Source organism: Apostichopus japonicus, chromosome 17 (assembly GCF_037975245.1).
Source record: "Apostichopus japonicus isolate 1M-3 chromosome 17, ASM3797524v1, whole genome shotgun sequence".
Classification (NCBI taxonomy): domain Eukaryota; kingdom Metazoa; phylum Echinodermata; class Holothuroidea; order Aspidochirotida; family Stichopodidae; genus Apostichopus; species Apostichopus japonicus.
In genome coordinates, this window is record NC_092577.1 from 2,802,501 (window position 1) to 3,305,000 (window position 502,500).

The 502,500-nt window shown below is 38.5% G+C and overlaps 19 protein-coding genes, 1 long non-coding RNA gene and 1 other non-coding gene across 45 annotated transcripts in view; 12 read left to right on the plus strand and 9 right to left on the minus strand.

The window, feature by feature from the left end:
• The window catches only part of LOC139954859 (uncharacterized), a 23,929-nt gene extending 10,256 nt beyond the window's left edge, over positions 1–13,673 (minus strand). The window contains exon 1 of the mRNA XM_071954827.1: positions 13,341–13,673. Coding sequence (XP_071810928.1) covers positions 13,341–13,560 — 220 coding nt within the window. The 5' untranslated portion in view covers positions 13,561–13,673. The remainder of the gene's footprint in view (positions 1–13,340) is intronic.
• Positions 13,674–16,413: 2,740 nt separating this feature from the next.
• On the plus strand, positions 16,414–47,504 carry LOC139984679 (chromosome transmission fidelity protein 18 homolog). Of its 3 annotated transcripts, none has more exons than XM_071998685.1 (23): positions 16,414–16,944; positions 17,779–17,871; positions 18,707–18,826; positions 20,815–21,167; positions 21,579–21,668; positions 23,573–23,625; positions 24,571–24,688; positions 25,820–25,981; positions 26,362–26,492; positions 27,452–27,575; positions 28,242–28,357; positions 29,024–29,117; positions 29,492–29,590; positions 30,727–30,854; positions 31,417–31,627; positions 33,773–33,943; positions 35,103–35,252; positions 38,440–38,570; positions 39,699–39,783; positions 41,492–41,568; positions 44,469–44,553; positions 44,907–44,961; positions 47,141–47,504. In XM_071998685.1, exons 1-23 carry the CDS (start codon positions 16,878–16,880, stop codon positions 47,278–47,280), a joined length of 2,853 nt encoding a protein of 950 aa, XP_071854786.1. In that variant the 5' UTR covers positions 16,414–16,877; the 3' UTR covers positions 47,281–47,504. The 3 variants fall into 3 exon arrangements, with proteins under 3 accessions (XP_071854786.1, XP_071854788.1, XP_071854787.1); XM_071998687.1 differs by having other exon boundaries at positions 24,574–24,688; XM_071998686.1 differs by having other exon boundaries at positions 16,415–16,944; positions 18,710–18,826.
• Positions 47,505–48,595: 1,091 nt separating this feature from the next.
• Positions 48,596–62,911, minus strand: LOC139984680 (monocarboxylate transporter 14-like). Its single transcript, XM_071998689.1, has 4 exons — positions 62,531–62,911; positions 56,127–56,270; positions 53,778–54,632; positions 48,596–51,302 (listed from the first exon to the last, which is right to left on the minus strand). Exons 1-4 carry the CDS (start codon positions 62,739–62,741, stop codon positions 51,172–51,174), a joined length of 1,341 nt encoding a protein of 446 aa, XP_071854790.1. The 5' UTR covers positions 62,742–62,911; the 3' UTR covers positions 48,596–51,171.
• A 5,831-nt stretch (positions 62,912–68,742) lies between these two features.
• LOC139984681 (uncharacterized) lies at positions 68,743–72,040 on the plus strand. Its single transcript, XR_011799145.1, has 2 exons — positions 68,743–68,799; positions 71,088–72,040. It is a non-coding gene; the product is annotated as an uncharacterized lncRNA (long non-coding RNA).
• A 4,443-nt stretch (positions 72,041–76,483) lies between these two features.
• Positions 76,484–86,304, minus strand: LOC139984524 (monocarboxylate transporter 14-like). Its single transcript, XM_071998436.1, has 4 exons — positions 85,928–86,304; positions 80,396–80,539; positions 77,996–78,850; positions 76,484–76,614 (listed from the first exon to the last, which is right to left on the minus strand). The coding sequence occupies exons 1-4, from the start codon at positions 86,115–86,117 to the stop codon at positions 76,484–76,486; spliced, it is 1,320 nt and encodes a 439-aa protein (XP_071854537.1). The 5' UTR covers positions 86,118–86,304.
• Positions 86,305–87,208: 904 nt separating this feature from the next.
• Positions 87,209–102,075, minus strand: LOC139954808 (tubulin-specific chaperone cofactor E-like protein). The gene is made up of 9 exons (XM_071954762.1): positions 101,797–102,075; positions 99,451–99,642; positions 98,812–98,953; positions 98,214–98,304; positions 96,382–96,961; positions 95,297–95,355; positions 94,100–94,236; positions 92,977–93,145; positions 87,209–91,914 (listed from the first exon to the last, which is right to left on the minus strand). The coding sequence occupies exons 1-9, from the start codon at positions 101,935–101,937 to the stop codon at positions 91,776–91,778; spliced, it is 1,650 nt and encodes a 549-aa protein (XP_071810863.1). The 5' UTR covers positions 101,938–102,075; the 3' UTR covers positions 87,209–91,775.
• Positions 102,076–102,953: 878 nt separating this feature from the next.
• LOC139954811 (clathrin light chain B-like) lies at positions 102,954–110,015 on the plus strand. The gene is made up of 5 exons (XM_071954767.1): positions 102,954–103,178; positions 104,758–104,813; positions 105,188–105,320; positions 106,644–106,755; positions 107,569–110,015. Exons 1-5 carry the CDS (start codon positions 102,995–102,997, stop codon positions 107,741–107,743), a joined length of 660 nt encoding a protein of 219 aa, XP_071810868.1. The 5' UTR covers positions 102,954–102,994; the 3' UTR covers positions 107,744–110,015.
• Positions 110,016–111,975: 1,960 nt separating this feature from the next.
• On the minus strand, positions 111,976–122,168 carry LOC139954810 (uncharacterized). Its single transcript, XM_071954766.1, has 5 exons — positions 122,149–122,168; positions 120,492–120,598; positions 119,174–119,827; positions 117,317–117,480; positions 111,976–116,214 (listed from the first exon to the last, which is right to left on the minus strand). The coding sequence occupies exons 2-5, from the start codon at positions 120,550–120,552 to the stop codon at positions 116,110–116,112; spliced, it is 984 nt and encodes a 327-aa protein (XP_071810867.1). The 5' UTR covers positions 120,553–120,598; positions 122,149–122,168; the 3' UTR covers positions 111,976–116,109.
• On the plus strand, positions 118,391–118,540 carry LOC139957883 (U12 minor spliceosomal RNA). The gene has a single exon (XR_011789549.1). It is a non-coding gene; the product is annotated as a U12 minor spliceosomal RNA (small nuclear RNA).
• Positions 122,169–124,791: 2,623 nt separating the features above from the next.
• LOC139954805 (protein argonaute-2-like) lies at positions 124,792–167,622 on the plus strand. Of its 5 annotated transcripts, none has more exons than XM_071954756.1 (21): positions 124,792–124,951; positions 142,335–142,770; positions 143,241–143,370; positions 144,266–144,447; positions 145,269–145,405; positions 146,029–146,163; positions 148,301–148,388; positions 148,521–148,604; positions 148,782–148,845; positions 149,783–149,854; positions 150,900–150,947; positions 153,537–153,659; positions 154,060–154,202; positions 154,642–154,826; positions 156,037–156,287; positions 156,964–157,158; positions 158,207–158,341; positions 158,935–159,036; positions 159,908–160,134; positions 162,179–162,202; positions 166,444–167,622. In XM_071954756.1, exons 1-21 carry the CDS (start codon positions 124,909–124,911, stop codon positions 166,553–166,555), a joined length of 2,916 nt encoding a protein of 971 aa, XP_071810857.1. In that variant the 5' UTR covers positions 124,792–124,908; the 3' UTR covers positions 166,556–167,622. The 5 variants fall into 5 exon arrangements, with proteins under 5 accessions (XP_071810857.1, XP_071810858.1, XP_071810856.1 ...); XM_071954757.1 differs by lacking the exon at positions 124,792–124,951 and adding an exon at positions 124,997–125,238; XM_071954753.1 differs by lacking the exon at positions 124,792–124,951 and adding an exon at positions 138,108–138,245.
• On the minus strand, positions 167,404–192,988 carry LOC139954806 (X-ray repair cross-complementing protein 5-like). Of its 4 annotated transcripts, none has more exons than XM_071954759.1 (22): positions 192,829–192,988; positions 191,685–191,798; positions 190,985–191,165; positions 189,743–189,920; positions 189,408–189,581; positions 189,002–189,116; positions 188,626–188,698; positions 187,832–187,872; positions 187,093–187,117; positions 185,984–186,096; positions 185,529–185,729; positions 184,718–184,808; positions 183,816–183,876; positions 183,273–183,363; positions 182,169–182,362; positions 181,460–181,553; positions 181,110–181,182; positions 180,527–180,639; positions 179,010–179,106; positions 177,569–177,636; positions 176,900–176,968; positions 167,404–176,013 (listed from the first exon to the last, which is right to left on the minus strand). In XM_071954759.1, exons 1-22 carry the CDS (start codon positions 192,844–192,846, stop codon positions 175,996–175,998), a joined length of 2,202 nt encoding a protein of 733 aa, XP_071810860.1. In that variant the 5' UTR covers positions 192,847–192,988; the 3' UTR covers positions 167,404–175,995. The 4 variants fall into 4 exon arrangements, with proteins under 4 accessions (XP_071810860.1, XP_071810862.1, XP_071810861.1 ...); XM_071954761.1 differs by lacking the exon at positions 187,093–187,117 and adding an exon at positions 187,450–187,474; XM_071954760.1 differs by lacking the exon at positions 187,093–187,117 and having other exon boundaries at positions 187,807–187,872.
• Positions 192,989–193,090: 102 nt separating this feature from the next.
• Positions 193,091–201,652, plus strand: LOC139954812 (protein N-lysine methyltransferase METTL21D-like). Its single transcript, XM_071954768.1, has 5 exons — positions 193,091–193,332; positions 194,197–194,307; positions 194,706–194,784; positions 195,552–195,671; positions 195,882–201,652. The coding sequence occupies exons 1-5, from the start codon at positions 193,091–193,093 to the stop codon at positions 195,987–195,989; spliced, it is 660 nt and encodes a 219-aa protein (XP_071810869.1). The 3' UTR covers positions 195,990–201,652.
• Positions 198,599–297,923, minus strand: LOC139954803 (diacylglycerol kinase theta-like). 5 transcript variants are annotated; one of them, XM_071954748.1, is made up of 27 exons: positions 297,634–297,923; positions 279,245–279,470; positions 257,969–258,048; positions 241,641–241,743; positions 237,336–237,424; positions 235,141–235,272; positions 231,659–231,797; positions 227,411–227,578; positions 224,553–224,600; positions 219,700–219,765; positions 218,611–218,711; positions 218,099–218,171; positions 216,960–217,107; positions 215,842–215,932; positions 215,113–215,226; positions 213,972–214,125; positions 213,682–213,729; positions 212,888–213,003; positions 212,558–212,709; positions 211,735–211,883; positions 210,594–210,674; positions 210,429–210,453; positions 209,561–209,770; positions 208,831–208,986; positions 207,489–207,657; positions 206,977–207,075; positions 198,599–205,915 (listed from the first exon to the last, which is right to left on the minus strand). In XM_071954748.1, exons 2-27 carry the CDS (start codon positions 279,438–279,440, stop codon positions 205,778–205,780), a joined length of 3,045 nt encoding a protein of 1,014 aa, XP_071810849.1. In that variant the 5' UTR covers positions 279,441–279,470; positions 297,634–297,923; the 3' UTR covers positions 198,599–205,777. The 5 variants fall into 5 exon arrangements, with proteins under 5 accessions (XP_071810849.1, XP_071810851.1, XP_071810850.1 ...); XM_071954750.1 differs by lacking the exon at positions 224,553–224,600; XM_071954749.1 differs by lacking the exon at positions 210,429–210,453 and having other exon boundaries at positions 210,569–210,674.
• A 6,237-nt stretch (positions 297,924–304,160) lies between these two features.
• On the plus strand, positions 304,161–309,768 carry LOC139954809 (tripartite motif-containing protein 2-like). 2 transcript variants are annotated; one of them, XM_071954765.1, is made up of 2 exons: positions 304,161–304,455; positions 307,641–309,768. In XM_071954765.1, the coding sequence occupies exon 2, from the start codon at positions 307,663–307,665 to the stop codon at positions 308,692–308,694; it is 1,032 nt and encodes a 343-aa protein (XP_071810866.1). In that variant the 5' UTR covers positions 304,161–304,455; positions 307,641–307,662; the 3' UTR covers positions 308,695–309,768. The 2 variants fall into 2 exon arrangements, with proteins under 2 accessions (XP_071810866.1, XP_071810865.1); XM_071954764.1 differs by having other exon boundaries at positions 304,162–304,451.
• A 5,747-nt stretch (positions 309,769–315,515) lies between these two features.
• On the plus strand, positions 315,516–378,766 carry LOC139954801 (uncharacterized). 3 transcript variants are annotated; one of them, XM_071954738.1, is made up of 41 exons: positions 317,066–317,333; positions 319,438–319,668; positions 323,807–324,049; positions 324,584–324,826; positions 325,630–325,872; positions 327,188–327,430; positions 327,926–328,168; positions 329,110–329,352; positions 331,691–331,930; positions 335,608–335,850; positions 336,125–336,370; positions 338,418–338,660; positions 341,187–341,435; positions 341,886–342,128; positions 343,275–343,511; positions 345,626–345,874; positions 346,885–347,121; positions 348,585–348,827; positions 349,725–349,985; positions 353,423–353,647; positions 354,056–354,298; positions 355,040–355,288; positions 356,188–356,433; positions 358,656–358,895; positions 360,096–360,338; positions 362,064–362,312; positions 363,145–363,387; positions 364,547–364,798; positions 365,781–365,878; positions 366,165–366,402; positions 366,841–366,954; positions 368,213–368,329; positions 370,080–370,207; positions 370,686–370,902; positions 371,372–371,447; positions 372,463–372,760; positions 373,702–373,737; positions 374,303–374,437; positions 376,604–376,675; positions 376,981–377,042; positions 377,073–378,766. In XM_071954738.1, the coding sequence occupies exons 1-40, from the start codon at positions 317,258–317,260 to the stop codon at positions 377,011–377,013; spliced, it is 8,208 nt and encodes a 2,735-aa protein (XP_071810839.1). In that variant the 5' UTR covers positions 317,066–317,257; the 3' UTR covers positions 377,014–377,042; positions 377,073–378,766. The 3 variants fall into 3 exon arrangements, with proteins under 3 accessions (XP_071810840.1, XP_071810839.1, XP_071810838.1); XM_071954739.1 differs by lacking the exon at positions 317,066–317,333 and adding an exon at positions 315,516–315,704 and having other exon boundaries at positions 376,981–378,766; XM_071954737.1 differs by having other exon boundaries at positions 376,981–378,766.
• LOC139954802 (dyslexia-associated protein KIAA0319-like protein) lies at positions 377,983–449,336 on the minus strand. 8 transcript variants are annotated; one of them, XM_071954743.1, is made up of 25 exons: positions 449,180–449,336; positions 424,468–424,878; positions 423,755–424,045; positions 421,120–421,473; positions 411,382–411,465; positions 406,951–407,106; positions 404,765–404,926; positions 402,457–402,647; positions 401,472–401,652; positions 400,597–400,729; positions 400,087–400,151; positions 399,560–399,714; positions 398,614–398,737; positions 397,656–397,791; positions 396,636–396,790; positions 395,630–395,781; positions 394,980–395,118; positions 393,750–393,820; positions 393,081–393,160; positions 391,312–391,436; positions 390,538–390,660; positions 389,439–389,529; positions 388,757–388,851; positions 386,736–386,777; positions 377,983–384,466 (listed from the first exon to the last, which is right to left on the minus strand). In XM_071954743.1, the coding sequence occupies exons 2-25, from the start codon at positions 424,676–424,678 to the stop codon at positions 384,303–384,305; spliced, it is 3,480 nt and encodes a 1,159-aa protein (XP_071810844.1). In that variant the 5' UTR covers positions 424,679–424,878; positions 449,180–449,336; the 3' UTR covers positions 377,983–384,302. The 8 variants fall into 8 exon arrangements, with proteins under 8 accessions (XP_071810844.1, XP_071810841.1, XP_071810846.1 ...); XM_071954740.1 differs by having other exon boundaries at positions 404,678–404,926; XM_071954745.1 differs by having other exon boundaries at positions 404,678–404,926; positions 421,420–421,473; positions 449,180–449,335.
• Positions 449,337–452,591: 3,255 nt separating this feature from the next.
• On the plus strand, positions 452,592–453,419 carry LOC139984525 (uncharacterized). The gene has a single exon (XM_071998437.1). The coding sequence runs from the start codon at positions 452,592–452,594 to the stop codon at positions 453,417–453,419; it is 828 nt and encodes a 275-aa protein (XP_071854538.1).
• A 3,900-nt stretch (positions 453,420–457,319) lies between these two features.
• On the plus strand, positions 457,320–466,364 carry LOC139984352 (nucleoporin NUP42-like). The gene is made up of 7 exons (XM_071998225.1): positions 457,320–457,517; positions 458,240–458,501; positions 459,471–459,565; positions 460,739–460,815; positions 461,708–461,794; positions 463,749–463,846; positions 464,318–466,364. Exons 1-7 carry the CDS (start codon positions 457,436–457,438, stop codon positions 464,880–464,882), a joined length of 1,266 nt encoding a protein of 421 aa, XP_071854326.1. The 5' UTR covers positions 457,320–457,435; the 3' UTR covers positions 464,883–466,364.
• A 2,293-nt stretch (positions 466,365–468,657) lies between these two features.
• Positions 468,658–473,037, minus strand: LOC139984353 (epidermal retinol dehydrogenase 2-like). Its single transcript, XM_071998226.1, has 4 exons — positions 472,337–473,037; positions 471,511–471,755; positions 470,592–470,708; positions 468,658–468,946 (listed from the first exon to the last, which is right to left on the minus strand). Exons 1-4 carry the CDS (start codon positions 472,901–472,903, stop codon positions 468,835–468,837), a joined length of 1,041 nt encoding a protein of 346 aa, XP_071854327.1. The 5' UTR covers positions 472,904–473,037; the 3' UTR covers positions 468,658–468,834.
• A 6,018-nt stretch (positions 473,038–479,055) lies between these two features.
• Positions 479,056–490,122, plus strand: LOC139984377 (uncharacterized). Of its 2 annotated transcripts, none has more exons than XM_071998272.1 (7): positions 479,056–479,656; positions 484,982–485,167; positions 485,666–485,803; positions 486,998–487,165; positions 487,500–487,877; positions 488,672–488,788; positions 489,080–490,122. In XM_071998272.1, the coding sequence occupies exons 2-7, from the start codon at positions 485,011–485,013 to the stop codon at positions 489,496–489,498; spliced, it is 1,377 nt and encodes a 458-aa protein (XP_071854373.1). In that variant the 5' UTR covers positions 479,056–479,656; positions 484,982–485,010; the 3' UTR covers positions 489,499–490,122. The 2 variants fall into 2 exon arrangements, with proteins under 2 accessions (XP_071854373.1, XP_071854372.1); XM_071998271.1 differs by having other exon boundaries at positions 479,058–479,656; positions 485,011–485,167.
• A 1,295-nt stretch (positions 490,123–491,417) lies between these two features.
• Positions 491,418–502,500, plus strand: part of LOC139984066 (uncharacterized) — a 33,181-nt gene continuing 22,098 nt past the window's right edge. Inside the window, exon 1 of the mRNA XM_071997743.1 lies at positions 491,418–491,895. Coding sequence (XP_071853844.1) covers positions 491,821–491,895 — 75 coding nt within the window. The 5' untranslated portion in view covers positions 491,418–491,820. The remainder of the gene's footprint in view (positions 491,896–502,500) is intronic.

The window sequence follows — 502,500 nt, forward strand, 5'->3', positions numbered from 1 at the left end:
AAAGAAGGGGCATTTGACTACTATTGAGTTGGTTGACTTGGGACACACCGACCACCATGGGCGGCGATCCTGGGGGGGGGGGGGAAGGGGGGATATATCCCCCCATGAAAATGGGTGGAGGGGATGTAATACACCATATCCCCCCCACCAAATGCCAGGGATAAGAATATTTTCATGCCTACATTTATGCATCATCGTTAATGTACGGCTCTTTTTTAGCTTCATTTCTCGCCTACCATAAACGCAGTGCGATCTTTTCAAATAAAGCGTCTTTATAAAGCAAGAATAGTTGACTGTAGGCTTCATTGGCCCTATAACAACAAAATGTATTATTGCGCCCACGGTATTGATATAGTACATATATGCACCCTCATAGTATTCATATAGGCCCTATAGTAGGCCTACACACGCACATGTTCCCTCGAACAGCTGAGAATCTCAGGTTACCAGCAGGGGCGTATCCAGGGGGGCGCAACAGGCGCGCGCCCCCCCCTATTGGCCGTCACCAAAAAAAAAAAAGTTTAGCAAAAAAAAAATTAAAAAAAAAAAAAAATTGATGACGACCTTTATGTGAGATGTCGGTGATCGCTCAACCCCCCCCCCCTCCCGTGTGCTTTATTTTTTGTTTGTCAAAAAAAGGTTCTGGCGAAGTTCGGCGGCATAATAGTTTTAGAAACATAGATGGTAATTGTGTTTGTATTATCACTATAAACACTAAATGACATGCCAGCCATACTAAATTGTGCATTTTGTGTCCATATTTACTGGAAATGTTGCTTATTATTAAGGTCGAAAAATGGATCACATATGGCCATGGGCTGCGATCCTGGGTGGAGGGGGGATATATCCCCCCATGAAAATGGGTGGAGGGGATGTAATGCACCATATCCCCCCTCCCCCACCAAATGCCAGGGATAAGAATATTTTCATGCCTACATTTATGCATCTTCGTTAATGTACGGCTCTTTTTTAGCTTCATTTCTCGCCTACCATAAACGCAGTGCGATCTTTTCAAATAAAGCGTCTTTATAAAGCAAAAATAGTTGACTGTAGGCTTCATTGGCCCTATAACAACAAAATGTATTATTGCGCCCACGGTATTGATATAGTACATATATGCACCCTCATAGTATTCATATAGGCCCTATAGTAGGCCTACACACGTACATGTTCCCTCGAACAGCTGAGAATCTCATGTAACCAGGGTAATGCTTAATACACGTTTCACCTGGATGCCCTAGCAATCGGTACCTAGGAATGTAACTATGTGTAATTGTGTATTGCATGTGTATAGGCCTATAATAGCCTGCATGAGGCCATTTTCTTCATCGAATAATATAACAGAGCTCTCGAACATTCTAACGTTGCGCCTGAAACAAGATTGACAGGGGCAATTTTCCCAAAATAACACCCGAAATTTAAAAAAAAAGTATTTTGGATCCTGATTATGAGATATTTCGGACATGACATCCCTATTTTAAAGTTGGGTATATGCCGCTTGGAAACCTCGGGAAGTGCCGTTTCCGGCCATCTAGAGGGTTTGTTAATCCCAAAATTTTCTTGTACGCTTCGCGCCAACTCATGGTGGCGCTACGCTTAGATAGTCAACAAGGTCATACCCCCCCCCCCACTCGGAAGTACGGATCGCCGCCCATGCATATGACACCATTTTGCATTTCAGCCCTTCTTTGAAAGCAAAAATTGTACACCCCTCCCCTTAGACCCATCCCCCAGGATGGCGATCATTCATGCCTGGCGCCCCCCCCCCCTATTGGAAAATCCTGGATACGCCCCTGACCAGGGTAATGCTTAATACACGTTTCACCTGGATGCCCTAGCAATCGGTACCTAGGAATGTAACTATGTGTAATTGTGTATTGCATGTGTATAGGCCTATAATAGCCTGCATGAGGCCATTTTCTTCATCGAATAATATAAAAGAGCTCTCGAACATTCTAACGTTGCGCCTGAAACAAGATTGACAGGGGTAATTTTCCCAAAATAACACCTGAAATTTAAAAAAAAAAGTATTTTGGATCCTGATTATGAGATATTTCGGACATGACATCCCTATTTTAAAGTTGGGTATATGCCGCTTGGAAACCTCGGGAAGTGCCGTTTCCGGCCATCTAGAGGGTTTGTTAATGCCAAAATGTTCTTGTACGCTTCGCGCCAACTCATGGTGGCGCTACGCTTAGATAGTCAACAAGGTCATATCCCCCCCACTCGGAAGTACGGATCGCCGCCCATGCATATGACACCATTTTGCATTTCAGCCCTTCTTTGAAAGCAAAAATTGTACACCCCTCCCCTTAGACCCATCCCCCAGGACGGCGATCATTCATGCCTGGCGCCCCCCCCCCCTATTGGAAAATCCTGGATACGCCCCTGACCAGGGTAATGCTTAATACACGTTTCACCTGGATGCCCTAGCAATCGGTACCTAGGAATGTAACTATGTGTAATTGTGTATTGCATGTGTATAGGCCTATAATAGCCTGCATGAGGCCATTTTCTTCATCGAATAATATAAAAGAGCTCTCGAACATTCTAACGTTGCGCCTGAAACAAGATTGACAGGGGTAATTTTCCCAAAATAACACCTGAAATTTAAAAAAAAAAGTATTTTGGATCCTGATTATGAGATATTTCGGACATGACATCCCTATTTTAAAGTTGGGTATATGCCGCTTGGAAACCTCGGGAAGTGCCGTTTCCGGCCATCTAGAGGGTTTGTTAATGCCAAAATTTTCTTGTACGCTTCGCGCCAACTCATGGTGGCGCTACGCTTAGATAGTCAACAAGGTCATATCCCCCCCCCCCCCACTCGGAAGTACGGATCGCCGCCCATGCCGACCACCAAAGCTATAAGTATAATATAATAAACATAGATTAAGTTACATGTAGTATTTTCTACTATATATATACGTTACGGTTAAATTCAAATGAACGCCAAACAAACATCAGATGGTGGGTTTACTATATACTTCCGATGATGGGCAATTAAAAAATTGATTTGATCACATCACTTTTTTCTATTTGTGCCTCATTAATAATGACCCTTGAATAAATAAAATCTAACAAACAGAAAGATCTACACAATCTGTTAATTTTTTGGGATGGGGGAGGGGGGGGGGGAGTTATTGAGTGTTCCATAATTTATTTGAAATTAAAAACCAATGTGGGATTTAGTATAATCAAATAACATACCTTCTCAAGGTCGTAAAATTCATTAAGAGCTTATATATTTAACCAGAATGCGAAACGCATTTAGGGTTTCGATGGGTAATTCATTGCACTAGACTTCTGCTTTTTGTAAACCAAACATAAAGCTGTTACAATACAAATGTCCCAAACCAATATGTTGATGTATATTACACTATTGCGTGATAAACACAGGTCAGTCTACTGTACGTGCATGGCAATACACACCTCCCCCCCCCCCCCCCAAAAAAAAATAGGGGTCATGTATTCAATGTTATGAACCCACACACCAAGTATGAGAAGTAGCCACGATTTCCATCGTTGAACAAAGTAAACCATGTCGCAGAATCATAAACAAGCAGCTATAGGCATACTGTAATGTCTCAAGCAATTAAAAATAAAAAAAATCTGAAAAGAAACCTATGAAGGTAGCTTGGCTACTGCTACATTATGCTCCTATAGTACTAGGCATATTCTAAATACAGTAGCTAGGTGTGCGCGAGTCCTAAGCCTATACAGTACCTCACTGCTACGTTGAACAGCTATACTCGATAAGCGCGACTTCGTACATTTGCCCAATTATTTATCTTGTCCTTTAGCTGCAGATTGGCGCACGATAAAATATCGCTATTTATTCCATTACACTGCCTTTATCTAAGCGATCTTTTTACGCAATGAAAATCTGAGATTGTAAGAGCATCTATCAAAAACAGCAAACTTGTCTCAAAACTCCTTAAACTGTTGTATACTTTGCGAATTATGACTGATATCCATTGGGAAAATGCCTTAATAATGTAGAAATAATTTAGGAGATGTTTTGGTATTCTGACTGGTATTCTTCACGTTGCTGTGTTAACGAACCCAATTTTACCCTACCGTTGCTAGCCTAGACTACATAAATTGCCCATAGTCCTAGCCAGGTTTGTTCGAGTTGTCCCATAATCATAACCGCGACGAAATCGAACGTTACTTTTAAGGCATAGCTATGCTGAAACTGGTGGAAGAGACTTCATAACTTGAGATCAATAGCCGATCCAGACACAGCTCGTGAACTCACTGCCAAAACTAAGACCGTTTTACACAATTAATTCGCATTGAGATTGGTCATAGTCAAAATCTAACTAGACGAAATGTTAAGTTTAATAAACGGCGCCTGGTCATTTCCCAACGAAACTACATCCAGCGTGAAATGCGACGGAAAACGTCCAATAGCACCGCTGTATGTATAGAGAGTTAACCTTTTGCACGCAATGTATGTAGCAAAAATAAACACCGGAGCGACACTATGAAGCCTATGCAGATTTCCGTGGGTCTTGGTTGGATTCTACGGATGCCCATAAGCTTATTTCCAATTGCAAACAGCTTCCTATTCGTATGAGGGGTAACGCACATGTAATCTGATAGGCTGGTCGGTGGGAGATACGGTAGCTTATAGAACAAGGTTTCCACAATTTGGCGTCTGGTGACTCCAAATGACTTTTGGCCTCCATAAAAAAATATATGCTCCTTGCACTGAACGTGTCACAAGTACATACGGTACTTTATATGAAATTCATCCAAGCTTCCTTTCTTGAGATAGCGTGTTGACAATGTTTTCAAATGTTGACCCCTAGTGACCCCCAATGAACTTTGACATCCACAAAAAAAAACAATAGGCTTCTTTTTCTTAATGTGGTACTTCACACGAAATACCAGTTTGATCTAAGCTTTCCTTCTTGAGATATCGTGTTTACAAGGCTTTCACGATTTGACCCCTGGTGACCCCAAATGACCTTTGAACTTATCTATAAACGATAGGTTTCTTCTACTTAATGTGGTACACCTACTCACCAAATATGAGATTGCTCCAAGCTTCCCTTCTTGAGATATTGTATAGCGTGAAATGCTATATTTATATTTTTTATTTTATTTTTTGTGGTTTTTTACCCTGTCTTTTATCAGGTTTTACTTTTACTGCTGTTGTTATTACTTTTAGGTTTTCTTAAGTTTGGTATTTTTATATTCCAGGTTTTGGTTCTTTTGTGCAGTCCTCTTAAGCATGTTTTACTTCTACTTTTACTGCTGTTGTTATTACTTTTAGGTTTTCTTATGTTTGGTAATTTTATATTCCAAGATTTGGTTCTTTTGTACAGTGCTCTTGAGCATGTTTCACTTCTACTTTTATTGCTGTTGTTATTACTTTAAGGTCTTCTTAAGTTTGGTAATTTTATATTCATGGTATTGGTTCTTTTGTACAGTGCTCTTGAGCATGTTTTATTTCATGATAACAGCACTTTAATATATGGTATTTATTATATATTTATTATATACAAGCGAGGTGTCACCCCCCCCCCCCCCCACCCGCACACAAACACACGCCCATACACTCATCCGCTAGCCTGACTGCATAAGTTACGATTATCATCGAAACAAAAAATGACTGTATTTTGTATTATGCATTCATCGTCCCTACCTTTTGTTATATTTTAACCTTAAACCGAATCAAGGTCGGCCGTGCCCTTTTGGTATTTAATCACTGTAGGCCTATTGTCTGTAAAGTTCCGTCTCTGAATTTAGGTTCAATGAAATATTTTGAAATAAGCAACTTTACCCATGGAGGTAAAAACAGTCTGTTTTTACCTCCATGCTTTACCGGATCACTTGTCCAAAGTATGTGGTATTTAAAAAACACTATTAAAGGTTATCATCATTTTAATTCATAGTGTGTTTCGGTTAAGTACAAAAACACTCAAATCAATAGTGTATGTAATAAAGGAGCCATTCAACTTTTGAGTTAACAGGGGCTTGTATATTACGGGCGGCCATTTGGGCAAAAATACAACGATGAAACAAATAAACAAGAAAGAAAATTGAAAAAGAAGAAATATTCAAAATGAAACAAACACATGTAACACCAATGTAAAACTTGTGAAATGCTACACTTACAAAAGAGAAATAAAGATAAAACACAATTATGTAGCGAAACATATCAAACACATGCAACCGAAGGTTAATGGAGTGTTAGCTCAGTGGTTAACACCCGGTGCCTTTCAATCGGTCCCCGGTTCGAGTCACTCCCAAATTAATGTATGTCGTCCAGTTACAGAGTTGTTGACAATTAACAATTCATAATCATGGACGTTTAATATGAACGTAAGATACTGACTTCGGTCAGCTTGCGGCTTTGATAAGCCAATGAGGCTTCTTCGCGAGTTCCTGCTTGCAGGAGGATCTAATATATATATATACATATACATACATAAACAAGGAGCACTGGGAAGTCAAAATTTGATCCACTTGTCAGAACAAAAAGATGAATCGCCACCATCAAAAGAAGATGGTTTGTAAGCAAAAGAACATTCACACGAAATCAAAACGAACGTTCACGTAAAAACGAACGAACTCATATGAAATAAAATGACAGATGCAGCTGGTTTGACGGTTTTTCTTGACCGTGGTATATTACGAAATGTAGTTACGACATCTTGTATGTACGACACATCTGTCCAACCACGCTGCATCGTGCTTCACAAGGTAAGTGAACTGTGTGGGCTAATCGTCCTGTTGTCCATAGTGTCCACAAGGGAATTTTTAACCGGGGCAGAGGCAGACGATGCTGTTCCTTTTGATTATGTCCCAATGTTCATTTTGATTCTGTCCCAAAGTTCGTTTTGATTTATGGGGAAAACTTTCAATCGTGGGGGCGAACATTCAGTTAGTCCAGGCAGTCATGTCGTTTATCTATATTATTATTATTGTTCCTTTTCATCTTTGTTCTTGTCTGTTTGTCTCTTGTTTCATCGTTGTATTTTTTTTGCCCAAATGGCTGCCCGTAGTATATGGTATGAGACTCTAAAGATATGATGAAGTATTGTTAGAAACATTTAGATGCTCAAACGAAGCGGGAGCTTCGATCCGTTTCCATGTTTCGAGGGGCAAACTTATCGATAGAAATCGTCCGTGAATACAAATGCACTTGGTCAGACGTAAACGCAAATTGGCTTTAAGATATAGCCTACCTCCTTTCTTAACGACTACCACCAACCGCTATCACACCCCCCCCCCCCCAAAAAAAAATATGATAGATTAAAACTTTCTCTTGATTAATTCAAACAGCTTTTGAGTTAGTTTTATTTGTTCGATATGTTTATCCATAAACTTAGCATGTAATATAACAAACTGTTTCGTAAGATATGAAAAGCCAATACTGGGTCGATGTCCCACATTCCAATCATATTTGGACGACATCGTATTCTAAGTTTGTTTTCATTCCCTACTGTAGAAGCTGAGAACTAAGAGTTGTTATAGTCAGTATAACCCAGTGGCGTAGGAAGGTACTTTTGAGTGGGGGGGGGGCTGAAGACTGATGGCCAGCCTGGGGGAGGGGTCTAAGGGGAGGGGGTGTCCCCCTCCCCTTTGGAATTTTTTGCATTTCCAGGTGGCCTCAGATTCAATTTGGTGCAATATAGCACACTTCAACACCCACTCCATTTTGTAAACTTAATTTTGTATTTTCACCTGGCCTTAGATGCAATTTGGTGCTCCAAATGAGATTTTTTTTTTCTCATTTGGAAATGAAAAGGGGTTTTCTAACTTGCGAACCGGGGGGGCGGAATGATACTTCCGCCCCTCCACATTTTTCACTGGGGGGGGGGGCTGGCGCCCCCCAGCCCCCCCGGTTCCTACGCCCTTGGTATAACCTAACGTTATAGGCTGCAGTAGCCTAAACTATATGTTAGTATAGGCTATATCAAGCTATGATCATGCATGCATGTGGCTCTCAAGGGCGGCGGAAGCACTTTGAATCTGGGGGGGGGGCACCGACGTCGAAGGGCACTTTGCAGAAATTTGATTGGACTGATGCAGCCTGATATTTAGTACCCTTTATAACTCTTATTGTATTATCTTATTTGCGTATACACATCACTCCATCAACGCCCCCCCCCCCACCCCCAAGGAAAAAATGCATACTAGCACTGCAATATCCAATGTGCAAATTGGGAAACAAGGAACAAGTTTTCTTTCGAGACAAAATGAGATGAAATCATTATAAAGTCCCTGCACACGCGATCGATACATGCATGAAAGCAAATGAAATATGTCAAAATACGAAAGGATGGGGTAGGTTATGGGATATTAAAACTATCAATGGCTTCTGCTTATTAAAGAGTTACAATATAATATAGCAATGCATTTTTGGAAATGCATTAGAATTTTTTTTTTGAAATTGAATATGCATAATGGCACTCACCAGAATGTTAGAAGCAGTTGCGGAGCTAGGGGTATTGATCAGGGGGTCGAGAATGGTCAGTAGGGGCGCTTTCGACACTATCTAAGCGGAGCGCCACCACAGGTTGGCGCGAAGCGTACAGAAATTTTATGAGTCAAGATACTCCCTAGATCGCCGGAAATGACCCTTTCCGGGCCTTGCTAATTTGCAGATAAACGAAGAATAAATAGGTGTCATCGCCATTTTGTCAGAAAATTACACCAACAAAACGTGACAAATGTCAATAGGTAGATGAGAGCGCAATTAAAAAGTCAATAATCGCGAATAAGTGAAAAGTGGTAAAAAGCTGAAAAGGGCACAAGCCGTCCATTTGAGTCCGTCAGGGGGACATCCGCCCCCCTGACTGTATGGACGCTCCGCCACTGGTTACAAACCTTGTGGTAGTAAACATTTAAAACTTCCCGAAATATTTCATTCGACGTGGGTTTCGCTTTGTAAACTCTTTAGCGATGTCCCGTGTAACTAATCCGTCCGTTCTTGCTTTATGGATATGAAGCATTAGCATATTATTATACCGTTTTCACCAATCGTGCTCCGCAAGTATGTCTTTATCCTGCGTTGTACAGAGAAGGATCTCTCTCCGGAGGCTGCGCTCATTGGTGCCAGTAGGTGTATGTGTATTAGGCAGAGAATATTCGGAATAGCCAGGCGAATGTCATTGTGGTCAGACAGGAGAGATACTAACAATTTTTTCCATTCGATATAGCTTTGAGTTTGACCCACAGAAATTCATTAATAGTTCTAAATTAGGATTAGATCTCTTACTGAAATATCGCTGACCTAATAAGGTGATCAAGAGTACAATTTTTATGTAGAAAAAGGGCACATTTTTCACCTGAGGAAAAGTGGACAAGTGATGTTAAAAATTGTTCAAGCATAAGTTCTGTTTCCAGACTCCATTACCATCAGATACATCACAAAATATATCCAAATTTGACAAATTCATGTCGCTTTACAGAGTGCTATGGGGATGTTGTTTTTACCTAAGGCTGCAGAATATTTCAGGTATGTTTGTTAAGCTACCGATGACAGCCAATGTATATCCTATTTAAATCTATAGCCTATCTTATTCGACTTTACGAAGTTATGAAATTGAGAGAAAGGTGAAAGATGCGATAGTTCATTCGTCCGTTCGTGCATTTGTTCATTCGTTCGTTTATTTTTTCCTTCTTTCATTCGTTCGTTCGTTCGTTCGTTCATTCGTTCATTCGTTCGTTTGATCGTTCGTTTATCGTTCGTTTATCGTTCATTCGTTCGTTCACTCGTTCATTCGTTCATTTGTCCATTCGTCGTTCGTTCATTTGTTCATTCGTTCATTCGTTCGTTCGTTCATTTCTTCCGTCCGTCCATCCGTCCATCAAGTCGTTCGTTCGTTCGTTTGTTCATTCAGTCGTTCGTTCGTTTGTTCATTCGTTCGTTTGTTCATTCTTGCATTCTTGTATTCGTCCGTTCGTTCATTTGTTCATTCGTTCGTTTGTTCGTTCGTTCGTTCATTCGTTCATTCGTTCATTTGTGCATTCGTCCATTCGTCCGTTCGTTCATTCATTCATTCGTTCATTCTTTCCTTCTTTCATTCGTTCGTTCGTTCGTCCATTCGTCCGTTCGTTCATTCATTCATTCGTTCATTCTTTCCTTCTTTCATTCGTTCGTTCGTTCGTTCGTTCGTTCGTTCGTTCGTTCGTTCGTTCGTTCGTTCGTTCGTTCGTTCGTTCGTCCATTCATTTATACATCCATTATTACACATTCACTGAGTTCTTAAAGTAAGGTTTGAATCTAATTTTAGGTGCTAAAAAGCTATAAGATATACCTAAAGAATGTAATGACCAAACTAACCACTGTATTTCAAACCGCGTGCCGCCCTCTGCAAAGTTAACTTTCCGTTGCTTGAAAGTGAAGTTTTTTTCTTATTGCTACAAAAGGCAGACAGTAATGAAAAGTGATACCTTGTTATCTTTTATCTGGACCTGAGATCAGGGAGTTCCATAATAACTCCCTGCTGAGATGTCCATCGCTGTTATGTTCACTGTGTTATGGGTATTGACCGTAGCTGCATGTAGTGACTGTACACTAGTGTCTATATACCGGTGGTAGCAAGCTGTGTTACACTTCAGTCGAAACTAGGTCGGATTACCGGCATGAGACGTTTCTTTGTGCGCGAGTCTTCACACCCTTTAATGTGAAGGGGGAGGGGCGGGTGTAACTTAAAGTGAATGGGGTGGGGTGAAGTGGTGCGGATTAAAGGGAAGAGGTAGGGAGAACGGTCCACCAGAAAATACCATTTCTGTTACATATTTCTTCCCAAGGACAATTTTGTGAGTCAATACTATCGCCCGTTACTTTACCCATATACACTAAGTAATCAATTCAATAAATTATCACTTTCACTTCCTACCAAAAGGATTAAAACAGTGGAGCCATTAACATGACCTACATGATAGCATTGCTGTTAATCCGCGTTGACATTGGCATGCCGTTCTTGAAATTATGGAAGGGAAAACAGTGAGAAGGTAACAGGTTATGATAGTAGTGGTACTATTAGACATCACAGATTTACAAACGGACAGTTCCCGTTTATGCAGACAGGATTGAGCGCTTTGAAACGTTGTTTTAAGCGCTATATAAATGTAATTCATTATGATCATTATTATTATAATTATTATTATTACTTTTATTATTATTATAATAATAATAATAATAATAATGATAATAATAATAATAATAATAATAATAATTATAATAATAATAATAATAATAATAATAATAATAATAATAATAATAATAATAATAATAATAATAATAATAATAATTATAATAATAATAATAATAATAATAATTATAATAATTATAATAATTATAATAATTATTATAATTGTTATTATTATTATTTTTTTTTTTTTTTTTTTTTTTTTCGAACGTTCGTTCATGAGTGGTAATCATGGAGATTCGAGACCATTCAGACCCATAATGATATATTTTTCGCACATGTAATTTTGTTTCGACACCCAAAATCCCTGTGGGAGGGCGACTGGGGGCGACAAGCTTTCATGGGGGCTGTCGCCCCCCAACGCCCCCCTGGCTACGCCACTGGTGGATGTGCATGAGTGCCAAACCGCTGAGTCTCTCTTCATTCATTGTAGAACGCATGTAGTTTTTTATTCTGTGCATTGCGCTGAACGACCTTTCAGCAGTTGCCGAAGCTATTGGCATGGTTAATCATGGTTAGTCTTAACTAAATGTTAAAAACTGACAAGATCGGATCCTAGTAATTTTCGGCGGGTAGAATGTTGAATGAAACGGCACGCGATAGAAATGACAGAAGAATAGGTCACCTAATTTAGTCATATTCTTGCTACGTTCATTTCAATAGTTTTTCCTGTCTAGACTCTTAAACTTGTCCAGCAAGCTTATGGATTTGAACTATGGGGGCTTTTAAAAAAGATAACTTGGCCAAAAAAATGTAGGTCCGGGCTTACAGTGCTACATACTGGCTACGCCCCTGCTGATTATGAATTTGAATTTAGAGAAAAACTAATTGATTAATGCATTTCGTTCATTCCTTTTGCAATCATAAATATAGTATTTCATATGAAGTATCAGAAAGTTGTAGGGATGTCCCCTCCCTTTGGTTATAACCAAAAAAGATATCCTGCTTTGAAAAAAAAGAACTGCTTCTTAAGAAACATATTTTCAACATCTAAAATAAAAGAGGCAGTTATAGGACATTTCCAAAATAAGTGCTCAATATTCTCAGTTTCAATTTTACAAAAAGGTACAAAGATCTGAATCACTTTTACCCATCAATGAAAGAAGCCTATTCGTGGCAACAATTCTATGAATAAATTTAAACAGGAAAAATTGGATTTTAGCTTCAGATCTTATGATTATTAATATTAATGTTATTATTATTATTATTATTATTATTATGATTATGATTATGATTGTTACTACTACTACTACTATTATTATTATTATGATTATTATTATTATTATTATGATTATTATTATTATTATTATTATTTTTTTCTTTTTCATCTCATTTATTCTATAAATACATGCATGTGTACATATGAATATTGAATGCAATTTTTTTAACGTATCTAATAATAACATAACTATCGCTTATACATAGTAATTTAAACGTTTAACTGAGTTCATGAATAAAATGACAATTTCTGAACGCAGTACAAAGGCTATCATAAGTTATTTTGCTCCGAATATGAGATCTATCCAAACTTTTTTCTACTTGAAGGATGAACTTAAATTTATCGATAAATTCATTTAATATTGGCACTTCATTATTCATCTTTTGACTAAAGATATAGTACTTCAAATGAAGGATGAGAAAATTATACGGATGACTCAGAATTAGCTTGTAGCCAAAGAAAATGTCACTCTTGGTGAAAATAAATTGCATACCTAGAATACGTCGCTCAATATCTAATATAAAGTTTGAAGTAATTTGACAATCCCAAAAAAGGTGCTCTATCGTTTCATCATGTCTCCCACAGAACGTACAGCTTGCATTTTCCTTGATATTCATGCGATAGAGTAAATGATTAGTTCCCAGTATACGGTGGAGAAAACGGTATTGAAAATAACAAATCTTGCTTTCTCTACAAGAAATGAGAGGAATACGGAAAATAGTCTGCCACTGCAAATCAATAAACTCAAAATTATTTCCCCATTTGTTAAAATAATAATAATAATAATAATAATAATAATAATAATAATAATAATAATAATAATAATAATAATAATAATAATAATAACAATAATAATGATGATGATAATATTATTATTATTATTATTATCATCATCATCATTATTATTAGGATTATTGGCGATCATGGACATAAAGGATACTCACCTTGTACAGTAGCACCTGGGGTAACAGTTGCTGGTAAGATCGTGATATCGAAGGGAGGAGTCGATGTTTGAGGCGTCACTCCTTGATGATCGGGTATAAGGTCTATACATGCTTGAATGCCAGCCCCAGAAGGGAAAGACTCTACTTCGGTAAGCGATATCGAGGCAAACATGAAACCGACAAGCTTCACAGAGTGAAAGGAAAATTTCAACCCGGCCATTTTGAAAATCTAACAGCGCTTTCCAAATGTACCTTTTATGCCGACCGATTCGCGACAGGATCTAACCTGTTGTTAGCGCCAATCCGCATTATAGCCAGTTGTTCCACGTCGAAAGTTTGCGATTCAGTATACATTGGTATAGTCCCAAGAACAAAGAGACCAAATTTGGTCTATACCAATATCGGTTACGGATGAGTGGAGATGAAATCTTTAACCTATGACGTTTTTTAAGTTTAATATATGAAAGACTACCTATATATGATACTTCAAGATATTGGCATATACGTAACATCTGCCCCCCCCCCCCCCCATCCTGTGGCTCTCCTTTAGGTAAATGCCAACTCACTATCTGGTTGGAATTGTTGTGGTTAATGAGAAGACAATGACATCGATAAGCCAATACATACTCTCGTATAGTCATATTGCTTTGAGTGTGTGGGATCGAGTAACAACTGGTTATTGTGTTCGGCTGTTGCATGTTTCCATTTTTATTATTCATATCATTTTTATATTTTGTAATTCCTGTATATTATCTTTATCACTTGCTTACTAAATCACTAATTATATGATATGATGTGATTATATGATATGGAAGTTGGTGTATTCATTTTGTGTGAGTATAGTTGTGTGTTAAGTTTCCAAAAGGGGGGGGGGAAGGGGGGGGGGTGGAGTGCGAGGATGTAATTATACGTCCTTACTGAACTACTGTAGTAAGATGGGATGATATGACTACAATATGAAAACGGATGATTTATTTTCTATTTTCTGTTTGGTTATCGAGATGAAGTTTTGATTGATAAAATGAAAGCGATCCATATATGTTAAGTGTTTGTTTTCGTATTACATATGTTTATTTAGTAGCCTGACTGGCATGGTTTAAGTATATATATACTTATCGGTTCATAACCTCCACATAAACTGACTCAATTTAATTGGACAATACTTATAATAGTTTATATGAATAAACATGAGGTGACTTCATCATCATTATTCAGTCTTGTGGGATTCGGCTCCTTGTCGAGCTCCCAGACATACCGATGTAGTCACTGTGTGTGTGTATTTATTTAAAAAGAAGAGGTGGGAGGGGCTTACGAAGGTGGGAAGGGCTTAAGAAGACGTGGGAGGTGGACGGACGTACGGATGGCTGGGTGGGTGGGTGGGTGAGTAGGTGGAAGGATGGATGGATGAATGGATGGATGGACAACCATTTTACAGCCATGATCATTTCATCTCATGGTAAACTAATGCTAAAGGCTATGTAATATACGGTGAATTCCATTCAACAGAAAATGTACACGTTACTTTTCATAGCTTATATTTTGCTAGGATTCACTGATATCGCTCAGGCCCCAGTAGAACATGGAAATTAGGTTTTTTTCTAGGGGTGGGGTGGGGGAGGGATTGTTGGAACGAACTTCAAAGACCTCCTGTCTACCTCGGTCCTACTCCTCTTCCTCCTCCTCGAATTCCGTCTCCTCTGATCCGTTTTACGAAGACATTTTCGACTACTTGAATTTCCTCTTATGCGAATTTGCTCCTGTTTTTTTCGATTGCGGTTGAGTTTATTGGGATTATTTCTGTTGTAGCGCTAGCCTTTCCTCTACATTGATGTGAGTATAATTTAACCAAAAATGACTAAATATACACAAGAATTAAACAAAATCGAAGAGATATGGGCTTTCGGTAATTCCTTACTCCTTGGCAACGCAGAGCGGTGTTTTGCCAGTCTGCTAGACAGTAAACTAATACGGGCGAAATTCAGATGGAACACTTTTAGGCGCGCTTTTATGACTAACAGAAGAAGCTATGCCTACACGGCTATAATGATGAAAAGAATCATTAAGAAACACTCCCAACCCATGTTAACATGCTTAATCAATTAACTTTAATGATGATGAACCAGTAATCAAAATTTTATTTATTCTTTTGTAATAGCAAATCATTTTTAATAATATGTTATTGTTATGAAATTAACAATTACGGAATGTAATACACAAACCTTGTTTTTTTTTCAATTATGGGCTTTCGTATCAATCTTCCAATCGATAAGAAATATTGTAATGGCTTAGATGTAATTGTCACCAACATGTCTATTCCTACTGGCCAAGCTAAGGCTTGAAGAAGAAGTTTATTTCATCAAGGCACCTTTGTTTTGTTTTTTCTTTGCTTCCTGGCTGTTTTAAATTCGGAATGGTATGGAGTAGTAGGCTTAAATAAGGTTACTTTGGTATACGGTAATTTATACATTTATTTAGAATAAATATCCTGAAAGAACTGACTGGTTTTAATATGTAGAGTAAACGTTATGGAGTGTATTTCATATTTATTTTACCAAAGGCGACATTTATATTGTCCAGACTGAAGATATCGCCAGAAGCTTACTGTGTCGTGAGTTAAGTGGGTAAGTCAATGGGAGAGATTAAAGGGTGTGAAGACTCGCGCTAAAAGAAATGTCTAATGCTGGTTATTCTGACTTAGGTGTAACAGAAGTGTTAGATACCACCGCATCGATCCCAGAAAATACACACACAGTTTGCTACCGTCGGTAATGCGACAGTAGTGTACAGTCAGTACATACAGCTGCGGTCAATACCCAAAGCACAGTGTATAAACGATACAGCGATGGACATCTCAGGTTCAGCTAAAGTTAATAAGGTATCACGTTTCATTATTGTCTGCATTTTGTAGCGACAAAAACAAAACGTCACTTACAAGCAACAGAAAGTTAACTTTTTCAGATGACCGCACGCGGTTTGGGGCGAGTCTTCAATGCATTTAATTGTTGTAGACGACATCGCCACATCTATGATTTAGTCGATTGTGTTCTGTAGTAGCGCAGTGAGTCTCTGACGTCATTAAACAAAGTCTCGCGCAACTGGCGAAGCGCGGGAAATTGGTATTAGATTTGATTGAATAAAAAGTAATTGCGAAATGCCTAACGTTAGTCCGGTTATGCAGGGTGAAAAAGAAAGTTAATTATCTGGTGGTGGAATGGTCCTTGCTTTAAGTTCAAGTTATATGAGGAGTTTTTATAGTGGAACTTGAAAACCAATCCAATCAATACGCCTCACGTAGCCTAATCCATGTCTTATTCAGTGTAGCGACGTAGAGGCCTACAGTATCCTGCAAGAACTATATTAGTACTAAGTACTAGGCCTACTACTAGTACTACTAGACTTGGCTAGGCCATGCTCTCTGTTGTGCAAGTTGGGATCTTCGAATATAATTTTGCCTTCATATAATAGCACGACACTACTGTACGTGCAGAATCAGAGCGAAACACTCCCGTTCAAAAAGTTCACTCAGTATTCTTCGCCATGGATACAGACGACCCGTTTGATGACATGTATGCTGATGAGTTGGAGGTCTTGCGAGATTTGGAAGGTAGGCTAGCCTAAGTTCATTTTCGAAACAGATGCTTGATGATTAGCCTTGGCTAGGGCTAGTCTAACTTAAGTTATAAATTATTATCTAGTACTATTGTTTCACACATTGGAAGCAATGCCTTTTGGACAGGTCAGTCAGTCTATCAAGTTCCATGACAACTTACCCTTACCCTTCAAGTTCAAGTAAAGTGAGGGTTGCCTAGGCCTACTACTAGTAGAAGTTACATTTAAGGTAAATGAACTTGTGTACTACTACTAGTATTAATATTATCAATATTAGGCTATATACTGTTTGTTAGTTGGGCTAGCCAAGGCCTCATCAGGTTATACTTGCTATAAATAATGTCTAACAACTAACTTAGATAACATAAGAACAAAATTGTGCCTGGACAACTAGTAAGTAATATGGGCCAAAGGCCAATATGTAATGTTTGTGATTGGTATCCTGATCGTTTGGCCCATAAAGCAGATAGCTTGGACAAAATCATGTGTTCTGACTGCACCGATACGTACTTGTATGCCAAGGCGGTTATTCATAAATTATGACAAATCTGCTATTTAATTTTTGAAAGTCTGGTTGCTAGAATTGGAAAGGGTTGGTTAGTCTAGGATTATGGTTTATCTTGTACCTGACAAAATTTGAAAGTTTCAGACAGCTGTTGTATGTGTAAACTATGGCAATAAGCAAAATATGTCCAGTAATCTCTCTATTAAAACACATCATTTCTTATGTATGTAAAAGAAATAAAGCTTGAGAAACAACCAGTAAGGATGAAATGTTTCTTCAGTTTTTGCTATCCGCAAGATGTTGTCTTTTCTTTTTTGTCATCAGACAATGTCAGTGACATTTCCAAGCCAGAGATCAGAAAGGAAAGTTCCCGAGATGTTCACCCTCCTGATCCGTCTCAGAAGAAGTCCAGCAAGGGTGAGACAACCAATCCCCCCCCCCACCACCTCCACCCCTCTCCCATCATTAGACAAACTTGAAAATGAACAATCTTTATAATGACAAAATGACATTTCTGCTATTCAGTTATTCATTATAAAATTCAGTGACTCTCAAAAGATAGTTACACACCAAAAAAAAAACCAACATTAAGTTACACTAAAATGAAATATACCTCCAGTTTCTTGGCTTTTTCTGCCCGTCTAGAATTTTATCCAATCTTACCTTCGAATGAAAATTCACATAGAATGCCTTTGTAAACTTTCATAGTTAATCTCTACAGGAACATTTCTGTCATGAAAAAAGTATTGTAAATTTTAAAACCAAACATCATTTTTAAGTTTAAGAGTTGCCTTCCATACAAACAAGCCAATTCAGTCATGTACAGGGAATTCCTTCATTTAATGTGCTGCAATATTCATGCAGTCCGATCAATAAGACCCTTTAATATAATTTTCAGTCACTGTTTATTCATTTTACGTGGTAACCTTTAAAGAATCTTTACTTTTACTATTTATACAGAGGTAAATATCTCAACTGTTTTATGACATTCTGTTTTTTCGTCTTTGATATTTGACATTTCTTTGAACTCCTTAAATTATGAATATATAATTTGCTATTTATACTGGTTTTCATAAATGTGTCTCATGTATTAATAGTAGTAACTTTGTAATATTGTGAGTAAAACATTTTGCTGTAATCGTGGTATGTAAAGAGTATATAAATAAACAAGTTAAGAGGCTGCAGCAGGCAAACCAATGCTGGAGAAGTGTTTCTTCAGACTTTCCTCTCGATTTTCTCTCTTTGTTCATTCTAGAAGCTCAGCCGGTTTTGAATGGCTCATCAAGAAAGAGGGGGATCGAGGAAATGTTTGGACCTCTCTCATCAGACAGTGAGGACGAACTTGTGATAGATCTTCAGCCAGCTGTTCACAGTTACGGTCAATTTTATTTTCACTTTTTGTTTCCTCTAGAGCCGAACTAGCTGTTTCTTCTTCTCATGTTAAAAGTTGTTTACAGATACTGGTCAAAATTTTTTGTTTTTTAATAACGAATGTTAATGAGGTTACAGGGTCAAATGTCAAACTCTTCAAAATGCAATTTAACTAGACCAGCGCAATGGCTGTTTGTTGACAACTAGTATAGGCTTTGTCTGCGAATTCACGCAATAACCGTGATTTCTTTTTTTACCTCGTGAACAAAAACTGTTATCCTAACACACTGTAGCATACGCAAACTGGAGCCTATACCGCATTCCCTGATAGTAAAGCTTTGGGACAGTCTGAGTGGCTGACATTTCAAGTCTAGCGGGATATTCATCAACCTCTGAAGATTCTGTTAGGGTTGAATTGTTCATCATGTCCTAGATTTCAGCCAGGTTTGATCTAGTTTTGCATCTGGTCTGATATAACAATTGACGAAAAAGCAGAAGAAAAATACCAAAAGGAAATAGCAAAGCAAAAATGAATATGCTATAAAGATATAAGAATCTTTATCGACCATAAAAGGAATTGGCATTTACTCCATCTCAGTAAAACAGACAAAACAATCATAAATACATCGAAAATACATAAATAGCTGATTCCTAAAACGAAAAATTAAGACTACTACGCCCATGTTCTCACACATTAAACTGGCCTATTTCCTACAGAATTCATTGGCAAGATTGAAGATAGCCCTTGGCAAGAAAGAACGCCTGTATCGCCTGTAGGGATGCTAGGTTTCATTGCTTCTAACACTGTTATCCACTCGACCACGGCTCTAATATATATTTGGCTCAGTCAGAATTTTCTCGGCGTCTAGCTCAGAATATCCCAAACCCAATACAGAATGCAGATTTAACTCTGCTCTAAAGCAATATTTTAAATATAACAGGATGAGTGCGTGCGACTCGTGGTAGCATAGAGGGTAAAGCTAGGATGGGAGAAAAGGTTGCCTAACGAAATTAATGGTTAAAAAGTACCAGTGATTTACTGTCGATTTATTATTAACTTCTAAAAGTCATTGTTGAATTCAAACGTAAGGAACGGTGAAATTCCGCCACAAGAAAATTACAATGAGCGATAATCCAGCAAGGACCAGTCTTTTGACTGGGAGTTGACTGCAGTAGGAGGGGGGGGGGGGTGGGTCTGTGATGTCATCATGTTGAACATCTTTGTTTTTCAAATGCTTGACTTTCCCAGTGTCATCTTCTTACTGATACATTCATGTCATATCACAGAATGTTTGCTTTATGGAGCTCTGTTAACAATCCCTGTTATTTTAGTAATTTCATCAAAATTCAATTTTGTCTTGTAAATTCTATTTCCCTAGAGCTGTCAAATAGTCAGCTAAATATTATATTATATGTATGTATTTTAGATCCTCCTGCAAGCAGGAACTCGCGAAGAAGCCTCATTGGCTTATCAAAGCCGCAAGCTGACCGAAGTCAGTCTCTTACATTCATATTTAACGTCCATGATTATGAATTGTCAATTGTCAACAACTCTGTAACTGGACGACATACATTAATCTTGGAGTGACTCAAACCAGGGACCTTATGATTGGAAGGCACCTGCGTTAACCACTGAGCTAACACTCCACAATTGTGATGTCTCACTGTATATTAAACGAAAAACGAATTACTCTGTCAGCTGAATTTTCTGTGATGACCAAATTCATTCACTCTGCCGTTGCCAGATACAATCACAAAAATATCACCAAAATTTTGAAAAGTTAATATCTACAGTACGTCAAAGAACATGCTATAAAGATGTGGTTTTGACCACAAAAAAAGTCTAGCTTTTTTTTGGGGCTATTAGGCAATTAACTTCAATCAGCAATAATTAATATCCTTTTTCAAAAGGAGCTTTATAGAGTAAGTAAATAACATTTCCTGCTGAAGACATTGTGTGTGTATGTGTGCCCTTTTTTTCATATCCAGAATCTCCTGTCTGTAAGAAGATGAGACACGACAAAGATGGTAAGCTTCCCGAGGCCGGAGACGAGCAGGACTTTGAGATAACACCTCCCCCATCCCCGGAGAAGGAACTGGAAACCCTGGCGAGGATAAAGATGCAGAAAGAGTTGACAGAAATTAGAAGAGTTCAAAAGGACACATGGTCTCAGTCAACAAGTTACAAGGAAACCACAGACAAAACACCGTCCCCTGCAAAGAGAGAGTCGTGCGTCTTGAATCGCGAACCGGAAGGATTGTCGATCACAGTGACGGGAAGCAACGGCAAAAGAGTCTTCTTGAGGAAACAGGAAGAGGTTTTGGAGAAGACTGTTTCTAAGGTTTGTCCAAAAGGCGACCTTTTACAATTTCATAGTCTGCCATGGACTTGGTCCTTTAAAGAAATTCCAGGTGTGCTAAGAATCACACTCCCACAGAAACTTTAGGGGTGTTGTAAAGTGTGAAAATAAAGTCTTGTGTGGTACACAACACTGTAATTCTACCACACCGTGACCATATGGTATTGTATTAACCTAACAATGTCATATTGTATTGTATTGTACCTAACAATGTCATATCATATTGTATTATACCTAACAATGTCATATCATGGAGTTAGAAGAGACTCTTCTAACTCCATGGTCATATCGTATTGTATTATACCTAACAATGTCATATCATATTGTATTATACCTAACAATGTCATTTTGGTACCAGTCATGATCTGATCTTTGCAAATATTTCTCTTACAGAATGGCACAATGACCTTTGACCCTAGTGCTGGAAAAGTGACACTCCTCCGGATGTCTATCCATCAACTTCGTCAACAAATAGAGGAAGAGGTATTTATCTCCAAGAAAAAACATAATTAGTAGAAATGTAATAATAAATAATTTGGTCATTACTACATTTTTATATTTTTAAGAACCAAGCTGAGCCAGAACAAACCTGGAACTTGTGCATCCAGTTCATGATACTTGAAGTTGGTATAATGCTTTGCCAATTGCCAGACGAAATGAGTCAGCTTGTCCCATGACTGCAAGCCGGGATGTATACTTCTGTGACCCTCCTCTCCCCCACCCCTCCCCTCATTGGCAGATAGAATATAACAAATTATTCCAGAGCACTCTAAATAAGTACATAACATGTATTTGTGTTTTACAACCTAAAAAGTCTAAAATACTTCTGCATTGTTCAAAAGTTGCAAAACATTGCACCATTTAATCATCTGAGCACCCTTCCTCCATTTAGCAAAAGGGAAGGGGTCACCCATCCATTTAGACACCTCCCATGGACAACATAGCCTCTTATCCCCCTTCCACAACCAGTACAAACAAAAATTGTCGGATCAAGCCTGCCCTTGACTAAAAAATCTCTTTTGAGTTATGATAAAGATGGTCTGCCTGGAAGATGACACAACAGAAGCTTCTGTCAGAGTTTTATGAAAGATTTATAAAAAAAAAGAAACTTCAAAAGATCCAAAACACCGCTGCAAGTATTGTGAAAAGGAAGGGAACAAAATGCCGAACCTCTCCACTTCTGAAGGAACTTCATTGGCTCCCTATCAGCTACAGAATTCATTATAAACTACTTCTCACCTTTGTGCTCGTCATCTGGAACGGCCTGTGTACCTGTCACAACTTCTCTTGCCATATATTCCAACTTGCAAGCTTCGTTCTTCCAACAAACTGTATTTAACTGACATTCCTAAACCACGCTTGAAGAACTATGGTTACACGAATATACACGAATATCTCTGGAAGTCTGGAACAAGTTACCAATTCACATTCAAACATGCCATAAACTTTCTACATTCAAAAGTCTACTTAAGACCCATTTTTTCACTTGTTCTTTTGTAAATTAATTTACTTTCTTTCTAAAACGCCTTGAGCAGTGACTTTTGTCTACTGATTTGGCGCTATATAAGTCTCATTTATTATGATTATTATTATTAAAAATTGGGAGGGGGGGCTGGTGGTGGTTCCTCAAGTTGACCTCTCTGGGTTTTTATAAATTACCACAAAATGGAAACCTATCTGAGAAATTATAAGCTAACTTTGAAAGGAGCTACAATTGTTTTTGGCTGGAACGGGATTCGAACCAGTGAATCCCAGATTTTACAATTGCTGTTCTCTTATCACTGAGCTGTTCAGCCATTTTAAGTGTTCGTGATTCAGAAGCACTACCGTATCTTGAAATAAACAACAGGGCAAAAAGAACGGAAAGTTATGAAAACAAATTGCAAAACTTTTGTTTTCTTCATAGAATATCAAATTTCAAATTGCTGAGTTTCACCAGAAGAAAAAAACTATGATAGGCTGTGGAAGTTTTTGCACTCCCCCTTTCCCTCTACCCCAGCATGTCTGTTTGGGAATGGGACAAAGTTTTAGGCACCATTGGCTCTCCATGGTTGTTAGCAAGGCCTTCCATATAAGTCGTCGACCTAACTGGGGGATGGTACTTGCTAGAAGTAGACATTCCAGAGAAAAGTCAACTTGCTCTACAGAATTTATAATTCAGCAGTCTTTGCAATTTTGGGATGTCTTGCAGGCAGGAGGAATGTGAAAGGTTACGTTGAATTGCAATTAGATATCTAACGATACCAAGTAATGGTCACAAAATTGAACTGTTTAACTGCTACGGTGTCCTCAAGGCATTGATAAAATTTTATTAACTTAATGAGTGTTATATTACTTAATGTTTCATTTTATTTATTTCCCTTTCTTATTTTGTATCTTTATTTCAGAGACATAGAAAGTTGATCTTAGAATCAAGAGAACTCACAGAGTCACTCACAAGGTAAAATAGAGTTTTTTGAGACCTATCCAAGACACTGGTTGTTGATATTTGTTGTTCTAAGCTTGAATTCCGGGTACTTATCTTGGCGTGTTTATTAAAAAACAAACATTTGTCCACATTATGGTCTTGATTTCATGTGAAAAGAGAGCTCTTAAACTTTGAAAGGTTTTCAAATGGCAAACAAAATCATTTATGCTGTTATTACTTGCTGGCAAAAGGTCTCTATGATGTGTGTGTGTGAGTGAGTGTGGAGCCTAGGCTTGTGTACAAGATATTAACTAAAAAATACATTGTGAATGAACTATTTAGTATGCAGTTGCACGCTATTGATTTTAAGGACCTTGTGTGCAGTTTTTATGTCGTTAAATGGTTCCATGTGAAATAAGGGAAGGAATCACAAAAACTGGTTCAAGGCATTCTGATCATAGAATACAGAATTTTCTTTCTTGCCCTGAGAGGTCTGTGTCAACTGCTTTTAATAGTTGTGAAATCTCAAGATGGTCAGATCTGTTGATTTACATGCAGGGTTTAATATTGAGATTATGTTTATTAAAATGATTTGTTCTGGTGAGAATGCCAAAATGTAGCTGTATGTTTATGTTTTATTCACTTATAAAACGCACGATATCTACAAAGACAAAGTGCATTCAGAAGCGCTGTACAAAACAAAAAAATAATAATATTAAGTACCTACAGTCCGAAAAGTTCACACAGTCAGGAAATGTCTAGATAAATGCTTTCTTAAAGAGATGAGTTTTTATATCATGCTTGAATCGTCCAAAACTATGAATATTTCAAAGAACATCAGGTAAGCTATTCCAACTAATCAGGGCTGCAACTTGAAATGATCTATCTTTAAATGTTTTACGTTTAGTTACTGGAATATCAATAGCTATAAACTAATATCCATACTGACTTCTTCTTTTTTCTTCTTCAACTTTTCAGTAGAAAAGCAGCCGTGGCTGAAGAAGCAGACGGAATGAGTCCAGGAGAACAGAACGAAAGCAACTTGTGGGTGGATCGTTACGCTCCTCGGCTTTTCACGGATCTCCTCAGTGACGATGTAAGTTATACCTCGGCTGGAAGCCTGAAAACTTAGAGCAAGAGTCACATATTCATCTGTTTGATCTCTGAGGCATAGGTTTAATCAAACGTAGGATGGCTGAGAGAGCTGTAGGATGCTGCGGCCCGGATGCAGCGGCCAGGATGCAGTTTTTGCACCACTTGTACTGCAGGAACGGCCAAGATCTCTATTGCTTGATGTAGCTTCCTCCGAGCTGCATCATTGGGGGAGGGGCGGTTTGGGGGGATGGTTTTGACGCAGTGCCTCACGACCATGATTGAGGGTAGCATACGCCCATTAAAAGCCCCATTGACTACACACTAAATCACAAATGTAATGCCTTCTCTAAGTCTAGATAGAAGTTTTCACTTGCTAAATGCTACCCATCACTGGATTGCTGACAAGTTGGCCTTTCATGGCACCATCAATTTTCCGTACCATGACCGGGGAAATTTTTTGCTACGAGAGCCAGAACTTTTCGTCACTTGTAACTCGGCCGTAAACAATCTTTGTCCGCTGCTCCTAGGAAGGGCTAAACTGGTCTAAAATTGCCTCAATTTTACCCAATTTTTTAACCATATGTGCTTCCATTCATGTTCTTTAACATCCAAGCCACAAAAAAGCTCATCCTAATTGATAACATAGCAAGAGAGTTGTTCTCCTGCTCCTAATTTGCACTTTTCCTGAAGGAGAACACTTGCCGCGGATTGACATAGACGCTAATAGAAGTATGCCACCTGAGTGCTTTTATGAAAATTTAACTAAACACGCAAAACCATACACAAAAGATTCACTTTGAGATGTTAAGAGCGTCCATTTAGGGAGTTCTCAATACGTAAGATTTTAATGGACTACAGTTTTGCCCCAAATATGCTAGCAATTTCACATAATGTTAACCCATTTTCATATTTCAGCCAGCATTTTACTACCACTCTGAAAGTAGTACTTTTAAAAATGTCTAGCAAGTTTTGGCATCGCTAACATTTGAAGCATGTGATTACGACCCCACTACCGATGAACTTCAACAAACGAATTAAAAAATTTCTGACATATTTACAAAAATTTTGGCTTGATAAGTGTGACAGCATCACTAATTGTTGTTGATTTTTTTCCACCCCCCCTCTCATTCAGGGCATAAACAGGAACATTCTCTTTTGGTTGAAAATGTGGGATAAAGTGGTCTTTGGGAAAGAGAAGAAGGCCAAAAGTAGCAAATCACAGGAGATCAAGAAACAAGCAAACAAGAATTTCAACCCAAACTTCAAGAAATTCCCAACGAGTGATTTGAGTGAGGTGAGTAGTAAACAACAAACAAAAAGAAAAATGATATTAAAGGTCAATTTTTCATCGTTCTTAACGACCACGACGAGCGGATTCATTATGAGTATCACTGACCACGGCAGTGTATGCCCTATTATCTTGGACTATGTCATGTTCAAACTAAAAATTCTGCCAAAAAGTCTCATTTTAAGCAATTTAAAAGTGTGAAAACATTTCCTTCCCGTCACCTATTTACCAGGCAAACATTGATTATGAGGGAATTGAACTCCCCCCTATTTATAAATAAGTTTAGGCTGATTAGAATCTCGATATATATTTTCAGATGAGTTATTTTGGATATTTGTTTGTATTTCTATGATGTGGTGAAAGTGTTGTTGTTTTGATACTTTCAGGAACTTGATGAGCATAAAAGACCCATACACCCTGTGGCCCTTCTTTGTGGACCGCCTGGTCTTGGGAAGACCACCCTAGCACATGTTATAGCTCATCACGCCGGTTACCATCCGGTGGAAATAAACGCAAGGTGCAGTACGCATGACTCAGCTTTTCTTAGCGTTAACTTACAGCATGCCTACCTTTTTTTCTCCTGTTGATGAAATTGACGGTATCGGTCCGTTGAGCATTCATTTTTAATACCTTTATTGTTTTTGTTAAAGTTCTATTTGCTCTCGTGTTTGATAAACATTGATCCTATGAGGCACTTTGTCACAAAGTAAAGCTGCAACAGCTGCAAAATGTGGCTGCAGCCAGGCTGCATCAATATCAAACAATAGGTATCTATTGTGTGAAACTACAATGCCTATTGTATGAAAATGTAAACTGCACAGAAGATTGCATCCTATGCAGACTCTGATGCAGCCTATGCAAATGCCTATGCAGCCTAGCTGCATGATGCTGCAGCCAACTCAGAATCCTACTCTTGACTGAGGTCATTTGTGCTTATATAATTGTTATATAGTATTTCTTTGCTACTTTTTGTATATATGTTCTGGTATGTCATCTCTTGTTAATTAATCTCTGTGTTAAACAGTTAATTACTGCACTTCGTATTGTTTTAGAACAGTTATAATGTTAAAAGTCTACATCGATGACATTAATACAGGTCTATTCTGGTATTTATATTACTTATTTTATTTCGTTTCATAAAACTTTCCACCACTCACACCCTGTAGCAACTGGGAAAACAACCCTTTAGTGCACACCCCTCTTCCTCAGCACCCCCCCCCCCTTACCAGCTGTGGAAAAACTGCTGTTTCAGAAGAAAAAAAAATTCATGCCATTACCTTCCCCCTGTCATCCAGCTTTGCACCTCATAAGAATAAGTGTGTCACAGGCCAAGAAATCACTGACTTGGTTATTTCATCATTGACAATATTTAACTTTATCTTACCAATTAAACACTCTAGACTTAATAGACTAATTTGTTGTGTCACTTTTCAAGTAGACATGTAACGATCTGACTTTCTCGCCTTGCTCTTGCAGCGATGACCGTAGTTTGGATGTGTTCCGCAACCGACTAGAATCTGCCACTCAGATGAAGTCAGTACTCACGAAGGAACAGAAACCAAACTGCCTGATAGTTGATGAGATCGACGGAGCTCCAGTTGTGAGTCTGCATTTTTTATTTATTTATTTATTTATTTATTCATTTTTTTTTTTTTAAATATTTCTTGTATATTCTCTGCTGCCCACCGAGCACAAAGTTCTAGTTTTAACCCCAAATTAATGGTATTCATTTCTTTTCCTTGTTGGTCATTTTATGCCCATGGGGGGAGGGGGAGGGGGGGGTGGTAATCTTTAATCCTAGCAGTAGGTCATGTTGGTCTGTGGGACATGACTGTTCATCTCATCTGACACTTTATGAAGCACATTTTTTGTTGTCAGAACTGAGCAACAACTACAACAAAAGAGGATATCAACTGAACCATAATTGTCTTTGGTCAGTGTCAAAGAGATAATTGGATAAAAACTTGTTAAAATATTTAAGTCGTCCACATTTTTCGGGCTGTAGTCATACTGTATCTGTACATCAGTGGTATCGATGACTTCTGATTGTTACATAATTTGTGATACATTCTTACAATATAAAACCTTGAAAACAAAACAAATCCATGCAAAGCATACCTTAAAAATCATAAATTTACCAGATACCTATTTTTCAAATAGTTTTTGAATTTTCTTTTTTCCATTATCTGTCAGATAATTGCCTATAAACGATTTGTGTGTATTTCTCTCATTCATTAATTCTCTCTTCCTTTATGATTCTCCTCAGCCAACGATAAATTACCTCGTGACTTTAGCAAGAAGGGGAGAAGCCAAAGGATCGGGACAGAAGAAGAAGAAACTGCAGTTGCTTCAACGTCCAGTTATTTGCATCTGTAATGACCTGTAAGTTTTAAATGTTGTTTGTATGATGTCAGCCTACAAAAATGTGCAAAAATCAATCTGGCAACATTTTCAGTGAAATATATAGTATTGTGCAAGAATTTTCAGAGGGACATAACTTCTGGACATCAATAGGTAAAAAAGCTAAAACTTTTCTGCAATTTCGTCTTCCAATAATGGAAAAATCTGGTGGACTTTTCGGCAAAATCGGGATCGGTCACCTGGGCAACACTTGGTGATTTGGCATGTAATATATGCTATTTTTTTAAAAAAAAAATTATATGCTGTAGTTATCTTGTCATTTCACACAATTCTTGTGACACTAAAATAACTTGTTATATTCAGCTCTTGTTATTTCACTGTGTTAACTTGTTTTATTGTGTAAAAATAAGTTGACCTGACGTTTCGATCCTAGTAGGATCTTCTTCAAAGGCTAACTGACAAGTAACAGTCACAGAGGGGACAAAAGCACGCACAGAATACAGACAGGTTAATGAGCATGGTGAACACAAAGAGATAGATGTGAGGGGATTAGTAGACAAGGGATGGAGAAAAGAAAGAAAGTTTGTTGTTTTATTGAGTGATTCTTGATGTCACCATTCTTGTTGATACTTTGTCGTCACAAATGATATAACGGTAATTGAATGGGTGTGTCTTTGATCTCTCCAGATATGTTCCTGCTCTGCGACCATTGCGTCAGATTGCCTATGTATCTCATTTTCCACCTACCCTTTCTGCCCGGTTGGCTTCAAGAATGCAACAGGTTTGACTTCATCTGCTCGTTTCCATCTGTTAAAGAAGTCTAACAAGTATCCAACCATGATAATATGCCTATGTGATAGAGATAATTGTGCTAAACAGCCTTTCAGAACAGCTAGGAAACATCTCGATATAAATTCACAGGCTGGAGACTTAAGCAAGTCAAAACACGACATTGAGCCACTTGTTATTGATCTAGTATACAGGCATATCTTTATTTGCTGCCTTCTGGATTTTGGAGATGGATATGCAGTTCATAAATAGCCAATGCTCCATTCATACTTTTGATGGTTTCATTATGACCTGATATGGACCAAGCTTTCCTTAGCAACGCTTCCTGCACTAACCGTCGATTTCTGTTTTTTTTTCCATTCAAAGATTTCCCGTGAAAATAATCTGAAGACAGACATGACTTCGCTCATTGCTCTAGCTTCTAAAGCTGAGAACGATATCAGATCCTGTTTGAATACCTTGCAGGTTTGTCTGAACAATATTGCTTGTAGAATTATGGAGTTAATGTAAGTCAAGCATGTGTTGAGTGTCCTGCAGACTGGTTTGACTCACATCAGCTTGTAACATTCAGTCTTTCATTCATTAATGTATGTATCCTCCTGCAAGCAGGAATTCGCGCAGAAGCCATCATTGGCTTATCAAAGCCGCAAGCTGACCAAAGTCAGTCTCTTAGATTCATATTTAACGTCCATGATTATGAATTGTCAATTGTCAACAACTCTGTAACTGGACAACATAATTTAATCTTGGAGTGACTCGAATCGGGACCTCATGATTGGAAGGCACCGGCGTTAACTACTGAGCTAACACTCAATCAATATTCTTTTATGCAGCTGTGACTCTCGCAGGGATTATGTGAACAAAGATCGATATAGCTTGTGTTAAACTCATTAAAAGAAAAGCTCTATTCTCATATATACGTCGATCTAAAAACAGGCATCTGGCAACATGTATTATTACCCACAATTCTTATTATTATTACCATAAGAAAAATGTGTAGATTGGCAACATGGGACTGGGAAAATTGTCACCATTGCTGATAATGCATTTTTACTTAGTATGCATATTCAAAAGTCACTCAAAGCGATAATGTTGTTGTTTTCTTCATTTCTTTTGTTTTTTTCACGTTTTTTGTTTCTGGTTTCGATGATAAATCGTAACCTATGCATTTATGATGGCGTATGTGTGTGTGTGTGTGGGTGTTTGTGCGTTTGTGACGCCCAGCTTGTAGACACCATATCTCAAGATGGGAAGCATGGGCAGACCTCATATTTAGTGTGTAGAAGTACCACATTGTGTAAAAGAAGCCTACTGTTTTTGGTGGAGGGTAAAGGTCATTTGGGTTCACCAGGGTCAAATTGTGACAACCTTGTAATCACATTACTGGAAGCTTGGCTCTAATGTAGTGTGAAGAAGTACCATATTGAGTTAAAGAAGCCTATTGTATTTGGTGGTGGTCATTTGGGGTCATCAGAGGTCAAATTTTGAAACCCTTGTAAACATGTACACCCTCACTATACATTACATCAGATTCAAGAAGAAAACTGCTCATGTTACATCATCAAAACCATAATGAATTTTGCATTCTGGTTTTTCTTCAGTTTCTTCATCGTCAAGGCAGATCGGTGAATCTTTCAATGATACACTCGGTCAGTGTTGGACAGAAGGATCAGAACAAAGGACTTTTTGCTACGTGGCAGGAGATATTTCAACTTCCTAGACCAAAGAGGTAAACAAATAATTCCTTTTAGGAAGAGAGGAAGGGCTGCCTGTAAATTTGTTCTTACCTTGATGATTGGTTTCCCTAACTTTATCCCCCCACGAATCCCCTGTGGATGTCAGAGTTGTCCACGAACCCCCAACATTTCGAGACACGATCTGAGTCATTATTATACTATAATACACATAACAGTGCTTCGTAAAAGATCAAGTTTAAGTATTGTAATGAAAACAAAAAAGAGATGAACAAATATTTATTTGGAAACTTCAAGATCAGATCACGAATTGTATTACACATCGAACACCCATCACACACGATGAGACGGATGCTCCTGTTTTTTTTATCACATGCACGGTACTAATATGGCAACATGCGTATGGAACGCGAAAAGAGTACATTACTAAATTATATAAACTATAAGATTTTAGTTCAACACAAAGTACTTTAGTTTTGACTTTCAGAAACGCACCCCTGGGGGTTCATGCACCCCAGTTAGGGAACCCCTGGTGTGGATGATGCAATTGTATTTTTAATTTGTTACAAAGAGATTTTTCTGTGTTTACCTTTGAAGAAAACAGTATACAAACCCACATGACTTGGAGACTGGGAAAGCAACGCCGACTCTGGAAGAGAAACAGGCAAATATAAATCCAGCCTCTCAAACATCCCGGTTCCATAGGATACTGTCACTGGCAATGACCTGCGGTGAATATTCGAAGTTGACCCAAGGAATCTACGAAAATTACCTCGACGTCAAATTTAAGGACCCTCATTTAGATTCGGTAAGCACGACCATGTTCACATTAAATGTAAATTCATGGTTTGTCTTGTGCATAATCAAGTTAGTTTTGTTAATCTTTTTTAGTTAATCATATGCAACCCTTTCTGTATCAGGAGTTATTACATATCGGGCAGTTCTCCATTGTCTGAGGGTCGTTCCAAACAGCAGCTGGAAATTCTCTGTACTCACTAATATGTCCTCGAGGAAATCCAGAGAGGCTCACCAACCCTTCGTCCGTTGTAATATTAACGCACCAATTACCTAACGATAGATAATGGGGAATAATATTGGTTGCAAATGTAACATCTACTGATTTTTGTATTATTTAGTTCTTAATTTCTTGCAGGGTTCCTTTTATTATTTTTTTAAGGGGGGGGAGGAGGATTTGATGTCAGCATGTTTTGCTTCTTAGAGTCACCAGTAAGTGAATTCTAAGTTGAACAATAGCATAAAATTCTATGGCCCTACATCTCATGCCCTTTATGGTTTCGATGATAATCGTAACCTTTGCAATCATGCGCGGGTGTGTGTGTGCGTGTGTGTGTGTGTGTGTGCGTTTGTGACGCCCAGCTTGTAAACACGATATCTCAAGAAGGGAAGCTTGGACAGTTCTCATATTTGGTACATAGGAGTACCTTATTGAGTACAAGAAGTCTATTGTTTTTGGTGTAGGTCAGAGGTCATTTAAGGTCACCAGGGGTCAAATAGTGAAAAGCTTGTAAACATGATATCTCAACGAACAAAGCTTGGACTGATCTCATATTTTGTTTGTAGAAGTACCACATTTAGTACATAAAGCCTATTGTTTTTGGTGTAGGTCAAAGGTCACTTGGGGTCACCAGGGGTCAAGTAGTGAAAAGCTTGTAAACATGATGTCTCAAGAAGCAAAGCTTGGATTGATTTCATTTTTGGTATGTAGGTTGACCACATTAAGTACAAAAAGCCTATCGTTTTTGGTGGATGTCGAAGGTCATTTAGGGTCACCAGTGGTCAACTTGTAAAAACCTTTTCATAATATACGGTATCTCCCATCGTTCAGCCTAGAAGTAGATGACATGGGCGATTCGCCTGATAAGAATAGGAGAGCCTATTGACAATTGAAAATGACCTTACGGGCATCCGTAGACTTGAATCTGAACTCGCGACAATATCCCCATTGACTTAAGTGTGTCGCTAGAAGTCCTGAATTGCTCTGTACATAGCTACATAGATGTGTGTGTGTTACAGTGTCTTCCAAGGCTTGCTTGCAAACCATAGATATATAAAAGTGCTAGAGCTACTGCAACACTTGTCACTCATCCGTATGGATATTTTGCTAAAGAGTTGATGTGATTTCGATGGAATAGTGCACTTGAATGGCGAAGCATGCCTTCTCTAGAAAATATTTGTAGATCATTGGTAGTTCTGGTTGGATGTAAGTTGCACAGGTACCACGAATTTCAAAACATTTCTTGGCCAAATGCCAAGGAGAAACTAGGTCAAACACCTGTGAACTTGAGATTTGCTTTCACTTCATGGAGTTGGCTGTAATGTTGGCCTAGTTTTTCTCAATAACTTGTGAAACTACCATTGACAGGGTCCACAAGGTTGATATTTTGGGACTAGTTGTGAATGGGGTAAGGGATTGTTTCAAAACATAACAGTCATGTGATTCAATGTCAACAAAGGTCAATCAGGGGTCAAAAACTAGTATTTTGCAATAACTTGAGAACCAAATGTCCATAAAGGTTGGGAGTTACGCTATTGTAATACAATAGTAGACCTGCATTTGGGTGACCTTTGACCTCAGGTTGACCTCCAGTGACCTGTATTAGCTTCTTTCAAGTTGATTCTTTGAAGTTTCGTGGGCATATTCCAATCTAAATTGTCCATAAGTGGACTCCTCTGCAACCTTAATGTGCGAAGTTATTAGAGATTTGGTTTGGTTTGTAATACTTGGTGTGCGGAATCATAACATTGAGTACAAGAACCCTACTGTTTTTGATGGAGGTGTGTATAACCACGTACAGACTGACCTGTGTTAGCATGCCATAGTGTTATTGTAACAGCTAGTTCTGGTTATACTAACAAGCAGAAGTCTAGTGCATTGAAGTCATCGAAACCTCAATGCATTTTGCATTCTGGTTTTTTCTTTCTTTTCTTTCAGATTTCTCTTGCCTCTGAGTGGCTAATATTCACAGATTTATTGAACACCAGGATATTGAAAAGCCAGAATTATATTTTCAACCGATATCTACCGTTCACGCCGGTGGTGTTTCACATGCTCTTTGCATCAGTCTCCCGTCCTCAGATAAAATACCCCAGCGCGGACTTTGAGGTGAGTAAAAGAAAAAGAAAAAATGGGAAACCATGCCCTACAGGTTATTCTGGATGGAACTAGGGATATTCAGGTTGCAGATGATGCAAGAGTAAATTTTTACAAAAAGAGGAAAATATTCCACACTGCTTAATAGTTGAACACCCCCATCTGCCTGTTAGGTAAAGGTTTGGAGTGTGTTCATTCGCACAGTACGAACGCTTTGAAGCTGGAGAGAGAGATATTAGGAGTGGTACTAGCATTACAATTGTCCTATAAACTGGCCGATCAGATGAGAAAGCCGACAATATCTTCAGTTACATATCATTTCTCTCACTGAGAAACCATTTATAAACCAATATATAAACCATATATAAACCATATATAGTTGTATACTTGCAGATGTTGTACTACTACTACTGCAATAGACAATTTCACAACTCCTATTTTGAGGTTTGACTATTGTAAAATTCTTTCTTTCTGGTATGTGAGTTGGTTTATTTATTTGTGATTTTCACATTATAGTCTCAATCTTTCCAGCTTACTGCCCTAAAAGCTCAGTTTTCATATTATTATTCAATATTTTTATGAGTTATCTGTCGTTAAATATTTTGAGACGAATAAAATTTGCCAAATTTATTAACAAGTCTTTAGAATCTACAAACTTCAATCAACAATTTGCAAGCGCCGCCCAACAGATCATGGGCCAATCAAATCTCTCTGTTTTGTTTACGACCGTTAGGCATAAGACTACTTTCACTTTTATGGCTAGCCTGTGTTAGGTTTCTTCTCTTGAATAGTATCTTTATTTTGGTCTTACCGATATAGCTTGCAAAATTGTGTAATTTCCTTCCATTGCAATGAATGAACAGATGTTTCCAGATGTTTCCTATGTGAAATAAAAAAAAGTGGATGGTATTAGTATATATAGGTTACATTTGTGTAATGTACATGCTGATATGGGCGGTCGCAGAGATTGTACAGTAAATTGTTCGAGCAATAAGGGCAACAGAATATAAATTTATATCTTTCGATTTTGACAGCTTTTCTCAATTTAACACACCTGGTCAGAGTGCATTTAGAATAAGAAACATCTGTTTCGGGAGTTTGTTTTCCGAAATTCATCAGCAAACAGGTATTTGAGACTTTAAATCTGAAATTTGTCGATTTGTTTTCACAGAGCCGTCAAAAGCAACAGAAGATCATCAACCATATAAACAGTATGCTGAGTCAGGCTAACCCAAGATCTAAGGCGACCCTTGACCTTAGATTAGCTGTCAAGGATGTCATACCCCTGCTGCAGATCATCATATCACCACAGTTTAGACCGGCAAGTATATCATAAATATATATATATATGTAGCTTATTTCTAGCTTATGTATATGTAGCTTATATGTAGCTTATATATATGTAGCTTATATATAGCTTCTATATATGTAGCTTAACTTATATGTAGCTTATATATAACTTATATATATGTAGCTTATATATAACTTATATATATGTAGCTTATAGCTAAGCTATAGCTAAGCTATGGCTAAGCTATAGCTAAGCTTATAGCTAAGCTATGTAGCTTATATATATGTAGCTTATACATAGCTTATATATATGTAGCTTATATATAGCTTATATATGTAGCTTATGTAGCTTTATAGGTAAGCTATAGCTAAGCTTATAGCTTATATGTATCTTATATATATGTAGCTTATATGTAGCTTATAGCTAAGCTTATAGCTTATATGTATCTTATATATATGTAGCTTATGTAGCATATATATGTAGCTTATTTGTAGCTTATATATGTTTAGCTTATATATATGTAGCTTATAGCTAAGCTTATAGCTAAGCTACATATACAGTAGCTAAGCTATGTAGCTTATGTAGCTAATGTTGCTATATATGTAGCTTATATATATGTAGCTTATTTAAAGGAGACAAAACACCCACCGTCATCGTTTAGCTAACATATGAGGGATGTTTCTTTGTGATGAACAATTTCCCTGAACAGCTAAGGCAGTGAAGACTCGCGCACAAAGAAACATCTGATGCCGGTAATCTGACCTAGTTTCGAATGAGGTGTAACAGAAGTGTTAGACACCACCATCGATCCCAGAAAATACACACAGCTTGCTACCATCGGTAATTAGACACTTGTGTACAGTCAATACACACAGCTACGTTCAATACCCAAAACACAGTGTACGTAGCCAGCGATGGACATCTCAGGACTGTTGAAGATTGATTGTATCTACTTTTGCCTTTAAGTTGTGAATGCCTGGTCTGTTACTCAACTTGATCTGTAGACGGGCAATAGCTTCCTTGCGCTGGTCAGCATCAATAACATCAAAACTGAGCTGTGAAAACAAATGTGCATCTTGATGAGATTCTGGTGATTCCTCAAGATTATGAACTTGTCTCCTATCATTGTCACCGAGGTAACTGGACTGTTTTGTCTGGTTCCTGTCTTTCATTTGTTTGAACTTTGTGGTTAAACAGACCCTTGCATAATGTCCTAGTTTCTTACATGAGTGGCACACTACATTCGAAGCCGGACAATGTTGTTTCCCAAACTGGTGTTGGCCTCCACAATTTTTGCATGCTCCCTTTGTATTTTCCCTCATTGCAGCAATTCCAACTGTGGCTGTATCATGACACAGAGCATTCAGTGCCTGCATGTGAGCTTGGGATGCCTCGTACGTTCTTCCAAGCTGCAGAGCTTCATTAAGTGTGTAATCTTTTTTTGTTGTTAGAAGTTCCTTTTGATAATCTTGAACAGGTGTGCTGGCTATAATTTGTTCTAGTAAGCGTTCTTCCAGCTCTTTGTTGGTGAACTCACATTTTGCAGCAATTTGATGGCATCTATTAACAAAATCATCCAGTTTTTCATCTGGGCGCTGCATGGTCTTTGATAGTTTGAGGCGACATACTCTGAAGTTTTCTTGTGGTTCTAATTGCTCCTCAAATTTGTTCAAAATTGTGTCGACGTCACCCTGTTCTGTGCTGCTAAGCTTCCAACAATTGTATCGCCGCAGGCCTTCTTCACCTACAGATAACAAAATAGTTGGCACTTGATCCTCTTTGGGTATATGTTTCACTTTGAAATACAAAAGAGTCCTTTGACGGAACATTCGGAATGCTTCTGCAAGGTTTGGCGCGTGCCAGTCCATAATGGGGATCATTTTGTCAGTCATGTTTAAAATCTTCTTTGAAAAAAAGTACAGATCCAAAACAAACTCCAAAGTCCTGATAGATTGGTAAAACAGATATGCTCTTCTGCTCACACTCGTTGACAGAAGTGCACACTGGTTTCACTTGCTTAGAATTTTAAAATTGATGCACAAAAATATTTAGACACTCCATTAAATGTAAGGGTGGACTGGTACTGGAAATCCTATTGGCTTTGAAGATTTTCTTTAACCGTTGCCACCATGTTGAAGATTGAGGTTGTGTCACAATCTTCAATTGAGGTTTGTACTGTAGAACAGAGCTGTGGTTATAACACTTACTTGATGTAGTCTCTGGTAGTCAATGATACTGTTGTTGCACAACCCGTGTTGTACCAGGAACTTGCACACAGAGTTCCAGGGCTTCTTATTCAGCTTGGTCACTGGAGCACGCAGTCACTTAAGATTGAGTGAGAGTGCTATGCTGCTAGAGTTAGGGTTAGTGAAAGTCATGTCAATGTCAATGTCACTACAAGGACTAGATAAAAGATAACAAGGTATCACGTTTCATTACTGTCTGCATTTCGTAGCGACAAGAAGAAAACTGCACTTGCAAGCAATGAATAGTTAACTTTCTCAGAGGGAGGCATGCAGTTTGGGGCGAGTCTTCAATGCCTTTAAGGAGATATGCTATATTAAACAAACAATGTCTGGGAGTTGTCATATTTGTATAAATATTTGTCATACTTGTATGAAACTCATGTCATGTCATAGGAATGTCACTAGAATATGAAACCTGTTCTTTTCTCTCCGTTTCTCTCATTCATTAGATCTAGGATATTGTTATCATATTTTTTCTGTTTGTTTACATCTGTCGCGTTCGTCCCGGTACGGTAAGGCCAATTTTGATGGTCGCGTGGCAGGGACGACACGAATAACGCAAATTACCAGTCCAACAGAGAGATATAATGACTCGTTCTATTTAGTTTGCAGGATTGATTAGATTAGATATGTTGAAACCTATATAATCAGTGATATTAATATGTTTGACGTGCCTTTCACACACGGAGACCTTACATGGTAAAGGTTAACAGAAAGACTGAATTGGCTTACAAAACTGCCATACACGAGGTAAAAGACATGATACTTTCATCCAATCATAACTTAATGTTTCTGTCACAAGACAGCAGCAACCAATCACACTCTATATATGTTCAATTCCTGGAAATCATTTAAGGGAAAAGTTAACAGAGTGTTTACATACATCTGCATAAATTAAATATACATGAGGGTTCACGACACTATGAGTGTTTGACATAACAACATCAAATGTTTCTTCCTCTTCTGTGTAGGTCAGTACCCAGCTCTACAGCATGCATGAAAAGAGACAGCTCTCGGAGTTGGTCAACATCATGATCGCGTACAACATTACCTATCATCAGGAACGTAACAAGGAAGGCCAGTACAATTACGTCTTGGATCCGTGAGTCATATTTACGCATAAACGATTTTGTAAATTAATTAACCAATGGGAGAGTTGATTTCTTTGTAATAGATCATGGAAAATAGTGTTTTGGGGTATTTCACAAAGATCTTGGGTCTCCCAGCTGTTGTTGTTACGAAATAATTTGTGTAGCTTTTTACTGGGATAGTATGTGAATACATAATTCGCCTTGAACGAGATGCATGTTATGAGTTTGAAGTTAGCAATCTGATGACCTTCCAGAGTAAATTAGTTGCACCAGTGGCATGTTGTAACGTAACTCACCTTGAACAAGATGTAATGTTACAAGTTTGAAGTTAGCAATCTGATGAAATGACCTTCCAGAGTAAATTAGTTGCACCAGTGGCATGTTGTTATGTAACTCACCTTGAACAAGATGTAATGTTACGAGTTTGAAGTTAGCAATCTGATGAAATGACCTTCCATAGTAAACTAGTTGCACCAGTGGCATGTTGTAACGTAACTCACATTGAACAAGATGGAATGTTACGAGTTTGAAGTTAGCAATCTGATGAAATGACCTTCCATAGTATAATTAGTTTCATCAGTGGCATGTTGCTATGTAACTCACCTTGAACAAGAAGTAATGTTACCAGTTTGAAGTTAGCAATCTGATGAAATGAACTTCCAGAGTAAACTAGTTCCATCAGTGGCATGTTGTTAGGTAACTCACCTTGAACAAAATGTAATGTTACAAATTTGAAGTTAGCAATCTGATGAAATGACCTCCAGATTATTAATTAGTTTCACCAGCGGCATTTAGTAACGTATCTCACCTTGAACAAGATGTAATGTTACGAGTTAGAAGTTAGCAATCTCATGAAATGAACTTCCAGAGTAAATTAGATGCACCAGTGGCATGTTGTTACTTAACCTACCCAGAACAAGATGTAATGTTACGAGTTTGAAGTTAGCAATCTGATGAAATGACCTTCCAGAGGAAATTAGATGCACCAGTGACATGTTGTTACGTAACTCACCTTGAACAGATATGTTGTTAAGAGTTTTTTTGTTATGATCTTGAAGTGCTTGTATATTTCTTTCAAGGATAAAATGCTTAACCCTGTATTTAAATTAACTAATTAAATTAAATGATCCATTTCACAGTAACCTGGACGATGTAACCCGCTTCAGCGATTCACCGATCACGCGACAACTGACATATGGAACTAAACAGCTAATTGCAAGAGAGGTTAGATTTCTTTGTATTTAGTTGCCATAACAGAATCAGATTCTCCATCAGTCAGCACTGCACAGATGTATACGTTAAGGTTTCCATAGCAACAGCAAATTTTTATATCATTTACAGATTTTTGTACATAAATGAGTGAGAAAAGAACTAGACCTCATATGAAGTTACAAGTGCCTTTGGTACAGGTTTGGCATCAAAGGGTCAACATAGCCCCTAAGTTCTACCACTGTGGTGGTCTGTTACTTACCCCTCCTACTGAGATTACATACAGACATAGCATTTTTTGTTCAGGTCTGTAATAGCATTCATTTGTCAATACCAGGCTTCAAACTTGAGGGTGTTGGTTCAACTTTGTCAGCAGAAGCACTAGTATGTAACTTTGGCTTTGTCGTCGGTGATAAAATTATATGTTAGAGCAATGTCAATGAAAGCTGTGGTTACTAATGGTTGTTGTTAGAATAACAATACCATTATTATTGACCTTCATAGAGCTCTTAATCAACTAAAACGTTCCACTGTAGAAAGAAGTACATGAGAGCAAAATGGTGGCCGGCAGTATGTTAACTATAGAAGAATCACTAAGTATGGAAAGCCGGGAACGCCACAAGTATCATACAAAGTAACTATGGAGTGCCAAATAATACAATATCATGGTATTTGGCAAAGAGTTAAGGCTACTGTGTTTAACAACTCTATCGGTGGAAGTAATAGCTGGATACTCTAGATTTGTGACACTATCGCATCATACTTTTCTTTCGTTAGAATCAAAAGCTGTTAATGTTTCAGTATCATCTCTACTATTAGTGGCGTAGGAAGCTATCGAAAAGTAAATGGGGGGGGCCGGGGAGGGGGCTGAAAACCACTGGTCTTCACAAGAAGAACTTTAATTTTGTAGATGCTATACGATCAGATGGGACATTGACAATTGAGATTATTTAATGTTGGAAATCTACTTTTCTGTAAACTGTATAATTCAATGTTTCATCAAACTTATGACTTTTTCCTCCAAAAAAATTTCTGAGGACAACATTGTAAAGTAGGCGTATTAAAAATATATGAAATGTCAAATTGTTCACATGATTTCAAATAGAATTGTCAATGTTTTGATGACATTTCGAGCAAAATCAACATATTATCAGTCAGGCCATCAAACTAAAATTTCTGTCATTTAGTTGCATGTCACTTTCTTTTGCTACAACAAAAGGATCCATGATTAAGCACTGTTGTAGAGTGTATCTCTAGTTAAAAATATGAGGTGGCAGAAACCCTCCTGCCCTGTCTCGCCCCCCCCCCCCTCTCTCTTCAATATTGGGAGGAAGTAACCCTCTATACACCCTGTGCCTTCACATATGACTCTTTGTAACAGGGTCATCAGTAGAAGCAATAGCTGATAATGGTTAATAGTGTTAAACTCAATCTACCATAATGGTATAACTACCACCAGTAGAAGCGATATAAACACAGGTCATCAACCATTGTTAGCTGACCAATCAGCTTCTTTATACCGCATTAGACTTCTGACTTTGATATAAGTCTAAAAATTGTATGAGTGAGATAAGTCACTTGACGGGCATTTCCACTGCAACTCGTCGAGTTTTGATACTTTTTGAATTGAATTAATGAGCAGTGGAATTATTACTATTTAATAAATACATGTCATCACTGGCTTTAAATCAAAGAAAAGTGCTATTATAATTTATTTACTTAGATAGAGACAGAGAAATTGCAACGAAAAGAGAGGTCTTTCTCAGCCGATTCCAAGCCGTTAGCAACGGACAACAAAAGGTAGGAAATGCAAGTGGTCATGATATTGATGTGAATTTATTTATCTCTTGTGAACCATTACATGTTGAGGAATATTTGAGGAAAGCTTGAGAGAAAGGAAAATGACTTGAAGTTCTTATTAACTTAACAAATTGATTAGTATGCAATGTTGCCATGGTAACTGGTTGTACAGTGGTGTAGCTACAATTAATATTATCGATTTGTCTGAAAAAATGAAAGTTGAGTATCAAAATATTCCAAAACCTAACGAAGAATCCTAGAATCTCTTCTTAGCTGATTTGCCTTGGTAGCTAGTTGTTTTCTTTTCTTCATTTTGTATTATTAGCTCAACTAGTTGAGCTGTTGTCATGGCAATGTGTCTGTCTGTCCATCTGTCTGTCAACAGTTGTTGAAAGGCCACTGTTTGATCCTTTCTTGTCAAACTTGGTGAGGTAATGGCGCATAGCAACAGGTTGATACTCATGCTAGCAAAGAGGAGGTCAAAGGTCATTTGGGGTCAAAGAGAGGTCAAACAGTGAAATCACGCAAAAGCCTCCTCCTCCAAGGGTTAATGTTTGACATTTATCAAACTTAGTCACAGTGTACTGTTAGTGAGTGGTCATGAAATGTAGGTCTTACTTTTGACGTCATTGGTCAGCTGAGGTCACATGAGGTCAAAATGTGAAATTCATATCAAAGCCTACTCCTCTGACAGTTTTTGTGTTATTGTGACTTTAATTTGGCAATGGGGATTATCAGTTAATGGGCCACAAAAGTGATTCATTTTTAGCTCATACCAGCATGCTGGTGTGAGCTATTGTTACAGTGCGGCGTCTATCACTCTATCATTCTATCACTCTATCCGTCAACAATTGGTAAAACCGCTCCCACTCGCACAGTGTTTGATGGAATTTCATGAAACTTGGACACAAGGACCATTGGGTATAGGGCCATCAGAGATGGTCCGAAATTTGGGGTCAAAGGTCACCTGTAGGCTGTAATGGGCCATTTTGTGGAAATACGCAAAATGCTTCTTCTCCTACAGATTCCATGGTACAATGTTGAGGATTTGTCACGATAGTACTATGGAAGTTTTACCTTCAGGGTGTTCATGAATTTGAGATCAAAGATCAATTAGGGGTCTTTTGTGGCCCGGGCCGCCGCCCTATATTTTCAAATTGCTCCTGTTCGTACAGTGTATGGCCAGTTATAATGAAACTTGGTCACAACGTTCCTCAGGATGAGAGTTACGAGGGGTGTTCGGAAAAGTGAGGTCAAATGTCATTTAGAGGGTTATCGGGGGTCATTCTTTGTAATATTTTCAAATATCTCAATCTCCTCAAGATTTTGATGGATCATATTCAAAGTTGAACTGATGATTGTTGGATTGTGTATGAATAAGGTGATGCCTAATAATTTTTGGTCAAAAGTTAGATAATTACAATTAATCCTCATTGTTTAAAAAAATCTGAGCCTTCACCTTTTGCCAAAGCTCCTTTAATTTGTCTCCCAGTCTCTGCAGTGTTTGTTTACATTTGTGGTTAAGCTCTGCAGAGGCTGTTAGTGGAATTAAAGCAGGACTGGGAGTTGTTATTAACTGTTGAACTGTAAACATGAGAGCGCTATAGCCAATCAGCACTTGCCGATTCTTAGAAGTCTTTGAGCCTGAGGTACAGTATGTAGGCAGCCAGCCAAAATTTTGGCAAGGAGTGCTTCAGGTCTGCTCAGGTAGAGGGGAGAAAGTTTAATAGGGTAGGTCAGTGGTATTGTTCGAGAGAGTGGGTAAAATAGGATTTAAAGGGGGAAAATAGGAATTATAGCCAGTGGTGTGGCCAGGATTCTGCTAACGGAGGGGGGGGGAGGGTGGGTTATCCCTCATGGGCCCAAAATTGGTGGAATCTGAAGAAAAAAATTGGTGGGCCATAAAGTTTTGTGGGCCCTACATTTTTAAGCTCGAAAAGGTATGAGCTTCTGCACCATTGGTGCTCTAGTTTAATATGGTCAAAGGTCATCTCAGGTCATCTGAATGATATCAAATACTGCCCCAGAGACATTTACAAAGATGTGATCAAAATCTAGCAGATAGCATCTAGCTGATCCACTTCCTCAAATCTGGTTTGAAATCTGAGTTGAAAAACTTTGATAAGTTTCTAAGCTTGGCCTAGTCACTAACCTTTACATACTTTGTTCAACGTCTCCTTGACGTCAGGTAGGTTTGTAGTTGAGCTACTGTGTCATTTGGAGCTATAGTTTTAAACATCTTCTTTGTTTTACTTACATCTCTACTAGTTCTCTTGTACCGAATAGACTAAGACAGAAAGCAAATTCCACTTCCAGTTTTCATGAACTCATAATTGTTATTATTTGTAAGACTTTGTCAACCTAACTCTGCTGATCACATGTACAAGATCTTCGCTCTTATTCTTTCTTTCCCGTCCAAATACGTTAACGAACGTAGCCCAGCAGTTCAGACACAGGCGTCAAATTTTTGTGAAACACTTTTGTCAAAACTTTCAAAAAACAAAATTGTGCTCTTTTAGCTATGTTGTAATGTGCAGACATCACAAAACAGGAGAACGGTCAAGGTCATGGGGTCAATTAAGTCTCAAGGTGTGTCGCAATGATCTCCACCTAAACGGTACGGCTCGCGTAACTGGGTTTAGTGTATGATGATTCGCCTGTAGAGTGATGACGTCGTGGCTGTCATGTTTACAAAATTTTGGGATTTTTTGAGATCTGCAACTCCATGGATTGCGTTTTGTGTTGTTTTTTGTGTTTTTTTTGGGGGGGGGGTTTGTTTGTTTTCTTTGTGTTGTGTTTTTTTTTTGCGTTTTTTGTTTTGTGTCAATAATCCTTTGGAAGCCTAAAACGTGCTGTATTACATGTTTATGTCTTAACATCTGATTATTTCTTTGGCATAGCTCCAGGCGCACCGGCGATAACGGGAGTGTTCCAAGGCACAAACAGAAATTGGCTCCCAAGTTCCTAGACACATCTGAAAATAAGGTAAATTAGATATCAAACCCATTGTGGCAGACGTTTTCTGCTTTTTTTATTTCCTAACACATTTCAGGATTTATTTTGGTCTCAATCAACATTTTGTCACAAGTGAAACGATGCTGGTCATATTGGTTCAAGTATCCATGAAATCATCTTGAATAGTTTGTAGTTAGTTAATACTAGTAGTGTCTGCCGCCACCAACAAAATGGCGTCTTCACTTTTAGGAGTCATTGCTGTCGACAGTTTGAATGTGTTTTAGTTGTAAAAGAATAGTCCAGAGGAAAATCTACTGCTAAGTGATGAAGGAAGAAACATAATCTTTTTGAAATATTGAAATAGCCTTTCGTTTCTCTTGCAGCCCGTGAAAAACTTCTTCAGTCGGTTTAAGAAGATCCCTCAGAAACCAAAACCAGGTAATACATCGTGTATCCAAAGAAGCACAACCCTACTCAGATTAAATGTTTGATTTGAGATGGTATTTGGTGGGAAGCACATCTGCTAATGGAAATTCCAGTGGCTGAATGTTTATTGCTTGATAAAAATGCTGGTAATTTGCCGCATTTTAATAATAATAATAAATGAGACTTATATAGCGCCAAATCAGTAGACAAAAGTCACTGCTCAAGGCGCTTTACAAAGAAAACAGATTAATGTTAGTTCAAACCCCATTCTGATTGTCAAATGTTATTGTATTTTGTATCTGGCAACAGCAAAGTGAAGATGACGACACGTCAATTTAGCCATAACATTATTTTTTTGGTGGGGGGGGGGGTTTCTTTATAATATTTAACTCACTTATTCACAGAGGAAAATAGTATTTCCCACAAGAGAGTTGCATTTTGTTGACGGCATTCTAAACACGGAGAATATTGGCAGCCAAGATGACATTTCTAATGTCTCAGGTTTCAAAGATAAATCAACAAGAAGTTTTACGGTACAAAAAGTGTGAAAGTACTAACAGCTCTTGAAGAACATGAGCTATTTTGAAATCTCAGACCTCCTACGGTGTTTTACTTCAGGGTAAAACTCGAGGGTTTAGCCAATTTAAATAGGTTGCATTCAGTCTACCCTATCTTGAGTCAGAAATAAAAAAATGAGAATGGATTTTCAACTGACAGTGTGGAACATTTTTCTGTTCCGTTAGACCAGAGGTTCCCTAACTGGGTTGCATGAATCCCCAGGGGGTGTATGAGTCCATCCCAGAGGTGTATGAGAAGTTTCTGAAAGTCAAAACTAGAGTACTTTTTGTTGAGCTAACATCTGATATGTCATATAATTTTAGTAACGTACAAAAGTCGTACCTATCGACAAACTCTTTTTGCGTTCCATACGCATATGTTGCCATAGTAGTACCGTACCATGCATGTGATACTTGATCTTTTACGAAGAACTGTTATGCATATTATAGTATAATAATAACTCCGATCGTGTCTCGAAAAGGTGGGGGTTTGTGGACAACTCTGACATCCACAGAGGGTTCATGGGGGGATAAAGTTAGGGAAACCCTGGTTTAGACGGTGTGGAATTGTCTGCCACTGGAACACACCTTTAAGTACCAAACAAAAATTTCATATCAATACCATCATCAAACATGCTTTTTTAAGCGGGTGGTTAATATTAGACAGTTTCGTATTCAATAAGTAACGGAAATTGAAACTGCCTTATGACTGTGTAAATAATTAGTGTAAATATGTTTTGATCAATTTAATTTATGACAGGATGGGCTACTGGTTGCTACTTTATACAGTTATTTCTTGTTTATTTACTAAGCAAAGACCCATCTAGCTGGTAACAGCTACACCAAATCACTAACATATATGGACTGCCATTTGTAGCAATCAGAGTGTCAAAAGAAAGCCCAAAATTAAAAATGATATCACAGAATAAATTTAAAAGAAACGCTATGGTCACAGTCCCCTCCTTGATGGCAGTTGGGTTGCTAGGATATTATTACATTTGGAAGTTTAATGCAGTTATTTATTCGGATAAGCAGTGGCGTAGGAAGGTACTTTTGAGTGGGGGGGCTGAAGACTGATGGCCGGCCTGGGGGAGGGGTCTAAGGGGAGGGGTGTCCCCTTTGGAATTTTTTGCATTTCCAGGTAGCCTCAGATGCAATTTGGTGCAATATAGCACACTTCAACACCCACTCCATTTTGTAAACTTAATTTTGTATTTTCACCAGGCCCTATATGCAATTTGGTGCTCCAAATACGATTTTTTTTCTCATTTGGATATGAAAAAGGGGTTTTCTGACTTGCGAAGCGGGGGGGGGGGGGCGGAATGATACTTCCGTCCCTCCACATTTTTCACTGGGGGGCTGGCGCCCCCCAGCCCCCCTGGTTCCTACGCCCTTGCGGATAAGTACACTGTGTCATAATTTGTGATATCACACACAGGCAACAAAAACAAACTATATCTGTTTTTCCCATAATTGTTACATGGTCACACTGTCACAGTGTGACCAGTTATTGGGTCGGAGTCAGTGACGATCCATCTCTGTCCCTAACGGTAGAATCAGTGTCACGGTGTGACCCAACGTTTGGTTCAGACAGCAACAAGCATTTCTCAGCCTTCTTTTGCTTTTCTTTACAGACTCGTCAGGGACGGACTGCAGGGCCAAGGAGAAGGAGCCAGAAGAAGAGAAACTCGTCACGGGAAAGCTCTGGTTTCAGTTCAATCAAGGATTTACCAACGCCGTCAGGAAAACCGTGAAAATCCAAGACCTGTTGTGAAAGTTATTAGACGGACGTCGAGTGACCAAGACGGATGTAGACAGCAGATACTGCACGGGTGAAACTTGAAAACAGCGTTTAAGGGTTTGCTTCAAACCCTCCTCCAATCAACTCCCAATGGAAATGTCAGTTTTCTCCTCCTGTTTTTTTTCTCTGTTTATATAATATATTTAAGCTCGGAATAACATCTGATATGTTTCCTTTCATTTCACCGCAGGTACAGTATCTTGCTCTGTGAGAAAAATGATGAAAAATCAAAAAGTTGGGCAGGGGGGGAGGGGATTTATGATTACTCAACACAAATAAGGATATACTATGGTAATATACTGAAAAGGTTTGACTTACCTTTACCCCAAAATTTTCTCCGTCGGCCTACAGAGTCTGTTTTTCTTTTGAGTCTGTATTTAATACTAATATTAAATATGTATTTAATACATAATTGTTCCTCCTCTTAGCTTTGTCTCTTGAAATTATCTTAAAGATCTTACTTATTGCTGGCAATGTTTCTATCTCTTGTTTCTTCTTTTTTTGATATTTAGTCCAAGAGAATAGAGAGAGCACAAAGATGTCAAAAGAAATGATTTAATACCAATATATGGTGAAAAGTGGTATAAAGGCATATGCACAGGGGGGCACCAGCCCCCTCCCTCCCCTCCCTAGGTCGAAATCTGGAGGTTAGAAATAATGTGATACGGTCAATATGCAAAAGATTGTTCCATTTCTCTGCATTCGCGAGGCTAACTGGGGCATTTGTGTACTATTGTTGGGGGTCAGGTTGAAAAAAATTCTCTGGGAGCCTCCTCCCCCCCCCCCCCACCAAGTAAGAAATGCAAAGAAATAGATTGATATGTGTATTATTTTTTACTGCTATAAGAGAGCTCTTCGTTCTTCTAAGAACAATTTCCATAACTGCTGATTGTGTTCGGAAAACAACCCTTTGCAATTTCTCTACAAAAGGGGGGAAAATAGAAAGAAATTGTACTTCATCAGATCAAGAAGTTGAGGCATAAATGCTTCTTTCTTAAATGCACAGTAACCTGAAAAATAAGTTAAGATATATACTTTTTTTTCTGGTAACACTGATGAAACTTGTTAATATTATCCACACAACAAAAATTCCATGAAATGAAATTTTATTGACTGTATAAATCAAGTTTACAAAAAAAAAACTGTTATAAACATTTTCTGTTCTTTTCTTTTCTATTCTTTAGTTAATCAAATTCAAAAACAAATTGTGCAGCTTTTCCCTTTAAACCACAGCCATGCACACAGACCCCCCCCCCCACATCCGACCACTTCAATCCCTCCCCTCCCCCACACCCGACCACTTCAATCCCTCCCCATCCCCCCACACCCGACCACTTCAATCCCTCCCCCCACACCCGACCACTTCAATCCCTCCCCTCCCCTTGTTGCCAAACACCATAAAGTGTTGTGTTTCATGTTATTCATGAAAGCCACTAAATTAATTATATCTAATTTTACATAATTTTCCGACCCAGACTGTGTGTGCTAATTTAATTATCAATACCAGATAACATCTAGTTATTTTTTTTTTCTTTTTCTTTTTTTGTCCTAAATGAAAATCTGGTTAAGAGTTCATATATACTTAGTCTGTTTATACCATCATTTATGTCCCATCTTCTGGCAGTATGTGGAAATTAATCATAATAAAAAATATATATATTGCTACATAAATACAATAATTTTATCATTATTATTACTATTTTAGTTACCATGAGTGTGCTTGTGTTTTACTTGGAATAAGCAACAAATTATGAGCGAAATAACAAATAATAGGCCTAATGATAATATACAAACCCCAGTAGTATTTGATATAAAATTTGCGGGTACTTTACGATATTTTCGAACTATATTGGAATTAATGACATTACTGGAATTGAGAGCGTGGAGACACAGTCCACATGGGCAAATTTTATCACCAAGACTTTATTACACGGATCGTGAAATCGAGGGAACATTTTATTTCCAGGGCTACGTAATAGACCCTGGATCCCGTCTGAGCTGTATCCCACATACTGACATTTCCCCCTCCCCCCCCCCCACCTTTCAGGTATGTGTTACGAACTAGGGAAATGTCTGTTTTGAGTTCAAGCTGCACAGGAATACCGCATTGTCACAACATGTACGGCAACGCTTGCTTAATTTTGTATTAATTTACATATTCTCGGGGAATTTCACAAATTTTTCACGATAGCATCCCTTTTGCTTGAATGTCGTGAAAGTTTGACGATAAAACAGGGGGGGAAACATTCGATTCAACAAGGTAGACTTGCGAAAGTAGCGTTTTCTAGATGTTCGAATAGTAGCCAGGGTCCATCCAGACCAAGCAATCTATGAGACGGAAAATAAAATCTGAACAAGGTTATCATCCACATCATGAGCAAGTACTGTCAAATTTACCATTAAATGCCCGTTATATTGGCGTTCTGTCTGCTTTAGGAAGGTATATCTCTCCGAACTGACAAATGGTTAAGTCATATGTTAGTAACACCAGGGAGCACGTCACATGACCTTCCATGTATGGTACGGTTTCCTACTGTAGAGTGAGAGTTCCAGACTATTTTTAGTTCGATACTCTTACTTGCATAAGGTAGCATCATCCAAATAATTTCACCTCATTGACTTACGCACTAAATTGTTATTGTAGAATCCATCACTAGCAGTGGCGGAGCGTCCATACAGTCAGGGGGAAATCCCCCTCCCCTGACGGACTCCCATGGACTGCTGGCGCCCTTTTCGGCTCTTTGCCAATTTTTAATTATTCTAGAATTTTGACTTTTTTATTTGCGCTCTCATCTACTTATTGACATTTTTCACATTTTGTTAGTGTAATTTGGCGATGACACCTATTTATTCTTCGTTTATCTGCAAATTGGCCCGGCCCGAAAAGGGTCATTTCCGGCGATCTAGGGAGTATCTTTACTCACAAATTTTCTGTACGCTACGCGCCAACCAGTGGTGGCGCTCCGCTTAGATAGTGTCCAGAGCCGTATATAGAGACACGGCTCTGATAGTGTTGAAAGCGCCCCTACAGACAAGGGCGGCGGAAGCACTTTTAATCTGGGGGGCACCGACATCAAAGGACACTTTGCAGAAATTCAATTGGACTGATGCAGCCTTATATTTAGTACTCTTTATAACTCTTATTGTATTATCTTATTTGCGTATACACATCACTCCATCAACGCCCACCCCCTCCCCGCTCAAGGAAAATATGCATACTAGCACTGCAATATCCAATGTGCAAATTGGGAAAAAATTGGGAAATTGGGAAGGAACAAGTTTTCTTTTGAGACAAAATGAGGTGAAATCATGCTAGTTGCTAATGTAGGAGAATCTTCCGAATTAGAGTTTATTTCTTGTCAATATCTTAACAAATTATTTCCATTCGCAATAGTTTTGAGTTTGACCCACAGAAATTCATTAAAAGTCAGGGGCGTAGCCAGGATTTGCAAAGCCTGTTTGCACGACTATCTGAGCGGAGCGCCACCATTGATTGGCGCGGAGCGTACAAGAAAATTTTTGGTTTTACAAACCCCTCAGATGGCTGGAAACGGCCCTCCCCGAGTGTTCATTCTGGTTCACCCTGGCCTCTTGCTAACTTGAGACATCTCAATTTTTATGTAGAAAAAGGGCACATTTTTAACCTGAGGTAAAATGGGGGGCACGTGCCCCCTGTGCCCCCCCCCCGTTCCGCCGCCCTTGCCTACAGACCATTCTCGTCCCTCCTGACCAATACCCCTAGCTCCGCCACTGATCACTAGCTAGTTATATCAATCATTGTTGATACGTTGGCCATTCATTGCACCTTCTCTCTTTCTACTTGCTTAACTTAAATCTCGTCTCGGCACGGTTTCATATGTTTCATTAGCCTGTACATTCAGCAATCTCTGAATCTCGTAGTTGCAATATTAATGCCAATACTCCCATGCACAGATGTGAGAGAACCATGATAGAAAATAACCACGTGTAAGAAGATGTATAATCCAAGATGGCGCCTGAAAGAACAACATGAAAAATACATGCATTATCAATGCAAGTTTATAACAACTGGATTACTTCAAGTTGGTAGGTCTACATTTACTACAACAGTAGCCTATACCAATTGCTAAAATAGACACAAGGTGAGGATTTTAGTGTTGCAAAATTAAAGAGTTTCAATGAAGAACTAACCCTACAGCTTCTGTTTATGATTGGTTAGTTTGACGGTACGGCCACCGTCCTTCTTCGGTTGGTTTCATCTTATTTTATTTATTTCAAAATAAAATAAAATTGTAAGCAAACTGCTTATCCACTAGAGAGCCTGTGTAGTAGAATGTGAAAAAGTAAGTTGGTCTGACGTTTCGATCCTAGCAGGATCTTCTTTAAAGACTAAAAAAAAATTAGCCTTTGAAGAATTTTTGCCTTTTTTTAAGCCTTTGAAGAAGCTCCTGCTAGGATCGAAACGTCAGGCCAACTTACTTTTACACATTTTATTTATTTAAATAAGTTACGTTCATATGACACCACGCTGCCATTTGCTTGCTTCATGGAATTCTGCAGTGCTCAACAATTAGGCTTATTTTGACAATTTAAACTGCAAACAATACGACTTTTGGAAACGCTTTTTATGATGTTAACGTAGAGCAACCTCTGAGTCAATTCTTTTACTTGAAAATGTGATTTCTATTAGTAATATAAAAAAAAAATCACTGATGAACCTTTTTTTTCTGTCGATCACATATACGTCATTTGCTGTTAAACTCTCATTACGTGATGTTGCTGGAGTGAAAACATTGTGTATTGTGGACAGGCGCGGCGGAACGGAAAAATTATTGGGGGGGCTAATGTGTGGAGACTATCTAAGCGGAGCGCCACCATCGGTTGGCGCGGAGCGTACAAGAAAATTTTGGGTTTTTTCAAACCCGCAGATGTCCGGAAACGGCACTTCCCGAGTGTTTTATGCTGCGAATACCTAGCCCTAAAATATGGGTCTTAAGCCTGCAATTTCTCAGATTGCACGTAAAAGTCTGTAAAAACATTGTAATTTGTATATTCGATGGTGTTTTAAGAGAGTACAGTAGCTATTACTCGTAGTGTACTCACAAAGACGTTTTTGAGTGTAGTAAGGGCAGTGGCGGAGCTAGGGGTATTGGTCGGGGGGGGGGGGGGAAGAATGGTCTGTAGGGGCGCTTTCGACACTATCTAAGCGGAGCGCCACCACAGGTTGGCGCGGAGCGTACAGAAAAATTTTGAGTAAAGATACTCCCTAGATTGCAGGAAATTACCCTTTCCGGGCCTTGCTAATTTGCAGATAAACGGAGAATAAATAGGTGTCGTCGCCATTTTGTCGGAAAATTACACCAACAGAATATGACAAATGTCAATAGGTATATGAGAGCGCAATAAAATAGTCAATAATAGCGAATAAGTAAAAAGTATAGTAAAAAGCTGAAAAGGGCGCCAGCAGTCCATTTGAGTCTGTCAGGGGGGGGGGGCATCCGCTCCCTGACTGTATATATGGACGCTCCGCTACTAAGTAAGGGGATGTTGGAGAACTGGCTGAAATGAGGCAAGTCATTGGCCTAAGACGAAGTTGTGTTACGCTTACTGGTACTCACACTCACTGCTTCCACTTTTCACGGGGCGTGAAGACGCGGTTAGGGTGACAATGTGGTCTATAGCCAGGGGACGGGCCGAGGGTCCCCCAGCAATTACTAAAATTATTACACCTATATAGTATACGTGTGCATCGGACAGATCGACAAGTATGCATTGAAAAATGGGCAGATGCACGTTTCGGCGCCTTGGTAAATATTGGGGGGGCTTATCATGCATTTTCCCCCTCAACTTTTTCATTGGGGGGGCTGAGCCCCCCCAAGCCCCCCCCCCCGGTTCCGCCGCCACTGATTGTGGAGTGAATTGCACGTGTGTGTATACGAAATTGTTCGACCAAGTATTCACAAAGATTGTGACTTACATTCATTCTGTATGCAAAATTTGGGTCTATGGTTTTTAGTAGTTCAAAACTTAGAGCATTACCCATGTAATTGTTGATTCATTGATATACGAGCCCCCCCCTCCCACCCCCCCCCCAAAAAAACGATTTATAAATTTACCAAGTGTAACCAGTCCGGGAGAAACCCTCCAAGGCCTTCTCCCGTACTGATATCGTTAAGGGGTCTATCCGTCGAGCATTTGCTCATTTCTTTATGCGTTCTGAAGTGTAGGCTATCTTTATAAGTAGCAAATCTCACTGATTGCAGTATTTAGGCAAACTTGTGGCGGATTTTATTGTTAATTATGTATGCCCAAGTACTACATGTTTTTAATGGCTGCAATGTGACCTAAGGTCAGGGAAAACCCCGGATATCCGACCGACAGAATATTTAATACTGGATAAAGTTCGTTACAAGAAAGAACGACAGTAAAACATAGATAACAGCTACCACGATGGTCTGCGCATGCCTATAGCAGCCAACACAATAACTAACCGGAAATGGATCCACCAAGTTGCATCGCTATTCCACCATAGAGATAACTAATTGCTGATCCGTTTCTCACATGATGTTTGCAAAGGTAGTCCGGTATCATTCCATTCAATGTAGAATCTGCGTATCCGAGCGTGAAACCACAGAGAAAGGATGACAGTATCAGAAAAGGGTAACTAGATGTCACTACGTACACGAGTAGACCAATGGAGATTAAGCAGGATGGCAAAAGCCCTCCAGAAATGATGTTCACTTTGTCAAAATGAAATAGAAGGATTGAAAGCAATTTACCGCAGAACCCACCCAACCCACCAGCAGTTGAGAGATAAACCGCTTCATTAGATGTGTACCCGAGAGATACGCCGAAAGGAACCAAAAATAATGCCCAAGCTGAAAAGGTGTAGTAAAAAATCGAATGTATGACTAAGAAAATTCCGAAATTCGGATGGTTTGTAACTGAGGAATGGCTAAACATGGATATCAAAATATTGCCACCCATGTCATCTTCTTTTGCACCATTGTGAATTAAACGATGATCCCATTGGCCGCACAATCTCCGCTTCAACCATGCGAACACTTTACCGCTCCCAAAATCATGGTTGATCTCAGGCTCTTCAGCACCGATAACAGGTTTCAGTAACACTCCACAGACAATAAAGTTCCACGATATGGCTCCTAGAAGTAAATATGAACCATGCAGGCCGTAGTATGAACGAAAAACCTCTATTAACGGTGGCATCACGGAGATTCCTATGTATGTACTCAACTCCCTAGCGGCAAGCGCCACTGGAAATCTGTCTTTGAAATGTTCCATGAACGCCATAAACAGCGCGAAATGTATCAGACCACCTCCTATCGCTGAAAATATAAGAAAGTATAAGAAAACATAAGAAAGGACACATGTAATAACGGATCACAGTTAGCCCCCCCCCCCCAAAAAAAAATGCCGGATACATTTTAATCATGTCTAGAAAGAACTTATTAGTTAAATATGATTAAAAAATCTGTGTTTTCTGTAGTCTATATGTGCGGATTCAAATTTCACAACATACATAGTACTCTTATAGGTCGACCTTTCTGATCCGTGTTCGATACTTCTTTTGACGTACAATCTTAAAGGGTATTCTTGTGGCGGACAATGTGACACTTATGTGGATACACTGCTAGTTGAAACCCCCATCACAATATCAGGTCCCCAATTAAAGGTATACGGTTGTTGGCAAGTCTTTTATGTTGGCTGGCTAAAATCCTCGATTTTTCTCCAGAGTGGATCGCAGTATATGCGGTCCGTCATGGTCATAACACGTTATTGATATCAGTCCTTGATATAGTCAAGATCAGTCTTTTATATAATTGATATCAGTCATACACGCAATTGATATCAGTTATTTTATATAATTGATATCAGTCATACACACAAATTGATATCAGTTATTTTATATAGTTAATATCAGTCATATATATCAGTTGATATCAGTCCTTTACATTATTGATATCAGTCATATTCGTAGTTGATATCAGTCATACAAGCTTATTTATATCAGAGTTTTACATAATTCATACCTGTCAGTTATATACCCAATTGATATCAGTCCTTAACATAATTGATATCAATCCTTTATATAATTGATGTCAGTCATATACGCAATTGATATCAGTCCTTAACATAATTCATATCAGTCATATACGCAATTGATATCAATCCTTTACATACCGGTAATTGATATCTATCTTTTATATAATTGATATCAGACGTATTCACAATTGATATCAGTCCTTTACATAATTGATGTCAGTCATATAGGCAATTGATATCAGTCCTTTACATAATTGATATCAGTCATAGGCAATTATTATCAGTGTTGTAAAATTGATATCAACTCTTGACATAATTGATATCAGACATACACGCCATTGATATCAGTCCTTTAATAATTGATATCAGTCTGTTTCACAGATCCACCGTAAAAAGCTATGGCTGGGGGAGTATCAGTAATGGAACATATTTTGATTATCGTGCGCAGGCGCAATCTTGAGTGACCAGTCTTCATGGTGACCAGTATTGCCCCTTTTAACACGTTAGAAAGTCAAATGTAGCAACCACTCTGGTTTATTCTCGTAACGCGCTGTTCACTCACTCGCTTAAGAGTATTTGTCCCTCTCTTAGACATTAAATTCTCTAAGTGAATCATCCTCACTGCCTGCAGGAACTCCAAGAAGCATTTCAAAACATTTTAGCAATTTTTGGCATGTCTAAGCTTGGGGACAACACAAATATCAGGAACTTATAAACTTAAAAAGATTTAAAAAAATAAAAGGTAAGTTCAAGTGTCCTTTTCAACTATGTCTTACCAGTTATCCCCAGAAAGGTGAAAAGATGCCAGAGACTGGTCCCCATAAATCCTTGACAGGTAAACCCAAGGCCATAAAGAATACCCCCTGTCACACCAAGGGAACGGTTGCTAATTCCCGGGAAGGCAGATCCTGCGATTCCGGCTATTAACAATAACCAGAAAAAGAATTGTAGAGAGTTAAAATAGTTCACTTTGAAAATAGTGAATTATAAGATTTGTAATATGACCCGTTTGTTATCCACTGAGTGTGTTTGTGTTTAGTATATCTTCTACTATATGTTTTTTTCTTCTTCCGTTTCTAGTCTGGTTATTTTACGCTCATTATAATTTTATGGGGGTTGCTTAGGAATGTCCATGATGCGATTCACAAATGTTAGATGTAAAACTATATACTGTGCTATATATATATATATATATATATATATTGTGTTACTGTATACTGTACTGTGTACTGTGCTATATATATATTGTGTTACTGTATACTGTACTGTATACTGTGCTACAGTGTCTATACTACGGTTACTGTATACTGCACTACACTATACTGTGTTACTGTTTACTGCACTGTATACTGTACTGTACTATACTATACTATACTGTGTTACTGTAAACTGTACTATACTATACTTTGTTAATGTCTACTGTACTGTATACTCTGCTGCACTATACCGTGTTACTGTATACTGTATTACACTATACTGTGTTACTGCAGTGTAATGTACTGTATACTGTGCTACCCTATACTACGTTATTGTATACTTTACTAAACTATACTGTGTTACTGTTTACTGCACTGTATATACTGTACTATACTATATTGTGTTAATGTCTACTGTTCTATATACTGTGTTAATGTCTACTGTATTATACTATACTGTGTTAATTTCTACTGTACTGTATACTGTGCTGCACTATACCGTGTGTTATTGTATACTGTACTAAACTATACTATGTTACTGTTTACTGTTTACTGTACTGTATACGGTACTATACTATATTGTGTTAATGTCTACTGTACTATACTATATTGTGTTAATGTCTACTGTACTATACTATAGTGTGTTAATGTCTACTGTACTATACTATACTGTGTTAATGTCTACTGTATTGTATACTGTGCTGCACTATACCGTGTGTTACTGTATACTGTACTAAACTATACTGTGTTACTGTTTACTGCACTGTATACTATACTATACTATATTGTGTTAATGTCTACTGTACTACACTATACTGTGTTACTGTATACTGTACTGTATACTGTGCTACCCTATACTGCGTTATTGTATACTGTACTAAACTATACTGTGTTACTGTTTACTGTACTGTTTACTGTAGGGATAACCTAACATCATGAGGCAGTACCAATCACACTACATGGCAGTGAAAGAACAACGTTAGAAAAAAAAATCAAAAGTTCAAATTATTGCACTGAAATCAATATACATGCAGCAATACACAAAACCTATCAAAGACACTTTACACCACAAATGATGGTGTCATCCAAGGTATATATATATAGCCGTAATAGGCAAACATCTACAGTGTCTTATTTATCTATGTATTGGAATAAAACACAGGTAAAAATCTATTGTATTTTTTGGGTATACCAGTGGAGAGGTGGACTCATCATTAATTTTTTCCAATATACTTAATTATAATAAGCTGAGTATGAATGAAGCAGATTGCTGTGATGGGCCTCTGACGTCTGTCGAGTGTGTTGACGCTCTGAATGCACTGTCCATTGGTAACTCCCCACTAGCGATGGACTATCAGTCGATTTTTACAAGAAATTTTGGCCAGTTATCGTTGATATTGTGTGGTAAATGCTTTAAATTACCCTAATACTAATTTTGACTTGTCTGCCGAGCAGGGTCGTTCAATCATTACATTAATTCCAAAGCATGGCAAGGATAAGGACTTTATTAAAAACTATCGTCTAATCTCACTCCTCAACACTGACTACAAGATCTGCGCCAAAGTATTATCAACAAGAATTAAACTTATTCTCTCCAAAGTCATTAGCAATAGTCAGACGGGTTTCCTTAAAAACCGCTTTATTGGGTCCGCTTCGTTCTTGATCTGCTTCAGTATTGTAACACGAGTAACAAAACAGGTTTATTGTTCCTCGTGGACTTCGAAAAAGCATTTGACAGTGTGGAATGGGAGTTTATTTTCACCTCCCTTAGATTCTTTGGTTTTGGGGAAAGTTTTATTAACTGGGTTCAAACTCTGTATTCTAACAATTCCGCCAGAATCATTAACAATTATGCATACTCATGCCCTGATTTTAAAATATCCCGTGGAGTACGCCAAGGTTGTCCCTTAAGCCCTTATATTTCTAATTTTTGCTGAGGTTCTCACATTGTGTGTAAATAATAATAATGCTTTCAATGGTATATCTCTATTTGACAACAACATTAACATTTTACAATATGCGGACGATACGACCATCTTTTTAGACGGTAGTTATAGTTCTTTAAAAGAAACTATTAGTACTTTTAGTACTTTTGAGAAGTCATCGGGTCTAAAAGTCAATATGGAAAAATCTTCCCTTTTCCCACTAGGTAGACAGACACAGAGGGAGCCATGGTTCCGTAACATTTTTGGGTTGAACTGGTCTAACCGTCCTGTTGCTTTATTAGGCGTCTCTTTTACCAATAACAGATCAGACCCTTTTAGTTTGAATTTTCCACCTGAGCTCTCGAGGCTATTTTATCCATAGTCTTGAGTGTACCTGGGTGAACAGATATAACGACAGTAGCGATAACTACTGGAAACTGTTTTCGATTTTCATTTGAAAAAGTCACGGCAAATCCCTTTTGTTTAACTGTAATTATAAAATAAACGACATTCATATTACTAATGCATTTATTTATGATGTCTGCCATGCATGGTCATTGCAATCTTTCATTACGCCTAATTCCAACTATGGAGAACAGATAATTTAGAACAATTCGTTTATAAAAAATAACAATAAGATGGTATTTTACAACTCAAGGTATTAGGCAGGTGAAACATCTGTTTGACAATGACAATCGTCCATTGTCAATACTGCGTTTCAAAGAGAAGCAGTGGCGTAGGAAGGTACTTTTGAGTGGGGGGGGGGGGGGGCTGAAGTCTGATGGCCGGCTTGGGGAGGGGGCTAAGGGAGGGGGTGTCCCCCTCCCCTTTGGAATTTTCTTGCATTTCCAGGTGGCCTCAGATGCAATTTGGTGCAATATAGCACACTTCAACACCCATTCCATTTTGTAAATAATTTTGCATTTTCACCTGGCCTTAGATGCAATTTGGTGCTCCAAATGAGATTTTTTTCTCATTTGGAAATGAAAAAGGGGTTTTCTGACTTGCGAAGCGGGGGGGGGGGCGGAATGATACTTCCGCCCCTCCATATTTTTCACTGGGGGGGGGGGCTGGCGTCCCCCAGCCCCCCGGTTCCTACGCCCTTGAAGAGAAGTATAGATTAGAATATTGCCCATTTAATGTTTACTATGAAATTTTTTCCTCTATCCCTAGAGCATGGAAGGATGGACTGATGAAGGTTTACAAGGATATTGTTGATAGCTCTAGTGATTATCCCCAGTTTATTCCCGCTGTCTCTACATACATTTATAATAACCTAGCTTATTACTCGTGTTAGTACTCCTCCTGCGGCTGTAGCCAAATGGAATCTTTATTTTAATATCACAGCCATGCACCCAATGAGATTCCAAGATGCAGTATTTCCAATTTCGCTTCCTCCATCGCATTATTGGAACAAACCACTACCGTCATAAAATAGGGCAAATCGGTAACCCACGATGTCACTTTTGTGGCCGCTATGATGAGACCCTGTTACATCTGTTTTGGGACTGCCCTATTATATCGAACTTTATTTTAGATGTGGAGCAAGTTATTTTTGGCAGACAATTTATACTTTCGAAGAATGACATTTGCTTTGGGTTTTATTATTCTGTGAAATCACCCATATCATTTTTTAATTTTTCATCTCAAGTACTTCATCTTCAGTAAAAAAAAAAAATTACAAACACGGAAATGAGATTTAGGGATTTTTTATATAAGTTAAAATTTGCTATTTAACTTGAGAAAGAACTCAAGCAAAGAGGAAAAGCTTTTATTTCTTAAGAGCAGTTAAAAGACTCATTTAGTAATTGCACTATACTGTTCAGTTAATTACGATTCATCATTGTTTTTGTATGTACTTATCATTACTTGTAAAAGTTTTTTGACCTGATTGTATCCTAATATATTCGAATTGGCACAAGAATGTTACCAATAAAGAAACCAAGTGTGGTAAAAAATAAAAAATAAAAATGAGAAAAAGTACTGTATACTATATATGCTCTACTGCACTATACAGAAAGTAGTGAGCCTCCTTGCATATTTATACTTATGTATGTAATGCACAGTGCATGTACAGCAATTGTGTGAAACTATACAGTAGCACTGATTCTCTAGATCTTCGTAGAATAATACGTGTACCCTGCAGAAACAAAACACAGCATGCAATTCCCGATCGTAGAGTGTGCCTCTGTAATTGGCAGCTGGCTTCCAGTCTCGCTACGCTGGTTACTTTTATTTTACACTTGACACTATAGTGTGTTGACTTCCGATCATTGAACTAAACTGTTTTTTGGCAAACATGCATGGCGAGCAGATCAAGCATTCTACGTTTACACTTCTATAGAGAAATTTGATCTATACTTTTGCTAATAAATCAGAATGATTCATTTGCGTAAAATAAACATCTTTACTTTGAAGGATCAGACTGAGACATCGGGTGGGGATTCGGTGGGGTAAACAGTGGGATGGGGGCCAAGTATATTCAATTAGTATTTAAAAATCGCAAAAAGGATCTGATTCGTAAGTATGAGGTAAATGAGTTCGTCAAACCTACCATTGGCGTTCCAAGCTTTTATTTGCCGAACATGAATTATTTCAATGCATGTGATCGGATAAGTACTATATAATCTAGAACGCAGTACTATACTACAGTGAAAGGTTTTCATAGATCAATGTTGCCATGTGACTATATGGAACTGCGATTTCCATTGCGAAAGCAGTTACCATAGTTGCGGCGAGTTACTGCACAATATAGCGTGCATCGAGATTGTGAATGCTCGGTATTCTAGTTAAAGATCCTGTTGTTGGATTACGTACGTTCCTGGCTAATCAAGAGTACCCACAATTCAGTGCAATTTGAGAAAGGAAGCATCATTGAAAGTAGCCTATGGAGATATGGTAATTTCTGTAAATTCCCATATTTTACGGTTTCGGCAAAAGGTTCAACATGCTAGGATTGTTTTCTTCTTTTCACAAAATAAGAACAACTGTTGAGGTAGCGGTTAAATACCCGTGAGTTGTAATTCATTTCAACTAGTATATTGATTTCCACAAAGTTTGAGCTAATCTGGTGTATCAAGTATTTCTTTATGTTGAAACAGAAAAAAAATTGACGATAAGACTAGTATCTTTAAATATATGTTTTGATGTAAATATGATTTGCTATGTAAAGCTCAATCAGGTTTCAGAACCAAACATTCCTGCGAAACAGCATTGCTAAAATTAACTGATGGATGGAAGTCATCGATAATATTATTGCATTATTTTTTTTAGTGCGCGATTAAAAGTGCTATCAACGTATCGTATCTCGTATGCCCACATTAAACTCTTGCAAATTCACGTATTTACATGTCAAAGAAAACACAGCGGCAATATCTTTCAAAACACTTGCTTGCATTATACCGACAAGGATGATATAGTTCTCGGTTCCAGTGGTGAATAAATCGGTGCATGTCTTTATTTGTTAAGAAGAATAATGAGGTTGCGTCCCTCGTAAGAGGATGTCACTATATCCAATTTAGAATAAAGCTTATTAGGTTATTTCATGCATTGTGGTTTCTGTGTAATTTCAATACTACTACTACTACTGATGATGATGATGATGATGATGATGATGATGATGATGATGATGATGATGATGATGATGATGATGATGATGATGATGATGATGATGATGATGATGATGATGATGATGATGATGGTGATGGTGGTGATGGTGATGATGATGGTGATGGTGATGATGATGATGATGATGATGATGATGATGATGATGATGATGATGATGATGATGATGATGATGATGATGATGATGATGATGATGATGATGATGATGATGATGATGATGATGATGATGATGATGATGATGATGATGATGATGATGATGATGATGATGATGATGATAATAACAATCATCATCATCATCATAATCATAATAACAACAATAATCATAATATTAAAACTAATACTTATTATTATTAATAATAAAAAACTGCCTGCTTAGCAAGACGACAATTCTGTACACCAACCAGTTTCGAGTTAGGGGAATCGAATTTCACTTACCAATAGTGAATGCCACCGCTGCTTGTAATACGTAAGCGCTCCCAATTAGAAAGTTTGATGATTGGAATTCGTCAACTGTATCGGTATATAGGACACCATTTGCTTTGAATGAACCCGTGAAGAGGAATACCATCGTAACGCCAGAGAGAAAAACACCGATTGAACGTTGATTGATAACCCCGCTAGTCATTTTTTTTTTTACTCTAGTCATTAATTTTGGGAACGCTATTCATTTACTTTTTAACTAATTTTTTTGGGTGACAACAGCTAACTCTAGATCAATATACACTGTTACTGAACTGTAATCATAGCCCTGGCTCCGTGTACTAGTCCCTTCGTGGATTCTATCATGTGCGATAGTTATATTCAGTATCAACTATAACGGCGCTGTTTCTCTTGTGTTTCCCTTCTTGAATCAGAGCCGTATGTTATACGACGTACACAAAGGCAGTATATACGACGGTAGCCTATAATGATCGTGAGAAGTAAAGTGCAAACATTTAGAACTCGTAAATGTTAACTCATTACCTGTTCTATTGGCTGCATTGTTTCACAGATGAATGTAAATTTCAGACGGTGACGATAGTTTTGTCGATGATTCTCTGAGATATTCAATATCGATATGATGTAAGCAGTGGCGGAGCTAGGGGTATTGGTCAGAGGGGGCGAGAATTGTCTGATGGGGCGCTTTTGACACTATCTAAGCGGAGCGCCACCACAGGTTGGCGCGGAGCGTGCAGAATTTTTTTGAGTAAAGATACTCCCTAGATCGCCGGAAATGACCCTTTCCGGGCCTTGCTAGTTTGCAGATAAACGAAGAATAAATAGCCGTTAGAGCATTTTGTCAGAAAATTACAGCAAGAAAATGTGACAAATGTCAATATTTAGATGAGGAGCGCAATAAAAAAAGTCAATAATCGCGAATAAGTAAAATGTCGTAAAAGGGCGCCAGCAGTACATTTGAGTCCGTCAGGGGGGACATTCGCCCCTGACTATATGGACGCTCCGCCACTGGAAGTTAGGAGTGCAAGTGACCTAACCTTGAATATGTCCACAAATGAAATAACCTATACCAGTATTTAAATATCGGCTAACCCCTCCCCCCCCCCCAAGAAAAAAAAATTTAAACGTGTATTTTGTGTAGTAGCCCTAAACACAAGGATTTGCTAATTAATTTAAATTACATTTATGTGACGTTGACACAGAGAAAGGGGGGGGGTTGCCACCAGTACCAGTAGTTCTTTCCCTGCTTAATACCGAAATCCCCAAATTGACGATCGGAAGTGGGAGCCACCCCACCCCTTTCCTTCTCTCTCTTTGTACTCGCCACTCACTTTAAACGTCCGATGGAATTATGGTTGATAAAACAAAAGATGATAAAAGATAGGTTCAGTTTACATGATATATTTTTTCCCGTACATGATTCCATTTCATACACTTCTCTGTTCCCAAAACGTAAAACAAAATACCAGAAATAAATAAATAATAAAAAAAAATAATAACTTAACAAAATTGATTCTTTATGAAAAGAGTAAATTGAAACAGAAACCGAACCAAAACCATAAGTGGAAAAAAAATTGTTATTTAAGAAATCAGCATTAACAAGACAAACTAATCAGGTAATAAACAATAACAGAGGAAAAAAAAGGGGGCTAGATTTTTGCAAGATTATCCTGACCTGCAATCATGGTAAAGCGACAAAGCCACCCTTTTTTGGTGTCTTCTTATTACGGTGGCTTAATAGGGACATAGAAAAAAACAAGTGTCCCCAAATCTCAAAATTTGACTTTTTATCTCAAAATGTTGTATTTTTTTTTTTACCTTATAAGTCAAAATTTTGACTTTTCATCTCAAAATTTTGACTTTTGATCTGAATTTTTTTCTTTTCTATGTCTCTATTAAGCCACCGTATCTTATTGCTTCTATGGTTGTGTACGATAATTTTGCGTCTTCCTGTACTGATTAGACACACTCAGGGGCGTCAATCCGATTTGAAACGTGGGGGGGACGTAATCGATTCGAGTATTCCGACCGTAAGTACTATCTAAGCGGAGCGCCACCATCGGTTGGCGCGCAGCGTACAAGAAAATTTTTCTTCTGGCAGACCCCTCAGATTGCAGGAAACGGCACTTCCCGTGCATTATGGCAGTAAGCAACACCCCTAAAATTGATAAAAATTTCTGGCAATTTTTTTTATTTTGGGAAATATTCTCGAAGGAAGTGATTGCCATTTATTCCTCAGTTTACCAATTCCTCGTCTCCCAGAAGCGCCAAAAATTTAAGATATTGAAACATTTTTGTGTTGGCTGATCCATGAGCACCGCCCATACCCGTGAGAAGTGGTGACTGGGTGAAGAAAAAGCTATGCCGTTTGAAAACATGGGCAGAAAATGCGAAAGTAGCGAAACCTAAGGTAAAACGCGCGATAACGAAGTGATTATTTTCCAGGTTAATTGAGACTGTATCAAACGCGAGCTTAGGACAAACATATTCAAAGGTAATGGCATTACTAATCCCGATATTTCGTCTTTGAAGTGTGTGGAAAATCCGCAACGACCATAACAGAGCAATTGAATATTTAGTCTACTTTTCGATTTCGAAAACACTTTTTTTTAAATTATGACAAAATTTTATGACACCTTTGGCAAAATTTGGGGGGGTCTGTGCCCCCCGGGCCCCAATGGGCACGACGACGCAGGGGTGTGCAACCTTTTGAATGAATGGCCCAGATTTAGGAGTGAAAGATTGACAGGGCCGCACCTAACCAACGACCTGCTGTTGATTTCAAACCTTTGATTCCGAGGACGTTCAAGCAATAGGTGTGTGTACTTAATCTGTATTCACTAAACCATAATGTCAATACAGTCCAGTTGATAATTAATGGTGATAATAGACCACCCTGACAGCATCATTAGTGCAGATAAATTCTAAGCAGCTAGCTCGTTTTTGGTGATGATGCAAAATAGATTGATTTTTTTCTTTTTCTTGAGACATCTCACGGGCCGCAAAAAATCACTGGCGGGCCGCATTTGGCCAGCAGGTTGCCCACCCCTGGTCTATAGGAACGATGTCCGAAAATTTCCCCGGACATATAGGCGAAGGAAGCTATATCCGCCGCGACGGCATGTGAGTTTCTCAACTTTCCGTCCTGGGAGTCATACCACAAAATGGTGCATTTCCTCATACGCCATTATTAATAATTTAAAATTGTTCGTTGGAGTCCTCAAGCAAGTTACCTCGGTTGCTAGGTGGATCTGCATCTGGTTATCGGGTGAATTCTGGTCGGAGCGTACTATGTAACCACCATGTACCCAGGGTAGCTAAGGCCTGATGATTGGGGGGGGGGGGGGGTTGTAGTGGCTGAAAATCGGTTTTGAAGCCAGAAAATTCCGACTGCTGCTTTGTACGCCCCACTCTCGCGCTACTCGTCAACGATATGGTCAGTGTCAGTCAGAAAACCCAATCTTTCGCGACAGCACTTCTGTTACGAACTTGTTGCGATACATTTGTACCCACTGGCACTCATTTCACAAACTTATTGCCCCCCCCCCCCACCCCAACCAAATATTTTTTGAAATTCGGGCAATATGCTGATAGCTTTTGGGCACCTACTGAAAGAAAGATAATTTGCAATGTGTTTTTCATTGATTGAACTGATATTATTATTACCCAACAATTCTCAAAAATGATTGTATGCTATTTGCATGCGATGTAAAAACCGATGCATGACTGTATGATATGCACATTATCATGTGGAATGCGCGCGTAGCGCGCGAAAAATTGTGGTTATATTTTTTGGGTAAGTCGTTACAACCCCCCCCCCCCCCTCCCACAAATCAAATTGGGCTCCTACGCCTATGACGGTAGCTCTATTAGGCATTTTTTTGTAGTATTCAAAATCATACGAAGTTTGTACGTTGGAGTATAAGAATCGCGAGATACAATTTCCCAAAGTGGCAAGGAAAACGTGGTAAATATGACAGGTTAAAGGTCAATTTTGACCGAAATTTTTAAAAATTCCAACTGTCGCACTCCAATTTTCCAACTAGCGTCAGTTTTACCAAGTTTGGGGGTGAGACACCCCCACACCCCCTCTAACGACGTCCCTGTGCGGTGAATATGGAACACGATCACATGGTTCAGCCTCTGTAGAGTCATGGTGCTCCGTAGCCTTGTCTTCAAACGCCTCAGAGCACTAAAAGATCTCTCGGTTTCCGTCGAACTGGCGGAGGAGACGAGGAGCAACCGCAAGAGAGCTTCGACTTCACCAAACATAGCCCGTACCGCTGGATTCATCGACTTGAATATTTGTCTATACCCTTCAACCGACGACGAATGGAACTGGCCTCGAGAGAAAGGCGGACCAAGCTTAAGATTTTTGGAGAGCTCAGGGTACCAACTCACGAGATCTGGGTGGAATTCTCCATTCAGCAACTTTGAGTGATATTCGAGGATATGAAGCCTAAGATGTGTAAGCCGTAACCAAATAGAGCCACGACACTACTCTTTTTCCAAATGTGTGGGGGGGACATTTGATATTGTTTCCCCCATCCATCGAAATGTGGGGGGGCGTGTCCCCCCGTCCCCCCCCCCCTGGATTGACGCCCATGGACACACTGAAGATGTCGTTTAAATGTTTAAATGTCAAGATTTTAACCAATTTGTTGAGTGCAAGTTTTAAGCCATGCATACAGTCCCTAACGATAACACATTAAAAAAAATAGTAGCGAAACATCTAAAAGAAGTAAACATCAATTTTGTCTGTTGAAAAAAACTTTCATGAAATATTGTAACTATTTATAGGAATAATACACCAAAATGTCACGCGTGTGCGTAGTTACATAGATCTCTCTTGCTTTGTACTTAACACTACAGTTTAACCGCCAGACCTTTAGGCCTTCGAATCATACTCTCAGGGCATAATCAAACATCATTGAAACTGTCGTAGTTGGAGAATCAAACCAAACCAAACTACAAAGCAACATCAGAGAGACGTACATTTGATACCAATAATATCTAAAAGAAAACTTTGTTGCTCTTCGCATCGTGGGATGCATAAATCATAAAATAAATCGAAACATTGGCTTACGTGTACTAGTCATTAACAAACCTTAATGATATGAAATCTCTAAAATCTGTTTCGCCAATTGAAGATTTCTATAACCATTGTTACATTTTCTTACGGCAGTGAAAAGGAAATATGTGAATCTTTATACCAGAAATTCTTCCTATAGGAAAAACCCATAGTATATGACATAAGTTGTAAATACCAACAAAACATCCATAAAATGAAAGTTTTTTTCGAGTACTAAAAAGGCAACAATTGTGCAATATTTTGGAAAACTTTTTGAAAAAGTGAAAGAATAATATATGTTTTAGTTATTGCCAAGTTTTTACACCAAACTACTACCATGGGATTAAATATTGCACCAAAAATAAATAAAAAATTATAAATTAATGAAGCCTACTACAGTCACCGTACTATTTATGAAATAAATAGCAAACATACAGACAGACAGGGTGAATAAATGTAACATTTTCAAAGTAAGAAAATAATGTGTTTAGGAGAAAGAAACTGCACACTATTCACAGCATATTGCACATAAATTGTCGGCTTAAACTTTCGTTATTCTATGAGAGATGTGATAGAGTTGCTCAAATAGAGGGTCGTTTTCATGGGGAGGAGGGTAACAGACTAGGGTGCACAAACATTTTACAGAAGGTAAAAACTCCCCAGGTTTCATCCTCTTCCCCTGTGCCACATACAAAAGCCAAAAAATGAAAATACTAAACACCGTATTTGGTTTTCTTCCCAAATTCCCAATTTTTTTGAGCCACAGAAAGTTGTTTCAGGTCGTGAACCCGCAGTGTTGGATCCATTGGTCCAACAGATGTACAGAAATTTGAATTAAAGGGGACCTTTGACCTCATCCTCCTCTGTACAACCTATGATATTTAAAATGTGTCTTGACAACTATCTCCTTTCCAATCTAAAATTGAGCTATTGCAAGTTGTGAAAGATAATATTTCTCACTTGTTTGTGTCTGCCAAACCCAACAAAATGGCTTCTTCACTTTTAGGAGTCATTGATGTCAATAGTTTGACTGTGCTTTAGTTTTAAAAGAATCATCCAGAGGAAAATCTACTGCTAAGTGATGAAGGAAGAAACATAATCTTTTTGAAATATTGAAATATCTTTTCTTTTCTCTTGCAGCCCGTGAAAAACTTCTTCAGTCGATTTAAGAAGATCCCTCAGAAACCAAAACCAGGTAATACGTCGTGTATCCAAAGAAGCACAAACCTACTGAGAGTAAACCTTTGATTTTAAGCAGCTTTTTGTGCCCTTTACTATGGTTTTTCTCAACCTCACTGATTCTACGATGCCATAACGACATACCTAACTAGCTTATCTATTCAAATCTTACTTCAAATGGTGGCATAAAAGTCGAAAAATTTACAACTTTCAACTTTGTTTTTCTCTACGAACGTCATTGATCAATACGTAATACAACACCATGCTTGATTTGTATAGATTGTCCATGGCAGTTGTACCAGGGAGCTGTTAGAGTCCAGGGAGCTGGTTGTACCAAGTTACCAACTCGACGTTTTGAATCTATATTTAGCAACGGTTCATAACTAAACCTGCATCTCTGATTGGTTGAATTCAAACTATTGGGTTGGGGGAACTATATGCGATTAATATTAAATGTGTAATTTGTCGGAGGACACTTTTCTCATTATCTGCAAATGTCCTTAATTACTCGCCAATTTAACGCTTTTGGCAGGGAAAAAACTTGGCTAATATTTAAGTTTGCTGTTTTGTGATTGATATATGTAAAAACTTGATGGACTTGTCAAAAAAGTGGAAAACGGTGACAAAACGCAAAATGCTGCTATAAGATTGAATTTGGTGGGAAGCACACCAGCTAATGGAATTTCTTGTGGCTGAATGTTTATTGCTTGATAAAAATGCTGGTAATGTGCTGCATTTTTAGGTCAAACCCCCATCCTCATTGTCAAATGTCATGGTGTTTTGCACCTGGCAACACCAAAGCGAAGATGTCAACACGTCAATTTAGCCGAAAAAACTCTTTCTTTTTTTTGGGGGGGGGGGGGGGGTTCTTTATGATATTTAACTCACTTATTCACACAGGAAAATAGTATTTCCCCAAGAGAGTTGCATTTTGTTGACGGCATTCTAAACACGGAGAATATTGGTAGCCAAGATAACATTTCAAGTTTATCAGGTTTCAAGGATAAATCAACGAGAAGTTTACGGTACAAAAAGTATGAAAGTACTAACAGCGTTTAAAGAACATTAGCTGTTTTGAAATCTCAGACCACCTACAGTGTTCTACTTCAAGGTAAAACTCGAGGGTTTAGCCAATTTAAATAGGTTGCATTCAGTCTACCCTATCTTGAGTCAGAAATAAAAATATGAGAATGGATTTTCAACTGACAGTGTGGAACATTTTTCTGTTCCGTTAGACCAGAGGTTCCCTAAGTGGGTTGCATGAACCCCCAGGGGGGTACATGAGTCCATCCCAGAGGTGTATGGGAAGTTTCTGAAAGTCAAAACTAGAGTACTTTTTGTTGAGCTAACATCTGATATGTCATATAATTTAGTAATGTACAAAAGTTGTACCTATCGACAAACTCTTTTTGCGTTCCATACGCATATATTGCCATTGTAGTACCGTACCGTACCTTGCATGTGATACTTGATTGTTTACGAAGTACTGTTATGCGTATTATAGTATAATAATGACTCAGATCGTGTCTCGAAAAGTTGGGGGTTCGTGGACAACTCTGACATCCACAGGAGGTTGTGGGGGGATAAAGTTAGGGAAACCCTGGTTTAGATGATGTGGAATTATCTGCTACTGGAACACACCTTTTAAGTACCAAACAAAAATTTTATATCATTACCATCATACATGCTTTACTGCAAGGGTGGAAAATATTAGACAGTTTCGTATTCGATTAGTAACAGAAAGTGAAATGCCTTATAACTGTGTCATTAATTAGTGTAAATGTGTTTTAATTAATTTAATTTATGACAGGATGGGCTACTGGTTGCTACTTTATACAGTTATTTCTTGTTTATTTACTAAGCAAAGACTCATCCAGCTGGTAACAGCTACACCAAAACACTAACTGCCATTTGTAGGAATCAGAGTGTCAAAAGAAATCCCAAAAATGAAAAATGATATCACAGAATAAATCAAAAGAAACGCTATGGTCAGACGTCCCTCCTTGATGGCAGTTGGGTTGCTCGGATGTTATAACATGTGGAAGTTTGACACAGTTTTTTTTATTCGAATAAGTACATTGTGTCATAATATGTGATATCACACACAGGCAACAAAAACAAACTCTCTCTGTTTTGCCCATAATTGTGACATGAATGGTGTCACAGTGTGACCAGTATAACTGGGTCAGAGTCAGTGACGATCCATCTCTGTCCTTAACTGTAGAATCAGTGTCACGGTGTGACCGAGTGTTTGGTTCAGACAGCAACAAGCATTTCTCAGCCTTCTTTTGCTTTTCTTTACAGACTCGTCAGGGACGGACTGCAGGGCCAAGGAGAAGGAACCAGAAGAAGAGAAACTCGTCACGGGAAAGCTCTGGTTTCAGTTCAATCAAGGATTTACCAACGCCGTCAGGAAAACCGTGAAAATCCAAGACCTGTTGTGAAAGTTATTAGACGGAAGTCAAGTGAACAAGTAGGACGAGGAAAGTAGACACTGCATGGCCGAAACTTGAAAGCAGCATTTAAGGGTTTGCTTCAACCCTCCTCCACTCAACTTCTGATGGAAACATCAGGTTTCTCTTCCTGTTGTTTTTTCTCTGTTTATATAATATATTTAAGCTCGGAATAACATCTGATATGTTTCCTTTGATTTCACCGCAGGTACAGTATCTTGCTCTGTGAGAAAAATGATGAAAAATCAAAAAGTTGGGCAGGGGGGGAGGGGATTTATGATTACTCAACACAAATAAGGATATACTATGGTAATATACTGAAAAGGTTTGACTTACCTTTACCCCAAAATTTTCTCCGTCGGCCTACAGAGTCTGTTTTTCTTTTGAGTCTGTATTTAATACTAATATTAAATATGTATTTAATACATAATTGTTCCTCCTCTTAGCTTTGTCTCTTGAAAATCTTAAAGATCTTACTTATTGCTGGCAATGTTTCTATCTCTTGTTTCTTCTTTTTTTGATATTTAGTCCAAGAGAATAGAGAGAGCACAAAGATATCAAAAGAAATGATTTAATACCAATATATGGTGAAAAGTGGTATAAAGGCATATGCACAGGGGGGCACCAGCCCCCTCCCTCCCCTCCCTGGGTCGAAATCTGGAGGTTAGAAATAATGTGATACGGTCAATATGCAAAAGATTGTTCCATTTCTCTGCATTCGCGAGGCTAACTGGGGCATTTGTGTACTATTGTTGGGGGTCAGGTTGAAAAAAAATTCTCTGGGAGCCTCCTCCCCCCCCCCCACCAAGTAAGAAATGCAAAGAAATAGATTGATATGTGTATTATTTTTTACTGCTATAAGAGAGCTCTTCGTTCTTCTAAGAACAATTTCCATAACTGCTGATTGTGTTCGGAAAACAACCCTTTGCAATTTCTCTACAAAAGGGGGGAAAATAGAAAGAAATTGTACTTCATCAGATCAAGAAGTTGAGGCATAAATGCTTCTTTCTTAAATGCACAGTAACCTGAAAAATAAGTTAAGATATATACTTTTTTTTCTGGTAACACTGATGAAACTTGTTAATATTATCCACACAACAAAAATTCCATGAAATGAAATTTTATTGACTGTATAAATCAAGTTTACAAAAAAAAAACTGTTATAAACGTTTTCTGTTCTTTTCTTTTCTATTCTTTAGTTAATCAAATTCAAAAACAAATTGTGCAGCTTTTCCCTTTAAACCACAGCCATGCACACAGACCCCCCCCCCCCACACCCGACCACTTCAATCCCTCCCCATCCCCCCACACCCGACCACTTCAATCCCTCCCCCCCCACACCCGACCACTTCAATCCCTCCCCCTCCCCTTGTTGCCAAACACCATAAAGTGTTGTGTTTCATGTTATTCATGAAAGCCACTAAATTAATTATATCTAATTTTACATAATTTTCCGACCCAGACTGTGTTCTAATTTAATTATCAATACCAGATAACATCTAGTTATTTTTTTTTTCTTTTTCTTTTTTTGTCCTAAATGAAAATCTGGTTAAGAGTTCATATATACTTAGTCTGTTTATACCATCATTTATGTCCCATCTTCTGGCAGTATGTGGAAATTAATCATAATAAAAAATATATATATTGCTACATAAATACAATAATTTTATCATTATTATTACTATTTTAGTTACCATGAGTGTGCTTGTGTTTTACTTGGAATAAGCAACAAATTATGAGCGAAATAACAAATAATAGGCCTAATGATAATATACAAACCCCAGTAATATTTGATATAAAATTTGCGGGTACTTTACGATATTTTCGAACTATATTGGAATTAATGACATTACTGGTATTGAGAGCGTGGAGACAGTCCACATGGGCAAATTTTATCACCGAGACTCATTTTATTTCCAGGGGTACTTAATAGACCCTGGATCCCGCCTGAGCTGTATCCCACATACTGACATTCCCCCCTCCCCCCCCCCCACCTTTCAGGTATGTGTTACGAACTAGGGAAATGTCTGTTTTTAGTTCAAGCTGCACAGGAATACCGCATTGTCGCAACATATTCGGTAAAGCTTGCTGAATTTTGAATTAATTTACATATTCTCTCGGAATTTCACGAATTTTGTCACGATAGCATCCCTTTTGCTTGAATGTCGTGAAAGTTTGACGATAAAACAGGGGGGGGGGGGAAACATTCGATACAACAAGGTGGACTTTCGAAAGAAGCGTTATCTAGAAGTTGGAATAGTAGCCAGGGTCCATCCAGACCAAGCAATCTATGAGACGGAAAATAAAATCTGAACAAGGTTATCATCCACATCATAAGCAAATACTGTCACATGACCTTCCATGTTTGGTACGTTTTCCTACTGTAGAGTGAGAGTTCCAGACTATTTTTAGTTCGACACTCCTACTTGCATAAGGTAGCATCATCCAAATAATTTCACCCAGTGGCGTAGCTACGGGGGGCCGGGGGGGGGGGCCGAGGCCCCACCATGAAATCGGCTGGCCCCCCCCCCACTGGGAATGGGGTAAAAAATATGATAAAAAAAAACACTCATCAGTGCGATTCAGTAATATTTTTTGTTCAATCATTTGGGAAATAGAGTTACACAATTTTCTCGTCTGCATCTGGCAGAATAAGAATAATACAATATCTGTAGTAATCATGAGAATGGTCACACAGCATGGCATGGCAATGGTCGATGCGACGATTGCGACCATACACCACGAACCTTGTTGTGCTGCGTGATATCGATATCTGCTGAAAATATGTTCAGTGCTTCCACCTAGCGCAACAATCTATCAAAAGATTGGCTCCGTTTGTACTGAGCCGAGGTATCAGGTATTCATGGGCGGCGATCATGGGGGGGGGGGGGACGGGGGGACATGTCCCCCCTTCCAATATTTTAGGTGGGGGGATATAGTATCTAATATCCCCCCCCAATATTTGGTGGCATAGCTTTTTTTAAGCATATGTTTTGTATTTTTTTATGATATCGCTAGTAATTTCAAAATAGAAAATGCTTAGATGCAACTTACAAGGCCTGGGAAGTGCCATTTCCAGCGATCTGGGAGTCATTTTCGGCCAAAATTTTCTTTTGCGCTTCGCGCCCACTTATGGTGGCGCTACGCTTAGAAAGTCTGGGTACAAGCTTTGCCCCTCCCTTGGCAAATTCCTCGCAAAGCGCCTGTCTAACCGTGTCACAATTTGTTACTATATATGACCGAAAGTAGTTTTTACTTTTTTTTCGAAACGAATAGCTAGACGGACCGCATCCGTAATGAAATTTGGTTTGCATCTTGTGTATGAGTGTAAGTACGTACAATCATATATATGATCCACATCGATATGGGTTCACTGGGTTTCCATTTGGCCTGTTCCTACAAGATTTCTAACCGCAGGTGCGTAGCCAAGGGAGGGGGGTGAAGGGGTGGACACCGCCCTCCCCCTCGAGCATATTTTTTTTGGTATTTTCTATGATATCGAAGTTTTATAGTAGCCGTTATAAGAGGTTTTAATATTTGTACACCAATAATTTAACTGTCTGAATTTTCGAAAATTCCTTGACCAGCATTCTTCATCATACTTCCCTCTACTCGTACAATTTTGACCGGTCTGTTAGTGGTTGAGGGGGGTTTTTCTATATTGGTTGTCCATAGATGAAATTTTGTGCAACATTATGGGTATGTTTTGAAGTGAATTTATTATTCAAATTCTGAACAAATAATGGGCTTAAAACCTGGAAAAGTGGGGCTGACGGGTATTGTGGGGCGTTACGTAGAATTACCTACAAAAGCAATGATCCACAGGTGCCATCTCCTGCGATCTGGGGGGTGCTGAAATCTCAAATTTTCTCTGTACGCTCCGCGCCAACCAAGGTGGCGCTCCGCTTAGATAGTAACCTCCGCCCCCCCCCCACAAGAAAGAACAGCCCCCCATTCAAAAAATCCTAGCTACGCCACTGTTTTCACCTCATTGACTTACGCACTAAATTGTTATTGTAGAATCCATCACTAGCAGTGGCGGAGCGTCCATACAGTCAGGGGGAAATCCCCCTCCCCTGACGGACTCACATGGACTGCTGGCGCCCTTTTCGGCTCTTTGCCAATTTTTAATTATTCTAGAATTTTGACTTTTTTATTGCGCTCTCATCTACTTATTGACATTTGTCACATTTTGTTAGTGTAATTTGGCGATGACACCTATTTATTCTTCGTTTATCTGCAAATTGGCCAGGCCCGAAAAGGGTCATTTCCGGCGATCTAGGGAGTATCTTTACTCACAAATTTTCTGTACGCTACGCGCCAACCAGTGGTGGCGCTCCGCTTAGATAGTGTCCAGAGCCGTATATAGAGACACGGCTCTGATAGTGTCGAAAGCGCCCCTATACAGACAAGGGCGGCGGAAGCACTTTTAATCTGGGGGGCACCGACATCAAAGGGCACTTTGCAGAAATTCGATTGGACTGATGATGCAGCCTTATATTTAGTACCCTTTATAACTCTTATTGTATTATCTTATTTGCGTATACACATCACTCCATCAACGCCCACCCCCTCCCCGCTCAAGGAAAATATGCATACTAGCACTACAATATCCAATGTGCAAATTGGGAAAAAAATGGGAAATTGGGAAGGAACAAGTTTTCTTTTGAGACAAAATGAGGTGAAATCATGCTAGTTGCTAATGTAGGAGAATCTTCCGAATTAGAGTTTATTTCTTGTCAATATCTTAACAAATTATTTCCATTCGAAATAGTTTTGAGTTTGACCCACAGAAATTCATTAAAAGTCAGGGGCGTAGCCAGGATTTGCAAAGTTGTATGCACGACTATCTGAGCGGAGCGCCACCATCGGTTGGCGCGGAGCGTACAAGAAAATTTTTGGTTTTACAAACCCCTCAGATGGCTGGAAACGGCCCTCCCCGAGTGTTCATTCTGGTTCACCCTGGCCTCTTGCTAACTTGAGACATCTCAATTTTTATGTAGAAAAAGGGCACATTTTTAACCTGAGGAAAAGTGGGGGGCACGTGCCCCCTGTGCCCCCCGTTCCCCCGTTCCGCCGCCCTTGCCTACAGACCATTCTCAGCCCTCCTGACCAATACCCCTAGCTCCGCCACTGATCACTAGCTAGTAATATCAATCATTGTTGATACGTTGGCCATTCATTGCACCTTCTCTCTTTCTACTTGCTTAACTTAAATCTCGTCTCGGCACGGTTTCATATGTTTCATTAGCCTATACATTCAGCAATTTCTGAATCTCGCAGTTGCAATATTAATGCCAATACTCCCATGCACAGATGTGAGAGAACCATGATAGAAAATAACCACGTGTAAGAAGATGTATAATCCAAGATGGCGCCTGAAAGAACAACCATGGAAAATATACATTAGCAATGCAAGTTTATAACAACTGGATTACTTCAAGTTGGTAGGTCTACATTTACTACAACAGTAGCCTATACCAATTGCTAAAATAGACACAAGGTGAGGATTTTAGTGTTGCAAAATTTAAGAATTTCAATGAAGAACTAAACCTACAGCTTCTGTTTTTGATTGGTTAGTTTGACGGTACGGCCTTATACCGTCCTTCTTCGGTTGGTTTCATCTTATTTTATTTATTTCAAAATAAAATAAAACTGTAAGCAAACTGATTATCCACTAGAGAGCCTGTGTAGTAGAATGTGAAAAAGTAAGTTGGTCTGACGTTTCGATCCTAGCAGGATCTTCTTCAAAGACTGAAAAAAAATTAGCCTTTGAAGAATTTTTGCCTTTTTTTAAGCCTTTGAAGAAGCTCCTGCTAGGATCGAAACGTCAGGCCAACTTATTTTTACACATTTTATTTATTTAAATAAGTTACGTTCATATGACGCCACTCAGCCATTTGCTTGCTTCATGGAATTCTGTATGCTCAACAATTAGGCATATTTTTGACAATTTAAACTGCAAACAATACGACTTTTGGAAACGCTTTTTATGATGTTAACGTAGAGCAACCTCTGAGTCAATTCTTTTACTTGAAAATGTGATTTCTATTAGTAATATAAAAAAAAAATCACTGATGAACCCTTTTTTTTGTCGATCACATATACGTCATTTGCTGTTAAACTCTCATTACGTGATGTTGCTGGAGTGAAAACATTGTGTATTGTGGAGTGAATTGCACGTGTGTGTATTCGAAATTGTTCGACTAAGTAGATTGTGGCGTAGCCTACATTCATTCTGTATGCAAAATTTGGGTATATGGTTTTAAGTAGTTCAAAACTTTGATCATCAATCACGTAATTGTTGATTTTTTAACTATATTCGAGCCCCTCCCCCCCCCCCCCCGATATTTTTTTTTTATAAATTTACTAAGTGTAACCAGTCCGGAAGAATTCCTCCATCGAGGCTTTCTCCCGTACTGATATCGTTAAGGGCCGGTCTATCCGTCGAGCATTTGCTCATTTCTTTATGCGTTCTGAAGTGTAGGCTATCTTTATAAGTAGCAAATCTCACTGATTGCGGTATTTAAACCAAAACTTGTGGCGGGGTTTATCGTTAATTATGTGTGCCCAAGTACTACATCTTTTTAATGGCTGCAATTTGACCTAAGGTCACTGAAAACCCCGGATATCCGACCGACAGAATATTTAATACTGGATAACGTTCGTTACAAGAAAGAACGACAGTAAAACATAGACAACAGCTACCACGATACCACGATGGTCTGCGCATGCCTAGCAGCCAACACAATAACTAACCGGAAATGGATCCACCAAGTTGCATCGCTATTCCACCATAGAGATAACTAATTGCTGATCCGTTTCTCACATGATGTCTGCAAAGGTAGTCCGGTATCATTCCATTCAATGTAGAATCTGCGTATCCGAGCGTGAAACCACAGAGAAAGGATGACAGTATCAGAAGAGGGTAACTAGATGTCACTATGTACACGAGTAGACCAATGGAGATTAAGCAGGATGGCAAAAGCCCTCCAGAAATGATGTTCACTTTGTCAAAATGAAATAGTAGGATTGAGAGCAATTTACCGCAGAACCCACCCAACCCACCAGCCGTTGATAGGTAAACCGCTTCATTAGATGTGTAACCGAGAGATACGCCGAAAGGAACCAAAAATAATGCCCAAGCTGAAAAGGTGTAGTAAAAAATCGAATGTATAGTTAAGAAAATACCGAAATTTGGGTGGTTTATAACTGAGGAATGACTAAACATGGATATCAAAATATTGTCACCCATGTCATCTTCTTTTGCACCATTGTGAATTAAACGATGATCCCGTTTTCCGCAAAATCTCCGCTTCAACCGTGCGAACATTTTACCGCTCCCAAAATTATGGTTCATCCGCTGCTCTTCAGCACCGATAACAGGTTTCAGTAACACTCCACAGACAATAAAGTTCCACGATATGGCTCCTAGAAGTAAATACGAACCATGCAGGCCGTAGTATGAACGAAAAACCTCTATTAACGGTGGCATCACGGAGATTCCTATGTATGTACTCAACTCCCTAGCGGCAAGCGCCACTGGAAATTTGTCTTTGAAATGTTCCATGAACGCCATAAACAGCGCGAAATGTATCAGACCACCACCTATCGCTGAAAATATAAGAAAGTACAAGAAAAGATAAGAAAGGACACATGTAAGAATGGATCACAGTTAGCCCCCCCTCCCCCCCCCCAAAAAAAATGCCGGATACCTTTTAATTATGTCTAGAAAGAACTTATTAGTTAAATATGATTAAAAAATCTGTGTTTTCTGTAGTCTATATGTGCGGATTCAAATTTCACAACATACATAGTACTCTTATAGGTCGACCTTTCTGATCCGTGTTCGATACTTCTCTTGACCTACAATCTTAAAGGGTATTATTGTGGCGGACAATGTGACACTTACGTGGATACACTGCTAGTTGAAAACCCCATCACAATATCGTGTCCCCAATTGAAGGTATACGGTTGTTGGCAAGTCTTTTATGTTGGCTATCTAAAACTCTCGATTCTTCTCCAGAATGGATCGCAGTATAGGTGGTCCGTCATGGTCATAACACGTTATTGATATCAGTCCTTGATATAGTCAAGATCATTCTTTTATATAATTGATATCAGTCATATACGCAAATTGATATCAGTTATTTTATATAATTGATATCAGTCATACACACAAATTGATATCAGTTATTTTATATAATTAATATCAGTCATATATATCAGTTGATATCAGTCCTTTACATTATTGATATCAGTCATATTCGTAGTTGATATCAGTCATACACGCTTATTTATATCAGAGTTTTACATAATTCATACCTGTCAGTTATATACCCAATTGATATCAGTCCTTAACATAATTGATATCAATCCTTTACATAATTGATGTCAGTCATATAAGCAATTGATATCAGTCCTTAACATAATTCATATCAGTCATATACGCAATTGATATCAATCCTTTACATACCGGTAATTGATATGTATCTTTTATATAATTGATATCAGACGTATTCACAATTGATATCAGTCCTTTACATAATTGATATCAGCCATATAGGCAATTGATACCAGTCCTAAACATAATTGATATCAGTCATATACGCAATTGATATCAGTCCTTTACATAATTGATATCAGTCATAGGCAATTATTATCAGTGTTGTAAAATTGATATCAACTCTTGACATAATTGATATCAGACATACACGCCATTGATATCAGTCCTTTAATAATTGATATCAGTCTGTTTCACAGATCCACCGTAAAAGGCTATGGCTGGGGGAGTATCAGTTTATGGAACATATTTTGATTATCGTGCGCAGGCGCAATCTTGAGTGACCAGTCTTCATGGTGACCAGTATTGCCCCTTTTAGCACGTTAGAAAGTCAAATGTAGCAACCACTCTGGTTTATTCTCGTAACGCGCTATTCACTCACTCGCTTAAGAGTATTTGTCCCTCTCTTAGACATTAAATTCTCTAAGTGAATCATCCTCAATGCCTGCAGGAACTCCAAGAAGCATTTCAAAACATTTTAGCAATTTTTGGCATGTCTAAGCTTGGGCACAACACAAATATCAGGAACTTATAAAATTAAAAAGATAAAAAAAAAAAAAACGTTAATTCAAGTGTCCTTTTCAACTGTATCTTACCAGTTATCCCCAGAAAGGTGAAAAGATGCCAGAGACTTGTCCCCATAAAGCCTTGACAGGTAAACCCAAGGCCATAAAGAATACCCCCTGTCACACCAAGGGAACGGTTGCTAATTCCCGGGAAGGCAGATCCTGCGATTCCGGCTATTAACAATAACCAGAAAAAGAATTGTAGTGAGTTAAAATAGTTCACTTTGAAAATAGTGAATTATAAGATTTGTAATATGACCCGTTTGTTATCCACTACGGTGTGTTTGTGTTTAGTATTTATTCTAATATATGGTTTTTCTTCTTCCGTTTCTTGTCTGATTATTTTTCGCTCATTATAATTTAATGGGGGTTGCTAAGGAATGCCCTTGATGCGATTCACAAATGTTAGAATGTAAAACTATATACTGTGCTATATATATATATATTGTGTTACTGTATACTGTACTGTGTACTGTGCTACACTATACTGTGTTACTGTATACTGTACTGTATACTGTGCTACACTATACTGTGTTACTGTATACTGTACTGTGTACTGTGCTACACTATACTGTGTTACTGTTTACTGCACTGTATACTGTACTATACTATATTTTGTTAATGTCTACTGTACTATATTACACTGTGTTAATGTCTACTGTATATACTATACTGTGTTAATTTCTACTGTGCTGTATACTGTTCTGCACTATACCGTGTGTTATTGTATACTGTACTGTATACTGTGCTACACTATACTGTGTTACTGTATACTGTACTGTATACTGTGCTACACTATACTGTGTTACTGTATACTGTACTGTATACTGTGCTACACTATACTGTGTTACTGTATACTGTACTGTATACTGTGCTACACTATACTGTGTTACTGTATACTGTACTGTGTACTGTGCTACACTATACTGTGTTACTGTTTACTGCACGTATACTGTACTATACTATATTTTGTTAATGTCTACTGTACTATATTATACTGTGTTAATGTCTACTGTATATACTATACTGTGTTAATTTCTACTGTACTGTATACTGTGCTGCACTATACTGCGTTATTGTATACTGTACTAAACTATACTGTGTTACTGTTTACTGTACTGTATACGGTACTATACTATATTGTGTTAATGTCTACTGTACTATACTAAAGTGTGTTAATGTCTACTGTACTATACTATACTGTGTTAATGTCTACTGTATTGTATACTGTGCTGCACTATATACCATGTGTTACTGTATACTGTACGTACTACACTATACTGTGTTACTGTATACTGTACTGTATACTGTGCTACCCTATACTGCGTTATTGTATACTGTACTAAACTATACTGTGTTACTGTTTACTGCACTGTATACTATACTATACTATATTGTGTTAATGTCTACTGTACTACACTATACTATGTTACTGTATACTGTACTGTATACTGTGCTACCCTATACTGCGTTATTGTATACTGTACTAAACTATACTGTGTTACTGTTTACTGTACTGTTTACCGTAGGGATAACCTAATATCATGAGGCAGTACCAATCACACTACATGGCAGTGAAAGAACAACGTTAGAAACAAAAATCAAAAGTTCAAAGTATTGCACTGAAATCAATATACGCTAATGCAGCAATACACAAAACCTATCAAAGACACTTTACACCACTAATGATATGGTGTCATCCAAGGTATATATATATAGTCGTAATAGGCAAACATCTACAGTGCCTTATTTATCTATGTATTGGAATAAAACACAGATAAAAATCTATTGTATTTTTTTGGTATACCAGTGGAGAGGTGGACCCATCATTAATTTTTTCCAATATTCTTAATTATAATAAGCTGAGTATGAATGAAGCAGATTGCTGTGATGGGCCTCTGACGTCTGCCGAGTGTGTTGACGCTCTGAATACACTGTCCATTGGTAACTCCCCACTAGCGATGGACTATCAGTCGATTTTTACAAGAAATTTTGGCCAGTTATCGTTGATATTGTGTGGTAAATGCTTTAAATTACCCTAATACTAATTTTTACTTGTCTGCCGAGCAGGGTCGTTCAATCATTACATTAATTCCAAAGCATGGCAAGGATAAGGACTTTATTAAAAACTATCGTCTAATCTCACTCCTCAACACTGACTACAAGATCTGCGCCAAAGTATTATCAACAAGAATTAAACTTATTCTCTCCAAAGTCATTAGCAATAGTCAGACGGGTTTCCTTAAAAACCGCTTTATTGGGTCCGCTTCGTTCTTGATCTGCTTCAGTATTGTAACACGAGTAACAAAACAGGTTTATTGTTCCTCGTGGACTTCGAAAAAGCATTTGACAGTGTGGAATGGGAGTTTATTTTCACCTCCCTTAGATTCTTTGGTTTTGGGGAAAGTTTTATTAACTGGGTTCAAACTCTGTATTCTAACAATTCCGCCAGAATCATTAACAATTATGCATACTCATGCCCTGATTTTAAAATATCCCGTGGAGTACGCCAAGGTTGTCCCTTAAGCCCTTATATTTCTAATTTTTGCTGAGGTTCTCACATTGTGTGTAAATAATAATAATGCTTTCAATGGTATATCTCTATTTGACAACAACATTAACATTTTACAATATGCGGACGATGCGACCATCTTTTTAGACGGTAGTTATAGTTCTTTAAAAGAAACTATTAGTACTTTTAGTACTTTTGAGAAGTCATCGGGTCTAAAAGTCAATATGGAAAAATCTTCCCTTTTCCCACTAGGTAGACAGACACAGAGGGAGCCATGGTTCCGTAACATTTTTGGGTTGAACTGGTCTAACCGTCCTGTTGCTTTATTAGGCGTCTCTTTTACCAATAACAGATCAGACCCTTTTAGTTTGAATTTTCCACCTGAGCTCTCGAGGCTATTTTATCCATAGTCTTGAGTGTACCTGGGTGAACAGATATAACGACAGTAGCGATAACTACTGGAAACTGTTTTCGATTTTCATTTGAAAAAGTCACGGCAAATCCCTTTTGTTTAACTGTAATTATAAAATAAACGACATTCATATTACTAATGCATTTATTTATGATGTCTGCCATGCATGGTCATTGCAATCTTTCATTACGCCTAATTCCAACTATGGAGAACAGATAATTTAGAACAATTCGTTTATAAAAAATAACAATAAGATGGTATTTTACAACTCAAGGTATTAGGCAGGTGAAACATCTGTTTGACAATGACAATCGTCCATTGTCAATACTGCGTTTCAAAGAGAAGCAGTGGCGTAGGAAGGTACTTTTGAGTGGGGGGGGGGGCTGAAGTCTGATGGCCGGCTTGGGGAGGGGGCTAAGGGAGGGGGTGTCCCCCTCCCCTTTGGAATTTTCTTGCATTTCCAGGTGGCCTCAGATGCAATTTGGTGCAATATAGCACACTTCAACACCCATTCCATTTTGTAAATAATTTTGCATTTTCACCTGGCCTTAGATGCAATTTGGTGCTCCAAATGAGATTTTTTTCTCATTTGGAAATGAAAAAGAGGTTTTCTGACTTGCGAAGCGGGGGGGGGGGGGCGGAATGATACTTCCGCCCCTCCATATTTTTCACTGGGGGGGCTGGCGTCCCCCAGCCCCCCGGTTCCTACGCCCTTGAAGAGAAGTATAGATTAGAATATTGCCCATTTAATGTTTACTATGAAATTTTTTCCTCTATCCCTAGAGCATGGAAGGATGGACTGATGAAGGTTTACAAGGATATTGTTGATAGCTCTAGTGATTATCCCCAGTTTATTCCCGCTGTCTCTACATACATTTATAATAACCTAGCTTATTACTCGTGTTAGTACTCCTCCTGCGGCTGTAGCCAAATGGAATCTTTATTTTAATATCACAGCCATGCACCCAATGAGATTCCAAGATGCAGTATTTCCAATTTCGCTTCCTCCATCGCATTATTGGAACAAACCACTACCGTCATAAAATAGGGCAAATCGGTAACCCACGATGTCACTTTTGTGGCCGCTATGATGAGACCCTGTTACATCTGTTTTGGGACTGCCCTATTATATCGAACTTTATTTTAGATGTGGAGCAAGTTATTTTTGGCAGACAATTTATACTTTCGAAGAATGACATTTGCTTTGGGTTTTATTATTCTGTGAAATCACCCATATCATTTTTTAATTTTTCATCTCAAGTACTTCATCTTCAGTAAAAAAAAAAAATTACAAACACGGAAATGAGATTTAGGGATTTTTTATATAAGTTAAAATTTGCTATTTAACTTGAGAAAGAACTCAAGCAAAGAGGAAAAGCTTTTATTTCTTAAGAGCAGTTAAAAGACTCATTTAGTAATTGCACTATACTGTTCAGTTAATTACGATTCATCATTGTTTTTGTATGTACTTATCATTACTTGTAAAAGGTTTTTGACCTGATTGTATCCTAATATATTCGAATTGGCACAAGAATGTTACCAATAAAGAAACCAAGTGTGGTAAAAAATAAAAAATAAAATGAGAAAAAGTACTGTATACTATATATGCTCTACTGCACTATACAGCAAGTAGTGAGCCTCCTTGCATATTTATACTTATGTATGTAATGCACAGTGCATGTACAGCAATTGTGTGAAACTATACAGTAGCACTGATTCTCTAGATCTTCGTAGAATAATATACGTGTACCCTGCAGAAACAAAACACAGCATGCAATTCCCGATCGTAGAGTGTGCCTCTGTAATTGGCAGCTGGCTTCCAGTCTCGCTACGCTGGTTACTTTTATTTTACACTTGACACTATAGTGTGTTGACTTCCGATCATTGAACTAAACTGTTTTTTGGCAAACATGCATGGCGAGCAGATCAAGCATTCTACGTTTACACTTCTATAGAGAAATTTGATCTATACTTTTGCTAATAAATCAGAATGATTCATTTGCGTAAAATAAACATCTTTACTTTGAAGGATCAGGCTGAGAGATTATAAAACTGCCTCATCGGGTGGGGATTCGGAGGGGTAAACAGTGGGATGGGGGCAAGTATTTTCAATTAGTATTTAAAAATCGATGATGATGATGATGATGATGATGATGATGATGATGATGATGATGATGATGATGATGATGATGATGATGATGATGATGATGATGATGATGATGATGATGATGATGATGATGATGATGATGATGATGATGATGATGATGATGTTGATGATGATGATGATGATGATGATGATGATGATGATGATGATGATGATGATGATGATGATGATGATGATGATGATGATGATGATGATGATGATGATGATGATGATGATGATGATGATGATGATGATGATGATGATGATGATGATGATGATGATGATGATGATGATGATGATGATGATAATGATAATGATAATGATGATGATGATGATAATAACAATCATCATCATCATCATAATCATAATAACAACAATAATCATAATATTAAAACTAATACTTATTATAATTAATAATAAAAAACTGCCTGCTTAGCAAGACGACAACTCTGTACACCAACCAGTTTCGAGTTAGGGGAATCGAATTTCACTTACCGATAGTGAATGCCGACGCTGCTTGTAATACGTAAGCGCTCCCAATTAGAAAGTTTGATGATTGGAATTCGTCCATGGTATCGGTATATAGAACACCATTTGCTTTGAATGAACCCGTGAAGAGAAATACCATCGTAACGCCAGATAGAAACACACCGATTGAACGTTGATTTATAATCCCGCTAGTCATTTTTTGTTACTCTAGTCATTAATTTTGGGAACGCTAATTATTTACTTTAAAACTATTTTTTGGGGTGACAACAGCTAACTCTAGATCAATATACACTGTTACTGAGCTGTAATCATAGCCCTGGCTCCCTGTACTAGTCCCTTTGTGGATTCTATCATGTGCGATAGTTATATTCAGTATCAACTATAACGGCGCTGTTTCTCTTGTGTTTCCCTTCTTGAATCAGAGCCGTATGTTATACGACGTACACAAAGGCAGTATATACGATGGTAGCCTATAATGATCGTGAGAAGTAAAGTGCAAACATTTAGAACTCGTAAATGTTAACTCATTACCTGTTGTATTGGCTGTATTGTTTCACAGATGAATGTAAATTTCAGACGGTGACGATAGTTTTGTCGATGATTCTGAGATATTTAATATAGTTATGATGGAAGGAGTGAATCTGTCCACTCTGTACGTTACTAACATCAAAAATGAAATAACCAGAGGTCTTAAACTCCAAAAGTCACATAGTAGGATTAAAATTCGGCATAACTTTTTTTCTAATAGGGTTGTGAATGAGTGGAATGGTTTGCCTGAGAAAATTGTACTTGCAAGTAGTGTCAATGGGTTTAAGAATGCTTTGGACAAGCACTTTAAGCATTGTAATCGGGTCTGAGTGTTTGTGTCTTCAGTTTTTTTTTCTCTCTATAGGGTCCTTGATGGGGACTTAAAGTGTCCCCTCCTGATCCTTTTTTTTCTACTAAACTAAACCTATACCAGTATTTGAATATCGGCTAAACCCCCCCCCCCCAACCCCCAGACCAAAATAATTTTAAACGTCAGATGGCCGTATTTTGTGTAGTAGCCCTAAACACAAGGATTTGCTAATTAATTTAAATTACATTTATGTGACGTTGACACAGAGAAAGGGGGGGGGGGGTTGCCACCAGTAGTTCTTTTCCTGCTTAATACCGGAATCCCCAAATTGACGATCGGAAGTGGGAGCCCCCCCCCCCCCTCCTCTCCTTCTCTCTCTCTCTTTGTACTCGCCACTCACTCTAAACGTCCGATAGAATTATGGTTGATTAAAGATGATAAAACATGGGTTCAGTTTACATGATTTATTTTTTCCTGTTCATGATTCCATATCATACACTTCCTCTGTTCCCAAAACGTAAAACAAAATACCAGAAAGAAATAAATAATAATAAAAAATAATAACTTAACAAAATTGATTCTTTATGAAAAGAGTAAATTGAAACAGAAACAGAACCAAAACCATAAGTGGAAAAAAATTGTTATTTAAGAAATCAGCATTAACAAGACAAACTAATCAGGTAACAAACAATAACAGAGGAAGAAAAAAGGGCTAGATTTTTGCAAGATTATCCTGACCTGCAATCATGGTAAAGCGACAAAGCCACCCTTTTTTAGTGTCTTCTTATTACGGTGGCTTAACAGGGACATAGAAAAAAACAAGTGTCCCCAAATCTCAAAATTTGACTTTTTATCTCAAAATGTTGTATTTGTTTTTTTCCCTTATAAGTCAAAATTTTGACTTTTCATCTCAAAATTTTGACTTTTCATCTGAATTTTTTTCTTTTCTATGTCTCTATTAAGCCACCGTATCTTATTGCTTCTATGGTTGTGTACGATAATTTTGCGTCTTCCTGTACTGATTAGACACACTGAATATGTCGTTTAAATGTTTAAATGTCAAGATTTTAACCAATTTGTTGAGTGCAAGTTTTAAGCCATGCATACAGTCCCTAACGATAACACATTAAAAAAAATAGTAGCGAAACATCTAAAAGAAGTAAACATCAAGTTTGTCTGTTGAGAAAAACTTTCATGAAATATTGTAACTATTTATAGGAATAATACACCAAAATGTCACGCGTGTGCGTAGTTACATAGATCTCTCTTGCTTTGTACTTAACACTACAGTTTAACCTCCAGACCTTTAGGCCTTCGAATCTTACTCCCAGGGCATAATCAAACATCATTGAAACTGTCGTAGTTGGAGAATCAAACCAAACCAAACTACGAAGCAACATCAGAGAGACGTACATTTGATACCAATAATCTCTAAAAGAAAAAGGGTTGTTGCTCTTCGCATCATGGGATGCATAAATCATAAAATAAACCAAAACATCGGCTTACGTATACTAGTCGTTTTACAAACCTTAATGATATTTACTCTATAGAATCTGTTTCGCCAATTGAATATTTCCATTGGAACCATTGTTATATTTTCTTACACCAGAGAAAAGGAAATATGTGAATCTTTATACCAGAAATTCTTCCTATAGGAAAAACCCATAGTATATGACATTAGTTGTAAATACCAACAAATTCATAAAATTAAAGTGTTTTTTGTCGAGTGCTAAAAAGACAACAATTGTGCAATATTTTGGAAAAATATTTTATTAAGTGAAAGAAGAATATATGTTTTAGTTATTGCCAAGTTTTTACACCAAACTACTACCATGGGATTAAATATTGCACCAAAAATAAATAAAAAATTATAAATTAATGAAGCCTACTATAGTCACCGTACTAGTATTTAAGAAACAAATAAACATACAGAGTGTATAAATGTAACATTTTCGAAGTAAGAAAATAATGTCTTTAAGAGAAAAGAAAATGCACACTATTCACGGCATATTGCACCTAACTTTGTACATGTCCGCTTAAACTTTCGTTATTTTATGAGTGATGTAATAGAGTTGTTCAAAAGAGAGGGGCTTTTCAGGCGGGGAGGGTAACCGACTAGAGTGCACAAACATTTTACAGGTTTTAATTACCCAGGTTTCATCCTCTTCCCCTGCCACATCCACAAGCCAAAACTGAAAATACTAAACACCGTGTTTGGTTTATTTCCCAAATTCCCCCAAATTCCCAATTTTTTTGAGCCACAGAAAGTTGTTTCAGGTTGTGAACCCGCAGTGTTGGATCCATTGGTCCAACAGATGTACAGAAATTTTAATTAAAGCGACCTTTGACTTCATCCTCTCCCTCTGTACAATTTGTGATCTTAAAATGCATCTTCACAACAATCTCCTTTCTGATCTTAAACTGAGCTATTGGAAGTTATGAAAGATAACATTTCTCACTTTTCTTGCCAATTTCTTACTTCTTACTCTTACTTTGAAATGTACCTTAAAGTCACAAAAAAAAAACTGTGAAAAGGAACAATCTTTAAATTTGCATAATTGATTGAGCACCACACTTCCCCCTACACCAGAACAACCACAGCCCTCAACCATATTTCAACATGCCAATCATATGTAGTTCTAAAACTCTACAGTGCCTATTGAGAGCATTACCATCCGTTTTTGTCAAATAGTACAAAAGAACAGGGTGTGAGGGTGGGCCAACCATGTAGTATTCTTCAGGCCCAAGCTTCTTGTACTATGCCCTGGAACCTCAACCTATGACTAAACAAAAAATAACAACTGTTACTCGAAACAACTATTTAGGGTTTTCGAAATTACTAACATTATTTTTTTCCTCCAGAGATGAAACTGCTAACCAATTCTACCTTCAGCGAACATCAAAATAAATCAAATGCTGAGTTATAAAACTAAATCTATGCCACTGAAAAGAAATATGAAAAAATACACCATTTTTCAAAGAAAAATAAAACAATAGTGAATAAAAGAAAAAGAAGTTTAAATATATGCGTAAAAAAAATATATGACAGAAGATTGACTGACCAATATGGAAATGTCAAGCTGCCATCAAAAGTTTACATTTTCACAAAACGATGTCAGGAGTTTTAAGGGATTCCATCGTATTGTCAACTTATTTTTCAACAAACTGCAGCAAACTGTTCATTTGATTTAATAGTCCAAATATGAGGAACTTTAAACATTTTACAATATTAAATGTGCTATGCATTTTTCAACAGCTTTGTACAAATTGTCCTTTTACTCGGTCATTACTTGGTCAATTGATGACACTTTTATTCTGATCAATTTTAAGATTTTGTTGCAAAATGGTGAATTACACATATCCTACATGAAAAATTCAATTTTTTTTATTTACAAATTGCCAAAATGAAAACATTCCATAAAGATGGTAAACAGCATTTTTTCTCCAGAAAATTGTTGAAAGTACTCACTTGAAATTAAAATGAACTTATTTATAGTTTTGCCCAAAAATGTTGAAATATAATTGGCAATCATTTATCTCATTTTGCGAATTAATGACACATCGATCAGCTACCGAAAGAAATTCATCAAAATTTGTCCCAAATTGTTAACATACTTCACTGTCACTTTGCTGAAAATTGCGACTTTCTTTACCGACAGATTTGAACATTTTGACGGCATGCACTTTGATGTTACCATTGATAAAAGAAAACATTGAAAAGAACTGAAAGCTTTGCTGATATTGCAACACAGTCCATAAAGTACAAATCATTGTATTGTTACTACGAGATATTCCAAAAACCCGCCAAAACAGCTTATCAACCTACTGGGATTTATTTGAAGACCAAGTCCTCAGGGCCACCATATATAATGATTAACCCACTGCCTTTGTAATGGAACTACCATCCATGAGGACGAGAGGTATCAGTTAATGACGGATTCCCACAACCATTATCTCACCACACATTACTCCTCCCATAGACCTACCAATTTACTCACTTATTTGAGCTTCTGAGAGATCACCACTACCATTGTCCACACATTACCCTTCTCATACACTCTACATTTTACCCATTTATTTGGGTTTCTGAGGGATCACCACTACCATTATCCACCCATTACCCTTCTCATCGACCCACCATTTTACCCACTAATTTGGCAGAAGGATTCACACAGCCACTGCTTGTATCACACACCCACTTATCTCCCACTTGCTTTAGCAGTATGGACCATGCATTCTTCTGGACTTCCAGGACTTCACTTCTCCCTTTTCAGACCCAAATTTCTATGAATTCCTGGGCAAGAAAATTGCAAAATAATCTGAAGGATGATGACTCCATGCTGACTGGCTCTGTATCTGATTTTAAATGAGACAAAAGCATCTGGCAATAAATTTATCAGAATAGAAGCATGAAATCCTTATTTTATCCCTTTAGAACAATGTTCAAGTACCAAATGCCTTCTAGAACGAGGGGTTCTCAATAGTGGGGATCGGCCCACAAAAGATTGCAATTCTTCCCACAAAATAAAGATAAAAACTTGCACTGATATGGTATGCCCTCGCTTATGACTTAAGCAACCTACTGACCTATCTTGCACATTGGTCAATCTATGAGATTACAGTGAAATTGTAACCGTCTGACCATTTGGTTGTACTGTACCAATGTCCTTTTCTGGCCTTCGTGAAAACTTAATTCAGAAAACCTCTTCTCGAAATAATGCCTGATATAATTGAGATTGAGGGTCTGGGTTCTCAGACAAAATTGTTTCAAGCTGGCGATAAGATGCAAAATGCTGGGTTAACCAGTACCTCAATGTTATATACAGCAGGTAATTAACAGCTCCAAGCAAGAAGAAATTGCGACGTCCAATCATAAGGTTCTATTCTGATCCAATCATCTCTTCATTATTCTTCCCTACTTCTGTACAAACCACATTCATGGTTCTTGTACCTCATCGCTGACAAAGACGGACTTCACACAATCCCTCCCCCCCCCCCCCCACAGCCCTTCATCTCTTAAATGGCCACATCAATGTGTATTTCATCTCCGTCCGTCATGTCGTATCGACTCATCGGGAGAGATTCCAGGAACAGCTCTTCCAGGTTCCCAGCTCTGCCTTCATCATTACCTACCATGTGGTACATTTTGATCTTTCTGTAAATATAGGAAAGCGAAGAATGATGTCGCTAGGCCACATTTTTCAAACCATCACACCCCTAGACGGTGCCCGTCTTTTCAAACATCGTGGAAAACACGACAGAATAAATAAGCAAACCAGACAATGTGGAATAGAATTATTTTAAGGAAGAATCTTTCCTTACAAATAATGTGAAAGGTAATGCTGTATTTTTCCATTATTAAGACTTTTATGCTAAATATCGATGAAAAGTTTTTGACTGTTGACGAGTAAATAAATAAGCTGATAAAATTACTGCGAAGTGTTGAGTATCATATCACTAGGGCACCTTCCACCACCCCCCCCCCCCATCTTGGGTGCATCTGTATTCAATAATATCAGCAGCTTTACCTGTTCTTAATTAACTGTAGGCCCTAATGTTAGGCTAATTCAAACAACAACAAGCACAGGCAGTAGTAATAGTAGTAACTTGACTTAGCCTATACCTTAGTGATTCAGTTTGTAGGTGACATGTGTGTGTGTAGTAAAATCTGTCGTTATTGTCTGTTTGAGAACGCCAACTCCATTGAAAGAGTTTCCTTCCCTACTCTTTGGGTACTTTCAAGCGTATTCTGACATTTTAGGAACATTTTTGCATCAGGGTTAGACTCAATTCCAGCCGTTTTTTGTAGTGTTTAACAGAGATCTATTTGACAGGACCATAGGATATGAATCCTGGTGTATTAAAACGACTGGTTAACAGGATACTGTCATACTGTACGCTGTGCTTTCCTGACTTGTGACTTAACTTTTTTTTTCTTGTTTGGTGTGGGGGGTGGGGTGGGGTGGGGTGGGGTGGGGAGGAGGATTGTTTGAAACAAAGCTTTCCAAATTACTTAATAGAAAGTCATCTTCATGGTAAATGGGTGGTGAAATCTAAAAAAAATTAATAGGTAACAGTAAACATTTGGATTTCTGACAAACATCAGAAACGGCATTTCTGCATCTCGAAAACAAAAAAAATCTTTAGCGATATTTGGCGAGGACTTTTCTTGGTCATTAGCAGCACCTCGCAGCATGTGACTTCATAGAGTGCTTACCTGGTAGGAACCGTCAACAATTCCGCACAGAAGAGTTTCAATTTGCCCACCGATTGAGTGAGGTGGATGGTACACTGGTGAATAGAGCGTCCTCCGTAAACAAACGATAGAGCAGCATACTCTTGAAAACCTCTGCCAAGATCGACTTCATCAAACGGCCTAAGTTCACCTGAGTAATGGGGAACAAATGGGGAACAAATGGGAACAAATGGGGAACAAATGGGAACAAATTGTAGACAAATGGGGTGCCTTTCAATCATAAGGTCCCCCGTTCGAGTCACTCCAAGGTTAATGTATGTCGTCCAGTTACAGAGTTGTTGACAATTGACAATTCATAATCATGGACGTTAAATATGAATCTAAGAGACTGACTTCCGTCAGCTTGCAGCTTTGATAAGCCAATGATGGCTTCTTCGCGAGTTCCTGGAGGATCTAAAATACATACATACATACATACATATATACACACATACATACAAATAAACCTCAATCCACCACCAAAATGAAGTAATGGCATATTTCATGGCATATTATGATGATATCTATACGGCTACACACTTGAAAAATATGATAACATCATAACAGTAGTAAGACCGCTTAGACAGAGCCTAGGTTTGATTGTTTACGAAAAAATAATGGAAATTTTTCTGCATATCTGTAAGTCAAAACCTGCTTTCTCATAGCATTTTGTAAGTGGAATATAATACTTTTTTTGTTGCCTAATCTGTCGAACTACTGTGATCCAACTTCCTGAAATAATAGAGGGAAAAGCTAGACTAAATACGTTCCATTAAGTCAACCACATCTAGAGTTAGGGGCAAGATTACTGCATTGAATTTGTTTCTCTTTAATTTTTCTTTCTAATATAAATATTAGTGTCTGCCACTGGAATATCCCATTAAGAAGAGATGCAAACCAAAATACAAGCAAAACCTTACAGGAGAGAAATGAATATTATGTTGGAAATAGTTCCTCCAAAACCTGACAATTTTTATCTTTTATCCAAAAAATCGATTCAAGTTTCATTTTCCAAATGCAATTTCGAGTTGCCTTTCAAGTAACTCAACAGGAGCTAATACTTGTGTGGAACGGCTATTGCAACCCTAAGGGACCCTTGACATACCGTATTTCTGATATAGTTCTGCATATCTCTGAGGTTTTGTCTTTGCTTGAACGAAGTGTCGCATGTAGAACCTCTCAGCTTTATCTCGTTCGGCGGCAGTTATCTCACTACCGTTGAGTACCTCGATGTTTGGCAAGCTGAAATGAAACGAATGTCAACAGAAGTAAGATGTTTAACTCACATTCCAATGGCTAGAGTACATTGATCCCAACAGACAGGGACTCATTCGAAGCTCCTTTAAACAGCTTTTAGGGGTCTCCTTTTTAACCTTCAAGAATCTGGCCAAGACCAATAACAAATATGGAACCTATCATCAGGAACACAATCTAAGCTCCATTAAACAGCTTTCAGGGGTCTCCTTTTAACCTTCAAGTATCAGGCCAATAGCAATAACAAACATGGAACCTATCATCAGGAACACAATCTAAGCTCCATTAAACAGCTTTCAGGGGTCTCCTTTTAACCTTCAAGTATCAGGCCAAGAGCAATAACAAACATGGAACCTAATCATCAGGAACACAATCTAAGCTCCATTAAACAGCTTTCAGGGTCTCCCTTTAACCTTTGAGTATCAGGCCATAACAAATATGGAACCTATCATCAGGAACACAATCTCAGCTCCTTTAAACAGCTTTCATGGGTCTCCTATTTACCTTCAAGAATCAGGCCAAGAGCAATAACAAACATGGAACGTACAATAGTAACACAATCTGAGCTCCTTTTAACAACTTTCAGGCTCCCCTATGATCCTTCAAGAATCAGGCCTAGAGCATTAAACTATGGAACCTATCATCAGTAACACAATCTCAGCTCCATTAAACAGCTTTCAGGGGTCTCCTATTTACCTTCAAGAATCAGGCCAAGAGCAATAACAAATATTGAACCTAACATCAGGAACACAGTCTAAGCTCCATTAAACAGATTTCAGGGGTCTCCTATTTACCTTCAAGAATCAGGCCAAGAGCAATAACAAACATGGAACGTACAATAGTAACACAATCTAAGCTACTTTAAACAGCTTTCAGGGGTCTCCTTTTAACCTTCAAGAATCAGGCCTAGAACAACAAACAAAGGCATAAGAAGCTTGACGATAACCTTCTAGTAGGTCAAAAACATAACCAGGTCTTGTGAAGGAACTTTGGCGATGTGTAACTGTTAACAAGGCCTTCAAGCAATCAAACACAGAATCCTTCTCACCTCGCAATGAACAGCTTCCTGCGATCCTCTATGGAGTGTTCCTGACAGATTGTGGTTTCCTGTTTAAGGAAAAAGATACATGGTTGATGCAAAGATATATCGTGGAGTGAAGCTCGGTCAGTACCTGTTACGAACTATTGAACGTACCTGTGAGAGCACCGGACAGAACTGACCATAAAATGGTTTTGAAAGTCAACCGAGGGTGTTCTGTTGATTATATGAATTAGTTAAAAGTATGTTTTTTGGTTCAGTAATTAGAATTTCCAAAAAAAATGGATTGACATTTATATTTAGTTCAGCACTGAGAAGATGATATCATCATCAAGTTAGCCTTAAAGGAGCATTCAAAAGAATATATTTTAAATACGAATATCTTGAAACCAGTATAGCTATTGAAAATATACCAGCCCTCAATTTGTTGAAAAAATACCAGCCCTCAATTTGTTATCTTTTTTTCTTGGCCTTTAAACATATCAAGTCTAAAAGTCAGAATCATCCTATAATCTTCCTCTAAAATCAGCAGAGGAAAAACCACCCACAAAACCAAAAAAAAACACAGCTGTGCTAAACAGCCCACTTCTCTATCAAAGCACACCAATACACACACTCAAAAACCATTCATATGTAACAGTAATGATTAACTTTATCATATCTAGTCAAATAATCTTAATGTGGAGTGCTAGCTCAGTGGTTAACGCCGGTGCCTTTCAATCATAAGGTCCCGAGTTCGAGTCACTCCAAGATTAACGTATGTCATCCAGTTACAGAGTTGTTGACAATTGACAATTCATTATCATGGACATTAAATATGAATGTAAGAGACTGACTTCGGTCAGCTTGCGGCTTTGATAAGCCAATGATGGCTTCTTTGAGAGTTCGTGATTGCAAGAGGATCTAAAATACACTACATACATGAACATATACACAGCCCACTTCTCTATCAATATACACACTCAAAAGCCCTTCAAATATAACAGTAATGGTTTCCTTTATCATATCTAGTCAAATAATCTTAAACTGTGAACTACTTGAAGTACAACGAAAGCTTTAGATTGAAAATATCAGCCAATAAATTCCAGAAATACCTGTATTCGAAGGGATTTCAAACGGGGAAACTTTGTGAGGGCCTCCAAATCCGACCAATCGGAGAGTCTGGTGTTGCTCATGCAGAGCATTCTGAGCGCTGGAAAGCCCGGATCATCGTCACCCTCCTGTACCTCCTTGAGATCGATCATCATGTCCGTTTGTGACTTTTCGTCTTTCTGTCTGTTTGAATATTCATGAGGTGTCTTAGGTTTCTGGATAGCGTGGTCCAGGTAGCATTTCAGCATTCTCTCGGAGCCCAGCGCCACCACCGATAACATCTCCTCCATCAGATGGTTGATCACGTCCACTTCCTGTCCGCTCTTCCCGACGTCCGCTTCGTTCGCGAAGAGTTTCCGGTGAGCGGGGGATCTCTGCTCGCCTCCGCTTCTCGTTCTGGTCCTCTTAGGGTGGGGTGAGCCCTCTAGTTTCTTACTCCTGGGACTGTACGTGAGTCTTCGGGGAGAGACGACCTTACGCGGAGATGGAGGAATGTAGGTCGTCACATTCTCCAGCGGGTTCTTGGACAAAATTAATGTCTCGAGAGATGGTAACTGGTTTAGCTTTCCGACTTCTTCCCATCTGTTGCAAGATAAGAATGCATTCAGTTGTGTGCACATATTGAGGAGAGGGAGGGCCACGTTCAAAATTCAAAGTATTCATTGGCACAACCTTGCGTTTAATTGTGCATATGTGGACACAACTGCACTACAGAGTTCATGAGTAAAATATGGTAGAATGTAGAGTTACATGTAACTTACATGTACACTGCATCTGAAGTTAAGTGAGCACAGAAGTGCTGAACATGCACATTTGACATGTTGTGAAGGTATACTAATACCAGACCTCCGAAAAAATGACCAATATGTACAGATGTAGGAGAGGTGTGTAGGTTTGGTGAATAGAACACCAGTTTTGTGGATGATACCAATTTCTCATTTTACCTCCTCTTTGAGGGTATTTAGTTACAATGCAATCTGAATCTGGCGTAAACAAGTGGTCCTCTGTCAGATGACCTCAAAAACTGATTTTGGTCGTCTGAAGAGAAAGTTGGTAGTCTGGGACAACCCATTAAAACATTTGCCTTGTATAGGGACAACATAAAACATTTTTCTATTGCATTTTAAATTTCACAAAAAAAGAAGAAGAAAAAAAAATTAAATCACAAGTTGGTAGTAGACGTAAACCAGGAAAGTAACAAATATCTCAACTTTAAGATAATCAGAATTGGGAAAAGGACCAGTGGGCAGGGGTTTAGGCAGCCAGCCGTTTTTTGCTCGGCCAAATTTGGAAACTGATGGCCTATTTTTCCGTGCACGGCTTGCAAAATATATATGAAGCCGTGCAAAGTTTTCAGGACTGAGTATGCCAATATACAGAGTTATACAAATGATACAATGATGTCAATATTGTTTTGGTTTTTCTCTTTTTTTGTTTCCGACTTATCCTGACTTTACCAATCAAATCTCGTATTGACTAACCAAACAGCTTGCATTTTACCCTCCGATACCTAAAAAATACCAAGTTTCAATGGGGGCGTCGCCCCTTTAAACCCCACAAAGGCCCCTAAGGCAGGCCCCTTGATGCCCGTCTGTTTGGTACAAAGACAAATAAGCGAAGATCAAAACGGGTCAGAGCCAAGATTAAAGGGGCACCGAATTGATCTATGCATGGGAAAGGGAAGAGTGAAAGAGGGAGAGTGAAAGTGGGAAGTGAAAGTGGGAAGTGAAGTGGGAAGTGAAAGTGGGAAGAGAGGGAAAGTGAAAGAGTGAAATGAATATGTGCAGACAGATAAGAGAGGAGGTATTGTGAATGTGAAACACCTCAAATATACCTTTTGAAATAGTTTTGGTTTAAACGGAGGCATTTCAAGTTTGCTAAACTCTTATTGATGTCCTTTGTCGATGCAGTAATCCTCCAGTACTCTGAAAATCAAAATATACGACAACGTTGGATCAGGTAATTGGCAGGTAATCAGGGAATACTTTACAGCAGCAGTTCTTAATAGACTGCCGCACAGGCCACATATGCTCTGGAATAGATTTTAAAATCCAGCCAGTGGATAAAAAACTGGCCTTTAGTTTTAGGACAGAAACACAATATTGGCCAGTGAAGTTGAAATATACTCATATCATGGGTACAAAGAACAACATCTTAGGTGTTATGTAACATCTTACTTAAATACATGCAATGCCACATAATGCAGTGATTCGATTTTGTGGCATATACTCAAAAATTATGTACCTAACCAACTGAAGATGATAGAATTTTGTTTCAAAGTCCAAACAGTTTCAAATAAAATTCACAAATAATTTTACAAGGTACTGTTTGTTGTTTTTATCCTCCCTGAGTTAAATCTAGGTAGGAGGTAGTGACATAAAAGTTTGAAACTTTTGAATAATAACTGGTACTCATGAATATGCAACACATACCATTTTGACAGAGATGTAGTTCTTTTAAGTTGGGCAAGACATGGCCAACAGCAATAGCGTCTCTCCAGGTGGCTCCTGTGTAATTCAGAACTAGATTTTCCAGACAACTTTTCGGGCGTCCTTCAGGCCATGAGATGACATTCTAAAGAAGATATTTAAGCATTTGTGATTCATGAGTGAATGTAGTGACACCACTAATATATGCACATAGCATTTTCTACCCCTTTTTTCTGCTCCTTTACTCCCTCCACCCTCCTCCCCCACATTTGCTCCGCCCCCTTATACCAACCTCAGTGCTATAGATCACAAACATGTCAGCAATTATAAATTTAAAAAAAAATTGGTCTACCCTATGGCATTCTGTACTATACACAGTGTTAATGGAACATTCCGCGGGTATTAATCATACAATGTGTTCACAATGTATACTTTATACGCAGACTGGTCTATACAATTTCGATACAAATTTCAAAATGGAATTGGACATAAATGCTTAAATCCCTAAACAATGAAAAACCAAAATATGTAGTAGTAGAATCCCATTGGTTAAATGCATTAACTCTACATTTTACCTCCACAGAATAACAAAGGTGGTAGAAAAAAGGAACTTTCCTATAACAATTAGTGACATAGACTTACATTAAAAGGTCTAAATCTATTCCCAGTCAAGTTAAAAAACTTTAACTTTGGCAAGCTTGAAATAATTTTCATGACATCACTCCAGTTACTAAGAAGATTCTGAGACAAATCCAAGTCCACCACGTTGGGGCAGAGGGACGAGATGCTATCGTGGGCGACATCTACACTGTCAATATTCGTGCTGCTCAAAACCTGGAAAACAAAAGGATAGTTATTAAACAAAATCAGTGGCGGATTCAGAATTGTTCGGAACAGGAATTACCACCGGTGACACGTATCGGTAGCTATCAACAGTAGTACCAAAATAGCAATGCATGAGAAAACATTGCTAATAGGATAGTATGTGCTCATTCTAGCCTACAAAGCATGCTACTTTCTTGCGAGTAAACTTTCCTTTGCATCAAAGTTTTAGTGCCAAAAGAAATTTCAGAGGTGGATCTAGTTTTGGTTTCTACTAAACTTACTTCCAGTGACCAGGTTATACTTCATATAACTTGCCAGACGGTCTCTGCTATAAACTGAATGAAACCCTCTATGCTGGCTGACTGCCTGTTATTAACATGATTTTGAGTTGGCAGCAGTGGACCATATATGTTGTGTTGTTCTCTTCCTGACCATGGTCAGTGAAAAGTTTATATGCAGTAGCCTTGTTGTCAAGTTTCTTATATGCTTTCAAATGTGTAGGTTTGCTGCATTCTGTGTTTGCAGTGTTATATTGTGCTTTTCCATATCCCAACCTGGCCTGGACATATTGCATTACAGCTTCAGCTTCTTCCAGGCCATAACTTTAGCTTAATTTGGCTCAGGCTGACACAGGTTTCTATTGACAGCATTTATCATGTCCCATGTATTCTGTCCTACATATCAATTCCTTCACCCCCAAAAACGACACTAAAAAGTACTGCAATATAAGCTCTTTGAAGGATAAAGTGTGACTCATCGCCCCCAAACGTGAGCGCTGTGGATCAACGCGGTCAGGAAGATTGGACTGATCTATTCTGTTGCGGGGTTTTTTGCGGTTTTTTTATATTGCTGTGACGCAACTATTGCATTCTCAATGTATATGGGTATTTGGGTGAGTAAAACTACCAATTAATGTTCTTTTAAAGTAATTTTGAGTTCTAAATGGTACAGCAACAAAATCCACTACAATTACACACAAACGATTAAACCGTGCGTAGTTACAGTCCCCTATACTAGGGGCTACCACGCGGGCGTCTACAATAGCGTCTCTCAAAGTTGGGCAAGAAGGTCGATATTTTCTAACGAAGACGTTCATTTGTTACATCTAGGTCCGATTGAAAACTTTAACCAATCACAATAATTTTTATATGTACACAGAATCTGTCACTCATTTGTTATGCATATTCAATTTAGACAAAGAGGAGGGCCAGTGTTATAGAGACACAATTGAACTTTCAAAAATGGGAGTTTCAAAAGCCACACGACGCTACATGTTGCCATGTGTGTTTTACGTGTGACTTTTGGTTTTCAAAAGTTACGTATTTCTACATTTTTAACCCCCAAAGTCCGATTGTGCCATGCTAAATAGAAACTAGAAAACAACAGAGATATGAAGAGATTTATTCCACATTTCTAAAGATGTTTTAGACAAAATGTAATGAAATGAGGAAAGAACTGTTATCGGTGAAGAAAAACATGGCCTAACAGTAAGTCAACGAGGGGTGTGGGTAGTAACTGTTGTGACTTTCCGCCGCTGCATAAGGAAGAGCCCTAGGGAATTGATATGCTGTATGTATTCTCATCATACTTATCTAAAGCAGGTCTCTCACCAATTAATTGCTACCTCTTTTATTGAACAATTATTGGCATTACAACATCACACCTGTCCCTGACCTTATCATTAATTGGTATATATATATTCAGAATTTTCCTGACCCAACAATTGTAGTGATACTGTATACATGGACTTATATAATATTCTCCCAGTATAGCTATGTGCTTATTTATAGTTATTCAGACTTTGTAGACCTTCACAGACCTACCAGCTATATATTTTGTTTTATACAGCCTACTGTTCTGCAGTCCCAAACTTTTCCTTTTTTCATAGACATGTATTTTATAGGCAATGCCTTGAGCAACTGTTCGATAAACTTCAATTTATTTACTGATTACTGAGGCACAGATTGTGGAGTGTGATCCTAAACATCTCATCACAAGTCACGATATCAAAGACTAAACTTACATAAGCCGTTACGAATGCAGAAAATTCTCTGTAGGCCTAAGGGGTGGGCTACACCCTATGCAGGAGGCCCTTTGGCCTACCTAACGTTACGCTTACGGTATAACGTCGATCAGTATTACATATCTTGTGTTTAGACCTACCACATTTGTGAGGTATTCGAGCTCAGCTGAGCAGCTTATGCGTCGTGGCCGACTGAATATAATCATATGAACGAAATTTTCTTCATTTTCGTCATCGACGCAGTATTTCTCCCTGAGAGCCTCGGAAAAGCTTTTCGACATTCTTCTCCACAATATACCGCGATTTGATCGCTTTCAGGCCAACTTCTAAGAAGAAATATCGAAGAAATCGTTATTTCGCAGTTCGATACGCTACTCAGCTGGGCAATGGACAATTTCAAAACTTTTGTCTGTTTGTAAATGCTGTTTACATTGAAATACTATGACGTAGTCTGCGAACATTCATAAGAGGTCAAAAGAGCATATGGATATTCATATTTTGTGGTTTTTACTTGCAAGTGTTGAAATCCTACCAAAGGAAATAGTATGAGTCAAGACAATATAAATTGAACAAGGACTTATTAACTTGATATTTAATAAAAAGTATCCCTGAACGGTGGTTCAGTAATCACTGGGACTAGAGGACCTGAATCCTGTCTCGGACGAATGTAAAGCTGCCTTATTATTCTCTTTTATTAACAAGAACAATAGGTGTCAATGTTTCAAATTAGTGGAATGTTGGTTCGAGTGGACTCGGATCTACTCGGCTTCGACTCGGGCTGTAGTGGACTCTGACTCGGACCAAGATCGACTCGAACTCGGCTCTGACTCTGATTTGTTCAAATCGACTCATAGAAATTGATTAGTCATAGAAATGGCAACTTCTATGACCCGACTACAACTCACCACTGAAATCAGCAGCGGTTATTAATGGTCAGAAACTTGAGGTTTCAATATAGGGAGCCTGAGGGTGAGGAAAAAATTCCGAACGTGCAATTTAATATTTCCATTTTTGTGTTACAGCCCCTAAATCGATGCAAAATATTTCAATATGGCACGAAAAAAAATCAATTTCTGGCCCAAGCCTGTATTAAAATCAGTTCTTTTGGCAAATCTTCTTGAACACTAAGCAGGCGCGTAGCCAGGAATTTGACAAGGGAGGGGCTTGGCTACGCGCCTGACACTAAGTCACTAACATGTGAAACTTGTAGGATTTTGCCCTACCCTTGTGATTAGTATTGCTGTTAACCAATTTTATACGCTACTATGACGTCATACGATCGATTTCAGGGGTCGTACATTTTCAGCTCATTATACGCCCATAATCCAGTTGTCCAACATGGCCGATTTCGGTGAATTCGAGAACACAAACGCTGAAAATGCTGCCCCAGCCGCAGAAGAAGTCGACCCAGCCGCTGAATTTCTTGCAAGGGAACAAGATCAATTAGCTGGGATCGAGGACGACAATTTAGGGGGTGATTCAACACCAGCAGACACTGAAAACGATTTCCTCGGAGGCGAAGGTATATATTTATGTGTAGAGGTGTATATAGTAATTCCGCGACAACTCAACCTGGAGGCAAAATGCGCCCTTTCATCGTTTAAAGTGTCAGAATTGGTCGAACCTATTCGCGTGGATAGCAAAAAACACGAACAGAGACAATTTCTAGTCGCCTGAAAAAGAAAACATAATGTCGCCTACATTAACTAGGACTCGGCTGTATGCTTAGTCTGTAGCTGGATAGGTAACACAAACTGCACTATCATTACCATTACCAATATAAAATTTCTAACCAACCATAGCAAATACTTTGAATGCCACTTATTCCAAAGTTTCAGCGAAATCACATTTTGGTTCCCTATCCAGCTACAGTAGTCCTAATATTGTAGGCTGCTGTATTTATACATCAGCCAATGTGTTACCCGCAAACAAATGGTGTCACAACTAACAGTATTGTTAGTTTGCTGCCAACCATTTTCAGTGATACTATTAAAGGAATTTTAAGTGAAAAATGGGATCCCGTCGTTCCGTTCATATAGTTTTGTCTTTGTATTGCCCATAACCTTGCCCTGTGATGAATTCTAGTTTCTGTGATAGAGTGCTTGAAATGTTGGCCTGTCCTGCCAGAAAATTTGAATCATAACACAGACTTACGTTAAGAGGTGACGTGAGTTCGGCACATTGGTCAGACTTGATCAGACCTTTCTTAGCTTGGCCTTGTTACGCTCAAAGGAATGTGTACAGACTTTGTGTATGACTGTGAATACAAAAGATCTCACTCTAAGCTTGGCCTTTGATACAATACACATGAATGTGTATAGCTGTGATTCCATAATCTCTCAAATAACAAATATCTGAAGTTCTGAACAACATATTATGAAGAAGGACTAGTTAGGTAATTCTGGAATGTTTCTATCTCTACAAATTTTTGCTAACTTGTAATTGCACTGGGAAATTTTCATCTTAATGGCTATTTTACTTGTAGAAATATGAACTTTCCTCGCTTCAGTGTAACTTGCTAATGATAGCTCCCTGCAGCCCCCAAAACAATATGCCGAGATGATGTCACCGTCACTCCACTGTTCAAAATATGTTAGATTAAATTGGATATATATGAGATGATGCTTGGTTCATACACAATCGAAAGCACTCTTTGATACGAAATATTTCACATTCATTTTTATATATATGAAAGTTTGGGTTTCAGGTGGGCAAATATCTATATCTATTTATTGTACAGTATAGTATGCCACAGTAGTAGGATATTTTGTTGATATTATCTGGTTGGCCATTATGTCCTTATCAGATCTTGGTCGAGCGGTATGAGGAGTCAAATCGTTTCGAGGATATCAAGTGAATGCACAGTGTCTGACCACGACATTGATATTCCTCTCCCAAATATTTGCAACCTGCAAGTCCCAAGTACAAAAAAATGGAGGGTTTTAGATTATTTGACTGTGATTTACTCCTTGTGCACATGTTGCAGCATGTATATATATATACATGAAAAATATCTTTTAACGTAAGTTTAAATATGTAAAGTAGAGGTGTTACTAGGAGATCACCAACTTTGTAATTTTGCATCTTTTCCCCATTTATAGATAAACCCACAGGCGATCTTGTAGATGAATTCGGTGGTGCAGGAGATCCAATCCAGGTAAGTAAGAGTACAGTCATTATCGAGAACTTTCGTTCACAAAATTGTTCAGAGAATTAAGATGTGTATAACATGTACATGTATGCTTTACTCCTCACCACTAGGAGATGTCAGGGGGTTTGGATGGATCCCCTCACCCCGGTTCTGAAAAATGGGGGACTTTGTGGGTCTAGTGAGAGTTGAAACTAAATCATCTGATTCAAGTTTAAGTATAGAATGAAGGGAGGCTGAAATTCCAAATGTCCAGCAATTTAAGTACCCTTACCCACCTCACCCCTATAAAACACAAATAAAAAACAAGACAAGAGGGAACCTTTTGTCTCGCATGTAAACTAGGTTTTGATAACATCCAATTGTGTTCTTTTCATCACCAGGGCGATGACTTTCCTCAGACTAATGGACCTAGCGATTCTTACTCTGCCATCTCGAGCATAGATCGATCAGAGAATGAACCAGAAAAAATTAAAATATGGAGAGAGGAACAAGTCAAAATGTTGGATAAGAAAGGTCAGCCTGCTTTTCTGAACTTTTAATGTTGCTCTTGTTAGTTTGGAGTTTGATAGTATCTCTAGTTTGCTCTTATTTTTTTATTGTTATGTTTTAAGTTTTTATTGTCTGATCTATTTAATTTATTGTTTTTTTCTGTTATTAAAGTTTAGAAGTTTCTTTTATTTATAAAGCACTTTGAGATTACTTTTAGAAAAAGTACTATATAAATGTAATTGAATAATTAATTTAAAGAGATCTCCCAAATTTGCATAAATTTGACAAAGTTTGTTGCATCAGTGGTTCCATTGCAAATGATAATGACAGCTGTTTTAGATTTATCATTAGTTGGTTGTTTATGAAAAGAAATTTTGTGAGATCAAAAGTTAAGTTTTGTTCAGAGAGACAAACGACCACCTAGTCCATTTAAAGGGAGTTATGTGACAATAAGAGGTTTAAAGGAGTCTGACCCATATCTCACAAAGTTTTCAAATATTTGACTGAAAGTTGGTTGGTCTATCAGTTGGTGGAATAGCTGTTTTTATCATTTTTTTATTTTTTATTTGTTGCTCAATTGCTTTGTGGTTTGTCAACATTGGAGAAGAGATTTCAAGGGTGTCAGGAAAAAGGGTAAACGATGGATTGAAATTGTTCTGAAAGAGCAGTTGAATCATGAAAGCATTGCCGATGGTTTCAGTTTGGAAAAAAAAGGGTTTTAGACAGAAATGTTAAAAGATGAAAAAACTGTTTCCTACAAAGCCTACTAATGCACTGAATATTTGTTAATATTGTATTTTTTGTTGTCATGAAAATGCATTTGCTTCTTTTGCTTATATACTTATATGCTTATATAAGTTCATTTTTACTATAATATGTGTGTAGAATGTGATGAATATTCATATTATACCATACTTACACATTTGCCCAAGAACACAACTTTTGAAGGTTATTATGCAAAATATAGCAGTTGTCCTTTCATCACTTACTGAATTCTTAAAATGTGCTTAACCATCTTCAACTTTGTCAGATTCTCAGATCATATGTTAGTTTTAATATAGTCGTTGATATGCAGGCATGAATAACGAGGATGATATGGAACTTGTTGCATTTCCTCCAAGGGGGGTGGGGGGCAGGGATGAAGCCCTGTTTGGTAGTTTGTATACATGATAAACTAATGTGGCACATTACCTGTAAATGTTTATCTCACAATGTGATTCTTGAATGCTTGCACACAAGCCAACAATATCCCTTATTATAGTATGATTTTAGTAGTTAGCTGCTTCCTCCACACAAGCTCATGGACAGTGATTGAGAACAACATTGGCTGTTTCTTTTTCTTGTTAGATGAAGAATCACAGAACCTCCAAGAAGCGTGGAGAAAACAAGCGCAGAAGGAACTCGACGACTGGTATAACCGAGAGGCAGACCAACTGACGAAGAGTAAAGCATCAAATAGGTGAGATGACATGATGAAATTTATCACAGAATGAATTATAACCAGGAGAGCTTCAAAACTGAATATTCAGGTCTGAGGTCCCCTCCCCCCCCCCCCCCTCCCCCATCCACTCAAATTAAAGGTCCCAATTGATTTTCTGAAATAGTTTGTTTTTGTCAAGTCTCAGCCTTAAGGAGCCAACTTAGTAAGTTATCGAACCCCTTTCATCAATGAGCTACAAATGTATTAAGGAGTGACTTCCCGTTACTCAGAGCGGTTATCTTTTAACCTGAACCTTACGGTACTGTTGTTATATTTTAGGGGTATGTAACAAATTTGAATGCAAACAGGAAACCTTAAAATTAAATGTTAGATGAACCTAAATGAAGGTCATTTGGGGTCAGCAGAGGTCGAAGTCTGATCATCTTGCAAACATATTTAACTCCAACTGAAATTTCGTCAGACTTCAGACTAGGGTGTGTATACTTTACTGTACCTCGGTAAGTACAAGAGTCCTATTGTTTTCCTGTAGAGGTTCAAGGTTCATCTGAGGTCCAAGAGAACTGTATATGAAATTCTCGTAAACAGATCCATATGAGTGCAAGAAACCTTGCTGGTCACATGAAATTGACAGTGTTACATTAAAGATTCTCATTTGAAGTGTTGCAAAATAAATCACTTAGCCGTTTGGTGTTCTGGTTACCTTCAGTGTTATTGAACACAAATATACTGCAGAAACTGAGATAATGATGTTGCCAAATTTGATAAATTTTGGGACAAAAATGATGTCAGTGACCAACTCTCTTCTCTCCCTCTCTCTTGCCCCCGTCACAGAGCTGCCGAAGAGGCATTTATAAAGGAACGAGATGAGGAGACGCCGGGACAGGAATGGGAACGGATCGCAAGGCTCTGCGATTTCAACCCAAAGAATAATAAAAATACAAAAGACGTGACTCGTCTCCGTTCCATACTCCTCCACTTAAAGCAGTCCGGTCTGCAGCGCGCCTAGTTTTCTTTTTCTTTCCTTTTTTCACGTTTAGTCGATCGATTTCGAACCTCAATCCATTCCCCCTCCTCCTTAACTTCACTCAGTGGATTGGTCTGGCCTGGTTCTCATACCAGGTCGTCGTAGAGAGAATTGGTATGAACTGGTGAAAGAGTTGCCCTTCATGACAGTCGGAATGGTGAATTTTGTCTGGGTGTATGTGTACATGGTAATTGGGACTGATTTTGTAATTTAACTTGGAAGTTGGAACAGACCAAAAAATAAAAGGGGAGAATCAATAGATATGTCAATGAATAAGACATCCCGATACCGACGGGTTGGGTTAAAAGGACTAACAGAAGTGTATCAGCGAAACATGAAAAATAACATACTGCAGTATTGCATTAATGACGTCGCTATTTACGGAACGGGGGATTTGGAGTTTGAAAATCCCATACAAATGTGAAAGGTTGGCGGACCTGTTTAACAAGATTCAATTAACTGGAGTGCCATCATCTTATTTCAAGATTTTCAAATCTTGTGAAAGTTTCTTACGGATACAATGAACCGTTAAGTTTATCTTAATTTGTTTACTCATTTTGCTGAATTGAAGTAATGTCATGAAAGCGGCTAATATTAAGCCCTGCTCAAAAAAAGTCAAAATATAAGAAATCTCTTACTTGCTTTAGCACTCCATGATGGTGTTTCAATTGGTTTAAATTTACAAAAGATGAGGGAATGTGTAGCAACCTTTGTATAGTTGTAAATAGCCTACCACACAATGCATGTCATCATCATAGTGGTTAGGTTACTTGGCTTTGATTGTTTTGACATTCAGGCGGCCAGCCAGACATCCTGCATTAGGCCAGACAGTCCGGCAATCCAATGCTGGACACATGTATGTCCTTCATTTCTTAATAAAACAAACAAGACTAAAAAGCAAACAATGGACGTTCCATATTTCCTTATTCACAGAATACACTCAAACTTGTATTCCGAGCTTTCGTCTTGTAGCGTGAATATTCATGTTTCCAAGGCTGTGTCTTTCTGTTGAAAGCATCGCAACTTCCAAGGTTTTTGTTTTGTAGAAATATTTGCCAATAGCTCAATGATGCAAGTTAAATGTTTTTTTTCATTCTTGAAACTGCAAAGTACGGTTTTGTACGAGGATAAACCACAATTGTTTGGAATTCAAAGTTTGGATCATGTGATGACTGGGCTGTGTCATTCTTGCTTTTATCAGTCAAATACTGCCATTGTTCCATGATCAATTAATCAATCAAGATGTTCTTCTAAGAAACCGTTGCGTGTAGAAAATATTTCAACTGCAAGCTGGATTACATTTTTAATTTAGAAGAATATTGTCTACACTTTTTCGCTGTTCTCTTTATTGAATGTCCATGTTCGTTGTTTTGAACTCGGAAAAATCTTTAATGTCTGTTTCATGTTTAATGGTAGTAAAATTATTTATGAATTTATGGATTTGTTTTTGTGTTCTGAAGAAGTCAAAACTTGTAAAATCTTGTATTTTTTAAACATCTCGTCTTCAGCTAGTGTCAACGATACAAGCATATTATTTTGATGGTTAATGTTCAACATAAATAATCTTTACTGTTTAATTTGTTCATTCCTCTGTTATTTCTTTTTGGCAGCTAGAATTGAAAGATTGAAAGGGGGGGGGGGGGGGGCTGCGGGGTATTGAAGGCATTCTTTGTTTAATTTTGATCTGTGAAAAAGATTAAAAGGGTTCTGGAAAAGTGGGCTTTAAATAATTACAAAACCCTTTTTTTTGTTCAATCAACATTCTTCGTTACCTCTTCTTTGTATAATTTTTTTTTCTAAACGCAGCGTAGATATTCGTACAAAGCGAGAGGAATCAGTTGAAACAGGAAAAAAATCATGTTATGCCATATGGCTATATTCAAAGGATATCACAAGCAAACATGTTTTTTGGTGCATACATTCTGATTATGATGTTGAGGGCAAAAAGACAATTTCAAATGTTTTTGAAAATTTTCACTGACAGTTAAAAGATGGCTTGTACTCACAGAGCTGGCAAGTTTAAGTTGAAAATTTAACAAACAAACATTTGGAAGGACACATCAAAACATGGTATGTATCAATAAGCATATTTGTGTGTACATACATGATATATTGTGATAGGTCCAAGTTGTTTTGTTACAAAGTCCCGTTCACCATGTGGCGCGCTTTTCCAACAAAATTTGCATATGAACAGTGTAATGAAATGTTTCACTGCAAAATATACATCTTGTCGAAGAACGGAAAGGAACCAGGACTTGTTAATATCTAGTTTGTGTCTTTTCTCCTAACATCTGTTAAAATCATCAACATGGTTTTTCATGATGTTCTACTTTTTCAGTTGAACCATGTTGATTATGGAGTTAGACCATCTTTTATTAAAGAGCAGTGTGTGAGAAAAATTTCCATACTAATGGGTTACTTGGCCCTTGTCAAAGCTTGTACAAAAAACTTCCCATATATTTTTCCACCTGACCACACTCCAGCACCCTAAACCTCTTCCACCCCCACTCCAGCACCCTAAACCTCTTCCACCCCCACTCCAGCACCCTAAACCTCTTCCACCCCCCACTCCAGCCCCTAAACCTCTTCCATCCCCACTCCAGCAACCTAAACCTATTCCACCCCCACTCCAGCACCCTAAACCTCTTCCACCCCCACTCCAGCACCCTAAATCTCTTCCACCCCCACTCCAGCAACCTAAACCTATTCCACCCCCACTCCAGCACCCTAAACCTCTTCCACCCCCACTCCAGCACCATAAACCTCTTCCACCCCAACTCCAGCACCCTAAACCGCTTCCACTCCAGCACCCCTTCCCTCCACCCTCGAGCTCTTTCTCTGCATCCACTAGTCCAATACCCATGAAAAGTGATCAATTTTTCCGTAAGCCTCAAACTGGTCTCCAAAATTCTGAAGGAACAGTTGTGCTTGCAATACCACCGTCATATATTTGATTGGAAAGACTCAATCATTCATAGTTGATATACTATTGTTTCTACTAATGTCAATATTTGATCGGCTTACATCATCGGTTATTTTATCCTATCACTGCATCAGCTCATTTTATCAGCTAGTAACTGCCATCTGTATGAAAATGCCACTCCATGTCAATGCACTCATAGCTAATCAGTAAACACGGCTTGAAGACCAGGTTGAAGTTACCTGTTTGTTTCTCATCAAGCGATTTCTGTTTAAATGTACTTTATAGTTGTTACTTTTGTCATTACGTTACATATGTAACCGATACTATTAATACAACTTAGAAACAAAATAGTAAATATCTGTGATTTGCTTCTTTGTTGTGGTTGTTTTTTTAAGTTGATCTTGTAAAGGTATCTTCCTTCAATCCCGACCCTTTTTTTTACCAGCACTTGATTTATTAATCATTTGTCATTATTTAAAATTGCATTCATCCCTTTTTTTTCCAAATAAGTTTGTCGAGCTTATTGTTATAGAAAATATGTGAGCAAGATTTTCCAAGAAGGCACAGGTGCTGATCGACCGGTTCGACCACCCCTCCCGTCGAAAAAAAACAAAAAACTTGTGTGTCATGAGGCCCCCTTTGCACTCTTCCATTTTCCGTATGTATGTTATGGAACAGAATTCAGTGTTCTTTATCTCATTATCCAAGAGTACTTTCATATCCAGCCCCAAAGTGACCCCTAGACTAGACCCACCCCCTTTCGTCAGGCCTGCAAGCAAGTTACATAACATTTAAGTTAAAATTTTACCGGGCAGTTTGACAGGGGACAACAACAACCCTCAATTCCCTTTCCAGGACATGTTTTGAGCCACTACTATGACAAATTATCTGCACCATGACTAAAGTCATGCATATGCTGGCCCCTTGGGAAATTTACTCTATATTACACGGAAATAACCCAAAATGATGTGGTGACGTCATTGCTTAAATGAACTTACCACTGCTTCATACCAACTAGACCGAACTTTGTTTTTAAGTCCTACACATTTAGTTAAGTAAATCGAACATTATGGTGAACAAATTATTTCACCACAGCTCCTGTGCACTTTAACAATACACCCCCAAGAAAAGATGTAGCCCACTTCCTCATCTATTCTGGATGGCCCAGGTCATCCTACCTACTCAATGACCCTATCTCCCGCCCTCCCTCACACCCTCTCCCACCACATTCCCATATCTCAGCAACAATTACAACGAAAAAGACCTTAAAAAAGACAAAGAACACACAACATGTATTTACTGCAGCATGTTAACATCCACATTTGCAATAATTTAGAAATATGGCTATAAAATATAACTTTTTTAAGTTTTTCTTAAATTTATTTATCTTTTTTTGTTGTTGAGCAAGTGCAATTTGGTGAAAGTTAATGATAAATGAGAAAGTCTGTAATGATGTAGAGATACCTTGCAAATGTTTCTTAAGTAGATCTTTATCAGCAAATGGATGAGTGAGAAAAAATTTGAATACAGAAATAAGACTTTTAAAGAGTACAAAAATAAATGGAATATATTTCAGGAACCATCAAAATTGGAATACAACATTTATGTCTGAAAAATGTATAGTCTTTTGAGTTGATTATTTCTCAAATCCTCCAACGAAAAATTCATCACATGACGCTACCAGAGGTTTCATTATGCTACATACAAACGGGGCAAATTTTTAAGGGTTTTCTTGGTTGCCCACTTGGACAGCAAATCTGGTTTTCCGAAAAATAGGCATAACAAGGATTGGTCAATATGTATACTGAAGGAGAGATGTGTAGGTTTGGTGAATAGAACAGCAACATGTATGCTGTAGGAGAGATGTGTAGGTTTGGTGAATAGAACAGCAACATGTATGCTGTAGGAGAGATGTGTAGGTTTGGTGAATAGAACAGCAACATGTATGCTGTAGGAGAGATGTGTAGGTTTGGTGAATAGAACAGCAACATGTATGCTGTAGGAGAGATGTGTAGGTTTGGTGAATAGAACAGCAACATGTATGCTGTAGGAGAGATGTGTAGGTTTGGTGAATAGAACAGCAATATGTACACTGTAGGAGAGATGTGTAGGTTTGGTTAATAGAACAGCAACATGTATGCTGTAGGAGAGATGTGTAGGTTTGGTGAATAGAACAGCAACATGTATACTGAAGGAGAGATGTGTAGGTTTGGTGAATAGAACAGCAACATGTACACTGTAGGAGAGATATGTAGGTTTGGTGAATAGAACAGCAACATGTATGCTGTAGGAGAGATGTGTAGGTTTGGTGAATAGAACAGCAATATGTATACTGTAGGAGAGATGTGTAGGTTTGGTGAATAGAACAGCAACATGTACACTGTAGGAGAGATGTGTAGGTTTGGTGAATAGAACAGCAACATGTATGCTGTAGGAGAGATGTGTAGGTTTGGTGAATAGAACAGCATTATGTATACTGTAGGAGAGATGTGTAGGTTTGGTAAATAGAACAGCAATATGTAAACTGTAGGAGAGATGTGTAGGTTTGGTAAATAGAACAGCAATATGTACACTGAAGGAGAGATGTGTAGGCTTGGTGAATAGAAGACCAGTTTTAGGGTTTTACCAATTCATCAGTTTTGAGGGTATTTAGTTACAACATAATCTGAATTTGATGTAAACAATTACGCATCAGTCTGGTTTTGGTTGTCCGAACAGAAATTTAGACCTTTAAAAATTTGCCCTGTTACAAAGGAATAGCTATTGGTCAAACAGTTTTAATATTTATAAACTGTTCTGTAACATTAACATCTATGAGTATCAGAAGAGTTGTGTGGAATCATTTGCTAATGGTAGTTGAGTCAGTATAAGTAACTGTACTGATGCCAGTGAAATCACTGACTAAAAGCACTGTAGTACATATCTCTCTATGGATAATCTTCACAAAAATGTTATAATCCACTCACTATTAGTGGAAATTTTGTGACTTCAGTTATGAAATTGGGTATAGTGGAGGTGAGGGGTGCCATGATCAAGCAGGGGATTGCTATCAGGTAGCCAACTTGCTCTGAAGTAGCCAGCTGGTTATCAAGCAGATATCTTGATATGAAGTAGCCAACTTGCTATGAAGTATCCAGCTGGTTATCAGGAAGTCTGCTGGTTATCATGAAGTCTGCTGGTTATCAGGAAGTCTGCTGGTTATCATGAAGTCTGCTGGTTATCTGGTAGCCTGCCGTCTGTTGGGCTATGAGCTGGTTAAATGATAGCCATTTAGCTATCTGTGAGCTGGTAGGAGGTAACCAGCTGGTTATACATAGCAAGTCAAAGCAACAATTACAGCTCCTGAGCTGGGTTACTTCCTTATCAAATCACACGTGGTAGCTATGACAACCCATTTTAACATTCCAATGTTTCAATGGGCATTAAAACATATTCCTTTTCAACAACCAGTAAGATTAAGTCCCCCCTTTCAACCTTCTTCAAGATAAATCTATAACGTAAAAATAATGCCGAGCACCTTGAAAGTTGAAGATCACAACAACATTTCTCTCCCAAAGATAAATTCAAATGATGACTTCAATGCATCGTAAACCACAAAAAATAAAATAATTTGAAACAATTATGACCCAAAAATAGTTAATATTTAATAACACGCACCTTCTGCAATGACTTTTACGTATTTCCTAAATTGGTAAATATTTTCCGACTTACAAGGCATACGATGGTTAAGTATTGCTTTAATATATATATAATATAATAATCTTAACATTAAATAAAGAAAAAAGAAAGAAAGAAATAAAATAATATCTACCTTCTGCAGGATATTCATATTTTTCTTCCATCGAATCCAAAATATGCTAAAAAGTGAAATAATGGTCACCCATGCTGAAACTTCAGCAAGCATTTTACTACCACAGGCAAAGAATTTTTACCACTAAGTCATTTTATCTGCCTAATTTTAACATTTCCCAACATCTGAGTACTTTTTTGTCTGTCTAGACACCCCGCAAAATTCTTTTGAAAATAGTTTTAAAAAAATTATAATTTATAAATTCTTCAAAACTTGTCTGAAAATTTTGTTTCTGAATACAGCTATCAACAGAGATGAATACCTTAGCACCAAAACAAAAGGAAAAACAATACAACGAATGAGTAAAAGTTTTTAGTCTAGACTTTTCCATCTGGCAACAAATCAGACTTCTACTTATCAATGCGGTCCAGATTTTGACTTTCACATCTCTAAGTACTGAGCTAACGAACAAGAGTTATGGAAGAAAGTAGTCGTTGCTCAAAATGTATAATGGATCAGAATTGTGGGTATTGGGTAAGGTAGCAGACTATGTTGAAATTAATACCACATGGATGGGGGACCCTTTAAGTACAACCCTCCCTCTGCCTATATATGACCCATACCCCCCCCCCCCCCCCGCAACATTATACCTGCATGTCAGCCAATAACCCTACACATGATCCACTTACATGGATATCAAAGGATTAGCCTTAAATACAGTGTACACTTACATCAAAGGATTAACCTTATATCCAGTGTTCTTGACACTGTACCATTGAAGCAGCATTGAACCCCACATCACCTTGCATGACACCATATAACAGTATACAGTGGTGTTTAGCATTAGACCATTATCCCAACTGGTTGACCCCACTTCATAAAAGTACCCGAAATTCAGCACCCTTTGAATATGCATGAGGCAGTCTTCAACCTTCACAGGTATTTAACTAAAGGCTACTTGCATACTAAAATCTTCAAGGCATTTAAAAAACTCAAGTCATACGACCAATCAAAGAAACTTAGACATTAAAAGTACCTTTAGTAGATCCTTGCTGGATGCATTAAAGAAGGCAAAAACCCAACCGTACTCAACCTCTGCTGTATGGACAAAAATTAAACAAGACCATTCTCCAAACAGTCAAAATATCTTTAGGGTCTGTTTCAGAGATATCACAGTGTTGATGTTCCTACATACCATATATGCAAGAACATACCTATATCCAAGTGATCTTAGAAACTGAAAATAAAATTCTGAAAACAAAACGTAGGTACTTAAAAGCTGTTGGTGCCCTTCTTATTATTACTTATATGTTTATGTTTTGCATATAGAAGTAGTGTTTGAAATTGTTATGCCTAAAATGTGTACGAATTTGTTTTGTTAATACAGCATAACATCAGTTGTGCAAGAAGAATGCATCTCTCCTAGTGGCATAACCAATTGAACAAAATGGCATCTCCAATTAATGAATATTCAGATATTTCTCTGTAAAAGGTTTGAAGTTAGCAGGTCTAGCATATAACAGTATAACTTTATGGTTTGGGTTAACATTTCCTCTGAGTGCATATATACCATATCAAGGACCGTTTACCACAAAAGAGTATAGGAGTTTGCCAGTTGTTCTGTCCTACAGTCCATCAGAGTTTCGTCAGATGTGGTTTAACGTGATTGGAAGCACCCCCTGTGTCCGTTTCATCCTCAAATACTACGTTGTCCCTCGCTTCCATCTCAGCGGTCGTTTCCTGAGAACAAGGAAAAAATGAGAAGATACTTTTAAGAGGTGAAGACATAATGACTTGAGCATTTTTACTTCATTTCCTTATAATTTTCATTGATCTGAAAGGTCTTGCTTTGACACAAGAAATTACACTCCAGTTTTGTTTCATATAATTCTGAGGTAAATTGTAGGTAGGTTGGGTGGGGGGAAAGGTGAAACAGAGAGATTAGATGGAATGAGACAACATTTACAAAGGGAAGGGGAGGGGAGGGTAGGCCTTATGAAAGGAAAGGGAAAGGAAGGGAAAGAGAGGGAGAAGGTGGATATAAGACAACATTGACAAAGGGTTGGGTGGGGGGGAGAAGGAGGAACAGAGAGATAAGATGGAATGAGACAACATTTACAAAGGGAAGGGAAGGGGAGGGTAGGCCTTATGAAAGGAAAGGGAAAGGAAGGGAAAGAGAGGGAGAAGGTGGATATAAGACAACATTGACAAAGGGGATGGGAAGAGGGAGGGGGTTAGGGGAGCGACAGGAAGGGGGTGGAGTGACATGGTTACTCTGTCATAACACTGGCAAAGCATAATAGCTTGTATGCACACTTGTTGGCCTACGCTTGAGCCTTTCTACTGTGATATTTTAGCTCTAGGGAGGTGTAGTAATAGGGTAACCTACCGAAGTCTTCCTTACAGCCAATCGCAATTTTGACCCTGTCTCCATGGGGTCATACCATCAGCGGTCACAGGGGTAGTTTCATTCCACACCATTAAAATAACATGTTTTCTTTCCGTTCTTCACTCAAAAAGACAAATTTTGATTGCAACTATAGTCACTCTGTCAGCTACAGATCTCTCTGTATGGATGTTTCTCCAAACTTTATCATTACCAACGACCTTTGTTATACTACACTGATTATTAAACATTATAACAATACAAACTTTATGAGACTATGCCATCGCACATTGACAAACAGTAACCCCATGACACAACTTTTAAAGCCCTGATTATCTCCTAAAAGGGATAAAATATTCTTAACGTTTTTACAGGAGTGTTCCACCGTTCATCAGACAGATCTCTCTCACATAAGCCACAGATGATGGCTGGGCATAATTCTTCTTTTCACTTTACCTGTGGGAGTTCAATATGGTAAACCATAGCTTCCAAAGCCCAGCTATTTCTCCATTTCTCCTTGGGACTCTGTGGTGTTGCATATTCAATAATGTTTTTGTTTTGCTCACTGAATGCACTGGCCTTCCTCTTCCTCTTTACTTGGCAAAAATGGTAAAGGATATCTGAGCAGATAGAAAACAGATAAAAAAAAAATGCTAAAAAATTTGCAAATTAATATGTCCAATATGATAAAGAAAAATATGTTTATATTCAAAACTTAAAAATTATTCTGAGCACTAACTTTCAAACTCATCCATGGCATTACCCCCCAGGCCCCACCTTCTTACAAAATCTTTTCCACCGGTACAACCCAGCTCTCACAGTCTTTGGTCTAGTTTTTAAGTTTCACAATTTCCTTCTTCTGTGGCCACAAAGTATTATGGTCATCTTGCTTTTTCAGTCTTTTTTTTCTGCCTTTCTGTGGAATAGTCTGCCTCTCCAAGTTTAAGAAGCTGAATCTGTATCTAACTTCAAAATATTACTTAAGACTCATCTATTCTCAATGTTTTAGTTTGTTCCTTATGTTACTCTGTCCTCTCTTTCTTAGCACAACAATAACTGTATGTTGTGCTATATAACAATAGTGTATTATCATTTATATTTGTGGGCGGAGCCTATAAAACCTGTTGTGGAAAAGTATTTTATTAAAAAGACATGGTTATATCTTCATGCCTTCCATTCTTTAGTCAAGTTTAACTAACTTGAACAGCACCACAAAAGATAGCTTAAGGCTAATTCAAAATATGCAAAATAAAGAAAACAGCCCAACAGGGGGCGGGGCTTATGAATTTGTGGGCGTGTACAAATAAAAACACAGTGAAACAGTCTTATGGATAGCCAAAACTTGATTCTGGAGGTAAGATGCTAGGAATTTTACAAATGTTTAAAGGAAAATAAGACTCTAAGACAATGGCAATATTTTAATGTGATTTCATCAAGTTTTGGAGACAAAAGAGAGAAAATTTCTGACACAACTTTCCCCTTTGTCATAGGCAGTGGTATTTAAGCCAAGTGAACCAACCATTTCACTTCATGCCTTAAACTAATGAGTAAGGAAAATAATGATCCTGGGTAGTTCCAGGTTCCCACAATACAATTTGTGAAATATTTTTCAATGGGTAAAGGCTGCTCTTGAGGTGACCCACCTACTTAGTGGGATGCCCAAGCTAAGCGACCTACCCTATCCCAACTATATTAAATATAAATGACTTATCACCACTTTGAAACTAAAGATAAGTAAAAGTATTTGAAGCACTGACTCTCTTCAAACTGGTAAATTTGTAAGGGTAGCAAGATTTTACTACACCTCAGCGCTAGCTTTTATGCAATCTCGTGAAATTAATTGGTTCGATTCTGAGGGATGCTGTTCTGGTGGGTTGTGGCTTATTCCACATGGAAGATCCTGGTTCATGTGCCTTTTAGTTTACTGACCGCTGGCTTTGTAGTATGCATCACAAGTTTAGTAGTGTTGGTAAGGTTAATGAATGGACTAATTGCCAATTTATTTTAATTTGAAAGTCACATTATGTGATATGTGTCACATTGCCTACCTGTCTGTCTGTTAGACAACATTGATGACCTTTTGATATATTTTTGAGAAATTATAATTTTTTTTTCAAGTTCTAAAGATATCGCATTTATTTGTTACAAAAATAATTCACACGACAAGGTTGGCACAAAGTGAAACCGATGTTGGGTTCGATTTTTTGAGTGGCGAGAGATTTTACCGCTTTTCAAAGACAGCTCAAAGTACTTTTACAATGTGACTGAAGGTAAGAGAGAATTGAAGGAAGAGAATTGAAGAATTGAACTCACATAGAAAGAATATGAGAGCAGCTACTGCTACTGCGACCAGGAACCACTCTATTATGGACAATGCATCTGACGGGCCTGGAATTCCAGTCGTTGCCATGGTAACTGCTGAAGATGATGTAGCTATTGTCTCCTCAGTGCTGTTATCTTTGATTTCTGTGGCAAGACTAGTACTCACAGTCTTGCTTTGACTAAGAGTAGAAGTTCCACTAAGTGTGGTCCCGCGAGATGTTGTAGACCCGATCGTCTCGAGAGGCGTCGACGTGGCACTGGCAGTTGAAAGACTTTTGGTGGTAGCTGCGGTTGTACCGGTTAGTTGAGATGTAGCTGCGGTTGTACCGGTTAATTGAGATATAGTCACAGTCTGACCTGTTGCAGTTCCTCCCAGAGGGGAACTACTGGGCAACGATGTTGATATGGAAGGAGGCATCGTGGGAGTTGTAACGGACAATGTGGAAGGTAAGACAGTTTGAGTTGTAGTAAAGAGTTGGAATTCAGTAGTTGGACCTCTAGTAGGAGCCAAGGAATTAATCGTGTCCATAATGGTTGTTAATGCAGTCTGGTCAGGGACAGTGACTCCAACGGTCGATGCTGTGCTTTGAGCTTCCGTGGTAACCAACAAGAAAGAAATCATGGCAAGGAGGGGAAAACTAAAGGCTGTTGACAGAAAGTGAAAAAAAAGAGACTTCATTTCAATTCTGCAGGGTGCGATTAACTCTGTTATTGAACTGATATTGTTTACGGAAATATCCACCTTACTTATACATCATAATTTTCTGCCATCCTGAAAAATTGCCACAGAGTCACAGAAATTTCATTTTGGCAAGGAAATTCGGAGAATTGTGTCAACATACTAACTAAGTGAATTATACTTCATATGTATCATAATGATCAAAAAGAATTTCCCAAGTGTTTCTTAAACAGACAAAATGTCCGCAAAGATATAATTGATCCAGGGTTGCAATGGGCTTCTTACTTCATGACCAACTGATAAAATTAGATGATACCTCAAAGTGTGAACTAATTGCAATTTCTGAATACCGACCATGCAGGCCCATTGTAACTTAGTAGTATAGGTCTTGTCAATATACACAGTTGAACTTCATGTCATTTTGCCTTCTATTTAGAAAACAAAGATCCTTTTAATGAGTTTATGGATACAGTTGATAATGTTTGTTGGCATGTTTTGAAACATTTTCGTGACATTTCAAATCTATCTGAATTTAAGAACTTTTTATTTCTGATTTTCAAAACCAAAAAGAACGGTGCATGTTCACTACGCTAGTACAGTCTTATGTAAAATCTGTTGGCTATACAGTACCTGAAAATTGTCTTCGAAGGCCACAAATGGACCCTCCCATCAACTCCAACTTTCGATACATTTTGGAAGTATCTGCTACTTCACATGTCACAGTTCTGCAAATTGCTCTACAGAATAAAGAGGAGAGATCATCATTTTTCTCAGACTTTGTAAATAGCCAAGTCTGAGAGTAACAATGTTTATTACATAGCCTATGGAATTTAGGAATCCAAACTATTTCAGGTCGCAAGTTTTTGTTTCAGGCTAAGTAGACCACATATCAAAACCAAATATACTGCAGATTATTCAAACCAGATATGCATATAGAACATTACATAGAGTATATTAATAATGTGTTCAAAATGTTTGTGTAACAGTTTCATGAATACTCATATAAATTACTACGTTTCTTGTGTTCAAACATTGTAGATCTATGCATATTGCTTGTAGCAAATTGACTATTTTGCATAGCATTCTGCAATGTGATCCTGGATAACTTATTTCCTGTTACTACAAAACATTAAAGCATCCATATGCAGAGAATCCTATGAGGAGTAAGACAGAGGAAACACGCTTTAATATGAGTTCTAATGTTCCCAGAGCTATTACTCTCTCAGTTTCAAAACCTTGCAAACTATTTTCAAAGGATTTCCATGGTTTATATATCCTCTGAAAGAGTTGTGGACAAATCTTAATCACAACAGCCCCACTGGATGAGATCACTTGCCATACAGGATGTTAAATAGAGTATGATTACTGAAGGGGATATACACATTTGCCAAATAAGTAAAGAATTTGAAATCCAAGCATTTCTGTCTCCTATACATATAGCAATAGACATGAGGCAAACTCCACTCTTTTGTAAAATTTATACCTTCTAATACAACTGCACTGGGGTACTACATTCTGCCAAGCTCGCTAACACTTACAGTTCCCCTTGCTTTGGTAAATTACGTAATTGATGAACAACATTTAACTGAATAAGAAAAGCAACGTACTAGTGAATCTGACAAACTTGAACCCACAGCCAAGTCGGCTAGGCCTTAATTAACTCCATGGCAGGACCTTCTTCATTTTAAATGCAACATTTCAAGTCACCCAGGGATATGCTCACACAGGGCAGCAGTAGGTGGCTGCGCCCGGTAGTTCTGAATGCCTTCCAGCACAAACAGTATTTTAAACATTTCTGCCCAGCACTTTCTTTTATATTTAATTCAAATGTTACCATTACCTAAATATGGGTTAATACTTGGCACAGAAATTAGCGGCAGGATAGGAAAATTACTGCACCATCTGCCATCTATGCATACTTCATTTGCAAATATTTTCCATTGAGTAGGGGGACCCCCACCCACAAATCCGCTCCCCAGCACATGGATCACTCTACTGCACAAATACGCCCAGCATTCAATTATTCCTGAGCACATCCCTGAAGGCCTGAGAACCATGATCCAACACAGATATAGTACACTAACCTCACGAACACAGTAACGATTTTAATTTAACTTCCAAAAAGTTCCAACAGCAAGGTTGGCCTACTTGCCACATAGGCCTAGCCACAGAACCATCATAAGCCAATAATGGTTAGTTACTGTAGCAGCAATAATACTAGCCTAGGAAAATAATACTGGCATCAGTAGTACATGTCACTAGCCTATACTACTGACTGTATGCAAACCTTGGTATACAGTAATACCGGTTTATTCCATTTGATGATCACACGCACTCGCTGTATAGCCTACATTTTACTCTTATTGTCAGAGAAAGAATTCGAGAGCATATTATCACACCTGTTGATAAATTCCGCATTGTCTCAAGATCATCGCCTTATCGATCACGGCTATCCACCCCTCTTCATTTGACCAGTATGATTAAATGGTTCCAAATTTACACCGCATACGTAGTCCCCCGCTCTAATCATTTTCATAGGCATTGAGTTGGTGACGGAGTTAACAGATATTGTGAGTTAAACATTTCTGTCATTGTAAATAGAATAAGTTTTTTTTTTAAATATTCAGAATGCATATTGAACCTTCTCACATAGCCATAAAACATTCATTTAAAAAATTGACTTTTCGGTAAGAATTGACCCAAGAGATTATTTAAGAAAGTACGGAAGCATTCATATTATCGTAGTATGAATATTGATAACTGAATATCTGGTATAACGTTGAGCTCTGTGGCTTTTCGTTGTGAATGGGATGGAGGTGCGGCAAACTGAGTTTAATTGTTTGGTTTTGGAGTAGCGCCGCTATATTCAGTTCAAATGTGTTATTTTTTTCCTTCGTCAATTGATTGGAACGAGGACGTGAGTGAGTGGCAGACACAGGCGCAGGAGCCCAATTTGATTTGGGGGGCTGTAACGACTTGCCCGAAAAATATAACCAAAATTTTCCGCGCGCTCCGCGCACATGCCACCCATTAATGTGCATATCATATAGGCATGCATCAGTTATTACACCGCATGCCACTAACATACAATCACTTTCCGTGTTATAACCCTTCCATATTGGTTATAATTATTGGGAAAATTCGTTACAATAATAATGATAAGAAAAATATAAGTTAACCATTAAAAAACACATTGCAAATTATTTTTCTTTCAGTAGGTGCTCGAAAATTTCACAGCATATTGCCCGAATTTTCACAAACATTTTTGGTTGGGGGCTGCAGCCCCCCCCCCAGCACCCCCGCCTCCTACGCTTATGGTGGCAGAATAAACCCTTCACCCCCCCCGGCCACCCCTACCCATCGATACAAGGTAAGCTCCGTCGAGAAATAGGCTTCAATTTGGAGGGTCGGAAATTACGAATACAAGAAGGGAGAATGACTCTGATTTGAAGGGAACCAAAAACTTAAATGTAAACTTTCCAGCAACATGGATCATTTGCAATTTGGCGGCAAAAAGTCAAAAATTTTAATGTTTCCATTCAACAAAGGGATTTGGCAATAACATGGATGTAACTTTCTCATTACAGTGTTTAATTGACAACACAGGAGCAGGTTTTAATTAACGAAAGGGCATAGTTTATATACTAAAATGCAAGGGCGTAGGAACCGGGGGACTGGCGCCCCCAGCCCCCCTCCCAGTGAAAAATATTGGGGGGCGGAAGTATCATTCCGCCCCCCCGCTTCGCAAGTCAGAAAACCCCTTTTTCATTTCCAAATGAGAAAATAATCTCATTTGGAGCACCAAATTGCATCAAAGGCCAGGTGAAAATGCAAAATTATTTACAAAATGGAGTGGGTGTTGAAGTGTGCTATATTGCACCAAATTGCATCTGAGGCCACCTGGAAATGCAAAAAAATCCAAAGGGGGGGCACACCCCTCCCCTTAGACCCCTCCCCCAGGCCGGCCATCAGTCTTCAGCCCCCCCCCCACTCAAAAGTACCTTCCTGCGCCACTGCTAAAATGGAAAGAAGAGTTTTCTTTGGCCTTTTAGTTTCAGTCAAAGTTGATTTGACAGTGGCAGCTGAAGCAACTTAAGAAAGAACAATAATCCCAATTATATATCTTTGAGGGTGAAATGGACACCACGTAACCAACAATCGTCCTGTCTGAAAGAAAACTGTTTCATTATGTCTTTTCAGTAGATATATATATATATATATATATATATATATATATATATATATATAATATTTAAAATCGTATATATATATATATATACTTGAAATTTTAAAAACGGCATTATGAATACCGTAGCTGTATGCCACTAAATATGAGTTTCTTTGAAGTTTTGAAACTAAGTAGGCTATATATCTACGTTTGGCCTTAATAAAGTTTAGTAGGCTATAATGCCTATCGAGATAAGGGGCTCGATGAAGGGGCAATCATAACTTTTTTGCTTTACAACAAATTCTGACGATTTCTTTTCTATGGGAGGGGACGAACTAAGGGGCTCTAAGATAATTTGGGTGGGTGACGGCCTCTGGTGAAGGGGAAAAGATGTGATATGGGAAGGTGGTGATGAACTGTGGGCAATTGCTTTGGAATGGGCGAAGTCCTGAACCCCCCCCCCCCCCCCCCGAAACACTGAGCTGCATGCACAATGTCTATTATAAATGCATCTGCCACGTACATACATATTTTTGTCTTGTCTATTTTGGGGAACATTGCATGCCTTAGGGTAAGGTAAAGGGTTGCACGAACCATGACAATGTTATTAAAGGAAATCTTATGAAAACAGAAAACTAGAAACTATAAAAGATAATTTATCTTCCAAACGATTATTCGTGTACAAAGTTAGATAACCTCTGTTGAAACCGAATTGAGCGGCGAAATGTAGTATGACCTTTGACCATAGCGACTACTCTACTTCCTGCTATAACGCTGCCGATTTGTCGATTTATAGTCGGAGCTTAACGCATACGGTGGAAAAATGTACTCTCTTTGATTGCTTTTGCCCTCCTTTTGGGAAGAAAACAGGATTCAATCATGTACCAAGCACCAGGCGTCCCACCGCCTCAGCTTCACTACGGTAAGTCGACTATTTTTGCAAAAAGAAGCAATATTTCGTGACCTCTTTTAACTGTTCCTTTGGGTTGCAATCGATATAGCCTACTGATAACGTATTACAGTGTGTTACAACCTAACAATGTTACTGTGTATGCACGCTGTGTGCGTGCGAAACGAACAGAACAATACAGCAAAGCCGGTAACCGGCATTGTTTACGGCCCAGTTCAAGAAATCTTTTCAATTTTAGTATCGATGTTTTTGCAGAATGGCGTCTATTTTTATTCAAGAGAAGTTTACCACAGTCCCTGGTATCAGATATGATCGCTCAGAACTCAAACTTGATGAAAACATTCTTAGGTTTATATGCATTACTATGTGCAGCTTATGTTATGGCCTACCTGTATACTGAACAGGCCTACACTAAAGCACTAGCGTACAGTAGGCTAATATATAACTACACACAACCACCTTGGAATCTTTTGTCTCATTTTCAAGGCAAGACCTTGACTTATGTGTCATGAGGTAGCATGGTGGTATGTTGTATAGTGAGGCAAAGTAATTTGAAAGAAAAGGTTTTGAATAGTAAACCTTCACCTGTTCAGTAATATGTGTTAATACCTTTTAAATTCACCAATGTAATTTTATATAGGCCTAGATTAGGCTTGGTAGTAGTACAGTATCTTCTAAGTTAGTGTTAGTTTAACATTAGGCAAGGGATGTCATGGAAGGCCTAGGCATTTTACATGTTACATCATTCCATGTTACTGGTCGCTAAATACTGAGTTAATAGACTCGCCCAAGGAATGGATTAAATATATGCCTCCTTGTGTATTATGTTGGCATATAAACATACACAGTAAATGCATTGCCATTGGATCTAACAGTGTTTAGTGAAAACCAAAATTTGTATATGAAACATCAATATCATATTGAAAATAGACCTACCTATTTGATTGCCATGGTCTTTAGCCTGTGAACCATTTGTGGAAAGAAAGTGAGGAAACAGATAAAAAAAAAGATGTATCTTCAACACTTTAAATTGAAGGATTGCAATTCCTTATTTTTGGACCTTGGTAAGTACTTTGTAGGCCTACATGTTCCACTTTGTTGTTCTACATCACACGTGAAATACTGGAGGCTCCTGTATAGTGGTTGATATCGATACAGTACTGTTCCTTATGGAATGTACATTTAAAACTTAACTGATATTTACTATGTACATTAACACAAAATGTGTAATATAAGTTAAGCTTGTTACTCAACATATGGTACAGTATGTGTGCTTTAACATAAATTGTAAACACACGCAGGACATGTTTTACTACCTTGCATAGATCTAGAGATGATGCTCTATGCATGAGGTTTGGAATTGTGCGGCTACTTTGTGCCAAGCACGTTGTCAATCATGTTGTAAGTATAAGAACAAGCAAAATATTCCCAAACTTCTTTTGTGTCATATTTTTTTTTAAAAATGGTCCCTTTTTCCCTACCAAAGCTTCCCCATGAAATCCAACTGTATATGTTAGAACTTCAACTTACCCATTTTAAGTAGCATAAATGTCGTATTTATATGTGTAGTCACAGATCAATGCTCCCATTAACAGCATTGCTACTGTACCATTAGAAAAAGTGCCCATACATGTTTTCATCAAGGGATATTTTACCTATTAAATTCATTTATATGTTCCTCTTATCATAGAATAATTAAAAAGAAATGTCCACTGTCTTTCCCTTCCCAATCTACCATTCTAAAAGGCTCACATTATCAATTCTAGTGTGATTTATATCCATTAGAATCTCATTGGTTGTAACTATTTGGTCAAGCTTCTAAAGGCAGTAATGATGCTGCACTTTAAAGTTGGTCAATGGGTTACAGTGCTAACATATGACCAATTTTTGTAGGTTAGGTAGATTTTAGTGCATGGAGACAGACCTAGTATCGTCGTTCGTAAACATCCAAATTAGTAAGTTCGGAGAAAAATTACTGGTCACTTTTTTGCTGCCCTGGGTGTTGATTTTGTGGCCATCTTTGTTTGAGAATTATTACTGATTTTCTCCTGGGTTATCTTTATTTGTTGTTTTGTTGTGTCTGTGGCCAAAGCCTTGTTTAGAATTATTAAGTAAGTACTTGGTGGGTATGAACAAAACATGGAACTGCCAGGTTGGTTAGGCTTCACCTTGCCATACACTAACAACGGTAGGATAGCATTAGGTTTGTTAACAAAACAGTGAAGAAAAATAAAGGTTCGTGTCAGAACAAGAATTGCTCAATCAAGAGGTGGCTGAACAGCTCATGAATGATTAAACAAGGCATTTTCTACATGTCATTTGTTATATTGTACTCAGCAAAATGGGACGTTTTGAAAAGCAATTTACTGCAGGAACTGGAAAATTCTTACATACTAGTGAAGGTGCATAGAGCCACCTTCTTGTACTTGTGGCAAGGGTAATACCATTTGTACTTGTACTGAATGTTGTTGCAATCATATGACAAGTTTGATTACAAATGTCAGACTCTCTTAAGTTGCCTTTTCTGTGCATGTGATTTACAGTATCTTTTTTTCATAAAATCAGAAATAATCGTAATTTTGTTGGTAGTTTGACTGAAATTTTTTCTCTCATATATATGTAAATCTGATGAGAACATACTCAGATGTCAGATGTCACTTACAGTATGAAACATAGCATTCTATACTTACTTGTACTGTACCATATGACCATGGTATGTACTATATATAGAGTTAATATTAGTAGTGGGATAAGGGGAGGCAATGAGTTGGGTTGGGGGAAGGAAGCAGCCTTGTGTAAATGAAAATGACCTTTTTAATTTGCATCTCGGTATACAGCAGTTTGCCAAAACTCTTAGTACATATTGACATGTATAGTTTCTAAAGGGGACAAGACATGTTTTGTCAGTCTTTGTATTTCAGAAACCATAATTTGTCCCTCTCACTAGTTCATACCACATGTACATCATCATATTTTGAGAAACAGGTTTCTTCTGGAAGAAACCAAACCTGACTGTTAGGGTTAGATAGTCAACAACATACAGTACATGCATGGAGGATGTATAGGTTATGTAGGCAGAGTGTCTAAAGATGATATTTTTTTTTAAATTTGGGCATTCCAAATTTCCCAAATGTAAAAGGAATTGTACAAACACCCATAAATTTGCTTTAAAACAATTGATTCTCTATATATCGTGCAAGTCAGTTACTAAGATCAGTGGAGGTTAAAAAAAAAAGGTTAAAAATAGAAAAAAATGTTGACAGTGAGTGGCAGGCATGGATACCAATGTTGCCAATGGATTATAATAATGAATTCAGTTTGAGCTGGTTGATGATTACTCAGAAGTATGTTCAAAGGTCATTGTTGTTTTGGGATCAGTTTGTGACAGAGCCGCTTGGAAGTAGAACCTCCTTGGATAATAACTCACGAATCGATTAAGTGTTGTCTTTGTAGGTGGTGTTGGTTCAAACTGTTTGGTCTCTGCATACACAGTGAAACAATGTATCTATGTCAGTAACATTATTTACCAAGGAAAACAACATTCAGGAGGGTACTGTAGCTCCCGTCCAAGTGGTACATCTGGGGGGTTTTACGGTCTGTTTCGACCATACTGTACAGTGTACCGCAGATAAATTGCTATCGTTCACAAATGCAAATGTTGATTAATATAGCAGTCTTTATAGTACTTAATGATACCCTGGTTACAATGGTGCTGTACTAGTTTAGATGAATAGTACTTGATGCCTGTAATACAGTAAGGTTACTGTACCCTACATACAGACCTACATACAGTACAGTACTTAACAAGTACCCACACATCTTTAAGGCACACTCTGCTTTACCGTAGATGTTGAAGTACATAATGTTAACACACTTGTAAATGTGACTGATCAATGCTAAAACCAATAGATCTATGTAGGGGAATAAAATACAATGCAATGTTCTCTTATTACTTGTTGTTTCATAGATCAACTGTTGACCTCATTGCTATGAGTTCAGTGTACTATACCACACATTCAGTACTGTATGCAGTAGGAATAGCTTTAATATAATGTATATAGTGTAAGTTGTAAAGGGTTGGTGTAGCACACCTGTGCCAAGATTATAAAACAATGCAATCATTGGAATTCTTCAAACTTACTGCAGAGCAAGACCGGGAATGGATATCCCCCCCCCCCCCCCCCCGTAGGCCTTTGCAACCCATCATATGCTTCTTGTTATATTCTGTTAATTTTCAAAGAATGAGTGACAACAAGCATATATTTCACTTTATATGAATATAAAATACTTTAATGATTAAATATAATTTAAACTTATAAAGAGGCCTTTGTTTTCCTTGGATACTAACTGTACCGTAACATACATGTACAGTAAGTTGTACGGTACAGTACAACAGTGTTGTATAATACAGAAGACTCTTGACAGACAAAGTTATTACTAGATGCTGTTCATATTTCCTATGTATATCTGCTGTGTTGGTCACTATTGGAATTCTTAAACGATTGAAAAGCAAACCTTTGTGTATGCAGTATGTATTGTTGAAGGCTTAGAGATCAACTGTTCACCTAGCTGTTATGAGTTCAAGTAACTGTACCTCACCTGTGTAATGATACAGCTCTATGGAATAGGTTGGTTTAGCACACCTGTGCAAGATTGTAAACAATACTTATTGCAAAGGACCCAAAACAAGGCTGCTTGAATCGTCCATATAGGGCGAACAGGTTTACCCCCATCACTCCTATACTGGAAGAACTACACTGGATCAAATTGAGACTCCGTATTATCTATAAAATCATCATTCTAGTTTTGTACCATTAAAACTGGTACCCCAACCTACCTTAACATCTCTTGCATCAGCAAGCTTAATGTAGACCAATACGTTTGCATTAATTTATCAATTTCAACTTCAGGTTCCAATGTCACGTACAGTACAAGATCTTTCGGTGACCGTAGCTTTCTGAATGCTTCACCATGTTTACAGTATAATGGAAATCTCTCCCGGTTGATATTAGGTCTTTTAGATTCTATGATTCAATTCAAGTGCTGTCTTAAAACTTTTCTTTTCTCTCAACGCTATTAGTTTTTGCACATTCAGCACCCGTAAAGTGCATTGAACAACTGATTCTGCCCTATATAAGACTCGTTATTATTATTATTATCATTGGAAATATTAAATGCCTATTTTCTTGGTATTCTCTGTAATATTGCACAATCGGGAAAAGTAAAGTGTTTGCTTTTCATGAGGTGCCATTTTCAATATTTAGTCATCAGCTAAGTACAGTACGTCTACTGTATTGTCCTTTGTTGTCCTTAACTGTGTGTGTGTATTTATAGACTGTCAGCAGTAATGTTACTAGAACAAAAAAAGTTTTCGTCACAGCATCCTGCGTTTGTAACAATGTTGCTGTACATACAGTACAATGTCGCTGTACATAAAGTACTGTGTTATAAAATGTACAGTATAGTATTGCACTATTCTCTACTGTACTGTGTTATATTGTCTAATACAGTATTGCACTACTGTATACTGTTCTGTGTTATAATGTACAGTATACAGTAGTATTGCATCATACTATACTGTACTGTGTTATAATGTACAGTATAGTATTGCATCATACTATACTGTACTGTGTTATAATGTACAGTATAGTATTGCACCATACTATACTGTACTGTGTTATAATGTACAGTATAGTATTGCACCATCCTATACTGTACTGTGTTATAATGTACAGTATAGTATTGCACCATATTCTACTGTACTGTGTTATAATGTACAGTATAGTATTGCACCATACTATACTGTACTGTGTTATAATGTACAGTATAGTATTGCACCATCCTATACTGTACTGTGTTATAATGTACAGTATAGTATTGCAACATATTCTACTGTACTGTGTTATAAAGTACAGTATAGTATTGCACCATACTATACTGTACTGTGTTATAATGTACAGTATAGTATTGCAACATATTCTACTGTACTGTGTTATAATGTACAGTATAGTATTGCATCATCCTATACTATACTGTGTTATAATGTACAGTATAGTATTGCACTATACTGTACTGTACTGTGTTATAATGTACAGTATAGTATTGCACCATACTATACTGTACTGTGTTATGATGTACAGTATAGTATTGCACCATCCTATACTGTACTGTGTTATAATGTACAGTATAGTATTGCACCATATTCTACTGTACTGTGTTATAATGTACAGTATAGTATTGCATCATCCTATACTATACTGTGTTATAATGTACAGTATAGTATTGCAACATATTCTACTGTACTGTGTTATAATGTACAGTATAGTATTGCACCATACTATACTATACTATACTGTGTTATAATGTACAGTATAGTATTGCACTATACTGTACTGTACTGTGTTATAATGTACAGTATAGTATTGCACCATACTATACTGTACTGTGTTATGATGTACAGTATAGTATTGCACCATCCTATACTGTACTGTGTTATAATGTACAGTATAGTATTGCACCAAATTCTACTGTACTGTGTTATAATGTACAGTATAGTATTGCATCATCCTATACTATACTGTGTTATAATGTACAGTATAGTATTGCAACATATTCTACTGCACTGTGTTATAATGTACAGTATAGTATTGCACCATACTATACTATACTGTGTTATAATGTACAGTATAGTATTGCATCATCCTATACTATACTGTGTTATAATGTACAGTGTAGTATTGCACCATACTATACTATACTGTGTTATAATGTACAGTATAGTATTGCACCATACTATACTGTACTGTGTTATAATGTACAGTATAGTATTGCACCATACTATACTGTACTGTGTTATAATGTCTAATACAGTATTGCACTACTGTATACTGTTCTGTGTTATAATGTACAGTATAGTATTGCACCATACTATACTGTACTGTGTTATAATGTCTAATACAGTATTGCACTACTGTATACTGTTCTGTGTTATAATGTACAGTATAGTATTGCATCATCCTATACTATACTGTGTTATAATGTACAGTATAGTATTGCAACATATTCTACTGTACTGTGTTATAATGTACAGTATAGTATTGCACCATACTATACTATACTGTGTTATAATGTACAGTATAGTATTGCACTATACTGTACTGTACTGTGTTATAATGTACAGTATAGTATTGCACCATACTATACTGTACTGTGTTATGATGTACAGTATAGTATTGCACCATCCTATACTGTACTGTGTTATAATGTACAGTATAGTATTGCACCATATTCTACTGTACTGTGTTATAATGTACAGTATAGTATTGCATCATCCTATACTATACTGTGTTATAATGTACAGTATAGTATTGCAACATATTCTACTGTACTGTGTTATAATGTACAGTATAGTATTGCACCATACTATACTATACTGTGTTATAATGTACAGTATAGTATTGCATCATCCTATACTATACTGTGTTATAATGTACAGTATAGTATTGCACCATACTATACTATACTGTGTTATAATGTACAGTATAGTATTGCATCATCCTATACTATACTGTGTTATAATGTACAGTATAGTATTGCACCATATTCTACTGTACTGTGTTATAATGTACAGTATAGTATTGCACCATATTCTACTGTACTGTGTTATAACGTACAGTATAGTATTGCATCATCCTATACTATACTGTGTTATAATGTACAGTATAGTATTGCAACATATTCTACTGTACTGTGTTATAATGTACAGTATAGTATTGCACCATACTATACTATACTGTGTTATAATGTACAGTATAGTATTGCATCATCCTATACTATACTGTGTTATAATGTACAGTATAGTATTGCACCATACTATACTATACTGTGTTATAATGTACAGTATAGTATTGCATCATCCTATACTATACTGTGTTATAATGTACAGTATAGTATTGCACCATATTCTACTGTACTGTGTTATAATGTACAGTATAGTATTGCACCATCCTATACTGTACTGTGTTATAATGTACAGTATAGTATTGCACCATACTATACTGTACTGTGTTATAATGTACAGTATAGTATTGCACCATCCTATACTGTACTGTGTTATAATGTACAGTATAGTATTGCACCATACTCTACTGTACTGTGTTATAATGTACAGTATAGTGCAATACTATAAGAAATTGCACTTCAGTCTACTGTACTGTGTTATAATGTACAATGAAAAATGTGTAATAGTGTTTCATCCTATTTATACTGTACATGTGTGCAGAATGTTTTCATGTGTTGTACTACTCGATATTGGTGCAATACTTTGGCCTATTCTGCAATATCATTGTAATGGTAGTTAGCACAGTTTCCTTTCATTTTGATGTGACAGAAATGAAAGCAACTGAAGTGCATACACCTACAGTACATTGCAACATAGATTATTGAGTGCTGACACTGCTGAGGTACTGTACTTTTTTGTTATGTAGGACATTACAGGGTCGTAAAAAGTATTGCGTTGGGTAGCAGGATTTTCCAGATGTCTGATATATTCTGTGTTTTTGGAGCTTGTCAAAGGAGATCAAATTTTTTATTTTTTATTTCAATCCCATGATATAGAAATTAGCTTTAATGATTTCTAAGTATTGATTCTGGGCCGGAGCCTTAAAAAGTTTACAGACAACTGGTCGACAGTGCCTTGGCAAACAGAATGTATTTTTACATGTATTTTTAACATATTTTTTCATTAATTCAATTAAAAATGTATCTGAAAACGGAGCACCAATTCAGTTATTTTATGAATTTCCAGACCGGGTAGTAACGACTAAGACCAGGTAGTAATGTTTTTGTTCTGTCTCCCCGGGTTGCCCAGTAGCCCCTCCCATCTGTAATATTTTGCAACAAAATTTCTGATTCTCTCTCCAAGCTCAAGATGCCCCCATAACAAACAAGGGTCAAACGTCTGAGTTTTTGAAGGCCGCGTAACAGATCCGGTTTGATCTAAAAGGTTCTAGATGGAATAGCAGTGGACGTTTGCTGTATTATCTACAGAAGCAGTGAACATGAAAATCAGGACCACCTGACACCATATGAGTGGGATTCAGAATCCTCACTCTACTCTTATGCATGAGTCAAAACTCAGAGTATAGTAAGAGTCTGTAGTTACTCGCCCAAGCCGACAGTTCATATACTACTGTATACTAGCTAACACACGCAGTGATGGCCAGACATGTAACAAGATGCTCTGCAAAAGTAACCTTCTACAAAAGTTTCATCAATTTGAACGAAACTGCTTCATAGTACTTACTGTAGTTGTTGTTATGTGTACGTATCCAATTGGGTTTGTACCAAATGGCAGAGTTATCAGTACATTGTCTAAAAATTTAACCAACATTCACAAACCCCTTTACTTGCTATGCTACATTAATTGTGTATGATATACAGTACAGTGTGTAATCATCAGTATTGCTTATATGTCCAAAGCCCACACAGTTACTAAAGGATCATTAGTCACAGAGTAGAGTACAGCATGTACATTGGAGAGATGTGCATCTGTGATACATGTATACTTAATGTGTGTGTGTGTACAGTATGTATGCTTGTATACATGTGTACAATGTGTATGTTTTTAAACATGTATGTACTGTATGTACGTAAATATACATGTTGTATGTATGTATTACATATATGTATGTACTTATATGTATGTATAAATACATGTACTGTTTGTATGTATGCATGCTTGCATGTATGTACAGTACTGTATGTATGCATGTGTGTTACAAACGTGTATTTATGGGTGTATGTGTTGTTGAACTTGAAACTCCAAAACTTGGACTTGTTTGGATCAAATCCTAGTTTCTGTACTTCCGGCATTCCGTCTTTATTATGAGATCTTTTCTATAGCTAGTGTTGGAAATTCCCCAAGTACGTTGGAAAGGGAAATGATATACTGCCTATGCAAGTGGGATTTCCTCTTCTGACAATGACATCATCAAGTATACTGTACTGTAAATGTGATGCTATCAGGAAATAAATATATATATATGGTATATATATATATTATAATAAGAATTGTTTGAACTACATTTGCAGGGTATCTTACAGTTCAAACCATGATTAAGAAAAAAGATGGTTATTTATGCTGGTTTCTGCTGCAATTGCTGGTAATATATACTTTATTAAAGTTCACTACGTATGTATATAATTACTGTATTTATGACTGTGGAAATAGGACGTGTTGTGACCAAATTTGTTGTAGGTGTTTTACTGGTGGAGTTGAGTATTGTGTCATCCTCTCTACTTAAGGAGGGTGGAGTATTAAGTCAATTATGAGGGCAGGACAATTCAATTTAAATAGAATTTTAATGCAAAGTACTATATACTGATATATCGGATATTGTATAACAAACAGTAAATCCATGCCATACAAAAGCTGCCAAATTTTGACCTAAACTGTAGAATGTACATGTGTGTATGTGTAATGTAAGATAATTTTCTACTATTTTCTTTTATGATGAAGGGAAATGCACGTTTTTCAACCCTGTTTTGATTTTAATATGTACAGTATATTGTAAGAACAGTCCAAATTTCTGTGTTTTGCCAATCCCTCTCATACCGGAATGCACAGTGTCAGTGAACAGGGTACAATTTATCCGATATCGTGCCGCAAAATGGAGTTCTATACAAAATGGTCAACTTGCTATACAAGTGTACAGATGTATAGCAGTTTCCTGCAAAGGAAGTAACTATATCAATGAGAGGAAAAACAAATCAGAGTCTTCCAAAATGCTACAGAAAATGTGAACGCTAAATTCTTCCCTCCAGGGCAAGTGTCATCATTTGTTATATTTCCAAACCATAATGTTTTGGGGTAAACATTTGGTGAGGTATTATTTTCTTCACTACTCTCTTACCAGTCTCCTGCTACACTAACGAACTTTCCTAATCTACCAAAATGCCACTGGTATCATTTTTGCACTGCGCCCTCGGTTACCACGCTAGGGGTCACAACACTCTATCTCTACCTACCGAATTTACCATTCTGAAGTGAAACGCGTGTTTTTTAACTCTGTTTCCGTCTTCGCTTTTACTGGCGTTTTCTTCACAGGAATTCTGCATTTGGTAAGGTATTACTTTTAGCACTGGAGCAAGTAGGTAAAGCAGGTAATGGCTAAAACAGTTTTTTGGGTATTTGACCCTTGACCTACAGTACGATGAACCCAATCCCGCAGGACTCAAGTTTTCATGGTCACCTACCCACAAAGTTTGAACTTGATCTGACTTATACAGTAGGTCTAGGAGAAGTTTGCACACACATGTTTACTCACTCACACACATACATACATACACACTCACCTCCTCACATTTCTGATGTGGGTTGGAGTACAATATTCTCATCTCCCCATTTTCGGAAGTTCTGAGGATGAATCGGACAGGCCAAAAGGTGAGGAATTGAGGAAATCATGTCTGGAGGTGTCAAAAGCATGAAGCAGTATTTCGCAGGTTTTCATCATCGAGATGTTTCCGTAATCGGCCGATGTTCGTCAGTTGCCATTTGGCGGAACGTCAAAGATACTGGGCATGTTTCTCCATTGTCAGATTTTGGTCAAAATCTGCACCGAAATATCTGACATTATTTGATAAAAAAATATTAGGGTCATCACCGACAGCAAGAGGAGGAATACTAAATAGAGGAATACTAAATAGAGGATACTAAATAGAGGAGAAAATCTTGAACGAAAATGACCACACACTCTGTTTAATATTGCAATTCCGCTTCAGCCGATGTAAGGGGAGCCATTTGTGACATAACATAATAATATACAGACTTCCATGGTATGAAATGCAGAGCTGATGATATAAATATTGTCTCTGTCAAACGATGCATATACAGTATATATATAGTCAATTGTCATCAGCATAATGATGAAATTGCATTATAACATGATGACATATTTAACCTCATGATCAAATATAGGCCTGTATATGCCCACGAGTCGGTCTATCAATACCGCATCTGTAAGCAAGTTTCTGATCACTAGAGATTTGTTTCATATTTAAAAAGAGCCTTTTAACATTAAACTACACATAGTATTAATGTACAGTAGGTGTTGTAAAGAGAAAGGTTCCTCTTTGTGTTTTGTCAATTTCAGCAAGAATCTGTACCATGGTTGAGAGTTTTCCAAGGAATGGAAAGTTCTCCCCTAATAAACAGGATGGTGACGAGGTATATCCTGTATCCTTTTGATTGCATGCCCAAGTGTTTGAGATGTAACTGTACGATGTAAACATTGTGTAAATGTTACAAAAAAACGGTTTATTAATAGCACTGGTGCACAACACTGCAATGTTTTTTTTTTTTTTTTTGTTCCGTTTATTCTGTGCGTACTGTGACAGGGAGATTGTGTGGGTTACGAGCGGTCGGTGGGTGTATTTCTTTGAAAGTTCATCATATTAATATTAAATAAATTGGTGGGTATTAGTTATTGTATAAACAGTAAAGTGACTAGCTATGTTTTCCAAGGAAGTTACATGCTGAGTGTTTAAACCCAAATGACTGGCAATGTATTTCTTTTTCATTGCAAGTGTTGTAACCGTTTGAACTGCATTGTTTTCACCTTGTAGAAATAGAAACTGTTTATTGGTTGCACAAGTCGGACAAATTTACTAAAGATTCATTACGTACTGTATGAAGTTTATTACACAACGGCTGACAGTGATTAAATACAGAATGGTCTTCATTTCTGTGGATCGAGGAAAAATATGAGATTGTCATCAATTGATCTCAATTAATTAAAAGAAGAAGAAATTAAGAACAAAGAAAACTAAATGATCAAATTGAAGACATCCTCCTGTACAGTGTCAATTGTTTGAAAAAAATGTTTGCTGTAACGAACGGATAGAAATATCTTGGATTGTTTTATCTTCAGCTGTGAAACTTTTTTTTTTTTTTTTATGTTTTGTATAATGGAATTTGGAAATTGGAATCATTTTTGGATATATTGAGAGAATTTCTTTGACTTTTATACCGAAAGACCTAATCGTTCAAGTTTTCTCTCCCTGGATTACAGTACTGTACATACGGTACGAGTTACATTTTTCGTGCGATTTTCCGTTGGAAATAATTATCGGTTGGGAGAATCACAGGGGTGTATTTTCATGTTAAGGGGACCTCACAGTCAGGTTCACGGTAACTAATCATAAATGGACAATTGGATGCGGAGACTAGCCTCGGGCAGGGGCAATGGTCAGAAGTTGAGTGATTTCGTAGGTCCGTTCCTTCAGCGAGATGATTCTCCATCTCCAGGTAAGAGAGTTTCACAGAGACGGGATGGTTCGGTGTAGCGAACATTAAAAGGATTTTAGAGCACAATGTGTAGGGAAGCAAAAGTCTTCAAAATGGTTGTAGGTTGATAAGAAAGTATTATTGTACGTTTTGTCTCTGCGGTTGCGCTGTATGTATTGATATTGTTATGTACTATTAAAACTAAAGATAAGAAAATACTAAATTGTAAGGCAATGATTGAGTTGTATTGTAATACTAAAGAACTCACAAAATTATCATGTCTATTTGTATAAATGTCAAATGAGTCAATAAAAGAGATGGAAAAAAAGAAAGAAAAAAGATTGATTGATAAGAAAGGACCAAACAGGTCTATAAACAGATGGTGGAATGAAGGTGGTGGCTGGTGATGTTGGGGGGGGGGGGAAGAATGGGTGGATGGATTGTATCCCTGCCCATTCCCTTTGTCTATCCCATGTGTTATGGGTTTCAAGTAGGCTGGCAGTGCAGGTTACAGTTGAAGTTTTAGAAAGAGAAAAAATGTTTTATTTCAGACTCAAATAAAACATTTTTTCTCTTAGATGGAGTCCCTAGCCTCCAAACATGGTCTATAAAATGGTAGCTTGATTTTATTTAAGACAGATGGAGACTTGTACAACTGTAGGTTCCAATCTGAAACACCTCCTAATGAAGCTCTCCCCTCATACAGTAGATTATGTTTTATCAGAAAACTTTCTAAGATTACTGTGCTGTACAGTACAGTAGTTTGTGTAGTTTATGTATTCTGATCTACTGGACTGTACATAGTTAATACAGTAGTAATACGCACAATAGTTACTAATGTATCTTAAATGCATTAATATACTGTACATGCTCAGAAAACACTTGTTAGGTTAGTACAGTAAGCCTACAGTATCGTTTCAGCCTAGCCAATGACAGCACAATGCTAATATTGTTACTGCTTCATTACTACACATTAGAAACACTAATTGTTCTTGACTATAATAAAGTTTCTGCCTACAGTAGTTCTACTGTATGCATATCCTCCCTCCTATACAGTAGTTCTGTAAAGTCAGGACATTGGCCATCCATCCAGTTTTGATGGTTGGCTAGACTTCCCAGCAATTGGGCCCAACTGCCATCCAGTTTTGATGGGTGGCTAGACTTCCCAGCAATTGGGCCCAACAGCCATCCATTTTTGGTGGGTGGCTAGACTTGCCAGCAATTGGGCCCAACAGCCATCCAGTTTTGGTGGGTGGCTAGACTTCCCAGCAATTGGGCCCAACAGCCATCCAGTTGTGGTGGGTGGCTGCGCATCCCAGCAATTGGGCCCAACAGCAGAAAAGTAGAAAGAAGTACTGTACTGTAAGACAAAGCAATTGTCTGCTCTTAATATAATTTATAACTAGAGAATAGATATTTTTCAAATTATGCAATATACTTGTCGGTGTCTACACTGGGTCTCTGTAATGTCCATTTAGCACTGTGTGCAAACAAGAAGTCTGTATGTCAGTACAGTTGAAAGGATCTTATGCACTTCTCTTAAGCTTCATATTGACTGTAGAAATGTCCATTGGAATTGTGCTAATTACAATGCACAGTACACTTCTGCTCAGATGTACAGTACAGTAAATAATACATTTAAATTATTATTATTTTTGTTTTACTTATTTGAAAGATTGTTGTATAAATAAAAACTAATACAGTACATAAGCATACACTTTATAAGTAAGTACTGTAGCCTGTTCTTAATACGGTGAAAATAATACATGTATGTAAGCTGCAAGGCTTCCCACAAGCATTCAAACATTATTCATAACTACTGTAGCATGATCCATGTTCTTCTTACAGTGAAGGATGTCTCCTAGAGGCGTGAATGTGACCTCCATTTTGTTGTGATGTCAGTGGCCACCCTACTTCCAATGTGTTCGCACACAAGTTTAATTAACTGTAGTACAAAGTACTTTCAAGTACTATCGAAAACATACTGTACAGATATTACATAGCGTGAACTGTATATACAGTATATATACATACAACACATGATTCATTAAGGCTGGAGTATCTGAATTATGAATATGAAGGCACTAAACCGTTACCATGGGTAACCAACCACTGCTAAAGTTTCTTCCATCTAAGGAGTCTATTCTATAACAGAATAAGAATGGTTGTCATTTGTTTAGTAAATGAAGGAAAAGGATTAGATTTCATAATTAAAAGCAATTGGGAGGGATGTCTTGGGACTGAATATAATCATATTGAGATTTATAATTAATTTGTCAAGTTGTTGATGTATATACATGTTGACCTACTGTATGGTAGTTTGTACACATGGGTTTTTGTACACACATGGTATTTTGTACACAGTACTCTATAATATTATGTACACAGTAATAAATTGTATGGTATTAACTATTTTGTACATAGTATTGCACAGTATGATATTTTGTAAACTGTACCATATGGTATTTTGTACCCAGTACTATATAAAATTTTGTACATTGTACTGTATGGTATTAACTATTTTGTACACAGTACTGTACAGTGTATGGTATTTTGTACACAGTACCGTATAATATTTTGTACACAGTACTGTACAGTATGGCATTTTGTATATAGGACTGTACAGATTGGTATTTTGTACACAGTACCGTATGGTATTTTGTGCACAGTACTGTATAATACTTTGTACACAGTACTGTACAGTATGGTATTTTGTACAAAATACCGTATAGTATTTTGTGCACAGTACTGTATAATATTTTGTACACTGTACTTTATGGTATTTTGTAAACAGTGACTATATAATATTTTGTATACAGTACTGTATAGTATTAACTATTTTGTGTACAGGACTGTACAGTATATGGTATTTTGTATGCAGTACCGTATGGTATTTTGTACATGGTATTTTGTGCACAGTACTGTATATTATTTTGTACACAGTACTGTATGGTATTAACTATTTTGTATACAGGACTGTACAGTATGGTATTTTGTACACAGTACTATATATGGTAACTGTATATTATTTTGTACACAATACTGTGTGGTTTTAACTACTCTGTGCACAGTACCGTATGGTATTTTGATAGACGGTCCCAAATCAAATCAGAGTGCGTGACCCAAAAGTGCATGGTGAAAAACTATCCCTGAATCACAAGTTTTTCCAGGCATCTTTAGTCGAAGCTACCTTCCGTGCATTCTAAGGATTGATTTTGAAGCCTGGGTGGGGATCTAGTGGGTTTAGCTAAGTCCTCACGAAAGTTTCTGGCTAGTGGGCCTAAAAGTTTGCCCACCGCTCGAAGCTAGCTTTTGTGCATTCTAAGGATCAATTTTGAAGCCTGGGTGGGAATCTAGTACTGTAGGTCGTAGCTAAGTCCTCACGACAGTTTCTGGCTAGCGGGTCTTAAAAGTTTGCCCACCGCTGTTCTGAATGCAGAAAACACGTGTCTGAACTTCCCAATATTTCCAACAGAAGAAATTCTGGTTGTGTTCATTCAGGTCTTCATGGCCAAAAAAAATAAAAACAGCTCTGATGTTTTGAATATCTCTAGAATTTACCCAAATCAGTGCTAAAATTTTCATAATTTTGGGGATGTTTGTTTTGTATAGATTATTCACTTTCCATGAGTCATCGTGAGGTGGGGTCACTTTGAGTTATAACAATTGGCTGAGATGCTACATGGGATCTCTCAAGCAGAGTCAACAATAATTTTGATTAATTATATTGTCAGTTTTTAAACAGTAATTGCTGTCTTTGAACAGTAACTTTGTGAGTATTACAGTGGCATTCCATTACATACAATATATATATACGATTATGGATATATGTCATTCATGCTCTGTGGACTCTAGCACTTCTTCAAGTACTGTTAGTTGAACATTAATCCTTGAGCAAACATGTTTGTATGATCTCTGTTCAGCGAGGAATCACGTATCCAGTATTGCACATAGTTCTTTAACTGTAAGCATCGGCATCAACTATTGTTATTGTGAAACCTGTTGGGAGGGAAGAAGCATTGTTTTACAACCGTGAACAAAGAGATTCCATTTTGGGAACAATTTATTTTTTACTCGTTTTACCCCCCCCCGTTTCCTTTCCATATTCAGGCATGAGTCTCTATGGAGCTGGGACGCAACCACCGATTCAAAGGCCACCGTCCGGTGTGCCGCCCCCTATCGGGCCTCCATCACACACACCCGCTGCCCTCCCACCTGCTCCACCACCAGTGCCCAAAGCTGTTGTTGCAGGAGGACCCGGTGGACCAGCCAGAGGCGCCCCAGCCAGCGGGCCGGGTGTTCCAGGACAAGGTGGACCAGCTGCACCACCTCCTGCGCCAGGTGGACAGATTGGGCAGCCTCCCGTCCAATCACCCTCACCTCCCCTAATGGATCAGGTCCTACTGCCTCGAAGGCCAGGTATAGGACTGGAAGGCCGGAAGATTCTTTTGCGTGCCAATCACTTTCAAATGAAGATTCCCCATGGGGATATTTACCATTATGATGTCACAATATCGCCTGAGAAATGTCCCAGGAGAGTCAACAGGTAAGAGATGTCTCTGTTTTTCACAGTGCTTGTCTTGTCTCTATCTCCACCACTCAATGGATGCCTTTACCATCTAGTTTAACCTGATATCATAGGTCAAAGGTCAGTAATAAGAAATGTAGGATCTTTCTTTGATGTCCCTAAATTTTTCCCTGATGTAGTACTGTTTATGTCATTTCCCCAGAGCTGGAATTTCGAGGTGGTACAGTTGTTTGTCAATGGTGATTTATCATGCATATTCATATATAGTTTCTCAGTACTGACCAATAGGGTCTCTGAATTTTCTTGGGTCTTAACTTTCATCTCGTTGACACAGAAGAACCGTAAAGAGGAAAACACATTTGTGGGCCATGGAGGGATATATATACTCAGAAAACACTTTGTTTCCAAATTACCAACCTTTTTGTAACGATAATGTGGATATCTCCATGGCAACACCCTCAATGACTTCTTTGGTTTGTAATTTGCAGAGAGGTGATAGATTACCTGGTCGGTGCATATTCCAGGAGCACACCCAAAATATTCGAAGGTCAGATGCCGGTATTCGACGGGAGGAAAAACATGTACACAAAGAAACAGCTGCCCATTGGACAGGAGAAGGTAGGAGATAAATAGAGGGCGGTACTCATTTAGCCTCCTTCATATACCATATTCTCTGCTATTGACGCTGTCAGTCTAACAAAATAATGGCCATAATTTGTGTAGCCTAGAAACATAGCGGCCTTTATGTTGCACATTGTCCACAGTGTGCTGTATATATGGCTGCCAGCTGTGTGGTGGGTAAGACTATATTGACAATGTGGTATACATATATATTTACTTCACTCATATTTTACCTGTCTCCCATCAACCTATATGGTCTCCAATATACCCCTACTATCCACTTCAGTGTCAAGCCCCCACCCTACCTCTTGGTTACGATTCTACCATGCTTAACACCTATACCTGATACTGTCCTTCCTAATCTCAAATCTCTGTGCTGCAGAATTTTTTTTTTAATCCTGGGAGTCCTCACCAAGTTGTCTGACAGTTTTCACAGACATTTCCTGAGAATGCATTATAAATTGACGGTATGCTCGTTCTTCTTCCATTGTTTTATTGTGTGGATATAGTGAGAATAATACCGTCTGTACTAATACAACCCCCCAGAGAGTCCCCCCTCCATTTTTTGGGAACTCCCCTTTCACATACTCCTGTACTTTCTTATCATACCTTTTTGAGCAACATAGGTTTGTTGAACTCACTCAATTGTCAGTGAACAAATATAATCTTCTAAGATCTATGCCAAAGAAAACAAACATCAATTTTGTCCTAATTATGCTTTGCATTAATCTCTTTTCTTTTTTATGTTTTGTTTTTAATGTTAAATGAACTTTTGTTATCCCAAGGTCACTGGTTCACTTCCTGTTCTAGCTTTGGCTCTTGTCAGATTTCTTGTTTATTCAATTTTTCCTTTTCTTTTCTTTTCCTTTTCTTTTCGTTTCTTTCTTGGCAGGTTGAACTAGAGGTGACATTGCCGGGCGACGGTAGAGATCGTACGTTCTCCGTAATCTTGAAATTTGCAGGTTTCGTCAGTCTGGCCCTCCTGGAGCAAGCTCTGGAGGGACGGCTTCCCATCATGCCATTTGACGCTATTCAAGCCCTGGATGTGATCATGAGACACTTGCCGTCAATGACGTAAGCAATGCCCTACCCACCCCCCTACCTGCTCTCAACCCCCACCCCACCCCACCCCATCCAATAGGGTTGCAGAGAGTATTGGATGTAAGGCCCTCCAAAATCCAGGCTATTTTATGCCAGTTGGCTCAATGCCAGTGGATTTCACCATTGCCAGTAGAAGAAAAAAATGCAATGGCTTTTTCCTGCTAACTGTATCAATACAATGTATGTTGTTGCTGTTGTGTTAATTCAAGGAAACATGCTAGTTGGGGAATTTGATTTTAGCCAGTAGGGGTTTGATGCATGAATATGGTTTAGCAAGCACTTTGGCTAAATATTATGAAATTCTTGCCCTCTTCATCCAATAAAGTAACAATTTCTGTTTTCATATTTATATATAAGTAAATGGACAATGAAAACCTGACCTGGAAAGGCAGTCTTTTTGAAACGTGTTCGTTCCTTTACAATGAATACTTTGTTGCATATTTTACTGGTTTGTGTAATTTGCTCTAGGGAAGGTTTTTAACAAAAATTAAAACCAGCAGTCACACTTGGGCATTGTATACTCCTGAATATGTGACTCCTTTGTGACACTTTTTTTACAAGTTGCCCAGATCTGTACAGTTAATTTGTTGTGTTACGGGAAATAATTTAGTGGCAACATTTCTGTGTAGTTGTTATGAAGGCTCTCAAGGCTCTTATATTGATAAACACTGTAGAAACACTGCTATATACACATCTTGACACTTGTATAGCGACTTGACCATGTTGCATAGCATCTTGGCGATATGACACTGGATAAAGTATACCCCGGTTCTTTTTTCTGCTTGTTTCCATAGTTACACACCCGTTGGCCGATCGTTCTTCTCCCCACCCTCGGATTATTTCCATCCTCTGGGAGGAGGGCGAGAGGTTTGGTTTGGTTTTCACCAGAGTGTCCGACCATCCATGTGGAAGATGATGCTCAATATTGATGGTAAGTGTTTACACCTTATACTGACCCGGAGGTACTCTCCATGTAAGTTGACCCCTTCGTGAATATTCATTTCCCACCAAAGCCAGTTTGGGACAATTTTCTAATGCTAATACCACTATATTCTGTCCTCCCATATGCCTCAAAGCACTCATACTGACAATATGAACAGTTCCTAAACCTTTATCTGATTCTAATGCTAATACCACTCTATACTGTCCTCCCGTATCATGCTTCAAAGCACCCGTTCTTTGAAAAGAATCACCACGTCCTCTGCGGAATTCTATTGTTAAGGGGTATTGTCAAGGTTAGGGAATGTGGATTTGAACAATGAAAAAGACAATGGGGTCTTCAATCAGAATGTAAACTGCACTAGTCTTGTGTGTGGGTGGGGACGGGGGCAGGGGTTTTCTTGAACCCTTGTTAGGACAAATGAAAGTTGAGATCGACACTAACACTAACTAGAGCTCTGCCTTATGCAAAGTGATCAATTTTGTTCCTTAAATGTGTACATGTGTGTTTAATACCTCCTTACGATATATGTCTCTTTCACATAGCTGTAGGAATACTTAATATTCATACTTTTAAAACATCCACCAATCTCATCTTGTATTCGATTCTTGCAGTTTCTGCTACGGCCTTCTACAAAGCACAACCGATCATAGATTTCCTGGTGGAGACATTGGACATGCAGAGTATTGCTGAACAGCGACGGCCTCTGACCGACTCACAGAGGGTCAAGTTTACCAAAGAAATCAAAGGTAAGAGCATCGGAAAAATTACGACTGTCCGAAAGAGAGGAGGCAGGAAGGAGGGTGAAGGAAGGAGGGTGAAGGAAGGAGGGTAGAGGATTGGGTAGGGGAACTCTGGAAAACTGTCCCAACCAGAGCAACGTCCTACATTCTGTGTTCAGACCAGTTTGGCACAGTGCCATAACAAGAAAGCTGCGGCAGCTGCAAAATGTGGCTGCAGCCAGGCTGAATCAATATCAAACAATAAGTATCTATTGTGTGAAACTACAATGCCTATTGTATGAAACTGTAAACTGCACAGACGCAGCCTGGCTGAATCAATATCAAACATTAGAGATTATCTCTGTAGATCAGCCGTGTCTACTGTGTGAAACTGTACAGTACAATAGACTATGAAAGCTGCTGCAGCTGCAAGATGTGGCTGCAGCCAAGCTGCATCAATATCAATCAATAGAGATTATCTCTGTAGATCAGCAGTGTCTATTGTGTGAAACTGCAGAGTACAAAATGTTTTGTCCAATGTAGCCCCCTCCCCCCACCCTTTGAATTTATTTTTCGTAAAGAGGTAAAAAGGAACAACTCCTGTCAAGAGTCGTCAAGTGTAGATAGATACTTGCATGTTCACTGCTATGTTCTCATCCCAACTCACCACAAGTTAATGGTAGCAGTTAACATACATTTTGCAAGAGGTACAGTTTGTTAGGCTCACTACAGTGTATTGGTAGCCTAATGTTATGTCTTCGTTAGTGGATAAGCTACACAGTAAACAGTACAACATGTTATGGTCTTGGAAATGTCTTGAATTTTGTTTGTTTGCAAGTGTCAGAGCGTGTGGTCAGCCCTTTCTCGAGTCAGCTGCAGTAAATAGAGTGTTTTTGTATGATATACACTCTAGGATTAACAGTTTCGATAACTACATACACATTGCACTGCAAGTGACTGTGAAAGAACATATACGAGGAAGAAACAAAAACAACAGGCAACACAAAGGAAAACACAAAATGAAGAAGGGAAAAAAAAAGACCGGATGTAATAATAATATGAAGCTTTTGTGAGGAGAACAGGGCATTGCAGGTTGCAGGATTGATATTGTGATGTTCAAGGAAGTGAGTGGGTGGGGTATTAGATGGAAATTGCACAGCATCAACAGGGAAGATGTTGTGTGCTTGGTTGTTTGTTCCTGACATGATTTGAATATCTTGGTTCCGGGAAACGATCATGAAAGGGTGAAGAAGGGGGCAGAGGGGGGAGGAGTTGTGTTCATCTTCAACAGGAATGTATGTAGTGATGGGAACTCGAGGGACCCACCAAAAAAATTACTACCCAATCCGAGCTGTTACTACCCGGTTCAGGAAATTCTAAAAAATCACTGAACTCGCTCTCTGTTTTTAGTTACATTTATATTCAAAGTAATGAAAAATTTTGTGCATTTTTCCATAATTTCATCTTTGGTGATATTCCCTTCAATCCTGATGTGTTTCAGTGTAAAATTTGTTACTATTCCTGCTCGAGAAAGTTTTGATCAGCTCCGCTTGTTTACCTTTATGTGCACACTCTACTGTCTAGCCTGTAGCAATCACCCCGCACTGCCTTCTTGCACATTTGCACTGCACTAAAACTTGAACTTGTACTCTTGAGCAACTCATAAGTTGACCACCCCCTTGTGAATTTCTTTGTGAAACGGTCTAACAAAAGTTGAACAGAATTTTTCCATATATGAAAGAATCAAGCAACATGTGAGTGATCCAAATATTCAATAGAATTGTGATAAGTATGCAATGGACATGTGAGAATTATTCTATAGACATTTGGTTGCATAATCAATATAAATGCGATGCATATTCAGTGTCAATGTGATGCATATTCAACAGAAATTTGATGTATATGTATCAGACATGTTAATAGACATGTGATGCATATTCAATATAAATGTGATTAGCATGCAATGGACTTGTTTGAATTATTCAACAGACATGTGATTGCATAATCAATATAACTGTGATGCATATTTAATGAACATTTGATAAAACTTCATGCATATGTAATAGAAATATTTTGCCAAATTTAAAAGCAGGATGGGATTGTTAAATTGCACAAAGCTTCAGAATTATTATTCTTTTGTTTTTCTCTTTTATCTTCTTTTTAGGATTAAAGATCGAAGTCACTCACTGTGGAACAATGAGACGAAAGTACAGAGTGTGCAACGTTACCAAGAGGCCTGCATCAGCTCAAACGTAAGCATTGTCCTGGTGTGCCAGAGTAAAATTGATTATAACGTAAGAAAATTTGACATTAACAGCAGAGATTGAAAACAAACAACGTTTAATTAAAAATCGACAATGATGTTGTTTCACATCATTTTACAGATTCCCTTGGCAGATGGAGAACGGCCAGACAGTGGAGTGCACCGTGGCCCGCTACTTCAGAGAAAGGCACAACAAAATATTACAGTAAGTTTTAAACCCCATCCAGCATGAACAAAGTCTCCGTTGTTTCAGTTTTAGCCATCTCCCTGGTTATTTAGAGATAAGTTAATGTGGTAGTTTTGAGCTTCAGGGTCGTTCATTTTCTCCTCTTTGTTTAAGATAATCCAATGAGAATGTTTCTTTTTTTCTATTCGTCAATAGATATCCTCACTTGCCCTGTCTTCAAGTTGGTCAAGAACAACGCCACACCTATCTCCCATTAGAGGTAATGTCCTCTATCAACTCATTCATATGCCAACGTACAACTGTAATTGAAACGAATACATGGTAGATGTGTGAAGATAAAGCTCATTCATCACCCATTCTCTCCTCCCCCTCTCCCTCCTCTCACCCCTCCCCACCTCACCAAACCATCCCTGTCCCTTCTCTCTCATTCATCACCCATTTTCTCCTTCCACCTCTCCCTCCCTCCCTACTCTCCCTACTCTCCCTCCTCTCCCTCCCTCCTCTCCCTCCCTCCTCTCCCTCCCTCCTCTCCCTTCATGCCCTCCTCTCCTTTCCCTTTCCCTCTCTCACCCCTCCCTCCCCACCTCACTTCACCAAACCATCCCTGTCTCTCTCATTCATCACCCATTCTCTGCTCCCCTCTCCCTTCTCCCTCCCTCCTCTCACTCTATGCCCTCCTCTCCTCCCCCTTCCCTCCTCTCACCCCTCCCCTCCCCACCATCCCCACCTCACCACACCAAACCATCCCTGTCCCTTCTCTCTCATTCATCACCCATTCTCTCCTCTCACCTTTCCCTCTGCCCTCTCCCTCCGCCCTCTCCCTCTGCTCTCCCACCCCCTCCTCTCCCTCTCATCTCTTCCCTCTCTAACTCACCACACTATCCCTGTCCCTTCTTTCTCATTTATCACCCATTCTCACCCTCCTTCCTTTCCCTCCTTCCTCTCGCTCCATCCCCTCCCCTCCACTCCACTCCACTCCCCACCTCACCAAACCATCTCTGTTCCCTCTCTCTCTCATCCTTCATCACCCATTCTCTCATCCTCCTTCCCTTCCCCTTTTTACCCTCACCTGATGAACTGTTTATTTAATAGATCTGCTTTCCTCCAATTATTTAATGGAGTTGACATCTTACAAGTAATAATTCATACTGAATAATTCATTTAGTTTAACGAAGGCTACAACCTTGCTCTGACAGGTATGCAATATCGTACCCGGCCAACGATGCATCAAGAAACTCACCGACATGCAGACCTCAACAATGATCAAGGTAAGATCAACCTTTTGACCTCTTCAGAAATCACACACAAAACGAGAGAATATAACGTATATATTACACGGCTGCATTCCTGCCAATGGGCTGATAACAACGTGTGATATTTAGATGATACTTAGAGATGTTATTAACACAACCGTGTGACTTTTCATTACATGCAGAAACTTTTGTGTCCCACAAATTTAATGAAATGTATTTTTGGTGCATTTGCAAAACAGAAGATTTTGGTGTACTATATTAACAGATTAATTTTCTCGGTATCTTATTATCTTTCCTGCGATGGTCATACTGTTATTGACTAGTCTTGAAAAGCAGCTTTTCTATTCAGATTTTTTTATGAAAAAAAAAACACTAAAATTTGTGATTAATATTTCATTAGTTTGACTGATGAAGTTTCCTTTCAAATAATTTAAAGTAAACCATCATGAACATTTCCATGTTTTAAGAACAATCCAATGACAACTACCAGTTAGAAGCTCATTAACATCTCATATGTATGTTTCAAGAATAATCTAATGACAACTACCGGTTAGAAGCTCATTTACATGCCATTTATATGATTTAAGAAGATTAAGCTTGGATTGCACCCATGTATTTCCATAAGTCTACACACATAAACCAATTACAACTTCCTGTTAGAAGGTTCAATCACCCAGCCAGTTGGAGGGAGGGGGAGGGGGGGGGGTGGGGGAGTGGTAAATTAGAATAGGAATTCAAGATAATATATACTACCAAAAAAAGAGGAAATCCCAAAGTGTATGTAACTCAATACTGCATTTTCCCAAAAAAAATAGAATAGAAAAAAAAAATTGATTTTATATCAACTTGTACATTTGAATGGCACAGAGATGAGAAAAGGTTACCGGAATCATCTACCTAAGTATATCAACTCGTCGGTGTCCTTCATGTGACAAAGGAAGTTGGGCGAGCTATTTATAGCTAACACACAATCATAGTGAAAGTACAACCGTATGGTTTTTATGACAGACATGCTCTGTGATGTCACAATGTCCGTTTTTGCTCTCTTTCAACTTTTCAGGCCACTGCGAGATCTGCTCCAGACAGAGAGAAAGAGATTAACAACCTTGTAAGTTTCATTTTTGCTTTTCCATCTTTTGTCACCGTTGAGGTGTGTGAACCAAACCACTCTCGCAGTGTTTTGAAAGTCCAAAGGTATACTGCAAAATCTGTATGAAAGGTTTTTTACAGACATTGCTTCATTACCTCGACCTGTGTCGTCATCTCGCATCGCAATGACGAATTTGGTTCCTGCTACGTTTTGAAGTGATTGGCAAATATGCAAAGATTTTCCGGTTATCAAGTGATAGCAATTTCAGTACAGAAATGTTTTCGTTTGTTTTCGGTATTTTTTTTTTCTACACCGACTCGGTAGGGGATGAGAAATGAAACAAAGGTTCATTCGATGTGTCGATAATAAGCCTTTCTTTTTTCGTCATATTTTCGTCTCAATCTATCTCTCTCCTTTTTTCCTTTGTTTTAAATCTTTATCAACCTTTGATGAACTAGTTATCCATCAAAATGTGTCTGAAATATTGATTTTTAATTTGGACAGAATAAGATTGATCGTCAGTTTGCTTTTGTCAAATTACCTTGGCTTGCGAGCCTAGCGATATCTCGCATGCATCAATGAATCACCTGTGATGTATATGTTTTTGCCATTTCACCCCGTTGTACAGTTAATAATTAAGGACTTGTTCATTATTCATTTACTATGAATCTGAAATGTGGAGCTCTCATGATATTTTAAGGTCAGAAGTAAAAAAAAACACTAAAAAAAAATAAAAAAATAAAAAAACATGAATGCAGTATTAATATGAACTTTGTGTCACTATCTATAGTGGGTAAATGAATTTCAAATATTGGTTAAAGGTTACCATGATGTCAGGAGTTGAAATTTAAGTTTGTCCAACACTATGAGAACAAATTGACTGTTAATCAAGTTGTTGTTTTTTTTCCTACTTGTTTTGCCATTTTATTATACCTGTTCTTCTTGGTTGTCTCTTTGGCTATTTCGTTTTGTGGCATGGCGGAAGGTGTTTCGGGGAGGGAGGGGAGCATTGCTTTATTAATTCATTCCTACTTCCTTAGGTAATTATTGGATCAACCAATATCCCTCATTCTAGAGAAACATGGCAGAGGACTGTTTTTGGGAGGACGTGGGTTTTTGACATGTAAAGTGTAAACTGTATTGTTATTTAGGATGTTTCCTAGAGAGAATACCTTCTTTTTTTTTAAAAAGAAAAGTAACCCGAGGTGGAACCTGTTCAGGAAACCAAACCATAAATTTACTGTAAACCTGTTGTTATTACTGTTTGCCAATGGGTAATCACCTTCATGATAAGGAAATAATGATAAATGAATGAATAATATTGATAATGAATAATGAATACAAATGGTGGCAACTCACATGCTTTCATTACACATGGAGGTAAGGAATGTAGACGATGTATGTCTTCTGTCATCAAATCATCATTCTTCTTGCTTTTCAAATTGTTACAATAGCTTTGCCATAACTGCATACCTGAAAGATCGTAGTGGTTAGTCGTCGGGCTGGAGTGATAGATTTTGTTTTCAGGGACCTTCACCTTCTCGTAACAGTAGCAGACCTGTCAAGAATTTCACAATTGTAGCTACCTGCTTAAAAAATGACAGTTCAGACTTGCATTTTGAGGTAGCAGCCCAGTAATATATGCTGATAACAAGCAGTAAACATGTGAACAGGACTTACGTTAGATACAGAAATTATGCCGATTCTTTGACTGATGGCTGCTTATCAACTCGCCATATCTTTATGGTTTGAATGTCTACTGGAAGAACATTGCAAGTGCTTGCTTTTTTTTTTTTTACCTACCCACTGGCAAAATGGTAAAACCTACTAGCATTTAGCTAGTATAGCCGGAATTTGAAGGCCTGGGTGATACATTGCTCAGCAATTTGGGGGGAAACTTTAACACTACATGTGCTGTAAAAATGCTCATTAAAGGCCATTGGGTCTTGGGTTTAGCTTTTTATAATGTAGGGCATGAGTGAAGTACATTTCCTGTTTATTTCAGTTGATCAGTTTCCCCTTCTTTATTTTGTCAATAGTTAGTAAAATATTGTTATTTATCAACCAGTGTGGCGTGTTTCTGTTTGAACAGTTTTAATGATAAACCTTATGTTACCCATGAAAAACTCTCTTAAAATATCCCATACATAACCATATAGGTCAAAGGTCTTACCTTTAGTGACTGCTCAAAATGTTTTTCACTGTTATGCCAAATTTTTCTACTGAAATTTGAACAGCTTTGTCCTTTACTTTAAATAGCCTATCACATTGATTGTATGGGTAACTAGGTGCCTAGGCTCAAGAAAAGTAGACATTTCTCATCACCTGGTTTCAACATGCTTTTGATTTGTAGCCTTACAAGCAAGATCAAATAGATAAATTGAGAACATAAAGCTGACATAAAAGGGACAAGTTCCTATCAATACATTTGGTTTGTTTGTAATCCAGCCTAACACATAAGTTATATGGAAACTTGTGTGCCTAAGCTCAACAAATGGAAATTCTCATCAGATTGTTTTCTATTGATGTAGCCTAACACATCAGTTAAATTGGAAATTGAGTGCCTAAGCTCATAACCCCAAAACTGCATATTGTTATTCTTTGCAGGTCAAGAAAGCTCAATTCAACAGCGACAGATTCGTACAAGAGTTCGGTTTAGCCATCAGCACAGATATGGTCCAAATAGAGGGCCGTGTCCTCCCTGTGCCAAAGATTCAGTACGGAGGCAAGGTAATTAGCTACTGAGAATCTGGCAAGTTGCCAAACTTTTCCCATTTTTTTCCATAGAAAGTTTCATCAGTCTCCTTTACCTTAGGTTCATGGATCTTGGTATTTAAATAATCGAATTCATTTCAGTTACAGGGGTTTTCTAAACATCAAGGCAAACACAGTTTCCCTTGTTCCCTTTCAACACCTTTCACAGTACTTTTGAGGTATTGCAGTACTTTTGTCGCAGAAGTTGAATCTGTAGCCTGGTGTCATAATGGCACGGATACTTTGATCGTTACTGTTACTTCGTTATACTTCGTTATACTTTGTTAAACTGTTACTTCGCCCAACGCCCCTGCCATTTTTCCTCATGCGCCACCATCACCAAGCAATCTTTCTCATTTTGTCTTCTTTCCGTGAGTCTCTGCAGAACAAGTTCCAAGCCGTACCACAGCAAGGAGTGTGGGATATGAGAGGCAAACAATTTCACACAGGCGTTGAAATCAAGATCTGGGCCATCGCTTGCTTCGCTGCTCAACATCAGTGCAAAGAAGATTCGCTTAGGTAATGAAACGTTGAAAATTCATGAAGAACAACTGTTTGTAGCGGGGCATCAATATCAAATAACTCCAAAATGTCATACTTACTGAGTGTGTTAGTCGAAATGGGAATGTGAATCATTGAACCAACAAACTCTTCCTAATTAAGTTTATTAAGCGGACTTAAAAATTTACAGGGAAATCAGTGGAAAATGTAGCTCGCGTCAGAAACACCTCTTACTAGTTCAAAGAACCTTGCAAAGAATACTTGTATGGATAAATATTATGTGAAGAAATAAAAAAAAATTAAAAATGAATGTGAATGTATGTCTGTATTTATGTATGTATTTATTGACATGCATTGATATATGTTTGTATTGTTGTGTACACATCTGTCGTACAGACACCCACCCATTTTACCGGCATATTTTAACCAGGGTTTGCCTTTTCTCCCCCCCCCACAGGAATTTTACTTCACAACTTCAGAAAATCTCAAACGATGCGGGCATGCCAATCATGGGCCAGCCTTGCTTCTGTAAGTATGCAGTCGGGGCAGACCAGGTAGAACCGATGTTCCGGCATCTCAAGAAGACGTACAAAGGCTTGCAGCTCATAGTCGTGGTGTTACCAGGCAAAACCCCAGTTTATGGTGAGGATTTTTGGAATGGTGAAGGGGAGGGTTGGAGGGCGGGGGGGAGTGGGTGTTGGCAGAGGAATACATGTGGGCTTTAAGGTGGCCTTTGTTGAGTTTGTTCCCAGATGTAAAACAAAGTGCACATTCTCATTCGGTCTGCAAGGAGAGCGTACATCGCTTTAGAAGGATAGAGAAATTGTCATGGAACGGTACCTTCTGACACCTTCTGTTGATGGTCCTCTCAAGTCAGTGCAGAAATCTCTTCTTTTTTTTGGGGGGGGGGGGGGTTTGTTAATCTTGTACATTATTCTTGTGCTTCAAATAGACACAAGCCTGATAACAAACCAATGTTTTTCGTTCCTAGCAAGATCTTTTTCTCTAAGGCAAACAGAAGCAAAAACAGATTAAGGACACATTGAAAACGAGACAGTTGGGCAGTCTGTTTGTAGGAAGACCTTTCTCACCTAAAGGTGTTTCATTTACTTGCTTTAATCTGTTTGTACTCTATTTAGTTGTCTGTCCATCTTTATTAATGTGTCCTAAATATGTTTTTGTTTCACTTCATCGTCGCAGAAGATCCTGCTAGGATCAAGCCTGCTAACTTAAACATCTATGCTTACTAGTTGGCTGATTGAGTGAAGCCGGTGGTGGTTGGAGGGGGGGGCATAGGGCAACTGGGGGGGACATGCAGGGTACTGTGTCCAATGTGTTTGTAGGTTTGATGACCCTTGGAAACCTGTATGAAGTTATTTATGTGTTCTTACATCTGATTGGGAGACTTACCAAAGCATTCACCTGTTGTAAGAAGAGTTTTACGTGAAAAATGTGAATAAGACCATAATACTTTGTCATCGTATCAGTGTTATAGAGGCCCTGATGTTTCTATCCTAGCAGGATCTTCTTCTTCAGAGGCATATTCTTATGCAAAACAAAGAAAGCATGTTTTAATTAGACAGATGGGACAGATAACTCAGTTTGGAACATTAAACAGTGAATAGAGTTAGTTAAACTATATCAAATAATGGGCAGAGAGTTGAAAAGAAGCATATAATGTGAGGGCCCTTTTCGTTTTATTGTCACTATATGGATAATATCTTATGGTGATGAATATTCATAAACAGGCCCTGGTTTCCAACTTTACAAAGAAATTGTAAACTGTTTTCTCTATCACCTTCATAATTTCTGACGTGAACATTTTCCTTTTTCCGCCCTTGCGTGCGTGCAGCCGAAGTTAAACGTGTAGGGGATACACTGCTCGGTGTTGCAACTCAATGCGTACAGGTCAAGAACGTTAACAGGACAACCGCGCAAACTCTCTCCAACCTTTGTCTCAAGATTAACGTCAAGTTGGGCGGGGTGAATAACATCCTGGCGCCCAGAGACCGACCTCAAGTCTTCAGACAGCCCGTCATCTTCCTCGGAGCCGACGTGACCCACCCCCCAGCCGGGGACGACAAGAAACCCTCCATAGCTGCGGTAAGTGTCATTGTCGACCCTCTGGGGTCATCCGTTGAAAATCCATCGATACTACTACTGGTGTTAACGCCCGTCGGCTCCCTGTCACAGATATCAAGATAGCATGTCAGCTCTGCTTCCCAACCAGGACATGTAGCCAGAAATTAGGAGGTAGCAAGTCCATGTATATGTATGTATATGTATATATTAGATCCTCTCGCGAAGAAACCTCATTGGCTTATCAAAGCCGCATGCTGACCGAAGTCAGTATCTGACATTCATATTTAACGTCCATGATTATGAATTGTTAATTGTCAACAATTCTGTAACTGGAGGACATAAATTAATCTGGGAGTGACTCGAACTGGGGACCTTATGATTGGAAGGCACCGGCGTTAACCACTGAGCTAACACTACAAGGCCATGTTATTGGCTTTGTTGTCAGATTCTTGCTTTTGAACATTAGTGCATCATGACACACAGAGACACCCACAAAGTAAGATCGTTTGTCCGTCGCACATTGTCATAGCAGAATGAACCTTTACAGTTATATCCCACATCACCGACTTTTTCCAATGTCTTATAATATTGGCCTGCATGGATTTAAATGTCGTAAACCAGAGACTAGCGATGGTGCACAAATTATGAAAGATTCTACTGGAGGTAATTTTTTGTATGCTGGCATCTTTTCTCACAGGTGGTTGGCAGCATGGACGCCCATCCAAGTCGTTACTGTGCGACCGTGAGAGTGCAACAGCATCGCCAGGAGATCATCGCAGAACTCAGCGAAATGGTGCGGGAGCTGCTGGTGAACTTCTATCGTACCACCCAGTTCAAACCAGCCAGAATCATCATGTACCGAGACGGTGTTAGTGAGGGACAGTTTCCACAGGTTAGTTTATTACTCTTGGTGTTAAGTATAATGTCAGCTGCCCCACTGAGGCTAAGACAGCTGCCCCACTGCCTGGCTAAAATCAGCTGCCCCACTGCCGGGCTGATGTACGCCCCACTGCCCGGATAAAGTCAGCTGCCCCACTGCCCGGCAGAAGGCCGCCCCACTGCCCGGCTAAAATCAGCTGCCCCATTGCCCAGCTAAAGTCAGCTGCCCCACTGCCCGGCTAAAGTCAGCTGCCCCACTGCCCCGCAGAGGGCTGCCCCACGGCCAGCCCGGCTGACTCAACTACACCTCCGCAACATGGAACTTCATGAACAGTGGGGCTATGGGCGTGGGCTTAAAACTATAACTGATCAAGATTTTGCCATATTTAAGTTCCCTAGGCTTCAGTCGGGGAAGACTGCACATGGAGCGGTTTCCCTTAATGGCAGGTGACTCTGTCCGTGTGCTTAGACAACGAGTGCACAGGGAAGTATTGTTACGTGCGAAGTAATCGCGCACCAGTCTTTTAACAGAGCAGAGTTGCTGTGGTGCACACTCGTCAGTCTGGTTTTCTCACGTTTCAAAATCCCACGTCGGCGACAGTCGAGTTGAATCGTGTCGGGTTCAAGTTGGGTAAGCTGTATTTGGGGTCGGAAGCTGCCACAACCTGGTAATTAAAATCTCAGTTATCTGATAGAACAGGGTATCTGGGAAACGTAGCTTGATTCTTTATTTCCAGCAATATTATACCAGAAATGTTACCAACTAAGCATAAATGCCAGTTGTTTGCAATGAAGGAATGCAACAGTACATTAAATTTGTTTGCCACACCTCTGCCCCCCCCCCCTCCCCACACACACACAAAATAATAATAATTCAGTTAAAGCACAGAATCTTTAAAAAAAATATATATATTTTATTTATTTATTTATTTTTTAATTATTATTTTTATAATAAAAAAATTATAAATTTTTAAATTTTGCTTTGCAAAGATTGGAGGAGACAATATTGTTAATCGTAATGCTTGATAACGTCATAGCTTCTCTCTTCCTCGACTCATCAGGTGCTACACCATGAACTACGAGCAATCCGCCACGCTTGCCTTCAACTGGAGGCCGGCTATCAGCCAGGAATTACCTTTATTGTCGTCCAGAAACGTCACCACACGAGACTCTTCTGTGCAGACAGAAAGGAGCAGGTAAGGGAATAACCGTCTTTGTAAGGAGGTTGTAGGATGCTTTCGAGACGACTGATGTTTCGTCGAGTCGTCTCAAACCTTTGAGGCTCGACATCGTTTGAATAATACAACACAGAAAAAGTTTCAAAGTTTTGTTTTACATAAGTTTGATTTTATTTCCAACGCGTGGTGTTTCGAAAAGTTGATGAGTCTCGTAGAGCATTCTCATTAATTTGGGATTTAATTTTCGATTGATAATAGTTGTATCAGTTTTTTTTCGGTACAAAATTATCTTTCCTCATGTATAGGCGCTTCCTTCCCTACCACCTCCTTTTCTACACCATCTCACCCTTGATCAATTTTGTTACTGCTACTCGATAAAACCATGAACTGAATAGTTCTGAACATGACTGGTTTCAAAGTTACAAAGCTAGGACGGCATTCTTAATTTTCCCTTTACATCCCCCCTCTCACCCCAGCCCCCCTCCCACCCTAGGACTGATATTTTACTGCTGTTTACAAACCATCCTAAAGAATCTAAAGATGGTCTGTTTTTTGAAGAAAACAACAGCAACACTTTTGCAATTTCTCTCCATGGCTTTTCTTCTCTGTAGATCGGTAAAAGTGGCAATATACCAGCCGGGACAACAGTGGACACTGGTATCACTCATCCAAGGGAGTTTGACTTCTACCTCTGCAGCCACGCTGGAATTCAGGTGAGGCATTCTTGTTTGTAGTCTGTTACTCCTCTGTGTAATCCAAGACAAGTTGTTCGACTTGATTACAGGATATGTCACTGTTTGGCACTCCTTATAGTACACTATTTCATGTTTAGTATGTATAGATGGACAGACAGACAAAGAGAGAGAGATAGATAGACCGACGGACAGATTGATAGGCAGACATAGATAGATAGACAGACAGATAGATAGATAGATAGACAGACATAGACAGGCCGGCCGGCCGACCGACCGACAGACAGAGAGACCGACCGACCGATAGACAGAGAGATAGATAGATAGACAGACATACAGATAGACAGAGGGATAGAGAGATGGATAGACAAACAGATAGACAGATAGATAGACAGACAGATAGACAGACAGAAAGACATACAGACACACAGATAGTGAAATAGACAGATAGACAGACATACAGACAAATTAAAAATTAATATTATCATGATACTTAAAGTTCTCTCATCACTTCACTTTCTTCTATCCGGTATATTGGTTCGCCATTGATTCGTAAAGTGAGCATGTTTTTTTATTTTTGAGATGATCTTTAAGTTTAGATAGTCGTTACGTTCAGGTCATCATCTGGTTGAGCCGATGGTACACATGTCAAAGAAATCACCTCTACCATGTTCTCTAACTGTTACTGGCATCACCATGTTTCTATGGTCATAAGTAGGTAATTTGAGTGGTAGTCACATGGTGTTAACTGGTGGTGCTACTGGTATATAAGTCAAGCATAATGACCCCGGACTAAGGTTACCAATTGTCCCTCACCATACAATGATATAAAAAAAAATGGGTATATTTGTGATGTCACCCTAAGGCATGGATAATGATTTCTTCTACCCAGGGCACCAGCCGTCCATCACATTACCACGTCCTGTGGGACGATAACGAGTTTTCAGCGGACGAGCTCCAGTGCCTGACCTACCAGCTATGTCACACCTACGTCAGGTGTACAAGAAGCGTTTCCATCCCCGCTCCGGCGTACTACGCCCACCTGGTCGCATTCCGAGCCCGCTACCATCTCGTCGAGAAGGACCACGACAGGGGTTACAACGGTGGTTCAGAGACCGGGTGAGTTCCTCTTTCCCAGCTCCCCGAGGCCGACACTTATGTATAATAATACAATTCTCGGACTATGTCGTCCAATACGACACGTAAACAGCAAACTGTATTAGCAACAAAATACACCGCCAACTAAAATCTGCCACTATGTAGCTCTCTCCTGTGAGTTTGAGAACGTCACTGTGGTGGCGCTATTCAAACTCAATTTTTGTCCGTTTCTCGTCGGTGTAACCTGTGTATTATTATAATATCTCAAAGCTTTGCCAAGATGGAGTGTTGGAATCCATGACATCAAAATTTGATTTAACAAGGGGTATGAACTTGGACATAAATGAGTCATATTGATTCAGTTTGTCAACTTTCAAATGGAATCTTAAAAAGAGTAACAATAATAATGATGCAAACTAATTTGAAAAGAATGGGAAAAAGGGGGAATTTGTCCAATTCCATGTCAAAATCCAAAATCAGTTGGACTGATAACTTTGAAATGATAGCAAACATTTTCCTTGGGTGGGGGTGGTGGGTGGATGGTCAGTTCTTTAATTCCTATATTTAGCATATGATGTCATCCAAATTGTTACAACATTCAATCTTGGCTTCAAGTTGCCATGGAAACATAATAATCTAAAACTGAGATATTTTATTGGCTTTAACTGTAACAATTAATTCGCCAAGCAAGCAGCATTTTTTTTAAGCTTAAATGTTAAACAGAAGGAGAAGAGAAAAGAAACATCTGTACGGCACTCCAGCATGACGAACTTGCTTCAAGTCAATTCTTCACTCAGTATGCACGAAAATGCCTGCATTACTCACACTGCCCGAATTGGGGCAAAAATTATTTTATTTTCTTTGCATGAAAGAAAAAATAACCAAGACTACTTTTTTTTTTTAACATCTAGTCATTTTCGTTTTTTTTATCTTATTTACTTTTCATTCGGTTCTTGCATGTAAAATAAATGCATTCCTCTTTGTTTGTGATCGATTTTTTTTTTTTTTTCGTTTTAGGTCGTTATTTCTTTCGTTTTTAGTTCTCGGAAAACAAAATAATTTAGTTTTTCAAAACTGAAACTAAATCCTTAATTATTTTCACGCAAAAAAAAATTTTGGTCTTAAAAGTGTTCTTTAAACTTACAACAAACTTAATGTAGAATTTAGAAGTAATTGGTACTAACCTGCAATTTTGTTAACGATGAGCATTAATTAAATTAATTGAAGGTGACAAAAAATCATGGTTTGGTGGGATAATAATTTCAGGGGACAGAGCTTAATTTTTACGATTTTTCTGAAACAGACCTAAATCTAATCACAAATCAAGGGGTTAATAACAATTGATTTTTTTTTTCTTGCTTCAATATTCAGGTCAACATGTTCTATTCTATTCTATATCCATTTTATGTTTCAAAGTTGAGGTAAATCAAGAATTTCTGCATGATTCTCCCGTTTTCGTAAAGTTGCCTCTTTGCAATCAACTTGGCCAACGATTCAATTACATTTTAGAGACAGATAAAAAATGGTCTGATTCCAATAACTTCATCTCTAATTATTTTCACTCTTCTGAACTTTCTGCAATTATGTTGTTGGTTTTGTTTGTAGTATATTTTTATTGCGATAAAAAGAGAATAAGAAAATCGCTCAATCCTGAATTACCTAGAGAAACAAAACTTTCATGAAATATTATAGCAAACAAGATTTTGATGTTTTGCATTTAATAAGGGATCGCTTGGGGTCGGTCGTCAGTGACATTTACCAAATATCTTTGTCTCGTTAGAAGCAACTGCAAAATCGTCTCTCCAAAGGTGGGGTCTGTCCGTTTCTATACCGAATGAAACAATTTAAGAGTCGTCTCGACAAATAATTCAGGAGGCAACGGGGAAAAAAAAATAACCAAATACTGCGATGGAGTAGGCTGGATTTTTTTTTGAATATATATATATATATATATTTTTTTTTCCAATGAATTTAGATGTAAATTATGTATGTTGGTTTAATTAATTGATTAAATTAATTAATTAATTGATAAATTACTGTATTGTTTTCTCATTAAACCCTGCAGCCATCAGTCTGGCAATAATAGCAAGTGAGTTTTTATTTTACATTGTCCGTCCACGCTCATGCATTTTTATCGCTTTGCTCTTCGGTCTTCTGTCTTCAATCACACACACTCTTCTCTCTCTCCCTCTCTCTTTTTCTTCTTGTTTTGATCTTTTATGTTTTTATATTTCTATAAACAGGCTGATTTTTGGATGCATGATCTCACATTCACATGTTTCTCATGAGGACTTGTTCCCAGTCTTGCCGTTATATGCCAAACATGTTTCGGTCTCGGTCTGCGCTTGAAGAAGACACTGCTATACAGGGGGTGGGGATGGGGTAGGGGGAGCCTCTAAATTATACAAATGTACTTTAAATTACAACAGAATGTATCTCTTTGTTTTGCTTTTCATCATTTTTGTAGAAATATTCTTTTCCTCCTTTGAGGGTCAATGATTGACAAAATTATGAAAGAAAAAAAAAAGACATTTTCAGTTATGACATTGATCCATGCACCTGTTGCCAGATGAAATATTGAACAAAGATATAAAAAAAAAAATTGTTTACTCTGGGATACAAAATTCTTCAAAGGATGTGGTTTTTTGGAAGAAAAAAAATTCATCAGGTTTGCTAAAGGAAATCAACTTCAGCCACTAGAAAATCCTGTAAAGACAAGCCAGAAAATTGTTTCATACCTTTGGGAAACAAAGTTCCGAGATGATGTGTGAATGTGTTTTCAGTAATCCTGAAATCTCTACCAGCTCTGTACTGTTGTCATGGGAACGGTTGTCATGGTTTCTCTTTTACACCTCCTTTTAACATGCTTTATTCAGATGCTTTGCTTTGCCTTTGATTGTGTTTGCTGTATAGTCCCTCCCACCTCCCTCACAAGAGTGGAATCTTTGTTTTCAGAACATTTTGGAACAGTAGAGACTTGGTCGGATGTAACAATGATTAATTTATTAGACGGTCGTTGTTGTTTTTTTTTTTATAGAAACAGGGTGAACATTTCAGTGGATTCTAGGGCAATTTTCTTTTCCTTCATCAGTAGGTAATAATAAAATAATAATAATAAAATATTTTTGTCCATAGTTATCAAAAGATGCCATGATGTTCTACAGTGGTTACATTCCACAGATTCCAGTTCATTCCGTTCCAGATTTCTACAACTCTGCACTATCGTGTGAGAGTTCCAAACTTCCAGGTCCAAATAAAAAAAAGGGGGGTCTTGTAAATTTGATCTGAATTATGATCCAAATTCTCCACATGATGGAGTGTTCATTTACAAGCCCCTTCCAATCCACTCCCCCTCCCCCCTTCCCACCCCAACAAACACATACCCCACAAAGGTGTTTCTAGGACTCTCTTGACTTTTGAAATTAGCTTGGGGGATTTGGGAATCTTTTCTTTCGATCTGAACATTTTCTTTTTCATATTTTCATGTTTTGTTCCAAAGAAATTTACTTTGAAAAGAGCAACATCTTTGTGTTTTCATCTGATTCTGTTACTTTATTTTGTTAAAGTTTTAAGGCTCATCATACTCTCTGCAGAAAGTGTTCAACAACAACAAAAAAACTTCCCTCAAGAACAGGACATTTTTGGAAAGATATACTGACGATTTAGTCCCAATTTGTGTCCCAAAATGGGTTTGAAATATTTACTTCAAGCCTCATAATGTAGTCCATTATAAATACAAACAAGTCATAAATACAAACAAGTCTGTTCCTATTACTATGCATTGGCACAATCTCTTTCCCCAAAAAAACCAAGGCCAAACTTTGGACCAAAAGATAAGTACATTCATATTCATCATTGTGTGATCAATTGAAACAATAGAAACTGAAACAATAGAAATTGACAATAGAAACTTTGTTTTGACCATCCAAACACATAATGAGGTTTCAACGAGAGGAAAAAACCGACTGAAACAGAAAAATACATATAAAGAAGGGCTTTCTCACTTAAATTTCAGTGAGGTCCTTCTGAAATGAGAACTGCAGACAATAAAACTTCATTCATTTCGTTCTAATCATATTTTTTTTCAAGCTAAAAGAATATTTCTTTCTTTCTTTCTTTGGTTTTCTGTTCTTCTTCCTTTTCTTTTCGTATTCTTAGTCTAGGCGTCTCTTCATTTAACTCTATCTTTGAACATTATCGACCGGAGAGTTTGATAATTTTTTTTAATTCATAATTCACTGTAAACATGTCAAAATGTTTGAATGAGCTCAAAGGTAGTATTCGGATCACAAGACGTGTAGCCTTTATATTTTAAATGCTTTATTTTGGTTTTTGTAAGAAATTTGTTATTTTTTGTGACCAAACCATTGAAGTATTGGCATATAATTGGATGCAGTCTAAGGGCTCTCCCTTCTGTCAGTTAACTAATTAATCCATTTGAAAGAAATTTAGTTTGCGGGTCAGTAAGATACTCCCAGCCTTGAGTATACCTTGATTTCTGGTCATCATTACCCCCCCCCCACCCCCTCACACGCCCTTCTCTATTATCTTTGCAATGTGTGGACCGCCTCCTTTTAAATTATTTAGATCCACGATCAGCCCCTTGTCTACAAACTGACCAAAGTTGCTGACCAAAACATTACCAGACATTTGCCAGAATTTTCTAATGTTGGAATTTGTTTGGGGTTTGTAAGAACAATAAAACAAGAAATGGAAAAGCTTTCAAGGGCCTGAGGGATAGGCAGGGATGGAGGGAGATTTATATCAGCTTATGGTTTTTAAATTTTTTTTGAGTAACTTCTTTAATGTTCATTTGGTTTGCTGTGGAGGTGAACTAATTGTATTTGCTCTTCTTAATCCCGGTCTAAGTTGACTAACAGATTTTTAAGAGTAATGGTGATTGGTGTAGCAACTTTTGAACCGGGGAAGAAACACATATACCTCTGGGGGTGAAGGCTTGGTACCCCCGATGCCCAGAAAAAAAGCAGGGGGATCACCCCCTCTTGATTACCCAAAGAGTGATTGATCAGGAAAATTATTCAACTGATAGACATTCAAACCTCTCCATGAATATGCAGTGGGTGATTGGTTGGCCAATCAATTGTCCACACCGTTGCTAGGAAATATCCAAAGGAATTGTGTCCTTCTGTTCATTTAAATGTACATTCTATAGGATAAATTATTAAAAACAAACAGAGCCTAACTTGGATAATCAGGTGTTTGGTTGTGTTATCATTTAAATAGGTATACTAAAAATCCTTATAATCTTGTGTTGGTCCATTGATTGACATTCATATTGCATGATGAATATGCATTGGGTGATTGATTGATCAGTGATAATGTCATCCAATCTGGCATAACCTTCTATTGATCGATTGATTGACATTCAAATCTTTTCATGGATATGCATTGGATGATTGATTGACCAGTGACATTATCATTACATCAGGTATATAATCTTCTATTGATCCATTGATTGACATTCAAACCTTACCATGAGTATGCAGAGGAGGATTCATTGATTGACTGATTAATTAATTAGCTATACCTTCGTTAATTTGGTCGGAAACTTAATTGTTTAAGTTTTGAATAGATTTGATTGTCAAAAGATTAGAGTTAACTGCATAATTTAGTTATAGTGTAATTTGATTGGCTTGTGTTATTATTAACTGCCTAAATGTTCTCTGTTTGTTGCTTACCCAGATTGATCTTCATCTTGTGGTAGAGCATAGATAAATGTTTTTTTCTGATTTTTTTGCTCATTCACTTTATTTTACATCTCTTTCCTTATTATCAGTTAAACATCATCATCCTGGTAAAACATAATTTATTTGTGTTTACTTTTCTTCATGTTTCATGAAATGCATCGCAAGGAACTGTCAATGTCACTGACCAAGGAACTGGCTTTGCATAAGCTCAACCATAGGAAGGAATTAAACATTGGAGATGGGTAGGGTGGTGTATGGGGGGAGGGGGGGTCGGCCACCCATTGTCCCTGTAAATGGCATTTTCACAGGAAGGTCACCAACGGTCATCAAGGGGGGCATCAAACTTTCATGACACAGAATAAATTCAAGGAAAGATTTTCCTGTTGATGGGGTGAATATTTGTGGAATGAGGACTCCCCCCCCACACCTAGGGAAAGAAGGACTACTATTGTACAGTTAGAATCAAGCTAAACACTTCCATTCGTAACTATAAAATTGTATATTTTACATGATTCGTTAGAATATAAATCACAAATGTTTTGATAATCTGTTTTGAAACTTCCATTATTCAGTCTCCATGGAAACATTAATGGAACCATTTTTTCTCTTCTTACATCATTAGTGGGGGTGGAGAGGGCCATCACCACGGAGTCAGCAGTGGACGTTCCCTCGAGGAGATGACCAGTGCAGTCCGAGTTCACAAGGACACCCTGAAGGTCATGTATTTTGCTTGATGGGGTCAGGGGTCAAGCTTCCTCATGCTGTACTGGACAATTCCAAATGCAGAAATAGGTGTGGAGTGATGACGTTAACAACAACATTTGACAGTTTGCAACATCTGATGTGCTAAGGGTGTGAGTTTTAATAATGCAAGTTGGTCACCCGAAGAAGTATTCAAATCATGAAAAGGAATGTAAGCATAGTAGCCAAATAGTATTTGGTTGCCAAGGTTCCGGGTGGAGGAAAATGGTTCATCAGTGGAGGAATGCAGCCTACCATGACAGATATATTGCCATATCGAGCCTAAGCTTACACTGACTGAGATGCTATGCAGTATTGTTTGGTGCACAGATCAGGATAGCGCAAAAGAGTTGTAAATGGAGGAATGCAGCCTACCATGACAAATATATTGCCATATTGAGCCTTAGCTTACTACACTTACTGAGATGCTATATGCAGTAATTGTTTGGCACAGATCAGGATAGAGCAAAAGACTTCTAAATGGAGGAATGCAACCTACCATATGAAGTATGGCACCATATGTAAGCCTAAGCTTTACACTGACTGAAATGCTGTGCAGTATTATTTGATGAACTGGGACTAAAGGGGGGGAGGTCATATTAATGAACAAAATATAAACCCTAAGGGTTTAATATGATGGTGTCTTTCAGAAGAGGAACAAAAAAAATCTCCAGTCATAAGAATCTACGCGAACTGAAGACCGACTTCCCCTTATTCTCTGAAACCATATCGTAAGGAACCGATGATAAGGTTAATTTCACCAGGTTTTTGTGACATCAAGTGTAATGTTAAATCATGCTGCAAGCTTATTCTTCTTCTTCTTCTTTTTTTTTATCTTCCCCCCCCCCCCTCCTTCTCTGATAAAAAATTGGTGTTCCATTCAGGGTATTTATATCAAAAGTGCTGCAGTTTGGAATACTTAAGAATCTGAAAGAGAATGCTGTATATTTGAGCTAACTATATCCTTTTTTCATGTGGCACAGTGTTTTTACCTTTTACCTGAAGAAAAAATTGATCATTCTATCCAAATTTTGTTGGAGTCTCTGTACAAAACGAAAAATTAAGATTCATTATCATAAAACTCTTGATTATAATTGCATCAACTTCGTGTTCCAGTCTACTTCACTTTTCAGTGCCACCATTTTCTTTTCTTTCCTTTTTTTTGGTTTCGAGTTTCACGGAAATAACAAATAAGCAATACCAAATGCGGAGTAAATCCAAACCCAAGTGTTTCAAGCTTCGGAAGGGAGAATTTGGAATTCTTAAAAAATGTGTAAATATATTTGACAATATTTGAAAGTTTACTCCTTGTCCGAGACCAAAGTACTAACAATGCCGACCAGGTAGAATTTAATTTTAGCAGATGCGCGACACCAACTGGAACGTTATAAACCTTGTTGCCATCTCACTCGCAAGTAATTAGCAAAATCTTAAAGAAAACCGCCAAAATTTCTTCTTTTTTTTGTTCAATAAATGAAATTTAACCTTTTTGCATTTTGACAAAATACAGTTTTTTGTTTTATGTTGTTTTAAATAAATGGAGAACAAATAACCTTTGTTGACAATTGTGGAAAGCAAGGGAAAGGGAATAATTGCTCCATTGTTCATAAAGTTGTAAAAGTATGTTGATTTAGGAATGATGTAAGGGGTACGAAGGAATGTTTCATTTCTAGTAACAAAAGATACGTATGGCCGGGAATTTCTGAAGTTGCCAAAGCTCAAGTTTTTTTTTAGTTGTTTTTTTTAGTAACAATGTAGACTTTTACAATAGGGTATTCTTCGTCGTAATAATAACCTTTGTAGCTGATTGTGTCCATGTAATAGTTTTGTTTTTCATATACATCTAATAATAATAAGTTTATTTACCTTATCAGCAGTCATAAGCAGTTGGTGAATTGATTTAGCGAAGAAGTACATATTAATATTTGTATATTGTTTTGAGTGGATGGTCTTGAGCGGAGCGTCAGCTGTTAAATCGTCTCCTTTTGGAGTGTGGGTGAATGGATGGAGAACGGGTTGTGAGATGTTGGAGGGGGGGGGGGCAGTGGGGAGAGGTTGCCAAAAGGGTACTAAAGAATGTGCCAATAATGGTCGGGAAATTGTTCCCCTTGTTATTCCAGCACAGCCTGTTGGTTTCTACCACCTTGCATTTTCTGTCTTCGAGCCTACGTAACTTAATTTAACGACAAGCAGTTGTCCGTCACAAAATTCAAACTTGTTTCATTCAAAGGATGTTGCAGAGTATAATAAATGGCATTGGCTGTCTGCCACGTAATCACAAAGTGCATCAGGAACAAACAGACATCATAGAAGTATTTTTTAATTTGATGTTACCTTGAACAACCATGTCACAAGTTGTCTGGGTGGTGGGTGGGTGGGGTACGGGGTTGGGGGAGAAAGGGACTATCTTAATTGGTAGATTATGTTGCTGGTAATTACTTCCCCAAAAATGTTTTTTTTTTTTTGGTGTAACTGCAGAAAATACAAACAAACTTTTAGAGCAAGCAGAAACTAACGGTTATGTTGAAAGGAAGATTGTGAATATATGAAAGCTGAACAAACAGGGTGTGTGTCAGTCACGACACACAGAATATGATTCTTCTTCACAATTGTCGTTGAGAGGGCGCAAGTGTCAATTAGAGTAGTGGTTGTCCCTTCAACAGACAGTGGAAGGACCTTTTTTTCTTATTCGTGTTTCCATCATAGCGCCTCAGGTAACACCATAGGAGATAACCAAGCTACTTTCATAATTGTTGCCAGAAAGAATGTTATGTTTTCAGTGATCATAGTGTGCTTTGACAATTAGGTATTCCTACCTTTGAACAGTGGATCCATTGACCTTGGTTGAATTCATTTACTATAACTTGTTGTAAACTAATTTTCTTGATACTGCATTTGTCAGACATGCCCTTTTGGCTGTTCAGTACTCTTGTAAAAGTTTATTTTTTATATCTTGCGATCCAAGAAAATAGCTTGTACTGCAAATCCTCACAGAAAATTAAATGTCTCCTATTTGTAATGGGGGGAGGGGGATTGGGGGAGGGGAATGGGTAGGACAGATGTACACACATACATGTTGAGACCTGCTTCATTTTTGGTGTGGGAATGGTGGATGGGATCAAACTTGATGGTACGGCGCCTCCTTTGCATCATGTTACAGCAGGTGAGTTTCTCACTTGAGCATTCCTGTTAAATTGCACAACGCATAACGATCAATACACATTGTATGTGTTATTAAATTAGTGTACAGTTTTACAGTAACATTATTTCATATTCAGGATGCCTGGTTAGAAGGTTTCTGTTTATTTCAAGACACTTGAAAAGGAACAATGCACCAGAGGTTACAAACGCAGAATCCGGAAATGTAGATCGTAATTCAAATTTTCGTCTGGCCTTGATCAAACCAAGCACTCCTCATTTCCTTGAATAAACAACCAAAATTAATAATAATGAACTAAAAGTCATCCTTTGGGTTTTGTTTTTTGGTCTGAAAGATGTCAATAGGTGTAGAACCCAGCAGCATTTAGAAAAACTTAGAAATCGTTACAATAGTTTTGAAACTGATCAAACTTTATTTGAAGAAGAATGAATCTGTTTCTCTGCCTCGCATAGCCGTATCAATTCCAATTCACTGACAAGAATTTGTAGAATGTTGAGAAAATATTCATTGTAGAAAGTGATTTTCATTACTGCATTTATTTGTGTTGCTTTTGTAGTATATTTTTATTACTATCTTCACAAACTTTCCTAATTCTTGACAAATCAAGGTTATTGAATCACTTCAAACCAGTTTAAAAATTTAGATTAAAAGCCAGCTGATTTGTATTTCTTTTAGTATAAACTGCGAGCAAAATGTATCAGCTTCTTCTACATACTTTGAAAAGTTTGTGTTTGTGATGAACTGCAAGGTAGAAGTACATTTATGGATAGAGAGCCACTACATTAAGTATCCTTCAAATGTTGTAACCAGTAATTTAATGTCCACGGAAACAACCTAATCTTCCATGTTTTGTTGATGAACAATTTTTGACACTCACAGATAGTGAATGGTTGGGTTAACCCCCATCAAAGGTGTCAGAACAAGTCATTTTTACTATATTAAATTGGACCTACCGACTTCAATAACCCCACCCTTAGTCCAAACCTTCAAACTATGTCAATGCTCTCGTTTTGAGTTGAATACCAATTTGTCGGAGCACAAAGTTTCTAGCAATTCTTTTCCAACTTTTTTTAACAGATGCCAAAGAATCGGCTTGAGTTATTCCAAAATTGGCAGCACAAATAGATGTTTGTGCGGAGTATTTTTTATGATATTAATATCCATTACTTTCTTTTTTCAGTTATTGCTGGCTTTCCACACAATATATTAGGCACAAAGTTTGTACAGTACTTACGGTTACAAATGTTAAACTAAAAAAAATCTATCAAAAACAAAACAAAAGCATGAGGAAAAAAATGATAATAATGTTGAAATTGGCTAATATTTAGTTTTTTTTTTGCCTTGTCTTTGTTTTTTTACCTAAAGCAGTAAGGAACAAATGAAGCTCAAAATTCTTGTTTATTTTGCTTAGTTGAAATGTTGCTTCTAGGCATTGTTCATGTATCTTAACTGTGTTAGTTCTCTCATGCCAAATGTTTTTTTTTTCTTTTTTTTTTCTTCATCTTGTGATTTCTCATTCTCTTTTCCCTTTCATATTGTGACATTTTATAAAACCTTTCACTGGTAGTAGAAACTGATCATGTTTTTGATTAGAGTGACTTTTGACAGGAACAAACTAAATCCTGTTTGAAATAATGACACATTTGCCTAATAGAAGAACTTTGACTGCACAACAACACATGTCTACCACAGTTATTTCCAGTCACTCTTATTAAAGAAAAATTGAATAAGTTTTACTCATAGTTACCAAATTAACTAATGATAAACTGTTGAACAGTTCCACCCCTCCCCCTCCCTTTCTAGTGGTGACAAAAATTTAATTGCTTACATCTTGAAAAGTAGAATGCAAAAGGGGGGTGGGGATGGGGTGATACAATGGGAGAGGCACATGGGCGTGTGTTCTAGGAGCATTGCAATGGTAACGTTGTTAAATCAGTCGATGTACTGTGAATATTTAAGAAAAATAAAGACGTTTGTTAATATTTTCATACTACCTGGTTATATCCGTCTTAATCTCGCATTTCTTTCTGTAAACATTTTTTCGTATTATTCTTAGCGAATGGTATCAACGAAATTGAACTTTTCGTTTACTTCTGTGCAAAAACTCATTCCATTTTTACATCTTGTTATGAAACGGAGAAATAAGGTAGAATAATTTTCAATATCCATAACAAAGTCAAAGCTAGTTGTGTCATTTTAGTTGCAATGGATGTCGTTCTTGGTATCTTCGAGATTATACTGGCCGGGGAATTTTCATACCGTCTTGAACCGGTCTTTGTTTGTACTGTGTTTGCTATCATAATTGGTCTACCACTTGTAAAGCTTCCAGATAAATTAAGAACGGAAGCCATCATTAAGAGAGTAACAAAATTGTCAAGGCTTGCATCTCACACTGAGATGTTTCAAAGTTTGTTGTTCGTATGATTTAAGTGAAATATGTGCCGGTTTAAACTAATTTAAGAAAAAAATTAGCTGTAAATACATTTTTTCTTTCTTTATCAAGTGTGTCTTGGTGAACGGTTATAACTTTTAAATGATCTGCTCCTGGTGATTTTTAATCATACTTTTTTTTAAAATAATAATAATTTCATCTTCCTTTTGATCAAACTTTCATGTTTTTCTTTTTCAAACTTGTCGTGCCACTGCTAAAGATATTTAAAGATGAAAAGATTACCTTTAAAAGTTTTCTCTTTCTACTTGCAGTTTTTATTTATTTAGTGTTTTTTTAATGATTTAATTTGTTTTGGATTGATTTGCTTGGGAGTTTTTTTAGTTGCAACTCTTCTTTTCTCACAGCTCTACCATGCAATTGAATTAAACACAAAAATATGAAAGCATGGATGTTATTACACGAAGTGACAGAACAATAGTGAATTGATGAACTTAAGTAGTAACCTTGCATTAAGCCTGTAGTCAACCTACACAGTCTTTGAAGCCATGTCTGCTGTTACAATTTTAATGGGTAATGTTTTTCCTTCCATGCATGATGCCGAGATTGCTTCATGGCACAGGTAACATAAAATTTTGTACCAGTTTTCCATATGATTTGTACTGTTGTGCTACAGACCACAATCCAATAGTTTGATACAATTCCATTTTCTCACACAAGTTAAAGCTAGGCTATAAAGATGTAATATTTACAGTGTGAAGGTTAACTCACTTCCAATATGATGCTCACTGTGGTAGGCTATGTATAGAGATGACACTCCTATGGTTGCAACAGACCTACCATTGTAACTCATTAGGAATGTTGCATTGGTTGTTTTGTCATCATTCTGGTTTGCTATTGTGGAGATGTACACTGCTACCATGAACAATACATCCACGTCTCTATGGCTACCGTTGTTGGCCTTGTTACTACATCTACCGTTCATGTCCTAACCCTTGTTCTCTGTGTTAGGCTATTACCAAATGTATCATCATATGGTACTACAGCCTAGGTTTCATGTTATCACTTGTTTTAATTTTAGGCTATGAAGGTTTTAATGCTGTTACCTGTAGTAGTGTGGTCTACTTTCATTCAGCTAAGACATACATATGTGTATCATACGCAGTGTGATTAATGTGTACTACAAAAACATCAGGGGATCATCTATTGTGGAATCATCATAGCCTATATAATAATGTGTACTCCTATCATACATTACCTAATTTCCAAGTCATGTGTGTTAGGCTGTTGGTGATATTAACCTAGCCGCTGGTTGTTATGCATGATCTATGTTCAAAGTAATATCCCACACAATGTTTGTTTTTCTCGTCTATTCTCTGTGGACATTCACTCGTATCATTTAAGATGAAAACAGGTAACACTCATAAACCATAAATTTACTCAGAACGGGCCACATCTCATAACGGTTATTGTTAATAATCTCTTGTGCTATTTCTTGCATATTGTTTTTTCTCGTCACTATTGTTGTGAATTTTTTGCACCTACAAGCTTCTGTTTGAAATATTTATTTTTTAAAACTCTCCATGTTATAATCATTCTTGTACATCACTCGTTAATGTTCAACTGGTTGTTGAAAAAGGGACAGTTTCACCTGATTGCTGCATTCATGACATCTTGAGATAGTAGCAATCTGCATATATGTGTCCAAACCATGTAACCTTTGCTACAATGGGCTACAGCTGGAAGTCTTAGCTGATGAGGTAACACATGGAACGTGTTTGGGTGATTAATTGACCAGTTGTTAATCATTAAATTAATCACTATTTAGTGACATCCTGGAATCATAGGTTGATGATTTATGTTGGTGAAATGGCTACAACTTGGCAAAATTGCTGCTTTGGACCTTATGTTGTTTCGTATATCTTGTGTATATCTTGAATTGCTTTATCAAATGATGATGTCCAATGTAAGTTAGGTCAACTGTGGCATGACCGCCTAATCTTGTGGCTGTTGTATGTATCCTCACACGTTTCCACCATACCAATGCGCAAAGTCTTTAACCTTCCCAACAAAGTAAAGCATATTTACATGGAGTTGTTAATATTTTTCGTATAAGTTAAAGCTGCCTAACAATATAAATAACACAAGTAACACGTTAGAATGTTAAAACGAGGAGTTTCATTTGACTTTCAACGTTTGGTAAAATCTCCAAATTTCTTTCCCTTGGAATTCTCCAGCTTTTAACACTTATGAGGGGTTTTGGCAGGTCTCCACAATGTCACTAAGGTTCATTATTTTCTTGAGGATAAAGAGAAATATTCTAGCCTTGCAAACCGAAGAGTTACCTCCAACAGGTTTTCCAACCACAGTAGTATTACTTTGATGTGAATATTCATATCAATACGGTTTCAACAAGTGCCACTTCAGAAGATTCTTTATCCAAAGTGAAAGAAATCTTATTTTGTAAAACAAAAAAATGAAAAAGTAAAAATGAAAAAAAAATAATAAATCTTGTTTTTAGATGTTCACAAACATTTGTCAGTTTTGCATTTCTCTGGCATGACGCAACAAAAGGAAAAAAATCAGTTTCATGTTTGATCCAACGGAAAGACCTGTCCACTTGCCCTGACCAAAACTGTAGTCGTTAAATCTTCTCATGTGTGATGCTGACCAGGGTGGAAGTGCACTGCGTTTTCTACAAGTACTAACTGACAAAGTAACATTAGTGTAATCTACTGAATATGTACAAGTGCCACTGGTATACCTGTCTACAGAATTATTCATTAGCATCATGCATATTCATGTTTTATGATGAAACTGGCAAAGATAAGTGAATTTTACGAGGGGTTGCAATGTAACAGATTCCCCCTCCCAGCAGCAATACTGTCCTTATCAACCAGTGTGATCTGCAATAGCACAAGTTAGAGGTTAATGAGTGAAATAGAATAAATTATGTGTACATTTGAATATTCATGTCTTTATTGTTTCATTTGTTATTACTTACAGAGTTGTTGTTCTTTGAGATAAAGGAACATAAAAGAAGCCGGTGTTGGATTGCCGTTTCCTTCACAGATACTTTTATTGGCTAATTAAATAATCCTTTTATAGACTTCTTAGAATTTTCTTCAACCATTCTAAAGGTTGGGTCCAATACTGGTACACCATTATCTGTACTCCATATGACCAGTTGGGGGGTAAGAACCCTTGTAGAGGGTTGCCACACTTTCTGAGAAAACAATATGATCTTTCCAAGACAAACTTTGTACAAAATTCACGACCTATTTCATAGACCATGTCAGTAAATGTGTTTTGGCCAAATAGGGGCCAGGTAAAGTGAAGAAATTCCAGAAAATCATTTTATTTTCTATAACTTCACATTTTTACTCTATTCTTTTTCCATGCCTCGCAATTGAGTTTGCACTTCCTGTTAGGTTACATATCCTCGGTATTCCAAGTCATATTCATAAAAAACTCTAAAAGAATTTGAGTGGTACCATAGGCCTAGCCTTCGTTTAATTCATGGCAGCAAATCTTACCAAATAAGAATGTAAACTTTGAAGAGAACAACCAAAATGTAAAGTCGTAGAAAAAGTAGTCTTCCAGAGACCCTAATGAAAAATTGTTCTTCTTTTCTTCTTGCAACACCCCCCCCCACCATTCCCCACCCCTGATAGTTACCATGGCAATTACTTAATGTCTACATGATCATCTTACTACTTACTGATTAGATATTTACACTAATGCAAACTTATTTGACTGAAAATTGTCTTTGAGACACACTTTAATTCCTACTATACATATTTCACTGTCTTAAAAATATTCCGAGCTTGCTACTGGCAAAGAAATGCTGACATGTCTAGCTAGCTGAATCATCCAGACTCTGGTCACTCCATCATATCCAACTAAAGAGAAAAATAAAACAGAAAATTGATTAATTCTCAAACACATCAAAATGACTACAGACAACAACAAAAAATCATGATACTTTTTCAACTTTTTGTAATAGGAGTACCACATCATATGAGTACCACCAATTGAATTGCCCTTTGGTATTAGTATATGTTCAATGTCGTTTGGTATGAGTGCAGGTAAAATGTCTTTGGGTATGAGTACCAGTATGAACGTAAGGCTGTAGAATGAACTTAATATTAGTTTTTTCCCTCTACTAAAATCTTGTCTCTAATCTAGCGACGTTAGAATTTCTCGAAATAGTTGCCAATTGGATATTATTTGTTGTATTTAAGATGTGATGCAACCAGGAATCAAAAAATGAAAATATTTATACACGTGGCTCACGGTTGATGAATTCACATAAAACATACTCAATCTGTGCAGGAAGCTTGTTTTTTTTTCCTTATGGTATATGTACTACCTGGTCAAATCAAACAATCTCATATTATTAAGGTGCCAGCCCTGTTCTAAAACCTTTGGCTGCTAGTCGCAGGTGTCGAGAGCAAGGTCGGGCAATTCTGACATTTGGCCCTGTTTCTAAACTATTAACTCCTCCATAAGTTTATTATGGAAAGAAGAATATACTGGTCTTTGCCCTATGTTTAGCCCAGGCCCCCCTCCACATTTTCAGCCCCCCTCCAGATTTTCCCAGGCCCCCCTCCAGATTTTCCTAGGCCCCCCTCTGATTTTCCCAGGCCCCCCTCCACATTTTCCCAGGCCCCCTCCACATTTTCCCAGGCCCCCCTCCACATTTAACTAGGCCCCTTAATAATTGACCACAGATAATTCCCCCTGACACCTATGCAGGTCTGCTACTAGTTTCCAAATCAAACTCACCAAATCATCTGCACTTTCATCCGGGGCGGCCATCTCAACCTCCTGAGATGCTGCTTGGTCTTGTAGGAACTGACGGTGATGAAATAGAGAAAGAAACGTCCAACATCTTAGTGAAACAGTAATAATATTAAACATTAATAATAATAAACAGTAATAATGAGAAACAGTAATTATAATTTTCAGTAATAACAATAAATAGTAATAATAATATATAGTAATAATAATAATAAAACAGTTATAATATCATTAAAGGATAAAAAAAATTAGTTATCTTACTTCATATTGAACACCCCCTTTCCCTATACCCCTCCCACATCTCGGAATAGTGATTGGGGCTATGACAAGATTTTGAGTGCAATCTCGTTATCAAAGGCACAAACATTCTGGGTCAACGATTAAAATTTAGGCTGTTCTTACATTTTATTTACACTCAGGCAAAAATGTTGATGTGGCCTGGTACATGCAGGCAAAATGTTGAGATGGCCTGGTACACTCAGTCAAAATTTTGATGTGGCTTGGTACATTCAGGCAAGCTATAATAGACTGAATTTGTTTTTTAACCCCAGTGGCTACACAATATGCCAGAAGAATGTGATAATCAGTTACTAATGCACACAATCTCATTCTAAACACCCGACAAATCACTTTTAAGGTTACTAAGATTTTTACCTTTTTGGAATCTTCCTCGGTAACATCGCTAGTAGGACACTCTACTTTACTGATCAGTGTCAAATTCTCTGAAGAAAATGAGTAAAATAACATAAATATGTAACTCTTAAAATATCAGAAACCAAGAAAGGCTTTGTGATTCCTAATCTTATTGATTTTATATGTTTCCACCTGATTGCTAGAGGCAAGCAATATCATGGGTTACAACTAACGGCCTGGTAGACGAAAGAAAGAAAAAATTATGACAAGTCCATGGTTTTAGTCCCAACTACAAACTCTTTCAAAGGCAGTAAAAACAGTTTCTTTTTCTTACAAACTCAAAACAAACAAGGCTTTTGAAATGATACTACAAGCCTAGAGTTGATGTGTTTGCCTGATGAAGGAAGCATTCTATCCCTTCGGATTACATTTTGATGCAAATCCTACAGTTCATGTAAGAAACAGTCAAAAACCCAGAAAGCCAACAGTCTTTGCAATGCCTTACAACCTTCTTACATTTGAGGTTCAAATATTGGAAACAAACCCAAACATCTTAAATGGTATTGAGGCACAGTGGTCTAAAGGGTTCAAACCCCAGCAGGAGCATCTGTAGTTTCTGCTAGTTTTGTCCCTTCTTTCTGAGGTTTAAATATTGAGAAACCAGCATTATTTCTCAACAGCTACTGTGGCACATTTTGTAGTGCTCAGAAACTGTAAGAGCCAGGCAAATGCCATGTCTGGGGTTCAAATCCAGGTGGAACATTTCAATTTTCTGTTCTGTTTAGAAGGTGGAAGCATGTATAAGTAAGAAATGGAGTTTATCCATTAGGAACCAGAGTCGTGCAAAGAGCAGCTCTGTTGTCAGTGAACCATTGATATATCCTGAGTGAGTCATCCCTGTAAAAGGACTTCCCTGATTGGATGGATTGCTAAGAAGATGTTGGTATTTTGTGAATGTATCTGGCAACAGCGATATGAATGATGTCATCACCGTAATTCAGCTGAACATGTTTTTGTATTTCTTTATAATATTTTTATAATATTTACCTGATCTAATCAGTGACAGTACACATATTACATTAAATTACTAAAATTGTCTACAAGACTGCTAAAAATTGTTACAAAAATAAAAAAAATCTGATGAGGCTCGCAAACCCCTGTCACCTATCGGACTGCGTCCCCCTTGCTCAACAACCACCGCCCCCTCCCCCGCCCCCTCTCCCTTGACTGTTTGGATACTACCTACAGCTCTGATAAGAATCAGGTCCATGTTATCAGTGATGATTTCATTCTATAATTTAACATCTCTGTGAAGTGACATCTGAGTAGTTTGCTATACAAGACCAGGTAGAATATTTGCTGTTATTTACATAAGGAGATTTCTAATTAACAAACTGTAACAAAATGTCATATTTTCTGACCTTCCATCTCTTCAAGTGTTCTTTTTCTTTATTTTTCATACCTGTACACATTTTCTGCCAAAATGCTGTTTTGCTGGTTGATTTTAACTTCTGTTTTGTGTCTCTTAGAAACGTATTGAACAGATCCGGTTCTTTTCTCTGCGAAGAACAAAAAGACAACACATATATCATCCACAAACATATAACATACACACAATAACAAGCACAAGAATATAACATACAATAACATACAACACAATAACATCCATTTAATATAACATACAATAACATACAACACAATAACATCCATTAACATATAACATACAATAACATATAACATCCACAAGAATATAACATACAATAACATACAACACAATAACATCCATTAATATATAACATATAATAACATACAACACAATAACATCCATTCACATATAACATACAATAACATACAACACAATAACATCCATTAACATATAACATACAATAACATACAACACAACACAACATCATCCACAAACAAATAACAACAATAACATACAAGACAACATCATCCACAAACATATAACATACAATAAGATACAACACAATAACATCCACAAGAATATAACATAAAACACAATTATATCCACAAACATATCAACAAAATGAAAAGAAGAAGGAAAAAGAAAAGTCTTGCACAAGGAGAAACTGTAACCCCCCCCCCCCAAAAAAAAAAAAAACATGTGGTTAATAGTCCTAGGCAGCTATTAAGTAAAGAGTAATTTTAATTTAGAGAGAAGCTACATTGTTGTATCATATGACATAATCTTTCTAACTGTTAAATTCTAACAAAGATAAACTTGTATTTGAAGTGTTTGCCTGATGTTAAGTGTAAAGCTGAATTCTGTATATGTGACCCTACCTTTGCATGTTGAAAGAACAGTTAAATAGGTGTGTGCAATACCTTGCATTGGTTTGAAATGAAAGTCAAAACAAGTCCAACTTTAAATAGACATTAAGTTATCATGAAGACAGTGTTGTATGTGTTACATATGAAAACACCACCAAGCTACCATAATTCAATTCAGAGAGATAATTTAATTCCGAGAGATGCCACAATTGTTGCATCATATGACATAATTTTTTCTAACTGTTAAATTCTAACAAAGATAAACTTGTATTTGAAGTTTTGGCCTGATGTTAAATGTAAAGCTGAATTCTGTATATGTGTGACCCTACCTTAGCATAATGAAAGAACACTTTAGGTAAGTGCAACTTGCACTGGTTTGAAATAAAAGTCAAAACAAGTCCACCTTTATATAGATTTATCAATTCAGTTATCATGAAGACAGTGTTGTATGTGTTACATATGAAAACACCACCAAGCTACCATAAGATAAACCAATGAAAAGACACCATTATTTTATCTCCAATTATGTAGTTACGATGCTAAAAGTCTCATCAGAAGCTTGCTCCAGGTATCAAGTATGTCAAGTTACACACAACTATGAAATCTACCTTCCTTAAACTTTCAGATTTCAAAGGGAGGAATGCAAAAACAAGAAGAATGAGTCAAATTAAGGTTTGTCATATCAACCTGACAGGTTTCTGTACGGAGAGATTTAAGGCAATCCAAGGCTTTCTTGAAGAACTGGCTTCCAAAAGATTCAAGCACCAATTGATGAATTCGGTTCTGCATTTCTTTGCAAACTGCAGGAAGAAAAGAGAGGGAATTTAGATTGGAAGATATATTTGACCTGGCTCTGTCAGGATATGGGGAAAGCAGTTTAACGGGCAAGATACCGGCCATGTTTGGGTAACAAACAGCCAAAATTATGATACGATCCCTGAATAAAGGCAGAATAAAGGCCGACGGAATTAAAGACCAGCCCATGGTTACGCAGATAACTCTGTGCAGATATAAATGGGGGATAAGATTGTAGCCTCCATTACACTGAACCTGCACTGAATGCAAACTGGCTGGAGGTGGAGGCCAGTAGTCACCATGGTAACCAAGAGCATCAATTCTATACAAAACTATACTGTACTTGATCTATGTTACACATTACAGCAACCACAGCTGCTATAACTGACCACGACCACTAATTAATCCATATCATTAACCAGGTGGCTGGGAAGATACTTTGAAACTGTAAAAAAATATATAAATATATTTTTACCTCTTTTGAAAGTGGTATCATCCGCATCTTTGACAAGTTTCTGAAAGTCGCTGACGGGATTCACTGAGCCAACCTATATGAAGAAAGAATTAAATAATTGGGACTTGCCTTTGTTTTATTGCTCGGAAGAGATAAAAAGAAAAGAGAATTAACATGGTGAAGATACTTGTTGGAAATATGGAGCAGGTTTTCAGATGGAGAGAGGTGGCACTCACATCCCTCAGACCTTCTAGTAATTGATATTTTCAACGTTAGTGAGCAAGCAAATACTATGGGATGATACTAGCAGCAAAACAATTCAGGTTTGATCTTTAATTACTTGTTTAAGAGATATAATAGTTTGATGCTACCTCTGTGATGGCACCTTGTGCCATATCAGCCATCGTGACATCTGCGTTGTCTGGTGCGGGGGCTGCGGTTTTAGGGGCGTCGCCATTCTGGTTGCTGTTGAGACAAGAGACAACTTCATATTGTTACTATATAGGTGAAGGAGTAGTAGCATTGCCAGAGTGATATCTTTATTAAACCCACCCTGCCCCAAATTTTTGGTCAAAGCAAAAACGAAACAAAATTATCTCCAAACAATGCTTTTGATGGAATTAGACAGCAAAACTTCCTCCCTATCACACGGGGATAAAGGATGACTCTAGTAAGAATATTATCCTTGATCAGTTATAGTCCAAAACACAAAGGGGTGGGGGAGGGGGGGGGGAACATATGAATGCCAACAATGTTTCTCTAGCTATTTTGGGTCTCAAGATATTTACCTTTAAAATATGCTAATGTCTCTGGAATTCTCCTTTAAGGCTATAAAATGATTTTGAATTTTGCCATTGAATTTTATGCTGCATCTGAAGAACTGACCTAATGGTATGTGTATTAGACTACATAGTCCAGTCACCTTAACTGGTGACCCTCGGTTATTTAAAGTGGTTTTCACCGGTCTACAACATATCTTAATTATTTTTTGCCTACAGTTATCCTTTACGACAGAGATTATTGAAACATCTTTTGAGATATCACACCCTCTGTTAGTTCGAACCCTTCGTTTTGACTTACATGACACCAAATACATTTTCTCCTGTTCCTTTGTCGGACTTCTTTGTCACTTCCAGTTTAAATACCTTCTGCATTTCTTCCACGGCCTGGCAACTGCTGGCAGACACCGCCTGTGGTCGTTCTAGACTTGCTTTCAGCATCTCATCGATCTCTTGAATCGTATCATTCGGATTCAAGGCTCTGTGTAACAGACACTGGAAAGAGAAGACAGGACAATAATACAAACAGTGGGCAGGACCAGGGGAGAGAAAGGGGAAGGAGGGATAGGGGAAGGAGGGAGATTAACACTTTGGGAGGGGCTTGGGGAGGAGGGGGTTGGGGAGGAGGGGCTTGGGGAGGAGGGGGTTGGGGAGGAGGGGCTTAGGGAGGAGGGGCTTGGGGAGGAGGGGCTTAGGGAGGAAGGGCTTGGGGAGGAAGGGCTTGGGGAGGAAGGGCTTGGAGAGGAATGGGTTGGGGAGGAAGGGCTTGGGGAGGAAGGGCTTGGAGAGGAATGGGTTGGGGAGGAGGGGCTTGGGGAGGAGGGGCTTGGGGAGGAGGGGCTTAAGGAGAAGGGGGTTGGGGAGGAGGGGCTTGGGGAGAAGGGGGTTGGGGAGGAGAGGGATGGGGAGGAGGAGATTAGGGAGGAGGGGGTTGGGGAGGAAGGGCTTGGGGAGGAAGGGCTTGGGGAGGAAGGGCTTGGAGAGGAATGGGTTGGGGAGGAGGGGCTTGGGGAGGAGGGGCTTGGGGAGGAGGGGCTTAAGGAGAAGGGGGTTGGGGAGGAGGGGGTTGGGGAGGAGGGGATTGGGAGGAGAGAGTTTGGATGGGTACAAGGGTTTCTTTCTTCCTCTGCCATTTTACAAGCAAGACTCTGTAGTATGGATTCATTCTAAACATTTTTCGTTGGTGCCCTCCCTTTTAAATATTCTTTTCAAGTGGTAAAGACCATCGAACATTACGGCCGACTAACCCTACACAAGAGTTGTATATGAACTCACATTCCATATGATGAAGTTTATCACATAATTATGTTTTAAACACCCCAAGATATTGTGTCAGTAGTAAAGAATTTTTTTAATTTTAATATTTACATCCTTTTTCTTTCTTGTTTTTTTGTTGGTACCTTACCTGATATAACCTCTGAAAGACTGGATTTAGGATCTCTTTAGGCTTCAACATCTCATTGTCACCTTCATCATCATCATCATCATCAGGTTCTCTGAAAGACCAGAAAGACATTAGACTAATAGGCTATACAAAAAACACGATTTGACGACTAGTGAACAGACCTAACGCACTAATTCATGTCATGTACAGATTACAAAAGACAGAAGCTAATCAGTAAAATGATATATTAGACATAACAAGTAAAGCTGTGAAGCTCTGCAAGATATAAACATTTAATCCTATCACCAGCTTCTTATTACAGTAGTATCCTTGGGAACCGTGTCAACAGAAAACTCTACGAGCAGAAGCTGTAAACTCCCCGACAGACAAAGCTAAATAAATATCAAACCAGAGATAATCTCTGTAAACCACCAGTGCCCTTTTTTTTTTGTTTTTTTTTTGTGTGAAAGTGCTGAGCACGAACGATACTGTCTGTAACAATACTGCTGCAGCCCCCTCGGCGTCCGACCTTTGACACGGCGCCTTACACGGTTAAGTTCTCACCCATTCTCTCCCATCAGGTCCATGGAGTCTATCAGCTTATCAACCGCTTGTAACTGTTCCTCTGTAGAAGCAAACATAATGATAGTGCAGATGTTTAATTCAGATCAAGTTTTCACATTGTTTTTGAGGTCTACTGGCAGATGAAAGGAAGTACCTGTTTTTTCTCTCGTTCACTGGCAAAGAGTGAAATCCACTGATATTTACCCTGTAAATATCCTGAATTTCAAGGCATGTATTAGGCACGAGAATCCTGACTGCAGTTGTCATAACTGCTACTGACACTGGAGGTTAACTACCCCGCTAGCTGAGTGCGACCTCTTTGGACGAAAGGAAACTCTTGACAGGTTTGGTACAGAACATTGCTAAGTAATTTGAGAACATCTGGTACTAAGAAGATTAAGTTGATGAAAAATGCAACTAGCACAAACTTTCAATATTATGATGAAGAGAGCAGACCAAAAATATTAAAGGGTGTGAAGACTCGCGCAAAAAAAAACGTCTCATGCCCGTAATCTGACCTAGTTTCGAATAAGGTGTAACAGAAGTGTTAGACACCACCATCGATCGCAGAAAACACACACACACAGCTTGCTACCCTCGGTAATTAGACACTAGTGTACAGTCAGTACAAACAGCTGTGGTCAATACCCACAGCACAGTGTACAAACAATACAGTGATGGACATCTCAGGTCCAGCTATAGATAACAAGGTATCACGTTTCACTACTGTACTGTCTGCATTTTGATACGAACAAAACGTCACTTGCAAGCAACGGAAAGTTAACTTTTTCAGATGACCGCACACGGTTTGGGGCGAGTCTTCAATGCCTTTAAAAAGTTGATATATCTGGCTCATAATAGCAGCAACTCTACCTGGAGATGAAAAGATAAAATCTACTTACCAGATGGCTTGAATTTTTCATTTTCAGTGATTGAAGGGAAGGTGTATGTCCGTAAGTCCTCGGCATATGGCAGCTCAAAGAACAATAAACTCTGGAATAGCCGAGGTGATGAAAACAATAAAAACATTATTTACTATTGTTTAAATGACGAATGGCAGCTCAGAGAACAATAGACTCTGGAATAGCCAAGAGTATGGAAACAATACAACTATAATTGCTGAAATGGCACATGGCACCTCAAAGAACAATGAACTATGGCATAGCCCAGAGAATGGAAACAATAACAATATTTTGCACTATTGTTTTAATGAACAAATGGCAGCTCAAAGAACAATAGACTCTGGAATAGCCAGGGGAAATTGGAATAAAATTAATTTACTACAAGTGCTTAAATGGCAAATGGCAGCTCAAAGGACAATGAACTGTGGCATAGCCAAGAGAATGGAAACAATAACAATATTTTGCACTATTGTTTTAATGACAATTGACAGCCCAAAGAACAATAGACTCTAAAATATATACAATTGCCTATATTGATGAAATCTTGTTTGAAGCTGTCCCTCAAAAACAAAGACAACTCTAAAGTTGTCACCACTATTCTCAAGACATGGTCTGTTCCTTAGTTTTCCTTTCCAAGCCTTTCGGGGAGAAGTTAATTTTTAACTGAAGGACAAGATAGTTTTATTAGTTAATAGTTTTATTAATTGGGAGGTATGGTAACCATAGCGAGCCTACATGGTTTGCTAGAAATAACGACAGCTGGTAAATTCGAAGACCGACAAACACACATACGCAGATACACACAGCATACCTCGTATTTGACTTTGATGTGTGGTACCAAGCATGCAAGTTTCGGCTGACTCCTAGCAGTGGCACCTCGCCTGACTATGGCCACAGAGTTGGTCTCATATAACGCTTTGACGATTGCTGAGAACGCCACGCCGCCGTGATCGTCGTTAGGGTCTGCCACGAATGCAAAGACGCTTCTTCCCATGTACTGGTGCCGCTTGACCTGGGTATAAAAAATTCAATCCATTATGTGATCTAAAATAAATAGCTTAAAAGCAATTAATTATGCAAAAAAGTTCATTTTCTATGCCTAACTTAACTATTGTACAGATCTCTGCATTATGCATGAATATGCATACGCTACATTATGCATGAATATGCATGCACTGCAGTAAGCATGAATATGCACGCACTGCAGTAAGCATGAATATGCACGCACTGTATTAGGCATGAATATGTATTACCACTTCCACTTACATTCTCTGATTTGGTGAACCCTAGTACTTGGAGCATTTTGCCAGGCAACTTGTAGTCCATGTTAGCCTTGTCTTCCTTGGATATTGGAATGACATCAGAGCCATAACGATGACCTATGACCCAGAGATGAACAAAGGAAAATGGTTTCCATCATAAAATTTCTATTTCATCATTGTAAATGAAAGAGAAACGCAACAAGAATCACAGCAAGGATAAATGAGAGTATGCAGGGTTTGTAATTTTGAGTCTGAAGTTTATATTGTGACGAAAAAATGCAGCACTGTAATGCGTGCCACGGTCTGCCATGTTTTGAAGTGCAAAAGTGTGCAAAAGTCTATATGCATATTCATAACTTATCTTCAATATCCTGCCAGTTGGGACAATTTTTTATGCTACTACCACTCTATACTGTCTGCCAACATCATGCTTTAAAGCACTCCTACCTGCAGTATAAGCAGTTCCTAACCTTTATCTGCTGGAAATGTGGTATTCCATACTGCTCATACTGACACTATGAGTGCGTTGAAGAGGAACATGAAAGAACAGTATGGAAAGAATTGTCCCAACTGGGTAATATCATATGCCTCCTTCTACATCATTCATTTTAAGTATCACCTTTAGGGGCGTACTCTTTATTCACCAATAACATCATCCATATGTATATTCATAACATACATAATGCTAATACCTCTCTAAACTGTACTCAAATATCATGCACTCAAAGCACTGGTATTGACAGTACAAACAGTTCCTAACCTTGACCTGATAGAAACATGATATTCATACTGCTTGTACTGACAATACGAGTGCTATGAAGTGGGACATGACACAATCTAGTAAAGAAAAAAAGGCCTTAACTGGGTGCTACAATATCATCTTCTTCCACCTGTTTCTCATTCATCATTCAGATGAAAGGATGTAACACCTTTAGGTGTGTACTCTTTATTCACCATTAACATCATCTTTATGCATATTCATAACATACCCTCTACATAATCATCTTCTTCCACATGTTTCTCATTCATCATTCAGGTGAAAGGATGTAACAACTTTAGTGGTGTATTCTTTATTCACCAATGACATCATCTTTATGCATATTCATAACATACCCTCTACAATATCATCTTCTTCCACCTGTTTCTTAATTCATCATTCAGATGAAAGGGGTGTACTCTTTATTCATCATTAACATCATATATATGCATATTCATGACATACCCTCTACAATATCATCTCCTTCCACCTGTCTCTTCTTCGTCGTTCAGATGGAAGGAAGTGACGCCTTTAGGTGTGTACTCTTTATTCACCATTAACATCATCTTTATGCATATTCATAACATACCCTCTACATAATCATCTTCTTCCACATGTTTCTCATTCATCATTCAGGTGAAAGGATGTAACAACTTTAGTGGTGTATTCTTTATTCACCAATGACATCATCTTTATGCATATTCATAACATACCCTCTACAATATCATCTTCTTCCACCTGTTTCTTAATTCATCATTCAGATGAAAGGGGTGTACTCTTTATTCATCATTAACATCATATATATGCATATTCATGACATACCCTCTACAATATCATCTCCTTCCACCTGTCTCTTCTTCGTCGTTCAGATGGAAGGAAGTGATGCCTTTAGGGGTGTACTCTTTATTCATCATTAACATAATATATATGCATATTCATGACATACCCTCTACAATATCATCTCCTTCCACCTGTCTCTTCTTCGTCGTTCAGATGGAAGGAAGTGACGCCTTTAGGGGTGTACTCTTTATTCATCATTAACATAATATATATGCATATTCATGACATACCCTCTACAATATCATCTCCTTCCACCTCTGTCTCTTCTTCGTCGTTCAGATGGAAGGAAGTGACGCCTTCAGGGGTGTACTCTTTATTCATCATTAACATCATATATATGCATATTCATGACATACCCTCTACAATATCATCTCCTTCCACCTCTGTCTCTTCTTCATCGTTCAGATGGAAGGACGTGACGCCTTTAGGGGTGTACTCTTCATTCATCATTAACATCATATATATGCATATTCATAACATACCCTCTACAATATCATCTCCTTCCACCTCTGTCTATTCTTCGTCGTTCAGATGGAAGGACGTGACGCCTTTAGGGGTGTACTCTTTATTCAACATTAACATCATATATATGCATATTCATGACATACCCTCTACAATATCATCTCCTTCCACCACTGTCTCTTCTTCGTCGTTCAGATGGAAGGACGTGACGCCTTTAGGGGTGTACTCTTTATTCATCATTAACATCATATATATGCATATTCATGACATACCATCTACAATATCATCTTCTTCCACCTGTTTCTCATTCATCATTCAGATGAAAGGATGTAACACCTTTAGTGGTGTACTCTTTATTCACCAATGACATCATCTTTATGCATATTCATAACATACCCTCTACAATATCATCTTCTTCCACCTGTTTCTTAATTCATCATTCAGATGAAAGGATGTAACACCTTCAGGGGTGTACTCTTTATTCATCATTAACATCATATTTATGCATATTCATGACATACCCTCTACAATATCATCTGCTTCCACCTCTGTCTCTTCTTCGTCGTTCAGATGGAAGGACGTAACACCTTTAGGGGTGTATTGTTTATTCGCTCCTTTCTCAAAAACAGACTTCCAAGATTTTGCAGCAGCTTGTTTTACCTTGCAGAGAGGATGTCAAGAAATATTTCAAGACTTAGTCATCCAAGAAGACAATTTGAAAAGATCTTAAAAACTGGATTAGGCTGGTATAGTCTGTGCATGTCAGAAACACACCTGGACTCAACAAAACAGCAAAGATACTCACCCTTATATATCCACAGACTGGTCTAGTCTGTGCATGTCAGACTCACACCTGGACTCAACAAAACAGCAAAGACACTCACCCTTATATATCCACAGACTGGTCTAGTCTGTGCATGTCAGACTCACACCTGGACTCAACAAAACAGCAAAGATACTCACCCTTATATATCCGCAGACTGGTACTTTGAGATTGTTTCCAATCTCCAGGTTACACTTCCAAGGAGTCTGGCGAACTGGTTTGGTCTCAAAGAAACTCAGTAATGGCATTACATCTCTGAAGAAGAGAACACAAAACTGCAGCAGTTTGGGAAATAGATTTCTATACATTTACCTGTTATGCCATCAAAACTTTTAAATGAAATGAAAGAGTCTCAAAATTTTAAATCTCACTTTATTCCTACATAATATTCCTCTGTGTTATATATCTCTTGAGTATAAGTTGAGGTACTATTAACCCCTTTTTTTGCATTTTTGTTTGCTGAATTATAACTATTGTTATATAAGGCATCATTACATAAGGTATCGGAATATCGTGACTTCTTTTATCAAAAGAGATTCTTCTCACCCAAAGGAGTAGGCATCTCCGTCGACTTCCTCAATAATTTCCATCATCTGCCTCTCACCTAGGTTTTGTTGGGGAGTCTTTGGTTTACCCTGTCTCTTCCCAGAGGTGCTGGGTCCGGCCTGGTCGGGCCCACCCCCATCCTCGCTGTCATCCCCACCGAGATTGGAAGGTCCGCTAGAATTTTAAAAAAAATACAATTATCACCCAAAGGTAATTCTCAAAAGTCTCACAAGGTTTATTGCACTTTATTCCAATCTTCAACAAATTGTGAAAATGGACATTTTTGGGGGGAGGGGGGGGGGGGGGGGAATTCAACAAATAAATTCAAAACTCACATGAAGTTGATTTCTGTTTTCAGTCCTTTGATAGCTTGGATGATGTTTTCCTGTTTGTCCTGACTGAACTCCCCTCCAAGGTTTGAGCACAAAATGACACGGCTGGCTGTGAACTTTGACCCAGGGGCATCTGTGACCTTGTGAATGATATCCATGGAGACTGTTAATGCATCCAGGACTGACAATTTGCAATAAAGTCAAGAAAAATACTTTATTTGTATCTTGTTATACTTTTGATGCACACTAAATTGAGTGAGACTCCAGTAAATCTCTTTTCTCTGGGCCATTTTCTTTTTTCTTCTATCAACCTAAGATGATATAAATGTGACAGTGGTAACCATTTTCGTTTCCTTATCGATGGACTGGCCAAAGGTGACCAGCGCCCTCTACTTTACTTTACTACTTTTTTTTGACAATTGTTTGTCACTACTACTACTTTTCGTGAATGGTCTTCTCATCTTCTTTACAGAGCCATTCATATGATTAGCAAGACCGTGTAATATTCAGGGGTTATTTGTTGTTTGTTTACATTTAAATAAACCATAGCAACATGAACCTGTGTTTTGGTCTTTACATAAACAAGGGGCTGAACAACCCCTTTATGTCTCATTTTGTTGATGCTTTGTGAGCACCCGGCCAATCAACTCCTGTCAGCAAAAGTCATTTTCCAGAGCAAAACCAGAGTGAAAATTTAGGATATGTAGGACTTGTTGCTGCATGATAGACCTGTACATTAAAAGCTGTATACAGTAACTGATAGATCTCAAACTTCAAAATGGTCCCTGGTCACAATCAAGTGGTCCCTGCTGTGCACCAGGTGCCTTTCACATAAAGAGGCCCCCTGGTGTTGTAAACTTTAACTGCGACCCAACAAGTATTGATTTCATGATTGGTTATCACCATTGGCTTACCATTATTTCCCAACTTTGGCTAATGACAGCCAACAATCATTCTACCTCAGGCTCACATACGACACTGCAATAGCTATACCCACGGTTTCATGTTTTCCGTGACTGGACTAAAACAATTCTACAATTGTACAATCCCTTCTCCAATCTATGTCTGCTTCTTCAAGATAATTACTCTCCCAGCTTCCATTAATGGATTATATAACCTAACATATAGCTAACACATGTCTGTCAATGAATCAATCCATCAATCCAACCAATCAATACATCTATCAGTCATTCAACCAACCAATCAATCATTCATTCAACCAATCCATCAATTTGTAAAAGATACAGTCCGCAGAGAGGTTGCTGGGAGGTATTTCTGATTTGACATACTGCAAGAGGTCTAAATCTACCATCCCCATTGGTCGGGCTTCTGTGATGTTATCGTAGCCATTGTCAGAGAGATTGTTGGCTGTATCTGGTGTACCAAACAAAACCAGACACACCTCATCTTTTGACTCTGAAAATAACTGGGGAAAAAAACAAGAGGAAAATGTATAGTATTTATCACAGAATCATAGTACTAGTCGTGACAAAACCATCCCTGTGAAAAATGACTGCAATATTAGTTTATAATACAACTTTATAGGTTAAATTTAGCTTTCATAAGTCCAACAGATCCTGCAATATAATCTCCCCCATCCTCCCCTTCTTCAAAGAAAATCAAAAGGATGTCACCTATTGTATTACGGATTACTGACATACGAACGCTTTAGCAAGCAAGCTATCCTGTGATCTGTCACCATTTCAAAATCTAAGAATTTATGTTTTTGGACAATATTCTTATTGGACTGTAATAATTTATCTTTTGCTATGATTTTTAATTAATTACTTAACAATTAGTTATAATATATGTTGGCTAATAAACTGTCTGATTAAACTGATTGATGGTTTAAAAAAAAAGAAAGAAAAATGGCCACAAAATTCTTGAATTCATAGTTATAAGTACCATTAAGACAATAAAAACAATGTAAGTAAATCAATCTTACTTTTCTTTGTAATATCTTACTGATGACATCAATAGCAGTCTCAAGATCACTACAATATCCAGGTGGTGATTGGCTCATCATTGGTCCTACATCAAGGCAGATGACAATGGCTTCCTGCAAAGAGACATATCTGAGTTTGAGTTTTTTAGTCCAATTGGAAGGCAGTTATTTTATGATGCTAAGCAACCACAAGTGATGAAGCATAATTATTAGGGTTTTTGATCCGATATAGGATATCTGAATCTGAATGGGAAAAGTCGGCAAAAATCCTACTAGAGCACATAAATGCCAACCGAACGCTACAAAGTATCAATAAGAGTATACTGTAAGTCATTAGGTAACAAAACAACAGTTAGTAAGCTTGTCTTTGAAACAGTCTAGAGTAGGTGCATGCACAATGTCTGATGGCAAAGCATTCTAATCTTTTAAGGTGCAGGGGAAGACGGAATATTTATAGAAATTATTTCTAGCGCAGGGAACTTGGAAGTTAACATCATGTTTATTTCTTGTGATAACACTTTTTGTTGGGACTAGATTGTCTTTATCAATCTTTATAACAGCACTTTTAGACGTGTAGGCTTTCTTCTTGTTTTCAGCAAGAGCCAATCTAATTCCTCAAGCATATTTGTCACACTGGATTTATAAGAGTAGTCTGCAATACAAAATCTGGTTGCTCTTCTCTGCATAGCTTCTACTTTATTTACATCACACTGGTGATGGGGGTCCCAGACTACTGAAGCATAATCGAGTACTGGCCTGAAAAGAGTTTTGTATTCTTTAGTTTTAACATCTTTGGGACAGCTTGAGAGGTTATGTTTTTGAAGGACAAGAACACGGTTTGCTTTATTGGTTATGTTATTGATATGTTCCCATCCCATCTAAGCCAGTAGTAGCACCTTGGTAAATGCTTGATAGGTTTTGAAACTAAAATCCCACCAAAGGTAGTTAAACTGCTTCACTAAAAAAGTTGAATGACAAGTAGCATAGGCCTTATGAAAATTTAAACCCTTTGTAAGCTTAGAAAGTTAGACAGCCCAAATTGCCTTACTAAGTTACCTTAGGCTATCATTAGGTCTAGCCAGGCTAATCATTATTTTCAAACTTGACATTAAAACGGCAACCCCCATCCATTGTATTCGTTTACCTTATCCTTGCCAGCCATTTTCGTTTTTCTATTGTAAGCTTTCCTTTCGTGCTTTGTGAAGTGCCTCGATGGAGCACAATGTTGCTGACAGACACTCGCACTTCGAAGCTAAGACTCACTAGACAAGTTCGTACTTGTACGACAGTTCGCGCTTCGCGGAACACCTTCTCTATCTTTGTGCATGCGCATATTGGCGGGCGTACATAACAATACAAACACCACTAGCTTAACTAGCGACAGCAAACAATAACACCACATCAACATGTCAAGTCAACATTCAGATGATATGGACCGTACAATCGAATTGAAAAACGGTTCCAACATCGTAATAAAGCAGAAGACAGTCGGCGATGTTGGTTGCGTCGTATGGGATGCTGCTCTTGTCCTTCTGCATTACTTTCAAACGAAACATTTTGCTGAAACGTTTGGTAGCTTAGAAGATCAACGTGTCGTGGAACTAGGCTCTGGTACAGGGGTCGTAGGCATCGTCGCTGGCATTCAAAAGTAAGAATGAGTCCATGGCCTAGTCATAGGCCTACCCTAGGCCCAGGCCTACCCTAGGCCCACGGTAAAAGTAAAACTTGCAAAGTGAAAAGCAGGTCTAATGCCTAACAACATCTTTATCTTATATGAAAGGAATGCTTGTGACGAACCAGACAGTTTAATAGTTATACTGGGTTGATTGACACTATACAATATCCCAACAAACATACTTGGAGTGTTCGGGTACCGTTATTCTCCGCACACATTACTTTCCGCTGAAACAAAACGCTGTTTTTCGCACACAAATTTGTCAGCGGAAAACAACGTTTTTTTCAGCGGAGAGTACCGTTTTTTGGGGGGGGGGGAGGGGCAGAATGGCTAACTGAAATGATTAGGCACATGGAAGGATTTAGGAGGATGGAGAAGATAAAATTTGACAGTGACAGTTTGGTCTTGCTAAGTTTCATCCTTTAGGGGACGGGCGGGGGGGGGGGCGGTGTCCTTTGTGATATTTTCACATGAACAATAACAGTGACCCTTTGCCCTTTTATCCGCCGACCGCCTCATACTTCTTTAATAATCCCTAATTACAAACACCCCAAGCCTCCTGTAAATTATAAGCAGCTTGACTTTTCTGACATGAACTCAGTCTAACCATCCTTATTGATGTTCTTTGATACTTTCTCATGTTATTTTCATCATCCTGAATTTGGTATCCTAAAATTGAGGAAAAATATAGTGTACAGGTAAGTGGAAAAATAGTTGTTCTCCGCACAAGAATTTTTTCAGCGGAAAGTAATGTGCGGAAAGTAACATGTGCGGAGAACAACTGAAACCAGAGTGTTCGAGTAACAATGGAAACGTTTATTTTATCATTTTTTGTAGAGCTCAAGTGACCATCACTGACATGGAAGAGTTTATCTCACTCATGGAGGAAAATATTACAAGAAACAAGCAATTGCTAGATGGCAATGTACGGGCACAAACTTACAAATGGTGAGTTTAAAGGTCACCTGTATTGCACCCAAATATGCTATTTCTTTTGTTTTGTTACATAGTCGTATTTCAACGGGACAACTCAGAATACTATGGTAGAAAAGTAAAGCATTTATAAGGTGCTGTTTTCCTAAAATAGGAATAAAAGATATTTATTGAAAAATGCACTAAATTAGTCAAGCAAATATTAGGATGAGGGAGTGAGGGGAAAGGGATGGTTTGTTCCTGAGTTAAGAAAGTTATAACTAGTAAATCCAAATGAAAAGAAGAAAGAAATGCTTTAAAAATGAAACTAGAAATTTCCCATTCTGTTTTCAAACATCTGACCAGGAGATAATATCGTTATATCTACTTAAATAATACAGTCCATATTTCTCTCTTTCTATCGTTTTGAACAGGGGTTCAGATCACAGGCCTTTAGGGATCCCTCCTCACCCAAGACTGGTAGTATTCTCAGATTGCATTTATTACACTGAGGTACTAAAACCTTGTTTTCTCAAATTTGTCACCTAAAAGGCTTTGTTTTCCACTCTTCATTCATTTGAATGTATTCCTAACAGTGTCCACAGTCGAACAGAAATGATTACACATTGCATATTGGCATAGTCAGAACATTACAAATAAAAAATATTGAAACTTTTCCCAACCAGAAATGATATTCAACATAGCCAAAAGTACTAAGTCCTGAGAAATGCAAAAATGTTTGCAGCATAATTTTGTGTATACAGAACCGAAGTATTTTTGCTACTTTATTACTTATATGCAAACTGAATAAACCTCAAAACAGTCGCTGTAAATTAACATTTATACTGCTCAATAGTTTCTCAGCGACCCTCCTTCTAGGCTTATTTTAAGACTGGCGTTATGTTTTTGTTGTATGCACCCAGTGAGTAAACTATACTTTATAGAATTTTTCCATGCATGTTGCATTACAGTTAACCGTCATAGTAACCTAAAGCAGTTGTCTGCTGTAGTTTCCAAGGATAAAGTTATGAAGTTAGATATAATACTAGTCACTGAGTCTATTATCCGCTAACTAATAGCACACCTGCCAGCACAAGATTATTCAGTTATTTGCACTTTTCAAATTTTTCAAATTAAAACTTTGCAATTCCAGAGTTTCCATAGTATCATATTCAGTAAAAAAAAACAGTTTTAACATGAGTTTTTAAATTAATTAATGTAATTATTAAAAATCTTGAAATACCCAAGGCATTGTCAATTTCCTTTCATTCTGTATTTAGGCAGTCCAGCCTCTAGTGAAAGCACTGCAAGACTTGTGTGATCAATCGACAGATGTAATCTGTTCTTATGAAGAGCGGACTCTGGGCGCCAACGGAACATCACTGACTAACTTCATGGAGGTAAAGTCTGCATAATGTACAGGGCATATTTTCATGAAGAACTTGTGGTCATTTTTCAAACATGAAAATCACTATTGATTCTTAATTTTCTTTTTTCTCATTTTTTTAAATTTTTTAAATTTTTTATTTAAATTTTTTTAAATAATATCTAATTTCTAAGTTTCCTAATTTTCTTGTATTCATTTTTTTCTTTGTTTTGTGGTTTTTCAGTTAATCGGAAAGGACTTTGAAGTTACGGAAATAGCGTTTGAAGATATGGATCCTGTCTTTCGAAGTGAGGACATCCATATCCTACACATGAAGAAACGACCGAAATGAAACAGAAAACTTAAATACGTGTAGCAAGGTAGAAACATCCAGATGGCTAAAAGTGAGCTGTTTGAAAAACTTCACTTGCAAAGATTTCCTGAAGCTACGAACAAGTCACGGCCGCCTTCTGACCTCTTCTGACCCCTGGGTTCTGAAGTGTTCTTGGAAGGTTTAAGTTGAAGTGGAATAATAAATTCCATCTGATGTAAGACAATTGTAGAATAGTATATAGTGCACTCCGAAGATAAATTCTGTGGACTGAATGTTCACTCCTACTTGGAAAACTGTAAGATTCTTAGTAGGAATGTATTATCATATTTAATTTCTTACTTATTTAGTTACACATAATTTGCATATGGTCAAAAATCCATGGATTATCCCAGAATATTGACTTGATGAGTCATTCCTTGCTGCCAGAAGTTTTAGGGTGGACGAACATGTGCAACTTTTCTGACTCTCTGGAAACAGGGATGAGCCTAGGGTAAAAAAAAAATCACAGAATTTTGCAAAAATTGCGGTATAGGCTCCAGTTTGCATGTGGTACAGTGTGTTAGGATAATAGTTTTTGTCCCCGACGTAGAATGAAATCAAGGATATTCCGCGAATTCGCGGAAAAAGGTCATGCCTGGGAAAGGAGGGGGACATACTAACAATATTGGGTGATATGAGGAACAAACAAACACATCGATATTCTGCCCTGATCATAGACATTGGCATGGGATGTACTGTAGATCACATATGCTTTGGGAGGAGATTTGATTATAATTTTTTTTTACCTCCATTTCTGTTGAAGTTGTAAAAGGTGATAGAATACATGGTGTAGTCCCTTCAGGTTGTGATTGTGTCAGATGTGAAGAACTTTCTAATAGCTTTCAATCTCCTCCAGAAAATAAAAGTGTGAGAAACAATTGGCAAGGAAATTGATGGGAATCAGAACTAGGGAATTTCAAGCTTTCCGTTCATTCTCCATTTACGGTTCTAGCCGACGTTGACGAGGGGCTTTCCCAGCGGCACGAATATCATTGTTAAAAACAAGGTTAATTCAGGCATGACTTGATTTTAATCGTAATTAATACAGAAACAGGAAATAATGACAAGTCAGAAAACAGATCCATTTTGCACTTAGCTTGTTGAATACAGAGAACAACGACAATTGAACCCGACTTTTAAGAAGTAAATCTATAATATATATATAGGTAACAAAGGTGTTAGAAAGCTGATCTGTATATACCATCATTTTTTTTTTTTTTAATATATATATATATATATATTTTTTTTCCGTTATTCGTTTTACATTAATATTCACTGATCTCGACGACAGGCCAAAGAGGTATACTATATCATACTTCTTCTACTTTGCCAGTGGAAGAGAACGTAGAAAAAAAATGATAATGATGATGATGATAAAGATGATGATAATAATAATAATATTGATAATCCCCTAAACCATTTTTTGACAATATTATATATATTACAAACAAACTAAATTGGAGTACATTTGTAGTACACTTACAAACGAAACAACAACAACAACAAAAAAAAGACAAAAAAAACTTTTTTTTGAAGCAGACGAAAATAAAGTGTGACTGCACATTGAAAGTGACAGACTTATTTCTTGTAGAACCAGGAAGCAGTCTTCGTATATATATATATAGAGAGATATTTTTGTTTTTTTTTGTTGCTTTTTTTGGTTTGTTTTTTCCATTATTACACAAATAAAAATGGTTTATTTATTGTTCACATTTGCACTAATAGGCAGGCAGTCAACGCCTCGCATTGTTTACTGGTATGACGGGTGAATAATTTTCTGACGAAGAAGTTAATATAATTTGTTTACCTTCTTCCTTCCATGATAGGTAAATTATTTAATTTCTTTTTCATGTGTCAATAATTTTTATGTACATAAAACAGCACCCAAGATGAAACAGAGGTTTTAGGTTTATAATATTTTGTGATTTGACACAGAATTTAATGTACATTATGATCGTCTTCTTGGAAAAGAAAAGAAAACACCCCCCCCCCAAAAAAAAAAACCAAAATAAAGAAAATGTAACGCCATTCTTCATGAAGCGACCATTTTGAAAGCATTCAACAAAAATAAAAAGAAACTTTTTTTTTTAACTTTCTCTTTCTACGAATAAAAAGTAACAATATATAAATTTTTTCTTCTTTTGACTATCAATTCATTTTACAATCTCTTATTATTATTAACTATAATCGTTAATTAAGATCTTTGTCTTCTTCATAATAAAATTTCAGTACTTGCTTTCATAATGAAGTGATTTAAAAAACAAAACAAGAACAACAATATCAACGCAGTAGTCTTAATGATATGAGGAACATTTGTGCACAAAAGACCCAACAGGAGACGATACTAATAGTAGTATATAAGAATAACATGTTAGTATATCAACAAGTTTTTTTTTTTTTTTATCTTCCTTTTCAGTTTCAAAAAGACTGACAATGCTGCATATTATTGGTTATAATGATAGTATAGTTAATGAGAATCTAAATAGGTGCAAATTTACTTGGTTTCTACCTCGAGTGCCTCGAAAATATGCAAAAATATGATTCTGGGAACACTTTTTTTTTTTTCATCGATTCTTGACGAATGTTCGTTGGATATGATGGGCTCGGCCGTATCGGTATGATGTAAAAATTCACCATTAGCACAAAATTGGAGAGTTGAACAAAATGCAATATTAATTTCCTCAATATATTTTTTCTATAGGCATGGAAAAATCCCTTGTACGAGTTCTTCTAACCCACCCCCTCCCATCTCCCCTTGCTGTGAATTACAAGCTACTATGATAAAATACAAGATACAAGAGCATATTAAATTTTAAACAATACCAACAAACAATACAAACAATACCAACAAACAATACAAAAAAGCCAAGGGTTATGAAAAATGAGAATACACTGTTTCTATGCTCTTCCTGATTTTGTTGTACAACAGACCCTACTATAAATATTGCATCACAGAAGAGAAGATGATGACAAAATCACTGTATTCGCGATATTGAGCACACATACCCTTAGATTGAGAGAAATACTATCCTGGTAGATTTTGAGATATGGCAGTAGACCATTATTACAAGCTGTGAGGATGAATCTGGGGGGGGGGGGAATTGATCGTAAACTTTCCCACTTCGATGATTACTTCTCAAACGAAATAAGATTCATTTACTTTCCATTTAGGTAGAGATCAACATCAAATATGAATATTTCTATGAGCTGACATTGGTACTTCAGGCATGAGCTTTTTGTGAGAATTCGCGGAATATCCGTGATTTCTTTTCTACCTCGGGGACAAAAACTATTATCCTAACACACTGTAGCATACGCAATCTGGAGCCTATACCGCAATTTTTGCAAAATTCCGTGATTTTTTTTTTTACCCCAGGCTCATCCGTAGTACTTAGACTTTCTAAGGGGAAATATTTTCAATTGCCAATGTCTATGGCATGTTTGGAATATTTGGTATAATTCTACTTTTGACAACAAAAAAAATTATATATATTTTTAGTCAGTCCAGCAAATAACCCTTTTTGTTGTAATCGTAAAATTACAATGGGTACAGTTTGTTTTTCTTCTTGGACATTCTGTTAAAAATTGAAAATAATATTAGTATGATTAAAATAAAATAAAGAATACAACATTCAAACTTAAGTGTTTTATATTATTCAGCTCATGCGAGGTAAATCTAGTAAACCATCCACTCCATGAAAATGTAAGTCTTAAACAGTTTCGATTCACCACGCAGGAATCTTAAATACGACCGGATGAGTCGTTTGAAGTGTAAGTACAATACAACTAATCTGTTAATTTAGTCACTCACAACATATGCGCTACTAATTTACTGTTCTCCTTTTATCCTGTTCTGACTCTTATAAATATTCAAGGTTAATACTATGCTCTTTTGAAATATTAGTATAAGTTAAGGTAAATATTTAAAAGATTGTTTTTTGCATAAAAATACATCTTTCGAAATAGAACTCCATAAAAATAAAAAAAATACACATTTAATGCAATTTCATATTTCGCTTCCTTCTTTCTTCCTTTGTTTTTAAGTTAATATTAATATTTTATTATATCTACTACCCTGGTTGTTTTAATACACACAAGCACATATGATGGAATAGATAATGATAAAGTATGACTTTGAGGCAGGACAAAGTGAATTTTGATATTTTATCAAAATTATGATTTATGGTCCAAATATCATTTCAAATTACTTTTGTTGGCGGTTGAGAATATAACGTTTTTAAACACGAGAGGTTTCAATGATCATATCGGCTGGAAAACCTAGGTTTAGCGACGAGAACTTCCATGTGGTCTCAGATTACATCTTCACAAATGCTCGAATTATTGTCATATTTTAATATCTGGGAAGATGATTATTACACATCGACATTTAACATCATTCAAAAGCGAACTCACTCAAAAAACCAAAAATAGACATAGCAAGTTGACCCAGTAGAATAATCTTCTTCTCTGCATTGGAATTATGACATATCAACGTTAAAATTTGATGAAAGCCACCCTTTCCTCTCAAAACTTTAAATATACAAGGTGTATACAAGGTGCTAATACCTGGTCATTTCTCAAAGGGGCTAAGAATATCAAAGTTTAAATCCACTAGTCACATATATTTAAAAAAAAATTATTTTAAAGGCAATATAAATATAATAGCATATGTCAGAATGCTTCCTTAAAGTTTCTTTTTTTTGGTGTTTTTTAGATGTTAAACATAGTTTGCAAACTAAACTTTTGTGATGACACTATCAAGTTTTAGATCCAATTCACCAGGCTTTCAGGATAAACGGAAACTTCAGAATGCCTTTTTTTTTAGTAAAAGAAACGCTAAAGGTAGATTTCGTAATACAACCGATAATCATTACTTTAAACATTATAATAGTTGGAAAGCCATCACTTTCCGATAAAGGAGAATATTTTAGAGGCAGAATTTTAAGAACTCATTTTGCAAAATTAGTTAAAAACAAAAGTGGCAAAGAAGGAAATTTTTCAAAACTAGAAAATTGACCTTTTTTTGGCCAGCATTTTCAGGAAAAAAAAGGTAGAAAACAAAACAAAAATTAAAGTACACTTTGTTCGCGAAAGCAAATTCTGTGAATACATCGTATCTTCTTATTAAGAACTGGCAGTGTGGACACAAAAGCTGGATCTGAATAGTTAACAGGAAAGTTTAAGGTCAAGGGTCAGGAAAAGTCTTCTCATAAGCTCAAGGGTCAAGCAAGTTTTGTTCTATTAGGTCAAGGGTCAATCAAGTCTTTAAAATGACAAGGGTCAAGAACATCTATATGGTCATGGGTATGTCAAGTATGTGAAAGGTCAAGGGTCAATCAATTATTTGTACAAGGTCAAGGGTCAATCAATTCTTTGTATCAGGTCAAGGAAGTGATTCGATAAGGTCAACAGGTCAAGGAAGTCTACAAGGTCAAGTGTCAATCAAGTTTGTGTAAGGTCAAGAATTTCTTTGTATCAGGTCCAGCAGTTCTTTGTATTAAGTCGAGGGTCAATAAAAAATACATTTTAAATCATATATGCTGAGATCATACACATAGATTTGGCTTTGTGGCAGTACATGTTGTTCTTATGCAAATACTCCTCAGAGATGTTTTCTTGTTTAAAAAAAAAAAAACCAACAATCCTTAACCTTCATTACATCTATAAAGCTTCCACTTGATTTTTGAACACAAAAAGAAAGTTTTCTGGTTTTAAACTCATTTACTTCTATTTTAAACTCTGTGATTTAGCTCTATTCTTACAAGGCTATGTATTAAGATACAAACACAAAATTGTTTATCACTTTGAAAAGAACTCAAGTTAGCAGCAAACAAAAGAGAAACGATAAGAAAATTAGTCAAGGGGAAATTTCACAAAACCAAAAAAAAATATGAAAAAAACTTGCTTATTATGTTCTTATCAAAATCAATTTCAATGTCTCCAAATGCTGAAACCACTTACATACAAAGTACAAAAAAAAAAAAAAAAAATTTTGCCCCAGATATTACCTTTTTCACTTTTTCGCTAGCAAATTTTTGACACAAACTGCTGTACCTAAAAGGCAAACACATTTGAGGATTATGAATGTGCTTATGACAAATATGATTGTTACTGTCTATTGGACTGCATGAAACACAATGATACACACACATACAGATTGATACGCCTTGCATGAATACAACAAGTCACATTTTGAAAAAAATCCCTTTATCAACCATTATCAGGTATTAAGTGCATACCAATCAAAAAACCTTTCTGTGAACTGGCTAAAAATTACTTAAAATCATTATATGCTTTTTTTATCATAACTTGACCCAAAAAACAAAGTACTTTTTTTTTGGTGATTTTTTTAGTTTTATTTTGTGTTAAATTGACTTTTACTCTTTGTTTGTAACAACTGTCTTTGTTTTTCTTCTCTTTTCGTCATAATTAAGGACTAAAAATAAATATATGTATGTACATTGTGAACGTTGAAAGATAGTTGAAGGTTCATTGCACTTGAAAACGTTTCTTTTCTCCGCTCACAGCCCAAAAATTCAACAGCAGAGAGAGATTAAATTCAACCCTCACTTTCTCCCTACCCCCCCCAAGACAAAAAAATGAAATTTTTCTTAAAAAAAAAAAGCCAAAGATATTAAATAATATCAACTTTATCAAGGCTTTCGTTATCTACTGATCAATCTATTTACAATCACAGCTTGATTTTTTTTCGTCAATAATTTTTTCGTCAAGAAAATAGCCAAAATCATTCAAGATTTTCAGGTCTTCTGCATCAAGCAACCAATGCAGCAAAAAAGAAAAAAGGGAAAAAAAGGATGTATTGCTTGTTTTGTTAGTCGCCTAGGTAACATAAGAAAACAAGTGAGGTATAGTGTTTTGTTTGTCGATCCGATTGTCTCAATATAAGGAAAGAAATTAAAATTCTGAACGATAAAAAGAAATATTATAAAGTGACGGCGATCTCAGACGGCCGTCGTAGCAAAACACGAAAGTTCTTCCAAACTTTTTCGACGTGCTGCGGTGAAGTGGCTTTTCAAACAGCCTGACTGTGAAGACCCAAACGAAAGGAAGATGCAAGATTAATTACCAGAGTGATAGAAAAAGTCAAAATCATTGGCTGCATTCAGTGACATCTATAACGTGGCAGAACGAATCATAGCTATTTTGACCACACACCCCCCTCCCACGCCTCCACACCCTCCCCCACAGTTACAAATTGTGCAATACAATGGGCTATGAACAACAGCGTAAAGGTTTCTGTTAGAACCATCGTTTTACTCAGTGCAATCTAAAGAGAGGGCGCAAGAATAACTGAACAGATTTGTAAAGTCCTTTTGACCACTCCCCCCATTGCCCGCCCCCCCCCCCTCTCCGAAGGAAAAAAATTGTTCTATGATTGAGACTTTTATTCTCTGTTTCAACAAATTCATGTTGCTGTTTTTATGATAGCTAAATAACTTAACTTCTAACTATCATTATGAGAAGCTTCTCCCAGAATATACTAAAAGAAAGTATCTGTTAAAGTAATCGGACTTTGGCCCAGACCCTCCCCTCCCCCCCCATTTCTTCACCACTCATCTCCACCATTTTTGGTTCTCAAAAATGCTGCATTCTTTCTTTCGGATGATTGGTTGGGTTAACTATGATACCGTCTACCTTGTGATAGCAATTATTGAAATAAAAAGTGGCCATTTTGGAAAAATTGCTGGAAATTAAGATTTTCTACCCCCTTGAGCAGTTGAAAGAGTGAGGAAACACATTTACAAATTCTAATACCTTGCACCTCCCGTCACACTTTAACTACGCAACAAACTCCCTCTGCAGTAAATGAATCAGACCATCTGAGACTTTCTCTTTGTGCAATGGTAAAATTGATCTCTCCTTTATCCTAATATTAATCCTAATAATATTTCAGACATGCAGTGTTTTGATATTTTGATCGCAGAAAGATTTCATAAAATGGTTTCTGTATCGACTCGATAAATTTCACTGTCTGCACAGATTTTCAGTATAAAATTTAATCAAATCCACAAATTGTAAATCACAAAGCAATAAAAAAAAAATTGTCTTTGCATTTTTTCGTACCACAATTTGAAACGACAGTTGATTACAAACTTACAATAAACTGTATAAATGTTGTGCGTCGTCAACTTCCAAATGGTACTGGTGCATTTGACCCAGATCAACCCATGACCTATTTTAGAGTGCCTCATAAATAGCCTCCTGAGTCTCACTACAGTGCTGTTAATGTTTATATTTTTTTTCTCACCCTTTTTTTTTGAGGTAAATTAGAAGAGGGTAAAGTTGCTATTTCATTTTTTCCCTAACATTGTAAAGTAATAGGTCTTGGGTGACCTAACCCTTTGCATACTGGGACAAGCTATTTCGTTTCTCAATAACCTTAACATTTAATTTTGAGATCTCCCATTTCCAGAAAAATTGGCTAGTTTTTGAAATATCCTTGTATAAATAAAATGTATAATTAATCGCTTCTCGGTATTGTCCAAATCAGTTTATAATGCCGGCCCGACAGGGAATTCCAAATGGCATGTACAATAAAAATTGTTTCAAACATATAAAGGAAACACGACATACGTCGATAAATGTTCCCTGCTACGTCATGACCAACAAACAGCAGCAAAGGGCCGCTCCAATTCTTTGTGTTTGCTAAGCATTACACAAAATAACTCCATCCCCAGTTCACATCCCCCAATCCCACCCCAACATGAGACTTTTAATGATCCCCTACTTCACACATCGAGTAAAACAGGTAACACATGTAGGCAAACTGCATGGTAGACCACAAGTAACTCTGGGTTGCAGATATCTGGGGCGACAAAAAGTGTGACGTTTAGGCTAATGGCCATCCTATCGACATGAGTATGATAGCTACCCACTGTGTGGAAAAGTACCATCTCCTGTTCATGGGCAGCTTTGAATTTAACGATTGCCTCGATTGGGGATGGGGGGGGGGGTTACAAAACCTCAATCGGGTGTCAGAGTCATTTTTTCAGAATAAAAGACGTCCGTAAAGATAATACTGCAAACGAAAGTCAGTTTGACTTATTTTATTCCCAAGGGACCCTTCCCCAGCATTCTTTGGACAGCTAAAAAATGCAAATCTATTCGTTAAAGCCGTTATAGCCTGTCGTCAGTTTCCCATTGTAATGTTAAAGCATTAACTTTATGACATGTGTCAAAGTCGGGATCAAACTAGTCTGATGTTTCTTTTTACTGAGCCATAAAAAAAAGTACTTTTGACATCATTTAATTAAAATCTTCTTCTTCTTACACAACTGCTCTGCATGATATCATTCCAATCTTAGATAATGATTTATCCACCTTTTCAACTCACACAGGACATATTTCTAACATTTTTTTTTTTCCTTACACCACGACCAGTTTTATGGTCGAATATAATTTTTGTGTGGCTAAAAGCTCATTTGGACAATCCCAGATAAGTTTTCCACATTTAAAAACAAAAAAAAACTCTCTTTTTTTATTTCCCCTGTTATCGACAGGGGAAAGAAAATTCATCTAAAAGCTTCTTGGAAACGAGTGTAAAACTTCAAGCACTTTCAAGTATCCCCATGGCGACCATTCCGCTTTCTTGCTATCTTGTTTCAAGCAATGGTGGCTTCTTCCATGGGACTTGAATAATCTGGCAGTGTAGGTGTTGCTCGTTGGATCAAAGTCACATGACCATTGTCACATGACCAACACTACTGAAGGAATCTTTCTTGTTACCATGACGTCCACCAGGCAGCTCATAATTGGTTACTCTCGTCGCTCTTCATGGTGACTAACTTGGCCTGTTCCCGCCGAGGGCTGGCGCTGTCATTGGATATTGCTGGTTCTGTATTACGTCGCTTCATCTTCGACTTGGATTTCTTTAGCACTGTTGCCTGGGAAATGATCAGACATGTTGGAAAAAAATTTCTTTTACACATCTTCTCTTTATACTTATACCATGTTTAATACTTGTGATCACATTACAACAATAAATAAAAGTCTTAAAGGGAAAATTAGTGGTTAGTGGTTTAAAGAAAATCTTTAAAATGTTCTAAATGAGATCAAAATGTTTACCTATAAATCAAAACCATTTGTCTTCTCTTCTGCAACCATCTTCCTAGCTTTTAAACCTTATTCCGTAAAATTGGCATTTGAAGTACAACGTACAGTAGCAGCTACTTTAACGGGGCACTACGGAGGGTGCTATTAAATAGTTGGTTGGGAAGGGTGGGGTCTGTCTGTTAAAAGGGTCTCTTGTTGATGTCGTTCTGCCTAATACTTCAGTCAATTCCCACAATACTCCTTCAAATTTTTTTCTTTAGAAAGCAGTATTGAGAATTGTTTTATTCAGTTATGTGATACCTCTGACCCCCTAACCTATTTCAATATAGGATCATATGCTCTCCAACGCCCTGGACATTAAAAAGACATTTCATGACTTGTACCTGCAATACCTATTAACACCAATGTTATTAAAACTCTCTTACAGAGCAAAAGATAACAGCCAACCCCTCCTCCCCCCCTCCTCTCCCTTCCCTAATGGCCAACATCCCAACCATCTCCCCACCCAAAATTTACACAATTTTCTTTCTGGCCATGATCATAAATTAACCCTTGCATGCATTGATACCCGTAGGATCTATATCTATAAAGAACTGTTCATCCATCCTACAGAACAAAACAATGCAGGAGATGCTCCTCTCCCCCCCTTCCCCCCTCCCCCCATCCACTCTGTCCCTTCCATACCTCCACACCTTTTGCACAGCTGATGGTCCCAGATGGACAACAAGAAATCAAAGTTAATCCTGTACCTGCTATCAGGCTGTAGGCTTCATAATGTAACTGAACATTCTTTCTGCTTTAAGTCCATAAGCAGCCAACCCCTCTTACACACCCCCCCCTAAGATGCCCCCCTCCCCCTCCCACCAACCTTTTCTCTTTCTGCTGTCCTTACCTGTAAGGCTGACCGGCATACCACCACCTGACCCGCAGGCTGCATCCACGGCTCACCATCAACTTGCACAGGAATGTCCGTCTTCATTGTGACTCGAATCTGGGGGTCGAAGAAATGTAAGAAACGTTATTTTATTTTAAAGATAATTGCACCCATGTACTAAGAGGAAGGAGGGGAGGGGGGGGGGGAGGTTCATGCCTAAGGATAATAACCCAAATATAATGACAAAATCCTGAAACCATCAAAATGAATCCTCTCTTTTTGTTTTCTGTAAATCTAAATTACATGCAGAAATTGGAGAAGACATCAGAAAGCAACCGTCAAAGATGAGTAGGAGAAATGGAGTCAAACTTTATCTTTCTAATTCGAGGACAAATATCAAAAGATATTGAGATCAGATTTTTAAAAATAAATCCAAAGTGACATCATTTTTCTCTTCCTTGCATTAAAATCTAACATCTTTCACAGGAATATCCCTTTCGTAATGTTAAATCGTAACGTCGACCACCAACCTGGGCACCTTGCGCCAGACGAGTTCCGCATCGAAGCCCACTCTGTATTTGGCCGAGGTGAACCACACCTGTCAGACCTACGACCTCCAGCATACCGTCGTCATGGCGGCACTTGGCAAAGTTGGCATCTTGATTGTCGACGCCCCACGGATCGGCTCCTGAACCCCAGCTGTGGAAGGAAACAGCACATTTTAGATATTGTGCAGTCAACCGACTCCAGAAGCACATTTTCTGGTAAGCAAATTGTACCTGTTTCCCTTTCACAGAATTGTAACAGATATTTCAACTTGTTATAACTTGTTTAAGTTGTTGCAACTTCAGCAGATTCACCATGACAAGGGATAGTCAATATTATATTTATACTAGTTTGTGATGCAACCTTTGCGGGGGTTTTTTAACTGCATTTTGAATGTTAAACAATATCATCGTTGACGGCAATTAAGCACACCCCTCAGCCACAAATCTTTAGACCACTACAGAAAACAACAGATGGCAAAGCATTTAATAGCATTTAATTATAGCTAGCCAGTGGATTACAAAATTGTTGTTACATTTTGTTCAAGCTACTATGACAAATAACTACTGGCATGTCATTCACAGCATTTAATAGCAAGTTGGTAGTATATTATACTGGACAGTGTCATCTTCAAAGCACATGTAGCAAGTAACTAACAGCATGTTATAGCAAATCCATAGTATACAGTACTGGCCAGCATCATCTTCTAATCCACTGCAGCAATGACTCCTGGAATATTTTATCCCAGCATTTAAATAGCAAATTAGTAGCATTCCATATTTGGTCAGCATCATCTACCGAGCAAAGGCGACAAATGACAGCCTGGCATATTATTTGCAGTATTTGATAGCAAATTGATAATATATAAATTTGGACAGTGTCAGCTTTCCAGCCACTACTGGCATATTATTAGAATTTATAGCCAGTCAGAAGTATGCAGTACTGGACAGTGTCACCTTCCAAGCGACTGCAACAAATACGTTCTTGCATCTTATTTACATTAATACAGGGATGAGCCTGGGGTAAAAAAATAAATCACGGAACTTTGCAAAAGTTGCGGTATAGGCTCCAGTTTGCGTATGCTACAGTGTGTTAGGATAATAGTTTTTGTCCCTGAGGTAGAAAAGCAATCACGGATATTCCGCGAATTCGCAGAAAAAGCTCATGCCTGATTAATAGCACATTTTTCACATCACAGGGACAAGCTTAGGTCACAGATGGGTCACATGACAAGTTAAAAACTTGAAACAAGTTAAAAACTAGAAACAAAATATGGAATATGTTTGGCCCATGCAAACTGTAGATGTTTACGGTGGTCCGGCTCACCTGGATATATTTAAGATCAGGATGCCCTCTAAGGTTGGAAGTGTCAAAATGTTGCCATCGACCTCTATCTTCAGTTCTTTGTTCAGCTCCTTACAAGATGTTCTACGACCTATCCTTGACATGCCTAGCCTAACGTAGACGCCTTTATTGTGTATTCTTCGAAGAGAGAAACAGGAGATTGCATCAACGATGAATAACTCAATTTATACAGAATCATTGCAGAAGGAATAATGTGCCTCATTGCCATTTTAATCAGTACCAGAGTCATCAGCTGGAATAACTTAGTTAATATAAAGTTAATTAGTTAATATGTGAAAATGTATAATTCAAAATATTTTTGAATCAATTAAGTCGGAGGGTAAAGGACCTTAGTATGTGAATTGATGACAGTTGCACCAACTGTCACAGATTGGGTGTGACAGATTAAAGACACCTGTCACAAAAAAGCTTCCGATCTCTTTTAAGTGTAGAATCCAGCTTTGTTTCTTACTGTTTCTGATCGTGCTGCCATGTTTTCCCAAACTCGGTGAAAAAGAAACAAACTTTTTCAAAATTAAAGGGAGAAACAAATCAAGTCCATTGCTTAGAAGTGCCATCAAGATCTGTGATACAACTTACCCGCTATTCGGTCCAATGATTCAGCCTTCTTCTTGGTACCACGACCCTCTATGACAACTCAATTCCCCCCCCACCCTGACCATCTCAATTTCTGTTGCCCTCGGCGACTTACCTACTATTGAATTTTTCGGGTTTTTCTTCTCTGGCTAAATGAAAGCCCAGGCATAGCTCTGCGTCGATTCCGATGCTGAAGTAGTTGTTCATGACGAACATGTTTGGCATCTCCTCGTTACTCGTACTGCTGTTGGATGAGTTGGAATGGTTGTCGCTCTCCACGAATCGGTTACACTGCTGCTCGGCTGGTTCAAAGATCACCGTCCATCTGGATTTGAACCAATCAAAAACCAGTTTTAAATCATTGGTCGTTGCTATCTGCGGTTGACCCCTATTGAGTACGTCACGGTCTGTTATCACATAATTCACTCTACATATTCTTTATTCTTCAATGAAGGGATATCGATCGTGTGTATCACCCTAACCCTGAAAGGGACATCAATCGTGTGTCCCCCGAATCCTTTAAGGGATATGGATGGTGTGTATCCCCCTTATCATTAAAGGGATATCAATCATATTGATAATGTGTGTCCCCCTTATCCTTAAAGGAATATTCCCATAAGAGACGATGTAAAATTATACTGAAGAGAAAAATATTTCCGGTCATTATTGAAAACTAAAGCTCACAATCTTATCCTTGAAACTCAACATATCGTTCATTGAATGTCACAATAAACACCAAACCAGCCCTGTCACCCCCCATCACTAACACCTGTCTCCCCCCTCCCTCTTTTTTGAGCTTCTCTTTTTGCACAAAGAGTTGCCTATAGGATGGGATGAAAAGCTTATCTTGCTAGAATACCTCCCAAGTTCAGCATTTTTGCAAAACAATTCCCCTGAAAGGACACAATATCTCAAAATTCCCCCACACCCCCCCCCCCCTCCCTTGGCATCTATCTCCTCATCTGTCTCTTTTCTTTACTCACCTATCCAGCTTAACTTCCTCTGCACCTAGGGCTGCCTGTAAGATTGGATACAACTCCTCTTCCACACACCCCCACCCCCACCCCCTCCCCTCCCCCTCCCTTGGAATCCATCACCTCATCTGTCTCTTTTATTCACTCACCTGTCCAGCTTAACCTCCTCTGCACCTAGGGCTGCCTGCAGGATTGGATACAACTCCTCTTGTTGGTATCCCCCTCCCCATTTCAACACTCTTGCAAGGTCATTCCCTAGATGAAGAAAAAATTTGTCAAAATCATTGTTAAGCAAAACCAAACTTGAAAAACAATCTATTAACATTCGATGAAGAGGCTTTTAAAGAGTTATAAGCCATTTACTTGGAAAAGTCCTTCACCAACGGAAAACTTCATTTCCCAGGGAAAGATTTCCACCCAGCAGACTTTACAGGAAGATCTGTTTATGGCAAACCACTTTAAGGAAACAAACTATAATTTGACCCCCTACAAAATTGCATCAAAAACAAGGAAGCCGGCATAAACTTTAAGGCTATAATCAAAATTCTAAAACATTAGCATATTAGTGTGGTAATCTAGTCTCCTGTGGTGGCAACTGTCAAGTTTAATAGGGTTTCTACTCTTCTGTAGTACATAACTGTACTATTCTGGTGTGATACACTCGCAACTGTAGTATTCTAGCGTCATACACTCGCAACTGTAGTATTCTAGCGTCATACACTCGCAACTGTAGAATTCTAGCATCAAACACTCGCAACTGTAGTATTCTAGCGTCATACACTCGCAACTGTAGTATTCTAGCCTCATACACTCGCAACTGCAGTATTCTAGCGTCATACACTCGCAACTGCAGTATCCTAGCGTCATACACTCGCAACTGCAGTATCCTAGCGTCATACACTCGCAACTGTAGAATTCTAGCATCAAACACTCGCAACTGTAGTATTCTAGCGTCATACACTCGCAACTGTAGTATTCTAGCGTCATGCACTCGCAACTGAAGTATTCTAGTGTGATACAATTGCAACTGTAGAATTCTAGTGTCATACATTAGCAACTGCAATATTCTAGTGTCAAGTAGTGGGAGCTCTAGGTTTCTAGAGTAATGTATTATAGACAACATTACTGTAAGGGATGATATTTTCTGGAGTCGTTGTAGTATTCTGTCACTTTCCATGAAATTACGTGTCTAAGGTTGTCCCCTTCTGCTGCCTTTCCTACCATCATCACTGACCATCATCACTGACCATCACAAATGATAAGTAACGTCCACCACAATTATTATTATCTGTTATATGTAACATTTAATGCTTACCTGTTCCGAGGGGCAGAATGGCGATAGCCGGTGAGCTGCATACAGAGAGTTGACCGATGTCGTCCAGGCATTGTAGGACCCAGCCGACGGTTCCATCACCACCACAAATCAGGATTCTGTACTCCTTTACTTTACTGAAGACATGTAACCTGTAGTCCAGTAGGAGTAGGTAATGGGAAGGGGAGGAGGGGGGATGTAGGTGCAGACAGGGTATAAGAGGCAGGGTAGAAGGAGGACATAACAGGGAGTAAGGGGAATAGGAGAGGGAAAGAAAAACATTGCAATTTGTCAGAGATGCTTTATCATATATCGTTGGAAATTATCAGCAATAAGGTAATTGTACATTGTAAGAACAGGCGATTGGGTTTGCAAAATAGTGCAACGAGAGTACAGGATAAATTGGGAGAAAACTGATCATGCAACAAACAAATAGAGCAGGTTTTTGGCGACAATACACCCCCAATATTTTACAACACAAATTGTCCGGCAAGATAAATAGCTACTGAATACTGTGATGCAGTTTTCCTCTCCTCCCTCTCCTCTGAGAATAGAATCCCTCTCGAGCTGCATCATTTGAACATGATTCGATGAGACTGAAACATTGGTGGAAGGGACGATCAGAGGACACAGTACACCAGACTCCAGTGGTTGCTCAATACAACTTTACGATACTTTACTTTACGATATTTCTCTGGTTTTGGAAGGTTTTAGTACATGTTATAATTCTATATCTATATTTCTTTACTTAGGAAATGGTTCTAGAAATATCTCTCTAAGTTTCGTTGTAGTTTATTAATTTTTTTTTTTTAGTTTTATAACTCACCCTGGTATGGGACCATCTTGCATCAAATCAAAGACCTGGCAGGGATTCAACATCTTCCTTAACGCGTCGATTATGTCTGCCCCTTGATGCCCCCCGCTCTTTACGTTGACGAATGCCAGGAGTGGAAGGGCATCTTCAGGCAGAGCATCAACCTTCAGAAATATTAATCAAAAATTACAAAATTAAAATTAAAAATACGAAAACAAAATTAAAAATACAAATACAAAAAAAAATCAAAATTAAAAATACAAAAAAAGGTGCGACCTCTTTATGGGCCAACAATTGTGTTTGACGAAAGAAAACTTTTCATTTCAGAAATAAATCGCTTACATGTATTTCAGGAATAAAGACCGCTGTTACTGGCCGCTCGTCGTAGACTGCGTCTTTAAGAACATTGTAAGCCTCCAGTGCGTCATCTTTGTTCTGAAACGTAATCACGGTAGACCCTGAGAGGGAAAACAAAGGATCATGAAACGAGCATTGGCATTACGACATATGCATTGGCGTTTCTAGTAAGAGTGTTAGCTCAGTGGTTAAAGCAATCATAAGGTCCCAAGTTCGAGTGACTCCCAGATTAATGTATGTCGTCCAGTTACAGAGTTGTTGACAATTGACAATTCATAATCATGGACGTTAAATATGAATCTAAGAGACTCACTTCGGTCAGCTTACGGCTTTGATAAGCCAATGATGGCTTCTTCGCGAGTTCCTGCTTGCAGGAGGATTTAAAATACATACAATACATACATACATAGTATACAAGGTTTGTGGTTAACTGAAGGAATGTGGTGACGATGCACCTCTGATCTGATGGTTCGAATAAATGAGATGTCTACGAGGGACAGGGGTGGGGGTGGGGGGTGGATTCACCGACTGGGCAATTTCAGCACAGACAAAGCAAATGTATACAAATTGTTAACCCAATACTCGAGACCTACATTATACAGACATTTTTGTTTGTTGGGAAATTTTTCAACAATTTTAGCAAAGCAATTCCTTGACAATAACATAAATATCCCTGTCCACCTTATCTCCTACATTATCTCCCCCCCCACCCTCCCATTCCCCTCCTTCTTCCTTCCCCTAAGACCGGTGTGACGTGAAACTAGTATAAAGCAACTTACCATACTGTGCATAGATTGGTCCCACACTTGAGAACATTTTGCAGGTTGCTGAAAACATTAGCAAAGAAATGGTTGAGAGATAATTCACAAAATCACATAAACATAGTAAAACTTGGAAAAATTCCCTAAAAAAGATCCAAACTTCTGTGCCATTTTAAACTTCATACTGCAACACATTGCCCTCTACTACACATTGCCATACAAACTATCTTCTTACTACAAATAACAGCTTAAATGTATTAACAAAATGTTTTTTTTAACAGTTTTTTCTAATCAGTTTCCATTCTCACCTTCCTTAAGGAGATGCCTGACTATATGCTCATATCTGTGCTCTGATAAGTTGATGGGTAAACTACTGACGAAGATCTGAGTACGACATTTCTTCTCCTCCTGACCTTTCAGCCTCAGAGAGTATCGAATTCTCTTCATCTCTCGACATGAATTCTACGGAAATGAGGAAGATGGACCATTGTCACGATTAATCCTTTGTGTGATAAAATGTGAACTGACACACTAAAGAGTGAGTTAAATTTCTACACACATGAGTGCCTTTAATTGATATGCAAATGTGAACAATTTTATTATGTAGATACGCTGCATACAAAGAGATGTTCTTTAAGTCCTAACGACATATCTTAAAATGCTACATAAGTGTCTTTAATTGATATGCAAATGTGAAAAATTGTTACACTGTGGTAATACGCTGCATACAAAGAGATGTTCTTCAAGTCCTTTCGACAAATCTTAAATTGCTACGTAAGTGTCTTTAATTGATTTGCAAATGAAAAATGATTGTTAGACTGTCGTAAATACGCTGTATACAAAGAGATGTTCTTTAAGTCCTAACGACAAATCTTAAATTGCTACAGAAGTGTCTTTAATTGATATGCAAATGTGAAAAAATTGTAAGACTGTGGTAAATATGCTGCATACAAAGAGATGTTCTTGAAGTCCTAACGACATATCTTAAATTGCTACATAAGTGTCTTTAATTGATATGCAAATGTGAAAAATTGTTACACTGTGGTAATTAGCTGCATACAAAGAGATGTTATTTGAGTCCTAACGACAAATCTTAAATTGCTACATAAGTGTAGTTAATTGATATGAAAATGTGAAAAATTGTTAGACTATGGTAATACGCAGCATACAAAGAGATGTTCTTCAAGTCCTAACGACATATCTTAAATTGCTACATAAGTGTCTTTAATTGATATGCAAATGTGAAAAATTGTTAGACTGTGGTAAATACGCTGCATACAAAGAGCAACTTAAATTGCGTAACATGAGTGAGAAATTGCAACATAATCCTGTCAATTAGCTGCACACAAGAATGTCATGAATTGCAAGGAAGGGTGACAAACTACTACCCAGGCTTGTGTGTGTTTAAATTGCTGCATATTTGGCAACAAACATACAATGACTAACTACCTGTCTAGCTTTTATAAGTTGCGGCCAGGGGCATTCCTCCCTTGACATGACTCTCTCCCTAATTTCGTGCTCGAGTATTGTCTCTATGAGGTCGTACTCGTGTGGGTCAGCTTCCTGGAAATATGAAACCAAAGAGAATTATTATTTTCTTTTCTTTTTTAAATAAATTAAAAAAATCAACAGGGTACTCATATGCAAATGGGGACAGTTTTGAAAGAGAAGGAAGGGATGAATATTAAAATTAAAATTAGATTGGTTGTTTTATTTTGCCATAATCTTCAGATACAGACTACCATTTACTACTAAACTACTCTTAGCTCATGCATTTAAAGGAGTGGTTTGCAACAGTAATCCTTTCACTATTAGTACAAAGATATCTCAACAAAGAGTTGAGGACAAGAAGTGGAACTCTGCTTTAACTGAGAGGTCCCAGAGCTTTCCAAGACATTATGAAGACTGCACACACAGGAGGATTCACTGTCTTGGAGACACAGGAAAGCCACGCATGGTCTGATGAGTGAGGGGGGAGGGGGGAGGGGGGTGGTGAGGTCAGTGATAAAAGGGGATGGGAGCAAAAGGAGACAGGTCCATCTTGTTAGTTGATCTATATATATATATGATGTTCTGGTCATTACTGTGAAAAGCTAAAGCATAATAAACTAAAAGAGAAAGAAAGATAAAAAAACACAACAATTTTGGTCACAGTAGGATGATGGTTTTTAAACTTACATCCAATCCAAACTTGTGTAGCGCCATCTCTGTTATTTCTTCCACGGATATGTAATTAGTGATTGAGATCTTCGCAAATTCCAAGGGAACACTGTGGAGAGTGACCGAGGAGGAGAAGAATGCTACTGACCAAGAACGGGGATACCAAGAAGCCAACCAATTGCACGACGAAATTCATCGGACATAAAATAATTAAACCCTCGAAGTGACGACATGTTTTGAGAGACAGAGTCCACCCCTAATATTTCAGATGGGGAAAATAATTGTAGGTGATAAATCGATGGTGGTCAGGTAAACGTGGAGAAAATGTCTGGTTTGACTAAATTATCCCTGTCAAAGATTTATTTGCCAAACATTTCCCAAATGATGAAAACACCATGGTTACATCAATGTCACTAACACATCTCCCCCAATTACACAAACCAAGGATCCTGTCAGCTACATGAAAGACACCCAGTTGGGACCAATTTTTTTATATCTTTCTATACTGTACGTCATGCTTCAAAGCATTTGTGAACACAGTACGAGCAGGATGAATTTCCTTTTCCTAGTGTTTCGAACCGCTCATACTGTCAGTACCAGTGCTTATTGCGGCATGACATAAGAGGATATTAGCATTATATTATATTATATTGGTATTAGGGGTCAGTATATTGGTATTATTAGGGGTCAGTATAGAGTGGTATTAGCATTAGAATCAGATAAAGATTAGGAACTGCTCATACTGTCAGTACGAGTGCTTCGAAGCATCACATGAGGGGACAGTTTAGAGTGATATTAGCATTAGAATCAGATCAAAGATTAGGAACTGTTCATACTGTCAGTTCGAGTGCTTCGAAGCATCACATGAGGGGACAGTATGGAGTGGTATTAGCATTAGAATCAGATAAAGATTTAGGAACTGCTCATACTGTCAGTGCGAGTGCTTCGAAGCATCACATGAGGGGACAGTATCGAGTGGTATTAGCATTAGAATCAGATAAATGTTAAGACCTGCTCATACTGTCAGTACGAGTGCTTTGAAGCATGATACGAAAAAAGACACCATAACTAAGAAATGATTTGAATATTAACTCGTCACGGACATTCACAAACGTGGCCAAAAGAGAGGATCTAACCTGATGCCACCTGGATACACTTTGATGGTTCCATTCTTGGCATCCCTGTCCTGGTATCGGACCACCAGAGCCAGAGGTTTGCTCCCCAGTTGCTTGTGAATGGCACCGATACAATCGTCTTCTTTAAGGTTCATTATTATAGAATTGTCTGAGATAGAAGCAAAAAAAAAAAACCCCCAAAAAAAGGAAATTTATCCTTTCTGTCTTTTATAACAAATCTTGTCCCTTTTCTCTTTAACAACCTTTGTCTTAAGCAACATGAGCCCCATGGAAGCTAATATCAACTCCTGCAATCAGCACTAGGCTTACTTAGAATTCTTTTTAGCTCTCGCATCAAAGGTTTACCAACCCCCTGCCTGGCATACTCTTTCTCTTCCATCATAGAAACAACCGAGATGTGATTAAACATTCATGAATAAAAGAAACAAACATTACAAACGGATGGGATTTCCCCCAAGATTCCACCCATGATTTCAAAACCTTTTTTTTAACGCATTCCGAGACACGAAACTGTTTAGACACGTTTGTCTTGACACTGACATGTAGAGCAAAAATGCCAAAGGAATGAAACCAACATTATTAAGTCAAAAACATGCTAAACAGGGCATTTAGAAAATGTCCAAAATGTAAAAGCTAGACTCTTTAAACATGCTTGATCAAAACAAATCCAAAATTAATTATCAATTAATATAATTATTGAAAAATTTCCTTGAAAAAATATCCCTAAAATTATTAACCACCCCAGAAATTACAAGTTGAAATTTTCCACACCCTCCTCATGTTACCAAAAACGATGCCCCATTAGCTACAGATGCTCGACATAAAAATTCAGGGAATAAATTGACCTTTCTAATCCATTGCAAAATACATGTAAAATCGGCAAATTGGTAAATATAGAAGTGCAAAGAATGCATAGCAATTTTTGTACAAAGGGAGCCATAGTGTTTTGTATTAGGGACAAAAGTTTGTAGCCTTCACAACTGAAATATGCAAAGTTTGAACAGTAAATTATTTCCCTGCAAATTGCAGTATCTTAGCCTAGCCCTTAGCCTAGCCCTGTAGATACATCTGTGTAGATCAAGCCCTCTGCACATTTGGTGGGGGAGGAGAGCGGGGGGAGGGGGGAGAGGGTGGCTTACCTTTCTCATTGGCGACCTGGAGGTAATAGCTGGAAGGGCTGTCCAGAATATGCAAAGCCTTCATAGCTATTTCCTGTTTCAAATTTGAAAAGGAGAAGAAAATAAATGAATGTCACAAAGTATTACTTTAAATAGAGAAAGTTTTATGCGTAGCTTAGGATTGTTTCATAGCAAACAAATTTAGTGCTTTTTTTTTAGCGCTTTACAGTGCTTTATATTGTTTTATAGTGATGTTATGGGCATCATCTACCAGTTCCAACTGTACTTGCCTGTCAATTTCTAACCATAGAGAGAAAGAAATGATAATATACTGACATTCCAGTGTAGGTAAATTTTACACAAAAGTCTCACTTCATTGACAAATGCAGATCTGCTTGAATAATTCGTCTCTATTCGTTTGTTCCGTTGGACCTATTATAACTGTCTATCCATCTGTCTAAAGTTAAGTGTACAGGCCGTAAGAAATTAGGAAAGTGTTTTTCGGTACTGAAGAAAGAAAAGAGCATCTTTACCATGATCTGGTTAACAAATGCATCTTTAGGCACCCATATGATGTGGTCCAGCCGTTTCTCCACCGAGGCCGGGCCGTCGTACAATTTTATAGAGAGACCATCTGCAGACAAAAGGAGGGTTTGTTAATTAATTAATTAACGAGGCTTTACATTCATGATGATAATTGTGAGTTTACAGTATGTTGTAATCGTGAAGATCAAATTATTTGTTTCCCCATTAAATCACCACGAATATTAAACACCTTGAGAAACTCGACTATACTGTTCAAACAAACCTCAGAAAACTTTTGGTTGAAATCTACACCCTACTTCATATGTAAATGCAGGCCTAATCTACTTCACAATATAAGATATTGGGATACTAAATTTGTTATTATGATCATAAAGTGAAAATGTTCACTCCACCCCACCCCATTAAATATGCAAATACAGGCCTAATCTGCATTGCAATATTAGATATTGGGATAATAACATTGTTATTATGACCATAAATTAGTTACTACACCCCACTACATCCCACTTCATATGTAAATACAGGCCTAAGCTACATCGCAATATAAGATATTGAGATAATATGTCATTACAAGGAACTACTCAAGGACATAAAACAGAAAGGTTTTTAGTGCTTACAACCAATTTGATGCTGTCAAATTTATGTTCAAATTGTAACTCATACTCAGAACTAAATGAGAGTCTGACCAAAACGCAGTCAAAGATTGAAAGTTTCAAAGTTTCGTTGACATTTCGTCTTGAATATACGTAAATTTTAAGGGTAAAAAAGTGTTCAAACTGGAATAGCAATAAAAAGGGAGAGGGCGGGGGAGGGGGAGGGAGGGGGAAAATTCGGCTTAAACCAGTTTTAATCATAAAATTTGTCAATATGGCAAATTCGAATGTTCAACATGAAGCAAAAAACATTAAACAATCTCTAGAAAAGGAGTTTAAGAGGAAGAATGAGTTCCTAGATTCAAGTGGAAATGTTGAAGAAGAAAGTCGATTCCAGCTTCCAGAAATTCTGTAAGTTTTGTGGAAGTTGTAGCGAATCTTGATGATTTAGTATTAAAAACAACGAAACAAACATTGGCTTACCTTCATAATAGCTGTCGTCTTTGCACTTCATGTCTGGGCTGTTGTCCGATGTTAACGTCTTGAAATCTACAGGTTGGAGATAAGACACATTATCTGGCATTAGATTTACATATTTTCTGTTCAAACTATCGTAAATTACAAACCACACATCACATAGGATTTGAAGTCACAATTAAACAAGGTTAAAGGAAGAGGCAGAGACGACTACAGACGAATTTGGAAAAGTTTAAAAATTCCACAATCCTAGCTAATTCAGATCTCTAGTTTAGGTCATTATTGATGGGCCCAGGAAGAGACCGATTTGTTTAGGAAGCTTATCTGAATTACTTATTAATAAGTTTAAAATTCCACAATCCTTGCTAATTCAGAGAAACAAAATAGTTTTTAAAAGGTCTCTAGTTAATGTTATTATCGACAGGCCCAGAAAGAGACCGATTTGCCTTGGAAGCTTAACTGCATTACTAGGGCCATGTCATTCTTTGCCAATTCAGATTGTGATTTTGATTGGATACAAGAGAGGCAAAACTGACTAAGTATCAACGATAAAACAGGCCAATTTTGATAATACTTAGCTCTCTGCGGCCAGCAGGGCCCCTAGTAACCTGCCAGCTTTGGGGCCCAAAGATGAAATGATTAATGAGACAAACTTCTTCTAGTAGCAGGTCCATCAAAAAATTCATGATTTTTTTTTTTTTTAGTGTTAATTTTGTGTTTCACCCTGATTTTTTCAAGTAGTCTAATGCTTGCATATGATTTGACTCACACTAAAACACAGTTTTACCTAGCTTTGCTTGATGCACCTACATGATACATCTGTGGACAATTTTGAATCGGGGTACATTGGGGTTACCACGTGCCCATGATTATCACCCCCGATATTTTTTTCAATACCCCGACCCCCCTCGCTATTAAATATCAGCCATACCCTGATCAGCTATAAATGAAATCCTGGCTTAACACATAACCGATGTATACGACATGAACAAAGTTGAAGATCTCAATTAAGGCAAAAATTAAAATTAGTCGTTATTAAAAATCATGATGATTAGAAGCAAAAGTTATTTTAATACAGCAGTTTCCTAAAGGTGCAACTACCACTGTACAAAGTGGTGTTATTGTGTGCTATGTTTAGTAGTGCTCAGCCATTAATGATATAGTGTCAATAAGAAAAGCTCTAATTGGCTTACCACTGCTAAACGACTTACTATATTATGCTAACAGTGGGGTAAAAATGTCTTGCCATTGCAAAGACAAGAAACCCTTCCCAAGATCTGATAACTGCTAAATTATGAATTATAAATGGTTTCTATTTACTAATTTCCTGTAAATACCACTATCGTTGCATGCTATAGAGAATGTTAGTAAGCTACATTGGTGGCAGTAGTGGGATTTAGGTAAACTATGGGTCATCACATATATTTGGGGTCCAACTTGCTTTCACTACAAAGTCTAAACATGCCAGAAGGCAACACTTTATTTACAGAGTACATTGTATTTCTTCTGAAAATTGTCATTTAAAGACAGAGGTTTCATTTGAAAAAAGGGACACTAAAGAAGTAAAAGAGTTGGACCCCTTTGATATCAATGGAATGACCCATGCAATAATGAGGCTTCATTATATAATGTTAGTAATATTTCCAACCACCTCATGTCACGTGTGACATCTGTGATAGTTTGAAAATATATCAACCAAAGCAACTGACCAAGCAATTGACGAATCACAAATTTCATACGAAAATAGAGATACCAAGAATTAAAAAAAGTTGGACCCCCTTTGATACAGTACTTATGGAATGACCCATGCAATAGAAGCACTTCATGTATTAGTAATACTCCAAACCTCATTGTCACGTTTGACATTTGTGATAATTCTTCATTATACAAACCAAAGCAAGTTGACCAATCATAAAGGTTTCATATGAAAATAGAGACACCAAAGAAGTAAAAGATTTGGACCCCTTTGATATTTATGGAATGAACCATGCAATAATAACACTTCATGTATATGTTAGTAATACTCCCAACCTCATGTCACGTGTGACATTTGTGATAATTCTAAATTATACAAACCAAAGCAATTGACCAATCTCAAGGTTTCATATGAAAATAGAAACACCAAAGAAGTAAAAGATTTGGACCCCTTTGATATTTATGGAATGAACCATGCAATAATAACACTTCATGTATATGTTAGTAATACTCCCAACCTCATGTCACGTGTGACATCTGTGACAGATGTCAATTGTAAACCAAACCAATTGACCAATCACAATGGTTCTACCATATGGCCTGGATCACCTCGGTTCATATACCGTAAACCACTGAGGTTAAAAAGAAAGAGTTAAAAGTCCCACTCATTCACCTTGCTTCATTAACCACCCCCCCTTAATGCAATCCCATCCCCTCCTCCTTCACTATGTATGACACTGTCATCTCTCATCTTCAAGATAAAACGGGCGAGGCAAGAAAGCTTTGATGGTGAATGTTACTGTATACATTAATGTTGATATTTCAGCATGAGTGGCCATCGTATAATTTTTTTCAAGCATATTTTTTTTGGTGAGCAATTGTCGATGACCTTGAAAGATTATGTTGAAGTGTCATTTTTTTTTTATACACCAATGCAAAGAAATAAAATTGACGATGTCGTTCGGAAGAGATTAGTAATTATTGCCAACGTCCCATATAAAACCATTTTTTTTTCTTTTGGTTCCTCCCAATTCTACAATATTGGATGCAAATAGATCCATTCTGTCTTTATGCAACACTGCCAAAAGCAACAAAAAAAAAAAATAAAAAATAAAAAAATTAATGTGCTTTCACTTTCTATTGCCTCATAACCTTAAAAAGATTCGGTGCATGCTGACAGGTACTCTGCTTATAGCAAATTAGTTACATCTCCCTGAACTTAATGGGGGCCACGCTCTGTGGAGCATGTCCTACAGGAGATGCGATGTTGAAGCTAGCTGACTTATTCATCTGCGCTCCATCATCAATGTCTTATAATATCTTTTTTGGAAATATAACTTAAAACTCTACTTCAGAAACGGTTGACAATCCAACGTACTGTACACCTGCCTATGAAAATCAAGATCTCACCCCAGGACTTTTATCCTGTTTTTAAAACAACATTTTCATTTCTCTCTATTCATAAGTCTTTATCCAGCTCCTCCAACCTCCCCCACCATCCCCACCCCCTTCAATTCCTACCAACAACCTACTAAAGCCAGGCATTAATCTATTTGACAATTGGAATAGAGTACCAATGCCCATGATGGACAAAAGAAAAAAGATTTATGGGCAAGAATACAAGTCTGGTATGGAGGAGACGGGAGGGGGGGTGGGGTCAAAAAAGTCAGACTTTGTTGATTAGCAATAAAGTATCATTGATTGTAACTGCAGGAACCTCTCAACTGATGTCTGATAAAAATATGATGTGGAGGACAATATAATAAGAGAGCTATGGTGCATTAATATGTATCGGCATGAAAATATCAAGCAAGTGTGCGTAGAAAACGGTCCATAGATACAACAGCAAGAACTGGACTAGAAGTCACAAGGTTGGACACATTGCCATAGAGATGAAAGAGTTGTTCATCAATCCACCTGCACATATATGAACAATTTTAATAATATATTTGAAAAATAAATAATTTTTTTTTTTGGTGCTAAATTTGAGAATTGCAACACAGGCGTGCAAAGTGTCAAGTTAGCTAACTGCATGTGTACCTGCCGATTAGGTCGACGCATAAATTAAAGACAAAATGGCCAAAAGTTAAGGTAGGAAATTTGTCTTTAATTTTCAGATCTTATTATTACACTTAGGCTGATAAATTCCATACAGTTTACTTGGTAGGTAAATCCCTGATGTTTAATGTCCACCTGTTAATATCAACAGAAAAGGACCAAAGTGAATCAGCATATTTTAATAATGTGACATTTTTGGCCAATTTTTCCCCAAAACTGGTGCGTGTTTAAATCAAAAAGCAGAATGAAATTATTAATCAAACCCATGACACCCACCTCTCCTATCAAGCACATCAGAGATTTTTTTGCAAAATATTTTGACCTTTTTTTCTTCAATATGTGAAATGCAACATGAAATAGGCAACCAGTGCAGCACAATGTTATAGCAGTATAGAAACATTAACGATACCAATGCAAAAACCGTCTTCATTACAATACGCACAAAAAAAGTCACCCAGAATAGTGTGGAAACCATACACAAAAATAAAGATAACAATGAAATTCCCACATAATTCATCACTTTTAGCAGAAAATCTTCATCAAAACTATTGTTTTTTACTACCCGCAATCCATATGACAAGTTAGTGACACAAGTGATTGTCTGTCATCCATAACAAATTTTGTGACACTTTTTTGATGTCCCCTGTGTCATGAAAAGCTGACCCAATATATGTGTATGAAAGACCCAAAAATATGATTTTGATTTAAGAAGCTTGTTTTTTGCTATCATGAAAAAGCTGTTGTGAGAAAGCAGTCAGCATTTTAGAAAAAGTTTACAATTAATATTCCAGATTTTTTTTTTTTATAATTTTTTTATAATTTTTTTTTATGAAACTGAATCTCAGCGTGGAACATAGGGACAAACAAAACATGTCACAAACTGGATGTTTGTGGCAGGACCCTCGTGAAGAAGTAGCAGGGCCGAGTGAAAAAGGGGGTCCAAGAGTCAAAAGACGAATCTTGAGAGTAAATCAAGGAATAGAAGTAGAACAACAAAAATAAAATGAACTGGTCTTGCGATTGAAGTGTAACGATTGAAAATGGTTAGAGACGTTAGTATGAAAATAGAGATGGCTGAATTAATTAATGTTATCTGTGGTTTCTACCTGGTTTCTCTTGGGAGGAGGGACGCTCTTTATGTTTGCTGTCATTACCTAAATTTGAGACAAACATGCAAGGAAAAGCAAATATAATTCAACCACAAGAAATGTTTCAAAAAAACAAGCTAAATAAAACAGAAAAAGGGCAATGCAAAATTATCAATGTTTAAATGCAATCTGCAAAAGTTATATACTGCATGTAAAAATATGGTTTAAAACAATCAAGTATGAAAGGGAGGGGGGGAGTATTTCAAGCTCATGCATATTCATTATTTTGTTGATACTCATCAATATTCATGTACAGTGAATAACATTCCATTCAGTAGTACAGGTTGCACATATATCTATCTAATTATCTATATATAATGGGTAATTAAAATGCGTATACAAATTTATATATATATATATATGTATATATATATATATACATATATATGTATAAATATATATATCAGCTGCTCATGCAACATGCTGATTAACACAAAATTCAAACAATTTAAAAGAAAAACAAAAGACAAAAATTGCAGGCTTTTTTCCCTCAACAGCCAAGAAACAGCCAACTTTGCAATTAAGTACACAGAGGTTCAGCTTGTTAAACTTTCCGTACAACTTGGAATACAACTTTGGAAAGCCGATCTGTACTACACCCTTATATCAGCATGCAAAGTTGTTAGTTCCAAACAGTGAACAAACAAAAAAAACCTTCTGCAGGCTCCAACTTCATCTATATTATCCCCATAACAGGTTGAAGACCACATTTTGAAATGTTGCTGGTCTCAATTTGTTTTCAAAAGTTCGTTGTTAGGTATTGTAACCACGGAAATGAATATTCATGTCCCATAGTTGATCACCCCGAATATAATTATGCTTTTAGTTGATGTCAAATATCATCATATCTTTATGCTCTGTTGAAGCAAGTGTTAACATTTCAAAGAAATTATTTCAAAACAAGACCCCTCACGACCTAGCCTCTCCCACCCTCTCCCACCCTCCAGTCACACTCTAAGTTCATATCATGGGCCAATCACAATATGCAATATTTCGGTCCTCACATAAATGCACATACCTTCGATACACATGAGGAATTTATTTTACGCTTTGTTTTATAGAGAATGTTCCTTTGCACGACGTTATTGGTTGGAAAACAAGATGTAGAGGATATGATCTTCCGTCTGTGATGTTCCATAAAGTAAGATACAGGCAGATGCATGAATACACAGGGAGGTTCATGCATATGCATAATGCGATAGGAAAAGTTCATGAATATGCAAACCTATCATGTAAAACCATACCATGGGATTAACCAGCCTTTAACCAGATTTAAATGAGCTCAAATGTAAAAGGAATTAAGGCTGATCTTACTGGCAAAGCAAAGTTAATATCATTTTTTTGTACTGAAAGGAAAAAGAACGAATTAAGAGATGAGAAGAAACAAAAAGGGGGTTCGTTATATCAAAGGTTGATGATAATTATTGAAGTTATTGAACAGCTGAAGTGTTATACAACTTTGGCAGGGCAATGTTTTAAGGATTTTTTTCCCCCTCCGTCAACCAGGTCTTACATTTTGGTTGTCCGTAGATATGTAGCAAAATATTAGAAACGACCGGTATGTCACTGTAGGATGTACACTGTAGGAGAGATGTGTAGGTTTGGTGAATAGAATACCAACTTTGGGGGTGATAGCAATTTATCACTTTAATTATTTGCGGGTAGTCACTGTCACTATTTAGTCACTATCAAACGTGTACAACAACTAGAAGTCCGCAGTTGAGTTTGGTTGTCCAAACAGAAATTGAATCGTCTCGGACTACCATTAAAAATTGGTGTCATTTGCCATTGCGTTTTGCAGTTTCCAGTTGTCAAATTGATTGGTATTCAAATTTTGTTGCTCGGTGAACCCAAATTTCACCATCATCACCTTGGTAAACCTCTTGCAGAGGTGGATGTCGTGGCTTCGGGGAGGAGTCTGGGTAAAAGAGGTAGCCCAATCCCCTCTGAGTTATGTTTATATGATTATGTGTACTTAGTAGCAAAACAATGTTGTATTTTGAAAATTTAATCTTAATTTATATATTTTTTTTCTCCGACCCTTTTTTATTCTTGCCACAAACATCAGCAATTTCTTTCTTGCTTTTGCATTTTTTGGCGACCCTACTTTGACACCTCTCCATATTCTGACTACTGCTGCTGGTGCTTGAAATGATAAGTGGCAAATTTTGTTCCCTTTTGCAAAGCTCAAAATATATAGTTTTTTATCAGAATGATAGAGTTTGGGAAATTAGTGAACACTGCTAGTGAGAGGATTGAAGTTGAAGGCTAACGTTAACTTCTCCCTAATGCCCAACATGGTTCATTAAAAATTAAAGGTATGTAATATCTTCAATTTTCAGACCTAATTAATTTACTCTCTGGGCAATAATAAAGAAAAGCAACACGCACAGCATTGCTTAAAAGTTGGGCTTTTGTTGTGGCTTCAATTGCCCTTTATGTTTTTTCAAGCCAATTTGGAATTGTGACTTTCTACCCACACTGATCAGTAATTTACATCAATCAGGTCTTCTGACACGCCCTTTAAAAGCAGGAATTCCCCATTAAAAAACGAAAATAAATATTTCGGATACAAGATTGCGTAAGTAAGGCTGAAAAAGCAAATTTTAAAAGATAAAACAAATGTCAATGGTTGCCTCCCAAATAAACAGCATTGTTATTATAAATGTGTTATATTAAAATTGTTATGTTTATTCGTTGCTACGGTAACAGACGATCAAAGCATTCGTGTTAACCTCGGCGTTAGTATCGAATATGCAACTGCGAGCAAGAGGCTGTGCATATATATATATATGTATATATATAGATTTCAATACTTTTAACTCGGTCATGCACAGATAACGATGAGGAACGAAGCCTATTATTTCCAGACTGTTCAGTGGTGATTTGTTCGTATGGGACATAGAACTTGGCGTTCCCGTCTTTTGGCATGCGATGGCTGAGTATGTCCAGCCAAAGTTTGAACCCATTGCCGACCTGCAGATCTGTAGGAATTCAAAACAATCGGCGCAAACGAGATTAAAAATTCTTTGATCGGTAGGTTTAAAAAACCCGACGACCACTCGAGTCAGAGTAACAGGCTAGATACGGAAATGAAATCTACACTGTGACGAGAAATAAATAAATGAATAAATAAATAAATAAAGAAATTTAAAAAATTTAAAAATCAAACTTCCTACCGAGGGGAATAATTTCTTGGAATGTAGGAAAATCGAAAAAAAATTCATATCCTTCATTTTCTTTAATCACATGATGTATGTTGTCATGGAAACTACACAAGTCAAGAAATCTTATTTTGGTATTGATACCATTTTCCATGAGTGCAGAATATGAACCTTTTGAGGGCATTTTGCAGCAGTTTGGGAGCAAGAGAAAAAGGAATGTTTGAAAGAAAGTAAAACAAACAGATGTGAGATTCCTGTGGCAGGAAGCACTGCTTTTCCACCCGTAGAATCCTCCATCATTATTATTATTTCTGGCTGACATTTTAGTTCTAAAGGCAGTTGGTCTCCGTGTTACACATGAAAGCACAAATGATATGCAATCTTTGGCTTAAACTTGGTCACTATAGCTGAAATAACAGCCTTGCTGTTTTTTTAGTGTCCTTCATAAGTTAACCTTCCTACTGTAATGTTATTTTTGTATTAATCTTGTACAAACAGATGAGAAATAAATTTGAATTTGAAATTGAACCTCTCGTCGAGAAGCGACCCATTCTATTAATTTAACTGATTATTCTATTACAGGAATTCCGTCTTTTTCTTTTTCTGCAAGATATGTCAGTTTTATCGAAAGATTAATAATATTTTAAAGACATATATAGAGCCCTTGATAAAGCCTGGGCACCTCTGGTACACTGACCTACCCTGCAAGTTTCCAAAAAGTGTTTTTGCTCCGACCAGCCACTTCTGCTGGCCCTTGTAAATATTTAATTGAACAACCCTGTTTGGTTTTGTTTTCATTTTAAATGTCATTTTTATTTCAGTTTAATAATCTTACAGATGACGATATCTCTATACGATTCTGGACGACCTCTTGATTGGCTCTGGGCTATAAACTATGTGACTATCCAAAGGAGAAGCTCCCACTCTCGCTGGGAGTGAATAAAAAATCCACGTAAACTAACACTTGGCCCATGCGGGCCACGGAACCGCTTACACTCGATACGATACACGAAAGAGAATATTTACACGATGAGCTTTCCGTACTTCCCAAAAATCATTTTACCTCATAGGGCAAATTTTACAAGGGGATTGGTAAACTACAAAAACTACCAGTAAAACTGACTGCACATTTGGGGAAAAAGCCGACTACAGGTAAAATTACAACACAAGGAGAACCTGGGATGATCTCATTTTAAATGATGTTGGTCTTTCAGATAACCCGAGACTATTTCTTTCTTTGTAAGGTTTTGGAAAGTCAAGTTGGTTGCCCAACATGATAGGGTGTATATGGAAAGGTTTGAGAGAGTGTTTTACTCTAAGAAAAAAGGTCTAACATGAAGCATCTCAAGTCAATGGAAACCCTTAAAAATCAGTCATTCAATAAGATCATTTAAGACCAGTTTAAAATTCCTTTTTTTTTTTCTTTTTTTTTTCCGAACTTTGATCAGATGTATAATAATATGGACAACTTCCAAGATGGTTGTACCCAAATTTCTTTTTAGCCTGACTAGGACATAAATGTGATTTGATATCCAAGTGGTATCTAGCTATCTAACCAAATCCAGTGTGCCTCGTTCAGTAGTCCAACGATTGCCCTAACCATGTATGATTATAGTACAAACGGCTGAGTATTACAGGACCGTAGCAGGAGACATAACAGAATACGATCGGGGGACCTCATCTGGCGATGTCGTATCTCCAGACCTGAGAGATATGACGCAACTACGGACACACAAACAGACTGACGGACAGCTTGACTACGATGAACTTTCAGCACTAGAGTCAACAAGTATTCTTAAAAGGAGACGCAAAGAGACCGCAAAATTTTCAAAACCATCCGAAGTCAAAAAGACCAAACGTTTGAATATACGGGAAATAAGTTTTAGAACAAGACGATTAAAGAGTTTGGCAGGAGAGAGAGATATTGTAGAAACAGGTGAGAAATCTAAACGATGCAAAGGGTTAAACGGTCATACAAACAACAAAAAAATCATGCAATGCTTCATAAATAACGACAACAACAACAAATGCATTATATATAACGATAAAGCGGTAAAAACAAACATCAAGGATTACGTTGTTGATTATTAAATGCATCAGTAAAAACTCCGTTCCAGTGCGCTGCTTTATACATTCAAATTCCAAACAGACGCTGATTAAAGAACAAGACATTCGCAAATGGCGGCATAATATGACCACAAAAGTTTCTTTTTTTTTTTAAAGTGAACAAATCTTGTTATAAGGAAAGTTGGCAGGCTGGCATCGGTGACGAAATTTCCAAATTGCAGCGTCACTGTTCGTGAGCGTCCAAGGAGAGAGTGCAAATCTCCGATATTGTTTGCACTGTCTAACACCAAATAAACCAGATATTTTTATCTTTTAAATTATGGGATTCACAGAACAGGGTTTTTTGAGCAACTGTTCTGTCACATTGGGTGACTTTAAACAGTTTTTTCCAATATAGATACTTCTAACAGAATAATAGGGAAACCAAGATCAAAATTTATGGGGAACATTTAGCCCCCAAGGGTCGAGAGTAACTGCAATAATGTTGCATAATTGCATAAACCCCTTCCCCCCCCCCCATATGACTGAAACTTCAGGGATATTTTTGGGTGGGGAGACAATATAGATCTTATAATGAAGAGACTAGTGTTCCAGACTGTTAGTTGCAAACCCCATCTCAATATCTTATATTGACCGGATGAATCTACCCTTTGTCCAGGAGGTGGGTAACAAGGGGTGATCGGTGATGTCGTCATGGTAAAAGTTAAGTTATTTCCAATGCTTTTACTTGGGCAATTAAATCTTCTTTATGAATTAACCTTGAAACCTGATAAGTTTGGAAATATTAAATTAGCTGTCAATGTTCTTTGTACTAAGAATTTCATCAAACATTTTTTTTTTTTTTTGTAACGACATTATATTTTTCTGCGAATAAATGATCGAAATGTTAAAAAGGATTTTTTTTTCCAGGTGAATTGCCCTGATAACATCCTTCCTTTCTGCTATGTTGCCAGATGCCTTCACAAAATACCCATAAAATTTAAAAAATATTCATATCTTCTTGATCCACAAGACTATGAGGTTGCGGTTTGGGACCTAAAGGTGTAGCACATTTTCATCAATTTTGCAAATAGCAAGCTATCAACTTAGGCTACCAGGAAATTCTCTGAATGGATACATTGTACAGATTATATTTAACCATTTCATTAATCTTCATAATCAAGTGGCTAACCTCTTAATCCAATACAGAAAAAAACATTTGTCACACAAAATACTTGCAATTGGGCATTTTGTTGTATCTAAGCCCTTTTTGTCAAACTTCATAGCCCTGGTGTAACATTAGCAGACTATGGCTTACACATATGGGATTCTCTTTCCTCGGAATGGCATAGTAATGTCCACAAAGATTGTCAAAAAATCTATGTAAAATACAGCTGTAAGTTAAGGGTGACATTTTTGGGATTTCTGCTGTCTATAAAAAAAAAAGAAAAAAAGAGCAACTTGCTCTTTTAAAGCACCGTAACGATACATTGCTAGAAAAAAAAAGTCAGTACTCTGTCTTAAATGATCATTATTATGTATACCCCAGAGCAATACATCCAATCAGGCAGCAGAAAATATTTAAAAATTCCACATCGTTTTCTTATGAATATTCATACGACAGTAATTATATTGTAAAGAATGCTCACAAGCCCTGACTGTAGAACTGTACACAGAGAAAACAACAACAAGTTTCCTAGTGTGGGAAATTCAACACAGCTTATCAAAATTGACAGAGAGGTGAAAAAGTGATTTCCTATCCCATGGTTCACCCAAATTTTTCAGAGAATAATGTCCGAGCAAAAAAGGGGGAGGGGAGAGGGAGGGGAGAGGGAGGGGGGAAGGGTGACTCACCTTGCACTCGAGTCAAGATATCTCCTTTGATGTCAGCGTTAGTAATAGGCAGAGAGACAGACCAAGGTGGTAGAATGAGTTCATGAATAGAACCAAAGTCGCACTCTTCGGGAATTGTTTTGAAGCAGCCAGCATGAGCCTGTTAGCAAAATAGGGGAAGAAAACGTTAGAGATGTAAGTTAAAAAGAAACTCTCGTCGATTCCGTTGGCTCGAAAAATTAACCGAGAGAGTAGCGAGTGGATATGTGCTGGCGAGGATTTCGCTCACGGTGTAAAAGAAACAGCAGGTTTAGGGTATCAATCTGGTGAACATAAACACCACATATGAGTTAAAAAAGTAACAGCTGCGACTGGCAAAACTTTTTATAAAGTGCACTCTTTAAAGTGCACTTCTTTAAGTGCACTTCTTAAAGTGCACTTTCAAAGTGCACTGTTCTGCCACAGCCAACATGAACTTGTAACACAAATAGGGCAGAATGACCATTGGTAACCTGTGATATTTCTGGTAAACATTACGCAGAGAGTAAACGGAATAGTTCACAGGACTTATAGGGTGTTTTGAGAAGGAGATGGGGGCGGGGGGTTGTCTACATATACCATTCATGGGTTAGCAATTTGGGAGCATTGATCTCATATGTGAGCACAAGGAACTAATTTAGTTTTTAAACTGCGTGTACCTGTTTTGTGGGTTCTGTAATTTGCCGGTTCCGAATTTTGTCTCTAATAAAATACTACATATTGCATTGTAACTAAATACCCTCTAAACTTGGTAAAAACTTGGTATCACCCTCCACCACTTTAGAGATATTGAAATGAAACATACATAGTGGTAGGACTATGATCTACCAGAAATGGAGTTTTATACTGACCACCCAAAGCTGGTGTTCTGTTCACCAAACATACACACAAAAAAAAAAAATTGTTTATTTTATAACAGAAGATACTATAATTACTCAGAATATCTCTCACTGAGACATAGCCTGAGTGCTGTCACGGCTGTCACAGAAGGACAGGAAGACCAACCAAAAACTGAGCCCCTTTAAATATCGGTTGACCCAAATACAGGTAGCTTTTTCTTCCTATAGCTTCCTATAGAGATCCAAATTCAGCTTGCCTGTCTCACTACTAAGAAGTTCTCCGTTTTCTTCGGTTGAAAGGGAACATGTTCTGCTTAGGGTATTATTATCTTTCCGACGATCAAATTCCACCCACATGCAAGAACTGTTTACGACCGGACATGGGGGTATAAAGGGAAAGACTCAATCTCATCCATTTCAGTAGACTTCTCAATTTACAATTTGCACAATGAACTATGCTTTACGGCAACCCTTTTTAATAGTCACCCTTTAATGGTGGTAATCGATTTCCATGAAAGGGATTCGGAGAGATAGAGAGAAGTTCTTCTAAAGGACTTTTTTCCAGAGAAATTTTCTAGAGAATTTATTCTCTAGAAAAAGTAACAAATGATTGAGATTTCCCAACAGATAGTACGTTGGCATTATTCGGAGTTATTTTAGATTTGCTTCCGTTTTTAGTATCACTCCAAACCTCAATCAGTCTATTGTATTTATAACACTATAACAAAATGTAGTGTGTGTACGTTATACTACTCTACACTGTTTTCTTCCCCTGTTCAGCAGGTATGAGTCAGAACACAAAATGGATAAGTGTAACATTTTGGGATGATTTAAAGTGTGCGAGCTTGTTATTTTATATCTAGATCGATACTAAAAAGTTAATAATTTGTTACATTTTATAAGACCATCTCTGAAATGTTTCTCTTTAAGTGCATGTCTGTATTTTCTGTGTTGGAATGTAACAGGAACAGCATGAATGAATAAACAAAGAGAGTTGCCAATTACAGGAAAAGTCAAACCAATCAAGGCCGACACTAAAACCAGATCTCGTTCCAACAACCAGGAAGTCCTTCCTCGGTAAATCACGTCCAAAAGATCACATCACTGCACTTTTTCTGATTATTTTTAAGTAAGGTCAAAGGTCAGCAATAGGAGCACAAAAAAATTAGAGCACAAATTGCGACTCTCACTCAGAAGGTTCGGGTAACATCGAAGATGAAAGAATTGGCGATTAAAAATGTCCGTGGGCCCGCGTGTTAATTTTGACATATCGACTAATGGTGCATATTCCTGATCTATGGTATTTTATTTATTTTATTTCCAAAGTTTGTTCTTTAAGTGAGCAGAAATCCCAAAATGTGTGACTTGTCACAGGGAATCTGTTGGCTGAAGTAGATCGTTTAATAAAAGTCCAGGAAACTTTCTGAATATTTTAGGTCAAAACCACACCTTCATAGCCTATTTTTTTGGCAAAGATATGAATTTTGTCCAAATCTGTTGGTATTTCCTGAAGGCAACTGAAAACATCAAAGTGCATGATGTCATCAAAGCAGTTGATCTGGTCATGTTTTCTGTTTTTCCTAATAATATTTAACTCAACTATTCACAAAGGAAACATTATTTCCCCCCCCCCCCCTCAAAAATATGGTCTTCCAGATAAAATAGGCCTCATTCAATCAACCATATTTTGAGTTAGAAAGAAGATATTGAGCTGTGGTTTCCACCAACAGTGTGGTATATTTTCTTTTCCATATAACTATCATACTGGCTGCCACTGGAATATCCTTGGTGATTAATAGCTCAAATAAAATAAAATCTTCAAATCCCATTTTCTTGATCGAGTAGACAAAGTTGTTGGTATTAAAAGAATTCAAACATCACATAGGCGTGGATTGGCATCCTGGTCTACCAAAGTATGGGATTTTGGGCTTGTTTCGTTTTTCATCCAGAAGCCATCAATGTTTTTCCCATATGAAATGGGTCTGGCAGGCTGACAAACTTTAACATCCAAATTGACTGTGAAACTGTACAGCAAGAGTGCTGATGTTGTGAGAGACAGGTAAGTGAGGGAGTGTTAGGAAGGGAAATAATAGACTAAAACATCCAAGTGACACGAAGAACAAGCTTCAAGCTGTTGGAATTTTCTACAGGTGTATATGAGCCTGCTAACTGCCTTCCGGTCTGATAAATATGATAGTTTTCAGGGGTTTTTTTTGTTTTATTATTATTATTTATATAATTATTATCATGAGCGATCAACGGGCTTGCCCCTCAATATATCACTGACCTTCTTACTCCTTTGCGTCGGTCAACTACAGTTACCCTTCGCTCTTCCAATCGTGCGCATTTGCAATTAACTCCTGGTCCACGTACCCGCACTCGTTATGGCAATCGTGCCTTTTCTGTCGCTGCGCCTTCTCCTTGGAACAAACTCCCATTTCACATCCGTGACTCTCCCTCCCTTTGTATTTTCAACAGACAACTTGAAACATTTCTGTTTGATTCCTAGTTTCTTTTTTTCCCCTTGGTTACCTTTGTCTCTTTCCTACTTTGTAAAGTGCTTTGAAGTGTAAGTGTAATTTATTATTATTTTTATTATTATTTTCATGAGGGGTATTTTCTTACTGTGATGTAGCACCAATCGCACTGCATCCCGGTCAGACATTCTGAACTAGCACAAGACTTCTTACAGACCACGCAGCGGCTGTTGGTAGGCAGGTTGCCATCCCTCCAGTGGTGTTTTATTGTTGCAGTTGTCTGGAGATTTCAAGAAAATTCCAAAATATATATTAATGTTTTTTCAATCTTGGAGACATGCATTGGAACTTTTGGAAGGGAGAGGCAGAGGAGAAATGGAAAAAAATGAGTAGGCTAAGGAGAAAAGGGTAGGTGGGGGACAGGAGGGGAGATGGGGGAGGCATATGGATGGTGAGGTGGAAAGAAAAGTATGGAGTCGAGATAGGCAAGGGATGGGCCAGATTCAAGGCAGAATTTAAACACACTAAAGAAGATTTCAGTATTTGATTCAGAATATCCCATGTAATGGCTGAATTTTTTGGAGATATCTGTAGGATGGAGAGAAATACAATAAACATGTGGAGATCTTCCATTTTATTTTTAAAATTTGGGGTGATTTGGTCACTTAACATAAGTTAGCAGCATAATGACACACTGCAATGCCCTTGTTGTCTGGGTTTTATTTCATATGTCATTGTGATTTTCATTGGAACACAAAAGTCCATGTTTTGATCCTACCACTGGTGTTCATCAATGACAGTGGCTGGGCTACTCAGTCTAACAAAGAAACCATCTGGGGTGGTGGGGGTGGGGGTGGGGGGTGGTACAGTTCCTCCGAAGCAATTGATACAAAACTCAATATAAAGAGATCAGGCATTGATCGCATAAAATAACATGTTTCCCAATGCATTACAAAGCTGTCCAGGTCATGTGGTGCTGAAAGAATTCACAGAAAACAAATCTCACTGTCCCCTCGCTTTTAAAACCGATGAAATTACAGACTTTGTCAAGACCAACCCACTCCTAACAGGTTTACTATGAAGCCTACCTTCTAATGATCACTTAATGTTAGGATAGGTTCATATAGCCTAACAGTTGTTACTCTTGCAAAAACTCCTTTTGGGATGTTCTTAATGAGGGGGACATTCAATGAGCCATGAAGTCCAAAACATGAAATGAAGAAGCCATAACCTTTCACCACGGTTTTGTTATTTATTCTAATAACTTTATCTCGGACTTGTCAAAAACCTGGCTCACTTTCATATAAAGCCAAAAACCTAAGGAGTGTTCAAACAAGGATTTTCACTCATTTTTCTAGACTAAGCTTCCAAAATTCAAGGACTTTCAAGCAACAACAAAAACGAAGGATTTATCTGTTCTCTACTTCTTCCATTTTCCAGACTTTGTGGGGAACAATGAAATCTTTGAATAGATACTAGACAGATGAAGTCATGTAATAGCTTAACTGGAAACAGATATTACACAAACTGTTTTTACGTAAATAATGGTCAAGCATGGTCAAATAAACAAAACTATTCTTTTTTCTCTGCCGTTTTTCATAAACAAATCGTTAGCTTTTGGTATGCAACAGGAAACAAAGTAATTACATTAATTAACTCTAGTGAACAAAAGCTTTTACTTCAAATCATCAGTAACCTAATTTGCCAGTATTTTGGTAAACAAGTGGACATATTGTTATTATGCAACGACATAATCAAGAGTTTACTGCATTAATATTCTTACAACATAAACAAAACAAAACAAAACAGAGAGCTATTAAACGAATGCTGTAATGGCTAAATAATACAATTTACACTAAGAAACCAAACCTAAGCCCCTCCCACCCGCCCCCCCCCCCCTTCCCGGCAAACAAAAAAACAAGGCATTGTGTCCAATGTTTGTCCAATGTTACATAAAATGGAAATAACTGAAATTACACAACAGTGAATTTCTTCAAAGTTCTTCAAATGTCAACAATGCTACACGGTTGTAGTATTCCTACGAAAGAAGAACAACAACAGGCACATTTTTACTTGGGGAATAGCTTACCCACAAGTCTGCTGTTTCACAACCAACAACTTTTTCTCTTGTTCTATTATATTTGTTATCCTCCAAATCTGGGTTAGATTTACTATCAGTACAACATGGTTAAAAAAAAATTAAAAAAAGTCAAACCAGTTGCCAAATTTGTTTTTCTGTATTTTTTTTTAAAATCTTTTGATTGAATGGATTTTATTTAATATCATTTACAGGAGAAGCTAGACTTATCACCATCACTGTTTTTTTTATCTTTTTATACTTACGGGGTCCACATCTTCATCGTGGTGCGCAACGTCGATACAGTTGTTGAGAGCAAAGTCAAGACAATGTAGATGGACATAGTATTCACACACTGTTAAAGATGAGAGAACAAAAAATAAAATAATAATAATGATAATTACTTTTATAATCTACTTTCATCTCAAAATACACCTCTATATTTCAATGTTGCAATGTAGGTTCTGCTTATTAATTGCTACTTTTTCTTTTGGGGGGGGGGGGGTTTCCCTTCTTTCTTCCCTCCTTTTTCCCCCCTTTTTCTTTTGGATTTAAACTAAACGTTTATTCCAAATGCAATCCTTGTTGTGGGAAATCCCGTCTTGGCAACTTTTGACATGCTGGGTTTTTATTTTTATATGAAATGCCATTTTAAGTGGTTTCTGTTCACACTGTTGTTTCCGTGGCTTTTGTTCCGTTGGTTTCTCGGAATATTAACCAGCCCTACCTAAAAATTTTGGTTGCCGACCCAGTACATCACGATTTGACAAGTTCTGATTGTCCGGCAGTTATTTTGGTCATCTAGGACTACCCCTAAATTTACACCCGTTCATTGATAAAAAATTCTTTGACCTTGCAGAGAGAATTCCATGATCCTTTTGTGTACATCCTGGGCCAAAGTGGAAAGCTCATTGTCTGGTCTTCTTTTGTGTTTTAGGGGCTTAATTTGTGGTCTAATAGTCTGTGCATGCAACTATCCCCAGACTCTTGAAAACCAGAAAATGTGTGCTTTCAAGCGTTACTCATTACCAGCTAGTTGCTGTGTCATTACGCTGGGTAGCAACGTCTGGGCCGGCGATGATCGTCGGTTAAATTTGTGAGCCTTCCCTAAGTCTGGAAATACCCAAAAACTTGTTGAAAACTCTTTGAGTGACTGACTCAAGTCTGTACATGTCACCAATGCTAACATTAAATCTTGTTACAAATTTGCTCTTTCGTTCGTATCTCAGTAATTTTTAACGTCTCTTGCCTTAAAGCCCAAGTACTATTTTTTTTCTGATTCGTGTAAGACTGGTTCGTTGCGATGTTGGTAAACCCTACGTAGGGGTGATCATGTTTATCAGTGCTCTCTTAGTCCCCTAACACCTGTCGCAACTTCTCTTGCCGTATATTCCAACTCGCACACTTCGTTCCTCCAACAAACTGTATCTAGCTGTTCCTAAACCACGCTTGAAGACCTACAGTACAGTATGGTTACAGAGCTTTGAATACTCTGGCTCTTATCTCTGGAACAAGTTACCAGATCACGTTCGAACATTGTCTAAACTTTCTACATTCAAAAAGTCTTCTTAAGACCCCCATTTTTTCACTTGTTCTTTTGTAAATTAATTTACTTTCTTTGTAAAGCGCCTTGAGCAGTGGCTTTTGTCTACTGATTTGGCGCTATATAAATCTCATTTATTATGATTATTATATTATCACAAAGCTAAATGCTAAGAAAAAGTGAGCAACTGGCTACAGACATTCAAAGGTGTCAAATATTTTCCTTGTACAGGCACTGCAGCATTATAAGTTTTCAGCTTTTTTCTTTAGAAAGAAAATTCATAAACAGCTGAAGGCTGCTACCAAACAAAACTGTTAATTCTAAATCATACCCAATATATTAAGCAATGTCTGGAGACTGCAAGGTATACTGTGTGAAAGCTTCTGCACTTTTTGAGTTCATACTGTGACAGTTTTCAAGCAGTTTTCAAGTATTTTTCAAGCTCTCTTTACGAAAAGATCAATTGTACCTTCATAAAAATCTGGAATGCAGCCAGAAACTATTATACAGCTCTCAACAAATATTTTTTTTATAATAAATTAGACTGAATTCACCATAATTTAGGTCTTGATAAGAACTACTTCAGTCTACATTCAGAATCACAGATTTACTGGTATCTTAACTGGGTGAAAAATTTATCTGATGTTTACAAGAGGTATTGTTTTGTAAAGTAGCAAGCATGCTGGTATGGTGGAAGAACTTCACTTGGTGCCCGGCAACTTATTAAACATATAAATATAACACAATCAAACATGATACAACCAAGAAAAGGGGGAAAAAAATACAGATGCTGTTTATCTATTGAGCAAGTGTCTATATAGATGCAAAGTAACACATTCTGTTAATTTGGTTTTAAAGCAAACATAAAGACTTTTTCAAGTGTTCATTTGTTCCCAAACTACATTATGAATACATGCGAAAATATTATTCTTTATCCCATATTTCCCATGCAGGGAACCCTAGGCTTAACCCTAGGCTTGGGGCTGTGGCCCTCTGAAAGCTTCCACCCCCCACCCACGGCTCCTCACCTCAGGCTTGATAGTGATAAATGTTTGGAATGATGACAATCTATCTAAGTGAGAACATACTTTTACATAGTTTTACAGACTACAGCAACCTTATATCAAATACAGTAATAGAACCCTGTACAGTAAATGCCTAGATTAACATTAGAATGTAACATTAATGTATTAACAGGAAAAGACCTTCAGATAAATTAAATTAAATTTGTATTTATATGACACATTTTTAATTTTTGAGGAATGACCATTCAAACAGCTTGAGGTTCATCAATTGAAGTGACTGGACTATTGAATCTAATATACCGGACCATTAAGACCTTTAGACCAGGGTTATCCAACCTACGACCCGCGGGCCACAGTCCGGCCCGCCGCAGGGTTGTGTCCGGCCCGCCGGAGGTGACTACAGTGCGAAATTTTAGTGAGCAGATTTATTGATAACAATTTGAAGCTATATAATCAATCATTCGAACCTTCTGGGTCCAAAAAACTGCATACAGGTCAGTTTGTGTGACACTCTCTCAGCGGGGGGGGGCGGCTGAACTTTATTCATCTGTTTTATCAGGAAGGAAAATAAATCAGTGCGCTCCGCACGCAGCTCACACTTTGTTGCCTTGGGCCTCGGGCAAAAAATCGAGCGTAGGGTTCATGCGGCCCCTCCTTCATCATGATCATTCCATGTGGCCCTCCTCTGCAAAAGGTTGGACAACCCTGCTTTAGACGCAACACAAACCTCAATGGCAAAACATGTTAACACTTTTTATGGGCTCAAATGACATGTTTGTAATGCATTACAGATTTGTCAAGGACAGAAAAGCTGCTGAATCTCATCCGAGCATGCTACCTTATTGATATGAAACTATAAGCACATGCTTTGAGTTTATTTTTTTTCAGAATTTAAACAACAATGGAATAACATTAACATAATTATAAGCCTTGCACTGAGAAGTGAGAATATCAGATCCCAATTTAACTTTAAAGGTGTATTCAAGCGATTCAACATATTTTAAACATGAATATCTTGAAACCGGAAAAAGCTATAGATAGAAACATTAATAGCATTCAGATTGTTTCTCTTTTTGGTTGGACTATAAATATCAAAACTAACTGATTCTGACTAAATTCATCACTTCAGCTGGTGAAGCAATTATTCAGCTGCTCGTTGCATGGTTGCATTTTCGGATGTAAAAACTACCAAAAGCCAGAAGACCATGTTATTCTGGTAAAATACCATTTCTCTAGACTTCCATCAGATGGACCGGAGAAAAAAAAAATCAAGATACGAACGGAGAATAAGAGTACGCAACATGACACCGATAAACAGGACCTTATTATCCGATGAGGTTTGATAAAATTTCACTCCATGAATCATCAGATGAGACACGCACGTCTAAAAGGCAACTTGACTATACCAAACAGAATGTGAACAAATTTGATTGCTGATTCCAAAATCCAGAATGGTTTGGCTGCCAGTGCTGGGATAATCGTCCGCAGAAATCCTGGATACTAACCGGAGAAAACCTGGATACTAATGGGAGCAATCCTGGATACTAACCGGAGAAATCCTGGATACTAACCGGAGAAATCCTGGATACTAACTGGAGAAATGCTGGATACTAACCGGAGAAGAACTGGATACTAGTGGGAGAAATGCTGGATACTAACCGGAGAAATGCTGGATACTAACCGGAGAAATGCTGGATGCTAACCTGAGAAATGCTGGATACTAACCGGAGAAATGCTGGATACTAACCAGAGAAATGCTGGATACTAACCAGAAAAATGCTGGATACTAACCAGAGAAATGCTGGATCCTACCCGGAAAAATGCTGGATACTAACAGGAAAAATCAGGTATACTAACCGTAAAAATGCTGGATACTAACCGGAAGAATCAGGTATACTAACTGAAGAAATCCTGGATACTCACCACCTGGATACTAACCAAAGAAATCCAAGAAACTACAGGAGAAAACCTGGATACTAACCGGAGAAATCCTGGATACTAACCTTCACACTTCACTGCTAATGCTTCATCCAACTTTCTTCGACAAACATTGCAAAACTTTTTTCTGTAGGCCCCCGGATCACTCCAAGAATGAGAAACTGGTTTCTGTAAAGGAAACCAGAAATGAAACATTACAACCATCCGTATAAAAAGAAAAAAAATTGTAATTTCATGTTGTACTCAGTCTACAAATAACCATCATGACCAGCTGTTTAGAAGAAAGTGACTTCAAATGAACAAGAGGTTCCATGATCTTCCAAACGTCCGGCATTAACCCAGACAGTCCAGCTTCAGCCTGGACAGTCCAACATCGGCCCGGACAGTCCAGCATCAGCCCAGACAGTTGGACATCGGCCCGGACAGTCCGGCATTAGCCCGGACAGTCCAGCATTGGCCTATACAGTAAGACATTGGCCTGGACAGTCGGACATTACCCAGAGAGCTACACATTTTTATTACTATACTTTACGTGCATATTAGACTTGGATCAGTATTTATAAACGTACATTACAGATATATGTAGTTAATTTAATTTGCACGTTTGTTTATATCACGTACAGCTAATATGATATATCCCAGCTTTATCTTAACTTTGCAGTATGAAAATTGTGATTTTTTTTATTGTGTACATTTTAAGGAAATTAATAACAGCATCGTCCTGTAATCTCCTTGGTCGTTAATTACTACAGTATTTTTATTGATGTCATACATTTTGATGTCATACGTCAGTGATCACCCTACAGTACTTATAATGTATTCAATCTTGACGGTCTAAACAATCTGTCTTAGTTTTGGTTAAACATTTTCTAGTAAATAATCCCATAATCATGACAATGTACCATTTGTGTCAAAATGTTGCTTCACTCACAGAGATTCAGCAAATGAAAGTCCAAATAAATACATCCCATCTTTGTGTACAAAAGTGGCCCATGGGCCAAACCCAGACCCCATTTGGAGAATTTCAATCGAGGCTCTCGAAAAAAATTGGCTCACAATTAAATCTTTCGCTACCTTGTATATTGATCAAAGGACATGCAGGTACAGTGAGATGTTTATTGTCTGGTTTGTTGATTCAACCAATGGGTTTCCTCTGACCCTCGTAGAAAATTAAATGAGAACCCCTTTTCTAGTGTTTATCACATCTACTGTAGTTCAAATATATAAACATCCCATAAAAACAAGTGACGACGGCTGCCTTGATATGCACGTCAGTGCAAGTATAATTCACCTTCCCAAAAGCAATTACCCACAATGCGACAGCAACCCAAAGTTTATTTTATTTGGAGAAGAAAAAAAACGATTTACTGTAGTCGAAGGAAGGTTCATTGATTTATTACAATCTATTACCACATTGAGTTATATCAGAAACATTCGACTTCATTTTGATTAATCATATCTTTTAGGATGATATTTGAGTTTCATGAACCCTTTTCTTCTTTGTATGAACAATCATAAACAAGTTTCATGTGAATTAGGTATTCAAAATCACCTCAAGTTAAGTCTCCTTCACGTAGGAAAATCATTATCCACACATGAACAAGTATATATATTCCCCAAACCTTAACCGGTTTGTGAATTAACGAGCGACGTACTCACCTCATATAACCTATGCATTACCGTATTAACCTCGCTCTAGCATCTGGCAATTTGTCTGTATGTAAGTGTGGCCATCTCCCTTCCGTAATTTCCAGGCCGCAATGGTGCGGCACCGGACGGAGAAGGGGGAGAGGATCGACCAAGGGGCGGAAACCCCGAGGATACAACCAAAAACATTCTCACCTGAAGAGGCCCTAGGTGGGCTGGTGTGGGTGACAGGTGGGTCCTGAGTGGGCCCGAAGTGGGTCCAGAGTGGGTCGTCGGTGGGTGTAGGCGGGACCCCACGACATCCCTCGAAAATTCCTGGGGGGAAAAGCCGACACATGGTCATATCTGCGTGGCCAGTTCCCCTAGTATCCGAGGAGGGTATCCGACGTGGTTGTATGGTTCCGTCCGCGAGGTCCCCCATAGTGGGGAGGCGGGTCGGGATGTTATATGAGGTGAGTACGTCGCTCGTTAATTCACAAACCGGTTAAGGTTTGGGGAATTCACAGCGCGTACTCCCTCACCTCATATAACCTATGCATTTGTGACACAGGAGCCCTGGCGGTGGGTCGAGGATCTCGCGGGCGGCGGACCTAGGGCCGCTCGGGCAAAATCCCCTTCCGTGGCAGGGGTGTTTGTGAGATAACAGGCGACAAAGGAAGACGGGGTCTTCCAGGCCGCCGCCTTCATAATATCTTCCAGGGGAACCCCCCGGAACCACGCCCTGGACGTGGCGTGGCCTCGGACGTCGTGCGCCCGGACGGGTTCCCCAGGCTGGGTGTGGGCACGAATTAAGTCGGCCATCCACCGTGAAATGGTGTCCTTTGAGGCCGGGGTGTAGGGCGACCGCGGTAAAATGAAGAGCCTGTCCGAGGTACGTAGCTGTTTGGTCCTCTCTATGTACCACTTAAGGGCTCGGACAGGGCACCAGCGCTTGTCTTCCGCGATTGACGAGGCTTGTGACAGACTCGGTAGGAAGATCTCGTTCGGGGTAAAGGTTACTGATTGGTTCTTTGGGAGGAAGTGAGGGTCAGGTAGTAATCTGACTCCTCCTGGTTCGAACCTCGTGAACCCCCGTTGGAGGGTGAGCGCGTGGAGACAGCTTCTGCGCCTGGCAGAGGCGGCCGCGATCAGAAACAGAGTTTTGTGTGTTAGTTTGTCCAATGGAGCATTGTGTAACGGCTCGTACGGAGAGCCCGCAAGGGTCGTCAGGACCTCGTGGAGGGCCCATGACGGGGCCAGGCGGCGCCTGGGAGGGCGTCTGTGGAACATGCCCCTTAAGACCTGGCGGAGGACCGGGTTGGTTCCTACTGAGGAGCCATCCGAGAATCCGCTGTGAACCGCTGCTATTGCGGAGCGGTAATTTCTAATTGTACTTATTTGCTTCCCTTCTCGGAAGAGTTCGAGTAGGAAGGCCGCCACCTGGTCTACTGAGGCCTCCACGGGATCAGCAGCGTTGTCCCCGGCCCAAACATAGTATCGGTGCAGTCTAGAATCGTATGTTTTAACCGTGGACTGCCGGCGGGCATCCACTGCAATGTCCGCAACCTCCGGTGGAAACCCCGCTGTCTGGAGCGAGAGCCGGAGAGTTTCCACGCAGCTAGATGGAGGCTCGTGATGTCGGGGTGGGTTATGTGGCCGCTCCGTTGGGAGAGGAGCTTGGCGGCCGGTGGGAATTTGTATGGTAGGTCTACCAGCATTTCGATGATGAGTGGGAACCATGCTTGATTGGGCCAGCAAGGTGCGATCAAAAGCATGTCCGCTTCCACGTCCCGAAGCATCGTGAGAATTCTGCGGAGTAATCCCAGTGGGGGAAAGGCGTACATGGAGAGGCCCGCCCATGAGACGACTAGGGCGTCGGTCTTCCAGGCCTGCGGGTCGTGGTATCTGGAGCAGAACGTCGGGAGTTTGGCGTTCTTGGCCGTCGCGAACATGTCGACGGACGGCCTGCCGAACAGGTGGAATATGTGGTCGGACCACGTTCGGGAGAGCTCCCATTCCCCATTGTCTAGATACCCCCTGGACAGTGCGTCTGCCAGTATATTGTCTTTCCCTGCTAGGTGGGACGCCCGTAGGCCGATCCGAAGGGAGTCGCAGAGGACGAGCAGGTCCCATGTCCTGCGTAGGAGGGCCAGGGATCGAGTGCCCCCTTGACGGTTGATATACGCCACGGTCGTGGTGTTGTCTGACCGGACCGTGACAGTGTGGCCCGTTAGGTGGGTTGCCCAGTGACGTACGGCCCTCAGGACCGCTTCCGTCTCTAAAATATTGATATGGAGACCCCTCTCGGGCTCCGCCCATTCGCCGGCAACTGTGTGTGTGCCCCATACCGCTCCCCAGCCGCTGAGGGAGGCATCCGTCGTGATCGACGTTGTAGGGGCTGGGTTCCGGAAAGGTCGCCCTGCCGCGATCCTGTCCGACTCTGCCCACCACGTGAGAAACGGGCGAAGCCCCGTTGGAAGTGGGATTGGCGTTGCCGCCGACGACCGATCCGGGGCATAGTGTTTGAGGAGGTGCCGCTGGAGCGGCCTCATTCTGAGTCTGCACAGGTCTAGAAGGTCTGTGAAGCTCGCCATCTTCCCCAATAGGCGCTGCCACGTGAGCGCTGGGGTATTCCGATTGCCTAGTATTTTTCTGGCCGTGGCCACTAGGCTTGCCGTTCTTTCGGCCGTCGGGTAGACCATGCCGCTGGCGAGGTCGAGACGGGCCCCTAAGTATATGATCGATTGAGTGGGCACGAGGTTGGATTTCTCGACATTGATTAACCACCCCAGTTTCGTCAGGAGGGAGACGGTGGCGTTTGTACTGGCGAGAGCCCCTTGTTGGGAGTTGCCGAGTACTAACCAATCGTCTAGGTAGGCGAACACCATTACCCCGTTTCGGCGGAGGTGAGCCAGGACCGCCCTTGTTACCCTGGTGAAAACCCTGGGTGCCGTGGAGAGGCCAAATGGTAGCGCTGTGAAGCGGTAATCTATGGCCTTGTACCTGAACGCGAGGAACCGCTGGTCCTCGAGTCGGATGGGGATATGTAGGTAGGCATCCTTTAGATCGACGGAGGATGCCCACATCCCTGGGCGCAGTAGGTGGAGGATTGATGTGAGAGTCTCCATCCTGAACCTCTCCGGTCGGATGAACCTCCTGTTGAGAGGTCTGAGGTTCAGGATGGGCCTCCAAGTCCCGTTCTTCTTCGGCGTGAGGAAGAACGAGGACCGGAAGAGGGGGCCGTCCGCGTTTGCGGTGGTGACCCGCGTAATGGCGCCTTTTTTGAGAAGACTGTTGATCTCGTCTTCGAGGGCGGCCCGCTTTTCCGGTATCTCGGGTACTGGCGTGGTTGCGAAGAGGCCATATTGGGGTGGGGTAGACGAGAACTCTATCTCGTAGCCCCTTTTTACCACGTCCAGTACCCAGGCTCCTGGGTCGATTTTCTCCCAGTGAGCCCAGAAAACTCTTAGTCGCCCCCCCACCTTGGCCTTGGCTGCTACGGTGGGGTGGGCATCCCTAGGGCCGTTTACCGCGCCCGCGGCTTCCGCGGCTTCCGCGGTATTGCGGGCGGTACGGCCTGTGTTCGGGCCGCGAAGGAGCGGAATGCGTTCGCGGAGCGCCCCGACTCTGACTGTAGCTGGATCTTGAGCGGCTACCTTGTCTTGAGTCAAAACGTGGGCGCGAGGATGAGGTCGGGCGGGACATATGCTCATCCGCCTCCCTCAGAGACTTCATCCTCTCTGCCTCCTCCCGGAGTTTGTCATCGAACTTGCCGCCGAAGAGGTCGCTGCCCAGGATCGGTAAGTTGCGGAACGCGTCCGCCGTGGATCTGGACGACCAATTCAGGGAGTTCAGAACCAGGTCCCGACGTGTCAAGGTAGCCTTAACCGAGACGCGGGCGAACTGGTCTAATACCATCCTGGAAACGGGTCCCAGGAGGGCAATGATGGCGGCGGTATCTTTGCGGGAGATACCCGATGCCTGGGCCTGTTGGAACGATCTGTTCAATAGCTCGGCGAAAAGTAATAGGGCTGACGAGTACTTCATCCCTGCGCGGGAGGCCCTATCTACGTCGAACAGGGAGGATTCTAGGGTCTGTGCACCCTTCTCCCTGAACTTGTCTTTGCCGTCTAAGGCACCCGCCGACCGAAGTCTCTCCTTCACTTGAGGCGGGATTTGGGGTGGCGTGAAAAGACTTTCCCAGTCTTCGTCGCCCACGTGGAAAGTGCGATGGGCTGATCGCTGGAAGGCTGTCCAGCGTTTCGCCTGTGCCACCGCCTCGAACCGCTCTCTACATTCCACATCCACCGGGATGGAGGCTCGAGGCTTTTGGGTGGCCGCGTTCAAAGTGAGTTTGGATGCCGGCCCCTCGTGGGCCCGCGCATCCACCCTTTCCTCGAAGCCGAGGACTCTGCGGAGTACTGCCGTCGCCTTCTCAAAGGCTTCCGCCGAAATTTCTGTACCCCGTAAGGGTTCTTCATCCTCCGCCTCGGAGTCTCCACTGAGGAGGCGGGCACTAGCTGCGATTGACAGCGCATCATCAGCTCTGGAGGAGACGTCGTCCCAGGGATCTGCCTGGGCCTCCTCAGGGGCGAGATCGTCCGTAACCGGTGCTGGCGGTGGCGCCGGTTGTGGTGGAATTGACGGAGCCCCTTGTTGTTCCGGGTCCTGTTGACTCGGCTTTTGTAGCAATTGTCCCAGGAGGTCTTTAACCTGGGAAAGGAGAGCCTGCCCCGGATCTGGGGATTGTCTCCTCTTTCGTTTCTTGGCCCTGTGTCGCCCAGAAGAATGTCCGCTCGAGGACGAGGGCGACGAGCCAGACCTCGACCTGCGTCGAGGTCGCCGGTGTCTTTCCCGGCTCCTACCGCGGCTACGGCTGTGGGTACGGCTTCTGCTTCGGCTTTGGCGCCGTTCCGTACTCTCCGGGGAGAACCCCGAGAAATCTCTCCGGTTGTGGTCCCACGACCCCGGAGTTGAAGTAAATAAGTCCGCCACCGCTTGTCTTCGGGGGCTTCTGGACTCCACGTGGCCTGAAGTGGACGGACCCTCCTGGGGTCGCGGCCGTGGCTGAGCTGACGCCGCACGGGAATTAGCTCCATCTCGTATGGATACCCGTTCCTGAGGAGGGTTTGAGCCATCTCGTATGGCGCCCTCCGTTCCCCCATGTTTAGGGCTTATGCCATCTCTTATGGCCGCCTGGGGTTCCTTCGCCGGCGGCTTCTTTTTCCCCTGCTTTGAGGAAGCCGCCTTCTTTCTTTCTTCTGCGGCTTTATCCGCCAGCCAGGTACCGATCAAATCCCAGCGCTCCTGGGTCCAGTCCTGGCAAATGGAGCAGGTCTGCTTACTCCCGCATGGGCGACACTTTGGGCATAAATCATGCTTATCCCATGCTTTGAACGGACGGAACTGCTTACAAGAACGGCAGTTTTCCATCCTTTTTTTTTTTTTTTTTTCCGAGAAATCTCCGAAAAATTTTTTTTTTTTTCGAGAAATCTCCGAGACCTGAAGCTGTGAAAACTAAATCAAAAACAGTTACTTTACTGCAGAATGAAAACGTACACGGCTGCTGTACGTGAACAGCAAGAAATTCGTATCTAAACCAGTACGAAAAATAAACAAGGCAGTTACTTTACTGCAAAGGGAAAACGTACACGACTGCTGTACGAAAACAGTATGAAGAACTAAACAAAGCAGTTACTTAACTGCAAGTAAGCCCACGTACACGACTGCTGTACGTGGAAGTAAATAAACGCTAGGGGAACGCTACACTAAGGTGCGGGCCTAGCCACGCTACGTGAACCACGTTCACGAGGTAAACCAAAAAAACGTTCGAAAATCACGAAAGAAAAAACGTTTCAAAGACAAAAAGCAGTTCAAACGTGCAGGACGTTGAATAGATGAAAAAGAATTACAAAAACAACGATAAACTTTAGACGAAGTAATTGAAATCTTAGGATTTAGTGAGAGCAATAAGAGAGCGATACTTGCGTAACAGCTGGCAATTACGGAAGGGAGATGGCCACACTTACATACAGACAAATTGCCAGATGCTAGAGCGAGGTTAATACGGTAATGCATAGGTTATATGAGGTGAGGGAGTACGCGCTGTGAATACCAATGTACCGATCATCCATTTGTGTTGGTGCATTATTCAAAATAAACAGTGCTAAAAGCGTGAGAAGGAAAACAACAGCCCAAATTTTCTCAGAAAGGACATTTCTGCGAAGTCATGACCTAGATTTTTCATGTGAGTTCAACTCATTATCATCAACCAAGGAGCAATAAATTACCACAGGCTTGAATTATGCATCAAAACAGATGAAAAGAAAAGATGAAATTTAAGAGAATATGAGAAGAGTCCATAAAATCGCTGTATTTATTACCCATCCATGTTGTTTTGCAGAAATAAACAGGAAGATCCTTAAAAGAGGGAAGCCTATAAGGACATGTCTGCCATAAACTTAACTACTTATCATAGGCTTACTAATGTAGCTATGGCGCAAATTGCGAAATTTGTGGAACTGGTACCTGTACAAAACCATAGCAATCAATGGGGCAAGAACCTTGAAGAATTACTTTACATCCATGCGATCGAACAAAGAAAATATGAAAGTGCACTATATATTCGGCATGCACTCAAGTCATGAGATGACATGAACTGTGACCTTAAAACTTAAGTATCGTTTGGAGGGAAAAACCAACAAGATAAATTGTAATAATGATATCAAACACTATTAAAAGCATCCCTGGATATATAGGTGGCCATCAGAGTTAAGATTCAGAGGCAGGTTCTTGCATAGGTTGATTGGAGACAGGAAAGAGAGAGAAAAAGCTAGGGTTACCATATTTCTATTCTTGAAAAGTGGGACAATGACTCCTGGGTATATGGTCTAGAGAGAGGGTAAGTCTTACCATCTGGAATAGTGAGCATATTGTAAAAACAGTGATATGTATGAGCGTCACAATTAGACCCTTACAGAACCTGGACAACTCAGTTTGCCGATTAATCAGGCCCGTAGGGTAGTTAATTCTTGCTTCTTATCAAGCAAATGTTGATATGTACATGTAAGCAAATTTACAAGCAAAATTCGATATGAATTAAGTCCAATAGCTTAGCTCTGACAGTTCACAATTGGTCCTACGTAGGCAGCCGTGACATCTATCCAGGACACTTGTAGGACTATGGCCCGGGACTAAGGACCTTGGATGCCAGATAAACTTCAGGTCAATATTGACTTCATATGCATTGCCATAAAAGGCATTACAATTTTATGCTAAACACTGACCGTCTGACTGACCAGCCACCCCCCTCCCCCCAAATCCCATATCAAACCTGTCACATGGATCCTTTATATAGCTTCTGATGCAATTAACACACAGTATGTTTGTATTTTAGATCCTCCTGCAAGCAGAAACTCACAAAGAAGCCATCATTATAATTGGCTTATCAAAGCCATTTAAGCTGACCAAAGTCAGTCTCTTACATTCATATTTAATATCCATGATTATGAATTGTCAACAACTCTGTACAGTAGCTGGACGACATACATTGATCTTGGAGTGACTCGAACTCGGGACCTTATGATTGTAAGGCACCGGCATTAACCACTGAGCTAACACATGTATACATATATTATAAATTGACTCACACACACACACACTTTAACCTAATACTTAGACCATATAGTATACTCTACATGTTTAAAGGTCAGCTTGACCCTCAGTCCTTCAATGTCTAGGAATAATGAAGGTCTATGAACAAACATAAAAGTTCTTTTGAAAAGCTGCACTAGCAAGTTTGAACTTGCTTTAAAGAGGAAGTAATAAACATTAAATCATGTATGTTTATATACTCCACTACTTCTTTTCTTCTCAAGCATCTCTCCTTTAATATTTCTTTTCTTGAACATTTTGATAGAGAGCTCTCTGACAAACCTCATGACATGAAATTTAAGTTTTCGGTTTTGTTATTTTGTTTCAATTGTAGACTACAAATTGCATATCAATCTACGCATCAATAGAAATTGAAAGTATTTATATCTATATATATCATATATTGAAATTAATGGATAATTCTATATGAACATCAACAGTTAAAGTCAGCTGTTTAATTAAAGCAGCCATAAAAGCAGCTTTCTTGGCTGCCCAGGCGACCGACTTCACAAAACCCGGTGGTTGTATAATATTCAAAATAAGACTGAAATGGATAAAAACAAAAACTCCTAATGATTAATACTTAATGAGTAATTAATGAATCTGTTAGAATGTACAGAAACTTTTAATGTACTACATACTGTACTATGCTGTCCTGTACTGTGATGTACTGTATTGTACTGTACTATACTATACTGTACTGTACTATACTATACTGTGCTGTACTATACTGTACTATACTGTACTGTACTGTACTGTACTATACTGTACTGTACTATACTATACTGTGCTGTACTATACTGTACTATACTATACTGTACTGTACTGTACTATACTGTACTGTGCTGTACTGTACTATACTAAACTGTACTGTACTGTACTATACTGTACTGTACTGTGCTGTACTATACTGTACTGTACTGTGCTGTACTGTGCTATACTATACTATACTGTACTGTACTATACTGTGCTGTACTGTGCTGTACTGTACTATACTATACTGTACTGTACTATACTGTACTGTACTATACTGTACTGTGCTATACTATACTGTACTATACTGTACTATACTGTACTATACTGTACTGTACTGTGCTGTACTATACTGTACTATACTATACTGTACTGTACTATACTGTACTGTGCTGTACTATACTGTACTGTACTGTGCTGTACTGTGCTATACTATACTATACTGTACTGTACTATACTGTACTGTGCTGTACTGTGCTGTACTGTACTGTACTATACTATACTGTACTGTACTATACTGTACTGTACTATACTGTACTGTGCTATACTATACTGTACTATACTGTACTGTACTGTGCTGTACTATACTGTACTATACTATACTGTACTGTACTGTACTATACTGTACTGTACTATACTGTACTGTACTATACTGTACTGTACTGTACTATACTGTACTGTGCTGTACTATACTGTACTATACTGTACTGTGCTGTACTGTACTGTGCTGTACTATACTATACTGTACTGTACTGTGCTGTACTGTACTGTGCTGTACTATACTGTGCTGTACTAAAATGTACTGTACTGTAATGTGCTGTACTATACTATACCGTACTATACTATTCTGTACTGCGCTGGGCCGTACTATAGTATTTATAATCATCACATACACAGACATGTACAATGTGCATATTGGCCATAGGGAATAATTTTACTGTAAAATGCTATGCAGAACATGGCATTGTGCTATACGTACTGTGCAGAGATGTATAGCAGGTACTGGTGCACACAGAGACCATGTTAGTACATTATATATAACACTCTTTGTAATTAACTGTCCAAAGTGGTAGGAAGTACTGTATGCTTGTATCTAGTACTGTACAATCTATGTTTTCACTGACTTTTTCATGTTTGCTGTTAGAAGTTGTACCACAGGTCATTCATTGTCTTAAAACTTCAGAAGTTACAAAGTAGGATTAATATTTGACATAACCCTTTCTCTATAAGGGTTGTGAAGAATGGAAGGGTTTGCCTGAGGACGTTGTACTTACAAGTATTGTGAATGGGTTTAAGAATGCTTCGGACAAGCACTTTAAGCATTGTAATCGGGTCTGATATTTTGTTTCTTTTGCTCTCCTTGAGATGGGGACTTGATTGTCCCCCTTGATCCTTTCTACTAAAAACTTTTTTTCTTAAAACTTAAAAACTTAACCAAACTAACATGGTACAGTCACATTCAGGGACTCTTCTACCCGTCCCAAGCAACCCAGCCCCGGCCTGCCCCAACTTTCATGGTCTCTTCTTCTCCCCTATCCCCCACCCACTCCCATCAGCCTATATTTTATACATACAATTACGTACGAAAATCGCTGAGGAAATCCAGACAGACTAAACGTAAACGTAGGATGTTGGTACTTTGGATGGTAGAATGAGAAGGAAGGGCATGACCGGAGCGGCCGGTCAAAGGGGGCATGCAGTGTTAAAAGGTTACCAGTTCATTCTAGGCACAGTAGACCAAGGGTGCTAAGTTGGTGGGAAGAGCTCGTAAGCAAGCAGTGAAGCAGATCCCACCCCTCCCCCCTCGGCCCATATTGCATACATGTACTTCAGTCATAAACAAAAAAAATAATTTCAATTTCTACTGTATGTCCTCAGGTAATTTCTAAAAACTGACATAGAGAAATGGATTCATTATTACGATGCTTTGGCATTTCCTATCGGGAGAATCAGAGGGCCTTTAAAATAATTAAGAAAGATGATTTTTATCAAATATAGCAACTTTTTAATGCATGCATGCATGCCCTTCAAAACAGTCAAAATATATGCTTTAGGATCAACTGCACTGTAAATGCATGATCACATCAAGCACACTGTGACTTATATACAGGCTGCCAAATGGAGAGGTAAATTACAGAGAGAATTATTCATAAATCGTACCCCACTGCTTATTTGTAAACTTTCACAGTTTTGTTTATACTCCATATATTTTCCTCCACCTCCACCTCCCCTTCACTGTGTAATGCATCATGCGTAATGTGTACAACGGTATAAATACTACCGTCAATTGTGTTCAGTGGTGATATCACTCCCCGCTGGAAAGTGCTAAAGCCCACAGATATATGAAATAAAACCAACGAGATCATTTTTATGTATGCACACTGGAAAAAAAAAAAAGAAAAAAAAATCCTTAAATTATCCTTACACGCTGAGTTGGTCAAATATACAAACAGTTTTTTTTAATTTTTTTATATTCTTTTGTCTTCATTATTTTATCAATTTACTGCGATGCACACATGCGTAAAACTACACAACCCCGATATCACTGCGGCGGTACGATCAGGGGAAGGCATGCCTTGATGAATTCAGCAACTGTGAATGTATATAGGAGAGATGCTAAGTACATAGCAAGGATGCAAACACTGTACAAATTTATATAGACCTCAAATATACTGTGAATCTACTATATAATTGATTTTTGTGGGGGATGGAGAATTGCCGCCGTCGCGATGGATGCTCGTTGTTGTCGTCGTCGCATGCGAGCACTACTGTGTGCCCACAGAGAGTCGTAAGAACCCAGCATTTATAAAGCTTGTACTTCCAACACTCAGGTCCCTCGAGAGACATGTTGGAGTTCTGAGGCTCGTAGACGGCAAGAGCAAAACAATACAAACAACAAAACAAGGAAGGTCTCTGGGCAAATTGAAAAGTGGCGGGGGGGGGGGGGGGAGAGTGAAATTGTCCAAACATATAGCCATTGCCTAACTAGCCAATCATCATCCATTTACATCTAGGGTTCTCCAAAATACTGAGTCTGAATGGGCATTGGATGATCTAGGGTTGTTGAATTTCCTAGAAATCTACCAGCCCTGCCGTAATCTGGGCTAGGGATCTAGAGACAAAGCAAAGCTAAAACCGCACAGCAATCTTTGGGAAAGAGAAACCTTGTACGTCATTATCCAGGGTACGAGAAAAAATTGATCGCTGAATAGCTGTAGCATTCTCCTTCCCAGGCTGTTTTTTTTTTCTTTTCTTTTTTGCTCTCTCACTGTTTTATCTCCAGGACTTAACTTCTGATGGGGTTGACCGAATGAGAAAACATCATGGGAACAACATCATGCATTGACAAGAGCTAGGTTTACACAGTGTGAACTGAGATCATATGTTAGGCTATACTCTTGTGACAGTGATTGAGAGCAAACTTGGAACTATTTAGCAGGATCACAGATTCACTATAAACTGGGCTTAAAAGTTGGAACCAAGCTGAGCCTTTAAATGTTAGGCCACATGTTTATATGAAAGCAATTTTATTGAAGGACTATAGGATGCATTGAGACTGGCTACTTAGAAAATTACTTGTCTTAAACTTTTTCACAGGTGAGATCACATGTTGGACTATTTTCATGTCATTCATAGTACTGTTCAATTAACTGAAAGGACACTGAAACTGAAAATTCCAAAACTGACTGGTTTGGATATTGCACCGGTGAGGAGGTTAACCCATCTCCCCACAACAAATTTTTTCTACCACAATCTTTCTCCTGTAAAGTTAAGGTGAGTTAGGTTAGGTAGTGTATGGGTCATCTTGGCACTGAAAGGGGTCACACCCTGAAGATTTTAGAAGTAGGTCTTTTATTGCATGACAAGCCAAAAGATTAGCTTTGAAGGAGACAGAAACCCAACCAACATCATTGGTCTAGGTGATAGAGATAACACTGTCATGAACAACTCCTTCCCCCCCCCCTCCCTCCCTATTCCCACATTTCACCTCATCACAGACAGAAGACACAAACCCCCAAAACCATCATTGGTCTATGTGATAGAGATTGCTACATGGTGAACAATCTCTCCCCCCCCCCACATCTCACCTCACCCGCAACCAGGAGACACATACCCAACAATCATCATTGGTCTATGTGATAGAGATTGCTACATGGTGAATAATCTCCCCCCGCCCCCCCCCCCCCTTGTCATTGGTCTATGTGATTACTACATGGTGACTACTGAGATTGCTACATATTGAATACTCTCTCCCCCCCCACATCTCACCTCACCCGCAACCAGGAGACACATACCCAACAACCATCATTGGACTATGTGATAGAGATTGCTACATGGTGAATAATCTCCCCCCCCCCTTCCCCATCATTGGTATATGTGATTACTACATGGTAACTGCTGTGATTGCTACATGGTGAACAATCTCCCCCAATAGCTAAGGAGCATGGTGGCCAATTGGCTAAGGCGTCAGACTCGTGATCCAAGGATTGCTGGTTCGATTCATGCCTAGTTCATTGCGTTGTGTCCATGGGCAAGATGCTTTATCTCACTTCACTCTCTCCACCCAGGGGGTTAAATGGGTACCTGTGAGGTAACTTGTCATTGGACGCAGTATATAACTGCTGCCGACTGGAGGGATTGTCTCTGGGACAGGTTATCATTGAACAGGGGTAATATAATGTCTGTAAAGCGCTTTGAGACCTATCGCTGGTGTAAAGCGTTATATAAAAAAAAAATCAAATCAACAGCTAAGGAAAATCTTACTCCATTTCGGAGTTATCTTCATCCACAAGGCTGAAGACTTGATCAAGTCTAAATATGACATCATCGAGCCACCATGTGCTTCAATTTGTTTTATGTCTCTCTGTATTAAAATGTCTTCCATTTATTTCCCAGGCTGTAAATTAAGTTGGCTTTTAGCAAAATGGAATCTGACTCCTCTAATTAGCATGACCTAAGTTGCTTGTCTTTCATTGTATTGGTTTCAGTTTGGATTTTCAGATTGGTTTCCGAGTAAACACAGAGCTATTAGCATCCTACCTTGAAAATATGAAACAAAAAGCTAACAGAACAGTATAAAAGACATCATAACCTATAGAGCTGTACTATGACGTCACATATTTACAAAACGACACATCACACATAGACTTTTAAACTAAGTGGATATCATCCAAAATTGGCATATAATGTTCCTTAGCTTTTTCTTCAATGGGGGGTGGGGGGAGTTGATTTTTCATAAAAAACTAAGTTCTTATAAGCCAAAGGTGATAATTGGCTTCTATTATGTCTCATTTAACTCCTAAGTACTAATTAATACTAATTAGTACACAAACTAATGACAAATTTTGGTTTCATATCTCCTTTTATGTTTTTATGTCATCTACTTATGTTGTGATAAAACAATACAAATAAATAAACATGAAAATGAAAGAATCAATCATTTTCTGGCTGTCTCTTTGAATGTACTTTACAGATGGTGAGAATCTATAGAATACTGCATGATTTTCCCTAAAAATACTGGGTTTAAACTTCTTTACTGACGATAATATGTTAATGAGGCTGTTCTGTACCTATGAGAAAATCATTCCATGTGGATGAAATTGCTGATTGCATTAGATCAAAATACATTATTAATTGACGATAGCAATGCATGTATCGATCAATACAATCGCTCAAACGCAGCACGTTGATTGCATGAGTTCAAAATACATTATAATTTGACAATACCACTGTATTGATCGATCAACACAATTGATTGCATGAGATCAAAATACATTCTTAATTGACGATACCACTGTATGGATCGATCAACACAATTGATTGCATGAGATCAAAATACATTTAAAATTGACAATACCACTGCATGGATTGATCAAATGATTGCATTAGATCAAAATACATTATTAATTGACAAAACCACTGTATTGATCGATCAACACAATTGATTGCATGAGATCAAAATACATTTAAAATTGACAATACCACTGCATGGATTGATCAATTGATTGCATTAGATCAAAATACATTATTAATTGACAAAACCACTGTATTGATCGATCAACACAATTGACTGGATGAGATTAAAATACATTATTACTTGAGGATACCAATGTATCGATCGATCAACACAATCACTCAAACGCACCACAACGTGCTTTTGAGCAACACAATGTGTTAATGTGTTTAGTCTAATAATACTGTAAATGTCTACATGTCAAAAAACGAGGAGGATTAAAAGAATCTAGACAATGTGACAAAAACAATGTGAAAGTGTCAATTTAAGATAATAGGCTCATTCTTTGTCAATTATCGAAAAGGAAAGCTGCTAATTTTCCAGGAATTTTGTGGGATCTGTACTTACTGTTATCCTGTCTGCTGCCACTGTTATGCAAGGTGTCTCCACAAAATCTAAACATCTTTCATGAGACACAAAGTTGCAAACTGCAGAAAAGAAAAGAAAAGAAAAAAGAGATATAGAAAAAATGACAACAAACCAAAAATGAGTTTCAACCTTTCAACTTATTAAGAGTTAACAAATCCAGGAGTTAAGTGCACACAATTTAAGTATAACATTTTGCATCACTGTTAGTTTACGGTATGTTTTGGTCCTTAAGTACATAACCACAGTTTCCCAGTAATTTTAGCGGTAAATGAAGATGAGAACCTCACTGCAGGGTGAAACCAGCCTCCCTTTAAAGAGCTCTAAGACTCACGGATAACACGCACCATAACAGGAAGACTTAAGAATCAAGTGTACAGTATATATGCACCATGACACCGAAGTGGGATGGCTAGGCCGTAGCGATACGATGCTACCAATTTTGCGGGCTAGGAAGATGCATGTGAACATCTCCATCATCCTCATCATCATAGCAAGAGAAAGTGCAAATTTAAGCAAAGAATAAAAACCTGAAAATTACCAAAATTTATTTATGAATATTTTGTTTTTTACAATCCTTCCACTTAATCCTCTCCCTTGACCTCCTTATGCCTGATGACCCTATCCGTAATAATTCTGAACCAGTGAGTTTGAATAATTCTTAACAAGTGAGGTTGAAGGATCCCGGTGGGTCGTCGATGGAAATTTCTCAATCAAAGCAACCAAAATAAAAATTTCTTTTCACTGGATTGAGATTACAAGAAAGACAGGATTATACACATTGATTGCTCCTATTTGGTTTAAATATTAAATCGGATATTAAAGTCGATTTTAGTAATGTGTTGGTGAATTTTGACATTGCAAACCCACAAAAACGTACAAGACCTTTACTTTGACCATTTATATGTATATTAGAGTTTTCGAAAAGTGGAGTAGAATTCACAATTTGTGAATTATTTTTTTGCCAATTTAACACTGATTGCAGTCTTAAACCATATTCACATCGAAAAAAAAAAACAATTTGCAAACTATAGTTTAAAACAGAAAATAACCTGAATCTATTCTGAAACTGATATTACCTACAATTATTATGAACAACCTTTTAAAGTTTCTTTCATAAAATTTGTCAAGCAGCAGCTATATTCTATATAGTGCTACTTCAATTTTATTAAACAGTATGTTTCTCTAGATGAATGAATTACTGCAGCATGGTATCATTGCACATTAACATACAGTAAGGTAGTATTGTACATGTACATATACATATACTTATAGTATCATTGTACATATACATACAGTAAGGTAGTATAATTGTACATAAACATATACTTATAGTATCATTGTACATATATGCAAACAGTAAGGTAGTATAATTGTACATATACTTATAGTATCATTGCACATATGCAAACAGTAAGGTAGTATAATTGTACATATACTTACAGTATCATTGTACATATACATACAGTAAGGTAGTATAATTGTACATATACATATACTTATAGTATCATTGCACATATGCAAACAGTAAGGTAGTATAATTGTACATATACTTATAGTATCATTGTACATATACATACAGTAAGGTAGTATAATTGTACATATACATATACTTATAGTATCATTGCACATATGCAAACAGTAAGGTAGTATAATTGTACATATACTTACAGTATCATTGTACATATACATACAGTAAGGTAGTATAATTGTACATATACATATACTTATAGTATCATTGCACATATGCAAACAGTAAGGTAGTATAATTGTACATATACTTATAGTATCATTGTACATATACATACAGTAAGGTAGTATAATTGGGTCAGATCCAAAACCTGTCAACCTCAGGGCTAAAATTTAGATGATCATAGTTATCAATTTTGATAGTTTTGTCCAAAAGAAGAACAATTTAAGCTTGCTTGGCTAAAAAATTAAATTTGTATGTTTCTTTGTTAACGAGTACTGCTTAATTATATCAACAATGCACTTAAACCAGCGTTATGGACGGAAACAGCAATTTGTGCCACTGAACTGCAAGGAATGATGGAATTCACAGGAATCTGCACCTGAATAATTGTTTATGGTACTGATCTCTCCAAAATAGTTTTTGGAAAAATTAAGTAGGGCATCCCTAATTAAGATGCTAATCGAGAAGAAAATCATTAATTCCGTCCATAACGCTACCTGATGTCATTAATCTCCTGGCAATTTTAAAGTTCACTTCAGTGATAAAATTTGCATGTAATCTTCTGAAGGTTATCAATGCCATTAAGGATGAAGTGAAAAATTACCAGATTCTTGCATATTGATAAGCTGGGATTCAATGAAACATCAGTGTTATGGATGGAATTAGGAAAACGTTATGGACGGAATGTGAATGTTATGGATGGAAATTACTTTCTTTGGAAAAACTATGCAGAATGTTTTTTATTAAGTTAAATCAAAGCAATCAAATGTGAATGAATGTTATTTAGGATGGAAAACCTTTTTTTACATGTACATTACAGTATTTTTCTAGGCTTTCAGGTGATTTTTTCCCTAATTTAAAAAAAAAACGAAAAGAAGAAATTTCTGTAAAAATCCCAAACTTTGAGGATTTGTCATTTCAAAATAAGGCAAAACACCCTCCTGAAATTTTTTGTACAAACAGGGTGGTACTATATCTCTTCCAGGAAAAATTATCAGATTTTTTCAACATTACGCATTTTGAGTTATTGGCCGTCAAAGACGACCTCTTTTGTACATCGGAGCAGCTTAACAACTTCTTAAATTATTATTGAGAACAGCTAGAACCCTGAAATTTGCTTAGGGGTAAGAACTTTATACTTATAGTTGAAGTATAAAACCATGACAGCTCTAACATGGTTACTTTGGTAAAAAATTGGCATCAAAACTCCTACCTCATGCTGAATCGCAGCATGAAATAGCAACTTTAGAGTTGCACAACTTGCAAACATATCATAGGAAAGCATTGTAATCATTATTTTGTAAGGTTTGTACCAGACATAATAACCTCTGAAAGAATCAAGTACCCTGAAGCAATGGTTTAGGAGCAATTCATCACTAAAAATAGCACATTTTTTAGTGAAAAGTACAAAAATCGTATATTTTGACACTTTTAAGTGGACCTAACTCCACAAGACAATATTTTTGTAGCCTAATTTTTTATTTTCCTATTCTATGGGATAGACTCTATAGGCATCTGTAATAGAAAGGTAGTAGAATGGTTAATTGCTGAGAAATGAGACCTCAAAAGTCAAGAAAATGCCATGGTGGCGACAAATTGCGGAATTTCAAAGTGTGATAAATCGGCCAATTGGAAAGCAATGCAACTGAAATTTTCAGAATATGCTTCTTTCATGATGGTCCAATCATACAAAAAATTTGGGAATTTTTGGAGAGGGTGCAGCAACAGCCATTCTTGATTTGACACGGAATGACCCTTATAAATCCAAGTTGTCATCCTTATGCAACATGGTTTTTGTGTATGAAGGAGACTGGTGGTTGGAAAAGGTGGATCAAATATCAGTTGACAGTAATGATGTCTATGTCTCCTTCCTACACCCTAAGGGCCCTACCAATACTTTCTTCTGGCCATCACCTGAGACAAATATCCCACTAAGAATGATCATGGGGAAACTAGAACAGCCTGTCCTCCTAATTTCAAGTAGCAAAGTGGGAATTGCAACAAAGGTGGTTGAATATATTAGGGACAAGTTTCGAAGAGATTGTGAGCCGTGATGGTGACGAAAAATTTTGACAAATATGAATCAATGTATTTTGTTGAGATTGAAAAGTCTATTTCAAATTTTCATGACTGTTCAACCATACAGGCCTCCCATGTCCACAGTTTTATTTGCATGTGTTGTTTTCTTTCATACAAGCTTTGCAGACTGGTGAAACTTTGATTGCATTGGCATTGTTTGAAGGAGGTGAAGCCACAAAAGTGAAAAAAACAAATGGGAAAAGTACTGACAGCCTCTGCTTATAGTGCTGAAAGCCACCTGATGAGTACCTTCAGCAAGAGTGAAACTTTTCATGTGCTGTAGCAATTCATTTCAGGCTAATTCAATACTTTCCATCCATAACATTCCGTCCATAACAATTCCTATTTCAGGACTAGCTCTTTCCCTTCTTATAATAAATTCAATTTTATTTGATATTATTACACATATTGGCCATAAGTATTAACTTATAACACACACTTCACAATTCAAGAGTTGATCCTAAATCAGGACAAAACCTTCCGTCCATAACGTTGTACATTCCGTCCATAACACAGAATTTTGGTTTGGGGTAGTGGGTTAATAGAGGTGCATTGAAGATTATGAGTGGGAGTATGATAAAGCTAAGGTACCAGGCCTGTGATGAAAAGTACCTGATACTTTGAAATCCTGAACACTTCACAGAGTTTTGACCCACTATGAAGGTTGGTGGATATCGATCATTTTTCTGATTCCGTCCATAACGAACACCTAATTTGCATATACAGACTAATATTGCACTACCCAATTAATTTTTTTCCGTTATATGGTAGAGGTATCCCAACTTAGATCAATCATGCATACCTTACCAAATACTAACTCTCACACTATTTTTGATGGGACTTTATCTCTGTGAATTCCGTCCATAACATTGGCAGAGGTTTTGGATCTGACCCAATTGTACATATACTTATAGTATCATTGTACATATACATACAGTAAGGTAGTATAATTGTACATAAACATATACTTATAGTATCATTGTACATATACATAGAGTAAGGTAGTATAATTGTACATAAACATATACTTATAGTATCATTGTACATATACATAGAGTAAGGTAGTATAATTGTACATAAACATATACTTATAGTATCATTGTACATATACATACAGTAAGGTAGTATAATTGTACATATACTTATAGTATCATTGTACATATACATACAGTAAGGTAGTATAATTGTACATAAACATATACTTATAGTATCATTGTACATATACATAGAGTAAGGTAGTATAATTGTACATAAACATATACTTATAGTATCATTGTACATATACATACAGTAAGGTAGTATAATTGTACATGTACTTATAGTATCATTGTACATATACATAGAGTAAGGTAGTATAATTGTACATAAACATATACTTATAGTATCATTGTACATATACATACAGTAAGGTAGTATAATTGTACATAACATATACTTATAGTATCATTGTACATATACATACAGTAAGGTAGTATAATTGTACATATACTTATAGTATCATTGTACATATACATACAGTAAGGTAGTATAATTGTACATATACTTATAGTATCATTGTACATATACATACAGTAAGGTAGTATAATTGTACATATACTTATAGTATCATTGTACATATACATACAGTAAGGTAGTATAATTGTACATAAACATATACTTATAGTATCATTGTACATATACATACAGTAAGGTAGTATAATTGTACATATACTTATAGTATCATTGTACATATACATACAGTAAGGTAGTATAATTGTACATAAACATATACTTATAGTATCATTGTACATATACATACAGTAAGGTAGTATAATTATACATATACTTATAGTATCATTGTACATATACATACAGTAAGGTAGTATAATTGTACATAAACATATACTTATAGTATCATTGTACATATACATACAGTAAGGTAGTTTAATTGTACATAAACATATACTTATAGTATCATTGTACATATACATACAGTAAGGTAGTTTAATTGTACATGAACATATACTTATAGTATCATTGTACATATACATACAGTAAGGTAGTATAATTGTACATAAACATATACTTATAGTATCATTGTACATATACATACAGTAAGGTAGTTTAATTGTACATATACTTATAGTATCATTGTACATATACATACAGTAAGGTAGTATCATTGTACATAACATATACTTATAGTATCATTGTACATATACATACAGTAAGGTAGTATAATTGTACATAAACATATACTTATAGTATCATTGTACATATATATACAGTAAGGTAGTATAATTGTACATAAACATATACTTATAGTATCATTGTACATATACATACAGTAAGGTAGTATAATTGTACATAAACATATACTTATAGTATCATTGTACATATACATACAGTAAGGTAGTTTAATTGTACATATACTTATAGTATCATTGTACATATACATACAGTAAGGTAGTATAATTGTACATAAACATATACTTATAGTATCATTGTACATATACATACAGTAAGGTAGTATAATTATACATATACTTACAGTATCCTTGTACATATACATACAGTAAGGTAGTATAATTGTACATAAACATATACTTATAGTATCATTGTACATATACATACAGTAAGGTAGTATAATTGTACATAAACATATACTTATAGTATCATTGTACATATACATACAGTAAGGTAGTATAATTGTACATAAACATATACTTATAGTATCATTGTACATATACATACAGTAAGGTAGTATAATTATACATATACTTACAGTATCATTGTACATATACATACAGTAAGGTAGTATAATTGTACATAAACATATACTTATAGTATCATTGTACATATACATACAGTAAGGTAGTATAATTGTACATAAACATATACTTATAGTATCATTGTACATATACATACAGTAAGGTAGTATAATTGTACATAAACATATACTTATAGTATCATTGTACATATACATACAGTAAGGTAGTATAATTATACATATACTTACAGTATCATTGTACATATACATACAGTAAGGTAGTATAATTGTACATATACTTATAGTATCATTGTACATATACATACAGTAAGGTAGTTTAATTGTACATAAATATATACTTATAGTATCATTGAACATATACATACAGTAAGGTAGTATAATTATACATGTACTTATAGTTTCATTGTACATCCACAGTATGGTATTATTGTACATATGTCTATACAGTATGGTATTATTGCACACATATGTCTCAGTATGGTATTTATTATTACATATACCTCTATCAGTGTGGTATTATCGTACATACGATTCAGTATGGTATTCTTGTACATACGATATACAGTATGTAAAGCGCCTTGAGCAGTGCCTTTTTGTCTACTGATTTGGCGCTATATAAATCTCATTTATTATTATTATTATTATTATTATTATTATTATATGTCTATAGATAAAGTATGGTATTATTGTACACATATGTGTCTATAGCACAGTATGGTATTATTATTACATATACGTCTATACAGTGTGGTATTATTGTACATACGATACAGTATGGTATGATTGTACATATATGTCTATAGATACAGTATGGTATTATTGTACACATATATGTCTATAAAGTATGGTATTATTATTACATACGTCTATACAGTGTGGTATTATTGTACATACAATACAGTATGGTATTCTTGTACATACGATATACAATATGGTATTATTGTATGGTATTATTGTATGCATGTATATACAGTATGGTATTATTGTACATATATACAATATGGAATTATTGTACATATGTATATATACAGTATGGTATTATTGTACATATATACAATATGGAATTATTGTACATATATATGCATATATACAGGATGGTATTATTGTACACAGAATGCATGTGAAATCTTCAAGACATGATGGAAGAAAAGAATATAAAAAAATTAAATCATACACATTATTTATAACACTTATTTCTTAATTTTAAATCAATTTTCAGTCACTTTTTTGCCATTTTTTTCCCTCCTTCTTTATCACAGCATAAATTTAATCAAACACTATGACCTCCTGCTGTGTATCAAATCAATACAGCGTACCGTATATATATATACCGATAACAGCTCACTGCAGTACTCCAAAGCAACCTCTCTATTTCTTTTCCTAGAAAAAAAAACCAGTACATGGAGATGCTGTATCCACTGCATTGCAACGCAGATTGCACAAAGACTCCAGTATGTAGAGACATATATTGGAGCAATACATATTGCACAGCATGTGCAAGCAGCATAAGGCAACAGCTAATATCATGCCTGCCTGCCTGCCTGCCAACCGCCACAAACGCTCTTTCTTCTTCTAACGTTAACTCAGGGAGGAGAAGAAGAGGCAGGGAAGAAAATCTCAGCTCGGGAGATGAAAAGTTGCTGCTGCATACGAAGTGAGATGTGTTCTATAAATAGATTGTCATAAGGAAAAAGGTGAACTCTATTTATAGATGGCTATTAAACTGCGAAGGAATCACCAAAACGAAGGAGAGAGATTGTAGCATAAAAAATCACACACATTTGGAAAAAAAGGGAAAAGGGCTAAATTTTTAGAGTAACAGATGAAAGATATTTTGAAGAATATGATTTGAAATAAAAAAATTATTAATGCTTTTCAAATTTGCACTAGAAGAAAGATTTGAGAGATTCCTTTGAAAAGATAAAAGAATATATAGTTAAGACAGAAAACATACAATTTTTTGCATCTGTTCCATTCTGTGTTAGAAATTGGACTAATTTAACGCTGCCACAATTGAGAAAAGAGACCAGTTTTATGTTAATATCTTTTTTTCTTACATTACAAAACAATATTCCATCTGCTGCTTTATCATGTGTTATCTAGAGTTTGTTGGATATTTTGTGTGTGTGGGGGGGTTTCCTTTTTATTTGGTGTGGGGGGGAGGGGGAGGGGATATTGTTTTGAAAATACAGTATTGGAAAGACAAGTTGAAAAGTGTGGAGATATAATGTGGGTTGGTAATCTGGGAATTAGGAGAGGATCCAAATAGGGATTCCTGGGAGCACACATCAAAGCGTACAAATTTAAAATTTAAAGGCACGGTTCCTAACTATGTATAAAACCATGTAAATATAGCTACCTCTATAGAGCTCTACAGAAAACTTGCATGCAGTTTTAGTATTCAGTCTGTTTCAGAGTTTATACATTTACACAATGGTGTACTACATTAGTATGTAGAGCAAGCTTAAAATCTGAATGTTTAGACTCTAAGCATGCGTAAAAGGCTCTTAGTATGAATACAAGGCCCTAACCATGACTACAAGGGTCTAAGTATGAGTGCAAAGCTCTAAGTATGAGTACAAGGCTCTAAGTATGAGAACAAGGCTCTAAGTATGAGTGCAAGGCTCTTAGTATGAGAACAAGGCTCTAAGTATGAGAACAAGGCTCTAAGTATGAGAACAAGGCTCTAAGTATGAGAACAAGGCTCTAAGTATGAGTACAAGGCTCTAAGTATGAGAAGCAGGCTCTAAGTATGAGAACAAGGCTCTAAGTATGAGAACAAGGCTCTAAGTATGAGTTCAAGGCTCTAAGCAAGATTTCAAGGCTCTGAGTATGAGTACAAGGCTCTACATTAGAATACCAGGCTCCAAGCATGAGTACAAGGCTCTAACAATGAGTTCAAGGCTCTAAGCATGAGTACAGGCTCTAAGCATGATAACAAGGCTCTAAGCAAGGGTATGAGGCTCTAAGTATGGAAACAAGGCTCTACGTACGAGTACAATGCTCTTAACCATGACTACAAGGGTCTAAGCATGACTTCAAGGGTCTAAGCATGACTTCAAGGGTCTAAGCATGATAACAAGGCTCTAAGCACGAGTACTGGCTCTAAGAAATAGTACAAGGCTCTAAGCACGAGTACAGGCTCTAAGAAAGAGTACAAGGCTCTAAGCACGAGTACTGGCTCTAAGAAATAGTACAAGGCTCTAAGCACGAGTACAGGCTCTACTTACGAGTACAATGCTCTTAACCATGACTACAAGGGTCTAAGTATGAGTACAAGGCTCTAAGCAGTGCACGAGTAAAGGCTTTTTCCTTTCTTTTCTTTTTACAAATTTTTAAAATGCATATCCATTTTCTTTTTCAAACATTTTACACATCAGCTATATTATCCTATAATTTTTTCTTCATATAAAAGTTCTCTACACATTCTTGTATGTTATTTGCATCCTTGCCATAGTCGATCTGAAAGAAACACAAGTGAACCATGGCTGTCAGTATATAAAAGACAGGACAGATGGCCACTGTTCCATCATCACAGAGAAGCCAAGTCTATAAATATTTTTCTTCTTCTTTTGTTTTCCTATTTTATTCTTTCCTCTCTTTCTCGCCTTCTACATCTCTCTTGCTTCTCAATCCTGGTAAATTGAAAATAAAACATATGACACATCAAAATAAGCACAAGCAGAATTGTTTTGTTTTTTTGGCATAAAAAATGTGAATCATGAACAAAGAATGCTTTTTGCATATATTCTTTGACGAGTTATAATGTCAGAAGACAATGGTCTACTTTGATAAAGTCAAAAAAATAAGGTGTCAGCCAAAATTTCCACTCTCTATTTAACAGTTTCCAATTATACACAACACTCAATGTACATGACATGTACACAACAAGCTACGAGGGGGGAAAAAAGCCAATGTTTCGGTGCAACGTGAGTAATGTACGCAATAAAATATTACTGTATGTCGAAAAATCACGCCGAGTCAAAATGCCACATGCAGATGGCACCGTACTTCACCCGACAAATTGGTTTTGTAAATTCGATTATAACTTCGACGACAGCCCATACATTCAACAATGATTGTATGAAATGATAACTTCTAATTCAATATGCCAGATGGATATTTATATATATGGAAGTTAAAATGCAATGTAATGTCTCGTAAATTAGTCAAACTGTACATGTTGCAGGACTTTTCAAGAAAGTGTGCTCATTGCAAGAGGAAAGGTGATATTACAGAGTAGCATTGTAACCAAGTGGGATGGACAGGAGGGGTACGGTGCTGACTTGTCATATGAGTTTGCCTTAAACTCTAACCCCCCTCCCACCCCCTTCCGCCCCCTCCCACCCCCTTCTGCCCCCCTCCCACCCCCTTCCGCCCCCAACCTCCTAGTCCCCACCTCCCTGCTTCTTCTTCAATCTCTGTACATAATTTGTTGGGTTAATGAGTACAGGGAACCTGCACTTTGTCAGAACTTCTTATTTTATTCATAAAACAAAACATTCCAAAGAGTATTATGTGTCCCACCAAGTTGTTATTGTATAAGTTTTTATGGTCTCTTGAAAAAAAATCCTTGAATTTTCTGATTTCAAACCAAAACCTACCAAATGCCATCTTGAAGTAAAATTGCATTAATTCATCCGATTATATATAAAGACAACAACTTGGTGAACAACATAAGAATTAACTAAGATCTACAGGTTCATTCTAATGCTTTAATTCTTCACTGTTATTTTGTGAGCCACGTTTAGCATCTGTAACAGGGTTGTTTTTTTTGGCACCGATGGACAACTTTATTACCAAGCCTTACAAATACAAACCAGGATACTTTATCGGGGCTGCGATCAAATAGTAATAATATTCCTGTTTCCAGTATATGGCAAACAAAGATCCTAAGGAACCTATCCGATTGAATTACGTCGAAGAAGAATCCACACAAAAAACGAACAATGTATACACTTTGGGTTGTAGAATGAAAAGGTAGGGCATTGACCTGATGGGTCCGTCATACAGGGCGCAGGTGTCAAAAGGTTACCAGTTCATTTCTACACACAGTAGAATGAGAGTGCTAAGGTTGTGGGGAGACAGGTAAGCGAGAAGCGAAGTAAAATAGAATATGTTGGAGTTGACTCGATTCTCAGAGATTCTGTCACCCCAAACATTTTCTTCATTTTATCACACTTGAAAAAGGGAAAACTTCAAAATTTTAACATCTACTTCATTACGTGAATAGAAAATAGTTCTCTAGTCCAGCTAGTACGAGCTATAATCTTGATTGGAATCTAATAGCAAAGTGCATCGATATATTGCTTGTTTTAAAACCAAATGAAAAAATAAAAGCTTGCTTAAAGTTTAAACTTTGATGTCAAAGTGAGACATGCAGTCCTATGTCCCTGACAAGACGTACAGTACAATTATGATTACAATAACTGCCGGCAATCAACTAGCTCAACCATCAAACCGATAAGATACTTTTTCTCAATCCTACATTCGACCAAAAATTTAAAAGCCTACTGTGCTACCTCCCCTAAAATTATGCTGTAGAGATATTGCGCTGCTTAAAAGAAGGAAGTTTGAGGGCTATGAGACTGACTGAAGTATCCTTAATTTTTAATTTTGATCCCACACAAAATGGAAGTCTAGACACTCTGGATGGTAGAATGAGAAGGGAGGGCATTGACCAGAGAAGTCCGGTCATAGAGGGCGCACAGTGTTAAAAGGTTACCAGTTCATTTTAGACACGGTAGAACGAGAGTGCTAAGGTTGTGGGGAGACAGGTAAGAGAGGAGCGAAGTAAGTTCTTAGTTTGTTTTTGCATAGTATTCATTGTCAACTGTATGCTGTGCAGCACTAAAATGTTACTTGTGTTGTGATGATATAATAAGTAACATACATATCCATATATGATAGGAATAAGTACCAGCAAAAACAGAAAGCAAGCTAGTACTGAAACGACATAAAGAATCAGGTTTCAGAAAACAGATAATGCAACACAGAAGATACATTATTTGCTTTGGTGATAAAAAATTTCCGTCGGTTTCGCATTCATTTCGTTTTCAAAATATCTTGTGATCGCAGATATATAACTATGTAAAATATGTAACATTTAAAAAGATACTTTTAGCAGTACACTAGTTTGTTGCGGAAGAACATACTAGGTGAAGTACACTTCCTTCTCTTCACAAATCCACAACAGGAATGCTAAAACCAGGCATGATTCGAAAGAAGCAATCCTGTCACACACAAAAAATGTGCGATAAATGGTAGATTTTTGGGGAGGGTGCGCAGTGACCTTTGAGAGGGTCGTTGGGAGCTCAGAGCTCAGGTCAGGGTAGATCAAAGTGCCTATGTATAGGAGACGAGTACAGGAAGGGTCAAAGTCAATAGAAACAATACACCAGCAACTATAGTGTTCCTTCTTCAAGAGGACGTGATCCTAAAGAACGCATGTATGAGACTCAACTATCAGGAATTTTACAAATTACATAGAGTCAATTATCTTTGATTTTTGTAACAAAATGTTCTGTTGGTTTTGATATTCTCTTTCAAATATGTAATGATATTCTATACAATGGAAATGTTCCATTAAAAGTAACTTTACACCAACAGTGACTATGTTCCTCCAAGAGGAACAGGATGCTAAAGGGCACAAAGAGACTCAACTTACAGGAAAGTTTAGATTAGATTCATGGCAAAAATTGTCCCAGGTTGCTTTTTGTAACCAATTTTTCCGTTGATTTTCCATCTAGCGTTCGTTTTCAAGTGTTTGTGCTTGTTTTGTAAATTCATGTTGCATTGTGAAAGTAATAATGTAAATATGAATGTCAATAATAAATGTAGCCGTGTAATTAGCAACGGTCAGCAACAAGAGTACAAGTATTTCTCAAATATTCAGCTATAAACTAAATCCAATCTAAGATGAAAGGATCCTTTACCGGTCAACCAGTATTGGCTAGAAATATGCTAGAAATGTCCAATAATGGTCATTCATACGTACTCCAATTTCAACAAGCATTTTTTACTATACCGCACTCAGTCTTTTTTTCCCCCCTTCTCAACAAAACAGTTACTTTGTCTAATTTAACTCTCCCCAATGGAACCAGGAACCCGAAACACCTTCCCAAGTCAAAAAGGATACTATCGGGCTGTGCACTAAATATGAGGACTTTCTTCTGAAAACTGAAAACAAAAAACAAGGTCCTGATCACAACAACAGTTCCCGAGCTAATTGGGTCAAAATGAAATCCGAGCACAAAACCAACGTTTTGAACACTTTGGATGGTAGAATGAGAAGGGAGATCACTGGCCTTAGAGTCTGCTTGTATAGGGTGCACAGTAATAAAAGGTTACCAGTTCAGTTTGGACACGGTAGAACCAGAGTGCTGAGCTTGTGTGGAGACCGGTAAGTGAGGAGCCAAGTCAATTTGGAGGTACAGAACCACCAGGAAAGTACCGTTGAAAATTAACCTCTCTAGCAGCTTTTAGTTTGCTAAAATTTGACGCCAATAAGTACAGTACTGATGATCTCAGGAAACAGATGAAAGTGGAAGAATATATACATTCTTTCCTTATTGTGAAAAATTTCTGTTAATTAATCAAACATTAACCTGAAACATTCATTTTAAATATGTTGTGATTGTATGCAAAGTAAATGCTACATATAAATAAACATTATACCAGCAACAAGACCTACAGAGCAGCCATTTATATCCAAAATGGGTTCTTAGAATCTCTGTTATATATAATCCTTTTAATCTTTCAACCTTCTAATCCTCCATCTTATTTCTTATTTTGTTCATGCTTTCATGATTGTACATTTTACGTCTATTGTGTATCATTAGTATGTGTCCTATTTATAAACTGTGTAATTTATACTGGAATAAAGAAATTGAACTGAACAACAACAACGTTCCTCCAGGAAGCTAAGATACTATTAAAAGGACAGCTCAATAGGTCTAGATTCAGATTTCAGGATATAGACTACACAGAAGAAATGTTTTTTTGCAGAGTACTCATTAATTCAAATATGTCATGATAGCGATATGAATATGTTATGTCAGAAATGTGACACGGTCAGCAAAAATCAATGTTCCAACGAAAGATCGGACGCTAAACGACAGAAGCTGAACTTGCAGGTAAAAGATCACTGGGGCAAACGACGACAACAACGTTGAAACTGAAAATCTCTGTACGAGGCAGTCTCTTTCAACGATTCAGTTGACTCCTGTTTACGATCAATTATAAACATGACATCATACGATTAAAAAAAACCAACACAAAAGAAAAGGAAGCCTCCTAATTAAATTTTTTAATCTTTAGTACCTCCCAAATATAACCATCACTTTCATATTCAAGTAATAAAGAGATACTGTAATTTCTATGAAGGTTGATTTCTGATCCTTCAACGCTCCTTTTCCAACATACTCAAGTGCAAAGTATGTCAAGTGTCCATGCAATGACACGCAGGAAATGTAGTAACAACTTAATTCTCCATCAATTTATGTAATCTCTCCTAACTGCAGAATATTAGTTAAATATTTTAATTATATATTTCCACTCTCCAGAAAACATATTCCTCTTCTCCAGAATTTTAAGAAAGCCTGATATATACTAAATAGTGACTTGAGCGATCCTTTTCCCTGTCTTTCTTATTGCATACTGTATATCTACACAAAACGACATAAATGCAGTAAATATATATCCCAAAAAAGTTCCGTATGACAACTGTTGCATAAAATGCCAGCATGCATACATCATATATGCTGTGCTGTAATGCTCTGCGTTATATATATATATTGAGGAGCCTTGTGCCGTGAGTTGACTTACAACTGCTGCTAGTACGACATATGCCGACTGTGAATGTCATCTTTGCAATATCTACGGAGTTATTTTTAGCCTTTCCATTGCAGCTAGCCTGCATACATGTCATGTATGTATATATATATACTGTATATATGCAATACTGTGCGGACTTTTGGTTACCGGTGTGCGTACGTGTGTGTGTGTGTGTACGTGTGTGATACAGTGCGTTTAGTCGGAGAATATATATATGAGAGGGGAGACTGGAATATTAACAACAACAAGAAAGATTTGAGGGGCAAATTTCTCGACGACCACATGGACGGAATATAAGCTCATTTGAAAATACAGTGCATGTAGTGTGAGGGAGCTGGCTGATTATATTTGCAGTACACTATGGTACACACTGTTGTAGTGACTAGGCAGGTCCTGTTGGTTTATAGATTCAATTGCACTGGAATGCATTCGAATGAGAAAAGAAGAAAAAATAAGAGAAAAGAAAACAGGAGGATGGAGAATGGAAAGAAAAGTTACTTATATTCTTACTTAAAAAATAAATGTATTTTTATGTTTCAGTGGAGTTATAATAATATGAATGTATTAGTTATAATAAATAAAGAAAGCTGGCTGTTAGATAGGAGGGGTGAAGTCCTGAGGGGAGTGGGCGTGGGAGGGAGAGGGGCTGCTTTAAATCAATGAGACAAGATTAGCTGCTTGTTTTTGCTTCTTGATTAAATCTATTCCACATGCAGGTATAAACAATATTTTGGTAGATGAAAAAAAGTGTCAAAAAAAATTTCTGTCTACTCCGTGAATCTTAAGTAGATGAATTCGAGTACGAGAAAAACAGAACACTTGAATAAAAAAAAATTTGAATAAACAAATAATACAACTTTATCCAATCTGAGTAGAAGAGTTAAAGTGCATGCGCCTATGGCAAGCCAAATATGCACAATATTACCTAGATAAACAGGTTTTCCAACACACTGTTTGTACATACAGTAAACCCTTAGTGACTGCATCACCGTATGTACATACAGTAAATCCTTAGTGAATGTATCTCTGTTTGTACACACAGTAAACCCTTAGACCAAGCCCCCTTCCACCCCCTCCCTCTACTTGCCCACCTTCAAATGTCAGTCGGGAGAGGGGGCTACATTCAGCCGAAAGAATAAGACCACCTTATCAAACTCACCAAAAACTTAAAAGTATTTATTAGCACATCCTAAACTTGTCTAAATTTTTAATTTTTGTCTGGGTGGACTTCTTTCAGAACCCCCTACATGGGAGCTGATTTCTACAACCCTGAGACCACACACCCGCCTTCATAAAATCCTTCATTTACTTCTGGCTTTTACCACATAGGTTTAGCCCCTAACTAAATCAATCAAGAGATTTTAGAATTTGCTGCCCCTTCCCCCCCCCCCTCCTTTAAACTCTTGTACATCCCACTGACAGTATGACAGAATGAACATGCTGCTTCTATTAATCAGATTTATCGTAAGGAACTGTTCATACTGTCAGTACCAGTGCTTTAAAGCATGATGTGAGACTACAGTATACAGTGGTACTAAGCATTACAAAATTATCCTAACTAAGCCGAAACACTGAATATATTATTAAATGGAGTCCAATCTGTTCTAAAAACTTACGTTACTGTTACGTAAACACTTTTAACAATATGATTCAAGAAAATTAGAGATTTTAAAACTTTCTCCTCATCATTTGAAAGAATTATGACTTGATGAGTCAAACTAATGAGTTTGTGTACATATGAAATTAAAGTTCAAATGTTATCAAACATTTCTTAATGTTTCTTCATTTTTCCTTTCATTTCAAACTCTCAGTTTAAATACAACATACGTGATCTTACAAAGTCACAAGTGGTTTCTGAGTGGGATAGCAGGGGGAGGGCAGGGGTAGGAGGAGGGGGAGGGGGAAAGAAAAAGAAGTACTTAAGTACTATAGATTTGATGGATGACAAGAAAGTGCATCACTCACTATTAGGCTCAGATGTGTTGCACTTTCTTGACATATTCAGTCAGAAGGTTATAAAACACCACCCCTCTTCACCCCTCCCACCAAGCCCACCCACACAGTTATATCCGTCCACCGCCCACTTTTCAACCTGGCTAACTCCCACCTTCAGAATCTTCCTTTTTAATCAAGTTCATTTATTTCGGTTCGATGACAGGCATGGTACTTTTTATACCCTTGCATGCTCTGGGCTAAATTATAAATACCTGAAGTACAACTTAAATTCAGCCTTAGGAAACACTAAGAAACACACACACAAAAAGCCACAAAAGAAAGAAAAAAACAGAGATTAAGTCTTAACAAGCCACCCGAAAGTAAGAGAAGAAGGGAGGGAACACCCACAGATGGACGGATGGACGGGCGGACAGAGTGAACCTGCACAAACTTGCTCGATGATGCATACATTCTAACAATGACTGTACTGTAGATCTCGCAAAATGTAATATCAATAAGGAATCCACCTGAGCAACCAAAATATCTCTAATCTGCCTTCAATGTATACAGTAGTTTGATAATGTATTTCTGTTTAACAATTTCTTTAAGTTTAAATCAAAATAATTAGTAATGACATGTCTAGTTTTCTTCTGCTTAAATGTTTATAATTTTTGGGTTCTTTCTCTTGCTTTTCTCTTCATTTTTTCTTTTTTCTTTTACAATCTCAAGATTAACTTGACCATATCCAATGCTGAAAAATATTTAAAGCGGACTCACATATATATATTCGTTATTTCATTTAACCATAAATTGGTATAACTTTCTACCATTACAGAAATTTACAAATTTGATCATTTACAAATTTGGAAGGTAGGGAAAGTGAGCACTGAAACTAGAAGTGGGGTCAGTAGAGGCATACACAAGTGCTACCATTTTCTTTTCTTTATTAATGACAATTGGGTTCAGCTTGTGTCTTCCTAGCTGGGGTAAGGTGAGATATGTGGGGGAGGTGCTGTTTATGACAATAGACCAATAATGGTTGTTGGGTTCTTTTCCTGGCTGGGGTGAAGTGAGAAGTGGGGGGGGAGGAAAGAGGAGATTTTTATGACAGCTATCTCTACCACAAAGACTGACGATGATGGCTGCCTTTGTATCTCAGAAACATAAAAATGCAGACAAACAAAAATCAAAGAATTTATGCTTTAAGTATTGTTTTGAGTATGAATTCCTTCCTCTGACTATACATATATAATAAACAAACCCATTCAAGTCTTTCAATTTTTAAAACACAGGAACAATCGCCTGCAATTGTCAAAATAAAAGGTTAATTGCTTAGATTTATGAACCTGTTTGGGCACAATATTGTAGTATCACTTCCTTCCTATTCCCACCCCATAACTCTTGGGTGGTCTTTACACAAACACATGCGTGCACTATAGAAAAGAAACAAAGCAATAATTTATGCATTTATATTTAAGCACTCATTTACTGTTGGGGACTGCACTTGACTATCTTCTGTATGTATACATTTAGAAGATTAAGTATTACTAGGTCTGGTCACACAGATTGACATGAAAGCAGGAACAGTATCAGACACACAGACCTGCCACCACTACATACTAAACCATGATTTTAATGCACATGGATACCAGTGAGTGACCAGTGAATGTGCAAAATGCTATACACATACATGTACAAAATTGGAGAAACTGCTATGTACACTAATGATGCAAAGATAATACGTTAAAGACATTGAAAACTCGCCCCAAACCGCGTGTGGCCATCTGAAAAAGTTAACTTTCTGTTGCTTGCAAGTGACGTTTTGTTTGTGTCGTTACAAAATGCAGACAGTGATGAAACGTGATACCTTAATTGTTATCTTAAGCTGGACCTGAGATGTCCATCGCTGTATGGTTTGTACACTGTGCTGTGGGCATTGACCGCAGCTGTATGCACTGACTGTACACTAGTGTCTAATTATCGACGATAGCAAGCTGTGTGTGTATTTTCTGGGACCGATGGGTGGTGTTTAACAATTCTGTTACACCTCATTCGAAACTAGGTCAAATTACCGGCATTAGACGTTTCCTTTTGCGCGAGTCTTCACACCCTTTAACCCATTCTTGGTACATGTATATTTAACGTTTTTTTTTATAACTTAATAAGAAACAAACTTTCTAAAATCCAAAACAGCTCCCGCCACAAAATGTGATTTTAATACTATTCCTGGAGATGCAACACTCTATACTCCTCTGTTATGTGGTTGTGAACACAATCATTGTGAATTTTAGTGTAATTTAACAAGATACAATACATTGTACAAAGCATTGTTAGCAAGATCTGTTGAAGGTAGACACAGACAAGCTAGACACCAGACAATAATAAGTAATATCTGATTGGAATGAATAGAAACAGACTTATTCAATAGAGGTCCGCTTTTTAGCTTATAAAAGGTCTATTTTTAAAGGTCTATTTTTAACTTTCAAAGTTTACTCTCTTTTTCACAATTGAACAATTTACACAGTGGTCATCTCATTATTTCAGATCTGTCTGTTTTCACACCAAAAAATATAATTGCAAACCAAATCACAACAAACATGAAAACGACCAGTCTTTGCTTCATACAACGTTAACTTGCCAAACGGGCAAGTTCTGCATACCATCAGTATATTGTCCCACAACGTACTGTAGGTTAGAAAGTCAAAAATGGTCACACAACATTTTAGAAGCGTGTGTAGCTTTTAAACATCGGTAGGGAAACAGTTTAAGTTCTTGGGGGTTTGTTTTCGAGCCTCCAGAGTAACCTTAACTAACCGTAAAGATTGTAATAAATTTTCTACTGCAATTTCACAATTCAATATCACTGAAGACTGTATGATAGGCTTACTATACAGCATTCATGAAAACATAAGACTTGGTTTACCATTTGAAACAATGAGAACACACCTTTTCCCTTCCCTTACCTTCCCCCCCCCACCCTAATTTACCTTTACACAATCTTTCTGGGTGAGAGTATCAGCGAATTACATGTGTGCTTAATGTATGTGTCTTTGAACTTAGGAAAAGACAATGCTGCCGACGATGAATAAGTTATTACTGTAACTAAGTAACCATTCTTCCAGCTGGCCTATCGTGTAGTGCCAGTGGTCAGACAACCGTCAATATTGAGTTTCCCTGAGCCGACGGGGTGACCCCATTTATGTTTGAACTGACACTGCTTAGACAAATCCCGAGCATTCAAATGAGTCACAGAAATATGACCAAACAAAATCAGTGCAAGGTTCCTTCTTACCTTTACGTGTACTCTTGTGAATGTGGAAGTTTGCGTGTCCGCAGTACAATGAACACTAAAGCGGTCAATTTGGCTTTTGCTTAAACAACTGTCAAAAAGCGTTAGTACAGTCTACTGGGCTAAATATGCTATGATCATGGTATCATACAATTGTTTAGTACAAGGCAGGGAGCTGTTGCATTATAACAGCTCCATACTAGTTACCAGAGGGAATGTCAATAGGGTGCAAATTAGTACAACCACTTTGACAAGTGGGAGGGGGGTTTGTTTTGTTGCCGTCCATCTGGAGAGCATGTACTTCGAGCACTCTCCAATCATGACATAGGATATACTGTACTTAGCATTTCAGAGATTGTTAATGAGAACACCACGTATATACCCGATCTTTCCATTTTACGATCGCATTCCTTTTCAATTTTGTGGTATTTTCGACAACTGATGAGATGTCCTTTTCACAAATAACCAGACATGTCCCACATGAATTGAGTTTGTTAACAGCTTTTGGCACTGTCCCAACCTCCATAAAACAAAGCATATCTTTAATTCAGAAAATGACAATGTCAAGGGTTCATTGGCTTTGTTTCATAAGAAAATTCAAATAGCTCTTCACCCTCTGTTGGTTTCCATAACAATGTCATTGACCTTTGACCTTACCTTCACACGAATAGCCCTGTTTCAGCAACCCCCAGAGCATTTCTGTACAGTGATGACAAAACGTAGGCTTGTGGAAAGTTTTTCTGACAAGGTTGTGTCCTGGCCCTATCTCTATCTTCTTTTTCGCAGGGTCCAGATCGACTAGGGTCCCAAAGAGGCTCGTGGCCGTTGAATAAGCAGCCATGTTGTCTGACATGTTTTCTTAAATGACGTCTTCAAAGCATATCTGAATGGAATGAATAGAAACAAACTTATTCAATACCGGTCTAATTTTTAGGTAATAAAAGGTCTAATTTAAATTTCAAAGATTACTTTCTTTTACAAAATTGAACAAATTTATACCGGTCATTTCATTATCTCAGATCTGTCCATTTTCCCATAAAAAACAAAACTTTCATTGAACCAAATCACAACATGAAAAGGACATATCTTTGCTTTTACCTTGTAACTTGCCAAAATGGGCATTTCTAAATATCATCAGTATATTGCCCCCAAGAAAGGTTACAAAGTCAAGATATGGTCAAACAAATTTTAGAATACTGACATATTTTTTAGAACGTTATCATATCTGGTAATCCATTTGGCATCCCATAGATTAGCAAGCTTTAGATGTAAAAGATTCAGCCATTAATCTGACATGTATGGAAAATACACCACTTAGGCTATATACATTGACTGTGAAAGTATGATAAGCCTAGTCTAACAAGTAAAGCTTTTGTTATGGAAAAGGTACATAACTTATTACAACATTTGCAACATCCGATATGACATTAATGGATTGATAGTACAACCTTCTTCGTGTTCACTGTTCACATGTATTTTTGCGATGTAATATTCAGACATATTCAATCAACTGTATACATGGGTTTGGAACAGGGCCGGGATAGGGAACCAGAGGGGAAAAGCTGTCATCTTACTTGTGAAAGTGAGTGGTGAACTTTTGTTTCTACACCTTCCAACCCCCCCCCTCCACCCCTCCCTCCCTTTCCACTGTGCTAAATAGGGGTAAAACCCCACCATATTGCTGGATCGTTCTGCACCAATTGTAGCATCAAAAAGAGTGTCAGGCAATCAAATGATTACATTTGACTTTTGTACGTACTAAACACAGTACAGTATGTTGTAGTTCTTGAGGTATATCTTGGAAAATGTATATATTGTAAATGTAGCATATAGTACATATATATTGTACGTATATTTTTCAGATGACATATAGCAGCCTTCCTAACAAGATTATATGACAGCTCTAAAGGCACGCTTAAATCTCCTTCCCCCCCTCCCTCCCACAGGTATTGGGCATAAAATAAGATCCCTCTACAGAAGGACCCCATCTTCAGTAGCCACATCCCTCCTTCCCGGGCTCCTCCTCCTTCCTTTCCCCATCCTCAAAACACTTCTAGAAGCTTCCTATGCCACATTAGGTTGTGAAAATAAGTGTTTGCCTTTAACATATCTTTTGCACTAGTAATAAACTGTAGCATGTGGGTTGCTCTACCAGGTACCTTGCACACATACCCAGATGCTTTGAAATCCAGAAAAACAAGTTTGACAGAATTCCAACAAGCTTGTATAATTACAATTTTTTTATATTTGCATATTATGCATGTATGATATAACAAAAAAAAATCTCATAGAATTGTGGTTTGAAACTATATCGTCCAGAACAGCTCTTCATTTCCAATAATGAAGAAAACATCAAAACAGGTTGAAAACTGCAGATTGGCAAAATTTTGGAATATGAAAGTTAGAGGACCTGAAATTTTGAGCCTATTCTAGCAGGATCTTCTCCAGCGGTGAATCACTGAAATGGAAATTTTTTAGAATTCTAGAAGAATCATACTGTATTTTTCTGTACATAATTTCAGGTATAAAGTAAAGATAAATTCAAAGAAACAATTTTATTTATGTTTTTTTTTTTGGAGGGGGGGGGGCAATTATGTTTTGAGTATATATACTCAGTGCATTTAAGTTACATAAAAACACCCAAAACTGATGACCAACTGCACAACAATTCTGTAACTCTCAATTAGACTATTATCCACAAACAAATTTCTATCCCCATGATAAAAGCTACCAGACTGCTTTTACACAAACTGCTAAATCTATAGTTCTACCATGATATATACTCCTTACAGGAAAAAAATTCTTAAGACAACAACAAAAAAACACATCCCCAAAATTGATCTACCGAAGATAAAAGAACTGAAAACCAAGCGTATAAGAACACAAAACATCCATGTCAATTTTTATTTAGAATCCAAAGTTTCCATGATTCAATTTGAGAATAAAAAATTTAATTTAATTGTCAAATTTAATTAAAAATAACCTATCATTCCAAGAACAAATTCTCCTCCTACTTTAGGGCAACAGGCCACACATGACTTCAGCATCCGTATTTAAACAAAGCTCGCAGTGAGCAAAATGCCGTCTCTCTAAAATAAAATACTAAAAAAAAAAAAATACTGTCATTTTCTCCTCAAACGTGTGCATATAATTGCCACGAGAAAAGAGCAACATATAACCCCCCAAAAAAATGAATACTTTAACGGCCGACTTCAATCTAAAAATAGCTCCCCACAGTTTTCATCTATGTCTCAGTTTTTTGCATGCAAGCAGCCTGTGGATAGAGGCTACCTCGCAAGGAATTAACAAGTCCTCGATGAAGAAACGCATCAATTTTTCAAGACGAATCGAATTGGAACTCTCGACAAGGTTTGGCTGCAGTTTCTCTCCCTATGAAGAGTATGGTGTGTGCTAGTGTACATTTATATGTATACACACATATATACGTACATACGGAGCGTGCGTGTGTGTGCGTGCTTGTGTGTACAATAATTACCGCATGTCTGCATTTCGTGAGTGCTGTCGTCCTGGCAGCATATGTCGCTCTAGCTAGCTGCGTTAGGAGTAGTTCTAGCCGAGACTTGAAGCAGCCCTGCTAATGAGCGTCGTGTATATGCGTGTGTGTATCTTAGGAATCAATCTCACTGCGTGTCAGTCTGTTTATATCATATATACCGATGACGGGTTTGAAGGATTAATTACCGCGGCTCGGCTTCTGCCAGGGTATATAGCCATTCTTTCGTACGCAGTTATATGACCGTGATGCAAAACGGAACATAGTTACAGCCTTCGATTCCTGAACAGTAAATATTGAGCATAGGATGTACTGTACTTGGCCTTGTAATACTACTACTGCACATGTATGCTAGATAGTACCGTACCAGACGTTACAATATATATATACGACGCAAAATTTCGACCTTTTCCTCTGCAGATGAAAACATAATTAATTTATGACATTATTGGATGATTTGGCATTGAAAATTTGTACTAGTATGTACAATGAAATCAGGTTTTTTTGTGAGAACACAATTTCAGGATGCTTAATTGTTTTCTAGCTTCAAGTTGATATTGATCACAGCTTGAAATACTAGCCTGAAATGACAGATATATATGTATATATACAGAGTTGTATTAAGAGGTACAGTATGTCTTATGATGCTGTGTGCTGTTTTCTTGTTTAACCTACAGTGCAAATTTTTATAAAAATTAATTCAGTTCAACTCTTCACTTTTCTTTCTCCAGAAACTGCTTCACATATACGATAATAAATCAAAAATTGTTTGTAATAGACACCAAATTTATGTGATACTATAATCATTTGTCTTCTATTTTGGCATTTTTTTTCTGTGTTTTCTAGTCTTACAAATATAAAATTTCAAGACTAGGATTACACCAATTGTTTGCATCTTGCTACGTAGATGAAAGCAAGTGCTATAAGAATTCTACTGGCTAAAAATCAAGGTCCAACAGTAAGCATTTTCCTGAATTATTGCATATATGTAAATTACATAAGTACATGTACATATGGGAGCTACTTATGAGGGCAGCCCCAATAAATATTTGCTGATTATAAGCAGGAAAACGAATCCTGCAATAATAGCTACCAAAATCATGCGGATATTTTTTCGAGTTACAATTGTTACCTCACTTATTATGTTTGTTGTTAATATCTACCCAGTGCAAAATGCCAATGGCTTTTTTTTTTACTGTACTGGCAAAAACAGAGATCCACTGGGAATTTAGCCAGTTAAATAACCTGAATTTCTAGGCCTGGAATTGGAACTATACTCCTCAAACGCATAAACTGTAAATGCAAGACTAAAAATAACAAACGGCATGAAAAAAAGTTAAATTAACCAAAACTCATACTGTACATCAAAAACCGCTGCACATATTTGTGCTGAAGTTGTCACTCTCTGATGGTGTAACAATACATGTAACCATGCTACACCAATAGACAAAAGATAAGATACTTGGATTCCTAGAACCCTAACCTGTCTTTCTTTTTTCTTTTCTTTGTTTTAGATCCAACGTCTATCAGGAAAAATTAAAAATTGCTTTCAATTCATATTTATATATGTACACAAACACAAATGTTTGGTACACAAAATTACAAATAATTAATTATGATGGACACTTGAGAAACAAACAAATATTGTTAATCAGTCAGGCTATGTAATGACCAAGATAATAAAAAAATGGGAGGGGGGGGAGGTGGGATAGAAATAAGAAACAAGAAAATTAATGTAAAACAGCAAAAGATCATAACCAAATCTAAATAACCCTTATAGTATCTATAAACTGATTTAAAAGATGAGATGTTTTGCCCCAAGAAATACAGAGCACATGCTTTTCATTTCCAGTAGACATTGAGAATATACCAAAAATATGATGAACTAAGGTCACAATCGTCACTCCAACAGAGTTGGCATGATATCCGTGCTTTACATAAGCCAGTATTACCGTTCTTTGTCAGCAAAATATTATCACGCTGCGCCCAAAAGTAACAGACCATTTTGCTAAATATTTTTGCAATGCAATACTGGATAAATTATTCCCTACGATTTGGTTCAAATTGTTTTATTTTGCAATTACTAGTATCCTACACCATCAGCTGTGCGTCAAGCTTGATAGATAGTACTTACAATGTTATATCTTAAATTGAATAAAAAGCATACAATGTGCTAAATATGCTAAATTATGCTAAAATGTGCTAAATATGCTACTAAACTGGTCATTAAGTTAGTTACAACACTTCTTTTTCAGCGTTTTCTTCTTTGATAGCCTTTGTGTATTATTCATGAGTTTGGGAGCAACCTTTTGTTTTCACAAGTTGCCATGACGACATAACACTAAAACAAGACAGTCTTCACTAAATTTTAATATCACCAAGCAATGGTAATTTTTTCTTCTCCATGATATATAATCCTCTTAGAATCAAAGTTCTCAGAAACCAGAAGCTAATCTGGAGAAGAAGAAGAAAAAAAAGGGCTTCACGCTTCACTAGCTCTCACTTGGAACTTGAAGTATTACCGTGGCGACAGATTGTACTAGCGCAGCAATTGCTCTTAACAGGATGCAGCGTGCATGATGAATATATATATCTGCATACCATCTCCCCTGAATTTCAAATGCACACTAGAACTGTAACGCTTTACGGTTTAGGAGTGAACTATCGTCAAACATTCTTTCACGCTTGTGTTTCCTGGAAATTACATTTTACCTGATTGATATGAGGTATAAATTGACGTGCCCACAGAGCAGGCGGGCACATAGATCTCAATATATATATATATATCGGGTGTGATCTAGCTCGTCTTCATGGTTTAACATTTCAAGGCTGCTTGCGTTAATTAGCATGTTTGGTCAAACGACACAAGCCATGCATAAGGCTCTTGTCTTCCATGAGTCCACGGTCTAGTCCCCATCTAATGTATGCCTCGGTAGTGCAGATATATATATTATACACAGAAGAAAATTATAACGGGCGATGAAAAAGTGAAGGTAAATTGTAGGAAGGGACAAAACAGAGAGATAGAGGATAATTATAATATGAGCAAAGAAAATGGGAAAGGAGAAAAAAAAGGGGGAATATTTATGGGCAGTTTTTACTAGAAGAATCAAAATTATGAATTTCAACCTTTTGTAGACATCCAGCTATCTAAGTTTCCCAATGAGTAAATTCAGGGCTCGCTGTATAGCATTCCAGCAACCCTATAAAGCCAGAGTAGGGGAGGAAGGGGAGGGGGAGGGGTTAGAATATAAACATTTACTTGATATCCTGTATCAAACAAACACTACATATCCCTTACCATGTTCCTTACTGTACCGGTACTTTCGTCTCAAAAATCAGAGGGGAGGGGGAGGGGATGGGTTAGATATAAACGTTGCCTCGATATCCTGTATCAAACAACCAAGTGCTATAATCCCTGACCTTGGTCTTTACTGTACCAGTACTTTCAACTCCTATTTCAGAGGGCAGGGGGCAAGGGAAGGGGGATGGGTTAGAATATAAACATTGCCTCCATATCCTGTATCAAACACTATACCACTAAATCCGTCGTCTTATAGCATTTCTCTTGTTAAACTAAATAAGTATCACACCGTGACATTTAGTCTTGTTAGACTAACCACCCTGATCGTCTGCGATAAAATCTGGATGGATTAGAAAACCACTAAGAATAATTGCTGGCTTGCTTGAAACTAATTTAAGCAAATCTTTTTTTTGAAATTCTGAAATTTGGCATTACATTGTACAGTTATACTCACCAGAGAAATCATCACAAAGAGGTTGCTATGGTTACTGCAGTGAGTTCTAACACACCTTCCCTCACATTTTTCATACATTTTTGCTTTGATTTTGATCAAATTAATTCCCAACAGGAATTGATACTGTACAACCACCCTCAGTGCTGTACAACATTGGCTTCCGTTGTAAAAGGGTTCAAGTAAGGGTTAGCATTTTTTCTTTTGGTCGTAAAATGTGAGAAGTAAAATCCTCACTATCACTATAATCTTAGTTATTGACAGTTTGGTCCAAACAATGTTATACCTAATGTAACCAAAGTACTTATATCACAAAATGTAACAGTTACATTTCTGTAATAATACTTTTAACAACTATTTAGCCTACTGTGCAAACACGGCATTTCCCGCCAAGATGGTGGGGGCAAATATGCAGCCAGCAATCACGTTTGTGTTTTTGAAAACACTCTTAAATCATGCATACCGAAGCAATTACTTATGGTGATGCTAATAAATGGCTACGTTTTCCTCTTTTTCTCCCATTTTTGTGGGGGTTATCCTAAACACAATAATACTTTTAAAGGTCACAAAGACCTTTAGGAAGTTTAGGACAAGTTACTTTAATTCTGCCGCCGAGACAATATATTTTGGATGCATAAACAGGACATTCCTGATTTTTCAGGGCGTATTATAATCCTAGTTCAAGTGCAGTAGAATATTAACGAACATATTGTCATAAAAACTCCAAACTTCTTAGTTTGGGTATTAATTTACAAGTGATGATACCTACCTGTCTCAACTTTATCTTTGCATTTTTCTCAACTCCCTTTTAACAATTCCTCCTCCCCCTCCCCCTCCTCCCCCTCCCCCAAGCCACTGACCCTCCTAAAGGTCAACGGCCGTCAGCACTTTCTTCCTAATGTACCATTTGCAAAGAAAAGCTAGGCTAATTCTGGTAACAATTTCCTTTGTTAGGAATCAAGCTTGTTTTGATGTTGTTTTGCTGTGTTTTTGACTTCATCGTCTGGCACAAACATTTCTCAACAAGCTATTCGATTGTTGGAGAAGTATCCTGTGATTTTTGCGAACATGTTTTTTGATCTGTTTCGTCGTGGGCAGTAAATGATCAGCAATAATGTCATAAACATATCACAACTTACTTTTGGTGTGTGATAGTATTTCTAATATGGAGGTATCTAGGCGGCAAAGTTTGGAATCATCTATCACTTTCTAGACATCGTTTATCCCATAAAATTTTCGTGTCATTTAACGAGGCGGATGTTGTAGGTGGATTAATTGCATACTAATTTCATGCAATTCTTAATTTTGTAGGTTTTGATACAATTTTGGCAACGAATCAAAAAGATCTGTCTCTAAAACAGCCAATTAACTTAGCTTCTACAACTTAGGGACACCCACAACATGCTCACAAACATTAGACAAGCAGGAATGACCACGCAAAACTAAGACAAAACCAGTATACTACGTGGCGTTCCACATTCTCGCACAACTGGTACTAATACAAAACACATACTGTAGTAGGGAACCAAGGCAATCCTATAATGCAACAAACTGTATGCATGTCAAAGACATTTGAAATTTCATAAGTATTCTGATGTTACTTTTTTTTTTTAAAAGCCTGAAATCATCTGTTTGTTTACAAAACCTCACAAAATGACATCAAATAGGAAACAGCTGGATTCAAGCTAATGAAACTCCTCTCAGCTAGAATACTCTTTGGAAGGTGCGGAATGGTAGATATGTGCGAGAAAGTGGGTACGTGAGGTTGCAGATCAAAACTATTACACCAACTGTTGAAAGGTAGCTAGGTTTTACTGCATGTTTATAGCAGATATGTAATTAATCAGGAATGAAATAGTGTAAATTCCTCTTACTTCATGTCCACAAAAGTATCTGTTTGTGCATTATTAGTATCATAAAGAAATCGACTTGAAAAGCTGCTACCATTTCGCATGAAATGCAACATACTTTCTTTGTTCACTTGAAAATCACGTTACTAATCTCTGTCGTTCTGCAAATTGGCAACTTAGGAAAATCAGTTTGATGAGGAATTACCTCGATAATAAGACTTGTGAGATACTGGTCCATGCGTTTGTGACATCAAAGCTTGATTTTCTTAATTCACTTTTATTTGGCCTTCCTGATTCGACCATCAAGAAACTCCAAAAGATCCAAAACACCGCTGCCCGTATTGTGAAAAGGAAAGGAAGAAAGTGTCGCACCACCCCACTTCTGAAGGAACTTCATTGGCTACCTATCAGCTACAGAATCCAGTATAAAATACTTCTTCTCACCTTCTGTGCTCATCATCTTGAACGGCCTGTGTACCTGTCACAACTTCTCAGGCCATATACTCCAACTCGCACACTTCGTTCCTCCAACAAACTGTTTTTAACTGTTCCAAAACCATGATTGAAGAACTATGGTTACAGAAGCTTCCAATACTCTGGGTCTTATCTCTGGAACAAGTTACCAGATCACATTCGAACATGCTATAAACTTTCTACTTTCAAAAGTCTACTTAAGACCCATTTTTTCACTTGTTCTTTTGTAAATTAATTTACTTTCTCTGTAAAGCGCTTTGAGCAGTAACTTTTGTTTACTGATTTGGCGCTATATAAGTCTCATTTATTATTATTATTATTATTATTACTGAGGATACTATATAAGTAGTTAATACCCACCATGAGATAATTAATAAACAGCCTTATCCCCTAATCCTAATCCCCTAATCCTCAACAATGGTTGGGTGCAGTCTGGATGGTCAGAGTTTCTATGAAAAGGCCTTTTTTTTTAAAAACTTTTAGCAGTTTCTAGCAACTACTAGAATGCAATAGGCCAATACTGATGATCTTGAATTGAAAGTCCTTGCCAGGTTACATAACAACAACATAGCGTAAACTGAAAAGGGATGGTTGTCTACACCTGGAGAAGTAAACAGGAAATTTAATCTGCAAACCAACCAATGTGGACATAATATATTTGAACAGACTTGTGGTTTGTTTATGGTCAAGTGGTTCAAACTGACCACATTTTATCAATTGCCAAGCTTCCCAGTTAAGCATGAGTTGCTACGAAACCAAATTAAGTCAGAAAACCTGAAGTTTTCTTCTTCCAAGAATTTGATTAAGGGTGAATGGTAGTCAAGTGATACAAAAAAAATTATTTTATTGTTTTCAAACAATCTTCTGTTCAGTAATCATCTTTAATTAAAAATCTCATCAAAACACAGCAGTTTAAACCAAAGTTTAGACTATTTAAATTTGGTGAAGTTTATTTATCGCATCTGGCAAACAACTTTTTCTGGATTTTTCTTCTCCATCAACACAAGAGATTGAAAGCTACATCCTGCCTAACAATTTTTTTTTAAAACAAAAATTTTAACTTGTAAAAAATAAAAAGTTTTACTAATTATATGTATCTGGCAATAAGAGTTTTAAAAGGACCACTATACAATTTTGGTTCATGGTTCATTTCTTTTAACAAAAAATATCGGAGATATAATCTACCCACAGTCCACAATGAAAGATATTCTATTCAGTATACCTACTTACAACTTCATCTCTCTCATGTTAACATACAACACAATCTCTTTATGCCACCTATATGCATACAGCCTAAATAAATGTTGAATGTATCTCTCACATGTTAACATACAATAAATCTCTTTATGCTACCTATATGCAGAGATACAGCCTAAATAAATGATGAATGTTTCTCTCACATGTTAATATACAACACAATATGCAACCTATATCCATAGAATACAGCCTACATAACTGAGGGAAGGGTTCTCTCACATGTAAACATACAATAAATCTCTTCATGCCACCCATATGCATACATACAGCCTAAATAAATGATGAATGTTTCTCTCACATGTTAACATACAACACAATCTCTATAAGCCACCTATGTATGCATACAGCCTAAATAAATGTTGAATGTATCTCTCACATGTTAACATACAATAAATCTCTTTATGCCACCTATACGATAGAATACAGCCTACATAATTGGGGAAAGGATTCTCTCTCACATGTAAAACATACAGTTGTTTGTTTCTCACTTCCTATTATTGTATTTTTAATCATGTTCTTCTATAATTAGGATCAAGAGTAATTTACATGTAATGACGATTATTTATAAGATGATGTGCTCACTTGTCACACGCAGAAGGGCCTTTCAGTTCACTTTATACATCAGTACAATAAATACATACATACACACATACTGTTATACACCACATTGCCCACGCTACAGTCCAAGTGAACCATTCAAGGTAACGCATTTTATGTTATCAAACAAACTGGATGAATATAAAGTAATGTTCTGTATTATATTTATCTATTCTATTTATAAAAGAATCAATTTTGGTATCTGATCACAAGTCTACTAGATATTAACTAGAATTACCTTTGTGGAAGTGTGATTAGCAGCTGTTCAACTTACAAACCAATCACACTAAACAAAAGTACATTCTATCAACATAATACAAAGGTTGATGTGTCGATGGTTGGGCAACTATGGGATACCAACTAACACTTTTGATTCATTTGTTTCCTAACAGAGGAGCTTTAGAAAAAGATGAATCAACCTTCATACGTACTGTACATATTATATGTATGAAAATACGTCCATTTATCCTACTACGTAGTACGATGGTATACGGTAATTTCGCAATAGTAAGCACATTAATGTTCAAAAGATGACAATCTCGCTGATTTTGCTCAGCTGTTCCTTTCCATCCTTCTGCAAATGTGATTTCATCGATGGTTTGACCAGAGTCCGCCAGAAATAGACCGAATGATACTTTTAAAGGTCGGGTGTCAAACTGCTTAAAGCAAGGAAAATTTCTCTAAAGTCGCGCATGCGTTGAAGTTTACTGTACGTACTACATACATACAATTCTGTTAAATGGGGGAATAATCCAGGGAAGTGTCTCAGCATACAAACTTGATGTTTCCTTGCTTCAAATTTTGGCCACTTCTGTTCAGGATTTGTAGACGAAAGTTGCGATTCCAAAAGTGGTTAAAATTGGACTTAAAATTGAGCACAGGAACTGCAGTGACTATCAGTACAGCTGTACATATGTATAGCACAGTATGCGGATTTGGGGAACATGCGGAATTACCATATTCTACCGTGTACATGCTACGTACACTGCAGTACCTTTGTTTGTACAGTGTACCACAATATGCCATACCTGTATATAATAAGAATAATAATAATAATAATAATCATAATTATAATCATATATGAGACTTATATAGCGCCAAATCAGTAGACAAAAGTTACTGCTCAAGGCGCTTTATAAAGAAAGAAAATTAATTTACAAAAGAACAAGTGAAAAAAATTAGTCTTAAGTAGACTTTTGAATGTAGAAAGTTTATAGCATGTTCGAATGTGATCTGGTAACTTGTTCCAGAGTATTCATGTTTCTGTAACCATAGGTCTTCAAGCGTGGTTTAGGAACAGTTAAATACAGTTTGTTGGAGGAACAAAGTGTGCGAGTGGGAATACGGTACTGTATATGGCAAGAGAAGTTGTGACAGGTACACAGGCTGTTCCAGATATATACAAGAATGTGTGAGACACCAACTAGACTTGTACAAGGAGTCTGTTCATTTTATCATATTCTAACACACAACTCTGCCTGCAGTCTGCACACCCTCATGAAACTTAATTCATTCTCAGGATACTGAAGGAATCTTTTTGAGATGGAGTACCCATACTCACACACTTAGCATCTTGTACTCAGGCTTGTACTCGGACTGCATCATGGGAAATTCTACTTGTACTGTACTCATACGCAAGCTGTTGTATACTCAACAGGGTTTCCCCTGGTATTCATTTTGTGAGGTGGCCACCTCTCTGTTTTTAGCGACCTCCTTGCAAAGATATGATCAAGATGGCTGCCACACTGTTTCAGAGAAGGAATCAAACATGCAATGATTGGAATCCAACTTTTTTAACCCAGGCCATCATCTGACATTGAAAAACTGCCAGTGAACTGGCAATCTATTTAACATAGTATTTTTATCTAAATTTATTGCTATGATGATTGACATGTTTTACAAACTTTTCTGGGCAACCATGCCCCTGTGCCCTCCCCCCCCCCACCCCACCCCCATGTATGTTCAATCCCTCCAGTGTCACAAATCAGAACTTTACCACTTCTCACCAGAGAAATCCCAGGGGAAACCCTGCTCAATACTACCGATCTGCCAGCAACTGCATTAATGCTTTGCAAAACATATCTATCTGGTGCTAAAAATGTCTCAGAGTTCTCAAGCAATGTTTGTTTTAATTTTGTGGTAAATATCAACGTTTTTTTAGTTATTCTTACAATTGATCTTACATCCTGTTTCCTGCACTAGGGCAGTCCAACTCCCCCTCAGGTCCTAAACCGTTAATAATCTTACATTTTTACAAAATTTCCTGTTTATTTCAACATTTCCTGTTAATTTTGTGTTCTAACTAAACATTAAAATAAATTTAACATACTATAACTACAGTTATGTCATACTCATCTATATTATATGTAGCATCTCAGGTTTCCAACACAATTATAGTAAGTGCTATGTTACATAATAAAGTTGTCTATTGTCAACTTATCAATGCCAAAACTAATTTCTTACTTCCAGTTTTTACTGATAATGATTTGCGACAAATTCATTATCTTTTTTTTTTTTTCTTTTTTTTTTAATATTATTTTACTTTTGTTTTGGAGTTTTGTTTCCTTTCACCAATATCTCTGCACTATATGTATTATATTCAAATGGCTAAAACCTTCTATAAGCATTGCGCTTCGTTTTTCTCCTGTTCAATGCATTTGTATAGCTTAAATCTTGTATATCAATTAACATGATGAATGTTTTTTTTCTTCTTTGTACCTGTCTCTCTAGATTGTATTGTATATCAAAATATTTGTTTAAATACATTGTTAAACATTCATGTACTGTACACAATTGCTGGAAATAAATTGTTATCATTGTCATTGTCATTGACATACTGTAATAAAGCAATACGTACAATATGCAGTGCATATGCATACTGTACATGTATCTAGGATTTCATCACACTACAGTATATAGTACATGTGTATTCCATTGTACATGTGTAGGGCTTCAGAACCCATACATACTTTACAATAGTCACTCACAAAACATACCAACTTACAGTGGGGCCTCATCTTCTAAGATAAATGCCTTAAGGAAATCCTACATCTAATACTTTAGCCTGACCAGAACCAGCATTATAGAGCAACAATATCTTGACAGCCAGGTTTCCCCATTACACACTGTGAGAAGTACAGTGTGATATACGGTACTGCAAGTGCACTAACATGTTTCAGCATAGGGAATACTTTCTTACTATTGTACTGTAGCCTAACATTATAGTCACCTCCTTATCTGTATTGTCATACACTTAAAAAAGTAAAATAAAAATCATAAAGCTGTCTTAGATTAAATTGAAACTTAAAAAGAACCCTCGGGTAAGGTCAAGGGGAATTTAATGTGTAATAATACAGCTTCAACACTGCTGATGGTTAACCATTAGTATCATATGATACTTTTCTTTTTAACAAAATGACATGGCTATTTGTTCAAAATAATTGCCACCAGATCAAACTTAAGATACTGCAGTGTAGGACGTTACTATACCAGTTTATACCCTCATTTAATCAACAAGTAATTGCCTTTGCTTCTGGTCCTATCTGACCCAGTCTCTCAAACACCTTTAGATAGAGTTGTTCACTTCCACTTAAGATACTATGAACTCCCAAATTGTTAAACTTTGACCTTTGATGAATTAAAATTCCAGACACTTTGGATGGTAGAATGAGAAGGGAGGGTGGTAGTATTGAATGGACTGGAGAATCTGGAGAACTGGTTTACATTAGATGGACCAATAACAATTGGTTATCAAACGATGAGCTCTACAATGAAACCAACCAAACACCTTGATCATCAATAGTCGCACATAGAAGATTAGATTTTTCGGTCATGTAGCAAGACTCCAAGACAAAGGTTGCTTTAAGAGAAGCACTGAGACATACTGCTAAACCAGTAGGAAGGCACGTGACTACCTTGCTTGGAAAAATAAAGTCGCAATTTAAGGACATTAATATTAACAATTTCGAGGAAGCAATAAACCTTGCGCAAGATCGTGATAAAGGTTCTAGGAATGGTAGAGGAAGTGTGCAGTTCTTGCGAGGAAAGAAAGTACATGAAGTAAATACATACACACCAGCACACCTACACAGATTCGCCATTGCCTAGATCCTGTCCATCTTAAGAAAACTTACAATTGGTACAACGTCACAGTCCAAGAACTTCTTAGGTTGGTAGTACTGTATATGTTATGGACAGGGCTCCGAGTGACACTTTTTTATCCATTTAAATGTTGCTTTGAACAGTAACAGCCTGAGCTACTGTACAACTGCAAGTCAATTCTGGTACCTACAAGTCATGCTCCTCCATTATGCTTCGACCAAATATAGTCCAGTAATTTCTATAGCTGTGGTGACTGTTTTCGTTTTGTTAAAGGTTGCTTGATGTGTCCATTAAAAGTACAACACAATCAGTTAATTATATACCTGAAAAGTCCTCTAAAAGTGTCAGCTGTGTAGCTTTGTCTTGAAAAACAAATATATTCATTTATGTCTAGTCATGGAGCTATAGTCATGGAGCTATCTGTTTATAGCTCCATGGTAGAAGCTTCATATCTACCTCTGGCTGAATGAGAAGTCAATCGACCACATTAAGTTCTTAACAAGTACGAGATATGCGCAATGGACACAGCTTAGAAGTTACGTGAAAAGGTTCTTAGCCGTCCACACAGCAGGTTAACAATGTAAGTGGTTGATTTATGCCAGACAGATGCATGCTCTGTACATATCAGTCGGTCAGGGTCATTTTACTACAGTAATCATCACAATTCAATCTATCCTATTCACATGATACAATTCTGTTCAAAGCTTAAATTGCACCAGCCTAATGTTATCATTCCATGTATTAAAAATTCCATCATCGACATCATAATTTTCTTCAAACCCCCCTCCCTGCCCTCTCTCCCTGCCCTCCCTGCCCTTTCTCTCTCCCCTCCCTCTCTCCCTCCCTGCCCTCTCTTTCTCCCCTCCTTGCCACAGGTTAAAGAGTTGTAAAAGAGTTGTCTTCTTGTCTTGAATACAATAGAATTCTTCCGAGGACGTGGTGATTCTTTAGAAATCACAACCGAGGACCTGGAATTCTCTTGTTCAAGTCCTCGATCAGAATACAAAACAAACGCATGTATGTGTTCATTTCACCATCACATGTAATCATGTGGTAGCCAGTTATAGTGTCCACCCAACAATCAGTGTAGTTCCCAAAACTTTCAAATCATCACCAGAAACCAGATTCTTTCAAACAGATGCAAAAAATTGTTGCTTTGCAGTGTTGATGAGCGGAAGTCTGCCATGGATTTGGAATATTACTGATTTACAAAATTGGGAACTGCGGTTTGGTTTTCTTCTTTCACAATACCTGCAACGATGATGAAGGGGATGCCCTTAACCTCCCTCAGAAGATGGGAAAGTGATCAGAGGCTGAGGTACATTCTCGTCCCTCAGAGGAGGATGTTACCGTAAGCGGCGGTCGCAGGATCAGGGAAATCATTGCGACAATTTTCACACCTACCTCGTACCTCTCTGACAACCCTGTGAGAGCGTGTTGGCCAATTGACTAAGGCGTCAGACTTGTGATCCAAGGATTGCTGGTTCAATTCCTGCCTAGTTCATTATGTTGTGTCCTTGGGCAGGGGTTGGTCCAGGGGTTAAATGGGTACCTGTGAGGTAACTTGTCATTGGGCGCAGTATATAACTGCTGCCGACTGGAGGGATTGTCTCTGGGACAGGTTAGCATTGACCAGGGGTAATATAACGTCTGTAATGCGCTTTGAGACCTATCGTTACTATAAAGCACTATATAAAAAGCAAATATTAAGTATTAACCCGATCGATCAATGAATGAATGAAACCATTATCACATCGACAGGATTTCTAATGTGCTTCTGTTGGCTTCCAAACCCTTGGGGTTCACTAAACTATTCCTAAAAACATAACTATCACAGTTACATTTTCACTTCTTAGATGAAGTAACTTTTATAAATTTAAGTAGTTACTGTTACCAGGAAACACTAAGGGATAAGAGTCGATCAGGAAATAGGCCTAACTCAAGAATGAAAGGAAGGGGTATGTACAGAGAAAAAAGTGAAAAAAGTACCTGGCTTTAAACTTTCAAGAAAGAAACGATATAGAAACGGAGGTAGATCTATCAAAAATATAATCCCTCCCCCTCCATTACTGTCTAGAATAATGGTAATTTTCGGAAAGCAAAGAACAGAATAATACGTAACGATCATTTCCATTTGTTAAATGGGTGTGAAGACTCGCGCACAAAGAAACGTCTCATGCATGTAATATGACCCAGTTTCGAATAAGGTGTAACCGAAGTGTTAGCCACCACCTTCGATCCCAGAAAATAAACTCACAGCTTGCTACCGTCGTTAATTAGACAATAGTGTCTATACATAGAGCTACGGTCAACACCCACAACACAATGTACTACATAGCAGCGATGGACATCTCAGGTCTAGATAAAAGATAACAAGGTATCATGTTTCATTACTGTCTGCATTTTGTAGCAACAAGAAGAAAACTTCACTTGCAAGCAACGAAAAGTTAACTGTTTCAGAGCGCGGCACGTGGGTTGGGGCCAGTCTTCAATGCCTTTAAGGTCTGTTGAATCTCAGACTTGTACATAACATTTAACTCAACCAATATTCTGAAACTTTTGATTGGAAGTGGCATGAACAATTTTTGAAGGAATTATCTATGGCTTCCCTCAAACTCCACCCCCCCCCCCACCACTCCCCCCTCCCCTCACTCTTTCTCTCTCTTTCTCTCCCTCTCTCTAATAATTGCAACAAGCCACAGGAGGATGTTTCTTGGACTTTGTACCACTTGTAAAACAGTGTGCATACATGAACTAGGGATACTATTATTATTGCCTGATCAGAGATCATATAGTACTAGATTAATTTCTTTGAAGGGTGATCGCAATTATCACCAGCCTGTAGACATTTTAAGTTCTAACTTTATCGATGTGATCATAACTAAATACTTAATTTAACTAAACGGCAAATTTAGGCCCACACTGAAGTAATTAAGACCAAGGCCAGTGCCAAAAACTCAACTTATAGTTTAGGGCCTAGGCTATGATGCTCTAACTCTAAGCCTAACTTGAGTCTGCATACACAGCTACGCTAAATATATGTCTAGACTACCCTTCTTTGCTATCGGAAATGTAGACAGTAGCCTTAGCCAGTATGGTATAGCCTATAGCCTAGGTTTACAGCATTTGTCAGAAATGAAGATTTATCAAAGCCTAAGCTATTTAAAGAACAGCTAGGCTGTGGTCAACCATGTATTCATAGTGTTGACAATTGCAATGAACCGCTTCATGCATGATCAACCTGTGTCATCTAGATAGAGGCATTTTGCCAGGCATAAGAAAACAATCTAATTTCATATGCAGTTCCACTATCATCTTCTCTAAACAATAGCGCTACTATAAAAAGGACTTGTTGTGCTGTTTACGTATAGATAATTTCGTAAATATTATACATATTTTATCGTAAGCCTTTCGATTACAGTCTGGTTTGCTCACAGAGACAAATTAATAGGCAAGTATGGAAGGCAATTATGAATACATATAATTTACAATACACACCTGCATGCAATAAAATTCCCAAACAGGCGGTGGCCAGTGTCGTATAAAATTAATGTTTTTCCCCTTTCTGTTGAATTAATGAAATGTCCGACGTAACCACAGAATTGCAGAGAATATCCACTTAAAGAATCCAGAAAGAATCAAAAGCGATGATAATTGGACTGGAAATTCTCAGGCTGTCTAACTGACAGTTCTGTTTTGGGTTTATGTTGTACGAAGGCCGTACCGGTATCATCATACATGATAATATGAAGAGGATTACGTTATCACCTTACACAACACTGTACGTATCGTACTGCCAATACATTCTTGTGTAAAGTCGAACGAAAATGGTCAAAGAAAATCAAAGCCTGCCCTCTATTTAATAACTTGCTGTTGATTTTCTCATGTATAAATAGCATTACATTCGATTATATCTCCTGTTTTGGACATACTGACATAAAAGAAAACTTGGTAATGTGAAACTGACGATACAACAGGAAGCCGCATTTTTGTTTGTATTATCCTTTTGTCATTCTATTGTATTACTCTTTAATAGTACTAAACTCCTACGTCACTACCCTGGCAGTTTCATACGCTATCGGAAGGTTGAAGAGGAACTATATATTTCAGTCACGCACGCCAATACGTTCCCCTACAGGTATTCTCAGTTCCTCCTCGGTTAGGCCTTCATAATTCAACATTTGTTCAAATAGAAGTGCATCTGCAGGACTTACTGGCCGTGATCTTAATCTGCAGATTAATAAAACGGTTACTTATGATCCGCCAAAGTTTTTTAGTAATCGCAATTTTTAGTAAACGCAGTTTGTATAAGCCTTTACATAAGACATTTGATTAGACTCGTATAAATTAAACCTGTTCGTTAATTTAATGGCAGTTGGGGGAACTCTCTCCACGATTGCCAAACTGTTCAGTGGTGAATAACACCATGACCACACCGTGACCTAACTTTGTAGTCAACCAAAATAACACCGTCATGATTTTGGAGACCAAAGTCACAAAACTACACGCTCGAGGGAGAAAGAGAGATTCAATTTTTCTGGAATGTATTTCAAAGCCCTGGTCCGAGTCCAACGGGCGAAACTCCATGAATCTCTAGCATCAGGTGATGATTCTTGTTTTCTCGTAGCGACTTTAAGAAAGCGGAATCGCGATTGTCTGGTAAGAATTCCAAGTTCTGGTGCAGGGAATCCTTGGGACGTATGCAGATTTTGCTCGTGTTCTTGAATCGATCCTCGATCGGTTTGAGCGGAATGTATTTTAAACCGAACTCGAGTGAGCCGGTCTGCGAGCCAGAAGCCCGAGGAGCTGTAACATTTTGTTATCAAATTCTAAGAACTGTAGACCTAAGGGAGATTTTGATTTCTGTTTCTTCGTGGTTGTTTTATTGTGTGTATATTATTATGCCTACTCTTACCTTCATTGGTGATGTAAGGACGACTCTAAATTCGGTTCCCATTTGGGACTTTTGATTTTCAATGGGAGAGGGTGGGGGTGGCCACCCCACCCCACCGTATCACGCCTCTGTATGCACTGTCATCATTAAAACAACGTTTATGAATAGGCCTATACTCTACCATTGTACCAAAATGGAAGGAGGCTTACCATGAACAAAGAAAATGTATGTATGTATTTTAGATCCTCCTGCAAGCAAGAATTCGCGAAGAAGCCTCATTGGCTTATCAAAGCCGCACGCTGACCGAAGTCAGTCTCTTACATTCATATTTAACGTCCATAGTTATGAATTGTTAATTGTCAACAACTCTGTAACTGGACGACATACATTAATCTGGGAGTGACTCGAACCGGGGACCTTATGATTGAAAGGCACCGGCGTTAACCACTGAGCTATACTGAGCCTGAGCCACTGAGCTAACCACTACTAGGGAGAGACGCAGTGGAGAGGAAGAGAAAGAAAGAAGAAGACAACACCAAATCAAGAGTCACGAAAAAGAAAGAAATAAACATCCCATAATCTAGCACATTTCGGGGGGGGGGGGGGGGTTACCCTTAATTAAGGCCTAATGCTTTAGCACCCTATCCTGCACATAAACGGTGGCATACTCCTATTAGGGTCTATATCAATCCTCCCATATGTTTTCCTGTATCAGGTAATGTGCCAAAATGCAGCAGGAGAACATCTTTTTTGATCGTGGCTTGTATGTTAAAGAGTATGCATGGAAGTACATGTGGTGCAAAAATTGGGTCAATTGAGGCAATTTTAAACCCCTTTAGGCCGCCCAGGAGCATCGTACGAAACTTGTTTACTACTGAGTGAAGAAGTTTGTTTACAAGTGACGAAAACTTCAGGCTCTGATAGCCAAACATCTGCAAGGTTATGATACACGGAAAATTGATGGTGCCATGGAAGGCCAACTTGTCAGCTATCCGGTGATGGGTAGCGTTTAGCTAGTGAGAACTTCTATCTAGACTTAGAGACCACATTACTGTTGTGATTTAGTGTGTAAGTCAATGGGGCTTTTAATGGGCGTATGCTACCTTACTCAATCAAGGAATAGTGAAATGTTGAGTCTGGCCTTTTGCTTCAGTCATTATTTTTTCACCCTTCTGAACTATGTAGACAATTCATGGAGGACCCTATGCATATTATATAGCTACATCCATTCCGAATCACCATGACGACACTAGTCGTGATAACTATAGACAATTGTGACATAGGCGAGGAACCATTCACTTTAAGCGCGGTGTTGGCTTTCTTTGCAATCCTCTGATAGCAGTAACCATGGTGATTTGGACCAGGTCTATACAAAATAGAGCACGCTATTTATGAACGGAAAATAGATAAATAAGTACAGTTTTACTTTCGAAATCTTGTTTGACACAAGTTGTACTGTGTTTAGTAAATTTCGTTTTCGTTACCTTTTGTATTGCCAATGATAGAAATGTACATTTACAAAGACGACAACATTACATTGGCCTGCTAAGAATAAAGTGAACGGCTGATCAGTGGTGGTAGGCTACTAGACCTATATGTTGTTTTGCCCACGCTGGTTGTATACGAACGTAGTGTGTATATTACTAGGCTACTTCCGTGGTTTTGCCAATTTCTTTGTCGGCTACATTCGTTTAGTCATGAAAATCATCTTCTTAACTTAACTCGATATATTATAGTAAAACTATGGCGCTGCTTATAGCTAGATTTGAGTCGAATTTGCCACAAATTTGTAATGAACCACATTGTCATCCAGGAGAGTTCACAGTTGCCTTGAAACAAAATTTTCGGTTCGCTACTCAACCAAACTAGCTTTAAGTTGATGGAATTCAGACAGACAGGGGTGGATTCAGGATTTGGGTAAATGGGGGGGGGGCAGTCACGACCTACCGACGCTTGTATTCCAAAGACCCCCTCCACCCCAACCCCACCCAACCCCCAATAAATACCGACAAGATAAGTTAGTATACGCCTGCATGTATGCAGGGAAAGTCAAACATTATTGGGGGAAGTACCAATAGACACCCGTATTGCCGGTTTTCTTTGATATATGTTTGATAAACTAATTGCATACTGATCATCGTGCAACACCCTGAGAATTGAAGGTGATTTAATTCCTTTTTAAAACTTCCTTGATATAACAGGAAGCAAAACGAGAGCTGACAAATGGATTTAGTATTTTTCTAAGCCAGCCATGCAGCCTGTGGGTAAATTTGTACCTACTTAAGTCCAAACCACACGCAGTCATTCATTGTGGGTATATATAGGAAATCATATCAGTTGAAAACTTCTGTCTACGCCCTAAAAGCGAACTTGAAAAGTGACGAATTTAGTGTGTAAGTTAAGTGTAGCAAAGTATAAATGTGTTACGAACGGTTGAATATTGTAGGTTTAATGATATATAGTTCACTGTGTCATAATGTATGTATTTTAGATCCTCCTGCAAGCAGGAACTCGCGAAGAAGCCTCATGGGCTCATGGGCTCAGGGAGTAATGATATTGTACTCTAGCGTCAATCTGTGCAAAGGTGTTACTAAACTTGTTGTCCACGTCACCCCACTTGTGGTACTGAAACTGAAGCTTGGTGGGTTTGTTTACAGTAGGTGTGTGTTGGGGGGGGGGGGGATATTATAGCCTGGTGTCACAATAACGTGAGGTGGACTTGCTACTTGGGGGTGGGGGGATGGTGGTGTATGTGAGTCGGTGTAGTGGGTATGTTTGTATCTGCGTTAACAAAACAAGTTTCCGCTCGAACTCCTTGTAAACCAACTTGGCTAATCGACTTCATGCAAATGTAACCGTGTGCCTAAGGTCAAGGGTTAACAAACAGAGTTCAAGTAAACAAATTTATTAAATGTCCCGTGGTCAGTGAAGGTCAATGGTTACATTTGGAAAAGAATTATAAACGTGTGAGAAAATTGTATCGCATACCGCACAGCTTTTAAATCGCCGTACGGTAAAGTAGACTGCAAACTTGACCAATCTATTTCATGGGAATGGACTGTTCTGCCTCCGTGAGTGATGATGTCATACTGGTAAACGGTCAGAGGTGAACGGCTCTATAAAGCCAAAAATACATAAGATTTTTTTTTTTTTTGGCTATGCAAACTCGCGCCAAAATAACAGAAAGTCAGATTTTCAATATGTTTATATCGAATTAAAAGTAAATTTCTAAGGTAAATTGCCAGAATGCAACGATTAAGAAATTATCGCTAACATGCACTAAACGATAGCGGTTCGCACATGTCAAACTAGATGTGAACGCACGCACTATGCCTATAAGCATATATTTGACCCGGGTTAACCCGGTGGCTGTTTGACGCAGTATATGGTGATACCATACGTCACCAAACCTCCGGGGAATTTCCGAGTCTGCATTTTTTGCAGAAAAGTGACGTTATTAACATTCCAAACAGTCACAGGACGTCCAGGTACCTTCTAATTGGTTGTTTCATAATAAAATTATGGAAAAAAAAAACAATAGGCCTATTATGGCTGACTAGGCTCCATTCTGGATCTTTGTAAACAATTTAAAAAATACCCGCAGGTTTCGAGTCCGCAATGAAATATATAATAGATCAAATTTGATTTATGCTGATTTTGTGAAACAGGAACCTAAATTTATACAACAGAACATCGAACCATAATCATCTAGTTGAATTGAATTGAATTGAATTTATTGTCCACAATCGGATTTTTGGCTTACACGGGTCGTAAACGAAAAAAAGAGCAAAAAATCAATAGTATTCTAAGTATCATTAGACTGCGATACACAAGGAAAACCCCTTATCCATTTAGTGGATATCCTCCATGGCAATTCTCCTCGTGTATAACCATTGGAGGCTTCTATAGTACGGTCTCAACATTGCATCATCGAATCACGACACGTATACCCTTGAATTTTTAATATTCTTTTTTTCTTTTCCTTTGTCTTACAATGATTTGCCGATTAACCGGTTAACCGTCAATGTTGACAAAAATGAGGATAGTTTTTGAAAAAGTTGAATCTATATAGTACTATACTAACAGTACTTAACATGACCTCCCTCATTCTGTCAATGTATGTTTGGTGTCAGAATCACCAATGTTTACGTGCACGTTCAAACGTAGTCTTGGCCAAGCCGTTTGTAATACACTTTTTCGCGAGTGCATACATGCCTCAGAGTCCGTTTATGCCTATCTCGAATATGCTTGCCTACTGCATTTTACATACCCGAGGATATGTCCGTTAAAAACTAGTATCAATCGAAAGCGTTGCCGGGGCGTTCTCTGGGCAATAAATAGGCTACGGGAAAAATAGCTTTGTGAAAAAGAAAGTTACACTAGGCTGTTCATACTAAAATAAACAGAGCGAAACTTATAAAAGGTTTGACCTCCTAATGGCATTATGACATCACAGGCTGGTAGCATCGCAACCATCTGACATATACCTATAATAGACCTACGTATAGACCTATTCGTCCCTGGAATATTCTGTGAGGGGATTTCCCTCCTACCCCCCCCCCTCCCCTTCCCCACCTCGTTTGGCTACGCCACTGTTGGTTGTCAACTGTGAATTGGCTTGTGTAGTATAGTAACCTTCGTAGAAGCTGCGGATTTGTACCATATTCTAACGTATAACGGATGCAGCTAACCGGTGCAGGAGTATTATACGTCCGCTGTGCGGGCAAGTGTAGGAGTGGGAAACTGATCAGTGCATTATGTCGTGTGTGTGTGTGTTGGAGGTGCGGGGGGGGGGGCACCTTGGGCCCTAACGCTTTTCTTCGCCCGAAGAAAAGACACCATGTCCTCTGTCCTTCCCCTCCCTCCCTTCCACCCCCCCCCCCCAACTGGCTATGTCGTTGTCTTCACCTCACCTCTTAACCTATGTAGTTGGATTGCATGACGCTATCGTAAAGTTCATAAAAAAGGTAATGTTAAATTCTTGATCCCGCCCTGTCAAGCTGTAGGCTACCAATTCACGAACTGAAACTTATTTACACAGATTTTGTTTCCCTTTTGAGAAAAATTATTGAACCATATCCATTGACGTATGAGCAGAAAATCGGCAGTGTCTGAATAGCGGGTGCCTAAACAGTATAGTGCAATATGTGGCATATATTGTATAAGGTTCTGTATAAATATTGTGTATAGTTTTCAGTGTCGAATATAAGGTATAACAGAGTTTACCCTAACGCATGCATGTGCTGAAGGAAGCGCCCGGCGAGATATAATCTACGGGAACTATATTGTTTTGGGGAATTTGCACTGAAAGCCTTCAAGCTGTAACCCCCGAAATACGGGGAACAGAATCCCCTACGAAGGATTATTACATAAGAAACTAATACATAACGTAGACACCGGTGTTTAATTGGTATATCATTCGGTAAGTAAGTATACAGAATTTTTGGTATAACTGTTAGGCAAATCTTCAATCGGTTGCATTTGTATATAACCATGTTAGATTGTTATTGTTGTATATACGTCCATTATTTCTACAGTCTTTTTTTTTTGAGGGGGGTGGGTGGGATATCTCCAACATTCCTGTATTGGGACGTCATTGTACCTCGATCGTGTGGGGGTTGAGTACTAGATAGAATTTCTCTGTTTGTACATGACTTCCCAACTTTTTGTTTTTTTGTTTTTGAAACATCTGTAAGGAATTTACGCGACCCTGTTTTAACCTATTTATATACCGTATAAGACGGTCCGAGATCATTCACTTCCTGTATGTTCCTTGCACAGTATAGTGTATTACTATTATAGCTAATGGTGATGTTATAACCGTATGTATATATACGCCAAATATGTAGTACATGTATAGTACAGTCTATGTGATAGCTGATATCTTCATTCACACAACTTCATAATATCTTCTATAGGCTATATATACCTTCTATATATATACCTTCTATATATACCTTCTATATAGGCCTATATACTTTCTATATATATACTTATTATATATAATTTCTATATATATACTTTCTATATATACTTTCTATATATATATATACTTTCTATATATATATATATATTTATATTTATATATATATATATATATAGAAAGTATATATATATTATTATTAGAGAAAACCAGAGAAATAAGATATAACTCATAATTGACAAATAAGGAGAACATTTTAGAAAATATATTGGAATTTATCCTATATATATATATATATCCATTTCCTACCCGAAAATAATATTTCGTTTTGAAAAGAAAAACTGTTGCTTTAAAAACGATTCTCTACGTCTAATATGAAAGACCCAGTAAAATTATAGTTCCAAAATAGGTGCTCGATATTCTCAGTTTCTCTGTTGCAGAAGGAACAAACCTCTGTATCATTTATACCCATCAACGCTAATAGTTTATTTGTTGTAATAATACGGTGTAAAAATTTAAACCGAAAGTATTAGAGCTTTGCATCTAATACAGTGTAGTATGGAATCTTAAAAAAACCTGTCCCAGTCTTTTTTGGTCAGATCTTTAAAGGAGCAACTCCACTTCTCTCTTGCAGTCGGAACTTTTGATAAACGATGTAAATACGCTTTATAGATATACTGAGAGATAGAGCTAACCCAAATGGCATTATAATACATAATAGTATATATATATATATATATATATATATATATATATATATATATATATATATATATATATATATATATATATATATATATATATATATATAAATGAAAATCGTAATGAGTTGGAAAATCAAGAACAGTGAAAAAACTTTCAGCCTCCACCGGGATTCGAACCACGGGCCTCGTGGTTATATATATATATATATATATATATATATATATATATATATATATAGGCGGACGAATGTTGTGGTATGTACCACACATACTTTATCAATCTCAGTGGGATGATCCCAACACTGTATGGGCTATTGGCGTAGCCATTGGGTGAGAGGGGGATAGGCCCTCAAATATCTGTCCCCCCCCCACAAAAAAAAAATTGTGAGAAAAGCACCCCCTCTTCAAACTCCATGACACACTCACCACCAGTTCCCTTTTTCTTCTGCTGCCAAGGCCAATCCACAATGGACAATCAAGTTTGACGTAGCCAGAAGAGGGCGGTGGGGAGGGGTGGGGTGGGGAGGGGTGGGGGTATTGGTTGTTGGGGAAGAAAACAACCCCGTCCCACAGACATGTTCATGAACGAAATGGTGAGTGCAAAACATTGGCAAATTTAAAATAAATAGCCATCCTCTCTATGATACTCGCTAGGCTTCTTAAACGTTTATAACACGAGGTGATCTGCTTCTCAGAAGGTTTCCCTCATTAGCCATTATCGACATTGAACGAGATGTCTTTTGAACGAATTTACTTTGATTTACTGATTGACATTTTTAGTGCAAGTTCCGCATACGTCTAATGGAATCGCATAGTTGCCGTTTTGGTCACTGAGGAACCTATATACCTATATATATATATATATATATATATATATATATATATATATATATATATATATATATATATATATAAATGAATATATATATATATATATATCACTTGAGAAATATCACATATATTGACACTTTTAAGAAACATTTGAAAACTTATCTTTTTAGGCTCGAGTATGGGCATTAATCTTATTCACATTACTTTGTTTTTATTCACTTTACTATGCCCATATTTATGTATATTTATATTTTTATGTTCTTTATTGTGTTTTATTACCCTGTCTTATATCATGTTTTACTTTTACTGCTGTTGTTATTACTTTGAGGTTTTCTTAAGTTTGGTAATTTTATATTCCAGGTTTTGGTTCTTTTGTACAGTGCTCTTGAGCATGTTTTATTTCATGATAACAGCACTTTAATATATGGTATTTATTATTATTATTATTATACATACAAGTTGTCAGCGATGATCCGTATAGCCTCCCTCAACGCCGATATATAGCTATCCATATTATATCCCACCCCCATAAACTAGCCCCAAAATTAAATAGCCGCGGGGAGTCGTAGTGTTAACACCTAACTCCTAGTCTCTATACAAGTATACACACATTATGCTTAGTCCTCCGTGTATTCGAGCGATTCAAGTATTTTAAACATGAATATATATCTTGAAAACCGGAAAAAGCTATAGATAGAAACGTTAATAGCATTCAATTGTTTCTCTTTTTGGTTGGACTATAAATATCATTGAAACTAACTGCTTCTGACAAAATTCATCACTTCAGCTGGTGATTCTTATTCAGTTGCTCGTTGATGGTTGCATTTTCAGAACGCGGCACTCGGTTTGGGGCGAGTCTTCAATGCCTTTAAAAAGAATAATAATAATAATAATAATAATAATAATTGTAGCGAATCGGTTCATGAGTTTATGCTGTATTTACACCTTACATATAGATATCATTGGCAACTTCATTTAACTGATGTCTTTACTCCTACTCCCCCTCCTGATCCCCCCCCCCCCCCAGCAACTCCCTCATATGCCCCTTGCGTGTCTGCTTGGAGATTCATGTCTAGTAACGCATAAGGCCGAAGACACAAATTGTCACATTCCCTTATTATTTTTTTCCTTTCCTTCTAATCTGTGTTTGCAGATGCTGCTTTCTATTGTCGGACATGGCGAGCCTAGAAAATGATTCGGAGAGGAGTCAATTCCTAAAATGTCCCGTGTGTCTTGAAATGTTCAACAATCCGAAGGTTTTGAACTGTGGACACTCTTTCTGCGAGAGTCCCTGCCTAGTCAGTATTGCTGGCAGGTCTGCTTTTCTAAAATGTCCGGAATGTCGAGTTGTTACGAAAGTGCCCGAAAATGACGTGAAGAACCTACCGACCAACTTTTCACTGTTGCGAGCGATAAGCGAGGAGAAAGACAATAGAAATACTTGTACTTCGACTTGTGAACGTCATAATCGTGTGAATAACATACGTTGCTACACATGTGAGGTAGATATTTGCAAAGAATGTATCCAGGACGGCCATAGCCTCAATAGCCACGATTCTGACATTACGCGCGCACTTGACGTCACAAGTACCGCACTTTTCAGCGTACAGGAATTTCGACGCATGCTCAGAGAGAAACACGCGGAAGTCGAGGAAGCAGAGACATCCGCTGTCAACAAATGGAAAGAAATCAGCCACAAAATCAGCCAATCAGCCAATTGCGCGCGGGAAGAAATAAACGAAATTGAGAGCGCTATGTTGATGAGACTAGAATTGGAAACCGAAGCGGATAAGCAAACGTTCGTTACAGAGAAAGACCAAATACAAGAGATGATAACCACAACTCTTGAACTTGAAGAGAAGACGAAAATGATCGCTAACGTGACGCGGAGAGGAGATACAGACCATCTTCACGAGAGATACCAATTGGAAAGGGACGTAGTAGCGCTGTATAAAGATGTCTTCCCGACGTATGAGAAACCTCTTCCTGCAAGAAGTAAAGTTCTAATATTTGTACCAAATGAAACGAATCTCTCGTTAGGAGATCTCAAAATCGCTCCTTTGCCGCCAAAAAGGCGACCTCCATCTCCACCCTTAGGTTACAATGTTACCGAAGATACATCGGAAGGTAACCAAGATTTGGCGTCATCCTGTTTCGTTGCTTCTACCGCCGGTGATGGCGCAAATTTTCATTACGAAAATTTTTAAATACAGAACTAAACTGGCAATGATGATGATGGTGGATGCTATGGAATGTGGTTTGATACGGAGTGCTGGGGGGGGGGGGAGGGAGGCGTCACGTCTTATCATACAGTACAGCAGGATAAAATTGCTTTAAGAAACAAACTACCTTCTAGAATATTTCTCTCAAAAGTGTTCCATGTGTCATAAGTGACAGAGATATATAAAGGTATAGGCTATAGCCTATAGCATTGACTGACGCTTTATCTGTGAGAATGGACTCTACAGCATCGCTATCGCTCTCTACTCTTTCTCTCTATACAGAGGTTTATCTTCCTTCGTGTACAAATGTATTAAAGTTATGATTGAAATACTGTGAACAAATAACGAAGACTTATTGCGGAACATTAAATAGGTGTGTAAATACAGAGCTTTTGAAAACAAACGTATTGGTTTAACTGTACATTATATGTAAATGGTTCCTATCTTTGCCTCAAAACAAACTATCAAAACCTATATGCAAGAAGTTGAGGGAGACATTTAACAAACAAACCGGAAAAGAGCACAGCTATAGTTTTGGCTATAGAACAGGGTCGGAACCAGTGACCTTCGGATTACAAGACCTATCAACTTTTCCATTTAGAAGTTTATAAACTTTGATTTTAAGAGTGTTGCACAATACTTTGTGATGTCATACATGTTAAAGTGATTACGTAACGAGTGAGAGATGGAACATAGTAATGAGGTGATTTAGTTTGCATCGAGCAAATAATTTATATCAATTTTATCAAAATTTAATTATGTTTTTTGGAACGAGTGCATTTATAGAGCAATATACGAAAAAAAAGTGATGTGTGTCTGACGTCAGAAATGTTCCAATTTTTGTTAGAAGTTTTAGACCGTAGCAAATCAACGACACCAATACAGTGAACAATTGCCCTAGCCAGTAAGTTAAGCTTGCCCATTGCCCTTGTATAGCCAGTAATTTATTTTGCCCACGAATTTCAAGTTTTATATCAACATCTATATCTTAAGGTATAAGTATCAAATTGATATTTTGGCATCTTTCAAGTTTTTCATATAATCTGGTGGCGAGATTGGGGAATGTGGGGGGGGGGGGTTGGGGTAGTTGGGGGTGCCCTGTCAATAATTATCCTGCACATAGCATGGGTCCAAACGTTTTGCTCGTTTTTAACCCACTTTGCTGTGGGTACAATTTTGACAATGACGCCATCAGAACGTCTTATATATTTATATGTGTATATATTAATAACCCTTATTTGTCATATAGAAATTTATGTTTGTAAATAAACTTTTCGTTTGCGAAACTTTCATGGCAATGACAATGTCGAAAGCCATAACGTTGAAAAATGAAAAAAAAAACCAGTTTCATTTGAAGCCTTTATGCGAATACGCAATATCATTCAATCTGTAATAAAAAATCATTTGTAAGATTCTTTGGTAATCCAATCACACGGAGGATGCGAAAATTTCGGTTACAAAAAAAAAACCCCAAAACGGTTGGATGAAAAGAACACATTAGTTACTTTAGATCTACAGTCTAACCATCTATCCAAACGCAAACCGGTGATATCCCCAATATTTGGAAAAGTAACATGCACAGGATTTTAAAGGTGTTTGGGAGGGGAATAATAAATGTCCCCGACTTAGTTTAGTTAGGGCATGAACCCTCTATCGATCGTCCTTTGAAGGACCAGAGTCAGATCTAGGATTCTATATAGGAAGGAGGATGGCCCCTTGGGCCGTTGAGAAGACACTCCGGTATATGGGATGCCTGTGGGGTGCTCCCTCCTCCACCCCTCCCCCTTCGGAAAAATAAAAGCGGCAAGTCAAATGGTGCAATCTGGGGTCTAAACATACTATAAATTAAGTCTTTAATAGGTCTTAACACAAGATTGTGCTTATAAATACTTGTTTAATTTGTAGGAGACATGGAAAAAGGGGGGGGGGGGGTGGGGAGGGGTGCGGATGGACTCTGCGCACCGTCCACTTATTTGGACACTCGAACCACGTACGGGGCAGTATATTATGGAACGCGAAAAGGGCAAACTTATTTCGTTGCTAAGTTTAACGTAAGTTTAGACAACGACGTAAGTTTAGACAACGGAATTTTATACATCAACGTGAGTTTGAGCAACAGCATGGTAAAACAGCAGCAACAACTTTAATTCAGACAACAACAAACTTAGTTAACACAACGAAACATGGTTGCCCTTTTCGCGTTCCATAGTATACGGACAGAGATATTTTGTCTAGTGGTTCCACTCCTCTGCCATAAAGAAAGGGCGTATAGTTTTTATTGTAGGCCGTTTTTTTTTGCAAATAGTGAGCGATATTGCGAAGGTCAGCGGTGAATATTATATGATGAGAATATTGTAGAAGACCTCCAACCTACCGACACAGGGCTATGAACACCAATTGTATGCCCACGGTGGTTTGGAACCAGTTAAATTGAAGAACAGAAGAGATGAAGAAATAACGGCGTGCATTTCATATTCATGAACTTGATTATACCGGCATATTTAATCAAGCAAAACGAACTTTCCATTATGTTATAACGGATTGAGTGCTAATTAATTGGGATCTTCGTCGTTTGACCCTATAGGGTGCTGTCATATATAGGTCCTAACAGGGCCGTAAATACTGCTCTGTGTCCTAATGCGCGTGATCTATGGTGGCATACACCTAATTAGAGTCTATATCAATCCGCCCGGATGTTCTCCTATTTCAGGAAAAGTGCCAAAATGCAGTAGGAGAACAACTTTTTTGATATGTTATCAATGAATATCTGGTTTTTTTGTGGCTTGTATGTTGAAGAGCATGAATGGAAGTACATGTGGTGCAAAAATTGAGTCACTTGAGGCAATTGTAGACCCATTTAGGCCTCCCAGGAGCAGCGTACAAAATTGTGTTTACTATACTGAGTGAAGAGGTTTGTATACAAGTGACGAAAACTTCAGGCTCTGATAGCAAAAAATCTACATGGTTATGATACAAAAAATGATGGTGCCATGAAAGGCCAACTTGTCAGCTATCCAGTGATGGGTAGTGTTTAGCTAATGAGAACTTCTATCTATAGACTTCGAGAGGCCAAATTACTTTTGTGATTTAGTGTGTCAGTCAATGGGGCCTTTAATGGGCGTATGATACCATATATACTGCTTAGTGCTTACAGATCTCCAAATATGTTGTAAAGCAATAATTTAATAAAGGAGTTTAACCCTTGATCGACCTGAGGATCAGTTGTCTATGTTGAGCCGGGGAATGTTGGTAAGTGAAGTTTTGTTACAATTGCTTTTCATAGAAAGCCACGAATGAATGAATGAATGTATGAATGAATGAACAGGAAGTCAAGAGACAAAGAACTGTAAAGCGCTTTCAGCATATTTCAATTTATGTGCAAGTTGTGAAAATATGTTTAAACAGATCTGGTCTTCAATAACTGCTAGAAGAATCTCCGGTATAAGTCTCATATATTCCATTTCGGAGACTTAAATACAATCTTTACTGACGCTCAGTTTAAATTCAGTCCAGTTGACGTGATTGAGAATACGTCAAATAAGCTTTCTGATTGGTTGACGAAGAGACGTGTAAAGTTGCCGAACGAACGGTGTATAAATCTGCAAAATTATATATATATATATATATATATATATATATATATATATATATATATATATATATATATATATATAAATAAATCTGCAAAATTATATATATATATATATATATATATATATATATATATATATATATATATATATATATATATATATATATATATATATGTATGCATGTTGTATGTATATTAGATCCTCCTGCGAAGAAGCCTCATTGGCTTATCAAAGCCGCAAGCTGACCGAAGTCAGTCTCTTACATTCATATTTAACGTCCATGATTACGAATTGTTAATTGTCAACAAATCTGTAACTGGACGACAAATGAAAGGCAAATGAATATATATAATTGAAATCGTAATGAGTTGGAAAATCCAGAACAGTGAAAAAACTTCCATCTATATATATATATAGATAGATCTCAATTATGGAATACTGTATGGATATAGTATTTGTAAAAGTAAGTTGGCCTGACGTTTCGATCCTTGCAGGATCTACTTGGATATAGTATTTATAGTTTGGCGTTGATTGTGTTTTTGCAGCAAATGTTTGCAAGATGACATAACATGTGCAGGGTGTAGTGTTCACCAAATCCTATGTAAAAGCAATGCATCATTTTGATTCCCCTATAATCCCTTTAAGTACATTAGCCTCTTTTTCAGTGGTAACAATCCTTCCTTTCGTTTGCCATGATTTAAGCCTTTTTTCTTCACAATTCTATAGGATCTATAGGTTTTACATTAAACAATGATGAATAAGACCAATCTCCCCGTTAGAAGTTGACCTGTGGTACGTTACAACTTAGTGTGTTGAACTGTTACGGTACGGTAGTAATACATGATATGCGTTGATATACCTTTACCATGCATTTAACTCTGTTAGGGGCGGCGGAAACGGTTTCAGGAGACCCAGCGAGACAAAGGAATTGAAAAAAGAACAAGAATATGCAGAAAATAAATAATCAGGAAACAAGAGAGCGAATACCGTGAAGTTCTTCAATTAAATAAATCCTTCGTGCAAATTTTCCAGAAAAAGAGCACATTTAGTAATGATAATAATAATAATAAGTAATATTTATATAGCGCATAATCAGCAAAGCTGCTCAAAGCGCTTTACAAATGTAAAACCTAAAAACAAATAGTAACAAAAACCAAAATATTAAATATATAGGACCAATAAGGCAAAAAATGTAACTGCCAAAAGCAACAATATAAAAAACACACCCGTACTACACGATACTAGAAACTAAAAGGCAATAGTCCAAAACAATTTCAGAAGTATGTAAATAGTAAAAAAAGATTAAATCATAATCAATGTTTAAATATAAATAAGTATGAGAAACTATAGTACAGTAAGACAATTAGCCTATTGTAAAAGCCTAAAACAGATAGTAATAAACACCCAATACTAAACGATAAAAAATAGAACCCTAAACGTAGTAAATAAATAATAATAAATAAATAAAGACTTTATGATCCTTAATTTTGCGCCTATATACAGTACTTAGTTGTTCAGTAATAACGAAAGGATACATTTACTACTGAAAAATTATACATTTTATTACCAAGAGGGGCATGTGCAATTATAAAAGGGGCACAAAACTGGGAGGGCGCGATTCTCCGTGCCCCTTGGTCCCGCCGACCCTGCGCAGTGCTAACCCTGATTTCATTGAGAATCAGTAAAATATTGTGCGCTTTGTAGACAAATTGTACAGACGAAGTACCCAGAGATGTGGTGTCGAGTGGAAGCAGTAATGTTCCAGTGGTTAATTAATGAAATTCCATTTAAGACGAAGTTATTAAAAAAAAAAAAGAAGAAGTTTATTGAATCGATTTCTATGCTCCCTTTTCATCAGTACCTTTGAAATATGTATAATGTTATAATGTAGGTAGAAAATATAGTACTCAGCAAAATTTTTCGCATACATTATATTTGAAGAATAATTTCAAAACTGTTTTGGGGGAAAGAATTTCGGAAGATTTTATTGTTCGCTTTTCATGCATGGTCTCTTTAAACCTCCCCCCCCCTCCCAGACGCCCCTCCCTCCCAAAAGCAAAAACAGAAAACAAACAAAACAAACCACAAACAAAAGCACAAACAAACAATACTCAAACTGACTCACATATACCAATTCAAAGCTTTTGTCTTTTCAATACCAACCCCGGCATATCGTGAGATTAAATAAAGCATACTTTTAGCAATACACAGCTACATGCTGGATGTTAAAATATCTTTAACTTTAACATTACGTGAACCGAGGCCTTTTGTAAGGCTACCTCACAAACTGTCACTTTTTAAAAGTGTACAATCGGTCATTTCAATACCACCCAAAACAACCCGTTTCACACAGGGAATGTCGGCGGGGCAGGGACGCAGAGGCGACATGTGCCCTTCCATTTAAAATCAAAAAATCTTAATACAACATTTCATAAATAACCATGCCCCTTTCGAGTATAAAAAGGTTAAACATCTAAAATCAGTTATTAAAAAAGGGCACCGTAGTTGAACAAAATAAGGGAAAATGCAACTTAAATGTGCCCTTTTGTTGAAAACTTTAGAACACTGGAATTTGTGTTACGGATTGCAAGATGAAACAATTTTGTTGGAAAGTTTAGAGATAACTTTTTCGATTTGCACCTTCAATTGAGAAACACTTGTCCCACTGCCCCATGATGTCTTCTTCGCCGCCCCTGAATAACAGAAAGTTTCACGGTACCTTCCATGTGTAATGACTAAACTTTGTTTTTTCATACAACGGCGATGAATATTTCCCCTTTTGGCGTTCGGTACTGAGATCAAACTTCAAAGGTAGTGTTTTGTTCGATTTCGTGACTTAGAGCCTCTCCACTCAAATCGCTATGTTCCTACGCCGCTCCCCAAAAGGCAAAGAATAGTTGAATATTCAATGCCCCAATTGACAAACGTTTCGGGCCACACATGCTTGTAATTCTTGCAATACACCATCCAAGTAACAGCTACCTATCCTAGGTGGTCACTTATGTTAAAAGAAAGTTTGTATGATATCTCTTTTACAAAAGAATGCTTACTTTTACATAGGCACTTCGACTCTACAACCTGGCGGACTGATATCGACTTTATGTTGTCTGCTACCTTTACGGTCATTATTTGCAACCATGCATAACTCCCCGAAGATGTAACATATACCCCTTCTTCAATCTTTGTATAGAGCTAAGGTACACGATACCAAGTTACCTCAATCACGAGGAGTGGGTTTTACGCTGCGTAGACTAGCCATGACTCATGTCTAGTGTTACAATAATGTGTCGCTCATGAAATGAAAGTTAGAAGAAACAAATTGTTCATCACGAATGTTACCATTTGGCAGCACGACATGGGAGTCAAATGCCATGATGTAGGGTCTTAGCTGAAACTTAATAGGTATCATGCTGTGCCTTTGCCTAATGCCTAATAGATTTAACGTTAGTAAACTAACTTAAGGCAAAGCCAATGACGGGCCTAGGCCTATGCACTGCATAGGCTAGGCCAACTTGAGGCCAACTTGAACTGGCAAAGTCATCACTGTAGTGTGATACTACTATGCCTATACCAAGGAACAGGCGACCCCATCCTTAAAAAAAAAATTGTTAGACATTGGTCATTCGTTTTAGGCCTAGTTAGCCTACTGCCTACATAGGGTAGCAGGAGGGGTTTAAAGGGAGAACGTGTATTTTTCTGTGGATATTCAGGCCATGAATATTTCAGGCCCCTCAATGGCTGTACAAATAGTTTCACAACTACTCCCTCAGAATATTTGAGCAGGTTACATTCCATCTTCAAATTATCTGTATATTTAGACTTTAAAAACAACTTGCTATATAAGTCCCCCTCCCCCACCCCCTCCATAAAGAAATAAAGATTTCCCAATCTTCTCCTGCCTCATTGAAAATGCAAAGGCTAGTTTGTTAGAATTCAGGAGTCATGATGATGCATTGCCCTGATTCTTGCAAGGGTAACTATGGCCATTTAACTTTCATCTGTGACGTAAACAGATCGACGATTCACTGTAGAGATGTTATAAAAACTTCACGGTTGATTTGCCTCATACAGCTTGGAAACCAGTCCCAGCATCATCTTCTGCTTCCACTCTTACCAACATCTCCATGAGTTGCATAAATTCTACCTTTTTACTGTTTGTGTAACACCCACTCATTTAAAATCTTGTCTAGAGAATGAAAGAGAAGGGCTAGAATTTTGTCTTTCATCCTAGGCATATCCTTTATCCACACTATGTTAGTGTGCACTGAGTATTCAAGAAAGCTGCTTTTCTCCTCAGTTGACAGTCTGGCTCACATCAGGACAGAAATCCCTCACTCTTTTATGTGGTCTAAGAAAATTCCTCTTGGTGTAAGAAAATTCCTCTTTGGAGGGAACTTAAGTGCATAGAAACTGGGAGATTAAAGATTCTTGGGTGGTTCCGCTTGATCGATCATTGAAAAGCCCAAGAGTCTGCAAGCATCCATACAGTGTGTGTGTAGACCTACATATACAGTTTTCTCTAAACTAACACCCTTTTTCATGCCCTTCTAATCTTCCATCTGATGATTATGTGGGAGAGAGTATCATCAGCCCAATGTACACACACATTGCTTGATGGGAGCAGTTTTGACTAACAAAAGAAAAATTACCTCTACTGAACAATTGGAATTGTTGGGCTGTTTCTTAGGAATTTAGCCAAGCAGAGAAATAAGGGAAGGAATACTATAGTGTAATTTAGGTGTGCATAGGAGGTAGTATACTGTACTGATTTAGAAGCAGGGAGTTTTATCCACCCTTTTAGTGACTTTACAGTCTTGTGTACAGCCAGTGACAGTACCAGGTGGCACTTGAGAGAACTCTTGCCATGAGATGACATTTATCTAACAACTTGGGAATGGAATAAAACTTGGCCTGTCTGGCATCATTTCTATTCCTTTTATTTTTTATATTACAATATGGCTGTCTCTCCAGGATGGGCAATATGTATTTTATCTTTTAACTTATTTTTTGGATGTAATATATTGTCAGCTGGTAAGTTTTTTAATTTGTTTCGTTAACTTTCTTTTTATATATGAAATGTAGTCCATTACATGTGAGGCTATGACTAATGTTGTGTAATTTCTTCTCACCCGTAGTGTGAAATGTGTTCAAGAGTACCTGAGATGGGTGGGTCTCTTGAACATAGGCGTAGGAGCCTAATTTGATTTGGGGGGGATGTAACGACTTGCCCAGGAAATATAACCAAACTTTTTCGTGAGCTTTGCGCGCATTCAGCATGTTCATGTGCATATCATATAGGCATCCATCGGTTATTACATCACGTTCCAATAACATACAATCATTTGCCGTGTTATTACCCTTCCATATTGGTTAGAATAATTGGGGAAGTCATTACAATGATAATTATAATAATGATATAAGTTTAACCATTGAAAAACACATTGCAAATTATTCTTCTTTCAGTAGGTGCCCAAAAAATTCTCAGCATGTTGCCCGAATTTTCACCAAAATTTTTGGTTGGGGGGCTGCAGCCCCCCGCCTCCTACGCCTATGCTCTTGAATATCATGTGTCCATCTTAGCATATCCATATACAGGCATATATAGTCTTAGAAAAGTATTGTCTATGAATTAACTAGTTTGATCATGTTTATTTGGTAATAACATGTGCACAAACTCAACAGTCAAAATCCTAGTTCAGATTAAGTTTATCCAAATCATTAAGTAAAACTGAAACTGAAATATTCCCACAACTGGACCAACTTATAATAATGGTAGAATTCACTCTTATTGCTCGACTAATACCTAACATCTCCATGTAAATGGGCTAAATTTACTGTAACATAGCATTTTGCCAATTAACAATGTACTTTTTCAATATTTTTGCCCGCTCTATTTTTTACCAAAGAGTTTCTATACATCTTAGATAATCTTTGTGTCCGATCTCAAAGACTTCAAACTTATGTCACAAGAACAGGATATATACAAAATAGATTGCATTGTCAGAATTGCTAATTGCATAATTAAATTTTAATTTGGCTTTAGTGTACTTAACATGGAGAGTGGGAGGGTGGGGCTGGGAGGCTGGGGGGGCATGTATCAAAGTACACTGTAGAGTTTCTGTAGAATATTTTGAGTGGAGTTGTTATCTGTTTTTGTCTATGATTTGTTTTTAAAAAACTGCCCAAAAGTTTCTTTTTCTTGTTTTTATGCTTTAAGTTTAGTTGCTGGGGAAAGGGGGGGGGGAGGTCGGTAGGTGGGTTGGTGTGTTGGAGAATGAACATGGACTGAATGTACAATTCCTGCCATCCATTGAAGATTCTATGGTGGACACATTGATCATCTCCCCTGCCCCCTCCCCTCCCCTGCCTCCCCTACCCTGCCTCCCCTACCCTGCCTCCTCCATCTCCTCCCCCTTAAGAAGCATGGCCCAAACCCATTTGAGCTTTAATGGACTTTGAAAAGTGCAGGAATTGTCATAGAAGAGCCTTAGCTAGTTCACCATATATGTACAGCATGTGCTTATATATATCCTTGGGACTTCTTTTTGAGGGAGAAGTGTAATGACAGCTCAGATTAGCTGTATGTAATCCTATGTGGCTCTGCGGTTTAATGCCGGCAAATGTATGGAGTTTTCCCCTCATTTTTTATGCAATTTTTAGATACGGTTTTTCTGATTGTCAAACTGGGATAGCTGGTGTTATACAATACTGCATGGCTATCGGTAACTCTTGCCTTTACAACCTAAGGTAATAAAATGCCCATGTGGGGCAACTCATGCTTTCATAAAGGGATCCATCCATATTTGAAGGGTTTTTTCTTTTTGTGTGAATAGCTCTGGACCCAGTTTTGCTGAGAGGAAAGAGATAAAAGATCTAAATTTCCACCATGGATGAGCAACTTTTCTTAAACCACAAAAGACAATCTTATTCCCTTTGGGAGCCGATTCCACAGTGTTAATGTGCCGCCAAGCATACACAGTACTATATTGTCAGTACTATAAGACCTGAATTTAAGCTTTAGGAGCAAATCTCTCAGAGATATTATCAAGTGACGTATATCAAGTGACCAACGTGTATGATTATCAGTTTCAAGAGAATTACCGGTCACTTTCTCTGCATCTTTCTTGTCTAACAGACGCTAATAGCCAGGTTATGTGCCCCGGTAATATCACCCAGTCTGTGGATCCAGGGGAGAACTTTGCCACAGTGGTGTACAGCTTTATGGTTTATGATTCAACCCTGACTTACACTCTAACAGCAAATCCTGAGAACAACTCTGCAGTTTCCATTGGGGTCACCACGGCAACGCTCCTGTTTGAGTTTGAGAATTTCAATGACAGCTGTTCGTTCCCAATAATAGTCATCGGTAGGTTCAATATTGTTTTTTAATTTTTTTTTATCTGCATATGTATTATTTTTGTTGTTGTTTTTTTGTGTGCAAAAGTAGGATCTAATCTAAGTCGTAGTTGTTTTGAAGACCCAAGTTCTCAGAAATGGTATTAAGTAAACGAAGGGACAGCAATCTGACTTGGAAGAATATAAATCAAAAACGAACATTCAGTTTCTGAAATCCTGTCCGTGGCTCATTTTGCGTTTCCACATTCGTGGCATAAAACTTGTGGGTGACCACTGTGACAAGATATTTATATATCACTGTGCCTACTGTCAGGCATTTCTAGTGTTGAGGGTGTCAATCAAACGCTTTAAGTATCATATATTATTATGATAAATTATAGCAATCATGTGATCTGCGTAAATTTTCTGGTATATATATATATTGCACAGCCATTATATTTGCCATTCTATATACCATATTATTTACTGTACAGCATACTGTATACTGTATTATTTACTGTACAGCATACTGTATACCGTATAATTTACTGTACAGCATACTGTTTACTGTATTATTTACTGTACAGCATACAGTATACTGTATTATTTACTGTACAGCATACTGTATACCGTATTATTTACTGTACAGCATACTGTATACCGTATTATTTACTGTACAGCATACTGTATACCGTATTATTTACTGTACAGCATACAGTATACTGTATTATTTACTGTACAGCATACTGTATACTGTATTATTTACTGTACAGCATACTGTATACCGTATAATTTACTGTACAGCATACTGTTTACTGTATTATTTACTGTACAGCATACAGTATACTGTATTATTTACTGTACAGCATACTGTATACCGTATTATTTACTGTACAGCATACTGTATACCGTATTATTTACTGTACAGCATACAGTATACTGTATTATTTACTGTACAGCATACTGTATACCGTATTATTTACTGTACAACATACTGTATACCCAGACTTTCCAACATTAAGGAAAATTTATGAGTGTGATCAGCGGCAGTGGGGGAGGGGTCTTATTTTCGTATTTTTGACTGCCTAGATGCAAAATGGTGCATTCCTTTTCAGTTTCTCTGAGTAATTTTATATCGAAAATTTCATCATCATATATATTATTGAACTCAACAAGCATGAAAATTCTCAACAAAGACTTTTCTTGAATCGATGAAAGTAATCACTTGCTAACATAATTGAACATTTATATCGCAAATTGAAGCGCACTTCTCAATCTCTAGTACCAACACCTCTCCCACCCGGCGTTTTCCTCCACCACCATGGCAAACGCACTACTCTTGTAAGTGTAAGTACTCAAAGTTGCTTTGTGTTGTAGAGGTATACCCTTCAGGACGGTTTTTCGGAGATTGTTTGTGGATTGGCTGTGATAAAGTGCACATAGCGTGTGAGCTGGAAATGCGTGTGTCACACGCCAAATGCGTGTAAGTTGGAATGTCTGTATACCGTATTATTTACTGTACAACATACTGTATACCGTATTATTTACTGTACAGCATACTGTATACCGTATTATTTACTGTACAGCATACTGTATACCGTATTATTTACTGTACAGCATACTGTATACCGTATTATTTACTGTACCTCATACTTAATACCGTATTATTTACTGTACAGCATACTGTATACATTATTATTTACTGTACAGCATATACGGTATTTACTGTACAGCAAACTGTATACCGTATTATTTACTGTACAGCATACTGTATACGGTATTATTTACTGTACAGCATACTGTATACATTATTATTTACTGTACAGCATATACGGTATTTACTGTACAGCAAACTGTATACCGTATTATTTACTGTACAGCATACTGTATACCGTATTATTTACTGTACAGCATACTGTATACCGTATTATTTACTGTACAGCATATTGTATACAGCATTATTTACTGTACAGCACACTGTATACGGTATAATTTACTGTACAGCATACTGTATACTGTATTATTTACTGTACAGCATACTGTATACGGTATTATTTACTGTACAGCATACTGTATACGGTATTATTTACTGTACTCAATACTGTATACGGTATTATTTACTGTACAGCATACTGTATACCGTATTATTTACTGTTCTCAATACTGTATACGGTATTATTTACTGTACAGCATACTGTATACCGCATTATTTACTGTACAGCATACTGTATACCGTATTATTTACTGTACAGCATACTGTATACGGTATTATTTACTGTACAGCATACTGTATACATTATTATTTACTGTACAGCATATACGGTATTTACTGTACAGCAAACTGTATACCGTATTATTTACTGTACAGCATACTGTATACCGTATTATTTACTGTACAGCATACTGTATACCGTATTATTTACTGTACTCAATACTGTATACGGTATTATTTACTCTACAGCATACTTTATATGGTATTACTGTACAGCATTCTGTATGCACCGTATTACGTACTGTACAGCATACTGTATACTGCATTATTTACTGTACAGCATACTGTATACCGTATTATTTACTGTACAGCATACTGTATACTGCATTATTTACTGTACAGCATACAGTATTATTTACTGTACAGCATACTGTATACCGTATTATTTACTGTACAGCATACAGTATTATTTACTGTACAGCATACTGTATACCGTATTATTTACTGTACAGCATACTGTATACCGTATTATTTACTGTACAGCATACTGTATACCGTATTATTTACTGTACTTCAAACTGTATGCCATACTGTTAACAGTATTGATTTTGTTGGACATAAATCCATGTGAGAGAATAAATTTTTTATATTGAAAATTTACCACTAACTGTTGCAATATGTCATTACAGCTCAATTAATACATTTCCTATGTTTAATTGGGAGGAAATCTTCAAAATCTTTCCCAATTGTAGACCTGATAGTGTTGAGTGAAATCAAGCAATATCCATCAGAAGTAGGCTGCTGTGGTAATTGGTATATATTTGAACAGAGAGGACAAGCCTAAGTGGACACACCCTTTGATTGTTGAACAGGTTTATGTTTGCATTCACTGTGTACTAAACTTCCCAAGTCTTATTTATTTGGCGGACAGTTAAATACCACCTTTTTTTAAAAAGCATCATCTTAGTGCCAGCAAGTAAACAATACAGTGTTTACACATCTACAGTATGGTTCATAGAGTTACATGAATGAATTTTGTCGCCTTCTAAGCATATGCTGCAGTGTCAACCAGTAGGGGAAGTATAATGTTATTTAATTTTGAAATGCTTCAAGTTGGTGCGGGAATACCATTGTCATGGATGTTTGATATAATGTACAGTAGGGGGTTAAGCAGGTTGCATAAAACTTATATATATATATATATGAATGATAATATGTAGTTTGGCACAAACAATTTTGGACAAAATTCTTGTTCTTTTGAAAGGATATTTCAGAGAAAATTTTTGCTTTTGACAGATGAAAGAGAAACAAAGGCTAAGAACCCCGGTTAAAGTTTTTTCATTTAGTTCTGACGGTACGCTCCAATTTAAAAAAAACAGCATTTGAATTTTGGCACATTTTCACCCACAGTGAACTTTGAAGCAAACAGGTGTGATGTCCATAGGAACATAATAACAAATTTCTTTTGTTTTTCATGAAAATTTAGATCCTAGTTTTCCTACTTCCAAGATTGGAGTATATTTATGGACGCACCTCGGACATTTAGCATACTGATTTGTTCACTTCACAGCCCCTTTGGGTCAAAGTTGAAACCCATGTCCAAATCCCAAGGTCAAACCAATAAAGTGACACATAGAATCATATTGAAACACAATTTGTCGTCAGTTTGCTTCTATGACATCACACCTGTTATGCTTTCAATGATCACTTTTCATTTATCGATATCTCAAAAATGTTATGTAGGAATTGCTTGAAAATTTCACTTGGATGCCCTATTGAGATATAGGGAAGGTGGTGGGGGGTGTTCAAACTTAACCTTAAAAATACCAAGACAAGTCATGACTATCATGTCTGCTTATGCTGGTGATAAAGGTTTCGTATCATCCAGCACAGTTTCACCGAATGCCTTTATTATTCAACGGAAACTCCATTTTCATTTTTTTTTCTGGCCCCGTAGATACTGAGCCCCCAAAAATCCGAGGGTGTCGTACACTGATCATTCAGTCCGCGCCGCCTTCGACAAATTACACGAGCGTATTCTGGTTGGAGCCATCCGCCACCGATGCTTTCCCTCCCGTCACGGTGACGAAGACGCACGCCCCGTTTGATCGTTTCTACATCGGTTTCACCAACGTCACCTACACCTTCACCGATGCCAATGGCAATGAAGCTCGTTGTCATTTCGAAGTCTGGGTTCAAGGTAAGGTATCTTCTTCCACTTCATTTTTAAACTTCTGCCATGCATGAAGAAAAGAAAAAGAAGAAAGGTGACTATTTCGGAATCAGAATGTCAGAGCCATTATCGATTAAAAAAGGCGGGAAGAAAAAAATCAACGTATATTTACCATTCGGCAAACTGAGATGAATATTCAAGAGAAAAGTTTGTTGAAACAGCAGAAAGCAAAACGGGAAGTTTGAGAAAAAACAGAAACTGATGATATAGAATCTTTGTTTCCATTGCCCGGTGCTGTGGCCGAGTGGATGAATGCGGTGGCATTTGAAGCAATGTGGCTTAGCAATCGGGAGGTTCGGGGTTCGATTCCCGGCCGGGTCATCCAAGAGCAAGCCACAGTTTTCCCATCTGAAATGACTTTCTGAATTGGAAGACTCCCAAATTTGGGTTAAAATGTTGAATTGGAAGTCACTCGACGTGTAAGTTGTAATCCATACTCCCACATTTGTGGTCGCTTAAGCGTCGTAAAAATAACTTGCTGACTGCTTTTTTTTTTGGCAGATAATACCGATCCCATAATCAGCTCATGCCCATCCGATGACACAGTCGCCCCGTCACCTGGTAATGTGACCGCCACGGTCAGCTGGGTAGAACCGACCGCCACCGATAACTCTGGGACTGTCATCACCACTGCATCTGCCACACCACCAGCCATCTTTGGACCGGGCGTGACCACTGTGACGTATGACTTTTCAGACCCGTCTGGAAATATGGTGACCTGCTCCTTTGAGTACAATGTAGAAGGTTGGTAATATTGTGACCTGCTCCTTTAAGTACACTGTAGAAGGTTGGTAAATATTGTGACCTGCTCCTTTAAGTGCACTGTAGTAGGTTGGTAATATTGTGACCTGCTCCTTTAAGTACACTGTAGTAGGTTGGTAATATTGTGACCTGCTCCTTTAAGTACACTGTAGAAGGTTGGTAAATATTGTGACCTGCTCCTTTAAGTACACTGTAGTAGGTTGGTAATATTGTGACCTGCTCTCTTAAGTACACTGTAGAAGGTTGGTAATATTGTGACCTGCTCCTTTAAGTACACTGTAGAAGGTTGGTAAATATTGTGACCTGCTCCTTTACGTACACTGTAGTAGGTTGGTAATATTGTGACCTGCTCTCTTAAGTACACTGTAGAAGGTTGGTAATATTGTGACGTGCACTTTTAAGTACACTGTAGAAGGTTGGTAATATTGTGACCTGCTCTTTTAAGTACACTGTAGTAGGTTGGTAATATTGTGAATTGCTCCTTTGAGTACACTGTATTAAGTTGGTAATATTGTGACCTGCTCCTTTAAGTACACTGTAGTAGGTTGGTAATATTGTGACCTGCTCCTTTAAGTACACTGTAGTAGGTTGGTAATATTGTGACCTGCTCCTTTAAATACACTAGTAGTATGTCCGTAATATCATTCTCCCTATGTAATATTCTGTCAATAATAGTATTATTTTTATTTTTTAATTGTAAAAACGATACCTCATTTCTCGGTCAGCTCGTCAGCCGGTAGAAACAAAGCCACAATAATGACATGGTCTACTTATTCTCATTTCAGATACTATCCCACCCGAGTTCAGCAACTGTCCAAATGACGCACAGGTGACAAACACTCCAACACTTGGCACTGCTATAGTGATGTGGGTAGAGCCCACGGCCACCGATAACAACCTCCCGCCATCAGTTTCGTCCACAAGTTCCTCGGGTGACCTCTTTGACATCGGGGTTACTGATGTTATTTACACAGCTACTGATTCCTTTGGTCTAGAAACCGTCTGTAATTTCACCGTTACGGTGGTCGGTGAGTGATTTGAGTGTTCTTTAACAGCCTTTCTCCCCGTATCTATATTTTATTCAAGTGTGAAGTGTGTAAAGTGTGTGCAAATACTAAGCATGAGTGAGTCCGACGGAGCATTGAAGAGTGATATTTTCTTTAAAATAACTAGTCTTTGTTGATATATCTTAACATTTACCAAATTTGTCATCAGAACAGTCAGTTGGCACATGAGCTTTCTCCCTGCAATATTCATTTTTTTCTTCGCAAAGCTTTAAAACTGAAATATATGCCTCTTGTCGGTAAATTTGCGATTGACCTGTAACGACCCTACTTCCCAAAACAAATTAAAGAGAGCATCTTTCGTGTAACTTTTTTGGCCTTTTTTTTTAGACTTTTTTTTTTTAGACATTTTTTTTTAGAATTTATTTTTTGGGTAGGATGATAGGTTTCAGTTCTTCTCATGTTAACTATGTGAATGTTTGCAACATCTGGTTCAAGGATGCATTATAATGCTGTGTTGAACTCATTTCGATATCTGGTAACGAGCATCGCTATATTGTGCTCAGTTAATATCTGTCATTGGGTAATGGGTACATCAATATTTATAATTGCATTTCGGTCGTCAGAGTCCACCAGGTTTCTGTTCCGAAAAAAAAACCAAATCAGCTTTGGAGGTTATTCGTCTGCATCAAATTAACATGCGATTGTAAAGAAATTCCCTGAAATAGGTAAAAGCTGTAAACTGTTGTCGGTTCAGAGAGGTTTTAGAGAGAGTAAAATGAAAACAAAAATATGAATATCAAAATAGTGGTAGGCCCTATGATATAACAGAAAGTGAGTTTTACTGGCTAAATTTGGGGCTGTATTTCACCATATGAAACAATTCTACACATCTCTCCTACTGTGTATATGTTACTCGGTCTTGGTCATTTGTTATTATTTGTTTATTATTTGTTTATTATTTGTTTATTATTTGTTATTATTTGTTATTATTTTTTAAAATTTTTTAAATTAAATTTTCTTTTATATTATTATTTATTAACATTGACATATTTATTGGAACAACCAGATTTGCTGTTTTGGACACCCAAAGGTAATGTCTGAATGGTTTTCCTTAAAAATTTGTCCTGATAATGGATTACTTCTTTCCTATTTTACAAACCATAATTCATAAAAACAAATTTTGCCACGTTCTGATAATGATTCTGAATACTGCAATTTTGTAGTGTTTGTAAATATATATATATGTGCACATGTGCTAACATATCATTCATAATAAGGATAGATGAATTCAATATATTTAACTGAAAATTTTTTTCTTTCTGATTATTTCACTCAGACAATGAAGACCCCGTCGTGGACTACTGCCCGGGCGATATTGAGGAAGACGCGGCGCCGGGACAAGTCTCAAAGACCATCAGTTGGTTTCCCGCTAACGCGACCGATAACAGTGGGTCTGTTTCGGTATCTGAGAGCCACGTTCCGGGGTCAGAGTTCACCCTGCAGACAACCCGAGTCAGGTATACATTCACAGATCCATCGGGAAATGATGTCAGCTGCATCTTTGATGTCACCTTGAATGGTAAGAATCCCGATCAGGGGATGGTTTGTCCTGAATGCGGAACCCCCATGTACAACAAATAAAAAAAATGACACCTCCCGCAAGATGCAGTGGGATATTTACTAACACAGTATCGCAGGGTTTCTCCTAGTGTGAAGGACGTCTCGTTTAGTTTTGAAAGTGGTTTGGTGCACGTTATTTCGCATCACCTCACGTGACCAATAAAATGGACACCGTGCACTAGTATCTTACTGTCGTCATCGGGAGTGGACCTTTTCTTCAGTGTTGCACTTATTTTTTTTTGGCAGAAAAGTCCCATATTTTGGCAAAGTTTTTTTCTGAAGTTTCGTATCCTAACATCGATAGATATTGAAGATCCAGGCCTAGAGTCCTACTGGAGGGAATCGTATTTTAATCTGCCGGGATATGGATCAGATGAGTGAGGGGGCTATGATAGATGGCAAGATAAAAGTTTGGATGATATCAAAAAGGAAATATGTCGTTATATCGTTTCAGATGGCACGAGTCCTGTATTCAGCGGGTGTCCCAGTGACATTGCGACCCAAACAGATGCTGGCCGGCCCTTTGCTACCGTGGACTGGACCGCACCGGTGGCCACGGATGAATCGGGTACACCTCTGGTTCAGACGACCAACGCTCCCAATTCCCAGTTCTTGATTGGCGTCACGGAAGTCATTTATACGGCCATGGATGCTGCCGGCAATGTGGAGTATTGCGCCTTCAATGTTACGGTTATTGGTGAGGATGGAAGTCTCGGGGAAATTTTTTATCTGGTACCACATAGCAAAATGATACTACACAAAGGGGGCAATGCTCAGGGAGTAAGGTATCTGGGGGCATAAGGTATTACATAGCAAAATGATACTACACAAAGGGGGCAATTCTCAGGGAGTAAGGTATCTGGGGGAATAAGGTATTACATAGCAAAATGATACTACACAAAGGGGGCAATGCTCAGGGAGTTAAGGTATCTGGGGGAATAAGGTATTACATAGCAAAATGATACTACACAAAGGGGGCAATGCTCAGGGAGTAAAGGTATCTGGGGGAGTAAGGTATTACATAGCAAAATGATACTACACAAAGGGGGCAATGCTCAGGGAGTTAAGGTATCTGGGGGAATAAGGTATTACATAGCAAAATGATACTACACAAAGGGGGCAATGCTCAGGGTGTATTAGGTATCTGGGGGAGTAAGGTATTACATAGCAAAAAGTTAAAAAAGAAACATCAGGGGAGCCAAGTGTTCCCATCTCGTTTAGGCTTGATGAGGCCACAAATAAATGAGGCCACATGTGGGAGGTAACTCCCCAGCAGATGTTTGGGAATCCGGTTTTGGATGGTACTTTCACATGTTCTCTACATCTGTTACCGAAAAGATAGAAACTGTAGGTTGCAGTGTTTTGCCATGAAGTTATAAACGTATTTTCTTGTTTGTCTACATAACTAAAAAAGCTAAAAAGTGAAAAGGAAAAAAAAAACATGGATTGTGTTTACATATACCATCAAACCACTTTATAAGTGGGACCATTCGCTCAATAGGGGGAGAACCTGTCGGTAAATGCGTGGTAATTTTTTAAAATTTTTTTATATCTGGATGACAGGAGGATTTAAATTTTCAATTAAGAAGACCGCTACGCCGTTTAATTAATATTCCTTTAAAATTCTACTTGACACAGATGACGAACCACCGGTGCTGAATGACTGCCCGCTTAACACGACTTTAGACGTAACTGCACTATTGAACTTCTTGGTGGTCTCCTGGGAGGCACCGACCGTCACAGAGAATGACCCCGGCTATACCCTGACCTCCAACGTCAACCCGGGAATAAGTGTCCCCATAGGCAGTAGGGAAGTCACGTATCTTGTTGTGGACCCTTCTGGAAACGAAGATTCCTGCAGTTTTACCATAACCGTTGAGGGTGAGTGACGACGTTTTAAGCTCAGTACCGCTTCATCAGTAGACCGAGGGGGACAGTCTTGGCGGCAAGGGGAAGGGTCACTGATTTCAAGGATTGGTGGATTAACTTGGCGGGAGAGAGTTGGGGTGGGGGTGGGGATGGGGGTGGGGTGTTTAGGATGCATTCTTGTCAGCTTTCTCTGTTGTATACCAAGATTGTAATTACTGGTAAAATTTCACCTTATTTTAATTTCAGAACAAATTGAAGTACTTTTCTTACTGAACTGAAAAAAATATTGATGTTTGAAATAGATGCTATATGGGGACAAAAAATTTGATCATTTTAGGGGAAAATGTTTCAGATTGAAAGGTCTCCTATTGATACCATTGCTCTGTTGGGGCATGATGTATTCTCCTTGCAAAAAAAATAGGAAGGATGCTATTCTGCTGGTTGTAATTGGTTGCTTAAACAACATTGCTAGAGATTTGTTCATCCTTAGGTCCAAACCACATCCTAGCATTTTGAAATGGCAAATACATGATTTTTGTGTTAGATTTGGTGATATTTTGTGGGATGTATCTATAAAGCAATTGCAAAGTGAATGTCATAACAAACAATTGAGGCAGAAAATGTTTGCATTTATAACAGTTTGAGCAAGTTTTATCCACACGAGAGAAAAGTTTCTATGAAACATGTATATTTCGATGAAACTCTGCCATGCGTACAGAGTATGTTACGAGCATACACGAACAGCTCCGGGATATAAATCAACAGGAAAAGTCAAAACTTTTGAAGGGTCTTGCAGTTAAGCTTGCACGGTTTCGTGAAAACTTACAACCCTAATGTTAGGCCTAGCTATCCACCCTCAAGCACTGGTAATGGCGTGTGCCGATCGTAGCTGACAATGTCCTCTATCAGAAATGCTTACTATTGTTGTAATTTACTTTCATATTGCAAAAAGTACAGTAAATGGGAGAAACCAAAGTCAACAAATGATGGATGGAAGCTTTAACTTTGTTTTTTCCAGTATTTGCAATTCACATTTGGTTTTTTCTGCTTTTTCGGTTTTCTTAAAATAAAAAATAGTACCGAAATTCGGTCGGAAAAAAACTGGTTTCGGTACTAAAACCGGTTTACCGTGCAAGCCTACTTGCCGTGATCACATTTCAGACTGCTTTAATACTGTTATCCAGCGTTGCCAGCGTTAGCGTTTTTACACTAGATTTAGCGTTTTTAGTCTTTTCTGGGGTTCTAGCGTACGTTTCTTCTAATTTTGGTAATTCTAGCGTTTTTTGCCTAAAACTAGATAAATTTACCAAAAATAGACTATTTTTCAGATTTTTAAGACCAAATTCTTACTTGGAGACCCATCCAAATTTAGTGTGAGCATTTTTGCCCAATCTTCGGAATTTCCTACCGAAAATTTCCATATTTTTTCAAATTTTCTGGGTCAGACTATCACTGAAATCAACTATTCAAAATCTGTTTTGTGATCGGTGACCATTCATCTTACGAATCTGTGCTAAATTGACTCAAAACAACACGAAAGTTAGGGAAACTACCATGTAGCATTTTCTGGGGTTTTATTTTCGCAAATCTAGCGTTTTTTCGTCAACTGTCGCTGGTAACGCTGCTGTGATCTACTTTCCTGACCAGAGTTAATTAATAGATTGATTAGCTGTGCAAACTAGGTTATGTTCAATTAACCAGACCATGAAAAAATTCTGGCTTTTTACTGGCTGACTACTAACAGGGGAAAATAAAATACATGGGCGAGTATCTCCCAGTGGACATGATTCAACTGGTTTTACTCCACCACCACTAGCGAGACGAAGGATGGCAGGTTTGGTGATACCCTGGATGTTATCACGCAACACTTTTCAGTGACGCTTGGCGCCCTCCCTTTCCCAGTCAGTCCTCTTTCCTCCTTTACCACGTCAAGACATGATGATTGTTGTTGTTCTGTGGAAGAGTGTTCACAGTAAAAATGTTTCACTTCAAATCAATTCAAAACCTGGGGTATGTTTTTGGCTATCTGTACAATGTAATTATATAAGACTTCATTTTACCAGCAATTCCCTGATCGAAGATAGACAACTTTTCCAAGAAATATACAAACTTATTATTATACCCCGTAGGACCTCGCGCAAGTTCGACCAGGGGTTAAACTCCTTTTGATTTGAAGTGAAACATTCCCTGTGGGGGTGGGGTAGGTGGGTTATCAATCATCTAGCAAAGAATCGGCATAATTTGTTACTGTCATTACTGTCCAGCACTGTCCAGCACTGTCCAGCACTGTCTACAATACTTTTCTCCTTACATCGTCCACCACTGGAATAATACTTTATGATGTTTTCAGATCCGCACCCACCCACCATCAGTAACTGCCCTGTCAATTTGAACAGCAGTATGGATTTGGGCGAAGTATTTGCCACTGTTGTTTGGGCACCCCCTACGGCCACCGACAACGATCTCGTTACACTGACCTCCAACTATGACCCAGGGGATACATTTCCAGATGGCACAACAACGGTGACTTACGTCGCCGTCGACCCCTCGGGAAATATGGCATCATGTGACTTCAACGTGACGGTAGATGGTGAGTTGATGGGACCTTACTCCTTTCAGATGATCATTCATATATTCATTTATTCATATATTCGTTTATTATGTCTGTCGTGAACACTTAGTCACTATCGTTGTTCATGGGTGTGTGTGTTGTAAGCAGTCACTGGATTGGACTAGTAGATGGTGAGTTGATGGGACCTTACTCCTTCAGATTATCATTCATATATTCATTTATTCATATATTCGTTTATTATGTCTGTCGTGAACACTTAGTCACTATCGTTGTTCATGGGTGTGTGTGTGTTGTAAGCAATCACTGGATTGGACTAGTAGATGGTGAGTTGATGGGACCTTACTCTTTCAGATGATCATTCATATATTCATTTATTCATATATTCGTTTATTATGTCTGTCGTGAACACTTAGTCACTATTGTTGTTCATTGTGTGTGTGTGTGTTGTAAGCAATCACTGGATTGGACTAGTAGATGGTGAGTTGATTGGACCTTAATCCTTCAGATTATCATTCATATATTCATTTATTCATATATTCGTTTATTATGTCTGTCGTGAACACTTAGTCACTATTGTTGTTCATTGTGTGTGTGTGTGTTGTAAGCAATCACTGGATTGGACTAGTAGATGGTGAGTTGATGGGACCTTAATCCTTCAGATTATCATTCATATATTCATTTATTCATATATTCGTTTATTATGTCTGTCGTGAACAATTAGTCACTATTGTTGTTCATTGTGTGTGTGTGTGTTGTAAGCAATCACTGGATTGGACTAGTAGATGGTGAGTTGATGGGACCTTACTCCTTTCAGATTATCATTCATATATTCATTTATTCATATATTCGTTTATTATGTCTGTCGTGAACACTTAGTCACTATTGTTGTTCATTGTGTGTGTGTGTGTTGTAAGCAATCACTGGATTGGACTAGTAGATGGTGAGTTGATGGGACCTTACTCCTTTCAGATGATCATTCATATATTCATTTATTCATATATTCGTTTATTATGTCTGTCGTGAACACTTAGTCACTATTGTTGTTCATTGTGTGTGTGTGTGTTGTAAGCAATCACTGGATTGGACTAGTAGATGGTGAGTTGATGGGACCTTACTCCTTTCAGATGATCATTCATATATTCATTTATTCATATATTCGTTTATTATGTCTGTCGTGAACACTTAGTCACTATTGTTGTTCATTGTGTGTGTGTGTGTTGTAAGCAATCACTGGATTGGACTAGTAGATGGTGAGTTGATGGGACCTTACTCCTTTCAGATGATCATTCATATATTCATTTATTCATATATTCGTTTATTATGTCTGTCGTAAACACTTAGTCACTATTGTTGTTCATTGTGTGTGTGTTGTAAGCAATCACTGGATTGGACTAGTAGATGGTGAGTTGATGGGACCTTACTCCTTTCAGATGATCATTCATATATTCATTTATTCATATATTCGTTTATTATGTCTGTCGTGAACACTTAGTCACTATTGTTGTTCATTGTGTGTGTGTGTGTTGTAAGCAATCACTGGATTGGACTAGTAGATGGTGAGTTGATGGGACCTTACTCCTTTCAGATGATCATTCATATATTCATTTATTCATATATTCGTTTATTATGTCTGTCGTAAACACTTAGTCACTATCGTTGTTCATGGGTGTGTGTGTTGTAAGCAATCACTGGATTGGACTAGTAGATGGTGAGTTGATGGGACCTTACTCCTTTCAGATGATCATTCATATATTCATTTATTCATATATTCGTTTATTATGTCTGTCGTGAACACTTAGTCACTATTGTTGTTCATTGTGTGTGTGTGTGTTGTAAGCAATCACTGGATTGGACTAGTAGATGGTGAGTTGATGGGACCTTACTCCTTTCAGATGATCATTCATATATTCATTTATTCATATATTCGTTTATTATGTCTGTCGTAAACACTTAGTCACTATTGTTGTTCATTGTGTGTGTGTGTGTTGTAAGCAATCACTGGATTGGACTAGTAGATGGTGAGTTGATGGGACCTTACTCCTTTCAGATGATCATTCATATATTCATTTATTCATATATTCGTTTATTATGTCTGTCGTGAACACTTAGTCACTATTCTTGTTCACTGTGTGTGTGTGTGTTGTAAGCAATCACTGGATTGGACTAGTAGCTAGGTTTGTTCCAGGCTTGGGGCGATTACATCTGAATATAATCGATTACGATTACTTGAGAATGTATGATTACGATTACGATTACAGCCTAAAGTTAAAGTAATCGATTACGATTACATTGTAATGTAATCGTGATTACAATTATGATTACATTGTGGTTACTTGCACAATCCTCTGCATATCTATCATAACTCTCTGCCGGGAAATAGGGCAATGAAATAGGGCAAAGGAAGGGCATTTACAGTATATACGGACAAAATTGTGGAAGTATATCTACAATTCCTACCAGGCATTACACATTTATGCCTTAACACGTTTAAGATGTGTCACCCATAAGTCCAGTAAAAAATACAATTTAAACAGACAAAGAGTAAACAGACAAATACTAAAGTAAAACAAATGAAGATTTTCATGCAACACTATATTTTGTAAACTAATAATTTCTGCATAGGGTGTGTCTTGTCAGCCTGACTGTTATTGTTAGTTAAGTGTTTAATATATACTAATGAAATAATTTTCTATAATCAGCACACCATGTCAACTAATGTCAACCAGTTGTGTATGCAAAAGGATTGTGAACGCTGAGAGGCAGCATTGAACAGAATAATTCAGGTGATAAAAAATCCTTGAATATGGCGATCAAGTCCCCAGTACTTCTTAGTATAAGTTTATTGTGCCAGAAAATTCTAGAAGCAGGAACACTTCTTTGGTCACACTAAAAGCCAATAGTAAGAATTAGTTTTAATCATTTCTACTAATTTTGCCCTTCTCATTCAAATTTCACTGTAATCATAAATGTAATACGATTACGATTACTTTGCCCTTGTAATCGATTACGATTACTTTGTAATTTTCACAAAAGTAATCGATTACGATTACGATTACTTCAAAAAATGTAATCGATTGTAATCGATTACGATTACTGATTACGATTACCCCAAGCCTGGTTTGTTCATGATGTGTTGTAAGCAATCACTGGATTGGACTAGTAGCTAGGTTTATTCATTGTGTTTTGTAACAGTCTGTAACTGACTTGGACTAGTAGGTAGGTATGTTCATTTATTTGTGTTGTAAACACAGTCACTGGATTGCATTTTATATATCATAATCACTACAAGTCACTGGGTTCATTAAGTGGTTTGTAAGCTGTCATCACTGTTACATGGTTAAGTTAGGTTAAGCTTGCCAAATGCAGTATTGTAAGCACTCACAGCCATTACTAAATTTGACGTGAATCTGTTTACTGAATCACCAGCGGGTAAATAATACCCCTGGGTATTTTCTGCGATCTGAGAGGTAAGGATAGACTGCATTTTTTTGAGTGTAGCCCATAGAAAGGATTCTCCCTGCTCACACTGCTATTGGTAATGATGGTTCAGTCACTTTGTGCGTTGGCCGGAAAAACGGATCCACCAAAAGATTGGCAAATCAATCGACCAAAACAAAAAGAGAAGCGTATCAAATATATTCGCACAAGAAAAAAGTACAAAAATAATACCGTTGGACAATTTTCTTGTTCCTCAGACCGTGAGCCACCGTCCATTATGGTTTGTCCAACTGACTTCGCCATTGGTCAAGAACCCGGAGAAGTCTTTGGAATTGCCGATTGGACTATCCCCACGGTAACGGATAACGTCAACGTGACCTTCTTCTACCAGTCCTTCATACCTCCCGGCCAGATGAACCTCGGTAGCAAGGCGGTATCGTACCTCGCAAGAGACGATGCCGGCAATCAAGCCGTCTGTGCTTTCATCGTCACAGTGCTAGGTAAATTACAAAAATAAGAAACTTTGAGGGATAACTCAACCGGTATCCCATAGCAACAGTGCTTCACAAAGGGGGAAACTCTCAGGGAATAAGGCATCGCACAGCAAAAATAAACAAAAAATTACATCCCTCAGCCCCCCTCCTCCCCCTCCCCCCCAAAAAAGATGATTTTGCATCTCCAAGAGGTGGTTCCCCCTCCTCTCGGACTCGAAAAGCGATATTCACCGGAAGGATGGTTAATCATGACTATTTACCCTATTGCTTTTTCTTCCAGACACTACCCCTCCAGGGATAAGAAATTGCCCCAACAACATGGTAATACAGTCTGCTCTGCCAGGACTGAACTACAACAGTGTCTTCTTTAGGGAACCAGTGGCAAAGAGTGAGAGCAACAGAGTGACGGTGACCAGCACCCACGAACCGTTTGACAACTTCACCATCGGCACGACGCCCGTCGTCTACACCTTCACGGACTCGGTCGGGAACCAGGCCAACTGTACGTTCATGGTACTCATCCAAGGTCAGTATATTGTCACTTTCTGTGCACTTCGTAACATGTGGAGCTCTACATGGTCGGCACTCGTTGAAAAACTATCAGTGATGCTGCAAATATTTGGCGTAACTAGTTATATTAAAGGCATTGAAGGCTCGCCCCAAACCAAGTGCCGCGCTCTGAAAAAGTTAACTTTCCGTTGCTTGCAGATGACATTTTCTTCTTGTCACTACAAAATGCAGACAGTAATGAAACATGATACATTGTTGTCTTTTATCTAGACCTGAGTTGTCCATCTCTGCTATATGTACATCTCTGTACATCTCTGTTATATGTACATCTCTGTTATATGTACATCTCTGCTATATGTGTTGTGGGTATTGACCGTAACTTTATGTATTGACTGTACACTAGCGTCTTATTACCGACGGTAGCAAACTGTGTGTGTATTTTCTGGGATCGATGGTGGTGTCTAACACTTCTGTTACACCTCATTTGAAACTAGGTCAGATTACCAGCATGAGACGTTTCTTTGTGCGCGAGTCTTCACACACTTTAACAGTCGGCTGTCAACAGCATTTTCTGCATACGCCAAAAAAAAAGAAAAAGGAAAAAGAAATACCCCCAAAGGGAATCGTACCCCAGAAAAACGGGGGAGAAAAAGAAGAAAGATTATACCACTTTTTTTTCTTTTGAAGAAATGACCTGATAGAGATATCGGTAAAGGATCAATTAATCAATGAATTTGTCAAAGGTAAATAGTGTGGAACGTCATCAATGTATGTTCTGCTGTTTCAATGAAATTTGACAGCATTTTTGGCGGGGATTATAGTAGAATTAAAAAAAAAAAAATCAAAAAATATTCAGTGGATATATGACAATCTTGATTAAGGTATCCAAACCACAGTTGATTTTAATAGACGACTTTGACAGTGAGTATATTTTGCAGGGAAATAAAATGGCTGTCTTAATTAGCTTTCTATAGCCCTTCTAAAGAAGTGATTCTAAACAATAGCCACTAAACATGTTGTATTTGTGAACTGAATATTGGAAAATGATTGCCATGACCACAACGTTGTACAATTTAAGAATATGGTTGGATTATCAGATCAGATGGATTATCCCAGTGGCAGAGTGTCCATACAGTCAGAGGGGGCGGATGCCCCCCCCCCTGACGGACTCAAATGGACTGCCGGCGCCCTTTTCAGCTTTTTACCACTTTTTACTTATTCGCGATTATTGACTTTTTGATGCATGCGCTCTCAAAATACCTATTGACATTAGTCACATTTTGTTGGTGTCATTTTCTGACAAAATGGCGATGACACCCTATTTATTCTTCGTTTATCTGCAAATTAGCAAGGCCCGGAAAGGGTCATTTCCGGCGATCTAGGGAGTATCTTTACTCAAAAAATTTCTGTACGCTCCGTGCCAACCTGTGGTGGCGCTCCTCTTAAATAGTGTCGAAAGCGCCTCTACAGACCATCTCGCCCCCCACCCTCGACCAATACCCCTAGCTCCATCACTGGATAATCCCGTCAGATGGAAAAGATCTAGATAAACCACTGGCAAGTTTTTTACGTCTATAGTTTGTATGAAGATACAGGTGTCAAGAAAGATTAAGCTTCATCCTGTAGCTCACATGTCCGTCAGCTTATTATCAAATTGCTGTCAGAATTTTGCAAAAATTATTGTTTTTCTTTTGGGGAAAAGTACACTGATCTGTGTGATAACTTTGCCACACCTGGGACAAAACATGAAGCAGTTCTGCTTTGCTTTGTTTGCTCCTTGTTTTTTTTTTTTTTCATGTCCTTATGATAAGTGAGGATGGAATTCACTTTATATACCAAAGACAAACTTATTCCAAACCGTAAAATCGTAGAGGCTGACCAAAGCTCTCTGTAAATAGAGCAACTTTCCGATAGGCAGATTGTGCTACAGAAGAAGGAGGAAACCTTTTAACTTCCTTTGGAGGTGTGCAGTAATAGCTTTTCGAAAAAAATCAAAGCAAAAATCAAGCCAAAAAAAAAACGTGGGGTAATTTTTTCGAGTGGGATATCTTTCTATATTTCAGATAACGAACTACCTGTAATCGAAGGTTGTCCCATGAATATCAGCTACTCACCTGATCCGATTAATTTAAACGTAACCGTGAACTGGACAGAACCCATCATATCAGACAATTCCGGTATGGAAACCGTCACACAGACTCATACCAGTCCCATACTGTTGATGCCTGGTGTCACAGAAGTTTTGTACCGTGTGGTGGATCCCAGCGGCAACAGCGCAGAATGCCGGTTCTTTATCGGCATCACAGGTAAGTTTGTACCCTTGGTCATTTAGTATTTGCGGTATAATTAACTGTACTTTAATGCTGCTGCCTGTAATTGTGTTGTTTTGACTGTAAGCTGCTGCCTGTAGTTCTGTTGTTTTGACTGTATGCTGTGGCCTGTAGTTCTGTTGTTTCTGCTGCCTGTAGTTCTGTTGTTTTGACTATATGCTGCTGCCTGTAGTTCTGTTGTTTTGACTGTAAGCTGCTGCCTGTAGTTCTGTTGTTTTGACTGTATGCTGCTGCCTGTAGTTCTGTTGTTTTGACTATATGCTGCTGCCTGTAGGTCTGTTGTTTTGACTGTATGCTGCTGCCTGTAGTTCTGTTGTTTTGACTGTATGCTGCTGCCTGTAGTTCTGTTTTTTGACTGTTTGCTGCTGCCTGTAGTTCTGTTGTTTTGACTGTATGCTGCTGCCTGTAGTTCTGTTGTTTCTGCTGCCTGTAGTTCTGTTGTTTTGACTGTAAGCTGCTGCCTGTAGTTCTGTTGTTTTGACTGTAAGCTGCTGCCTGTAGTTCTGTTGTTTTGACTGTATGCTGCTGCATGTAGTTCTGTTGTTTTGACTGTAAGCTGCTGCCTGTAGTTCTGCTGTTTCTGCTGCCTGTAGTTCTGTTGTCTTGCTTGACTATATGCTGCTGCCTGTAGTTCTGTTGTCTTGCTTGACTATATGCTGCTGCCTGTAGTTCTGTTGTTTTGACTGTATGCTCCTGCCTGTAGTTCTGTTGTTTCTGCTGCCTGTAGTTCTGTTGTCTTGCTTGACTATATGCTGCTGCCTGTAGTTCTGTTGTTTTAACTATATGCTGCTGCCTGTAGTTCTGTTGTTTTGACTGTATGCTGCTGCCTGTAGTTCTGTTGTTTTGACTGTATGCTGCTGCCTGTAGTTCTGTTGTTTCTGCTGCCTGTAGTTCTGTTGTCTTGCTTGACTATATGCTGCTGCCTGTAGTTCTGTTGTTTTAACTATATGCTGCTGCCTGTAGTTCTGTTGTTTTGACTGTATGCTCCTGCCTGTAGTTCTGTTGTTTTGACTGTATGCTGCTGCCTGTAGTTCTGTTGTTTTGGTTGTAAGCTGCTGCCTGTAGTTCTGTTGTTTTGACTGTATGCTGCTGCCTGTAGTTCTGTTGTTTGGACTGTATGCTGCTGCCTGTTGTTCTGTTGTCTTGACTGTATGCTGCTGCCTGTAGTTCTGTTGTTTTGACTGTATGCTGCTGCCTGTAGTTCTGTTGTTTTGGCTGTATGCTGCTGCCTGTAGTTCTGTTGTCTTGACTGTATGCTGCTGCCTGTAGTTCTGTTGTTTTGGTTGTAAGCTGCTGCCTGTAGTTCTGTTGTCTTGACTGTATGCTCCTGCCTGTAGTTCTGTTGTTTTGACTGTATGCTCCTGTCTGTAGTTCTGTTGTTTTGACTGTATGCTGCTGCCTGTAGTTCTGTTGTTTTGACTGTATGCTGCTGCCTGTAGTTCTGTTGTTTTGACTGTATGCTCCTGTCAGTAGTTCTGTTGTTTTGACTGTATGCTGCTGCCTGTAGTTCTGTTGTTTTGACTGTATGCTGCTGCCTGTAGTTCTGTTGTTTTGACTGTATGCTGCTGCCTGTGGTTCTGTTGTTTCTACTGCCTGTAGTTCTGTTGTTTTGGCTGTAAGCTGCTGCCTGTAGTTCTGTTGTTTTGACTGTATGCTGCTGCCTGTAGTTCTGTTGTTTTGACTGTATGCTGCTGCCTGTAGTTCTGTTGTTTTGACTGTATGCTCTCGCCTGTAGTTCTGTTGTTTTGACTGTATGCTGCTGCCTGTAGTTCTGTTGTTTTGACTGTATGCTGCTGCCTGTTGTTCTGTTGTTTTGACTATGCTGCTGCCTGTAGTTCTGTTGTTTTGACTGCATGCTGCTGCCTGTAGTTCTGTTGTTTTGACTGCATGCTGCTGCCTGTAGTTCTGTTGTTTTGACTGTATGCTGCTGCCTGTAGTTCTGTTGTTTTGACTGTATGCTGCTGCCTGTAGTTCTGTTGTTTTGACTGTATGCTGCTGCCTGTAGTTCTGTTGTTTTGACTGTATGCTGCTGCCTGTAGTTCTGTTGTTTTGACTGTATGCTGCTGCCTGTAGTTCTGTTGTTTTGACTGTATGCTGCTGCCTGTAGTTCTGTTGTTTTGACTGTATGCTGCTGCCTGTAGTTCTGTTGTTTTGACTGTATGCTGCTGCCTGTAGTTCTGTTGTTTTGACTGTATGCTGCTGCCTGTAGTTCTGTTGTTTTGACTGTATGCTGCTGCCTACTGTTCTGTTGTCTTGACTGTATGCTGCTGCCTGTAGTTCTGTTGTTTTGACTGTATGCTGCTGCCTGTAGTTTTGTTGTTTTGACTGTTTGCTGCTGCCTGTAGTGCTGTTGTTTTGACTGTTTGCTGCTGCCTGTAGTGCTGTTGTTTTGACTGTAAGCTGCTGCCTGTAGTTCTGTTGTTTTGACTGTATGCTGCTGCTTGTTGTTCATATGTTGCAATCTCCCATTGGTTCATCTGAATTCGTCCATCCATTAACCAGATAAGACTCCGCCAATGTTCACATCCTGTCCGAACACTACTGTTGTTGTCGAAACGGATGTTGACCGTAGTTACTCTTCCAATGTGACCTGGACAGAACCAGTTGCCACCGACAACACACTCATACAGGGGGTGACATCAAACTATAGTCCCGGTCAGAACTTCACAATTGGGTCCACCACAGTGACCTACACAGCTGTCGATGTTTTTCGCCTAATGTCCACCTGCAGTTTTGTTGTTATTGTGGAAGGTATGTTCATGATTTTAAGAAATAAATGGGACATGGTGTTGGGGTGGGGAAGGGGGGGGGTAGTTGGTGTATTGCAATTGTCACTGGAGCCTTCACCCATATTAACATCTACTACTACTACTACTACTAAGGCAATTACATTGCATGTACAGCAACACAGTAGTCTATTGGTTGAGGCACAGAACGCTAGATCTGGCCAGTCCTGGCCAGACCATTGCATTGCTGGCCAGACACAGTCCTGGCCAGACCATTGCATTGCTTGTTCATGCACTCCAGGTGTGTAAATGACTAAAGTTATAGGTTAACACAGTTGGGAATTCAGATATAAGATTTTATGAAAGATTACTGTGGATTCAGTGATGTAATGTAATTCCTTCATCAGCTGGTCTTAATCCTCTCATTATGCCCCCCTTCATCCGCTTTATTTATTGTCTGTGCACCCTTCCACAGATCGGCAAGCTCCTGTCTTTACAGACTGCCCTTCAGATATCAGGCTAGAGCTGCCCTCAACTTCGTCGACCCTGAATTTTACTTTGCCTGCGACTGTGACGTTTGACAATAGCGGTGAAGAATACGTCACATGCAATCTGCCTGCTTGGTCAATTCTGCCTTACGGTCAAGTGACGGTCCTGTGCACTGTCACTGACCCAGCGTGGAACTCAGACGAGTGCAGCTTTAATGTTTCCATCGCGGGTGAGTTCTGACCTCCTCGTCATCTTGATATCTTCATCTCCTTGCATCATGTAGAAATGAATGGGTAGAAATTGACCTTTACTTGACCAATGGCTCATAATTGGCATCTGACCCTTGTGACGGAATCTCGACCCACAACTGACCTCTAAATCCTCCCTACGTTGGGAGTGGTCAAAGGGCAGATGCCTGAGAAGCAATGTTACCTAGCATCTGGCCTGGGAAATCGTAACTTGAATCACACACCTGATGCAAGCCATTTGAGGTATATAGCTGCCTTCCAATTATGCATATGCATTATGCATTTATTGTGTCTCTCATTATGCATATATTGTGTCTCTCATTACGCATATATTGTGTCTCTCATTACACATATATTGTGTCTCTCATTATGCATATTGTGTCTCTCATTACGCATATATTGTTTCTCTCGTTACGCATATATTGCGTCTCTCGTTACGCATATATTGTGTCCCTCGTTATGCATATATTGTGTCCCTCATTAAGCATATATTGTGTCTCTCATTATGCATATATTGTGTCTCTCATTATGCATATTGTGTCTCTCATTACGCATATATTGTTTCTCTCGTTACGCATATATTGCGTCTCTCGTTACGCATGTATTGTGTCCCTCGTTATGCATATATTGTGTCTCTCATTATGCATATATTGTGTCTCTGATTATGCATGTATTGTGTCTCTCATTATGCATATGTTGTGTCTCTCATTATGCATATGTTGTGTCTCTCATTACGCATATATTGTCTCTCATTACGCATATATTGTCTCTCATTACGCATATATTGTGTCTCTCGTTACGCATATATTTTTGTCTCTCATTACGCATATATTTTGTCTCTCATTACGCATATATTGTGTCCCTCGCTAAGCATATATTGTGTCTCTCGTTACGCATATATTGTGTCTCTCGTTACGCATATATTGTGTCTCATTATGCATATATTGTGTCTCTCATTACGCATATATTGTCTCTCTCATTACGCATATATTGTGTCTCTCGTTACGCATATATTGTGTCCCCCATTAAGCATATATATTGTCTCTCGGTACGCATATATTGTGTCTCTCATTATGCATATATTGTGTCTCTCATTACGCATATATTGTGCTTCTCATTATTGGCAGAGGTTACTCCACCAACATTCCTATATTGCCCTGGCAACATGTCGGTCAACACCGGGGCCGCTTCCAGCGGGTCTGTCTCTTGGGGTCAAGTGACCGTGGTAGATAACAATGGCCCACCAATGTTGACAACCTCGCACACCCCTGGGGAATTTCCCGTCGGTACCACCCTAGTTGAATACACCGCAACCGATATTGCCGGAAACATCCAAGTTTGCGCTTTCAACGTTACCGTGATCGGTAAGTGTGATTCGTTGGTTATTAATTAGTATTTGACCGTGATCATAATGAACCTAGAGTGGGCCGAACCGGTCAGGTGCTCAACAAGTTTGTTCCAAAATTAGGAGCCATGTCAGGATTTTTGTTCCTGAGTATGTGGGTAGTCTGATAACATTTTGAGAAAGCCCCTTAAGAAAAATTGTCAACATTGATGCAGCTTCTGTTACCCAAAATACGTGATCTAGATTTGCTTCCAGACAATTATTGCGCCTTCATCCATATTGTGGGTTCATTGATTATGAACCCAACATGACGTCAATGTGCACAATTCATGACATTCAGGCCTCTTTGTCACATTCTCGTCCCGAAGCAGTTCATGTGATTAATAAGGGATAGAAGCCCATTATTTTACAGAAGGATTCTTTCATCGTAGAAATGATGATCATATTTCCACCCAAATTGATATTTTTTTTTTTCTAGCCAATCATCTCTCCTCATATGTAAAGCTGTTTTATGATTGATAACTCGTGTTTGACCGACTGTATTTGACACGTAGCAAATCAGACTTCTACAAGTCTTTATAAAATGGTAATAAAACCGACTTGAAAAACTTCACAGGAATTATCACAAAATGACTTTGTGCGATGAGTAAAAGTATCTTCATGTAGAGAAGACATCCATAACCTATCCAAAGTTAGTATTTGTGTTAAATTCTAGAAAAAGAAATGAACATATTTTTCCTGAATTCCTCAACGGTGGGGGGTGAAGGTGGGGGCGGCAGGAGGAAACAGATGCTAAAACATTCTGAATAATGGGCTCTTCATCTAGTTTTTAGATATTGTTATAAAAGGTATTGTTATAGGTATTGTTATAGGTATTGTTATAGGTATTGTTAAAGGTATTGTTATAAGTATTGTTATAAAAGGTATTGTTATAGGTATTGTTATAGGTATTGTTATAGGTATTGTTAAAGGTATTGTTAAAGGTATTGTTATAAGTATTGTTATAAAAGGTATTGTTATAGGTATTGTTATAGGTATTGTTAAAGGTATTGTTATAGGTATTGTTATAAGTATTGTTATAAAAGGTATTGTTATAAAAGGTATTGTTAGGTATTGTTTTAAAACGACTGTCTTCGCCAAGATTGATCGATTGATCCTTATAGAGAAATTGTCTCGACCAACAATGTAACATATGTGTTAATAACTAGAAAAATGTTCCACACTGTTAAATTTTAAAATCCACTCTAGATACAATACATATTTTGACTAGCTAAATGAAATATACCCCAATGTTTTCAAGATCTTTTGTGCATGTTCATGTACAATAGCCATTGGCTCCTTTTTATTGGGTTATACCATTCTTGCAATTTTGCCATATGCTACGATATGACATTTTATAGCAACTGCAGACATATTGCTTCGGCTAGTAGCGCTCACTTATCTTGGCTGAAGTCGAGATGCTTAACCAAGATGGTTGGAAATTTTCTGCATCTCTACCTCAACCACTGCAACTGTATTTGTCTGTTGAACATAAGTAGCAGTATAACACTGGATATGCTAATGTAGGGAGTGCCTGGCTCAGGGTAACACCTGCAGAGAGGTCGAAATTACACCGATCAGACAACGCCAGTTGTCAAAACCAGATAAGCACAACAGAGTACACCAAACAGATAACAACAAATGTCAAACACCAGGAAAAAAAATGGATTTCAAACACCAGATGTCAAAATAAATAACACCAAAATGAATAATTTGGCACCTCGTTCGAAGATATTTAACTATTTGACATCCTGCATGTAAATGTTCAAATATAGCAAAAAGAACACGGTGCCCTGTGTCGTCAAGACCATAACGTCTGGCCATGCTACTTGTAGGGCCCTGTGTCGTCCATGAATGTAGGGCCCTGTGTCGTCCATGAATGTAGGGCCCTGTGTCGTCCAGAACAAAGACACATCTGGCTGTGCTCCTTGTAGGGCCCAGAATCTGGACTACATGTCTACAGGCTTACTGTGATTCTGCTAGGTTTTCATGTTCACGTATGTCCACATCACAAGTTTAGCACTATCTACTGCTGCAGCCTGACGTGACATGACGTGCCCATGGGTTACACATTACTTTATTTTTTGTTTCCAGACGACTTCCCTCCGTACTTCATCGATTGCCCAGACGACCAAACGGTTGTCCTACCGTTAGGAGAGTCGGAGGTACCGGTCACTTGGCCGTATCCTCTGGCTACAGAAGAAAACACCAATGGCGGGATCATGACCGAAACGACAGCATTTCCGAACTCAAGTTTTCCTAGTGGTAATACTACGGTGACTATCACTGCGACGGACAATTCTGGAAACATGGGAGAATGTTCCTTTGTGATTACAGTTGTTGGTAGGTTCATATGAGATACTGCCACTGTGATGTGGTGTAGGTATGGTGCAGGTTTGTGCAGTTGGTATGTTCATATGAGATACAGCCACTGTGATGTGGTGTAGGTATGGTGTAGGTTTGTGCAGTTGGTATGTTCATATGAGATACAGCCACTGTGATGTGGTGTAGGTATGGTGCAGGTTTGTGCAGTTGGGATGTTCATATGAGATAGCCACTGTGATGTGGTGAAGGTATGGTGTAGGATTGTGCAGTTGGTATGTTCATATGAGATACTGCAGCCACTGTGATGTGGTGCAGGTATGGTGCAGGTTTGTGCAGTTGGTATGTTCAGATGAGATACAGCCACTGTGATGTGGTGTGGGTATGGTGCAGGTTTGTGCAGTCTGGAAACTTTGCGATTGGACAATTCTGGAAACGTGGGAGAATGTTCCTTTGTGATTACAGTTGTTGGTATGCTCATATGAGATACTGCCACTGTGATGTGGTGTAGGTATGGTGTAGGTTTGTGCAGTTGGTATGTTCATATGAGAATGCTGTTGTGATGTGGTGCAGGTATGGTGCAGGTTTGTGCAGTTGGTATGTTCATATGAGATACAGTCACTGTGATGTGGTGTAGGTATGGTGTAGGTTTGTGCAGTTGGTATGTTCATATGAGAATGCTGTTGTGATGTGGTGCAGGTATGGTGCGTGCATGATGTAGTTTTATATAAGATAATGCTGCTGTGCCGGTGTGTTGCAGGTGTGATGCAGTTGGTCAGTTTGTATAAGATGATGCTTTCATCTGTGCAGGTATGATTCAGGGATTCATCAAGAGTCAGCACTTTGCGGCGCGGGTAGAACCAACGAGGAAATATGTTTTATTAATATATATATATATATAATATAATATATATATATATAATATATATATATATAATATATATATATAATATGTTTCATAAACTGTATTAAGAGTATTGTGTATCAACGAACAGTTACAGATCCAATTTTTATGGAATTTTTCTCTCCAGACAACGAAAACCCAACCATCGAGTGTTCCATGGACTATGAGACGACGACAATATTGGGCAAACCGTACGGTCGTGTTACTATTCGTCCTCCCATGACGATGGACAATGTCGGTGTCGCACATGTGACTACAACACAAACTAACAACACTTTTGACATTGGTAACACCACCGTCGTCTTCACAGCGGTCGATTATTCCGGTAACGAGGCAAACTGTTCGGTGGTCGTTTCTGTCATTGGTAAGTACTATCTGCTTTCCCGTCTTGAGCGTCTGACCCCTGCTTGCCCTTCTAGGAGGCCCGTCGTTGCACCCCCCGTTTGCCATTTGAGTAAGGCACAGTGCCTGATCACTGTGTGTGACAGTGGTCGTCCGCCTTCGATCCTGTTAGAATAAGGTGCAGTACCTCTCCCCTAACCCTGTCGGCCTTTGACAGAAGGTATCACCTCTACGTCACTTAGGGACGGCCTCGCAACTTTCAACGGACGATCATGGCTGGCCCAGCCGTTGCTTCCCAGTGTAATGAGCACAGCAACCAGCTGGTTAATGAGTCACGCTTGAACGCACACATTTCCCTGGCCTCTAAGAGTCAGTGGACAGTTGTATGCACCGACTATGAGACCACAAAATTAAGCCTCTAAAACACAAAAGGAGACGCAGACTTAACACAATCAATTAAAAATACATAACATGTGGTTTAGCTACAGTATTTACTTACCTCTTGAAAAAAAAAAAATGTTTCGTTGGAAACTTAAGAGAAAAAAAGAAGAGATGGAGCAGTGTTAGTGAATGAGAATCCTTTGAACAAGAGAAGAATTCCGAAAGTATTTTGACACATTCAAATTACGAAAATCGGTGTATCAAGTTTTCAACTCATTCTTGAAATAAATCTCCTGCTACTGTGGTCAGAGTCAGTGACGGAGCTAAGGGTATTGGTCAGGAGGGGCGAGAATGGTCTGTAGGGGCGCTTCCTACACTATCTAAGCGGAGCACCACCACGGGTTGGCGCGGAGTGTACAGACATTTTTGGAGTAAAGATACTCCTTAGATCGCCGGAAAATGACCCTTTCCGGGCCTTGCTTATTTGCAGATAAACGAAGAATAAATAGGTGTCATCGCCACAAAAATGTGACAAATGTCAATAGGTACAGTAGATGAGAGCGCAATCAAAAAGTCCATAATCGCGAATAAGTAAAACTTGGTAAAAAGCTGAAAAGGGCGCCAGCAGTCCATTTGAGTCCGTCAGGGGGGGCATCTGCCCCCCCCCCCCTGACTGTATGGACGCTCCGCCACTGGTCAGAGTGCTATTGTTACGTGAAAACCACAGACCAGGAAAAGCCAAGTACAGCTTTCGTGTACATATAATAGCAGCCCTTCACTGTTGGGAACTGGACGCTCATTACTTTCACGTCTGTGGATGAGTGCACTCAAGCGTGAGTGATACTCAGGCTGCATAATGAGCAGTGGTGTGCCGCCCGCTGGGCCGGCAATGATCTGCATTTTCAATTTGCGAGCCTTCCCTTAAGCCCCATGAGTATCCATAACCCCTGCTTGCCCTTTCTGGTTGTGCTATAAAGGAAAAAGGGATCATTGGAGGTGTGCCACATTAATTATGACTCCCATGAAGGACCAAATAATGTCATACTTTGTTAAAAAATAGAATCTCGACGTAGGACCGGCCATTGTTTTCTTCTTGGTCATTAGACGATGAACTCCCAATGGTAGAGAATTGTCCAGGAGACATTGTAGCCGTTTTGGCCCCGGACGCCTTTGAGACTAACGTTACTTGGGAGCTGCCAGAGTTCAGTGATAACGATAACATCACCTCCGTGACGGCTAACTACTACCCGGGCAACTACAGCTATGGGATCTATAGGGTGGTTTACGAGGCTACTGACCCGTCTCAGAATGTGCAAGATGGCTGTTCCTTCTCCATAGAGGTACAAGGTAAGCATATGAAAGCATATGTAAAAGATGGCTGTTCCTACTTGATGGATGTACAAGGTAAGCATATGTAGAAGATGGCTGTTCCTTCTCCATATAGGTACAAGGTAAGCATATGTAAGCATATGTAAAAGATGGCTGTTCCTACTTGATGGTTGTATAAGGTAAGCATATGTGCAAGATGGCTGTTCCTTGTCCATAGAGGTACAAGGTAAGCATATGTAGATGATGGCTGTTCCTACTTGATGGTTGTATAAGGTAAGCATATGTAAAAGATGGCTGTTCCTACTTGATGGTTGTATAAGGTAAGCATATGTGCAAGATGGCTGTTCCTTCTCCATAGAGGTACAAGGTAAGCATATGTAAAAGATGGCTGTTCCTTCTCCATAGAGGTACAAGGTAAGCATATGTAAAAGATGGCTGTTCCTACGTGATGGTTGTATAAGGTAAGCATATGTAAAAGATGGCTGTTCCTTCTCCATAGAGGTACAAGGTAAGCATATGTAAGCATATGTAAAAGATGGCTGTTCCTACTTGATGGATGTACAAGGTAAGCATATGTAGAAGATGGCTGTTCCTTCTCCATATAGGTACAAGGTAAGCATATGTAAGCATATGTAGATGATGGCTTTTCCTACTTGATGGTTGTATAAGGTAAGCATATGTAGAAGATGGCTGTTCCTTCTCCATGTGAAGAACCTCAAGCCAAACCCTTCTGCTGCCACTGCATTGCTTTGAAAACTGATCAATTCCCTATTTATCAAACCCACAAAGCCTTATAACATTGGAGCAAGGCTTATGATGGACGATGATTCTAATACCGTTTTTGCATTTGTCAGTCTAACCTTCATGTCTACTTACAAGACATTTTGTCTTTCATTTTCTGATATTTTCTCGTAGACAATACCCCTCCTGTGATAATGGGATGTCTTCGTAATAGTGATAATGGCAGCATTTTTGAGTTTCCGACAAACCCGGGAAGGGACACAAGTGGTTGGACCTGGAGTGAGCCGGTGGCGACCGACAATGGTCTCATTGTGAACGTCTCGTCCAATTACAACCCTCCCCATCGTTTTGAACTTGGTTCGACAGTCGTGACCTACGTATTTTCCGATCAGGCATCTAACCAGGAAGAATGCTCTTTCACTGTCTCGATCTACGGTGAGTTTTGGGAATTTCTATGACAAAACAATGGTTCCTATATCTTGAAATAAAATTTTTATGGTAGTAAAAAATACAAATACAAATTAAGTAACTAATTAAGTAACTTATTTCTTACTTAATTTGTACTGTATAATTAACACCAATACAATTATTTATTTCCCTTTTTGATAACTTTTACTTATTAATCTATTTTGAGTAACTATTTTTTAAACTGTGACAACTAAAACTGTTTTATTGGTTGCTTGTTTGATATAAATTTTCGTTTTACTAGAGGAGCAGAGTATTATAATCTGATCACATGGGTTTTTAAGTATAGATTTATAGGTTTTTGCTATATTATTGCATCATTTTACTTCTTTTATAATTAATAACGTTTTTCAATCTCTTTCGTTGAAAAAAAAATCTTAAATAGCTTGAACATAATTGAAAAACAAATGCTTTGGGAGGTTTCAGCTTGAGAAGTCACATGTTTGACTTATAAACTCAAAAACCCTATTTTAAAACTCATTCGAATTATTAAATTCAAACGACCTTGTCTATATATCTCTTATTTTATCCTAATAAATATTCCTGTCGTTCAAAAACTTATTTCTTACTTAAATTTTAACAATAAACTAAACAAAGAACATTTTAAACAACCCCTACCCACCCTCCACTCCTCTCTTACCAACACTCTCTGAAAATATTCACAATTAATCCATTATATGTATATATATATATATATATATATATATATATATATATTTTTTTCCGTCAAATTTATTCACGATTATTAAACATGTATGTGGTACATCGATTATATTTAGAGTTCTGATAACAACATAGGCATGTCATCTGAATGATACAAAGGAATTATTTACATAATGCTAAAATTGATTCTGAATTGAGTATTTCTTCTTCTCCTCTTATACCGAAATATATGTATACACATCCAGAAAAACAAACCTTCAGTGAATACAAAACTCATGCTTACACACGTGCAAAAAAGTACATAAACATATACACACAAATACCCACACACACACATACAAACGTACAAATACAGAGACACACCTGCATACACACGCATGTACGTACGAACACGCACACACACACACAAGTAAAACAAAGCACGGTGAGGACTAAAACAGCAAAAAACATCAGAGATTGTCTATGCTACTACATAAATGTAACAGTACGGTAGATGATAAGCAGAGGTTAAGTCAAGAGTCGCAAAGTTCATTGATTGAATGAGAAAAACAAGTCCTTAATGCCATGTATTTTCTACGAGCAGAGCTAGTAGAGTTTTGCTTTGAGGCAATGTGCTTCTCAACGTTAAGAATGAATTTTATTTTATAGAAGAAATTGTAGCAGTCAGGCTTAACATTGTTTTGTTTACGATAGAAGATAAAGTATTTGATGTGAAGGATAAAAAAATGCAATGGGTCGTAACCTGTTACCAGTTTACCGAAGAAAAGATCTTTTTTTGAGCAGATAAACTGTCTACCAAAAAATTTCTGTTCGCAATCTAAAAGGAAATTAGACGTCACATGACAGGACCAGAATAAATGTTCAATAGTTTCCTCTTCATATTGCAAAATGTACAGAGCGGAGAGGCCGCTATTTTCATTAAATTTAAAAGCCGATTGGTTCCTAAGATGCGGTGTAAGAATCTGAATTGGAAATATTGTATTTTTGCTTCAGAAAGCATATGGGAAGGCACCTTAAATATAACTAACCAATCGTCCTGAGAGAAGTCAAAGATAATGCTCTATTTAGGGCAGGCTTTTGGCGGGAGTGAAATACAGTCTATAAGGCGAGGATAATAGACTACTTGTGACAATTCAGAATTGCTAGACATAAGATTGACAAGGTGATCTTGTGTTCCTCGACACCGTTTTCTAAACTGACGGAATCTTTCCAGCTTCTAGGAATTGCAGAAATGATCCCATGAAAACAAGTAAAAGGATACCTTAATATCATAAATTTGGTTAGAAAAGCATTGAAGAACAATTGCTTCCCATCTGGCAAAAATATATCCTTAACAAAAAACAGTAAACCGGCGACGTGAAGCTTTGTCATGAAACAATGGTATTATCAATTCTAATAAAATGATTATTCATGAGGTTTTAAGAGCTTCCACAAAGCTGTGAACATGTAATATTTTTAAACCTCCCTTTTTAATTGGGTTATACAAAGTAAGTCTCTTAACTTTATCAGGATTCCCATTCCAAATGAAGTCAAAAATAATACTTTGGATTTTATTGATAAGGTCTTTTGGGGGGGGGGGGGGTCTAGGCAGAACCTGAAAAAGGAAGACGAGTTGGCTGATTGCAAAAGACTTCACTATTGTGTTTCTGCCAATAGGTGTGTGATCACGCCCATTCCAAACTCTAAGGTGGTGTTTCAGCCTAGATAGCTTCTGTTAATAGTTTAAGCGAAAGAGATGGTTACCATTGTGAGTAAAGTTGAAACCGAGATTACCTAATAAGAGCGTTAGTAATCAAACTATTGAATTCACTGACATGAGCTGGATTATTTGAAATTAAAGGACCCAGGGGAAGAAACTGGGGTTTGCTTAGATTAATTTGAGACCTGATGCTAGTCGAAAATTCTCTAAGGTATTCAGCACCTTAACAGTGCTGTTACGGGTACCGTCTAAGAAGAAGGTGGTGTCGTCGGCATACTGAAGTACTTTAATCTCCCGGCCAAATATGTTTATCCCCTTGACTTTTGTGTTGTCACAAATAATTTTTCTAGCTAAAATATCTGCACATAGAATAAAGAGGTACGGGCTAAGGGGACAACCTTGCCTTACTCCTCTCTGACTAGGGAAGAAACCTGTCGAATGACCATTATTTAGAACACAGGAAGAACTACCAGTGTAGAGTGTTTTGATCCAACGTCGAAAACTGTTCCCAAAGTTGAAATAAATAAGAGTGTGGTCAATAAAATCCCAATCGATACAATCAAAAGCTTTTTCAAAATCAATAAAGAACAAAAGACTCAGAATGTTATTTGTGGTAGTGTGATCGTTTAGGTCCAGCACGAAACGAATGTTTTCCCCAATAAACTTATTTTTGATATAACCAGTCTGGTTATCTCCAACAGTATTGTCGACGACCCTTTTTAACCGGTTAGCTATTGCTTTTGCTCCTATCTTGTAGTCAGTGTTAAGGAGACTAATAGATCAGCTATAACATTATATATAATATATAAAATATATAATATAGAACATATAATATCGAATATGTATCGAGAATGTATCAAGAATGTCTCGGGGGTGTCTCGGGCGCTGTCTCGAGGGTGTCTCGAGGGTGTCTCGAGAGAGTGTCTCGAGAGAGTGCCTCAAGAGCGTGTATAGAGAGCATGTATCGAATGTAAGAATGTAAAATACAAATAAAACCAACAGAGATTTGGCCCTTGACGTGTGTCTTTCCGTCCGTGCTTCACAGATGATGAGAGTCCAGTCATTGGGAACTGCACTGACGTGTACAGCAATGTCACCAACGCGGTGGATTACCTGTTGCCCCAGGCGACAGATAATGTCGGTATCACCGAAACAAATGTCACTCTACCACCTGGGTCCGTGTTCCCAGAAGGCACCACGGAGGTCTCACTGGTAGTCTCAGACGCAGCGGGTAATATCGCTACCTGCATCTTCAACGTGACCGTTTCGGGTGAGTTTTTTTTTTTCATTTTGAGGTCCTCTGTCGGTTGTGTTTTGCAGAGACACAACTTTCCTCTCTCTCCCAAGTGACTCACTCTATCAGTCAGGGTGGCTTAATCAAATGACTCTATCAGTCAGCAGTGCAATCTAGCGAAAGTACATCATTTCTACACTTTGTCGCATTTAAACAGTTGGAGGGAAGGGAAGGGTAGGGAAGGGGGCTGATATTAATTTAGTTTGAATGGATAGCTGATAATCAGCACTATGAAAGGTTCAATTTTTAAATGATGACGATTCATTTTAAATGATCAGTCAATCAGTTTGTAGATCCCGACTTGACATAATTATGTTGGTAAAGAGCAGACAACCGATATGATATCATGTTGGTGTATTTTCTACCTTTTTCTTTCTCGTCCAGCCGGTCAGAGACCTGTCATCCTGGACTGTCCGCCTCTCGTGAGCATATTCGTTATGTTCGGAGAAGATTCGGCCATGGTCACCTGGCTAGAGCCCACCGCCAACGGTACTTATGGGCCGACCACGTCGTACAGTTCCCACACACCGGGTAGCACGTTTCCGGTTGGGGTTACCACAGTAAACTACACGTTTGTGAATGACGCTGGGCTGGAAACTGTCTGCCAATTTGACGTTGTATTGACAGGTGACATTTCAGCCCTTCTTCTTCTCCTTCTCCTTCTCCTCCTTCTCCTTCTCCTTCTCCTTCTCCTTCTCCTTCTCCTCCTTCTCCTTCTCCTTCTCCTTCTCCTTCTCCTTCTCCTTCTCCTTCTCCTTCTCCTTCTCCTTCTCCTTCTCCTTCTCCTTCTCCTTCTCCTTCTCCTTCTCCTTCTCCTTCTCCTTCTCCTTCTCCTTCTCCTTCTCCTTCTCCTTCTCCTTCTCCTTCTCCTTCTCCTTCTCCTTCTCCTTCTCCTTCTCCTCCTCCTTCTCCTCCTCCTTCTCCTCCTCCTTCTCCTTCTCCATCTCCTCCTCCTCCTTCTCCTCCTCCTCCTCCTCCTTCTCCTCCTCCTCCTTCTCCTCCTCCTCCTCCTCCTCCTCCTCCTCCTCCTCCTCCTCCTCCTTCTCCTCCTTCTCCTCCTCCTCCTCCTCCTCCTCCTTCTCCTCCTCCTTCTCCTCCTCCTCCTCCTCCTCCTCCTCCTCCTCCTCCTCCGCCGTCGCCGTCTTCTTCCTCTTCTATGCTTACAATCTGATGCAGTGCTGCTGCACCATATCTCCATGGAAACGTGATTTTGTTGGGTCTTAAATGTCGTATGGAAAGCAGTTAGGAGGAGCTGACTCCTATACTACACTATACTGCTGAAAACCAGTCCGCCAAATTTGGTCATTTTATTCCTACCGAAACCGTTTCCATAACCATTTTTGTCCTCCTCCTCTTCTCCTCATACAGAGCTTGACGACATGGTCCCCCCAGTGTTTACTAACTGCCCTTCACCTAATGTAACCTTGCTGTCACCAGTGGGAGAAGACGTCCTCCAGCTTGATTTTGAGGAGATTTCCGCCACAGATAACTCAAACAGGAGAGTGGACATTAATAGATCGACTAATGTCTTCCCCGTTGGGTCAACGAATCTCCTGTTGACGGCCGTTGATGTCTCGGGGAACAGCGCCAATTGCACGTTCGATGTCATCGTGATACGTGAGTGACCCATACCAAAACATCCTCCTTGCCATCAAGTATATCTCAAAATTGTTTTAAGATTGATTGTGAATAAGCATCGTTTGGTGTTTTAAATGCTAAAAATGTCGATTATAATACTTTATCAATTTCTACTGGCCGTAGGAAAATGAAAAGGTCTGGCTAAAACAGACACCTGTCGTTGCTCTTTTTCATTCATTTATTGACCCAACTTAATTTCTAAACCTCGACCAAAGAACATTGATTTCAAGGTGTCCATGTTTTTATATCCGTCTCAAGGTTAAACATGTGCCTATGCAGAGGTAAAAGCCGATAAAAATCAGCAAAAATCGGTAAAAACTTTTAGGCAGGGTTTTTTTCCCTCTCCCCCCACTCCAATTGACACAAATGATTACAACCCACACAATTTGTCATAAAATAACAGCAAAGTTATATTTGGCATTTTTTTTCCCCTGCCAATTTATTTGTCAATTATGGCTGGTTGGATCACAAAAGATGCTGGCAACTCCAATGTGATTATTAGAACAGTTTGCCCATGTTTGTGATATCTCTGTAATGTTTTTAACCACTTCAATGAATGTGCCACTCACAAAGTGGGGGGGACAGATGGATGCCCTCAACTAGCTTTACTAACTAGCCTGAAAGGTTTATAGATATCTGAAGCATCTTGCCCCAATATTTAACATCCATATGACACCAATTTCTGTGAAAAAGAAAAGCTTCTTGTATTGTGTGTCATTTCCAACAACCACCGACAACTCTGAATGGTATATCACAGTGATTGTACTGTAGCATTGGGTGGGGGTGGGGGGTGGGGGAGGGGGGAGGGGAATGTAGAGACGAGCACACACAAGATGAATCATGCAAGGGACATGTTTTTTGCTATCTTATTTAAACAGAGGATGAAATACCTCAGTTTGACAATTGCACCAATCGAACCATCGAAGCTGGCACGGTTCCCGGGGGTAACTATGCCACAGTCACCTGGCCTAGTATCACTGCATCGGATGAGAGCGGGCCGGTCACGGTAACAACTGATTTCCCCAGCGGAAGTAACTTCACCTTGGGAAAAACCCGTGTAACAAATAATGCGACAGATGACACAGGAAACTATAATGTATGTTATTTCTTTGTATCTGTGACCGGTGAGTAACTTATTAAGCTATTTTCCTTTAAGTGTGCAATCCATAAGCCCTTGCAGGTTTCTCCCACATCTGTGGTCGCTTAAGCGTCGTAAAAAATAACTACTGATTATTATTATGATGATGAGCATGGTCTGGTTTTTCCTTTTTGTGTTTTTGCAACTGTGCCAATGGAGCATTACTTGGGATGAAGTTTTAACTTTTTATATTAAAACATCCTCTCCTCCTCACTCACTCCCTTCCCGCTCCCCCTCCCTCTCTTCCGCTCCCCCTCTCTTCCCCTCCCTCCCTCCCTCCCTCCTTAAGTATCCCATAATGAACTATTTCCGTTTCCCTTTCATTTTTTTACTACCCGGATTAAGTTTCGTCGTACGATTATTACCGGACGACTTAAAGATAATTATACGATATCTTGCAGATGGTTTTATAACTCATTTCTCATTTGTAGCATTCCAGGTTTTATTTTTTTCAGTGCCACTTTTAATTTTATCCTGAATTTTGCCTCATGAATCCACCATCAAAAGTGGCTGCCCTAAAGGTTCTCCCGGTCCTTTACATCACGTTTTTATTTTTTCATCGTTCGTCCCATAACTCGGCAATGTGTCCTCTCCTCTCGTATATTAAAAGGAGATATATAAAAAAAAAAAAGCCAGGACTGTGGTCAAGGATAAAAAGTGATAAAAAAAATTAATCTCTTCATCTTTGCATGCATACATACAACATATCTCAGCCCTTTTTCGTACTACTTTGGTCTCCTACTTTTCCACGAAAAAACCCAGCGTTTTCCTACTTGTTTTTTTAAAGTTGTTGTTGTTAGGTTTACTTTGTAACACATGATTTGAAAGTGCAGTAAATTGCTGAGAGAGAGTTCGGTGATGACCACGATCAGCTAGGCTAATTTTGAACGTCGGTGCCTTAGTTTAGGTTGACAAGTTTTTGTTTGGGACTAGCAGAATATTGGCTCTATTTGTCGTCCAGCAAACAACTAGTTGTTTACATCAATTTCATATTATTTCGTAACCAATGTCCCCAAATAGATTAAATGATAAATTTTTGTCGCCTTCTGGAAAATACTGAAATAAAGCATATATCGTTCCCCTTTCAGTGTCCCTCCAACCCACATGATATTCCCCTTCCACTGTCCCTCCATACCCTGTCCTTGCCCCCTTCCTTTGTCCCTCCATCCCCTATGGTAATCCCCTTCCACTGTACCTCCATCGCCTATGGTATTTCCCTTCCACTGTACCTTCATCCCCTGCCCTGTCCCCCTTCCACTGTACCTCTATCCTCTGCCCTGTCCCCCTTCCACTGTACCTCTATCCCCTGCCCTGTCCCCCTTCCACTGTACCTCTATCCCCTATGGTAATCCCCTTCCACTGTACCTCCATCCCCTGCCCTGTCCCCCTTCCACTGTACCTCTATCCTCTGCCCTGTCCCCCTTCCACTGTACCTCTATCCCCTGCCCTGTCCCCCTTCCACTGTACCTCTATCCCCTATGGTAATCCCCTTCCACTGTACCTTCATCCCCTGCCCTGTCCCCCTTCCACTGTACCTCTATCCTCTGCCCTGTCCCCCTTCCACTGTACCTTCATCCCCTGCCCTGTCCCCCTTCCACTGTACCTCTATCCTCTGCCCTGTCCCCCTTCCACTGTACCTTCATCCCCTGCCCTGTCCCCCTTCCACTGTACCTCTATCCCCTGCCCTGTCCCCCTTCCACTGTACCTCTATCCCCTATGGTAATCCCCTTCCACTGTACCTTCATCCCCTGCCCTGTCCCCCTTCCACTTTACCTCTATCCTCTGCCCTGTCCCCCTTCCACTGTACCTTCATCCCCTGCCCTGTCCCCCTTCCACTGTACCTCTATCCTCTGCCCTGTCCCCCTTCCACTGTACCTTCATCCCCTGCCCTGTCCCCCTTCCACTGTACCTCTATCCTCTGCCCTGTCCCCCTTCCACTGTACCTTCATCCCCTGCCCTGTCCCCTTCCACTGTACCTCTATCCCCTCATACTTGCGCACCCCACCACAAGATACGAGGAGACTACACAATTTCACTTTGATTGTCTTTCTTAGTTTTTGTGATGTATGGATTTTAGAAACGTATTGATATATTTTTATGATTATTTATTACAAAGTTCCAATGAAAGTAGGAAGAAAAAATGTAATTTTTATTTAAATTATTTTAAATTAAATTCCCCCTCCCAAACTGTATTCACTTCCACCACAGATATAGAGCCACCAGAAATATTTGATTGTCCAGGAGAAATCGTCCGTTATGCACCTATGGGGGTAACAGTGGCCGTAAGCTGGAGCCCACCAAATACCACAGATAATTCTGGCCTGGCGAACCTCACCTCAGATATCCCTTCCGGTTCAGATTTTACGATAGGGATGACTGAAGTCACATACACCGCAACTGACGCTGCAGGCCTCTCTGCAAATTGTACATTTGTTGTCAATGTCTTAGGTAATAAGGTTTTCCCCTTAAACTTTGTTTAGGTTTCCAAATTAGATCATATTTTTGGGCCAAAATTTCCTAACACTGGATATATATATATATATATATATATATATATATATATATATATATATATATATATATATATATGAATACTTTATATTTCATCAGTAAGACTTTAGTGATCTTTGACGAAAAATATGTCTGACAAAGGCCGAGTAACATCAAAATTGCATCTGGCAACATTAAGATGATTAAGATGAAAATAATATCTGTGCGAGAGCAAGAGTATTTCCTTTTCGAAAACAAAGTTAAATGAAAATTTTTATCTGGTTACAACAAGAGTAAAAATGAACTTGCATCTGGGCAACGTGACAGAGAACGATAAAAATCTTAGGAAGTAGTAGAGTAACCAACTTAGCAGATCTGGATGAATATATATTCATATATTCATTTATTCATATATTCATATATGTCTTTTTTTTTTCTATCATGATTTTGAGGATGACTTTTCCTTCTTTTCGTAAACGAAATACAAGAAGTAAACAATTTGTAAATATTCATATTCATTTATTCATATATTCATATATGTCTTTTTTTTTCTATCATTATGCTTTTGAGGATGACTTTTCCTTCTTTTCGTAAACGAAATACAAGAAGTAAACAATTTGTAAATATTCATATATTCATTTATTCATATATTCAATTTATCATTCAATTTGAGAGGTGCAAAGTGTAGACACTGTTTGCTGCTCACTTGAGCTAGAAATCCTTAAAGGTTAAAGGGCTGTATTGGCTTCAAATATGCTAGATATTCAAATATGGTCACCTTTTTTTATTACAACCTTCCAGGAAATTAGTCCTCACTGGGACATTCAGTCATCTTGTGTGTTCCTTAAAAATGTCTGGGAACAATTTGGAGAGTTAAACACCTCCAGGAAAGTACTTTCTTGAAAACTTCAAGCAATTATAGCGTGCTATAATTTGGAGCCTTTACTGACTACCTTTTTTAACATGAACATGTGTTTGTTGTCATGGCTGAGTTTTCATTAACTTGATTCTGTTTCCTTGAAATCCAATGTAATGTGGTAGGGGATGGAGTGGGGGATATGGTAAACCAGGAAGATTGATCGTTTCTAGAGCAAATAAGAAGCTATAATTAGGATTATTGCAATTCATTCATTTTTTACTTCCCTTAAAAACTCATAGAGGATGAGCCTCCTACCTTCACCAACTGTCCAGTCGACCAAACACTCCCTACCGACGAGGGTGAAGACTTCGCTACAGCCGCTTGGACTGCACCCACAGCCGACGATAGGGAGAGTAGTCCTGTAGTGGAGTCCAATTATGAATCCAGCGATGAGTTTCCCCTGGGTAACACGACTGTGGAGTACGTCGCTACTGACTCTCTTGGACAAACAGCCAATTGCAGCTTTGATATCATTGTGAACGGTCAGTTGTAGTAGTTGAACAGATTTTGCAATGACATTAGTTTTTTTTACCTTCCAATGTAGAATCATTCTTGTGATATCAATGTAGTAGGATGTGCTTATTGGCAACCAACCATAATGCAACTTGTCTGGTACGACTACGGTAACTAGGGGATATGACTACAGTAACTAGGGATACGACTGCGGTTACTAGGGGATTTGACTACAGTTACTAGGGATACCACTGCAGTAACTTATAGGGGATATGACTACAGTAACTAGGGGATTTGACTACAGTAACGGGATATGACTACGGTAACTAGGGGATATGACTACAGTAACTAGGGGATATGACTACAGTAACTAGGGATATGACCACAGTAACAAGGGATATGACCACAGTTACTAGGGATATGACTTCAGAAACTGGAGATACGACTGTGGTAACTAGCGATATGATTACGAATACAGTAACTAGGGATATGACTGCATTAAAAACGGATATTACTACAGCAAAAAGGGATACGTCTACAGTAACTAGGGATACCACTGCGGTAACTATAGGGGATATGACTACAGTAACTAGGGATACGAATTCAGTAGCAAGGGATCTGATTACGGTAACTAGGTATACAACTACAGTAACTAGGGATATGACTACGGTTACTAGGGATACGACGACAGTAACTAGGGATGCCAGTACAGTAACTAGGGATATGACTACGGTAACTAGGGATACGACTGCAGTAACTAGGGATATGACTACGGTAACTAGGGATGCCACTACAGTAACTAGGGATACGACTACGGTAACTAGGGATACGACTACAGTAACTAGGGATATGACTAGGGATATGAATGTGGTAGCAAGGAATCTGATTACGGTTACTAGGGATATGAATACAGTAACAGGGGATACGACTACGGTAACTGGGGGATATGACTACAGTTGTTAGGGATATGGCCACATTAACTATAGATATGACTTCAGAAACTGGAGATACGACTGTGGTAACTAGCGATATGATTACTAATACAGTAACTATAGATATGACTGCATTGAAAAGGGATATGACTACGGTAAAAAGGGATATGTCTACAGTAACTAGGGATACGACTGCAGTAACTAGTGTAAATGTATCAAGGAAAGGAATCCAAAGATATGTCACTTTCTGCTGGATACTGATGATGGATGATGAAATGTCCTCCGTCCAGAATCTTCGATATGCAAAGTATTAATAAAGCTAGGTTTGGAGCCTAACATCCATCTGGTACCTTTCCATTCCATGGATTGTTTTTAACCCCAGACTCAACCTAAGATCTGACAATTCCTCTCCTGCATTTTATTCTCTCAGACTTCATCCCTGGTTTCATTTCATTGACTATAAGGTATCCAGTTTATGTATTCTCATAAGTGTTACATTTTTTGCCAATCACTATAAAATGAAGTTGGTTGTATTTCTCAACATGGTATTTGTACTGCACATCTGATTGGATAATTAGGCCTATAAAATTAATTAAATACAGTAAATGATTGCATTAAAAGAATAAAGTAGTTGAATTGGAATCAGTTTGTTGAGTAAAATCAGTTTTTCCTGAATTGTACTGTTTTAAGCAATTTGGTTATTGCCTCTTAACATACATGTACAAAGATCCATCATTGTGGAGAGTTGCAAACAATTGCATGAAAAAAGAACTACCAAACCCCCAAAACAGAATGTCAACATTTCACGTCGGATTTTTGCAGATCTCGAAGCCCCCGAGTTTGTCGGTTGTCCAGCCAACCAATCGCTGCTGATACCGTTCAGTAGCGCCCCCACCGTGGTCCGCTGGATCCCTCCAACAGCCGTTGACAACGACCGGGACGGTGGTGTCAACATCTCGTCCAATGCCAACCCCGGCGATAGCTTCAACATTGGAATGCAGGAGGTCACTTACCTCGCCGTGGACAGCAGCGGAAACGAAAACACCTGCTCTTTCGTGGTCTTTGTGGAAGGTTTGTGAGAACACCTTGCGATAAATATTCCACACTCTGAAAAAACACCATCGAGAAAAATGAGTCACAGCTTTACATATGCAGCGGTCAAAGTATATCTGTAGTCTTTTTTTTTTTTTAAATACAGTACCAGGGATGTGCCCAGGATTTCCTGAGTGCCAGGTATACTGATAGCCATCCTGGGGGGTGTAAGGGGGAGGTGGTGTCCCCCTCCCCATTGAGAAATTTTGCAATTTTTTAAGGTGCTCAGATGCCAAATGCTGGCCATTGTGTAGCTTTTTAAGCTCATAGACAAGTACTAGTTTTGCTAACAATTTACATTTTTAAATTTTTTTTCCAATTTATGTTGAATATCTTGTTAGGAATGTCAGGATTTTAGATGAAAATAATGCTGGGCGGGATTCACAATTTTAATACAGTGCTGGGCGGTAATTTTTAGTGCTTGGCGGGGTCGCCCAGTGCCGCCCAGCGTGGGCACATCCTTGAGTACTTTTTTAAGTTGGATGCAATTGGGAGATCGGAACCTCACTTTCCATCATTGATAAACATGAAATCTATTACATTTGTAGCTTGGGGAATAATAATTATACTCAGTATTCTAAGTTATTCGCAGTATTCCTTAAAATATTCTAGGAATGTGGGAAAATTCATATTTAACCCTAACGTAAATAGTGAAAACCTCCCCAAGGTCGCTATGCGAATTCACTGTATGCCATTAAGGGGATCCCCCTGCATAACTCATTCCCTGACCCCTCTGTGACCCCCTTCCAACCCCTGTATGGCCCCTCCACGTCCCTCCCATGTAACCTCTACTTTTCATTCGTCATGACAGAGGATGAGCCACCAACTATCACTGGTTGTCCCGAGGACATCTCTCTGGACAACCTACCCGGACAAGGCTTCAATTTTGCGAACTGGACGGTACCGAATGCCACAGATGCTAACAGTATCCCCACGCTTGTGTCCAACTATGACCCAGGTGCCCTGTTTGAAATTGGAGTTCAGTCAGTCAAGTATACGGCAACTGATAATCTCGGAAGCCAGGCCACTTGCACCTTCTCAGTCACGGTCTCAGGTGAGCATGAGATATCGATTTATGAAATTGGCTGGATAGGTTTACTTCTACTTCGTCTAGAGTGCACAATTACCTATGTAACTATGAAATGCATGTAACCGAAATAGCCTGCTATAGTTTAGCTCAGCAATTAAGAAGAGTAAACAACATCAGCCCTGACTGTTATATGTAAATTTAGACCACGTAGCTCTGCTTTGATAGGGTCAGAGGGGTCGTGATTTTTTGTGGTGAATGTTTGTAAGTAATAAGTAAAAAAAAACTTAACCAATTTCAGAGATTTAAAACATCTTCTAGACTAAGTCACTCCAAAATTAATAACAAAATAGTTTCAGTTCAGGTCTGTCTCATTGCCCGGATGATATTGCCTCTTACGAGCACCTAGTTATTGCCTCTAACGAGCATCTAGTTATTGCCTCTAACGAGCACCTAGTTATTGCCTCTAACGAGCATCTAGTTATGCAGCAGAATGATTAGGTGTAAACATACTTCCACAGCCCACGGAATCAAATAATGGTATTTCCAAATTTTGGGCAATGTTTCAGAAATTGGATAGCAACTTAAATTGCCTATAAAGAATCATTTAGTAACATTTGTCAGGAAGAAAAGACTAACATTTGTAACATTTGTGACATTTGTGACCATACGTCTGGAACAATGGGCTGAAACATTCATGTCTTGGACACGGGTCCGTAACATCTATCGCAAATTTATGTCAATCATTGATGCTGGCTTCTCTACTGGAACGTTTGTAACATATGTCTGGCAAAGGAACGATTAACATTTGTCGGGAACATCTCGTAACATTTACGGTCCGAGCAAAAGACCAATATTTGCCTGAAAAATTGTGTTTTTTATTAATTACTGTGTGTACGAATACAGAGATGAAAAATGCAGTTTAGGACAATTTAGCAGTGAAACCAGAATCAAGTGCTTCCTTCAAAGGAAGTCACCTTATTTTTGACTTGGAATTGTAATCAGGTACTTTTTTTCAAGGCAAATTAACCTTTTAATTGGTATTTTTTAACATTATTTATGTGGTTGTTATGTTGGCTGGTATACCTTTTTTAGAACCACTCTTTGTTATTTTTTTATACCATTTCTTCAAACAAAACTCTTTTGCTACTCTTTCTTTTGCTCTTCTTTTACTATAACACCCAAGATGTGGAAGATCCCGTCCTAACTGATTGTCCATCGCGAGTGATCGTCTACGTCCAAACTGCTGACCTAGACGCAGCAGTGTTCTGGACGCCACCGACCGCCACAGACAACTCGGGCAAAGTGGACGTGGTCAGCAGTTTCCAGCTCGGCCAGAGAATGGGAAGGGGCTCCATCATGGTCACTTACACGGCCAGAGACGATAGTAATAACATCGATAGGTGTAACTTCCGGCTCTCAGTCAGGGTAAACTCAGGTATGGGTACCAGTAATTTTGAATGATGCAACTTCAGGAACCAACAACCAACCAACATCAAGACATAATCATGACCAAAATTCTCCAAGTTACGAGAAAATAAAAAAGGCAATTCTGGGGTAACATTAGATTATGTTGCATTTGAGTTTCTTCTTGATTAGCCAAAAAGTGAAAATGTGGTTACCGAAAAAGGTTTTTCTCTTAAAATTTGAAAAAGATAAAAACGGTATGCACCAATTTTGACAAAAAAGCTAGCAAAATCATTGGAAATTTGTATTTCTGCCTCCACTATCTCTGTAAGTCATCTAATCTGAGAGACACTTCAAATTTCACGACTGAAAATTGCAATTTCCTACGTTTAGGCCTAAATTTTTGATCCACTGCACGGTAAATTTCAGTGTTCAATTTATTGAAACATACTTTTAACTTTAGAAACCTCCCCCCCGAAGAAAAATATCAAATTGCCTGGTATTGAAAGGCAACCTGCATTTTTAATTAACTTAAATGTCTACTGAAGCTAATTGAATGATGAATTAAAGATTGACCTCAAATCACGCTGTGAAAAATGTTTAACAAGTAATTCCTCCTAAAAATGTGGTAGTGAAATGCAAGGTTGAGGTTGAAGGCTCCTCTGGAAAACAGTGCTTTTGCACTGAGCAGGACTACCTTCATTAAAGATGACAATAATATAAAAAAGAAGAAAGGTGCATTAGCATGCAAGACACATTTGCAATTTTTTTCCCTTTTTTTTTTCCCCCTCAATAAATGGTTAATATTTATAGCACTGATTTATGTCAAATTACTGAAGATAAATGAAAGGTTGAACCCAAAGCACAGCTGTCATTGCTTTATTTTATTGATGAGTTTTCAGAAATAGAAATAAATATCTGGTATTGAAATGCAAGCTGCAATGGTTATCACTGGCCTCTTAACATGATTTGTCACTAGTTTTTTTTGTTTTTATTTATCTTTCACTTCTCAGGGGTTTCCTCAGATGCTAACATTCTCCTTCAGAGGGTCAGAGGTGAAGACGCACCATTCATGAACATAACCGGCTTTGACCAAACCATTTTTGAAGATGTAAGCATCCATTCTATTAGGGGAATTTCAGAGCGCAGATAATTTAAAAGAAGAAGAATAAACATAGTTGTGGGGAGTGGCATGGCTTGGAGGCCTAACAAAAAAACAAAAAGTACAAGGCTCTCAGTTTGAGTGCAAGTTTTAATAAAGCGTTTTTTATCTACAGAAACAATCCTGATAACTCTTCTCTCTTGGGTTCATCATCTTGTTATAATCACCTGCTGATTCTCGTTAAGGTTGATGAATAATCTTTTTGTTTTATTCTACGTAAATTTCTTTCTCACAGCTGGATAAACTCTTCCGAGGGTCGGAGATTGGCTCCGCCTTCTTCGGTCTCACCGTGGATGGTATCGCATTGGACGACGAGGGCCTGGCTGCCGTCGCGCTCACTCTCTTCTCTGACCCGGACGCTGGTCTCGGAGATTCAGACTTTGAGAGTGCCTTCGATTCCAACCTCGGCGGCACTCTTAGAAATACTTTCGATGTCGACAACCAGGTTCCTGCCTTCCGGGATTTCTATGTCGGTAAGCCATTCTTTTCCAAAAAATTAGTTGGAAGATCTTTGTCATCTTGCTGTCATGGTTAGAACAATATTATGGGGGGGGACTGGGACCTCCTGTTTCTTTCAGTATATATCTCCATCTCCCTCCCCTCCCCTCCTTTCCCCTAAACTAACCTCCCCTTACCTCATTTTGTCTGGGTATATCTTTCCCTCCTCTCCCCTCCCTTCCTCTAAACTAACCTACCCCTACCTCATTTTGTCTGGTTATACCCTCCCCCTCCCCTCCCTTCCTCTAAACTAACCTACCCCTACCTTATTTGTCTGGGTATATCTTTCCCTCCTCTCCCCTCCCTTCCCCTAAACTAACCTACCCCTACCTCATTTTGTCTGGCTATTTCTCTATTTGTTTACAATTTCCTATTTAATCACAAGGTTAATGTTCTTTTTTAATTTATTTTAGGGAATGACATCTGCGACGATGCTTGCCTGAATGGTGGTAACTGTACACGCGTAGATCGGGATACTGTGCAATGTTCCTGCCCTCCTGAGTGGACTGGTGATAATTGTGAAACAGGTAATTGTAACATGTACCACCGACCCAGCCAGCCAGATACTTGAGTTCCCCTAGACCAGTTGTGGTCACAAATCCCAGGCACCCTTGAACCTGTGTACTCGAGCCTAGGCTCGTTAGGACACACCTATACTCCTGTGACAACGAAGGTAACCATTACAAGAAACGTTGGAATATCAGATCAGATCGGTGAAGATCATCATTTCATTTGATTTATGGTCCGATATTACTCCTTGGTATGGACGAATAGCACTCCTTCATTCAATTCAAGGTTCCATTACACATTAACAGGGTTTGGGAAATATCCTTGCCAGACAGAGAACAAAATTAAGTAGTGAAATTTGACATGGCTCTCTCACGCCCTTAACAGTTTGCAAGAATTTTATTATAGTTGGGAGACGTTTGTAATTGTTCCTTCATTTAGTAAGAACCATAGACTTGAACCTGTCTGAAAATGTCCTCACAGATCCACCAAGGCTTGATTGATAATGGAGTCCAGGGGAGGTGGGGGAGGGGTATAGTTGCTTTTTCCATTGTTTAGCAGTGACGGGGAAGGGGTATAGTTGCTTTCTATATTGGTTAGCTGTGGCGGGGAGGGGTATAGCTGCTTTCTCCATTGTTAAGCTGTGGCGGGGGAGGGGTATAGTTGCTTTCTCCATTGTTTAGCTGTGGCGTGGGAGGGGTATAGTTGCTTTCTCCATTATTAAGCTGTGGCGTGGGAGGGGTATAGTTGCTTTCTATATTGTTTAGCTTTGGCGGGGAGGGGTATATTTGCTTTCTCCATTGTTTAGCTGTGGTGGGGCAGGGGTATAGTCACTTTCTCCATTGTTTAGCTGTGGCAGGGGAGGGGTATAGTTGCTTTCTCCATTATTTAGCTGTGGTGGGGGAGGAGTATAATTGCTTTGTTTAGCTGTGATATAGTTTTTAATGATGGTTCTTCTTTTCATCATGTGACGATGGTGTTAAAAGCAAAAATACAGAGGAAAAATAATAAAATAAATGGTGGTGCAAAGACATAACACAGTGACAAGAACAGCAACTATCTGAAAATGACTTCTAAACTCAATCCCTCACAGGGAACCCATCTGAATGACCTAGCCAAACGTTCGTTAGCTGTCTTCCAAACCTGTCCATTCTGGAGGAACACTGGAAATAATTTCTTCAGTTTTGCCGTTCATATATATATTAACAGTTTTTTTTAGTTGCAATGTTAAGATTTTTGCACCCTTCCTGTTTTCAAAATGGTCTGTCTAATTAACAGATGTCGACGAGTGCGAAACAGGCACCTGCCCGGATCAGAAAATCTGCGTGAACTACGAGGGCAGCTTCACCTGTAACTGCCCCATCGGCCAGTTTGATGTCGGAGATATGTGCGTCGGTAAGTAATCAAATCTCTGTCATGTGATCAGATCTGTTTCGATCAAGGTTACGAACTGAGTGCATCGTATTTTGTTTTCCACATCGAGCGAAAGATCTATTATGAAATAAAATTTATAGCGATATTTCAAATTTAAAACATATGAAAATTAATACTTTTATGATTGATGTCCCATATGATATGCCATTTTCAAATAAATGTCCTCTTTTCCTATAATTAATGACATTACTGGGAAACAACAGGTCGAAAGGCTGGTTTGTATTTGTCAATAAAAATTTGTCTTAAAAAAGGGGCAACATCCCCCTTTTGATTTATACATTTTTACATTTTAATTTTTTATCTCAATACATTACATGTATAGAGATATTGTAACAGTAAGTGGAACTCTCTATTCTCTTAAAAAATTTTCAGCGTCTTCATACAAAGCTATTTTTCTCTGGAATTTCCAGAGCAAGAATATATCATATAGACCAACAAAAGTTACTATTTTTTATTCGAGAATTTTATCTCATTCTATGACTTTTTCACCGATTTATGTCCAAATCGGGCCAAATCGGATCGAAAAACGATTGAATCAGACCGTTTTTGCACACGCTTCGAAACTTGTTTGTAGGGAACTTTTGCCCACGTTTTCCTGCTTATTTGTTAATTATTATTCGATGTCTATGGTTTATTATGGGCACGTGACATATTACTTCTCAGCGATTGGTTTGTTATCTGCAGTTTAATGTTTTATGAAAGAGAATAGAATAAAATTGTCTTTTATCAGTGGTATCGTCTAAGATAGGGTCCTATTTATTATATTTTTTATTAACATTTTAAACTTCCATTTGTTTTTACAGGTAGGTATGAATAAAAATTTTACTAGCGTTTTATGGCGTTTATTTGCTTAATTTGATGTTTAAATGATTTTTCTTTCTTAAAACAACACTGAGACTTTTAGTAAAAAGGTCCGTTTTTGATGATTAAGCTCCGCCTCCAAGTCTGGTTTATAGCAGATTGGCTATGACTCATGGACAGCTACATGTTAGATATACGAAAATGGCTACACTCGCGACCAATTTTCTGTACTGTAGTTAGGTACGCAAGGTGTTGTGTATTGCATGCTAAATGCATATACACATTGTGTACTTTTGAATTTTGCGTAGTGCATTTAATTAATATTAGGCCTTTGTTCTGTTTTTACCTCCATGGTTTTTGTAACATACATTTAAGGATAGTACTGGGGTTCAGGTAGCTTTTCAGAGCAAGTGCCATGATAAGTTTGTTTGATTGCCCTTCATGTATTTTTGTATAATTACGTTTACACATCGTTGTACTTCTGAAGGCTACTTAGTCCTAATGCATTTAAAAAATATATCTAGGCATAGCCTAGGCCTATTACTACTATTAGGCTTTCAATGACATCAAACTATATGACCAAAAAGTCCAACAGAGTCTGACCCAAGATGAAGGATACCACATAAAAAACAAGTTCTTAGGTATTCTATGACATTACTAAACCTTGCAACGTCGTTCTTTCGACAAACAGGCAATAAGCGCTAAAGGCAAGACTAGCAGGATAAAGTGTAACCTGCAGAGACTATTCGTGGCAAAGTAGCTTAAATGCAAGTTATATATATTTGTTGTACCATGATTGATATTGATAATTGTAGAGACAGAGCAAAGATTTGAAATTAGGAATCAAAATTAAAACTTCCAGTATTGAGATACTGCGTCATTGATGCTCTTGTTTTGAAATTGTCAACAGATGCCAAGCAGTTCAGTGGTTCGTTTAACATAGCCATGCTGGATGATGAAATTGCAGAATTTACAGATATTTTAGCCAACCCGACCTCTGATGAATTTCTGGCCATCGCTGAACGTGTCCAAAGAATTGTAAGTCTTTTGGAGGAATTTTTAAGTAATAAGGGGTAAGAGAAGTCCAGGAGGGCTGGAAGAGGGGGGTGGGTGGGGGGTGGGTGGGGCCAAACAGAGAGACGGTCATTCATGTTTGACCAGACGTGATGCAGTGTGTGTTAGATTTGGTCCACAATTTGGTCCACGTATTTGACCAATAGTACCTAGTATAACTGAAAAAATAACAAGACTTCAATAAACCTGCTACCCTTCCACATTTTTTCACCACGCTGTTTCTTTGCACACACTTCACGATAATATGAAAAAAAAAAGACATTTTTCAAGAAAAGCTTTGTAAAGTGTCTCGTGGCAGGTCACCGTGCAGATTTGAGACTTACTGCATGTTGGAATTCGGTTTCGTTTTTCCGTCCGTGTGACTCTGACGTACCTTGTCGATTTTTCTCGTCCATTTCTCTTTGATAATTCCTCACCAAATCGACCACTTTTTTCCCAACAGTTGGACGAATTGTTCTCAGAGGACCCGACCTACATCGGATCCTTGGTGACGTCTCTGAGCAGCGGCAGTATCCGAGTCGCCTACATTCTCAGCTACATAGTCACCAGTCCTATGACCGAAGATGAGCTCATAGCAACCTTCAACGACACTCTCTCTGATATCGGTGAGATCGGAGACAGCGCTGTGTTCATTGAGCCTCTGGAGGACTTGTTACACGGTGAGATACACTCCGAGGACGCTGTGGAAGTCTGTCTCCACAATCTGTGGTAACACAGTATCTGAAGCAAGGTGTCCAGATATCTATGTCCACCGAATGTTTATCATAATCGGTCCCGATGCAACTGAACCGCAAGAGTTTGCAACTAGCGAAGGATACCTTAACCAAAAATTGTGCAGGGTAGAAAATGTTGTATTGCACAGACTTGAGCCAATAAACATTTTCATCCTACTGGGAATCTTTGCTAGATTCATCCAGTTTCTGCAAACAAACTTTATTCAATTTCCTTCATCACAGTTTGGGGCATCATTATTGCTAAATATTTCAGGTGCAAAATTCAAACATTATTGAAAATAATATACCAAATAGGTTTGGCTTATTTTTGGTTTCCTTAAAAATTTACATATTTTAAATTTATGATATTTAAATTTGCATGTTGAAATGTTGTTCTGTCTGTACCCTGTTGTAGAGATCTGTCCAACTGGCTACTGTCTGAATGGAGGGAACTGTTATGCTGATCCAGAAACACTTCAAAGTACTTGTGTGTAAGTATATCAAATCAAGCACTTAAAAGGTTTGTGGGCTCTGGGTGTGAGACTAGTCAGGAGGGAGGAAGTCAGGAAAGGATGGAGAGGGTGTGAAGGGAGGGGAGTGTGTGAAGGGAGGGGAGTGATGGGAGGGGTGAGATGGGGAGGGGTAGATGAGATGTTGGGGAGAGGATGGGGAGGGTGTGAACGGAGGGGAGTGATGGGGAGGGGTGAGATGGGGAGGGGCAGATGAGATGTTGGGGAGAGGATGGGGAGGGTGTGAAGGGAGGGGAGTGATGGGGAGGGGTGAGATGGGGAAGGGTAGATGAGATAATGGGGAGAGGATGGGGAGGGTGTGAAGGGAGGGGAGAAATGGGAGGGGTAGAGGAGAGGAGGGTGTGAATAGAGGGGAGAGGTGGGGAGGGGTAGATGAGACAATGGGGAGAGGGTGTGGAGGGGAGAAATGGGAGGGGTAAAGGAGGCGATTAGGAGAGCGAGTGAAGGGAGGGGAGAGTATGGGGAGAGGGAGGATGCAACGGTAGAGACTTGGAGGGGTAGATGGAGGTTGGGGGAGGGAGAGGAGAAGAATGGAAGGGTAGAGGAGAGGGGTAGTGAGAATTAGTGGAAGCTACAACTGTCCAGAGCATTTGGTAGAATGGTATAGTGTAGATAGAAGGACGTATAGATGGTCAGGGTAAAGGTTGGGTAAAGGAAGTTTTTTATAAAGTGCTGGGTGAAATGTTGAGTGGATGTAGGTTAGAGAGGAGAAGGATAAGGGCCAGGAGAGTTGAGGATACCACGGAGAGGAAGATGGTACGGTACATCAGAGGAGACCTCAACAATTGAGAGATTATGAGAGGGTACCAGCATAGCAGTTGGTAGCAATTTGACAGGTTACCATAGCAACCAGGCTGTATTATACCATTCAGCAGTCCAGCTCTTGTACATATTCTAGATTCCTCAATTCTGGAACTTTTGCTTTCCCAAATCATCGATTTACCGAAGCTTATTTTCTGTTTTTTTATTTTCGCAGTTGCCAAGTTCCTTTCATCGGGGACCGTTGTGAGGATGAGTCGTTTATCATTCCGCTCTACATCATCCTGCTGGCATCTCTGGCTGCTTTTCTGTTTATCTTCATGTTCTTCCTCTGCTGTGTGTGTTGTCTGATGCAGGGTAGAAACCAACCTCCCCATTACCCCTCAGCTCCCCCGCCAGGTATATTTGCTGCACCCCCGGTCATCGTTGACACATCAAGGTCTGCCCTCTATCCTGGTTTACCTGTCCATCATACCAGCAAACGGAGGAAACAGAGGTCTCGGCGTAGCAGACGGGTAAGATTGTTGGTGTATACATAGTATGATCACTGATAGGTGTAGGACAGTGGTGTAGTGCAATGCATTGTAACATACAATTGGTGTAGTGCAATGTCATGTGAATGTAGCATTCCTTGTGTAGTGCAATGCATTGTAACATACCTGGTGCAGTGCAATGCATTTGTAGCATACCTGGTGTAGTGCAATGCATTGTAGCATACCTGGTGTAGTGCAATGTATTGAAGCATACCTGTTGTAGTGCAATGCATGGTAGCATTCCTGGTGTTGTGCAATGCATGGTAGCATTGCTGGTGTAGAGCAATACATTGTAGCATACCTGTTGATTGCAATGCATTGTAACATACTTGATGTAGTGCAGTGCATTGTAACATACTTGATGTAGTGCAATGCATTGTAGCATACCTGGTGTAGTGCAATGCATTGAAGCATACCTGGTGTAGTACCATGCATTGTAGCATACCTGGTGTAGTGCAATGCATTGTAGCATACCTGGTGTAGTGCAATGCATTGTAACATACCTGGTGTATTACCATGCATTGTAGCATTCCTGGTGTAGTGCAATGCATTGTAACATACCTGGTGTAGTGCAATGCATTGTTGCTTACCAGCTGGTGTAGTGCAATGCATTGTTGCTTACCAGCTGGTGTAGTGCAATGCATTTGAAGCATTCCTTCTCTAGTGTAATGCATTGTAACATACCTAGTGTAGTGCAGTGCATTGTAGCTTACCTGGTGTAGTGCAACGCATTTGTAGCATTCCTTCTGTAGTGCAGTGCATTGTAGCATTCCTGATGGACTGCAATGCAGTATAGTTTACACAGACAGTGCATTATTGTTGTTGCATTTTAAAAACCAAGTTCTTCCAAACTGTTCTTTTGTATATAGTGTTGTAATGATATGAAAGTGTATTAATGTTAGTATTCCTTTTTTCTCTTCCAGCATCACCGTTCTCATCGCAGGGATCATTCTCTGTATGTAAGTATCAAACTACTTTGAGTTTCCATGCGAAGGTCTATCATTATTAAGAATAATGACGTTTAAAAACCATTCAGAAAGTTTTAACAAGTTTGATCCTAATGCAATTTATTGGTGAAAGCTATAATAAGACCCATTGCTTGTATTCCTGAGCTACTACTACTAGGGTGTTGGATCTCAGTAGTCAGGACTCAAGTTGTGAGGTCATTAAGGTCACATTAGGTTACGTGAGGTCAAACTAGGAAAAATTTAGGGCAGCTCTACATTAGGCTGAATTTTGGCTGTTTTGATTTGGTTTTGAGTGTTTTCCAAAATATAAAACATAGAGTGAGTGATTTGAGAATATCCTATTTGCTCCTTGCATGTTTGTTTAACATGCTTTATGCAAAGTATCTGAGCAACAAAATTGTATCTATGAATTTTGTGTAATATTTTACCGCATAGCTCGGTATAAAATATTACTGAAAATAATCAGCATAGGTTAATACACGATCAGGAAATTCCTAGGAAAACTTGCGGCCCGTCATTACAGACTCTTTTTTTTCTCTCTCTCGCTTGGAAACAGGAATTAGATAGTCGTCGGCACAGACATATTGAGAGGGAGCCAGAGTTGTATCATGTCAACCATGGCTTTGACAATCCAATGGCTGGGCACCCACCAGCACATGGCCAGTATCCAGCACCAGCTAGCTATCCTGCCGTGAGTTACATAAATACTTGATATCAATTTATTTAATATCAGGCTTTCAAATTCATTTTATTGTCAGAGGGACTTTTGAATCTGTTGCCACTTGTGGCAAGTGTAGCAAGTGTAAATCAGGCATGAGCTCTTTTCAGTGAATTCGCGGAATATCCGTGATTTCTTTTCTACCTCGGGGACAAAAACTACTATCCTAACACACTGTAGCATATGCAAACTGAAGCCTATACCGCAATTTTTGCACGGACGTGATATTTTTTTTACCCCAGGCTCATCCCTGGCCATGATGATTGATTGATATAAATTGATATTATTTAACTTTTCATATGTGGAACATTTTGTGTTGTATTTGTAGTGGACTTAACCCAGTGAATATCTCATAGATATCTCTACAAGGTGTATTAACAGGCCTAAACCACCAATTCATGTATCTTAATTACTTTGGACCAACTGGCCTACCACATCAGTGGATCTGGTAGGCTAACAAGCCAACCCACCATCTCATATACCTATATGTAAGGTTTATAACAGACTTATCACTATTGTAGACCAACAGGCCAACCATATCCATTGATGTGGTAGGCTAACAAGCCTAGCCCAACAACCTGTAAATCTATATGTTAGGTTAACAGACTCATCAGCTAAAATGTCTATGGTTAACAGGCCTAATCCACCAACTTGTTTATGTTTGTTAGATTAACAGACTCATCAGTTAATTTGTCTATCTGGTACACTAACAGGCTTAACCAACGCCTGATGTATCAATACATCAAGTGCATTTACATCGCTATGGTAGGCTAATAGGCCTAACCATCACCTGATGTATCAATACATCATGTGCATTTACATCACTATGGTAGGCCAGCAGGCCTAACCATCACCTGATGTATCAATACATCATGTGCATTTACATCACTATGGTAGGCCAGCAGGCCTAACCATCGCCTGATGTATCAACAATACATCATGTGCTATAACAGTAGGCTAACAGTAAGAGCCTTTCGATTAGGTTAACATGTTTCTCGTTTACCTCGTTTAGCAAAGGGAAACTATTAATGTACCATCTGCACATCAGGCACCTGCTGCAGGCACAGATATTATCCCTCATGCACCAACTCATGAAGAACCCCCACCAGTTTATTACATTTCGGTTTGTCTGCATTTTATTCATTGCACCACAAATGGAAAGTTCTGATTGGAACGGATTCACTTTTAAGGCAATTTCAATTTTTGCACATGCTGCAAAAAGCTAGAGTTCCAGAAAGAGTTGTTATATAACGATGAAATATGCTAATTTCTGAAGTTGTGGTCGTATGCAATCTAGTGACAAGGAAAAAAGGGAATGTACAAGCTTGTAGTAAAACTCTTCTAGCGATATCAAATAATTGTCAAGAATTCTTGGTGGCAGTATTTGGCATTTGAATCAAACCTGTTCCACTGCCTTTCACAACTTTGAAACCACCCAATATTGGTTAGCAACAGTTAATTCACAAGAATCTAAAAAGGTTCTGCTTCCAGCTAGAACTTTTCTATATCAAGTCCTTCACACTACCTAATACTAATAATGCATGCATCCACAAAAAAAACACATTCATCGGGGGAGGGGTGGGTAGGGCAGTGAGGTGGGCAGTGGTTGCACTTATTGCCCTATGAGTGATATGTGTGTCCACTTTTACCACACACCGAATAAATAAGAAAAAGTTTCCAGATCACTCTTATGCTGACATGGGGACCACATGTACCTCACTCTACATATAGGTCGCCAAACACCTTTCATTCCTCCCTCCCTTCTGCCTCCCTCTTCCCCACCCGCCTCCCTCTTCACCACCATATAGGACCACACTCATAGCTCCTGAACCCATTACATGTACAACAAACTATACTTCTAACCGAGATTACCATGCAATTCTTCAGTTTTCTTCATCGCACCTACCCCCGCCTCCCACTCACCCACTACTCTTATAAACCATTATTACATCCCCCCCACCCCCACAGTCTCAACTTCTTCAATATATATCCAACTGTTTCCTTTAATTTCATATTCTCATGAATTCCAAATATATTACTTACATTTTTATGCATGTGTCTGTCCTTGTCTTTGCATCTGCTCCAGTAATGATTTATTTACAACTTGTTAATTTTTTGTTTGTCCTTCTTTCCCTCCAGCCTGGTCAAGACCAGCAACCTACGTCGAGTTTCGCCACCCCGTATGTTGCCACAGGACAGGAGGAAGCTCTGGTGAGTCCAAAACATCTTAAGGATCGTAATCAAATTATTCTTACAATTCGTAATTAGAATCTTTCGCCTCACATTCGACCGTGAAAGTATTTCCATAGAAGTAGGTTCGCCCAGTCAAGTTTGTAACTTCCTCATGCATATTCATTACTGCATATTCATTAAATGCTATTCTTCAAATGTTTATTCACAAATGCATATTCATTAAATGCATAGTTATTATTCAGTATTCAGTTGCTAACACAAAATGTGAAAATGTTCCAGTTACTAATCATCCTTATTAAATTATTTCCTTTTTTCATTTTCAGTTGCAAGAGAGACTGAGGAATTCTTTCTACTAGAAAGACAAGGCAACAAATGACCATTAATTAATTAATTAATTAATTAATTAATTCTGACCAGTACCACCTCCAGCAAAATGTCACCTCCATCCAGTAGGCTACCTCCTCCAACCAAGACAGTTTTGGGAATGTGCCTTCCCCATCGAGCTGTATACGACTAGAAAATGAATATTCAGATGTTAAATGGTTTTATATTAATAGTTTTTATCGGGATATATAGGAAAGATGCAGGTATTGGCATATGACGGTCACACAGCGATATTCATGATATGCAGGCAATATGTGTCTTTCCAGCACTTCAGTGACAGCACATGTACGGGTCATTAGGTATTGCACCTGTGTTAGATGTAGGCTGTCTTTTAACTCGCATGGCAGTTGCATGAGACATGGTAGGATATAAATTAACACACAGAAACATGAATAACATTTAAAGTGTGATCCATTGTATCTTTCCAGCACTTCACTGACAGCACATCTACAGGTCATTAGGTATTGCACCTGTGTTAGATGTAGGCTGTCTTTTAACTCGCATGGCAGTTGCATGAGACATGGTAGGATATAAATTAACACACAGAAACATGAATAACATTTAAAGTGTGATCCATTGTATCTTTCCAGCACTTCACTGACAGCACATCTACAGGTCATTAGGTATTGCACCTGTGTTAGATGTAGGCTGTCTTTTAACTCGCATGGCAGTTGCATGAGACATGGTAGGATATAAATTAACACACAGAAACATGAATAACATTTCAAGTGTGATCCATTGTATCTTTCCAGCACTTCACTGACAGCACATCTACAGGTCATTAGGTATTGCACCTGTGTTAGATGTAGGCTGTCTTTTAACTCGCATGGCAGTTGCATGAGACATGGTAGGATATAAATTAACACACAGAAACATGAATAACATTTCAAGTGTGATCCATTGTAACCCGAGATTGTTTGTGCTTGCATGAATATTTTTGCTGCTGCTTCGAAGAAAATTTCCATTGAGTGACTTACTAGGATAATTGCGAAAGAAATTGCAAAAGGAAGGTAAATTTCACTAAATTGTGGAGTTTTCTGCCCTGTTACAAAGACACTTGGTCTTTGGTAACCATTTGTAACCATGGTAACCATTGTTTTTATAGTACAACACTTGTCAACATCAGCTGTTTGATCCTAAATCTCTGTGCTTTTTAAAATGTTAACTCAGAAAGTGTTGCAAACATAAAGAAACGTTAACTAATAAAATAAATAATATTTTAACTCTGTCTTTTTAACTATTTTTTTAATCTCAAAAAGTTGGTGCTGAAGAATGTCATCTCGCTGTGTACTTTTATATATTTTTTTAATGTTATTTTTATTAAATTCACATTCATGAGAAATGGGAGAAATTGTACCATTTTGCAGTTGAGAGAAGTAAATGCTACTCAGTTTTAAAACTATTGTCATCCAAAAAATTGCACATTCTCAGATATTAATATATTTTCATGTATTTATGGTTAAAAGTACTATTTTTTATACACTTTAAATATCAGTGTTTGATGATGTAAGGTAGCTTTTAGATATTTCCTATTGGGTTTTTTGTTTTTGTTAAAACTAATGAATTTGCATAAATTAGACAAGCTATTTTTAAACGTTATAAGCTAAATCTGTATATTTAGGATTTTATTCCAGATTTAGTACTACCAGTCTTATTATTATACTCTCTTTGTATGGGTTTTTTGGTTGAATAAAAAATGCTGTGTTTAGTAACAAGCACACTTGAGACTTCTTACTCTCCCTTTTCTGAAAATAAGGGCTTATTCAAAAGCTGCCAAGATATTGTTGGAAAGCTCAACTCGGCCCTGTAACTCGAGCAGCAAGTGAGCCAGGGGATGGTAGGGAGTAAAGGCAGGAGACTGTAGACCACCCAATACCCCATCACAAATACCCCATTGACCCCTTACAAAATAACCCTGATTCACCCCAACAGCTTAAATTCCCCAACACCACATTATAAATATGAAAGACGATCCTTATTTTAATTAATTTCACCAGTATGATTCTCCCTTCCCATACTTATGCTGTCTAGATGAGTGTTCCTATCAGACCCGACCCCTCCCCCAGGCGCGTAGCCGAGGGGGGGGCACAAAGGGGGAAACCTTGAGCATATTTTACTTTTATATCGCTAGAAATTTCAAAATAAAAAAAAGTTGGTGCAATTTACAAGGCCTGGGAAGTGCCATTTCCAGCGATCCTGGAGGCATCTTTGGTCAAAATTTTCTTCTACGCTTTACGCCAACCCATGGTGGGTCTAAGATTTCATAGTTTGCCTACAAGCTTCGCCTCTCCCTTTGCAAATTCCTTGCTTCGCGCCTGCCTCCCTCCCACTGTCCCACATATATGTGGTGCAACCCCAAATACACCTGCCTAATTAATTAAATGGGAAATGCTACCTTGGTTATAGCAGCTCAGGATATTGGTGAACAAGATCTAGTGTTACAAAACTTCTGTTGTTGAAAAGTGGGACACGATATTTGTCAGTATGTCTCTAAATGACATACCTACCAATATCGTCAATTAGCTCCATTATTGTTAGTACTTACATCAACAATGTAGCACACGTTGTACAACACAGAGCTTCAGAAAATCAAACAATTTAGTTTGCCGGCAGGACAACCGGGAGGATTTTCTTTTGGCAGAGACGATTCCGATAAATGGTAACCTAAAACAGATTGTACATCTGTGATGCTAACACCGTATGACAAAAACAATGAATGGCTTTTAGTTTTTGTTCTTCTCATATTTATTTCTCCTTTCTCAATTAAAAATAGCTTACAAATAATCTTTGCTCTGTTTATGAAAACCTAACTTTTTCACTTGTTAAGTCACATCCTAGTGACTTCCAAATATATACATACACATTTTAAAACATATCCCACTTCTGACACCAGTTAATATTAGATTGCACCAGAATAGTACCTAAATCAGTCTTACATGGATTTTTTTCGAAATAATAATTTAAAAAAAAACAGGATACAGATAGCAATACTTTTTAAGAAAAGTTACACAGGAAAGAACCTGGGCACGAAAAACCAAACAACCGAACGACTGATCCGCTCTCAACCCCAGTCCCCTTGCATCGAGAATGACTGTGTGATCATCGTCAGGTGTGTATCACGATTCCCCTCTAAGGGGAACAGATGTATGTATGCGTGTATGTATGTATGCATTTTAAATCCTGCAGCAGGAACTCGCGAAGAAGCCTCATTGGCTTTATATCGAAGTCAGTCTCTTATACATTCATATTTAACGCCCATGATTATAAATTGTCAACAACTCTGTAAGTGGAAAACATACATTAATCTTGGAGTGACTCAAACTCGAAAACTTCAAATATTACGTTATTAGGATACAGACTGTAACAGTAGCATTTCACATTTGGAAGCATTTTCAAAGATAAAAGCAGCAAAAATAGTTTCAAAGAATTGAGTTGACCTTTCTGATCTTTGACCTTGCATGTTCCCCTGGTGACAGGATGCTCATCTCTGACTGAGTTATGTAAGTTGAACCATTCTGTATGTTTTGACCGGGCTAGTAAATAAATTAAATGAGAATTTTTCTTTTTATGAAGCGAGTTGTAGTTGGGTGATTCTAGTGGTGTGAAAGAAAATTGATTCTCTAAATTCAGTTTAAAAAAAACGGTGCAAGTTTCTTAAATGCAAAATTGAGCAAGATTTGCCCTCTCATCAACTATACAATGATAAATGGTTGCTATCAAACTTACTGAAATGAAAGACAGTATTACTAGATTGCAAAATATATCAACAAAGACGGATTAACTAAGAATTGAGTTGTAAAATTGGCTTATATGTTACAGTACTCTGACATTCATTATTAATGAAACAAGATTTTGAATTTAAACTTGGCATATTTTATTGTGTCTCTTAGGCAGACCACAGGTTAACACAAGATTACTTTATATATTTTTACATTTGTTAAAATAGTTAATTAACTGACTGCCAGTCTAGCTTTAAAGATTCAGTTTTCCATGATTTTCACCGCACACAAGGAATGTGCAGCTATTAACTGGCAATTAATCAACTTCTGTGCCATTTTACTTGTTAAATATGCACATTGGCTCAGGTTAGATCTCTCTGTAATGAAATTATTGTGGTTGAAATTACCATTCGAATAGCTATGCACTTCTTTGAATTTTCACAAATCTTAAGTGGCATCATAAACCAGGATTTTTGGTTTAAAAAGGTTTTATTATTTTTAATAAACAGTTTATGAAAACACCTTTAAATTTTAACCCCACACCTGATCCCATTACCACACAAAAGATTATCAGCCAACTAACATGATATAAAAGAAAGTCTGTAATATCTGTAAAATCTGTGATAAAGAAAATCTGTGAGATGTCAACCACTTTGGAAAGATTATTAAATGTTCAACACATCTCTCCTTATTAATACAGCTATTGTTTAACACCATTTTTTTCATTTCTTTATATATAATCTTAACTTAGGTGTTCTGCGATTATGAAATGGACATCAAACACCAAAGTTACTGGAATAAAAAGAAGAAGATAGTTGAAAACAATTGATAAGAATATTTTGAAAGTGACTCAAAAAGAAGGAAAGAATGTGAAAAAAAAAGATATTGCAAAATTTGCCTTTTGGAATAAATATATACATTTACTTAACAAGGAATTCACTCATTGTTACTGAATAGGTCCAGTTTTTCATTGATTTTCACACACCTCTTTTGCCCCCACACCCTTGCCTACCCTCCCCCACCCCAAGGCAAAAGAAATGTAGATATAAAATTGAAAATCATGAAAGCAAAATTAAAAAATTTCAAGGTTTAATTTTTATGAGTAGGGTGGATAGCTAGCACCTATCCAATATTAATTAGACTTTGGTCGGATAGCACCTATCCAATATTAATCTAAGCCTCCATATTTTTTTCTTAATATATAAACAATGCCTTTTGCCAAAAAAAACAACATAAAATCATGAACCAATTATCTCTGTACTCTCCTTTGCACTTACTCGGTCTAATAAACTCTCCCATTTTCTGACTAAGCAATGGAATGTCCTCTAAATACAGGTAAACCCAACTCCCGCTCAACAACCCTCCCCCTCCCCGGCCCCATCCCTGGGTCTAGGAACCAATTTATCACAGCATAAGCTAACAATAAAGACTGGTATGAATCTCTCTATGAATAATGATCCCTCCAGCTAGCATGAGTATATGAATGCATTTCAAAGCTAGTAAGCAAATATATATTTGATATCAAACTTTTTTGTATATGATTTCTCATACTGCAATTTTTCTGCTAGAATAAGATTGAATCAAGAAAAGAGATGTGAATATGGAAATGGTGTCAAATGTCATGCAGCATGATTAAAATTGACGAATGCTACTCACTGTCAATTGGTTTAACGGTATAGGCTAACAAGCTTGTGTACATTCTAACCACTTGTTATTGTTAGCCTAACAGCATATAACAAACAAAAAAAGGAAAGCATATAACTTGGCTTGTCAGTTCGTATGCCTTTCTTTTCAAGTAAAAAGGAGAAAGTAGTTTCTTTTTGATCTAGTTCCCCATTCTCGGTCATCAAAGCTACATATTGCGTTGGTAGTTTGACCAAGAGATGCAATATTCACACATTTAATGGTAACTAAGGGTTACATCAATTCAGTTGCTTTTTTCATTTTGTTTACTTCAATACAGTTGTAATATTCACACATAAGTGCATGCACCCTTCAAGCTACTAAATTGAGGATCAATGTGTTATTACAACAATTTGGTCATTCTTTTTACAGTGATTTATAACACATACACTCCAATACAGACAATTTTGTGCCTCACAATATGAATGCAACGGCTAGTACTATTTCACCTTTTCAAATGTTTTAAGGTTATTCCTCATTTCACAAGCGTGAGTAAGAGTACAACAGCATGAGTACGAGTACAACAGCCTGAGTGCTAGTACAACAGCTTGACTACGAGAACAAACAGTATAGATATGAGGTAAAATGCCACATGGTATGAGTATATACAATTAACCTAACCAATGCTGTAAGGATGAGTACAACTATGTACCCTTGCACTATTTTCCATCCTAACTTTTAAAGATGGCGTCAGCACAAGTTTGAGTACAAATCTGTGAGGGACGAGTCAATGCAACTACTCTATAATACCAGCAGAACTTAACAGGTATTAAAGGCTTACTGAAAAACCTTTATTATAGTAAACTGACTATTGTAAGAAGTCCCTTAACTTTACTGGAATGATTGAGACTGATATCTCCACATTCTGTTCAAAGCAAAATGTATCTTTTTTCAATATTTTGTCAGGAATTGCTCTTTCATCGCATAGAGATACATTTCGTGCCATGTCATGCACAGACGCACTCACACAGATGTAAAGAGCAGCTTATTTATATCCCCCTATAGAAATTCCAGGCCTCAGTAGTCATATGACACTCAGGTGACGAGTATTTCTGAGGGGGTAGGTCTGTGAGCAGACTTTCTGAGGCATCGACGTTATCAAAGACTGGACGGAAAGTGTTCAGAAAAATTTGGCTTTTGATGGGGAATATTAAACAAAATTGTAACATGTTGGGTAAAATTCTGAAAAAATGGCATCTGCTGCTGTGACAAGAATTAATGTTCCATTTGAATGGGTGCCTTTCTTTGCTGCCACACAAAGAAACATATGAAGAGCTAACGAAAGTATTTATGTTCTTACAACTGTGCCACTTATGATTTCTTGCCCCAAACAAGTACTGATCAGGGTACCAACAGGCACTGACAGGACCAGGGGGCATGTAAGGGGTACCAAGAGGTACCAAGAGGACAGAGACACTGAATCAATGTAACAATAAGATATATTGTTTTTAAATAAAGTATAAATTTTACATCTTCTTGGTGAACGCAGCCACATCCACCCCGACATGGTTTAGATTACAAAAACGTATCCAGAAGCCTCGGAAAGAATAAGTGAGTCGGGAGTGACGACATCAAGTTTCAGACAGCCGCACTCGACAGAAGGAGGCTGAGGGTTGGCACGCAGCTATGAAAATCAGTGAAGCTGTTAGAGCAACACTCCAAAGCCGGAGAAAGTCTACCAATCATTGTCTGTCCGCTTTCAGTCGACTCTCCAAGACGATTCCGTACCGGGCAGATTCCTGTACTTCGTCGGAAACCTCTCACCCCGTTTTTCTCCTTCCTTGGACGATATCGAGATTTACGACTCTTTTTCGGGCTGAGATATAGAATTATTATCATCGTCATCTCCCGAGTTTGGCCTACAATCTCTCGTTTCTTCCTGGATACCGTTTACTTCTCTTGACGTGGCCGTTCAGAGGTTTCTTCTCCGACCGGGTCCGTCTCTTTCTGTGTTCGTAGACGGTTATTTCGTCGTCCGTGTCCTCTCCCGAGGCCGACACCATTATGCTACTGTTCTGTTTGCCTGCAAATTAATAATAATAATAACTTATAACAAAATAATCATAAATAAAGTATAATTAATAATAAATTATAAAATTAATAAATTATAATAATTAATAAATTAATAATAAATAAATAAAAAAATTATAATAAATTATAATAAATAATAATAATAATAAATTAAACAAATTTATAGGAAACGAACGATCGAATCGGTTAGAAGGAAAAAAAAAGGATCAACTTGATTCACCATTAATATTGATAGTTGGATTTTATCCAGAGCCTCCCCTTCCCCCCCCACCCTTCTTCCCCTCATCCACAAAAGAGGGCGCCCTATTAAAGCTTTCTTGATGGTTTCAAACCTTTGCCGCTGTAGTGGTTTTTGTAACTATACATTAACACAAGATTCAACTGAAAAACCTGCATTTTCAGTTTATCTGCAATAGAGATAAAAACATTCTTCAAGCCCCCCGACTTCTAGCACTATAAGGCTACAACTGCACTGAGGTAAAAATTCATAATCAGTAATAATAGGAAATGCGAGGTGGACACAGCAGGCTGGTACACAAAGCTAAACTGCAAACTTTCACAGGGAATATCAAGATATAAGAACAACAGTAGGGTTGTAATAAATCCCACAGAGAAAAAAAAATGGCAAAAAGATGGGAGGGGGGAGGTGATGGGATTGAAGAGGGGGGGGAGGGATTCATGGAGGTGACAGTGAGGGAAGTAATGAAGAGAGAGGAGGATGTGTAGAATTGAAAGATCACATTGGTCAATTAGTGCTGCAAGACAAGATGCCTTTTGATTCAAATCAGGGTAAATATCTGACAGACGTACACCAAAGATGGAAAAACAAGACACATTTATAGATTTGTTTTAATATAAAACAGAGATGAGCTAGAGAACAGCAGAAAATGAAACATCAAACGAGGGAGCAGGTAGGTTTTCAAGTCACATGAATCAATTCTGCACTTGCTAGGAATCTCAAAGACAGAATAGTTTAATATACTTGATTAAACTTTCCCACTTTCGCCCACTTATGAATGGCATCAGTATTGATGGCAAACAGGCTAGAGAGTCAAAGAATGGTCACCAATATTCATTTTGAAAAACACATTGTATTTCAAAATTTCAAAATCTCATTCACCGAGAGATCCTTTTTCCTTTCAAAGACTGATGGATGTCTGGGGGAATATTTGGCTAGGGACTTCCTGAGGGTAAGAAGCCTTCACCAAAGTACTATTGAAAAACCATTTGCAATGTTCATCATGCTCTTAGCTAGTTAGGGGCAATAAAGTGATGACCTTTTAAAGTGTGTTAAAGTGCACCATTACAATATCTATGTTACACTTGCATACAACTTTTTGTTTCAGTAACTCGAGGTTATTACCCTTTTCTAGGGTCCACAGTGTAAAACAGTAACTAGAATTGTTTTGAAGAAAGGGGGGGGGGGAGAGGATTCTTCAACAAAGGTCATAAGTAGGGTGGCCACAGATATGAAATCAAAATAGAAGACACATCGACGACTTAAGAGGAGATACAAGGTGACATTTGCGTCTGGTCATGCACCATGTTTAGAGCTTGCGAGAAACCCAGACAGGTGACAAATTTCGGTGTAGTCATAGGATTTTGTAATTATCAAGATGCTTAGATTTGCTTCAAAATCCTGTTATTTGAAATGCTGGGAGATATATTCCTCCGCCAAGTAGGTCGTGCCAGATGCAGGACGGTAACGCTAAATTACTGGAACCAAACATTTTGAACTAAAAAGGCGATGGAGGACAACTTTGAGCAGAGGAAGGACAAGATGGGGAGGGGGATGGGAGGGGGAGGGGATGGGAGGGGGTGGGAGGGGGATGGGAGGGGGAATTTAAAAAGCAATTATAGTCGCAGAGAATGCTCAGCTGTAGAAAATGGCAGGGAGTGATGCTATTGCATATTCATGTAGCAGGGAGTGATGCTATTGCATATTCATGTGGCAGGGAGTGATGCTATTGCATATTCATGTGTCAGGGAGTAATGCTACTGCATAATCATGTGGCAGGGAGTGATGCTATTGCATATTCATGTAGCAGGGAGTGATGCTATTGAATATTCATGTGGCAGGGAGTGATGCTATTGCATATTCATGAAACATGACACGAAAAGAAAATTGGGAGAAAATTGGATGGACGTCAAACATTAGCAAATGACATTCAAAGTTTTTACAAACTGCAGAGCACATTCAAAAGGGGGAGGGGTTGCAAGGGGGGGGAGGTGAGGTGATGGTGAGATGTTAAAGTGGTCACCTTGTGAGGGGTCAATATCTGTCAGCTTGTCCAGTACATTACCTGTCCGTGTGAATGTGGGAGGTAGGTATAAAATAGTGGAGAGAGAACAGTAAATTGAGAAGAATAATGAAGAGATGAATAATGAAGAGATGAAAAAAAAATGACCAAAAAAACCCGGAAATTTCAGTATTTTTTCAACCCTTTCAACCCATTTCAACCCTTATGCATGCAAGTGTTAGAGAAAGCCGTAATTTACGTAAAAGACTGATACTTTCCACAAAGTAAGATTCCACACTTCGGATGTTTTGCTTCAATAAATTATCCAATAAATCGAGGTTAAGTTGTTGATAAGATCTGAGTTTCTGAAGCGATGCAAGGAGCTCACTTTTCCCAACATCTTACACCTTCAGACTGTGTGTCTGTATATTGTGTATACGGCATAGTTTACCTGAAAACTTAGCACAGTCTGCAAGTTTTACATGATATGATCCTTTCTATTGTAGATTTGTCGATAACTTTGCTGCTGTTAGAATGAGGGCATATATGTTTATCATGGATGTTCTTTCAGTGTAGCTTTACCAATAACTCACTTTTACTTGTAGTCAGTGTAGTTTTACTAATAACTCACTTGTAGTCAGTGCAGTTTACAAATAACTCACTTTCAGTGTAGTTTTACTAATAACTCACTTGTAGTCAGTGTAGTTTACTAATAACTCACTTTCAGTGTAGTTATACTAATAACTCACTTGTAGTCAGTGTAGTCTTACTAATAACTCACCATTAGTTTCTGACTGTAGTTTTCTTGCATAATCATTGTTCTTTCAGAGTAGGTTTACTAATAACTCACTTGTAGTCAGTGTTGTTTTACTAATAACTCACCATTAGTTTCTGACTGTAGTTTTCTTGCATAATCATTGTTCTGTCAGAGTAGTTTTACTAATAACTCACTTGTAGTCATTGTAGTTTTACTAATAACTCACTTGTAGTCAGTGTTGTTTTACTAATAACTCACCATTAGTTTCTGACTGTAGTTTTCTTGCATAATCATTGTTCTTTCAGAGTAGGTTTACTAATAACTCACTTGTAGTCAGTGTTGTTTTACTAATAACTCACCATTAGTTTCTGACTGTAGTTTTCTTGCATAATCATTGCTCTGTCAGAGTAGTTTTACTAATAACTCACTTGTAGTCAGTGTAGTTTTAACAATAACTCACTTGTAGTCAGTGTAGTTTTAATAATAACTCACTTGTAGACAGTGTTGTTTTACTAATAACTCACCATTAGTTTCTGATTGTAGTTTTCTTGCATAATCATTGTTCTTTCAGAGTAGTTTTACTAATAACTCACTTGTAGTCAGTGTAGTTTTAACAATAACTCACTTGTAGTCAGTGTAGTTTTAATAATAACTCACTTGTAGACAGTGTTGTTTTACTAATAACTCACCATTAGTTTCTGATTGTAGTTTTCTTGCATAATCATTGCTCTGTCAGAGTAGTTTTACTAATAACTCACTTGTAGTCAGTGTAGTTTTAACAATAACTCACTTGTAGTCAGTGTAGTTTTAATAATAACTCACTTGTAGTCAGTGTTGTTTTACTAATAACTCACCATTAGTTTCTGATTGTAGTTTTCTTGCATAATCATTGTTCTTTCAGAGTAGTTTTACTAATAACTCACTTGTAGTCAGTGTAGTTTTAACAATAACTCACTTGTAGTCAGTGTAGTTTTAATAATAACTCACTTGTAGACAGTGTTGTTTTACTAATAACTCACCATTAGTTTCTGATTGTAGTTTTCTTGCATAATCATTGCTCTGTCAGAGTAGTTTTACTAATAACTCACTTGTAGTCAGTGTAGTTTTAACAATAACTCACTTGTAGTCAGTGTAGTTTTAATAATAACTCACTTGTAGTCAGTGTTGTTTTACTAATAACTCACCATTAGTTTCTGATTGTAGTTTTCTTGCATAATCATTGTTCTTTCAGAGTAGTTTTACTAATAACTCACTTGTAGTCAGTGTAGTTTCACTAATAACTCACCATTAGCTTTAGGTAGAAGTTCCATTGCATCGTGCCCCTCTAAGTCATCTGTTAGTAAACTATACTGATGTTTTCGTTTAGACTTCTTGCGTTTTCTTTCAGGAGAGGGAAAACAATAGAAATGTTAGTTTCCTTAATTTCTCTTGGAAAGTTGCTGTTTTAGTTGTCTGGGCTAAGAAAACAAAGCTGGAATGTCCTTCATAGATTCAAAGCATGAAATCTGCCATAATTGTGAATTGCTGTAACAGACAAAAGGCTAAAAACAATAACCTTCCTATCATATTTTAAGCAACTGCAGATACAAATATAAATTTTGGTTACCTGTTTGCACCTCTCATCCTACCACTGAATATTGAAAACTTTGTTTCCAAGAAATCAAAAAGATATAAGTTTAAATAATGTACAGGAAGGAGGAGGAATACCAATGCCAATACTGACACTGTGAATTAATATTAGAAGTACAGAAATCGACTGTACTTATGAATTAGTGTCCCAAACTTTCTACAAAATGAGTGACATCAATTTTACACACAAGAAGACCCTATGAAAGCCAACTACTGAATCATATCTTATGAATCAGGAATGTCATGCTCTTTGGATGAAAATCCCTAGCAGGTCTTGATAATGATTAAAGTTTAACTAATGTGAATAATTGTTGTTTCTTGTTTTATCTTTCTCTTACCTGTTAAAGCAACATGTCAACAGCCATATGAGCAGCCCCGCTAACATCGTAGAAAAAAATGCAATGATGATCACGTATAGAATACTCCAGTCTGAAAGAAAAGAAACCGTAACCATGAAAAGTCAGCCTAGATAGAGCCCAGGGCACGAAAACCGAACGACTTGACCCACTCTCCACCCCCCAGTCGCTTACATTGAGACTGTAACCTTGAAGGGACGGTGTTAGGTCGAGTCAGTATCTCCACTCCCTCGCAAAGGGAACAGATACTAACCATGATCTCTCGCTTAAAGGTCAAAGGTTGGTGACCGATCGACTGTGTAATGTTGTTTATTGTTGTTAAGATGAAAAAAAAAACAGGAATGAAAAGGCACAGAAGCGAGGTTTAATCAGGACACGATAATCCCTAAAAATAACACGGGACAAAAAAAACCAAAATAGATGGATGGTAGTAACATGGGGCATAAGGGGTCAGAGGTCATCATTTCATATCTGCAGAGATGCCAACCTCTTGACACAAAAAAACCGACTGAATATCCTAAAAATCAGATTTTGGAAAGAAAAATCAGATTTTCACGAAAACTTGACACTACCATTGGCCCGTTGGCCCCAGGCCAGTAAAATGTCAGAAATATGTTTTACTGGTAAGAACGGGCAGGTAAAATGTTTGCATTTTCATTAACATTTAATGAGAAAATTGTAAAGCTGCCGATTCCGTGTATTTCCCGCCCATGTAGGCTCGTTGTTCAACGTGTTTGTCGGGGTTTGTGGGGTTACTTGTACATGTTTCTATGCGATTCCGCTTCCTTTAAAAAAAATATAAAAAAACGTATTTTCAAGAGGCAATATCGCATTATCATATTTCACTTGTTTTATAGTGCTAAATACAATAAAATCGTACTGGTTGGCATCTCTGTATCAGTATTCATCCTCAACAATCAACATAATAGCAATAGTTGTTAAAAGTCTGCTGGTTTAAACAGGTCAAAGGTCAACCACAAACAGCACAAGCTATCCTCCCTCTCAAGAAATACCACCACCAAGATCCTTGTTAATGTATCCTCATATCTTGTATAATGGGTCAAAGGTCGCCGTTACGTACCGCAGTTACTCTCTCCGTCTCCGAGTTGTACCCTGAAGAAATTCTCCATCCAGAACGTCTCGCAGACACACTTCCTGGAGTACTTGTTACAGGTTCCGTGATTGGAACAGTTCTTCTGACACACTGATGGAGAAACCAGGTTTTAATACATGAGCATTCTCTTTACCAAATATGTTTTAATATAAAGCGAACAAAAATAATTAAAGTTCCCTTCACTGACATGTTTAATATCCCTCTATGATTTTACTCTTCCTTGGATGAATTATTTGATGCTCATAATTAGGCATTCCATCTAGAATGTCCAAAAGAACCATTCTCATTCTCTTGTGAAGTAAAATAATCACACACACAATCATGATATTGATGCTTTAGCCAACAAATTGGGCCATTCACAGAGATCACAGGAATGAAAATTTCAAATATAAACATTTCAAATTTTTTGTTTACAATGCAGTCTACAATATTAATAATATGATGTTTACCTATGTTATTAATAACTTTTAACTACATTACTATGATGTTTACCTATGTTATTAATAACTCTTAACTACATTACTATGATGTTTACCTATGTTATTAATAACTCTTACCTACATTACTATGTTCCTTAAGTCATTAATAACTATTAACTACATTACTACGATGTTCACCTATGTTATTAATAACTCTTACCTACATTACTGTTTACCTGTGTTATAAATAACGCTTACCTACAGTACTATGGTGTTTACCTATGGTATTAACATGGATTACCAGGGCTACAATATTCCTTACCTACGGTATCGTAGCTAATCGGCTGCATCTTGTAGGAACTGTCCTTCAGCATCTTGAGGACCGTGGGCCCACCGATGGGCTTCCCACCATCACTGGAGTTGGTGGCATAGAAAATCACGAGGAGTCTGTCCAAAGAAACGAAGAGAACAAATTTTAACGGTTAGCTTACCAGACGTTAACTCTTCTTCAAGTGTGCAGTAGCTTTACTACACCTTCCTGAGTTAGTGAATACATACCAGGGTCTGCTTGCTACTGGTCCTGACAAATTGAAGCAGGTTTTATTAGGTCACCAGAGGTAGTAGTGTCTTTAACATGTAACTCTACCTACCTTGGAGAGTTTCAGAGTGGGAGGTTACATTTATATTCTTGCATTTAAGTGTTTTGTGCAGCAAGTTAATACTCTATATTCTTGATACATCGGTTACCTCTTATCTTCCTAGTGTATTAATTACTCTACCTAATTGAAATGATGTCTAACCATTACCTTCCATTAGGTAGTCATAAGCCTTACCTCCCTGAGTTAGTGGTAACTTAACCTCTTTAGGTGTTAAGGGATCCTTACCTCCCTGCGGTTAATGGTTACTTTACCTTCCTTTAGGTAGAAGTAAACCTTACCTTCCTTTAGGTAGTAGTAAGCCTTACTTCCCTGAGGAAGCGGTTACTTTATCCCTTTAGGTATTAAAGGATCCTTACCTCCCTGCGGTTAATGGTTACTTTACCTTCCTTTAGGTAGTAGTAAACCTTACCTTCCTTTAGGTAGTAGTAAGCCTTACTTCCCTGAGGAAGCGGTTACTTTATCCCTTTAGGTATTAAAGGATCCTTACCTCCCTGCGGTTAATGGTTACTTTACCTTCCTTTAGGTAGTAGTAAACCTTACCTTCCTTTAGGTAGTAGTAAGCCTTACTTCCCTGAGGAAGCGGTTACTTTATCCCTTTAGGTATTAAAGGATCCTTACCTCCCTGCGGTTAATGGTTACTTTACCTTCCTTTAGGTAGTAGTAAACCTTACCTTCCGTTAGGTAGTAGTATGCCTTACCTCCCTGAGGTAGCAGTTACTTAATCCCTTTAGGTATTAAGGGAGCCTTACCTCCTTGAGGTTAATGGTTACTTTACTTTCCTTTAGGTAGTAGTAGTAATCCTTACTTTCATTTAGGTAGTAGTAAGCCTTACCTCCCTAAGGCAGCGGTTACTTAATCCCTTTAGGTATGAAGGGAGCCTTACCTCCCTGAGGTTGATGGTTTATGTACCTTCCTTTAGGTAGTAGCAAACCTTACCTTCCTTTAGGTAGTAGTAAGCCTTATTCTCCCTGAGGTAGCGGTCACTTAATCCCTTTAAGTATTAAGGGAGCCTTACCTCCCTGCGGTTAATGGTTACTTTAACTTCCTTTAGATAGGAGTAAACCTTACCTTCCTTTAGGTAGTAGCAAACCTTACCTTCCTTTAATTAGTAGTAAGCCTTACCTCCCTGAGGTAGCGGTTACTTAATCCCTTTAGGTATTAAAGGATCCTTACCTCCCTGAGGTTAATGGTTCCTTAACCTTCCTTTAGGTAGTAGTAAGCCTTACCTCCCTGAGGTAGCTGTTACTTAATCCCTTTAGGTATTAAGGGAGCCTTGCCTCCCTGAGGTAATGGTTACTTTACTTTCCTTTAGGTAGTAGTAAGCCTTACCTTCCTGAGGTAGCGGTTACTTAATCCCTTTAGGTATTAAGGGAGCCTTACCTCCCTGCGGTTAATGGTTACTTTACTTTCCTTTAGGTAGAGTGAGCCTTACCTTCCTGAGCTAGTGTGTGAGATCTCCTGCAAGATAACTTCGCCCTCGACTACTGACTCCAGAAATGAGACCAGACCTTTCTGTATAAAGCCAAAAGAATTAAATCAATGTTAGGGCCACTATTTTTAAATACAGAAAACAATTCCCTGGCAAAAACAAAACCAAATAAAAAACCTTACCATATTACCAAAATTACACCAAAGCCACAATTCATTGGTAACCTCTCCAGAAAAATTATATCTGGAAGGAAAGTTTCCTAAAATGCAATTATGACACTACAAGCCACAAATTGTGTGGAATGTCACCCAATGGTACTGTCTCTTGTATATGAAGTTCAACGAAACATGGGCTGAGTTATTAGAATTGATAAACTATTTACATTTAGGCTTCCACTGAGGAATTGATTTAACCTTTAACCTTAAAGGAGCAGTCAAAAGATTGACCATCCTGAAAAAAGAAAAGGTATAAGAACAAAACAAACACCCACATCTCACTTTTTTTTCTTGAACTATAACAGATCAAAACTAAAAATTCTGCCTAAAATTCATCTTCTAAAAATAGATAACATACTCTCATGATTCTTCTTCTTTTTTTTTTGGGGGGGGGGAGGGGGGTAGAAGAGTCAGGGGGAGGAGGGGCAGGAGAGAGGTCAAGAATTGAGAAACAAACCTTTTCACTTTCCTTAAATGCAGAAACATCTTTATCAAACAGCAGCTCCACCAAATCGTTAGCATGAGGATCTGTCAAAAGCAATTAGAAACATTTAAACAATTAAAACAATTAACAAATAAGAAACAATTAAAAACAAATTTATCGGTATGTTCGAACTTAAACAGCGACCACAAAAAAAAAACCTAATTCTTGCAACTTAGGGTTACCAGAAAATGAGGGTAACCATATTTGAAGAATAAATCTCAACCATATTATAAAAAGGAAATTACAGCTTTGGAAGAACATTTGCCACATTTGACCAATTGTGATCTATTCCATGGATTATGGTAGATTTGTTTGGTGAAGCAGAGCCAAATGTAGATTTATAGTATTGTAAACCCCTTTAATAAGAAAGGTGAAATCCACATTTTTCTAGCATTTATGAAAATCTGCCAAAGATTTTTTTGTATTTTTCTTTTTACATTTGGTGATATTTTGTAATTGCGTCTGGCAACAGTAGAGTGCAATGATATCACCATGGAAATTGAGCTGGAAATGTCTGTTTTTCTCTACAATATGTTAATCATTTACCCCCACAGATGGAAAACAATATTTCTAGAAAAATTGTTGCAGTTTGATGAAATATCAAAATACAGAGAAATTTGACAGCAAGCAAACATCCCAAATGAATCAGCTTTCAAGGATGCATCAACGAGAAGATAACACAATATAAAGTAAAGCTAACATGATGACATCACATGTACCATGATGACATCACATCAACCATAATGACATCACAGACCCACCGACCGTGACATCACAGACCCACCTACTGTGACATCACAGACCCACCTACTGTGAGCCAACATCATGGAGTAATTCAAAGTCTAGTCGGTCAAGGGAGGTTTACATTCGATCGACAGTATATCGAGTTAGGGACGAGCTATTGAGATGGAGTCTGCAGCTAAACCCGTCTAGAATATTTGACTCTTCCAATGTTCAAAGTTCGAAATTGTGTCCGACGGGAATAACCCTTTAAGGAAAGGAAGTGCAATCCATTTCGTCTCATAATTCAGCAGTGCCCTTTGACCTCTGCTGTTGTCAGTTTAGGCACATAATTTGACACAATAGTAGGGGTGAGCATTAGTAGCAGTGCTGCAGAGCACATGGCTTATGAGTTCACAGGCTTTTCTTTTCACAAATAAAACTTTTTCCTATTGCAAAATTGTTTTTTATTGAAATTTATACCTTCTTTAACTCTGACCGTTGCTGTATCTGAACTGGTCCGACCTTTGGCGTCCGCTACTGTAAGATTGAACACGTACACCCCTACGACCAATCTGCCAATCTTCAGCCTGGCAGAACTTTGGGTATTATCAAGAATGACCTAAAGAAAAAGCAAACAGCAAAACTCTTTGATTTTATAGTGAAGATTACCCTAACTTTGTTAATCCCTGCAGATTTTATTAACACAGGTTCCCAAAGGGCCAGGCAATGGTTGGGATGCAAAAAAATTCACAATTATTTCTCTTATGCCTGACCCCTAAAGACCTGATAAGGGTTGGTGCGACTAATTCACTCTACCCCACACCCCCCACGCCACAAACAATTCACCAAACTAATGTTTTACCTCGTCAAGTTCCTGCTTTCAGCTTTAGTAATAAACCTGCCAAAAATACCCAAACAACTGGTCTTAGATACTTTTAACGAAAAAAAACCCCACCCCCACCACATGGTCTTCACATATCCTCTTAATAACACCCTCATTTTCACAGTGGATTATACTCTTCATTGAACCATACCCCAGCAGCTGATCCCCAAAGCATTAACTCCTTTCCCTGATACCACACACCTAACCCATCTCTGTTACCACCAAATTGTCACTCTCGCAAACTTACCCCGGCTGCAGGACTTTTTTCATCCTTCGTCCAGGAATAAGAGACGATGCCTTTATCGTCTGAGGACAGAGATCCGTCCAACTCGACATACTCTGTCGGCAAGGATATCGTTATATCTCGACCAGCGTTAGCCACAGGATCCATGTTAACTTCTGGATGAAGAAAAGCATACAAAAAACATGCTACATCTCCATGGCAACGTTTCTGTCTGTCAATCTGACGACTTTCGTGCAACTCTATAAAATGGCGCTATGTCCTAGCTACAAATCAAAATAAAACAAAACTGTTAGCAAACTGCTTATCCACTAAACCAGCCCTCTACAGTTGATCTCCTACCTCTCCTCTTACCCCTGTTGGATTTTTTCTTCTCTCCATCCCTTGTCTACTAATCCTCTTACATCTATTTCTTTGTGTTCACCATGCTCATTAACCTGTCTGTATACTGTGTATGTATTTGTTCCTTCTGTTACTGTTGCTTGTCATTCAGCCTCTGCAGAAGATACAGCTAGGATCGAATCATCAGGCCATTTTCACATGTCCTAGCTACCCAAGAGGCTTAACGCTCGGGCTTCCCGTTGATTGGACAATTGATGGACAACTGTTGGCCAATCACCACTGCCTGTATAGTGTACATTGAATAAACATATGCACACCTCACTATAAAGACAATACATATATATATATATATATATATATATATATATATATATATATATATATATATATATATGCAGTATCAAAGTCAGTTTCCTCTCCCTTTAAATGCTGTCTTTAATTAGCTGCAACAACAAATGATAAATCGTAATGAAGACATTTCTCAAGCAACCCAATCCAGAAAGAAAACCTCTTCATTGGCACTCGACGCTTAAAATATGATACCAAATGACGGGTGTGTAGATGCCTTTTAGAGGCATCTTTATTACGGGGCATTTTTCATGCCCAATGGCAAACAATTGAAAAAAAAAAACGGAGATGCAGCTGTAAGACTCTCTGGACGATCACTGACCTTTCTTGACTAGGACCTGGGTCGTGGCCGAGTTGGATTCACCTTGCCCGTCCGTGACGGTCAATTTGAAGGTGTAATCACCAGCTACTAAACCGGACACTGTCACTGTAGCCGTGTCCGCATTTTCGATGACCAGACTGTCACTGTCCGGACCCCTATGAGAGTCACAAAATAGCAGATGAGAACATGATTTATCTATGGACTAATTGACAGAGGTCATTAATAATAATAATATTAATAATACACAGTTCTTATAAGGCGCAAATATACACTAAAGTCTCTATGCGCTGGTACTACTTAACCCTGGTCATTGGTAACTTGTCACACCTACACACCAAAGTGTGCGCAATTCAATCAATCTCTCCTGGGGCACCACAACCTTGTGTCCCCCGGGAATTCCCATAGGGTGCAGCCCCAAACCGGCACACACAACTATATTTACAAGTTACCTCGCAAGTCCCCATTTATACACCTGGGTGAAGAGAGGCAATGGAGATAAAGTTCCTTACCCAAGGACACAACACAATGATCTGGCCAGGGTTTGAACCTGTAAACCTTAGATCACCAGTCCACTGCCTTAACCACTTGACCACAACACCCTCCATCACAAATATATGTGACAGAGAGCTCGTTAAAGAAAGCAGATTGCCCCAACTCTCAGAATGATAGCTCGTTCCGTAGCTGAGATATAAAATTTTGAAAATTTATACATTTTCGTTAAGATATAACATTTTTCGCCGAATTTTGTGATGCCCATCATGGACAATGCATCAAACTGTCTTTGGTTATCTTCAAAATCTATAATTTGTATTACGACATTGAATATAAAAAAAAAAAATTAAATTGTGTAATTTGATGCTATCAAATTGCTCCATCACAAATCAACAATGATTCATTGCAACAGTGAACAAAACGACCATTCAGTCGTACAGGCCTGTGAGGTTATATGATGACACAGTGCACGTTTCTCAGCCTCTCTCTCAGATACAAAAAGTTTGAAATATTTATACAGCCACTTGCTTGATCATTTCCCACAGGTAGGTTGCTATGGCAACATCGTCTCTGCTACCGCTCCCATCTAGAGTTGTGGAATCATCCGGGAGGGACAGTTCCTTGTGAGGGCCTGCATCAGCCACGGGTGGTTTATTTTCTTCTTCTGAAAATCCCCAAAAATTAACAAAAATGAAAAAATCATAAATAAAAGGGGAGAGTGAAAGGGATCTTATCTTATTACAAGCCATTGCTAACAAACTTTTGCTGGTTTGCTATGAGTTACTAAAATCACGTCTAATTAATAATGAAGTTCAAATACATTACGTTGTACATGGGGTTTATTCATTCTGACAAGTTGCTAGACTGTTCTCCATAAATAGTATGTAGTATCTCTTCTCGTTAAAACCTGATGCAGTCAGCCATCGTATATCAGACAAAGTCATTTGATGGGTGTAACATCTTAGGTATCGAATATTATATGCAAATAAGGTATTTATGTGCAAATTAGGTAAAATTATATGCACATTGGGTCTTGTATGCAAAATAGGTCTTGATATACAAAATTAAGTCTTATATGCAAATTTGGTGTTAACCTGCAAAATGAAACGTCAAGGAAGGCCGAATATGAGGCTAAGAATCATCACAAAAACGACTGGATATGAGCAGCAAGCATGGGGTTTATATGCAAATTATATGCAAATTTCATGTGAATCTTTCTCATAACAGAACGTCAAGGAACTAAGAATCATCACCAAAACGATTGGATATGAGCAGCAAGCATGGGGGTTGGAAAGAATTTTAGGGTGTTGGTGCTACATTAGTCAACAAATATATGCTAGAATGAAATTTGACCAACATGGAGGTATTCAGGCCCTATGTGTTATACCACAGGAGCTAGTATCCAGCACTAGAAAATCAAATATTTGACATTAAAATCGCAACATCTCAAGTTTTGAGAAGTTATGTTGACTTCTTCTTCTTTTACCTGATAGGACGTGAACTCTGACTGTATTATTAGCGCTCTGTCCTTTGCTGTCGTACACTTTCAGTCTGAAGGTGTAAATGCCTTGCTGGAGTTTACTGGCCTTGAGGACCACGTCAGAAGAACCCTGTCGATAAAAGAAGACGTGGAAATAAACACAAACAAAAACATAAACAACAAACAAATTCAAGCCCAGAGAGAAATAATTAAATACAGTTGGCAACCTCTGCAGTCTCTCACCCCCTCCTCCCCCCTCCCTCAACAAGGAATATAAGAAGACAACCAGAGCAGCCCTCACCCCCTCCTCCCTCAACAAGGAAGATAAGAAATCGGAGCAGCCCTCACCCCCTCCTCCCCTCCCTCAACGAGGAAGAGAAATAATCAGAGCAGCTCTCCTCCCCCCTCCTCAACAAGGAAGATAAGAAGACGATCAGAGCAGCGACTTTTTATTCCCAATTTCTCGTTTTCAACTAAATGTCAATGATAGAACTTGAGCGTTTATTAATAAATTTAAAGAAAGAGGAAACTCCCTGAAATGAACATTCGGGACCGTAGCTTTGTCCCTTTTTGAGAAAGTTGGCATGTATTAAACTTCTCCATGTATATATACATATATATATATCAAACTTATATTCATAAGTAAATTACCTTCACTTTTTTGCATGATATACATTGAGACAAATATGAGATACTGCAAAGCAAAGTGCAGTAGTTGTGAGCGGATAGGTTAGCAGAGAAACAAAGAAGATGTATACACAGTTACTAATTGCAGGGATGAGCCTGGGGTTAAAAAAAAAATCACAGAAATTTGCAAATATTGCGGTATAGGCTCCAGTTTGCATATGCTACAGTGTGTTAGGATAATAGTTTTTGTCCCGAGGTAGAAAAGAAATCATGGATATTCCGCGAATTCGCGGAAAAGCTCATGCCTGTAATTGAGAAAACTCACGGACATATCAGCTAGCCCTCCCTCCACTATAGTCCACTCCCATTTGACGATGCCATGGTCGTCGCGGCTACCGTTTCCGTTCAGGATCACCTCATCGGTTGGCAGGTGGATCACTTGTTCCTCACCGGGATCAGCAAATGGTTTGAGATCAACCTCTGTTCCAAATGGAGTAGGAAAACGATGAGAATTGAAAATTACCGAAATAAAAACGAGAATTTTTTTTTTTTTATCTTTGCTGAGGTTGGTCCGTTATTACAATTATTACCATTTCTTGGCATGAGGCTACCAATTTTCACTTAAATCTCTACCAAATCTGATAGAATTTTAACTGAAAATAATTCTGCAAATTGAGCAGAACTGTATCACTCTTTTAGATCAGATGTACCAAAATAAAACATTTTCTATAAAGCGATTAATAGATCACTTTGAAACAATCTGTAGTCCTGAGATTTCTTCATGCTCTATTAGGCTGTTACTATCCTACCCTTAATGTTTTAAGAATCCTACACTGGTTGTCAAATATTTACCTTCTTTCACGGTTACATTAACTAAAGCAACATCAGTGGCTCCGTCGATATCAGTCACAGTCAATCTAAACAGTAAAAAAAAAAAAAAAAAACCGAGAATGAGCATGAGAATTTTTTTTATTATATAAACATGGTTAAATTGGACAGCTTTGGTTCAAGTCATCTCTCAATAGAAGTAGTAAGGTGTCTCGAGTGACAGACTTAAATAACTGGAGATTATGAGGCTGTAGCATCAAGAGACCCTTTAGAACTCTGCTCGACCCCCAAATTGAAATATGCTCTGCAGTACACTTAGTTTCAGCAGATGAAGTCGCTCAAACAACATTTGGGAAGTTGTCTCTCAATAGAAGAAGAAGTGTCTTGAGTGACGGACTTAAACAACGTGACACGGCTGTAACATCAAGAGACCCTTTAGAACTTTGCAATCGACCGTGTTTTGAAAATATAAGCTATGAATAAATTTTTTGGGTAGGATGGAGTAAGAAGAAGATGAAGAAGAGGGCGACATACCTAAACTGATAGAAACCGGGGCTAAGATGCTGCAGCTTCAGCAGAGACTCGTGTCCAGTGATGAGGTCCTCGTCAACGGGGCTAGTGACGACCTCCCAGAGAAAGGTCAAACCATCCGTGTCATCTGTACTCTCTGGAAGGTAACGAAGAAAAGACACTTTTACCAAAATGGGGAGCATTTTTTCATGGAGGCATCATTTTCCACGCCATTGTCAGCTCCTATACTGCCCCTCTCCCCTCCCCCACTCCCTATGTAAGATACTGTTGCCATGAACTTTGTTTATATGTTGTATTAGAGCAGGGTTTCCCTAACTTTATCCCCCCACGAACCCCATGTGGATGTCCGAGTTGTCCACGAACCCCCAACTTTTCGAGACACGATCTGAGTCATTATTATACTAAAATACGCATAACAGTCTGTGTCTGTTTCATAATTCAGTTATTTATCACATGCACGGTACGGTACTACTACAAAAGAGTTTAAAAGAGAGTTTGTCGATAAGTACGACTTTTGTACATTACTAAATTATATGATATATCAGATTTTAGTTCAACAAAAAGTACTCTAGTTTTGACTTTCAGAAAAGTCTCACCAACCCCCTGGGATAGGCTCACGCACCCCTTGGGTGTTCATGCATCCCACTTAGGGAACCCCTGCATTAAAGGGAACATGCCTTAGAGATTGAAGATAAGACAACAGCATACATTGTTTGAGCATAGGTCTTTACTTTTGTCTTGTTGGTAATTTTGCAGACACAGCAGATATAAACTCAAATTTGTATTTTTTTATGGAATGGTGACTTTTCACATCACAGATTACATATAAGACTGGGCCTAAACAGGTAATTGGGGGCAATCTATTGTCACCGACGTACTGGTAGCGTCCAGGAATCTTTCTTCATCTTCGTATACCTCGACATTGCCTTTGGGGTATACCACGGCCACGGGAGGGGTGTTCTCTCTAGGCGGAGAGAGTACAGTTATATTTACTCTGGCTGAGCCTGCTCCATTTGGAGAGGTGACGTTGATCTCGAACGTGTATAGACCTGCCTGGAGCTGTAAAAATTCAACGAAAGGAAAATAGAGTTAAGAGAGCACATCTAAGATAGCAAATCAACAACAGAAACTCTGAACCAACATTCCACTCCTACCCCTCCCCATCTAACTACTCTGAATCCTACCCCTTACCCGTTCAACCCACTACTCAAATCCAATCCTCCCCAACGCACCCCTTTCCATCCCACCCATCTCGATCCAACTTACTCCTCACTCCTCACAAATCCACGCCTACCCATCGCACTTCTCCCGAATCACTCCTCCTCCCCATCGCACCCCTTTCCATCTCACCCCTCCCCAACTCACTACTCCCAATCCTATCCCTCCCCATCCAACCCTTTCCCAATCCTACCAGGTATGCCACCCCTCCCCATTCAACCCTTTCCCCATCCACCAGGTACTCCACCCCTCCCCATCCAACCCTTTCCCCATCCAACCCTTTCCCCATCCAACCCTTTCCCCATCCAACCCTTCCCCATCCTACCAGGTACCCCACCCCCTCCCCATCCAACCCTTCCCCCATCCAACCCTTTCCCATCCAACCCTTTCCCCATCTTACCAGGTACCCCACCCCTCACCATCCAACCCTTTCCCCATCTTACCAGATATCCCACCCCCTCCCCATCCAACCCTTCCCCCATCCAACCCTTCCCCATCCAACCCTTTCCCCATCTTACCAGGTATCCCACCCCTCACCATCCAACCCTTTCCCCATCCTACCAGGTACCCCACCCCCTCCCTACCCAACTCTTTCCCCATCCTACCAGGTACCCCGCCCTCCACCCTATCCTACCAATGACTTACATCAGTAACCTTCATTTCCTCTCCATTCCTGATGATATTCGCAGTGCTCTCTTCTGGCCCGGACACCAGCCTCCAATCGTATTTGTACTCGCCCTCGTCCTCCGGGACCACAAAAGTGTGAAGAGTGATGTGGTCCTCCTGTGGCAATTGTAGCACCTTGCTGTCACCCCCAGAAACGTGCAGGGTCACGACTGAAAAGGGACAAAATAGAACGTGACAATACCACTGACTATTCATGACACCTCTTGAATATCCATGACACCTCTTGAATATTCATGACACCTCTTAAATATATGTGATAGATTTGGATAGAGAGCTTTCTAATTATTGTCAGTACATGCAAATACTTCCACCCAGCAAGACATCAAGGAACTAAGATGATATATATATCTATATGATATATGATATATAAATCCACATCACAGAGATAGGTCCCTTCCTTGCTCTCTCTACACGTGACATGGATACGATAAATAAAAAATAAAAAAACACACATTTGTGAATACTACAGCTCTTAAACTTCCAACTCCATCCTAAACTGTACTACTCAACTGTTACTTGAACTTCCATATAGACAATAGAGATTTATAGCAAATTCTGAATGCTGACTGGTAGCAGACACCAAAATAAAGATAATTTTCAAGCGTGGATCATTTTACACTTTTAGAGTTACTATGTACGGTAATAAGTGGAAAAATAAGGGCATTGAGATTTTGTTACCGCAAATTTTTTGTCAACTGACAAAAAAAAATACAACTGAAAAACTTGGAGTGGGATGTGCATGTTATCATTCACAAGAGAGAGGGACTTGTTTGTGCAGTGCATAGGAAAACCGTATTATTCAAGTGTTAGTATTGCAGGGGTATTGGATGGTTAGTGGTGACAGTTTTCTCTAACACATACACCAACCATTGATGGTGGTTGGGTTTGCGTTGCCGGGAAAGGTATGTCTCTCACGATTACAACTTTTAGTAGTTAACTTCATTCATTAATAAACAAATTTAGCCATTTGCTGAGATTAAAGAGTTGCAGAAAGTTGATAGTTTGGATAAAGGCATTGCGGGCGTTCTCTGATAGGGGTCAGGAAATCATGTATAGGTTTTTTTAAATGAAATACATGCAAAGTTATACTTTTTTTTTCTTTGTGTACAAAGAAGACATGAACAAATCGTGCTGACAAAATGCAGAAACATGCAAAAACTGAGAAATGCAAAAAAAGAACCAAAAAACGGAAAAATATTGAGAAGGAATCATGCAAAGGAACTCAAGGTAAAGGAAGATGTCACAGAAATAGATTTGAATCACCAAATTTATACATACTGATACAATTGATTTAAAAACTACTAATTTAAGCGCATGTTAATTGTGCATTATTAAGCAACAGAAGCATAAATCATTGGATAATTTTGTACAGCAACCCATCATCCTTTAATTACAGTTTGTATTCAGCAAATCCAAGGAAAAGATTTCTATTATATTGAGATACTTCAAATCAAGTCAGGTTTGGTGGCAAAGTGAGGGCAGTGTTCAATTAGGTTTTCGGAGAAGAAAGGGATAAGAGAGTCTAAGGATTGGATATTGTATGGTGCATTGTAGCAGGAGCGAGGTGGAGACAGGTAAGTCAAGTGGGATGTAACTTAAAAGAGGATCAAATTTGGTTTGTGGGGCAATTAAAATTTTGTAATAGGCTAGCATCCCCCTTTGGTCATTTTCATAGGCATAATTTGTATCACATTGGGGCTATCATTACCTATCATTACATATCAAATGTCGGTGTCTTTCAATCATAAGGTCCCGAGTTCGAGTCACTCCAAGATTAATGTATGTCGTCCAGTTACAGAGTTGTTGACAATTGACAATACATACACATGGACGTTAAATATGAATCTAAGAGACCGACTTCGGTCACTTGCATCTCTGATAAGCCAATGAGGCTTCTTCGCGGGTTCCTGCTTCTAAAGGAGGTAAACTTGTACCCATCCCTTTACCTATAATTTCATCTTCTCCCTCCTCATCCCCCTCCCCCCACCCGGCACCCACTTCTTCTTTCCTTCTCCGACCAATTTCATAAACTGAGAGTCACCTGGTGATAGCTAACTGCTCTGAGCTGATTGCAAATGGATGCTAACTCAAACACAAAGATAACCCTGTAAGTTGCCCAGAGTGAAAAAGTCTTGGGGAGATAGGTTAGTCAGAAGACCGACCGACAACTTATACTTACATTTAGCGGTAGTTGAAGAAGCAGTGGTAGGCGGATAGACAGAAGTAACATGCAGGGAAGGGGTAATAAGTGAACTGGATGAATTACCACTCTGGTTAACATTGGCGCCGTTATCCCCTACAGGCTCTACGGTAGTGGTGACCGTACCGGGTACCGACGAAGCGGTCGTTTTGGACACCACCCGAGTAGTAGTGGTGTCAACTGGTCGCACCTCTGTCGGGGCTACCGTTGGCACCGCCGTAGCACCACCTGGGTTAATATGAACATGTTGTGCACCAGTGAAAGGGTGCACCATTATATGATGTTAGTGCTACCATTTCTTACATCTGTTTGATACCCACATACCCCCTAGATGCAATAATGAACTGATAATGATGATGATGATGGTAGGGCCTTAGTGCATAGTCAATTACAAAAATAGCAGGGCCGGTGCAGAACAGGGGCCTGTGCCCTGAGGCTCCCCAGTGTTGTTGAAAACTTCCAAAAGTGACCCTTTTTTATGATTAAATGTGCCCCATTTTTGGTAATATCCATTTTTCTAAAGTGTATAATGTGTCCTTTTTTGTATTTAAATGTGCCTGATTATTAAAAAATTGAGAGATAAAGTAAAATCAATGTCCCATTTTGCTGGAATAATACATAAAAATACTGAAATTTGTTGTATGGAATACAAAGAGGATCCATTGTGTTTTGGGGCGTTTTGAGATCACTTTTGTGATTTTGCCCCCAAACCAAGTCACATGTCCCCCCTCCCCACCCTGCCCATTGAAGTTTTCTTGTCCAGATTGAACCCTCTTCGGCTGCCACTGCAGAACAGCAATGATAAACTTTAAAAATTCTCATGAAGTTCTTAAATGAAACCAAGTGCTATGAAGTGATCACACATTTTTATAAGGTTTCACTGAAAGAGACATAGCAATTGCTGTGAAATGATTGTTTTTATTTGGCAGTACTGTCTGCTAGATATGCTTTTAGTAAAATAATTTTGCAAAAAAAGTCATACGATAATTAAAATATGTGTATGAAATAAAAGCTGACAGTAACCACACAATATTGGCATTATTTGTACAAAAGACAGAACCGTGCACTTAAACTGTCACGCTTTATTTGGGGACAAGTTTCTAATGCTTAATACCACTTTGTACTGTCCTCTCATGTCTTGCTTCAAAGAACTTGTACTGGCAGTACGAACAGTTTTCAAAACAATTTTCTACGGAAACAGGATCTCTCATACTGTTTGCTCATACTGTACCTAATATATGAATGGTATAGCCCTTCATGAAAGAAATGCATGCACACATATTGATAAAGTAACAACCACTGCATATTCATGTAAAATAATCACCCACTGCATCATCAACATAATTGCATGTGCCATCACCAAATTCTGGTCACTTTTTGTAGAACTGATAAATATTAAAGAACTTAACTTTGTTATCATGCACCAGCAATAAAAATTTGAAAATCAACGAAAATTTTCAAGAATAAAAAAACAAAACAATTTTTTTTCTGAAAAATTAATATGCAATGCTCACTCACAAAGAAAAAGATAGAAGAGTAGAGAAAAAAAAACACTATTCAGAAAATACAGAAACAAATAAATAAATAGTTCCAGAGCAAAGATACATACAGACAGACAGACAGACAGACACACACACACAGGACACAAGTCAATGTATTGGGACAAATGTTTGCTCACAGAAAATTAAGGCAAAATTAATTATTCAAATGCACAAAATGATGAAAACTGACAAAACTGAAAATAAGTGGAAGAGGCATGCATTATGTTGGAGTAAAATAATTTTTTTCTTCGTTTTGCTTTGATTATCATTTGTATGATTTTGCTGACAGAATGTCAAATTGTAAACACTAAAAGGGTGCCCTTGCAGAGACTTGGATGCTCATGTCAGCCTTGGCATATGATATATGTATTGCTGAGATCCATCTTATAAATTACTGGTGATGTTAGTCATACAAACCGGACAGAAAAAAATCTACTTCATGGGAGGCCAAACTTATTCCTTACGACATTTTGAAAGGACAATGCTGAAGTATTAAAACATTACTAACACAAATAGAACTTAATTGGGGGGGGGGGGGAAGTGGAGAGGAAGGGGTGATAGTGGGTCTCATGTGACTTTTTTAAGCTTTCAGCAAAATTTGGAGGCAGGTAACTGGATAATTGAACAAATATAAAATTTCCATTTTACAAGGTCCTATGAATATCAAAATTATCACCATGATCACCAACCATAATTTGTTTCAGACATTACCATTTTTCTCTTCTACTTCAGGGTTTTCGGGCGTTTCGTCCTGTGATTCTTTCTTGGGCACTTTAACAGTTGTCTGTCCCTTCTGGTCGGGTGACTCATGTTTGGGCTGCATTGTGGTCTCACCATTGGATCCATCATCTTTTTCTTTGACGGAATCTGCATGACAATAAAGAAGAAGGCGATTAAGTACCATTTTGTTATATTGTCCTTGTTGTTGTCTCATGATCTGGGTTGTCATGGTGATGTTTATATTACCCATATTACACCTCTGTTTATTGTGAAAACGTTCCTCATGTGTAACTTATGTCACGCTCTCACTGTAAACATTTCAAGACCTAGTAACATATCGTAAGGATTGGAAGGAACGCCGGTGATATCCTCTTCCTTTCTCTTCAACCCAACCCCCCCCCGCCACCCCAGACACCACTCTTTTTAAGTACCACTATCTTCTTTTCAGTGAGGCACTGTCAAATGTAGGATGCTGAGGGGAGCTGCAGAATCTTACAGCCAAGCTGTGTAGAATACATTCCATTTGTGCCATGCAGTTTCATACAATGGGGCACTGCTGGTCTTGTCCAAGTAATCTCCTTTGTTTGATATTGTTTGATTCAGCCTTGCTGCAAGGGTATCTTGCAGCTGCTGCATCTTCCCTCTTTGATGGGGTGTCTAATATAGTTTCATACAATAGGCACTGCTGGTCTTGTCCAAGTAATCTCTTTTGTTTGATATTGTTTGATTCAGCCTTGCTGCAAGGGTATCTTGCAGCTGCTGAATCTTCCCTCTTTAATGGGGTGTCAAATATAGTTTCACACAATAGGCACTGCTGGTCTTGTCCAAGTAGTCTCTTTTGTTTGATATTGTTTGATTCAGCCTTGCTGCAGGGTGTCTTGCAGCTGCTGCATCTTCCCTCTTTGATGGGGTGTCAAAAACATTTCACCCTTACAGTAAATAAGCAGTTTGTAAACAGGTTTTTGCTCTCTCCAAAATGATGGAACTGATTCATTTCTACTACACACAGAAACCCATCCTTGGCACATCCCACCAACACCCCCCTCCCCCAACCCCAACAGAGAAAGAAAGATACTTTAGATTGATAGATACTTTACTAGATAGATACTTTAGATTGATAGATACTGATCATAACAGAAATCCTAAATGCAGGACCAGTTTCAAACGTCTTGATTTACAGACTGATGTAAAATTTCCATGCACCCAATAATGCAACTCACCAGGGACATTTTGGAAGTATTTATGGTATAAGAACAAATTTTAAGTACAAACCCTAACAGTTCAACAGCTTTTTCGAAGCGGTCAATGGTAAAGACACACTGCGACATCAGAAAATTCAAGGACAGTGCAATGCACAACCGATGATATTAAAGCATTGACAAAATATATTGCATGCAGCATGCAAACATTACAAGTAACAGGCATTACAAAAATAATGGAAATATGAAAAACCTTGGAAGGGGGATGCAGGGGGGTGGGGGCGGGTAGGGGATGGAGGAAAGTGTAAATATGGATGCAATGATGCCAAAAGAGCAGAGGTAATATATTTATGTTAGTCTTTATGAATATCAAAATTTAAATAAACATGCAAAATACTGCACCTACTTTAATTTTAGTTCCAGAACTATTCCAATGTAATGGTTTATCGAATTACTAATGTATAAACTAAACATTATTACTAAGATATGCCCATCTAAGAGAAAACTACATAGGCCTACATATATTGTGTTTTTTAATTGGCTGTGCTTTATCTGTAGTACATAATGAGCTACTATTAACTGACAAATGAACACTGAAATAAATGTTGTGACAGTCCACCGTAAACTGGTAACGACTCTATAACGGTAAACCCCAAGATTATAAAACGGACACAAAGTTTCATTTTAACAGCCGTTCATCATCGTCTCGTAGGATGTGATTGATGACTGCAATATAGAATGTCACTCTCGCAGAATATAAAGTCCCCCCCTCCCCCCCCGAGGCAAGTCTTTTATATCACCAAAAAAAGAACGAAAAACGGAGGCTGCCTACTTTTATTGCAGGGAACAAGTTTACCTATGTATCTGAACGATCGGCCATGTTATCACCCTATGAATGATTAAATTGACTGATGGCAGCAATTTCATTCTGCTAACAGAGAGGGAGAGAGAGATTGCTCTTGTCAAATGAAAAATATCCATCTGTTTATATTAGTCGAGGCGTCGACAGCCGATCTCACTTGCAACAACATAAAAGTGAATGGAAAATACTTTGATAAAACAATGTGACGAGCATAGAGGGGGAGGGGAGGAGGGTTGTAAAAACTGACATTTTTTTTATGATAGCTACGGGCAGAGATGGGAGTCACGGTTACGGTAACGATGATATCTGTATTGATGGAAGTGGCAGCCAGAAAGGTAAGAGATGTATTCCTTTATAGGAAAATTAAAACAGTGTCCTTGAGGGTTAAGACTTACAACAAAGATAATTATCTGTTCAATTTAAAAACAAGATCAACTATCTGTTTTTATCTCGAAGGAGGATGCCTGCTCGTTCATAAAGTAGCAACTAAGATAAACAATGTTTTTTCTTCTTTCGATTAATTAAAAACGATGTTACCGATGTCTTGTATTTAATTATCATAGCACTGGAACACTGCTGTGTGATCAAGTTTGGCAATGAAGCTAACTAAAGGGAAGAATGGCTTGCAGCCTTGAAAGTTTGAAAATAGTAATCTAGGCCTATGTTCCTTTTTATGGACCCAAAAATATCGGCTTTTGCAGTGACATTACTATTCATGCAAAGCAAGTGTGCATATATATATATATATATATATATATATATATTTGAAACAATTGAAATCGTAGTGAGTTGGAAAATCCAGAACTGTGAAAAAACTTCCAGCCTTCACCGGGATTCGAACCCGGGCCCCTCGCTTTATATGCCGACACCCTAAACACTAGTATATATATATATATATACAGTATATATTCATCTTTTTGTCCGGGGGGAGGGGGGGGGTGGAACTAAATTTACCTGAATAAATGTTATGTATCTGTGTCGTATTCGAGTACTATGATTAATGTGAAGAGTGCTGCAAGTAATATGAGGCAGTCTAAGCTTTAAAGGAGTCACATTAGAATTAATACCTAAGTGGTGTTCATTTGCAAGTATTTCACATGATGGTTACAGATATTCACAGATAACTTCAGGCAGAACTTTTGTCTTGCCATGTAACATAACTGGTGCACGTTCACTCATACGGACACATTAACTTTCTGCATGCAGGATTTCAGACTTTTCAGTTCTATGCGATCTTATTTTATTTTCTTCCATTTTCAAAGCCCCATGTGACATTATAGGGTAAGTAAAATGTCTTATTTTACCCTCTAACATGTAAGTCCAACATAAATGACAGCAAGACGCACATTAACACCATTGAGACAAATCATATAGACATTACATGCAAGTCTTAAGTTTTAACTTTTAATTTCACTTTATGCTATTCCATTGCTGTCATGCTTGCATCAAACCAAATCACCTAGCAGAAAAATAGTTTTAACTATATATAAAGACAAGGTAGTCCATTCCAGCATACATAGTAATAGCCAGTGCCAAATTATCTAATATCCAGATATCAGAAGCGCTTAGGGCAGGGTTGTCCAACCTACGGCCCGCGGGCCACAGTCCGGCCCGCCGCAGGGTTGTGTCCGGCCCGCCAGAGATGCTTGTACGGTGCGAAATTTTAGAGAGCAGATTTATTGATAACAATTTGAAGCTATATAATCAATCATTCGAACCTTCTGGGTCCAAAAAAAATGCATATAGGTCAGTTAATTTGTGTGACACTCTCAGCGGAGGGGGGGGGCGGTTGTAATTTATTCATCTGTTTTATCAGGAAGGAAAAGAAATCGCTCAAAAAATCGAGCGTAGGGTTCATGCGGCCCTCTCCTTCATCATAATCATTCCATGTGGCCCTCCTCTGCAAAAGGTTGGACAACCCTGGCTTAGGGTCTGCAAGGGTTAACCGCACCCAAACATTGGCGGCTTCTGTGAACTCTTCCATGCGGAAACAAATAAAACTCAATTTTGGGGTGTAGTCTACAAAACTTTACAGAATTTATAGCTTAACACAAGCTCACCACAATTTTGAACACTACAAACATGGTTGTAACGTCACAGAATCACTTTGTCCAAACGGCCCACAATTATTTCTACAGACTCTTCCATTAAATATTAAAGACCTTTGGACTATTCTTTTAACACAAGGGTTGTGGGAGGGGGAGATACGATAGGCCAGCAAAATCCTGCAATAGGTCCACATGAGGGTTAATCTGACACTGCCCTCTACTGGCAACTATTGAAATACTAACGCAATTGACATATATGCACATACAGACATTTAACTGCACTCAGACACAAACTGCAATATATAACTCTCACTTTGCTGTAATGAATCCTGTGGAATTTGTCGCGAGGATATTCTGTCTTTTCCGTCGTCCCACTGGTTATATCCTCTCCGGTTTACTGCAATCAAGATATACCATGTATTTTTTTCCCGGTTAGCTATATATAAATATACTATACATATACTGTATGTGCACTGGGTGCATACTCAAGACTACAGACCTAATCCGGTATATATAAATATACTTATATATACATATTGTGCACTGGGTGCATACTCAAGACTACAGGCATATAATCCGGTATATATAAATATACTTATATATATATATATATATATATTGTGCACTGGGTGCATACTCAACACTACAGGTATATAATCCGGTATATGTAAATATACTTATATATACATATTGTGCACTGGGTGCATACTCAACACTACAGGTATATGATCCGGTATATATAAATATACTTATATACACATATTGTGCACTGGGTGCATACTCAAGACTACAGGTATATGATCCGGTATATATAAATATACTTATATACACATATTGTGCACTGGGTGCATACTCAAGACTACAGGTATATGATCCGGTATATATAAATATACTTATATACACATATTGTGCACTGAGTGCATACTCAAGACTACAGGTATATGATCCGGTATATATAAATATACTTATATATACATATTGTGCACTGGGTGCATACTCAAGACTACAGGTATATAATCTAGTATATGTAAATATACTTATATATATATATTGTGCACTGGGTGCATACTCAAGACTACAGACCTAATCCGGTTCATATAAATATACTTATATACACATATTGTGCACTGGGTGCATACTCAAGACTACAGACCTAATCCGGTATATATAAATATACTTATATATACATATTGTGCACTGGGTGCATACTCAAGATTACTGGTATATATGTATATAAGGATATATATGCTGGATAGATTTCCCCATTGACTTAGTATGGTGTTAGGCTGCCATGTGGAAGAAATTGAAAGAATTCTCACAATTCTCATTTTTTCATTCGGTTATTTCATAGAAGGAAAGACTGACTGATGTTACCAATGGATTACAGTCAGGATAACTAAAATTCCAAAACTTACTGGTTTGGATATTTACGAGTGACGAGCTTACCTGTCTCCTCACAACCTTAGCACCTCATTCTACCGTGCCTATAAAGTCCTGGTAAATAAATAACACTGTGCGCCCTCTATGACCGGACCCCCCTTCCGGTCCCTCCTCCTTTCTCATGAGACCATTCCTAAAGAGTGGCCTCACGGACACGGGAGTGGGGGTGGCAAGGTCTGGCCACCCCCAACGACCCCCGTCGAGTTAACTTCCCAAAGTGAACCCCTAACAAAAAATTCACTGACGCCTTCTAAGCAGGGGGGAGTGTAACCCTCCCCGGCGCAGCGGGAAGGGGGGACACTCTCCTGAACCCTGCAGGCGGAACTACCCCTTACACTAACAAGGAGCCTAGAGATTTACGGTCCGCCACTTGTTACCCTTAGATCAACTTAGGTGAGAACGTAAGTGGAAGACTATGTACGCAAACGCATACGGAAACACATAGGTACACTCACCGATAGACATAGTCGATGGCTCTCTGGTGGATGGTGGTTCTGTCTATCTGGTGTGAAGCTCGGAGTCATGAGTCAAGTCGAGCGACCGCTCCTCCGTCCGGCTGTGTCCCACCACCCTCTCGGGGGAGGGAGGCGGGAATGGAGACAGGTAAGCTCGTCACTCGTAAATATCCAAACCAGTAAGTTTTGGAATATTTACTTCGCTCCTCGCTTACCTGTCTCCTCACAACCTTAGCACCGAGTGGCACTGCCCGATGGTGGGAGGCCCGAGGGGTGGGACCTGTTACCCACCGGACCTCGCATCACCGCGCTACCAAATGCCGCTTCGGCGTGTAAAGTGTCGGTCAAGTAGCAGGCGACGAACGTAGTTGGAGTTCCACGCTGCTGCTTTGAGTATGTCCTCTACCGGGATGCCGGCGAATAGGGCTGTAGAGGCCGCGACCCCTCTGACGTCGTGAGCCCTTGGTCGGGAGGTCCCCGATGTGAACGGGCGTATGATCTCTACTAGCCACCTGGATAGAGTGTCTTTGGAGGCCGCTGCGTAGGGTGGTCGTGGTATGATGAAGAGAGAAGTTGATTGTCTTAACTTCTCTGTCTTGTTCAGGTACCACTTCAGTGCCCTGACTGGACACCATCGTTTGTCCTCGGCTACTGATGATATGGTCTTAATTTCCGGGATGAAAATGTCTCCTGGCAAGAAGGTCAAGGTCTGGTTCTTTGCAATAAATGATGGGTCTGGAACCATCCTCACCCCGTGGCCCTCAAATCTGATGTGATTCTGCTTGGTGGATAGGGCGTGGACTCCTCCTTCTTGCTGACGCAACTGCGACGAGGAAGAGTGTCTTTTTTGTGAGGGCAGCCAGGGAGGCGTTAGCCATTGGTTCGTATGGTGGTCCTGCCAGGGCATGTAACACTGCTGAGAGTCCCCAGGAGGGGGCCAGCCGTCTGATCTGTGGGCGACGATTCGCCATGCCTTTGATGAGTTGTGCAATGTACGGGTTATTGCTCAGTGTGGAGCCATCTGGGAAGCCCTGGTGGGTGGCAGCGATGGCCGACCTGTAATTCCTGATAGTGGAGACTTGTTTCCCTTCTCCAAAGAGTGAGAGGAGGAACTCGGCTATCTGTGTCACAGAGGCAGCAGGCAGCAGTATCTGTCTCGGTCGGCACCATTGGTCGAACTTCCGCAGACGGGAATCGTAAGTCGCTGCGGTCGTTCCCCTTCTAGCGTCGGCTGCCATCGCGGCAGCTGCTTCTGAAAAGCCTCTCTGTCGTAGGGAAGACCGGACAGCCTCCAGGCAACTAATTGTAACCCCTTGATGTCTGGGTGGGAGAAAATTCCCTGTCTCTGGGACAGTAGGTGGGGCTTGTCCGGTAGACTCACTGGGACGTCCATGAGGAGTTGGGGGATCTCGGCGAACCAGGGTCTGCGAGGCCAGAACGGGGCTATTAGTGTGAACCTGCCCTTGGAGTTCCGAATTTTCCTGAGGACTTGTCCGATCATACATAGCGGCGGGAAGATGTACGCATCCATGTGGTCCCAGGAGAGGGACATTGCGTCCGTGTGGTAGGCCAGGGGGTGGAATCGTCTGGAAGAAAGGTCTGGAGTTTGTTGTTCTTGTGTGTTGCGAACAGGTCTATCGTGGGCCTGCCGAAGATCGAAAAGATTCTGTCGCAAGTCTCCTGTTCCAGAGACCATTCGTTGGGGTCTATATGCCCCCTGGATAGGGCGTCCGCCATCACGTTGAGCTTGCCTGCGATGTGGGAAGCCCGTAGGATCGTGCCGGAGTCCTCGGCCGCTGTTATCACCTCCCACGCGAGTCGGCACAGTCTCTCTGAGCGGGTGCCCCCCTGCCGATTGATGTAGGCCACCACTGTCGTGTTGTCGGTGAAGATTGTGGATATCGTTCCCTGTACGTGGTCGTTGAAAGCTTCCAGGGCTCTTTTGACCGCCATCATCTCCAGGATGTTGATGTGGAGAGATGTTTCTGTTTGGGACCACGTCCCCCATGCTGTGCGATTGCTCCAGTGAGCTCCCCATCCGGACAGTGACGCGTCCGTCGTTATCGATGTCCTTGGTAGCTGTATCGCAAAGGGTACCCCTGAACTCCAGTTGTTTGGGTCGAGCCACCATCGAAAGTGTTGTGTGACCTCCTCTGACCTGTAGATGAGCGTTGTTTTGTCTGGGTCTGTAGGGTCTGCGGACCTCAGCAGGTGCAGTTGCAGAGGTCGCATGTGTAGCCTGCACAGTCTCACTATATCGACGAGGCTGGCCATGAGTCCCAGGGCCCGGAGCCATGTCCCCGTTGGTGACCCCCGGTGTGCCAAGATCTGTTGTGTGGTCGCCTTGACTGCCGCGACTCTTTCTTCTGAGGGTCGGGCTACCCCGGTGGTGAAGTCCAGTATGGCCCCGAGGAACTGGATCGTCTGGGAGGGTGATAGCCGTGATTTCTTCTGGTTCACGATCCAGCCCAGTTCTTGAAGGGTCTGGAGCATTTTGTGGACGTTGTTGGTTGCTTCCGATAGACTGTTCCCTACTACCAACCAGTCGTCTAGATATACGTAGAGGGTGACCCCTCTTTTTCTGAGGTAGGCGACTACTGCTCCTGCGACTCTCGTGAAGGTTCTGGGAGCCGTGGCTAGGCCGAATGGGAGCGCCCGGAACTGGTAGTCTTGTTCTGCGTACCGGAACGCTAGGAATCGTCGGTGTTCTTTGTGTATCAAGATGTGCAGGTAGGCGTCCCGTAAGTCTACGGTCGCCGCCCACATGCCCTTTCTGAGTAGGGGTAATATTAAGTTTAAGGTCTCCATACGGAAGTGTTTTGGTCTGATGTGTTTTGTGTTCAGGGGTTTTAGGTTTAGAATGGGACGCCAGGTGCCGTCCCGTTTTTTGGTCAGAAAAAAGGAGGACCGGAAGAGTGGTCCCGTCTCTTCCGGAACTCTTGTAATTGCCTGCTTGGCCAGCAGGGCCAGAATTTCCCCTTCTAGGGCTAAGCGTTTGACGGGGTCCGTGGGTGTGAGTGTCTGCCTTCCTCCGCCCCCGAAAGGTGGGCTGGAGGAGAATTCTATTTTGTACCCGTGTTTGACTGTGTCCAACACCCACTTGTCCCCGCCAATAAATTCCCATTGCTGGGAGAAGTTTGTTAGTCTCCCCCCCACCGGCGGAATGGCCGCGGTGAGGTGGGCACCCCTAGGGCTGGGCGGCGAACGCTGGTCGATTGGAGGAGCGGTCACTGTCCCGTCTGGTCGACGTGGAGCCTCTGCCTCCTCTGGGGGCCCAGGGGCGGGTCGGACGGAAGGCTGCCCCCCGGCTTCGGCCTCTGAGAGCTCCTCTGCTCATAGATTTGGCGGGTGCTGCTCTCGTTCCCCTAGGTGCTCTGCTCTCCCTCGGGCGGAAGGGTCTGGTTCTCTGGGTAGGTGGGGGTCGGAATTCTGATTTGGCCAGAGTCTCCCTTCGGGCCACCTCTTCCTGCAGTTTCTTTTGGAAGCAGCCCGCAAAAAGGTCCTCCCCGAGGATTGGTAGTTCCAGCATTCTGTCCTTCGCCTCCGTCGAAGGCCAATGGATGGCGGAGACGATGTTTTGTCTACGGGCCTTTACGGACCTGGTAGCGACCCTTGCAAATTGATCGTACGCGAGTCTGACGAGGGGGCCCAGCAGCAGGAGGAGCTGGCCCGCTTCATCCCTGGATACTTGGCTGCTGTCCTCAGGGAGCTGTTGATGGTGTCGCATGAGGACTTCGGCTGATAGCATTAGTACCGATGCGAACTTCATGCCCGAACGGGCTGCCATGTCCACCTCTACCAAAAGCTCTTCTAGCTTCCTCTGGTCCGGGGTCTTGAACACGTGTGTGGATGAGGCCCCTTGTTCGGCTTTTAATCTCTCCTTGGCCTCCTGGGGGATGGTTGGGCATCTAAATAGATCCTTCCAGGCCTCGTCAGGTACCCTGACCGCTCTATCTGCCCTGGCCGGGAAGGCCGTCCACTTGGTCTTGTTGGCAATTGCCTCAAATCTGTCATAACAGGTTGCGTCTACTGGTATGGTAGTTTTGGGCTTATATGACGCTTCGCCGGTCGCCGTCAATTTTGATACCCGGCCCGCCTTCTGCGGTTGCGTCTCGGGTTCCTCGAACCCCAGGTGTCGTCTGAATATGTCTGCCGCCCGTGTTATTAGCTCCTGTGGGAGGGCTCCTCCTGTCACGGGTGCTTCCTCCGGTTCGTAATTGTGACCAAAGCTGTCCTCCATAGGATCGTAGTCGAGAGGATCTGGATCTATGGGCTCCCCTTCGTCCTCCAAGCCGGAAAGATTCACCGACGCTCTGCAATCCAGAGCGTCCGGGTCCGGGGCCGGTTGCGGGGCCATGGTTGATACGGGGCTGGTAGGGCCCGGTGCCACGTCGGCTACCGTGGACGTCCTTTGCTCCAGCAGGGGCCGTAGCAGGCCGGTGAGTTTGGAAAGCCAAGCTGGTTCCTCTTCCTGACGCCGTCTCGGGGACCGGCGCCTCCTCTTGGATCTTCTGTATCCATCGTCGGAAGAGTCCGAGGACTCGTCGGAGATTGGAGAGTATCTCTTCCTCTCTCTACGTCTTGGGGATCTTGTATGCGACCCCGATCTCTCCCTTCTGGGTCGGCGGGAGGACTCTCTCTCCCTACTTTCTCGGGCCGGGATCTCCGTCGGAACCCGCCTCTCCGGCTCCCTGTCCGGCTCCCTGGAACGGGACCGACTCCGTCTCCGCGTCCCCTCGGTTGCTCTCTCTTTAGGACCCGAGCCTCCCACGGCCGGGGGGCCGCGCTCTGTGGGTCTGTTTAGCTGCGGCCCAGACTGAGACGGAGTCTCCAGCCCGGCCGAGCTGTGCCTCTGCTTTGGAGGTCTTTTCTTGGCAGGAGCCTTGCCTTTGCTCCTGCCCTTCCCTCTGGCCGTAACTGATCCGGACGTAGCCGGGGCCGTTAGGGGAATTCTTTCTCTTTCTCTTTCCTCTCTCTCTACCTCTTTCTCTCCTTCTGCCCTCTCCTGGCCACTCTCCTCCACCTCTCTCTCTACTACTCCCTCCTCCTCTCTGTCTCCCGTTATTCCTGGAACCTCCGGCGCCCCGATTGCGCTCGGGATCGAGTCCAGCCTTCCCTGGAGCTTGCTGCGTAAGCCCTCAAGCCACAGGTCGATGTCCTGCCACTGAGCTGGTGTAAACTTAATACACACCAGGCAGGGGTCTCGTCGAGTGCAGGATCTGCATTTTGGACAAAGGTCGTGTTCGTCCCAGGCTCTGCCTGGGCGAAACATCGAGCAGTTGATGCACTTCAATGGATTGCGTGACATGCTGAATAACCGGATTAAGGAAGATTACTTCTTAGTGATAAATGAACAACAATAGAAGCTTAACGTAAGAAGGGAGAACTAGGGAGGGAATTAGGCTTAGGTGGAGCGTAGCGTAACCTAGCAACGGTAAACAAGGTAATGCTACGGGGTGGCCTAACATGAAAATGCAAGCTGAAACAAAAATGAGAGAGCGAGAAATACATACGAAAAAGAGTGAATATAAGTGAGCAATATGAATCCCCAAAAGGGGGACAAGAGAACTAATTGGGGGGAAGAAAGCTAGTAAACAAGCTAAGAAAACACAATAACAACAACACGCTTTAGCGTGGGGAGGAATAGGGCGGGAACCTAGGCAGTTTCGCGGAACTGCTAACCCCGCCGCAAACCAACCCGAGGAGGAAACGCACTACGAAAACAGTCCCCAAAACCCTCCCTTTTTGACAAAAAGGATACTTATCGGTCAGGAAAGGACTGTCAAACTTCTAAAGATCCGAAGCTAAAAAAACTTCCGGCGATCGTCGAAGAAAACCAAGACAATTTTCCAAGGAAACTATCCACAAGAAAAATATGCGTGTAGGCACTTGGAATGGTAGAATGAAAAAGGAGGAGGGACCGGAAGGGGGGTCCGGTCATAGAGGGCGCACAGTGTTATTTATTTACCAGGACTTTATAGGCACGGTAGAATGAGGTGCTAAGGTTGTGAGGAGACAGGTAAGCGAGGAGCGAAGTAAATGCTAAAAATCGCAAGTGGCTTTTTACTAAACGTTTATTCCAAATGCGATCAAATTGCGAGAATCGTGTAATCCCGCAGGTAATGCGAACCCTGGCCGTCATAATAGATAGTAGTAGTAGTAACAACCGTTTAAGGGCTAAATTGTATATTTATATGGTCTGATCCAATAGAGGTGGAGAGCAAACATAAGCAGTGGCTCCAGTGCAATGTTAGTAGTGATGTTAATTATATGAAGTTATTAACAAGTTAATGAAAGAAACAAAAGCAAATAGAAATTATTGAGGAAAGTTTTATACCTTACATTACACCTATTTTGAACATGAAAACATCGTCAGTGGAGAATATAATTCATTAAGTAAAGCATCCAATATGTCGTTTCTTGAAAATCGCGATACAACAAGGGTAAACAATTTTTTTTTTTTGGGTACCCAGATACCTGACGGGTAACGGCTCGAAGGTACCCGGTTCCCGATTTTTGGACCTGTGTGAACACTATATATATATATATATATATGTTAATATATATATAAATGAAAATCGTAATGAGTTGGAAAATCAAGAACAGTGAAAAAACTTTCAGCCTCCACTGGGATTCGAACCATGGGCCTCCCGCTCTGTACGCGGACACCCTAACCACTAGGCTATGGACGCTGATTGTATGTCCAGAGGTTCGAAACCGGTAAGGGAGATCGTAATTCCACTGTAGGTTTTTGTCACCTGTATCGAACAATACTAGTTCTGTTTTTGGTGACATATTTTGCCTTACTCTAGAGATCAAACATGATGCTAACCAACTCGAAAATCATTTGTGATTCCTAAAGCCGGATCTCGAAAGAGATACTTTGAATATATATATATACATACCGGTTTATATGTACCGGTATATACCGGTATATATATATATATATATATATATATTTATATATTAAAAACAGAATATGGTATGTTTCAGGAATTTGGAGAAGCATTAACTCAAAGGTGCAACCTACCAACGTAAAGAAATACAATGACGTAAAAAAGAAAGGGAAAAAAATGGAGCAAAATATGGAAAAAGTTACCACACCATTGACAGCATGAAAATAAATTGTGCATTAATTCTTTCAATATATTTATATAAATATATATCAAATATTGAAAGAGCAAGATTAAATTTTATTTCCTGCAAATCCCAGGTGAAATGGAGACAAACATCATTTTTTGATCAAATCGAGAGAATTTCTTCCAGCTAAGAAAGGGGATGCCAAGAAATCAAGGGTCTTCAAATGCATCATAAAGTTATGTCATTTTCCTTCCAATTCACTTTTGATTCTTCTTGATTTTGTTAAATGATTTTTTATTATTTTTTTTTTATTTATAGTTTTCAATTTTGATTATTGTCAGTCTGTTAAATCTGTTACTTCTTCACTGTCCCCAGGTGTTAGGAAACAAATGTTCGAAATTTATGTAAAAAGAAGGACAGAGAACTCCTCACTGGGAGAGGATGGTCCTTGAAAGTGATATAAACAAGAGTGCATTTGTTGCGAGGAAGCAGGGGAAGTAAGTGTCTATAAATCAATTAAATTTATGACTCGAGTGAAACAAAATATTCAAAATGTGTGCAAGAATTATGTTTAATATTTGAGTATTATTTCAGGATCTGTGGTCAAAGATGATCTTTTGTGATCTATTTTCAGACTATGTAATCCACTAATCCCTTAATCCTCCAAAGCCCTAAATTACCTATACAATTTGCACATTTTCATGACCGAACGAACTGCATGGTTAATTTTGAAATGATTCTCGATTTTGCTACTCCTGTCTGGCATTTGCTGCCCGACGCTAAGAAATATCACACCTATATAAATATATATGTATTGTTATATATATATATGTATATAAATATCTATATATATATATATATATAAATATATATATACATGTATTTATATATTGTAGTGAGTTGGAAAATCCAGAACAGTGAAAAACTTCCAGCTTCCACCGGGAGTCTATCCCAGGCCTCCCGCTTTAAATGCGGATATATATATCCCCATATACATATTTACACCCAGGATTTGCAGGCGGAAAAAAATGAGATTAAAACGTGAATAAATGAATATATCGAGGCAGCACAAGCACCTGTGTAAGTTGCACTTTGCGGCATGCATGTATGACCCAGCGTGGAATATGTGAACTGCTCCTGGCAAATACAGATGCCCTCATCAAAGCTTCCGTCCCCCGGAAGTTTAAAGCATTCCTCGTTAAGCCCGCAATCGGTGCGTGAGTAGCATGTGACCCATTCTTCCCGGAGAAGCTCCGGGTTGGTGTCCGGGGAGGAGGAGAGGACGCCAGTGGTGGTGTCATCCCCGTAAATGGTGTCAGAGGGGTTCAAAGGGAAGGAGTCATGCAAAAGAGGGTAATCATAAAATGTAGATGAACCTTTGTGTCGAGAATTGCGATGCTGCGACGACGAAGAAGTGTCTGCTAATGGACCTTTGAAATGGAAAATGAAAAAAATATGAAAATATGATTACAATGTATTGGCAGGAAAAATATGAAAAAAGCAAAGCAACTTGTTAAATGTCTGACATCTCTAATATTATGAAGAAAAGAATGATTACAATGGAATGTCTAAAATATTTCTGTTCAGAAATTCAATAAACAAAATTCATGTTCTATCTTGAAATTATTTTATTTCTTTAATTAAATAGTTATCTTTCCTAAACCTTCCCTCTGCCCTTTCCCTCCTCTTTCATCCCGTTCCCCACATAACAAAGGATATGTCATCTTTTCTCCGGGTGATATCCTTTTTCAGAATCTAAAAACTTCAACTTTTTGGACAACTGAGTTAAAAAATGATGACAATCAGAGGCAAAGCTTTACTAAATGGGAAAAATCAGAGGTGGCTGTTTGTTGCATGTAAATTTTTTTGCATGTAACTTTTTATGTCATATTGTAATTATTTGAATTGTCAAATTCTGTATTGATATCAGAGAGAACAATGACAAAAATATTCCCAAATTTAAATAATCAAAAATATTCCCTAATTTTAATAATCCTTCCAGGTATTCATATGAAAGGAAGCTATTACTTAGATCATGACTAATACAAGCAGGGCTTGATAAGATCAAAGTTTTTGCTAAAATTAAGATTCCTATCTAAACCTTCAAAGATATTAAGATCTGGTATTTTTTTCCCCTCCTTTTGTAAACTCTCGCAATAGAAACTCTTGCTAGACGCCTTGCAAAGTGAATTATTTAAACATTCCCCTACACTATCTAATGTTCCTTCGACAAAAAAAAAAAATAGTTCCAGACTTCATCGATAATAGCTCTTTGGTTTCCGCTGCCGTGAGTTTCTGTGGGAGTCAGTCGGGGAAGATCTATGCCACCTCGGGCAATGCCTTCCAAGGAGAAAGTGACACACTTCTGGAGCAATGTGGAAGATGTTGAGTTGAGGTTGTCATATGACCTACATAATAACGGTGGCTTAGTGCTATGCAGCATTTGAATGGAAATGAACAACGTTGTAACACATCTTGAAGTACACATACTGTAGCAATGAATAATTTGACATGGCTTCAGGATGAAACTCCAGCTGGATTTTCTGCAAGCAGTTCTTGCAAAGCAGTGGTCTGAACTTCACCATTTGCCAGCTTTTCTCCCTATCTCCTCTCCCTTCCTCCTTTCTCCACCACTCTCCCCCCCCCCCATCCACCTTCTGTCAAAGAGCATGAATATGATGTTTAATCAACTTTGTGTTATGGACATATACATTGAAAAGAGTGTGGATATCATATTTTCCAAGAACGTTTTCTTGTTCCATAGGCAAGTCAAAGGCATGTTTGTTCAACTTCATGCCCTTACAATGTTAACATCAAAGTGTTCCATTACCTTGTAACATCTGACTAGCCCTGTAGTGTACATACAGTTTTATATGTAAAATTAACATTGCTCACCATGTATGGCAAACATGTTGAAGCACATCTGGACACCTCTCCATCCAATTTTTATGAGATTACAAGAATTTGGCTGCTCACCAAGTTTAGCAACATATTTCCACTTAAAACCAAACATTTGACAGAAATTCCACGTCATTCTATTGCAATGTAATCTTTTTAAGTACTTCGTTGGCAAGGCTTTGTTAAGTTTTTGCCAATTTTCAACATTCCTGTTTAGGATTTTTGGTGGAAGAAACCCCTGGTATTCGATAATTGTTTCCTTGGTGACCCCATTCTTCACATTTGACATTTTGGTGACCTTTTCAGTAGCAGATGTTGAGGAGCGGCCTATGAAGAGGAGAGCATCCCCTTTCCTCCCCGTTTGAGAAATGTTTACATGATTAACTTGAAAAGCAGTGTTACCTATTTTTACAACTTCTGAAGTACTGTACGTTCAAGATTTTCCATTTTTTCCCCACAAATATTTGCAAGCTTTCCCCCTTATTTTTTTGGCGACCCTACAAAATATTGTGGGGACCCCAAACAGGGTCCCATCCTGCAGAGTATCATGGTACTACAGGCGGCAGCTAAAATTTTTCAACCACGTTAGCTTTCCTTTAACTTTTGTGGAGTATGACTAAATACTGCTCATGACCAGGTTCGACGCAAAATTCCGTTTTCCAGGCAGCTACTGTATGTACCAGTTTTAGTTTTTGATGTACAGACCTGATGATTGATGCCATATTTGAGAATATCGATGGGACATTTTGGAAAACGTTTGTCACATTCAATGACCCATGACGGCGCTCCGTAGATGAAATATCCACTACTTACCAAAAGTACTGTTTCTTGTGACGAGTGCAATGTATGTTTCCTCGTTGCCCTCTTGGGGCTGACAGACCGTCTCGGAGTACGAACAATCCACCAGAAAGCACAGCCCGTTTCCGAGGAACGCCAGATCGCAACTCGGCGTCCGGCAACACCTCTTGGCGCAGGCGCGGATGGAGTAGACGTTCGGCTGTTGCGTGAAAGCATCGATTTGGGATAAGTCTGGAATGAGACCGGTCTGCGGGTCGTCGACATAGCACCTCGCTTGCTGCGACGATGACGACGTCTTCACTGCGCCTGTGGGAGATAAAAGCCACGATGAACGCAACGGAAGAAAACAGATCAAAACGAGACCGTCCGTGACGATAGGTGAGGAGGGAAGCAGAAAATGGTGTGGTAGGGAGGAAAATAAATTATGAAGTATAGGGTTTACTGATTAACTGTTAGAGTGACCCACCACACCTCACCCCTCCCATGTCTGCTCCTGTTCCCTCCCTCCCTCCCCCTCCCTTTTCCCTTACTTATGTCCCCTTCACCCATCTCCCTCCTGCGTAAAGAGGCATCTACCGGTTAAGAATCTAAGAATCCAGCCTATTAACTAACTACTAACAGTGCATCAATAGTCAATCTCTGCCAAACCCCCCATGCCCCCCACCCACCCCCACGGCCATTACTCTGACAACCATGCCAAATATCACGATAACTGCACAACTTCTCACCTTCTGAGACGCTCCACAGAGTTAGAAAACATAGAAGGAACGAAAACCACAGAGACCCTGGAGCCCTAAATCTCCTGAATACTTTTCTGTGTCTAATGTGAACACTGTTCCATTCAGGTCGATGAGTCCAACTCGGAAAATAATGAAAATTTGACATTGCGACCGTCCTCTCTCCTCCGTCCATCGTGAAAGTTTGTGACGTCTGTCTCATTGCACGACTCCAGCGTCTCCGCTAATACGAAGAGCACTCCACTTTCATCCGACAAATCGGTATTTGTTTTTCCTTCGGAAGATGTATATACTAGTTCCGAAGATGGGCAGGTAGGAAGATTGCAGGTAGATATCAGACAGTACCGATATCTTCTGTTAGTGTCAAAAAGAAGGCCTTCCCTCAAAACTGTTTAAGAACACCTGCCAAAGATGAGATAAAACGAAAAGTACTCAAATGAATGGGAAGTCAAGATGGTATTTAAATACCATGATCAGTATTAAAAGAAGAAACATCAAATGATGAGTTTTCCTTGTCAAAATTTCACACTCGGGGGAAGTATTTCACCGATGGAGACTTCAATGACATCCTGCCAGCTGATCTCAATTTTCAAGGATGTGTTGGTTATATACAGTACAGTATATAGGGCGAGTAATTATATAGGGCAATACCGGGAATATGCTAGAGAATGACAATAAAATGGTCGTGTAGGGATGAGCTCAAATTACCGAAATATGACAGATCGTCGGTGTAATTAACAGATTCAGTATGATCAGTACCAAATATTATTGAACAAACCATTGTCAATTTAACAGAGTTGTAATAGTCTAATTCTAGGAAGATATAATAATTTTCCCACGGAAAAAATGAGTTAAACATACAATTGGAAAATGTCAGATAAAATCCAGCTCTGCAGGTCCATTTGTGACTGCAATGATCTATTCCTGATAGCATTTGATTATGATAACACATTCAGCTTTGAAAAAAACCTTGAGACGGTCTTTAATCGGTTTATCCATAGATCACATACTGTTAAGCCATCTGGTTGCCGTTACTGACATACTGTATTTGTCTGGGTCTGATAATATTCCAGACCACATTGTATTTAAGCAAGATTAACTGATCTATAGCTACGACAATTTTTCCAAAACTTCGGTGCAAGAGTACCTTGACAAGGCTGTTACAGTAATTCTCCTCTTCTCTTGCCCTCAATCCCGTCCCCCTAGCCCCCTGTCCCCCTAGCCCCCCTGTCCCCTGTCCCCTACCCCCTCCTCTCACCCTCATTTGGCACTAAATTCTGTGAGCGACAGATTTGATGATCAATAAAGTCATCAAATTATATTTAGTCTTCTAGACTAAGACACTTTTGCCGTAGAGTGCAAAAGTCATATATTGAAGTTCAACTTCTGAATGGTATATTCGGAGAGGAAGGGTAAGTGGGCGGTGCCCAAAAAGTGAGGGCGCTGCGCTAAAACGTTCCAGTCTTGTAGTTTAGGTAGATGGGAAAGTGAATATATGTAGAGTTCGTAGAGAGGAGCAAAGTAAATACTGTACATGAGATTATCAAGACATGTATACCGAGTTCATGTATGCCTCACAGTAACCATAAATGTAGGCTTTCTATTGTCTTAATCTAAACAGATGCATGCACAGTCCATATTTTCACTGTTGAAATTGTAAGTCATGTGACCAGTATAAGAAATATTGCTTAGCTCTCTGTTTCTAGAGTACAATTTTTAAGTTATTTTAAAAGAATTTTGAACAACAGAAAGCTGACTGGGAATTTCTTAACCAATTTAAAAGAGAGCATTTCAGCTCTGGAGAACATAAGTCCATACGTATGAGTTCGTACGCTAGCATCAAGTCGTTTGTATTTATACTGAACTAGAGCCACTCATCCTGGTTTATTTCCTTCTGGCATTTTGGATATCTATAGCTGCTCACGTTTTTTTTTTTCCCAGGACGAACGTGGGTTTCAGATTTTTCAGGAATTAACAAATTCGTTTGAAATTAGAGTTAGGGTTAAGAAAGTGGGTTAGGGACCCATATTTTTATGAAAATGAAGGATTTTCGTTCATAATCTGGGGTCAAAACTAGGAAAAAAGATTCAGAACATGTTTTTGAAAAAGTGTCACATGTTTGGAATCCAGGGATTTGATTGGCCGATGCCCACGTTCGTCCTGGAAAAAAAAAATATGCTAGCTGCTCACCGCACATACGTACTGTAGATAGATTGGGTACTCTCGCTTACTGCCTTGTATCCATTAACATATACTATAAGTCTAGGCAGTGTTAATATAGGTATACGTATTTCAATTTACACTTCCTCCAGCTCAACTTCAAGACTTGCAGTTCAACTAATTGCCGCACTGTTTAATATTAATATCGGGGAATAATTAAGTTTTAAGTTTTCAGAATTTTTCGTTGTACAGTTTGGAAGTCTCTGCATTTTCTTCTATGGAATACTACAAACAATTTAATAATAATAATAATAATAATTATAATTATAATAATAATAATAATAATAAAAATAATAATAATAATAATAATAACAATAATAATAATAATAAAGATTTACATAGCGCCACTCCAGGAGACGAGTATTCTGCCCATGGTTGAATCCTGTGTGAAAAACTGCCATCTAGGCTACATCTTTGAACATGTACAGTACAATACTGTAAGTACATAGCAATTTGATTCTTCTGCATGATGTAGCATGTTGCCATGGGATACCGAATAAATTATATTCAGAAAATTGATCCCTTATAGAATATAGACCAACGCCTATCTAGTATTCCATGTGCATATGAGTGTAAACATAATACTCACTATAATACTAATACTGTGCAGTGCATCAATTACAGATCCGATAAATTCATTTCTCAAAATTAAAGTCAGCCGACATTTGCTAATCACCAAATCCCCATAGACCCCTGCAAGTAATTACCAGAATTTTAACTTTCCTTATCGACATGCCCACCTTTCAAAATGGGATACTGTATATTTAATTAGTCAGAGAGCAGCCTACCGTTATAGCTACAGTACATGAATTTGGAGGTATTAAACTGAATATTTTGAGACACATATCACTGACAATAACTAATTATTTTCTCATATTTCAGCCAAAATTTGCATTGATGACAAAGAAGCCTACAGTACAGTAGGTTGATTACCTGACTGGAGAAATAATCATGTAACATTATCCCGCAGACAGACTTAAATTTATTACAAGATTCAGAAAGTACTAAGAGGTAAACTTTGTAAGGTGTGACCTTTAGTTATGTACTACTCAAACAATGAGTTCATTTGTTTTTAATTTACGTGAACAATATATTGATGGAAATAAACAGTGGAGAGGGGATGCGGGGTGGGGCGGGGGAACCGTTGATCAGTTTTGACATCTCCACAAAGAAATTTCACTCCACAAAGTACAGTATATCTTCCTCCACATCAATTTAATTACTTGATACTAAAATATTTAGTCAGTGTTTAAGGCAGATTTAACTGATATTAAAAACCTCCAATGATTATTTAGGTATCCTTTTTGAGACTTGATCTCTAGAACAAAGTGCAAAAGGTTTTGAAATATCTGCCATGAATATGTGTGTGTTTGTACTGTATACTACAGTATACAGTATAAAATATATACAAGTATCATGCACTCGCAATCTAACTATATATTTAGGCCTGTAATACATCAGTATACAGTATCCAACAATCAGCACAGAATATACTACAGTATATGCACTGCATGGTATATAACAAGTGTCCTGTGCACATGAGTGCACAAGTACTAGATCTGAGAGAAACAACTATATAGCAGTAGAGCTACAGTAACAGTATAGTTCTATAACTGCACTGCACATTTTCAATGACTACTGTTTATAATAATATCTCAAATTATTTTGATATACTGTATAAGAAACTAAACTAACCATTTTGTATAATACTTTACAGTAGCCTACGCATACTGATTGCACAGTTCAGTAATACCAGCATTAAATTCATGAATAAAGTCATACTGGGTTAGTACTGTATGTACTTTACATAATACAATGCTATACTCACTTATTAATACTATTCCTGTGGGTCATATTACTAATGCAATGACAATTTTCTTTACGTAAGACAAAAACAAAACCACAAAGAAACTGATTTAATACCCCATTTTCCCCATTATAGGCATACTGTACACCTTTACAGCAGTCTCTTATTTTTACATTTTTCATAAATGCCTTGACTAACCAATGATGATGATGATCATCATCATTCAAGCAACAACGCAGGCATAGCCGAGGCACTCCAAGTAGCGTCATCAAACACTTCAACGATTCATCCTCTAAATGTACATCCGACGCGGCCTCCTCCGTTGATTCAAACGATGCGAATCATCGCTTTGAGGACGTGAATTTTGTCTCGTTTGATCAATTATCCATCAACCTGTTCATGAATAGGTTTTGTTTCCCATTGCTTTGGTTAACAAAGCGCCCGCCGCTGAGAGTATACAGACGAACGTCGAGACTGACTCATGACAAAGATAACCTTTCGTGATTACAGTCACGAACTTTACGTACCGTATACTTGGCGGCGTCGAACTTGGACGTTAAAATGTATAGTTCACGGACAATTATAAAATATAATCAATTTGATATTTATCTTTGAATTTTTTTTTCATCCTTCTGAAAATCTTTGCTTTTATCAGAATCATTATCGAGTGCTTCTCGTCCGGGATTGTACTGTACCATATAAAAAACAAATTAACATTCGAGTGGTTCTTCATTGGTATGGATAATCTTTCTCGAGTATATATTGACGATTGATCAGGTCTGGGGGAATCTCAAGCCAAATCGAACTTTGAAATATGATTTTTATCTCACTTTAAATGTCAGACAATTGGAATTGTTTAAACAACTCAGATAACTGTATTTGATTGAAACAAACAAAGGGGGTAATTTTTTGTCCCGGGAAATTAAGCATTTTTGTTGATTAAAAAAATTGTCATTTATGTACACAGAGTTGAAAGACATTCTATGACACTGAGATACAATATACATATATCATTTCATGTTAAATAGCCACATTTGCAAGATTGATTCAATTCACTCATTGTCAAATCAGGCTATAGCTCTGTTTAAAATCCTTTACAATGTAATTCTGCAAATTAATTTGGATTTAATACAATGCATACTGTATATCGTTTGTGACCTGAAAGTGGGTCTGTGGTAGTACAGCACAAACATGTTTATCGAACATTTAACTGTAAATGTCAGTTGACCTGACATTGACCTGAGGGGCCGGTCATAGAGGGCGCACAGTGTTAAATGGTTACCGGTTCATTCTAGACACAGTAGAACGAGAGTGCCAAGGTTGTGGGGAGACAGGTAAGCGAGGAGCAAAGTAAATTGACTGTCCAGTTGAATGGATGAGACCGGATCATAAGAGAATGAAATATACTAATTACATTATTGTTGTCTAATTATCATAACACTAACTCTAATTATTTCTGTAGAGAGCAAACAGTATCCTTTATACATCTGATTGTTATTATAAAACTTACTGGTTTATATATTTAAGAGTGACCCTCTTACCTGTCTCCCCACAACATTAGCACCTCATTCTACTGTGTCTAGTATGCCCTGGTAATCTTTTAACACTGTGCACCCTCAGTGACCGGTCCTATCCGGTCAATGCCCTCCCTTCTCATTCAACCATCCAAAGTGTTTACTCTTGCTTTTTCGTAGTGGATTCAAATCTTTCGAAAACTGCCCGGATTACATTTGATTATTACCTTCTTTGCATCCTATTGGATTTCTAAGTGTTTCAACAGCCTATTACAGCCTGATAAGTATCCTTTTCTTCCAAAACTCAATCAGACAGAAAAGTTTACAATTAGTGTTCTACCTCTGTGATAAAAACCTTGCGAAATGTGCAATCCACGACACAACTTGCTTTTGGAAAACTGAGCGATATAGAATGCTTATATTTGATAGAAGCTGGTATCTTTGTGAGCCATTTATTAGGACCAATCTATTGTATGATTTCCTCATATCCAGGATTAATTCTATCTAGAATTGTCTGGCAGAGTTTTCACACAGTAAAAAACAACCCTTAATATTTCTGTATAGCTCTGATAAGATTAGATTGCTAAACAATTAATCACCTTTGTTCTGAAGTACCTTTAAAACGAATCCACAGGGTCATGAAGTATGCCATTCACGTTTCAAGAGGGTAGATTCTCAGTAAACCAACAGGCATCAGGTTTGGAACATATAAATTTATCCCGATTCTTACGTGACATTATCAATTCATTTCGACTACTCAATCTACAGGTTGTGAAATTTATATAACTATCACCTTTGGAGTACATGTATACGAAGCAACTGTTCATACCATAATGTACAGTAATCATGCACACTTTCATGAATAAATTTTATTTAAAAAGTCTCAAAGGACCACTTTATGTATTGACTTAAGTTTCCATACTGGTAGACTGTTTGAAAACATTGCTATCACTGGTTGTATTTTAATATCAAATTTATTTATTGGGAAACAAACCTTTAAAATAAAAGAAGTTGGATAATAACACAGCGAACTCTAAGTCAGATTATAAATTGCACCCTGTAGTCACCAGCAGTGGCCGTGCAGAATCCTGTTAGACAAGTCTATAGTCGTTCTTGGTTTCTTCAGCCACTTACTGTATATTATTCAGGTTTATATACATATTTATTTGAAGTCTTTATACTGGACCGTCAAATCATGGAGCTAGTCAAATTGCTTGTAGCACTACTTGATATCCCAAGGAGCGCAAGTTTCTGGGTCAACTTGACCTGAGGGTACGGTCAGATACTTGAAAACAATGACCTTATAAATACAGAAGGAACAAAACTAATTTTGATGTCTTACTGTATAGACTAGTTAATCAAAAAGCAATTAATGCTAGAAATCTACTTAACGTGTCCAAAAAAGCTAGACTGATGCGTGAATATATTGCTCTCCTAAAGTTTCTGCAGTTTGTGAATAAATTTGCCACACTTTGGTGTTATTGTAATCAACTAAAAGGAAAGCCACTGTATTTACTACTGTATATACCTCAAAAAATGATAAAACTTTCAGATGGATAGTTAGGTATTTCAAATTAAAGATTCGAAGGGGGAGGGGGGGGGGTGGGGGGAGGAGGAGGCAAGGTAGGTCGGTGTGCGTATGTTTAGAAAACAGGTAAGTGAGGAGAGAATTATAAATGCACAAATATTTAGTGGTAGTTTAGGAGGTAGCCAATAGGGGAGAGCCCTGGTGGAAATCCCAGGCCCTGTAGCTGACAGCATCTTGAGGTGTTTTGGTTGAAAATCTCATAGCAATTTCCAAGCACCAAGATACAATTAGGTCTTAAAGAGGATTTACTCTGACTGCATGAGCTGCAAGATTCATAGACGACTATGCAAACTTTGTCTATTGTGTATTCCTATACATGTACTGTAGTGTAGTCATTACAGACATTTACTAGCAGATTCACAGACTGCATAGTGTCCACTTAATCCATTACAATATGTATCATGAGGTGTCATGTACTGCACACATGTCTAATACTAGCATCTTGCACATGTCACTTTTACCTATACGCAGTATGTAAACCACATACCAGCATTTAAATGAATACTGGTACAATGAGAATCAAATTCCAACTGGATGTATCATATTTTTACAGGTCTAGTGGATTTACGCCCCAATAACCACAAAAACAAACTGCCAAACAAAAGATGAGCATTAATTTACTCCTACTGTACATACAGTATTCACTATTGGCATTTGCATACGTACACGAACCAATTAGAAGAAGGTATTCCCACTGCTTAAAGTGCCTTGAAACAGATCAATGTAAAACCAAATTCCAATCAAACCACAAGGAATTCTTTTTATTTTTTAAATTTTATTTTATTTAATTTAATTTAATTTAATTTAATTTTTAATATTTTTTAATTTTTTTTATAGAAGCAACGCACACTGATAAAAAGATGGCTTTAATATTTTATAATTTAAGTAAACTGAGTTTCCTGTTATCAACTGAAAATTCCTTCAGGAGCTTAGAAATTATAGACTTACATCGTTCCGTTCTTATTATAATAAGATCGATACATTACGTTACCGCCAAACGACCGTCGGAAAATGTAATAATTTTCACCAGATCACATCAGAGTGTTGTACGTACAGGTACAGGATATACAATAAAGTTCTGTCCACCCTCTACGAGAGCGAAGCTCACTAATGGATATAACTTCATGCATGAGTTATTCGCAGGGCTCCTGTGCAAACATCTTCGGACCAAGTATGATGTGAGATATATTGAAGAGATGTACAGTATAGTGGACACTTTTACTCTATAGATGCATTCGTACTGTATGTACCATATGAATAAATCATAATAAATACTGTACATATTTCTGTGTCAATATATATGATTATTTAATTTAATTTTTTTAAATATTTAAGTTACCATTAAAGTTACCATTACCTGCAATTCAAATACCCTCATCAGTAAATTTACTATAGCATATTGACCATAGGCATAAAGTGGTACCTACAGTAGAATGTGGTCAGCTAAATGCACTGCAGTATAATACAGACTTAACGCTTACAACCTGGTGTACGGTTTTCAACACTTGTAATTTAATTTTGGGTTGGTCATCCTTGCAAACAAGCTTCCAAATCATATAATTATTTTTAATAACAAAATCATCTAAATTTCAGCCCAAAATAGTTTGCAAAGCTCATCTGTCACTAATTTATGCTATTGTTCATACTCATGTAATTAGCTAGAGCTGTGGATTAATTAGGTACACTGAGTGAATTATTTTCACTGAGTTTCACATAGTTCACTGAGTGAACTATTACCAGCTCACAGCTGTCTCAATGTTGACAATCTGTCTACCAACTGGTGAATAAATATATTTATATCTCAATTTTTGACAGCTAGTGGGTAATTTGTAACCCCTTAACGAATCAAAATTCAAATCTTCATTAGTTATACTATGCACATCAATATTAAACAGCTGACATTTGGCACAAAATAAATTTTCATATGAAGTTAAGTGTACAGTAGACCATTAAAAACAATTATACACTATCGCACTGCAGGTTGTAATTCTATACCACTTCTAACATTTGAGAAATGACTCAAGATGTTAAACATCTGCGGTTCATTGTTGAAGATAAAAGCTGGACTATCCAAAACTATTCCTTCCCTATCTAACCCCCATATTTTGTGTATTGAAACCGATCAGGGCCTATCGACACATACAGTACCTCTGAAACAGTCAATGTACACTGAATGGATGCGTACTACACGCACGTACCTTTGTCTAGCTTATTATTATTTGTCCTATTCCCAGAGATCGAGCAAATGAAACATTCAAACAAAGCATGTGTGGCATAAATTCCATGTAAGACAGTCCCATCAATTGGGACATTGCTCAACCATATGAGCAGGCAAATATAATTTACTTTGCGATGCAATAATTTACCTCAACTGCACATAACCTCTATGCCTTATATGCAAAACAATGGACAGTAAGTAACCTGTGTATACAATTTTGTCACATTACTATGCAAACCATTCAGCGAGAGACTCGCATTGCTTCACGTACAGTATAGCCTAATGTACAGTACTGTATAGCCTAATGTCAAGTACAGCATAGCCTAATGTGCAGTAATGTATAGCCTAATGTCAAGTACAGTATAGCCTAATGTCAAGTACAGTATAGCCTAATATACAGTAATGTATAGCCTAATGTCAAGTACAGTATAGCCTAATGTCAAGTACAGTATAGCCTAATATACAGTAATGTATAGCCTAATGTCAAGTACAGTATAGCCTAATGTGCAGTACTGTTTAGCCTAATGTCAAGTACAGTATAGCCTAATATACAGTACTGTTTAGCCTAATGTTAAGTACAGTATAGCCTAATGTACAGTACTGTATAGCCTAATGTCAAGTACAGTATAGCCTAATGTACAGTGCTGTATATAGCCTAATGTACAGTGCTGTATATAGCCTAATACAATGTCAGTCTGAAAATACCAAATTTCATTTTAATAATTTACCAACCATGTCAACAACTCACTGCATTTTACACACACCAACACTGAAAATTACCTATTTTTATGAACATTTGAATGAGTAACAGATAAATCATTTTTCTTTTTTAAAAGGATTCATTTCATTTATTATTGAACATAAAGTACCTCATATCCTCCAAAAGGCCTAAATAATATTCCCCCCCCCAATTTTTGATGGATAAATTTATTATTGAACATCAAAAACCACAAGACTTGAAAGTGGAGCCAAACAGAACATGCCGTTTTTCAAATTTTATCGTCTTTTTCTTCCCAAAGTTGCACCTCTGACATTTAATTTGCTCCGTGTTATCAACAGATCTCCCTCAGGGATAATGTACCCTTCTCTCACAAAATCTCTCACAAAATATTCGTCAATAAAAAGCCTGTTGCTACAGGAATACCATACTACTGTACGTAGCTACCACTAAAACTACTAACTGCAGGCAGCCGATGGACATACAATCTGGCTGAATTTTTTACGAACAGAACTTAATACGAGCAAATAAACGTTGGCTGTCAAATCTATGGTGAGAAATGATTGAAAAAAAAAAATTTAAATGCAATGCCCAAGGAAATTACGGGACAACCGAAATAAACTGCAGCTTAATTATTAATTGGCTGAAAATTTTTCAAGATTTCAACGTAAATTTTATATTTCACAGATTTATGGGTCTTGTGTTTTAAGTTAGATTGGTTCAAGGATGTACAAAAGGAATATATAAGGCTCAAATAAATTCACAATTTTTACCAAAATTTGATTCAAATCTACTTACATAGTATTTAGATGCTGAAAACTGTGTTAAACTTAAACAATAACAAACAAATATAGCTACAGTAACATATTTGTGCAAATATATCAATTTTACAATTTTCTGCCAGATTTTCAACAATTACTCAAGATGTCGACAATTTGACATAAATTTGGTAGTAAAACATTTCTTACTGTTATGACTTTTGAAATTTGCTCGAAATTTAATGCAATTGTGTAAATTTACCAGTATTTGGACCACAGTCTATACGTCACAATCTTAATCATAATACAGTATGAATGGATTGATAGTTGCACACACAGCCACTCTGCAAAGTGCCCCCAAGAAATCATTTCAAATTTTTGAATCTTACATGATCAAAGTTTGTATTCGCTTTTGTACACTTGTTTGTTTTCATCGATTTGTTGCGAGTACTGTATTTACATTGCCAACCAATCCATTCCTCCAAAACCATTTTAACACAAGTTTACTAAAGTGATACTAATTTAGTAGGTTAGCTATAGGGGTACAGTAGATGAGGAATCTATCAGCTGAAGAAAGGTCAAAGAGGAACACAAATTCATTATTTTACCGAAAATTATATAAAGTGCAGAAAGTTTTCACTATTCCGACGACACATCTCCTTACAGATTAACCAGACATGGACGGACAGACAGACAGACAGGTTATACATATTATTTGCCGAAGCAGAAGTTGAGAGTGTCAGCTGTATGCCTGGCAGGTGCTGTAGAGGCCTATAAGTGGTACAGTCTACATAATTCACATACAGCTAGTTCAGTACTGTGTACATATCCAGTCTAGTACTATTACAGTACATAATACATGCAGAGTGGACAATATTTTTCGGTATCATGTCTTATAGCTATATTCATGTGTGCTTTCTGAGCTGCACTGAGTTAGGTTGGCCCATGGATGCTTTTAAATCTAATGTGTTGTACCATAAATTAAAGTGTGTACATATAACAGAGGAAGAATATAGCCGATGAATTTTTAGGTCCGTGAATCCCCGAAGGACTGCCGAGCAGGCCAAATTTAAAATTACAAGTTTAATAAATTCAGTTCAGATAATAGCAATGTACTGTATTACAGGCAACTCTAGGACACACAAAACCACATTGAACTGGCATGCCATATGCAGCAAACTCATGGAAACGTGACTGCATGCATACTTGTTAAAATTTGGGTATTTATGTTCCATAATGTGCCCATAATACAGTATGCTAAATAATATGCTAAATAATATGCTAAATCTGAGGGTAGTAACTGTACCTGGTTGCATGTCTTGAACTTTTACACCTAGTTTGATTAACTGTTGCTCTAGACATTGTATATTTTAACACAGATCCGGGCCTGTAAGACGTTTGAACTTTGAACAGTCTTTAATAGTGCTCTTGCATTTGTGGGGTGACACAGTATATGGAAAAGGTACCCAGCATATATTCACTGTTTGCAAGGATACACATGTACATATACTGTAGCTCAATGCCTTGGATGTGCTTCACTGGTTATTGTCAAATATTTAGGATGGCTTGATTTAGTGTGCACCACTTACTATACTGTGTTGGTGTACAGCTGTCTGTGCGGGTACATACATTAACACACTGCAGCCCTCCTGTGGCACTCTATACAGTACACTACAATATTTATCGTTGTAACACATGTATGTATACCCTAAGTGTTTCCTTTGGCAGCCCTGACATTAATTCACGGTATGTACACTACTGTAGTATGTTTACGATGAACAATACACTAAACAGTATTCTACATAGCTTGAACGCTTCTGAGCAGCTCGGCTCTTTAAACGTTGTGCTGGTTTCAATACAGCATTGAATTTTGGCTTTGGACCTGTGGGTACTCTTCCTAACATAATACGAATCAAGCTCTTTTGAACTAACGTAACATTAAAGAGTTGGATGTTAATGGGAATGGAACGGGGGGGGGGGGGGGGGAGCTGCAGCATCATGCAGCCAGGCTGCGTTGGAATTTGCAGCTTCACTGTAGCTTTCCTTCCCTACAAAGAAATTGGTCAAAATTGCAGATTTTTGCAGGTTTGACAAGTTTGTATGATTTCTATATCTTAAAGCTGGTAGAAAAGTAGTAATTAAATACAATATGAACATTGTAAAGTATCTTTCACAAATATAATTTCTGCGCACATATTTATTTTCAAGCCTGGTATTTTCTTCTCTATTTTCATCTTCTTCTCTATTTTTGGGGTAAAACCTTATTTTGCACGATTAATGGATGTTATTTTAGGCTACAAAACAGCTGTTTAAACGTTGCAACGGAATTGAACAGATCACACTGTTCCAACACAAATTGTTTCAAGTGGAATTAAAAACTTCAAAACTAACACAGCTCGAGGCTTAAGTCTTTATTGCTCAGGATTAAAACGCTATGCAGTATTCTACTAGCACACAGTATACTGGTAGTGCTGCTGTATTAACTGAAATGGATATGAGTATTATTGTTTTCACTGGGACCAGCCAAAAATCTTGTCTTGCAGAACGACTATTGAATCAGACAATGTACCAATTACATTAATTACTAGTGTATTCACTACCACCAGCATATATATGTGTATTGTACACCGCAGGCTCAGGGTACCTGTTTCTCATGCATATTAGCATTGGCCATTATTACTGTATGTGTGTATTAAACACAGTGCAAGTACAGCACTATACTGTAAACAGAGAGATTTTCAATCCAGCTATATATTTGAAAATAAAATTTATGAGTAGGATTGGAATTAACTTTTGTCAGTGAATTGTGACATCAAGGCCATTTGACTGTTAAAGCTATTATTTTTAAGGGAGATAGTTACCTTAATAAAGTATATATGATTATCACTAGAATGAACAAAATTAAAAAGAAAATTCTAGCATAATCTTCACTTACCGTACACACAAAAGGAAGGAAAAATTGCAAATAGTTTAACATAATTTTGGAAATAATGACAAATGACTGATAAAATCCAAAAATGATGTAAAAAATGTTTTCTAACAAATATGTAAATTGATATACAGTAGCTCCCGAGTACTACTCGGGGGAGCTATATCAATTTACATATTTTTTTTAGCCAATTGGCTTCTCCCATATATATGCACATATACAGTATGTGGTTGCTAAGGGTCATAAAGTAACTGCCCTCCAGGCTTATGATATGTTTTCTAACAATACTGTGTTTTACAGGAAACAATTTATCGTGTGTAAAAGTAAGTTGGCCTGACGTTTCGATCCTAGCAGGATCTTCTTCAGAGGCTAAATGACAAGTTACAGTAACAGAGGGGACAAAAACACGCACAGAATACAGACAGGTTAATGAGCACGGTGAACACAATGAGATGGATGAAAGGGGATTATAAGTAGAAAGCAACAGGAGAAGAGGAGAGGAAGGAGATAAACTGTGGAGGGACAAAGAGAGGATTAAAGGCACAGGGTGAGGAATAAACTGGAGAGGGACAAAGACAGAAAGGTGTGAAGAAAAATGGAGGGGAAGAGAGCTGTGAGAGGAAGAGTGAAAGGGGGGGGGGGGAAGGGAGAAAGGGGAGAAGGAGTGGTTTCGACGTCACTTCTCTGTACACTAACATCCCTCATGCTGAAGGTATCGCAGCCACGTGTGCAGCCCTGTCTAAGAAGGTCCACCCTTGTCCACCCATCTCTGACATCAAAGCTCTCATGCAACAGGTTCTCACCAAAAACAACTTCACGTTCATGGACAAGCATTACCTTCAAAGACACGGGACAGCCATGGGAACCAGGATGGCTCCTTCCTATGCATGCCTGTTTATGTCTAGCCTTGAAGAACGCATGCTCAGTACGGCTCCCTGTCGTCCCCTTATCTGGTGGCGCTACATCGATGACATCTTCTTCATTTGGACCAGTGATGAGGATAGCCTGCTCACCTTCATCAATCATATCAATTCTTTCCACAGCACCATCAAATTCACCTCTGATTACTCTCACCAACAGGTTAACTTTCTCGTTGTGACTGTTCGCAAGGAACACGGTTCTCTCTCCACAGACTTATACACCAAGCCCACAGACACACACCAGTATCTCCATTCTTCAAGCTGCCATCCCCGTCACTGCAAGTCTGGAATTGCCTACAGTCAAGCACTACGTCTTCGTCGCATTTGCTCTAACAATTCCTCTTTCATTCGCCATACAGATGCTTTGGAAAAACACCTTATTGCCAGGGGCCATAGTGCCAGAAGGGTGCGTGAAGCCATTCAGAGAGTCCGCTCCCTTTCCAGATCATCTACTTTGGCAGTGAAGGACAAAAAGGGACGAGATTGCGACAACAAGCTGCCCCTCGTTGTTACTTTCCACCCAAATCTTCCTCCCCTTCAGAAAATCACCTCTAACAACCACAACATTCTCCTCACTTCAGATAGACTCCAACGAGCCGTCCCTGAAAAACCCATCATCGCCTACAGACGACCACGCAACCTACGAGACCTTCTTGTACGTGCTGCTGTTCCACCTCTAACTTCTAACCCCACACCCATTCAGCATGGTACCTTCAAATGTGATCGTACTTCGAGATGCATCGTCTGCAGCCACCACATTGTTGAATCCAATTCCATCACCAGCCACAGCATGCAACTCACACACAAGACTAAGGGTCACATCACTTGCACTACCACCAATGTCATCTATCTGATCTCTTGTAGAATTTGCGGCATCCAGTATGTTGGCGAAACCAAAACCACCCTCAAGAAGCGTCTCTATGGTCACAGATCCACAGTCAACACCATGAAGACTGAGACCCCAGTTGGAGAACATTTTAACCTTCCCAACCATTCCATTAACGACATGTCCCTACAGGGGATTGAATCCTTAGGTAGCCGTCCTGACCTAGTACGTATCAGCAGAGAGAGGCTCTGGATGCAACGCCTTCGTACCATTCAACCTCATGGGCTGAACATTCAGGAAGGACATGACTAACTTTCCTCTGTTCCCTACTCCTTCTCCCCTTTCTCCCTTCCCCCCCCCCCCTTTCACTCTTCCTCTCACAGCTCTCTTCCCCTCCATTTTTCTTCACACCTTTCGGTCTTTGTCCCTCTCCAGTTTATTCCTCACCCTGTGCCTTTAATCCTCTCTTTGTCCCTCCACAGTTTATCTCCTTCCTCTCCTCTTCTCCTGTTGCTTTCTACTTATAATCCCCTTTCATCCATCTCATTGTGTTCACCGTGCTCATTAACCTGTCTGTATTCTGTGCGTGTTTTTGTCCCCTCTGTTACTGTAACTTGTCATTTAGCCTCTGAAGAAGATCCTGCTAGGATCGAAACGTCAGGCCAACTTACTTTTACACATTCTATTACACAGGCTCTCTAGTGGATAAGCAGTTTGCTAACAGTTTTATTTCATTTTGAAACAATTTATCCAAAATTAATCAATAATAAAATCCAAATACTATAAATTTAATCAAAATGGGTTAATTGATACAAGTCCAAGGAAGTATAGCAGTCTTTTACACAAGAACCTTATGAGAGACATATTACAGAGCCATTAAATCTGCATGTATACAGAAAATTTGTTAAAAATAAATTATACCTTGGATTATTATCGATTTAAAGACTACAGTACAGTGGATTTTAAAGCTTTGTTAATTATTTTGTCTTTCAATATATAGATGGTACAATATTCATATTGTGTGATATGATGTGAATGGGTCGGCAAATATGACAGAGATATCCTCTTCTTTTGTGTTTCAATGAAGAACACAATATTACTTGTGTGTGTACATACACTTTATAGTTCAAACTGTCATTAAAACAGTTGTAACATAACCAGTTGTGAAGTTGGTTATTTATAAAAGCCTAATTATAGTGATATAATAGTGTTGGTGGGAGAAACAATAAACTGTACTTCAACAGAAATGACATGTACAGTATACAGTATACAGTATGTTATTTTCAGCATTAAAAAGGAACACTTTCCACTTTAAGAAAAGATGACTTGAGGCAGAATCTTAATCATAAGCCAAGGAAAAGGAAGAATACAAAAAAAAAGGAGTGTTTATAGTAAATTTTCTATGGTATATAATTGAGGTCTTTAAGGTATTCACCATTAAACTAAATGCTTAATCTCTGAAATGCTCCTTTAACTTAAAGCTAAATTGATGATGTGGTCTGCTCCTCAGCACTTGTAAGCCTAACTGTTAATGTTAATCAATTGTTTTATAAATCAACAGCTTCGTTTGACTTTGCATAAACCTTTGATGTCATTCAGCACCATTTGTCCTTGACAAGTAAAGTATACATTATAACCTATAATATATGTAAACATGTCATTAAAAGCTGTTTAAGTCTTAAGCCTCCCATTGAGTATTGTGAACATTTCAGCTGAAGAACTGACCTAATGGTGTGTAAATAGACTAAATATTCCAGTTACTTTAAATGAGAGCAGATGTTTAAAGGGTCACATCTGTAACATTTCAAAGGGTTATGATAGAAATACAACTTGGACTCATACAGTAGCTCAGTGCATTTTTGTTATATAATGGTCTACAATGTTCATATCAAAATTAATGTTGGTACCTTAAACTTATCCTTTAAATATTTGAACAGAATTGAATTCACCAATTCCTGAAAGAACATTGTTTTACCATAAAATCTCAAAAGTGCGTTGTTGAACTCTCCGCTCAAGGTCCGATCTGTAGAAGTTTTGTACAATCTTGACTTAGGTACAGTAGTTATCAACTGAACTAATTTTAAAGTTTTTTTCTTTTTTAACCTCGGGTGACCTCAGATGACCTCTAAATTCTATGGAAAACAATAGGGATTTTGTACTCACTAAGATGAATGCACACATACATGAAACAAGTATGAAAGTATGAGCCATCATAAACTTCCAGATCTAATCATTCAGTTACCAAAAATTTTCATTGATCAAGTCACTCCTGAAAATATTTTTAAAGTTTTAAGTTCACAGCAACATTAAGGGTTATGAAGAAAGTTCAAATGTTTTCTCATAGAACCAACTACAAATATTATAGCTTAAGTTGTAAATATTTTTCGGGGGGCAAAACAAAAAGCTCCATCTTTGCATAAATTATGTAAATTTGCCCACTTTGCATGTACTGTACAAATACAGATGTGCATTTTGCTATGAGATCACAAGTTCAAACATTCCCTGTCTGTGACTGAATGACACATCTGCAATATCACTTATTTGACAGATTTTGTGGCAGGTTGTAATCAGGAGGGTAAAAAAAAAATTCTTGAAAGAACATTTTGCACGTCGTTTAATGTTTGACATCGTGTGTCATACTTGAGGATTGGGAGATGTTTGCACTGGAATGCAGTGTACTTTACGCACGTCTGCAGCTTTGAGTTGGGAGAAATATTTGATTTGAAAGTGAGCCAATCACAGAGCTGTTACACATCTGCTCCTTCAAAAGCATACAGTGTATATCGTATGCAGTACATAGTTCTACATTAAGTACTCTCACTAAGTGTGTTTGCCACCGTCACAGGTACCGAGCAGAAATTTACTGTAATTTGTAAAAAGAAATAATGTTATGATTTCGTTCCTTAATAGTCCTGACTGAAGGCAGTGGTAATGTCTGATCGCTCAGCAGTTACCTCCTGTCTTCAAGATATAAGTTTTTACTATTTCTATATATGCTTACATTGTTCAAATACCTAACAAATTACATTAATTTGTTCTAAAACATTTTAAATAACTGAATAATGATACATGTCAAGATAAATCCAGAGAATGTTTAAAACCCTTCCAAAAAGGAAGTAAATTATTAAAGTAAAAGGTTAAATATCTAACATTTATTAACTCATTTCCAACTAAATGTAATTTGCAACTTACTGAGCTTAGGTTCAGCAGTACATACGTGTCTGTACAGTATGCATTTATCCTATTGGACATATAGGACAGAATGTCTGCAGGGATTTATGTAAGCTGGTTGCTATACATATTACATCACAATAGGCTCTAGGCAGGCTAACAATAGGCTGTACATGTATAATGAGCTAGCCAACAATAGGCTGTACATCATGAGAAACTTAATGAGAAACCGAATGTATGGTAAATATATGCCATAAATTGCAGAACGGTCTCCTACAAACGATCCGAGCATTTGCACAGAGTTCAATGCAGTATTTTATGCACGACAGGAATCCATTTAAAACTGCAATACATAGCCTATAAATTGTAAATAGTTACTGTACTGTATACAAGACATGTACAGAAGGCATAGCTGTACTGGGACAGTATTGCAACTCATGCATACTGTTCAATGTACACTGAGCTATATTTCCTGTACAGTTTGTGGTATGACTGTTAGTACATGTTTACATACTCTACATATCAGGACAAATTTTTAAAGTTTGTCCTATCTTTCGAGACCACCAAATTTCTTTTCTCTGACAACCAAATCTTTCTGTACAGTTTGTGTATACCTGTTAATATATATATACTCTACAAATCAGGGCAAATTTTTAATGTTTGCCCTACTGTATCTTTTTCGAGACCACTAAATTTCTTTTCTTTTCACAACCAAAATCGGCTTTGGGTGGTTGTCTTGGGGGGGGGGGGGGGTGAGGGTAGACGATTGTTAAATTGGTATCACACTCAAGGGGATGACAAAAGTATGAAGATCACATATTACCTGAATGATTAAGCCTGATCTATTTTATATTTTGGAAAGAGCAATGGCATGACTGGCTTGAACACGTGACAGGCTTGGGATTGTCTTGTGATTAAGTGGTCTACTGTACAAACCGAGCTGAAAGGTCGATCTACTGTATCAAACATTTCTCTTATTATTCTTCTTTCAGGAGGGGTGGGTGGTGGTTTGGGGGGGGTGGCACACTGCTAGTGAGAAGATACAGTAACTTGTGTACAACCAGAGGTCACATCACAGTTTCATTTGACACACCCTAGTGACAGGATGTAAACCCTAGTGATAGGGTCACCCTAGTGACAGAGTCACCCTAGTGGAAGAGTCACCCAAGTGACAGGGAAGGTACTCCAAGAAAAGTTCCACATATTTGTTTGTTTGTAGATCTGAACGGACAACTGAACACTAACTGGTTTCAGCATGTTGCCTACACATGTTCGGTTGAGACTCTTAAATACACTTTATTCAGGGTTGTCATACGTATATCTTTGGTTGAAACATGGGAGCCGACGTCCTGTTCAAGAAAATGTTGGAGTTTAAAGAGTTCATGGCTACGGGACCAAATAGCCGGGAACCAATATTCAACGAAATATTTACAGGATAACTTTTACGTTCAATTAGATGTTCATTGTGTCCAATTTATTCCTGGGCAGAGCTCTTTAAACAGCATTTTTACACAATGTTACTACAGCCTAAACGTTTCATGTAAAATACAAGAATTTAAATATCAAATGAATCATCAAAGTATTCAATTTAATTCACCCTGGGCACTTCTGTAGTCTAGTTGGGTTTTTGTTTTTCCTTCTTTACTTTGGCCCTTTTTCTAGTCTGTGTACCATGTAAAACAAGTGATATTTTTAAATGTCACATTGAAGATCTTTAAAATATGGGGATTTTGCTGGCGAGACAAAAAACGGGACAATCCCTAATTCATCAGGACTTACGGCAAATCTACTTTTACTTGGAATCGAGATAAGGGAATCTTCACACTGAGAATAACATCGTCTGTAGAGTTAACTGCAATGAACTGCATAGCATGTAGAAGGATCTCCCACATAGTGTAGGGTCAATGGGTCAGTAAGCTTATATGTATCAACCAGAAAGCCAGTGGGCTTATTGTGATTCCTTGCCAATTGAGATAATTAAATTGATCAGCAATGTTCTTTCACTGACCGTGGACCTACCTACTAAATATGTTAACTAACCATGTTTACAAGCTATTTTTAGCAAAAATCAACTCAAGCCCTGCCCCCTAATAAATTTGCATAATATCACATTGAGCATACATTATCATGCAAGGAATCAAAAAGTCATGTTCAGAAACAATGGTACAGTATGATCTTTTGTCCTTTGGTCATATATTTATTAGTGTTTGCATTCGTGGGTATCCAGGTACACCACCCTGTCTGGCACTGTTATTCTAACATTTTGAAATACTACTCAGTTCCAGGATTTTTTATTTCCATCTATTAAGCTGTGAAAGTGACTTTCACTATGTCAACTTGTTTTGTTTTGCAGAAGGTTAAAGGTACCAAATTTACAACAGGAATATATATATGCTGGTGTTTAGTATACTGCGTATATCATGAACCATAAAGGTCTTTAACATACATGTATTCTTGCCAAGAATATTATACAGCCCTGTACAAGTATCTGTGGACTGGGTCTATATTCAGTCTTGAAGACTTCTACACTCAATGACATTGAGTTAGTGAGACAAGTTTGCTTTCACAAACATCGTAATCAGTCAATAAATTTGACATTAAACACAAAGAAACCATCCACGGAGGGAAGAATGAGAGATTTGAGGACAAGACTAATTGTACTGTATGCTCCTATTCTGGCATGCACAATGCAACACCTTGTAATTCACTTTTTTCCAATACTGACGTCATGGTTGGGGGTCAGGTATCCGACCAGCTCTAAAGAACAGGTAACCAAGGTTCTTACCAAGTGCAAACACTAAATTTCAAGCAGTCCTAAAAAAAGTTTAAGCAGTACTAGTTCATAAATATTACTTCGATTTCTAAAATAAAAACACGTGTCTAAAACAAACATAACATGACCCCTGGGAGATGGAAACCTGTCATATATATATTCCGGGCTGTAGACTTGACAATTTGTAAATCTCAAACAAAGTGGTGAGGGTCAACATTGGTGGCCCCATGTTAAAGAAAATTACCAGTGTATTCACTATGTGTAATTTAAGTAAGTAGGCCTGACGTTTCAATCCTAGCAGGAACTTCTTCAGAGACTGAATATTGACTAGATAGATCTAGCAAAAGTGCAGTAGTAGAGAGTGGACAGATGAGAAAAGACTGTGCAGTGAATATTGGTGATTTTAGTACTAAAAGCTGGAATAAGATTTTCAAGCTTACATGAAGGAAACAATAAAATTGCAAAGCTCCAAAATGACTGGTTACGAGTTACCATCTTGATTGAGCCAAGTCTTGACCAAAGTGCACATAGAAGGTAGTTATAACGTTACAAAATTATTTTAAGCTTATTGACTACTGTAACTCCCTTTTATTTGGCCTTCCTGACTCTACACTGAAAAAACTTCAAACTGTTCAGAATTCTGCTGCCCGGTTAATATCATGTTCATCGCGTCATGATCACATGTCTCCAGTGCTTCAATCACTCCATTGGCTTCCAGTAAAACATCGGTCAATTTATAAGCTCCTCCTCTTAACGTACAAATCACAACACTCCCTTGCCCCTGGTTACATTACAAATTTAATTCCTCAGTATCATCCTCAACGCCAACTTCGCTTGTCTACAAAGTGTCTTCTTGCCACCAGCCATTCCCCAAACACAAAGTTTTATGGAGAAAGAGCCTTCATCTCTGCTGCACCTCATCTCTGGAACAATCTACCATCTTCAATTCGCAATGCACCCAAGGGCGGCGGAACCGGGGGGGCACAGGGGGCACGTGCCCCCCCACTTTTCCTCAGGTTAAAAATGTGCCCTTTTTCTACATAAAAATTGAGGTGTCTCAAGTTACCAAGAGGCCAGGGAATCAGAATGAACGCTCGGGAAGGGCCGTTTCCGGCAATCTAAGGGGTTTGTAAAACCAAAAATTTTCTTGTACGCTCCGCGCCAACCGATGGTGGCGCTCTGCTCAGATAGTCGTGCATACAACTTGGCAAATCCTGGCTACGCCCCTGACTTTTAATGAATTTCTGTGGGTCAAACTCAAAGCTATTTCGAATGGAAAAAAATGTTAAGATATTAACAAGAAATAAACTCTAATTCGGAAGATTTCTACATTAGCAACTAGCATGATTTCACCTCATTTGTCTCAAAAGAAAACTTGTTCCTTGTTTCCCAATTTGCACATTGGATATTGCAGTGCTAGTATTTCCTGGGGGGAGGGGGGGGGTGTTGATGGAGTGATGTGTATACGCAAATAAGATTATACAATAAGAGTTATAAAGGGTACTAAATATAAGCGTGCATCAGTCTAATCGAATTTCTGCAAAGTGCCCTTCGATGTTGGTGCCCCCCCCAAATTAAAAGTGCTTCCGCCGCCCTTGAATGCACCATCGGTTGACTGTTTTAAGCATCTCTTAAAAACACATTTATTCCAAAATTTACAGTGATTTGTCTTGCATATTTGTGTACTTGTTTTAAGCGCTTTGAGGCCTTTGCATAAAGCGCTCTATAAATACTTGCTTATTATTATTATTATACTGGAACAGTGCTGTGTGCATTATTTAATAGCGAAATCTTTTAATATCCTTGATCCAACTCTTTTAAGTTCAAATAGTGAAAATGTATACTCTGCAACATTTTCTACCATCATTATTCAAACTTTGTGAACATGCATGGGTTTTCTTTAAAGACAACGCAAAGGTCATCGTAAGTTTATCAATGCAGGGCAAATTATTGTACTGTACAATGCCATCATGACACTACATGGCTAGCTTTATTGTTCGGTACAGTCCCAGCAACTAACTTAATGTTAGGCCAACTGTTTGGTTGAGTTTGTGGGTTTGAATTTGCTACTGAGTGGGTAAATACACTTAATGTTAGATATTTGAACAACATTTTAGTCCACAATCGACACAAATAGGCCTTTTTGGAATCTGTTGCTTGTATGGCAACAAAATGCACTGATTGTTGTCTAAGTGGTAAGAAACCATACTGAACAGTTATATGCCTTCTTCAACTTTTCACAAGCTATGAACTGAGTTGGGCCTTTCCGTTGAGGTGTAGCCTTTACATACTGTTTGCCTCAGTAAGTACGGTTATTGTGCACTGCCCAGTAGGGTACTAGCAATTTAGTACTATAGTCAGTATTGCGAAGTTCGGCATACTGCGAAGTTCGGACACCCTAAGAAATACACGATTTCACCATGAAAACCTACAGGAAGAGCCAAATTTCACCAAAAAGTACGAAGCTACAGTTATTTTCTCTCCAAACTGACCCTTGTGCAAGAAATTACTTACATATTTGTCAATAAAATGACGAAGATCTATGAAGTCTGTTATAGTTACTGAAAGAGCAACTGCGCCACCAATTTTATCACCAGCGCCACACTGTGGGTTGCGTGTCCGAACTTCGCAATACTCTAGCAAAGAAATACCAGTTCCACAATCACGAAGAATCTTCTTGGAAAACAACGTGAAAACAGTTTGCAGGAAAGAAAGTTTGGCTGTGTATCGTACTATAACACAATTCTCCCACCATATGAAGTATATTTTCTGGTGATTTAGACCAGAAGATTTAGTTTTGGGGTGTTTTAAGTCTTAAGTGTCCGAACTTCGAAGTCACCATGCTACTAGTAGTACTGTACTGGAATAGGCATAGTTATACCTTTGGTTAACAGCAGGAATATCAAGTATTGTCTGAAGGCTAAACTAGATAATAAATTGTTGCTGCAAGAAGGACAGCACACATAACCAATGAACCAAACAGAGACTTCTAATAGGTAATACCAAAATAACTACCACAAGCATATCACCTAATATGACTTAGGCCTATGCCTGCCTAACTTAGGTTTGGGTCTCTGTTATTGTGTTACTGTAACTTCAACGTTTCCGCAAGGAACTGCTTATTGTGCAATCTAACAGTTAAAACAATCCGGGTACATCATTAATAACATCCGAGTCAAATAAACTATAACTCATGAAATGAATTAATTCTTAGATTTCATTGATACCTGCATGAAATGTAAATAAACATATTATACTTACACATTCAATATCAAGCAAATGTCTGCCAGTTTTTACGACGGAAGATCACGACTGGTTTCTGACTTTATGATCCTTTGGACAAAAACACAACATGACACAGTTGACGTTAATTTACAGACACACGTACGTTACACCTTCCACTGGATTTGGGATTTCATTTGATCTAAGTGATATTTAGACCTGACCAGCGCATAACCTTACAAATATTCCAGAAAGATCCTATGAAGTTTTTTTTTTTTCTGGTGATGGCGTGCTTGCACAATTTGTTGGGGGATTTGCTAAACGGTAAACCTTAATTTAGGGGTGACGAACATTAGGAGGGGAACATTTGAAAGGAAGGGAGATAGTAAGGAGAGTGGGAGGTGGTAAGGTGGTGGAGGGATGGGGAGGGGTTTGAAGAGGTATCGTGGTACATCAGTCGGTAACGTGATGGAGAAGGGATGAGAGCGAAACCTTAGACTAGTAGTAGTAAGTTGAGTCTCGTCTATCCGACATGCTCAGTGATTAACCTCCCCACGCACCACGATCTTGTGCAAGGTTTATTGCTTCCTCAAAATTCTTAATGTTAACGTCCTTAAATTGTGACTTTATATTTCCAAGCAAGGTAATCACGGGCCTTCATACTGGTTTAGCAGTATGTCTCAGTGCTTCTCTTAAAGCAACCTTTGCCGGAGCGTCCTCCTGGAGTCTTGCTACATGACCGAAAAATCTCAATCTTCTATGTGCGACTATGGATGACCAAGGTGTTTGGTTGGTTTCATTGTAGAGCTCATCGTTTGATAACCAATAATTATTGGTCCATCTAATGTTGAGAATATTCGAGGTAGTCTCCTTTGAAACGTGTCAACTTTGCGATCAAGATCCTTCGTTGTGCCCCACATTCCGCAATTGGACAAAAAAAAATACTCTTTAATTTAATAAAGCCTCAAAAATCCTAAGCTTAATGTTCCGGCTTATGTTTTTGCTTTTAAAATTAACTTGACATTATGTTGAAAGCACCGTTGGTTATACCAATTCTTCGGTCCCCAGCAATCTTCCAACATATTTACACTTCTTCCAACTTTCGTTTCCTTTTCTTGCCAGTGATTGAAAATTTCTCGGTTTTTGTGCAATTGGTTTTCAGATTCCTTCCTGTCAGTTTCTCAGAAACTCGTTTTTCGATATCTTGCAGTATATGCTGACCAGTTGATGCCCAAGAGATATCATCAGCGTATTATTGGTCTACTGTGAAAAAAATAGTTGGTGGTTGTGCTGTAATCATGATCAGCTAGCTGAGATGGCAGGATAACTGCATCGATATCATCTTTCAAAGAGTTGGCTAGGTATAGTTATAAAAATAGTACGTTTGCACTGTCTCCTTGTGGTGAACCAATGTTAGTGTTAAAAGGAAGTCCGAGTTTGCCCTCTAGTTTGGCGGTGTAGGAGACGTTATCGATTAGCAGTGATATCAGGTGAAGTCATGTGGGAAATCATAATGAATTTGGGAGACCAGAGGAGAGTTGCTTTGATGCCAATTGTTAGGAAAAGCACGATAAACTTATATGGTGAGTTGAACAAAATTAAACAATAACCTTCTAACATATCTAGTATTGCACATTTTCTATCATTTTGCTTCTCGGCGAATCACAAAAGTTGTATGGGACAGCTTGAACAAGAGCCTATGCCCTCTCGATGATATATGAAGCATTTCAATACCAACATGTCTTTTTTATGAATATTTCTTTCCTGACTTTATTGGCGGCAGTCACGACGATAATAAGGGACCAAGGAAGCAGCTGCCTCTCTCCTGCAGGCGCCCTAGAGGCCGTTAAAACCGAAAGGTGAGGGGGGGGGGGGAGGGGTTTCATTTTACCGGCCATCAGTAATTGCTAATGGATGCATAAGCCAAATAAATACGACGGTATCAAAAGTCTCTTTCTATCTCAAGTAAAGCACCCATATGTCAAAAGTCACACCTTGACGCAGATACAATGTGTCTGTATCAACTTACAAATAAATACTCTATCGTGTTCATGAAATTATTGTGATCAATTTTAATAACTTTAACTAGATCCTTGAAGCCGCAGTCGACCTTACTCTGAAAATTTCGGTATAAAGTCGAAATGTCGACATGCTAAGTCAAAATTTCGCAGTAAATACCAAACGTTTTAAAAATTTGTTATGGACCACTCGTCATCCTTAGCGTTGTTGCGTTCCGGCTCATATACCTCCCCGCCCGCTTAGTTGCTAGATTTAACAATTGCTATTTTGAGATTCAAAAGTTCAACTTTTGTGAGAAAAGTCGCAAAGGAATAATACGGCGAAATATCGTTATTGTGAGAAGGTCTTAAATTTTGACGATTTTAAGTGAAATATGTGAGATCAAATAATCTGAATTTCGAGAAAAGAGTTGAAAACTGAATGATTTGCCAAAAACTGAGATAAACAGCGAACACTTCAATGCAAAAATAGGCTTCCAGACAAAATGATTACACAAAGAAATTTTTCAAAAAATAGTCGAAATTGACTGTCGAACTTCGATGTTAAATGTGGACCCTCTATATCTACAATTTCACTTTCATGTGCACGAAATCACAATTTTGAGATACATTAATCGAATTTTGAGATATGACATTGGGGTATACATGTTGAAACTTCGAGAAAGCAGTAGTAACTTTGTTATTAACTCAGAAAATGGAAATCAAAATCAAATAAACGAAGAAATAACGTGCCAAAGACGAAAAATTAAACTGATGAAAACAAAAAATATACCCAGAAAAACAACATATTTTCGAAAGGAGTGTAGAGGACTTCACTTTTCTTAAATCGGAAGTGCGCCCTCATTTTTATAAGATTAATTACGATCGATAATCACTTTATCAATGTCATGACTAATACTAGGTCAAGAGACATTGGTTTCGATAGAACAATGGATGGTTTTATTCCGACGAACGATAAGCGAAATCTTTCACACAACGATAGAATATATAGCTACTTACGACTTACGACTTGGATTACGATATTCAACGGATCGACAACGCTTATACTTATGACGAAATTACGCTTAAACGGAAAACTTTTATTGTTTTTCCCTACTTTTATTCAATATCAAATCGGATACGTGTTGCCCTGCTTCCGGGCGAATTGTTTTTATGGATTAGGATTTTGATAGCGGAATTTGTGTTGGATTTTTAATTGGATCCTGTCTGTAGTATTCGTACGAGACGGCGACCTAGCGCAAATAGGACTGTAGTGTTTGAGGTGAGTGACGTACTTTTATCTTTCATATAATTTACCACCTAATAACCCTAGCGTCCAAAGTGGTGACCCCGACGTGATTCAGCTAGGTTGCCTTGAATACTTCCCATGTACTAAAAATCGCATAATTTTTTACTACTGTTTTTCGCATTGGAATAATATAATACTGTACATCATGGATCCAGAAAATTCCCACGAAACACAACAATCGCTATCCGCAGTTAGTATTAAATTACCTCCGTACTGGCCCAATGACCCAATTATCTGGTTCGCACAGGTTGAGGCGCAATTCGTAACGAGGAGAGTTACTAACGAGGATACAAAATATTCCTACGTGATATCGTCCCTACAACCGGAAATAGCCCAGGAAGTACGCGACTTGCTCATAAGTAAGCCAAGCGAACAACCCTATCAAAAACTAAAGGAGGAGTTGATTAAGCGAACAACGGCTTCGGAGCAAAAACGGCTCCACCAGTTGTTAATTTCTGAAGAATTGGGGGATCGGAAACCCACGCAACTGTTGCGCAAAATGCGTCAGCTGCTAGGAACAAACACCCTTCATGCGAACATTTTGAAACAACTTTTTGTTCAGCGACTTCCATCGAGCGCCCAACTAATTCTGGCGTCGATGAGCGACACCACACCGATAGAAACCGTAGCCGAGTTAGCTGATAAAATCATGGAAGTAACTCCTGCATATCCTCCCATCGCTGCCATACAAACATCCCAGGCCCAGGCACAAAAATCAGAAGTGCAACAACTAAGTGAACAAGTCCGTGAACTCACTGCCCAAATTGCTTCACTAAAGTCAGAGGTCAGGGAGCGCAGTCGAAGCCGATCTCGAAGCCGACAAAGATTCAGTTCCCAGTCAAATAATACCAGTAACGTCGACAGTGATATTTGTTGGTATCATCAATCATTTGGTGATAAGGCCAGGAAATGTAGAGCGCCATGCAAGTATCCAAGCAATTTAAAGCCGGAAAACGAACAGGCCAGCGTGTAACGGTGGCGAGCGTTGGCCAAAATCGAAGCCGCCTGTTTTACATTCGTGACAGAACCACCACGAAACGTTTTCTCATTGATACAGGGGCAGCGGTCAGTGTGGTACCCCCCGTACGTTGTGACCTATATAATCGCGGAAAGGGGCCATATCTTCAAGCGGCAAATCGGACCAAAATAGACACTTTCGGGCACAAGTCACTAACACTCGATATTGGTTTGCGTAGGAACTTTCCGTGGGTCTTTGTGATCGCCGACGTGGAAACTGCTATTCTCGGTTGTGATTTCTTACGATATTTTGGATTACTTGTCGATATTCGAAATAATACACTTATCGACAGGTTAACCAATCTCACTATTGAAGGCATCTCAACCGAAGAAACGTCCCTTTGTCCTATGTTTGCCACAACATCTAACGATTCACCTTATCATGCTCTATTAAAGGAATTCCCAGAAATTTTGCGGGTAACTTTTGAAGAAACACAGGTGAAACATTCGGTTACGCACTATATCAACACGATCGGAGCACCCATTTTTTCTCGCACACGTCGTCTACCGCCCAACAAGCTAACTATCGCTCGACAAGAATTTGACCACATGCTGCAACTTGGGATCGTCCGACAATCTAACAGCAATTGGTCATCCCCTCTACACATGGTGCCCAAAAAGAACGGAGATTGGAGGCCATGTGGCGATTATCGAGCCCTTAACAACGTTACCATTCCAGACCGCTATCCTATTCCACACATTCACGATTTCTCAACTTCACTGTCGGGAACATCAATTTATTCCAAAATTGATCTAGTGCGAGCCTACCATCAAATCCCAGTGGAAGACTCCGATATTTGCAAAACGGCCATCACAACCCCATTCGGCCTCTTCGAATTCAAACGAATGCCGTTTGGACTCCGCAATGCCGCCCAGACGTTCCAACGCTTCATGGACGAGGTAACGCGCGGTTTGCCATTTTGCTACACTTACATTGATGACGTACTCGTGGCCAGCAAATCCCCAGAGGAACATACCCGTCACCTTAAACAGCTGTTTGCCAGACTCGCAGATTACGGAGTGGTGATCAATCCAACTAAGTGTCAGTTCGGTGTTCCAGAACTCGAATTTCTTGGACACAAATTGAGCTCCAAAGGAATATCACCTCTCCCGGAGAAAGTGCAAGCCATAGCCGAATTTCCGAAACCAAATTCGTTACGCAAACTTCGAGAATATCTTGGACTTGTCAACTTTTATAGGAGATTCATCCCGGGATGTTCCAGTATTTTACACCCGTTAACAGACTTATTAGCCGGAAAGAAGCCAAAGTCAGCACCGATTGACTGGAATGACGAAGCATCCGAATCATTCGAGGAGAGCAAACGAGCGCTCGCCAACGCAACTCTCCTTTCGCATCCCGACTCATCCAAACCCCTTTCATTAATGGTGGACGCCTCGGATAAAGCCTTAGGAGGCGTGTTACAGCAAAATATTGAAGGAGTTTGGCATCCAATCTCGTTTTTCTCCCGAAAACTAAGCGAGACAGAATCGCGATACAGTGCATTTGGTCGTGAACTACTAGCAATATACTCGGCAATACGTCATTTCCGTCATATACTAGAGGGACGACAATTCTTCATTCTCACCGACCACAAACCACTAACATACGCGTTAAAAACTAGTACCGACCGCTACTCACCGAGAGAGATACGGCATCTGGATTTCGTTTCCCAGTTCACGGCGGATATTCGCCACGTCAGTGGAAAGGACAATGTCGTCGCAGACGCACTGTCTCGTTTAGGCGTTAACGCATTCCGTCAAGGTTTGCCCGCATCTACCCTGATCGACTTTGCTCAAATCGCTGCAAAACAACAACATGATATTCAGCTTCAGGAATTGAAGGACTCCACTGTCATGAACTTTCAGGAGATTCCGCTCCCATCATCACCTGGCACGATATGGTGTGATATGTCAACCGGTTCACCTCGACCGTTTATACCGAAGGTGTTTCGGAAAGACATTTTTAATTCACTTCACTCCATGTCGCATCCTGGAATCAGAGCAACACGGAAACTTATCACGGACCGTTTCGTGTGGCCCAACATAAACAAAGACGTCAGGTCCTGGGCTAAATCATGTGAGTCCTGCCAACGCGCCAAAGTACACCGACACACGACGACGCCACTTGGTACTTTTGCTGTCCCCGATGCTCGTTTCGAACACATTCATTTGGACATTGTGGGCCCACTCCCACCGTCAAGAGGATACAAATACCTCCTCACCGTTATCGACCGCTTCACTCGTTGGCCGGAAGCAATCTGTATTCCAGATATCACTGCCCAGACTGTCGCTGAAGCATTTGTCAGCAGATGGATTTCCATTTTCGGTGTGCCATCGACTATAACGACGGATAGAGGCGCTCAATTCGAATCTGCTCTGTTCAAACAACTGACCGCTCTTCTCGGCAGCAAACGAATACGTACGACTGCGTATCACCCGATATCCAACGGGCTTGTGGAACGCTTCCATAGGCATCTCAAATCATCCATCAAAGCTCAACGCGATCCTTCTAAGTGGGCCGAGGTTTTGCCACTTGTTTTGTTAAGCATACGTACAACGCTAAAAGCCGACCTCGGGTGCAGTGCAGCGGAATTAGTTTTCGGTACTACTCTTCGCGTGCCATGTCAACTGGTATCTCCTGTTCCTGACGTGAAAGAACTTGACCCTACAATTTTCGTCGACCGCCTGAAACGTCAGATGGCCGATTTAAAACGGACCGACACCAGGCCAAATCAACGACATGCGCAGCAGTCCGACGATCTTCAGCACTGCACACACGTTTGGGTTAGAGTCGATTCAGTGAAACGTCCACTGCAACCTCCGTACCGAGGGCCTTTCCGTGTCATTTCCAGGGGCGACAAAACATTTGTATTGGACATCAATTGCAAACACGACACAGTGTCGATTGACAGGTTAAAGGTCGCGTATGCTGAAGACGATGAACTTGTGGAACCGACCGAACCGCTTACTTTGCCCACGCCCTCTTTCGAGAACGACGAACTTTCAACCAAGACACGCCACTCTGACGATACGCCCACCGGACTCATACAGCCTGACCCCAAGCCACAGACCGTTACGCGATCAGGTAGGCGGGTTCATTGGCCAGTGCGATATAGGTGAAGAACTGTGTACATAAATGTTTTATATTACGTTTTGTTTTTCTTATCGATCACTCTTTTTCGCGAGTGATCTGGAAGGGGGCTATGTAGAGGACTTCACTTTTCTTAAATCGGAAGTGCGCCCTCATTTTTATAAGATTAATTACGATCGATAATCACTTTATCAATGTCATGACTAATACTAGGTCAAGAGACATTGGTTTCGATAAAAACAATGGATGGTTTTATTCCGACGAACGATAAGCGAAATCTTTCACACAACGATAGAATATATAGCTACTTACGACTTACGACTTGGATTACGATATTCAACGGATCGACAACGCTTATACTTATGACGAAATTACGCTTAAACGGAAAACTTTTATTGTTTTTCCCTACTTTTATTCAATATCAAATCGGATACGTGTTGCCCTGCTTCCGGGCGAATTGTTTTTATGGATTAGGATTTTGATAGCGGAATTTGTGTTGGATTTTTAATTGGATCCTGTCTGTAGTATTCGTACGAGACGGCGACCTAGCGCAAATAGGACTGTAGTGTTTGAGGTGAGTGACGTACTTTTATCTTTCATATAATTTACCACCTAATAACCCTAGCGTCCAAAGGAGAAAAACGAAGAAAATATAATCGTGAAAACGAGAATTCAAACAGAGAATAACCGAAAATTAAATTTGAACGAACGACTTTTGTTTTTAAACAATGGCCGTAGTCAGCTTCCTTAGTACACCTCGTTGAATGGTTGTAATTGAAAAAGAAAAGACTGCCAAATTATTGTCCCATTCTGCGTTCCATATCACACAGTTTTAAACTTGACGACACCAGCGAACTTTCCACCAAACATATGTTTCTGCCATGGTCGTTTGCAGATTCTTTTTGAAAGGAACGTGCAAGTTTGGTGATAGATGTCGTAATGAACATCCACGGAACACCTCTGGTAAGATGTTGCATCGCTTGTTTTAGGCAATCTAAAGTAAACTAACGTGATAAAGCTAATGCACTTATTATCGCATGTACTAGTTTCACGAGAATATACAGTAGGACCTTGTGCTTGTACATTTGTAGCTGTACGATTTTTAAAGGGTGTAAAGACTCGCACAAAGAAACGTCTAATGCCGGTAATCTGACCTAGTTTCGAATGAGGTGTAACAGAAGTGTTAAACACCACCATCGATCCCAGAAAATACACAGCTTGCTACCGTCGGTAATTAGACACTAGTGTACTGTACAGTCAGTACATACAGCTGCGGTCAATACCCACAGCACAGTATACAAACGATACAGCGATGGACATCTCAGGTCCAGCTAAAGATAACAAGGTACCACGTTTCATTTCTGTCTGCATTTTGTAGCGACACAAACAAAACATCACTTGCAAGCAACAGAAAGTTCACTTTTTCAGATGGCTGCACAAGGTTTGGGGCTAGTCTTTGGTGCCTTTAAGTTAGTAAGCAAGTCCAAAAGTGCCTGGGTTAGCCTAACTTTAGTCAGACATAGCTATGCCCCTGCATTGTAATGAAATCCTGGAATCTAATACAAGCTACTGTACATTAACACAAGACTGCCTTTTTCTTTTTCGGTATTGCAGTTACTAAAATTTTCATTAACTTTTAAAAGAGGAAAAAGATACTTTTACCATCCATTTCTCATCTGATACAGAATACAATGCGTACCCTTCCCAGGCAAACTGGCAGCAGGGCGGTAATCAGTACCATCCCAGATCACAAGACACATTTCAAGGCAGAGGGAGTGGACACCAGTCTTATTACAATCAGGGGAACAGCAGTGGAACAGCTTTTGGAAACCAAAACAGATTTGCAGCTCTGAGTGATGATTATCAGGCCAATAATAAAGGAAAGGGATCGGGACCAGGGGGATTTGGGGATGGTGGCAACGATGAGCCCAGACCGGGAGAAATATTGTAAGAAATATGTGAATATGTAATTATGTATGTATTGTTGGAAAATTAAAAGGTTTTCAGTATTGCCATTTGCCTCTCCAATCTGCCTCTTAAATCCTAGCATGAAATCTACTTTCTAAGAATGATTGGAAGGCTCATGGTCACTCTGTGACATCAAGAACTGTGAATACCAAAAGACCAAAAAAAAACAACCTTTCCACATTTTGTGTACTTTAGCAGTTTTAGAAAGGAACCCTAGTAAAATGGTCAACACTCGAGTGTTCCATGATCATTGTCTCCTTGGTTGAGTGTCTGTTCACCTGGTCATGAAGTAAATGGCCTCACACTCTGTAAAGACATGCTGGGTGGTTACTTTAGCTCAACTATACACATCATCAACATTTTTATACCTGAAATACTCATATCCTTCAAGACTAGGGTGCTAATTTATCTGTATAATTGAGTGAATATAAACGTTCTTCCAAAGTCACTAATGGGGAAGTGTACCAAATGTATGAGTAGAGTGCTTTGAGGATGGAATATAATTGATGTAACGGTTTGCACCTGATGAATACTCAAAATGCTTATTTCAGTCTCCCCAAGTAATATCCAAGCCCTAGCTGGGATATATCAGTAGAAAATACTCTTGCTTGTGAAGGATACATGTGTAGGTGTGTTCTTTTGTTCGTGGAATGCATTGTTTATACTGGTTACATCATTACAATGAAGCCTAACTGTCACGCCTCTGTGATATACATGTACATATATACATACATATATACAACAAAGTACCGGATGATATGTCAAGGAGCACCAGAAAGTTTGATTTGGCAACCAGTTAAGAGGTTTGGCTGGCAGACAGTGTTAGGACAAGAGAATCATTTCCAATTAATTCTTTTCTCCAATCAATCCGATTTTTTCCAATTACGGAAGGAGAATTTGCCGTACGTGAAATGAAATTTTAAATCTTTTCCCTTGTTTGATCAACAGAGAATCTATCAAACGAGATGCAGAGGAATGGGATGTCAGCAAAATGTGGCCGTACTCTTGCTACAGACCCAGCAGGGCTCAAGGAGATGTTCCAGGTAGGAATGGGCACAGAGTTTATCATAGAAGTCTAGTTAGGTGCTTCCAGATCCTTTTACAGAATGTATTACTATGCTCAGGGGTAAATGCTCTTGAATTGTACATTCTCATGATCTAGTTAAAGGAGAAACAATCACAACCATCATCACAAACACACTGTATATACGTGATGGTAAAGTTCATGATGAAAAAGAAACCCAAATAGCTTTGAAATATTTGATTCAGTTTGGGAGATACCAATTGTTTTTAGTTAGGTAGCTTGATCAAGTCTAAAATGTCATCATAGAGCCACTAATGCTTCATTAATTAAACATTTCTCTTGATTGATTTCTACAGTAGATATGTCATTACCGATTAGATAGTCATTATAGAGTGACTATAGTTTTCAGAGATAACGGTGAAATGTAGTTGGTTCTCGGAGTGTCATAGAGGAAAAAAAAAAAATTAAACTTAAATAATAAAAATATAATATAGAGGAAACTGAGTGCAAACATTGTACTTGTGTTTCTAGTATAGTTGCCCTTGTGGATTTTGTACTCATTTCAGAAATCTAGTAGATATACAGTACTAAGACAAGATTTAGTACTCAAACTCAATGACCGTCTTGTACTTGTACTGACAAGAATTGTACTCGTTTCAGAAATCTAGTAGATTTATTAGTACATGATTTAGTACTCAAACTCACTGAGCATCTCGTACACATACTGAAGAGAATTGTACTCGTTTCAGAAATCTAGTAGATATACTAGCACATGATTTAGTACTCAAAATTCACTGAGCATCTTCTACTCATACTGACAAGAATTGTACTCGTTTCAGAAATCTAGTAGATATACTAGCACATGATTTAGTACTCAAACTTCACTGAGCATCTTCTACTCATACTGACAAGAATTGTACTCGTTTGGGAAATCTTGTAGATATACTGGCACATGATTTAGTACTCAAACTCACTCTGAGTACTTTTAGTGAGGGGAATTGCACTCATTCTCATTCTCTGTTGTACTCCGTCCTAACTGACTGTTTCCATGGATATTGATCTGAAATTATGAAAGATACCCAGGCACTCCACAGTGTCAAGACAATTGCACCAAGAAACTTTCAAGTTTGATGAAAATATCAGGTAACAGGTCGTATTTGACCGTGGTTTTTGTCTTCCCGTCTGTGATTAGGTCTACAAGATTTGTCACCTGAAGAATTGAGACTGGAAGCATACATAGCAGCAAAGGAGAACAGATTCGAGACTTACGTAAGTAGCACACAGGTTTTGAGGAGAGTCACAGAAACTACCATTCAAAAATAAAAAAATTTGTTAAGCAAACGAATGTAAAATAAAATACATAAAAAAAATCAGAAATAATTCATAAAAGGAAAACATCAACAGAGCTGGCCAACTGTTCTTCGTAAGAACCATTGTCCATTAGAAGTACTGGATTGTCACCTCTGTGGAAAAATTGTTGGCAAACAGTGTGCTTGCAAGGATTGTTCACAAAAACTTCAGCGAGGTTTTCCAATCTTTGAGTGATTTCTGTTAAAAAAATTAAAATTTATTTTTTAAATATTTTTATATATATATATATATTTATATATATATATATATATATATATATATATATATATATATATATATATATATTTATATATATATATATATATATATATATATATATATATATATATATATATATATATAATTTTTAGCCTCTGAAGAAGATCCTGCTAGGATCAAAACGTCAGGCCAACTTACTTTTACACATTCTCTTACACAGGCTCTCTACTGGATAAGCAGTTTGCTACCAGTTTTATTTTATTTTTTATTTTTATTAAGATATGTTGGTGTGTGTAAGTAAGTGATCTGCTTTGTTGAGTTTGTGCGTGGCTGGGCATTGTCTTAATATTCACAGTTTTAATCTGTAAAACTAACATTTAGTCAACGAAACAAATGTTGGCAATTTTGTATCCTTTGTTTTACCTCTTTACAAAATCCAACCTATATGATAACCTTTGTCTTATGTAGTTTTGTACTATAATTTTGAACCTGTCCGGAAATGCTAACCTGTCAAATAAGAAAGTTGGCTGTCTAGCCACTCAAAATTACTTTTAACCTAATTCAACTATTTACTTTTTTCCTTGCTTTGTAGAAAAGTGCTGTCAATCTCTCAACAGATGCTCTGAAGAGAAAGCTGGAAATGATGAAAAAACCATCAGGGGAATTGAAAAACGCTCTTGTAAGTTAGGAGTTACTTGTGAGCTCCTTTTTTGAGCTAATATCGGTAAATTTATGACACTATATTATTTTAAATCCTATATCATTTCCTGTTCATTAACTTGGACTGGGTCAATTTTCATTATGGCCGATAAAAAACAGACAATTGTAACATTTTCAAAATTTCTGATTTGCTATTAATATTAATAGAAAGAAGCATTTCAATTTCCAGGTGACCAAACACGATTAAACAGAATTGGGCGGAAGTTTCAACACCTTGTTACCGCGAACAATGCAACTTGAGTCTCCATATGTACTGTCATGCTTTGACACTTTTAGGCTTCCTTCACCCTTGTGATTTGCTAGTAAATTAGAAATGACTTTTAAAGGAGCTGTCTACAACTGGTTGCTAGGTTCTTGCATTTTAATAGCAAACCTTTAATAAGATTAATGAGTAAAGGTCTTAGGGAGGGAAACATGCTTTAATAGACCGTGGTCGTTACATGCTTATTGAAACTTGAACATGCATGACCATTTTATGACTTTCTAGCTTATTTAAGGGCTAGGTTTATTGGCTGTTATTAAAAAAAGCAATGGTAAGTTTTGTTCTTTGGCCTGAAATGTAGTCTGCCTATAAATTTTTGGACTGTAAACATTTGTAGAATCTTTTTTTTCAAATGTTTGCAAAGTCTGGTAGTTACAAAAAGCAATCTGGTAATAGTGAAAAGTTACCTAGCAACAGCTGAGTGTATTTAAAACATCTGTGTCTGGTAACAGTGAAAAGTTACCTAGCAACACCTGAGTGTATTGAAAACATCTGTGTCTGGTTTTATGTATTATTGTTTAATTCATCAGCATGGTGCATGTAATAAAAATCAGTCATAAAATTTGGAACATTTTTAAAAACGGTTTGCTGTTACTTAAATTGTCTCACTTTCTCATTTCTCAAATTACACAAATCCTTTATGAGATCTGCCAACATTCTGGAAATATTTTTTCCTCCATGAAGCAAATATGATAGATACTGTTACAGTATTTTACTGCTTTTGTACATTGGTGGATTAGTTTTCCAATTAACACCTATGTGTGTACAGCCAATCCTCACGTGACAGTATTTCGAGAGAACCGTTTTGTACACAGTTTAATATGTCGAGCAATGTCATCATGCATGATACAGCCCAATGAATGATGTATCTTGTGGACCGGGAAATCCTATGGTTAGGGTTAAACCCTAACCCGAGAAATACTGCATCATGCAATACCCTACTTCTTGAGGCAATGCAACTTGCAACATAATAACTTGTCTTTAGAGATGAAAAACACTTGAGGTCTTGGTGGTGTGTGTAGATTTGTGTTGCATATTCATGAGTACTGCATTGTCTTTAAACTGCGACAATATGAATGATGACTTTAGGCAGACGTTCGGTTGTGATGAGTCAACGTCCAAAACAAAATTATAATTTGAGAGCTAGTATTCTTTTCATATGCTTTTCTGGTGTTACAACGTTTATAATCTGGGTCATTTGTGTGGGGGGGGGTGGGGGTCTAAACCTTGAGGGGCAATGGGACATGTGTCTTTGATTTAAAGGGGTTGAATCTAAAGTTTCCGAAAATTCTTCAACAGTTATGATCCTCTGTTATAAAGTTTCCAGTATTCGAATATTTTTTTTTCTTGTTCTTCAACAAAAGGGCAATATTTCATTCCAAGTTTGTTTCATTTTTTGACAAATGGGAACTTTTTAATTTCAAAAAATGGAAAAGAGTGTTATTTTGCCAAAACTGGACATTTCTTTGTTATGAAAAGGGGGTACATTTGAGGTTTATTACAAAGCTTGGGGGGTATGTACCTCCTGTGCTGTTCAACCCACTACCCTTGCTAATACATTGTGTTTGTATCTCATATTCTCCTTACTCTTAACTTATTTATGAACATTCTTTTTTTATTAAATCGTTCTTTCTCAACACATGTTTTTCAGATTTCATTGTACCGAGGGCAGCAGAAGACTGGTTCATTCGGTGGTCAGTCCATTTTTGGCATGCAAGATATTTCAACTTTGGAAATATTTACAAAAAGGTCGGTAGATTTTATACTGCCTTTTCCATTTTAGCCCAAGATGATGTGTATCGTAAATTAAGATATGGGAATCATCGCTAGCCTCTTTATTTGCTTAAATTGCTGTCAAATTCTGACAATGGAGAGTGAAAAATAAGGATTTTTTATGATGTGGTGCCATATTACAACAGATAGTTTAAGATACAGAGGGTAGGGATCATGTGGACTCTATTTACACTTTGTAAAAAATTGTCTGAAAATTTACAATTGACCTTCTGACCTTAATTCGCCCCCCCCCTTCCCACCCCTTCATTTCCTCTCTAATGTATGATGTCATTAAAACACAGAATTCAGATACCCCTATGGCTTCTCCCAAATGTTGGATTTCAATTGAAAACTAAAAAAAATTAAATTATACACTACCCCATGTTTCCTTAGTGGATGGTCACCGGTTTTAACTTGACATATATTTTCTGGTATATCTCCATCTAGTGGTTCAACGTTATTCAAAACTTCCAACACGAGTGGGACGCTTTCATCAACCTCTCCTCCAGCTGGGCTCTTCAGCAACCCTTCATCAGCAAGTTCATCTTCTGGGGTTTTTGGCAGCACCACTCTAGGCACTGGTTTTGGTACCCAGCCAGTGACACCATCATCACCACCGCATGGCTTATTTGGAAACCCATCGGGTGCTACTAGCAGTTTTGGTTCCACTGCACCATCATCAGGGTTTGGCAACAGTGGTGGACTGTTTGGGAAACCAGACTCTCAAAACACTGGATTATTTGGCCAACCAGCCCAAACTGGGACAGGTCTATTTGGGAAGCCAGGGCCACCAGCCGGAGCACCATTTGGACAATCATCATCGCAGAGTGTGGGCCTATTTGGTAAACCTGCCCCATCAGGTGGTGGAGGTCAAAGCAGTAACGAAAAATGGTACACTCCAATCAGTGAGCTAACCGCCGAGGAAAAGGAGCAGTTTGAGGCACCATCATTTACTTTGGGCAAAATACCAACCCGTCCCCCGCCATTAGAACTGGTCAATACTGCTGCATGAAAAGGAGGGGCAAAACTGGTGGGCAGAAGTTGATTGCAATCCCTGATCTGTAGGCAGAACCGGCTGTGTGCCTGCAACATCAGGGCAAGCTGTGACCTGTATGTCCCAACAACATCATAGAGAGACCGATGTGTGTCTGCAACATCTTAACAAGCAACGTGAATGTTTAGTAGTGTCTGCAACATCATTGCAAGCAGTGACATGACTGTTTACTAGTGGCTGCAACATTATGGCAAGCAGTGACATGTTTGTTTCGTAGTGTCTGCAACATCATGGCAAGCAGCCTGAATGTTTATTAGTGTCTGCAACATGGAAAGCAGTGACATGACTGTTTACTAGTGGCTGCAACATCATGGCAAGCAGTGACATGAATGTTTAGTAGTATCTGCAACATCATGGCAAGCAGTGACATGAATGTTTAGTAGTGTCTGCAACATCATGGCAAGCAGTGAAATGAATGTTTAGTAGTGTCTGCAACATCATGGCAAGCAGCGTGAATGTTTAATTTAGAATGTTTAGTGTCTGCATCATGGCAAGCATTGGCATGACTGGTAGTGTCTGCAACATCATGGCAAGCAATGACATGACTGGCTGTGTCTGCAACATTATGGCAAGCATTGACATGACTGGCTGTCTGCATCATGGCAAGCATTGACATGACTGGCTGTGTCTGCATCATGGCAAGCATTGGCATGTGTCTGCAACATCATGGCAAGCATTGGCATGACTGTGTCTGCAACATCATGGCAAGCATTGACATGACTATGTCTGCAACATCATGGCAAGCAGTGACATGACTGGATGTGTCTGCAACATCATGGCACCCAGGGTATGATGGAGGGACACAACAGCAGCCGTTTGACCCTACAAGGGTCTAAAACTATGCCCTCTCCCTCATCTTTTTGACATGGTGTACTCTCTTGAGTAATAAACAGTCAACCTAGCATATGTGGGCTTTGTGGTGCAATATATGCTTCTAAGATATTACTCCAACAATTGGAAAACCAAATAAAAGTACTAAAAACGAAAAAGAAAGATGAGAAATGATAAGTAAGAAATGAATGAGAAGACTCATAAAATAACTGATTTGTTTAGTAATTTTCTTTTTTAATTTATTTGTTAATCCAATCCCGCTGCAGTAAATCGATAATGCTTTATATCTATTGTTTACATTTTGTACATTTATTTGTAATTAACATCCAAGTTAACTAACGACTTTGTCGTAAAAATGTTAAGATAATGTGATATCATGCAAAAGAAGGAATCGAGTGAATGAAGAAAACAATTTCTTTTTTATAAATTTGACAAACTATTAATTTCTGGCAATGAATTATTCACTAGAGATGGTAGTAACTGTATCACAATGTCTTAACTGTTATTTTTTTACATATTTTTTATTACTTGTCCTTGAATTGGTCTTACAATTGTCAAATTTCTTCTTTGATACTAATTAAAGACAAACAGAGATTTATATATCGATTACTTCTTTGTCAAACGTTTATGTACTGTGGAACACAACAAACGAACTGGACCGAAAAACATTTTAACATGGAAATGTACCTAGATACATCACTTCTCTCTCAGGAAGCTGAGGTTTGTAGATTTGGAATTCTCTACCGTTATAGTACAGTACATACAAAGATTAACTATGCAGGCAATACTGTACCTCTCGCCATTGGCCTTACATGAAGCATCGTTTCAAAATGATATTAAATTCTCATTTATTATAATGGAGAATGCATAACTACCAATGATAAGATGTGATTGGAGAAAGGTTCCCAACTTAATCGAGTCTTGCTCGCTCCAGGGTTCATACACTTCCCGACTGACAAAGGTGGTCCCATAGAACACAGCAATAATTTTGGAACTTTTCCACGAAGACAGAAAGATCATGAAGACACATTTTTAGGAAATCGTTCTATTTTCCATGTTTTCGACATATTTCTCATTTTCCAAGACTCCCCTACATCTGCAGATTGATTCTCCATGACAACCTTGTTGTGTCTGTTATTTGGAACCAATTGTTTCTGTTTATTAACCTTTCATATCCATAGACTCATAGAGACTTTTTCTTGTGTTGCAACCTGACAAAACCAGGTGATGAATACTACAATGAAATCATTTACTATATAGGTATTAACAAATTATTCTTTTAATAATGTACAAATTAATAATTACCAAAAAAATTATATATGTATATTGGTACTGTTCATCTCCATCTTGAAACCAAATCTACTTCAAAACCATGCAATGCCCCCCCCCCCTACAAAGCAAGAAAAAAAGAAGAGGATTCTATACAGAAATATGTGTGACCGTATAAGTATATGCCATAGATATAATTTTATAAATCTTTCGATCGAAGGACCAACATGAAAAGGTTTCCACTTCGTGCTTATATATGCTATTTGAGTCAAACCTGGTCTGCTATGGCTACACTAATCCAAGAAAGTAGAAAACTTTGCATGTTGGTAATATTTCTATATCTATTCCACTTTTCAAGATATTCACCAATAAAATATATTAAGTCTGGAACGCTCCTTTAAGGCTTCATCGACGATGAAGTCGGTTCCTCAGTGCAGGTTAAATGTTAACGTTTTATAGAAGTCTAATAATTGAGAAATATGACTGTTTAATGATTCCTGGCTCATCAAGTAAAGTGGCTGTACTACCAGTCTAACACAGAGATCACTAGGGTCTTTAGGTCAGATGCAAGACAGAACACAATAAATAAAACACTAAGACCAGTATGGCCTCTATTGTATATTCCTTACAAATCTTGTGTTGAATGTCATCCAAGGATATTCTCTGTTGTCCGTATCAAGTTTAATGAACACGTCTTGGACGAGTTTATTTAAATTTATGACATTAAGGAACATTAACATTTAGGCCGCATTGAAAATTATTCAGGAAATGACATTGTTTGTAAGGTTAAATATCTTGAAAACTGAGATAAATATAGATACATGACTAGAACTGAAGTTTGTATTATTCTTGAACTATTGACATATTTACTTTATTCAGACTAAAATCCAGTCTCAAGTCATCATTTCAAGGGAGTGAAGACTCGCGGACAGGAAACGTCTGATGCTGGTAATCTGACCTAGTTTTGAATGAGGTGTAACAGAAGTCTTAGACACCACTATCGATCCCAGAAAATACACACAGCTTGCTACCGTCGGTAATTAGACACTAGTTGTACAGTCAATACATGCAGCTGCGGTCAATACCCATAACACAGTGTTCATAGCAGCGATCGACATCTCAGCAGGGAGTTGTTATGGAACTCCCTGATCTCAGGTCCAGATAAAAGATAACAAGGTATCATGTTTCATTACTGTCTGCATTTTGTAGTGACAAGAAGAAAACTCACTTGCAAGCAACGGAAAGTTAACTTTTTTTCAGAGGGCGACATGCGGTTTGGGCCAGTCTTCAATGCCTTTAAGCTAAATAAAGTTTGGGGGTGCGGTGGGATGTGGGAGAGAGGCAAGAAGGGGCTTATTACCAATGACCTTTTGACTACATAAAACTTAAACTTTATAACTTTGTCATTGAGCATGCCATTAAACTTCATATGCAAATTGGTGTGGTATTTTAACCTTACTTGACCTTACTGGCATAAGTTAGGGGTAAGAGGGGTAATTAAAAAAAAAAAAATTACAAAAGGATGAATATTTTGGCAAATACTTAACTCTGAAATATCTTTCTCATAAATTTTTGTTAAAATATTTTTTTAGTGTTTTCTTTTTTTCCCCCCTGCTTTGGCTCAAGTCTGCTATTTTTCAGAACTGGCTTCTCTATTTTACAAGATGTTCCTTCCATTTCACAAAATATCAAAATCATTAGAGGTTTATCATATAATACTTTATTGCTATCACCCTGAGTTGTTTAAACTGCTTCATCTCTCTCTGTCTCCCTCACACGAGGCACCATTTATTGATCAGTTCTAATCTCTCTAGCCGTTGCTTTCTATCTTCTGAATAAAGGCACGCGGTTTGAAATTTTTCAGAAATGAATTTCCTCCGCTAAAATCCAGAATGGCGTTGAAGGCCCTCACAGGAAGCAAACTGTAGAAGACGCAACAGAAAAATAACAGAACATAAACTAATGGGAAACATGACGAGGATTCAGTGCTACATTGCGATATCAATGTTTGCTCAGTCTTGAGTTCCTTTATAGCTTGTTGTTATTCAATAAACATCCTGTCATAGAAACACTAGTACTTTCCTGTTTTAAAATTGAGCTAGCTTTCAGAAAAGTTCCTTGAATGTCAAAACCCAACATTTAACATTTCCTATAACGTTACAATTACTATGGGATACTGTAGGGTACATAAAGATGAGGATAAATCTACTTGTTACATGTTTCAGTAGCTTACAGAAACAGAATATTAAACTTTGATATCAAGATAACATATTTGCAAGTTTCTGAGGTGTGTGCGGTTTTGAAAGTTATTTTATCTCCTAACTAAATCTACTGTTTGAGGGTCTTGTATAGCCTGTTTCTACTCGTCAACCAATCCCTCCAAATTTACTAGTGCAATAGTATGTAAGGTTAGTACAGTACAAAGGTTCCCTTTTTTTTCTGTGTTATTGAAAGAGCTGTAATAAGTGCTGTTTACAGAGCTTTGTGGTTTAGTGACAAAGAAAACTTTAGCCCCAATTCTTAGATATGCAAAGTAGGCTACATAACTCTACTACGAGACTATGAAAATACTGTCAGCACTAATTGAGCATTGATGAGAAGCAACGCTGTAGTCAAGTCCACTTATCCTGAGTCCAAGCAAAGTCCACTATCTCAGGGCCACTTCAGAGTCCAATACCCTCAGAGTCCAAGCCTAGTCCACCATCTAAGAAGCCTAGTCCACTATCTCAGAGCCAATTCAGAGTCCAATACCCTCAGAGTCCAAGCTGAGTCCACCATTTCAGAGCCAATTCAGAGTCCAAGCCTAGTCCACCATCTCAGATCCAGTTCAAAGTCCAATACCCTCAGAGTCCAAGTTGAGCCCACTCAAGGTCCAGAGAGCCCGATACTGAGCAGAGTCCAGGGAATGCTCACAGTAACACTGTTTGGTGTTCACTGGGAGTGAATAATGCCGTGTGGGGAGGTGCAAATAGGTTAAGAGGTTGGACAGAGAAAGCCGATACTACCAATAGGCCAGCTTTCTTTCTCTCTATTGGGAAATATCTCTTCCTGGTATCCCAGGTTGGCCCTTTGATCATTTCAACCCTGATAATACCACTGACTGGTCGACTCAGTGCAGGCTCAAACTGAATGTTGATGTTTGTCGTAACAAGTAAAAGACTTCATCAAGAATTTTAAGTCTACTGAGAGCAACCAAATTTCAGCAATATAGTTTCATTCAAGCTCCTGTAAAAAAGAACTGACATAGCAAGCACACTTGCTCCCTTTTTTAAATTCCTTTTCTTATTTTTTTTGGTTACAAAAATAACTAGTCAATGTGATAAATATTTATGAGTGAAGCAGAGAAACCATCCGTGCAAGTGGATCACTCATTGCCCAGACCCCTTCCTACCTATGACCCCTTCCCACCTATGACCCCTTCCCACCTATGACCCCTTCCCACCAATGACCCCTTCCCACCTATTACCCCTTACCACCTATGACCCTCTCCCTCCTATGACAGGGTATCTCTAGTATCTTTGAGTAGAGCAATGTGTGTTACTGTGTTAGTTAATTGAAAGCACTTACGATTTAATAGTGAGGATGTACTGAGCGTGCCAGGGTACGTAAATCATTCTCTGGTTTGTGAGAACTCCTTTCATAATAGCCTGCACTGCAATCTCTGGCTTCAGGGGTGCTGGAAGTCTGGCAAAATAAACACACACACACACAAAACATAATAATAACAAGAAAACAATATTCACATTTGTGTAGAACTTGCCAGAATCTAGAAGAACCTCACTTAGAAACATTGCATTAGAACTATTTAAGATACCTGAAACAATTCTGTGGTGGTGGTGGTGCTATGGTTCTTGTACTACATGGTTACCACGGTGGTGGTGCTATGTTTCTTATAATTCATGGTTGCCATGATGGTGGTGGTGCTATGGTTCTTGTAGTACATTATTACCGTGGTTGTAGTACATTATTACCGTGGTTGTGGTGCTATGGTTCTTGTAGTACATTATTACCGTGGTTGTGGTGCTATGGTTCTTGTAGTACATGGTTACCATGGTGGTGGTGCTATGGTTCTTGTAGTACATTATTACCATGGTGGTGGTGCTATGGTTTCTGTAGTACATTATTACCGTGGTTGTGGTGCTATGGTTCTTGCAGTACATTATTACCGTGGTGGTGTTGCTATGGTTCTTGTAGTACATGGTTACCATGGTGGTGGTGCTATCCATCTTGTAATACATGGTTACCCTGGTTGAGGTGCTATGGTTCTTGTAGTACAAGAAGGATATGCAGTAGATATATAATGAATGACATCATCAGTCTTTTATGGATCAAAAAAAAAAAAGAATTTTTGCTAGGCTCCCACTTCCAAATGTCTGGCAACACCACTGGCTCCCTCCCCCTAACCCCCCTTCTACCCATCATTCATTCCAACTGATTTGGGTCAAGGCCTACAGGTCTTTAAGGTATAATTTGTAAGATTTTGTACCTTGAAACACAGTCTTGGAACATTCCAGTCCCCAAGTAAGATGGGCACACCAAGGTAAGATGAACTCCGTATCTCTTAAGCTGCCTTAATTCATACTGTAAAGCCTCGGTAAATCCGATTACAGCTGACTTGCTAGCACAGTAGTCGGCTAATCCATTCATGCCCACCACTCCAGCCAGGCTGGCAATATTAACAACATGGCCATGGTTTCTGTTCAGCATATCTGGAAGGAATGCCTTCGTGAGCTGTTCGGTAATAAAACAAGAGCAAAGATGAATAACAAAAATACGGTAATCATCGAAGGACTGAGAATTTGATCAATTCAACAAATTGCAAACGTTTACATAGCATCCATACTTCTGTTTCAATGTGCAACATACTAAATCAACATCTTTGAAAACAACTTTCATAATTTCAAAGTTATATCTAGGCAGGAAACTAAAGAAACATTGTTTTGAGAACACATTATTCTCAATCAGCGGTTGCATCAAATACTATCACTCATTACTTTCATTCCTAAGGGTATCAATTCAGTTGGGAGGTCCTATCTGAGTAAAATGAAATCAAGCATAGGCTTACTGTATAATTAAACAGTACACAGCTTAGGCCTGGTAAGAGAAAGCTTATTATGTTTCACCCACAGAAAGTGGTGTAAGTCACACCCTGTGCAGCGGTATAAGTTAGGCAAATATTGACTTATAAGGGTATAGAGGCTAGGCCTACATAAATATGTAACAGGTTTGAGGTTACACAGGCCTAGGCCTGGTTAAGCATAAGCTCGCCTACAGTCCGAGCTATTGAATTGTACAGTGGGTTAATTCATTACCCAAATATATGCCATAGTATTGACTTCAAAGACATTGTCAACTACATCATCTGAACTTTCAAGAAGGGGTTTCCCACTAAGTGTTGCCGCGTTGTTTACGATAATGTCAATCTGACCAATATCTGTCTTTATTCTGTCAACCACAGAATACAGTTCATTTCTGTTACTCAAATCACAAGTGTATGGATAGGCTGTGCACCCTACAGCTTTCAGCTTCTTTAATGTTTCTTCGTTCCCGGCACGGTCACAGTCAATTAAAACCAAGTTTGCCCCTCTTTTCCCAAATTCCAAGGCAAGATTTCTTCCAAGGCCATTTCCTGAGCCGGTTATAAGGACAGTCTCACCATAAATGAATTTATCGGGTGCTGCAAAAATGAATCTAAACAAGGAATGAATGACAGCCTTTACAATACGGTATAATAACACGGTAAGCTCAATTAGTAAGGCACACAGTTGGAATATAACGTTAGTCGGAAGAGTGGTGTCAATAGACATTGAGAATTTCCCACGTTCTGAATTATCGAGCTCTTCGAAAACGCACGAATCCTTTCTCCCGTTTCCCGTCATGAGAATGATCTTCAAAGAACGATATTTGAAAAATCCTGGGACTAATAATGTCTTGTAAACGTCTGGTGATACTTCACAACAGCGTAACGTTACGAAACACAATCACACTTCGGTGTTGACATTTCAATCTTCGTATAATGTATAGCATGCATACTATACCGTGTTTCTGCGAGATAATGATTTCAGTCACGTGACCCCAGATTACGTCACACATTGTTTAGTGGACTATTCCTAACCCTAACCAGGCTCAAGTGTAACGGCCCAGTGATAACCGTGCTGGGGTGGGAAGGGTGAATGGGTTGTCCTATCTCTCATAGCCATGATTTTTAATCGGGTGGAAAAACAGGATAATGGGGAAAAGAGTAAATTATCATCAACCGACATACGGCGGGTAAAGAAACATATTTCAGTGACTTGACGCAAAAGATGCATAACCCGTTTGTCAACTAGGCATTGAAGACTCGCCCCAAACCGCGTGCGGCCATCTGAAAAAAAGTTAACTTTCTGTTGCTTGCAAGCAGGGGCGGGATTTGAGTTGTGAAAGTGGGGGGGGGGGGGCAAAACCTGCCAGCAAGACTATCTAAGGGGAGCGCCACCATCAGTTGGCGCGTAGCGTACAAGAAATTTTTTGGCTTTACAAACCCTCCAGACGGCCGGAAACGGCACTTCCCGAGTGCTCTAAGCTGCATGTACCCATCCTTGAAATGTGGATCTCATGTCTGCAGTTCTATCTAGATAGTTAATTATCGTTTAACAATTTGAAGAGGATTGATAGTAAAACATATGGTCAGATGGTGATGTACAACTTTTGTTATACGTCACTATCTAAGCGGAGCGCCATCATCGGTTGGCAAGGAGCGTAGAAATTTTCGATGAAAGGTACCCTTAGATCGTAAAAATCCGCTTTCCCCCTAAAATTATTAGTATATTGTGAATTGGACCGATCAAGAATATGTTCAGCACCTACTTCTTGGAGCACTTGGCAAATATTGGGAGCTGAACATATCTTTACCCCCCCCCCCCCCCTACCGAAACTGCCGAGTGCTGTATACTGAAACAATGGATTTAATGTGTTACTGTGTTAGTGCCAATTTGTAATTTACATTATTCAATTTGCATGCATCATTCCCAGTGGCGGAGCTAGGGGTATCGGTCGGGGGGGGGGGGCGAGAATGGTCTGCAGGGGCGCTTTTGACACTATCTAAGCGGAGAGCCACCACAGGTTGGCGCGGAGCGTACAGAATTTTTTTTGAGTAAAGATACTCCCTAGATCGCCGGAAATGACCCTTTCCGGGCCTTGCTTATTTGCAGATATAAATAGGTGTCATCGCCGAATTACACCAACAAAATGTGACAAATGTCAATAGGTAGATGAGAGCGCAATAAAAAAGTCAATAATAGCGAATAAGTAAAAAGTAAAGGAGCTGAAAAGGGTGCCAGCAGTCCACTGACTGTATGGACGCTCCGCCACTGATCATTCCAGGATTTCGAGCAGTAAAGAAATTACATCGGCATTGCCATTGCATATTGTTGAATGACACTGGGGGGGGGGGAGGGGGGTGTCATGTGTCAGTGTATTTAATTTGATTATTGATATATCCAATATGCAAATCTGGCCTTCGTAAATCGTTTCTCTGATTTAGTTATTCAACGCATTCAGTAGAGCAGCAACGTTGAAAATCAATTCCTGAAGCTAGCACTGTAGCACATGCCGCGGATTGCAGCGGATTGCCGCGGATCACATGCAGAATTGAATCGCTAGTGTGTTAGCTCCAGGATTCGTAACCTGTGCTGCGAACCATGTGCTAGCTCCAGCTCCAGTTATTCTACATGTTTCATGTTACGATGTTAGACACAAATTCGACTTAGATTCGAAACAAATAGGCCTATTTGATAGAGCTGTTGTGGGGGAATAACTTCGGTTAGGGTTGTGCACATTTGTCTGCAAAAACGACAAAAAAGTGAACTAAGGTCTGGAAAAAGTGGGGGGGGGGGGCAAATGCCCCCTCTTGCCCCCCGTAATCCCGCCCATGCTTGCAAGTGACGTTTTGTTCGTGTCGCTACAAAATGCAGACAGTAATGAAATGTGATACCTAAATTGTTATCTTTAGCTGGACCTGAGATGTCCATCGCTGTATCGTTTGTATACTGTGCTGTGGGTATTGACCGTAGCTGAATGTACTGACTGTACACTAGTGTCTAATTACCGACGGTAGCAAGCTGTGTGTGTATTTTCTGGGATTGATGGTGGTGTTTAACACTTCTGTTACACCTCATTCGAAACTAGGTAAAACATTAGACGTTTCTTTTTGCGTGGGTCTTCGCCGTGACCCTTTAAAGCGACTATACAGTTGATAGGAGGGGTCTAAGAGTAAGCCAGTATAATGATATATTACATACACCAACGTTAACATTATTCTCATCGGCACTACTTGAAAAAGGATAGGCAAAGGGGCTTGGAAGGCTACCGTGCAGACCCGATCCCCGGGGCCTTGATGCCCGACTCCTAAATACACCAGCTAGCGTGCGTTGTACGGTACACAGCGGACATTGAATTCCTCCACGCTGATACCATTCCCACCACTAAAGGAAAATATAAGATACCTATGGAAGTAACATGTAGTTCTAGTTCACCCAATTCACATCAGGAAAGTTAAAATTATAAAGAAGCGCTGAATGATGAAACTAACGTCTAACATTACAAAATATAAGCTCTGGGTTAAAACGAACTGCTTATTATCAATCTATTGTGTATTGAAGGTCTACAATTGCTATTCTAGTCTGTGTTATCATTGCAATTCATATGTAAACAACGAAGATCTATTTCTAGCTGTATTGATATCAACATTTTGTTTATACAAACTAAAATAACTGTCAGCTTAAAGTCCAAGTAGACTTAATACATATATATCTAAACCACAAAATGCCATTTATAGACCTATAAATATATATATATATATATGCATATACATACATATATATATTTAACCTGCTTAAAATAGGTTCATGTTCTCTGCAAGGGCTTTCTCTAAATTGGGGTTGGGTTGGGGGGGGGGCAACTTTTTTTCGTAGCGCAGCGAAGGAAGAATCATGAATTATTCATATTATGTGGTTTCTAAGTATGCATATTCACATTGCACTCTAGTCACTACCAGTGACACTACGTTGTCAGATATAACGTAACCATGGCTACAACATGATGTAGTCGTAGTGAGAGAATTACTGTCATGTAATCCGTATAGTTGAATGTCACTGTGTCGATGTAATATACATGTATGTATTTATATACTCAACAATGGCAATTCCCGATGAGATTTTTCCAGCCTTAATCTCTCACTCAGTAAAGTTGAATCTATGAGGGTATAAGCACTGCGTTGCCGGTCTTGAATTAAGCTGGGAAAGGGAAGGCAGGGGAAGGATTATGGGAAAGAGAAGGGGGCATAACGAGGAAATAGAAAGGGATCAGGGAGTAGGGGCAAACATCGACATGGCTTCAATAAAGGAAAAGATTTCAGCAACTTTCCAAAGTGAAGATTTGTCAAAGAGATGGATTTCTCCTGGTTGCATGGAATCGAGATTGCAGGACGGGTACACGTTGTCAGTCCGACACGTTTTCAGTCCGAAAATAAAATACACGTTCTCAGTCCGAAAAAAACGAGTTTACAGTCCGACACGTTTTCAGTCCGAAAGTAAAATACACGTTTTCAGTCCGAAAATAAAATACACGTTTTCAGTCCGAAAATGAAATACACGTTTTCAGTCCGAAAATGAAATACACGTTTTCAGTCCGAAAATGAGATACACGTTTTCAGTTAGGGAATGAAAGCAGTTTTAATGCCATAATATCACCAATAAACGGTGACAGCCGAACTGATAGTAAAAAATTCGATTGAATCTTTTGTATTAAGTCTCACATCACCGGCCTCAACAAAGACTTGGGACCCCTTAACAACTATCAGTTACAAACATATGTAATCCGTTCTTTGCTCCTTAATCCGCTTCCTGTATAGTCATGGTTTGTTTGGTTCTAATTCCATCAATGCAATTTACACTTTAAACCTAACGTCATACTTTCATTTTGTTACATTATGTACTTTTCATTCGACTGCCAATATTGCTGACGAAGGTCCCAGGGGGACCGAAAATTCCAATATATTTTCTAAACTTTACTCCTTATTTGTCAATTATGAGTATATACGAAAGATTTAATCGATTTCTTTACTATCAGTTCGGGCTGTCACAGCTTGGTGATATTATGGCATTAAAACTGCTTTCATTCCCCAACTGAAAACATTTTCGGACTGAAAACGTGTATTTAATTTTCGGACTGAAAACGTGTATTTTATTTTCGGACTGAAAACGTGTATTTCATTTTCGGACTGAAAACGTGTTTTTTATTTTCGTACTGAAAACTTGTCGGACTGAGAGGTGTACCCCTGCAGGACGTGGGTATACATCAGTACAAAAAAGTTATGAGGTGGTCAGTTTATCGATCCACAGGCAGTGAGGAAATTATCTCACCATATAGAGTTAACTATCGTCTCAAGGGAGAAAAGAATTTGAAACACTTTATGGGACTGATCCATCCCCAATTGGTGTCATTGTCTGGTGCAGGGAGTTGTTTACCAGCCTACGTGATTTCAAGCATCTATTGTGAGGCAGATGGTCATGGGCGGCGATCCTGGGGGGGAAGGGGGGATATATCCCCCCCATGAAAATGGGTGGAGGGGATGTAATACACCATATCCCCCCCCCCACCAAATGCAGGGATAAGTATATTTATATGCCTACATTTATGCATCATCGTGAATGTACGGCTCTTTTTTAGCTTCATTTCTCGCCTACCATAAACGCAGTGCGATCTTTTCAAATAAAAAGTCTTTATCTTTATCACGATATTGATATAGTACATATATGCACCCTCATAGTATTCATATAGGCCCTATAGTAGGCCTACACACGTACATGTTCCCTCGAACAGCTGAGAATCTCATGTTACCAGGGTAATGCTTAATACACGTTTCACCTGGATGCCCTAGCAATCGGTACCTAGGAATGTAACTATGTGTTATTGTGTATTGCATGTGTATAGGCCTATAATAGCCTGCATGAGGCCACTTTCTTCATCGAATATTATAAAAAAGCTCTCGAACATTCTAACGTAGCGCCTGAAACAAGATTGACATGGGCAATTTTCCCAAAATAACACTCGAAATTAAAAAAAAAGTATTTTGGATCCTGATTATGAGATATTTCGGACATGATATCCCTATTATAAAGTTGGGTATATGCCACTTGGAAACCTTGGGAAGTGCCGTTTCCGGCCATCTAGAGGGTTTGTAAATCCCAAATTTTCTTGTACACTTCGCGCCAACCCATGGTGGCGCTACGCTTAGATAGTCAAAAAGGTCATATCCCCCCTACTCGGAAGTACGGATCGCCGCCCATGCAGATGGTGTCATTTCTTGAGACTGAGAGATATAACTATTATAAGTGTTGTTTTCTAGCTCTCTGATTGGTAGAAATCGACATATGTAAATGACTGTACAAGCCTAGCTATGAAACTATGTTGCTATTGGCATTGACAAAAAGCAAAGCTGTCCGGATAGGTCATCCTAGGCGTGCAACCTACGTACACAACCAATTAAAATGTATATTAAGATACTTCTGGTCTTTTCTGCTGGTTCTTCCGTGATCATGGTTTCCAATTTTGGCATTTATTTAAATCTCGATGACAAGAACCGTTGTGAACATACCGGTAACGTTTAGCTATTCTAATTTCAGCTGCTTGGACTCTGGAGCCTATGAATATGCATATATAATTTAATCATAGGAAAAAAAAACCGACATATGACAATGAAATTCGACAATTGTTGATGTCTTTCACATCAGAGCACTATTAAACAACATGTGACACTGGTCGTCCAATGAGAGCACGAGAAACCGACAAATGTCAATTTAATTCGACATATGTCGATTTCAGGACTTATGGCACACTAGGCGCACCATAGACGTTTTCATTTCTAAACGCCAATAGAAGATACTCCACAGTGATATAATATATCATCATTGACGTCATATTTTAATATATACACCTTATTGTTTTAAAATATTGAAATAATAAACTCGAAGGGGTTATCCCGTTTGACCCTAACGACTCAAACAGGGTGCATGCAAGCTTACGCGAAGGCGCCTCACTTATCAAAATACTAAAACTATAGCAACATGTACACAATCAAGTATTTCATGTCAGGTTCCAAAGAGACAGCGAAGAGATAAATTCCGCCGCATATCATCGCTAAACGATAGTCTGAATTATACAGCGCAAGCAAGTGTCGTTACACAAGGGAGCAGTTGTCCCATCTCTCTCATATTGAACTTATAGGTACTACACACTTTTCGATTTGAACTCACGTCTGCCAGTGCCAGATGCCATCCGAAGTACCAGTATGCCTTTAGGCGGTGGGAATCACCGATATTTTTTAGCGCCGAATCTGGCGTGTATATAAATTGTACGGTCTGGTTTCCATGGTTTTGCTTGAAGAAGGGACTTTCCATTACCAGACATCATTCGATATATAGCCAGGAATTGATATCTTTCATTTCCTGTTTCGGTCCAATGAAATTTAACCCGATTTAATTTCTCTAAGAAAGACTGCAGACGCGGAAGGTAACAAGATGGCTGATAATACGTTTGAAGAGGTGATAAACTTGAAAGACAAACCCTCTGTGAGGAAGAATCGGACGCCTGAGGTACGTAAGGCTTCAATTGTATATTGGGTTGTGGGAGGGGGGGGGGCTACGGGGGCGGCTATAAGGGGTGGTCGGGCGTGCATCTTCGAGAGAAAGACGTCCTAGGATTGGTCATGTCCAGGGTTATAGCAGGGAGTTGTTATGGAACAACTCCCTGGTTATAGCTAGAAGATTGTGAGTGCTGGTTAAATAAATTTGCGAAGCGTAGCGAGCGAAGCTCTCGCATCTCACGGCCGGGGGTCCAGGGGCCCGCTTAAGGGTGATTTTTGCTACTTTTCAGATTTACAATTGGTAAATAACAGAAAAAGGTGACGTTATTATCATGTTTTACGGCAAGGGAAAGATAAATTTGTTACTTTTGTTGTATTTCACAAGCATTTTACTATTTTTTTGTGCCGGCCGGTGGACTGTTTATTCACTTCCAATGCCGGCCGGCAGGCGTGAGTGGCGGTTACCACCGGCCGCCGCCGGCCGCCGTGGCTATAACCCTGGTCATGTCTCAATTCCAGTTTCACATAATAGCCCCCACAAATGCAACTGGTACTTCTTTGTAGTTATATTGTTGAGAATTTTCTTAGGATTTCCTTGAATTAATTAAGCCTTTTTACTTACGTATAGGAAAGAAATTTAAGAAAAGACAAGAAGGGCGCTGTAATCATTAACAGCACAGAGACGTATACGTACGGCTCTGTAACAACACTAAATATTTAAAAAGTTTAATTTGAAGATATTGTTTTGAAGTAGGTTTTTTTTATTTTACTATAACGGAACCTTGACCGCCATTAGAACTAACTACACTGGACCTATATGTAATAAATTTAAGTTTTACTTTCGGAGTTACCGTGTTTACAAGGTTGTCAGAATTTGACCTCTGTAGACCCCAAATGACCTTTGACCCCTTACAACCAGTGGGGATTCTTTAGCTCCGCGTAAGTGAGATCTACCATACTATGTATGTATCACGTTTCACCAAGCTTTACTTTTGGAGTTATAGTGTTTACGTGGTCCTCAGATAAGTTTGCCTTCGCCGACCCTAAATGACCTTTGACCTCCCTCAATAGCTCTATTCTGCTCTTTACTGACTTTGCCAGACCGAATTTGACTAACTTTAACGGTTGGAGTTCCCAAATGACATTTCAACTCACCCAAAAGCAATGTGGTTCATCTACTCACTGTGAGGGAACAATGTAAGGAGTAAGACAGCAATCTATACGGTATTATTCTTGTGTTTAGAAGTTTTAGATGACCACGCGCACAGACACATATATACACACACTCACATGTTTGTATTACATTCAGACCGAGGACCCCATTGTATTTTCCATTGTTCAAATCCACGTACCCAAACCTTAACAATACCCCATACAATAGAATTCTTCTGAGGACGGTGTGATTCTTTAGAAATCACAACCGAGGACCTGGAATTCTTTTGTTCAAGTCCTCGGTCAGAATACAAAACAAACGCATGTATACACACAGGGCGTAAATTCGTAATGCAGGAGACGGTGGGTTGGTGTGTGGGGAGGGGGGGGGGTAGAGGAATCCTCGGAAGTTGCACAGTTGTTAGGTATTTGTTTGATCGTATAGCGAGTTTAAACGACACACGTAAAAAAAAAAAAAAAAACAAAAAAAAAACAAGTTTTGTTTGTACGAAGTCTGAGCGTTATACTGTATGCATGCACAGAATAGGTAAGCACAAAATGTTATTTAACGACAGCGATGACCGAATCCACGATTTGTTTATTTTATCAACCTGGTCTAGCTAAAATTATTTTGATCTTTTGGAGGAGAATGTCAAAGGGGTTAGCTGAGGGTACCTGCCTAGTTACAGAGGATTTTCATTTTAGTTGGAGGGGGGGGGGGGGCGGGGCAGATTCACTAAATGGGTATAAACATATCCGTCTGCGGTATACGGTAACACAATCCATCGCTCTTCGGATAAATATCCTTATCATAGTAAGAGGCGTCGTCGTCTGCGTTTATTTTAACAGTTTCTGATAAATCAGAAACAAAAGGACACGACCTCAACTTTTGCACTTTGTGGTTATCACCAAAAGAAGATCGATGAGTGAAGAGTAAACTGTCAAATTCGATTAGATTCTGAAAATTTCAGAACACTTTTGTATATACATACACACATATTAGTAATCGCGCACATACGAGCAATGCAATATCGAAATATTACAGTCGTTGCTAATTCTACAAGTATTTTAATAAATTTCAAATTTTCATACCAAGGGAATTAAATGCTTTGGGTTGGTTGTGGATATGAGATCGATGATTGAGAAAAAAAAGACAAAAAAAAAAAGACAGAGGAACAACAAGACAAAACAACACAAGACAATGCCATGTTCTATTGTTCTATTGCTCTATTGTTCTATTGCTCTATTGTTCTAACGACCTCATGGGATAATGAGGATAGGCTATTGATATTCTGTTGGACTTCGCTTCCTCCTAAAATTATACCTTGGTGACGCATATTGTGATTTTGTAATGCTAGTCGACACCTAATAGGCCTAAAATCATCAAAATTCTGCGTTTTCGGTGAAACTACCTGCTGCTCGTTTAACTGCACATTGACTGATTTCATGTTGCATGTACGTTGACACAGGGGCGTAACTAGACATCTTTCTGTAGGGGGGGGGGGGAGGGGGATATGTATGTGTGTGTATGTGACGCCTCGGCTTGTAAGCACGTTAACTTAAGAAGAGTTTTGATGACTCTCATGCTTGGCATGTTGGCATCCCATACTGAGCAGAGGAACCCTATCGAAATTGGGCTTCAATCTGTTGATAATCTTGAACGCACTCACTTAAAGACACTCTACAGGCCCGTATCAGTTTTCACCCTCTGAGCTTCAATATGTCAACAGGTTTTCTCAATTTGGTGGAAAAACTTGACTTTTAAGGGGGTCAACAGGTTATCTGACATGGACTCAACATTGGCCATTTTCTCTACGATTTATACTATATGACTATTGCTTTGGCTAAATTGTGAAAAAATTTCACAGTGTACCGTATATCATGTAGAGCTCTCATTTATTTATAACAACTATTAAAAGGATGTCTGCAAGGTGCCATAGATGACTTTATTAATACATCTACGTGTCTATATTTCACATAGGAAGACTGTTTTTTCTGCATGGATATTGAAACATTTCTATATTGTAAAATCCTAACCTGTTCATGAAATGGTTGATGCCGTATACAAGGGAGTGATACATATAAGATCTGGACATCGCAGATTCCTTCTGGTTGCCACTTAGTTCTTGGACAAATTTAACTCACTCGATCTACATTAGTCAGATCATAGTTATTTGAAATAATATGGCAAGGAATCACAAAGCCAACTGGCGTTCTGGTTCAAACCTTAGGAATCATCGATGATTGGGTAACAGGGACTGTCATGAAGGAAACATTCAAGCTGACAGGAAAATTGCAAATATTTTTCAAAGGATTATATACTGGGGTAATTATTTCGAATCTTATTCCATCTGATGGCGGAAGGAGGTTGTCGGAGGGGAGGGGGGGGGGGGGGCGGGGGTGACGGGGCTTCATTGTGGAGTAGGACGAAATTTTTCGAAAACCTCAAGCTTGACTGTAGTTTGGTTAATTTATGGGCTTGGTACTACATATGATCTACCCTTGTTAACGGAAGTGCAAATCTGTTCTCGAAAACTTGTCTGTTCTGACGTCATTCTGTAGTTAGTTTTGGGAATAACTGACAATATATGATGATTATAAATATCTACAGTATTTATAACCCCAAGTTGTAAGAATCCATTCCTTTTCATTTTAATGAAAAAGTGGAAACCGATAGTCATGAAGGATAGGCCGTCAGTGTCACATGTTTCCATGGTTACACATGTCAGTCGAACATTATACGTGATGTTATGCCTTCCCCATGGGCTTTGTTTCAATGACGTCCCAAACTCGGTTCTCGAGTAAGTTACGCTTTAAGAAAGTTCAAGGGTTAGGAACCCTTATCTGAGAAGATAATTCAACATCTGTTGTGACAGTCTTACATGATCGTTAATAAATATCTTCTGTCATCAAGCTCTTTCTTCCGTTTCTGAGAATCAAGAAACAGGTTTGTTCATGACTACCGTCATTTGGACCTCCTCATATTATTTCAAAATCAACGAGTCTCCTAATACAGAATCCTTTTGCCACTCAAAGGCAGTTGTACCCTGACAAAATTAATTGTCAATTTTAACAATCGTCTAGGTATCATTTTGAGGATCTGAGCCGAGAGGAAAGTATATTTTTAAAAATTGATAGCAACTTCCTTTTAATTTGCTAAGATTCTTTTAAAAAGTTGCGTGAATCACTTCATTATTATTACCTTATAAATTATGTAGCGTAACTTCCCCGAAAACATTTCAACAGTTGGTTTTATGAATGCGCATTTGGATGATGAAATTTAATCATATATTGTCTGGCAGTAAAACTATACTTGAGAAATGATCTTCAATTATAGTCATTGTAAAGAAGAAAGTCACCCTATATCAGAGCGCAGGTTAAGGAACTTAAGGTGCTGTCATTTATTGATCAAACTTTCAGTCGTTTAGCTATTAAATAATAAATAAATAGTATATAGTTATGAAAATGCACAACCAACGGACCAACGGGAAAATTAAAAGAATGTGTTTTTTTTTTTAAAAGAAGGTGTAGACAAGTCATAAATCGTCCCCTGTCGCAAGACAGGGAGTTTCCAGCGACGAAGCATGGTAATAGCAAATAAAAAATAAAAAATAAATAACATAAAAACGTTTTCTAATTGTTTTCAGATGAAACATCAGTCGCCGTGATCTCGTGACTTAATATAGTCACGGTAGCAACATACAATATATCCTGCCATTAGTACACTTGTAATAACCTTATACAACTTCGTGGAGAGTATCAACAATTTCACATGCTGTGCAAACTACGGAATGTAGAAATATTATTCAGTAATTTTTTAATTTCTTTCAGCTCAATAAGTTGCTTGATTAGTGAAAACAGGTGTATGGTTTCATTTGCTGGCATTTAGTGGTGTAACATGATGAAACGCTCTCACTCAAGGCGGAAACTATTGTCTAGTATGTAGCTCTCGTAATGTTTTGAAGTAAACGTAGCAGGAGGCTAGGTTTTTGTGGTTTATTTATGAAATGGATGGCGCTATCAATCTTTAATGATGCTTGACATCTTTCTATGGTAAAATAGATGACGCTATTTATTTTTAATGGTGCTTTGCATCTTTCTTCAGTAAAATAGATGGCGCTAAGATACTTAAGGTCGCATTTATAACTCATAACCGTTTTCGCTTTGAATTTTTTTTTTTTAGATGAAATATATTTTCATGTTCTCTCCAAGATGGATGAAGTTTATAGACGAGGAGTCTTCAACCATCTATTTTCCATCGAAGAGGGCGCTCCAGCTCCATCTAGGTTTTTCAGTGGGAAAAGACTCGTCATTGCCGGAGGAGCCTTGCTGACAATTGTTACTATGGCAACGCTTATTGGGACATCTGGTTAGTGTATTGAGAAGGGCAACTCACTGGTACACATAAATATTTTCAAGTTTTCAAAACAGAAAATAAAAACAAAATTAATGAAGAAAAAAAAGGGGGGAGGGGAGGGGAGGGGACGTAAAGGCAATCCCTCTTGTACTGGTCACTCGAGAGGATCTAAATCCAGAACCCTATTGTACATTAAAAACAATAAGTAGACAGTCGGAACGTACTGCATATAACTTTGCATGTGTCAATTATGTATTCATAGTATTCATATATTTGCTATGCAATTAGGAATTTGAAGTTTTAGTCCCCAAACCTGTGATTATGGTGATCTTATCATTGTTGTTTTGTTATTAGAGTCATGATGATATCGTCCCTTTTAAAACAAAAGAATATCGAATTATGCAGTGCACCGTTATCGTTCCCAGAGTTTTGTACATCGGGAATGTGGTCATGTGATCTTATAGAGATGCTATCCTGACACTACGATTCTCTCCCCCTTTTGTATTCTAGTTGGTATCCGAGCTAACCTCCAAGCTAATGTGAAACCGACAAGTGATAAGATGAGCGCTGATGACTTTACGACTTCTGGTAGTAAACCAAGTACGCCCACTGTTACAACGCAGGTCCCGCTAATGCCGCGACGAACAGGTAAGACAACACCAATTAAGTTACTCCAGTGAGGTGACGCAACTCCCCCACCATATTACCTACCCTTTCCCCGATAAGCACTAGGGTGGCGTGGACGAGGTGGGGAGGGGGGGGGGAACGGGTGGGGGGTAGTGAAACAGTACCTTCAATTGACGCTAAAATTGCTGTAATATTGATTCTACACTGTTATGTGACCTGCTGTTCCATGACGTCATAATGTAGAATATTTCATTGATGCCTTTTTGGAAGGGGACACGTACAGAAATTGAAAACACACGGAATTGGAGGTCCAATCGAATTACCGTTTCACCGTAAAAATGTTTTATTATTTGTTTTCGTATGAAACGATCATGCGAGGGAAGTGAGGCGGGTGAGGGTCGTTATATTTGAGTAGAGGGTGGGGTGGGTAGGCAGGCTGAGCCGGGGCTGGGCAAGGAATGAGGAAGAGGGAAGGGAAGGCTCGACGTGCCATTTAATTGCAACAAATTAAAAAAAGCGGATGACGAGTAGTCTACATCTAAGAAGGTCACACTGAGGGTAATCTTTTGACCACAAATGTTAGCGAGCCAACAAATTGGTTATACAAGTTTCCAAACTATTTTGATGTTTGATGGAGATGCTCACCTCATAGACTATATTTAAGTTGGAAGTGTTAAATAAGACAGCTAAGCAACTCAATGGACGACATATCAACAATAATATTTTGGCACCAACTGGCCAATGTAGTTTGTTCTTTCTAGCATATTCGTGAACGATACAGGTGACGTTTAGTGGAAAGCCATTAGCCTGGTTTTGCTCAAAAAATAAAATAAGTAAAATTAAGCGGTACTCTCATGTGGAATTGACCACACGTACAACATCTCGCTGTCAAAACCCCAAAGAAGCATGAATGAATATCTGTTTCAAAAGCAATGGACTATGTTGAAACGTTGGGAAGATACCAAACATTTAATGAAGCTTGGAGATATCAGAATATCTCTCACACTACATAATTGTGAAAACAAAGGATCGTAACAAACGAACGAATTTCATACCCCCAAAAATATTGCAATATTATCATACAATTGTAATTTATTTGTAAACGTCTTGGAAAGTTCGTGCCCATTTTAGCGCATCAGAGAAACAATTTTTGAGTAACTGTAAAATATTGTCCCTTTAACCCATCTCCATTCATGCTTATTTCGTCCACAACAGTGGCTGTGACGTCAGAAGGCATCACCACGGATGTTTCAGGCATCACCACTGATGTTTCAGGCATCACCACGGATGTTTTAGACATCACCACTGATGTTTCAGGCATCACCACGGATGTTTCACATACTTGTCCAATGCCCACCCCAGAAGCAGAAGCTGACGCAGGTGGTAAGTCTGCAGTGAAACTTAATTTTATTTAATCGTTTCCGAACACGGCTGTTGATTGTGTTTGTCCTATCGGGTTCTTTGAACATCCAGATGTGTTGTTGATTGGTAAAATGAAATTAGTTAATTAATGAAGAGTAAGTGAAGGCTTCTACAGTGTTATAAAGTATCAATGATCAAAGTTTTCCAAACATGGATGCTTCTATGATTATAATGTACCAACACAGAGGGGAATGTGTGTGTGTGTGTGTTGGGTGGGTGGGGGGTATTTCAAGGTATTTTCGGCCGATTCCATTTCAGAAAACTGACCCTTGTTTATTTTCTATCTTCATTGCAGGATGCATCGTACATAATATAACCGTGTGCAGATCTATGGGGAACTGTAGGACCATCATACCACACGTCTTTAATCTATATGACAATCTATCGAGAATGATGAACATTTTTAACTTTGTCAAAACCTTCTCATGCCATTACCTGTCGGAAGAATTCTTTTGTAATCTCCTTTTGAGTCCTCCGTGTACTGCTTCTACCACATCAACAAGTGGCACATTCGATATTCGCAAAACCGGTACATTCGTGTCTCTTCCGTGTAATTCTTTATGTAATGAAATGAAGGGATGTTTGACAGACGCAGAAGGATGGACTTCATTATGCGACAATTTTCCGGAGTCTACGTCGTCTGATGTATGTGTTGCCAGCAATACAACCAAAGGTAATGCAACAAAATGTCTTTCAACAAAATCAACAAAGGCAGCGGTCATATCTCGGTCCCATCTACATTCACGAAACTTGACAAGCTGTTGCTACGAGTTACTTACGGGCTGAGTGTTTGGCGAGTTCATTGTTCCACTCGTGCAGTTGCTTCGAAAGAAAAACATTCTTTAGAAAGCAAGTTAATGCGCTTAAAACAATTAGATAAACTTTAAACGTCAAAATGTGTTTGAAAAGATCTCTTCTTTAAATAACTACGAACAAAAGTGTATTTACGACAGGGATCAACAAATGCTTATGATCTTAGACTGTAGCCTGTCAAGTTTCGCGGAACTACATAGAACTCAGATATATGACTCTGATAGAACTAAGCGCCGTATATATACGGCTCTGATAGAACTTAGAGTTCCTATAAAGGAACTCTATTAGAACTTGTAGACCCTATAGGGTCTCTATTAGAACTGGAATGACAGCGCCCTCTATTAGTCTTGGGCGCAGCTGGACAGCACCTTTATCACCAGTGCCACGATTGCTAGTTTTTGTCAACATATATGTGGTCATGTCGTCAAGTTAAAATGGTGCAAGATATGTTGTTTGTCTGGCTCAATTGGATATATGTCGATTAACTCGTTCTGTGAAATTGTTTTGGCAAGAATTACGTTGCCATGGGGTTTCTCCGAACACATTCCTTGCAGTTAGGCTACTTTGTCATGGCAACACATACAACCCGTGCAATTTATTTAAACATTACAAACGCTTTAAAAGGTTACAGTACCTTTTTTTTGTTTTCTTTAGCTACAGATGTGACACCTGCTTTAACCTGCCTGAATGGCGGTGCGTACTTTACTATCAAAGAAAAGCCATTTTGCAGATGTAGGGAAGGATACACCGGAAGAACCTGTGAAAGGATTGGTAGGTTCAAAAAAAGATCATAATCTGAACTTCTCTAACGGATGCATCAGTCTACACTTCAACTATAATTAAGCTGTCCAAGTTTTGGTTTTCAATTAGTCCAGGTTAATTATGTTCGTGAGGACCTTGAAGAATAGATATTCCACCGATTTACCTCAAAAGGACACGAACATGGAATGAAGGGGTGCGGGAGTTGTACGGCTCAACAGAAAGCCTCAATCTCAAATTGAGAAGCAGCAACATCGACATTAAATTTTTGTTTTCTCGTTTTTCATTCTACATATTTTCCAGCCAATTCGATGTATTCAGTCGTCCCAGGTGGACACTGTTTCGAAGTCCCCGAAGACTGTCGTTCTGTCCTACCTTACAACACTACAAATGGCATTGAGTTGAATGCCACTCATTCCGCAAACTTCACCAGCTGGGACACTATCGAACCTTTTGTGCAAGACGACACGAAGAGTACGTTTTGTGGGCTTCTATACCCACAATGCTCTCCTCTTCCCGGTAGTCAGGAAGTGACGTACGTGAACTGTAGAGGGCAATGTTGCAAATTATTGTGCCAAACTACTTTCTTTCTAATGACGATGGGTTATCAGAAACTTACTTGTGAGCAACTACCGGAGGTAGCGCCTGGAAATTCAACGTGTCTCAATCAAGATAAAGAGCATACACGAGAACGTACACATTGTTTATGCAGCGCCAGGTAACCATTAACAAGAAATACTCCCGGTCCTCACCTTGGCCCCTGGTTGGGGATGGAGAATGGTTGAAGTACATGTCGCAATTATTGAATGAAAGTTAACTTTAAAACTTGAAATTTGTCTAGCAAAGAGACATGTCAATGTTATTAGGAATGCAATAACGTGGCCGGGGGAAGAGGTATATGACATTTAACTAGACGAGCGCCATCTTAGTAGCAGGCATCACGAAAAACGAAACGCACCTTATTACTGTAGTGCGCTTGCGCGCTACAATATTGGTATTACTGGCCAAGTGAACGATACCTACATGACTGGACGTTGAAACTTCAAGTTTCATATAGTCTCTGTACACATTTGCAGTTTCAGAGGCTAACTGCGTAGCCAACTTATTCTGAGCCTATCACGGTGCTCACAAGCGCCCCCACTTAACCACTTTGTAGGTACCTACATGAATATACTCCCTGGTGTGTTGTCTGCTCAAAACATAATACCATGAACAACCGAAAAGTTCTTCCTAATACTGCAAGCACTCCACGCGCATTACAATACTGCGTATTTGCAGGCAAATGTTTGTATCATTGATTTTCACAGTATAGTCACGTCACGCAGGGTTAGGAGATGGAACTCGGAACTTGGGTGAGCGGTGGTGGTGGGGTGAGGGGGGCGGGGTGAGGGGTGAAAGATGGAATGACATCGGTGTTAGAAGGGGAGGCGCGAGACCCGTGGGGTTTTGAAATCAGTGAATTAAAAAAAAAGGGCAGCCGCTTTGATCGCACCTTCACCATCCTATTTTAAGTATTTGTCATTCGAGACAAACTTTTATATTTGGGAATTTCCCTTCATAAAGGATTTATGCTTTTTTTTTTTTTTACTTGTGGCCGTTCTGAGAAGAAATAAAGGTTACATTCATAGAACTTTATTTCTAAGAAGACAGTGCAATAGCATTTTTACATTATTTTGTTCACACTGTGTTTATACGTTGTTTTTCAAAATTATTTACTCTCTGATTCTTGTTATTTTTTTTTTGTTGTTTTACGTCAGAGAAATATAACACGTTATAAATAGCTAAGACGTAGGGTGTATATACAATATTTCCCTTTGATTTTATTATATATATTGCTTCGCAATAAATTCCTCTTTCTGTATGAAATGTTGTATGTCATGTTATCGGCATTTTGTCGCACAAATGAAATAATAAACCAGTAAACTATAAAAAATAAATATATAGACGACGGTGAAAAAATTGTCTTAAATTTCTTGACGTTTTTTTTTAACGGTCTGGTACGGAAGGGGGTGGAGGTCATGAGGGAATGAGAACATCCGGGAATCTACATATCATTAGATTTCTCGGGGAAGATTGCGGTATCCGTATTACCAAGATTGGGAAAATTATTGGAAGGAAATGGCAGGAGGGGCACGTGCGTGGAGGGGTGGGTGGGTGGGGTGGGGTGGGGATGATACGACAAGGTCTGACCAATTTTGAAATGATAAGAAATTGTCGAAATGTCTTGCTACTAAAAAATAAAGCCTTTACCATTTACCTCAATTAGCCTTCACAATTTTGACTAACACATTTAAGCTTCAAGAAAGTATGATATATGTAGTTTTCGAAATTTAGCAAATTTCACCAAAATTTTCTTCAAGTCCTTCGTTTATCTCCCAATTCTTGTTGCGAAATGGGCTTGATTTTTTTCTCTCTCATTGATCACCAAACTTGATTGCCCCTTAGTCTCAAATCATTCGTTTCAAAAACTTTCTCACACTCTTATATATACCATCAGATTATGATCCACGTAGTAAAGTATAGCTGCTAACTAGAATATTTTTTGGACTATTATATCTATCGAATATTGGTTACACTAACATTTCTACCCCCTCGAAGATTAAAAGTACTGTCCAATATCCTGTATCACACAAATACAACGTACATTGCATTAAAACGACCAACCTATCCATGAACTTGTTAAAACTATGGATGTCTTTAAACGTCGCATAATCACTTCACAAAGATTTAGCTTGGATTGGTATAATATAAGTGTCTTCCGGGAAACAACAGTTTTGAAGTTTTCTAAGGTTGGTTGAATATTTCTGATCTATAGAGCTATGACCAGTTCCTTCTTGAGAGGTGGACTATCGAGATTCATGGCGGTATATTTTAGTACTGAAATACCGTAGCATACAACAGGGAACTTTCTCGTACATTTCAACCATTACAATAACGCTCCATGTACAATGCTTTGCATTATTTACTCAAGTAGGTTGTGATTTCATTTGATTTCTCGTTCCGATTTTTTCTTTTGGAAATTTCAAAGTTCGATCTCCGACAAGATGGAGAATCCACAATTTGAACAGGTTATCGACTTAGCACATGCGTCTTCAGTTCGAAGAATACGAACGCCCGAGGTAAGTTTTCTTCTTTTGCGTACTGTTTTTTTAATTTATCAGGTGACAGGTCACATGACCTAAAAGCACTATTAAATATCTCCGCAACCCTTCCCCCAACCAACTAAACCTCAAGCACATAGATATACTTTCTCCTGTTATAAGTTATCACCAATTTCTATGGTTATAACGAAATTACATAGAAGTTTGAGAACATGCTTTTCACGAATCCCCTGCATGGCATACGAGTAAGTATATATATGTGCGAACGATAGCATGTGACAGTTTCGTAGCATAACAGTATGCCACCCAAGGCAGGTATGGAAAGCAAAGATACAATCCATTTAGGCACACGCACCCTCCCCCGCCCCCTCCCCCTCCCCCGCCACCCCCGCCACCCCCGCCAACAATTCTTTTGAACAACGTATTTTATCATTTTGTAAAATCAAACTCTAAACACTAAATTATTCATTACGATTATGATTAACTTAAATAATGTATCGTTTTGCTCGGCTCTCATCTCCATTCCCCACCGACCGATGAGACACCCTCTATTCACCCCGCTCTAACCCCCTCCCCTCCCCCTCCCCTCCCCCCGTATCATGAATATGCAAATAACAATTATGCAAGTAAGGTATAGATTTGTTAGTTAATAACAAATGCGATTCTGAATAATGAAAGTAGTTCGTCTGAGGCAGTGACGCAAAAACACGTGTATGAAGATTCCCGATAGGCTATTTCTTTCTCGTTTTTGCGTTGTGTATATTCGAACATTTGAAAGAAGGACTATAGGGACCCAGAACATAATCTCAGTAACTTTAAATTATACCAATATCGCACCAGGAATAATGATGACAAATTGAAGTTGTTTGATAAAACTGTTAATAAATCTTAAGTTATGGACATTCGAATGATTGTATTCACAAATAAACAGATACATCCGTTCGTCGAATCCAGGTTATCTGATGATGCGTACAACATATATCAACTTAGAGCTGAGAGTTGTTAACCCATATCAAACCCTAACAACCCCGAACAATCCCTATCAAACCCTAACAAATCACTGCTTAGTGAGACAAAAACAAGTCCACAACCCAATGCAGAGCTCACCCTTTCACTAAAAGTTGTCAGTTAATTATAGTCTTTTATCCGAATTTAAGACGAAGTATTTAAGTAACGTATATATAACAATAACTCCCGACACCGGTGTGAGGGAAAAAGGTGGAGTCGAACCTTAGGCTGACTCCTGTCCGCCCCACCCCCTCCCCCTCGCAATCTCAAACCTGAACATGGACACACTCCCATATATTAGTGTCATGCGGCTTTAATAATGAAAACCACAATCATCTGTAATGATATTCAATAAAGTGACATTTCATTCTAAAATATTGGTCAAATTCTGTCGGTGCTCATCATAAAAGCATTGTGCGTGTATATATATATATATATATATATATATATATATATGTATGTATATATATATATATAAATATATATATATATAATATATATATAATGTATATATATATACATTATATATATATAACATATATATATATATATATATATATATATATATTATTAGAGAAAACCAGAGAAATAAGATATGACTCATAATTGACAAATAAGGAGTAAGTTTTACAAAATATATTGGAATTTTCGGTCCCCCTGGGACCTTCGTCAGCAATACTTGGCAGTCGAATGAGAAGTACAAAATGTGACACAATGAAAGTATGACGCTAGATAAGAGTAAGTTGCAATGATGGAATTAAAACCAAATAAACCATGACTATACAGGAAGCGGATTAAGGAGCAAAGAACGGATCAAAGAACGGATTACATATGCTGTATATATATATATATACAGCTAAAGCAATCTCTCTACAGAGGTATATTTATGGCTGATGTGTTTCCTCTATTGTACACATCAGAGAGCTCGTGTTTTCGTAATTTTGTTGGTGTTATCTTTCCTAAATTAGATCACTTTTTCACAGCAGGATTCTGGTCACAGGTGATCCGTTACTAGGCTAGTGAAAGAGAAGTTATGAAGAGAATGACCTTCCAAAATAACAGATTTAAATTAACGGAGATTGAGTCAAGTTTACTGCAGTGGATACCGTTACCATGGAGTATATGCATTAATATATTAACAAGCATACGCGCTATAAATCACCTGTACGTTGGTAATATACAGTATTGGAATGACCCTTAATATACTAGCGAGGTCAATCGTGGTCATCCGTGGTCATCCGTATACCCATGAAGCATTGAGATGGTTTTACGTGCCTTGCACCCATCGATTAGAACATCAACCCCAAATAATAAATCAGAGCTTTAACGCCACCCGCCACATAACAAAAACATATCTTTAGTGAAGCACTGGGAAAGAGTCAATGTCCACCCCATCCAGCACCCCAACCTTACCTCTTTGCTAACGAACACTTTATTGTCGAAGAATGTCAATTTGCAGATATTACTGCCACGAAATTAATATTGATATTTGGTAGATCGTTATGAAACTGCTATCAGTTCAGGTTGTTATCCGTTAACAGTTTTTTATTTTTATTTATTTTTGAGGAAATGACAATTTAAACAGTCGAGGTTTATCATTGAAGTGACTGAACTATTATACAAACCATCAGGTCAATCCTCATTGCAATCCAAAACTCATTAGGAAAAGCAGACGTTTAAGGTCTCAAAATGACACGTGCACATTTATTCAAAACAAATGGATGTTCAATGTCGTTCAAAGGATGCTCTGTTGTTTATATGAAGCTAAAAGAACATGTTTTGGTTGAATCTTTAGAATTGAGTTATTAGAAAACAATGGTTTAACATTAATATTTAGGCTTGCACTGGGGAGGCCGACGTGATCATCAATATATCATTCCATACTCCATCGCATATTTTCAAGGTAAATATCGTTCATACTAACACAGCTGTAAAAACAAGTACACTCATTCACATTTGTACTTTCTTGGACTGTCACATATCAAGACCTAAAATTCTGCCCTAAACTCATCCTTTAAAGTTACTCCCATGAACTTTGAAAAACTGGTCAATCACCCCCTCCTAAACTTTCTTTCCCGGGCAGAGAAAATCGTAATTTGCCCACGTGGGAACCATCACACGCCCCAGGCATAGTTTTATGAGGACCAATAAAGTCGAATCAGCGACATTCGGTCTTTTCCTCAGATGCCGTTGTAGCCGAGTTGGTTGATTTGATCAATAAGGTATATGCAAGTGTATTCGATATGATATATACCTGTTGTGCGAAAACGGATACTGTTCTATAAACACAGGAAACTATGGGGAAGGAAACACCCATAAATATATAAGCAAAAAAAGAATGACACAAAATAACCCCAGTTAGCTCTCCTTAATAGCTCAATGTAAAATACAAAACAAAAGAAGATAATTTGCCAGCATATGTAAGAGGAGATTATAGACTAAATTCAAAATGTAGACGTGAATGTCTTTCTATAACAATAAACAGATAAACATGTGCAGACGATACATTTGTTTTAGCTAAAGTACAAGACGCGTGTTGCCAGTCTTTTTTTCCCCCTCAAAAACCATAATTTGTTCCTCTCAAGGATTCATGCTACATGTTCATTTTCACATTTTAATGAACACTGCAAAAGTTTTTAATATTTAATTTAATTTTTTTTAACTGCCTATCAACTTAAGCAAGAACTTGCAGATAAAAGGGGTTTTCAGTGGTGTTGTATTTAAGCATAGAAAGTAGACCTACTGTATAGGTAAAGATTAAAAACTTTGATAGATATTTTCTTCACAGAGTTGGACTTTAAAGGGAAACTAACTTTTAATTGTAATCTATAAGACTTGAAAAACATTGTAATAGAGATAGACATTAAAGCAGGGGTTCCCTAACTGGGGTGCATGGACCCCTAGGGGGTGCGCAAGTCCATCCCAGGGGGTTCGTGAGACGTTTCCGAAAGGCAAAACGAGTGTACTTTTTGTTGAACTAAAATTTGATATATTATATAATTTAGTAATGTACAATAGTCGTACCTATCGAAAAACAGGAGCACCCGTCTCATCGTGTGTGATGGCCGATCGATGCGTGATACAATTCGTGATCTGATCCTGAAGTTTCCAAATAAATATTTGTTCATCGCTTGTTGTGTTTTTTTCATTACAATATTACACTATGAACTTGATCTTTTACGAAGCACTGTTATGCGTATAATAGTATAATCATGACTCAGATCGTGTCTCGAAAAGTTGGGGGTTGGTGGACAACTCTGAAATCCACAGGGGGGTTCGTGGGGTGATAAAGTTAGGGAAACCCTGCTTTAAAAAACATTATCTTCAATTTACGTGATTTCTATTAGATTTTTAATTGTTTCCAGATACATAAGTAGTTAATTCCGGTTTCTTCCAGTTTCTTCCGGAATAAATTGAACCCTGCTAACAGTACAAATGTACAAAGTTCAATATTTGCTTGAATGCGTCCCGCTCCACGCTTTAATCTAATTAACGGCTTAGAAAATATTTCAAACATTAAAATGATCCACATGTATCCAGATCAATATGAGACATTCCATCAAAGGGCAAACTACAAGGTGAGGTGGAAGTGAGGCTAATGGAAGTGAGGCTAATGGAAGTGAGGCTAATGGAAGTGAAGCTAATGGAAGGGAGGCTAATGGAAGTGAGGCTAATGGAAGTGAGGCTAATGGAAGTGAGGCTAATAAAAGTGAGGCTAATGGAAGTGCGGCTAATGGAAGTGAGGCTAATGGAAGTGAGGCTAATGGAAGTGAGGCTAATGGAAGTGAGGCTAATGGAAGGGAGGCTAATGGAAGTGAGGCTAATGGAAGTGAGGCTAATGGTAGCGAGGCTAATGGTATTGAGTCTAATGAAAGGGAGGCTAATGGAAGTGAGGCTGATGGAAGTGAGGCTAATGGAAGTGAGGCTAATGGAAGTGAGGCTAATGGAAGTAAGACTAATGGAAGCGAGGCTAACGGTAGCGAGGCTAATGGTATTCAGGCTAATGGAAGTGTCGCTAATGGAAGTGAGGCTAATGGTAGTGAGGCTAATGGAAGTGAGGCTAATGGAAGTGAGGCTTATGGTAGTGAGGCTAATGGAAGTAAGGCTATTGGTAGCGAGGCTAAAATGGAAGTGAGGCTAATGGTAGTGAGGCTAATGTAAGTAAGGCAAATGGTAGCGAGGCTAATGGTAGCGAGGCTAATGGTATTGAGGCTAATGGAAGGGAGGCTAATGGAAGTGAGGCTAATGGAAGTGAGGCTACTGGAAGTGAGGCTAATGGAAGTGAGGCTAATGGAAGTGAAGCTAATGGAAGTGAGGCAAATGAAAGTGAGGCTAATGGTATTGAGGCTAATGGAAGTGAGGCTAATGGTAGGGAGGTTAATGAAAGTGAGGTTAATGGAAGGGAGGCTAATGGAAGTGAGGCTAATGGAAGTGAAGCTAATGGAAGTGAGGCAAATGAAAGTGAGGCTAATGGTATTGAGGCTAATGGAAGTGAGGCTAATGGTAGGGAGGTTAATGAAAGTGAGGTTAATGGAAGGGAGGCTAATGGAAGTGAGGCTTATGTACTTGAACATCCATGATAGGCAATTATCTTCATGAATGAGGCAAAGAGAAGACAAAACAAAACAAAAAATATATATATGAAGGTGTGGGCTGGGGTGAGGAGGGTTGGGGTGGGGGAGGGAGAGGAAAGATACTTAGATGGGTGGGGTGAGTTGAGGGTGACACATTTCTTTAATAACTGAGAAAATCCAATGGTCCTCGTTCCACATCTCTATTCACCCTCTGCGCATTAAAAGAGAAAGCAGCCATTAATCGCAGCTCACGTGGTGAAGCTTTGTTAGCGTTGAACATCTAAAAGTAGTCTCGCTCAATTTTGGGAGATATCTCAGTTTAAATATCGCATCTATGAGCTACAGCCGTTTAGTAAATGTGTGTTATCGTGACTTGCTTAAGTCGTCAGTCCTGTGTTTGAAAGAACATATTGCACCTATGTGCAGGTACCTTACAAATGGAATAATAACATTTCCCATATATTGCTATTTGGTCTTTATCACACGCCTTTCAACTACAATGTACTATTGATGATAGTTGAGTTACATTGTCCTTTACTACTTCTTTGCTACGTATTTTGGCAACTTCATCTCCCGCCAGGGAAACAAAATAATTTTGACCTCAACGTAAGCGAAACTTCCAAGGTCAAGTGACAAGATCAAGAGTCCTTCATTTTTCCCACCGGAATAAGTTCTCCGGAATAAGTTCCCCCATGTTTGGTACCGTTGCTTTAGTATCCATTGGAATATATGCAGTCAAGTTGGCGTATGTGTGCGTATGTGGGTGGGTGTGCGTGTATGTGACGCCCTAGCTTGTAAATAACTCAAGAAGGAAATATGTGACTGATGTCATACTTGGTACATATGTTGGTCATGGTCAGTAGATGGTCCCTGTTGTTTTTGGTGGGGCTTTCATGCATATTAATGAGTGGGCAGGGCTAACTGTTAAATTCATAAGACGTCAATATCTCCCAAACTAAAAATTCGGGTTTCTTCAAACTTCGGTCATTTAAGAATTGGAAACATTAATATTCATGAAGGGGAGGAGCTACATTGAAATCTGCTAGATTATGCTTGTAAACACGATATCTCAAGAAGGAAATACAGAATTGATGTTAAACTTGGTACATATGATGGCCATGGTCAGGAGATGATCTGTTTTGTTTTTGGTGCTAGTATTTGAATATTAATGAGCGGGCGGGGCTAAATATAAAGGTCTTTTGGAAACTCTAGCTAGCTAACATTTTGGGATCCACCATGCATGGTTAATTGATCGAACACTCGACTTCTCTGGGTTGCTCAACAGATCACTGTGTTATCTCTCATCACCGAGCTTGTGACAAAAAAACCAACTTGCCCTTGATGGAAGATGTCGCCTCTTTTCACCCGTCGGGCCCCTTTTTTTCTGGTTGAAATGTTGAGAGAATATTTCTGTTTGTACCATAAAATCATACGTTGGTGTTCTACTAGTCTTGGCCAAGTCGTTTTCAATACTCTTTTCTCGAATGCAAACTGTACATGCCTCAGAGTCCGTTTCTGCCTACCACGAATGTGCTTGCCCACTGTATTTTAGATGCCCGAGGACCTGTCCGATACAAAAAATCAATCGAAAGCGTTGCCGCGGGCGTATGGAAAGCCGTTTTAACTTTTAATCAGGAATTTTACATATCTCGAAATAATTTCAAATATCTCAAACTAAATTTCATGGATCTCCAATTTATTTAAGATATCTACAAAAACTTGCAGATATCTTAAAGTCAATTTCAGATATCTCGAAATACCTGCAGAGAATTTGAGATATCTGAAATTTTTATTCAGATATCTCGAATTCAATTTCAGATATCTGAAATAGAATTTGAGATATCTCGAATTCAAGTTTAGATATGTCGAGTTTAATTTTAGATATCTGAAATACAATTTTAGATATCTATAATAAGAAACAATTTCAGATATCTAAAATCCCCGATTAAAGGTTAAAATGGCTTCACACGGGCGTTCTCTGAGCAGCATGGCAAATAGATACGGGAAAATAGCTTTGTGAAAAAGACACTAGGTTGTTCATACTATGGTCTTTAACAAGACTAGTGTCCTACACGCATACGTCGTTGTATAGAAGTATATGTTCTCACGCTGACAAATTGAGAAATCGAGATGATCCATAAACTGTAAATTCGAACCAAACCATTTGACTGGAAAACTTCCCATGGTGACTGACACTGGTTGCTTAGCAACATTGCTAACATTGGAAATCAAAATCCTCATAGCATATTTATTGCGAAGGTATGAGTATTTTGGAATGAAATTAAAACATTCGCATAGCTACGAGCAAACGGCATTCTTTCACATCCGAATGATAAAACAACAAGACGGCGATTAAATTAATCTAATCCGAAAGTAAAATCCTTGAATCGAACGCATGTAGGCCTACTTACTACAAGGTTTAAAGGTCAAGCGGTACTTGACATATTCATTTAAACTTGCAACAAATATTTCCATCTACGTCAAAAACTAACATGCCAAAATATGAGAAATCAAGCTTTGTTAGTTGTTATTGTTATAAAGTATTTTGGAGCTTTTCTGCCTTCGGGTTCTGCATGCCGTCACAGTGGTACTATAATTCTGACCAGAATGCTATGTAGCTGAAATGTTAACATTTTTTAAATGAAGTAAACAAGTGTCGTCTGCTACGAATATGTACACGCGGAAAGCATATATGTCGATTGTCGCGTTTTTTAAGCTCTGTATGCATGATACCAAGGCCGATGATCCGTCATAAATTCCGACAGGCGTCGAGTAGCGGCCTTCTATCGGTGAATTTTCTTCGCCCAATCCTATCTAGCCTATACTGCCTATACTATGCCTAACTAAGGCCTAGGCTAGGCCAACCAAGGCTATACTAACGTACCAGTCTGTTCCTTCGAGGAGCGTTCTTTTTTCTTCTTAATTTTCCGAACAAGACGCGCTTCTCTCTGGTTCAAATATTTATAGTCGTACCCCCCCCCCCCCCCACCATGTGTTTCAACACTGAGTCGATGATCTTCTAAACAGTAGCCATTAATTTATAACGTCGTTGAGTATATACACTAAACACGTGTACAGACACCATAATTACATAACAACTAGTATATGCGTACGGCTTGTTCGCCGGGCCGCGAATTTCTTTTTCCTGAACCTTTCGGGCAGTGTACGTGGAGTTTAGCCAATCAGAGCGAGGCTGTGTTGATGACGTACTACAGTTAAGATGGCGGCGTGCGTACCAAATGTTGAAGTGGGAAAATCGCATTCGATAAGTCAACATAATTGTTGTACAACAGCAGAAAGTATTAAGGTATAAAGGCCTTGCAATAATAACATTATACTGAATCATTGTGCACAACTTACGTGACGTTTGCATCGGTTTCTTTGTTGAAAAACGGCGATGTATGATCGCTGTCTGTTGTACAAATTTACAATGTCTTCAGATTGACATGACACTGTACTCAGTACTGTAGTACTTGTACAGTAGTATGTTACGTACGTACAGTTTACACACATCTGCACAGCAATATTTGTACACAGTGACAGTAGGCCTACAGCATTAGGAAATTTTATGATCTAGCTAGACTAGAGGCCACGGTAGCTATTACTAATAAAAATTGGACACCTAACGGAGGTCCGATTGCAATCGGACCTCGGTGCTATAGGAAAATAACTTTTCCTATAGCACCTCCTTGTGAGATCGAGGTCCAGTAATGAACGGTTTATTGTGGAGGCTGCCAAATATCATTGTTGTAAACTGATGAGCGAATAATGTAAATAAGAGTGCAAGTAATGCCCTTGTTTTATTATGCAATAAATCCTCTCTTTTAGATTGTTCCAGAATGAATATCTGTTTCCCTTGTCTTTTAATCTAGCCAGTCATCTGCCTTTAAATTAGGATAAACTTTCCTAAAACGGATGTACCACATTTTGGGGCTGAGATTTCCCTCTAATAAGATCTAGAAGAAAAATAAACAAAAGAAACTATATATATTTTCACCACACTATCTTCGGAGTTTCATATATAAGATGACGATGCACTAAAACCATGACAGAACATAATATCGATATAATACTTAGACATAACTAATTGGACATGAGAAAAAGTGGGGAAAAAATCCACACGGGGGCTCGAACTCGCGGTCTTTCGTTTTCCACCTTATGTTATTGAAGCAACGCATTTACCCGACTGACCATCTTTACTGAGTAGTACGTCATCAACACAGCCTCGCTCTGATTGGCTAAACTCCACGTACACTGCCCGAAAGGTTCAGGGAAAAAAAATTCGCCGCCGGGCCCGAGTCCTAGTGCAGAGTCAGTAAAGGAACAGTGACGTCACTTGTTTATTACTTTCCCCTCCAGGTTTATCTGTGACAAACCTGGGATTTTGAGCGATAATCCAAGTTTTTCATAGATTATCCAAGTTAATCGGTGATATTCCAGGTTTTTCGAGCGATAATCCAGGATTTAACGTTGAAAACCCTGGATTTTCGGTTGATAGACCGGGATTTTTTATTTACCGTTTTTTTGACCGAAAAACCTTGAATATGTAATTATTGGGCATTTGGCTTGCCTTAAACGTGTTGTGACTCAATATTACTTTAGCCTTATAACGTCCACTCTACATTAGCGATTCGTGTACAGATCTTAGCGATGAGATACCTAAACTGTTGAGAGAGAATTTGGAGTACTTCACCAGATTTATTAATTCTCAAATGAAGTCTAAACAACATATCATAGGCCTATTCATATGGTTGCTGCAAAAGTGAAATATGTTTGGCTTGTTATGTGATATCTTTTTCAAAAGAGGGTTGAAAGCTTGTCTAGAGAGTGGTATATGGTGAGAATAACAGAGGCAAAAAAAAAAAAAAAAACTATTTTGTTTCGGCGCGCTTTGTGTGCACACCTCGGTTATTACTTCCTGTTTTATGCTATGAATGATGCTATTATGAAACAAAAATGGTAAAATTGTGCTTTTTGTGGTCTTTTTAGTTTGATGTGAAGATAGCTAAATGCTTCATTTTCAGTCATGCCAACAATTTTG

Bases quoted from the DNA above. Each gene is read 5' to 3' on its own strand.
- LOC139984353 (XM_071998226.1), bottom strand. From the start codon at position 472,903: ATGACGGGAAACGGGAGAAAGGATTCGTGCGTTTTCGAAGAGCTCGAT. The intron at 471,756-472,336 runs GTAATGAATTAA...ATTACCGAACAG, and splicing joins ATACTATGGCATATATTTGG to CTCACGAAGGCATTCCTTCC. The intron at 468,947-470,591 runs GTAAGTGCTTTC...CGTCTTCTACAG, and splicing joins TACATCCTCACTATTAAATC to TTTGCTTCCTGTGAGGGCCT.
- LOC139954812 (XM_071954768.1), top strand. From the start codon at position 193,091: ATGTCAAGTCAACATTCAGATGATATGGACCGTACAATCGAATTGAAA. The intron at 194,308-194,705 runs GTGAGTTTAAAG...CGTTTTGAACAG, and splicing joins CGGGCACAAACTTACAAATG to GGGTTCAGATCACAGGCCTT. The intron at 194,785-195,551 runs GTACTAAAACCT...TTCTGTATTTAG, and splicing joins ATTGCATTTATTACACTGAG to GCAGTCCAGCCTCTAGTGAA.
- LOC139954809 (XM_071954765.1), top strand. From the start codon at position 307,663: ATGGCGAGCCTAGAAAATGATTCGGAGAGGAGTCAATTCCTAAAATGT.
- LOC139984352 (XM_071998225.1), top strand. From the start codon at position 457,436: ATGGTCGTTTGCAGATTCTTTTTGAAAGGAACGTGCAAGTTTGGTGAT. The intron at 458,502-459,470 runs GTAAGAAATATG...TTTGATCAACAG, and splicing joins CCCAGACCGGGAGAAATATT to AGAATCTATCAAACGAGATG. The intron at 463,847-464,317 runs GTCGGTAGATTT...ATCTCCATCTAG, and splicing joins TTGGAAATATTTACAAAAAG to TGGTTCAACGTTATTCAAAA.
- LOC139954808 (XM_071954762.1), bottom strand. From the start codon at position 101,937: ATGTCGAAAAGCTTTTCCGAGGCTCTCAGGGAGAAATACTGCGTCGAT. The intron at 99,643-101,796 runs GTAGGTCTAAAC...TTTGTTTTCCAG, and splicing joins TCGAATACCTCACAAATGTG to GTTTTGAGCAGCACGAATAT. The intron at 95,356-96,381 runs GTATTTCTGGAA...TTCCTTAAACAG, and splicing joins TGAAATCCCTTCGAATACAG to GAAACCACAATCTGTCAGGA.
- LOC139984525 (XM_071998437.1), top strand. From the start codon at position 452,592: ATGGATCCAGAAAATTCCCACGAAACACAACAATCGCTATCCGCAGTT.
- LOC139954810 (XM_071954766.1), bottom strand. From the start codon at position 120,552: ATGTATCGAAAGTTGGAGTTGATGGGAGGGTCCATTTGTGGCCTTCGA. The intron at 119,828-120,491 runs GTACTGTATAGC...TTCTGTCAACAG, and splicing joins CCTTCGAAGACAATTTTCAG to CCTTTAGTTTTCCCCTCCTT. The intron at 117,481-119,173 runs GTGAGTTCAATT...CTATCTGCTCAG, and splicing joins TGCTCTCATATTCTTTCTAT to ATATCCTTTACCATTTTTGC.
- LOC139984377 (XM_071998271.1), top strand. From the start codon at position 479,582: ATGGCTGATAATACGTTTGAAGAGGTGATAAACTTGAAAGACAAACCC. The intron at 479,657-485,010 runs GTACGTAAGGCT...GTTCTCTCCAAG, and splicing joins GGAAGAATCGGACGCCTGAG to ATGGATGAAGTTTATAGACG. The intron at 488,789-489,079 runs GTAGGTTCAAAA...CATATTTTCCAG, and splicing joins AAGAACCTGTGAAAGGATTG to CCAATTCGATGTATTCAGTC.
- LOC139954805 (XM_071954753.1), top strand. From the start codon at position 138,143: ATGGACAATTGGATGCGGAGACTAGCCTCGGGCAGGGGCAATGGTCAG. The intron at 149,855-150,899 runs GTAAGATCAACC...TCAACTTTTCAG, and splicing joins AGACCTCAACAATGATCAAG to GCCACTGCGAGATCTGCTCC. The intron at 158,342-158,934 runs GTAAGGGAATAA...TCTTCTCTGTAG, and splicing joins GTGCAGACAGAAAGGAGCAG to ATCGGTAAAAGTGGCAATAT.
- LOC139984680 (XM_071998689.1), bottom strand. From the start codon at position 62,741: ATGACTAGAGTAAAAAAAAAAATGACTAGCGGGGTTATCAATCAACGT. The intron at 54,633-56,126 runs GTAAGACATAGT...TTATATTTTCAG, and splicing joins CACCTTTCTGGGGATAACTG to CGATAGGAGGTGGTCTGATA. The intron at 51,303-53,777 runs GTTAGTTATTGT...TTGTTCTTTCAG, and splicing joins ACTTGGTGGATCCATTTCCG to GCGCCATCTTGGATTATACA.
- LOC139954803 (XM_071954748.1), bottom strand. From the start codon at position 279,440: ATGTCAGACAACATGGCTGCTTATTCAACGGCCACGAGCCTCTTTGGG. The intron at 237,425-241,640 runs GTTAGTATCCAG...CATCTTTAACAG, and splicing joins ATTAGCAGTGAAGTGTGAAG to TGTGTGAATACTATGTCCAT. The intron at 209,771-210,428 runs GTGAGTAAAGAA...GTTCAAATCCAG, and splicing joins GAGGAAGTTAAGCTGGATAG to ATGGACGGTGATCTTTGAAC.
- LOC139954806 (XM_071954759.1), bottom strand. The intron at 186,097-187,092 runs GTATGTTATGAA...TCTGGGTCATAG, and splicing joins AGAAGATGATATTGTAGAGG to GTCATCGTTATGGCTCTGAT. The intron at 179,107-180,526 runs GTTGATATGACA...TGTTCTTCGCAG, and splicing joins TCCGTACAGAAACCTGTCAG to AGAAAAGAACCGGATCTGTT.
- LOC139954811 (XM_071954767.1), top strand. From the start codon at position 102,995: ATGGCCGATTTCGGTGAATTCGAGAACACAAACGCTGAAAATGCTGCC. The intron at 104,814-105,187 runs GTAAGTAAGAGT...TTTCATCACCAG, and splicing joins GTGCAGGAGATCCAATCCAG to GGCGATGACTTTCCTCAGAC. The intron at 106,756-107,568 runs GTGAGATGACAT...CCCCCGTCACAG, and splicing joins AAGAGTAAAGCATCAAATAG to AGCTGCCGAAGAGGCATTTA.
- LOC139954801 (XM_071954737.1), top strand. From the start codon at position 317,258: ATGGCTGTCTCTCCAGGATGGGCAATATGTATTTTATCTTTTAACTTA. The intron at 353,648-354,055 runs GTGAGTTTTTTT...TTTCTCGTCCAG, and splicing joins CTTCAACGTGACCGTTTCGG to CCGGTCAGAGACCTGTCATC. The intron at 365,879-366,164 runs GTAAGCATCCAT...TCTTTCTCACAG, and splicing joins ACCAAACCATTTTTGAAGAT to CTGGATAAACTCTTCCGAGG.
- LOC139954802 (XM_071954740.1), bottom strand. From the start codon at position 424,678: ATGAGACAGACGTCACAAACTTTCACGATGGACGGAGGAGAGAGGACG. The intron at 404,927-406,950 runs GTAATGTCTGAA...ATATTAACCCAG, and splicing joins TGAAGTAGAAGAGAAAAATG to GTGGTGCTACGGCGGTGCCA. The intron at 390,661-391,311 runs GTAAGGAATATT...TTTCTCCATCAG, and splicing joins GATTAGCTACGATACCGTAG to TGTGTCAGAAGAACTGTTCC.
- LOC139984524 (XM_071998436.1), bottom strand. From the start codon at position 86,117: ATGACTAGCGGGATTATAAATCAACGTTCAATCGGTGTGTTTCTATCT. The intron at 80,540-85,927 runs GTAAGTGAAATT...TATTGTTAATAG, and splicing joins AGCGTCGGCATTCACTATCG to CCGGAATCGCAGGATCTGCC. The intron at 76,615-77,995 runs GTTAGTTATTGT...TTGTTCTTTCAG, and splicing joins ACTTGGTGGATCCATTTCCG to GCGCCATCTTGGATTATACA.
- LOC139984679 (XM_071998685.1), top strand. From the start codon at position 16,878: ATGGATACAGACGACCCGTTTGATGACATGTATGCTGATGAGTTGGAG. The intron at 25,982-26,361 runs GTGAGTAGTAAA...TGATACTTTCAG, and splicing joins CAACGAGTGATTTGAGTGAG to GAACTTGATGAGCATAAAAG. The intron at 29,591-30,726 runs GTTTGTCTGAAC...GTTTTTCTTCAG, and splicing joins CCTGTTTGAATACCTTGCAG to TTTCTTCATCGTCAAGGCAG.